General features: G+C 44.3%; 1 protein-coding gene and 1 pseudogene across 1 annotated transcript; both read right to left on the bottom strand.

Annotated features, from left to right (window-relative positions):
- Positions 1-112,945: 112,945 nt before the first annotated feature.
- HEMGN (hemogen) lies at positions 112,946-353,858 on the bottom strand. Its single transcript, XM_086961845.1, has 4 exons — positions 353,633-353,858; positions 254,890-254,968; positions 168,753-169,024; positions 112,946-113,733 (listed from the first exon to the last, which is right to left on the bottom strand). The coding sequence occupies exons 1-4, from the start codon at positions 353,772-353,774 to the stop codon at positions 113,618-113,620; spliced, it is 609 nt and encodes a 202-aa protein (XP_086817971.1). The 5' UTR covers positions 353,775-353,858; the 3' UTR covers positions 112,946-113,617.
- LOC147727924 (uncharacterized) lies at positions 335,115-337,241 on the bottom strand (annotated as a pseudogene).
- Positions 353,859-576,716: the final 222,858 nt, after the last annotated feature.

The raw sequence follows: 576,716 nt of genomic DNA, 5'->3' as shown, positions 1-576,716 counted from the left end.
TGGTCTTGAGTGAGGACCGACAATGCAGTACCTTCACGTTCTGTGACAAAAAGTGTAAAAGGTTTGCTGTAACATGGTGTCGCTAAAACAGGTGCTTGACATAAAGCTTTCTTTAATTCGTCAAAAGCCTGTGTATGTTCCTGAGTCCAAGGGAGGACAGTCGATGACGCTGCCTCCTGTGTTGTCAACCGTATAAGTGGCTTGGCTAGAAATGCATACTGAGGGATCCATTGTCTGCAATAAGAAGTGAGGCCTATAAAGGCCCGTACCTCCTTTTGTGTTCTGGGCTGTGACATATTTACAATTAACTGGATACGGTCGGGTGTTAGCTGTCTCCCCCATTTGGACAGCAAGTGTACAAGGTACACACCACTTGCTGTGCACTTTGAAAGGGACACTCTGTAAAACCTTTAAAAATGTAAAGCTACGTCCACTTAAACTGAATCAGAAGAGATACTGGCTGTCTGGGTGAATTGGAACACTGAAAAATACATTTTTCAGGTCAGTTACTGTAAAGAATGATGCTTCAGAATCAATAGCAGTCAGTAATGAAGAAATGTCTGGGACCACTGGGTATTGTGGTACTACACATTTGTTCAACTACTAGTCTGTAAACTGGTGGTGCATTAGGGTCTGATCGTTTAAGGATAGGAAGGACAGGTGAGTTACATATATTTGAGTCAGTCTCCACCACCCCCCATGTGCAATGAGTTCATCAACAATCTTTAATAAGGCCACTATGGCATCAGGTGGTATCTTGTATTGTCGTATACGTGGGAGTACTACTCCTGCTTTGAAAGTGACACGGTGTGGTGTTATGTTCATGTGACCTACGTCAGTTGGACCTTGTGCCCATAGGTGCTTTATACCTAGCAAGTTTTCTGGACATGATTTGGTAAGTACCAAGTCTGTGGCACGTGACAGTGGACCAACTCCAAGGGAAACTGGCTTTGACACTTACTCTACCCTCTCTAGGCTGTTTCATGAGAAAGATTGGTAGTCTGACTGCATATACTGCCTCACTACTCTGAGAAGCAGCCCCCACCTCTAGAAAGATGTTCGCGCTCAGAGCTTGAATCTGATCCAAGCATAATCAAGTAGAAGCCGAGCTTCATTGCGATCTAAAATTGAATGACTGCCAAATGTTGATCTCATCGCAGGAGCAAAGCTTCCTGCCAATTATCCTGTTTACACTACTGAGGGAAAAACTATTCATTTGCAAGCATGCTCTTATCTGAAGTCAATGAAGCTTTTAGTACTGACTGTGAGGAAGAGCAACTTGACCACCCTTTACATAAACATTTCTTGCGCGGAACGAAATTGGATGTTGGCCAAATGATAACAAGACAGGCACTGGTCGGTGATTCTGTCGCTGGGAGCTATGCTAACTTCAAGGGCGAAAAACACATTCTTTGTAACTCAAAACAAAATCTGTTCCCAGGCCAGACCACTATTCTCAAACTAACTGAAGGAAATTTAAAACGTGATGTAAAACATCCTAAATCAGTAATTAATAAGGACATATTTTTTGCTTTGTAATTCAGACACATGCTGGCATTTTAAAATAATTCTGTTACAATGTACTGTTACTTAAAAGTTCCACTTTCTAAAAAAAAAACACTTTTGTCTAACTAATGCAGCTAGAAGGCAAGACATTTGAAACATGGGCATTTATTTAGTATGCAGATTAACACACGAGAAGGGGGCAATTTGACTCTGAAAAAACGAATTATCATGGACTGTTGAGTTTAATATTTCTCTGATCTGAAACCTCCTGTGTGAGCATTACAGTCTTAACTGACCTCTGGATCAGACATAAAAAATCCTATTTACAAAAGCTGGTGGACATATATCAGACAGCATGTTTAAACATTTATATTTTGAAAAAAATTCAGCTTGCAGTAGGAAAATATCCATATATATCTTCTATAATATTATTTTCTGTAAAAGCACACGGTTGCATTTCACTAATTAAAAGCACATTCTATGATGGGTCTGTTTTATAAATTCTTCTCTACCATTAACGCACTAATTCTAAAACACTGGCTTGTGTGCCATCCACAGCTGGAAACCCTTATCACAATCCGACTGGTTGAACCCACACAAATTCGTGGACGTATTTCAAATAGAAAGTTAAATGAACACTGCTTTCTGTTCTCCATGCAAGATGTTACCATGCTGTCAAAGCACATAGGCAGAACCAGTAACCAATGAAAAAGTGAAATCAAACCATCATACATTTAAACAATCACTGACTTTTAGTGTCAGCTCACATAACCATGCATGTTAAACAGCATGTAAAAAATAAATACTGCCTTCTCGATTCAAGAAATTAACCCTTAGGCGGCTCATTCCCCAATGACTGCAGATACATGGGAAAATCAAGAACTTATCACTCCACGTTTTCACAGGCTTTTGACAATATGCTCCTCACAAGCCATATTTACAAGGAGCTATGTACAAGAAACTCCACAAATCTTCCTAGTCTTAGTGAAATCACGAGCATTGAGCCCTTTCCTGGTTCTGGATCGTATATACAGTGGGGAATTGATTCTTTCTACATACTCTAAAGGGTACAGGTGGTGGCGCTCGTGACCTACGGGGTGTTTCTGAGGGGGTCACTTTAGCTAGTTCTTCTGAGAGGACCAGTAACAACGGCATTTCTTTCTCTATCAGCCTGTTCTGCCTTGACCTTGTCTAGTTCTCTCTGCTTGATGAATTTCTTTCTCTGTTCTCCTATGTGACTCTTTACGCCATAATTCTATGGCGTCTTTCTGTGACTGTCGGGCTTTCTTTTTCAATAGTGCTTCCTCTACTCTCATGATGCACTCGGCATCCCATGTTCCTGAAACAGGCCATCTATATTTCTCTTCTAAGTGTTTGGTATAATCGACCCACAAGTCTAAGTACAGTATGGCATCTAAGCCATGCTTGTGGTACATAAAGTGCCCTGGAGTGTCCCTAGGTGGAACAGGCACTGCTTCTTCTAGAATCCCCTTTCTAGTTCCTATCTGTCGTAACTTACTGAACAGTGGCATTTTTGAACCTTGATACTTGATACTTACTCGAACTTGAACACCATAAATACAATATACACAGTAATGCAGATCAAACAATCACTCATACCACGACATTAAAACACATTTAAACATTTCGAACAGAAAACCACATATTAACTAGTAACATTTACTTGATGTACTGCTAAACAGCACAGATACACTGCTAAACAGTGCAGACCGGGTCTGTGTACCCAAACCCGTCTCGACCGGGGCAAACTAATGCACCCGTCTAGATGCGTCCCCAGCAACGGTACTCACCGGGAAGCACGGAACAGAAGGCCTCGGAAAACTCGACACTGGGCTGGACCCTGGACCGGACTCGACTTGACTCGTGACGTAGGTACTTCGGAACTTCGGAACTGGTGGGCCTCAAGACACCTCGGACCTTGCACTCTCGGCTGGACTCGGGTTGGGATCCTCCGCACTCCTCACCGCCTCGTCTGGGTGTCGATCGCAGTCTCAGTCACCTCCGTTGGCCTGAGGGAGATACAGGAAATCCTGCGGATGCGCATGAGTGTCCGTCCGGCTGTGACAGGGGACTAGGGCTGCAACGCACCGCCGGCGCGTAAGATGGGGGAGGGTCCCATCTGGGGTGCCAATTTATGTGGTAAATAAAATTACCTGGTACTTAATTTCTATGTGGTAAACGTTCAATAAAATAGCTCAATCAAAATAAGAGACACAGAGTCCGTGGCATCTGAGGTTTAAGGGGTTTTATTCCATAAAATGGAATTGGTTAACCAGGTAGCATGATCCATCACCACGAGGGTTCAGGAAGGGAATCATGGACATGTACAATGATTTATTAACAGTACACAGTATATATAGTATCATTACAGTGGTGATGGGTTCAGAAGGCGTAACAGCTGAAAGAAACAAGATAAGAAACATGTGCGTAACAATATGTAATCAGAAGGCGTGCACAAGGGTGTACACGGAGGTGGGTGCCAGAAACGTCACATAGAAGAAAAAAACATTTCAGCATTTCAGTCATAGAAGTGACGCAAGTGGGTGGATCCCTAGAAGAATCCTGCAGTGTCAACAGAAATATATGGCAGAGATGCGCGCGCAGCAGCATGACGTGTGACTGACGTGGAACTGGAGGGTGAAGGGGACTTGACATTTAGCGCTAGGATTAGAGACAGAAGTCTGGTGGGTCAGATCGACTTGTTCCTAAATCATATCTGGTATTTTGTGTTTGGAGAACTGTATTATCTTAGAAGGAAAGGTCTCTCGGGCAGAGGCTATTCTATACTGACTGCTAATGCGTGCATATGTGTCTACGTGTAATGCGAGGGGCCATGGGCCTACCATGGTAACAGGAGCTATGAATTATTTACATGGAGACAGAAAGGCCGGGCCCTTTACTCTGCAGCTGGGGGGATGTTTACCTAAACTACTGGACAAGAACGTATTTTCGAGGAGCGGAGCAGATAACTTGAAGGCTGAATACAGTTTTGGCAGGCAGTCAGGCAGAGCCGGGCACCACTTGCCGCGCAGGGAGTAAGTCAAAGTTCAGGGATTGCAGATGCAGGTCCAGACTGCAGCTTTCAGAGGCAGAAGTCAGGAAAAGGCTCGATGGCAGAAATCAGGGCCTTCGCCAGAGCCATGAAAACATGGAAGTGCACCATGTAAAGACGGTGGCACGGCATACTTAGGAACTGAATTATTGATCCATTCATGGCGGATCTGAAAGAGGACATGTTAACGTTGGACGCAAATGTGTTTGCGTCTTCATAGCGGGTTGTGGAGGGAACTTACATGCACTTTAAGCACGTACATGGAGCCGTTGGGGTACGTAGTAGGGGACACAATTGAGCATAAAAATTTATATTACCTCACTCTCAGCTGCCACCCTAAGACGAAAAGCCTGCCTTAACCAAACAACGTCTTGTTTTACAATACCTTCAGGGTTAGAGAATAACTCAGGCATTTCAACAGCTTTAAATTTTCCTTCATGTCGTGCAACCACGGAATATTGGATACATTGTCCAAATTCAAGCAGTCCTGAATAACTAACCTATTAAGGCTCAATTTCTTCTTTAGCCAGGCTCTACACCATAATAAGAGCAGTCACAGATGAATAAAATCATCAATATAGCTCAAACCGAGCTCTTTGTGTAAATTCTCTGAATGCCTACATTGCCTTACACCCAAAAGGCCCCTTAAGTATTTATTCTCTGCCACCAGAATCGGGGCTATATTAACGTAGCTCCAGAGCTCGATTCCACTTGTAAAGTTTGGCACTGGCCCATGCCCATCTAAGGCTCCTAATGTTCTATTTTATTAAGGGTTGCCAGCTGAGACCTGAGTAAATTAAAGTCCCTAAACAAGCTAAGGTATCCTACTTGCATGAGACCTGATTCTGCATCATAAAACGTGGAGCTTTTGGTATTTTCCATGCCCAGGACTATAACATGAGATTTTTTTAAATTCGTAAGTAGATCCAAGCTGCACATAAAATTGATAAAAAGTTTTAACAACCACTGGAGACTTCTGGCAGTACGAGCAATCAAGACTGCATCGTCTGCATAAAAAAAGAACTGGGAGAAATCTCTCCCCAGCTCTGGGGACATCTAACCCATGGACTAAAAGCACCCTCTCTAAGTGATTAATGTACATGATAAAAATGAAGGGTACCAAAACACAGTCCTGCCAAACACCCCTTTTTAAAACAAAGTGCTTAGTGCATTCCCCATTACTTCCATATCTAACAGAACCCATCAGACCATGATGAAGGTCTTTAAGAAAAAGAACCAATGAATGTTCCATCCTCATAGACCCCAACTTAGCCCAGAGCTTATCTCTGTAAACCTTGTCAAAGGTAGAGATGAGGTCCATGATAGCAAGGTGTAAAGAACCCCTTTTGACCCTAGAATATTTTTTTATTATTAGGTGTAAATTAAGGTTTTGCTCCACAATGCCCCACCCGGCCCTAAACCCATATTGTAAGTCAGACAATATGTTATGCTCATTGGCCCTTTGGGTTAGTCTCTCCAGGATAAAACATCCAATCATTTCAACCTCCACATCGATTAACAAGGTAGGTCTGTAGCAAGTGGGGTCACTCCTGTCCCCTTTCTTGAATACAGGCACTATCATAGAATGACACCACGCCTCAGGCAAAGAGCAATGATGTTGGCTTTAATATAAAGGGTAAGAAGAGGAGCCCAAAATTCCACTAGGGACTTAAACAGGTCACCTGTGACTCCATTGGCGCCTGGGGCTTTACCCACGTGAAGCAACATAAAAGCGTCCCTAATTTCGTACCAATGAAGCATCAGCATGCCTCGTTATACTGAGGTGGCAAATGCAAATCTAGGTCCTCCCCCTGATACAGGGCAGAAAAATGGTCCTCCTAAGCCTGAGCCAGGACTAACGCTGCCAGATCAGACAACTGGACCTCTTTAAAAAAGGAATGATTAACCAACTTTTAGAACATAGTACTATCTTTCAGGATACTAGCTGTAAGAAGATCCTCCCACAGATCTTTCTCAAGTTCGAGCTTCCTATGTTTTAAGGAAGCTCTATATTTGGCTCTACTCTCTTTCCCCTCGCCACATGCATCAAATTTAGAAATTGCAATTCCTATATTACAATTTTTAAGAAAGCGCAGTTTAGGAATCGCAATTCCTTATGCATTTAGGAATCGCCCAAAAATTGGCGATTCCTACACATTCCTTATTTATGACTCGCAAATTGTGAATCGCAAATAAGGAATGGCTTCCCATTAATTCCTATGGGCCAAATAGGTACTTGCAAATTGCGCGTGCAATTTCAAGGGTGCTTGACCCTATCTTCTCAGCAAGCACCCACGTCTCCTTCAACCGTACCACCAAATTCCACTGGACCGACCACCGCTACATTCACTTCACCTTCCGGAAACCCACCACGGCACCCAGCCGATACTTTGCCGCAGCTGGGGCAAGATCACAGAGGACCAGCTAACCACTGCCCTTGCCCAGAGCCCCCGCAGACCCCAACGACCCCGACACCGCCGCCTGCAAACTCAGACAGTGGATCGACGACTTCACCAACACCCTCTCCCCGCTCAAGAAACCCCCCAACACCCAGACTAGCAAGAGAGCCAGCTGGTTCACCGAAGACCTCCAGGCCTCCAAGCGAACCTGTCGGAAACTGGAAAAAAACTGGACCCGCGAAAGAACACCTGAAAGCTACACAGCCCACAGGAACGCCACCCGCTGACACCACCAACTCATCAGATCCGCCAATAGGACCACCTTTAGAGATCGCATAGACAACAACGTACACAACAGCAAAGAGCTCTTCAGCATCGTGAAGGAACTCTCCAACCCCTCTTTCAACACCAATGACATCCCACCATCACAAGACCTGTGCGACTCACTGTCCACCTTCTTCTATCGCAAGATCGCAGACATCCACGACAGCTTCGATGCCGTCATCACACCGGCACTCCCACCCCCACGGCCACCAACCGCCTGCTTGCATGGACCAACATCAACGACGACGACACCATCAAGATCATGAACACCGTCCACTCCGGATTCCCAGAAGACCCCTGCCCACACCACATCTTCAACAAAGCAAGTAGCACCTTCGCACCCCATCTCCGGCAAAACATCAACATCTCCTACGCGACAGCGACCTTCCCGGAGAGCTGGAAACATGCAGAGATCAACACCTTACTCAGAAACCCAAGGCGGATCCCAAGAACCTAAAGAACTTCTGACCCATCTCCCTGCTCCCAATCCCGGCGAAGGTCATCGAAAAGGTTGTCAACAAACAACTGACCAGCTTCCTCAAAGAGAACAGCATCCTGGACCCTTCCCAATCTGGATTCTGTAGCAACCACAGCACCAAAACTGCCCTCATCGCCGCCACCGACGACATCAGGATCCTGCTCGACAACGGAGAAACCGCGGCCCTCATCCTCCTGGACCTGTCAGCCGCTTTCGACACAGTCTGCCACCGCACGCTAAAAGCACGCCTCCATGACGCTGGAATCCAAGAAAAGGCCCTGGACTGGACCACCTCCTTCCTCACCGGGAGAACCCAGAGCACCTGCCTCCCCCTTCCGCTCCAAAGTCACTGAGATCATCTGCGGCGTACCCCAAGGATCATCCCTCAGCCCAACGTTGTTCAACGTATACATGGCACCGCTCGCCCACGTCGCCCGATGACACGACCTAAACATCATCTCCTATGCTGACGACACCCAGCTGATCCTCTCACTCACCAAGGACCCCCACACCGCCAAAACCAACCTCCACGAAGGAATGAAGGCCGTCGCCTACTGGATGAGGAACAGCCGTCTGAAGCTGAACTCGGACAAGACGGAGGTCCTCATCCTCGGTTCCACCCCCTCAGCCTGGGATGACACCTGGTGGCCGAAGGCACTAGGAGCACCCCCTACACCCACCGACCACGCACGAAACCTGGGGGTCATCCTCGACTCCACACTCTCCATGACAAAGCAGGTCAACGCGGTCTCCTCCTCCTGCTTCAACACCCTCCACGTGCTTTTCAGGATCTTCAAGTGAATCCCCACAACTAGAAGGACAGTCACCCAGGCCCTCACCAACAGTAGACTGGACTACGGTAACGCACTCTACGCAGGAGCCCCGGCCAAACTCCTGAAACAGCTCCAACGCAACCAGAACACCTCCGCACACCTGATCCTCGACATCCCGCGCCGCAGCCACATCACACCCCACCTGAGAGACCTGCACCGGCTCCCCATCAACAAGAGGGTAACCTTCAAGCTTCTCACCCACGCACACAAGGCACTCCACGACACCGGACCAGCGTACCTCAACAGCTGACTCAGCCTCTACACCCTATCCCGGCAGCTCCGCTCTGCAGACTGCGCCCTCGCCACCGCCCCCCGCATCCGAAGAGTGACCGCCGGTGGCAGATCATTCTCCCACCTCGCAGCCAAGACGTGGAACACCCTCCCTAGCCGCCTACGGCAGACCGAAGACCTCCTAATCTTCAGGAGACTCCTCAAGACCTGGCTCTTTGAACAGTAGCAGCGTTTCCCCCCCCATGCACCTTGAGACCCTCATGGGTATGTAGTGCGCTTTACAAATGCTATGATCGATTGAATGATGATGCACCTCTGAAAGTGCAATTAAAAAACATGTTGCACAAACACATTGCCCTAAGGGCATGTTTGTGTGCAACATAGAACTTTGAAAAATGCAAGTTTTCGAAAATTACCATCGACTTCAAGTTGATGGTAATTTGCGTTTCTTAAAAGCGAAATCACAATCATTTAGGGAATCACAATTTGCGATTTTATAAATGCAATCGCAATTTAAGTAATCGCAAATTTGGCAATTACTTGAATATCAATTTTTGCATTTGGGATGATGCATCCCAAATGCAAAAATTGCGGTCGCAAAAGGGGAAGATTCGCGTCCACACTAAACAATGATGCATGTGCCCCCTGAACTTTAAGGGTGACTGGGGCTCTACAAGAGTGATATAAAATGACCTTCTTTTTATCCCAGTGGAAATTAGAAGAGAGGGAATTGTGATCGCTAGGGACATTCCAATTCCCCGAATAATTATTCAGAGAAAACAATAAGCCAGCTGAGACATAAATATAATCAATCTAAGATCCAGAATCTGGGCCTTTAAAGGTAGGGTGCTGTCACCAGATAGCAGTCCGAAGACTCAGGAGATTCACCAAGTTGTATTCTAAGGATAACTCATTCATCAGATCACCCTTTGCAGTGTGCTTAAGATGGACTTGATCCTGAGAGCCATCATTCAAGTCTCTTCCTCCATATAAATAGCAATTTCTACAAAGGTGGAGATTAAAGTCACCAAAAATCATCAGGCTAGTGTGTTTATGGGGCTGAGAGGAAAGAAAAGAATTTAGAAATGCGACACGTGATATCATCACATCATTGGTCTCCTTCCAATTGACTGCATTGTGCAAATTAATACATAATATCCTTGTATGATTCTATTCTCTGCTGATTTGTAAAGTACATAACTACCCAAAGGCTTCCCAGCGCTAAGTGAGGCATAGCCCATGATGGCAAATCAATACTAGGCAGAATGGTTAGTGGGGATATGGCCAAGCCTTAAGCATTTTCCTGAAATGGATCTCATTTGTTTAGTTTGTCAGGTCGGCCAGTGTAAAATTCCAAAGTTTTGGGGTCAGGTATGAAAAGGATCTGCCGCTCCATCTAGTCCTTTGAATTCAAGGCACCTTTGGCAGTTGTGCCTTAGAAGATCTTATAGCCCTTGAAGGGATATACAGAACCAGAAGGTCCATAATCAAACAAGGAGGTCCATAATCAAACAAGGCCACTCCGATGTTTACCTTTGTAGGCCAGGCAGAGTGTCTTCAAGGTGATTTTCCCTTTTACTGGGAGCCAGTGCAATGTGGCTAATGCACTTTTTGCTGAAGCATGATTGAGAATTTGCTTAGCAGCCGCATTCTGGATCAGTTGCAGTCTCGTGAGGATGTATTGAGGGGAGCCCACACACTAGGAGTTCCTGTACTCTAGATGAGAAAGGATCAGAGCTTGCACTACTATTCTAGAGAAAGTGAGGAAGGGGTAAATAATTTTTCATAGGGCTCTGCTCATCCCAAAACAGAAAGCTGTGAGTTTTTTTTTGCTGGAGCTTCCATAGTCGAGGCACTCTCAAGCCACATTTCTAACCTCTCTATGGGGGAGATGGGGTTTGGGGAGGTCCTACATTCTCTGGCCAGTCTAAATTAATTTGAAGGTTTGGTTTGTTTCCTAGAACCATTTCCTCCATGTTCTCTCCATTTAGTTTAACACCTTGGCTGCGCAGGATATTTCTCTGCTGTGCTGGGCCATAATGATAATGGGTGTGGTCATGACGAGCTCAGCTCGTCATAAGCACAGCTCTACTGTGCCTCAAGACAAGCTGAGCTCGTCATGAGCACCGAAGGGGTTAAGTGAAAAGTTTACCATCCACCATGCAACTTTCTCTAGTCAAGGAGCCAAATAATGATTTAGGCCTGTCTCTTGAGAGAGTGAGATGACAAGTTGTGTATTATATGAGTAAGACATGATCAACACTCCAAATTCCTTGACAATTTCTGCAAAGGGGCTAAGATAAATGTTAAAGTGTTGGATCAGCGTGGAGCCCTGTGGGACCCCTCACTTTAATGCAAAGTCATCCGAGTAATACAAGGGCTCCCATATTTGAAAGGACCTGCCTCTTAGAAATGAAGAGAGCCAGTGCAAGGCAGCTTTTTTTTATTCCTGATTGTCTCATCTTGTCAATCAAGGTTGCATGATCGACCGGTTCAAAGGTGGCGCTCAGGTCGAGAAGCATGATTGCCGCTGAACCTCCTTTGTCAAGTAACAGTTTCAATTCCTCCATAATCGTTAACAGCGTGGTCTCCATGCTGTGCTGAGGTCTAAAACCAGTTTAAGTTGGATTGAGGAGGGCGTTGTCCTCCACAAACTGGGAGAGATTTTGGTTGACATATCTCTCTAGTATCATAGAGTGTACCCTCTTGCACGCTCTAAATTGAATGACCATTTCTACTTTTTGAATACCTCACAGAGTGCGTAACCCTATATAATAGTGACTATTCATCCTTCTAGTATCTTACCCATGGCTAGAGCAGTGAGATAGGTCTATAGTTTCCTGGGCATGAAGGTTCAAGATTAGGCTTCTTTAACAGAGGCTTGACCACTGTGTGCTTCCACGCATTGGGAACTATTCCAGTAGAATGAGAGAGGTTGAGGAGCTCTCTGTAAGTGTGTAGACCTGCACTCTTTACACTTCTAAACTGTTATTAAACAGTTTGAGAGCTGCCTTGCTGGGGGTATAGCCCAAACCCCCTACCTTGGAAATCGCACTTGTCGAGGGCTGGGGATACCCGGGCTGCAGGGCGCTCTACCTAAGACCCTAAGGTTTCATAACTTGAACAATTTTTACTTAAATGTTTTGGTAATCAATGAAAACCAACTGTGTTACTGAATTCCATCAAACATGAATTGTATTAAAAATATTTATATCAACCACAATTGTTAACACAAACGGTAGATAACTAGCAGTTTTCAACTCACTCTAGTTACTTTTATAGTGCTCTTTTTACAAGAGATGCAATAAATGTGCATGTTACATAAAGAAATAATGAATTTAAACAAAAAGCCCAATGCATTTCGGGTTTTGAAAAACCCTTCTTGAGGGGTTAAATTTTTTCAATTCTCTGTGTCTTGCACAGTTGTTGATTATCGACCTACTGGCTGGCACTACTTAAAAACAACAGAAGTATGATGCTTAGTCTTGATCGTGTCAATATCACGGGCTGAGTTACATTTATGTCAATAGGATTTGCACAGAAAGAAAACAGAATGTGTTACAAGGGTGCTGATGCCCAAATATGAGGCGTAGCGTGTGAGAGTCTATATCCGTGTTGGAGAGTTCAATCCCCTGAGTTCTACTGTGCCTCTCTTTATGGTGACTGTCGGTGCCATTTAAAAGGTGATAGAATGTGCTCATAAGTCACGCTATGTACCCAAGTTTTTTTACGTTTCAATAGTCTACCAAATTATAAAAGTACTTACGGGCGCGAACTTCTGCAAATGTATACCTGAACCAAAAAAACAATACAAGTGTCAAAGCAACTGAACTCGTGCATGCTAAAACAAACATCCTCTTTTATATAGGTTTCTCTTCCCAATTTAAAACTCCAAATATGCGCTATAGTACAGGCTCTGATATAGATAAACTGAATTCTGCCATACAACAACCTTTGGATTTGGGAGGGAGGGGTGAGGGGGGGGTGAAGCAGACCTTGACAAGGAATATGTGGAAAAGGCCGCTTTATTGGAACAGGTGCGCATCACATATTAAATCAACTTTGGCAAAAGCCTTACAAAACTAAACCTCACTAAATACGTCATATCCCTAACCCCGCACCCTCCCCTAAAAGTTAATGACCCCGCCCCCACCCATACAATACAACATTTCAAACATTACAAAAACATTACATCACCATATCAACCATTATGACCTATAAATACAAGCCCTCTGTTAACCAACTCCCATGCCTGCCCCTTCACATCTGTCAATCCCTCAAAACGTGTAATCCGAACTAAAATTACCAAAATATCCTTTCCCTGTCGATAACACAACTTACCCATTAAATCAACAAACCTCTGCCAAAACTGCTCAAAAAACAACTAGACCCCGCACGGTACCTGCTCCAAGCGACAGAATACAGCAAAAAAAACCTGCACCCCTGTTCCAACGAAAACAACCAAGCTAATAACTTACAGAAAATATATAAAAAATTAAAGAACAAAGACCTGCAAACTGATAAAAAAGGGGGAAAAAGTTAACACTAAATGGGAGGGAGGGAGGGAAAAAAATCCTGCCTAAGATCCCAGCCACCAGGTCACCAAACCTAAAATGGTGGCTGGGAGCAGGAGCCCAAAGCATTTATGCTTGGGCTCCAATTGGGCTACACACTAGAACAAGCCCAAACCCCCCCCCCACCCCCAAAAAATGGCCGATGCTCTTGCATATGAACGCCCCCCCACAGCCCCTCCCAAATCGCCTGGTGGGAGGGGACCTCCCTGCGGTCAGCTGCCCCCCCCAAGTCCCCCTTGGGAGGGAGGGGTGAGGGGGGGTGAAGCAGACCACGACAAGGAATATGTGGAAAAGGCCGCTTTATTGGAACAGGTGGGCATCACATATTAAATCAACCTTGGCAAAAGCCTCCCAAAACTAAACCTCACTAAATACGTCGCATCCCTAACCCCGCCCCCGCGCCCTCCCCTAAAAGTTCATGAACCCGCCCCCACCCATACAATACAACATTTCAAACATTACAAAAACATGACATCACCATATCAACCATTATGACCTATAAATACAAGCCCTCTGTTAACCAACTCCCATGGCTGCCCCTTCACATCTGTCAATTCCCCAAAACGTGTAATCTGAACTAAAAATGACCAACATATCCTTTCCTTGTCGATAACACAACTTACCCATTAAATCAACAAACCTCTGCCAAAACTGCCCAAAAACAACTAGACCCCGCCACCCAGAAAGGCAGGGGAGGGAACTACCCCCCTTTCTGCCCCACCCCCCATGAGGAAATATTCTAAAAAACCTCCCTGCTAAACTTGCAGGCTTCTAGACAAAACTTCCCTGACTTCCAGCAGGTAAAGATCCATTCCCAGCCTGGATAAATGCACTCCATCATCACGGAGGAACTCAACAGACTAAAAACGGATATCCCTGTGTGACACTCTCCCGAAACCCAATTGACGGCAAAACCTTGAAATCTCCGAGTTCACCTTCTTCCTGGCCCTGTCAATCGCTCTGGGGTTCAACGCCCCTCTCCATACCCTGCGTGGCACCAATTCAGTCCATAGCACATGGCAACCAGACCATTGTTCCTTAATTAAAATTAAATCCCTCTTTATAGACCGCAGCAAGACCACATCTTTAACGCCACAAAGATCGTTCTCACCCAAGTATATCAATAGAATATCCGGACATAGGCCCTTCACCATCACTTTATTCAAACATGGAATGAGTTCCCTCCAAAGCATACCCCCTTTACCCTTCCACACAATATTAAACATTTGGTCATTAAAACCCAACATTTTTCCAAAATAACTTTGGCCCGCCTGAACTTGGGCCCATTTGATGAACGAATGCCCCACTATCCAAACCGACACTTCTTTAGAGTGGGGCCCAGCCACATAACCTGTAAAGAGAAAAAGACAATGAATCTCAAAGCAAAGAGGATGACGCATGCGCCTCCCCCGCGTTGCCCCTCACATAACGATGAAAACAATTTACGACCAGCGCCCTAACCGCATGATTTCCCCTTGAGACCATCCCCTATCATGCGCTTCTGTCGCTGCACCAATCCTAAAAGAGTGCGTTCCATATTGCTCCCCATTCAACCCAATCTTCTGCAAAGCTTTACGCAACACCATGCACAGTTGATATGCTGTAACGAGCAAACCGTTAATGTGCTGAAAAACAGGGGCGCAGTCTGACCCCCCTGACAGTGTCCTCCAGCGGCGAGCCAAACTCAATGGACAGGTAACCTTAGGGGACCGTGCTTCTAACCAAACCCCTTTCCCCAACTTCCTCTGATCGGTTTTAGAACTAGAAAGCCACACATCCACACATTCATCAGAGAAAAACACTTCTCGCCATGAAATTCCCTTTTTCGATTTGGCCCCAAAAAACATGAACACCATCAACACGGAAAACAAACAAGCTTCAAAATCATCCCTGCAAACTAAAGGTAGAACTTCCAATAAATGAGCCAAAGTCTGACACGATAGAGGAGCACGGGACAACTGAGTACCTCCCCGCTCCCTCGCCAAACCTTCAAGCATTCTCTTACCAACTTAGCCAGCTGAAGGTGACTAACCCCAAAAGAGTTTCCCCATAAAAGAATTACTTGCTTTTCGCTATGAGGTCTAAAATGAACTGTATTACATCTTCAGAACGACGCCAAGCTTCTTCACGTCTACATGCCCCAGATTCCAAAAATTCCTTCCATGCCAGGGAATATGCTGTACGCGTAGACACAGACAAAGAACCTACCTCCAGTTGTAATACGCTACGTTGCCTACATACCACAGATGAGTCGGCATTGGGGTCGGTGTCCTGTCCGCCTCCTTGGCCAGTTCACGGAATCTCCCCCACTGCGAACGAGACAAAGCATCAGCTATGTTATTGTCCACACCGGGAATGTGCAAAGCTCGAAAGGTAATGTCATGCTTCAGGCAGCCGAGAACAAAAACTCTCATTAGCTTCAAAATCTGTTCATCTCTAGCTGACTGCCTGTTGACGATCTCCACTACTGCCATGTTGTCAACCCGAAACAGGACCTTCTTGTGTGCCAATTCCTCCCCCCAAAGGGTCAATGCCACCAACAATGGGAAAAGCTCCAGAAATGTTATGGTCCTCCCACCATCCTTCCAGTCCTGTGGCCACTTTTCTGCACACCACCTTCCGCGCCAGTGCAAGCCAAAACCGTCACTGCCCGCAGCATCCGAAAACATTTGCACATCCCACTAAACATCCTCCTTTCCGACCAGTGGCACACCATTAAATGAAGTGAGAAAAAAGGACCACATACGCAAATCCTCATTCACTCCCGCTGACAGGCGGACATGGTGGTGAGGCAAATGCTGACCAACCAAAGCTCTGCCCAGTCTCCTACAAAAAGTTCTCTCTGCCCTGACCAGCCTGCAAGCGAAATTAAGATGTCCCAGCAGCACCTGAATCTCCTTCACCTTCACATTCTGTTTTGACAGCATACAGCCCAGCAATTCTAGCATTTTCACTTTTTTGTCATCCGGCAAGCGAGCCCGCATTGCCACTGAATCAATCTCGATACCTAAAAAGAATAAAACTGTAGCAGGACCCATTGTTTTTTCTGGAGCCAAAGGCACCCCCATATCCACCATGAGCTCATGGAAAGTGTCCAGAGCCGTCTGGCACTCCGCGGAGCCCGGGGAACCAACAAAGAAAAAATCATCCAAACAGTGTTTTACCAACATATGACCTGAGTGGTGCGTGAAATGCCACTGCAAAAAGGTGCTAAAACATTCAAATAGAGCACATGACATGGAGCAACCCATCGGTAATGCTTTGTCCACGTACCATTTACCCTCAAATGGATACCCAGAAGATCCCAATCATCTGGATGGACTGGAAGCAACCGAAATGCAGACTTAAAATCACATTTTGCCATCTCTGCAGTTGCGCCCGCGGTCACTACAAGTGACATGGCCACGTCAACTGAGGAATATGAAACCGAGGCAGCCTCCTCATCAAATAAATCATTCACCGAAGACCCCTCAGGCCACGACAAGTGCTGAATTAGCCCGTATTGCCCTTGCTCTTTTTTGGGCACCACTCCAATAGGTGATATTATTAAATTCTGGATCAACCAATCATCAAAATGGCCTGCCATCCTTCCTTCATGCACTTCTTTGCTCAGTTTTTCTCGCACCACCCTGCTATGTTCAGACGCTGACTTCAAGTTATCCGCCCACCTTCTCTGCCTTGGTACCAGATAACCTAAATGAAAACCATATTGAAAACCTTCCAAAAGCTTCTGTTTCACTCCTACATCCTCATACCCCTGAATTGCCTGTTCCAGCTTTGACAGCCTAACTGGCGTAGGAGCCCTTTGGCCCAGAGCCCTGCGCCCCTCTCTCCTCCCGACCCCCTTGAAACTGCTGTGTGGTGCCAGATGTACCTGCCCGACTGATTCCCTTGCTGACTACCTGGGGGTTTTGGCCCCCAACATTTAACAAGGGGATGGCGCTTACCACAGTTGGAGCATTCGTGTCTATACTTGCAATACTCCCTAGTGCATAGCCCTTTGTTGAAGTCCCAGCATGCTCCAGTTCCAGCCTGTGTAGCAGATGCGCTTCCCACCCCATCCCACCCTGGGTGGGCTTCCCCTGAAAGGGCTGATAAATTAACGGTAAACCACTAGCTGTAAAAATAGTTTTGCCGCCTGCAGCCACCCCCATGGTATGCTGCCATAAATCTGTATCTAACTCCCCCCACTTTGCTTCTGGATCCCATGCCATCCGAGCCCGAAACTCCTCACCGTATTGGGCCCATGCATAACCTCCCCCTGTAAGCTGGGCTTTCCGAATCACATCCATATATTTAAAGATAGACACGCTGCGCTCCGGGAATTTCTCACAATATACGCTTGCATATATTAGAAACGCTGCTGTCCAGTTCACAATAGTCAATGGCTCTTTAGGGCGCGTAGCCAATTCATACTCTTCCTCCTTAGAACCTTCTTTTGACCTGACCTCCCGGTGAAGGAGTTTCAATATATCAACATACTCACCCTTTGAAAGGCGCTCTTTTGTTGTCAACATTAATTGAGCGCCCAAAGGCTTAGTTACCCCCATGTAAGGCAGCTTCTTAATTTTCAATTCTTTAGTATCAAGTGGCTCTTTAACCCCCTTTGCTTTATCCGTATTAGTCCCTCTCTCTCCCTTATCGTCCAAGGCCACATTTCCATCCCCAGTGCCCACTCCCGTGTCCTTGACATATTTACCTTTGAGCAGTCTACCCTCCAATTCCCCCTTGACCCCCTCCTCCCCAGTCCCCACAGACACCATTTTTGGTTTGGCCGGTGTATGAGCTTTCTCACCTGGCTCTAAAGAGGTTGGTCTAGCCGACTCCGACTGCGGTGCCGATAATTCCACTCTTTCCCTTGTCCGAGGAGCCCTCACCAAGGGGCCGCGCTCTCGTCTGTTCCTTGGCTGCTGTGCCACTCCTGAAACCTGTAAAACACTATGAGAAGTGTGAGAGGGCCCTCCCCCCTCCATATCCTGCAATTCCCCTTCCTCTGGGCTGTCTTCATCATAATCAAGCAAACTCGGCTTCACCCCCTGAAGCCCCTCATTATCAAATGCAACCTCACGGGTCCTACCAAAACCTGCATCAACAATACTGTCCTTCATGTACACTTGGCTTTCCTTTGGCGGGGGAGCCGACTGTACCCGCCGGTACTCCCCCAAGCGTTGACTCTGAAGCTCCATAGCCGACAGTAAGGTAGACCACCTAGACCTGCTATTCGTTGGGGCCAACTAATTCGCGCCGGACCTTCGTGCGCTGACCACGACGGGGTCCCTCGGTGGTACGGAAAGTGCCACGCAAGGCTCTGTCCTCTCTTCACCTCGGCGCAGCTGGGCCGAACCGCACCCTACCGAGTCTGCTGCAACACGCTAAACTGAATCCTGAAAAGAAAAAGTTTGGACTGATGTACTGGGATCCCTAAAAGCCAAATCCACGTCAGACATCTGCCATCTGGGCATCACAGAACCTGCCGACCGCCTCCTTACCCGACCCGACTGCACAGCCCTGCCTGAACCTACCACCGGTGAATAACCACCTACCTCTTCATCCTCATTCCAATCTAACATAGCTGCCACCCCTGCCGAAGCTGGGCCCCAACTCTGTCTTTTTTGTAACTCCCTTCTCTACTTGATGCTTCCCTAATCCACCCCTAATATCCTTCAAACTCCCTGCGCCCATAAGGCGAGAAGACCGTTCAACTGACCCACAGCCCCGCAATCCTTCTGACCAAGAGGCAAAGGTATCCAAACTTCCCATGCCTGAACACTACCTGCCAGCTCCAAATCCTTCTGAACCAGTGAAAATGAACTGGGAACAAAACCACTATCACTCACCCTTGGTGACTCATCCCACACCCCAGAAGGTGTGGTTCTAAATGACGCCAACCTCTCCACCTGCCCCACACCAAAAATGTGAAAATCGCTCCTGCCCACACTCCCATCTCCCACTTGCGCCCATTCACCCTCGCCCTTTGGAGCTCCCCCCTACTAACAATGTATCCCCTTTTACAGATGCTGGAGGAGTAAACAATAAGGGGCTGCCTAAGTTCCCTTCATCGTCCAGATCAATGCCAACTGCCACAGTATCATGGGGTACACATTCCCCTATATGCAACGTGTGGGCAAACACATCCTGAAAAACACCGCCCGGCCTAGTATCATGACTGTCTATATTACCCTCTATATAAACAGCCTCGGTATCCTCACGTGCAATGGGCCGGCGAGTAAAGCCTTGTTTCCCTTCTGCCTCCCCCTCAATTTACCCCCGCCTCCCCTTCACTTCGCCCCCCCTCCCAGTCAACTTAAATACTCCGCGCGCTCCCTCACGCATACACCACTACCTGGGAAGACACACACGGGGCGGCCGAGAGTGAAGCAGGATGCTTTCTGCTCCCCCGCCGGCCTCCGCGCCTTTTATTACTCAATGAAAAGGCGCCCGCCCCCTCTTCCTGCTCACGGACTGCCTCACAAATTCCCGGGCCAGACAACAGGCGCACCGACGAAACCTCGGCCTCACCTCGCGCCAGCCCGCGCGACGCACCAGCAGCGTCCCCGCCTCCTCTACGCCCCGTAAATGACAGGGCCAGTTTCCTGGTGCGAGACCGGCTCCTCTCACTTACGGGTGACGCCCGCCGCCGTTTTTGATGTGGTACATATTAAAGGCAAGTCAAAAATCTCGTAACGCTCTAAATCGCTAATTAAGCTAAAGAACAATTACCAAAATACAATCAATTGAAAAAATTCCTGCCTAAGCTCCCAGCCACCAGGTCACCAAACCTAAAATGGTGGCTGGAAGCAGGAGCCCAAAGCATTTATGCTTGGGCTCCAATTGGGCTACAAACTAGAACAAGCCCAAACCCTAAAATGGCCGATGCTCCTGCATATGAAACCCCCCCCACAGCCCCTCCCAAATCGCCCGGGGGGGGACCTCCCTGCGGTCGGCTGCTTCCCCCCAAGCCCCCCTTGTTATTTAGGACCCAAACTTCCTCGTGACTGCTCGATTCTGAAATGAACGGTAATGAGAGCCTTCCATAAGTCACCCTTAGCCTAAAACTGCTGTGCTTACTGAAACTCAGAGGCTCGCTCTCAACACTAACTCCTCTAACGGTTCCCTCCGGCTATCCGTGGCTTCCGTGTACCTCAACCACAACAGTACCGCCCGCAGACAAGTGACTTGTTTGAAAAGCTGGCGTATTTCTACTCTACGTTATGTTAAACAAAACTTTATTGAGAACACTAAGAAAATCAACCCGTGAACATCAGCATCACTATAGCTCGTAAAGATGCAAAGTTTCAATAAAAGTTGATGTGATATTTATGATAACAAAAGACAGTTTCTCCGGCTGCTAATGAACAGCAGGCCTAATATTCCAGCGGAGTCATCCGCTTAGTGGATATGATGAAACCACGATAAACTCGGCATGCCTCAAAACAAACGAGTGTTACGGCGTAAACAATAGAGAGACAGGAAAATGAAAGACAAAGTGAATGTGCAAATCCTGTACAAATAAAAAGTGACAATGTTATCCTCGCTCATAAATTACATATGTGCTAATAAACACAACATGAAAGAGAAGAGTAACAGTATTACATAGCATGTTTGCCCTCATGTATAACCACTACACATTATGTACATATGCTCTTGGAAATACCACATTTAAAGGAAACACAACATTTCATATTGATTATTCAGGACCCCTGGACTAATGGTACACAAATATTTAATCCAAAAAGTCTCTCTGCTAGACAACGATGTTTGATAGTCTTTACCCATTATGTCATCAACCTTCTCTAGTACGGTGAAACTGATCTGCGGGATATTATGTGATGCCTGAACCCAATGTGTGGCTAGGCTTGATGTGAGGTTCTTATTCCGAATTGTGCTCTTATGCTCTATGATACGAGTCTTCACTTTTCTGGAGGTCCTCCCTAAGTAAACCAATCCACATGGACAGCGAATAACATATATTACGCCTGCAGTATTGCAATCGGACGTATGCTTCAATTTTATGTTCCGTCCTGTTTTTGGGTGTGCGAATGTGTTGCCTGTCATTACATTGCTACACTGACCACAATTGTAACATTTACACATCCCTTTGTATACTGTGCTTTCTTTTTAGCATCTCTCCTAGGTTTTTAGGACAGTTATGAGCAAACATAGGCATTCCTTCAAAGATGTCATGAAAATCGGGTTCTTGTGCGATTATCTCCCATCTGCTTCGGATGATCCGTTTAATCTGTGCTGCCTGAGACGACTGTTTCAGGACAAATACAATGCGTTTATTGGATGACTTTGTTGATTTTTGAAGTAAAGAGGTGCGATGTTTATGTTCCACTATCTGTTTGGCCGTCACCAGTACATCAGCAGGGTAACCCCGTTCCTTATATCTCTCAATCTGATCTTCAATAAGACTTGCGCCTAATGTCTCATCTGATGTTATTCTTTTGATGCGAATCAGCTGTGAAACCTGTAAATGATCTTTTAGTGATTTCGGATGTGCACTGGAGTAATGTAGAGCATTATTTACATCAGTTGGTTTTCGATACACAGTAGTGGAAAGTTCTTTGCAGTGTTTTGAACATCTCAATATCCAAAAACTTAATTTTGTCTTGCTGAATGTTGTAGGTGAATTTTATTCTTGGGTTCTTAAGGTTTATGTCGTGTATGCATTCCTCCAAGTTGGTTCTGCTCCCATTCCAGATCACTAGTATGTCATCAATAAATCTGAGATACAATAAGGCATGGTCTCACCATCTAGGGTCCTGTAAAATGTGTGTATTTTCAAAGTGTGCCATAAAGGTATTAGCATACGATGGGGCTCCTGGAAACCCCATCGATGTATCCGTCCTTTGTAAATAGTGCCTTTCCTTCCAAACAAAGTAACTGTGATATTGTTGGCAGATAACAGGGTCAGCACCACAAGTCCGTTCCCAGGGAGCGAAGAGAATATCCCCTCCTTTCTCAGAAATACAGCCTCCCCATGCTATATCCAGAATACACAAAAGGGAGCTAATATCTCTAAAAAATGAAGGGACCAAGGAGAACCATCAGAGAAGTCCCAATCACAGCCAACAAGGAGAAGGTCAAGTCCAGTAAACTGTGGAGTGTTGTCTTATAGTACTGGTAGGTCTTTGCAGAAATGGTCTCCTGAAATAAAACAAAAGGTTGATACAATCCTCTTTCTGTTCGTAGATGAAAGTAAAAATTAGGGCGTGAGTTGCTTAATAAACTGTTTTCTTCCGTAGGGTCATGATGACAGTCCAAGAATAGAGTCACCCAATGTTCAGGCAAATAAAGAAAGTTCTAGTGCTCCAGCGCCTTACTATGAGGAAGAGGAATGCGGAAGGAAACAAACAAACTCAAAACATATTGCTCGAGCAAACACGCGGACGCGCGTTTGAAATAAACAAAGAGTAAAGCCTCACGTTGACTAAGAAAAAAGATGGCATGGACTACTCCACAACGCGGAGATTCAACATGGAAGGCGGGGCGTCCCCCGCTGACGTAGGCTACAGTCTTGTTAGAGACGGGTGGAAGAACCGCTAGAACGAGTGGCAGCCAAATCAATAAATAAAAAAAAAAAAACACGCACAAAATATGCGCAAACTCGCTACTAAAAAACGGCGAGTAGAATGAAGGAAATAGCAGTGAGAACCACACACGCTAAGAGAGTAGGGGAGGGAAAACTCCATGGATTTGAGGAGGGATGAGTGCGGGGGTTCAAAGCGCATCCTCGCGCTATCCGGAGAATGGCAGTGGAAAGTTCTTGCGAGGAATCATGCTTCAGGAGCTGACAGGGCAATAAAGTCCCACCTGACAATAGTGCAATTTAGGCAGAGTACACTATGGGCCAGATGAAGGTCGCCAATTACCGGTCGGTAACGGCTGATTTCGGCCGTTACCGACCGGTAATTGGTTTTTGAGATGTAGGGGCCATTATTTTACAGAATCAGTAAATTTAACGAATCGGTAAATTTACCGATTCTGTAAAATACTGAATTGGTAATTTTAGTGATTCGGTAAAACCCAGATGTAGGTAGCACTGTTTACAGTGCTACAGGCCTTCAGAATTCGGTATTTTACCACCCAATCCAATTGGGTGGTAAAATACCGAATTCAGGTGTACATGCACATCTGTGCATGTACACCTGTGCCATGTGACACAAAAACATGCCCTTAGGGCATGTATGTGTGCCACATGTCACACAAGCCTGTACTTGGGGTGCTAGAGGGCGTCAAAGTGACACCCCATGCACCCTTGCAGGATTCGGTATTTACCGATTCGGTAAATACCGAATCAGTATTTCCCATTGATTCCTATGGGCTTCATGGCCCATAGGAATCAATGGGCAATACCGATTCGGTATTTATCGAATCGGTAAATACCGAATCATACAGATTCGGTAATTCTCAAATTAGAATTACCTACATCTGCCCCCTTCCTATTTACCGACTCTTAAATACCGAATCAGTAAAATTTGGTATTTAAGAATCGGTAAATAGGAATTACCTACATCTGGTCCTATTTATGTCACTGAACCAAAAATCCTCCGTAAGTAGGAACAGGAATTCACAGGGATGCAAAACAAGGAGAGCAGGGCAAAAACATCAAAAGTGGAAAGCCAAGCACTGAGTCACTGCAGCTGCTGGCTTAAATCCTCCCAATTACCTGACCAGTCCAGAGCAGTATGGGAGAGTGCACAACCCTGCTTTCCCTCTAAGCTTTCTGGAGAGATGTAGTTTCAGTATTGCAAATGAAGCCTGACTTCTGACAGATATAGGGAGAAATGGAGTAATTCCATTAGGGATACTCCAAAGTCCCCTTCAATATCTTTCTTTTTTTTTTACTTTATTTATTTCGTCTGGTCAGACAAGTTATTTATGTTTGCATTGTGAGTATTCAGGTCACAGTGTACAATAATAGCGTTGGAGTACGTACAAGTTACAACAGAAACATCAGCTTTAGTCACATAAGATCGTACATTAATGTATTAACGTTTACTATTGTGTCTTAGGGCCTTCCACATGACATAAGTTTCCTACGACATTTTGCACCTTATCATTCACATATTCCTTTATATAAATACTATCAGCCCGTCCCGACGTTGTCCGGAATGAATTGCTACCAGCCAGTAGTATATTGTTTTGTAGGATTTCGTTTTGATAGCATTTCTTATCTGTGACAGGCCTGTCAAACGCTCCGATTCACAGTGCACTGCTGATACACTTAAGAGTGCGCGTTCAGGTGTGTGTGAACTCGAGTTTTCCTACTTTATTTTTCCTTGCAATATTATATAGAGCGAACTCGACAACATGGCATGAGCACAATTTACATTACAGAAGAACACATTCATTTGTGGTAGGCACGGGGAGACAAAGCGATTTGCCTGGAATCACAGGATGTTGAGCTGATGCAGAGATTCGAACGTAGCTCCCCAGCTCTAAAGTTTGCAGTTCTAGAACTTGTGGTGGGAGGTGTGTCTAAAAGTGTATGTCGGTGCTGGCCATCAATGAGAGAGACCTGTGCATTTTTCAAATGGGTGGTGAAAAAATATGAGTATGTTGCTGGAGATGTGGGCCGCCGTGCCACCAATGTACTTACCGGGGGAGGTTAAACACCCATTATTCCGCAACTTTCTTTCGGCATACCATTACTCCGCATACTTTCATTACGAAAGTACCATGACTCCACAATGCCATTATAACGCATGGCATTACATTTTATATGCTTTTACCAAGCATAAATTTACAACGAAATTCGTTGTAAATGCATGAATGGTAAAAGCATGTTTTTTTTTTTAACTGTTTGGATAAGGTAAGTATGGGTATAGGGGTACATGTTTTGGGGTACTGAGGTATATGTTTTGGGGTGTTTGGGGTATTTTAAGGGTTCAGATATAGTTTTGGGTTATGGGGTACAGGGGTAGTTTTAGGGTTTAGGAATAGGTATGGGTTTTGGGGTACAGGGGTATTTTTAGGGTTCGGGTTTAGGTTTGGATTTTGGGGTACAGGGGTATTTTTAGGGTTCAGGGCTAGGTTTGGGTTTTGGGGTACAGGGGTATTTTAGGGTTCAGGTGTAGGTTTGGGTTTTGGGGTACAGGGTTATTTTTAGGGTTTAGGGCTAGGTTTGGGTTTTGTGATACAGGGGTATTTTTAGGGTTCAGGGGTAGGTTTGGGTTTTGGGGTACAGGGGTATTTTAAGGGTTCATGGCTAGGTTTGGGTTTTGGGGTACAGAGGTATTTTAGGGTTCAGGGGTAGGTGTGGGTTTTGGGGTACAGTGGTATTTTTATGGTTCAGGTCTAGGTTTGGGTTTTGGGGTACAGGGGTATTTTTCGGGTTTAGGGGTAGGTTTGGGTTTTGAGTTACAGGGGTATTTATAGGGTTCAGGGCTAGGTTTGGGTTTTGGGGTACAGGGGTATTTTTAGGGTTTATGGATAGGTTTGGGTTTTGGGGTACAGGGTATATTTATAGGGTTAAGATGGGTTAGTGTTTAAGGGTGTTGGGGTATTTTACGGAGTAAGGGTGGGTTATGATTATGGGGTGCAGGGGTATTTAAAGGGAGCAGGGAGGGATTAGCACACAATATGAGACATGGCATGAAGGGCGGAACGTACCACACGCCCCCAGCGTTTGTCACGCCCCCTGCACACGCCCACAGCACAACGCAGACACGCCCACAAGGGACTAATTGCTGGCACAGTACTTTTACCTTTTAAATATATATGGTGGGCGTCTGCATAGCCTATGTCCTTCTGCTGCAACTGCCCTTTCCAACGCTGTATAGGGTGTTGTGATTGGTGCTGTGGTTCCTGAGATTACCCGCCTCAAAGGTTTGGGCTCTCTCTTTATTATATTAATATGGGTCAGTTGCATATTCATACTTTAGCTCTACCAGCAAAGCATAGTCCCCACTGACCTCCTATAAGTACATTTTACTTCTTTTATTACTGCCTAATCATCACTCTGCATACTTAAGAGATATTGTTTTAATGGTTCCCAGAAGTCTTTGGGTCTCGATCGCTGCGGTAGTTCTTCTGCATTTATCTCCATAGTTTCCCTACAATAGGAAATGTCAACGAGCCAGTCCTTAAATCTGGGGTGGCGCTTGCTACCCCATCTAATGGCCACTCTTCTTTCTGCAAGCAACAGGGATACCGCTAAAAACGTCCTTCTCTTTGCGGGCTTTAATTTATGTATCCCCAGCAAACACACCAAAGGGGTGTTCGGCACTAGTGCGGCTACCATACCTGTCAGTGTATCCATTATTTCTTGTCAGTATTTGTGTATCTGTGGGCATGCCCATGTCATGTGCAGAAAATCGGCGTGCGCGGTGTTGCATCTATGGCAGTTGTCATGCGTTCTGAGTCCGTATTTGTGTAATTGAGTTGGGGAGTAATAAAATTGATGGAGAAATTTGAAGTGTATGATACGTAAGTTACAATTTGACGTTAGTAGTTGTAGTTGCGTACAGCTATACTCCCAGTCCTGTTCTTAAATGTTCCCACCCAACAGTTTTTCCTACCTAAGATGTGATTTGGTACTAGGCTCTGTTTGCTCTGATTGTGATGCAGTGTATAGGCGTGTTATTAATTTCTGACGCGTTGGTGCTTTCAACAGGGCTTGTAGTGCGAGTAATGTGGGGGTTCCTCCGGATAAGTTACATACATATCCCTGACCGCCATCTGTAGGCGCATATGAGCGAACACCTTCATCGGAGTTTTATGTATGCTTAGTGACGGGTCGTTTCGTTGTATGAATCTGCCATGTGGGAATATATATTTCATTGTGTAGATCTTCATATCCTCTAGCAACTGTGTCATAGTCTTTTCTTGCCTCCTCGACAGTTTCGGGTGGTTAGCTATGGGTATTGCCGGGGCATAAATAGGTAGTTTATCTTCCCTGCTTGCCAGTGTGTGCCATGCCCTTGAGGTGCAGCGCACAGGTTGGATTGTGCCTGCTGGTATATGGGACGTTGGGTGAGACTTAAAAGCGATCAGTGGGGTTGGCTGTACGCTGTCCGTCTCAACCGCAACGTGTGGAATGTTTGCGTGATGTGTTAACGAATGGTGTGCGTGCTGCGCCTCTGCGCAATTAAAATGCAGCTGCATATCGGTGCCCCGAAACCGCCCTGATGGTATGGCTTTGTTGATACTTTCCAGCTCACTCTGGCTTTGTTGTATAGCATTTTAGGACCCCAGTGTCATTTTCCCGATTCATGCCCTTATATAGGTATAAAGTACTATATCCTTATATAGGCATAGAAATCAGAACCATATTAAGACATAGCTCATGCAGTCCTAATACTGCCTTCAGCACTCAGGGATATCCCCCTGCTTGAGTATTGATTTACCCTAGAACTCATGGAGTTTTCAAAGAACTGGGACCCTTTGATGACGTTCCTGTGTCCAACCTTACGTCAAACTCGGCACCTTCAAGGTATAAATATGCCCACACTTGCCCAAGCAAACACACAGTGGTTTAGAGCAGTTCGGCTATCTACTTGCCCAACGCTACTCGCTGCAGCAAGTCCCGAAGTCAGCCGACCCTCCAGCAGATGCACTGAGAGAGACGCTGTCTTTTCTCCTGCCGAGAAATCCAGCTCCAGTGTTTTTAAGCTACCCTTGCAAGTTGTTGGGAAATCGGGTCCCGAGACAGAGAGATACCAGACCTCCTTCATTCTAAAACCAAGGTAAGCAGCTGATTAGGCCCTAAGAGAAATCTTGGATAGATTCTTGGCAAAGAATACTAAACTTAAGCTACACCTCACTTACTTCTTCCCTCGTACTAGACGTAGGTTAGGTACATTGGGGTAGGCGTATTTTAGAAGCACCAGTTGAGTAAATTTAGTCTTTATTTATTGAATGTATGTATTCTATGTATTTTATGGCTTAGAAACCATATCATGCTTTTACAGTATTATTTTATAATACTCTTCATACTGTACGCATTGTACTTTGCAGCCAGTATTACGATTGTAGCAGTCCATTTCTTCTGTATGAGAAAGAAGACTGTTCAATAAATACCTTTTATTGAAAACGCCCATCTTTCTATTTCTCTACAAACTCTGGTGAAACAAAGCATGCACGAGTGACTGAATGAAATATCTATCTATTGTTTCCGCGACTCTAGAGATATATTTCTTATTCTTGAGAAACAAAGTTGTCATGTTTATGCGGTTGTCAGAAACTAATCCCTTCTTGTGAATTCGAGAAAGTTTCTAGTGACCTCTGAGCTAGCTGGCACTCACAATTAAGTCTAATATGTTCGATAGAGACCCAGTCGACCTAAGTCCTACGTCACATTAATAGGACATAGTATTTCAATGCGCAGAGCCTTTTGGGAATATAGGAACTACACTACATGGCGCCCAACGTTTGGTAAGGCACTAATTTAAAACTAGATACTAGAGTAACTCAGTCGTGCTTTTCACACAGACCCCTTTTTCCCGTAAAAACTTTAAAAGACGTCTGGTCTTGGTTTATTCAACGTTGAAGGATACAGTGTTCCAAAATATTGTGCACCTTATCTTTTGTTTCCTTGAAACTTGCTCTGCAGACCTTCATAAAAAATTACGGATAGTGACAAAGAAAGAGCTGCTGCAGCAGCAGCAATTGAACAAAACCTAGACACTACAGGTTTTAATGAAAATGACCCGGGTGCTATACACATCCCGGCAAATGTAAGAAAAATTATAACTTACAAACTTATAAATAATGGAGTATCATCCAGAGGTGGTAAAGTCATCTTTGTTATAAAGGCACATGAATATTGGCAGACAGAGGTGTTCTATTTATGGATTCTGTTTCCTACAGCAAATCCAGTACCACATGAGTTCCATTACTATAAAATAGAGGAACCTCCAGCGGAATACATTCCTTTCGAGGATATTGAAATTCCATTAACATACCAAGAGCATCAGCTCTGGTTTAAAGGCGCCCTACAACATCAAAATCACATTACCAGGCTCGGTCCACTAGGTAGACCAGGAGCAACATGGCCGGTGCTAGCCAGCTGTACACCACATCCTGACATTGAAAGAATGACAGGTCCAGAACTATTAGCTCAACTGAAACAGTTAATTAAAATACATAGACAGTTGGTTCAATATGTCATGCGGACTTTAACAGTCCAACCTGCTGTAAGAATTCTGCAGCACATCCCTCACCAGGGAAACACAAAAAAAATTACACCAGAGACTATACAGTTAGTCATTGGTAAATTGCCCGTAAAACGGGAACAAATTCCGTTCTGGTTAGCTAAAAAAATGACTCAAATAGAGGCAGTATATCCTGATAGTACACCTCATGAAAAACACAGGATTCTAACAACCTGTTTACCAATGGGGATTGCACCACACGTGAGGACTGTGACACTTGGGGTACAGTCTTCCTTCAATCTACACAAAAACACGTGGTGTCCAGTCTATGGCGGTAATACCAGACGTTCTGAGACAGATTCCAAATGAATACGGTCCAGAACCACCCTTGAATCTGGGTATGAAATTACTGAAAGATTTCAAACAGGTCTCAGCTATTTTGTTAGCTAACATTAAAGGAGAAGCAGCTTCTGTGGCGATCCGCCAAAAACTAAAAGAAATAGATGAAACTGAGCAACCATATGAGCTTGCCAGAATTATTGAAAAATCATATGAAGAACTAGGTAGGGATAGTTTGGGTGGGAAAGCAGTAAAGTCCCAACTAACTGAAAATCCTGAAAAAGTTTTTATTAAAAATAATCTCACCACTCCCAAAAAGGAGTGGGAGAACACTAAACAGACGCTTCCTAAAGAGAAGGGTTCCCAGTCCAGAGGAAGGTCTCCTCTGCAGGAGCCCTCTGAAAAGAGGTACAACCTCAGGAATAGGGATAATTTGAAAAAACCTGATAGATATCAAGATACTGATACACGTTCCTCTCGTACCTTTCAGACTTTCTCACAGAAATCAGAAAGAAGAGGATGGTCAGAACAAAAGGAAGAACGTGTGAAGTCCAAAGACGATAAGCACATTCCCAAAAATAAGAAAACGCAATTTACCAAGAAGGTAGCAAGTCTAAAAATCAGACATGCCGAGGATCTTGAGGACACAACTCAAGAACGGGGAGTGGGCCCAGACAATGCTGGACAGCGCAGCAGAAGTTAATTAATGATTTACCAGCTATAGACCTTTTCAAACCAGCGCTGCAGAAGTTACCATAGCTCGCAAGATCCTGAAGGATCTTCTGGAGACAGTGGACTTGAATGAATGCATTCAAGTTGAAACTGCCAACACCAGGGTTAGTGTACCGCATAAGTTTTATGAAGTAACACTCCGGATGGAGGGGGACATACCCAGGAAAATAAAAGCACTCTTTTGGGATAACCTATCTAAGGGTAATGACATTCTTCTAGCTGAAAAATACTGGCCACCTGAATTTGTCAGAGAGTGCCCACATGGCGAAGAGATCATTATGCCAGCCTTCTCTAATCCTATTCCTATTCATAAAAAATACACCTATGCCAGAAAATGGGCTATAGCCCAGGCTCCAGCATTATATAAAAATCATGTGGGATGGGATTAGGATTCTCCTCACCACAAAATCCAGTTAAAAAATCAACCTACTGCTCAGAGGCAGTATCCAGTAAAGCAGGAAGCTAAAAAGCAGGTCAGGGAGATCTTAAATCAACTTGAATACCAAGGGGTGATTGAAACATGCACCTCGTCAATGAATAATCTTTTGTTTCCTGTCTCCAAACCAGACAATGACTATCGTCTAGTTTTGGACTACATACATCTAAACTCTTGTTGCAAAACTTTTGCAGTACAAAATGCACACAGTGCAGTGCTGATAAATTACATTGTCCCCAAAAAATACAAAACGACATTAGACATTTCAAGCAGTTTCTTCTGTCAAAATATTGCACCAGAAAGCAGGTACTTGACCGCTTTCTCAATAATGGGGACACAGCGACAATTGTGCCATCTCCCCCAGGGATTCAAGAATAGTCCAGGGTTATTTTCAGCCAGGGTAACAGAGTTACTACAAACGTATGATGATGAGGCATTATCTTATGTCGATGACATCTATCTTACAGACGATGATTTGGACGTACACTTGAAAAGAGTGAACACCATAATACTTGGGTTTGCTCCTGAGGGTTACAAATTCAATTTTAAGAAATCAGGAATTGTCCACCCCAACGTCCTATTCTTGGGATACGAACTTTCAAGTGAAGGCAAAAGTCTAGCAGCAAACTTTTTAGAAAAATGTGCGCTGCTCCAACCTCCAAAAACGCTGAAAAACTTACAGTCAATTCTAGGTTTCCTGAATTTTGGAATAACTTACATTCTAAATTACGCAGAAAGGGTTAAACCTCTCTACGAATGAATCAAACAGGATTTCAAACAAACTGATTGGACTCAAAATCATCACACAGACATTTTGTGTTCAGTGCAAATAGACATGTTAGCAAAAACACAGTTACAAACACGCAACAACGTACGCAATCTTGTAATCCGAATCATCCCAGGGAGATGCGGATTCACATACCTAATCTTTAACGAAGGTGAAGCTTACAAATCACACTTATAAATACAAGCTAAAATGAAATTCACTTTGACAGAAAAAATTCTGACAGGGGTTCAAACTGCAGTAGCAAAAGAGAGAGCCCTCGCACAGGAAAAACGCATAATGGTTGTTACACCTGTACCTGCCTTGGAGGCAGTGACTAAAGCAAGCATTCCAAATGCTAAAGCTTTACATCCGAGATGGATACACTGTATTAATTCTCTTGCTGCAACAGACGTTGAATATGTTTTTGATCCCTTCTTGAAGACACAAGAATTTCTCGAATACAAACAAGAATGTCCTCTGCCCGCTGAAATTTTGCCTCTAGAACATTACGGTTGTATAATTTATACAGACGGATCAGCACAACCCACGATTGTGGGTAAGCAAGCTTATAGTGCTGCGTGCGCGATTATTAAAGGTCGCTGGCACAATGGTAAATTCTGCCATATGGTTATAAAAACTCAATCACTAGGAGACTGTACAGCTCAGCGAGCTGAACTACAGGCTTTCAAGATGGCGCTTGAAAATGGCGATCGCGAATTCCCCACACTCATAATGCGCGATTCGTATTTCTGCATTTAATCTTACAGCGAACACTTGCAGAGCTGTGTCCAAAACGGTTTAAAAAACACAAAAGGAGGCACAATCAAGCATAAAATGTTTTGGGAACAAGTAGTTCTATTACAGAAAGAACTACAAAAGACTCACGTGATACATACACTGAGTCATCAGCGTGATGGCGTTCACGTTGAAGGGAATTCATTAGCTGATAAAGCCGCGAAGGCAGCTGTGCAAACAGCTTCCGTAGCTGCAATCATTCGTTCAAAAACAAAAATAGCAAAATAATGCAAGCTTTCAGTGCCTCAATGAAAGATAGTGGTAAAACACTTCCAAAAGGCTTTCCACTCAAGTACTCATATATAACTGATGCAAATAATGTTCCTTTTGCTCGAATCCCTGGAGTGGGGGACAGAGTGATTCCAAACATGGAACACAGATTAGGACTAATCTTAGCAGCACATGAAGGGCTTGCATCTGCACATGTAGGTGTTTAAACCACAGTGTCATTGTTGGAGCAAAGATACTGGTGGCCACGCATGAGGAAACAGACCCGAAACTATGTTTTGGAAAGTGAAATCTGCCAGAATATGAAAGTCTCTACAGTAAAACGTCCTGCACAGACACCCCTTCTAATATCAGATAAATCACTAGCGTGCGTCTATCTGGACCACTGTGGTCCCTTAGAGAGGGATGGCAACTATAAATATATCATGGTCACAGTGGATTCATGCACAAAATTTTTTTGGATGTGGCCTCAGCGCTCGGCTGACGCCCAAACTGTTATAAAAGATTTGCGAGTCTTTATCGGCACATTTGCAATCGGCACGCTACATTCTGACCAGGGTCTTGCGTTTAGCTCTCGAGCTTACAAGGAGGTCATGGCTAGTTTGGGCGTTACATTGCGGTACTCTAGTCCATTCCATCCTGAGGGAAATGCGGTAGTGGAAAGAAAAAACCTTGACATAAAGCAATCTATAATAGCTAGGGTATTTGGCTCGGGTGACGGGTGGGTCAAACATCTAATAAGTGTCCAACGTAGTCTTAATAATCTGTCAAGAAATTCTATGGGTGGAATCACTCTGTATGAACTACTGTTTAATAATAGAATGCTCATCCAGGATCTTGATCGTCATTCTTCAGTGGTGGAACAAAAACCCTTTGGTATCAAAGACCGTTTGGCTGTTTTACAGGACTTAAATGAAACAAGAAGTCTAAGCAACACCAACAAACAGCCAACGACCACTGAAGAGAAACCACCTGTCCCAGCAAGACCTGTCTAGATTCCAAAGATTGGGGATCTGGTCAGAGAAAAGATCGCGGTGAAGAAGGAATTTGGGCCTTCTTACAGAAAACCAGTACCTGTTTTAGCAATCCAAGGAACAAGATCAGTGTTACTGCCGCCCCTTGCTGGAAGAAAGGAGAACGCAGTCGTATCCATCGACCTGGTCAAACCACATCATGTGGCCGATAATAAGTAGTAGGCCGAGTGGACTCCCAAGATGTAGCAGACGACCAAATCTTGCTACAATCCAAGAGGTTCAAACTGAAAGACTTATCACCTTTGATAAACATGCAGTGAGAAAAAAAGGACTATGCAGCAAAGCCATGGAACTTTTGCCTCTTGATACCCAAATATCAGTTCAACAAGAAACACCTGTCAACAATGATATAGCCTCTGACTATACAAATATGACAAGGAATGAAGCAGCCCCAGCGATTTCAAATAATCCAGATGCAATCCCAACAATTGACAGAACTGCATCTGGCTATTTCATCAACTTTGATACATTTTCTGAGGATCCCAGTGAACCAGAAACAACACCAGCAAGTAAAACCTACTAAGAAAAAAATAACAGAACTCTTTCTTCAACTTGACAAAACATACCTGGTTTCACCATGGGTTGAATTTTGGATTGTGTTAGGTGTAGCTTTTCTCCTACTGTGGCTCATTCTCTTTTTAAGTTTGGGACAGTTGATTGATGGAAAATACAGTACAATGGACACAGCAAGTAAGAATATCAACTTGCTCCTGAAGCCTCACAAATCATCTCATCGTGAAAAGAGAGGCTTGTCATCAGTGAACATCACAAATGTTCCTATACCAGGTGGTATAGCATAGGATATAACTGATTATGACATCTATGGCCCTATAGAACTGTTGAAGATTCCACATCAATTTAAGGTTTCTTTAAGTGACTTTGTTTCACCCAGCACTTTTTCTGATGATTGGGACTTTGTGACTGTTAATACCATGATGGCAGACTTAGAAATGTCAGCAAAATTCACAAACCATGAATACTTAGAAGGCTCATCAATTTATGAACAAATGTATTGTTTTAATCATTATGGTCATCATTATTTGCATAGATCTGCAAGTCCTAGAAATGTTTTTACCTATAATCAATGGGAACATTGTCCAACGCCTCCAAAAGGCAGTTCAAAAACTTTTAATGAAAAATTTCCATACTTTTCAGGCTTCAATGTCACAGATCCAGAAACTTTCTATCTTTGAACTCCAATAAAAAATTATGACACAAAAATGTTAATCAGACAGGAATGAAAAGAATGTTTACCAATCCTAAGCAAATGTATTCTGCAGCCTTTTATGCTCAGCTGTTTACATTAGGCTTTGACTTTTGGAAAGACAACATTGAGACAAAAACTGTCTAGGGCACAAAAGACTTGCAGGTGCAAGGATTAGAAGCCTTATTCAGAGCCTTCATCATCCCAGAACAAATAATGCTTTTAAATGACACTATTCAACAGTCATCTTGTCTTGGCATAGCTAAGATAAAAGACTTAAACAAACCGTCCATACCTAAACCCACAACTGATAGTAACAGAACTACAGATGAGGAGGTAGACGTAAACTACATTATACAACAGAACAGAACTAATCCTGATTGGAAAAAATGGTTAATCTGGCCAACGGACACGAATAACTGTCAAAATAGATTCCTGAACAAAACACAAGCATTTACAGTAACCAGACCAGACCCAAGGTATATCCAGAGACAACATCCAGGGATAGTAACAACATACAGTGTAGGAAAACTATGCCTAGAATGGCGACAGAAATCCACACTTCCAGAAATTAAACAACACTTATCTTCACTTAACGATGGCGTTGATTTAGGAGAATTCCTATTGGGACCTCGTAAACCACATCACAAACGTTTCATATACGCCGGTATATACGCTGCTTATAATGAAGCTTGGAAAATCTCTCAAATAGAAACTTCAGAAAGAATACGAGAAATTGATCGTATTCATTTGGAGAAAGCTCTCTCTGTAGTGGACAATGGGTTAACGAACTCTGTCCTCCAGAATTTATTCTTTGAACAGCATAGTATCCTCTGCCATAGACATCATGGAACAAGACTTGCTAATGTTACAACATGATCAGTCCCAAATACGTTCTATAATGCTGCTAGGCTGGACGTTACAAAATCTCCGTTCAGGCTACGTGGCATGGCGTCTAATCAACACCACATCATTGTTTTCTGCATTTAACCTTACAGATAAACAAATCTCTTTGGCACAGAGGGGAGCAGACTATACGGTGCTGAGCATTGAAAAACTGGAAAGATTAGCATTAACAGTTTCTGAGAAACCAGCCATAGAATGGATAATACATGGCACCATCACAATACCAGTGACGATTTTTCAGTTTCAGTATTGCTTGAAACACATACCAGCAGGCCTGTATGAAAGGTTGGGTAAAGAATACATTAGGTCGACCTGGGAATTACCATACACTCACACATGTTGGAGTGGGGGAAAGGAAATATTTCTTAGCGGTAACAATTGCAAACATTCACTAAGCGGTACACTTTTGTGTCAAGGTATTAATTTGTATGGAGCCTGTGAGGGTTCTTCAAACAACCTTTCTTGCCACATGCACAGTTCCCCGGCAGCAGTGATAAATCCAGTTTTTGGGCAGCTATCCAATGGTAGCTACATAATGTTGAATGATCACAGCTCTTATGGAATGATGCCAGGTATAGCCTATCTCGTTAGTGTGTCAGCCAGGGTCACTTGTTGTATGCAAGTATTGTTTCCTAAAACGAAGATAGACGGGGAGTCGCCGCTCTGGCCTTCACTGAACATCTCTTCTATTCGAATTGATACTTTAAGCAGAATGGAAGCCATTCTTTTACAAAAAACTGTGCCACTGACCTCGTCCAAAGAGACGTATGATCTGCAAGTTGCAAGGTCCTCTGCGGAGATACATGCCCTATGATCAACAAATTGCCCAATACATTTTGCAGAAATGTTAGGTCGTATCTTAAACATGTCTGATACCAGTGGTTTAGCACATGTATTTAAGGCGATTTTTTCGGGACTATTAACACCCTTTGAAGCAGTCCTAGGCATTTTTCCAAATTTCGAGCACTCTGTGTTCGGCGGTCTGCCTCTCATTTTGGGACTCATAGCAGGGATACGATTTTTATTTCTTCTGCTCCGATATGGCAAGTCCTGTCACCAGCGATACCCAGATTACCATGGAGAATGCTCTTCTGGCGATGCAGTATCGTGACCGAATAACACAGATTCTTGGCTTGGCTCGTTTAACAGATCGGAATACCACATGGTTCCTTTCGTTCAGACCAATCTGGCAAGACTGCATCTTACCTGTTCGACGATGCCTACTTTGTGGAGAGGAATACGTGTTAGACGTTTTTTTGACACTTCCATCAGCACAGCTAACGGATGTTGACGCTTTGCTAGGTCTGGTAACGGCTCACGCATTGTAATGTCCCCAACGGCTACTAATCCTGATGACGGCATTCATTGAAGTCTCACAGACGCAAGTTCCTGCTAGTGAGATTCATGGACCAACAGGCACGCAGGTACCATCTACTGTGAACGTTGCTAATGCGGTTGACGCTGACAGCGATGATTCTCATCTGTGTAAAATTGATCTACTAATGAAGTGGTTCAACTTTCACATACTGTGGTAGACGATTTCTTTGCCAGCTAAGATGATTTGATGTTTTCTCCTACACTGGGAATAACTTTTGAATATTCGCACACAGCGTTCCATGAACTCTGAATTCGTCCTTCGCTTTTCAAAACAAAACTTTTAACTCTATTTTTCTACTATTTTTGATTTGACTTTTTCTAAAATTGAACTTTTTTTTTGGCACTAAGTAATCTGCTTAAAGTAGAACTATTCTTAGAGAATAAGAAATTCCTTTTGAACGCTTCCTATTATTATTATTATTATTATAATTACATTTGATTAAGCGCGCAGCTACCCGGAGGTTTCCCGGCGCTAGAGCAGACTAAAGATAAGAGGGTGAGAGGAACAAAGCAACAGAAGATTAAGTGTTAAAAAGCCAGGTCTTAATTTCTTTACGGAATGTCATGTAGCACATTTCAGAGCGCAAAAATTGGGGTAAAGAATTCCAGAGGGAGGGAGCTAACACAGAGAATGAGCGTCCGCCCATTTTGGCTCTATTTACACGAGGTACCCTAAACTTGTGCTGAGTTGAGGACCTTAGGGTGCGAGGGGGAACATATTGCTGCACCAACGAGGACAGGTAGTTCGGGCCTTTGCTAGTCTTGATCCGGTGCATTAAGCAGAGTGCTTTGAATTTAACTCGGCTCTCAATTCGTAACCAATGCAGTTTGCGTAAATGAGAAGCAGTCGAGGTTCTGGCAGGCAGATTACATATGAGGCGAACTGCCATGTTCTGTACCACCTGATACTTCTTGGTTACCTCCTTACAGGCGCCCAGGAGTAGAATGTTCCCGTAGTCCATGCGTGAGGTGACAAGAGCCTGGACTACAGTCCTCAGGGTGTCCTCCGGGAGCATCCACGTGATTTTCCTCAGCCACCTGATGATGGTGGTACAGGTGGCGGAGACTTTGACAACGTGTTGCTTGAAGGATAGTTGGTTGTCTAGTAGGACACCCAGGTTGCGGGCTGCCGCAGATGGCGTAGGTAGGGGGCCCATCTCTGGAGGCCAATGTTGCGGGCCCCAGAGTGAAGTCTCTGGACCGAACAGAAGCAGTTCGGTTTTGTCCCCGTTTAATTTTAATTTATGCTTGAGCATCCAGTCAGATATCTGTTTCAGACCAGACTGAAGGGATGACGAAGGACAATGTTTGTTGGTAGACAGTGAGTAGACGACTTGAGTGTCGTCCGCATAGGAGTAAATTGTGAGACCAGCTTGTTCTGCTAAGAAAGCAAGGGGTCTCACATACAGGTTAAAAAAAAGGGGGCTGAGGATTGACCTAGAAAAAATATTTGGCCTGGTCCTCCAAAATAATAACAGTTTATATATTCTGCTATGGAATGGTCTTGACTTTTTCTTCTGCAAACTTAGAACCATTTCATAAATGTCATTTCATGATTCTTTCAGATATCATTTTCAATGTATTTAGATAAGCTTTGAATGACAACTATCCCTGCGCTCATGTATGCGGATGACGCAGTACTCATGGCACGCACTCCTCGCGCTCTGCAAAAACTAGTAGTTAGTTTTGAGAAATTTATGTTGAACCTGGACCTACTAGTAAACTGTAGCAAGACCTTTACAATGAATTGTGGCCTAAAACCAGGTAAACTGATGAAGCGTATCTTCTTAAACAATGTGCCACTGGATAACACCCCAACCTTTTCTTATTTGGGCATTTTATTCCATGAGTCAGGTTCCTGGACAAGCGCAATTAAGGCTAGAACTCTTTTATTCATGAAAACGATCATGGCCTTACAGAATTTTGTTAGAAAATTGGGCAGGAAGCCGATAAAAGAAATGTTAACCATCTATAAAGCTACATGCTTGTCTGTGGCAATGTATGGCTCAGGTCTGTGGGGATACGCAAATGTTGACCAAATCCAGCTGGTAGAGAACAAATTTCTGAGGGGAGTTCTAGCAGTTCCACAGTGTGCTGCCACATTCAATTGTCACGCTGAACTTGGCCAACCTTACATAACGGACATTATCAGAATTCAACCTATCCTACTGTGGCACAGGGTATGGACTACTAATGAATGCGTTATGAACCGGGCCCTGCTAAGCGACACCCTCAGTCTGGACCATGCGGACAGAATGGAATGGCTGGGCTATGTAAAGCACTTTCTAACCGAGATTGGATTACATTCATATTTTTCGGACCCAACCTCAATGGACACTATTCCCAGGAAGACACTAAAAACTATCTGCCTGGACCATCTGCTGGATAAGAGGAAGAGAGTGGAAATTTTGAAATCTTCAGTACACTTTCACCTTCCTACCCTCTGTGAGACTAACACCGTACAGCCATATTTATCCTTGTCCATGACTAACTATGATCGTTTTCTTTTAACTCGTTTTAGATTTTGTATATTTTTTAGATTAGTGTCTTTTCCATGCATGAACTCATGGAACCATATTTTGCCCACCTGTTTGTGTGATGGTACGTCACAACAATCTGATATTCATATCCTTTTCTTCTGCAAATTTTATACTGCCATACGTAGGAAAATCATAGTCCCTTTTTTAAAAAACATGAATTTAACCAGATGTCGCCCAGCTTTTTTAGAAGTACAGAAAATGGACACGATTTTAACTGTTACTGTGATTTTAAATTATTTAAAAAGTGTTTTTAAATTTAGGAAACAAATTCAAATTGAAATAGCTTAGACTCCCTATCGATCTACCTCACCGTACTAGTTATCATGAGATGTAATTATTGTAACTATTGTAATCATTGTATTTTGTTTTATGTTTGTTACTTTTATGGTTATTTGCTTTTTAACCGAATAAAGTTTATTGAACTGAACTGAACTGAATGACAACTACTGCTTTTAAAATGCGTACAGTGCAAATATTCATTTATATGTACAACCATTTTTTAAATGCATTTTTATGTATTTTTGGGTGGGATTGTGAACACATGCCTTAGTTATGTTTCAGATGCTTACAGATTTAGTAATATCGGACATAATGTGTGGAGTAGGTGTTATATAGCATTTTAGGACCCTAGTGTAATTTTCCCGATTCATGCCCTTATATAGGTATAAAGTACCATATCCTTATATAGGCATAGAAATCATAACCATATTAAGACATAGCTCATGCAGTCCTAATACGGCATGGCTACTTCCACTAGTTCCTAAAATCTACAACAATTTCTTGGAAAAACGCGCCTTCAGCAGTCAGGGACTTCCCCCTGCTTGAGCATTGATTTATCCAAGAACTCATGGAGTTTTTAAAGTACTGGGACACTTTGATGAAGTTTCTATGTCCAACCTTACGTCAAACACGGCACCTTCAAGTTATAAATATGCCCACACTTGCCCAAGCAAACACACAGTGGTTTGGAGCAGTTCCACTATCTACTTGCCCGACGCTACTCGCTGCAGCAAGTTCCGAAGGAAGCCGACCCTCCAGCAGACGCACTGAGAGAGACGCTGTCTTTTCTCCTGCCGAGAAATCCAGCTCCAGCGTTTCCAAGCTACCCTTACGGGTTGTTGGGAAATCGAGTCCTGGGACAGAGAGATACCAGACCTCCTTCATTCTAAAACCAAGGTACAGAGCTGATTAGGCCCTAAGAGTAATCTTGGATATATTCTTGGCAAATAATACTGAACTTAAGCTACACCTCACTTACTTCTTCCCTCGTACTAGACTTAGGTTAGGACTTAGGTTAGGTACATCGGGGTAGGCGTATTTTAGAAGCACCAGTTGAGTATTTTCAGTCTTTATTTATTGAATGAATGTATTCTATGTATTTTATGGCTTAGAAACCATATCATGTTTTTACAGTATTATTTTATAATACTCTTCATACTGGACGCATTGTACTTTGCAACGAGTATTACGATTGTAGCATCCATGTCTTCTGTATGAGAAAGAAGACTGTTCAAAAAATACCTTTTATTTAAAACGCCGTCTTTCTATTTCTCTACAAACTCTGGTGAAACGAAGCATGCACGAGTGATTGAGTGAAATATCTGTCTATTGTTTCCGCGACTCTAGAGATATATTTCTTATTCTTGGGAAACAAAGTTGTCATGTTTATGCGGTTGTCAGAAACTAATCCCTTCTTATGAATTCGAGAAAGTTTCTAGTGACCTCTGAGCTAGCTGGCACTCACAATTAAGTCTAATATGTTCGATAGAGACCCAGTCGACCTAAGTCCTACGTCACATCTATAGGATATATTAATCCAATGCGCAGAGCCTATTGGGAATATAGGAACTACACTACAGCTTGTTTGCCTGCCCACATTAGTCTCTGCTGCAGGGATCTCAGTTTGGAGAAAAACACCTGCGTCAGCCAAATTGGGATATTGATAAATAAATATAGGAATTTGGGTAGGATTATCATCTTCTGCAGTGCAATCCTATCTACTAACGATAGAGGTAGCTGTATCCATCTGATTATCTGCTCATCAAGTTTAGTCAGTGCCTTACCATAGTTCTCCCTTAATACTTGTCCTAGGTCCCTATGTATTCCACACTCCCAGGTACTTAACTGGGTCTGACTGCCATTTTAGGGGATAATTTAATGTCGGCTGACTCGTGCCCAGCGTTATAGGAATTAGTACGGATCCGTCCCAATTTATTCGTAATCCAACATACTGTTCAAAGCGTATGTACTCCCTAATTAGGTCATTGAGATGGGGGTCTGGATCGAGCATGAATAACACCATTTATTTTTATTTTATTTATTTATTCCATTTGTATGGCGCAACAGATACCCTGAGGGTTTCCCGGCGCCTTGGATCGGATCCTAACCAGGGGGAGTAAACTATGAATCTTAGTTTTGGTTGAAAAGCCATGCCTTGATACCTTTTCGAAATGTTACATAGTTGGGTTCCAGTCGTAGTTTTAATGGAATAGAATTCCATAAAGCTGGCGCCAAATATCCGAAGGAGCGTCCGCCCATTCTTGCTCGTTTAAATCTCGGTACAACAAATTTCGCCAAATGTGTTGATCTAAGATTGCGAGCTGGGGTGTATATTTGGACCAGTTTACACAGGTACGCTGGTGCTTCTCCGATGTTTATCTTGAACATATAACATAACGCTTTAAACTTGGTTCTGTTGGTCATTTTGAGCCAATGTAAATTGCGTAAATGTTCGGAGACATGCAACCTCCTTGGTAGATGTAAAAGCACCCTTGCTGCCGCATTTTGGACGACCTGTAGTCGTCATATGATCTCTTTATTGGTACCAAGGAGAAGAATGTTCCCATAGTCCAGTCTTGAGCCAATCAAGGCCTGCACTATAGTTCTTTGTGCCCCTTCAGGAAGTTGCCATAAAATTTTCCTTAGCCATTTTAGGATGGCGAAGCAGACTGTTGCTGTTTTGGCTACGTGATCACGCATCGTCAATTTGTCATCAATCAGTATTCCTAGATTTCTGGCCGAAGGAACTGCTATTGGCGGGGGACCCATTTCTGTGAGCCAATGTGTTTGTCCCCAGAGCTCTTTTTGATTTCCAAAGATTAGTAGTTCCGTTTTGTCACCATTTCATTTTAGTTTTTTGGAGTGCATCCACTTTGCTATGTTCTGTAGCCCAGAGCGTAGGGAGGAGATGTTATTGTTATCAGTAGTTGATAGGGAGAACACCAATTGTGTATCGTCTGCATATGAAAAAATAGTAAGGCCACATTTTTCTGCAATACTCGCTAGAGGGGCGATGTAAATATTAAATAATAGTGGGCTGAGATTTGACCCTTGTGGGACTCCATAAGGGGAGGTTAAAGTATTGGAGATGTTATTTTTGGAAAAGACCTGATAAGATCGATCTGTTAAAAAATTACTAAGCCAATCCAAAGCTAGTCATCTTACCCCTATTCCCTCCAGGGTTTCAAATAGCATTTTATGGGATATGGTGTCAAAGGCGGCACTCAAATCTAAAAGAATGAGTGCCACCGTGCCACCAATATCAAGCTTTTGACGGATCGTTTCCGTCACTCCTAGTAGGGTAGATTCGGTTGAATGCCCGACTCTAAAACCCAACTGTGAGGAATGAAGAAGGTTGTTGGAGTTAACAAACTCTGCTAACTGTCTGTTAACATGTTTTTCTAAAATTTTAGAAAATATCGGGAGCAGCGATACCGGTCTAAAATTAGAGAAAATCACCATGTCATCAGAGTATAAAGAAACACTGAGGGGGCGTAAGCCCAGCTGCAGGGCAGCTTCCGAATGACGTTGGCGGATCTTGCAGGCTCGGGGCTCTAAGATCAGTGTGAACAGTATCGGTGATAGTGGGCATCCCTGCCTCGTCCCTTTGCCTATATGTATGCGGTCAGATGTTTGGCCATTTATTCTGATTCTAGCAGGCTGGTCGGTGTACAGAATATCTATCCATCTTACGAAGCCCTCCGGGAAGCCCATCTTGCATAGCACTACAAACATGTACTTCCATTCCACCGAATCGAAAGCTTTCGCAGCATCTAGCAATGCTGTGGCCGCTGGTAGCTCCGGATCCAGGTGATGATAAAGGGCAAAAATGGTTCTTATGTTTTGGGTGGTGGATCTGTTTGGCACGAAGCCTGCTTGGTCAGGCAATACCAGTTTTTCTTGCAGTAACTGTATCCTGGTAGCTATGACCTTCGCTAAGATTTTTACATCTATATTTATTAAGGACAGTGGGCTATTAGAGTCGCAGTTGGTTGGGTCCTTATCGGGTTTGGGAAGTGCTATTACGAGTGCTTCTCTAAGTGAGTCAGGGAGATTACCTGTCTCATACGCTTCCTCATACCTTTCTGCTAAGTCTGGTATCAACAGGTCCCTATATGTCTTGTAGAATTCCCCTGGTAGCCCATCTATCCCGGGGGCTTTGTTGTTTGGTAAAGACTTGATTGCGTCACTGAGTTCGTCCTTAGTGATATGATGGCTTGAACATTTTCTGTGGGTGTCCGACAACCAAGCCAGCGCTACATCCTGCAAGTAAAGGTCAATGTTGTCCGCGGTAGTGCACGATTGCGTGTCATATAGTTGCGAGTAGTACCCCCTAAAGCGGTGTAAGATGGATGGCGTATCATACAAAAAATGACCGTCCTCATCCCTGATTTGTGTTCTGTATGACTTTGTAAATGAGGGTCTGATTTTGCAAGAAAGAGTGCATCCCAGCCTACCTCCATCGCCATAGTTCTGTGCTGTGTGTCGTCTCAATTTATATTTTATCTCATCTTTAGCGTATGTTATATAATCGTCCATCCATTCCCTTATTCTACCCAGTAGTGAGAGGTCTCCCGTTTGTGCATGTTCCGTTTCTAGTGAGCTAATATCTTTCTCTATGATATTCAATTGCTGCTGGAAATCTTTCAGGATCCCAGCGTGCTTACTAATGCAATGAACATGGATCGTGACTTTAAATGTCTCCCACAGCATTCTTGCACTCGACCCCCACCCAGCATTTATATCAAAATATTCCGTAATTGCCTGTCGCATCTCTGTGTGGAACACTTGATCCAACTAGGCACTTCCCTGTAGCCGCCAAGTGAATTGTTTGGGGATATGTGTAGGGATCTCCAAGGTAATGTATACCGGGGAGTGATCCGATAAGGTTTTGGGTAAATGTTTAATTGAGATCGTCCAAGTGCTTGCCTCCACTGTAAGCAACCAGTAATCTATGCGTGACCATGTATTATGCGTCATGGACGTGCACGTACCCTCCCTCCTGCTCATATTTCTCATTCTCCAAATGTCTGTCATACCCCATAGTTCCATGCCGCTTTTAGGGCCTTGGCTGCTCTCTTACCATAACGCTCGTTACCCGTAGATCTGTCGAGGGCCGGGTCTAGACAGGTGTTGAAGTCCCCTCCCCATAATATAGGCGCACTATGGAATTCTCTGAGTTTAGTCCATATGTCGATTTTGGAAAAGGGGGTGGTGATGGACAGAGTTTCTGAATGATGCAGAATACTCCTACCCAGTCAAGAGATCAGGGCTTGATCCATCACCGTTTTTTAGCTCACTGCACCATCCCAGCTCAGAACCTGGCTACATGCAAATTAGCCTGTTCCTGTCCCAGTGCATGATGGGAACAGGGCAAACCAAACTACCAAGCCAATTCTTATACTGGGAAGGAGACAAGCATCCGGGGACCGGTTTCTGGCATTTCAGCCGTCGTCGGCCCGGCTTGCTTGAATCCTGATGGTGCAATGAGCAAGGGACTCACGTCTGAGTATACCCTCCCACACATAGTGTGGACAAAATCGTTTTTGGAAAAGGGGGTGGTGATGGACAGAGTTTCTGAATGATGCAGAATACTCCTACCCAGTCAAGAGATCAGGGCTTGATCCATCACCGTTTTTTAGCTCACTGCACCATCCCAGCTCAGAACCTGGCTACATGCAAATTAGTCTGTTCCTGTCCCAGTGCATGATGGGAACAGGGCAAACCAAACTACCAAGCCAATTCTTATACTGGGAAGGAGACAAGCTTCCGGGGACCGGTTTCTGGCATTTCAGCCGTCGTCGGCCCGGCTTGCTTGAATCCTGATGGTGCAATGAGCAAGGGACTCACGTCTGAGTATACCCTCCCACACATAGTGTGGACAAAATCGATTTTGGAAAAGGGGGTGGTGATGAACAGAGTTTCTGAATGATGCAGAATACTCCTACCCAGTCAAGAGATCAGGGCTTGATCCATCACCGTTTTTTAGCTCACTGCACCATCCCAGCTCAGAACCTGGCTACATGCAAATTAGTCTGTTCCTGTCCCAGTGCATGATGGGAACAGGGCAAACCAAACTACCCAGCCAATTCTTATACTGAGAAGGAGACAAGCTTCCGGGGACCGGTTTCTGGCATTTCAGCCGTCGTCGGCCCGGCTTGCTTGAATCCTGATAGTGCAATGAGCAAGGGACTCACGTCTGAGTATACCCTCCCACACATAGGGTGGACAAAATCGATTTTGGAAAAGGGCGTGGTGATGGACAGAGTTTCTGAATGATGCAGAATACTCCTACCCAGTCAAGAGATCAGGGCTTGATCCATCACCGTTTTTTAGCTCACTGCCCCATCCCAGCTCATAACCTGGCTACATGCAAATTAGTCTGTTCCTGTCCCAGTGCATGATGGGAACAGGGCAAACCAAACTACCAAGCCAATTCCTATACTGGGAAGGAGACAAGCTTCCGGGGACCGGTTTCTGGCATTTCAGCCGTCGTCGGCCCGGCTTGCTTGAATCCTGATGGTGCAATGAGCAAGGGACTCACGTCTGAGTATACCCTCCCACACATAGTGTGGACAAAATCGATTTTGGAAAAGGGGGTGGTGATGGACAGAGTTTCTGAATGATGCAGAATACTCCTACCTAGTCAAGAGATCAGGGCTTGATCCATCACCGTTTTTTAGCTCACTGCACCATCCCAGCTCAGAACCTGGCTACATGCAAATTAGTCTATTCCTGTCCCAGTGCGTGATGGGAACAGGGCAAACCAAACTACCAAGCCAATTCTTATACTGGGAAGGAGACAAGCTTCTGGGGACCGGTTTCTGACATTTCAGCCGTCGTCGGCCCGGCTTGCTTGAATCCTGATGGTGCAATGAGCAAGGGACTCACGTCTGAGTATACCCTCCCACACATAGTGTGGACAAAATCGATTTTGGAAAAGGGGGTGGTGATGGAGAGAGTTTCTGAATGATGCAGAATATTTCTACCCAGTCAAGAGATCAGGGCTTGATCCATCACCGTTTTTTAGCTCACTGCACCATCCCAGCTCAGAACCTGGCTACATGCAAATTAGTCTGTTACTGTCCCAGTGCATGATGGGAACAGGGCAAACCAAACTACCAAGCCAATTCTTATACTGGGAAGGAGACAAGCTTCCGGGGACCGGTTTCTGGCATTTCAGCCGTCGTCGGCCCGGCTTGCTTGAATCCTGATGGTGCAATGAGCAAGGGACTCACGTCTGAGTATACCCTCCCACACATAGTGTGGACAAAATCGATTTTGGAAAAGGGGGTGGTGATGGACAGAGTTTCTGAATGATGCAGAACACTCCTACCCAGTCAAGAGATCAGGGCTTGATCCATCACCGTTTTTTAGCTCACTGCACCATCCCAGCTCAGAACCTGGCTACATGCAAATTAGTCTGTTCCTGTCCCAGTGCATGATGGGAACAGGGCAAACCAAACTACCAAGCCAATTCTTGTACTGGGAAGGAGACAAGCTTCTGGGGACCGGTTTCTGGCATTTCAGCCTTCGTCGGCCCGGCTTGCTTGAATCCTGATGGTGCAATGAGCAAGGGACTCACGTCTGAGTATACCCTCCCACACATAGTGTGGACAAAATCGATTTTGGAAAAGGGGGTGGTGATGGACAGAGTTTCTGAATGATGCAGAATACTCCTACCCAGTCAAGAGATCAGGGCTTGATCCATCACCGTTTTTTTAGCTCACTGCACCATCCCAGCTCAGAACCTGGCTACATGCAAATTAGTCTGTTCCTGTCCCAGTGCATGATGGGAACAGGGCAAACCAAACTACCAAGCCAATTCTTATACTGGGAAGGAGACAAGCTTCCGGGGACCGGTTTCTGGCATTTAGTCCATATGTCTACATAAAAGCTGGGGTCATCTAAGTTAGGTCCATATGATGTTATTACCGTTAGTACCATGCCACTAAAATTTCCTTACACTATTACGTATCGGCCTTGACCATCTTGTAACGCCTTTATGAGCTGAAATGGAACATTTCGCCGAACAAGTAATAAGACGCCTCTAGCGTATGTAGAATATGAAGAGGCCATGCGGTACTCCGCCCATTTTGTGCCCACCCGTGTTTCATTAGCTGGGGTAAGGTGTGTTTCCTGTATGCGTGCCACATCTATCCCATGCCTATCTAAGTATGCAAGTACCCTGCGTATTTTCTGTGGGTTTTGCAGCCCTCAAACATTCCATGTTAAAAACGTTACTTTTCTGGTTGTCTTACTAATATCAGCCATACTCATCTGTTCCTGCTAAAGACCGCCAATGCCCTGTGAATTTCACATGCAAAATGACAACTGTACCAGTGCTTTCTCTTGTCGACCATTCCCATTTCCATTCCCACCCCCCACTCACTCCGTCATGTACCCTTTGGCGGAGCCAGACGAACCAGTTATGCTTCCTGAAATCCCCACATTCCACCTCCCCCTTAAGGATCGAAAACAACCCCTTCAAAAAACGAAAGCAGTAACTTGTGTGGTGCACATAAACGGGGCAATAACTGCCAGCCCATTTCCTGTGGAGCTACTCCACATGGGCGGATGCCCAGCTAAACCTAATGTGTCTAGAAACCTATCATCTCGTGATATATTTTAAAACAAGTCCAGGTGATGGAAGAATTGCATTAAGCTTCAGTAATAACTATATCAGAAAAAACTTTTACAATCATTTACTCCCTGCCAACACAACAATTTGGCTCCTAGCTCGCATACATATTACAACTTATCTGTGGATGATCATCAGTAGAAGGGGTCCGCAGCCAACGTCCTGCCTCTGATACTGCATCCAAAGGAGGTGGCCAAGGAAAAATCGCTCTTATGTGAGAAAGAGTCTCATAGTTCGAGCAACCCCGCTCATCCAGCTGGTAGCGAGCCTCAATGCATAGCTGCTGAGACCCCAGATCGCTGCGCCTAGTCATGCATCCTTGTATGTAGCGTGTGATCCAGGGAGAATCGCTGCGAGCTGCTCCATCATCTACTCTGCTGCGTCTGACGCTATGGATTGGTCATCCTGGTCCCCCCTTGGGGATTTCCATCGCAATCCTCGACTTTTCTTTTGCTGGATGAATTTCAATACATCCTTGGGCTCTTTGAAGATCTTCGACTTGCCTTCATCCGTGATTTTAAGCCGCGCCAGATATAGCTGGATATAGCCGGATATAGCATGGCATATTGTATATTCATATCTCTCAGCTTTTGTTTTGCCACAATAAATTTCTTCCTGGCTTCTTGGACCCCCATTGTAAAGTCCGGGTATATGGATATGTCCATACCTTCGTGAGTCAGCTTCCCCAGTTCGCGAGCTTTTCTGAGACCCGCATCCCTTTCTCTGTAATTCAGTATTCTCGCTATGATCGGCCTTGGTCTTGAGCCTGGTGGAGGTTTTGGCGCCAGGGACCTATGCACTCTTTCCACGATAAAAACCTCGGAGAACGTTTCCCGTCCGAGTAGTGAGATAAACAGCTGTTCGACATACCTCTCCATAGGTCCTGTGTTCATTGTCTCTGAAATACCCAGCAGCCGGACGTTGTTTCTCTGAGACCACGCCTCCAAATCTTCAGCTTTCGCAGCGAGGTCAGCCAGTTGTTTATCCATCCTCCCCTGCTTCGTGTCCATCTGAACGTGTGCATCTTCTGCCTCGGATATGCGGCGTTCAGCCATATCCAACCTCTCTGTGTGTCTGTCCAAGCGTTCCGACATTCTGTCGACACGGTATGTGAGAGAGTCAATCTTACCATCTATATTGGTCAACGCTGCCTGTATTGTGGTGAACATTGCCTGTACGTCGACATTTGTTACTCCATTGGCTGTACCCGTGGAAGTCTGTGATCGCAGTTGTTCTTCAGCGCTTTGATCAAGGGATTTCTTATTATGTTCAAAAGTTATTTTCGGTTGGTTCCTGTTCGGTTTACCCATCATTGGTCCTGGTATGTAGTGCAAAGGGTGTGTATCTTTGTGGTATAATCCAGTGTCTGCTCTCTCGCCCTTCATAGCAGTTACAGTGGGGGGCACCAGCTATGCTCTTGATTTTTGGCTCTCTTTCTTTTGCTTGTCTGGCGTCACGTTTGAGATTCTGCCTCTACGGTATTGCTGTCCAGCTGACCCCGCACCACGTATAATCCTATGTAACGGTTCCCCTGCCGTCTCCCAGCTGATACCTTATGCCTCCACTGGCTCTCAGTGCACTGCCAGGCATGCAGATGTTACAGCAGTGTGGGGGGCCCTCCACCTAGAGGGCTGCCCAAGTCGCACTTTCCTGTACCACCGGATTTGAGCCTGGCTCCAACCAGCCACAATTTGTCACCTCCTGAACTGTCAGAGCTTCACGGGGCCCGTAGCGTGTGTGCTGTGTCACTTTGATGTAGGCTGCTGCTCAATCAAGCAGCAGGAGCACCGTACTGTACCCTGGGGGGTGGGGGCGCAACCGCCACCGTCGGCGCCCTCGTCCTCAAGCGGGCCTCGCTATTTCCCCCAGTTGCAGTTTTAAGGCCCGGGATCGTTCCTGCTCCTCCGTAGCACACCGCCACGGCAGTCCTCTTTGTACAGCGCGCAGCACGGCCCTCCACACGCTCCTCTGCCGCAGGATCAGCCCAAAACACAGCGTGTGAAGACCTACCCCGAAGGATGCTCTGCTGTTCTGTCCTCCGCTGTGAAGCCCGGATCTCCGACTCTCCCGCCGCACTGCTGAACCATAGAGCTCCGGTCACAGCGGTCCCGAGCCGGGCAGAGTCCGCCTGACGTGCCGTGTGTCTCGGCCTCCCCTATCACGACCGTCCGCTGTTTGGGTTTCGGTTTCACACTGCCAGGCCTCCCGGTCACAGCGTCTCTTCAAGTTACTTCCGAGGCCAAGATTGGTCCAATACGGCCGGGTGCAGGGACAAATGGACAGTTTCATCGATCCTCACCAGGTGCTAGTCTTTTTGGTTTCTTTATTGCAGGATTATTGCATTTATCTCCGGGCATCTGTGAGGAGCTCGCCTAAGTTACGGCCATCTCACATCGTGGCAAGCTCCGCCCACCGTCCCTGTCAATATCTGAATCTAGTAATCTCCATTCCAAGGCTTCCATGCCCTCATTATGGGCAATCGATGTGTATAACGCCACAACATTGATTGTGCAAAACAATGTCTCATGATCTATAAGGTAACTCACTCTGTCAAGTTTTGTTAGACAGTCCATTGTATCTTTCACATAAGTTTCCCAACTTTGTACTAACGGCTGGAGATGATGGTCTATGAACCGTCCGATGGGCTCGTGTATCGATCCAAACCCTGCCACAATATGGCAAAAAGGAGGGTCAGTCGCATGCTTATGTATCTTAGGAAGCATGTAAATATGCGGTGTCTTTGGATTCTTCATGTGCAAATATTTCATGGTGTTTGTGCTTATCAGTCCATCAGCTTCTGCCCCAGTATCAAGGATCCAATCCGGAAGGGGAGGGCCAGGTCTTGCCTCTTAATGGCCCTCACATACCCCGAGGGATGTCCTGCTTCATCATTGTTTTTTTTTTGCTCCTCGTCGGGCCGTCGCTGCAATGCCTGACGGTCCCCCGAAGGGTCACTTTAACGGAGATCTTTTTAAGAGAGTGCGGTTGTGTGGGGTGGATCCAGTGAAAGTGGTGTTAAAGTTCTTGATACTGGGGATGGGCCTGGGACCGGGTGGGTTGGAGAGTTCCATTCCCCCCATTGATACCCACTTCATCTCGGACATGTGAGAGACATAATTATGCGCATGCGGTGAGGTGCTGCTGCGACATTGTAGGGCAATGGCCGCTTCAGGCCTTCCCCTTCCCCCCTCTTGACGCGAGTACCCAGGTGTCTGTTAGTCACCGCCGAGCGGCTCTCTCCCCCTCTTGGGGGGGACCCGCACTCCGCTGGACCCCTGCCCCCCCACGCCCCACGCCCCTGGCCCTGGAGCCGGACATCTACTTCTGCAGACACACATTGACACTCTTCTCACTCCATTGACTCATCATCTCCTCCCTTTTTCCACGCTTTGTTTCTTCTTCAGCTCCCCCGCCCCCATCCTCTTATGTTGGAGATTTGTTTTCTTCTTTTAGTTCCATCTCACTTTTCCCTTGTTGGTTACGTTCTGGTGTCATGGGAGTTTCCCATTTGACACGATTGCTCCAAAAAAGTTATGAATATTGTATTAGTTGCCAATAACCACCTAGCACACAGCACCTCGATTACGACCTTAAAATGGATAGTACACCACATGCTAGCTGTTGGGTGGGACCTGAGGATGGAGCACAACTCTAAGAACATGCCGCCTCACATCTCATCCCTGAACCTCAGATTGCGCTGCTATCAGCAACACATGACCTCACGCTCTCTAAAGCCTCCATTTTTTTTATATTTTACTTGTAATGCACGCTATTGCAGATTGTTTCATTTTTACCTCGGAGAATCACTATGTAGTTGTACTGCATCATATGTTGTTTTTAGACATCACAAGCTCATTGTCGCACAGAAAAGCATTGCATATTGTTCATTTGTCGAGCTCCTGCAAATGGAGGTCTTTCCCCTCTTCTTTTACCAATTTTTTTACTTTCTCCTTTCCCCTTCTATTTTCCGTTTGGCCGAGAGCTACGCGATGTATGTTCCATTTTTCATTGTGTAATATCATTATGTTGGATTGTCCTTGTAAATCATTGGAGATTATATATGCTCGTTATTCTTTGCTTGCTGCATCGCTGTATATTGATAATAAGTGCTGAAAACTAATAAAAAATATTCAAACAAAAAAAAAAGTTTTTAATACTGGGGATGTACCTCTGCTTCTCTCTTTTTCCTCTCTTCTGACTCTTTACTCTATCCTTCTTCTTTCCCTACACTGACTGGGTGACATTACGCACCCAAGACTTGAAACAGTGTCCCCTTTGATTTAAGTAGGAAGTTCATCGCATCCGTTTTTCAGCTGAGGCACCGTTTCAATGCCCTGACTGCAGTATTCATATTCACCCTTGTTAGCCGCAATTGATGTCATCTAGCTCTGATTTTGGCCTGTGTGGAAGGAGGACAGTACTATGTACATTGATTAATGCACGCTCTCTCTGCATGCATGCATTAGAGTTTGCTATGTTTGTGGACATATACGCTGTGGACCTTGCCTTTATTACAGAAACATGGGGGAAAGCCCCGCATCAGATCCAGACCTAGCAATGCCCGTTCCTGCTGGGTTTACTATGTTCAGGCAAGATCGGGTGGGAAAAAGGGGTGGGGGATTAGCTGTGATCTTTAGAAGTGGAAAGGGACGTTTGGTCCCCAATATAATGAATCAAGTTTGGAATTCTTACTATTTACAATTATAATAGATAAACATTTATACCTTTAATGGTATTCTACTTTACCGGCCTCCCGGCCCCAGGGCTGATTTTTTAAATACTATTGCTAGATCCTTGGATGTAATTTCCCAGTTTTCTGATTTTACACTTCTAGGTGATTTTTTTATCTTCACCTTGAAGACCCAGCGGACAAAGTTGCAATGTATTTTTTGGGTATCACTAAAGCCTAGGCCTCACTCAGCAGGTGACTGGCCGCACACATTTGGGGGGACATTAGTTGGATGAGTTGTTTTCAAACAAGTCTTTAGATTGTCTTCCGTCGCTGCGTCTCATCTGGTCAGATCACATATCTGTAATGTTTTCTCTCTCTCTTCAAAATGTGCAGACAGCAAAACTGATAAATAATCAGCCAAGAAGGGTTTGGCCTTGGAATAAGATTGTAATTGATACTTTTGAAAATTCCTTGCATCAGAACCCACTTAACCTCATAGAGGATCCAAATGGGGCTGCTGCCCCATTTGAGAAATGGCTTAGGAGTACAATTGATCAGGTGTTAATGGTCAAATCTGTGGTCAATCATAGGGCAAGACACACAGAACCCTTGTACTCCGAACATCTTAGAATTTTGAAACAAAAATGTTGTTTCTTCTAAAGGAAATGGCGATTTAATTATGAAAACAATGACAGAACTGCTTATAAACAAGCCATGTTAGATGATAAAAAATCTGTGCACAAGGAGAAAACCTGTTACTTTACCACAGCTATAACAACTACAAAAAACTCTATCAAGGAATTATTTTCTACAGTGAAAAAATTAGCCAAATGTCCCGAAGTGGTAGATTCACCAATGAGTCAGACTTTTTGTAACTCACTGGCCACGTATCTCCAAGACAAAGTTAGTGCAGACTATAGTGGCTTCTCCCAACGGTTGTCCCAAGGGACAGCATCCTCTTTGGAGACTGGAACAAAAGCTAGAGAGGGAAAAGAATTGCCACCAGTTACCTCAGATATTGACGATCCTCCTGAATTATCGGCTTTTCCCCCATTGTCTGTTGATGAGGTCACTGCTCTTCTGCTGTCTACTAAATCTGGCTCTCCATTGGATCAATGCCCACCTAAAATTTCCCATCTGCTACCAGAAGCATTTGCGTCTCATTTAGTCTTTATTTTTAACCAAATGTTTCTCTCTGGTATATTTCTGACTAGTTAGAAACTGGCATCTATCATTCCCCTCTAGAAGAAAGCAAACCTTGATGGGTCAGATTCTAGTAACTACCGCCCCGTTTCAAGAATGGTGTTTTATCTGACTATATTGAAAAGCATTCCTTTTTGGATACTGTGAGAAAGTGCCATCTTTCTTTCATGGTATGCCCCCACTTTTTGCTGAATTGCTAATGTGCTTTGACTGAGTGTGCCCCTCAGCTCCTTCTAATCAGGTGCCCAGGACCTGTGTTCCTTCCCTAAAACTGTGTTGAAACTAAAACCCAATTGGCATCTCTGGCCACATGTCATCCCCTGGTAAATGGTATCCTAGTTACCCAGGGCATGGTGACCAGAGAAGACCCCTAAGGACTGCAGCACTTATTGTGCCACCCTTAGGGGCCCTGCATCCTGACACACACATACTGCCTTTGAGGGCTGAGTGTCCTGGTGCAGAACTAAACAAAGAGTCGACATGGCACAGCTCCTTGTGGGCCATGCCCACAAACCCACTGCCCTGGCATACATAAGTCACCCCTCTAGCTGGGTGCCCTATGCCAGTGGTGTGGGCACAGGTGCATGAGCCCTTTGCCCCTACAGTACCCAGGGCCATTCCTGGGCACTGTAAGTGCAGTGATGCCATTAAGAGTATATGGTGCTGGGCGGTTGTCATTACGAACTCCACAGCACCATAATGGCTGCACTGGAGACTGACAAGTTTGATATCAAACTTCTCAGCACATTAAACCCGCACTGATGCCAGTGTGGGATTTAATGTAAAATGCACTACAGAGGGCATCTTAGAGATGCCCCTGAAACCTAACCTACAATCCACGTCTTGTCTGAGAGGCCTCCTTGGCTGCCACACAGCAGACATGTTGCTGGACCCCTGGGTAGAGAGCCATCCACTCTCCTGGGCTTGCAACAATGCACGTCCTGGGCGAGGTGCTAGGTCTCCTCCCCCAGGATTGGCAGGGGAAGCTTCAAAGGCATGCCTCCATTGTGAGGTTCTCCAGGCCACATGCCGTACTCAGCAACTGGCCCCCACCAGTTCTGACCCCCACTCTGGCAGGAAGACTGGCGGGAAACCCTTAGTGAGGAAAGGGGGTGTGCCAGCCTGTGCCTGAGGCGAGGTGAAGCACCACTCCGGGCTCCGGCCATTTTGAAGATGGGGAGCCATGCCCAATCAGAGATAGGCTCCTGCCCGCCTCCCACAGGAGAGGAGCAGGATAGGGGGTGTACTCACCCCAGGACAAGGACCTATTGGTCCCTGCCATTGCCCTACCTGTAACACCCCATAATTTCGTATTTAGGGGCACCCTGAACCTTCCTTCCTAAGATCCCGATTCGAAAGCAAGAAAGAAGATCAAGAAGAAGAAGACCCGCCGTGCAGCTGCTAACAAGAGGACAACACTAACTGACTTGGCCCCAGACCTACAGGCCTGTTGATCCTCGAACTTGCTGTTAAATTGCTGCTGCCAGTTGTGTATCCGTCACTAACGACGCGGACCCCCACAGACAGCGGAACTTTTATCTACTGACCAGGTAATCCTTCAAAGGCCAAGAAAGAGATTTTAAAGGGTCAGTGAAACTACGTGCCATCCTATTAGATAACTTTTGAGAAGGCCAATAGTGAGGTACCCACCACAAGCAACCAACTATATTGATAACTACAAGAAGCTGGGACCCCATGGATACCGCTGATGGCAATTGTAGCCTAGAAACAAATAAATCAAAAGATTTACAGTACAACCAATTTAACTTTGGATACTGACATGAAGTGGGACAAATAAATGTTGTATAAAGCAAAACAGGATACACAACTGGCAGCAGCAATTTAACAGGCCTCCAGTTGAAGTCCATGTTCCGATCAGGAATTGATAATTGACCATAATAAGTGACCGTCAACAGAAACCTAGGGGCGATTGTATGCACTGCCTGATTGTGACAGATAATCACATGTCTTGACAAAGGTGGTAACTATAAGGAGAACCCACCGAAACGCGTTGACGCAACAAACTGTATAATTCAAGTCTCCAACACCATATTTGATATGCTGAGGTCGTAGCGATACAACACTGGTGTTATTACATCGGAGCAAGAATATACAACTCGTACTCAACAATTTTATGTTGTACCTGTTCTGTCTGTTCTTAATTGTGCAGGACGCAATTAAGTGTACTGTTTTAATCGTGTTTTAGACTAGGGATCTAGATCAGTCAGCCTTATTATTGTGTCTTTTAAATTTATTCAAAACGAATGAACTTTTAACTTTCAATATGTTTTTGTTGTATGTACTTGTGACATTGTAAGGTTTGGATTTGCAAACCTGTGATAAGCTCTGCCTCAAGGGAACTTTCTTACTTAGGTTTAATAACCCCATTTTCCTTGGCTTACTCAAGGGGTACCTCTCCACTTTACACACTTTCCAAGATCTCCATTGAACAACATTGAGTGCCCGACGACTCAAAAGCACCCTGCATCCAGCCTCCCGAGTGTCCCTGGCAGTGCAACCTTGGTTCTAACCTACTTCCCCATTTGCCCTGAGCAAGTGACCAGGAGTCCAGCTCCCACACCCGCATGGCCTGCTTGCCAGCAGCCACCAACCGAAGGCCCCCTGCCTCTCATTGGATAACATTGGGCCTAACTACCTCTGCACCCGACTGCCCCTGTGCCGCTGAGGGTGTACCAACTGTGCCTACCTGACCCTGGGAGACCCCTGTGTCTATGCCCAGAACCTTAACTCTTCCAGTCGAGTACTTACCAAAAAGATGATAACTCACTTTTCTTTCCTAGGCTCACATTGACTGGTTTCACTTGGAAATTCTTTCAAGTGTGGAGTTTTGAAACTTTAAAATATTCACCTAAAATCAGCTGAACAACGAATTCTGATTTACTTACCTGTTATCAGGAGAGAACCCAGTGCTTCGTCTTTTAGCCCAGAACTGATCCTGAGAAGAAATCCTAACCGTACTTACCAGTAACTTGAATTTCCTTACATAGGAATCCATTGTCTGATTTTCACCAGAAAAGTTTTTAGGTGTCGATTTTCAGAAACTACACATATGCCTTAAAAATCGCCTGTATGACTTAAACGCATTCTTTCAACTGTTTACAGGGGATGCAACAGTGCTGGATCCAGGATCCAACCCTGAGTAAGAAAAGACAATCATAAAACTACTTACCTGCTAAGTGAATTTCCTCCCATAAGATAACATTGGTGATTCTATGTGAAAAAGTTTTTAAGTGTCAACTTTTAAAATACAATAATATTCCTTAAAAATACCTACTGTAACCAAAACACTTTTACTTAACTGTTTACAGGAAATGTTACAGGACTGAATCTAGGATCCAGTCCTGTGGTTAGAAAAGTAATCTACAAAGTAACTAATTGCATTTAACTAGAAATTCACATTGAGCTCAATGTTGCATTGTGTTTGACTATTGTAATCAAAAGTCTATTGCCTATTTGAAAAGTATTTAACTAAAGTAACTCAATCTGAGAAAGTATAGTTTGATACCTTGTTGGTTCTAAAAATAAAACAGCTATATATTTTGATACAAAACTATTGGCCTAGAGTTCAGTTCTTGAGTGTGTGAGACCATTTGCTGACTGTGTACAACACATGCTTTACACTGTCCTCTGATACTGCCTTACTGCTCGACCAAGCTACCACTTTAGAGAGTAAGGTTATATCTAACTTTAGCCTCTGCCAAACCTCTGGGGACCGTGGACTCTGTGCACACTGTACCTTACTTTGGTCCAGTATATACAGAGCCACTTTCTTACATATACCACTCAGTTTGGCTTTAGAAAGCATCATAGTACTGAGCTGGCATTCATTTCAGTGTCCGAGTTGATCAGGCAGACAGTTGACGTGGGAGGCATTGCAGCACTAGTGCTACTTGATCTCTCGCCCGCTTTTGATACTGTGAATCATCAAAAGTTGTTGGAAGTCTTAGATAGGATCGGGATTAGACGGAAAGCATTTGCTTTGCTCAAGTCTTTCTGGCAGAGCGGGAACAGTTTGTGGTTCTTTCAGATTTTAAGTCACCTAACTTCACAGTGCCCTGTGGAGTACCCCAGGACTCTTCGTTGAGCCCCACTCTTTTTAATATTTATGTTGCTCCGTTGCCAAGGCTTATTCGATCTTTGGGCTTCTCTGCTATCTCCTATGCCGATGACACCCAGATTGTGGTCTCTGTGACAGGTACACAATCAGACACAACAGCACAGTTCCACACCTGTCTTTGTCAAGTGGGGGACTGGATGGCAGCAAACTCTCTAAAATTGAACTCCAGGAAGACCGAGGTTCTACTTTTTGGTGGCTATAGAAATTTTTGGTCTCCTACATTGCGGCCCACTGAGCTCGATTCGTTACCTAATCCAGTGAATAAAGTAAAGAACTAAGGAATCATGTTTGATTCTAGGCTCTCTTTTGAGGGTCATGTGAACCAGGTTATTTTAACATCCATCTACACTTTAAAATTACTTAGAAGGATTCTTCCTTTTATTCCGGCCAATCTACGGAAATGAGTGGTTTCGGCTCTTGTTTTATCCAAGGCCGACTACTGTAATGGCCTTTTTATCAACCTCCGGAAAAAATGTCTGACAAAGTTACAGATTGTGCAAAACAACAGCACGTCTTTTGTTGAACATCCCAAAACACAAATCTGTCTCTATGACGCTTAAAGAGCTACACTGGCTGCCGGTGAAGAGACTGACCAAATTTAAGGTCCTCTGTATAGATTTTAAAGCTATTCATGATATAGGACCTGCACAGAATTTGCAGCCCTACATTCGGCCCGTCGTCCCCGCTCAGCCAATGTTCATAACCTGGTACTTCCCAGGTTCAAAAAATGTTCTTGGGGGGGGGGAGAAGCTTTCTGGTCGGTACTACCCGACTTTGGAATGCACTTCCATTAAGGCTAAAGGAGAAACCCATCTGTTGGCCGTTAGAAAGGCGCTAAAAATGTGGCTTTTTAATCTCTGATGTGATAAAATCTGTCTGGTATCTTTTGTCTGATGAGCAAGCACCCTGACAGCCTTGGTGAATGTTTGTGCTTTATACATTTCTTTTTCATTTCATTTCATAAGGGTATCCCAGAATCCAATCTGGAGTGTACCTAAAGTAAATGCATATCAATTTAAGGAAGTAAGCAGATAGACTGGGGTCCTGGATAGCAGGATCCCAGTCAGACTAGGCTGAAATCAGTACTACATCAGCAAAAAGTGGGGGTAACCATAAGAAGCAGATCCTACCTTCCTGCATAACCCCCCCAAATATAAGGACATTAAACTAACCTTGACCAGTTGATTCTTCATGATCTATGTGGACATAGCTGGAGAGTCCATCTGCATTGCTATGGTTACTCCCAGGTCTATGTTCCACTGTATAGTCCATCCCCTGTAGGGAAATGGACCCCCTCAAAAGTTTAAGGTTTTCACCCTTCATCTGTTTTAACCATAAGAGGGGCTTATGGTCAGTCTGAACAGTGAAGTGAGTGCCAAACAAGTATGGCCTCAGCTTCTTCAGAGCCCAAACCACAACAAAGGCCTCACTCTCAATAGCTGACCAGTGTTTCTCTCTAGGGGTCAGCCTTCTGCTAATAAAAGCTACTGGCTGGTCCTGACCTTCATCATTCAATTTTGACAGCACAGCCCGACACCCAACTCAGATGCATCTGTTTGGACAATGAATTCTCTGGAGTACTTAGGACTTTGCAGAATTGGTGCAGTGCACATGGCCTGCTTCAGGTCATCAAATGCCCTTTGACAGCTAACTGTCCACTGAACTTTCTTTGGCATTTTCTTGGAAGTTAAGTCTTTCAGGGGTGTCACAATGGATCCATACTCCTTGACAAATATTCTGTAGTACCCGATCAGGCCCAAGAAAGCTCTGACCTGAGTCTGGGTAGTTGGAGCAACCCAGTCCATGATGGTCTGGATTTTGCTCTGCAATGGTTGAACCTGGCCTCCACCTACAAGGTGGCCCAAGTACACAACCTGACTCTGCCCTATCTGGCACTTAGTAGCCTTGATAGTTAGGCCTGCTTTTTGCAGGGCCTCCAAAACATTTCTCAGGTGGACCAGGTGATACTCTCAGGTAGAGCTAAAGATAGAAATATCATCTAGATAAGCTGCACTACAGGCTTCCCGAACTGTGAGAACTTTATTCACCAACCTTTGAAATGTGGCAGGTGCATTCTTCAAGCCAAAGGGCATCACCACAAATGGTAGTGCCCACTAGGGGTTGAAAATGCTGTTTTTAGTTTTGCATTTTCAGCTAATCTGATTTGCCAGTAACCAGCTGTCAGGTCAAATGTACTTAAGAACTTGGCTAAGCCAAAGTATCAATTAGTTCATCTGCCCTTGGAATTGGATGAGCATCAGTCCTAGTGACTGCATTAAGTCCCCTGTAGTCAACGCAGAACCTCATCTCTCTCTTACCACCCTAGGTGTGAGGTTTTGGTACCAAGACTACTGAACTAGCCCAAGGGTTATTTGAGGGCTCAATCACTCCCAGTTCCAACATCTTCTGGACTTCAGTCCTGATACAGTCCCTGACATGATCAGGTTGCCTGTAAATCTTATTTTTAACAAGCAGACTGTCACCTGTGTCAACCTCATGTGTACACCAAGTAGTCTGACTTGGAGTCAGTGAAAACCTATGTCTGTACTTATTGGGGACTTTTCTACAATCAGTCTGTTGCTGTTCAGTGAGGCTTCCTGCAAGGCTACACCATCAACTGAGCCTTCATCAGGGTTCTGTGATAGGAAATCAGGGAGTGGATCACTCTCTTCCTCCTGTCCCTCATCAGTAGCCATGAGCAAGTCCATGTCTGTCCTGTCCACTTATGCTTGAGTCTATTTACATGGAGCACCCTGTGGGGGCTCCTGGGAATTCCAAGGTCCACCAGGTAGGTTACCTCTCCCTTTTGCTCAAGAATGGTATGGGGCCCACTCCACTTGTCTTGGAGAGCTGCTGGGGCCACAGGCTCCAACACCCATACCATCTGTCCTGGCTGGTATAAAGTCAAAACAGCCTCTTGGTCATGCCAGGTCTTTTGCAATTCCTGGCTAGCCTCCAGGTTTTTGGATGCCTTCTTTGTGTACTCAGCCATCCTGGAGCGGAGATCAAGTAAATAGTCCACTATGTCCTGTTTAGGTGTTTTGAGAGGTGACTCCCATCCCCCCTTAACCAAGCATAAGGGACCCCTAACTGGATGTCCAAACAGAAGGTCAAAAGGGCTGTAACCAACCCCCTTCCGAGGAACCTGTCTATAGGCAAAGATAACGCAGGTCAAAATCTCTCAACTAACACATTGCATTGTGGGTGATAGGGTGTGGTGAATTTGTAATTCACTCCACACTCCTGCCACATAGCAGTCAGATAACCTGACATAAAGTTTTCATCTGTGTCCGATACTACCTCCTTAGGGAAACCCACTCTGGAAAAGACTCCCAAGAGAGCTCTAGCCACAGCAGGAGCTGTGGTAGTCCTAAGGGGAATTGCATCTGGATACCTAGTGGCATGGTCCACCACCACTAGTATGAATCTTTGCCCAGATGCAGTGGGAGGATCCATGGGACCATTAATGTCAATCCCAATCCTCTCAAAGGGAACCCCCACCACAGGTAGTGGTATCAGGGGGGGGGGGCTTTGTAGTACCACCTCCCTTACCACTGGCTTGGCAAGTGGTACAGGAGCGACAAGACTCCTTTGTGCCTTCTGACATGTGGGGCCAGTAAAAATGAGGGACAAGCCTGTTCCATGTCTTACTTTGGCCTAAGTGTCATGCTAGTGGGATGTCATGTGCCAGTGTTAATAGGAAGCCTCTAACCTTCAGAGGTATAACCAACCTCCTGGTAGCACCAGGTTTGGGGTTTCTACCCTATGAATACAGAAGTCCATCCTCCCAGTGGATCCTGTGTGATCCACTGGCATTCCCAGGAGCCTCAGCAGCTTGCTGTCTGAGGGGTTCAAGAGAGGGGCAGCTCAGCTGCTCCTGAATCAAATCTGCCCTGGAAGGGCCCCCTGTCCCTAAGAACTCAACCTCATCAGGTTCAAGTTCCTCTGAGACAGTTCCTTCACAGGGACTGATCATCTCCCTCAAAAGATTGATCCTCACTGTGAGGCAGGGGGAAGACACTGCCTTACCCCTTCTGCTCCTTCCATTGGAAGGCACCTGGTCCATCTTTTCAGGATCCAGGGCCTGTTCAGGGGAAGACATTTTTGCCTGTGACCTAGTCATGGCAAACACATCTGCAGGGATGCCCAGCATTTCTGCATGGGTCCTGAGTTCCACTTCAGCCCAAGCTGAAGTTTCTAAATCATTGCCCAATAAGCATTCTACAGGGAGGTCTGAGCTAACCACAACTTTCTCAGGGCCAATTACCCCATCCCAGGTGAAATTCACAACTGCAAAGGAATGGTCTGTCCTGACATTGCTTGCATTGGTCATTGCTTGCATTGGTACATCTCACCAAGTATGTTCTGTTCAGGGTCCACAAGATCATTTGTCACCATTGTGACACTTGCACCTGTGTCCCTGTATCCCATGGCCTCCTTACCACTGATGTTATGTTATGTTATGATAACTTATATAGCGCGCGATTACCCGGAGTTGTCCTGGCGCTTGTTACCTTTCCAATACACAGATCCCAACAGAAGGCATAAGGAAAGCGAGGAAGTATGAGAGTCTGCACCAAACTATTTGTCAAACAGCCATGTTTTCAGGCTCTTCCTGAAAGATGTTAGATCAGTAGACTGTCTGAGATAAACGGGAAGGTCCTTCCAAGCCTTCATTGCCCCTAGAGTGAAGCTTTTACCTCCCCAAGTGGCTTTTTTGATGACTGGCATGGTAGACAACTTGGCTCCAGAAGAGCGGAGATTCCTTAAAGGTGCATACCATGTCAATTGTTTTATTAGGAATTCTGGTCCGGTACCATGAAAAGCCTTATAGACCATACACAGTGCCTTGAAACGAACTCTGTTTCTCACGGTAAGCCAATTAAGTTTTTTTATACCTCCGGAAATTGAGGCGAACCTTGGTGTACCAGTGAGAAGCCTAGCTGCAGCATTTTGCAGCATCTGGAGCTTGTTCATAAAACGTTCCTTCATGTTTAAATAAAGGCCGTTGCAGTAGTCAAGCTTTGATAAAACCAGAGCCGTAACTACGGTCTGTTGACTATCTGACGGCAAATAGGGCAGAATTTTTTTATTGTTTTAATAACAAATGCTGTTTTTGATGAGAGTGCGTTATTTGGTCTCCAAAGTTGAGTTTATCGTCCATAATTACACCCAAATTCTTGGCTTTCTTCTTAGGTGTAGGAAGGGAGCCCATCGATGGTGGCCACCAGTTGGGCATCCAAAAATGATGGTCATTCAAGTCAAGTCAAGTCAGAATTTATATAGCGCACTACATACCCAGAGGGTCTCAAGGCACTTGAGGAAGGGGGGGGGAGGTTTACTTATCGAATATCCAGGTTTTAAGCTGTTTTCTGAAGGCTAGGTGGTTTTGAGTAAGGCGGAGGTGGATGGGAAGGGAATTCCAGGTTTTGGCCGCTAAGTAGGAGAAGGATCTTCCCCCAATGGTGGCTTTGTGGATGCGCGGAACAGCGGTGAGGGCTTGGTTGGACGAACGCAGCTGGCGGGTGGGGTGTAAAAGGAAAGGCGCATGTTGAGACAATCAGGTCCAAGTTCGTATAGGGCTTTGTGTGCGTGGGTGAGGAGACGGAACGTTATCCTCTTGTTGACGGGGAGCCAGTGAAGGTCTTTCAGGTGAACGGAAATGTGGTCTGTGCGGGGGATGTCTAGTATGAGTCTGGCTGAAGCATTTTGGATGCGTTGGAGTTTTTTCTGCAGTTTTGCGGTGGTACCGGCGTAAAGGGTGTTTCCGTACTCCAGACGGCTTGTAACCAGTGCGTCGGTGATCGTTTTTCTTGTTTCGGTGGGGATCCAGCGAAATGTTTTTTTGAGCATGCGTAGGATGTTGAAGCATGATGATGAGACGGCGTTGACTTGTCTGGTCATCGAGAGTGAGGAGTCCAGGATGATGCCCAGGTTCCGTGCGTGGTCCGTCGGTATGGGGGCTTTTCCTAGGGCCGTTGGCCACCAAGAGTCGTCCCAGGCGGAAAGGGGTGCACCTAAGATAAGGACTTCCGTTTTGTCCGAGTTCAGTTTCAGACGGCTGTGCTTCATCCACTCGGCTACTTCTTTCATCCCTTCATGTAGGTTGGTTTTGGCGGAGATTGGGTCTTTGGTGAGTGAGAGGATCAGCTGAGTGTCATCAGCGTAGGAGATGATGTTGAGGTTGTGTTGACGTGCGATGGTTGCGAGGGGGCTCATGTAGACGTTGAAGAGGGTGGGGCTGAGTGATGATCCTTGCGGGACGCCGCAGATGACTTCGGTGGCCTCTGACTTAAAAGGGGGGAGGCGGACTCTCTGAGTTCTTCCAGCGAGGAACGAGATGATCCAGTCCAATGCTTTTCCTTGAATTCCGATGTTTCTGAGGCGTTGTATCAGGGTGCTATGGCAGACTGTGTCGAAGGCTGCAGAGAGGTCAAGGAGGATGAGGGCGACTGTGTCTCCGTTGTCCAGTAGTGTTTGAATGTCGTCTGTTGCTGCGATGAGGGCGGTCTCGGTGCTGTGTTTGGCTCGGAAGCCAGACTGTGAGGAGTCGAGTGAATTGTTGGTTTCGAGGAAGGCGGCGAGCTGATTGTTGATGGCTTTCTCAATGACTTTGGCAGGGAATGGGAGGAGCGAGATGGGGCGGTCATTTTTGAGTTCGGTGGGGTCAGCTGTGGGTTTCTTCAGAAGGGCGCTGAGTTCGGCATGTTTCCAGCTTTCTGGGAATGTGGCAGAGTTGAGGGAGCAGTTGATGACGTCTCGGAGATGGGGTGCGATAATGGAGTCTGCTTTGTTGGAGATGTGATGGGGGCATGGGTCTGTAGGGGATCCTGAGTGGATGGAGTTCATCAGACGAATGGTGTCTTCTGTGGTGATTGGGTTCCAGTCGGAAAGGTTATTCGGAGGAGGTACAGGTTCGGAGGGAAGTGAGGTGGACTGGTTTACGGGTTGGTTGTCAAAGCTGTTATGAATGTCGGCGATTTTGTCATGGAAGAATGAGGCGAGGGAGTCGCAGAGGACTTGAGAGGGGGTGATCTTGTTTGAGCTGGCGGTGGGGTTGGTGAATTCTTTGATGATGTTAAAAAAAAAAGTTCCTTGCTGTTGTGGGCGTTGTTGTCTTATTGTAAATGAAGTGGATGCAACTGTGGTCCGTCCAGTGGAGGGGTGTGGTGTGCGTGAAGGAGATATGCTTGCTGGAAGTGAAGATAGGGTTGAGTGTGTGTCCTGCATAGTATGTAAGGGTGTTAACAAGTTGTTTGAGTCCGAGATTGGCGAGATTGTCCAGAAGGGTGGTAGTGTTACTGTTGTTGCTCTTTTCCGGATGGAAATTGAGGTCTCCCAGTAGAATGTATTCTTCCGAGGGGAGGGCGTACCAAATTACCAAATAGAATCACCTCTGTCTTATCAGAGTTCAACTTTAAACAGTTGTCCCCCATCCATTTGCCTACTGCTTCCATGCAGTCCTGAAAACGCCTCTCAATCCCAAGTTCCTGCCCGGGTATGAGAGACACCACAATTTGGGTGTCATCAACATAGGTTATAAGATCAAATCCAAAAGCACTAATGAGTGGAGCCAAAGAAGAGACATATACGTTAAATAAGGTCGGACTAAGCGAGGAGCACAAATGGTTTGGATTGGTAATCACCTAGAGCCACTATCTGAACTCGGTCTGAGAGGAACGATTGAAGGAGTTTCCACGCTTTGTTCTGGACCCCACAAGCCCTTAGCCGGTCCATCAAAAGATCATGATAGACCATGTCAAAGGCCGCGGACAAATCCAGCAGGACAAGGGCCGCTCTCCCATCCCTGTCTACAGTCTGCTACTTTCCTCAGTCGTTTTAATGAGGGCCGACTCCGTGCTATGTCCCTCTCTGAAACCGTATTGCGTGGGATCCAAGACATTGGTCTCACGAAGAAAAGCACTAAGCTGTATGTTGATGGCCTTCTCTATCAGCTTTGCTGGCAGAGGAAGACGCGATATAGGACGAAAACTCAAAAATGCCCCTGCACTAAACACATATAATATCAGACTGGTATAAGTGTAAGTCTTTTCGTCTCCCGGCGCCGCGTATCTGTGACGGAGGGGAATCTCTAGAGTTTAGGTGAACAGCCTGCTCGCTCCTATCGGCACACCAGCCTACCGTGAAGTTTTTTCTTTCCCCTCCCGGTTATCACAACACTCGTGATATATCGAGATCAGTTACAATCCGACCTTACAAACCTGGTAATCCGAATACAGGATTCCACGCTACGCCCGGACTGGGCTTGCCATCAACACGAACCATTAACCCGGTTTCGTTTTCAACGAGGATACGGAACAGATTCCATACACTGACCAGTCCTTCCTTCCCCCCAAATCATTAGCACATAAACGATATAGGATTAGATGTCCTATTCCCAGAAATACTCAATTAAGCCCTGAAGATTCGCAGTATGTTCCCTGCGATGAAACACGTGTTGGCTTTTGATTTGGAACAATAAACAGAAGTGTCTACACCAAGAACGGACTGTTTATCCATCCATGTGTTTTCACCTCTTGATATTCATTCTCGGAGAACCAAGATTTGTTTTGATCTGCCCTATACTACTACTTGTTTCTACTGCAGTTCTACAAAGACTTACACTTATACCAGTCTGATATTATATGTGTTTAGTGCAGGGGCATTTTTGATTTGTCTCATTGTGTGGATTAGCTCGCTGGTCCACTTTGGAGCGGTTGCGAGGTACTACCGCCCGCCTCATTGCCTACACTCATCACCTTTTTTATTTCATCACCTTACGGCCACCCAGGCAGTGCGCCCAGTAATTCTGGAATACTAAAAGACCTCTTAGCTGTTTTTTATAGGACGAAAACTGTTTGGGTCTTTAGGCGCGCCCACTGCGTGCCCGCGCCAGCGTCCTAATTTATGCACTGCTCGCACAACCAGGGAGTCAGGTGTGGGACTTGGGAAGCCTAGACTGCTCACCTAGACTCAACCCAATATGACGGTGTGCTCAAAACTGGGACCCGGCTTCCTAGCACCGGTGGGGAGTCCTCAGGTCAGGTACAATATTAAAAAGAATGGTCTTTAAAAACAGATCCCAGCAATATGATAAAATAGCTAAAAGCCGAACTGTGCCACGAACGAAAAATCAGTGGAAATAGCAGGTATCTAAAAACAACAGGGCTCACACAAGCATCTATCTCCCGGCTCACGCCTCAGGAGAGGTAACGCTGCGCGCTAGCCCCAGCCTCTTAATTTATCCACTGCTCGCACAACCTGATCAAAGGCTGTTGTCTGTACTTGCCAGATAACTGGGACTAACAAATAAGGAGGCATAAGGATGCAGTAAAAATGCTTCCATCACAGACCAACACAGCCTGAGTTGGAATTCTGACTAGGCCAAAATACATCTCAGATCCCAAGGTTAACCCTACTATACCCTTGTTCTGTACACCACCACTTGGAACTGAGCTAGGGGCAACACTTGCCTTAGGGGCAGTGGTGGCTGGAGTAGATTCCTTGGCCCTTGGACAACTGGCATCTTTTGTCCAATTCGTCTTCTCTCTACAGATGTGACACCAAGGTTTTATTTTTTGCCTTTTCCTTTGTTAGACTGTGACTCCCACCCAGATGCAGGTTTTTGGGGCCCTTGTGAAGACTTCTGGTCATTACCCTTCTTCCTACCATTATCTGAGGTTTTAGCATCTTGCTTATTTTGGTCACCACCTTGATTCTGAGTTTTCTGCTTCACCCTGGTTCTGACCCATTTGTCTGCCTTCTTTCCCCATTCTTGGGGAGAGGTCAGATCAGAATCAACCAAGTACTGATGTAACAACTGATTGTGGCAATTATTGAGGATCTGCTCCCTCATAATTAAATTGTACAATCCTTTAAAATCACACACCTTACCGCCAAGTAACCAGCCTTCCAGAGCCTTAGTAGCACAATCTACAAAGTCAACCCAGTCCTGAGTCATTGCCTTCTGGGTGTCTCCGAACTTAACCCTGTATGGTTCAGTGGTTAAGCCAAACTCCTCAATGAGAGCACTCTTCAAGACTTAGTAATTGTCAGCATCCTCTTCTCTAACAGTGAGGATCTTATCTCTACCTTTGTCAGCAAACGAGAGCCACAAGATAGCTGCCCACTGCTCTTGAGGAACCCTCTGTACCTTACAGGCCCTTTCTAGTGCAATTATCCATTTGTGGATGTCATCCCCACTCTGATAGGGAGGGACTATCTTGTTCAGGTTCCTATGATCATGAGAATATTCTCCAGCTCTAGGGACACTGTTGCTGCCACCATGGGACCCGGGTCCCAATCTTCTTCTTGCTCTTTGGAGTTTTAGGGATTCCCTGTCTAGGGCCAATTTTTCTTTCTTGAGCCTGAGCTTGACTCTCTCAAACTCCAGAAATTGGCACTGCTTATCATAAGAGGATTCCCTCTTGTTTGATATGGAAGTCCCTGCAGAAGTTCCTGAGTGATTGGACTCCACAGAGGGAGTTCCGGATCTCCTAGGTAAACTCTGTACTCCTCCTGGTGGAGTAAAGAGAGGGTCACTGAGGCCTTCTCCCCCACCTGAAGGAAGATCTTGTTTGTCCAGGTTAGAATCACCTTGATTCACCTGGTCACGGTTTGATTCCAGGTCAAAGAAGGTTTCACTTCCTGCCCTTTCCCCATTCCCTGCCCCACCCACTCTGTCTACCTCATCAGACCCTGGGGTCTTTCTAAGGTCATCTAAAAGCCAAATCTCAATGAGACATTGGGTGTTTGCTGTTCTCCCAGTCCTCAACTTCCTAGATGCACACATGGCTCTCAATTCTGGAAATGAGATGCCATTGTATCTATTTGGCAGAGAGCCACTGGCTTCTCCTCTATAAGACATACTAGTGTTATGTGGTGTAGGCAACTACCTAACGTAGTGGAGACTAAACTTTCTTAAGTTGGAGAAAGGGTTGTGCTGGACCCTTAGCTTACCCAACTCCAAGTTCAGTAGAACTTACTTTATTCTAATCGTTATTGTATTATATGTACCTAATGCTTAGTGGTTTTCAGTTATTCATTCAATGAGATGTATCTGGTAAAACAATAGCAAGCTTGAATCCCAACCTCTGCCCACCAATGTGAGAAGGTAGCTTGGTATATGCTGCCCACTAATTAAAGTGGGCAACTTCTACCAGTCCACATGACCCTTATGATGTATGAGGTCAAAGATAACCTTATTGAAAGCTATCCTAGTGGTATCTATGGAGAGCAGCCTTCAGGCTTAATCTTGAAGGAATGTAAACCAGCTTGTTTTACGAGAATATCACCTCCTAAATGACTAAATGAAAGGAGAACCACACAGTGTTTATATAAAAATATGTATTTATTAATATAACACTCTCTACTAGTCTCTGTACCAGACCAGGGCACAAATCACACAATACTGAATCAATAGAAAATTTTTAAATAGCACAATGCACAGCGGGCTCCAGGGGGAGACCAAACTATATACTAAAAAAATGATATAACAACAATGACTTGACTAGGCACAGTGCCTAGAGGACGTAGAATCACTGGGATCCCAAGGAACCACTCAGAGGAGTGACACAGGGAGCCCACGGAGGACAGGTGCAGTGAGGAAACACAGATGCGTGCTCCGTACAACTCTATGGGAAAGTCGCGGTTGCAAATTTACAAGTTAAGGACACTTCTAAGAGGACTTTGAGCAAACTCTTTGGAACTTAGGAAGTTCTAAGGCAAACCCACCAGGGAGTACCGAAGTACCTTTGTTACCTATCCCAGAGGAGCGGGTGCATAGGGGTCAAGTGGTGTAGGAAACCTTTGTCGTTTTCAATGGAGAGCTGCAAAGAAGTCCTGCTGTTAGGAGGGCGAAGAATGTCCAGTGGAATCCAAGCCTGGATTCAAGGTGAGAAGAACCTGAAAGCAGAGGGGACAGAGCCTGGGTCACTTCAGGTGACCAGGGGCTCGGCATTCAAATGCCCACCGATGTCGAGTGCTTCAGGAGTGAAGAAGGGTTGCTTGACTATGCAGCCACAGGGAAAGGAGACGTCAAGGATGACCAGGATTTGGAGGTGAGTTGTCCCACAAAGGATGTCAAGAGCTGAGGGGTCGATGTCCGGCTGGAGCACCAACAAGCCTTGGCAAATGCAATCAATGTGGTCAGAGGAAACAGGTTACGGTGAGAACCAGCAAGGTTCAGGGGACTCTCCAAGCACTGGAGAGTCAGGGCACGCCTAGAGCAACCAGGTAAGGCCAAGAATTAACAAGGGGACCCTCGCCAGGACCCACAGGCCAACGGACTAGGGATCGCAAGGAGACCTCAAGCAAGTTTGCAAAGTACCAGCCCATAGGACACTCGTGGAGTGGAGGCTGGAAATCTTGAGTGCAAATACTGCTCGAGGTCAGGACTACACGGAGTCCAATGCACAAGCTCAGGATTGTCACTAAGTATATGCAACTGCAAATGTACGTGGTGCACAGAGGTTCGGTTGACATGGTCCCCACGAGGGATACTGGTCTCAGAATCGCTGAGAGGGCAGCTAGACCTCAGAGAGCTTCGAGAACCCACTTCCTGTGTTCCTGAAATCTTCAGAGTTCTCAGGAGCTTGGGAGAAGCAAACCAGTCAGATGCATATAGGTGCCTGCTTTTGCAGGGGAGTAACTCCTTTACTTCAAGGAAGATTCTTCAGTCATCCAGCATTGTGCCGGCAGTCGAAGTACTTGGTTTCTTCTTAGCAGAATCTTGCCTATGTAAAATCTAAAGTCTTGTAGTCAGGTAACCCACTTTATACCCATGGGAAAGGGTTGGAAAGATTCTGTAGACCCTCCTATGGGAGGGGCAAGACAGAGGGATGGCTACACCCATGTCCTTTGTCCAGTTTCATGCCAGAACAGGAGCAAATGGCTTCCAGAACAGGTTTGAGATAGACTATGCACAGTGACACCAAATGTGCCCCAGTGCAGACTTTCTGGCACTCTTAGAGTGCACCCACCCAGCCCCAATACACCAAACCCTGTGTGGAGGTGGTCACACCTCCCTGTGACAGGATACCTATTGTCATGCCTTCCTCTGCTCGAGCTTGGCTCACCAGCAGGAGAGCAGAATCATGTCTGTGGCTGGCAGCATCTATTTTGTGCTGCCCAGGTCGAGTAAGCTGGTACTGGGTAGACCGGTGACCCACATATGTCCCTTTGGAAGGGTGGAATCATACCTCCCACACCGTTACTGGTGTAGAGGTATGATTACAAGGTATTTGACACCAAACACAACATGTTTCTAAGCAGCGTTTTAAAGTTAGCATGTATGCGAGGTTATAATGCGCTTAAACATATATGTCTGGCTGCGTCACAGACAACCCCTGGAAAATGGTCTCCCAAGGCTGCAGAGGGGCTTTGCTCATGCAGGTGCTCCCTCTCACATAAAACCCAGCACCCTGCCTTCAGGATTGTTAAGGCCTGCCATAGGGGTGACTGATAGGTATTTAAGTGTAGTGATTTAGATAGATATAGTACACCTATATCTTAAGTAAGTGGTGCAAGCACCAGCTTACACAGTCTACTGTAGCAGGCTTGTTGTGTCAATTTGGATGGCCTCTCAGGGGTGGCATAATACATGCTTCAGCCCATCGGAGGCCTCAGGGGTACCTATGCCCTGGATACATGGTGTGCCATATACTAGGAACTGTTAAGGGTACCCCAGAATCCAATCTGGAGTGCACCTAAAGTACATGCATATCAATTTAAGGGAGAAAGCAGATAGACTGGGGTCCTGGATGGCAGGCTCTCAGTCAGACTAGGCCAAAAACAGTACTACATCAGCAAAGAGTGGGGGTAACCATAAGAAGCAGATCCTACTTTCTGCTTCTTATGTCTTTCCTACCTTCTGTATTCGGAGTGGGAAACATATTTTCAGCGTCCAAAGTGATGAGACATTCATCAACTAAGGAGTTAGCAACATCTGGGTGATTTCCAACAGGGGTTTTCGTTGAGGCTAAGAGATTCTTCCACGTTTGCTTGTTTAATTTTGTGCATCTACGGCCTAAGCTAGTGGAAACTGTCTTGGCCTAAGGAGGAGAGGTACCCTCCAATGTAAATGGGATTAGGGTATGGTCTGTTTAAACAAGGGTGTGGTGCTGCCGTTTTTTTATTAGGATCGTTACTGAACACAGGTCAAGAAGGTGCCCTTTTACATGGGTGCTGTATTTTACTCTCTGAGTGAGCTGCAGGCTCACTAGATCATGAAAGATGTTAGACACCGTGAGGTTATTGGACCACTTCAAAATAAATGTTGAGGTCAAAAGAAGAGTAAAAGTGTTTTTTCCATAGCCAGGCTGGATACTGGATCTGCTAGGTCTTTAGTAAATTTAGCCCAAGGGCCTAGTGCGCTGTAGATTAATAGACCTGAGAAAGAGGTTGCAGGGGACAGATATATGTTGAAGGAGATGTTTTCACAATCTGGGATCGGCAGGGCATTGTAAGTACACTTAAATGTATCTTTTAAGATAATAGCAATGCCCCCTCCCCTCTTGTGCTCTCTGTCCTTCCTGCATATAAAATATCCTGGGGGAAGTGCTTGAATAATATCTGACATTGAACTGTCGTGTAACCATATTTCAGTTAAAAACAAGACATCAATCTGTTCATCTACAATCAGTGACAATAGTTTATGCTTGTGAAAGGCTAGGGATCAACATTTCATAAGTGTGAGGTTCAATTTATAAGGTCCAGGCCTTTTGTCTCTTACTTCTTCTGGTCTGAGACACAAAGAACTACAAGCAGTGCAGCATACAGTGCTTGTTGGTTTTTGCAGTTTTCGGCATGAGTGCATATAAGGATTGGGAAGAATAACTTACCATATTTAAGGAGGATCTGACAGGGTCCCTAGCCCCTGGCCCCATTTGGGCGTGGATGGGCGCAGACGGGCTTGCATTTGGTGCACCTTTGGTATACCAACTGCACGCATCCGCTGCACGCCCTCCTTACACCTGCCATTTACTGATGTGCTACTGATCACTAGAGTGTTAACCACCGTAGCAATTCTATGGTCAAAGGTAGCTAAAGTAAAATGCTATGGCCATGCAGCCGTTACAGCTGTTCAAATTCCCTTCTAAACAATTCCCTCTGCCTGGTTTAAATCTTTCCACCCCCAACTTCTGAATTCCCACTTTCTAAAAGCAACAGTTTAAAAGTGTTTTTAAAAAGCATAAAAGATGCAGAGTGCAAAGTTTTGTAGCTTGATCACGGAGCAGCGCTTCACTCACCAGCATGACCACATCGCGTCTGCCATTTAAGGCTGTGCTACTGACCACTAGAGTGCGAACTTACTTAGCAACTCTATGGTGAAAGGTAGCTAAAGTACTAAAGTAAAACTCTATGGCCTTGTGGCAGTTAAAGCGGTTTGAATTCCCTTCCAAGCAATTTCCTCTGCCTGGTGTAAATCATTCCACCCTCAACTTATAAATTCTCACTTTCTAAAAGCAACAGCTTTAAAGTTTTTAACAAAAGATAAAAATGTGCAGAGTGCAAAGTTTATAGTGCTTGTTAGGAACAGGTGGTGGACGCACCAGGGACTGCCTCCTGGGGCCCAGGACAGCTGATCTTCGTAGTCCTCTCTCACAAACAAGCAGCCAGCCACTTGCTGGAGAGGTTTAGGCCACAGACATCTAGTTACGCGAGACTGGGTTAAAGTAGAATAATATGGCCAACCGCACTGGATACAAGCAGTGTATTGGGTACAGTTATCTGTTACCTTCAGACCTTGAATTTTGAAGAAAATGTTCTGAGAAGATGAAGTTCAGCTGGGCAAGACTGTAAGCAGAGTCCGAGGAGGAGGCATCTTCATTGGGGACTCACTGGACAACGTCTCAGTGAAGATTTCTACATTCTGACTTTTCTTTTTGGAAGTCGAAATTCTGCAGCGGGATGAGGCCGGAGGCTTTAGCTGATGGGAGTACCATAAGGCCGGAAACCCTATGAGGAAGGGCCGCTGAACAGGATTTGATGCTGCGGAGAATAACGTAGTGGGAACTGTTGCGAAGTCAGGCCGACCGGCAATGCACTTTGGGTGGATGGACGAGCAAGTTGGTCCCAGTTTTATGTTGGTTCTCAAATCAGTTTTTAGCCAAAACATTTCTAAGTCACAAGTTTTGAATCTTCGCTATATGGGCACCTTTAGCACCACTGACAAAGGTCCAGGTCAGGAGGGCACAATATGGGGGTCAGGACTCACTCAGGCTCTGGACACACTCAGGTGTGGGGTTCAAGATGGTTGAAGCCTTTTGTCCCTGAGGCTGTGATCAAGAGGTCAACCTACTAGCCTTTGGAGTCACTCTGGTAGTCTTGGGTTCAAGTGTGGAAATAGGGCTCAAGCAACAGGGCAGATATCTGAGGGTTCAAGGCAGTCTCCGGACAACAAAGCAGTCCTTCAAGAGGTATCAAAGCAGTTTTGAGAAGTACACAACAGGCCACAGCAGCAGGCATTTCTCTTCTCTGAAAGTCCTTCCACAGGTCCCGAAAGTTAACTGAATAGTGGGTCTGAGGGTCCCATTAATATATCTGGTGCCTTCTTTGAAATAGGAGAAGTTTCTAAAGATTTCCCTTCGAAGTGCTTGAATTGTTCTGACTTCCCTTCCCTGGCTCAGAGATGAACAATGCAGGCTGGCAAGTCATTTGAGTGAAGGCAGAGCACAGCCTATTCAGTTGCAAGTGGGGATGTGCCTAGCTGTGCCACCCCATCCTGTCAGGTGATGGCTCATCCAGGCACACATAATACCTCTATTTTGTGGCTATGAGAACAATAAACAAAGTCCAACTGCCAACTACACCCAGTCATGTGACCCAGGGAGAGGCACTATATGGTTAGGGCAGGAAAATGACAACTTTCTAACACCCAGTCATGTGACCCAGCTAGAGGCACCATATGGTTAGGGCAGGAAAATGTACATTTTCTAAAAGTGTCATTTTCAAAAATGTAACTAAAATCTCCAGATTAAAGAGGATTTTTAATTACAATTTCTCAGACACCAAACATGAAATGTTCACCTATTCCCAATCAAAAGTTAGCACTTCCTAAATGTAATAAGGCAACCCAATGTTGTCCTATTTGAAAGGTAGTCCTCACAAGCAGTGAAAAGTGAATTTAGGAGTACTTCATTATCGGTATATGGAAAACTTTAAAGTATATGTTGAACCTTCTGATTGCAATGCATCCTGTCCTATATGCTACCTAGGACCTACCTTAGGGTTGACGTACATGCAATAAACGGGGAATTTAAGGCTTGGCTAGATGGTTATATTGCCAAGTTGAATTGTAAGTTTAAAACTCCATTCATGCGGCAATGGCAGACCTGGGACTAGTTATAAGGCGCTACTTAAGTGGGTGGTACCATTAGTGCTGCAGGACCACTTTTAATTTACAGTCCCTAGATGTTTGGTATGCCACTTTACTAGGGACTTATAAATAAATAAAATATCAGGTATCACCCAATTTTACGATTTTGTTTAAGGAGAGAGCATCACCACTTTAGCACTGGTTGGCAGTGGCAAAGTGTACAGAGCCCTCAAGCAAATCAAAAAAGAATCGCAGATATGATTTCCAGCCTCACTAAGAACATCTAAAGCGATCCACTCTAAAAGGTAAATCAACACTTTTAAACTTCTGCTCATATGCATACCTACAATTGCCATCTTAACTGTTTTCACTGTGATTGGTTTTTACAATTAATTCTAATTTAATTGTGCGCTGCTCGTGAACACAATTTTTAACCTATGTGCTTCCACCTTAGACAAGGGACTTTGCCATTTTTTTTGTCAATTAGACCCAGTGAGATATCTGTTGTTTTTAAACTCCTTACTGTCTGCCATTCTAACTTTTTTATGGGTTGTCATCTTTTAACTGTATTGTTAAAATGAATTATATGTATTGTCTTGTAACCACACTGGCATGTGCAAAGCATATCTCAAATCTTTATTTCTTTAACCCCTTCGCTGCGGCGGCTATTCTGCCGCAGCGCTAAAGGGGCGGGGCGGCCGCGCGGCGGCCGCATGCTGGTGACGGAGCCGCTCCGTCACCAGCCGCGGTTGAGCTATGCTGGTGACGGAGCGGTTCCGTCATGACCCGCCCGCTCATTAGAACGCCCGCGCAGGCGTGAAATCAGCGCCGCGCAGGCGCGGCGGCTGGGCCATGACGGAACCGCTCCGTCATCAGCACAGCTCAACTGTAGCTGATGACGGAGCGGTTCCGTCATCAGCAGGGGAGGGGTTAATGGTATTTTACCGAAATAAAGAGTTTTGACTGACTGACAAGAAAAAAGAATTTCAGAAAAAAAGAGAAGGGTAAAGGCAAAAAGTTTGAGGTGACCTGACAGAGAGGGCAAAGAATAACAGATATGAACTCAAACTAGATTGCAGACCTTTAAAGACTCCAGGGGGTGAAGGATACAGATAGCTCTGTAATACATACAGCAGCAGAGGCAGTGATATAATGTTATATAAAGCTACTTTCCCACTATTGAGATTGGGAGTTTGCCCATGTCAATATTTGATATTTTGATTGTAAACAGTAACTGCACTATATTTAACTCTCAGTATTCCCCTAGGTTTAGTGAAATATTCATACCCTGACATTTGAAATCACAGCATGTGATTTACTGGTTTGGGATTGTTGGAATAGAAATGTTTTAGCTGAATTCTCCATGCATTGTATGTCTTAAGTTACCATTCGCTGCACTATTTTATATTCAGCCGCCATTTTGAGACATGATTGAAACTAACTTCTGTGTATGTCTGTCTGTTCTAGCTGAAAGCGGCTACAACAGTTTTTGTTTCTCCAAGGTTGAGCTTTACTGTGCTAATGAATACACAGTTTTTGTCAGTACATACCTTTCTCATTAGATAGGCCTGCTCCCACCCTTAGAGCGGTGGGCACGGGCAGAGTGACCTTGGCACTGATAGAGCATCTACCCAGTCTCAGGATTGAAACCCATCCTTCAGTATCTCCTTTGTTCACCAGCTACCAACTGGAAATTCCAGGTGAGGGCGTGTCTTTATTGGTTCTGAACTGTACATTATGTATCGACATGCTTACTGAAGTCAGTCCCTCTGCAGCAATCTAGAGAGGCTGGTCAGACTGGACTCCACTCGAGTGTACCTGAATAAAATATCTTTGGTTTGTATTCTATACTTTCTGACCGACTCTTCATTTTTGTGGAAGGCTGAGAGTTGGTCGCGAGTGACCCGGGTGACCCTGATTGGGTCACTTCCTTCAGTTGGCACCTGAACAGGGACTCCATCGGGTGACCCATCCTCGCCCGCGGAGGTGTGGAGGTTGGGCCACGTCGGGTCGGACGGGTGGACCAGGGGTCCCTGCACAAGAGAGTCTTGAACACGCAGCGCGTCTGCATAATTCCAGGTACTGATAGCTGTTGGTGTTCAAAATATGAGAGAACATTGTCAGTGTATAAGGCTACATGGACCTCGAGACCCCACCACAGTCACTAACTTATATTTGTGGATCTCTCCGAATCTATGTCACCAGGGGCTCCATGACCAGAGAAAAGAGGAGCAGAGAGAGCGACAGCCCTGCCTTGTTGTCCCCTCAATTGAGAAGGGTTTAGACAAAACTTAATTTATGCGGACTCTCGCCCAAGATAAGTAATAACGAGTGAGGACATATGCTATGAATCTTGGGCCAAAATAGATTTTTTCCACTACCTGGTAAAGAAATGACCATACAACAGAGCCAAATGACTTCTCAAAATCATCTATTGCGACAAGCACGGCTAGTTGGTATACTGTCTGGAGAGAAGCTGAGGCAACCTGTTTGTTCTATGTGCTAGAGATAATGCCTAGTCCCCCGGGATGGCAGGAAGCCATTCTGGAACAGACTCACCAAGGTCCGTATTAACCCAGACAGCCTGAAGACCAAGACATGGGCCATTATGTTTGCCTCTTTATTGATAAGGGAAATAAGCCTGTAGCAGGTACAGCCAATGGCATCTTTACCAGTCTTGGGAATGGCCTCGATAGTTGCCCCTGAAAGTCAAGAGGACGCTCTCTAGTATGTAGGGCTTCTTGAAGCATAGTTTTTAGTGGATCCATTCCTGATGGCATAGGTCTGATTGCTTCCAATATTTCTCTGCAGTCACCACACACCTCCACAATTCCTTCAGAGGTGGTGGCCAGAGTCTACTGGGGGTTCTCATATACCAGAAATTATTCTAAGCTCTGTTGCCTAATTGGCCAACCAGTAAATCAACTTACCCATTTTGTCCCCCATATGTAATGTATTCTATGCCTCATTAGCCCTCTTCAGAAATTCTTGTTCAGTCTTGTCGCTTCCGACTGCCTTAGAGTTTCAGTGTCCCCACAAAGTGCATATTAGGCATGCACTCAAGGCCTGTGATAGCCCTCTTCTCATCCAGCTCAAAGCATATCTAACAACACTTTACTATGTCTTACATCCTTCACACTACCTACCTAAAATACGCATCTAACACATTTTTACCACCCTCCACCTAAATCAACACAGTACTGCAAATTATATTAAAATGTACATGATCAGAGAAACATATAATTCTAACACACCATTTTTCAAAAATGTTTTACTTCAGACTGTGAATACTAGTAATAAATCTAAACAGAAGTGGTTTGTTTTAAAAATGCACCGATTATGAATATATACATTATCCATGTTTACCCAGTAACCTCACATTCCACAGTCATATGATTTAACCATGTACCCCAAGTAGATATTACCAAAGCGTACTAACTGCTATGTAACATTGTGCATAATATCAAGAGCAGGACACACACCCACATGGCAGAAAATATACTCATATAGGCAACCTAGGTGTATGTGTTAATGTATGGCTTGTACTTTATGTAAACCCCAACACCTGATGGGATACCTACATTTTATCCTGAAATCCCATTTAATCCAAATATTAATGTAAAATGTAGCCGCACACAATCCTACTCAACATGCCACATACACTACCTTTGCTAGAGGACCATCTGGAAAGAGTAGTCCGCGAAACACAATGTACTTTTTCCATTAATGAATGGGAAGCTTTATGTCATCTAGGAAGTAAATCGTTGCAAGCAACCTATTTCAAAAGAATGGCCTTCCTATCTCGGTGGCTGGCCTACCTTACTCCGGAAGCACTTGAGAAACAGGTATCCTGATGCCGAAAATAGGTGCTTCCATTGTCAGGCGGATGCAGAGGGGGGGCTGGCTCCATATCTTCTTTACATGTCCTAGGCTGAATTATTTTTGGTGGGCAATCTTCTCAGCCCTAAACCGGGCATTGGGAAAGTGCGTTGCGCCGGAGGCCGGGGCTGCTCTGTTTGGACTTTGAGGAGACAGACCGATTTTAACGAAAGCCGAGACAACTTTTCTCTCTAATTCTTGTATGGTAGCTTGTTCTTTAATCCTTCAAAATTGAAATCCAGTGATGTTCCCACACACAATAAATGGCTTAATAAAATGAAAAGGGCGCAGGCTTTTGAAGAAGCTTACGCAAGACGGGTTGGAGCTTTCAGGAAATTCAGTAAGAATTGGAAGTTTTTAAGAAATTTTAAAAATCCAATGGAGGGATAATATTGCTCGCTATCTAGAATTAAATAGATGTCTTAATGTTCTTCGATATGGTTTGGAGGAACTAGAATTACTTGTTGTTAAGTATTTGAGCACTTTAGTATTGCAATTTAGCAATTTATTATTTGCAGCGCTAGCACTTGCACTTTCTTATTGCACTTTAATGCACTTTTTGCACTTTGCTATTTCGCAATTATCAGTGATTTTACGCTAGACAGTTGTTATAGCCGTGATTTAAAAATAATTTTTTGGGAAAGAAGAAGCTATCGTTTCTGTATCAAATGGTTTTAATGTTTGCTCATATGTTATTGTTCTTATGTTCTCAATGCTCTGCTCAATAAAATATTAAAAAAAATGCCACATACGCTAGACTAACCCCTCACACCACTACTCCCAGTTCCTTTAATACACATGCGAAAGTTAACATCAACAAAAAATACCAAACCAAGTGCAGAGGACACAAAACAACAAGAAACGGAGGAGGGAAGTTATACAGGCCAAAAATGAGTTCAATAAAAAAGCGGCTGAATATACACCTAAGCTCATTTCGAAAAAAGGACCCCCAATTATCACAACAAACTCTCAAATCGATAGAAAATTTTAAAAAGGAGCTAAAACGCGAAACCAAGGCGGCCAAGCAAAAGCACAAGGAAAACCTGGGGTCCACCATACTCCATGCCAGCAAGCTGCGGAATTTCAAACAGTTCTGGGCAAAAATAAACCTCATGCTTAATGGCAGACAGCGGCAGTTCAACTCGGACATGACAGATCAAATATGGAGCGCACACATTGACTCAACATATAATTTCACACTGGACAAGCGCATAGACAACACATCTGCGATCCTAACAGAGCTCAATCTAACTCCCAGTCCGAGAATAACTGCAGAAGCTTGGAAACCCAGCATGAAAAAAGATTCATCCCGCACCCACAGTCTGGTACTGGTGGAAGCTCCAGCCTTGGACCCAATAAAGACATTTCAAATCAAAGAAAGCTGTAAGCCTCCCATTCTGGAGCATACAGGAGAAACAGAGCAGATTACTCCAAAGCAGGTTCTGAGGATTATTAACCACCTGAGAGCAGATGGGGCCCCTGGACCCAATGGCCTACCCAAAGCTCTATTTAGGCAAGATCCTAAGTTTTGGTCCAGTTCCTTATCCCCCTTGTTCTGCAACAGCTGAAGGACCGGGAATGACTCCTGGAGGGGTAGCATCCTACAACCGATTTACAAATCAGGGACTCGCTCAGACCCTAACAACTACAGGTTATTCTGACAAGGAACCCTGAACCAAGGACAAGAAGCCTGCTGATCCAAGGACTTGCCTACCCCTTCTGCCAGCGTGCTGTTTGCTGGGGGGAATCCGGCAGTTGCTTCTTTATTTTTGCCAAGGAACCAGGAGAGAGGAACTGTGTGTGTACTCTCAAGCTTTGCTAAAGAAAATCTCCAAGGGCTGGAAGAGTGCCAGCCTCCTGTTGAAGTCACAGGGCTAAAGGACTTCATCATTTGCTAAAAGTGCTTGTTGCTGGAACCTGAAAGTCCAGCACCTCTGAAAGAAACCAGCAATCTCGACGCCGACGGACACCGCCGAATCCAGCTCAACATCGTGAGTAACGGCTCCAGTGTCCCGCTTCCTCGCCGCCGGCCGCCGGGCCCGATCGACGCCAGTAGCGACGCCAGTGAGTAGCGAGTTCGGCTCCAGCTCCAAGTGACCCCGTGTCTGCACCGCTGCTGATCGCATCGACTTCGAGCCCTCTCGACGCCGTGAGCGCTGCTCACTCTTGCAACATCATCATCGACATCGACGACGACACCGTATCCTGCTTCGCCTCGGGAGCGCTGCTCCTGCCTGACATCTGTCGACGCCGCTGCAGGTCGCCCCGACTCCGAGGCCCGATCGACGCCGAAGGCGCGACGCGGGACATCTCGACGCCGCTGATCATCGTGTGCTTCGCTTTTCCAAGGTACTGTGTTGTGGGGGTCTGTGCGACTCCGGGCTCGACGTAGCGCTCCTCGCGGTCGATGCCGAACCTTTGGATTAACTTTGCCTCAAACTCGTGTGACTCCAGTGTGGGTTACGTTATTGCTAAGAACTGTGATTTAAAGAAGAAGAGTTGCTTTTGTTACTAAAGACTTTTGTGCTAAGAAGAAACTACACTTGAACTATTATTTTTCCTTCCAAGAGTATTTATAAGATTGTGGTATAGTTTTGTCGTTATTTGGTCTTGTGCTAAGCCTCATATAAAAATCCTTATTTTTATAATACTACTGTGTCGTGTCCATTTGTAGTGTATTCCCTTTATTACTGTATGTGGTCATAAATGCTTAACGCACTGCCTCTGAGATAAGCCTGTCTGCCTTGCCAAGCTACCAAGGGGGTGAGCAGGGGTTATCTAAGTGTGTGATCCCCTTGCCCTGACTAGAGGAGGTGAGTCCCTATTTGTCAGAAGTGTATACCTCTGCCAACTAGACACAGCCAAGTCTAACATTGGTGGGTCAGCGGTGAGGATTTTCAACTTTGCATTTATGACCCATGTGCAGTGAGTAGTGTGCGCTACATAGTGAAAGCAGACCATAGCGCAGCCACAATCTATTTGGTAGGATTCTATTTTTGTTCTCCGCTTTTCTGAAGCTTGATTTTTTTTTTAACACTGCCAGTTTTAACCATGAGTGATGCCGGAAGCACTACCCCTGTTGTTGTTGTGGAGGAATTTGATGGAGCAAAAATCGAGGAATACACGTTAAATCAGCTGAAATACTTTTGCAAGCAGTTGAAAGTTCCTACCACAGGCCTCAAAAATAAGCCAAGATATCTCAAAGCATTGCAGGCCTGGTTGGAGGCCAGAGATCCCTCTGATGCGGTGGTGGTACCGCCAGGGGAAGGGGAGGAGGAGGTGCCAGTGAATGGGCCCGTGTCTCCTCCCGGTAGCAGTGTTTCCTCCAAAGGTCTTTCCCCTGAAGAAAGAGAAGAAAGGGCGAAAGAGTGAGAATACAACATGGAAATGGCAAAACTTAAGATAAATGGGCAGTTGGAAATAGAAAATGCAAGAGGTAGGAGAGAAGCTGACATGGAGATCAAAAGGTTGGAGTTTGAAAGAGAAAAGTTAGCTTTGGAGCATGACACAAGGTTGAGGGAGATGGAACTCAAAGCTAAAAGTTTAGAACTGAATCCCTCTGGTGGCAGCATCCCATCTGTGCCTGCAGAAAGTAGGTTTATTTTCCCAAAGATGTGATCAAAGATTTTCAGAAGAATGAGGATATTGGTCAATGGTTTAAAGCATATGAGTTAGCATTGTTGGCCCACCGGGTCCCTGAGAAGGATTGGGGAGCGGGGTTGTGGGGTCGCTTTGTGAATGAGGGGAGAGATACACTGTTAGACATGCCTGTAGAGGATAGGATGTCTTATACTCATATGAAAGATGCTTTAATGTTAAGGTATGGCCTAACCTCAGAAAAGTACAGACAAACCTTTAGAGAATGTAAAAAGTTGCCTGATACTACATGGGTTGAATATGTGTCATTTTTTTGCAGAGCCATGGATGGTTGGGTAAAGGGCAGCAAGGTGGAAAGTTATGAAGCTCTTTATGATTTGTTTGCTTGGGAGCACTTGTCTAATAACTGTTTTCCAGAGCTGCGCCAGCACCTTATTGATAGCAAGATATCTAACCCTAGAAAACTTGCTGAGGAGGCGGACAGCTGGGTCAGTACCAGGGTCCACAAGGGTCCAGTGGGAGACTCAGCCAAAGGTGGGCAGGGTCCCCATCAGAAGAGTGGGGGGACAAGGGTAAACAGAGGGAGTTCCAGAAAGGGCCCCAAAGTAATCCCCAAGGGAACCAAGGGAAAGGTTCCCAGCTGGCGAGTGTAGCCCTGGGAGGGGAGGAGATGGTTGCCCCTGGTGGGAGGGGTCCCGCAGAGATGTCCCTGGTCTCTTTAGGAGACATGGAAATGGTCCCTCCACCCCCTCTGCCTAGTAACACTAATAAATATAGGCAGTGGGTGACCATTAATGGCCATACCGTGGAAGCTCTCAGAGACACCGGAGCGAGTGTGACAGCTGTCAAGTGTCACTTGGTGTCCAGAGAGCAGGTGGTTCCCCACGCATTCTACCCTGTGATAGCTGCTGACAACTCCCAGAAAGAGTATGAGGTAGCTCAGGTTCCCTTTGAATGGGGGGGAGTTTCAGGTACTCTTCAGGTTGCTGTGAGGCCCGCCATGCCTGTTGATTGTCTCCTGGGCAATGATTTGGAAGACTCCCCTTGGGCTAAGGTGGAGAGGGAGACACATTTGAAAATGTTGGGTGTACCAGAGTGGGTGTGAGCAACCACTCGATCCATGACAGCAAGTAAGGGTGTTGATGGGGTCCCGGAGCCTGAAAGTATGGCCCAGGACCCAGCTGTAAAGAGAAGAGGCAGGAGGCGCGGGAAACCGGCCCCCATAGTTCCCGTGGTCCAGGAGGAGGCGGACCCTGAGGGGGATGCCCTGGAGCCCACAGGGGAACAAGTTGCTGAACTGGGAGACCTGCCCGAGCTGACCCACTGGCAGCAGGATGGTTGTCCCTCCAGGGAAGAATTTTGTGCAGAACAGAAAGTGTGCCCTTCTCTTGTGGGTATGAGGCAGCAGGCCTCAGCCCAAACCGCAGGTGATCAGTCAGGGACACATTTTGTCTACTGGGAGAATGACCTCCTGTATAGCGAGCCTAAGGCTGCTGAGCCTGGGTCAGCCCGTGTGCTGGTGGTACCCCAGCGCTTCAGAGCCTTCCTACTGGGTTTGGCTCATGACGTTCCATTAGCTGGACATCTGGGGCAGGACAAGACTTATGAAAGGCTTGTCACCCATTTTTATTGGCCTCAGATGAGAAGGGATGTAGATGTAGACATCCATTGTAAAACCTGATCATTATCGACATTGACGACGACACCGTATCCTGCTTCGCCTCGGGAGCGCTGCTCCTGCCTGACATCTGTCGACGCCGCTGCAGGTCGCCCCGACTCCGAGGCCCGATCGACGCCGAAGGCGCGACGCGGGACATCTCGACGCCGCTGATCATCGTGTGCTTCGCTTTTCCAAGGTACTGTGTTGTGGGGGTCTGTGCGACTCCGGGCTCGACGTAGCGCTCCTCGCGGTCGATGCCGAACCTTTGGATTAACTTTGCCTCAAACTCGTGTGACTCCAGTGTGGGTTACATTATTGCTAAGAACTGTGATTTAAAGAAGAAGAGTTGCTTTTGTTACTAAAGACTTTTGTGCTAAGAAGAAACTACACTTGAACTATTATTTTTCCTTCCAAGAGTATTTATAAGATTGTGGTATAGTTTTGTCGTTATTTGGTCTTGTGCTAAGCCTCATATAAAAATCCTTATTTTTATAATACTACTGTGTCGTGTCCATTTGTAGTGTATTCCCTTTATTACTGTATGTGGTCATAAATGCTTAACGCATTGCCTCTGAGATAAGCCTGTCTGCCTTGCCAAGCTACCAAGGGGGTGAGCAGGGGTTATCTAAGTGTGTGATCCCCTTGCCCTGACTAGAGGAGGTGAGTCCCTATTTGTCAGAAGTGTATACCTCTGCCAACTAGACACAGCCAAGTCTAACATTGGTGGGTCAGCGGTGAGGATTTTCAACTTTGCATTTATGACCCATGTGCAGTGAGTAGTGTGCGCTACATAGTGAAAGCAGACCATAGCGCAGCCACAATCTATTTGGTAGGATTCTATTTTTGTTCTCCGCTTTTCTGAAGCTTGATTTTTTTTTTAACACTGCCAGTTTTAACCATGAGTGATGCCGGAAGCACTACCCCTGTTGTTGTTGTGGAGGAATTTGATGGAGCAAAAATCGAGGAATACACGTTAAATCAGCTGAAATACTTTTGCAAGCAGTTGAAAGTTCCTACCACAGGCCTCAAAAATAAGCCAAGATATCTCAAAGCATTGCAGGCCTGGTTGGAGGCCAGAGATCCCTCTGATGCGGTGGTGGTACCGCCAGGGGAAGGGGAGGAGGAGGTGCCAGTGAATGGGCCCGTGTCTCCTCCCGGTAGCAGTGTTTCCTCCAAAGGTCTTTCCCCTGAAGAAAGAGAAGAAAGGGCGAAAGAGTGAGAATACAACATGGAAATGGCAAAACTTAAGATAAATGGGCAGTTGGAAATAGAAAATGCAAGAGGTAGGAGAGAAGCTGACATGGAGATCAAAAGGTTGGAGTTTGAAAGAGAAAAGTTAGCTTTGGAGCATGACACAAGGTTGAGGGAGATGGAACTCAAAGCTAAAAGTTTAGAACTGAATCCCTCTGGTGGCAGCATCCCATCTGTGCCTGCAGAAAGTAGGTTTATTTTCCCAAAGATGTGATCAAAGATTTTCAGAAGAATGAGGATATTGGTCAATGGTTTAAAGCATATGAGTTAGCATTGTTGGCCCACCGGGTCCCTGAGAAGGATTGGGGAGCGGGGTTGTGGGGTCGCTTTGTGAATGAGGGGAGAGATACACTGTTAGACATGCCTGTAGAGGATAGGATGTCTTATACTCATATGAAAGATGCTTTAATGTTAAGGTATGGCCTAACCTCAGAAAAGTACAGACAAACCTTTAGAGAATGTAAAAAGTTGCCTGATACTACATGGGTTGAATATGTGTCATTTTTTTGCAGAGCCATGGATGGTTGGGTAAAGGGCAGCAAGGTGGAAAGTTATGAAGCTCTTTATGATTTGTTTGCTTGGGAGCACTTGTCTAATAACTGTTTTCCAGAGCTGCGCCAGCACCTTATTGATAGCAAGATATCTAACCCTAGAAAACTTGCTGAGGAGGCGGACAGCTGGGTCAGTACCAGGGTCCACAAGGGTCCAGTGGGAGACTCAGCCAAAGGTGGGCAGGGTCCCCATCAGAAGAGTGGGGGGACAAGGGTAAACAGAGGGAGTTCCAGAAAGGGCCCCAAAGTAATCCCCAAGGGAACCAAGGGAAAGGTTCCCAGCTGGCGAGTGTAGCCCTGGGAGGGGAGGAGATGGTTGCCCCTGGTGGGAGGGGTCCCGCAGAGATGTCCCTGGTCTCTTTAGGAGACATGGAAATGGTCCCTCCACCCCCTCTGCCTAGTAACACTAATAAATATAGGCAGTGGGTGACCATTAATGGCCATACCGTGGAAGCTCTCAGAGACACCGGAGCGAGTGTGACAGCTGTCAAGTGTCACTTGGTGTCCAGAGAGCAGGTGGTTCCCCACGCATTCTACCCTGTGATAGCTGCTGACAACTCCCAGAAAGAATATGAGGTAGCTCAGGTTCCCTTTGAATGGGGGGGAGTTTCAGGTACTCTTCAGGTTGCTGTGAGGCCCGCCATGCCTGTTGATTGTCTCCTGGGCAATGATTTGGAAGACTCCCCTTGGGCTAAGGTGGAGAGGGAGACACATTTGAAAATGTTGGGTGTACCAGAGTGGGTGTGAGCAACCACTCGATCCATGACAGCAAGTAAGGGTGTTGATGGGGTCCCGGAGCCTGAAAGTATGGCCCAGGACCCAGCTGTAAAGAGAAGAGGCAGGAGGCGCGGGAAACCGGCCCCCATAGTTCCCGTGGTCCAGGAGGAGGCGGACCCTGAGGGGGATGCCCTGGAGCCCACAGGGGAACAAGTTGCTGAACTGGGAGACCTGCCCGAGCTGACCCACTGGCAGCAGGATGGTTGTCCCTCCAGGGAAGAATTTTGTGCAGAACAGAAAGTGTGCCCTTCTCTTGTGGGTATGAGGCAGCAGGCCTCAGCCCAAACCGCAGGAGATCAGTCAGGGACACATTTTGTCTACTGGGAGAATGACCTCCTGTATAGCGAGCCTAAGGCTGCTGAGCCTGGGTCAGCCCGTGTGCTGGTGGTACCCCAGCGCTTCAGAGCCTTCCTACTGGGTTTGGCTCATGACGTTCCATTAGCTGGACATCTGGGGCAGGACAAGACTTATGACAGGCTTGTCACCCATTTTTATTGGCCTCAGATGAGAAGGGATGTAGACATCCATTGTAAAACCTGTCACACTTGCCAGGCAAGTGGGAAAAGCGGAAGGAAGCAGAAGGCTCCCCTCCAACCTTTTCCAGTTGTTAGTACCCCCTTTGACCAGGTGGGGATTGACATTGTTGGGCCCCTGGACCCCAAGACAGCCCTGGGCAACAGGTTCATCCTGGTCTTGGTGGACCATGCCACATGGTACCCGGAAGCCATCCCTCTCAGAACAGTGACGGCCCCCGTGGTGGGACGGGCACTGATGGGTGTTTTCTCCCGCATGGGGTTCCCCAGAGAGGTGGTGTCAGACCGGGGCACCAACTTCATTTCCAATTATATGAAGTCTCTGTGGAAGGAGTTTGGGGTAATCTACAAGTTCACCACTCCTTACCACCCTCAAGGTAATGGGCTGGTTGACAGATTCAACCGGACCCTTAAAGGCATGATCATGGGTCTTGAAGAACCAATGAGGCGTAAATGGGACGTCCTCTTGCCATGCCTGCTGTTTGCTTACCGAGAGGTGCCGCAGAAGTCTCTAGGGTTCAGCCCCTTTGAGCTTTTGTATGGTCACCCGGTAAGAGGACCTTTTAGTCTGGTCAAAGAAGGCTGGGAGCAATCTCCCAGGAAACCTCCCGAGGATGTATACAGTTACATGCTGGCCTTTATGAACCAGACTCGGCGCTTCAGAGATCTTGCTCAGGCAAATCTGGAGGCCAGCCAGGAAGAGATGAAGCAGTGGTACGACCGGAATGCCACTCTGGTCGAACTTCCGCCTGGTCAAGAAGTTTGGGTCATGTCCCCTGTGGAACCTTGTGCACTCAAGGACAGGTGGACTGGACCGTTTAAGGTTGTGGAGAAGAAGAGCGATGTCACCTACTTGGTGGACTTGAAATCTCCCAGGAACCCCTTGAGGGTCCTGCATGTCAACCGTTTAAAGCCCCACTTAGAAAGGTCCTGTCATGCCTGCCGATTCCGTAATGACGTGGTTGGCAAAGGCTTGGTTGGCGAGTGCCGCTAGGTACTGATGAGCGCATGCGCAAGAACTAGCGCATGCGTGATTAGACTATATAGTCCTTTCTTTCTGCTGGTACGACGCTTTGCGTTCCTTTCGGGATTTGCGCATCGCTTCCGGGTTACGTTGGTGGCGTCCGGAATTCGTCGGGAGTTCTCAGCAGTTTCTCTTTGTCCTCCCGATCGTGATCACTCGTCGTACCAAGCTAAGTACAGGTGTTCTTTTGAGCTGTCGTAATTCGGTATTGAGTTACAACCAGGGCATGCTTGGCGCTGGGATTTTGTTTTTGGATTGTTGTTATACCTCATTACGGAGTTTGTATTTGAGTTACATGTACAGACCGGGGTGATTTAAGTTGTGATCAGGAGCCTCTCAGATATTGTAATTGAGCTCCAAGAATTCTTCTGAGCTTTTGCCAAAGACACAAGACAGGTATTACCAATTTCCTAAAGGGTCACTGGCTACACATGACTTTCTACGGAGATATTAATTAGCTCATTTATGTTTTAGGGAATCACTAGTAGAGGACCAGCTGACTTCTTGTGGAGAAACAGGGAGACATTCTTCTTACGGCACGCCACATATTTGGTACCTTTATATATATCACTCATTATATACAGATACATTCAAGGTACGCAGTTAGAGCTAACTTATATCCCTTACTTATAGGAGTGCTCTTTCCTTTGCATATCACGACCTACTTTTCTGTGAAGATAACAGAAGTAAAGTCACGTCTAGGTAGAAGCATTGCCCACATTGTCCAGGTACTAAGTATTCCTGTTATTCAGATACACATATACAGATATACTGAACATTTCTATTAATCAATATTATTATTCATAGGAGAAGATCCTGAAGACCATAGTGAGTGCTGTCCAGTTCTCTACGCATCCTGGATTTCCGATTCCTGTGTCTCCCCCAACCTTTCCTTGTTTTGTTCCCCTGCTTTCCCTGCATTGGCATCATCTCTTTCACCAGTATATATATATATTCTCGGTGTAGAGTGAACCGGTGTAGGGGAGGTGTGGACAGAGCTTCAACTCCGTGGTGTTTCCGAGGCATCCTACTACAGGACACGACAGGTCCGAAGTGGGCATGCTCCTAGCTACAGATGCTGGAATGGAGGAGGAGAGTGAGCCTCTTCCTGACCTCCTGTATGCAAAAGAGCCAGACGGGTCAGTGGATGGTGTTGTCCTCTCTGACACACTGACCCTTGAGCAGCAGCAAGATTGTCGCCAACTGTTGAGACAATTCCCTGATCTGTTTTCCTTGATTCCTGGTGTCACTCATTGGTGTGTCCATGATGTGGACACCGGGGACAGCACTCCTGTGAAGCACAAGGTTTACAGGGTGACTGACAAGGTCAGAGCATACATTAAGGAGGAGGTCTCCAAAATGTTTGCCTTAGGGGTGGTTGAGTCCTCTAGCAGTCCTTGGGCCAGCCCAGTGGTCTTGGTCCCGAAGGCTGCCGTGCCTGGTGCTTCACCAGAACTTCGGTTCTCTGTGGATTACCGAGGACTCAATTTGTCACCAAGACTGACGCGCACCCCATCCCCAGAGCTGATGAGCTCATAGATCGGTTGGGGGCTGCCCGGTACCTTAGTACGTTTGACCTAACGTCTGGGTACTGGCAGATCGCCTTAACTGATGGGGCAAAAGAGAGGTCAGAATTCTCCACACCAGATGGGCTCTACCAGTTCCGGGTTATGCTCTTTGGGATGAAGAATGCCCCTGCCACCTTCCAGAGGTTGCTCAACCAGGTCTTGGCTGGACTGGAGGACTTCAGTGCCACCTACCTGGACGACATCGCAGTGTTCAGCACCAGCTGGGAGGAACACTTGCTCCACCTCCAGGAAGTGTTGTTGGCCCTGCGCAGAGCAGGCCTCACAATCAAAGCCAGTAAGTGCCAGATTGGGCAGGGTTCCGTGGTGTACTTGGGGCACCAAGTAGGGAGCGGCAAGATGGCCCCCCTGCAACCCAAGATAGATACCATCCTGGCTTGGGCACCGCCCAAAACCCAAACTCAGGTGAGAGCCTTCTTAGGTCTCACGGGTTACTACAGGAGGTTTGTCAAGGATTATGGTAACATTGTGCACCCCTTGACTTCACTGACTTCCAGGAAGCAGCCACGAAATGTGATCTGGACTGACGCCTGTCAGACGGCCTTTGACACCCTGAAAACTGCAATGTGCACAGCACCTATACTCCAGGCACCCGACTTTTCTAAAGAATTTGTTGTCCAGACGGACGCTTCAGAGCATGGCGTGGGGGCTGTTCTAGCTCAGGTGAATGAAGAGGGCCGAGACTTACCTGTAGCCTTCATCAGTAGGAGGTTACTTCCCAGGGAACAGAGGTGGAGTGCGATAGAGCGAGAAGCATTTGCTGTGGTCTGGGCGCTGAAGAAGCTAAGACCCTACCTGTTTGGGACTCACTTCCGGGTTCAGACAGACCACAGGCCCCTCAGATGGTTGATGCAGATGAGGGGTGAGAATCCAAAGCTGTTGAGGTGGTCCATTTCCCTACAGGGGATGGACTTCACGGTAGAACACCGCCCTGGCACAGATCACGCCAATGCTGATGGTCTGTCCAGATTTTTCCGCCTTAGTGATGAGGACTCCCTAGGTCAAGGGTAGTTCTCCCCACATTTCAGCTGGAGGGGACACGTGTTAGACCTGACATCATTGGCCTGAGTCTCTCCTCCATTTTTTACTGTTTGCCTCCTCTGTTTACGATGTTTTTGCTGGTATATTGCTTTGGGCACTGTGCCACTGCTGATCAGTGCCACAGTGCAAGTGCTCCCTATGTTAAATTGCTGTATTGATTGAATTCCATGTTTGGCTTATTTGGTTTACTGTCAGTCCCTAGTCTAGTGCACCAGGAGTGCCAGGGCTTGTAAATACAAATGCTGCTCGTGGGCATGCAGCACATGTTGTGCCACCCACAAGAGCGGCCTAGTAAAAGTATGTCTACAGGTCGGCCATTGCTAGACCTACGTGCAGTCTGGTACTGTCACGCTGACTGCGCAAGTACACCTACTTGCCAGTCCCCAAACCTTCCCTTAACTTCATGTTAGTCACCCCTATGGTAGGCCTGAGGGCGGGGTGGATTGTAAGCATAAGTTAGGACAAGCCTGACCAGGTTGGCATGTCCTAATAGTGAATTACAGCCATATTCGTTTTTCACTATGGTAAGGTAACCTGCTCTCCATTAGTTTGAATGGGCTGCCAGGATTATTAATGCTATAATCCTAGCTGGCTCGGGGAGCATGGTGCAATGTCGAATTTGGTATCCCTGAACTCGGGGTTTAATCATGCATTCGTTTGTGTGGATGGTTTTTGGACTCTGGGTTTGAAAATAGCACTTTTAGAAAGTGGCTATTTTCTTGTCTAACTATTTCTGGTTTCTGCTGGTTTGGTGGGTGTGTGACAGGGGCTGGGTGGCTCCAGAGGTCTGAGTGAGTCAGTGTGGGATGAGTGGGACATTTGCATTGAGAGTAGGGGAAGAGGAGCTCTTGATAGCCTGCCCGGCCTGACACAATGCTGGCTCCACCGCCTGCCAGGCGACTGATGGCTCTGTGCCTGCCAGGGACGATCCTGGCCCCACCTCCTACCAGGAGACCGATAGCTCTGCTCCTGCCAGTGACAATGCTGGCTCCACCTCCTGCTGGGCATCTGAGGACCCAGCCCTGCACAGTGAATAGGCCAGGTGCCTCTGCCTAGCTACACCCACAACAAACCCAGGATGTGGGGAAATTCCCCTGCATGGACAAAGGGATCAAACCCAAAAAGGGGTATAAGAGAAGGACCCCTGAACCAAGACTTTAGATCACTTCTGACAAGGAACCCTGAACCAAGGACAAGAAGCCTGCTGATCCAAGGACTTGCCTACCCCTTCTGCCAGTGTGCTGTTTGCTAGGGGGAATCCTGCAGTTGCTCCTTTATTTTTGCCAAGGAACCAGGAGAGAGGAACTGTGTGTGTACTCTCAAGCTTTGCTAAAGAAAATCTCCAAGGGCTGGAAGAGTGCCAGCCTCCTGTTGAAGTCACAGGGCTAAAGGACTTCATCATTTGCTAAAAGTGCTTGTTGCTGGAACCTGAAAGTCCAGCACCTCTGAAAGAAACCAGCAATCTTGACGCCGACGGACGCCGCCGAATCCAGCTCGACATCGTGAGTAACGGCTCCAGTGTCGCGCTTCCTCGACGCTGGCCGCCGGGCCCGATCGACGCCAGTAGCGACGCCAGTGAGTAGAGATTTCGGCTCCAGCTCCAAGTGACCCCGTGTCTGCACCGCTGCTGATCAATCAATCAATCAATCACAGACATTTATATAGCGCACTACTTACCCGGAGGGTCTCAAGGCGCTAGGGGGGGGGGGGGGGGGGAGTGCTGCTACTGCTCGAATAGCCAGGTCTTGAGCTTCTTCCTGAAGAAGAGGTGGTCTTGGGTCAGGCGCGGGTCGGTCGGTAGGGAGTTCCAGGTCTTGGCGGCCAGGTAGGAGAAGGACCTTCCTCCTGTTGTCGTTCTCCGGATGCGGGGGACGGTGGCGAGGGCGTGGCTGGCTGATCGGAGGTGTCGTTTGGGAACGTGGAAGTTGATGCGGTTGTTGGGGTAGCTAGGTCCTTGATCGTGTAGGGCTTTGTGTGCGTGGGTGAGGAGGCGGAAGGTGATTCTTTTGTTGACGGGGAGCCAATGCAGGTCTCTCAGATGTCCGGAGATGTGGCTGTGTCGTGGGATGTCGAGGATGAGTCTGGCTGAGGCGTTCTGGATCCGCTGGAGTCTCTTCTGGAGCTTGGCGGTGGTTCCGGCGTAGAGGGCGTTGCCGTAGTCCAGACGGCTGGTGACGAGGGCCTGGGTGACCGTCTTCCTTGTCTCGGCGGGGATCCACCGGAAGATCTTCTGTAGCATGCGCAGGATGTTGAAGCATGACGAGGAGACAGCGTTGACTTGTCTGGTCATGGTGAGGGAGGAGTCCAAGATGAAGCCCAGGTTGCGTGCGCGGTCTGTCGGTTTGGGTGCGCTGCCCAGGGCGGGGGGCCACCAGGAGTCGTCCCAGGCGGAGGGCGAGGAACCCAGGATGAGGACTTCCGTCTTTTCTGAGTTCAGTTTCAGGCGGCTGGTCGTCATCCACTCGGCTATGTCTTTCATTCCTTCGTGAAGGTTGGCTCTGGCGGCGGCGGGGTCGTTGGTCAGGGAGAGGATCAGCTGGGTGTCGTCAGCGTAGGAGATGATGTTGAGGTTGTGTTGGCGTGCGATGGCTGCGAGGGGGCTCATGTATACGTTGAGCCAGTGCCTTCTCCTGGATTCCGACGTTGCTGAGACGCTGCACTAGGGTGCGGTGGCAGACAGTGTCGAAAGCCGCGGAGAGGTCTAGGAGGATGAGGGCCGCTGTTTCTCCGTTGTCCATCAGGGCTCGGATGTCATCGGTGGCAGCGATGAGGGCGGTCTCGGTGCTGTGGTTGGCTCTGAAGCCAGACTGTGAGGGGTTGAGGGATCCATTCGTCTCGAGGAAGGCGGCCAGCTGCTTGTTGACGGTCTTCTCGATGACTGGCTGGGAACGGGAGGAGCGAGATGGGGTGGTAATTCTTGAGTTCGGTGGGGTCCGCTGTAGGTTTCTTTAGTAGGGCGCTGAGTTCGGCGTGCTTCCAGCTCTCCGGGAAGGTGGCGGTGTCGAAGGAGGTGTTGATGATGTCCCGCAGGTGGGGTGCGATGACCGCGTCGGCCTTGTTGAAGATGTGGTGAGGGCAGGGGTCGGTCGGAGATCCGGAGTGGATGGAGTTCATCATGTGGATGGTGTCTTCGGTGCTGATCGGAGTCCAGGTGCGGAGGGTGGTGGTGGGGGGCGGTGGTTCGGTTGTGGCGTGCGTCGGTTGAGTGCTGAAGCTGTTGTGTATTTCCGCGATCTTGTTGTGGAAGTAGGAGGCGAGGGAGTTGCAGAGGTCTTGCGATGGGGTGATGTCGTTGTTTCCGGCGTTGGGGTTGGAGAGCTCTTTCACGATGTTGAAGAGTTCCTTGCTATTGTGTGCGTTGTTGTCCAGCCGGTCCTTGAATGCAGTTTTCTTAGTGGCGCGGATCAGTTGGTGGTGCTTCCGGGTGGCAAGCTTGAGGGCGGTCATGTTGTCCGGTGTTGGTTCCCTTCTCCAGGCTTTCTCGAGGGCTCGGCAGTTCTTCTTGGAGCTCTTGAGGTCGTCGGTGAACCAAGGGGCCTTCTTGCTGCCGGGTCTGCTAGGCGGGGTCCTCAGTGGGGCGAGTTCGTCCGCGCAGTTGTTGATCCACTTCGTGAGGTTGTCGGCGGCCTGGCTGGGGTTCGCTGAGCTGGCGGGGGGGTGCTGGCTCAGGGAAGCAGCGAGCTGGTCGGCTGTGATCTTGTTCCAGCTTCTACGAGCAACCGGTTGCTGGTGGCGGTGGATCGTCGTTCTTCTGAAGGTGAAGTGGACGCAGCTGTGGTCCATCCAGTGGAGTCCAGTGGCGTGGCTGAAGGCGATGTCTTTGCTGGATGAGAAGCCGTCGTCGAGTGTGTGTCCGGCGAGGTGGGTGGGGGTGGATACCAGCTGCTTGAGTCCGAGGTTGGCGAGGTTGTCGAGCAGGGTGGTGGTGTTGCGGTCGTTGTTGTTCTCCAGGTGGAAGTTGAGGTCCCCCAGGAGGATGTAGTCGGCGGAGGGGAGGGCATGCGGGCTGACGAAGTCGGCGATGTCCTCGCTGAATTGTGTGCGTGGTCCCGGGGGTCGGTAGATCAGGGTGCCTCTGAGGGTTGTCCTCGGGTCGGTGCGGATCTGGAAGTGTAGGTGTTCGGCGGTTTTCAGGGTGTCGTCGGTGTTGGTCGTGATGTGGATGGTGTCCCTGTGGATGATGGCGATGCCTCCTCCAGTCTGTTTGACGCGGTCCCTCCGGGTGATCTTGTATCCGTCCGGGATGGCGATGGCGATGTCGGGCGCTGAGGAGTCGTTCATCCAGGTTTCCGTGAGGAAGGCGACGTCAGGAGCTGTGGTGTCAAGGAGGTTCCAGAGCTCGATGGCGTGCCTGTGGACGGAGCGGGTGTTGATCAGGATGCACTTGAGGTGGTTGCTGCTGGTGTTCGGCTTGGCGGGTGCTGGTGTGGGGCAGGTCCGGATGCAGGTGAACTTGCAGGCGTGGCAGCTGAAGGGTCCGTGGGTGCGCCTTGGGTTGGCTCGGTAGCATCCAGGGATCCCGCCGGTGTTGAGTGCGAAGAGTTCGGTGGCGTTGTAGGACAGTCGGGTCGTCTTCCGTCGGTGGGGGCCAGGGGTCCTGGCACTGGGCGCGGTCCAGGCGCGGACGGGCGCAGACGGGCTTACCTTTGGCGCGCCTTCGGCGCACAATCGGCGCTCCCGCTGCGCGTGACCGCTGCGCGTTCGCACGGTCGCCATATATGGCGAAGTGCGAGGGAGGGCGGGGCAGCTGGGAGGCGGGAGCGGGGAGGGTACAGAAGAAAAAAGGGGGCGTGGTCAGCGGCGGTGGCGGGAAGCGGGAGGCGGGTAGGGGGAGACGGGGGCAAAACAGGCAAGCAGGCAAGAATTTACAACAGTTAAACAATAAGCACTATGCAATAAAATACAAACAGTGCAGAGGGTCACACGACGAGAAAGCGGGGTACAGGCGAGCACAGCGCTACGCTGTGGGAGACCACGCCGCTTGGTGGCAGGGGGCGTGGTCACACGGCGGCGGCGGTCGGGGCAGCGAGGCAGGCAGGCGGGAGGCACACGCAGCAGCTGGTGGCCGTGCGGCGCGGGGGTGTCCTAAACTAGGTCACACTCACCTGCGTCGCACGGTCACCATATATGGCCAAGTGCGAGGGAGGGCGGGGCAGCTGGGAGGCGGGAGCGGGGAGGGTACAGAAGAAAAAAGGGGGCGTGGTCAGCGGCGGTGGCGGGAAGCGGGAGGCGGGTAGGGGGAGACGGGGGCAAAACAGGCAAGCAGGCAAGAATTTACAACAGTTAAACAATAAGTACTATGCAATAAAATACAAACAGTGCAGAGGGTCACACGACGAGAAAGCGGGGTACAGGCGAGCACAGCGCTACGCCGTGGGAGACCACGCCGCTCGGTGGCAGGGGGCGTGGTCACACGGCGGCGGCGGTCGGGGCAGCGAGGCAGGCAGGCGGGAGGCACACGCAGCAGCTGGTGGCCGTGCATCAACTTCGAACCCTCTCGACGCCGTGAGCGCTGCTCACTCTTGCAACATCATCATCGACATCGACAATGACGCCGTATCCTGCTTCGCCTCGGGAGCGCTGCTCCTGCCTGACATCTGTCGACGCCGCTGCAGGTCGCCCCGACTCCGAGGCCCGATCGACACCGTAGGCGCGACGCCGGACATCTCGACGCCGCTGATCATCGTGTGCTTCGCTTTTCCAAGGTACTGTGTTGTTGGGGTCTGTGCGACTCCGGGCTCGACGTAGCGCTCCTCGCGGTCGATGCCGAACCTTTGGATTAACTTTGGCTCAACGTCGTGTGACTCCAGTGTGGGTTACATTGTTGCTAAGAACTGTGATTTAAAGAAGAAGAGTTGCTTTTGTTACTAAAAACTTTTGTGCTAAGAAGAAACTACACTTGAACTATTATTTTTCCTTCCAAGAGTATTTATAAGATTGTGGTATATTTTTGTCGTTATTTGGTCTTGTGCTAAGCCTTATATAAAAATCCTTATTTTTATAATACTACTGTGTCGTATCCATTTGTAGTGTATTCACTTTATTACTGTATGTGGTCATAAATGCTTAACGCACTGCCTCTGAGATAAGCCTGTCTGCTTTGCCAAGCTACCAAGAGGGTGAGCAGGGGTTATCTAAGTGTGTGATCCCCTTGCCCTGACTAGAGGAGGTGAGTCCCTATTTGTCAGAAGTGTATACCTCTGCCAACTAGAGACAGCCAAGTCTAACAGTCAACATCACTCACATTGTAGCCATGATGTATGTGTTTACATTAATACATTTGGAAAAAAAATATATTTTATTAAATGTGTTCAAACAATATGATTTTGCTATCATTTATACATTGCACTTATACTTTGCAGAAATGTCCATAATCCACCATAGGCAAGATGGCGAAGGATATATAAAATGAATGAAAGTGGGTACAGACCACATCCGGATATACAGTGCATGCAGGTAAGAAATTAAGAAGTACAGGCGGAACAACAACACCCCGGAAGCATTGTGACAGCAATTCCAATCAGAACTTTTGTCTGACATCAGAATTCATACTGCTATCCAACCTATTGTGAAGATTAGGGCAGTGTTACTTTGCTGTGCTACTGGGGCATTACAATGTACTTTGGGTTATTTAAATGGAATGTTTTAGCCAAGTTTTTCTGCTGTTCTAAACCTGGCCCTGGGCGTTATGCTCAGATGGGTGAGTGACTTCATCCATTTTCCCCTGGATAATGCTGAAAAAAACCAAGTCCAAGTCTATAGATTTTGAGGCATACCTGTAAGATACTGGGATTTTGGTTTGTGGGGTTAAATCAAATACTTGATGAACATGAAATTGTGATCTAATTCTTTATGTTTGTCTCTTGAATTTCTATATTCTCCCACAGGTAAAGAGAACTGTGAACATATCTACCTTCACTGGGGGACACTGGTTGTGTCATTTGTACTTTTTCCTGCACAGTAATAAAGAAAAAAAATGTTGGTCCTGACAAATGCCATACACCTGTTTTTGGGGTTTCCAGATTGGCAGAAACATGTCGACCCATTCATCACTACTGGGTTGATGATGCACTTACCTTATATATTTTAGCATACACCTTGGGGATACACAATAAAGTTTTTACTTAATGCACCAAGATTCGTGATTAACTGTTGAACTGTCTACACTACACTGCCACACTCACCTACAGCTTAAAGCTCTCATAGGCCCTCCCCTAAATTAAAGACCATAAGAGCTATTTATTGGTCTGGGGAGTTGTAGTCCACACCACTAACCTTCGGGAAGTGGTGTGAGGAGGAACCTCATGATGAAGCATGCACCGAAGGATGGGTAAGGGTTTTCGGCCTACAAACAGACATTTGTCTGAATCAAGAGACACTCATTCAGTGATCCATCCCAATGTGATGGGTCCCTTTAGAGGTGATGCATTACTTTTGTGTTATAGTTGTGCTTGTCCCAGGAACCTGTGCAGAGGTGGCTGCAGTTATTGTGGATGCAGCCACAGGGAGCTTGTTTGTCACTGAGTTTGTAATGGGGACAGGATTTGGATGGATCTTTACAAGAAGAGGGATACTTCCTTTGTTTGCTGTCCGGGTAAAGCCCTCGTTTGGGACCAGTGACTTGAAAGCCTGCACCTTGCCGGGTGCCGCTTCGCGGGTGCCGCTTCGCCCATTTTCAGCGGGACTGTCGCAATCGGACTGGGCTTGGAGGAGCCGTGGGCATTGTGAGGCAAGCGAAGCCTCTGATAGGTTGGAGAGTAGCGCTGCAGGGACACAATTGCCCAGGAGTCCCTGCTTGACCGTACACACCTGGTCAGCGCTCCCTATCTGCCCCGCCCACAGGACGTTGAGAGTTTTAAATCTCCCGGTTTGCTCCCTACCTGCAGGATACTTCCTTTGTTTGCTGTCCGGGTAAAGCCCTCGTTTGGGACCAGTGACTTGAAAGCCTGCACCTTGCCGCACCCGCTTCGCCCATTTTCAGTGGGACTGTCGGAATCAGACTGGGCTTGGAGGAGCCGTGGGTTTTGTGAGGCAAGCGAAGACTCTGACAGGTTGGAGAGTAGCGCTGCAGGGACTCAATTGCCCAGGAGTCCCTGCTTGACAGTACACACCTGGTCCGCGCTCCCTGTCTGCCCCGCCCACAGGACGTTGAGAGTTTTAAATCTCCCGGTTTGCTCCCTACCTGTGGGATACTTCCTTTGTTTGCTGTCCGGGTAAAGCCCTCGTTTGGGACCAGTGACTTGAAAGCCTGCACCGTGCCGCACCCGCTTCGCCCATTTTCAGTGGGACTGTCGGAATCAGACTGGGCTTGGAGGAGCCGTGGGTTTTGTGAGGCAAGCGAAGACTCTGACAGGTTGGAGAGTAGCGCTGCAGGGACTCAATTGCCCAGGAGTCCCTGCTTGACAGTACACACCTGGTCCGCGCTCCCTGTCTGCCCCGCCCACAGGACGTTGAGAGTTTTAAATCTCCCGGTTTGCTCCCTACCTGTGGGATACTTCCTTTGTTTGCTGTCCGGGTAAAGCCCTCGTTTGGGACCAGTGACTTGAAAGCCTGCAACTTGCCGCACCCGCTTCGCGGGTGCCTCTTCGCGGGTGCCGCTTCGCCCATTTTCAGCGGGACTGTCGAAATCGGACTGGGCTTGGAGGAGCCGTGGGCGTTGTGAGGCAAGCGAAGACTCTGACAGGTTGGAGAGTAGCGCTGCAGGGACTCAATTGCCCAGGAGTCCCTGCTTGACCGTACACACCTGGTCTGCGCTCCCTGTCTGCCCCACCCACAAGACGTCATACATACTACTTAGGGATCCCAGGCAGCCGCTGCGCGGGAGCGTCCCGGAAGAAGCCCGGGACAAGGGCGGGCCCTCTTAGGCCCTCAGAGGCCAGAAGAGGCCGGGCTGGGCCCATCCCTTTTCAACCCCTGGATGAACATTTGCCGACCCTGTATAACTGAGGTACTGTTGTCATGGCTAAAGCTAACCCTAAAGAGTGTAAAGGCATTGGGGGTGAGGGGACTCTTGACGCTTACTTAAAAAGAGCAGAATCTGCTGTGGCAAAAGAAATCGAATTAGTAGAGAGGAGATTGTCTTTGGATCCCCTACTGCAAACAGACCCTTCACCTTTAACGGAGGAGATACCTGCTCTAACTGTTGCCACACTGGTTGGCACGCAATCCAATCAAGTTTCCAATGGGTCAGTGTTAGAGATCAGTCTGTCAATTTCTCCTGCCCCTTCACCTGCAACTAGCCCAGTCCCTTCCCCTATGGGGACATGTACTAGGCAGTTAAGGGCTAGTCTAGGTACGACGGCTACAGGCTGTAAAGCCATACCGGGGAAAAGGAAAGCTAAGAACACCCCCAAAGGGAGTTTCCAACAGGCTAAACAGCCAAGGAACGATAATTCCACATCTGGGTTGGGTCGTAAGGGAACATATGCCCATTATCAGGCTGCTGAGGACAGGAGTGCAGGAAAAAATGATCATATTGCCCTAGATGTTGATAAAGAAAAGAGGGGAATTATGTCTGACTTTATAAGAATTATGGATGAACTGATCAGGCTATTTACCTCCCCACTAATGGACAAATTGGAGAAAATAGATGGCCGACTTAACTTAATTGAAAAACATCTTAAAGATAACAAAGGCCTAACTCTAGGGACCAATCTACCTGTAGTTGACTCTTTGAGTACAGTCACAACTTCTGTTAATAACTTGTTGGATTCCATGATCACCCCATTTTCACAACCTGCACCACAAGCTGTAGCCCCGGTTATAGTGCCTAATATTCCACCTTTAGTCCCAGGAGCCATGGGAACTTCACAGGGAAGGAAACGAGGTCCTTGGGGCCCATTGGGGAAATCAAGTACTCGGGCATTGCCCTCTAATAGAGATCTGCCACTGCATTTACCAGCGGCGGCATGCCCTTACACTATAATCTTAGCCAACGTACCAAAAACTCAGGATGGACAGGATGAACATTGGACTACATTAAAAATAAAGCCCTTCACTCCCTGTCCAATAAAACTGTGTTAGGTGACCACCTGTATAATAACTTTAAAATTATAAGAAGGGTGTCTTGGGTGGGCAAAACTAAGAAAAGTCTGGAAGGCGATTGTGTCGTCATAAGTTTTAGGTCTCCCAGATTGGCTGATGATATACTGAGACAAACCGGGTCAGTTAGAATTCAACATGAATACATGAATGTGCTCCCCTTGGGTTTCTTTTATCCCCCTCACAATACTGGGGCAGTGACTAGAGAACCATTTAAGGGGAGAGGTCCCTATGAATTTTCTGTACCAGTTCTCAACAGATTTGATATTTTTTCAAATCTGGGTGATATCGAGTGACTAGGTTCACCTGTAGTTATTCCTACTCTTGCCACCCCTCCTACAGCCCCTGGTTCGGACCCACTATCAAGCATTACTTGCTCTTCAGACGGGCTGGTCCAACCAGCGACGGGTGCAAGCATAAAGCTAGCTGGCCTTAAAAGCAAAGTAGATGACCCGACCTGGAGAAAATTTATAGGTGAGGCTGATATCATTGGGTTGCAAGAAACATGGGACACTGGGAATATGTTTAGCTTAGATGGATATATCACCCATTTTATCCCCGCAGTAGCATCCAACATGGGGAGGGCGAAGGGAGGTTTGGTTACACTAATCTCGGCTACCATCCCAGGTACCCATACCCAATTAGATACAGGATCCTCACACTGCTTGGCTGTCCAAATAGTATGTAGTGGAGTGGGTAGCATTTTAGTTATTCATTTTTATAATTCATATGATAGAGTCACCATGACCGATCATTTGGCCACGTTAAACCTTTTTTTGGCCGATTATAAAGAGGTGAATAATCGTCAATGTTTTATCATAATACTGGGCGATTTTAACATTCATGGGTGCCCGGATAAATGTCAGGCATTAGATGAATTAGGCTCCATAGAGCAAGGGGATACCCATTTTGAGCACTCTGCACAAGGAGAACTCCTTGAAATAATCCTGGCAGATAATGGTCTAATGCTCCCACCTACGGTGGATGAGGGGATACCTACTTTTAAAGGGAATGGAAGTCATTCAGTGATTGATTATATCTTCATTAGCTCTATACTGGGGGATAAGATTCATGGCTACTCGGCGGTCTGGTCACACTTCAGCGACCATAATCCAGTGGTCGCTAGCATCAAGGACCTGATTAAAAAACCAGAGGCAGGTCATAATAGGACGAATAAGTTTGATATCCGCCCAACAGATCAGGCTCGCAGAATTAAATGGAGTAGAGGTGTACCTGGAGACTTTTCTGATAACCTTTTAAACACAGTTGGAACTGAGCTGCACATATGTATGAATGTGCAAGCAGGGAATGAAGAGGTTTTAGAGGCTTACTCCAAAATTTATACTCAGGTCGCAGCTGATCTTAGATGACCAGGTAAAGTGAAGGATCCCGCCGGGATGGGCTGGTTTGATCAAAACTGTTCGGCAGCTAACCAAAAGCTGATGGCTGCCCTGAAATGTAAACCAGTGGATAAGGCCACTGTGGCTTTATTAAGGAAAGCTTATAAAATCACACTGGAAGTCAGAAGACGGGAAATCAGGGAAGAGGCCTGGGAAGAATTAACCTCCATAGATGTTCTTACGAACAGCTCCAAATGTTGGGCAGTCGTAAATAAACCTTTTTTCCAGGATTCCTGTAATGGCCAATTGGATTGTGGCATCCAGGAGCAGGTGTGGTGCTCCCATTTTAAGTCAGTCTATGAAGGGGAAAACTCAGGGGAGGTGATTATATCCACCCCCACTCTGTTACCCTATACTTTAGTGGTCACTTAGATAGAGGTGGCAGACGCCATCGGGAAGATGACAATTAATAATTCTCCAGGCCCAGATGGCGTACCAGCCGACCTCTTTAAATCAGACGTCAAGACCTGGTCTAGAGTTTTAACAAATGTTTTTAATAGGGTATGTAAACTGGGTATTCCGGGTACATGGTCGGAATCCGTTATCGTACCCATTTTCAAGAAAGGCGATAGAGGGGACCCAAGTTGTTATCGCCTGATCTCTCTTATTGATTCAGCCGTGAAAGTGTTAGGTTGGGTGGTCTTAGGTAGACTTACTGATTGGCTGGCTGAAACAAATACCCTTTCGGCCCTACAATATGGGTTTAGGAAAGGTCGTGGGCCCATAGATCAAAGTCTTAATTTACAATTACTAATCGGGAAATACACAATTGCCAACAGGGGCACTCTATATTTAGCCTTCATGGACCTTTCCTCAGCCTTTGACCGTGTGAATAGGTGCAAACTATGGGGGTTGCTACTTAAGTTGGGCATGGAAAAAAATATTGTATATTTCCTTGCTGATCTACATAGGGACCTCTCGGCTACAGTCAGATATGACCGCTTGGGCAATAGTACGGGTAAGATTGGGATCACAAATGTAAATGTAAATGTATTTGAGCTTATATAGCGCACAGCTACCCGCAGTGGGTTTCCCAGCGCTTGCTTAGGGAACCCATCCTGGTATTCCCCTGTGAGATATCCCGGCAGGGTATCCACAAGGTGAAAGCCAGGCATCCCGCTGCGAGGGGCCGTTGTGGAGATTAAGCAAGCTATTGCCCAGAGTCGCAGAGTGTGAACCCGTGAGTCGAGAAGGCACCGGAGCGAGAATTATCGAGTCCGTGGAATTTTTAGCCCAAGACCCGCCAAGGCAGGGAATTGAACCCTGGTCCAGGGCCGATCTCAGCTTCCAGGTCTGCCGCCTCTAACCCCTGAGCCACACTTCTCCACCAAATGGGGTTAGGCAGGGCTGTATTTTAGCCCCCCTACTCTTTACCCTCTATATTAACGACCTAGGTACTGTTTTAACTGAGGTGTGCAAGGATATACCGAGGGCAGGCAAGCGTTTCATTCCGGCATTACTTTATGTGGACGATGCCGCTCTCATAGCACGCACAGCAGTAGGGCTGCAATGTCTTTTAAACTCATTTGCTGCTTTTATGAAAACGCTGGATCTCAGTGTAAATTTCTCTAAATCGCATGTAATGATTGTGGGCAGTAAACCCAAAAGAATTAAAACTCTGCATCGTGAAGGGAATGTTCTGTCTAGGGTGTCAAGATGTCCATACCTAGGGGTTATTTCTGATGATAAATCTACATGGTTGCCTCAACTGGCTGCAAACCGTAATGCCTTTGCAAGATCTATCCTGGCTGTCTTGGGTTTCGCCCACAAACTGGGGGTGAAGCCGTTGCAAGCGGTGTTAATGATATACGATGCTAAATGTATTTCATTAGTAATGTATGGAGCTGATTTGTGCGGTTTTAAAAATGTAAAGGCCATGCAGGTGGCAGAGGATAAGTTTCTGAAATCTATCTTATCCGTCCCCCAGTCAACTTCTGGCTACATCGCTCATCAAGAGTGTGGTGTAGAATACTTAGAAGATTGCATAGTCATAGCCCCGCTCTTGAAATGGATAACAATTTGGCTGAATCCAGAGCTGGAGTTGAACCACGAGATTCTCAGGGACTGTTTAGCCCTTGAGCATGGCAACTCCATCCCCTGGCTGAATAATGTTAAAAAATTGGCAGTTAAACTGGGTCGTCCAGAGCTGTTTGATCAGCCGAACAATCTATTGAAGGGGGATGTTAAATGGGTGAACGACACGCATAAGTTGATGGAATCTCTGGCCAGAGAAGATAAGGAGCTGGGTAAACCAACAGTAAGGGCTCACCAGTTGTTAATAACCTCAAGTGAGATGGAACCCTACTTAAGAATTGTTAACAATACTAACCACCGATTCTTATTGACAAAGTTTAGATTGAACAAATTCCACCTACTCCTCACAGATCGCCCAGGTTGGACTAAAGAGAGAGATTTGGGGATCTGTTCTTGTGATGGATTTTCCATCATGGACACTGCACACTTTATTTTCTTTTGTGAACACCTTCGCCCCATCCGCAAAAGGTTCATCAGGCCTCTTATTAAAGACAAGGGTTTTAGACAAGTTAAACCTGCCCTTTTGTACCTACAGTTGTTGTCTGATGTTTGGGAGATTTTCAACATAGCAAACTTCCTGACAATAGCTATGAGACTTCAGAGGAAAATCAAGTGGACCCATTGTACATAGCGGTGATTTTATGAATTGCGATCTAGCACTTTGTCTCCTTTTTAAATGAATTGTTTTTATTCTTTTTAATTAGACATTTGCAGATGTAATGAAATCCCTTACCTATCTTGTTAGTGTATGCTTTTAAATATGATAATGTATTTTATGGATTGTATATTTGTATAATTCCTTTATTGTTTGTTATAGTGGTCTTGACTTTGATGTTTAGTATACTTTCATGGTTTTTGTTATGAACCGAATAAAGTACTTTTGACTGACTGACTGGGTGAGTGACTTCATCCAATTTCCCCTGGATAATGCTGAATAAAACCAAGTCCAAGTCTATAGATTTTGAGGCATACCTGTAAGAAAATGGGATTTTGGTTTGTGGGGTTAAATCAAACACTTGATGAACATGAAATTGTGATCTAATTCTTTATGTTTGTCTCTTGAATTTTTATATTCTCCCACAGGTAAAGAGAACTGTGAACATATCTACCTTCCCTGGGGGACACTGGTTGTGCCATTTGTACTTTTTCCTGCACAGTAATAAAGAAAAACAATGTTGGTCCTGACAAATGCCATACACCTGTTTGTGGGGTTTCCAGATTGGCAGAAACATGTCGACCCATTCATCACTACTGGGTTGATGATGCACTTACCTTATATTTTAGCATACACCTTGGGGATACACAAAGTTTTTACTTAATGCACCAAGATTCATGATTAACTGTTGAACTGTCTACACTACACTGCCACACTCACCTCCAGCTTAAAGCTCTCATAGGCCCTCCCCTAAATTAAAGACCATAAGAGCTCTTTCTTGGTCTGGGGAGTTGTAGTCCACACCACTAACCTTCGGGAAGTGGTGTGAGGAGGAACCTCATGATGAAGCATGCACCGAAGGATGGGTAAGGGTTTTCGGCCTACAAACAGACATTTGTCTGAATCAAGAGACACTCATTCAGTGACCCATCCCAATGTGATGGGTCCCTTTAGAGGTGATGCATTACTTTTGTGTTATAGTTGTGCTTGTCCCAGGAAGCTGTGCAGAGGTGGCTGCAGTTATTGTGGATGCAGCCACAGGGAGCTTGTTTGCCACTGAGTTTGTAATGGGGACAGGATTTGGATGGATGTTTTCAGGGAGAGGGAGCAGTCTAAGGCACTTGCCACACAATCCTGGTTGTCAAGACTGGTCATCAAGATTTCGCTCATTGTCAGGAGTGCTGCTTCGACCGTAGGCTTGAGATCTTGTATTCTCAGGCAGATTGGACAATGCAGTAGAGGCAAATGGCTTTGATCTTACTGCGTCAGCATGAAGAAAATAGGACAAAAACAAATAATGTGACTTTTTGGAAATTGTAGTAGTTACTTTGTAATTTGCAACATAATGGTATTGAACATTTGCACTTCATTTACGTTAGTGAGGCCAGACAGCACATTTCTAATTTTTAACACGCCATTGAGGAAATTGAGGGGCACAATTTTAATTTTGAGAAACATGCCTAGGATATATTGAGTGTCCTACTGATACAGAGTGAAGCCTTGTGACTGAATGTCCTCCCCTTTAATATCCCTTTATTCCTTGTAGAAGGACATACATCAGTGTGATATGGGGCTAGGGGATATTATGCTAATCGAAACTTGTTCTGAGTTACATGTCCATTTATAGAATAGGTGATATCCTTCATATGTTACTAAATTTCCAACAACTTTTGATTATCCATTTGAGAGTAACTCAAATAAACCTATAATCTGATTTTTCATGATAATAGTTTGAAGCATGGTGTGAGCATCTGGTATTGGAAACAGCATTCACCTTGTCCACAAATCTGGTCTACATTTAGCTTCTTTGTCTCATGTTTGTTGTCTGGACCTGTGCTTCAAATAACTTGGGTTCAGCTCTAGATACCTCCTCCACCATCACAGTTAACTCATTTTCTGAGACTCTCGGTTGTCTTTTTCTAGTAAGTCTTTATAATTCGGTACTCATGAGATCTGCTGCTGCTGTGTACATTAAGAAATAGTTTGAGAAGTTTTAGGATTCCCTTATGCAGTGGGAGTTGTAGATGTTGTTGATGATTTTGGCAGGTGTTGAAGGATGTCCCTGTCAGCAGTGACAGATGCAGAAATCCCACTCTCCATTGCTGTCCTTCACTAGGAGTTGTTTGATGGAACTCTGCATGCATTTCCAATGCATGCCTTTACACCGCAGTCAGTACCCCAACTGTGACATTACAACACATTTCTTTATCACACAAGTCCTACAATGACTTGCCTTAGGAGGGCGCTGGACCTTGAAAAACGTATAATTCCAACTCCAGTCAGTGCATCAGTAGGGAAGGTATTGTACTTAAAATCCAACACCAGTCCAATAATGCATCCCCTAAAGCAAGTCGTTGTAATGACTTACGTGATAACGTCGCATTAGGGATGGTGACTGAGGTGTAAAGGCACATCATAGTAATGACTGCGGTGTAAAGTATGTTTCCATTCACTATGTGGGATCATCTGCCTTGGTCTGACGGCAGATAATTCTAAGTCGGCAGACAGCTGTCCACCATACCAACATTGACCAAGGGCTGTCCAGCGATGGGCATGGTGCAACTGGCGACAGTGGACTGAAGGACAGCCAACGATCTTTCCCCTATCATGATGAATAGTGGTCCATCAGCACCCACTCTAAATAAGACAGATGGTTAAGCACTGACCACATGGACTGATCAGTTTTGCCATGATGGAGAAATGACGGTCTGTCAGCCAAACTCAAACAATAGAATCTGGTATGTCAAGTTATTTCATGAGCATGGTCATAAATAATATTTGAAATGTACTAGGAATACAAAATGAAGCTCCACACCCATTTCAATGCCCATTAGTAGTGGGAAAGGTGGAACAATACAACAGTGCATATTCCATAATAAATATTCTTTAAAAATGTGTGGAAGGTGGTGGTGCTGACTGTAATTTGAAATTTTCTTTGGTACTGTTACAACTGAAGCCGCTACATAATTTTTCCCTTTCATTTAATCACTGGGGGTCAAGACTGATTTACATATGGTTGGGTCCAAACTGAGGTGGCATGGTGGGCAAAAAATGATGAGTTTTGCTGCACCCCAAGTGGTTTCCAGTGGCTAAGATCAATTCAAGCATTCCATCCATCACCTTGCTGTTGTTGCAATTAACACCCTAAGTGTGACAGATATGCCCAGACATGGGTCCCCTGCTCACTGTACCACTGGAACCAAGCTGTACCTGGCAGATGAGTCCTAATCAGAACAAAAGCGGTCCTGGGTTGTTCGTGAATCAGGTTCTCCCTTGGAAGTATAGGGCTAGTAAATGACCTACAAATGATTAAGTATATGTGAGACACACAGTTTTGGCTTTCTCTAACTTGCATATATATTGTCCAAAGGAATAGGACAGAGGTTTCCCTTCAACAACGGAAGAGATAGGAAGGTACAATAATCTATACCCAGCTAAAGACGCACACCTCAACGATACACTTGCTAGACCTATGAGCCTTCCAGTGTAGATTCCAGTTGAAGTAGTGCTAGTTCACAGGAAAATGTAGATTGTCAGAGGTGAGTATTGGTGATTTTGCTGAATGGCAGTGGTAGTCCAAGCAATTAGTAAGCTAAAATGTTCTACACACAAAGGCTTCATCAGCACAAGTGTACTGATTACCCCTTCTTTCTGACATTTATTATTTTACTACTATGAACATCAATCAATCAATAAATCAGGGATTTGTGAAGGGCAAGGGGGGCATGCATTCTTAACTATATGTTTGCACCTACAAATCAATCTGAGGACACCAACTTAATTTGTAGCCTCCAATTTCGAATGACTTCACATTTACAAAACAATTTCACATTTTCAGTATTACATTTTGCTTCTTTATTTATGCACACTTTAATAATCTGTTTTTAGGTATTTAATTTTCTAAGCAGTGGCGGGACCCCTGAGTAAGTGTCACAGAACATTGTTTGATTGGCATACCATAACCATAATTGGCACATTTAATTTACCTATGTCCCTGGTGGAGAGCATTACAAGTTCCCAGGGTCTGTAAATTAAATGCTACCAGTGGGCCTGCAGCACAAGCTCTGACTGAATCTGACATGAAGCGCACAGCTCTTCGTAAATCTGTTTTAGGTATCCAGGGTTTAAACTGGGCACACATTTTGGTGAATTGGTTTCAGCTCCATTAAGCAAAAAAAAAGATCATCATACTGTAAACTCTAATAATTGAATTTTAGCTCAGTAAATTATTTCTGCTGTTGCATAGAATTTAGAGGCCAATCAGATGAAGAATATGTTCTCTAGCAATGAATATCCCACACCACAATGTTTGCTTGTTTTGGGAAAAACATGTTGTATGCCTCACACCATTTATTTAAGCTGTCAAGGCGATACAACAATAAGAGTGCCACTCTTACAAAAAGTGTTTTTCTCTTTCTGCATATGCATCATAATTGTTTTGAACCCCTCTGGCTTGATTGAAACGGTGCCACTGATCACAAAGCTTACATTATAAGCCATTTCAGCAACATTGTTCAAAAGCAGGACTTCCGGGATTACCTTTGTAAATCGCCAGATACATCAAAAGAAATGATTGATTGTGTACTTTATATTGTGAGCCAATTATGAAAATCTGCTGTTCACCGAAAGGGATAGGAATTGGCTTTAAGTACAGGCAAAAAGCATAAGGCAAAAAGCAACAAGCCACCCATTCAAAATGCATCACTTTCGAACTGAAAATCATAAAATCCTTACACTTGTTGCCACTTTACTGACCACACTAGTCACAATCTTCATTCACCAAACAGTATGCATCACAGACAAACTAAAACCACCAGGTTTAGAAATCTTTCAAAGGCTACCCAATTCAAATTCTACAGTGATAATATCCATGCACTCGAATCTATACCTAGTCTTACAGCTGTTGTTGCTGTTCTCTTGACCACACTCACCACCATTCTGAAACCAAAATCTTCCACTCACGTCCAACTGGAATGTCACTCTTTGAATTGAAAGCCAAAAGTCACAAACCATCTAACCACACAAGCTATGAAATAATTGCCATAAATCCTAACTCAAGAATGACGTTATAAACCTGAAAGCAGATTGCTCTGTGCACTGGAGCAAGTACCTCACCATCACTGCCAGAGCCACATTTTCAAATCTACCGTCTGGAATTATACAGTAGAAACAAATAAAACAGTAAAACATTGTAGCAACCCTAAACTGGAAATTGCAGTACCACACTCAATGGACAACTGCAACCAGTTTCTCATTATGGAAGTTGATGTAATTAGTCGACACATTAACATTTATCAAATGCTATTCTGTTCACCTTTCATTCCAACCCTCAAAATAAACCTCTCTAAAATGTTAGCACATTTATTCCTCAATGAAAAACTTGCATCGCTCGAGGCCACCATGTTTGAAGATGACTTTCACCATGGAAAGCCTCACTGGAGAAGCACTCACAGGAATGCTCAATGCTGTAAATACTTCCATCGTGCAGGTCATCTTTCAAAATGCACTCAATATTGGAAAATTCATCCTTCTACTGACAAAGAAATGCCAATCAGTATGCCTATGATTTAATCAACTATCAGCCAAGCTCAAACCTACCATACCTTGAGTATTCACTACAAGACCAAAATAACATCTCCTCATCCTACTTCATAAAATCCAGTCAAACTTCAACTCAAGTTGCAGCATCCAGACAACAAATATACCAGGGTGGGAGATTTCCTCATCGTGGGGTACAATTGTGACCTCTGCCTTCTGGCCATGCTTGATTTCTCAGTGGTCTTCTACACCAGTGAGCATAATTTCTACTGAGCATCATGTCTAGTTGCATGGGGTTCTACAACTCCATATTATGCTTTTCATTCCTTCCCAACCTGTAAATCTTTATAAGGGACCATCCAGAACTGTGAGACAATATTTACTCAGCAAAGTGCCCCAAAGATTAGTACGTTCACCAGTGGTCTTCAATTTCTTCATGAAGTTTACTAAGGTTTGCATGAAATTATGATAAATTTGTTTGTTGTTGATATGTATGTAATACAAATTTTCATTCTTAAGAAAAATGAAACAATATGTCGATAGGCAAGCTTTGGATCCACTCTTTGTGACCAGTTCCTTCCAGCCTAAAGAGTGTCTGTTTGCAGGCACCCCACATACCCACCTGACTCCACAATATACTGTCATGTATGCTGCTGTCCATCTAAAGAAAAACTTTCAGAAATATTCCATGCCCAAGACCATGAAGGAAGATCAACAACACCCATCAACTTTAAAAACGATTTTATCTCCACTGGAATCTCCATTAAGCCCAACATTTAACCTACCTGATTAAAAAAAGAAGAACAGTGCAATACACAAAGTCATGGCATTATCCTAATAGAAACCACATAATGCAAAACAAACCATACATCCATAGGAAATAAGTCTTCTCAAATTCCACATATTGGCAATAGAAAAGTATCCCTATGCATCTGAGGTTCTAAGCCCACTTCTCAGGTTCAGAAACAAGCAGTTCTACATGGAACATCCCATCAATATCCTTCTGCACCTATTGGCCCCACTAACAAAGCAATTCAAAGCATTGTACATGGAATTGAAGCATTTCTACCCATTAACTTTGCGTAAGGCTACATCGCATATTAACCGGATTTGTACTGTACAAATCTTAACATAAGGTCTATGCCAGCATCAGGGGATGTTTTTTTGATGATTAGATAATATCACTATACATAACAAAGCCATCTTCAAAGAAGCAACAGTAAGCAATACCACATAGGATAGTGTGCAATATATATTATCAAGATTTCAAGATCTTTATTGGAGATTTAGATCTACAAAGAGATCAATTGTAATTTAATATACACAAATCAAGACTTAGTAAATTTTTGAAAAACGTTAAAAACATCTAAGACTTTTGCAACACATCAATTCATTTACTGGACAGTAAAGCAACTTGGTTGCTGCTCTAGCTGAATTAATACCATATTTTATAAAAAGAGGTTTTAAAAGATGCATCTGAGGGATTTTAAAACAAGTCAAACAAATAGAATGTGATCTAACGTTTGTACATCACCCTTAAATAAATTGCACAAGCTTTTGTCCCATTTTATTCACCGCCAACCATCTGTAACACTGTTTAAAGTAACATAATTCAGCCTAAGCAATTGCATATACCGATGGGCATATTTTCTAAATGTCAACCTAAAGAGGGTTGTGCTGCCGAAACACAGCGAGTCCATATTATTTCATCCAGCATCTTTATTCCTCCACAAAGCCGAGTGCATTATTCCATAGAGCTAATTTTATACATTATTGTTTATTAGCATCAAGATAATTAGGCAATATATAATACTTAGTCTGCCATGATTACTCTGCCGTTCTTGCACTTCACTAATCTTTAGTATGCAGTTAAGTGTAACTGGGTACCTTCTGTTTATCAGAAACAAGTAAATCTAAGAACATTTTTAAAATAAGAAAGGGATATAGAAGTCGTTGTCAGTTTGTGCTGTGTCCTGGAGGCTCAGACTCTCTGGGATCTCATAGGCGTGTACTTGGTGAGGTTCATGGGCTCCTTCTGTTCCTGTAGTCGATACAAGAAAACAAAAATAGATAAAACCACATTTATTAATGAAACAACCTGTATAAATTATGTTCACACACTGAAAAGATTACTCCATTTAGCAGTAATTGTTTACATTTGTAAAGATTTTCTCTATGAATATGCAATTTTACATCGCATGTGATATATCGCATACCATTTCAACGCGGTTGTTACAACGACCGAGTGGTTCCATCGCATACCATTACAACGCAAGTTGTTATAACTTCTTGCTGTAGGGGGCACTGGATGTTGGAATATTATAATTTACTATTCCAACTCCAGTCTGGGCAACAGTAGGGAAGGTGTTGGATTTTAAATCCAACACCTTCTGCTCCCTACAGCAAGCCGTTGTAACGACTTGCGTTGTAATGGTTTGCGATGTAACAACGCACTCGCTGTAATGACCACATTGTAATGGCATGCGATGTATTACATGCGATGTAAAGGTAGAGTCTCATTGGGATGTGTTGGCTCCCAAGCCCTACTACTATTTCATGCTATAGGAAATTTTGTTTGCAGCTTTACTGAGCGCTAATCTCAGCCTTAAATGAACTCATACAACATGCACACCATTTGCAAAACAACTACGTACAGTTGACTTCACCTACACACACAAAATATTCATATATGTGTGTGTATATATATATATATATATGTGTGTGTGTGTTCGTGTGTGTGTGTGTATTGCCTACTGATGGTTGCCAGTACGTAGTTATAGGTAGGTCCTTGGTCCCATGAAAAAAGCATTTTTTGGCTTGCCTATACCTTTGGCGCTGGTTGATGAATCTTCAAGAAATTTTTCAAACAAATTTGACTCTCACTTCAGCTGCTGTCTGGAAAGTTTCAGGGAGATCCGTTAAGCCGGGCCGGGAAAAGTGGGGGAGGGGGCCAAAATGCATTTTCCCCAAGTTAATTTCCATAGGTATTTTGAACATGACTACAGTGGAAACCGCTAGATGGAAGTACAGCACATTTTCCAGAAAGCTAGCTCTTGGTCCAGAAAATTTGGATATCTAGGGGTACGTGGATTCCCGAATCCATGCACCAACAGCAATGCATGATTGGCTGGCTGCAACCTGAGAGGAACGTTGAGTGGCCATTTTGTTCATGGGACTCGGTTCCCAGCAGGGAAAATAAAATTAAAAAGTGATGGAAGGGGTCGGGGTAAAGGTACCCTGACCCCATGGGACTAAAGAGGGGTCTGTGAGAAACCCCTCATGGGAAATTAATTGTCCAAAACCCTATTTTTTAACCACAATAAGATCCTTGGGCTCGGATTTGGGTGAATTTGAATTCGCAAATGCAGGCCCAAATTAAAAAGAAACTACACTCACTCACAGACCCACACACCTATGCACAAATTCACTCTTTCTTTTCTATTTTTTTTAATTTTTATTGCTTTATATTTTAAATTCAGTTCTACCCTACTCCAAATCTTAATCCAACATGGAATTGGGTTTAGGGAAATCAGGTCTGAAACTTGTGCTAGCCTGCCTGCACCACAAAAGCTGGAATGGATTGTGAAACCTGAACCATCTGGCGAAGAAATGTCTTCTCTGCTGATTGAATCCTGTCCAGATTGGCATACCCCCATACTTCAGTGCCATATCGAAGTTGTGATATACATTCAGCCTGGTGGATTTTTAAGAGGTCCATTGGTGCCCTGGAGCCTAACCCATGTGAAACACTGGAAACTGCCCCATAGTTGTAACAAACTCAGATCTATTTGTCTCGAACAATGGCTTCCAACTGTTTTTAACATCAAATAAAACACCCAGGTAGGGGTACACTGTGACTTTACCCAAAAAACAATTGGCAACCTTAAAGGTTTTGCTGCTTGCTGATTAGGGCCCACTACCATCACATACGATTTTGAGAAGTTGACCGACAAATCAAGGTTCCTTATAAAAGACACATATCTGGCCAAAAGTAGATCCGACCCATAAGGACTGCGTCATCAGAATATAATAAAACAGGCAGAAATTTATCACCAACCTTAGGGCAGTCTGCCAAAACACATCACAACACAGACTCAAGCCTGTTCACGTAAAGGGTAAACAAGAAAGGGGCAAGCATGCACCCTCGATGAATGCCATAGCTAGTGGGGAATGAGCGAGTACAGGTGGTGCTCTGAGAGGAACGCACCAAGGCAGAGGTCTTTGAGTCGAGATTGGCTAGAAGGGCCACAACACTAGGATCAACCCCCATCTCACTGAGCAAGGCCCAAAGTTTTGCTCAGTTCATTCTGTCAAATGCGGACATCAAGTCCATAATGCTAAGTGAACGAATCAAACCGGGCAACCATATATTTCTTGATAATTAAATGGAGGTTCAGACATTGGTCTGAAGTAGACTTCCCTTTCCTAAAACCATCATGAACATTACTCAGGATGTTGTTTTCCTCTGCCCAATCGTCCAACCTATTTAAAATCACCCTCTCAGTACCTTGACCGACGCATCCAATAAATATATTGGGCAGTAGCATTGTGGGTTGTCTTTGTCCCCTTTTTGAAAATTAACAGCTGTAGACCAGGAGGGCAACATCCCCTATGGGCAGCCGCATTAAGGACTTGGGTCACTAGTGGAACCCAAAGCTCTCTGTTGGCTTTGAACAAATCCGGCGGCGGGATACTCTCAGGTCTGGGCACCATATTACTTGACAGGGCCAAGAAACCTTATATAACTTACTCTAAGATAACAACCACTGGACTGCAGGCAGTGACTACTCCAGCAGGAGCTTTGTCACCCTCGCAGTCCCCCTTCGTATAAACGTCTTCAAAAATATCGACCCACTGCTGGTCCGATATGTGATGGCATAAGAGAAGACCAGAGCCCTCTGCGAATCAAGGCCTATTGACCAAGAATACGACTCATTACAATGCATACTAATACCACACAAGCCATTACAATGCGGGTATTACTATGTGTTGTCAATTACAATGACCTACCATTACGTCGCATACTTTTACCACGAATATGCCTTTACCACGCATGCAATTAGAACACAAAGGTATACGTGGTAAAGGTATACTCATGGTAAAAGTATGAAAGGTAAGTTACAATACCCTGCCCTACCCTAAACCCTAATTTAATAGCCCTGCACGACCCTCCCCCAACCCCCATCCCTCTTTCCATCCTAAAACACTACCCTGCATGACCCCCTGACACTACCCTAAACCCTAAAGCACTACCCCCAGCATGACCCTTCCTGACCCCAGTCCTCTCCCTAAACTAAAACACTACCCTGCACAACCCCTAACACTACCCTAAACCCTAAAACACTACCCCCTGCACAACCCTCCCCGACCCCAGTCTACTCTCTACATTTGAACACTTCCCTGCATGACCCCCCACCACTACCCAAATCCCTAAAACGCTACCCCCAGCATGACCCTCACCCGACCAATGTCCTCTCTCTACACTAAAACACTCCTCTACACAACGCCCTGACACTGCCCTAAACCCTAAAACACTACCCCCAGCACGACCCTCCCCCGACCCCCAGTCCTCTCCCTGCACTTAAATACTACCCTGCACAACCCCCGACACTACCCTTAACCCTAGAACACTACCCTGCACTACACACACATCCCACCCTGACCACCTTTTACCCTAAAAAAGTAATCCCCAAGCCAGGCCCAATCCCCCTTACCTCTCTCTCCTCGTGGTTCCTCTCTCCTCCTGGTTTCTGCTTCACGTCGGCTCTGGGGGTCGGTGCACGTCATTGTGAGGATACCGAAGAGCCTCTGTTTCCTCACAACGAGGTGGATTGCCATTTTTTTACATCGCATGTGTTGTAAAACCGCATGCAATGTAAAGAAATGCGTAGTAATGGCTAGCCGTTGTTACATCGCATGCGAGGAGGCCATCTGTTTTTGTATTACATCTTAGTATAAGATTGATGGCTGAAACTTTTTTAGGAAATATTTATTTGGAATATTGACATTGAGTCTGTGGCTCTGTAAATAAATATCAATTATTATGATTCAGTGTTACATGAATATAAAAGGAAACATTTTCAATAAAGGAAGAGACACACTTTGCAAAAAACAGGTTTTATGTATTTTGAGTATGTAAGCATGAATGTGATAATAGAAAAACAATAAGGGTGATCCACAAAATTGGTTGAATCAGCACAAGGGGGAAGATAGTTTTGTTTCGGTTATTTGAACCATGTTCCCTTTGTTCGTTTGAAGGGGTACTCTCTATTAGTTTTAACGTTAATGTTTCCCATTGACGACCTTCCAGAAGAGAGAGCTATCCCCCGTGTCACAAGCCTGAAAATGGTCCTACCAGGCTAACTCTTGAAAATCGTGTTTGCAGACAATTTGAGCCTGCTTGTAGGTCCACATAAAATCTTTAGCCAATTGCCCATCCCTTGGTGACTGCTCCATAGCAGCCTTCAGCTGACACAGGGTTCTCAAACAGTCCCTGTCAAATCTGGGGTTTTGCAGTACCGGGCTGCTAGAGACTGTTACCATCATTAGCTTATGAACCCCTGAGGCAATACCTTTAAAAGCTTCCAATACTACCCCGCACCCTGCATCACTATCCAAACAAAGTTCGATCTCTCGAGAACGGATTGCAAAGAGGGAAGCTTGGAAGCGCTGAGGGTCCATCTGTGACCATTTCAGCCTTCTCTCCTGGTTGACAATTGAGAGCCTCGTTAGAGCCCCCTTTTGCTGTGATTGAGGGACCTTGGGAACATCCAGAGGTAAATATGAATGATTAGGATCACTAAAGGGACAAAAAACGATGTTTACAAGGGAAATCAGGAAATAGAAAGGGGCTAAAACAAATTTCAAAATCAATGAATGACCTACAACTCCTCCCTTTAAAAGTCTGACAAATTACAAGGTTCAACTAGTCCAGCAGTTTTTCCATGGTAAAAAACAAATTATGAGAGTCTAGGAACTCATTGATGCTCCGGGCCTTTGTGTGAGTGTACACAGTGTAACTCTTTCTTCAGCAGACAACTATGAGTTAGGGCATCACCATCTTGAGGTGTGGGTCACATAAATGACAATTAAAATCACCAGCAAGCACGATTAGACTTGCACATCACTCTTAGCTGGCATCAAGCTCAAAACATGATCCAGATGGGAAACACCACAGGCCTTAACCTGTCCCCCTTATTGTTGTAAAAGGTAATTGACACCAATATTAAACAACCTGGCAGAGATAAGTGTGCCCCTTGCATGTTGCGCGCCTCCCAGTGGAGGTCACCAATAGAACTACTCAATTCCATTGTAATTAACATCATTTAGCCCCCTTTGACCTTGCTCGCAATTGAAGGTACTCCCCGGTTCAAAATAGGTTGTATAACCCTCAAGAAAGAAAATATTTTTGGTTTCCCATGTTTCCTGGAGACAAATTATATGAAACGATTTAATAAATTACACTTAATACGGGGGTCTCCTTAGCTGGACGAGACCACTGAAAAAGGCATTGAAAATCTGTTGGGCGAGCTAATCTACTCGGTCTGTAAAAAAATCAGAGAGAGGAGAGCCATCCATGAGCTGCCTAAAGTGGGTAGGGGGCAGCTGCAAAACGTTCACCTGCTTGCCAGGGGTTATTGAAATTAACCACCATGCAATAACCTGCCCATGGTTTCCTACTCTAACCTATCCAGCTTACTCTGCGGACCATAATGATGGAGTCTGCTAACCACCCTCTACAAGTCAAATGGGATCGAAACCATTGCACTTAAGATCCTGAAATGATTCACCAATAGAATTGGAGCTGGAGGAGACATTCACTCACATATCCACTTACCCACCCACACACCATGCAGCCACTCACACATATACCCACACGACTACTCAGACACCCACTCACTTACACACCCACACAACCACTCACACACCCATACAGCCACTCACATACCACTCACACACACACTCACAGGCCCTCATAACCACACACTCATATAATCACAGACCCACACAGCTTACCCACACTACCTCACACACTCACACACCCACACAACCACTCATACAGCCACTCACACACCCATACAACCACTCACAGACCAACTCACTGACCCACAAAAACCACTCACACAGCCACTCTCACATCCGCACACGGACTCGCATAGCCAGTCACACATGCACTCACACACCTACCACACACACACACACACACACACCAGTGTATACACCCACACAACTACTCAAACACCCACTCACACACACTCACTCACACACCTACTCACATGACACCCTCACATACCCAGATCACAGAGACGTTATTTTTAGGAAATAGCTTTAAAGAAACCATTGGAATTCACTGAAAGAACACAAGTTACAGAGACGTTATAGTTAGGAAATAAAATAAAAAAAATCTTAGAAACAAAGGTTACAGGGAGATTTTAGTTAGGTTCAGATTTTACACAAACAAAACCATAGAAATTCATCAGTTATAGTTAGTTATAGTTATCTCAAGTGACTGTAACTTGTTCCCTAAAGTAACTATAACTTAAACCCTCACAATGCAATGCTAATTACCCTATATATTACATCACTCATGACTTCTTCTATGACATCATTGATAACATTACTGCAACATTCGCAGTGAAATTATTGAGAAAACTGCATGGCGGGTATTAGAAATGGGGTCTCTAGGTTGGCAGTGGTTTGCACCCTGTTCAAGTAGGGATCCTCACTCTAGTCATGGTAAGTAATTTACATACCTAAGATAACCTCTGCTCACACCCTTGGTAGCTTGGCACAGAGCAGTCAGGCTTATCACAGAGGCAATGTGCAAAGTATTTGTAAACACACACACAGTAACAGAGTGAAACACTACAAAATGACTCCACACCAGTTTAGAACAATAGCCAATATATATCTGAATAAAACAAGACCAAAATGAAAAGAATCCAACACACCCAAATCAAGATATCACTTTTTAAATATTAAATCAATTATAGCTCCTAGAAATCAAAATTAGCTTCAACCGGGTCTATTTGGTCACGGTCAATGACTCCACAAAGTACGTCTGACCTCGATGGAGCAAGGGCTGGTTATGGAGTTGGCAGACACCACTACAATACCTTGGAGGTGTCGAGAAAAACAAAGGCGATGTAAAACACAGTGGAGGGAAGGTCTTGTGGAGGCTGGCGCGGCCGTGTTCCTTGCTGTAGCAGACAAGGTGGAGCTGAGGTTGCAGGTGCAGGAACCCCCGTTCCTTGCTGTGGAGCAGCATCAATGAGGTGCCAGAAGTCAAGCCACGAGGGTTTGGTTCCGCGGCGTCGATGTCGAGCCATGCCACAGGTGTCGAAGTTGGAAGTGTGCAATACAGACTTCAGTGAAGCAGACTAGTCTAGTGATGGAGCTTCTAAGGTGCTGTATTGTCAGGGGCCTGTGGTGCCTGTGGTGCAAGTCGTAGTTGGTGTGCTGAGCTGGGCCATGGCTCAGATGTAGGCAGCTGTGCGTTGTCCTCAGAGCCAGCAGTACAAGTTACAGTTGTTGCATTTGAGAAGGACCACGGCTCCGGTGCAGGCAGCGGTACGTTGTCGTCAGAGCCTGTGGTGCAAGTCATGATGGGTGTGCTTGCGCGGGACTGTGGCTCCGGTGCAGGCAGTGGTACGAAATCAGAGTTGCAGACAGTGACCGATTTCAAAGTCAATTGTCGATTATGCTTTGGTTTCTTCTTACTAGCACCCCAAAGTCCCTTCCAAGGGCCCTGGTACTGGAATTGCCACCACTTGTCTATGGTATGTAAGGTAGCAATCTCCATGCTGTAGCATCATCTGAAACCTGACTAGTAGCCATAAAAGTGGAGGATTAGCCGTTATACACAAAAATCCCTCATGTGTAAGCAAATACCTTCTACCAACTTCACATCCTTTGAATGTCTTGAAGCTGCAATTAAAATCACACACTAACACTTTGACCTCATTCATATTATTTATCATCTTTTAATCTCAAATAAAGTTTTCTACAGCACACTACAGCACATAGTTACATGTATCACCTCAGAACCAACAATATCTCTAAACAGCACCTTCCTCGAGATCCCAATATTTCTGGGGCATTCCCAAATGCAATATCTTCCAGTTACCATCCTCTACATCCCCCTCCCCGGTCATTGTCAACCATACGTCCCGTAGAGAGTTTAGTCTTGTATCCTGGAATTCTATTGTATCCTGGAATATGGCTGGTTTGTCCTCTAAGTGTACTGATGACAGATTGCTGTTATATGCTAGGTCATATAAAATGTTATGCCTACAGGAGACTTGGAAGACTAAGAACACTTTCTTTTTGGACGGGTATAAGACCATCTTTTGTCCAGCATTAAATTCAACAATGGGACGAGCCAGTGGAGGTCTTTTTGTATTTGTGGCCCTAGACCTATGTAAAGATTTAAAGATTTTTAAATGGAATTCTCAGGTTTTCCAAGGCATTGTATTGCATATGGGAAGAGCACCCACTGTTGTGATCAATAATTTTTATAATGGTAAGAAGGGTTAGGGGGGACTCTCCAATCTTAATGCTTTAAACTGTGCTATAGATGATCTAAAGGAGGATGGTCGGGGCATACCAATTTTAAGTTAGTGGGTGATTTTAACTGTCATTTGTGTCTATCTCTTGTGAAGAATCAGTTGTCTGCCCAGCCATGCCCGCTTTCGGAAGATCTCCACATGGAACACACAATGGAAGGGAAGGTTCTAAATAATGCGTTACTCACACACAACCTGGTGAATACCTTAGACCTTTGGCACCCTGGGCCTATTTCTCAGTTGCCCCCGTCCTTTAAAGGTAGGGGTGCTGCAACCTTATAGACTTTATATTTGTGACAGCACCTTTGGGGGAGGCCCCTGGATCATTTAATACAAAGGATAGTGCTTTTAGCGGCCACAACCCATTCACATTGGTACTGACGGTGTTGGGCCATCCCATCATAGGTCCCTCTAAGTCTCAGGTATCCTTAACTTCCACCAACCAGGGTAGACGCCTTAGAAGGGCAAACATAGATGTAAAGGCTTTCAATCGTAGCCTTTTTTCTTCATGTCTGAACGAGATGGGTGCATGTCTGAATCTCAGCTCTCCATGTGAGGAGATTTTAAGCTCATTCTCCACCATTGCCCAGAGAGTTTCTGATTTTTTAACTATACAGGCTGGGGGGCCGGTTCCGGCCGACCCTTCATGGTTTGACCAGAGGTGCTCGCAGGCATTAAGAAGGCTAAAAACAGCCCTGAAACAGGTGCCCCTGGTGAAAGCTAGAGTGTCCCTGTGTTAACGCCTTTATAAAAAATCAATAAGAGAGCGCAGGTGCCATCTCCAAAAGCAGGCATGGGAGGATCTAGCTAAAAAGGGCGAACTGAGGGATTCTTCCTTATTTTGAAAAATTATCAATAGTTCCTGTTTCGCAGAAGCAACAAATCCGACAGTATGCCACCACATTACACCAGAGTGGATGTTCCACTATGAAATAGTTTATAATATTGCCTGCAATGGCGAGTGTAGTGTAGACATTCCCCTTTCTGTGTCGGTTCCCCCCATTAGTTTCTCTTTAGAGGAGGTAATCTCTACCATTGAGCTTCTGGCTTCAAAAAAGGCCCCATGACCTGACGGTATTCTCTTTCACGACAACCCTGAGGTCTGGGCTCCCCTTTTAACCCAAGTCCTAAACGCGGCGACCTTGAAGGGGACATTGCCCTCTTGTTCCATGGCCATCATAGTGCCAATTTTCAAAAAAGGAAATAAGGATAAGACACAATCCTATCGTCCAATCTCCCTTATTGATGCTGTAGTTAAGGTCATGGGTCGGGTACTTTTATCTAGACTGTCTTTTTGGGCCACAGATAACAATATTTTATCTGAATACCAATATGGTTTTCATGAGGGCTTGTCAACATCTGACCAATGCCTCAATCTCTGACTTTTGATTTCTAAGTATACTGTGGCCCAACTGGGTGCCATGTACTTGGCCTTTATGGCCCTTACGTCCGCATTTGACCGGGCAAACCGGTCTAAGTTGTGGGACTAACCTCATTGGGAGTGGATCCTCGTATCGTACATCTAATTATATCACTCCATGCCCATACATCAGCAGCATTGAGAGTCTCCCACGAGGGAGAACTTTCCAATCATTTAATTGTATACATGGGGTGCACCAAGGATGCATTTTAACTCGGTCTATATCAACGGCCTTGAGACGGCACTCTTGGCCCTCCATTCAGACTCCCCTAGAGTAGGCAGGAGAGTTCTGCCAGGCCTACTCTCTGCGGACTACGCGGTGCTCATAGCCCGTACGGGCCAGGGCTTGCATGTTTTAATAGACGGTTTCCTGTGGAACTGTGGGTGAATTACACCAAGTGCTATGTACTAGTGGTGGGTCCACGGGGGCTCCGAACAAAAAGATTTAATGCCGGCAATCATATTCATGGAAAGGTCCCGGCCTTTCCCTATTTGGGAGTGCTATTTGATGGAAAACTACGTTACATTTTATATCATTGTGTAAATATTTTTCATTCCCCAGAAAACGTTTCCTCCGGCCCCTGTTAAAAAATCTGATGTTTAGGCATGCCAAAGTGACCCTCTTGCATTTACAGTTGCTATCCAACCCTCTTATACCCTGTGCAGTGTTAAGTTTCTTTCGGGCCGCTTATAGATCTACAAAACACACAAGGTGATGGACGGAATGTTGCACATTGGCAAAACATTCACCCCCAGTCAAAGATCTGGGTTTAATCCATTGTTATTTTGCTCACCACGCCACCCTAGTTCAGACATGGCCATATGCAAATCAGTCTTGACCATGTGCCTCATGGGAACAGTCCAGCCCGAACTGCCAAGCCATGTCTTCCCTGGACCGGAATCAAGCATCCTAGGACCGGTTCCTGGCTATCAGCCGTCATCAGCCAGGATAGCTTGAATCCAGTGGCGTAGTGAGCACGGGACCCACATCTGGGCCTACCCTTCCCACATAGGGCGAACAGCAAAACACACAAGGTGATGGGCGGAATGTTGCACATTGGCACAAACATTCACCCTCAGTCACAGATCTGGGTTTAATCCATTGTTATTTTGCTCACCACGCCACCCCAGTTCAGACATGGTCATATGCAAATCAGTCTTGACCCTGTGCCTCATGGGAACAGTCCAGCCCGAACTGCCAAGCCATGTCTTCCCTGTACCGGAATCAAGCATCCTAGGACCGGTTTCTGGCTATCAGCCGTCATCAGCCAGGATAGCTTGACTCCAGTGGCGTAGTGAGCACGGGACCCACGTCTGGGCATACCCTTCCCACATAGGGCGAATAGCAAAACACACAAGGTGATGGACGGAATGTTGTACATTGGCAAAACATTCACCCCCAGTCACAGATCTGGGTTTAATCCATCGTTATTTTGCTCACTACGCCATCCCAATTCAGATATGGCCATATGCAAATCAGTCTTGACCCTGTGCCTCATGAGAACAGCCAAGCCCGAACTGCCAAGCCATGTCCTTCCTGGACCGGAATCAAGCATCCTAGGACAGGTTTCTGGCTATCAGCCGTCATCAGCCAGGATAGCTTGACTCCAGTGGTGTAGTGAGCACGGGACCCACATCTGGGCATACCCTTCCAACATAGGGCGAACAGCAAAACACACAAGGGGATGGACAGAATGTTGCACATTGGCAAACCATTCACCCCCAGGCACAGATCTGGGTTTAATCCATCATTATTTTGCTCACCACCCCACCCCAATTAAGACATGGCCATATGCAAATCAGTCTTGACCCTGTGCCTCATGGGAACAGTCCAGCCTGAACTGCAAAGCCATGTCTTCCCTGGACCGGAATCAAGCATCCTAGGACTGGTTTCTGGCTATCAGCCGTCATCAGCCAGGATAGCTTGACTCCAGTGGCGTAGCGAGCACGGGACCCATGTCTGGACATACCCTTCGCAGATAGGGACAACAGCAAAACACACAAGGGGATGGATGGAATGTTGCACATTGACAAAACTTTCACCCCCTGTCACAGATCTGGGTTTAATCGATCGTTATTTTGCTCACCACGCCACCCCAGTTCACATGCTTATAGATATAGACTATCCAGAATCGATTGAATTTTGGGTAGCTGGGTTTTACTCATTTGTATTATTTTTATCTTTATTGTGTATCAGTATGAATTGTTTGCTTATTTATTATATGATGTACTGTATCTTTTATGGTTGCTTTGAACACGAATAAAGAAATATATATACAAATAAATCTCTTCAATTCACTCTATCATTCAAACAAATGACCTTCAACAACAGTCCTCCCAGCTCACTTCAAAGGCTGAGTCCTTGTCTTATGACATCCAAAGCCAAAACAGTTCAGTGCTGACAGCCAATCAAAATTGACATGTCTGACTATTGCACCATCCCATTTTCACTTTCTCAGGCACCACTATGGATAGATCCATTAAAAATCTCTTATGCAACCTCATGGAGGTAATTTAGTCACAGCAACTACACAATCTCCTTGATATTATTGATATCAACACATTTCATAACAAACATAACTGCATTATTTTCAAAGCCATTGATTTTGTGGCCCTACTGCAAATAAATGTTTACTCCCCATACCCTCTTGTCCTTTGTTCTCTCATGAACAAAAATTTTAAAAAAAGGAAATACATGCACTCCAAAAACAATGGAGACTCACCAACTTTTCAATGATTAACAGGAAGATCAAATCCCTTATACAACCATAACCCAGAAAGATTAATTCTATTCTCAACACTTTTCACCCTCTTTGGTGAATCATAGTTAGAACTTTGGAAAAACTCAAACGCCTCCATTCACCAATATGCTAAAGAAACCAAACTCTACCTGAAAACCACAACTCTAAACAACATTCTCACATTGCGAAAAATCTTTCCTAATATTCATTCATGGATGAACAACAACTTTCTCACACTCAGTCCTAAAAGGACAGAATACATTTTGTTCTATTCCAAATGAAAAAAACAATTGTTAACCCAGCACTACTGCAGCACTTTGATCTGCCAGATGTCACCCCATTTCTGTCACCATCAGTCTGCTCCTCGAGAATAACGATAGACCCTTCCTTAAACTTGGTTCAATACATTAACAACATCATCAAAAGATCTATCTTCGAATTCCAAATGCTAAAGACACTATAACTAATTTTCCAACCTGATCACTTGAAAAAGGCTGGATACTACCAAGAACTACTGGCAATGTAGTTCTTGCTGGGGCCACTCATTTCAACTCTAAAAGCCATGTTGTATGCAGCGGCCAGACTTCTCTACTCATCCAAACAATTTGATCACACTACCCCAATGCTGGTGGATCTGCACTGGCTCACTGTTAAAGCAAGAATCAAATTCAAGCTGGGATACTTAGTTTTCAAAGCAATCCAAGCACAATCATCGTTCTACTTAACTAACCTTAAGAAGCACAGACAACGTTCTCTTGGACACACCATTATTCTGAATCTCTCACTCTCTACTTCACAGCTTTCCAAACTTTTCATGTTGGTGACACACTTTTTCGACAGGCATAATTTTGCGACATGGTAATGCAGCGTAGCGAGCCTGAAACATCTAAGGGGGGTTCAGGGGGCGGGGGTGAAGATATGGAACCCATCAACTGTGATGTCATGAACTGAGACGATTGTGCAGACATGGAACCTTATCAAGTGTAATTTGGTGAATTACAGGACAAAAGCCAACTATGAAGACAGACACAAAGAACTGTCATATCATTATTAATGGTACCGAGACAACTGTGAAGACGTGGAACCCATCAACCGTGAGGTCACAGAACATAACCAAGTGTAATTTTTACAGACTTCTGCAAACTATAATAAACCATGCCTACTTTGGCATCACAGACACCAACCAAGTGACAATCAAAGAACACTACAACAATCAAACAGTTATTTATTTTCGGGACACTTTCAACTTGACCTTTTACATTTAACATTTGGTAGAGCACATCTGTGGTAGAGTATGCATGCAAAAAGCTGAATTTATTTTTGTTTTCATCACAGAAACCCCACCAGCGGCGGCATCGTACACTTCACTTAATCTTTTACAAAATACTCTCACTTTGCAGTAAGAGAAATAAAAGTAGACACCAATTTCCAAACAAGCAGCTATTGTGGGAAGACAGTCTGACGTTTGATGTACCCCAGAGAGTGCACCAGGCTGCAGATGAGGAGAGAGTGCACCAGGCTGCAGATGAAGAGAGAGTGCACCAGGCTGCAGATGAGGAGAGAGTGCACCAGGCTGCAGATGAGGAGAGAGCGCACTAGGCAGCACTGGCTGCCGCTAAGCAGTGTGCAAGAGCTGACCGCAGATATGGACAGAGCACACAACGGAACACCACAGAAGGAGGTAGGGCAGTATGACTGGGGGTAGATAAGGAGAGCGCACAGTGACTAACTACAGTACACTAACATAAGGACAGGGTGCACCAGAACTAACAGCAGATAAAAAGCGGGCACCAGGACTGGCTTCATCTAAAAAGACGGTGTACAAGGGATGACAGCAAATAAAGACATATGATTATATCTGTCCTTATCTGCTGTCAGCCCTTGTACACTGTCTTTTTAGCTGCGGTTATATATATGTCTGCAGTTATATATATACATATATATATATATATGACTGCAGCTAAAAGGAGTGTACAAGGGTTGACAGCAGATGAGGACAGAGCGCACCAGAAGTAACAGTTTGTACCAGGACCGGTTGAAACTTAAATGACAGTGTACAAGGGCTGACTGCGGCAGAAAGAGTGCACTACAGCTGGGGACAGATAAGGACACCTGCGGGGGAGACCGAGAATGACAGAGTTTGAGGAGCAGCTGGAGAGGGTGCTTCGATCTGCCTGTCTTCAAAGAGCACAAAGTGGGCCATGGGCAGCGCCAGTGCTGGCTCAGAACAGCAGTGTGCACACAGCACGCATCTGCAGCCACATTTCCGGGACGGATGTAAATAAACCAGAGTAAGTTCAATTCAAATAATCAACAGGGCAGTCTGAGGCGTAAGGACGGGATGCGGCAGTGCACGTCCAGGGCACCTGAAGGCAGAGCCGGTCCTAGGCCTTCTGAGGCCCTGGGCGAAAGGGAAGATGTGAGGCCCCTCCTAATTGCATATTGCGTCGCAAGAAGTGACATCACAGAAAGTGACTTCACAGGACTATTGATCTTAGTTATTTGGCATCACTGAAGCAAACTAATGTGGATATCAGTAACATGGACAAAAAGTAGAGGCAATCCAAAAAATCACAGGCAAGTATTGGCACAGCCCACCAGCAAATACAATATGCCCACAAACAGCCCAAAAAAACAACCAATGCACTGATCTGTCAGCCAAGCCTTTAGGGCCTGGTTCACCTGTCGCCATTCCCACCCCACTAGCCTCTCGAGTGCGGTCCTATAAAATCACTCCCACCATATATATGGTTTAATAGTCAAATATCATAATGTTCAACATTTAACAATTGTATTTCTAGCCATATACAAGTGTGCATTACAAACAGACATACACTTTGCTTGCTCATGGCAGTGTTGTTAGTTAGATGGAATGGAAAGTAAGTTAGTTATGGTAAGGGGCTGATCGTGGAAAACAGCAGTTGCCCATATGATCATATGTCCACCATTTTTAAACTTGTTCAAGAAATTAGCCGCTTGCTAACACAAATGGACCAGAATTGAACAGTGGCTTTTTCCCCCTCCTGTTTCATTAACATTAGCTCTTGGAAAGCCCAACCTTTATTGGACAGTGTCAAACTACAACTCCCAGAATGCATATTTTGCCACATAGTACATCATATGCTGCATAATATGATGATTTTAACTAATAAATTGTTTATAGCTCAAACGGATCAAAAGTTACCAAAAAATGTGACTTGTGCTGCTGTGAAGTGGAGGGCCCTTTGCAAAGGTTGACTGGTCACCTTTCTCACTGCTGCATTTGTATGTTTCACTGGTACTAATAAGGAAAAATCTTTGCGGAGACTGTTAGAATGCGTAAAAAATTCAGCAGCTCCCTCTGACCATAGTGCCACATCCTCTCCCCCACTGAACATCATACTGCCCCACTGAGAGAAACTTGCACTTCATTGACCCGCCATAAACACCTGGATGTGGCTCAATTTAAATTACGCACTAGACAAGAGCAATATGCTGCCTAAAAAAATGTACATCCTAGAAAAAGCAAACACTCACAGGGAATGCAAGATTAAGTAAAGCATGTGAAATGAAATGTAAGCAGGAACAACATGGTTACCTTTTTCTTTTTACACTCATGGTCTCACCACGGTGTTAACTTTGGAAATACTTCACCATGCTACCACAGAATGTCCTCTGCAATGTTCTTCCTAGCCCCGCTTGTCAATGGCAACCACTCCACCAAAAGTAGGACAATCAAACAGTAGAGCAGAGAGGTTAAAAGCCGTAGAGACGGGGGAGTGAAGGATAGTGAATAAGGCACTAAAAGGCACAGAAACAAAAAGGAAGCCGGATGATCTCAAAGGCTCACTGCCTGTGATTCCTTAGCTATGCTATTAAATCATGTGGCTAAAAATGCTTTGATCGGAATTGCTGGAAGCTGAGTAAAATTTCAGGAACACAACTGTTCTATGGAAAAAAGGGGCCTCTGGTGTTGGTTTAACTTACATTGAGCCTCCAGCTGCGCATGATTTTGTTTAGCTCAATACCTTGGTTCCTTCGTTTCTTTCTATTTAATTATCTTCCATTAATTTCCACCACTTCTTCATACTACACTAATCTGTTGAATCCCTTTGATTCAGGTGTGTCTGCTCTTTTTATTTTAGCACCGTCCTGTCTGCTTACCATCTTCTTCAAACTGGGAGGACAAGTGAGGACCGCAGGCCGCAACCGAACCTAGTCGGCCACCTCCGCAGACTGCCAGCGTCACACACTTAGTGGCCGCCAACTATCGGCGGCCACACTCGTCTGCACACCCTGCATTCACTGATGGAAGCCGCAGGTTACAGATACGGTGCAGGAGTCCGTCGGTAGGAGAATAGGAGGATAACGCCATAAGATGGGCAGAGGAGCAGGTTGACGGGGAGACAGAGAAACTGACAAAATGAAAATCAGGAGCAACAAACTGGACTGGTCTCAGCCCTTCAGGTTCCTTAACAAAGTGAAAGTGGCATGGGCTGTGACTTACCATCTGTCTCTGTCACAGTCTGAAGATGTTATGCCAACGCGGCCCGGGCCCGGCAGAACAAACTGACTCCCTACAGCCCAGGGAGCGCGTGCGGCGTGCGTGCTGCGTCACTGCATTTTAGCAGCACAGCGCACAGCGCGCGGGGGCTGGCCAGAATGAATGTCCAGGGCCGTCATTGGTAGCGCTTTCGCGCGCTACCAGATTGATGGCCCTGGGAGGGACCCACATCAAACCGATGTGCCGTAACGCCGCCCGCGCACGGCACTACCACCACTACTAAGCTAGGTGGTGGTGCGTGCGTGCACGGTGACGGTGCACTTTAACTGCCTGTGCGAGTGTGCGCAGCGCTTCAGATTTTCATGTCGGGCTCTGCTCTGCGGTCTACTCTGCGGGGCCGGCGGCGGTCCCCCTGAGCGCGAGGCCCTGGGCAGCTGCCCATACCGCCCATGCCTAGGACCGGCCCTGCCTGAAGGCTGGGCTGGGGCTGCGGGTGGTCGGAATCACAGGAGGCCGTCTGGGGCACCACAGGGAGCAGGGAGGTGAGCATGTCCTGTGAGAGGGGATAGGGTGGTCTGTGTCAACAGTCAAACACCTGAGATGAGTAAAAGATGGGTTGTGTTTATTAACTTGCACCTGAGAGGAGCAGAGGGCAAGCTGAGTCTCTGTAATACCTCACACCTCAAAGCAGCAAAGGCGAGGCTACATTTTATGTCTCACACCCAAGAGGAACACAACAGATCACACACGAGACGAGCACAGGCTGAGCCGGCTGTGTTCAGTATGTCGCGTCTGAGAGGCACATGCCAGACTCACTATGAACGAAAGGGGAGGAATGGCTCAGAGAGTTAGACACTGGTCACTATCGCAAGCGGTGATCTACAGAGACCTTCGACGCTTCCCAGGTTCCGATAAGCACAAGCTGCATTCCTCTTACGGGCCTGTCCTTACACGTCCTCACGGAGCTATATTATCCATACTGGTACCTAAAGAGCTGCGCAGCCACTTCAGTTCTCACAGGTGCTGCTGTTGCATCTCCCTACCAATCTCGACCCCCCCCCCCCCCACACACACACACAGGCACTCGAGGCGATGCATCACTCACTCTTACAGAGAGCTTAAAGTGGGCCGCATCCTGCTGGTGCTCGGCTAAAGGTCTCCCTCTCCTTTCTGCATGTAGTCTGCCATACGGGCTACGCTGTACCGGCGTCATTGCGCGACACACCCACCATGTGCAGGTGACACAGTAACGTGGCGCGACACAGAGTATGGAAAGTTCTGCTCTACTTCATTCCTTCTCCAGAGTGGCCTCTTCCTCCTGGAACTCCTTGCTTACAGTTATCAGAAGAGTTCTAATGCTATTGGATTTCTGTTGATTATTAAAGACTCACCTGTTCAAGCCACACCTGACCCATTAACCTCTGCTTCTTTAGCAGGCTTTTTCTTCTATACTACTATCAATATTTTCAACCTGATTCCAACCTCACTTTAGTAGTTGCTTCCTCTTCCAGTTCACCCCTCCACCTTGTCCACTTCCTCCTTCTACCAGTCCACCATTCCCTCTGAAAGTTTTCCTATTTCCCTTCTCTCCTTCTTACTCCCTTTTTCCTTCTGCCTCATTCGACTAGGTGATGCGTCAAGTGCCAGACATGTGGTTTTATTTTTTTCCTAACGTATCCCGTTGTATGTCAACTTTCCCGACCCATTTTCTACCACGCCCCACCGCTCTTAGCTGTGCCTGCGGTGACTAGTGACACTGCAAGGTCCCATGAATCTGATCTCGGCACGCTGGCTATTTACTTAAGAATGGTGATTGCTCCCGGGTTTTTTAGCAAGGTTTGGTGAGGAGCAGGCCGATGGTATAGAATAGCTGTTACTGTGACCTTGGTCTCAGCTACGCTGTGTTTGGAGGACATAGTGGATATCTCAAGCAGCCACACCAAACCTGAGTGAAACACTCCTTGCTTCTATTGGTGCTTGACTTACCTGATATTTGGCTGCTGTGGCTGCTGGCTGCCTGGCGAGATGCTAAGACTGCACATGCACCCCACAAAGGAGAACGGGCGGGCATTAGTGAGGCTTCATTATATCCTGACCGAAGTGTGCTTCCATCCACCTTGGCATTGGTACCTGTAAATCCTGTGTGCTGCACCGTGGGTCTGGAACCCTGGGGGGCCTGTCTCCTGTAGCCCTGCGGTGGGCGCTCTCCCTATACCAAGATGAGAAAGCATGACACAAAGCAGTCGAAGCTCTCCTTCCAAAACAGAAAGCTCACTCGCCAGTTGGATCTCAGAGCGGACACACGCATCCGCTGTAACAAATCGTGAGAAGCCGACACTGCAGAATGAAGATCTCCGCTCGATCCTTATTGATGTGAAGACTAGCCTAAAAACTATCGACTCCAAACCTGACCTTCTAACATCTCGCCTATACCATGTTAAACAGTGGTTAGATAGGCATGAAACCAGACTAGATCAGTTTGAAAACAGAGTCACCGATGTAACCAACTATCAAATGAAATTCAAAGAACTCCAAGTGCAAATGGATTAGGTTTTAAATGTAATTAAGCCCAAAAACGAAGACATGGAGGCCCATTCTAAACGGAACAACCTCCATATAACTGGCATGCCGGAGACCACTACGATATCCAGGATGGAGAATTTTGTTGAATCCGTGCTACATGAGCTCTTTGGCGAAAACCTATCTGCTGTATTCATAGTGGAGAGGGCCCATCGCTCTCTTGGTCCCAGGCTGCGGGTTGTGCTACTCCACAACATATTGTGGCACGCCTGTTGAATTATCGGGACTGCAATGTGATCCTATGCCTTGCGTGGGAACGTGAGACCATACAACAACAAGGTAACAACATTTCATTGTACCCTGACTTTGCTTCCTTGGTTCAGTCTGCCCGCTGAGACACTTGGCCAGTTAAACTCATTCTCCAGCAGGAGGGCATGCTGTGTGTACTCATGCACCTCACCAAGCTCTGTGTCTCATATGAAGGGAAATCTCATTACTTCACCAATGACAAATCTGCCCTTAAATTTACCAAACATGTTGGTGGGCCGTGACACTCCCCAGCGGCCTTGCCAAATACATCTGCTGATGCTAGACTACGTGAAAATGATTAATGGACCTTTCTTAGGTGGGGGCAGAAGTGGAGTGTCCCCGTTTGCTGCATGCTGATACTTATATAGGTGACTGCTGATATGTTTTATCACTATAGATGGCCTTATCCCTACTAATTCATTCATGATGCTCCTCTAAACTGTAGTGAGCTGGGATGTTGCGTTTCATTGGATTGCTCTTGATGGGTCATGAAGCTCGGCCACCCAGCAATTACTGGCAGGGTAGTTTGCAGGCAATTCCTAGTCCATCAGGGATAATTCCCATTTCAGTAACCAGATTACTAGCTGTCACAACCTGATTGGGGGATTGGTGTAGGTTGTGGGAGGGATGGGATGGTTCAAATAGTTGGCATTGGGTTGGGATCGGTTGCTGGGGAGTCCTTTTTATACGCTTGGAATGATGTGCTTAAATTTAAATCATGTGGCAGTATTACTTCCTATTCCTGTAGTTTGTCATATGGGTGTACATACTGGTGAAAATAAGGCTCAGCAAACTTGGCAATGGCCAGCCTTCCAGGATCTCTTATTTGTGTACCTAAGATGGCATCTGTCATGGGCTTAACATGGAATATTTGCGGTGTCAACACCACAGAAAAACACATCTAGTACACACATATCTCCTCATACACAAAGCAGAAGTAGATGTCTGCTTTCTTCAGGAGACACACCTCTGCAGTGCATCGGCACCTAAATTGCAGGCCCGCTGGTGGGGTGACACATTCGCATCAGCATACTCCAACTATGCTAGGAGGTTTGCTGTGTGAATACGCTGAGAACTCAGGTAGGTGACATTCCAATCCCTGGTCAACCCAGATGGCAGATACGTCATTGTGGAGGGCTCTCTATTTGGGAGACAGGTCATGCTGGCGGCAGTCTATGGACCCAAAAATGACGACCCATAGTTCTTTATTGATATTTGGTCCAAAATTGCAAAGCTGGGGAACACTACTATAATTTGGGGTGGGGATTTTAACACCATCATGGATGATACATTCAAACAATTGGGCATCTCCCATAGTTTACATCCTAGGGCAAAGGTAGCGCTTAGGGCACTCACACACAACAATTACTTAGCTGATTCATGAAGACAAATGCATCCACATGACCAGGAAGGCATTTGTGTGTTGGCCCAACAAAATGCATGGTCCAGACTAGACTTTTGGTTGGACATTCTAGACGTCATGGCCTGGGTCACCTCAGTTGTACACCTACCTCGCACATTGTCAGATCATGCCCCTGTCTTACTCTAGTTACGAGTTACGATGTCTATCCACAAGCTTTTGTCTGGCGTTTGCCTTCAAAGATGCTGCTAGATACTGCATTCAGGGAGGAAATATGCAAAGAGATTGTAGAATACCTCACAATCAATGAAAACACAGTTAAATCACCAGCAATGCTGTGGGAGGCTTTTAAGGTGGCTCTCAGATGTGCATGTACTGCTAAACAATGAGGAGTGCTGAAGGCTATCAGGAACTCCCTGGAATGCCTCGAGAGGGACATTTGCATTATGGAGACACAATACTTCCACATCAATAAACCAAAACATCTTGCCAATATCAGCGAGAAAATCTCTCAGTTTCATGATGAAACCCAACAGTAGACCCGCTGTTATATTCCAGAGTTAAGCCCATGTTGCAAAACAGCTTATTTCTTACATTGCCCTAGAAAATTACATTTCAGAGGTGAACTTTTGCACACATTTGCATGCATGACAATGTTGGATTTGTTTCTCTGAAACTACTTTGTTTATACATCCAGCTTCGCAGAACATTATCACTATGCCTTGACCATGATGTACCAGTCCTCTCTATGCACCGAGTATAAAGGTCATCCTATCTTGATCCATGTGGCAACAATGCTAACTACATAACCATAACATTACTAATGTTATGCACACATTGCAAGGCCGCCTTTTATTATAAATGATAGTCATCCCGCTAGATTGGTAGAGTAGGTACTTCTGATGACACTGAGGGTCCGTGCATGCTGAGGATCCACCACGCACTGGTCTGACATTCCCTGAGGGTTGTTCAACACGAGACCAAAATGGGGTCCTTCCCTCTATCTTATCAAGTAATGGGGTTGGAGCATCATTGGGGGTTTCTTGGCTCTACACCTACACACCCTCTAGGTACACTTAGAGTAGGGATCGCCTAGTAGGACTACGCTAGATTACTGACTTGCTTATATGCCTGCATATATCCAACTGTTTAGCACCATGGTAGAACTATATCTACTATTTACGTTGTTCGTGCTTGTAATCACGTTTATTTGCTTCTGTCTATTAATCATTGCAGCACACATATTATATGCCACAATAATGTTGGTTCAATAAACAATATTGAAAATGCCCCACTGTGTATCCTCTGTATATTCCTCTGTGAATTAGTAAGCATGAGTGACTGAGAGAAAGGCTCTGTACTGTTTCCACGATTCCAGAGGAATCAGGGTTGTCATGTTCAATGGTTGACAGAAACCATTCGTTCCCTGGTAGGTTAAGGGGGCTTACGGTGGCACTGTGAGCTAGCTGGTCTATAGAACAACATATCCTGCGGGGATGTCTGAAATCAGTCTTGACACCAAGTCCTTAGTTTATGTTGTCTGAACAATGCGCAGGTCCTACGGATCGGTAGGAACTACAGGACAGTGCTTCCTACATTGGCACACCTTGGCTCGGCATTAGGGGGAGGGAGATCGCCCTGGTAAAACCCTCGATAATATGTTGAGGGCTCCCTAAACCTCAACTTATGTCATTGAATCGGAAGATGCTGACTCCAATCCAGTTAGATCCCTGAGAGCCTAGTCAACACTACAACTACGTTTTATGCCGAATTGTATTCCTCTGAAGCAAACCTGATGACTAATGCACTGATATGATCCAGCAGCTGTGGCTGGTCTGGGCACCCCATACTTGATGAACCAATTACCACGCAGGAGATTATACAGGTAATACAGAGCCTGCTGGGAGATAGAACTGTGGGGCTAGATGGGTTAACCCCCTCTTTTTACAAGACATATGCTTCCATAGTGGCACCACATCTTATGGCAGTCTATCAAGAAGTGCTGGAGAGCGTGACACTGCCCCCGTCAATGCAGGAAGGCGTAATCATTATGTTATTAAAACCAGTCAAGCCTGTTAATTTTTGCGATTCATATTGCCCATTGACACTCATCAACGTGGACTATAAAATCTATACTAAACTTCCTGCCAACAGTCTAAAATTGCTTCTTCCCTTGATAATTAGACCTGATTCGTCAGGATTCATACCTGGGAATTCCACATCCCACAGCCTGCATACCTTATTTACTGTGAAGCATCATCTCGACCCACAGGTATTTGCACTGGCTGCACTCCTAGATGCCACAAATGCATTTGATTCTTTGGAGGGGTTATATCATTTTACACTATCAGCTCAGCTTAGTATCTGTCCCACCTTTATACTACAGATGTGCCTTTTGAATGCAAATCCCACCACCCGAGTGCGATTAGACGAGCTGCTATTGAACCCCTTCCCTATCACTCGTGGCACGCACAAGGGATGCCCTTTGTCACTGATATAATCTTCCCACTTGGTACCTTCCCCCACCCCCCTCCTCTGTCCCTTTTTATTCATCCTTAGAACTCTAAGGTGAAGGCAGCTTTAGAATGTTAACATACTGTGCTTCTGCAAGCTGAGGGTACAGACATTTACTTTGCCAAATAAAGAACTTCTCACTTACCAACTGCGTGGATCTTTGCTTCAGTCACCCCTCCTATTTGCAATTGCAATTGAACCGCTAGCGGAGCACTTACAGCAACACCATGCCAATAGGGGTAGTGGTTTCACTACTAGGGGTTTGGTAGTCTCTCTGTACACATATGACATCACATTATATGTATGCAATCCAAAGGAGAATCTTGCTCCTATGGCTCGTGAGCTTATTTGATTTGGTGGTGTTTCTGGCATGCATATAAATTGGAACAAGTCTATATTATTTCCCCTTACATAAAACACACGCCATTCACAACAGATTATCTATTTCTCCAGGCAATGTGGTTAAAACGAAGGCATCTCCTGGATACTGATATCTAGCTAATTAAGACTGTCCTATTTTGTTGTAACCGCTCTGGAGCATTTTAATGAATTTTATGAAATGTTTAATAACTGTCTTAACGTTTTTTATTCAAACTTATTTTTTTTTAAAAAGGAAAAAAATGATTAAATTGGGATTTAAACCCAAAAACGTTTTTCTGACCAAAAAGCTTAGCTAGTTTTGCACCTCACAATTGTAAATGTCTCTACCATAATCTGTGTTATTGTGTATGAAATTGTATTGTTGTTTCTTTTATTAATTAACCTTTGTGCTTTTATGACTGTAACAGTCGCAATAAAGTTATGATGAATGAATGATTATCCATTAGAGTGGGCCGATATTCCTTTTAGATTTTTGGGGATTAGGCTTTGCAGGAAAACATAGGAACTGTGGAATCTAAACTATAACAGGACAATCACATGGTTGGAGGAGAAGGTGCACATTTGGTCTAAGCTACCTTTATCCTTAGTGGGTCGGATAGCAATCACAAACATGATTGTTTTGCCCAAATTGCTATACTTTTTATCAACGTACCCATACCGCTTACATCGCTATTCTTCAAGCGTTTAAAATCTTTCAGGGTCGCCCTGATTTGGGCGGGTAAGCAACCTAGAATTTCTTGGGAACTCCTTACACTCCCACTGGCACTGGGGAGCATGAGAGCACCAACCTCGGATTCAAGCAACTGGTCAACACCCCCACCCATTACGCCGGCCACACGCTCGACCCTGTCTTCTCCTCCAGCAACCACATCTCCTTCAGCCACACCACCGACCTCCACTGGACCGACCACAGCTGCGTACACTTTAACTTCAGGAAAACAACGACCCACCACCGCCCTCAACAAACCCCCCGAAGATGCTGGAGCAAGATCACCACCGACCAACTCACCACCTCCTTGCGCCTAAACCCTCCCACCAACAACACAGACCCCAACGAAGGAGCCCGCAACCTCACACAGTGGATTACCGAATGCGCCAACACCCTTGCTCCACTGAAAAACCCTCCCAGCAACCTCAACAGCAAGAAAGCCGCGTGGTTCGCCAACGATCTCAAAGACTCCAAGAAATCCTGCCGTGACCTCGAGAAAGCCTGGCGCCACAACCAGTAAACGGATAACATGACAGCCCTCAAGAACGCCACCCGCAAACACCACCAGCTGATCCGCACCACCAAAAGGTCATCTTTCAGAGAACGACTGGACAACAACACCCACAACAGCAAGAAACTCTTCAACGTCGTGAAAGAGCTCTCCAACCCAAACGCCAGCGACGACGACATTACGCCTTCTCAAGACCTCTGCAACTCTCTGGCCACCTTTTTTCGCCGTAAGATCGTCGACATACACAACAGCTTCGGCGCTCAGAACACGTACCCCACCACCGAACCTACACCCCCCACCACCACCATGTGCGCCTGGACTAAGTTCAGCACGGAAGAAACCCCCCACACGATGAACAACATCCACTCGGGCTCCCCAGCCGATCCCTGCCCACACCACATCTTCAACAAAGCCGACTTCATCATCGCACCCATACTTCGGGACATCATCAACAACTCCTTCATATCCGCCACCTTCCCGGAGAGCTGGAAGCACGCAGAGATCAGCGCCCTCCTGAAGAAACCCACCGCAGACCCTTCAGACATCAAGAACCTCCGCCCCATCTCGCTCCTCCCCTTGCCTGCAAAAGTCATTGAGAAAACCGTCAACAAACAGCTGACATCCTTCCTGGAGACAAACGGCTCCCTCGACCCATCGCAGTCCTGATTCCGAGCAAACCACAGCACCGAGACCGCCCTCATCGCGGCCACCGACGACATCCGGACCCTGCTGGACAACGGAGAAACCGCCGCCCTTATCCTGCTCGACCTTTTGGCTGCGTTCCACACGGTCTGACACCACACTCTGACAACCCGCCTCCGCCACGCCGGGATCCAAGGAAAGGCCCTGGAATGGATCACCTCCTTCCTCTCCGACAGTACCCAAAGAGTCCGTGTCCCGCCCTTCCTCGCAGAAGCCACCAAGATCATCTTCGGCGTACCTCAAGGCTCCTCGCTCAGCCCCACCCTCTTCAACGTCTACATGAGTACCCTCGCAGCCATCGCACGCAAGCACAACCTCAACATCATCTCCTACGCTGACGATACCCAACTGATCCTCTCCCTCACCAATGACCCCACCTCCGCCAGAGCCAGCTTACAGGATGGAATGAAAGACATCGCAGACTGGATAAAGCTCAGCTGCCTGAAACTGAACTCAGACAAGACGGAAGTCTTCATCCTCGGCCCATCCATCTCCGCCTGGGACGACTCCTGGTGGCCCCCTGCTCTGGGCCCCCCACCCAAGCCCACGGACCACGCGCGCAACCTGGGCTTCATCCTTGACTACTCCCTCACGATGGCCAGGCAAGTTAGCTCCGTTACCTCCTCCTGCATTAAACACACTCTGCATGCTCCGTAAGATCTTCAGCTGGATCCCCACTGGAACCAGGAAAACGGTCACCCAGGCCCTCGTGACCAGCAGTCTGGACTACGGGAACGCCCTCTACGCTGGGACCACCGCCAAACTACAGAAAAGACTCCAGCGCATCCAGAACGCCTCAGCACGACTCGTCTTGGACATCCCCGACACAGCCACATCTCTGCCTACCTGAGGAACCTGCACTGGCTCCCCGTCAGCAAAAGGATCACGTTCAGACTCCTCGCCCACGCACACAAGGCTCTCCACGACTTGGGCCCGAATACCTCAACAACCTCCTTACGTTCTACACGCCAACCCGCCAGCTCCGCTCCGCCAGCCTTGCCCTCGCCACCAGCCCACGGATCCGCAGAACCACCACCGGAGGAAGATCCTTCACCTAACTGGCGGCCAAGACCTGGAACACCCTCCCCACCCACCTACGACTCAACCAGGACAATCTCTCCTTCAGGAAGCAACTCAAGACCTGGCTTTTCGAGCAGTAGCAGCCCCCCCCCCAGCGCCTTGAGACCCTAGCGGGTGAGTAGCGCGCTTTACAAATATTCTTGATTGATTGATTGATTGAGATCTTCACGCTTTATGCTTATTGTGCTCAAGCTCAATTTTTATATTTCTGGCTGTATCCGCCCAACTATCAACCTCGTGTTGCAATAGAGAGGGACGAGCTGCCCCTGCTTCCTTAAATACTGTGCTCTATCACACTTACAGCAACCCTGGGAGGGAGATAAACACAGGTGAGACCCTCAGATGGGCATGGGATGAGTTACGTTAAAGGGCTTAACTTTCCATTCTATATGCCCCAGCCATCCCACTGGTACACAAACCTCAACTTACCCCCTTTTAGATGGTGGAGCGGTCGGGCGGGCACATAGGCTGAACGTCGTTACGTTTGCTGATCTATATACAGATGAAGAGTTTCTCACACCTCCACAAACCGGAAAACCACACCCATCACTTTCTCAGAACTCCTATTATATTATCAAGTACGGGCCACCTGTCATCTATTGCACGATACATTTCCTGCCCCACTCCCTGCCCTTCCAGCACTTGAACACATGCTTACTGACTAATGTTCACCATATTAATACCTTATCTTTACAACATTACACAACGTATGTAACGTGTACACATCACATAACGTGTGGCCGAACGGCTAGAGCAGTTACCCGGAAGCTGGGAAACTAGGTTCGAGTCTCAGCAGGGACGCTCATCATCCTGTGATTCTGGGCAAATCACTTAATCTCCCCCTACCGAACAAAAATGAAGGTGTCCATCTATAATGCAACTGGTGCTCATGAAAAGCACTCTGATACCTTCGGGTCTAGTTTGTACTATATAAAAGTAAAAAAAAACAAAAAAAAGCAGTTCCTTGTGATTGCCCCGAAGGCCCTGGAATGCTGGAGAGCAGACCAGGATTCCCATATCACAGATGAGCAATGGGCTTATTGTTGCGGTAAATTGAAGCATCTTTCCACTAACGATAGATTACGACTCATCCATTTCAAATTTCTGCACCACATTTACCCAACTCCACTGCAGATCTTTCGGAAGCATCTTAGTACAGTTGCAAATTCCTGACTTGGGGCTTCTGCAGGCCACTTTCCTTCGACTAGTATGGTAGTGCTCGCATATAGCAAGTTTCTGAGGGGAAGTGTTTGACCATGTCCAAAAAAATCACAGGTCCAGGGCTGCAATGCTCCTCCTGCTGGGTTATTTCAAGGATGCACCCTCGCAGACCATTGATTTATCGCCATGTTGTTTGTTATCGCCATGTTGTTTTTTATTAGCTATGCGTAAAGTGGCAATGCACTGGGGTAGGTGCTCTGTGCACACGATTGAGGCATGGATACGAGATGTTACTTTTTGTCAAGAACAGTTATCTACTTTCTGGGAACCTATGCCTCATCAATCTAGACCTAAAGATGTTTAGATTGCATTCACCACCTGGCTGCATCAACGTACGCCAGATTCTCCCACCACAAAAACACACAAAATAACTTTCCAGAGCTATTAAATCTAGATTATGAAGTAGACATGTGATTTGAGAACCCATAAAGAAGCTTCACCCAAACCTTCGGGGCCAATTTGTCACAACCCCTTTCTAGTGCAATCCTGAAATGTAATATGCTTCCATAATTTTGAAATAGGAAGCGTTTGAATCCCAATATTAAAAAAAATGAGACAGATGGCAATATGAAAACTAAAGAGTGCCCTTATGGAGACTGCTGATAAAATCTTTGCTAAACATCTGTCTGGGGAGTTGTTGGTAAACTCCCCATTATTACCAAAAACTCAAATAGGTTTGAGAAACAAATCACTCAACGGTGGATGGATGCTTTATTTTGAAATACCTGGCAGGAGAATATTCACACAAGAATAAAGTCCCACTATATGATGCCTACATACCTATCACAAAAGCTTTATTCTTTAAAATACAATTAAACCACTCTTTAACCATCGAATAAGTAACACACATATATTTAAAAACACAAAATGTAAAATGTGACCAATAAATTCATTCATCATCCCATAAAATCCCCTAAGATATTGCACAATTTGTAGAACTAAAGTCACAAATAGCGGAGGTAGATAACCAGAGCTTTGTGCAAACATATACCCCGGTTCTAACAAAAAAAAAAGGAAAACACAAGGAAAAATAGTATTCATTCATCAGAGCCTAGGTGCATTGTGCTCAACCTGATTCGCCAAGCCCACCCCAGAAACTGGGAAATTGGGGGTGCAGGGTCAGAACACAATATTCTCAAAGCTATTGCATACTTTCGGATTTCCATCACTCTACAAATAGGTTTTAACCAGATTTTAAGTGGCACAGTGTACAGCGGTCAAAAGAAGAATAAGTGCCCCACAGTTTCCAGTTAGTCAGTACACATGTGGCATTTATCAGTGCTTGCACCCCCCTATTTACAAGTGAATGCACCATTTGGCAATGTCCCTACTCTAGGTTGGAAGTACAATTTCTGATCGTTTACTTTCTCAATCATATCCCAATATCCTTCGAAAATTGGGCGGGACTTGAGCTCGAGAAAGCGACCTGTAAGATGGGTTGAGAGGCCTCTAGCAGATTCTGCTGTGAACACCATTTCCCAATAGAGTTCCTTCAGTTTGCCCTTCGAGGGGAATGTCGCATTAGATGGGTTGGTCCAGAGTTCGAATAAACCAAGATTCCTCAGAAGGGATCTGATTTTGTTTAACCATATTTTCTTGTGGGACGAATCAGCTCTTATAACGTCCATGAGACCACTGGAATAGTGAGTAAGTTCCTTTGTACACCAAAGTCTCCGCCAGTAAAGTAGGGGGCGGAGTTTTGCAAGGTGTTCCACGGGCTTCTTACCAGGATCAAGTAGAAGCGGTCTAAGGGGAGTACTTTGGGGGAGGCTTGTTATTTTATGTAAAAACGCATTCTCTAGTATGGTCAAACCCTTTAAATTCTCGAACCCCCACAACTCTGCTCCGTAGAGACAAGAGATTCGAACTTTCATTCCATAGATTTCCAGAACTGGACTGATGGGTTTGGTGAGCGAGGTTTTGAACTTGTTTAAAAGAATTCCAGCTTGCTGTTTATGCGACAAAACTGCCCGGTCTAATTGGCAGTTCCATCGCATATCGCTCTGTAACGTGACCCCCAGGTATGTAAAGGAAGTAACTTGTTCCAGGGTCATATTATCCATAAGTACATTTCCCTTGAACGACTTATGCACGTTAAAGGACATGAACTTCGTTTTTGCGGTGTTCACCTCCAAACCACGTAGTTTACAGAATTCTTCGAAGAGCCGGAGGGCTCTTTGCAAGCCACTAGGGGTCTTGGGGATTATTAAAGTATCATCCGCAAACATGAGAATTGGCATGAGTATTCCTGCCATCCACAGGGCATCCGTGGGAGTCAGAGCGAGGAAGTCGGCCACCCCGTTGACAAAGAGCGAGAACAGGGTAGGTGCCAAAACGGACCCCTGTCTCACACCCCTGCCAAGAGGGAAGTCTTCTGTCACTTCGCCCGCGCCCCCCCCCACCGGACCCGAGCAAAGTTCCCCTCATGTAAGCGAATGATTAGGTATAATAGCTCTGGAGCCATCCCCATTTCCCTCAGGACCTGCCATAATTTCCCTTGCGGAACTAAATCGAAAGCTGCCCTTAAATCGATAAATACCGCGTAAAGGGCACCTCTACCAACAATCTCCGTCCTCCAGTACAGGTTTATAAAACGAAATACTTGGTCTATTGTACTGGTTCTAGACCTAAACCCAGCTTGTACAGGGCTTAAAATGTCTTGGTACTCTATCCAAGTCTGAATCTTTTCTAGAACCAGCCTGCCCATCACCTTCTGTATAGAATCTATTAGACTTATTAGTCTATAATTAGCAGCTAGGGACTTATCGCCCTTTTTAAAAACTGGGACAATCTCTGCCCCCTTCCAGGAGAGTGGGATATATGCGCCCCTTGTGCAATTGCATTAGCAACGCGTGCAATGGAAAGACGCCACGTTTGGATATCATTTTTAAAAACGTCTGCTGGGATGCCATCCATACCCGGGGCTCTACCCATAATCACTGCGTCCAATGCCCTATCTACATCTCCTGGGGTGAAGATCTCCACGCTATACTGTAGGTTGGGGGCAAATCAGTGGCCACTACCTCATCACTTCCAGCATACTGCGGCTTAAAGTAATCGACCCACTCATTACGTGCCACGTTGTTCTGCGGGGGTCAGGACGACCTCCCTTGTCCCATTTAGCAATATCCCAGAATAGTTTGGAGTTCCTCGCTGCGTTAGCTTCCTTAAATTCTTTCCACATTTCCTCGTCCCAGATTTTCTTTGCCTCTATCATCACTTTCTTGTAATTGGCACGGGCAGACCTAACCAATGATCCATCTCCAAGCTTGAGTGCTCTGCCTAAGTTGGCCCGGGAGTTCCGACAAGCTTGGTTATACCATCCCTCTTGTTTGGTTCCCTTTGCTTTCTTCTTTGTGGTTGGTCTGCTGAAATAGGTTTTTAGCCCCTCAAAAAGTTTTTTATGGACATCAGACACGTAGTGCTTGTTATCCAGGGTAAATGAGGTTGATCCCAGCTCTACTTGTGCATTGGCTACCTCCTTGTGAATTGCAGCTACAGTCTCCGGGATCTCAATGATTCTGCACCATTTTAGGTGGCGCATATCATTGGATATAACGAGGTCAGGTACCAAAGTCCCCACTAGGGGTAATGTACACGCCAACATGGTCAGGTTAAAAACGGAAGTGAGTGGATGGTGATCACTCTCTATTCGCTCTAAAATCTCCATGTCTACTAAATGGGACCAGAGTTTTAAATGGACTAAGAGATAGTCAATACGGCTCGACCTAATGCCGTTGTCAAAAGTGTTTCTGCCACCCTTATCGGACAGGCTATGCCCATTAGCTTCCCTCATCTGGCTACCCATGCACAACCCTTTAACCTGGATTGCTGCGTCAGTCCACCTTTTTACTGGAGCTGCTTCGATTGTCGGAATGCCCCATTTAAGGTCTTCTTCTTCAGTTAGCAGGGGATCATCTTGCCCTAAGGGCTCAAAGGTGGCGTTGAAGTCCCCTGCTACCAGGGCTAGGCAATTCACGGGCAATGCCCCTAGAAGCTCTTCTAGATCATTAATGACCTCAGACTTTTTGTCTCCTGGGATTCCTCGAACATAAATATTAACAATCTCTATACTTTCCCCCTCGGTGGTAGTAACTCTAATTGGGAGTATATCCTTATTTCTGGCAGTACTTTGCTTGATTTTACACCCTAAGCCCTGCCTAACCCATGTAGTTAATCCCCCTGATGGGCGGCCCCTATTTTGTTTTGTTGCCGGAATATGGAAGTTAAGGTAACCATCACTGAAAGCAGGTTCAAGAAGCCAGGTCTCCTGGAATAGGCATATGTCAAATGTTTCAATAAATTCTACCTACATAACTCTATTAATGACATTTTGATTTCATTGGAAAAAAAACCATTGTGGAGTAAGATGCTGGCATGGGGAATCGCTATACTGCTAATAGTCTTGGACATATATCCAACTGGGTGAAAGGGTGCCCCCTCAAAGAAATAAGGACTCCACTTGACTAAGACAGGGGCTGTATTTTCTCAACTCTTTTATGCTCAATCTATAGCTTTGATGTACCTAAATCCTTCGAACAAAAAAGGTGCTTATTAGAAATGGGATCTCTGGTTGGCTAAGGCTTGCGCTAAAGCCAGGCAGAGACCACCACTCTAGTCAGGGAAAGGGAGTTACACGCCAACGATAACCCCTACTCACCCCCTTGGTAGCTTGGCACGAGCAGTAAGGGTTATCCCGGAGGCAATGTGTAAAGCGTTTGCGCAAACACCCACACACACACAGCAGTAACACACTAGGCACATCACAAAAGGAACTCCACACAAGGTTATATCAAAAATAGCCTTTGTATTGTCATAAAACACATTAGATGGTAATCACACAAAATACACTGTGCCAACTGGCGCTGGGCAACATTTACAGGGGATTATATACACATGACAGGGCCACATGGACCACTGTCAGAATCATCACTTAGTAGAAATAGTAAAAGTAAGATTTATCAAAAATGTAGAGCACAACCAGTAACTACTGTTGAAATACTGAACTGAGACTTAGATCCTGCAACGTAAAACAAAGAATGCCTAAATCACCTTGCGCATGAATCACATTAGGCATAAACCTACATTAGCATCACACATTATGCACCAACCTCATACGTAAAAGCGTATTATGCAGGAATCATGGGGCATAAACACATTGGGTACTGACCCCAGGCCAACCTGCGTTCCGTGGGGGTCAAATGCCCTATGTCCAAAACAGTCAGGGCGTAAGCTGCCAATGCAGCAAAAGGAAGTGCGCATGGGCACTGGCCTAAACGTTGCAGCTGCCCACTAAGTGCTGGGCAGCTGTGAAAATGAGCATGAACACCAGCATGTCCCCTGAGCCCCTGTCTGTGACTCTAAATGAAAAATGCCTCCAAGGAAATATGGGTCTGGCACTGCGGTGCTCCTGAACCCCCACTGGGGCTCCTACCAAACTATGGCCCCGCGCTGCAGCTACCCCCTGCAAGGCGGGCAGCTGTAGAATCTGCGCAGACCCTAGGGAGGCCTCAGGACAACCACCAGGGGCGGGCACCGACAATATGCCCCGACACTACCCCAACAAAGTACAGCTGAGCCACTGCTACAATTGTGGTCAAGAATGCCGTAATTACGGTTTTGAGCATGCAATTTCTCTTTCGCACCTCAACGCTGCTAAGATGGCAGGAGTTACAAAATGCCCCACTCCTAGCTGGCCCCGGTGCCACACACCTGTAATGGTGCGTGTGCGATCCGGCCGACACAACTCCTAAACCAGCAGGACAAGGCCTGCCTGCAGCACTCCCCTCCGCAAGTCCGTCACCTGGGGTCGCGAAGCTGGCACTGTAGTCCTGTGCTGGCAGTCGTAGGGGAAGCTCTCTCTCCCCTCAGCTCTCTCCCGGCCTCGCAGCTCTCCTCCACCTCCTTAGCTGGTACCACGGGGCTCTCCCTCGCTATCGGGAGCTCCAGTGGGAGACGCCGGCTTCTTTGTCGCTCTACCGCCTTGGAATGCTACAGCCTGGGTTAGGCTCCTGACCGGCGTATCTCTTCCGGGCCGCTCTCAGGCCCCGCCCACAACCAGACTGCACAGTTCAACTTCTGGGTCACCTCGGGCAGTGCAGCGCCCTCAGGGTTTTCGTTGGCTACTTCTCCTGGCAACAGTATGGGGTAGGCTCCCGTTAACGGACTCAAATACGCGGGGTGGGTTACCGCTGTAGTTTAAAAGTGTCCATATGCGGGGTGGGCACCCACTGTATTTTTAAAGGCATAAATGCGCCGTGGGGCAGCCATGAAAGAGCTGCATAAGGCGGGGTGGGCACCCACTCTTCCCACGGCAAAGCGGGGGAATCCCTACGTTGGGTTTCCCTCGGAATAGATGTCAGCTGTGCGCTGGAAGGCCCCAGCACTCACCTCCCCTCTGGGGGAATTTAAATAACAGCGCTCCCAGGTGCTAGAAGACACAAAGTCTTTGCCAAGGCAAAAAGGAATAGTCCGGGGAGATGGGGAGTCCCATCAAAGCGCAGCCACACAGGCCAGCACACAGGGACCCTCAGGAAGCAGCAGCTGGGTCCCGCGGCGGTACCGCCTGGCAGCGTGTCCTCCCAAAAGAAGAACAAGCACAACAGAACAATTTCATGGGGTCACAGCCCCTTCATTTATACACCCTTTTCCATTTGTCTGTAAGCACAGGGCTGGGGAAACCAGATGCAACTGGTTTGGGGGAGCTTTGGAGCACTTTGTTTTGCTCAGCTACTCTCTCCTTTATCAGGTGGGAGTTCAGGGATCAGACGCACCACAGGGGGCGGCGCCAGCATTGTGGAGGGAAGGCACAGTCCTATTTAGGCCCCAGTTGCAACTCCTCCCTCCATCTCCATGCAGATCTCTCTATGCACCACTGGGCTGACTCACCCTTTCTCCTGGAGCCACCCACATCATCCAGCTCCTGTCAATCACAAGCCAGACATGCAATTCACATCAGGCAGGCAGACACACAGCACGTAGAAATGCCAACTTCTAAAAGTGGCATTTCTCCACCAGTCACCATAAATCGGTGCACACCATTGTGCAGCATTTATTATCACAAGTTCATACATACTAAACTGGTCCCTCCACTCCTCTCATACCAGGAATTACTATGGAAACACATATCCCCCATGCATTCCTATGGGAGGGCCGGCCAATCTCACCACATGCACTAAGAGCGCGCACTCACTTTACACTGGGCCAGAGTGCCAAAGTGCGCAGAGGCCAAAAACTACCAATATCAGGTCACAGAAAAAGCAAAAAGTTTAGGGGTGAACCTGACAAAAGGGCCACGTGCAACAGTGCTTTACCCCCAAGTTGCAATACGATGTAATTCAAAGTGTGTACCATGCATATGACCTAACCTTACTTGATCTTTCGCCCACTGACCTTCAGTAAACTTTAGATTAATTTTGTCAATATTCAAAATAAAAATATTTCAGGATGAACAAATGTAAAACCGAAATAATTTAATTTAGAAGAAAGTAAACAAAATAGAAGCTTAGGAAAAGCTTTTATAGTTTTCCCTTGCATTTTATCACAAGGTACTACTTCGTAGGTATAACATTTCTGAGCAATTTCTTATTTTCCTAACCTTTTAGGTGGCCATAGGTCAGGCTAAAGTGGTTTGAGGAGCCTTACAGAAACTAGGTGCAAGCACAGTCTTTAGATCCATTGATTTGCTGAGTAAAACTTATGACTTGAAAATAGCTTATTAATCTATAGGATAAAGCTGCCTGTTCATATTGTTCTTAAAAACTTTAGTCAGTGGAAATTCAATTATGGAAGAACTAGCTGAGAGTAGCGCACAGGATGCCTACTTTTGCTCTTTGACTAGAGTGATGACTAACACAAATCACATTTAAATATTATTCAAGATTCTTAATATATTTGTGCCAAATTAATTCAATAAAAGAAGGCACTATCTGCCACATCATCAAAGATTATCCAGTTATTAAATTAAGTGGATTCTGATATTTTAATGTAAAAATGATTTTGTCTAGCACGAATGTAAACACATAGGAAGGCTGAATATCGCTGGGAGGGGGGGGGGGGAAGATCTTCTAAAATGTTGTGAGTGTTTGTGAACTCAAGATAGATATTTCTTATTTACTAAACCTATATATTTTAGAAGTAAGTACACCTTTACAGACTCCTGACATGGGTTTGCCAATGGTTACAGATTCACAATGCAGAAGCAGCATGTTGTAGCCGTCAGTTCCAAATTGTGAATCGTATCATATGCATTAATGGTTTGCGACCGCAATTTCAGAGAGCACACCATTGAGAAAATTGCCACTCCCAAGTTGTGCGTAGTGACCAATTTGCAAGAAGGAAGGGGTCCTCTTTGGATCCCTTCTCCTCTGTGAACAGGGGTAAAAGTTTCTGGGGACGTAGGTACTAGTTCAGGTGAGCACTGCCAACTCTAAACGAATCTTTTAAAAAAACACAACCTTTTTTAAAGGAGTCATGTTTTAAGAAAATAGGGTGCTTTAAATAAAAAGTTTATTATATTTAAAAACAATTACAGACATGCTGGTCTTCTGTCACTGTGACCAATTGGAATTAGTCGTAATTGACGACATAGCTAATGCATATTAGGTAGGTCAGAGTGCAACTCAATCCAAATCCATATTTAGTGAGCTAACCTATTAGTACATTGGTTTGTTTCCAAAGCAAAGTTTGGCCGCAAAAAGACTGGTTTTAAACTGCATTTTCTTATTACAACTAGAACCTTTGTACATCTGACCCCTGGTTACCTATGATGGAAGCGCCTAATCAGACTCATGGCAGGACCAGAAGGCTATGAAAGTAATCACCTTGACTCTAAAAAGCATTCATGATATGCCACATATTTAACAACAACTGTCAAAGTAATCTCAACATCAATTGGTTAATATCCAGTCCCAAGAAAAAAGGAAGTGTTTGCTGAAACTAAAACCTCTACAAAAGAGTGTTTGGAAGAAAGGCCACAACTCCTCAAGATCATGCCCTCCATCTGAAGGAGAAGTCCAATCTGTGTCACATGTGCTCTTAAATTGTTGTGCCTTATTTAAGATCCTAAATCCCTTTCACTTGCTTATCTACGAATATTGCAGATTTCAAGTGTGCACCAAGTTGTATCATATATAACAAAAAGTGAGGACAATAAACTATCTGCGAAATTACTCAGCCTAACTATTAATTGTTTACTCTGTTTATGTTATTTAGAATTTTAAATAATGCTTGTAAAGCCTAGCATGACAAACCCGGTTTAAGTAAACAAACTTAAAACTTGATAAATGCTAGGCAGGGTTTAAGGGTAAGATCCCATTTAATTCTCAGCATTAAAGTTTCAATTATTTCTACATTATATATTTCAAAGGAAGAACAGGAAGCATATGATGCTCAAGTGGCATGTGTTAATTGCACTTGAAATTGCTCTCTGCATGTTTTCGTGAGAGAGTTACACTGCTTATGTCTTGGATTGTTGAGTAATGTTTTCTGTATGTTATGGTTTTAAAAATTATTTAAATATAGTGAAAAGCTTTCTGGTGTGGTGTACCTGCTTCTGTAATCTGGCTTGACAATTCTTTTTATAATGGGCCTTTATAATAAGCAGTTTGCAGGGTTTTTCTGTATCCCCTAGGCTAGTGATTCTTAACCCTTTTATGTACTACGCCATTACCTTCGCCTTTTTAAGTTACCAATTCCTGACACTTATGTTGGTCTGTACACCACACATTTTCTGCAGGCATAGGTGAGGAACGGAGTCAAAGACTCTGGTAGGAATGATTCAGGCCCTTTCACATAACATCATAAATAGGTGTTGATACAACTTTAAGGGGAGTGGCTGAATAATTTGGAAGACAGGAAGATAGAAGGTTACCAACCCCATCAGTTCTCACTGTTCCCAGTGAACCCCTGGACCTTTTCATAACCTCCAGAAGAGCCTATGCAAATAAGGAAATTCTGAAAACCATTTTGCTTAAAAGAAAAGCATTGTAAAGCTGCCCAATGCATTAGAGAATGCTCACGTGACGGGAAATGGGCAGACTTTAAAAAAAAAAATATATATTTTTTTATTTGCTTTTTTATGATGCATAAACAAAACAGGCATTTCACATATAACCATCCTCAACATCCCTCCCTCCATCCACCCTCCTCCCTCCTCCCGCCAGCCCATATTCCCCTCCTCATCCTGACAGGACTGTACCTTGCTTTTCCATGAGTCCATATAGTGCAGAAAACATTCCAAATCTGCCCCACACTCAGCCAGTGCAGCCGCGTACCTCCTCCTCTCTTATTTACAATCCCCCATCTAATCTATGATATCGTCGCCATATACCCCATACTCTGTTGAATTTCTTTGGGCATCTTCTTGCCTTGTACGTGACTCTCTCCGCTGCCATGTATAGATCCATGCCCCTTCTCCATTCAGCTAACCTCTGCGATGTGGGGGGCCCCCACACCCGGGCCACGTCCCTCTTAGCCACCACTAATGCTAGAACTACAAAGAAAAGGAGTGGGCGACTCAAGTGTACATTATTTGTTATGCCCAGCAGCACCAATTTGGGGTCTAACGGAAGAGTGACCTCCAGCACCTCTCCTAACTCCCCCAGAACCTCAGCCCAGTATGCCTGTATTATGGGGCACGTCCAGACAGTACAGTAAAAGTCCCCTTGCCCCTGACTACATCTGAGACAATTTGTGTCGCTAGCCCGCCTCATGCGGTGCAGCCGCACCCTGTCATAGTATACCCTGTGCAAGATTTTATATTGAATAAGCCGCAAACAGGACTTAATTGCGACTTCCCTTGGATGCATCAGGGCTGCCTCCCGATCCACTGTATCCATCTCCCCCACATTTAGCTCCCACAACTCTCTGAGCTTTACCAACCCATCCGGCATAATATTGATCAGTGTTCTGTAGGTCAGGGAAACTGTCTTACAAGGGATGCATTCCTGCAATAAGCGTCCTTTAAGTGGGGCATACTCTGGTAAGGGCAAGGCAAGCGCCTCCTTCGCCCGCCATGCATGTCGCAGTTGCGCATATCTGAGGTACTGTGTGTGGTGCAACCCGTACTCCGCCCTCAAGACCTTGAATGACTTTAGTTCCCCCCTCTTCATCAGATCCCCCAGTACGGAGATACCGATGTCGTTCCACCTCTTGAACCCCCGCAGCATGTTCAGCTCCTTCAATCATGCACAGTGCCATATTGGGGTCTGTTTCGTCGGTGTATGAGTCCAACTAATTGCTTTAGTCGCCCTCTCCCATATCCCTAGTGTAACCCTTGTTGCTGAATGCAGTCTTTCCTTCCCCTTTCCCCGTACATATAGTGTAAGCAGTTGCGCTGTGCCATTGTTCTCCTCTCTAAGCTGTATGTGGGATGGTCTGCTGGTGCGTGAAACCATTTATTGATAGGGGTTAGGTGCTCCGCCCAATAATAGGCTTCAATGTTCGGCAGGGAGATCCCCCCATTATACTGGTTCCTTTGCAAGGGCCCCAAGGCTATTCTGGATTGTCTCTCCAGCCACAGCTGTGATCTCAGTTCCACATTTATATCAGTAAAATCCTTCCGGGGAAGTGGGAAATATTCATTTTGTAAGGCGTACAGGAACCGCTGTAGCGTAATCATTTTAAACATGGCAGTGCGTCCTAGGATCATAAGGGGGTGCATCTTCCACCTGGCAGTGTCATTGACAAAATTTTCCAGCACCCGCTTAACGTTCTTCTGGTATGAGATGTTTCTATCCAAGGTTATGTATACCTCCAAGTACACAAACCCCTCATCTGTAGTCCTGAGCGCACCAGGCAATAGGGACCAGTCCTTCCCCTGCCTGGGGTCGTATAAGATTGACTTATGCCAATTTATAGTATATAGTAACAATTATAGTATAACCAGCATGAACGCTGTAACGACGCAGTGTGGTGAACAGCACCGGGATAGTGACAACGATGGTCAGGAGAGCACAATCCTACAATGTAAGTGTATAATAGACTAGTACAGTATAAAGTCCAAGTAACAATAAATCCAAATGGTGTCAGTAACTCAAACTAGGATGCAGGACACATAGATGAGTAAAGTTCTTAATTTGTTTCATCTTTTCCTTTATAATTTCTTAAGAGTAATTGTCCAGTTGGTAAAACGACAGCCGACACGTGTTTCGTCCGTACTATGAATTAGTACAAGGACTTTTTCAAGGCTAGTAGGGTAAAGTATTGCGGCATAAGAATTGGCAAATCACGTGAAGAATAAATAATCAGCTCGATGCTCCCAAATACATAAGTAATCCCAATCCGAGTGGCCTGATTTGATAGGTCAACAGAGGTGTATGCAGCTCGCTAAATATCAAAGCGGGGATACTTGACCCTCAGTTCTATTCTGTGGAAGGTATTAGTTTGTCCTGATGAGATCACGTGATTGAAGCCACAGATGTCAGGCTGACATAGTGCCATTATTAAGTGGTGTCAGGATACATATTACGCCTCGTGTAACTTCGAGGTGTTCTCTAGGTAGTCTACTTTCTATCCATTTAATCCTTTTGCTCGATTGTGGACTAAACTTAACCAAATTACTGAGTCTATCTGTTTGGCCGCAGTAGCCACATCTGTGGCTTCAATCACGTGATCTCATCAGGACAAACTAATACCTTTCACAGAATAGAACTGAGGGTCAAGTATCCCCGCTTTGATATTTAGCGAGCTGCAATATATCCCAGGACTAACCCCCTCTTAACCTTGTTGCCCAAGCCGTTCACGTTCCATATGAGGATTTTAGCACAGCTATTAACCTGGACCTCCGCCCTGGAACGACCTATCAATGTAGAGGACATCAGACAAAAAGACTTTCTGTGCTAGCAGGAGTCGGTGCTGGAATCATAGGTGTAGATAATGGTCCTAACCATGACATGCTTAAAAAACTGAACAAACAACCCCAGCCAACATGCAACCTCCCCCTCTCTTCCTCCCGCCCCCCCAACCTTTTGAAATCCCCCGCTCTCTCCCCCCTCCCCACCTCCATCTCCCCCATCGTCCCATCTCAAACCAAATAGCAGAGAATAAGTTAATCGGGTGATGGAGGTCTGTCGACCTCCCACTCCCTGACATCCCAAGGAAAGGAAAAAGCTCGCTCTGAACCTTCAAAGTCACCATATACGAAGGTATACACTAGAGCAGGCACGAACCAAAAGATCAAAACAACAGTCCAATCGGGGGGGGGGGGGGAATGTCCAGCCTGCACGTTCCAGGTGATACAATATCTTAGCTTGGGCAGCCCCATCGGTCTTCTCTTCACGAATTCGAGTCCTGGAGGTCCCTCTGGGATTCCACAGGTTCTGGCGTGTGTTCCTGTTCCATCTCGTTGATTTCATTTCAATTGCCAAAGGATGCAGCGATTGTCCATCCTGCTCTTCCTCCTCCGATGAGGAGCCCCACGTCTCTCCTTCCACATCCAATTGTGATGCCTCTGCCAGGCAAGAGAACCGGGATCCCGCGGTTCGATTAAGGTCAAGGGACCCCTCACTTCGTCTCCTCCGTCTTTCAGGTCCAGACTTGGGGTAAGGGGTCGCCCCCGGAAGATGGTCTCCGCGGCCCTGTCTCAACCTCTGCACATTGGGTGTCCCCCTGGAGCCTCCAGGCTGCCTCTCTGTGTCAAGTGATCTACGGGCCTCGGATGTGGGTCTCGTTAACCGGGGTCATTCCTCCAGCCATTGCCAGGCTTCTTCCAGGGTTAGAAAAAAATGTGTCTTGTCCTTGTAGATCACTTTCAGTTTGGCCGGGAACAATAGCATGTACTGAATTTGGAAGGATCTCAATTTCGCTTTCACTGAGTCATATGAGCATCGCTGCCTTTGCACTTCCTGACTGTAATCCGGGAAAATCATTATCTGGGCATTGTCCAACCATATTTCCCCACGCTTCCTAGGTTCCCTGAGAATCATGTCTCTGTCCAAAAAGTTCAGAAAGCGTGCAATGACAGGCCTAGGTCTCGCTCCAGCCGGTGGCTTGGCCAGCAGCGCTCAGTGGGCCCTCTCTATGATGAAACAAGTAGAGAATGTATCTTTTGGGAAGGTACGCAGGAACCACGAGTGGAGGAACGCCGCCATATTCGTGCCTTCAATTCCCTCCCTAAATCCCAACAAACAGAGGTTGTTGCGTCTTGTCCTGTTTTCCGCGTCATCCACCTTCCATAGTAGCTGCTTATTCGACAACTGGAGCTCCGCCATACCTTTCCTCACCTCCTGGATTGTATCTTCGGCCTCTCCCAGCCTCGTCTCCGATTCTTTTACCCTGTCAGCCAGATTTCGGAGGTCCTGACGCAGTAGCGTCACTTCTGTACCAACCGTTCCGATCTTGTTCTCCAAGGCTTCATAAGATGCCTGGATGGCGCTCATCAGCAGGGCTGTGTCCGAACTAGTGGTCGCTGAGTCCTCCTACGGCAGCGGTGGGGCCGACCTGGCATAACGGTCCAATGTGCCCTGCCGAGGGGTTTTAGGGTCTTTGTTTTTTATCCTGCTCATCCTGCGCAGCTTTGTCACCCTCTCCCTAAGGGACTGGTCCTCCTAGACGCCTACCAGCTCAGGGCTCCGTTCCTCCGCACCAGGACCCTCACCAAAGGATCTCTCTGCCTCCACTCGCCAATCCTCTCCCACACCCAGCCGCCACCTCCACTTCCAGCAGGCACTCTGTTCAGCGTATCCGCCCCAGGAAGGGGGCTAGGGTGGGTAGAGCGCGGGGTGCGTCGCAGTCAGATGAGCCAGCCCGGGGGGCCCCGGTCGGACACAGTCTCAGGCCAGGATAGAGGGGGCACCACACAATCTCCACACCCCCAAGCCAAGTCTCTCTCAATCAATATGGACCCAGGCTGGTTTCTCTCGACTGTGCGCACCAAGGGCTTGCCCTGTGCTTCCGCTGGCGCCACTTGTCCGCTTTTCCCCAGGTGTTTTAACTCACCTCTCTGCAGGTCGCCAGCCAGCCGCCCTCCTTGTGTGCGCCCCTCATACCTCCTTCTAATAGCGTCCCGATCCGTCTCCCAGCCAACTCCTTCACTCGGCGGCCTCAGTAGATGGGGGCAGGGCAGGGGCCACCCAGCCCCCCCAGGATCGTGCAGGGGACTCCGCCGTCTCAGCTAGGCAGTCCCAGTAGGCCGGCCGCTTCAAAGCCTTATGCGGGGGCAGCCCGTTCTGGAGCTCTGCCGGACTCCTCACTGTTCCTCTGGTGGCAGCGCGGCACGGGCCGGCCACCCGCCTGTCTGTCAGCTGCACCACCGCCAGCTCCTTACCACTCCCTCCGGGCTCAGCCCGCGACAGCATCAGCCACTGTTTCCAGCTCCGATCACTCGGCCTCGGTCAGCCGCCAGCGGGAAGACGCTCCGCCTCCGTCAGTCACGGCTCCCCCTCCATTGCGGGGGGCGACGGACAAAGTCCCTCCGGTCCCTCACGTTACCTCCAGGCCAGGCAGGATAGACCTCCAGGGGCCGCCACCGCTCACCGCCGGGCCCCGAAGCTGCCCCCTTCCCCGCCTCGGCTTCCAGCGGGCTCAGGGCGCCATTTTAGCTCCCGATCTCGGGCCTCCAGGCCGGCCCGTAACGCCGTTGAATCCAGGATCGCCTCCGTCTGTATTCGCAATTTCAGGTGCCGGAGGGGAAGCTGGACACCCAGGGACCAGGATCAATAGGTTTTCAGGACCTCGGGCCCCCTTTTAATATGTCGGATCACTCGCCCGGGCCGGAGCCGGACAAACTTGCATCCTACTCCGCTATGTAGCTGGCCACGCCCCCGGGAAATGGGCAGACTTGACCCTAGCTGACAGACCTGGAGTGAATTCCCTCTCAGATTAACAGTCTGCTACCTATCACAAAGCTCAATATCATGTGAGCATCCTTCTGCCATTAACTCAAGTAAACCTTAGAGTATGGGCATTATTAATATCCTTGTAAAAGAAAAAAAAGTCCGGAAGGTGATTGATTTAACACCAAGAGATATTTCTCATGAAACATTACGTCTTTTGTAATGATTATGTCAATGAGTCATCTGAAAACAATACAATTCAAACTCACAATTCAGACTCATTATGTTCCTGCATTCCCACTTGCATTAGGTGCCAACTGACTCAAATGACATAATCCAATTATTGATTGGAAAAAACTAAAGAACACCCTTTTCTGTAATTATTGCGTGAGCTTTTTTCTCCAAGCCCAAATTAGGAAGAAACACTATTTGATGTGTTTTGCTCCGAATGCCATGGAACACCACAGTAAAGATAGAAGCTAAGGATATAAACTGGTGCTAAAGCTACCTCCAACCTTTCAAGAGTTTTCCAATGTATTCAGTAAAAAGAGAGCTGACACTATGCTATTCCATTGTGAATACAATTGTGTTATAGGCTAATTTCCAGGGCAAGATTCCTCTTGTCCAGATTTATCCCCTTACAGTAAAGAATATGAGGCGCTGAAACAATATGTGTAAGAAATCCCTAGACAGTCCACCTCACCAGTTGGAGTACCTATCTTTTTCATTCTGGAAGTGAATGGAGAGTTGTGTCTCTTTATTGATTGCTGAGAATTGAATGCCAGTGCCATCATGATCACACCCTCTCCCCTTACATCAGTATTTTTGGATCAGATCAAACCTCCACCTTCTTTTCCAAATTGTGTCTAAGAAGAGTCTACAACCCGGTGGGAATTAGATACGGAGATGTCTGGAAGCTAATGTTCATCACAGAATATGGAGATTTTTAATATTTACTTTCACCAGTAGTTAGACCCATCAATCTCACTACGTCTCCCTTGCCTGGCAACATTTTGCATGGCTGAATTGGAATTCCACTGTCACTATAATTCGTACCTCCCCTTCGTCCCTGCCCAGAAAAGATAGAACCCAAGGAGATTATCCAGTGCCGGAGCTACCACCAGCCCAAACACAATCTTAGTGATGTAATCAGTAAAAAAAAAGAGCTTTCAGTATGTGTCTTCAATAGGTGTTGCAGGCTCTCCTGTGAGTGGAAGATTACTTACCTCAGAGATTCCTCTTAGGATGCCAACATAAACGCAAAGGGGATGCAGCTTGAGAGATTTTGAGAGCCCACCCCTTACACCCCTGCACGAAGGGTAGTATTAGCAACAACCCTTGCCAAGGTAAAGAGTTGTGCTAATCACTTCTTTTTCTGATTGGCTTAGACTAGCTGTCAGTCATGGTCAGAGGCCATGACCATGGAAGGGCCATGGTGTGAACAGCAGAAACAGTCGATCACAACAGTTTCAATCCATCCTTCATCTTCAATATCCTAGCTTCCAGGCCCAATTGTAGAAGTAAACTGAGACCACCGACCTCTCTATCAGTTATCAAAAGATAAGTTAGAAGGGGAAGTAGGATCAGGTATCTGTGCATGTTTGTATGCATATATCATCTCCGCATGTGTGTTCATGTTTGCATGTATGTATAAATGAATGGTAAGTGCATGTCTGATGTCTGTGTCGGTTTCAGTTGTGTGAGTGGTGTTTCCCTAGCTTGCCTGATGGACCCCCTTTTTCACATTATAAAGGCATTATTGACATCATATGGGCTACTCCTAGCTCAGTGGTGGCCCATCCTTAACTATTATGCATATTCTTGATAACATTCTGGTGATTTCTGGCATAATTCTGGCACATACTTGACATACTGTGGAGTAATTGCAGACATTTCTGAAGAAGATAAACTACAAAGCACACTGAGTTTCTGCAACAGTTTATTTTTTTACTTGCTAGGACAGGTTGATTCAAGTACTCCCATCAAGGAGACATGCACTGACAAGAAAGACTACACAGGATGACAATCACACAGGGGTATGTTAATCTGTGTAGCCATCTTCTAGTGGTTCAGTACATGCCAGTACGTTGGGTCAGCAAAATGATCATTGGCAAGAATAAAACAACAGGGATTCAATCAGCCATTAAATCATGCTTTATGCATCTTGTGGAGTGGAGTTCTGATGTCACAGTTGCAACTTACAAAACCATTATAGCAATATTTTGCTGGATGTAGTCTATCTATGATTATTAGTGCTGAATCACAAAACCACCATCTCTGAATAATTTGCATCTGGCAAGATGGTTTATATTGGTCCTCCAATATGTATCCCTTAGTGTCAAATTCACAAGGTCTGTAGATTCTCTCTGCCAGCTCCACAATGAGAAGTGTTATTTTGCTTCAATGCCAACTACCAATGATCCTTCAGTCACAAGCCAAAAAGTACTTTATATGGGATGATTTGAAACCAAAACTGAAGATTTTCAGGCTAATTGCTAATAGGAAATGCATGGGACACAGCCTCCCTTGGACTGAACATTATTGTAAGGCATTGCATCCCTCTCAATTAATATACCTTTGGCCAGGGGACCTGGGCCAGCTCTCTGTGGATCCATATTGAACACCATCCTACTGATAGGGGACCGGGTCTCCAATTGTATAAAAACACAAATCCCCTCATTCTCTCATGCCCTTGTGCCCTAAAGTAACTATAAGTCACACCCCTCCCATGCACAAGTATGTAATTTCAGATGTTGCAGTCATGGTATCAACAATGTCATAGAATATATCATGAGTGATGTAATATGTGAGATCATAAGCAGTGCATGGCGAGGGCGCGAGTGTTAGTTACTTTGGGCATGAGTTATAGTTACTTGAGATAACTATAATCAGTGAATTTCAGTGTTTTTTCACTTAAATCAGTATGTTTTAACTGACAGTATCACCTAACTAGAATATCGCTTTAACCCTTTGTTTTTTCAGTGAATTTCTAAGGCTTTTATAATGCAAGGTAAGATATTATTACCATACCTAACTAGAACATCACTGTGGTCAGGTTCTATGTTCGACCCCCCCCCCACTGGCCTGTGCATGGCATGGGGTTGGCTCCAGGGCCTGGCCACAGCAGTTGCACAAGGCTGACTATGCAATGTTACAACATAAAGGGTGTCATTTTAAAGTAAGGCAGACCTACTTACTTTGTCAATGGGTCAGAATACCAAATTATAAAAAGTGGGCCTATTGGCTTTATTAAGGGATCCGCCTATCAACATATATAAAGCACACCTATTGTCGCTGTCAACAAATCACCAATAATTATAATCAAATGTATATTTCATTAATTCACATGTACGATGTTTAAAAAAAGTGACCTTGATAAAAAAAATAACGCTTTTTAAGCGAAAAAATCAACATGTCTTTTTGTCTTTTTTTAACAGTTTTCAAGCTACAAAGTGCAGCCATAGAATCAACCACAAAGGGGCTCTGCACTCCAGCTAAAGATCACAGATTTATTTAACCCAGGTGACTTATAGCAGCTGGGATGAGTAACGCTATACAAGAAAACATAAATTAAATTCTTTCAACGCCTCCTCAGGCGTAGTAAGCGCTATATAAATTACATTTAATAGTATGTAAATACTGAAAGAGACCAACACATCTGAAATTCTTACAGTGCATGCATATCTAGTAAACAGATCCTCCTGAACAAAGTAAAAAGCTGCCTCTCTTAAGTATGTGTGAAGTGCTAACCTTTATTTGCCCTCTGCTGCATTTGCTTCTAGGTGTGAGGCTCCTGACTGCTCCCAGCCAGGAGACTCCAACAAAAGGAGGCCGGATGACCCCTCATATTCGGCCTATGTTATGGGCCCAGCAGGAGTCTAAAACAAGAAAGCCCAGTCCCGGCCTGCACGTTGTTGCTTGTTGCAGATGGAAAGCCAACAACGTTAAGGAGCTGCTGAAAGTGTCCCGGAGTTCGGAAATTATACCGGGACAAGTTCAGAACATTATTTAGTAATGCCCAATTCTTAGCAGGGTGGACGGCGTTCACCCTGTGAAAATAGTGGGTGTAAACCGTCTAACCACGTGCACCCCCGACTCGTGCCCTGTGTAGGAAGGTGGAATCTGACTGCATGGTTGCTCCCACTTTTTTTCTGGTGTTTTGATGGTTTTTGACTTTGTTTGGCTGGGATCCTGCTATTCAGGGCCCCAGCCTATCTTCTTTCTCTTTTAAATTGATTCCATGTACTTTAGGTACACTCCAGATTGGATACTGGGGTACCGTTAGTCCCTAGTTATAAGGTACACTATGTACCCAGGGGATAGGTAACCCAGAGGCCTACCAGGGACTGCGGCATGTATTATGCCACCCCTGGGAAGCCTTCCAAAATGACACCACAGGTCTGCTAAGCAGCCTGTGTAAGGTGGTGTATATACCCCTTACTTAGATATTGGTTCCCTATATCTACCTTACATCACTGCACATATAAATCCATCAGACACCCCTAAAGCAGGCCTTATCAATCCTGAAGGCAGGGTGCTGGGTTTTGTGTGAGAGGGGGCACATGCATGAGCAGGGCCCCTCTGCAGCCTTCGGAATCTATTATCCGGGGTTGTTCTGTGATGCAGCCAGACCATATACTCTTAAGTACATTATAACCTCGTGGTAAATGCTAACTTTGGAATGGCTGCAAGGAAACATGTTGTGTTTGGTGTCAAACACCTTGGAATCATACCTCACTGCCTGTACTGGCAGCAGAGGTATGATTCCACCCTCCTAGAAGGAGAAACATGGCCACACCGGTACACCCGGTACCAGCTTAACAGAACCCTGGCATCACAAAATGAATTCTGCAGCCACAGACACGAGTCTGGCCTCCTGCTTCTGGAAGAAAATCTGGCAGGGGAGGCCCGGACAATAGTTTTCCTGTCACAGGGAGGTGTAACCACCTCCCAGACAGGCTTTAGTGTAATGGGCTAGGTAGGTGCACTCCAAGAGTGCTTTGAAGTCTGCACTGGGGGCACATTTGGTGTCCCTGTGCTTAGCCCAGTTCAAACTGGTTGCAGGGGCTACCATCCCCTGTTCTGGCACGAAACTGGACAAAGGAAATGGGTGTAGCCACCCCTCTTTCCAAACCCTCCCATAGGTGGGTCCCCAGAGTTTGTCACACCCCTTCCTTGGGTATAAATTGGAACCCCTGACTACAGGACTTTAGATTTACCTGGACGAAACTCTGAAAATGAATCCTGGAACTTCGACGATTTACAAGGCGCTAGATGACTGAAGAATCTCACTTGGAGTAAAGGAGTTACTCCCCTGCGTGGCAGGCACCAAAGATGCATCTGACCGGTTTGCATCTCCGAAGCTCCCGCCAGTTTCCAAAGAATTTGCAACACAGGAGGTAGGTTGCCGGACTTCCAGAGACCGACCTGAGCTCCCAGCAAAGCTGAGACCCGTAGCCCTCATGGGGACTGTGGAACCGAAACCCTTGGACACTGCGCATATTTGCAAGTGCATTTACTTCTTGGCAATCCTTGAGGCTGTGCTTTGGGTTACTTGTAGCCCAGACCCCGAGCAGCAATTCCAATGAAGATTGCCGGCCTACACTCCACAAGCCTGCCCTTTGTGTTTTCTCTTGAGGTACCTTCGCGATCCCTGGTCCATCGACCTGTGGGTCCCTGAGAAGACAACTTTAACTTTCCTTGGGCTTCTCTTGTTGCTCCAGACGTGTCCTGACTCTCCATCACTTTGGGAGTCCCCTAGACCTTGATGGTCCTCACCGAAGCATCTTTTCTCTTCCTGCGTGGGTTGCTGTTGCCAAGGCTTGTTGTGTTCAATCAGAGCACCGATGCCGCAGCACTCGATATCCTTTGCTGGACAGTTCGAATCCAGCTTCTGGTCATCGTTGACGCTTCCTGCTCCTCATGGCTGCAGAGTCAAGCTTCACCTCTTCGCACCTGATGCACCCGACATTGGTGGGCATTCGTCTACCGTGCCCATGGTCACTGGAAAGTGACCCAGACTGTCCAATCTGCTTTCAGGTTCTTCACATCTTCGATCTAGGCTTGGATCACACCGGACACTTTCCTCCTTCAAGGCAGCAGCACTTTGCAGCAGATTGCCATTGAAAACGATGACGATTCCCGTCACCTTTTGACACCTATTCACCCGGCTTCCCTGGGTGAGGTAACTTGAGTACTCCGGTGCTCCTGTGGGTGTTGGCCCTAGAACCCCCTACGGTTGAAGGGGTTTGCTCAAAGTCCTCTCCTAAGTGTCTTTAAACTTTTAAATCCCAACAGCGACTTTCCCCATAGAAGCTAACAGCGCTCGCAGCTGTGTTCCCACACTGCACCCGTCCCCCGTGGGTCCCCTGTGTCACTACCTTGGGTGGTTCCTTGGGGTCCCAGCGATTCTACATGCTCTAGGCACTGTGTCTAGTCAATTTGTGGTTCTTATACCACTTTCCTAATATATGGTTTGGTCTCCCCCTGTGGCCTATTGTATATTGTGCTATTTACTGAAGTTCTATCGTGTTTATATTGTGTATCTTTCTCTGTAATCTCAGAAAGAAATTACTAGAGAGTGTTTAGTAATAAATACATATATTTGATATATACCTTGTGTGGTTCTCCTTTCATTTGGTCATTCAGGAGGTTATAATCTGGTAAACCAAGCTGCTTTACACTCCTTCAAGACTTAGCCTGAAGGCTGCTCTCCATAGCTACCACAAGGATAGCTTTCAATAAAGGTTGTCTTTAAACCTATCATCAATAAGGGTCGTTTCGACTGGTGCAAGGTGCCCACTATAACTAGTGGACAGCATATGCCAGGCCAACTTCTCACACCTTGCCTCCTCCCAAGCTTGCTGCTCCTGCCCCCCTCTTCCTTGCCATCCATTATCTACGTCCATGCCCCTGCTCCCTCATTACAACCCTGTGCATCCATTGTTTTTCCACTGTCCTTCCTGCCTGCACTAAACAGTTAGCTTTCTGTCTCATCCACCTCCTCCATAGCCTCTGTTGTCTGAGTCCATGCACTAGCCCTCTCTCTCCTGCCCTGCATGGTCTGATGTGTAGCACTATCATCCAATTAGCTTGATATCCCTGCCCACTCTTTTAGCCCTCTGTTACCCAGTTCTATGCCCCATCATTGTACTCCTGCTTAGCCTCTGTGCTTAGCTTGCTGCCCCTACCCTCCTTACCTCTGCTCTCAGATATCTGTGTGCATGCCCCTGCTCCCTCCTTTTTGCCCACCATGTTCCATGGACCTGCCACTGCCCCTCCTATCTACTCCGAATGTTCTGTTGAGCTGCCACTGCCCCTCCCACCTGCCTAGCATGGGCAAATGGTTGCCACCTCCTTGCTGCTTCCACCCTGCCTTCCCGAGTTCCAAGCCCCTCTCCCTACCCTCCAGTCCTCCATGGTCCTTTTTGCTGATACTCCCTTCTGCCCTCTATGCTCCGTTATGCTACAACAACTCCCTCTTCCTGCCCTGCGTAGTCAGTTGTGAACGCCCTGCTCCTGTCATCTCTTGTATGTTATAAGACTGTTGAAAGTACATGATTTACTGAGAATGTCAGACTGCATTCTCATATGGCTGAGAAAGATAGTTTGAATTTACAGAAAATATGCTCTCCTTTTAGCTCTTGGAGCATCTTCCATAACAACTATGGGAAAATCATGGGAAAAAACGAGTTTCCTCTCAAACATGATTCATGAAATCCTAGAAGAAGGCTTTTTCACAGTGTAAAATCACATTAGAACACACCACAATTCCTAAAATTAGTATGGTACCATCAAGAAATGATTTATATTGTAACTAAAATCTGTTATCACTGTTTATACGGTCTCCTTTTTGCGACCCTCAAAACCTGCCATTCGCTACAATCCTCTTCAATAGTAAAGACAGATTTTAAGTTAAAAATGAGAAAATACCACTAATTTCTTGTGCCAAGCATTTGGGCCTTCAGCGAGCGTCTGGGTCACCTGACTGTGAATGGCTCTGCTAGTGGGCTTTGTGTATTCCTTCTAGAGAGTGTACCAAAGGGGGATTAGATGAGGACGGGATGGGGGATCCTGACAGGAGGACTAGAGAGGGGCTGTACCCAGCCTCAGTTACACTTCAATATGTTTTGCCTCCTGCACACACAAGGGAATCAGACAACAGGCCTGCCCTGCCTTTTGCCACCTGTAGACAGTTTAGAGCCTTAACAGGTGAACAACTTTCCAGAACCAGATGTTGGGGTAGAACAAGCTGGCACCTACAGACCAACAGAGCCACTCATCAGAAAAACTCCTAGACATGTGGAAGTTACAGGACTGCCCTGCTTCCTGAGGACTACCTGTTGCTTGAAGGACTGCCTTGCGGTATGAGAAAGAAGACTGTACCTGCTTTCCTTAATCGTAGGCTAACCTGAGTAACTCTAATAGTCAGTTGACCGACCGCCTAACTGATCTACGGGACACAACAAGTTCCACAGGCCTCCCTGCAACTGCCCAGCGGACCTGCTGCAACTGGACGTGCCTGAACCTGCAACTTGATATGCCTGAGCCCTGTTGGCCTCTGCTGGAGTGATTCCCTGATCCTAAAGAGGTGCAATCTCAGGAACTGGCATCAGATGGTACTCCTCATGAACAAAAAGTGAGGATTCTGATGTTTGGGCTCTTTGTGACTGATTGGAATTTTGTTGTTCTGGTATCATTTTATTTAATAAACTTTCCTCTATTTTTCTAAATTGGTTTGGGATGTTTCTTGTGTAATGTTTTCACTTTAATACTGTTTGTGTGCTGCATAAATACTTTACACATTGCCTCTAAATTAAGCCTGAAGGCTTATGTGCCAAGCTACCAGAGGTTAAGCTCAGGTTAATATAGTAACTTTTGTGGTTCACCCTAACAAAAATTGTGGATCTTGCCTGAGTGGGGTTCCACCCCTTTAACCAAAGACTCCAATTTCTTACAGTCACTATAACCTTTGATTTTATTCAGTGACTTTCTGAGGTTTTATTAATGCAACATAAGATGTTGTTACCATACCTATTTTTGTCACTTCAACCTTTCATTTTTCAGGGAATGTCTTGTTTTTTGTAACACCCAACCCCCTGAGGTCAGCCAACCACCACCTCCAGCATGAGTTTAGTCCCTGGACCTGGCCGCAGACTAAGCCCTGCAACCAACACCTTGCGGGCAGCCAACACACCATGCTGTGCGGTGTGGGTTAGCCATGAAGGTCAACCTTGTGGTTTAAGTGTCTGCCTTTTATTACAGTATTATCCTTCTACCTGTGTTTGGTACTCTTTTGTAACATGCACAAGTCACTTTTCTCTTGTAACACACTGTTTGCTACCTCTTACATTTTGTTTGCTTTAGATACTTGCACAAGTGCCACTGTTGCCTACGTAACGTTTGCTCTGTTGTCTGCCATTTATTGCAGTATCATACCTCTACTTGTACTTTGTACGCTTTTGTAACTCGCATACATATCACTTTTTCCTCCTGTAATGTACCGTTTGCTACCTCTTGTATTTTGTTTGCTCACAATTGTCACTTTTGACTCATGTAACTTAACGTTTGCTTTTGTAATTTGTTTACTTGTAATTTTCTCCTCATGTATCATTACTGTTGCTATTGTGAAGCGCTCTGACACCTTCGGGTAAAGTCTGCGCTATATAAAAAAAGCATAAAATAAAATAAAATAAATAAAATAAAAATAAAAACCTCCAGTTCACGGACAGACCACTTCAGTCCCTGTGAACCCCATCCCCCAGGGCCAAAAGATATTTGTAAAGAGGAAAAGGGGAGGGGGCACTATATATGCAAAATGAAAATAAAGCATTCCACAGGCTACTGACGGAGTGTTCTCTGACCCCCTCGTTGGATTGCAAATATTGTAAAATAAAAAATATAAATATTTTTTCTGCAGTTTTCGCAGGCACCAAGATGTGTTTCAGGTGCCCCAGCTTGGCCCCTTGAGGTCGACAAACCCTGCCTTGAGATCCACATACCCATTTAATAGGTTAAGCATCCATGTAAGACCTTGCGCATAAGCAACTGGTACTCTATCCCAGTCCATCGGGGAGTCCAACATGGACCCACAAACGAGTGGGTCCGTAAACTCAGGAAGAGACACCCACCACTGGTGATTTATACCAAGAGTGCCAAACACCTATTACTGAGTGAGCTCACAGACACAAGCGTACAGTGGGCTTCTGCTGCAAACCAAACACCTGCATAGATCTAACTATTCCCGTACCAGGGACACGAAGTCTGCTGCAGGTGTACAACTCACATATTTTCGACACAGCAGAACTCCTTTCAGGGGTACTTGATGCAATTGATATTGGTTATTGATAATTGATAATGGTTGTATATCATGAATATCAAAGTGAGAGGTATACATTACGTATACATTTCATAGATATACTAGCTAGACAGTATTAGATAATTCTTTTTTACCAATTATTATAGCCAACTTGTCTCCTCCTTTTCCCATGCTATCATTTCATGTGATTGGGCTTCCTGTGACACAACCATATCAACATGCCATGGGATGGCATCAACTGCGTTAATGATAAGAGCCCAATGCGGGTGTATTTCACACCTTGCGGTCTCGGAGGTGCGTGGGAGTTTTCTAACAGCCACGCCCGTTCGAATTTAAAAGCAAGTCCTATACTTTTCAATCGTCAGCCTACTTAGTTTGGCCTCAAGAAGAAGTGATTCGACGTGATTAAGGCTGTGCTATAGCAGTACTTTCACAGACGTTCACTCGTTTTACCTGTTGACACAGCAGCTTCCTCTTGTGTCCCCTCTTGAGTCACTTCCTCTTGAGAGGCGGAAACCACGTCATGCTCCTCCGGAGCGGCTTCATCTAGCACGTGCCCTTCCACTGCCTGCCCATTCTCCTCTCCCTTCTCGGCTGTAGCATCTGCTTCTGTTTCTGCTTCTGCTTCTGGTTCTTGTTCTTGTTCTGGCTCCTTTTCTCTGTGTTTACTTCTCCCAGATGCTGCCCCTTTCCCTCTCCTGTGCCGCTTGCTCCGGGTCTCCTCGCTGCAAGAACAACGAACAAGGAAGCATGAAAAGAGGAAATATAATCTGTGTTGCCAGAACATGTTTTTCCTATATGGCAAATGCCAGCTTTCAGGGAAAACGTTTCTAAGCGCCTAAATTAATCGATAACATCATTTGTGTACTATTGTGTTTTATATTTTTGTCAATAATCTAAATGTTGCACACAATCATTACACATTTTTTGTATGCATTTATGATTTGAGGTTCTGTGTGCTTTTTAGACCTCCACATGAACAGACTGGGGGGCTTATTTACAATCCTCTTGCACCACCGGTGCCTCACTTTTAATATGGGAAAAAGTGACGTACCGGTGGCGCAAAGGACTTGTAAAAAACGTTCTTAACTGCAGGCTGACCAAAAGGAGTCACCATGGGTGTAGGAAGTGTGAGGGATATAGCCTCCCAGATTTTGTAGTGGGGGGATATGGGGGACAAGGGTGGGAGGGACAAAAAAAATCCCACCTCTCTTCAGTCAGTCGCAGGGCTATTGGCATGTCTGCATTGACGTGCCAATGGCCCTGCGCTTGGCCTGTGAACTTCCCTTTTGTTGTGCTGCAAAGCTCCAGGAATTTGTTCACACCTCGTCCTTGCCGCCACTGCCTGCAGTCTGCACTTCCAGGACAAAGGAAGAGAGGTAGTTTGTTGATTGTTGACTACATCCTGCCCCTCCTCAGCTCGGACTCTACTTTATTAGACTATTTTACGCTGCGCAATTCAGCCACTCAAAGGCTAATGTTTTGTTGAAGTTTATTTTGAGCAGTTGAACTTCGCCTGGAACATGAGAACAATTCGCATCAGACCTAGTCTAAGCACACATCTTTTGCGCTACATTGTGCATTGTGTCAGATGTGTTAGTCTGCCCTAATATTTACACAAATAATAATTTAAATACCACTATTTCTTTTATAGTGCTACTCAACCCAATCCAGGGTGTTGGAGTGCTTTACATCACACATGCACATGGGTGCAAATCAATTTTGTAGGATGTGTTTCATAAGATAGTGAGGGTTACAAGGTGTAGGAGTCCCACGGTCTTTCCTTCATAGTTCACTGTGCTATATTAGCAGGATTACAATGTATGAACTGCAACTAACTAAAGGGTCTCTGTGTTAAAAGCAATAAACCACTTACCCATCTACATAAAATAAAAATCTGTCATCTGTGTGTCACATGATGTGCTTTGCAGGATATTTACCCTCTATGCTACTTTGATTCAAAGCTGGGACTAGACAAAGCACCTGTCTCTCTAGTGCTTTAACCTCCAGAGATATCCTACCATTATTATTATTTCCTTAGATTTACTGGATACATAAAGATCTATGCAGCAGGTGCCTTAACCTCACAAGCTATTTAAAAATGCATACTTTGCAACCAAGTAAACAGAACAGATATACTGCCACATTCTACTTGTTGACAATTTATTTCTGGCAGAGGTTTAATAAATGAATGTAGAAGTGGGGACCTAGATCTTGCACAGGGGTTGCATCACTTTTTTATCACAACTCCAACACAAAATCTAATTTGTTAAATATTGTAATGTGCTCAAATGTACTCATGATATACCTGCTTAACATAAGTGATGTCATTTATTGTGATATCACTTCCTGTGAGGCCATGTGCGATGTCACATGCTGTGATGACACTTACATACTGCCTAACTTGGTTAGTGCTCCACTTCTTTTTTAGGACATGTGCCCTCGTGAGAGAAGTATAATGGAGAACTGGTGTTGGTGTTTGTAGGAGGCTGGCTTAGTATACGGTGCACACTCTCAAGAGTGATGCACCTTGCACTAATCCAGGCAACCGTTATGGTAATTTTAATGGTCTTTGATAACCATAGACATTTCTCAAAGTGGTAGCTGTGGAGAGCAGCCTTCAGGCTTATCTTCAAGGAGTGTAAAGGAGCTTATTTTACCACAGTTAATCAAAAAGAACCACACAATGTTTATAAAAATAAATCTGTTTATTCAACACAATCACTAACACATTGGTATATCTGCTACCCAGAGACATCAACCAAACACACAAGAACATTTCAAAATAATCAGGTAAGTAACACAAATATACAATGGTCTCGAGGTGGAGACCAAACCATATACTAAGAAAGTGGATTGCAAACTGCAAAGGAGAACAGGACTTGAACTAGAAGACTCAGAGGAGCTGGAGGCACAAGGAACCACACAAGGTAACTACCCCAAGACCCCACAGAGGCTGTGTGCAGAATAGAAACACAGCCATGAGCCCAATAGAAGTCAATGGAGAAGTATCTGTTGCCATTTTAAAGAAGAACGACCTTTCCAAGAGTAACCCGGAGAAACCCTTTGGAAGACGGAAGGGTGAAGAGCCACCCCACTCGTGGCTGCCTATAGGAACCAAGTTACCTACACCAAGGAAGCCGGATGCATAGGGGTGAAGTGAGGTCAAAAGCTGCCGTAGGCGACAATGGAAGGCTTCAAAGAAGATGCCTCTGATGAAACCTGTGAAGGAGTCCAGTAGCATCCAAGAGTTGGTTCTTGAAGAAGAGAAACTGCAAGCAGAGGGTACAGAGTCTATACCACTAAGCACAATGCCCACCAATGTCGAGAGCTACAAAAGTGAAGATGGTGACCTTGTTGCTGCAGCTGTGAGGACCAGGTAATGCTGAGGAAGACCAGGAGCTACACACGAGCTGTCCCATATCGAGTGTCGGTGTTCAGGTGGTTGGTGTCCGGCAGGAGCACCAACAAGATTCGGTAGCCATAACTGGCGTGCAATGCAAAAAGATGCAAACATTGGGACCAGTAAGGTCCAAGGGACTCACCAAGCGCAGGAGAGTCAGAGCAGCCCGAGCCCAGGGGAGACCCCTGAAGCAAAGAAAGACCTGCGAGAGGACCCACAGACTGAAGGCACCGGAGTCGCAAGAGGACCTCAGGCAGCTCACCAATGAAGGAGACCCATGGTGCAGAGGATGCAGGGCGGATGCTGATCTTTGAGGGATGAGGAGCTAGAGGCTGGAGCTTCTTGCGGCCTGAAGATCTGTGGAGTGCAGAGCCAACAAGCCTTGGCAACAGCAATTTGATGCGATGCACAGGGGTTTGGTACCAGTGGATTCGATGAGGGATACCGTCCTCAAAATTGCAAAGAATACAGGTCAGACTGGGAGATGCAGAACCACCACCTGGGCCTCGGGAGGTCCATAGGGTGATAGGAGCAGCAGACTGGTCAGCTTTGTTCTGATACCTGCAGATGCAAGGGAGTGACTCCTTCACTCCAAGGGGTATTACTTTGGATTTTTTTGATTCCCACAGGCCTTCCGGAGAACCTGGAAGACGGACAGACAATGCAGAAGACTTAAAGAACAGCGAGTCCATGAGCAGCAGGAGTCTTCCTTGATGCAGTCTCGGTTCCAGTCGAAGTCCAATGAAGTCTTTGGGCCCGATGTAGGTGGCAAATACCGGTCGGAAACGGCCGAATTCGGCCGTTTCTGACCGGTATTTGGCATCTTGAGATGTAGGGGGCCAGATTTGACAGATTCTGTAAATTTACCGAATCGTCAAATTTACAGAATCTGTAAAATACCGAATCGGTATTTTTACCGATTCGGTAATTCCCAGATGTAGGTGGGACTCTTCTGAGTTCCAAAGGCCCTACAAATTCAGTATTTTACCACCCAATCCAATTGGGTGTTAAAATACCGAATTCAGGTGTGCATGCACATGTGTGCATGCACACCTAGCCATGTGACAGACAGACATGCCCTTAGGGCATGTCTGTGTGCCACGTGGCGCACATGCCTATTTTTGGGGTGCCAGAGGGTGTCCAAGTGACACCCCCTGCACCCTTGTGAAATTCGGTATTTACCGATTCGGTAAATACCGAATCGGTAATGCCCATTCATTCCTATGGGCTTCAAAGCCCATAGGAATGAATGGGCATTACCGATTCGGTATTTACCGAATCGGTAAATACCGAATTCTTCCGATTCGGTATTACAGCACATCTGGAATACCTACATACCCACCCCTTAGATTTACCGATTTTTAATTACCGAATCGGTAACATTCGGTAATTAACCCCTTGCGTGCTGATGACAGAACGGTTCCGTCATCAGCTACGGGTGAGCTGTGCTGATGACGGAACCGTTCCGTCATGACTCCGCCCGCGCAAGGCGGAGTCAGCACAGGCGGAAAATACGCCCCGCACGCAAGGGGTTAAAAATCAGTAAATCTATTCTACCTACATCTAGCCCTAAGTGTCTAGACAGTCAAAGAGTGTATTGGTTTCAGAGGTGAGTCTTGTTCCACGATGAATCTGAGGACCCAAACCAGGGGAGACCTTAAGTAGCCTAGGGAAAGGATTGGATCACTCCCAAGGGAGAAGCTGTACAGAGGGGAGGATATTTCCCTGTCCTTTGTCAAGTTTCATGGTAAAGCCCGAACCAAGGGTTTCTGACCTGTCTCAAACCGAAGTATGCAAGGAGGGCACCAAACTTGCCCTTCAAAGCAGTCTGGTGCCGCTGTAAAGCGTCCCCACCCCAGCTCAATACAATAAGTCCTGTCTGGAAAGTGGTCACATCTCTGTGTGACAGAAAACCCATTCTATCTTCCATTGCTCAAGCTCAGCTCAGCAGCAGGAGGGCAGAATCATGTTTGTGGTCAGCAGCAGCACTAGCTTGCTGACAGACCCTGAAAGGCTGTTACTGGGAGTACTAGGTCCCATACGGAGCCCCCCAGCACCAGAATCAGTGTTGGGGTATGATTCCAACATATTTGATACCAATCATGACCAGGTTCAGTGCAGCCATTTTATAGTTAGACATCTCATAATATCTGATGTCTACTATATACCTTAAAATGGGTGATTGCACTTACAAAGCTTGAAGAATCGACTCTGGGGTTTGTAGCGGTGTCATGCTCATGCAGGGGCACTCTCTCACTTGTAACCAAGCACCCTGTCTACCACATGGGTGACATATAGGTTTTAAGTGCAGTAGCCTCAGATATAAGGACACTTATATAAGGACACTTATATCTATCGTTAGAGGTGCAAGTACCACCTCACACAGATTGGAATGGCAGCCCTATAGTAAGAGTTCAAGTGGGCTCCCATGGGTGTTACAGTGCATGCTGCAGCCAATGAAAGACCCCTGGTGTACCCATGACCTGATACCTTAGTTGTCCTAAGGAGAATAACCTCTGGATATCTAGTGACAAGGTCCACCACCACTAAGATAACACTATTTCCAGATGATGTTGTAGGGTTTAAGGGACCTACAATGCCTATCTCTACCCTCTCAAAGGGAACCCCTACCACTGGTAGTGGGATTAAGGGGGCATTTGTAGTTCCACCTGACTTACCACTGGTTTTGCAGGTGACAGAGGAGCGACAAAACTCCTTGATGTCTTCAGACATGTCAAATGTCTTGCTTTGCAAGAAGTCCTGCAAATGGAATGTCATGTGCTATGGTCAATAGGAAACCCCAGAACTTCTGAGGTATGACCAACCTCCTGGTGGCATCAGGCTTGGGGGTCTCTACTTTCAGAAAACAGGAGCCCATCTTCCCAACAAGTCCTGTGGGACCCACTGACATTCCCTGCTTCCTCAGTAGCACCTTGCTATCTGAGTTGTTCAAGAGAGGGGCAGACCTTCTGCTTCAGACTCAAATCTTCCCTGGAATGACCCCTGCTCCCAGTAGCTCTGCCTTGTCAGGCCTAAGCTCCTCTGGGACAGTTTTTCCACAGGTACTAAGATCATCTCCCTGAGGAGCCTGATTCTCACTGGAAGTCTGAGAGGAGGATTCCTCTTTACCCTTCCTTCTCCTTCTCTTGGGAGCCGGCTGGTCCATTTTTTTCAGGATACAGGACTCCCATAGTGCCTCCCTTATTGGCCTGAGCCCTTGTGATAGCAAAGACACTAGCTGAAATTCCCATAATTTCTGCATAAGTCCTTTACTCTGCTTCAGACTAAGCTGAAGTTTCCAGATCATTGCCCAGTAGACAGTCCACAGGTAGGTCGGAAGATACCACAACTCCCTATGGGCCAGTTAACCTTCCCCATCTGAGATTGAGAACTGCCATGGAATGATCTGTCCTGACAGTGCTAGCATTGGTCACTTGGTAAATCTGACCAAGTAGAATCTGCTCAGGAGATACAAGTTTCTCTGTCACCATAGTGACACTGGCACCTGTGTCCCTGTACACCACAGCTTCCTGGCCATTGAGGAGAGGTTGTTGTCTGTATTTGCCCATGTTAGTGGGACTTACAATAAGGGTGGCAAGCTCCGTGCCACCATCAGACTAATACAGCCTCAGTGGGTGTCCTGATTGGGCCAGAACCCACTTCAGCACCCAAGGGTAACCCAGCTAATCTCTTGGGGGCACTACTACTACCAGTGCTATTACTAGGGGCACTAGGAGGTTTGGGAGTAGTAGTAGCAGTATTAGAGCAAGGCAATTGGCATTCTTTGCTCTATGGCCTTTTTCCTTAAACAAAGAGCACCAAGGTTTCTTGTTATCGGAGGAAGAGGATTGGGTCCTACCCCAAAGGAAGATTTTTGGGGACCTTCAGAAGACTCTTTCTTTTCTTTAGATTTCTCCCCACCTTTCTCCTGGGCCTTAAAATAATCTTGCTTCTTCTGGTCACCACCACCATGTCAGTGGAGCACAATGATACAGTTGTAAGCAGTGCAGACTGGCTGTTGGAGGAGATTCTGGTGGCACGGAGGACCGGACTGTTGAATAGCTCCATTACAAGATGGTGGCAGGCATTTAGGCCCGGATTACGGCGGAGGTAAAAGGCGTTCTGACTACTTGCTGCGGAGGCCCATGTGAGTGAACTACAAGTGGGGGCTCGACGATCTGCCTGTGAGCTGAGGCACGGGCCTGGAAAGAGCTCCTAATATTGCAAGTGAGTGCCCCGACAGCGGTGGCCTGCTGGGCCGAGGCCTATGGTCTTGGTGCTGTCCTTGGAGGCTGGTTGCGGTGCATTAATGTTCTGAACAGCGGGTGTGGCCTGTAACATCGTCAAAGTGGATTGGCTGCAGGGGGTACACTTCGGGTTGTGTGCAGTACAAAATAGCGCAATACAGTTGCTGCTTGCAAGGTATGGTGGACTGTGACTGTGAAATGTCACTATGTGCAGCATGAGGAAGCAAACTGCATGGGCCAAAAGATAATCCTTTATGATCATTTGAAAGTCTGGAGCGGAGCTGTGCAGGGGGAAGGCTGATGTACTCTGCGCATCTCGACCCACGCCTCCTCTTTCGTGATCTTAGATAAGGTTGATATGGGCTGGTGATATATATTAGTGGCAACTGCCCACCTGCGCTTGGGAACCTGTGTACTCTCATTGCGGTGCGACCAAACGGATAACGCTCTCAGACACTTGTGGTGGCGCTGGCATTTTTGGGTGGGCACTACTATTGTGTGCAGCGGCTGGCTGAGGAGTGGAGACAAGTATAGCGCAAAAAGCTATGAGTTTCGTATATTAACCCTGCGGTTGGCTGGCTGACATGGAACCGAGACCATGGGCAAGTCTGACAAACAACAATCCAAACTGTCATTTGAATCCTGTCAGTCCTCCAGACCTACCGTGGACACTCGGACACTGAGCTGGAGGCGGGACAACCATGTTCGATGTCACTGGAGGTCACTTTCCTGGCGATGCAGCAGAGTCTGAAGGCCGTAGATAAGAAGATATACACCCTCACGATCAGAATGGACAATATGGCCGCCAAGTTAGACAAGCAAGGAGCACGCCAAGATACCACGGAGCAGCGCATCTCTACTGTCGAGGATTAATCACATATGACAGCGGATAGGTACCGCAACATGGAAAAGGTTTAGAGTTCATAAGAGCGAAGAATGAAGATTTGGCACTAATACAGGTTGACTTGAAGATTACATTGAGGAAATGCTCAAAGAACTGTCCGTGCAGAGAACTTTTCACAAGTATTAATCGAGGCCTATTGTGGCTAGAATCTTGAACTATCGGGATTGTGATGCACTACTACGACTAGCAAGGGAGAAGCAACAGACCAGCTATCAGGGAAATGTAGGGCCTTTTTCCCCGAATTTTACCATGGCAGTCTAGACGGCGTGCAGGGAGTTCGCTCCCATCAAGAGGAGGTTACATTAGCTGGAAATCCCCTACGTGATGTTGTACCCCGTGAGGTTGCAGATCACACATGAGGGCAAAATGAAATTGCTTCCAACGTCAAAATAGGCTCAGGGCTTCCTAAGCAGGTGAAAGTTAAGCAAAAGAGTCTGAGGCGTTCACGCTCCCTGCACGCTTGGAGTCATAGCAGCTGGGGCGAGACATTTTCAAATTGGTGCACGCTTTGAAAAGGCGGTTCGCCGCATGCTGGAACAGATGATAATCTGCAATGGTGAGCAGGGGTATTCAAAGTTAGAACTATGTCACTGGTGGATCGCTGATATCCAAGAACTATGTGGGCGGGCTTGCGGTTCGCTGGACTGCCCTGTTTGAGTTTACTGTTTGGGTTGGCAATACAGAGTTGTGATTGTATAGCCCCATGGTATCTCATGACAGTGTGACTCAGGTATATCTGAGTAAAGTAACCTGGTAGGTGGTATTGAGTACATTGGGCACACAGGACTAGGCCTATTGTAACTACCTTTGGGGGGCTGCAGATGAAATGGACTGTGATACGATTTTGCATAAAAGTTTTTAATCTACATCTAGAAAAGAATTCTGATAAAAACACGGTATCAATGGCCGAGACAATGGCCAACTGTTCCCTGAACCAGATCATCCAGCAGGACACACATGTGGCCGGGCACACACTTGATGGGATCTATACCTCAAATACAAACATTGAAATCTGAGAAATAATGCCTGTCCCCTGGTCACACCATAAAGTAATAAAATTCTCCTTGAAGATGGAGCATGCTAAAATAGCCTAGGTTACCCAACCCAGGTCCATCTCCTATCAGGACTGGGCTAAGATTGACATACCTAGACTACAGGAACAGCTTCTCATGACCATTCCGAACTCAGTTTAGATAGCAACTCAACCGCTGCTCAAGTATCCAGCTGGATCAAATCCGCGGTTAAAACTATTGCCATGAAAAGGATTATCTCTATGAGGTAAAATCCCTCAGAACCATGGTTCTCTGACAAATTGACGGCACAAAAGCAAGCATGCAGAAGGGCAGAGAGAAAATGGAGGGCCAATTATGAAGCACAGATGAAAGAAGAATACTGCAGAACTCTGGCAGCATATAACAAGCACTGGCGTTACCAATAGGTCTCGCAGTAGGAAAGTTGGCGCTATTGGTTTTGTAAATGACACATTTTATATTTATGTGTTGGTTTTAAAAATCGCGAAATTAATAGTTTTGTCATTTACAATGCCAATACTTTTAACTTTTGCAAACGTGACACTCATAGTATTTGTAATGCAAATGTTTTGTATTTACGTGACTTAGATGTATTGATATTACAAATGTTATGTTATATTATAAAAATATTTATAAATCGCGCACTGCTACTCGAGAGTGTCCTGGCGCGTGTAACAATAACAATGGTTATGAAATTTTTTAAATAATTAATACTTAAATAAAAGTTATTGTAATTTATAATGGCAATAGCTTAAACTGTTGTAAATACCTTTTGTGAAGATTATGTTCAGTGTATTTTATTGTGAGGAAAATCAAAGAACAGAAGTGAAATATTAACGTCTTTTTGTGACATTTGTGTAATGTGAGAGAGTGTGAGTGTGAGTGAGTTTGAAAAGGGTGATTGATTGTGATATGATGTGTGATGCTGATAGGGTGGGTGAGTGTGTTAGTGTGTGTGATTTTTGAGAATGTTATTGAGGGTGTGTAAGGGTCTTTGAGTGTAATTGTGTGTGAGGGTGAGTGTGTGTGAGGTGGTGTGAGGGGGAGGGTGTGTGTATTCCGATGGTGTGTGGTGTTGTGAGGATGAAGGTGTGTGCGTGTGCCTTTGTATGATGTAGAGGGTGTTATGGTGACGGTGTGTGTGTGAGGTGAATTTCCGTTTAAAATCATGATTTGAATGTTTGTGAAAAAACACTTCTGGTTTCAGCACTGGCATAACAGTTTCAAACCATGAGATAAGATGATGTCCCTGTGCCTTAGTTGCTTAGTAGTGAAATGACAGTGTTTATAAACGTCCTCTCGTAGTAGGAAAGAAAGGGTTAAAGAAAGGTTAAACAGTTCAGTTCCCACGGTGCGCATTGACGTCGAATCGCAGTGGAATGTCCAAGGTGTGTATTTGTCATTGACGTAGGCACAATGTATTATTTGAGTCGGTTCTTTGTAGGTGTAATTTTACACTAGCATTTAATTGCATATTTACAAGAGAAATTGTGCCCACTGCATCGAGAGAGAGAGTGTGTGTGTTGGGGGGCGGGGGAGGGGTGTGTGTGTTTTTCTCAAATCTGTCTGCTGGTTTGGTTGTCTATCAGTGAATATGCTTTGTGATGTTATCAGTGGCCATCAACGCTGCACCTTGAAACAAAGAAGGTGCGGTACTCTGACGTATGTCTGTTGCACCATTAAGAAGGATGTTGGGATAACTGTGGCCAGAAACAGATGGGGAAGCCTTTCAGAAGTGGTGATAATATTTAAATGGTCCAATTCCAGAGGTGGACACCGACTGTGGGACAGGGCAGACTGAGCACTCTCACCGCCATTCACCCCACTTAAGCCTCGGACTGAACAAGGAAGGCCTGGCTGCATGGGCATCGGTGAATGTGTCTGGGTCCCATCAAAGCAGAGCTCTGTCTGCAGATGCAAAACTCCCCGCCAGTAGTTTGCAGAACAATTGGCCCCGTTTTGATGTCGGCACCTTGATAAGAGAGGCTGCAGTGGGAGGTGGAGTCTGATGGGTGTTGGATGAATGGGTTTCTGATGGATGATGAGGGTTAATTGGCACTCACTCACCCTTTGTTGAGGCTCCCCGCAGGGCTACAGCTTGCCTCCACTTAGGGCCAATGTTTATGCAAAAGTCCCAGGAAGCGCTGTAGGGGGCAGAGACCGAGAGTGACTGTCGGCATTGCAGGCTGTCTCGCGAGTCCTGCTCGGATCCCTCTAGTGGCCCAAGTGCAAAATGAAGTTATGGGGCCCAGCAGCAGGTGAAGTGAATGAAGAGCCGTACGGAAGCAGGGCTCCGTGCATCAGAGGTGGGCAGTTTATTTTCAGCGACCCCTGACGTCATGGTGTGGGGTGGGGGTTTGTTTACGAAGCCTTCCTCTCCAGTTGAAGTACCAGTTTGCTGGCCATGGGGTGAAGCGAGTGGAGCACGGCGATGCCGAATACAGCTGACGTAGGAGCTGCTCTCTGGCCCAGAAGAGATCCAAAGAGCGAAGCACAAGTTACCTAGGCCGCCTGGACAAATTGTTGTTTCATATTCAGCTGTGCCGGGCGTATGGCCTTCTTCACTTTCCATTTTAAGAGGATTATGTATGGTCGTTTGTAGCACTGAAAGAGGACGCCCTACCATAAATGACATGTTTTTAATACAGAACTTTAAACAGCACTCCTGCCATCTCTTAGCACAGCACGCAAGAGTATTAACTATTATTTAATTTACTGATAGCCAGTTTACTGATTGTAGGGGGATAAGTGGGCTGTGTAGTTTCAACATCAAGTGTTCTACTCACTGAGCCACCATGCCGACTCTGAGTGTTGGAACAGCAAAACGAACGCCAGAAACTGAAAGTACGGCCGGCCACCGGCCAGCCATGAATAATTAGGGGAGGAGAAGCCGCACAGCACACGCTGGGAGAAGCCCTTTGATGTGCTGTGCGGCCGTGAAAAAAAGCAATTAGGAGGGAGGGAGGGAGGCTGATGCGCGTGCTTGTTTGGTCACGTGAACTCAAAGAAAACCGCAGCAAAAAGCCCTTGGTTTGACGAGGATTTTGAGCACTTGAATTCTCGCTCCGCTCAATGCGCTTGCGCGCATTGATAGGTCGCGAGACCTAAAAAACGAATAATAGAAGAAAAAAGCATTTTTTTACAAGAAAAATAAATGAGGCCAAGAAATCCAGTAAAGAGCTATTTGCCACTGTTAAAAACAAATCTCACCACTAATAAACAAATAGAAGGCAGCACTGGACTATGCAATACACTGGGACAATTTTTCGTGGACAAAGTTAAATCAGTGTACGAATCTGTTAAGACAATTAACAAATCGGACACCCCCAATCACATATACATCCCAAGCATAGCAGGCACACTGGAAACTTCAATCTAGGGTTCCGCTTTCTGCCCCTATCAGTGGAACAGATCAGACAGGTAATGATTACAATTAAGTCCGGAGGCCTAACTGACCCCTGTCCACCTAAGATGATGCACTAGTCCACAGACCTACTTAGTGAACAATTAAATCTGGTTTTCACAAAGATAATACTGTTGAGCTGTTTCCCAGATGTCTGGAAAAATCTTTTAAGTCACCGTGTGGGGTACCTCAGTGGTTTTCCCTGAGCCCTACCCTTTTTTATATATATGTTGCCCCACTAGCAACTATTATAAGGAACTGTGGGTTTCTACCTGTCTCCTAAGCAGATTACACCTAAATAGTTGTGTCAGCCTCAAATAACTTAGATGAAACAGCAGACAGATTTAGCAATTGCATGAAACAGGTTAATCACTGGATGTAGCTAAACTGTCTAAAATTTAACGGTGATAAAACCGAAGTTATGCTGCTACGGACAGATTTGAATTTTTGGTCACCTAAATGGTGGCCAGATAGCTTAGGCGACTGCCCATCCCCAGTGCACAAAGTTAGAAATCTGGGATTTGTATTTGACAATGAATTGTCATTTAACGATCAGATTAACAAACTGTCTTCAACTGTGTGGTACATTCTGAAAATGATAAAAAGACTTCTGCCTTTTATTCTCTAAGAATCATGCAAAACACTAGTAACAGCACTGGTCTTATCCAGGTTGGACTATGGGAACGCCCTGTACGTTGGGATACAAACTCAACATCTAACAAAACTTCAGGGTCTACAAAACACAGCAGCGAGGTTGGTGCTGGACATTCCCAGATGTGAGCCAGTTGCCCACAGACTAAAAGCCGTCCACTTATTACTAATGGAGAAAATGATAAGGTTTAAATCAATCTGCCTAGCCTACAAGGCCATTCATGGGGTAGGATCCCATTTCTTAAAAAGTCAACTGAAACAGTACGAGCCTCCCTGGAGCCTAAGATCTAGTCAGGAAAAGTTGATTAAGGTCCCTAAATTCAAGCAGGTAAGATGGGGGTAGAGGAGCTTCCTGCTGCAGACAGCTAAAACCTGGAACAAACTACCTTTTACAATAAAAAATAGCTACTCACTACTATCATTCAGGAAGGCTGTAAAAACCCGGCTCTTTACCTCCTAGTTAGAACATCATATCACCGGCAGCTCCAGACTTTCGCATTAACGTAGCGCCAAGATGCCCCTGGGCATTCGTGCGCTCTACAAATTCACAAATCAAATACGAGTTGTGACTGTGTTGGTAATGTAAGGTAAAAGCAGTTTATCAAGATGTTACCTAACTAACAATGTTGTTCCGGCCACATCCGCTTTGCGGGTGGGAGTACGTGTATCTCACCGCCCCTGAGGGTGTTCCCCAATATAGTTAGAATTGTGGTTGCAACTGTTCTTTGGAAATGTCTTTGGCATGTTTGGGATGCTAACGTGGGTGGGGGAAATGGGTTGTTGTTTGTTTTTTCAGGCATAGTACATCACTGGCTCTCAAATATACTGGTTATACGGACACAGATGTATACACACAGTAGAGGAATAGTATGCAAGTACAAGAAACACCACGCAAATGGTAGGTGAGTTTCGACTAATGACATGGGGTTTGAACAATCCCAAATGATCAGGCAGGTGTTAGCCTATCTGGACAGGCATCAGGTACACCTGGCTTTATTTCAGGAGACACACCTCACTAGCATTGGTGAGGGTAAGGTGGGTGCAAGGTGGGCGGCAGTAAAGGCAGCCTCCTCACATTCCTCATATGCCAGGGGGGTCATGATTTTAGAAAAACGTGGCACTCCCTTCCGGCTTACGCATACAAAGTCAGGTGATCTGGGCAGGTACATGCTCATACAGAGGTGCCTGGGTGGTACGAATCTTACTATTCTTACAACATAGAAAAATTAGTTCAAAGTCCAACCAGAAGTAGTATTATTGGGGTATTGGGGGGGGAGACATGAACAAGTATCTGGATCCTGATATGGATTGAAGTGCGACTTCGACCTGGCAGGGGAAAAGGTCGGCAAAAGTCATACATGATATTATGAACACGCATAAACTTATTGATATATAGAGTACGCAGAACCCAAAGGTGCGGGAGGGCACACACAGCCCCTCTGTACATAAAACATGGTCCAGGTTGGACTATTGGCTGATCTCTGACAGGGCTGCGCCGTGGGCGAAGGGAGTAATACATCTCCCGCGCACTCTCGGACCATTCCCTAGTGTCCCTGACTATGAGTATCCCCACACATCTGTCTCAGCCCTTTCAATGGTGATTGTAGCCATCATCGCTGCTGGATCCTATTTTTAGAGAGGGGGTTCATCTGGCTATCGAGCTGTATGTTCTTGAAAATGAGGGCACAGTGGAAGAAGCAGGAACACTGTGGGAGGCATTTAAGGCTAAAATTAGGGGGACATGCTTTGGGCTGCAGGCAGGTGTGCTTAAAGATCTTCGATCCAGGATGAGCAGGATAAAAACATTTAGTTTATAAAAAGAGTACGCTGCTACTCACAAAAAGGAAACATTAGAGGAAATCAGGGAGCAAATCACAGAGTATAATGAAACTGCAGACCAAGAGATCAAACAGATGTCTAGGAGTTGGGTTGCCAGGGTGTATGGGTAGTGTGGCCGCCCGAGCCACACACTGGCGGTAAAAATTAGGTCCCAGTAGATGCAGGAATACATTACGGAATTGGAACGTCAGGATGGCACCAGGTGCCATGGCTCAGCCGATATACTTGATCTGTTCATGAAGTACTATTCAGAGCTGTATGGTGAGTGTGAGGAGGCACCTGGCGAAGAAATACTCACCTTTCTTTAGGAGATTGCGCTTGCTTGGTTATCCCCGGGGTAGAGAGAGTCCCTGATGCAAGAATTTGTAGCTGATGAGGGAAAGGAGGCGAAACAGATTCTCCGCTCCTGAAAGGCATGGGGTAGCGAGGGCTTGCCAGGTGAATTCTATAAAACATACGTGGACTTGACAGCTGCCCATCTACATAACATGTATTGCGAAGCCTATGCAAATAAAATGCATCCCCTCACATTATGTGAGGCGCCAATTATTATTCTACTAAAGTCAGGAAAACACCCAGGATGCTTTAGGCCAGATACCAAAATTCTGGCAAAAATGGTAGCGACTCAACTGCGCCCGCTGATACCAGCACTGGTCCTGCCGGACCAGTCGGGCTTTGTTCTACCATGAATAACTTACGCACATTGTTTGCGGTCATGCGGCCAGAGTGCAGGTGAACAACTGCCACTCCAAACTGATATCGATATGTAAGGGAACACAGCAGGTCTATCCGGTTTCTCCACGGCTATTTGCAATTGTTATAGAGCCACTGGCATGTGTTATATGGCAAAAACATTCCAATGCAGCATTGGAATTCCAGCAGTGACCTCTGGTAATATCCATGTATGCAGACGACATGGTGCTGTATGTTCACAATCCAGAAGTGGAGCTGCATGGGTTAATTAGAGAGTATGTAGGTAATGAGCATCGTTTGGGTCTCAGGATTAACTGGGATAAATCACTGGACTTTCAGTTAACACCAAGTACATGCTCGTTTGAGTTAGAATTTCAACTGTAGTGGACAATGGAATCAGTGAAATATCTGGGTGTATGGATCCACAAAGATCCTGAGATTGTCATGAGGGAGAATTTCGGTCGTACAGTAGCACACATGGAAGAACAGGTGGACAGATAGATCAAACTTCCACTGTTGATAGCAGATAGAATAGCTTTTATTAAAATTACAGTCCTTCTGAAGTTTCTATACCTGTTCATTAATGTGCCAATCAGGCTGCCAAATAACTTTTTGGGAAAAATATGCTCTACCTGCACCCGGATGGCTTTGGTGGGTAAGCAATCGCAATGCAGATGGGAGGTCCTCACATGGTCGTATTCACAAGGGGTTTGGGGGCACCTGACCTATACTTATATTATTTGTGTGCACAGGCACATTTTGTGCACTATTGGAGGAGCGGGCAGGGAAACTTCCTCTATATGCTCTGAATCTGCCGCTCGTGCAGCATACAGACATTTATGTGGTGCAGGAGCCTCAGGCACTCTCCATACTGGCAGATACTTGCAAAGTGACAATGAGTGATGCATACTCGGAAGGTGGATTCCTTACATTGGAGGAGGTTCAGGCTAATCAGACATGCTCTCCATTAGTGGTTTTTACATATTACAGATTGAGGGAAGCATTTAAAGTTTTTAACACATGACATCCAGAAGAGCATTTAAAGTCTTTAACACATGACATCCAGAAGAACTATTAATTTTGAAATCACTCCAAGTCATGCTGGTGGGTTCTCCCCACATGAAATCAGTAACTAGACTATATACTTCTATGCAGGTAGACAATGAACAAATAGATTGTAAGGCTAGGGAAAGATGGATTATGGGTCTAGATACACCACTCACAGAGAAGAACTGGGATCACTGTTGCTCTATCACAGGGTTGTTGACAGGAAATTCTAATCTTTCTCCAGCATCTGTACTACAGACCCAAACAGTAAAAGAGGTATGGGTTGCGAGAATCAGACGATTGTACAAGATGTAAGATACAGGAGGCAGACTTTATACGTTTAGCTTGGCTATGTGGGAGGGTGCACAATTTTTGGGAACAGGTTATCAAGACCCTAACTGACATTGTAATGGAACCGGTGGATTGCACACCACAAATCTGCCTACTGGGCCTAACGGGACACTTACAGCCGCAGAATAGGAAGTTGGTTTTGATTTCTCTGCTTTAGGCAAAAAGGAAAGTTGCCCAATATTGGTATAGCAGAAGTGGACCACAACACCAGCAATGGCTAGAAGACATTATATATTGTAGAGATCAGCTATCATATTATGCTGAAGCACTTCCTATGTCATCTAGGCCAAAGGACATTTTGTTCCTGTTCACAACCTACCTGCTGTCCACACTTGAATCAAATCTGCCTGCTGGAGCAGTTAATGAAGGTATCCTGGACATTGATGTGTAAATATATGCGTGTTCTTACTACGTACAATGTAGATGCATACTGATGCGTAATTCATAAGGTGCTTGGCATTTGAATGTACATGCCTAGTACATTTGGATTTTATATGTGAACTTAATGTAACCATTGTATAAGATCAAAAATAAAATTGAAAAAAATTAAATACGTGATCCCTCACAAGTAAATTGTTCAGTCTCCCATAATCATGCACATTACTTCCATGAAGCCAGCCTTCCAGACCCTTGATAGCACTATCTTCACAATCTACCCAGTCTGAGTTTGTGCCTTCTGTGTGTCCATAAACGTAGCCCTGTATTGCTCAATGGTTAACCAATAACCAATCTATGTGGGCACTCTTCAAGACTTTGCAATTGTCTGCATCAACTTCCTTTACAGTCAAGAGTTTGTATTCACCTTTGTTATCAAACTAGAGCCACATGATAGCTGCCCGCTGCCCCTGAGGAACCTTCTGAACTTTACAGGCCTTCTCTAAAGCAGTAATCTACTTATGGATGTCATCCCCCTCCTGGTAAGGAGGGACTAGCCTGCTCAAGTTTCCAGTGTCAAAGGAGTGTTCCCTAGCTGTAGGTTCACTAGTGCTGCCACCATAGGATTCTAATCCCGAAGTCTTCCTATCCTAGACCTCTGGACTTCTAGGGTTGCCTTATCTAGGGCCAACTGTTCCTTCTTGATTCTGAGCTTGACTCTCTCAAGTTTGAGCAGGTGTTATTTCCTTTCTAAAGAATTCCCCCTCTTGCTAGAGATGGAGGTCCCTATTGAAGTGGCAGAAAATGTAGAATTAACTGATGAGGACCTGGACCTCTAGTGAACACTTTTACCCTCCCAGGAGGAATAAAGGGGGTCCTACCTCTAGGGCATTCATCTGTGTCACTAGAACGAATCCCTCGGCGACTAGAGTTCTCCAGTAAGGGGTCTTCAGACTCCTCCTGGACGTGCTTAGAAGCAGACTCATGGGTGTTTGACACCCCTGACTCATCTTCTGGAGCATCGTCACCCGTATCCAAGTTATCCTGCCTATCTGACCTTTTTTCATGGTAGCAAAAATGATTCCCCAAATATTACTTCACTGTTAATACGCAACTCTCCAAATGTCACTTGTAAATAAATCATTATAGTCTTGAGCAAGGCCTCCACACCTTTAATCATTGTTTCAATTAAATGATCAATCTTTTGGCTCGAATAATCCTAGCATGAGGCATATTTGCTAGTTTTGAGCATGATATAGTTTTTGTGAGCCTCCCATGTAACAAAGCTTTTGTGCTTTAGTGCACTACACACACTACTTATTTGCAGCCACGGACTGTGCAGGTAACAGCGGTGGGGCGGGGGTGGGTGAGATTCCGACGGACGATAACAAGGGAAAATTAATTATTTATTTAATTTTCCCTCTGCATCATCCCTTGAAATCCCCTCCCCCACCCGGCCTCACCGTCCCACCACTGTTACCTGCACGGACCGCGGCTGCTTATTTGTGACCTTCCACCCACTGTTTTAATCTGTAAGCTTCACACACAAACATTATGTTTCTGGTGTTCTGGTGTTGAGTTCCTGCTTGAAGCATGTAGCTCAAAAGAGATGACTCACAGACTTCAGAAGGTCCAACATATCCCAACAATTGAGGGTATGAGATAAAAACACTACCTAATTCAGCAGGAAAGTCAGCCACCTAAGCAATCAGATTGAAGTAAAAGCACTATCACACCCCCACACTATTAACATTACACATTCCTGTCTTAAGTATCTCCTCCATAACTGAAGGCTGGCAGTCAAACATAGCTTGGAAACTGCAGACTTAATATGGGCGGGCAGGAAATGCAGGCTTAGACCTTCTAAACTGCACACAGACTGCTGGAGGGTTCCATCCACCAGGCACATATTTATACTGCCTAGCACAATTGGCATACTGCATACACGGCAGCACCAAACAGCCAATATGGGTCTTGGTGGAGCCTGGATTTGTTAGAAAATAAAAATGATTTGTTACAACACATTAAACTTTCTTGATCAGAATGTTGGCTCAATTATGTAGGCCATTATGTGGAATTTGGTGATTCATTGGTGAGAGGAATATACTTTTGTAATGACTGATAAGATACAAAGGAAAACATTTATTCAGTGTTCCTCTTTCTTTCTTTTCCGGATACTGAACAACATTATTGAGAAATGTTTTAGTAAAAGAATGCCTAGATAGTGAATGCAATAACACTGTGATGGTCAACTGACTTGTCTACTTTTAATCATTGTACAAAACAGCAGGAAAACAGAACAAGCTGCATACTGTTTTCCTTTATACAATTGAGATATTTGTATTGAGCATCAGCAGAACTTGGTTCCTGTGAATACAAGAGCAAAAAGGCCAGCCCTGGATGAGGGCAGATAAGGGTTGCTGCATTAGACTGTGGGAATGTTAGGAGCTCCTTTGAAGACAATGGAGTGCTCCGGGCTTCTAACGGCTAATGGAGCTTCAACATTCCATTTGCCTTTGTTCAAAGTTGTCACTGTGAACACAGGCCTCACAGACCTTGGGGGGATTTCAACCCCCCTATGTGCTCTGTGAGGCCTTTGTTTTACTATTTGAAACATTCTGCCTATTAGGGGCAGAATGTTCTAATAGCTTTATAGCTCTCTGTAGCGGGCTATACTAGCCATTAAATGCCTGCTTCCTTGTTAAAGGTCCTTGCCTTTGGCTCAAGCGTTTAATGCTGGAGTGGGCCTTTAATGGGCGGTGTAGCCCGCTATGGCACGCTATGAGACTACATTAAGGACTGCAGACATCCTGTGCAGTTGGGCACCTTTGACTTTGTATGTAAGGTATGGGTTGCTGGGTTTTGTGTGTAAGGTATTGGTTGCTGGGTTTTGGGGGGATTATTCTTCTGTACTTGCTCAGCAGATTGGTCTTATGTTGTCTTTACGGCATCTAGGTCTGCACATTGTGATAATAGAAAGTGTTTGGGATCCGTGATCAAGGACTTAGATTATTTGAGTGTGGGTGTTGTATTTTAGGTAATTTGTGTAGAGGGTTTAAACCTTGACAGCGTCTGTGTCAGTGTAGTTCCAGGCTATGGTTTCAACTGCATTGATTTTTGTTTGCATAATACTATCTGCTCTCTATTCCTTAGGGGTGTTGTCAATGATTACAGTTTCTAGTTTGGTACTTGCACGGTATAAGGGTGGGTTTGAATAGATCAGGGGGAATAGTGTATTTGATGTGTTGTTAAAATCATCCTGGAGTGGAACCTGATATGAAACTCTTTGTTTTAAATTTAGTGCTCATAATAAGATCACGTGAAAAAAGTGAAGTTTGTTGAGCTTGAGAATAGGATTAAATATGAGAGAACCACAATATGCACCCATGGTGCATCAATAAAAAGAGAGACAATGTAGAATGTCATATTATGAGTAACATGGTGTGCATGACCTACCATTTTGTTGTCAGCACATTAAGATGCTACATGAGCCTTGAGGCAATGTCAACATTTGGGTGGAAAATTTTGAGAAGCAAAAATTGCAATTATCTGCAAACTTACTTTTAGGTGCTAAAATCATTTTAAGTGCGAAACCACTATTAGTCCCGCTTTGTGCAATGTAACCAGGTGCAAGTTATTAGATTTTGGATGAAATTTGAATTAAGCCCAAAAACAAAATATAGGTGCACCCTCACTCGATGTGCTACCCCAGCTTAATTTGGAAACACGTTATGGAACATAAATCATATGTACCAGAAAAACCTATTTACATGCAAAGGCACATTAAGATGGAATATTGCCTGTGTTACAAAATCAGCAGTACTATTAGGAGCATAAATCTGATTTAGGAAATCAAATTCATTTAGGTGTAAAATCACTACTGGTCAACATCAATTGGCGTGTGAATACACTTGTCGGCACAGAGTTACATTGCAGTGCAAAAGCATATTTAGTTGCAAAAACTCCTTTAGGTTCAAAAGCTCACATGTACGAAGGCGTTTTGCATTTCATAACAGAGTGAGTCATTATTTGGGACTGGTAGGAAATGCAAAATGCCATTTTCTTACATACAAAATGCATATGCGGTAGTGCAAAATGCAAGTTCTACCTTGTAGAATTCCCATTTTGGAAATTGTAAAATAGTAAATCGCAAATAGCGATTTCTAATTACAAATCCCTAATTGCGACAAGTCACAAAATGACATTTAGGAAATGCAATTGCCATTATATCGGATTAGGTGGTAACCAGATGCAAACTATATAAAGGGACCCAAAATGCATCAAAGCTCTTTCACAGTGGTTGCCCTGTATGTTTTTGGCAAGAAGGATGAGTATTTTGGCCGTGAGGCAGAGAAGGAGGAAGAGACAGGAGAGAATATTTGGCGGGAGGATCATCCTGCTTGAACAGACAGAGGAGGAGATCATCGAGAGGTGCAGAATGAGTAGCCAGGTAATACTTGATTTAATACCTGAGTTACAACCTCAGATACAGGCCCCAACACTCAGAAGCAACGCAATACCACACATGTGCAGGTATTGTCTTGCCTAGACCTTCTAGCATCATGCAGTTACCAGGGGCTCATAGCAGTGGAAAAGGGGAGTTACAAAGTACCTTATCCAAGTTCTTTCGCAGGTTCCTTGACATTTTGGTGAGCAAGGTCAACTAACATATTTCATTCTCCAATACCCCCAATCATTGCAGCAAACCAAATTGATGTTCTACAGGGTAGCACAATTCTCCAATTTCACTGGCCATATGTCCCAGTTCAGCAACTGAATACATATTCAGGAACAGTAAAAGCTCACACTCCCTCAATGTGCAAGTAGTGTGTGACGCCTCCTGTATCATAACAGACCTTGTGGCCAGATTCCCAGGTACATGAAGTGTAAAAGAGTCCCATCCATCTGACATCATATTTGGCTGAGAGCATATTGAGCTACAAAATAATCGAAGGTCCAACATCAGCACAAGTGCGACAAAATTTAGAAACACAAATTATAGGGAAAATCAAATTTGGGTGGAAAAACTTCCTTGTAGCAAACTCAGCAACATTGTTATCCCGCATGTAGGATCAAAATGCCTTTAGGTGCAAAACTACCCTGGTGAACATCAGAAAGAGTGTGGGAACAATTGTAGCAGCACAAATTACATTTAGTAGGAAAATCTCATGTACATGCAAAATAAACAAAAAGGCTTGTTTCTTCTAAATGGTAGCTACACGCCAGCAAGACCATCAGGAGCCATATAACACATTTTGCCCTGTGGGTACAACGGGCATGCGCACCCATTTTGTGCACTTCCAGGGCACAATGGTATTACAGAAGGGACCACAGATGCTTGTGTGTTGCCTCCTGTAATACTGATAGCGCAGGTGCACATGTAGTGCCAGCACAATCATGAAAGGGCATTTCCTCATTTGCGTGGGGGCGTGGCCCCATGCAAATGAGGAAATCACTTTGCCTCTGTGCCCATGCTGTATTATGGACGCAGGTGCAGAGACAAACATGCCTTTAGGAGGCGTACTGAAAGTGTTCCACAATGGAGGGGACAAAGGGAATCATATGTAGCCCCCTGACATCCCCCTGCAGGCAGGTGCAGTCTTACACTGCACCCTTCTGCAAGAGTATCTCTCACCCAGCTTCATAGTGCAGGCGGCATTCTACCTGCACTGTGCAACACGGAGCGGTTTTGTATCAGCCGCTCTGTATTTCACTTAAAAGTTTGCGGCTACCCTGGGGGAATTGCATTCTTTCTAATATGGTGCACTATCTATTTGTAATCGGTACACATTTTGAAAGGTGCGCCATGGTACAAAAAGGGAAAGTGCACCATATACATAATATGGCCCCTGGAGTATGTGCCAATGAATAGTTCTCCATATAACCTGGTTCAGTATCAGCAGTCTGGCAGCTCTTAGCACCTCAGGATATCACTGACCTACTTACGAATTAACAAAGTAAAAAAATAATTTTCAATAATATTCCCCAAAAACTCTTCTAAAATCACGGCCCAAACCATTTTTTAGGTCGAGCGTAAGCGTACAACCTCTTGTATACTTTAGTATACAATTTTTTGGGGCAATTTCAATACTTTATTCGACATAATGTCATAAAAGCAACAAACATTACATCACAACACAAGACGCGATAAATAGGACATACAATACATGTATTAAAAAGTTATTAAATTCCTTAGTTACTGTCGTTTACAAAGCAGGTTTTAAAAAAAAAAAAAAAATTAAGATCAGATTAAAAAAATTATACATAGAATAGAACCATCTTTAGGAACATCATATATTTTGCTAGCTGGCATCATATGGCTATAAAGTGCGAGTGCGAATGATCCAAGCCCATCTTAAAAATGTGGCTACGGCAACCTCTATACAAGGTGAACAATCAGACTCTAATATCCTTAGGGCTTCAATATGCCTCCGGGTACCCAGGTATATGCAAATGGGTTTTAGCCATATCCGGCGAGGGGCAACATAGAGGGGGCATACAAAAAATAAATGTGCTATTGTCTCGACCAAATTTGAACAATTATGACATTTATCATCCCTTAATGGTGCCCATTTATGGCAAAAAGCTTTTACCGGGAGGGTCCCTATCCTGAATTGAAAATACAATTTGCAGTCTAGAGGACTCTCTATAATATCCCAGTACGCCTCACAGAGAGGTCTTGATTTATAATCTAGAAAACGGCCCGTTAGATTGGTATTAGTACTGCCTCTAAGAGATGTAACCCAAACCATTTCCCAATATTTTTCTTTTAATTGTTTTTTAGATGGGAAGGTTGATATGTCAGGTTCTTCCCATAGCTGGCAGAGTTCCATCTGTTTCAGAAGTATCCTTAGCTCTTTAAACCACTTAATTACATGGAAACGATCTACTGTAATCACATCCTTCAGTGCATGGGCGTAATGGGTTAATTCAGGAGTGGTCCAAATTCGTCTCCAGTACAACAATGGCCGTAGCCTCGCTATATCCACCACATTTTTCCTACCAAGATCAAGTAGAAGTGGAGTTGTGGGGGTACTTTGAGGAACGCCAACAAGACTATGTAAAAACTTTTTTCCGATTTTGCTAGTTGGCTCAGGTATGTAAATCCCCATAGCTCTGTTCCATACAAGGTGGCGCTTAACACTTTCATATTATAAATCTCCAGGGCAGGAGTTATTGGCTTTGTAAGTGAAGATTTATATTTAGAGGATAGGGCACCTGCCAATTGATGGAATTTTAAAATAGCCATGTCTGTGTGACCTTTCCAACCCATATTACTCTGGAGTAAAATTCCTAAGCAGGTAAAGGCCTCCACTTGCTCTAAAGGGATCTCATTCAGCAAAATTTTGCCTTTAAAAGTTTTTCGCTGATTTAGGGACATGAACTTGGTTTTTGAGGTGTTGATCTCAAGTCCACGCAGTTGGCAAAATTCCCCAAAGGCATTAACAGCCTTCTGCAGCCCACTCGGAGTCCGAGAGACAATCAGCGTGTCGTCCGCGAACATGAGGACAGGTACACGAGCCCCAGCTAGAACGGGAGCATCTGTGGGGGAGGTAGAAAGATGGTCCACTATACCGTTTATATATAATGAGAACAGCGTGAAGACCAAGACACACCCCTGCCGAACACCTTGCTCGACGGGGAATGAGTCGGTTACCTCACCCTGTGCCCCAATCTAATTCTCGCAAAGTTGTTCTCATGTAAGCGGACGAGGAAGGTCAGTAGCTCTGGGGACATCCCCAATTCAGCAAGAACTTTCCAGAGCTTAGGACGGGGGACTAAATCGAAAGCCGATTTCAAGTCAACAAAGACTGCGTAAAGTGTCCCTTTAGTTAAAACAATATTCCTCCAATAAAGTGCAATAAACTAAAAGACTTGATCAATCGAACTAGTGCAGGGACGAAACCCGGCTTGAAATTGTGATAAAATATTATGTTCCTCTACCCATGTTTGTATTTTATTTTGGACTAATTGACCTATAAGTTTTCGAGCTGAGACTATAAGACTGATAGGTCTATAGTTACTTGGGAGGGATTTATCACCTTTTTTAAAAACCGGAATTATTTCAGCTCCTTTCCATGAAAATGGAATCGGAGCACCCCTTGCCACCGAGTTAGCTAGCCATACAAAATACTGACACCAGGACGGTCTATCACTTAAAAAGACATCAGCAGGGATGCCATCCATCCCTGGAGCTCTGCCCCCTGTCACACAATCTAATGCTGTGCTAACATCTTTAATGGTAAAGAGCTCGCTTTGATAAAAAATGGCGGGGGTGACGGGGACTCTTCTTCTACCTGGCTACAAGCATATTGTGGTTTAAAAAAGTCCAGCCACTGTGATTTTGCAACATGATTTTGGGGTGGTTCTGCTAGTCCTCCCCTATTCCATTTCATAATGCTCCAAAATTGCTTGAAGTCTTTTGCTTCACAAGCCGATTTCAAATCCCGCCACCTATCCTCGTCCCACTGTCTTTTGGCATCTCTCTGTGCATGTCTATATAAATCCCTTGCCTCTCTCACTCTAGACGGATTCTTTGATCTTAATTCCACACTCAGGTTCTGGCGGGCCAATTTACATGCATTATTATACCACCTAGCCATATGCGGCTTTTTACATCCTCTGTCCGAGTTCATGGCCTTTGTAAAGAAGGATTTCAGTTTGGAAAAAAGATGAGCATGTGACTCTAGCATGATTTGGGAGAAATCCGAGCTACTGGTTTGTGAAATAAGGATGGCAATTCACTGACAGCCTCAATTTTAAGCGCCTCCAATTTCTCAGGGTTCTCAATTAAATTTGCCCCATTTGACATGGCGCATATTATTGGTGACGACAATGTCTAGTGTGTCCATCCCTAACCCCCTCTTGGGTCTGAAACGTCAAACAAAGGGGATTGTGGTCACTTTCCAGCCTAGGTTTAATGGCCATATCTACTAGACAGTGCCATAATCTTATATCCACCAACACGTAATCTATACGTTTGCTATATCTGCCATTGTCGAATGTGTTTTCTCCCCGTCGATTGGAGGAGGTTCTCCCATTAGCTCCTCTAAGCCGTTTTTCTAGGCACATAGCCTTTAGTTGTATGGCTACAGCTGACCATCTCTTTACGGTGGGTACTTCAATTTGTGGGATTCCCCATCTATTATCCTGATCTGCAGTGAGAACCTGGTCCTCTTGGCCGAGTGGTTCAAACGTTGTATTAAAACCACCACCCACTACAGAGGCTATCTGCTCAGGGAGAGCCTCTAACTGGGAATCAAGAGCAGCTATTACCTCGGATGTGTGTCCCCCTTGTGTCCCCCTGGCATATACGTTAAAAATAGCCACCCTATAGCCATTTGTCTATTCAAGTCTGACTGCCAAAACGTTGTTCGTTGTGGAGCTAATTTGCTGTGCCTTACATCGTAGGTTCTGGCGGACCCAGATTACCAGGCCACCTGTTGGCCGACCTCTTGATTTTTTGGATGTAGGGACATAAAAGTTGAGAAACCCCAAGCCAAAGACTGGAGCTATTGACCAAGATTCCTGGAAAAGGTTAATATCATACTGGCCGATGAACCGATACTATTCGGGAGATAATGCCTTATTACCAATTCCCGCAAGATTCCATGAGAGGAGGGACAACCCTTCCTTATTTTCAGATACAGTAGATGTATCCGGAGAATACTCTAATCCTGGGGTGTTACCCTCTATCTCTGGTAATTGCTCTATACTGGAAATCTTTGGTGATTGGGTGTCTGTCGCAGTACTATCTATTAAAGAAAAACCACTCTCCCTATTAGGGTTCATACAAAGTGCTAGCGGGTAGTCACTAATATGGGCAGGCAGAACAGTCAGTTGCAATTTTTCCAGTGGTGTTATCAATGGTGGAGGATCTTGGCTGGTATCTACATTGCCCTGATCCATAGGATCGTACACTCTACTGTTCAATGGTATATCTCCCTGAGAGTTATTGATGATGTCCTGCAGTCAATCGCATTCCTCCATGTCAGTCAGGGCCCCAAACCGATTACTCAGGCTGATTTCGCCCACCATAAATGGGGTTGCCCTCACAAATGCTCTGGGTGCATACAAACGTTTTGGCCTAGGTTTACTAGAATTCATTACACACCAACTCCTGTCATAAAAAAATTCTAGGGTTAGTGGGATTATTACAGAGTCCCTTAGCTGGGGAGGGAATAAGTTGGCGGGCACATCCGTCAACACCTGAGGACTCGAAAAATTCATGGCAATGCAATCGCCCTTAAATTGTTTCTTGTGTTCACCAAGCCAAGTCACCCTTCTAGCCATTATAATTTCCCCGGCTAGTTGCAGGTTTGCCCCTAGGAGATATCCTCATATTATTAGTCAGCCAATACAAAGCTTTATCAATTAAGGAGGCCGTCGTTTCCACTTGGCCAGGACCTAAAAGGGGAACATTGGCCAAGACTAAGACTAGAGGTAGGGCCTCAGGTATGAATTGGAATGACTCTCTCTCTCTCGAGGGGATTCTATATGTATGTCTAGGGAGACAGTCGGGCAAATGGGCACAGTGATAGACGGGGTCTCTTTCTCCTGATTTATTGGTCCACTAAACAGTTTTACAGCATTAGTTACGGGTTCTTCATCTTTATGGTGTAACCCTTTTACAAGAGAAATACCCTGGGTTGGAGGAGGTAGGTGAACCCGTCCCTTTGTAGTGGTCAATTGGTCATCAGGCACCTGGTGTATTACTATTCCTGCTATAGGGGCATTTGACTGGGATATCAAAGAACCATTTCGCTATAAAACAATCATTCTACCTTCAATAGCGGATAACCTAGACATAATTGGGACCAAGGTGAGATCTAATTTTTCTTTAAGGGTCATCCAGATGGTGTTTGTCAAGTCCTCTGCTGGGGGTTTGGAGGACGGAGGTGGTAATTTAGATAACTTTGACTTTACTTTTGATTGCCTTGACCCCTTCTGTTTTACCTTTCCAGAAGGTAACCCACCAGCCCTAGTACATCGTCTCATAATAGGTGAGGGTGACGGGGAAATACAATGTGGGATATCTTCCGTACAATCTGAAGGGGAAACAATTAGGGACTGGACATGGCTACTCTTTAACATAGAGTTCAATTCAACAGGATCTATCGAGCCTGAAGGAGAGACAGGTAAGGACTGGACATGGCTACTCAGTAATATTGGGGTTGGTTCAACAAGATCTATCAGATCTCGAGGGAGACCTGGGGATAGAGTCTCTTTTGCTGGGATGTCATGTATCATGGCGGTAATGGTGCGGCCAGGATCCAACGAGAGCCTTCTTTCAGTTCTTTCGATTTCCTCATTTATCATGCGGGATACTTTTACCAAGTAAGAATCCAGAGTCGCTCCTCCCCCACCACCAGGTTTGCAGCCATCAGTTCTCCTTTTTCCCATGATTGTTCAGAAAGGTAATTAATTTGTTACAGTACCTTAATTAGGGGCAGATGTTAGAGGGGGGGCCCAGCCAGGCCTCCTCCAGCCCCGGACGACCACAGACGGTCCCGCCCTTGTCCCAGGCTTAACCCGGCGCAACCCGCGCGCGATCCCGCAACGCGGGGGCTCTGTCTAAATTTAAGCGCCTCCGGGCGCGATGTGGGTGTTGGCGGCTTCCGCTGCTACAGCTCCTGGGTGTTGTGGTCCTCCCTCCGTGGCCGCGCTGCGTTGGATGGAAGCTGCAGCAGCAGCGGCGAGGGAAGACTCCGGAGACCAGCAGCAGGGGGCTCGCAGCAAGGCAGCAAAAGAGGCAGGTATGTGGCCCCAGCAAAAGCACAAATGAGACCCCGGGGCACCCGCTCCACAGGGGCTCTGTCCAAATTTAAGCGCCTCCGGGCGCGATGTGGGCGTTTGCGGCTTACGCCGCTATGGCTCCTGGGTGTTGTGGTCCTCCATCCGTGGCCGCGCCGCGTTGAATGGAAGCTGCGGCATCGGCGGCGAGGGAAGGCTCGGGAGACCAGCAGCAGGGGGCTCGCAGCAAGGCAGGTATGTGGCCCCAGCAAAAGCACAAATGAGACCCCGGGGCATATATCTTTGTGGGCCAAATGCCATTCCTTGCTTCTCATTTGTTTGTTTCAATGTCCTTTAAAAATACTTGCTTACTAGTGGCCAGTCCTGCCTCCTTCACCCTCCATTTCCCTTCAAGGAGCAGGGGCTTAGTACAATATCATTACACTTTGTTCTGTTGATCTGCTCATGGGGGGGGGGGCTATTTTATTATGTTTTAAACCTCATGTTACACTGTGGGTGCTCAGACGTAACTGCTTACATTTTATTGCAGCATTCACATATTGTCCTTCCTGTCCAAAGTCAGCAGCAGCCAGCCATGCTTTTCTAGCTACTGCAGCTGTAAATCAAGTAAACAGTTAAACCAAACCTTAAACACAGCTTAAAATCATACTTTAATATGTGTGCTGCTTGTGTTTTTTCCTCCCCTCCAGGACTTATGCTTGGCTGCTGGCTGAGGAGTTGGAAGTTTTTCCTCATCAGTTTTGTGCTGAGGTCAAAACGTTTCCTTCTGGATAAATGTCCCCTTTAAAATGTGCATTTGAATGTATTACATTAAATAAAAGCAGAACAAGAACATAGGGCTAGCACAAGGGCAGTGCAATCGCACTGGATACTGACTTCAGAGGGACAATGTTTCTGAGTTTATTTTGAATGCACTCCACAAATTCCTGGCCTCCTGCAATTTCCTGAAAATAAAAATGTCAAGGTAACTCTGGGGATTGATGTTCTTGATGGGGAGGTCAGAGTTGTCTAGTGGAAGAAGTTTTAACTCATTGCAAGGTAGTCAGAGGGTTAATGTGCCAGCTGTAAAAAAAGTGTACCATGCAGATTACAAAGTGCCTACAATGTAAATAGGTCAATGGGTTACTGCTCTTCTGTTACTTGCAGCTTATAAATTAAAATCCTCACAGAACAGTGCATTTATAAATGTCATCAAACAACTGCATGTCCTGCAAAGTAAAGATTAGAGCAGATATTTAAGTTGCAAAAAAGGTTCATCTGGATGGAAATTGATTCTTTTTATTTAAGAGAACCCCCAACTATGGTGTTCTGTTTTCAATTCTGAGTTTGTGCTTCAGAGGCCCAAGCACTCTTTAGCAGTGCTGCCTACCAATATGCATGACTTGTGACCCCTACACCCTGTAGTTCTCTGTGTTACGTAACATTTCCTTTACACTAATTTATGCCCTTATGATTGATTGTCTCGGTGTAATTTGTGTGTGATGCATAGTGCTCTGACACCCTACACTGGTATTTGTGGTGCTTTATAACTAATTAAATACATCTGAACATTAGTGATTATGGAGCCTTAAGGGACACTGTGAAAGAGTAGAGGTGAGGGAATCCACATCACTCAGCATTACCTCAACATCAGCTGACCACCGTCACAGCATCAACACAGCACCACCTCCTCATCAGTGCACCACCAGTGCATCACCAATGCAGCACCAACTCAGCATCAGCGCAGCACCCCCTTAACATCAGCACTATCTCAGCAGCAGTGCACCAACCTCCAATGCAGCCCCACCTCAGCATCAGTGTGCCACTACCTCAGCATAGCACCAACTCAACATCACTCAAAACCACCTGATCACCAGCCTAGCACCACCTCAGACACAGTGCAGCACCACCACCTCAGCATCACTCAGCACCACCTCAGCATCAGCACAGCACATCAGCATCAACACAGCACTATCTCCTCATCAGTGATCCACCACCAGTGCAGCACCAACTCAGCATCAGTGCAGCACCAGCGCAGCACAATTTTCTCATTAGCACAGCACCACCTTAACACCACCACCTCAGCATCAGCCCAGCCCCATATCAGCATCAGCACAGCACTACCTCCTCATCAGCACAGCACCATCTCAGCATAAGCACAGCACTACCTCCTCAGTGCACCACCAACTCAGCACCAGCGCATCACCATCTCAGCATTAGTACAGCACAATCTCTGGATCAGTGCACCACTACCACTTCAGCATCAGCGCAGCACAAACTCAGCATCACTCAGCCCCTCCTCAGCACCAGCGCAGCACCACCAATTCAGCATAACTCAACACCACTTATCATCACTCTGCACCATCACAGCATCACGCAGCACCACCTCAATATCACTCAGCACCACCTACTCAGCATTAGCACAGCACCACCTCTGCATCTTCATAGCACCATATCCACATCAGTGCACCACTACTTCAGCAAAACACCAGATCAGCATCACTTAGCATCAACTGAGCACCAGCTCAGCATCATCCAAGCACCAGTGTAGCAGCACCACCTCAGCATTAGCACAGCACTATTTCCGTATCAGTGCATCACCACCAGCTCAGTACCAAAGCAGCCCCACCTTAGCAGCAACTCAGCGCCAATGCAGCACAACTTCAACATCAGCGCAGCATTGCCTTAGCACAGCACCAACTCATCACCCAGCACCACCTGAGAACCAGCTCAGCAGAACCTCAGACCCAGTGCAGCACCACCACCACAGCCTCACTAAGCACCATCTCAGCCCTGCTCAGCACAACCTCAGCATCATTCAGCTCCACCTCATCATCACCTCATCATCACCTCCTCATCAGTTCACCACCAACTCATCATCAGTGCAGTGCCACCTCAGCACCAGCACAGCACAGCACAACATAAACACCGGCACAGCACCATTTCTGCATCAGTGCACCACCACTACCTCAGCAGGAACTCAGCACCCATGCAGCACCAACACAGCATCAGCAGAGCATCACTCACCTCAGTAACATTCAGTATCACCACCACACCAGCACATACTACCTCAGCATCACTTAGCAATACCTAAGTTTCATTCAGCATCACCTGAGCATCACATATGTACCAGCACACCACCACCTCAGCATTACTCAGCACCAACTCAGTGTGCCCTCAGAATCTGGCATCTGTTGATTGTCTCCTAGTGTCCGTCCACTGCTCATGTTGTAATTCAGGTAGTTTTTCTCAATCTTCACCCTCCTATTGTTTATGCCCCTGCAATCTAAGAAAAAGCTATAACAAACACACATTATAACAGGCAGGAGGAGATTGCCAGCATTGCAAGGACCAAAAAAAAATAGAAAACATTTTTTGATAATGCTTTTTAGGTCTCGGCCTAGAGACGCGCGAAGCGCGTTCTCGGCAGAGAACTATTGTAATAGTTTCAGCCGGCAAAGGAGACAAGAGCTGGGCACGCGCCCAGCATTCTCAATGGGAGAGTTGCGACAAGAGCTGGCCACGCGCGGATTCAGTCACGCGCACGCACACGGCGCCAGCGTCTTCACCGCGCGCCGATGACTGTTCTCATCCTGGCCGGCATCGAGAAGTTTCGCAAGGCAGTGAGGGCACTGAGAGGTAGGTGCTTGTTCAGAATGTTATGTCCTCTAATTGCATGGACTTGAGTGTAGAGTGGTGAGTGCAGAGTAGTGAGCGCAGAGTAGTGAGTGCAGAGTGCAGAGTAGTGAGTAGAGAGTGCAGAGTAGTGAGTAGTGAGTGCAGAGTAGTGAGTGCAGAGTGGTGAGTAGTGAGTGCAGAGTAGTGAGTAGTGAGTGCAGAGTGGTGTGTGCAGAGTAGTGAGTGCAGAGTAGTGAGTAGTGAGTGCAGAGTAGTGAGTGCAGAGTAGTGAGTATTGAGTGCAGAGTAGTGAGTGCAAAGTGGTGAGTGTAGAGTGGTGAGTGCAGAGTGGTGAGTGCGGAGTGGTGAGTGCAGAGTAGTGAGTAGTGAGTGCAGAGTAGTGAGTGCAGAGTAGTGAGTGCAGAGTAGTGAGTGCAGAGTGGTGAGTAGTGAGTAGTGAGTGCAGAGTAGTGAGTGCAGAGTAGTGAGTGCAGAGTAGTGAGTGCAGAGTGGTGAGCGCAGAGTGGTGAGTAGTGAGTGCAGAGTAGTGAGTGCAGAGTAGTGAGTGCAGAGTAGTGAGTGCAGAGTAGTGAGAAGTGAGTGCAGAGTAGTGAGTGCAGAGTAGTGAGTGCAGAGTAGTGAGTGCAGAGTGGTGAGTAGTGAGTAGTGAGTGCAGAGTAGTGAGTGCAGAGTGGTGAGTGCAGAGTAGTGAGTGCAGAGTAGTGAGTGCAGAGTGCAGAGTAGTGAGTAGAGAGTGCAGAGTAGTGAGTAGTGAGTGCAGAGTAGTGAGTGCAGAGTGGTGAGTAGTGAGTACAGAGTAGTGAGTAGTGAGTGCAGAGTGGTAAGTGCAGAGTAGTGAGTGCAGAGTAGTGAGTAGAGAGTACAGAGTAGTGAGTAGAGAGTGCAGAGTAGTGAGTGCAGAGTAGTGAGTGCAGAGTAGTGAGTGCAGAGTAGTGAGTGCAGAGTAGTGAGTAGTGAGTGCAAAGTAGTGAGTGCAGAGTGGTGAGTGGTGAGTGCAGAGTGATGAGTGGAGAGTGGTGAGTGCAGAGTGGTGAGTAGTGAGTGCAGAGTAGTGAGTGCAGAGTAGTGAGTGCAGAGTGGTGAGTAGTGAGTAGTGAGTGCAGAGTAGTGAGTGCAGAGTAGTGAGTGCAGAGTAGTGAGTGCAGAGTGGCGAGTAGTGAGTAGTGAGTGCAGAGTAGTGAGTGCAGAGTAGTGAGTGCAGAGTAGTGAGTGCAGAGTAGTGAGTACAGAGTGGTGAGTAGTGAGTGCAGAGTAGTGAGTGCAGAGTAGTGAGTGCAGAGTAGTGAGTGCAGAGTAGTGAGTGCAGAGTGGTGAGTAGTGAGTGCAGAATAGTGAGTGCAAAGTAGTGAGTGCAGAGTAGTGAGTGCAGAGTGGTGAGTAGAGAGTAGTGAGTGCAGAGTAGTGAGTGCAGAGTAGTGAGTGCAAAGTGGTGAGTAGTGAGTGCAGAGTAGTGAGTGCAGAGTAGTGAGTGCAGAGTAGTGAGTGCAGAGTGGCGAGAAGTGAGTAGTGAGTGCAGAGTAGTGAGTGCAGATCAGTGAGTACAGATTAGTGAGTGCAGAGTAGTGAGTGCAGAGTGGTGAGTAGTGATTAGTGAGTGCAGAGTAGTGAGTGCAGAGTAGTGAGTGCAGAGTAGTAAGTGCAGAGTGGTGAGTGCAGAGTGGTGAGTAGTGAGTGCAGAGTAGTGAGTGCAAAGTAGTGAGTGCAGAGTAGTGAGTGCAGAGTGGTGAATAGTGAGTAGTGAGTGCAGAGTAGTGAGTGCAGAGTAGTGAGTGCAGAGTAGTGAGTGCAGAGTGGTGAGTAGTGAGTAGTGAGTGCAGAGTAGTGAGTGCAGAGTAGTGAGTGCAGAGTAGTGAGTGCAGAGTGCAGAGTAGTGAGTAGAGAGTGCAGAGTAGTGAGTAGAGAGTGCAGAGTAGTGAGTAGAGAGTGCAGAGTAGTGAGTCCAGAGTAGTGAGTAGTGAGTGCAGAGTGGTGAGTAGTGAGTGCAGAGTGGTGAGTAGTGAGTGCAGAGTAGTGAGTAGTGAGCGCAGAGTGGTGAGTCCAGAGTAGTGAGTGCAGAGTAGTGAGAAGAGAGTGCAGTAGTGAGAAGAGAGTGCAGAGTAGTGAGTAGTGAGTGCAGAGTAGTGAGTAGTGAGTGCAGAGTAGTGAGTGCAGAGTAGTGAGTAGTGAGTGCAGAGTAGTGAGTGCAGAGTAGTGAGTGCAGAGTAGTTAGTAGAGAGTGCAGAGTAGCGAGTAGAGAGTGCAGAGTAGTGAGTAGTGAGTGCAATGTAGTGAGTGCGGAGTGGTGAGTAGTGAGTGCAGAGTGGTGAGTAGTGAGTGCAGAGTAGTGAGTAGTGAGTAGTGAGTGCGGAGTAGTGATTGCAGAGTAGTGAGTGCAGCATAGTGAGTACAGAGTAGTGAGTGCAGAGTGGTGAGTAGTGAGTGCAGAGTGGTGAGTAGTGAGTAGTGAGTGCAGAGTAGTGAGTGCAGAGTAGTGAGTGCAGAGTAGTGAGTGCAGCGTGGTGAGTGCAGAGTGGTGAGTAGTTAGTGAGTGCAGAGTAGTGAGTGCAGAGTGGTGAGTGCAGAGTGGTGAGTAGTGAGTAGTGAGTGCAGAGTAGTGAGTAGTGAGTGCAGAGTAGTGAGTGCAGAGTAGTGAGTGCAGAGTAGTGAGTGCAGAGTAGTGAGTGAAGAGTAGTGAGTAGTGAGTGCAGAGTAGTGAGTGCAGAGTGTGAGTGCAGAGTAGTGAGTGCAGAGTAGTGAGTGAAGAGTAGTGAGTGCAGAGTAGTGAGTGCAGAGTAGTGAGTGAAGAGTAGTGAGTGCAAAGTGGTGAGTGTAGAGTGGTGAGTGCAGAGTGGTGAGTGCCGAGTGGTGAGTGCAGAGTAGTGAGTAGTGAGTGCAGAGTAGTGAGTGCAGAGTAGTGAGTGCAGAGTAGTGAGTGCAGAGTGGTGAGTAGTGAGTAGTGAGTGCAGAGTAGTGAGTGCAGAGTAGTGAGTGCAGAGTAGTGAGTGCAGAGTGGTGAGCGCAGAGTGGTGAGTAGTGAGTGCAGAGTAGTGAGTGCAGAGTAGTGAGTGCAGAGTAGTGAGTGCAGAGTAGTGAGAAGTGAGTGCAGAGTAGTGAGTGCAGAGTAGTGAGTGCAGAGTAGTGAGTGCAGAGTGGTGAGTAGTGAGTAGTGAGTGCAGAGTAGTGAGTGCAGAGTGGTGAGTGCAGAATAGTGAGTGCAGAGTAGTGAGTGCAGAGTAGTGAGTAGAGAGTGCAGAGTAGTGAGTAGTGAGTGCAGAGTAGTGAGTGCAGAGTGGTGAGTAGTGAGTGCAGAGTGGTAAGTGCAGAGTAGTGAGTACAGAGTAGTGAGTAGAGAGTACAGAGTAGTGAGTAGAGAGTGCAGAGTAGTGAGTGCAGAGTAGTGAGTGCAGAGTAGTGAGTGCAGAGTAGTGAGTAGTGAGTGCAAAGTAGTGAGTGCAGAGTGGTGAGTGGTGAGTGCAGAGTGATGAGTGCAGAGTGGTGAGTGCAGAGTGGTGAGTAGTGAGTGCAGAGTAGTGAGTGCAGAGTAGTGAGTGCAGAGTGGTGAGTAGTGAGTGCAGAGTAGTGAGTGAAGAGTAGTGAGTGCAGAGTAGTGAGTGCAGAGTAGTGAGTGAAGAGTAGTGAGTGCAAAGTGGTGAGTGTAGAGTGGTGAGTGCAGAGTGGTGAGTGCCGAGTGGTGAGTGCAGAGTAGTGAGTAGTGAGTGCAGAGTAGTGAGTGCAGAGTAGTGAGTGCAGAGTAGTGAGTGCAGAGTGGTGAGTAGTGAGTAGTGAGTGCAGAGTAGTGAGTGCAGAGTAGTGAGTGCAGAGTAGTGAGTGCAGAGTGGTGAGCGCAGAGTGGTGAGTAGTGAGTGCAGAGTAGTGAGTGCAGAGTAGTGAGTGCAGAGTAGTGAGTGCAGAGTAGTGAGAAGTGAGTGCAGAGTAGTTAGTGCAGAGTAGTGAGTGCAGAGTAGTGAGTGCAGAGTGGTGAGTAGTGAGTAGTGAGTGCAGAGTAGTGAGTGCAGAGTGGTGAGTGCAGAATAGTGAGTGCAGAGTAGTGAGTGCAGAGTGCAGAGTAGTGAGTAGAGAGTGCAGAGTAGTGAGTAGTGAGTGCAGAGTAGTGAGTGCAGAGTGGTGAGTAGTGAGTGCAGAGTGGTAAGTGCAGAGTAGTGAGTACAGAGTAGTGAGTAGAGAGTACAGAGTAGTGAGTAGAGAGTGCAGAGTAGTGAGTGCAGAGTAGTGAGTGCAGAGTAGTGAGTGCAGAGTAGTGAGTAGTGAGTGCAAAGTAGTGAGTGCAGAGTGGTGAGTGGTGAGTGCAGAGTGATGAGTGCAGAGTGGTGAGTGCAGAGTGGTGAGTAGTGAGTGCAGAGTAGTGAGTGCAGAGTAGTGAGTGCAGAGTGGTGAGTAGTGAGTAGTGAGTGCAGAGTAGTGAGTGCAGAGTAGTGAGTGCAGAGTAGTGAGTGCAGAGTGGCGAGTAGTGAGTAGTGAGTGCAGAGTAGTGAGTGCAGAGTAGTGAGTGCAGAGTAGTGAGTGCAGAGTAGTGAGTACAGAGTGGTGAGTAGTGAGTGCAGAGTAGTGAGTGCAGAGTAGTGAGTGCAGAGTAGTGAGTGCAGAGTGGTGAGTAGTGAGTGCAGAATAGTGAGTGCAAAGTAGTGAGTGCAGAGTAGTGAGTGCAGAGTAGTGAGTGCAGAGTGGTGAGTAGAGAGTAGTGAGTGCAGAGTAGTGAGTGCAGAGTAGTGAGTGCAAAGTGGTGAGTAGTGAGTAGTGAGTGCAGAGTAGTTAGTGCAGAGTAGTGAGTGCAGAGTAGTGAGTGCAGAGTGGCGAGAAGTGAGTAGTGAGTGCAGAGTAGTGAGTGCAGATCAGTGAGTACAGATTAGTGAGTGCAGAGTAGTGAGTGCAGAGTGGTGAGTAGTGAGTAGTGAGTAGTGAGTGCAGAGTAGTGAGTGCAGAGTAGTGAGTGCAGAGTAGTAAGTGCAGAGTGGTGAGTGCAGAGTGGTGAGTAGTGAGTGCAGAGTAGTGAGTGCAAAGTAGTGAGTGCAGAGTAGTGAGTGCAGAGTAGTGAGTGCAGAGTGGTGAGTAGTGAGTAGTGAGTGCAGAGTAGTGAGTGCAGAGTAGTGAGTGCAGAGTGCAGAGTAGTGAGTAGAGAGTGCAGAGTAGTGAGTAGAGAGTGCAGAGTAGTGAGTAGAGAGTGCAGAGTAGTGAGTCCAGAGTAGTGAGTAGTGAGTGCAGAGTGGTGAGTAGTGAGTGCAGAGTGGTGAGTAGTGAGTGCAGAGTAGTGATTAGTGAGCGCAGAGTGGTGAGTCCAGAGTAGTGAGTGCAGAGTAGTGAGAAGAGAGTGCAGAGTAGTGAGAAGAGAGTGCAGAGTAGTGAGTAGTGAGTGCAGAGTAGTGAGTAGTGAGTGCAGAGTAGTGAGTGCAGAGTAGTGAGTAGTGAGTGCAGAGTAGTGAGTGCAGAGTAGTGAGTGCAGAGTAGTTAGTAGAGAGTGCAGAGTAGCGAGTAGAGAGTGCAGAGTAGTGAGTAGTGAGTGCAATGTAGTGAGTGTGGAGTGGTGAGTAGTGAGTGCAGAGTGGTGAGTAGTGAGTGCAGAGTAGTGAGTAGTGAGTAGTGAGTGCGGAGTAGTGATTGCAGAGTAGTGAGTGCAGCATAGTGAGTACAGAGTAGTGAGTGCAGAGTGGTGAGTAGTGAGTGCAGAGTGGTGAGTAGTGAGTAGTGAGTGCAGAGTAGTGAGTGCAGAGTAGTGAGTGCAGAGTAGTGAGTGCAGCGTGGTGAGTGCAGAGTGGTGAGTAGTGAGTAGTGAGTGCAGAGTAGTGAGTGCAGAGTGGTGAGTGCAGAGTGGTGAGTAGTGAGTAGTGAGTGCAGAGTAGTGAGTAGTGAGTGCAGAGTAGTGAGTGCAGAGTAGTGAGTGCAAAGTAGTGAGTGCAGAGTAGTGAGTGCAGAGTAGTGAGTAGTGAGTGCAGAGTGTGAGTGCAGAGTAGTGAGTGCAGAGTAGTGAGTGAAGAGTAGTGAGTGCAGAGTAGTGAGTGCAGAGTAGTGAGTAGTGAGTGCAGAGTAGTGAGTAGTGAGTGCAGAGTAGTGAGTGCAGAGTAGTGAGTAGTGAGTGCAGAGTAGTGAGTAGTGAGTGCAGAGCAGTGAGTGCAGAGTAGTGAGTGCAGAGTAGTGAGTGCAGAGTAGTGAGTAGTGAGTGCAGAGTAGTGAGTAGTGAGTGCAGAGTAGTGAGTGCAGAATAGTGAGTGCAGAGTAGTAAGCGCAGAGTAGTGAGTAGTGAGTGCAGAGTAGTGAGTGCAGAGTAATGAGTGCAGAGTAGTGAGTAGTGAGTGCAGAGTGATGAGTAGTGAGTGCAGAGTAGTGAGTAGTGAGTGCAGAGTCGTGAGTGCAGAGTCGTGAGTGCAGAGTGGTGAGTGCAGAGTGGTGAGTAGTGAGTGCAGAGTAGTGAGTGCAGAGTAGTGAGTGCAGAGTAGTGAGTGCAGAGTAGTGAGTGCAGAGTGGTGAGTGCAGAGTGGTGAGTGCAGAGTGGTAAGTGCAGAGTAGTGAGTAGTAAGTGCAGAGTAGGGAGTGCAGAGTAGTGAGTGCAGAGTAGTGAGTGCAGAGTAGTGAGTGCAGAGTGGTGAGTGCAGAGTGGTGAGTAGTGAGTGCAGAGTAGTGAGTGCAGAGTAGTGAGTGTAGAGTAGTGAGTGCAGAGTAGTGAGTGCAGAGTGGTGAGTGCAGAGTGGTGAGTAGTGAGTAGTGCAGAGTAGTGAGTGCAGAGTAGTGAGTGCAGAGTGGTGAGTAGTGAGTAGTGAGTGCAGAGTAGTGAGTGCAGAGTAGTGAGTGCAGAGTAGTGAGTTCAGAGTATTGAGTGTTGAGTAGTGAGTGCAGAGTAGTGAATAGTGAGTGCAGAGTGGTGAGTGCAGAGTGGTGAGTGCAGAGTGGTGAGTGCAGAGTGGCGAGTGCAGAGTGGTGAGTGCAGAGTAGTGAGTGCAGAGTAGTGAGTAGTGAGTGCAGAGTAGTGAGTGCAGAGTAGTGAGTGCAGAGTAGTGAGTGCAGAGTAGTGAGTAGTGAGTGCAGAGTAGTGATTGCAGAGTAGTGAGTGCAGAGTAGTGAGTGCAGAGTAGTGAGTGGTGAGTAGTGAGTGCAGAGTAGTGAGTGGTGAGTGCAGAGTGGTGAGTGCAGAGTGGTGAGTGCAGAGTGGTGAGTGCAGAGTAGTGAGTGCAGAGTAGTGAGTAGTGAGTGCAGAGTAGTGAGTGCAGAGTACTGAGTAGTGAGTGCAGAGTAGTGAGTAGTGAATGCAGAGTGGTGAGTAGTGAGTGCAGAGTAGTGAGTAGTGAGTGCAGAGTGGTGAGTAGTGAGTGCAGAGTAGTGAGTGCAGAGTAGTGAGTAGTGAGTGCAGAGTAGTGAGTGCAGAGTAGTGAGTAGAGAGTGCAGAGTAGTGAGTAGTGAGTGCAGAGTAATGAGTGCAGAGTAGTGAGTGCAGAGTAGTGAGTGCAGAGTAGTGAGTAGTGAGTAGCGAGTGCAGAGTAGTGAGTAGTGAGTGCAGAGTAGTGAGTGCAGAGTAGTGAGTGCAGAGTAGTGAGTAGTGAGGGCAGAGTAGTGAGTAGTGAGGGCAGAGTAGTGAGTGCAGAGTAGTGAGTAGTGAGTGCAGAGTAGTGAGTGCAGAGTAGTGAGTGCAGAGTAGTGAGTGCAGAGTAATGAGTAGTGAGTGCAGAGTGGAGAGTAGTGAGTGCAGAGTAGTGAGTGCAGAGTCATGAGTGCAGAGTCGTGAGTGCAGAGTCGTGAGTGCAGTCGTGAGTGCAGAGTGGTGAGTGCAGAGTGGTGAGTGCAGAGTGGTGAGTAGTGAGTGCAGAGTAGTGAGTGCAGAGTAGTGAGTGCAGAGTAGTGAGTGCAGAGTGGTGAGTGCAGAGTGGTGAGTGCAGAGTAGTGAGTGCAGAGTAGTGAGTGCAGAGTAGTGAGTGCAGAGTGGTGAGTGCAGAGTGGTGAGTAGTGAGTGCCGAGTAGTGAGTCCAGAGTAGTGAGTGCAGAGTAGTGAGTGCAGAGTAGTGAGTGCAGAGTAGTGTGTAGTGAGTGCAGAGTATTGAGTAGTGAGTACAGAGTAGTGATTGCAGAGTAGTGAGTGCAGAGTAGTGAGTGGTGAGTAGTGAGTGCAGAATAGTGAGTGGTGAGTGCAGAGTGGTGAGTGCAGAGTGGTGAGTGCAGAGTGGTGAGTGCAGAGTGGTGAGTAGAGAGTGCAGAGTAGTGAGTAGAGAGTGCAGAGTAGTGAGTAGTGAGTGCAGAGTAGTGAGTAGTGAGTGCAGAGTAGTGAGTGCAGAGTAGTTAGTAGTGAGTGCAGAGTAGTGAGTAGTGAGTGCAGAGTGGTGAGTAGTGAGTGCAGAGTAGTGAGTGCAGAGTGGTGAGTAGTGAGTGCAGAGTAGTGAGTGCAGAGTAGTGAGTGCAGAGTAGTGAGTACAGAGTAGTGAGTGCTGAGTAGTGAGTGCAGAGTAGTGAGTGCAGAGTAGTGAGTGCAGAGTAGTGATTAGTGAGTGCAGAGTAGTGAGTGCAGAGTAGTGAGTAGTGAGTGCAGAGTAGTGAGCAGTGAGTGCAGAGTAGTGAGTGCAGAGTAGTGAGTAGTGAGTAGTGAGTGCAGAGTAGTGAGTAGTGAGTGCAGAGTAGTGAGTAGTGAGTGCAGAGTAGTAAGTGCAGAGTAGTGAGTGCAGAGTAGTGAGTGCAGAGTAGTGAGTAGTGAGTGCAGAGTAGTAAGTAGTGAGTGCAGAGTAGTGAGTGCAGAGTAGTGAGTGCAGAGTAGTGAATGCAGAGTAGTGAGTAGTGAGTGCAGAGTAGTGAGTGCTGAGTAGTGAGTAGTGGGTGCAGAGTAGTGAGTGCATAGTGAGTAGTGGGTGCAGAGTAGTGAGTGCAGAGTAGTGAGTGCAGAGTAGTGAGTGCAGAATAGTGAGTAGTGAGTGCAGAGTAGTGAGTGCAGAGTAGTGAGTGCAGAGTAGTGAGTAGTGAGTGCAGAGTGGTGAGTAGTGAGTGCTGAGTAGTGAGTGCAGAGTGGTGAGTAGTGAGTGCAGAGTAGTGAGTAGTGAGTTCAGAGTAGTGGGTGCAGAGTAGTGAGTGCAGAGTAGTGAGTAGTGAGTGCAGAGTAGTGAGTAGTGAGTAGTGAGTGCAGAGTAGTGAGTGCAGAGTAGTGGGTGCAGAGTAGTGGGTGCAGAGTAGTGAGTGCAGAGTAGTGAATGCAGAGTAGTGAATGCAGAGTAGGGAGTGCAGAGTAGAGAGTAGTGAGTGCATAGTAGTGAGTGCAGAGTAGTGAGTAGTGAGTGCAGAGTAGTAAGTAGTGAGTGCAGAGTAGTGAGTAGAGAGTGTAGAGTAGTGAGTAGAGAGTGCAGAGTAGTGAGTAGTGAGTGCAGAGTAGTGAGTAGTGAGTGCAGAGTAGTGAGTGCAGAGTAGTGAGTAGTGAGTGCAGAGTAGTGAGTGCAGAGTAGTGAGTGCAGAGTAGTGAGTACAGAGTAGTGAGTGCTGAGTAGTGAGTGCAGAGTAGTGAGTGCAGAGTAGTGATTAGTGAGTGCAGAGTAGTGAGTGCAGAGTAGTGAGTAGTGAGTGCAGAGTAGTTAGTAGTGAGTGCAGAGTATTGAGTGCAGAGTAGTGAGTGCAGAGCAGTGAGTGCAGAGTAGTGAGTAGTGAGTAGTGAGTGCAGAGTAGTGAGTAGTGAGTGCAGAGTGGTGAGTAGTGAGTGCAGAGTAGTGAGTGCAGAGTAGTGAGTAGTGAGTGCAAAGTAGTGAGTAGTGAGTGCAGAGTAGTGACTGCAGAGTAGTGAGTGCAGAGTAGTGAGTAGTGAGTAGTGAGTGCAGAGTAGTGAGTAGTGAGTGCAGAGTAGTGAGTGCAGAGTAGTGAGTGCAGAGTAGTGAGTAGTGAGTGCAGAGTAGTGACTGCAGAGTAGTGAGTGCAGAGTAGTGAGTGCAGAGTAGTGAGTGCAGAGTAGTGAGTAGTGAGTAGTGAGTGCAGAGTAGTGAGTAGTGAGTGCAGAGTAGTGAGTGCAGAGTAGTGAGTGCATAGTAGTGAGTGCAGAGTAGTGAGTGCAGAGTAGTGAGTGCAGAGTAGTGAGTGCAGAGTAGTGAGTAGTGAGTAGTGAGTGCAGAGTAGTGAGTAGTGAGTGCAGAGTAGTGAGTGCAGAGTAGTGAGTGCAGAGTAGTGAGTGCAGAGTAGTGAGTGCAGAGTAGTGAGTAGTGAGTGCAGAGTAGTGAGCAGTGAGTGCAGAGTAGTGAGTGCAGAGTAGTGAGTAGTGAGTAGTGAGTGCAGAGTAGTGAGCAGTGAGTGCAGAGTAGTGAATGCAGAGTAGTGAGTAGTGAGTGCAGAGTAGTGAGTGCTGAGTAGTGAGTAGTGAGTAGTGGGTGCAGAGTAGTGAGTGCATAGTGAGTAGTGGGTGCAGAGTAGTGAGTGCAGAGTAGTGAGTGCAGAGTAGTGAGTGCAGAGTAGTGAGTAGTGAGTGCAGAGTAGTGAGTGCAGAGTAGTGAGTAGTGAGTTCAGAGTGGTGAGTAGTGAGTGCAGAGTGGTGAGTAGTGAGTGCAGAGTAGTGAGTAGTGAGTGCAGAGTGGTGAGTAGTGAGTGCAGATTAGTGAGTAGTGAGTGCAGAGTGGTGAGTAGTGAGTGCAGAGTAGTGAGTTCAGAGTAGTGGGTGCAGAGTAGTGAGTGCAGAGTAGTGAGTAGTGAGTGCAGAGTAGTGAGTAGTGAGTGCAGAGTAGTGAGTAGTGAGTGCAGAGTAGTGGGTGCAGAGTAGTGGGTGCAGAGTAGTGAGTGCAGAGTAGTGAGTGCAGAGTAGTGAATGCAGAGTAGTGAATGCAGAGTAGGGAGTGCAGAGTAGTGAGTAGTGAGTGCAGAGTAGTGAGTGCAGAGTAGTGAGTGCAGAGTAGTGAGTGCAGAGTAGTGAGTAGTGAGTGCAGAGTAGTGAGTAGTGAGTGGTGAGTCCAGAGTGGTGAGTGCAGAGTTGGTAGTGCAGAGTAGTGAGTGCAGAGTAGTGAGTAGTGAGTCGTGAGTGCAGAGTAGTGAGTAGTGAGTAGTGAGTAGTGAGTGCAGCATAGTGAGTGCAGAGTAGTGAGTGCACAGTAGTGAGTGCAGAGTAGTGGGTGCAGAGTAGTGGGTGCAGAGTAGTGGGTGCAGAGTAGTGAGTGCAGAGTAGTGAGTGCAGAGTAGTGAGTGCGCAGAGTGAGTGCCCAGAGTGAGTGCACAGAGTGAGTGTGCAGAGTGAGTGTTCAGAGTGCAGAGTGCGAGTGCAGAGTTGTGAGTGCACAGTGTGAGTGCAGAGTGTGAAGTGTGTGAGTGTATAGGGTGAGCAGTGTGTGAGTGTGTAGGGTGAGCAGTGTGTGAGTGTGTAGGGTGAGCAGTGTTTGAGCGTGCAGGGTGAACATTGTGTGAGCATGTAGGGTGAGCAGTGTGTGAGCGTGCAGGGTGAACAGTGTGTGAGTGTGCAGGGTGAACTGTCTGTGAGTGTGCAAGGTGAACAGTTTGTGAGTGTGCAGGGTGAACAATTCCAATCCAAACCACATAATTCCATTACACACAACATGCATACACTCCATAACACATGGCTAAAAGACATTGCCATTTACAATGCCATTAGCTCTAACTCAAATAAATCCGAGACCTATTGCATTTCCAATGCTTGTTTTAAGAGTCATTCAATTGTACACATTGTCTTCTTTAAATTCCACTATATAACACTCCACAACACAAAATACCACTCCAAATACTTACACTCCATTACACACAGTCTCACACCACATAATTCCAATACACTCAAAAATACATCTTTACGATCCATATAATACACCTGCACACAATACCACATAATTTCATTACAGAAATTCACACCACACAGTTTCACGCCACACAATCCCACAACTAACACGTCCAATCCAACCCACATAATTGGTACACACCACATACATCCACTCCAATCCATTACACATAGGTAAGAGACAATTTTACATGTAAAATGCCAATAGCTCCAACTCTTCACTTTTTTAAATAAATTCATAGATCTGATGCTTAGCTCCTACCTAATTGTTCTTTTCCGTCACCAAAAACGCAAAGATATACACAAAGTTCCATGCCACACAATTCAGCTCCACACATTTCCAACCCACAAAACAAAAATTAAACCTTAACACACATAATACAATTCAACAACACAATGACAAAACACCACATACATCCAATCCACACTACACAATAACACATTGAGCCACAAAATTCAACTGCACACCACATTATTAAACTGTACAAGTCACCACTCTATACAATCCCACTATACATAATAATGCCACTACACTGAGTGCCACAAAATTGATAACCATATAGTTCCACAGCACACCATGCCACATAATGCCACTACACATACACTCCACACAACTACACTACACACAATTCCACAACTAACTAATCCAATCTAACCCACATAGTTCTACTACACACCACATGCATACACTACATAACACATAAATAAAATACATTGCCATTTACAATGCCAATAGCCTCAACACAAACAAATGCGAGACCAATTGTATTTCCAATGCTTGTTCTACATTTGGACTTCCCACCAACAAGAGTTTCACGTCAAAGACCAGGCCCTGCTTCATCAGGGATTTAAAAAGCCCTTGTTTTCCTGTGGTTTAAGCATTTTTGAAAATTACAAAAAGCGTGGTCACAATGTCTTACTTTGATTAAAAAAAGTAAATTAAAACGTTTTGATCATCCAAAAATACTAATACGCTCGGGTACTAAATTATTTATAATGGTATCAATCCAAATGCTTATCAAACGCATTATTCACACTTTTTTGCTTTCAGTAGTTTACATATTTTAGGTTTCCAAACCGCCTCAAATTTGGTGTTCTATCGCCATCTTTTGGACAAATTTAAAATTGGCCAATTCATAGAGGAGATTCGGGCCATTTGTACGAACACATTTTCCCATAGACACAGAGGCCCACAGGCATCAAAGCAAAAATACCCGTCGCAAAGGGGCAGATTCTGAGAATCTGCATTTTGCTATTCCTTATTAGTGGATCCTTATTTTTCGCTAATAAGGAATCGCAAAAGGCATTGTTGATGCATGTGCCAGTATATGGGTAAAACCCGTTGATATCTGGCCCTCTGTTTCTGCAAAATCCAAAATTTCAAATCGTTGGGAAAAATCTTTACACCGCATTGGCAAAGCGCTGTTAATCAACAGATCCTTTTTGCCACTCTCCTGATGTCTTAATTTACATAATCAATGGGATAATATTTCATGTATACTGACTTCAATTAAGCAACTTTAGAAAATGAAAGCCTGTTGCTTATTTTACATCACTGTTATATTGTCCTTACATGTTTCACCATTCCTGTTTTTCATTTATGGGATAAAGTACCCCAACCAATATTATAAGGATGTTGCAAGTCACAGAGGAGCTACAGGACGATATAGAGAAGCGATGCTGAACAGGGAGTTCATTTATGAAGACATGGAACTCCAAGGCCAACATCCTTAAATTGCATTACAGAAAGGATTTTATTACTGATAATACATGGTCACACCATCACCTTTCCGCAAATCATTTAAACCCTTGGTGTCTTGCTCTTTTACGAAAGTGGTAATATGGTTGCAGGCACAGAGAATAAAAGTGGAAACTAGTGTGAATTTAAACTCATCAAAAAGCAGCTGGTAATTTGTTGCAAAAATATATTAATTAAATATAAGTCAAATTTACGAGTGCTGAGGCTCAGAATGTGTAGAACTAGACAGAGGGTTTCTATTTTTATTGTTAATCATAATTATTTAACAATTAATAATGTATTATGAATTTTTAAGTGATTATTAGTTATGTTAATTGTGCGATAATCAAGTAATAATAAATGAACAAATAATTGTTCATTTATTATTAATTATTTAGTTTATAATTAATTATTTAATACTGATTCATTTTAGTTACATTTTAGTTGTGGGTTCCTAAGTTTGTAGGTGTATAGGGTGGGATGTTAATTAAGTAATACCTTATAGATAAATAATTATGAATTATTATTTAATTAGCTAATTGATGATCAATTATGTAAATTGTGTTATACATATTTATTTTAGGCATATTCTACGAAGTGTGGGTTGAAGTGTAGGCTTTTAGGTTTGGAGAGGTATAGTGTGGGGAGTTAACTAAGTATAATAGGCTATATATATATATATATATATATATATATATATATATATATATATATATATATATATATATATATATATATATATATATATATATATATATATATATATTCCTTCTGGTTAATTAATAGTGTTCATATTAAAAGTGTTATATTTTTTCTAAATTAATAAGGTTATTCAAATAAGTAATGTCTTTGAAGTGAAGTACTTTCCCTACTGTTGCTTAGACTGGAGTGGGAATAGAAAATGTTATCCCTCCATAGTCCAACGCTTTCCTTACTGTTGCTCAAACTGGAGTGGGAATAGTAAATCTTATTCCTTTGAAGCTCAACACTTTCCTCACTGTTGCACAGACTGGAGTGGGAAAAGTAAACCATATCCCTTCGCAGTCCAGTTCTTTCCCTCCTGGTTCACAGACTGGAGTGTTAATAGTAAATCTTACTGTTAGAAATGGGATTTCTGGTTGGCTAAGGCTTGCGCCAACGCCAGCCAGAAACCACCTCTCTAGTCAGGGCAAGGGAGTTACTCGCTGATGATAACCCCTGCTCACCCCATTAGTAGCTTGGCACGAGCAGTCAGGCTTATCCCAAAGGCAATGTATAAAGTGTTTGCGCAACACACTAGGCACACCAAAAAATAATCTCCACACAAGGTTATTTAAAAAATAGCCTTTGTATTATCATAAACATATTAGAATCATAATCACACAATATACACTGTGCCAACTGGCACTAGGCAATATTTACAGGGGACTATATACACCAGACAGGGCCAATCGGGCCACTGTCAGGACCTTTAGAAAGCACAAGTAGTAGAAATAAACACAACCAGTTACTACTGGTACAATAATGACCTGCAACATAAACACATTACGTCTGCATCACATTAGGCATAAACCACCTTATGCATAAACACATTACGCAATGAGAATCACAAGCATAAACACATTATGTAATAAAACACAGTATGCCCCAATCATAGTAGGCATTACCCTCCAGAATGACCCCCAGGCCAACTGGCCTTTCACTGGGCTCAAAATGCCCTCTGTCCAAATGTCAGGGCCTGAAGACCTGTCCTCAGGACACCCCTGTGCTGCACGGCCCTCCAGCTGTGTCTGTGCCCCCTCGCTGTTGCTCGTTGTGCCGTTTTTCCCTCCTGTGCCATTATTATTGCTGTGTTACTCTGCAGTTTACCTCTGTTGTTATTTTTGTGAATCTGTACCTCTGTTCTTAGGTTTGTTGCCTCCCCTGGTGTGACCCCCGCTTCCTGCCGCTGTGACATCGCGGCCCTGCCCACTTTTCTTCTGTGTCCTCCCCGCTCCCGCCTCCCAGCTGCTCCTCCCTCCCACTTCGCCTTCAATGGAGACCGCGCGGATGCGCAGCGGTTACGCGCAGCAGGCGTGCCGATTGTGCGCCGAAGGCGCGACAAAGGCAAGCCTGTCTGCGCCCGTCCACCTGGACCGCGCCCAGAGCCAGGACCCCTGGCCCCCGCGGATGCCAGCCCACCCGCCGGACCTACAATGCTGCCACCCTCCACGCACTCAACACCGGCCGAACCCCCGCCTGCTACCGAGCCACCCCGAAACGCACCCACGGACCCTTCACCTGCCATGCCTGCAAATTCACCTGCCTCCGGACCTGCACCGCACCTGCCAAGCCGAGCACCAGCAGCAACCACCTCAAGTGCACCCTGCTCAACACCCGCTCCGTCCACAGACACGCCGTGGAACTCTGGAACCTGCTCGACACAACATCACCAGACATCGCCTTCCTCACGGAAACCTGGATGAACGCCTCCTCAGCGCCCGACATCGCCATCCCGGACGGATACAAGATCACCCGGAGGGACCGCGTCAACCAGCTTGGAGGAGGCAGCGCCATCGTACACAAGAACACCATCCGCATCACAAACAACTCCGACGACACCCTCACCGTCGCCGAACACCTCCACTTCCAGATACACACCGACCCCAAGACGACCCTCAGAGGCACCCTCATCTACAGACCCCCGGGACCACGCACACAATTCAGCGAAGACATCGCAGACTTCATCAGCCCGCACGACCTCCCCTCCGCTGACTACATCCTCCTAGGGGACCTCAACTTCCACCTGGAGAACAACAAAGACAGCAACACCACCACCCTGCACTAGACAACCTCGCCAACCTCGGACTCAAGCAACTGGTGAACCCCACCCACTACGCCGGCCACACGCTTGACCCAGTCTGCTCCTCCAGCAAATACATCTCCTTCAGCCACTCCACCGGACTCCATTGGACTGACCACAGCTGCGTCCACTTCAGCTTCAGAAGGACCACGACCCACCACCACCCACAACAGGTCCCTCGCAGGAGCTGGAACAAGATCACCGCCGAACAGCTCACCACTTCCCTCAGCCAGAACCCGCCCGCAAGCACAACGGACCCATACGAAGCAGCTAGAAACCTCACACAGTGGATCACCAACTGCGCAGACGACCTCGCACCACTGAAGACCCCTCCCAGCAGAGCCGGCAGCAAGACAGCCTCTTGGTTCACCGACGAACTTAAGAACTCCAAGAAGAACTGCCGCACCCTCGAGAAAGCCTGGCGCAACGACCAGACCACAGACAACATGACTGCCCTCAAGCACGCCACCCGCAAACACCACCAGCTGATCCGCACCACCAAGAATACAGCATTCCAAGAAAGACTGAACAACAACGCCCACAACAGCAAGGAACTCTTCAACATCGTCAAAGAGCTCTCCAACCCCAGCGCCGGAAACAACGACATCACTCCCTCGCAAGACCTCTGCAACTCACTCGCCTCGTTCTTCCACAGCAAGATCGCCGACATACACAACAGCTTCGGCGCACAGACCATGCACCCAACCTCCGAACCAATGCCCCCCACCACCACCCTCTGCGCCTGGACCCCGGTCAGCGCCGAAGACACCACCCGCACGATGAACACCATCCACTCCGGATCACCAACCGACCCCTGCCCCCACCACGTCTTCAACAAGGCCGATTCCATCATCGCACCCCAACTCCGGGACATCATCAACACCTCCTTCAACACCGCCACCTTCCCGTAGAGCTGGAAGCACGCCGAGCTCAACGCCCTCCTGAAGAAACCAACAGCGGACCCCACCGACCTCAAGAACTTCCGCCCCATCTCGCTCCTCTCTTTTCCCGCCAAAGTCATCGAGAAGACCGTCAACAGACAGCTTACCGCCTTCCTCGAGACGAACGGATCCCTCAATCACTCGCAGTCCGGTTTCCGAGCCAACCACAGGACCGAGACCGCCCTCATCGCAGCCACGGAAGACATCCGATGCCTGCTCGACAACGGGGAAACAGCGGCCCTCGTCCTCCTGGACCTCTCCGCAGCGTTCGACACTGTCTGTCACCGCACCCTAGTGCAGCGCCTCAGCAACATCGGAATCCAAGACAGGGCACTGGAGTGGATCATCTCGTTCCTCACCGGAAGAACCCAGAGAGTCCGCCTCCCCCCATTCAGATCCGAGGCCACCGAAGTCATCTGCGGCGTACCACAAGGATCATCACTCAGCCCCACCCTCTTCAACGTCTACATGAGCCCCCTTGCAGCCATCGCACGCCAACACAACCACAACATCATCTCCGATGCCGATGACACCCAGCTGATCCTCTCCCTCACCACTGACCCCGCCACCACCAGAACCAGCCTACACGAAGGGATGAAAGACGTCGCCGAGGGGATGAAAAACAGCCGCCTTAAACTGAACTCAGACAAGACGGAAGTTCTCATCCTGGGATCATCGCCCTCCGCCTGGGACGACTCCTGGTGGCCCCCTGCCCTGGGCACCACTCCCAAGCCAACGGACCACGCACATAACCTGGGCTTCATCCTGGACTCCTCCCTCTCGATGACCAGACAAGTCAACGCCGTCTCCTCATCGTGCCTCAACACCCTGCGCATGCTCCGAAAGATCTTCCGGTGGATCCCCACCGAAACCAGGAAGACGGTCACCCAGGCACTCGTCACCAGCCGACTGGACTACGGAAACACCCTCTATGCCGGAACCACCACCAAACTTCAGAAAAAACTCCAATGCATCCAGAACGCCTCCGCACGACTCGTCCTGGACATCCCCCGACACAGCCACATCTCCGGCCACCTGAGAGACCTACACTGGCTCCCCGTCACCAAGAGTATCACGTTCAGACTCCTCACCCACGCACACAAGGCCCTCCACGACCTGGGCCCCAAGTACCTCAACAACCGCCTGACCTTCTACACTCCCACCCGCCAGCTACGATCAACCAGCCTCACCCTCGCCGCCGTTCCACGCATCCGCAGAGCCACCACCGGAGGAAGATCCTTCTCCTACCTGGCAGCCAAGACATGGAACTCCCTCCCCATCCACCTCCAGCTAACCCAGGACCATTTCTCCTTCAGGAAGCAACTCAAGACCTGGCTTTTCGAGCAGTAACGTACCCCTCTCCTCCAGCGCCTCGAGACCCCTCCGGGTAAGTAGCGCGCTATACAAAAGTTATGATTGATTGATTGATTGAAGATAGGACTTCTCAATTAGACCTAGGGCTGCAAAAGCAGCAAAGCCAAGGTGTGAAATGAGCTGGGGCTGGGGGAGTGTGTCTCACTCCCTTCTCATCATAAAAAGAAAATGCCCACGTGTTGCAGTTGCCCACGCTCTCGCGGTGCAGCTTTAATCAGCACTGGCACTACTATGTCTCGTGAGCCCCCGTTACCGGGACTCTCCCTCTGCCACTCCCAGCACCGCAACTCCTTGAGAAATGAATCAGTACTTGTGGTGCTCTGAGGAGAGCCCCCACTCCGGGACTCTCTAACACCAAATGACCCCCACGGTAGAGCTGCCCGCAATGGCGGGGCAGCTGTGTCCAGCAATGAAGCTCCACTCTCAGCCCCACTCACCAGGCTGCTCGAGGACTTCTCCAAATCCTCCCCTGGGCCAACAGGGGGGAAGGCACTGACAATGTGCCTCGGTCAGACCTGTGGCCACCGGAGCATGCGATGCTCCCACTCCGTCATTGGCCACCCAATATAGCAACACGCGGGGCTCTCCTCAGCTCACTGGAGCCCCTCTCAGCAACAGGCCATAACTTTGCCTGTTTTTCCGGTTGCCCGCGCTGCAGTTGGTGGCCTCACAAGCCTCCTTCTGTTGTCCCCGCCCAGAGTCAGGCAACCTCTGCCTGATTTCCAGCTTGGGCCGCAGCGGTTGCTTCTCAGCAGCTCCTTTCTCCAGCTCAGTAGTGCGGGCTGGGCTCCCGCCTGTCACCGAACACCAATTCGGGGATGGGCTTCTGCTAAATCAATGACTAGAAAAAATGGTTAGGGGTTCTGCCCACCTTACCCTTCCGTACGTGAGTAGGAGACATCCAAGGATGAAAAAGTAGAATCAAAGGGTACTGAAGGGATCAATCCACTTTTAATTTTCAAACAAGAAACAATTAATTATCTTGTGAATAACAAATTATACACTGAAAAATATATATATTAATTCATATAAACATATATGAGCGGACATCCAGGGAGGCACAACAAACATCAATCTATATACAAAACATCACATGTACATTATACACAAATATACAAAACATTTACAATATCAACAAACACTTTTCTGTACCCTAAGTACAAGGAATATATAAAAATATATATACACACCAATTTATATATGCACCTCCTCTTAATTTACAATGGAGTATACAACAAAATGGTAGTCCCAAAAGCAAAGCACCAAGGGGTTAACACATCAACCCAGTCTATATTTGTGTTGGTGCACCTAAGAAAAAATCAAATCTTTCTTGAATTATAACAGGGGACTCCGTTCAAAGCAAGAGGTTTCGACGCAGTCGCGGTCGTGTTTCAGCCAGATGATATAGGCTTCATCAGGACATGGGTACTCTAGTAATAACAAATATATATATTATCTTCTTTCTTGCCTAAACAAGGCAACACATAAAATAACAGCTGCAAGAATTACAAACTCTCCCCCAGACGTGGAAATGCAGTGTCAATAGGTGAATCCATCAGGGAAGAGGAAAGAAAGTAGATAGTCAAAGCCCAACCAGGAACAACTCCAAGAGCAAAAAATAATAAAGAGAATATTAATAATACAAGGGACTCTCAAAAGAAACCACAGCCACACCTCTAAGGGTGAACAGTACACACATGTGACAAAATCAAACAAATTAAGGACAAAAAGTATTTTCACCTTATATCCCACAGTGTATTAGTGTGTCTCCATATCGGATACTATAAACCAAAAAATCGAGTCAAAGTATAAATACCTAATCTTCAAGGCCCTGGCAGAGCCTAGGGCAGATATCGCCGGTTAGCCCACACAACCACCCCCGAGGGTGGGGTAGGAGCCACTTTCTCGGATTAAGTCTCGAAAATTCTACATAAGATAAACACATAGAAAGGCCAATCAGGCGCAGAAACAGAGGGGAAATGGCCACATAACAGCCATCACTATAATAGGCTATCTAAAAAAGTCTCGGCGAACATACCTTATATCTTAACTGTGTCCGCTCGGATAACAATAAAGTAAATCAGGCGTAGCTCAAGTCTCACGATATTCCTACCATCAAACCCGATCACAGGGAAAAGAAAAAGAGAGGAACAGCGCATCGTAAGTCACACAAACCTCTATCCTCATTTTTCCTCCACCAGTGATCACACGGCACTCAATACAGGTGAGCACATGTTAGACTACACACATCTAGAGTCTATATTACGTGCGTATATCCGCCTACACCAAAGGTGAGCACATGTTAGACTACATACATCTAAAGTCTATACTACGTGTGTATATCCGCCTAAACCAACATAGCCAGTTATTAATTAAACAAATAGAGGGGGTCAGCCGGTCAAATGTAGAATTAAATCAGTTGGAAGGGGCGGCTCACAATCCCCATCAATCACAAGCCCACCAGACTCCGAGGGTTCCGCTTTCAATGCTACTTCTCGGCTGGATAACAGAACTTAAACAATGACCATCCAAGGAAAGAAACCGAGGGGGCCATACCAGCCTACCACTAAGCTGCTGTGCCTAACGCGCTCCTCAGTAGTCTACTAGCTATAGCAAGAACTTCGCAGCCACCGCAGCCTGCTCGCATAAATATGCGGAGAGAGGGAAGGCAATTACCTTAAGTCTCCAAAAGGAACGGCGACACGAAAATACAGTGTTCGTCGCAGCGTCTCTCCAGTCAATCCACCGGAAAGCTAGGGGCGGCCGACACTGCGCATACTAATGAGGCATATCATACGTCAGAAAGAGCGCCCAACCCGCGGCCAACACTAAAAAGGGACTACGAATCCCAAAGAGATCCCTGAGTCCGTATACACGAGACCAAGGTACATCTACCGGCATTAGAGGATCGTACGAGCACAAATAATTTCAAAGGGAAGGCCAAACTCATTCTATCAGGCAAACATGCACAAATCAATATTAATAGCAACAAAATAAAATTAAAAAATAAATAATAAATAAGCATAAGATAACAAATAAACAAAGTAAGTCCAAAGTGACATAAAGAAATTGTGTAGCATCCACTAATACTCCTGCATTTCCACTATTGGGTTCCCATTTCAAAGAAGGCACCTAGACCTTATATTCCAAAGGACGAAGCAGCATCCAATTGGACGAATGCCATTCAAGTTCAATCTGTGGCTTTATCTATGGTTTTATATACATGATAAAATCCCATCAAGAAGAAGTATATGTATCTATATAGCATATCTACACATACTTCAGTAATTCGTGCCATATCATATCATCATCCATATCAACTCGATAAAGTCGACAGCAGAAATAAGCGTAGAACAGAGCTTAAGGAAAAGGACAAATGGGTTCAGACCAACGCCCAAATGTCATCACGTTCATTCAGTCCTTTCTCAGAAGTATGGGACCTCTCTATTAGTCTTGCTTCTGTACGATTCAACTTGGTCTCTAATTCTGTTTTATTTTTAGCCGAGATGGTAACTAAAACTGCCCAAGTCAACTCTTCTTCATTGTGGTCTGCCTCCATATAGTGCTGTACTAAAGGCGCCCCAACCTGCTAAATCAATGGCATAAAAGCGGGGTGGGCTCCCGCTCTTAGAAGAGGAGCAGTGTGGGCTCATGCTGTGCCTGGAAGCACGGGGAATCACTATGCCGGGCTTCCCTCCAGGCACATCGCAGCCTTGCGCTGCAGACACCAGCTCCTCTCTTCTTCTTGTCAATGAAGATCTAGCGCTCACGAGGTGCTAAAGTTCTTAAAGGTCCAGGGGCAGGGCTGGGCGCAGGCAGGCCAGCCCTCAGGGCCCTCCAGCAGGGAGGCAATCCCTCATGGTTGTTCCTCCCGGGGCCCAACAGCAATAAGTCCCCCTAAAAGCACAGGAATAACACAAAAGCACCACCCTTTCATGGGGTTACAGACCCAGTACTTATACACCATTTCTCCTTTGTCTGGCCTTGGCACAGGGCTTTGAGGAACCAGCCTGAGCTGGTTCGGGGGGGTTTTGGAGCACTTTGTTGACAAGGCTCCTCTTCCCCTTTATCAGGTGGGGGCTCGTCATCAGATACACCACAGGGGGGTGGAGCCAACATTCACCTAGGCAGGCACAGACATATTCAGGGTCAGGGGACTCCTCCTCCCACTACTCCAAATCCGGATGTCCCATTCAGCCTAGTGCTGACCCGCCCTGCCCTCCCTGGAGTCACACACACCTCACCAGCCCCTGTCACTCTAAAGCGAGACATGCAATCCACATCAGGCAGGCAGACACATAGCACACAGAAATGCCAACTTTTAAAAGTGGCACTTCTAAAATAGGTATAATAAATCTGTGCACACCATTGCGTAGCATTTATTATCACTATTCCAAATATACTAAACATGACCATGCTGCTCCTCTCATATCAGGAATTACCACTGAAACACTTATCAGAGAATCCCGAATGCATTCCTATGAGAGGGCAGCCTCACAGCAGTGAGAAACCAAAATGGCGGTTTGTCACTACCAGGTCATGTCACACACTTAAGGTACATGTCCTACCTTTTACCTACAATACACCCTGCCCATGGGGCTAGCTAGGGCCTACCTTACGGGTGACTGACATGTAGTAAAAGGGCAGTCACAGACATGGCACACACTTTAGGTGCTACGTCACAGCGGCAGTAACACTGCGCGCACAGGCCCTGCAATGGCAGAGGCCATGAGAGAGGTTTGAAAGGCTACTTTGGTAGGTGGCACAATCAGCGCTGGAAGCCCACCAGTAGCATTTAATTTACGAGCCCGGGTATATGAGATACCACTTTACAAGGGACTGACAGGTAAATTAAATATACTAAACAGGTGTAGACCAATCTTTACCATATTTATCACAGAGAGCACAGGCACTTTACACTGGACAGCAGTGCTAAAGTGCCCAGAGTCCTAATACCACCAACACCATGTCAGAAAAAAGGCTAGGAGGAAGGCAAAAAGTTCAGGGATGAACGTGCATGAAGGGCCAAGTCTAACACTTACCCTTCTAAAGTCAAGCATGTGTCCTACTATTGTGTTGTTGGGAGTGGGAATAGCAAATCTAACCGCTCGAGGAGACTACACTTTCCCACTGTAGCGTAAACTGGAGTGGGAATAGTATATCAAGTATTTCCAGACTCTAATGAAGTCCAGAGTAGTCACTAGCAGAGATACAGCTTGAGGCTCAGTTAGCATCCATAGCTTTAGAGGAGGAGAAACTGCAACAAGAGAAGAAGAAGTAGGTAAGGGTGGAAGCAAGAAGAAGTTGTGGCAGCGAAAATGAAGAGTATGTTGAGATGTCCAAGGGTGGTGGGTCATGTTTCTCAAGGGAATATTTCCCATGTATGTGGAGGTGTTGTAGATGATTCTGGGACTCTAGTGAATATTCCTGATTTCATGCCCTTATGTGGTTATATCAAATCATACCCTTATATAGGCATAAGAATTATACCCATATTAAGACATAGCCAATGCAGTCCAAATACGGCAAGGCTACTCCCATAGACTCCTAGAAAGCACAACGCGTTCTTAAACAAACCAAGCCTCCAGCAGCCTGGGAATTCCCCCTGTTTCTGTATTGATTTGTCCTAGAACTCCTGGAGTCCTGAAAGAACTGTGAGTTCTTAGTGACGTCTTATGTCCAACCTTACGTCAAACTCTGCACCTTCCAGGTATAAATATACCAGCATCTGCCTTTAGCAACATGCGGTGGTTTGGAGAAGATCGGCTATCTACCTGCCCGACGCCCTGCTGATGCGAGTGCCGAAGGAAGGTGACCCTCCCTGCTGACGCACTGAGAGAGACGCTGTCTTTTCTCCTGCCGAGAAATCCAGCTCCAGTGTTTCCCTGTCACCCTTGCGGGTTGCTGGGAGATCGAGTCCTGAGAAAGAGATACAAGACCTCCTTCATTCTATAGCCAAGGTACGGAGCTGATTAGACCCTTAGAGAATTCTTGATTCAGATTCTTAGCAAAAACGATAACTCATCTACTCCTTCCCTGTCCTAGGCTTAGGTTAGGTATACCGGGGTAGGCGTATCTTAGAAACACTAGTTTAGTACGTTTAGTCATTATTTTATCATTGTATGTATTTTATCCATTTTACCTATCATATGGCTTAGAAACCATATAAATGCTTTTACAGTATTATTTCATAATACTCATTTTACTGTACGCACTTTACTTTATGACAAGTATTGCAATTGTGGCAATTCACTTCTCTTGCATGTGAAAGAAGACTGCTCAATAAATAACCCTTTTATTGAAAACACCCGTCTCTCTATTTCTCTGCACTCCTGGTGAAACTAAGCATGCACGATTGACTGAGTGAAATAGCTATCTATTGTTTCCGCGACTCTGGAGATATACTCCTTATTCTGGGGGAGCAAAGTTGTCATGTTTATGCGGTTGTCAGAAACTAATCCCTTCTTCTCTATTCAGGAAAGTTAACACCTTCTTGTTTACTCGAGAAAGTTTTTAGTGACCTCTGAGCTAGCTGGCATTTCATAATTAAGTCTAACATATTCAACAGAGACCTAGTCGACCTCAGTCCTACGTCTACACTGTTGTTTATGTTATTCCAATGCGCAGAGCCTATTGGGAATATAGGAACTACACTACATGGCGCCCAACGTTTGGTAAGGCGATAATTTAACGCTACATACTAGAGTAACTCAGTCGTGCTTTTCACACAGACCCCTTTTTCCCGTAAAAACTCCAATAGACGTCTGGAGTGGGTAAAAGGTTAATATCCGCCAGAACTTAGTAGGAAGATATTCCTATGTATTAGTTTTTGGTTTAGTCAACGTTGAAGGATACAGTGTTCCAAAATATTGTGCACCTAATCTTTGTTTCCTTGAAACTTGATCTGCAAACTTTCTGTCAGAAAAGTGACAGAGAGTGACGACGAAAGGGAGAGAGCTAGAATAGCAACTCAACTATTAGAGGAAGACACAAGTCTTTAGCAGAACAACCCGGATGCGATAATCATCCCGGTAAATGTAAGGAAGAGTGTAACTATAAAACGTATAGAAAATGGTGTATCATCGAGAGGTGGTACAGTCATATTTGTGGTAGAGGCACATGAATATCGGCAGACAGAGGTACTCTATTCTTGGATACATTTTCCAGCAGCAAATGCTGTAACACACGAGTTCCACTACTACAAAGCAGGGGAACCTCCAGCGGAATACGTTCCTTTCGAGGACGTTGAAATTCCACTAACTTACCAGGAGCATCAGCTCTGGCTTAATGGCGCCCTAAAACATCAAAATCACATTACCAGGCTCGGTCCACTAGGTAGACCAGGAGCCACATGGCCGGTTCTAGCCAGCTATACACCACATCCTGACATTGAAGAAATGTCAGATAGAGAACTTTTAGTTCAACTTAAACAATTAATTAAAATACATAGACAATTGGTACAATATGTCATGCGGACTTTAACAGTCCAACCTGCTATAAAAATTCCACAGCACACCCCTCACCAGGGGAACACTAATAAAATTACACCACAGACTATACAATCAGTCATTGGTAAATTACCCGCAAAACAGGAACAAATTCCGTTCTGGTTAGCTCAAAAAATTACTCAAATAGAGGCAGTATTTCCTGATACTACCCCTCACGAAAAACACCGAATTCTGACAATCTGCCTACCAATGGGGATTGCACCACATGTGGAGGACTGTGACACTTGGGGAACAGTCTTTGCTTCAATCTACACAAAAACACATGGTGTTCCGTCTATGGCGGTTATACCAGACGTACTAAGACAGATTCAAAATGAAAACGGTCCACAGCCTGCTTTAAATCTAGGTATGAAATTACTGAAAGACTTTGAGCAAGTCTCGGCTATACTACTAGCCAACATAAAAGGAGAAGCAGCATCTGTGGTGATCCGCCAAAAATTAAAAGAAACAGATATAGCAGAACAACCTTTTGAACTTGCCAGAATAATTGAAAAATCCTATGAAGAATTAGGTAGAGACAGTTTGGGTGGGAAACCACTAAAACTACAACTAACAGAAAATCCTGAAAAGACTTTCATTAAAAATAACTTAATAACTCCTAAAAAGAAGTGGGAGGGTATTAAGCAAACCACTTCCAGAGAAAAACAGTTTCAGATCAGAGGAAGGTCTCCCCAACGGAGAGATAAATCTCCAGACCGGGGGGTAGGTCCCCACAACGGGAGCCCTCTGAGAAAAGATATAACCTTAGAAATAGGGATAATTTGAAAAAACCTGACAGATATCAAGATATTGATATACGTCCCTCTCGATCTTTTCAGACTTCCTCACAGAAATCGGAAAGAAGAGGACGGTCAGAACATAAAGAAGAGCGCGTCAAGTCCAAAGACAAAGAACCTGCTCATCAAAGTAAAAAATTACAGTTTCCCAAAAAGAAGGTAGCCAGTATTAAAGTAAAACAGGCCGAGGATTCTGAGGACACAACTCAAGAACGGAGAATGGGCCCAGACAATGCTAGTCAGCGCAGCAGAAGTGACCATAGCTCGCAAGATCCTGAAGAATCTCCTGGAGACAGTGGACACGAATGAATACATTCAAGTGGAAACAGAAGACACCAAAGTCAGTATCCCTCATAAATTATATAAAATAACATTACGTATAGAGGGGGACAAAACTAGGAAAATAAGAGGTCTCTTCTGGGAGAACCTATCTAAAGGTTATGATATCCTTCTAGCAGAAAAGGACTGGCCACCAGAGTTTGTCAGGGAGTGCCCACATGGCGAAGAAATGATTATGCCTGCCTTCTCAAATCACATTCCAATTCATAAAAAATACACATATGCTAGAAAACGGGCAGTGGCCCAAGCTCCTGCATTATATAAAAATCATGTAGGATGGGATGAGGATTCTCCTCATCTTAAAATCCAGTTAAAAAATCAACCTACTGCACAAAGGCAGTATCCTGTTAAGCAAGAAGCTAAAAAACAAGTCAGGGAGATCTTAGATCAACTTGAGTACCAGGGGGTGATTGAAACATGCACCTCACAAATGAACAATCCTTTGTTTCCTGTATCCAAACCAGACAATTCATATCGTCTAGTATTGGACTACAGACACTTAAACTCCTGTTGCAAAACATTTGCAGTACAAAATTCACACAGTGCAGCACTGATGAATAACATCGTTATCGAATAAGTCCGCCCGGACTCGTTCCAGACCGGTTGCTCCCACCCTCGCTCCTCTCCCATTACTGCTGCCTGCTCTTGGTGATTGCACCCCTAACTGGACACAACGGTATCGCCTGCGCTCTGCAGTATTTACCTAAGTGATATTTTAATGCTGTTTGACTTTAAGCAGCCTCTGCTTTGTAACTGACCTGGAATTATAGCGCATTGATTCGGAGCGCCGCCCGCCCTGCTTTGTGCATTATACACGCGACTTTGGCTTTATTTTCATCAGCCTGCAAGTAGTAAGATAGCACTCTCGGTGCCACAGTCGATTTGCTGCCCCTGCCTCGCCTCCCCTCTGACCTCCATTTTGTTGTGTGTTGTTCTTCCCAGGCACGCCCCTCCTCCCCGCTACCGCCTCCCTGCTGCTGACCCTCCCACCCACGTTCAGAGAGCCTGCCACCTCCTCTAACCCCTTGTGACCGCCCGGACTCGTTCCAGACCGGTTGCTCCCACCCTCGCTCCTCTCCCATTACTGCTGCCTGCTCTTGGTGATTGCACCCCTAACTGGACACAACGGTATCGCCTGCGCTCTGCAGTATTTACCTAAGTGATATTTTAATGCTGTTTGACTTTAAGCAGACTCTGCTTTGTAACTGACCTGGAATTATAGCGCATTGATTCGGAGCGCCGCCCGCGCTGCTTTGTGCATTATACACGCGACTTTGGCTTTATTTTCATCAGCCTGCAAGTAGTAAGATAGCACTCTCGGTGCCACAGTCGATTTGCTGCCCCTGCCTCGCCTCCCCTCTGACCTCCATTTTGTTGTGTGTTGTTCTTCCCAGGCACGCCCCTCCTCCCCGCTACCGCCTCCCTGCTGCTGACCCTCCCACGCTCCGCCCCCTCCTCTGTCCATTAATGTCAGATGGTCCCACGCGCAACGTACACGCCGAAGGTGCGCCAAAGGTAATCCCGTCTACGCCCGTCCGCGCCTGGACCGCGCCCAGCGCCTGTCCCCCTGCCCCTCGCGCTGCCCAGCCCTCCCGCATTATCTACGATGCCGCCACCCTCCTAGCCCTTAACCCCGGTCGCGCCCCCAACTGCGTCCAAGCCGCTCCTGGACACACCCATGGACCTTTCTCCTGCTACTCCTGCAAATTCAGCGGCACCGACAACATCTCCGCTACGACCACTCCACAGACTCCCGACCCCAACCACCTACAATGCATCCTTCTCAACACCCGCTCGATCCACAGACACGCCATTGACCTATGGAATCTACTAGACACCATCTCTCCAGACGTCGCCTTCCTAACAGAAACATGGATGAACGCTTCCTCCGCCCCAGACATCACCATTGCCATCCCTGAAGACTATAAGATCACACGCAAGGACCGTACCGACCACACAGGAGGAGGCATCGCTATCGTCCATAAGAAATCAATCCGCATCTCAACCAGCTCTGACGCCACCCTCGCCAACTCCGAACACCTTCACTTCCAGATCCACATCGACCCCAAGACCACACTCAGAGGCACCCTCTTCTACAGACCACCAGGACCCCGCGCAAAATTTAGTGAAGACATCACGGACTTCATCACTCCTCACGCGCTCCCCTCCAAAGACTACATCCTTCTGGGAGACCTCAACTTTCACCTTGAAAAGATCAAGGACCGCAACACCACCACCCTCTTGGACAACCTCGCCAACCTCGGACTTAAACAACTGGTCACTTCCCCCACCCACATCGCAGGTCACACACTCGACCCCATCTTCACCTCCAGCAATCATGTCTCCTTCAGCCACACTACGGATCTCCTCTGGACTGACCACAGCTGCGTTCACTTCACCTACAACAAGCCAAAACCCATCAACCACCTCCAACCAACTCTGCAAAGAAACTGGAACAAAATCACCACTAACCAAATCTCCTCATCGCTCCTTCTAAACACCCCAGCCCACTCTTCTAACCCAGACCAAGCCGCCGCCAACTTCACCCTATGGTTATCCAACACCGCCAACACCTTAGCACCACTGAAAAAACGTCAAAGCAAACCTGGCAACAAGAAGGCCTCATGGTTCAACGATGATCTTAAGAAGTCCAAGAAGCTCTGCCGCTCCCTTGAAAAGGCCTGGAAAAAAGACCCAACCACTAGCACCAAGGACGCCTTCAAAAACGCCACCCGCACTCACCACCAACTTATCCGAAAGGCCAAGAAAACAGCATTCAAGGATCGACTTGACAACAACGCCCACAACAGCAAGGAACTTTTCAACATCGTCAAGGAATTTTCCAATCCCTCGGCCAACTCCAACGACATCACCCCCTCTCAAGCCCTCTGCGACTCCCTAGCCTCATTCTTCCACAACAAGATTGCAGACATCCACAACAGCTTCGACAACCAACCCGGAGACCAACCCACCCAACCATTTGCTGAACACTCTCCCCCCGAGAACACCCTTAATGACTGGAACCCAATCTCCACTGAGGACACCATCCGCCTGATGAACTCCATCCACTCAGGATCCCCCACAGACCCATGTCCTCACCACATCTTCAACAAAGCAGACTCCGTCATAGCACCGCACCTCCGGGACGTCATCAACTGCTCCTTCAACTCCGCCACCTTCCCGGAAAACTGGAAACACGCTGAACTCACCGCCCTTCTGAAAAAACCCACAGCGGACCCCACCGAACTCAAAAATTACCGCCCCATTTCGCTCCTTCCATTCCCGGCCAAAGTCATCGAGAAAGCTGTCAACAACCAACTCGCCGCTTTCCTCGAAGCCAACAAATCCCTCGACTCCTCACAATCCGGCTTCCGAGCAAAACACAGCACTGAGACCGCCCTCATCGCAGCAACAGACGACATTCGAACTCTACTGGACAATGGAGACACAGTCGCCCTCATCCTCCTCGACCTCTCCGCAGCCTTGGACACAGTCTGCCATAGCACCCTTCTACAGCGCCTCAGAAACATCGGAATCCAAGGAAAAGCACTGGAATGGATCACCTCGTTCCTCACCGGAAGAACCCAGAGAGTCCGCCTTCCACCATTCAAGTCAGAGGCCTCTGAAGTCATCTGCGGCGTGCCTCAAGGATCTTCACTCAGCCCCACCCTCTTCAACGTATACATGAGCCCCCTCGCGGCCATCGCCCGCCAACACAACCTCAACATCATCTCTTACGCGGATGACACTCAACTAATCCTTTCTCTCACCAATGACCCCAGCACCGCCAAAACTAACCTACACGAAGGAATGAAAGAAGTTGCCGAATGGATGAAACACAGCCGTCTGAAACTGAACTCAGATAAAACAGAAGTCCTCATCTTAGGTACATCCCCCTCTGCATGGGATGACTCTTGGTGGCCGGAAGCCCTTGGAAAAGCACCCATCCCGACAGACCACGCACGGAACCTAGGCGTCATCCTGGATTCTTCACTCTCAATGAACAGACAAGTCAGCGCCGTATCCTCATCCTGCTTCAACATTCTTCGCATGCTCAAAAAAACATTTCGCTGGATCCCCACCGAAACCAGGAAAACTGTCACCCATGCTCTGGTCACGAGCCGACTGGACTACGGAAACACCCTCTACGCAGGTACCACCGCTAAACTCCAGAAGAGACTCCAACGAATCCAAAACGCCTCAGCCAGGATCATATTAGACATCCCACGCAACGAACACATCTCTGGTCACCTGAAAGACCTCCACTGGCTACCCGTCAATAAGAGAATCACTTTCCGACTGCTAACCCACGCACACAAATCACTCTACGACATCGGACCAGAATGCCTCAACTCTCGACTGTCCTTCTACACCCCCTCCCGCCAACTACGTTCTTCCAGCCAAGCCCTCGCCACTGTACCTCGCATCAACAAGACCATCATGGGAGGCAGATCCTTCTAATACCTGGCTGCTAGAACATGGAACTCGCTCCCCACTTACCTTCGCCTTACCCAAAACCACCTAGCATTCAGAAAGCAACTTAAAACATGGATATTTGACAAGTAATCCTCCTCCCCTTCCTAAGCGCCTTGAGACCCTCTGGGTATGTAGTGCGCTATATAAATTCTTTGACTTGACTTGACTTGACTTGCACAAAAAATATAAAACGACATTACATATTTCAAATGGTTTCTTCTGTCAAAACATTGCACCAGAAAGCAGGTATTTGACCGCTTTCTCTCGTATGGGGGCCCAAAACCAATTTTGTCGCATCCCACAGGGATTCAAGAATAACCCAGGATTATTTTCAGCCAGAGTAACAGAGTTACTACAAATGTATGATGATGAGGCATTATCCTATGTCGATGATATCTATCTAACAGACGATGACCTGGAGACACACTTGAAAAGAGTGAACACCATAATACTTGGGTTCGCATCTGAAAGGTACAAATTTAACTTTAAAAAGTCACGAATTGCCCACCTCACTGTCCTATTTTTAGGATATGAGTTATCAAGTGAAGGCAAAAGCCAAGCAGACAACTTCTTAGAGAAGTGTGCAGTACTACAAGCTACAAAAACGCTGAAATACTTACAATCAATTCTAGGTTTCCTGAATTTCGGTAGAACTTACATTCTAAATTATGCAGAGAGGGTTAAACCGCTCTATGAACTAATAAAACCTGATTTCAAAGCAATTAATTGGACTCAGAAACACACAGAAATCTTACGATCATTACAAACAGAAATGTTAACTAAAACAAAACTGCAAACACACGCGAACAAACGCAACCTTGTAATCCGAGTCATCCCAGGAAGATGTGGATTTACATACCTAACCTCTATTGAGGGAGAAACGGTACCAATAGCTTACAAATCCCACGTGTACACACAAGCTGAAATGAAATTCAGTTCCATTGAAAAGATTCTAACTGCGGTACAAACTGCTGTAGCAAAAGAAAGAGCCCTAGCACAAGGTAAATGCATAATAATCGTTACACCGATACCTGCCCTAGAAGCAGTAACAAGAGCAAGCATTCTGAATGCTAAAGACTTACATCCGAGATGGATACAATGGGTTAATTCTCTTGCTGCATCAGACGTAGTATACAAATTTGATCCTAACTTAAAAACGCAAGAATTTCTCCAATACGAATGTCATCTGCCAACTGAAATTCTACCTCTGGAACATTACGGCTGTATAATATATACAGACGGTTCAGCACAACCCGTAGTAGGGGGTAAGCAAGAATATAGTGCTGCGTGCGCAATGGTTAAAGGTTGATTGCGCGAAGGAAAATTTAGACCATTGGTCACTAAAACTCAATCAATTGGAGATTGTACAGCTCAGCGAGCTGAACTACAGGCTTTTAAAATGGCGCTTGAAAATACCGATCGCGAATTCCCCACACTAATAGTTTGCGATTCATATTACTGCGTCCAGTCTTACAATGAATACTTACAGAACCGGGTTCAAAATGGTTTCAAAGATGCAAAAGGTGGCACAATAAAGCATAAAATGCTCTGGGAACAAGTAGTTCTTTTACAGAAAGAACTACAAAAGACTCATGTGATGCATACACTGAGTCATCAGCGTGATGGCGTTCACGTTGTAGGGAATTCATTGGCTGATGAGGCCGCGAAGGCGGCTGTGCAAAAGGCTTCCGTAACTGCAATCACCCGGTCAAAAACAAAAATAGACAGCGAAATAATACAAGCTGTCAGTGCTTCAGTAAAAAACATAATAAGACACTCCCGAAAGGCTTTCCAGTAAAGTACTCATACAAAACTGATGCGAATAATGTTCCTTTTGCCGTAATCCCTGGAGTGGGGGATAGGGCAATTCCAAACATGGAACACAGATTAGGACTAATTTTAGCGGCAAATGAAGGGCTTGCTTCTGCACATGCTGGTATTTCCGCCACAATATCATTATTAAAACAGAGATATTGGTGGTCACGTATGAGAAAACAGACTAGAAATTAAGTTCTAGAATGTGAAATATGCCAAAGAAGGAAGGTATCAACAGTAAAACGACCAGCACAGACTCCCCTTCTGATATCAGATAAACCATTAGCGTTTGTTTACCTGGACCACTGTGGTCCCTTGCAAAGAGATGGCAACTATAAATATATCATGGTCGCAGTGGATTCCTGCACGAGATTCATTTGGATGTGGCCCCAGCGCTCGGCTGATGCCAGAACTGTTATAAAAGATTTGCGAGTCTTTATAGGCACATACGCAATTGGCATGCTACATTCTGACCAGGGTCCTGCGTTTAGCTCTCGAGCTTACAAGGAGGCCATGACCAGCTTGGGCATTGCAGTACTCTTGTCCATTCCATCCTGAGGGAAATGCGGTAGTGGAGAGAAAAAAACGTGACATAAAGTAATCTATAACAGCGAGGGTATTAGGTTCGGGTAATGGGTGGGTCAAACATCTAATAAGTGTCCAACGTAGTCTTAATAATCTGCCAAGAAATTCTCTGGGGGGGAATCACTCTGTATGAACTTTTGTTTGGTACGAGAATGATAATCAAAGATCTCGATTGTCAGACTTCAGTGGTGGAACAAAAAGCGTTTGATATCAAAGATCGTTTGGCTGTTTTACAGGACTTGAATGAAACAAGAAGAAGTCTAAGTAACACAAAGCTAAAGCCAACTGCCACTGAAGAGAAACCACCTGTCCTAGCAAGACCTGTCTGGATTCCAAAGATTGGGGATCTGGTCAGAGAAAAAATCGCGGTAAAGAAGGAATTTGGGCCTTCTTACAGAAAATCAGTACCTGTCTTAGCTATCAGCGGAACAAGATCAGTCGTACTACCGCCCTTTGCTGGTAAAAAGGGAAACAGAGTTGTATCAATCGACCTGGTAAAACCACAACCATGTGGCCAATAATAAGTAGTAGGCCCAGTGGACTCCCAAGAAGTAGCAGAAGACCAAACCTTGCTACAATCCAAGAGGTTCAAACTGAGAGACTAATCACATTCGATAAACCTGCAGTGAATAAAAAAGGACTATGCAACAAAGCCATGGAACTTGTGCCTCTTGAAACCCAAAACAGTTTGTCAAGAAACACATGTCTACAATGATGTAGCCTCGGACTATACTAATATGAAAAAGGAAGAAGCAACTACAAGATTAATAACAATCCTGATGCCATCCAAACAATTGACAGAACTGCATCTGGCTACTTCATCAATTTCGATGACTTTTCTGATGATCCAAGTGAACATGAAGACAAGCCAGCAAACAAAACTTTCAAAGACAAAATTACAGAACTCTTTCATCAACTTGGGGAAACATATCTGATTTCACCGTGGATTGAATTGTGGATTGTGTTAGGTGTACTTTTCCTCCTGCTCATTTTAATTCTAAGCTTGGGAAGAATGATTGATGGAAAATACAGCACAATGGACACAGCAAGTCAGAACATCAACTTAGTTCTAATACCTCACAGATCCTTTCACATTGAAAAAAGAGAACTATCATCAGTGAACATCACAGGCATTCCTATACCTGGTGGTGTAGCATGGGACGTTACTGATTACGACATCTATGGCCCGGTTGAACTCTTGAAGTATCCACATCAATGCAAGATTTCTTTAAGTGACTTTGTACCACCTAGTACTTTCTCTGATGATTGGGACTTTGAAAATATTAACAATATTGTCAGATTTAGAAATGTCAGCTAAATATACAGAACATGAATATTTACAAGGTTCATCAAATTATGAAGAAATGTATTGCTATAATCATTATGTGCATCACTATTTGCATAAATCGGCAAATCCTAGAAATGTTTTTATGTATAATCAATGGGAACATTGTCCAACTCCGCCAAAAGGCAGCTCAAAAACATATTATGAGAAATTCCCATACTTTTCAGGGTTTAATATCACTGATCCAGAAACGTTTTATTTTAAAAGTATGAATAAGACAGGAATGAAAAACATGTTGACAAATACTAAACTGATTTATTCTATTTTTGGTTTTGAATTTTGGAAAAACAACATTGAGACAAAAACTGTCTGGGGTACAAAAGACTGGCATGTACAGTGTTTAGAATCATTATTCAGAGCCTGCATGATCCCAGAACAAATAATGTTCCTGAATGACACCATTCAACAAACGACCTGTCTTGGCCTAGCCAGGATAAAGGACTTAAACAAACAGTCTATACCAAAACCCATACCTGATAGTAATAGCACTACAGAAGTGGAGATAGATGTATCCCATATTTTAAAACATAACAGAACACTTCCTAATTGGAACAAATGGTTGATCTGGCCCACAGACACTAATAACTGTCAAGATAAATTCCTGAACAAAATACAGGGGTTCAAACAGAATAGGCCAGACCCAAGATATTCCCAGAGACAACATTCAGGGATAATAACAACCTATAGTGTAGGAAAACTATGCCTCGAATGGCTACAGAAATCCACACTGCCTGAAATTAAGCAACACTTGACTTTACTTAAAGAAGGTGCTGACTTGCGAGATTTCTTACTGGGACCTCGCAAACAACGTCAAAAACGTTTCATATACGCCGGTATATACGCAGCTTACAATGAAGCTTGGAAAGTAACGCAGATTGAAACTGCAGAAAAAATATGAGAAATTGATCGTATTAATTTGGAAAAATCCCTGTCTGTAGTGGACAATGGGTTAACGACTCTGTCCTTCAGAATTTATTCACTGGACAGCATTGTATCATCTGCTATTGATATAATAGAACAGGATATGCTAATGTTACAACATGGCCAGTCCCAATTACGTTCTATTGTACAGTTAGGCTGGACATTACAAAATCTACGTTCAGGTTACGTGCCATGGCGTCTGATAAACACAACGTCATTATTTTCTGTCTTTAACCTTACTGATAAACAAATCTCTTTGGCACTAAGAGGGGCAGACTATACGGTGCTGAGCATTGAAAAACTAGAAAGATTACCATTGACAGTCTCGGAAACACCTGTCATTGAATGGATAATACATGGCACCATTACAATTCCGATAACGACTTTTCAGTTTCAATATTGCTAAAAGTATATACCAGCAGGCCTGTATGAAAGGTTGGGTAAAGGGTACATCAAGTCAACCTGGAATTTACCTTACACACATAGATGTTGGAGTGGGGGCAAGAAAGAGGTATTCCTTAGTGGTAACAACTGTAGAAATCCACTAAGCGGTACACTTCTGTGTGAAGGAATTAACTTACACTGAGCCTGCGAAGGTTCATCAAATAACCTTTCATGCCACCTGCACGGCACCCCTGCTACACAGATAGAGCCTTTTTTCAGACAGTTTTCCAATGGCAGCTACGTTCTAATAAGTGACCACAGCTGTTGTGGCATGGTGCCAGGAACGGCCTATCTCGTGAGCGTTACTTCCAGGGTCACTTGTTGTATGCAAGTATTGTATCCAAACAACAAGCCAGACATGGAGGCGGCAATATGGCCTTCTTTGAAAATCTCTTCTATTCGAATTGATACTTTAAGAAGAATGAAGTCTATTCTTTTACAAACAACTGTGCCTTTAACCTCGTCTAGAGAAACGTGTGATCTGCAAGTTGCAAGGACAGCAGCAGAGATGCATACATTAATATCAACAAATTGCCCCGTACATTTCGTAGAAATGTTAAGCCAAATATTAAACATGTCTGATACCAGTGGCATTGCACATGTATTTAAGACAATTTTTTCGGGACTGTTAGCACCCTTTGAAGCAGTCCTGAGCATCTTCCCGAATTTCGTGCACTCTGTGTTCGGCGGCCTGCCTCTCATTTTGGGACACGTAGCAGGAATCTTATTTTTGTTCCTTCTGCTCCGATATGGCAAGTCAAGTCACAGACAAAACTCAGGCTACAATGGAAGACACGATCCTAGCAATGCAATACCGAGAGCGGATTACTAAAGTCCTCGGCTTGGCTCGGCTAAGAGATCTGAATACTTCCTGGTTTCTTTCATTCAGACCAATCTGGCAAGATTGCATCTTACCTGTTCTACGATGCCTGCTATGCAGAGAAGAATGTGTGTTAGACGTCTGTCTCACACTTCCATCAGCAGTACCTATGGATATCGATACTTTGCTTGGTTCGGTAACGGCTCATACAACGTGTTATCCCCAGCGGCTACCCGTTCTGATGACGGCATTCGTTGAAACCTCACCATTACGATTAGGTGGCGGTGAGGTACGAGATGAAAGCGGCACACAGGTACAACCTTCTGTGAACATTGCTGATCCAGATAACGCTGACGGTAATGCATCTCACATATGCACTATTTCCACTTTTTCGGAAATGGCCCAACTTTCACCTACTGTTGTAGACACATTTTTTGCCAGCATATCTGAATTAATGTTCTCTCCTAACAACGAGAATAACTGTTGAAAAAGCAAGCACATGGCGTTCCCTCAAATCTGAATACGGCCTTCAGTTTTGGTAAACAGAACCTAAAAAACGTTGGAATTATTTTTTTCCCCAGAGGGCGAAATTGATTTTTTCCAGTTCGTAAAATATTTACCTTTTTGCCACTTGATACTCTGCTTAAAGTAGAACTATTCTTAGAGAACAAGATTTTTATTTTTAGAAACTCTAGAGACAATATTTTTACTTAGTCTCTAGCACATGTACAGTCTTGTATAACTATGTGATGAAATGGTCTCGACCTTCTCTTCTGTATTAAGAGCCATTTCATAAATGTAAATTTCGCGATTTATTCAGTCAACATTTTAAATGTACAATATATGCATTATCTGAATGACTCCACTGCTTACAAAAATGTACAGTATAATACTCATTTTCGTGCACATACCATTTCAAATGCATTTTATGTATATCGGGGTGGGATGGAAAACACATGCATAGTTATGCTTAAACATTGCTTAGTATTTAGTAATGATGGACATTATACGTGGAGTGGGTGTTGTAGATGATTCTAGGGCTCTAGTAAATATTCCCGATTTCATGCCCTTATGTGGTTATATCAAATCATATCCTTATATAGGCATAAGAATCATACCCATATTAAGACATAGCCAATGCAGTCCAAATACGGCAAGGCTACTCCCATAGACTCCTAGAAAGCACAACGCGTTCTTAAACAAACCAAGCCTCCAGCAACCCGGGAATTCCCCCTGCTTCTGTATTGATTTGTCCTAGAACTCCTGGAGTCCTGAAAGAACTGCGAGTTCTTAGTGACGTCTTATGTCCAACCTTACGTCAAACTCGGCACCTTCCAGGTATAAATATACCAGCATCTGCCTTAAGCAACACACAGTGGTTTGGGGCAGATCGGCTATCTAATTGCCCGACGCCCTGCTGATGCGAGTGCCGAAGGAAGCCGACCCTCCCTGCTGATGCACTGAGAGAGACGCTGTCTTTCTCCTGCCGAGAAATCCAGCTCCAGTGTTTCCCTGTCACCCTTGCGGGTTGCTGGGAGATCGAGTCCTGAGAAAGAGATACAAGACCTCCTTCATTCTATAACCAAGGTACAGAGCTGATTAGACCCCTAGAGAATTCTTGATTCAGATTCTTGGCAAAAACGATAACTCATCTACTCCTTCCCTGTACTAGGCTTAGGTTAGGTACATCGGGGTAGGCGTATCTTAGAAACACCAGTTGAGTATGTTTAGTCATTATTTTATCATTTTGTCAATTTTATCCATTTTAAGTATCATATGGCTTAGAAACCATATACATGCTTTTACAGTATTATTTCATAATAGTCATTTTACTGTACGCACTTTACTTTATGACAAGTATTGCAATTGTGGCAATTCACTTCTCTTGCATGAGAAAGAAGACTACTCAATAAATAACCCTTTTATTGAAAACGCCCGTCTCTTTATTTCTCTGCACTCCTGGTGAAACTAAGCATGCACGATTGACTGAGTGAAATAGCTATCTATTGTTTTCTCGACTCTGGAGATATACTCCTTATTCTGGGGGAGCAAAGTTGTCATGTTTATGCGGTTGTCAGAAACTAATCCCTTCTTGTCTATTCAGGAAAGTTAACACCTTCTTGTTTACTCGAGAAAGTTTCTAGTGACCTCTGAGCTAGCTGGCATTTCATAATTAAGTCCAACATATTCAACAGAGACCTAGTCGACCTCAGTCCTACGTCTACACTGTCGGTTATGTTATTCCAATGCGCAGAGCCTATTGGGAATATAGGAACTACACTACAGAGGGGGCGACATTGATAAATGGCTGGCTGCATTTGAAAGAGCCCTTAAGATGAGAAGGGTCCACTCCATTTATTGGGCTTCACTCCTGTGGAAGACCATCCCAGACTGACCCTAGTAGGGAGATGAGGTAGAATCCTACCCACACATGAAGAAATGTCTAGTCATGAAATGTGTCTGACTCCACAGCAGTACAGGGCGAAGTACAGGGACACCCAGAAGGCACACACACAGTCCTGGGTGGACTTTTTGGACATCTCAGTGAAGGCACTAGAGGGTTGGATTCAAGGTAACCAGGTGAGTACATATGAGGGGCTGTACAACTTAATTCTTAAGAAGCACTTCCTGACTCATTGTATACAAGATACGTTATGCCACTATCTAGTAGGATTTAAGCTGTCTGGTCTCAGGTAACCGGGGGAAACAGCTGATGAGTGTGTGAGAACCCGGGTTTTCAACCAGCACCGGGGGAGAATACAGGAAGGAAGAGGTAGGCCCACAAAAGTCAAAAGAGGGAGGTTTTAAGCCCACCATAGAGACTTCCCCTTTCGCCAAGAACTCTAAAAAGGTGGAGAGTGGATCCCACCTCAACTCTGATAAGCAGAGGTAGGGGGCACTGAGCTGAAAAAATACTTGGACATGATCCTGCGTATACGGTAGAATGATGGATGATGGGTGACACTTCTATTCACACAATCTTGTATAGCGAGGTTGGGTGATACCTCTATTCACACAATCTTGTATAGTGAGGTGGAATCTCGAGCCTTGCTGCCAGAGAGTGGTGTTCTCGGTCTGGAGAAAATCGCTACATTGGATGGGGTCGTTTAACACACAAAACTCTGATATGGCACAACGGCCTCCTCCCTCAGATGGCCACCCTAACTAGGTTCTGAGATTGGGACAATATTGGCATATCCTCACTGGGAGTGGCCATGCATGGGTGGTCTTTTAAACCATCCAAGAGCTCCAAAGTGACTTTACCATGCCACACACCCAATTTTGCAAATATTTACAATTTCGCCATGCACTGACCCTCTACATTAAGGACTTAGGAATACTCCCAGAATTCAATTAGCTGGAAGGCAAATTACTCTTGGAAGAATTGGAAGATCATAAAATTACTAAGAAATACCAAACTCTGATCACCAATAGCCCTGCCACACAAGACACCTTCCGTGTGACATGGCACACAGACATAGGCCCAATAGAGGACGATGGCTGGAGCGAGGCCCTAGAATCCCCGTAAGGCGCTGCCATTTCCTCCAGCCTATGGTTTATTCAATTCAAATATCTAAACTGTGCATACTTTATACAATATAGACTGGTGAGCTGGCCTAGTGACGTCCCCCGCATGCTTGCGAAGTAGCATTGAAGAGGGCATCTTGCATCACGTGACTTCCTCCAGTAGAGTGCTCACGATGTTCTGGCAGGGAGTTATGACATGCTTTTTTGATGTCTTGGCCTGGAATCTTCCAATGTCGCTGAAGTTGATTCTCCTACGTGCTACCTCGAAATTGGAGCCAACAAATACAAACAACACCTTCTGTTCATGGGCCTTACCCTAGCAAAATGTGATATAGCTAGACTGTGGAAGGCTCGCTCCACTCCTTTACTAGGCATTTGGAAACAAGTCATGGGTTTTTGCATGGGTCTGGAACTGCTAATAGTTATAGCCAGGGAGTGCCCACAGAAACATTCCAAGGCATGGCAGTGGAGGGCCAACTACCGCAGCATTCCACTGACACCTCTGACCTCTGATACATCAGATCCGGTAGATACACCCAGTTAGGGATACTGGCTTACTACACTACTATGTATTTTACACCTGTAGAAAGACATCTTGGCATGGTAGGATGACACATGGGGTAGTACGATATTGACACTGCACACACAGTTGTTTTTTTTGCTCCTGTTTTATTCTTTTTTTAAAAAATATTTGTATTAATTTTCTTCTTACATTGTAAATCAAACCATAAACAATCAAGGTATTCATTAAATGCCATCATTTGAGCTAGATACATTACATCGCCACCAGTCCCCTCTTGTACATCATTTGTTACATAAAATATATGCCAAACGAGACCAGATCCCGCCTCCCTCCTTGTGTTGGTTGTGTCTCGGCCCCTCAGGTCCTCTCGTCCCTTGGTGAAAATGGCCCCTTTATGCTGTCTCACCCTTGTAGTGCAATTCCGTCTATCTTGGGTCGCTTGTCTATCCCCACATCCATACCATAATATGTACTCCAGTTTCCCCATACTTTTCTGAATTTTTTGGGGCATCCTCTAGCACTATACGTGACCCTCTCAGCTGCCATGTATAGGTCCATCCCTGATTTCCACTCCCCCATCTGTGATTCCTGCGCAGATCCCCAATTCCTAGTGATTTCTCGCTTAGCGATAACCAGAGCCAGGGCAGCGAATATAAAGTGGGGGCGACTCAAATCCACATCTCCGGGTATACCCAAGAGGATACATTTTGGGTCTAGTGGTAATGCCTCATTCAGTACCTTCCCCAATTCCACCTTCACCATTTTCCAATACTTCTGTATAGCAGGGCAGTCCCACACTGTGTGATAAAAGTCCCCTTGTTCATGGCCACACCGTAAGCAACATGGGTCACTCGCTCTACCCATCCTATGCAACCGGGCTCTATCGTAATAGATCCTATGTAATATTTTATATTGTATAAGTCTTAATCGGGACTTGATTGCCACTTCCCGGGGATGCATAAGGGCCGATTCCCAGTCCGTGGTGTCAAAAGTCCCCACATTACTCTCCCATGTCTCTCTCAATTTTGCCAGGTGATCTGGGGCATTATTAATCAGGGTTCTGTAAGTGTATGACACTGCCCTTTCCTGTAGGTGTTCCTGGAGTAGTCGCCCCTCCAGTGGCGCGTACTCTTGCAGTGGGGAGGGAAAGGGACCTTCCGTCTGCCATGCGTGTCTCAGTTGTAAATATCTATAGTGTTGTGTGGTGCTAAGTCCAAAGTCTGCTTGGAGTTTCTGAAAGGGTGTAAAGGAGGTGGCCGTCATTACGTCTCCTAAAGTGGATATGCCCAGATTATCCCACGGTTGAAATCCACGCAGCTTGTGGATTTCTCTAAACCACGCGCGGTGCCAGAGTGTAGTTTGTCTCGTGGGTTTGCGGTGCCATCCCATCGTTTTATTAGCACTATGCCACACTGTGATTGGTGTCTGGGTGGTGCTCCTGTTTTATTCTTGATCTGCATTCACATGGATAACCGTGCTATATTCATATACATCAATCTGTGCATGTTTGGTTTAGACCCTGTGGGCCGCATATGGCTTAAAATTAAAATACAATGTGTTTTGAAAAAAAGAAAATACTTGGACAACAGGGTGTACTTTACCTGTCAGCAGTCTGATGGTAAGCTGGTAATCCCTCAGAGTGGGAGTAGGCATTTCCACTCCATTTAAATGGATAGGATCCCAGCCATTAGCCTGTGTGCCAGTCACACTATAGTGAGTAACAGATTGGTGTCCCCAAACATGTTTGTACCAGTAGGGACCAGAAGAGTAAGGGTAGCCCAGGTGAGGTCACCACCATACCTGTAGCCATAGTGCCACTACAACGGGAGAGTGCCCTTAGTTGTGCTGGTATAAGGTGGTAGTCAGTGCAGACTTTTCCTTAGATTGTCTCCTGGGCAATGACCTCCTAGAGGCGGTCGCCCAGGGCACACCCCAACCCAAAGATCCTGAGGATTCAGTCCCTATAGCTAGGAAACTGGGGTCCCAAAAGAAAAGGAAAAGAAGATGAAAGGTAAGGTAAGCCTCTCTTAAAGTAGGTTCCAGTGAGCCAAGGGTCTCCTGTCCCAGTAAGGCCTAAAACCAAAGTTGGCACTGGTGAAGGTTCACCTGACCACAAAGAAGCCTTAACTGACAGAAGGGACAGTTGAAGAAGGGTGTCTGCCACAGGATGGGGTAGCCCCCCACTCTAAATAGCAAGAGAGGTTCCAGGAACCCACATTTGCCCCTAAAGCAGATCAGCCACCTGTCAATGGAGAGCTTAGGGTGTGGTTCTGCATTCTGACAGCTGTCAGTAGCCTCTGCTAGGGGCTGGCCTTCATGGCAGCACTGTACTTCACATGGGAGGCAGAACCCATGGCCAAAAGTAAGCTAGGCCCCCTGACCCTGTTGGTCATCGTGGGGTTGTGTGACCCGGTCCCTGGTTCACCCCCGCCCGGACTATGCCCCCCTGAAACCTTACCGTTGTCAAGGACTTCACGCTCACGCACTTTTAGACAACCCCCTCGGGTCCGTAACATTGTCAGAGCGAACAGCATGACCCACAGTGCCCCGCCCCTCTCTCTGTTCCAGGAACCTATCACCGGGCCCCAGGCACCGGAAGTACGTCACCGTGAACCCGGAAGTCCCACCCCGGAGGCAGCGACAGCACCAGTGAAAAGCGAACGCCACTGTGAGGACGAGGTCGGAGCATTGTGGCAGGATACTCAGACTGGTGTTGGAGAGCGAGAGGAAGAGCAAGCCGAAGAAGACGAGTGGACGGAGGACTGGTGGAGCCCTTGAGGAGGTGGCTGAAGAGCGGCCGTGGCTCACTGGAGAGCTACGGCGGACCGCGTGAGTAGCGTAAACCTCCCCGTGAGCACGCTAGGTGCTCCGTGTATATATTGTATAGTTCTCTTACTTTTAGGCACTAGTCGCACGTTAACTGCACTGTGAATATTGTAAAGCACTTCACCTTGCAAACGCCCATCTTCCCGTCACCGTCACCCTAACACCCTTTCCTCTGTACTACTTCCCTATCTTTCGGTACGTTCCTCTTCCCCATAGAACCCTCCCTCACTAGTCATTTCCATTTTCTTCCCACGCACGTCCCGGTGTCGGTGTCAGCATACGTTCTGAGACCCGGTTCGGTCTAACGGTCCCTTCTTTCTCTTATTGCCCTCCGAGGTACCTCCCCAGCAACGGAGACGGAGAACGTCCCTGGACCCTGCAAGCAGAAGATCGTCGACCAGGAAGAACCACCCAATCTTGCCGGACTACCTTTACCATCCTGTCTGTTGACTCTAGTACCAATAAAAACCAACTATAGCCCACTACATTCGGCCTCCTTGCCTGATATTCCGGCCCGCGACACCCCCACGATTACATTTGGTGTCAGAAGTGGGATCAGCTGGAAGCATGGAGGCCGTCATGAAGAGAATGGCCGACTCCCAAGAACAACTGGGGAAACTTATGGAACAGTTTATGAAAACCGCCGAGGACGACAGAGGGCAGCTACATGACGTCTTGAAGGGCCAAGGAACCGCACATGACCAAGCCATAGGCAAATTGACTGACGTCTTAGGACAACCACGAGCCATGGCTTCTCTCCCCTCCGTGGTTTTGCAAAAGTATGTCCCGGGGGAAGACCCGGACTACTTCTTTACAAACTTTGAGAGGTTGGCACAAGCAGCAAACTGGCCCGTGGATCGGTGGGGCCAATATCAAGCTAAGGAAGGGCCGCAAGAAAATCCGCGTGCTCTATCCTTCCGCATCAAGGACCTCGCCAACCGGTGGCTTAGACCGGAAAACTCCACAAAAGACGAGATATTAGAGAAAATCTATCTTGAACAATTTTTGAACTCTTTGCATCCCGCCACTCAGAGATGGGTCCGGCAGCATACCAGGCTGACTTTGGAAACCGCAGTAGAAATAGCCTGTGCGTATGGCCGTGCTCAGGAGCTGCAACGCGGTAAGGAGGAAATCCAGCACAGACCACACAACCCCACAGCCAGCCGTCCAACTCGTCCATTGCCCTCTCGAAGACCTGAACCTCCTCCTCTCTTACACTCTCCAGTCCTGTATCGTCCCCCCAATCCCGGACCCCAGTGCTACCATTGTGGGAACTTTGGACACATAGCCCGCATGTGTCCTCAGAAGGAGGTACCCATGGAAATCGGACTGGTTCGGAACTATGTTTGCAACACGCCGAGGGACACTCCCCCTCCGTTTCATTGCCCCGTGTCCATTGAAGGACAGGAAGTGCTGGCCCTCGCAGATACCGGGTGCCGACAAAGCGTCCTTCGTCCTCAAGACTTGGTTCTTCCCCACGGTTCGCCAACCGGAGCAGTGGCCATACAGTGTGTACATGGCGATACCAAACGCTACCCCACCACACAAGTCTGGGTACAACATCCCGGGGACCCGGGAACCCACCTCACGGTCGGTCTGGTGCCGGCGTTGCCCGAACAAGCTATATTAGGTAGCGATTATCCAGGACTCCCGACCCTTCTCCAGGACACTACGGATTCCCTGACCCAATGGTGGAAAGAAGCCCCTTTCCCTCAGGGTCCATCATCTCCTTCCAAAGAACCGAAACCTCACAAATCAAAGAACCAGAAAAGACAGGAGAAGAAACACCCTACCTTTGCCTATCCAGTGAATGTGGATGACCCACCCTGGCAAACTGATCAAGAGTTCCGTGCCGCCCAACAGGAGGACCCACTCCTGCAAGAAGCATGGGGAAGGGCCTTAGAACAGGAAGACCCCACACAAGTAGGTCCTTATTTCTTTAAGAAGCGGGGGTTGTTATACCGAAAGGGAGGCCCCTTACAATCCGCCCAACTATTGATTCCCGGTCCCTTCCAGGATAAGGTCCTCTTTCTAGCCCATAGTCACCTGTTAGGGGGTCATTTTGGGGACGAAAAAACGAGTCAGTCTGTCCTTGATAAATTCTACTGGCCCGGGGTCCATCAACGCATCAAAACTTACTGTCGCGAATGCGTTGTCTGCCAGAAACACAGCCGATACCGACCCCCTAAGGTTCCACTACAACCTCTTCCTCTCATCGATGTCCCATTCACTAGGGTGGGGATGGACATAATAGGGCCCCTGTTACCCTCCCGAACAGGTTGCCGTTACGCCCTTGTCATCGTAGACTATGCTACCCGCTTCCCTGAGGCCTTTCCGTTACGCCAACCCACAGCACAGAACATTGCCAAAGCGCTAATCACACTTTTTTCCAGAGTAGGCTTTCCCCGGGAAATCCTCACGGATCAGGGCACCCCATTTGTTTCCTCCCTACTTAAACAAGTCTGCTCTATGTTAGGAATAAAGCAAATCCGAACTTCGGCCTACCATCCCCAGACGGATGGTCTAGTCGAACGTTATAACGCAACATTGAAACAGACACTGAAAAAACTGTTAGGCCTGGAGGCCAAACGGTGGGAGGAAATCCTACCTTTGGCTCTATTTGCCATAAGATGTAAGCCCCAGAGCAGTACGGGCTACTCCCCGTATGAATTGCTGTATGGGAGACCCCCGCGCACCTTACTGGATATGGCCCAGGAAGCCTGGGAAGCCGAGCCCGACCGCACCCGCCCTTTGCCAGAGTACATCAACAATCTAAAGACCCATTTAGCTGAGATAAGAGAGATAGTGAAACAGAATATGGAAAAGGCCCAAAACACACAGAAAAGACAATATGACAAAGGTACCAAGGCCAGGGTATTCGCCGTGGGCGACCTGGTCCTCTTGATGATGCCCTCCTCAGATCAAAAACTCTTGGGCCAGTGGCAAGGGCCCTATACCATTCAACGACAGGTAACCCCCGTAACTTATGAGATAGAACTCGACCCCACAAGAGGCACGTCCCAGATCTATCATGTAAATCATTTAAAAAAGTGGGAGGGACCCCGTCCTGTTCTAATGGGAAGTAGGCCCCCTTTTTCCTTTCCGTTTGACACCTGCCTGGACCCTGCTTTAACTCAGGTACAGGTCCAAGCCCTCCAAACAGCCCTGACCCCTGTAATGAAGGTCTTTTCCTCCTGTCCGGGACGTACTACCGTCACCGAACACTAGATTGAGACAGAACCCGGGAAGGTGGTTAGACTCCGTCCCTATCGAGTCCCTGAGGCTCGCAGAGCAGTTATAAGGAGGGAGACCGAGGACATGTTAAAGATGGGAATCATTGAGCCCTCGGTCAGTGAGTGGAACTCCCCGATAGTCCTGGTGCCGAAACCCGACGGCTCTGTCCGGTTTTGTATAGACTTCCGGGAGGTAAACAAGGTCTCCCGATTCGATACATATCCTCTACCCCGAGTAGACGAAATGGTCGAAAGGATAGGGAAGGCCAAATATATTTCAACCCTTGATCTCTGCAAGGGTTATTGGCAGATCCCCCTCCGGGAACAAGACAAGAAGAAGACCGCCTTCTCTACCCCGGAGGGTTTGTTTCAATTCATTGTCATGCCCTTTGGGTTACACGGTGCCCCTGCCACCTTCCAGCGGGCCATGAATCAGGTACTACGTCCCCACACAGCATATGCAGGGGCCTATTTGGATGATATAGTCATCTACAGCGATAGCTGGGAACAACACCTCGTCCATTTGCATGCGGTTGTCTCTTCCCTGGGCTCCTTTGGGTTTTCCATAAATCCTGCCAAAACCACCCTGGCCGCCCAAACCGTCCAATACCTCGGTTTTCTTTTGGGCGAAGGTCTGATCAGACCCCAGGAATCCAAAACTAAAGCCATCGAGACTCTTCCGTTACCCCGGACAAAGAAAGATCTCCGGGCGTTTTGAGGGCTCCTAGGTTATTATAGGAGATTTGTTCCCAACTTTTCTCAAAGGGCTGCCCCTCTTACAGACCTGTTAAAAAAGGCTACACACACCGAGCTAGCCCTAAACCACCCAAGTCCCCTTGTATGGCAGTCATTTAACGATCTGAAAGACGCCCTAACCTCCAGTCCTGTCCTTGTAAGCCCTGATTATTCCCGGCCTTTTGTACTCCAAACAGATGCTTCCGATCAGGGTTTGGGAGCAGTCCTCTCCCAAGTTGATTCACAAGGAAACGAAAAGCCAATATTGTATCTCAGTCGAAAACTCTTTCCTAGGGAACTTAACTATGCTGTTGTAGAGAAAGAAGCCCTCGCCATCAAGTGGGCTATCGAAAGCCTGAGATACTACCTAGAGGGTAGGGACTTCACCATTTACACCGACCATGCCCCCTTGGAATGGATGGCCCGGAATAAGGGGCATAACGACCGGGTCCTCCGGTGGTTCCTGTCTCTCCAACCTTTTAGGTTCCAGACACGTCACCGAAAAGGATCTGAACAAGGCAACGCAGACTTTTTATCCCGGTACCCCAGTTCTCCCACCTGTACAAGAAAGACAGCTAGGGGAAGGGAATGTGACCCGGTCCCTGGTTCACCCCCGCCCGGACTATGCCCCCCTGAAACCTTACCGTTGTCAAGGACTTCACGCTCACGCACTTTTAGACAACCCCCTCGGGTCCGTAACATTGTCAGAGCGAACAGCATGACCCACAGTGCCCCGCCCCTCTCTCTGTTCCAGGAACCTATCACCGGGCCCCAGGCACCGGAAGTACGTCACCGTGAACCCGGAAGTCCCACCCCGGAGGCAGCGACAGCACCAGTGAAAAGCGAACGCCACTGTGAGGACGAGGTCGGAGCATTGTGGCAGGATACTCAGACTGGTGTTGGAGAGCGAGAGGAAGAGCAAGCCGAAGAAGACGAGTGGACGGAGGACTGGTGGAGCCCTTGAGGAGGTGGCTGAAGAGCGGCCGTGGCTCACTGGAGAGCTACGGCGGACCGCGTGAGTAGCGTAAACCTCCCCGTGAGCACGCTAGGTGCTCCGTGTATATATTGTATAGTTCTCTTACCTTTAGGCACTAGTCGCACGTTAACTGCACTGTGAATATTGTAAAGCACTTCACCTTGCAAACGCCCATCTTCCCGTCACCGTCACCCTAACACCCTTTCCTCTGTACTACTTCCCTATCTTTCGGTACGTTCCTCTTCCCCATAGAACCCTCCCTCACTAGTCATTTCCATTTTCTTCCCACGCACGTCCCGGTGTCGGTGTCAGCATACGTTCTGAGACCCGGTTCGGTCTAATGGTCCCTTCTTTCTCTTATTGCCCTCCGAGGTACCTCCCCAGCAACGGAGACGGAGAACGTCCCTGGACCCTGCAAGCAGAAGATCGTCGACCAGGAAGAACCACCCAATCTTGCCGGACTACCTTTACCATCCTGTCTGTTGACTCTAGTACCAATAAAAACCAACTATAGCCCACTACATTCGGCCTCCTTGCCTGATATTCCGGCCCGCGACACCCCCACGATTACAGGTTGCTAAAGTGTTGGGTAAACTCTGTGGGTAAGCTAAGTGTCACTCTAGCAAAGTTAGAAATAGAGAGGGTGGGCACCTCACTACCCAAATTAAAAAGGGAGGAAGAAAATTAAACAAATGTGATGAATTCTCAGTTTAAAATGTGTCCTGTTACGGTAGAAATGGGTCAGCTTCCCAGAGGAAGTGACCTTGGCAAAATGATGTAAGACAGAGTAGGCCCTGCAATTATACATCTTAGTTTCTTCACTTTCTTCCTCGCCTGACAGGCCAGGGAAACTTTTTCAGAGTTAGACTGAGTTTCATGGGCTGTTGGCTGGGTGCGGGGGGAGGGGGGTGTAAAACCAGGACCTGTTTGCAGTGCCCCCAAAAATTAGGTATAATTACAATAATTACAATTGGTACTGACAACCTACCTGTAAGTTCCTAGTATATGGTAGGGCATGTAGGTCTAGAGAGGCTCAGTAGATTTATGTACTTAAGTGTGCAAATCTGTGGTGCCTCTTGTCATTTTAAAAGCCAGCCCTGACTTGCAGGATGCTTTTCAATTTAAAGTATATGCAAATTTGACTTTGGAATTAAAGGTAATTCCAAAACTCAAACTACCTAATTTTTATATATATCACCCCTAAGGTCTCTCCAAAGTACCCCAACATGATCGAGTACTCGAGGATGCCGGCGTGAGGTGGAGTGATACAGCGATATTTTACATTGACATTGCGTTTGGGACACAAGACATCGGATTAGTGTGCTGAAACTTTCCACCCCTAGAGAGATTTTAACCCAAGCCGGAGGATCGTGTGGGTCGGAGATATCACCACACGTGAACGGTGCAAAATACAGCAAATCAAGCCTTGAAAAAGTTGCATGTACATATAACAAGAGGCGACGAAACACATGTTGGCTTTGGGCTTTCAACCAGTCACATGATTGACTTACCAAGAGGAATCATCATATGAATTAAAGGCTGAAGATTCTAAAGAAACCTGCTTTGTGCTGTTGATTCATGTTCTTTTATATGTACTCTGTTACTATTGTCACATTGTTATTGAACTTGAAAATTCATGTGTGCTAGGGAATTTGGTGAATAGTTTGCCCGTCACTTTAGGTACTGCCTGGAAAGGTTTGTAGTGATCCTTCAAGTGGAAGCCCAGATAAATTGGGTGTCATAAAATGTGTATTTCCACGCAGTTTCCCACAGGGATTTTAGACACGATTACAGCCCGATCTGCTAAACCGAATGACACCAAATTTGGTAGAAAGCTAGATCTTGTTTCAGTTTGTTTTGTGATTTGGTATGAATTTGTTCAGTGGTTTTAGAATTAATAAAGTAGAAATATGTATGTATATCTAGAGATGTGGAGCCACAGTGGATCTTCCTCAGATTCACTGGGGATCCTTGTGCCAACGGCAATGCTGTGATTGACTGGCCGCAACCTGAGAGGCAAGATGCTGCAGCCATTTTGTGCATCAGGACTTGGTCACCTGTGGGGGGGAAATACAATTTAAAAGTGATTAAAAGCGGTCAGAGTAACGGGTACCCTGATCCCATGGGACTGATGGAGGGCACTGTGAAATAATCCTCATGGTAAAGAAATTGTCCAAAAATGTTTTTTTAGTGTATGAGGATCCTCAGATCTAGCCAGATCTGCCCAGATCCATGAGGATCCGTGGATCCACTCAGAACCATGGACACAGACCCCAAATAAAAAAACACATATACCTACTACCAGACCCACACACCTACCCAGACTCTCTGACCCACACATTCACACACCAATGCAAACACCCACACAGCCACTCACACACCCACTCACAGACCTACTCACTCAACCACTTACACACCCATACAACTACTCACACACCAACTCGCAAACCCAAACAGCCACACACACACACACTCATAGACCCATAAAAGCACTCACACACCCACTCACAGCCCACACACAGACATACACACCTGCTCACACACCTACTAACACACTCACATACACACTTACATACCCATATAGCCACTCACACACCTACACAGTAACGCACACAGCCACTCACACACTCACACACAGGCAGTGATACCCTTATTGAAATTGTAATAGCTTTTGTTTGTATTAAATGTGTTGTTGTTTTAGTATTGAACATATGCAATATACCCAGTAGACCCCTTATTCGTCCGAGTATTCACGACAGCTCCATAAAATTAATTAAAGAAAGACTTGGTGGATTGCATTTATAGAAAGACTACATGGGTTACCACACCTTTAGTTTTAGTTTTAAAATATATAACAATGAATGTGTGAATAAAATATGTTTATAAACTTGTGAAAATGTATATTAGTAAATTGAACTTCTGGGTCAAATTATAGCACATTTTATATAAAAAAAAACTGTGAAATTTATTGACAAACCAAAGGTTACAGGGACGTTACAGTTAGGAAACAACATTACAAAAACATTGAAATTCACACAAGAAAACAAAGGTTATGGGGACATTATACTTAGGTTCAGATTTTACACACACAAAACCATAGAAATTCAATAGTTATAGTTGTCTGAAGTAACTATATTTCGTGCCCTAAGATAACTATAACTCGCACCCTCACATGCACTGCTAATTACCTAACATATTACATCCCTCATGACATCTTCTATGACATCATTGATAATATCACTACTGATGAGCATGGCAGGGCTGTGATTTGTGAGTGATCCAGGGAGTTAAAAAAAAGGCGCAATATCAATACTTTCCTTCCTTAAGCTTCAAAAATGTCTTCTCGCCTAAGAGGCGAGGTACATATTTGCCAGGGGCCACATGCATAATAGCCAGTTAGCAGAGGCAGGGGCAGTGGTTAAGCTCTCTAATACATTTAAGGGAAAGGAATTTGGCTCAATGTCAAACGATCTTTCAAGATGGGCACCTTTTTAAAGATTTTCTGAGGGTAGTGAAGGATTTTAAAATCTGGTAGCAGGTACCAATTTTTAGATAATAACTTTACAGTTATTTTATTATCTGTGTTGTAATTCATTATGAATTGTGGTACTGAGTTCAATTCTAGTTCATTTTCACTTGCATTGAACCTGTCAAAATACAGATTCTCAGTATGCTTATGAAATTTGATAAAAAACCTTTCCACAAACAATAGCCAAAAGATGTGGCGTAGTCAGTACTTTTTGATACTGTTCATGTATATACTATGTAAGCATCATTTCAAAATGGTACTGAAAATGATAGTCCCTTATAACTGAATAGTGACATCTCAAAACAACCTACTCGAAAGATTCTTTTTCCGTGGCTTCTGCTTTTCTCTTTTTGAGAAGGCTGCGATCTCTCAAACGACGTGTCGTGATAACTGTAAAAGCCAAAGAACAAGGAAAGGTACGGTTAGCTAAGTCAGATGTGGACCTTTCAAAAACAGTTTGCAATAATCAGAACAAAAATAATACATAAACTCACCATGAACAATCTCACAATAATGTACTAGAAGAAAAGCTGTCCATGCTGTTGATTACCCCATTAGGATTTGTGTAAATAACTTTAGAAAAACACAGTGCAAAAGTACTCAATTTTCTTGCCAGGTCTATGATTATCCCCCCCCCCCCCCTCCCCACCCATTCACCGCCTGCCAAATAGTAGAGAAGCAACTAAGAGTGCAAAGCAAAACTTTTAAATTATATATTTCATCCGGCTCACCTAACATGGCCTTATATCCTGCTTCCAAGAGTTATTCCAGTTGTTAAAGGCCCTGAACCCACATTTTTGGCCTGAGCCACACGTGGGGGTCCATAAAGAAGGAGATGGCCTTTAGCAGCTGGTATAGCTGAAATCAGAAGGGCTAGAAGTCTTTAGAATATTCAACTCACTGACTCACTGACGGAAGAGTGTTCTAATTAAACAGGCAGGGACATACATGCATTGGAATGCTGGACTTGAAGACCTACACCAGCTCTGGAATACCATGGTAAGTACTTTTGTACCTCCTCAATTGGCTACTGGTGTACCCTTGTAAGTCTCTAGTGTACATTACTAAGGTACCCAGGTCATAGGTACACCAGGATTCCCTCATTGACTGCTGCATGTATTGTGCCACCCATGGGAGTTCACTCAAACTGTCACTACAGGCCTGCCATTGCAGTCTGCGTGAGTTGGTGCCTCTCATGACAGATATGTTTTTTTTTATACCTGTGGTCCCTAGACTTAAAACCTATAAGTCACCCTTATGGCAGGCTCTTCAGTCCTGAGGGCAGGGTGCTTGGTTATAAGTGTGAGGGTACCCCTACATGAGCAGGATACCCCTACAAACCCCGGAGCCTATTACCCAGGCTTTGTAAGTGTGGTCAGCCATTTTAATACATATAGTGGACATCAGTCATCAGTATCAAACATGTTGGAATCATGCACCGACACCGATTCCAGTGTTGGAAGTATAATTGATCCCATGTACTAGGGGGCTTCCTTGGGGTACCACCCTGTACTTCTGGTAACAGCCTACCAGGGAATGACAGGATTCTAGTGCAGGTGTCGACCACAGACACGATTATGCCCTTCTGCTGCTGAGAAAAGCATGAGCATGGGAAAGTAGAACAATAAGTTTCATGTTGTAGGGAGATGTGACCACCTGCTAGACAGGACTTAGTGTATTGGGCTTGGGTGGGGGCGCTAGACAGTGGTCCCCTGGCACTATTAGTAGAACACAGAAGTTTATTGGTACCCAACCCAATGGCATACCCACCAACTGCATTGAAGGGCAGATTTGGTGCCCTCCTTGCATACTCCGGTTTTAGTCCATACAGGGAGTCCTTTGCTCCTGGAGCAAAACTGGACAGAGCACATTAGAGTATCCCCCTCTGTCCATCCCTTCCTCTTGGAGGGACCCTTGAGTTGTTCCAACCCTTCCCTTAGGGTTCATAAGGACTTTCCTATGTGTGGGTCCTAAAATTCGTCATGGGACAAGACTCAAGACTAAAACCACTTCACGCTTCGATCGTCTGTACCCTTGGACTTCAGTGGACTTTTCTTGGAACCAACACTGCACTAAGGAAGAGTCCTGCTGCTCCTGATCTCACTGTTCTGCAATTCTTCTTCATCATCTGTGTCTGTGCTTCTTTTAGGATCATCAAAAGACCTGTGGGCATCAAGGACACCCAAAGTTATCTCCCTTGGAGTGAAGGAGTCTCTCCCCTGAATCTGCAGGCACTTCAACGAAGCGTACTGTTCCGCTGTTCCTGTGGTCCAAAGGGCTTCCTGAGGCCCAGCAACACAGGTGATGGTTTTACAACTCCCTCGAGGCCTGACCTGCCTTCTCTCAATTCTGAAGCCAGCATCCCTCATCTAAACCGCTGGAACCGAACCCCTGTGCACCACGTTGACTTGCTGTTGCCAAGAATTGTTGGCTCTGCACTCCAAAGATCTTTGGGCTGCAAGAATCTCTAGCATCTCTTTCTGCCAAGTACAGTGTACCTCACAGCATCTTCTGCACCGTGGGCATTCCTTCTTGGTGAGCTACTCGAGGTCCTCTCGCGACTACTGTTCCTTAGCCCGGTGGATCCTCCTGTTAATGTTAATGTTAATGTTAATGTTAACAGGATTTAAAAAGCGCACAAATTCTTGGGGTTGTCTTGGCACTGCGAATGCAGTAAGCCTGATCAAGTGTCAAATTCTGGAATAACCAGTTTTTTAGTCCTTTCCTGAAGATGGTGAGGGAGCTAGCACTTCTAAGCTCACTCGGAAGAGTATTCCAGAGTTTGGAGGTGCCATAGAGAGAGCTGCGGCCACCCCAGTGAGATGTTCAGATTCTAGGTACAGTCAAGAGTCTGGCCCCTGTAGAATGGAGTTGTCTGGCTGGTTGATACCACACAAAAAGATTTTGAAGAAAGGAAGGACCTGTGCGATTCAGTGCTTTATAAGCCAGACACAGGGCCTTAAATTTGATGCGTTGTGATACAGAGAGCCAGTGCAGGCTGCGAATCTCTTTGGATACGGATTTGTACCAAGGAATGTTGACCAGTAGCTGTGCTGCTGTATTTTGAATGATCTGAAGCTTTTCTAAACACTGCTTCTATGTGTTAAAAAAAAAACCATTGCAATAGTCCAGTTTGGACTGGATTAGCGATGTTACCACAGTTTTCCTAGTGTCCGCGGGTACATAAGGAAAGATCTTCCTTATTTTCTTAATTAGAAAGTGGGAGGCGGTGACAATTGCATTTGTCTGAGAAAGTGATAATTTATTGTCAAACCATACTCCCAAGTTCTTAGCCTTGAACTCTAGTTATGGTGATTCTCCCATCTCTGCCGACCACCACAGATTGCCCCAAATTGGATGCCATTGTTCAGAAAATTAGGACCTCAGTTTTTTCAGAACTGAGTTGGAGACAATGTGTACTCATCCATCTATGTTTTGTTCTCATGCAGTTCTGAAATTGTTGAGTAGGAGGGGCCTGATTTTTACATGCAGCCACTACTATCTAGGTGTCGTTGGCGTAAGACGTCAGACTAAACCCAAAGTCTCAAATCAGAGGAGCCAGTTCAGATATGTAGACATTGAAAAGAGAAAGGCTCAAGGAGGAGCCCTGTGGTACTCCGCACGAGAGGGTATAAGGCTCTGACTCATACCCATCTACCGATACTGTTAATCTCCTGTCCTTGCGAAAAGGAGGACAATAGGGCCAACTCCCACACCCCTGACCCCAAGACCCTCAAGCCGCTGTTGCGGGAGAGGGTGATCTACGGTATCAAAAGCGGCTGACAGATCTAGGAGCACAAGGGCGGCTGTGCCTCCTCTATCCATCACCGCTCAGATCTCCTCTGTGGCTTTAATAAGTGCTGTTTCCGTACTGTGCTCTTGGCGAAATCCAAACTGGGAGTGATTAAGCAGGTTATTTTCCCGAATAAATTGGGCTAATTGAATATTCATGATTTAAAAAATATTTGGGGCTGGCAACGACAGCCGGGCTATAGGTCGGTAATTGTGCGGGTTAGTTACACCCAGGTTGGGTATTTTTAGCAGCGGAAGGATGGAGGTATCTTTCCATCTAGAAGGAAAATCGCCAGAGTCAAACATAGAGTTAAAGATTTCTGTGAGTCCATGGCTCACCAATTCCGCTATTTCTTTCAGAAATGCCAGTGGGCATGGGTCAGAGGGGATCCCCACTTTGCTTCCCTTATATATTTTTCCCCTGCTTCAGTTGAAGTGGGGGCGGAGCTGAGCAACGTGTTGTTTTCAGAGTCAGGGGTTGTCGGTTGAGTGGTGGAGAGGTGAACTGATGTATCCTCAGAGACCTTGAATATGCCCAGGACTTTGGCTTTAAAAGCAGCTGCAATGTTGTCACAAAACTTTTGGTTGCCCTTGATCCCTGTGTTTTTGGGTATAGCTAGTTAGTTTACTACTGCAAATAGTTCCCTGGAGGAGTTTTTTGCTTTCTCGATCTGTTTAGTAAAATAATCCATTTTTTCTGATATCAGTAAGTTTTTATATTGTGTTAGGGCATACGCTTTTCTCTCGGGTGTGTGATAATTTGCTCGCCAACACCTTTCTAATCGACAACACTTTTGCTTTTCTTTCTGTAGTGCGTCAGAGAACCAGGGGGCTGAGTTGGTGCTCCTATTCCCTGAGTTTTTTTTGTTGGGCACTGAGGCCTTAACTGCGTCATTAAGCCATTCAGTATATTTGGTGACAGCTAACTCTGAGTGACTGTTTAGTAGTGGTCTCGAGCCCTCCAAATGTGTACGGAGGATAGTTTTATCCACTTCACTCCACTCTATGTAGGTAGAGGGAGGGGGCTTAGAGGTCCCTCTGAGCCCAATAGTGGAGACTAGGAGATTGAACATAACTAACGAATGATCTGACCATGTCAAAGGAAGTATGAGTTCTTGGGCTGAGGTAAAAATACCTTCTAGCGTGTGCCCCGCCTCATGGGTGGGGGTCTGGTCTAGTTGAGTTAATCCTACAGCTTCTAACGTGTCTAGAAGTACACCGGTCTCCCTATTGTGACTGTCTTCAAGGTAGAAATTGAAGTCTCCGAGGATGGTGAAATCATTGTTTAAAAGAGTGGGATCTAGAAGGCTATCTAGGTTCAGAGTGAAAGTGCTTCTGGTGCCTGGAGGATGGTATAATAAAATGCCCCTGAAGGTCGACCTTGGGCTGAGTTTGGAGGCAAAATGAAGAGCCACATAAGAGGGCTTGGAGGTAGAATGGAAGGTTACTGGGAACTGCTCCCTGAAGATAATTGCTACTCCGCCCCCTCATTTTAGTAGCCTATCGACCCTGATAGCCTGAAATCCGATAGGTGTTGCAGTGACAAAGTCTGGGTCGGAGGAGGCATCTGCCCAAGTTTCTGTAATAAAAAGTTTATCTAAATCAAAGTTGGAGATCATATGTGTTATTTCATATGTGTGCCTTGCCAATGATCTGACGTTTGCAAGGCCACAATAAATTTCAGCACTCTCTGGGAGTTTGGATGAGTTGTAGCTCTGAGGAGGTTTGGGGGGCTGAAAGGCTCTCATCCTTCGTGGTTGCAGGAGTGTAAAACCACAAGGACAATTTGCCTTTTCTTCACCAGGAATTAATGAACAACAATTATTCTCTGGGTTATTAAGGAGGAGTAGATCCCTTGCTGTGTATCTGAGCATATGGGGATTCAAAGGACCAGGGGTTGTGGCCCTGGGCCCGGTCCAGGCGCAGACAGGCTTGCCTTAGGCGTTACTTCGGCGGTCCCGCACCATTTGGCCGTTAAATGCGGAATCCCAGTAAACGACTAGACCACGTCCAAACCGGAAGTGCCTGGTGGGTGGAAGTGAGGAGGAAGTGGTAGAGGTGGGTCCGCCCTCCGCGCAATCGGCACAACAGCTGTGACGGAACGGGCTCGGCCCCCACTCAGCACAAGGAACAGGTTAAAGTGCAAATGCAAGAGATTCCGGTGAGTAGCGGAATTACAGTTTTAAATTAGCAGGAATAGATGTTTAAAAAAAGCGATAATAGTGAGGCAATGTTCAGAGAAAAAGCAAGCACAGTAAAAGCAATTAAAACACACTGCGTGAAGCAAGCTTAAAGAGGTTGTGCAAGGCGCCAGCAGGGCTAACTTGAGTCCGCTGCGCGTCCGCACCATCTGGCCGTTAAATGCGGAATCCCATGGACGACTAGACCGTGTCTAAACTGAAAGTGCCTGGTGGGCTGAAGTGAGGAGAAAGTGGTAGAGGTGGGTCCGCCCTCCGCGCAATCAGCACAACAGCCGCAGTGAAACGGGGTCGGCACCCACTCAGCACAAGGCACATGTTAAAGTGCAAGTGCAAGAGATTCCGGTGAGTAGCGGAATTAAAGTTTTAAATTAGTAGCAATAGATGTTTAAAAACAGTGATAATAGAGAGGCAATGTTCAGAGAGTAAAAGCAAGCCCAATAAAAGCAATTAAAACACACAGCGTAAGGCAAGGTTAAAAGAGCTCATGCGAGGCGGCAGCAGGGCTAACTTGAGTCCGCTGGGAATCCGCACCATCTGGCTGTTAAATGCGGAATCCCGGTGGACAAGTAGACAACGTCCAAACCGGAAGTGCCTGGTGGTCTCCTCCTCCTTCAGAGGGCTCCCCTGCTTGCTCGGGCCTGCTCTGGCTCTCCTGCTGTTTGAGAGTGCCTTGGACCTTGGTGGTTCGAACCTTGCTCCTTCTTCTAAGTTCTTCATGTCAGTTGGGGCTACCAAGGCTTTTTGGTTCTCCCCCTAAGACACTAAACCCTAGTGAGTGACTTCCTCAGCATCAACTGGTCCTCACAGCTGCAGAGACAAGGACATTGTCAACTCTTCTGAACCATCTGACATCGGTGGGCATTGCTCTTCTGTGCCCCCTGGTCACTCCTGAATGGCATAGACTCTGTCCCCTCTGCTTGCAGGTTCTTCACTTCCATATTCACCCCTAGATTCCACCAGACTTCTTCAACTTCTTCTCCAGAGGCCCTTTTCTAAAAGTCTTCCATTGGTGTCTGAGGAGGTTTCAGATGTCTCTTCACACCTATGAACCTGGCTTCCCTAGTGTAGGTAACCTGGTCTCCGGGGCATCCATGGGTGGGGTGGCTTTCCACCCTTCCATCTTCCAAGGGAATTCTTCGGGGTCCAATGGGAAGGGTCCTTCTTCTGCAAAACTGCAACCATGACTTCTCCATTGACTTCCTTTGGCCTCGGTGGGGTTCCTGGGTACTTACATTGGGTGGTTCCTTGTGTCCCTCGCTCCTCTAGCTCTTGTAGTCCAAGGTCCATCCTCTTTTGCAGTTTGCATTCCACTTTCTCAATATATGTACATTTTGCTACTTACCTTATTGCAATTGAAGTATTATTGTGTATTTTTGTTGATATCTCCAGGTAGGAGATATACCAATGTGTTAGTGAGTGTTGTGTAATACATAAAAGTATTTTTATATATACACTGTGTGGTTCTCTTTCATTTACCATACATCCTAAGGTTAAACTGGTAAAACAAGCTGCTTAATACGCCTTCAAGATAAGCCTAAAGGCTGCTCTCGACAACTACCACTTTGAGAGCTTCCGATGGTTATCAAAGATTTTATTTATTTATTTGCAGAGTTTAATATATCACTGGCTAGTCCCGGAGGTATCAGAGCGCTTTCCATGAGGATTAGCTAGTTACAAAATCCTGTCAGTTACAGGAGCCTAGTATAACATAGGAAAAAACTGTGTTACACAATAACATGAGTTACTAGAGCATAGCTTAAACATATACACACATCCTATGGGGTATAGAAGGAAGAGGGGAAAAGTAAAATGGGGTTGCACTGAAGATCGAGTCAGGAAAGTCCAGAAAGGGGGAAAGTAATTCAGAGGAACTAAAAAGACAAAGTAAAAAGTCAAACAAGCCGGCTGATTCGTGGGAAGGCAGGGGAGGAAGGAGACACAGCGGTGAGATGAAAGAAAGTCTGTCCAATGTCTAGCTGGGTAGGTGATGGCCGAGGGCGAGATCCACAGCCAATCTGCTCTATAGCTTCCTAGATAGCTCCACCCAGCATCAGCCATATTGCTAGGTCTCCGCAAGATCACTAAAATCCCCATAAGGGTTGCCTGTGTTATTGCAAGGTGCATCACTTAAATAAGTGGCAATAGGTGGCAGGAGAAGAGACATTCGTAGTAACCTAGAACCAGAACCAGAATATCTGTGGCATGCATGTTCACCCCAAAAGAGGTCCTGTGGCACTATTAGTAGATAACAGAGGTTTATTGGTACCCAACCCAATGACATTTGTTTTATTGACCTTAGAAGAATGTAAGACTCAGTGAGCCCACTGGGATTTGAATCTAAGACCACAGGTCTAGTGTATTCCCAACTCTGAAAACAGGCGAAGAAACATCATATTCTTTATTTAACACCCAAGATATAATGACAGTGCATCTTCATCAGTTTTCCCTCAGCAACTGTTCCCTTATCTTTTCCACATTCTAAAATAAAACTTTTAGTCAAGGATTGGCTACGGTAGCCTTAAAGGATCGAAACCTACCTAGTCACAACATAAGAAGAATATTCCCAACATAACACAATTTCCCTCAAACAAAACATAGCATGGATTTTAGCAATACAGGGAAAACATTGATGAATTGACAACGTATTAACATCAAAAGAGCAAGACCATAGCTAAAAGCACATGTATATATATATACATTTACAGGCACATGCATCAAGCGATTTTGGAATCGCAAACGGTGCGAATCGCAAAATTCGTCCGTTTGCGATTCCAAAATCACTTATTGGGATGCATCATTTATTTCTCATGTATCGCAATTTAAGAAATCGCAATTTTTTGCGATTTCTCAAATTGCGATAGCATTTAAGGACTCTCAAATTTTGCGATTCCTTAAATGCTATGCATGATTTAATTTAATTTGCGAATTCGCAATTTTGAAGGGAAAAATTACCATGAAGTAAACCCTCATGGTAATTTGCGAAAAGTTTTAAAAATGCAAATAAATGCATTTTTAAAACTTACATGTTACACACACACATGCCCTTGGGACATGTGTGCTTGAAGATGAAGACCATGCGGCTCAGAGGAAGAGGAGGCACGGAGGAAGAGGCACTGGCCGCCAGAGAGTCGGAAGACACCTGTGCAGGCAGGTAGGCGATCCCTTTTTATCTTTGAGGTCTCACAAGTGTGTATGAACATAAGTGTAAGAGGTAAAGGGAGAGGCAGCCATAATACAGACGGAGAACGTGGGATCGCGCAAAGCAAAATGAATACAAAGCAACCGGAGAAAAAATTGAGACATCATTTGAAAAAGAAGTAATGGCAGCAAATTGGTAGGAGCGTGAAGGGGGGCGTGGCCTGCAGCCGATCAAGATGGCCGCACTTTAGAGGAACTCCGGGGGGAGACGTAGATTCCCCGTAAAATCCGGCAATTATCCGTCTAGTTATCAGGCCTCAAAGACACCAGCTGTGAGCGGAAAGCGAAGGGCATCGATCCCACCGCCTTCTGACCTGCAGGAGCTCCGTGCGAGTCAGAGGGTGCGTCCCAAAGAATATGACCTGAACGCTCATCTGCAGCTGTAGACTAGCTTAAAATCAAGGCCACTGGCAGCGAGTGGAATCCGGAAGGCAGCGGAAAGGGCGGTAGGCGCCTGGGCGGATTATGAGTGCAAAGAGCAAACCTCGACTCAATGCGCATACCTGGTACTTTGTTCTTTCCCCCTGAGGAGCCTACAGTCGACGGGCCTCACGGAGCTCTCACGGGGCAGGTGCGGACCCCTGGCTCCGATGCGGTGCGCCTAAGAAAAGAACAGCGGAGGGGGTTGACTAAGCATGGGCGAATTTTGCGAATTGGCAATTCGCGAATTTGCGGATTTGCGAATTGGCAATCCGCAAAATTCGCAAATTCGCGCGAATTTGCGGATTTTTTTATTTTTGAGTGTTCGCGGGTGTTCGCGAGGCGCTTTGCGTGTTCGCAGGTGTTCACGAGGCGCTTTGCAATTTTGCGGGGGTTTTTTTTGCCTGCTTAATCACTGCCACCCTCTTGTTTATTATGCCCATCTGCCCTCTGTGCCACTTTTGTGCCCTTCTGCCCTCAGCCTCACTTAGAATGGCGCCGGCAAGCTTCCAGCGCCATTCTAAAATAGCTAGAAATAGCTTCAACAGGAAGCACTAATAGATAAAGTAAAGCAGGTGCTCCAGTTGAAGGTCAAATTAAGTTACACAATCATTAATCACCCCAAATTTGGGGGTGATTAATGATTGTGTAACTGAATTTGAGCAGCACCTGCTTTACTTTATCTATTAGAGCTTCCTGTTGAAGCTGACTTTTGTAACTATTTTAGAAGGGCTCTGGCAGCTTGCTGGCGTCATTCTAAAAGAGTTACAAAAGTCAGCTTGAACTTTTGACCCAATCCCCGTTCGCGGATTTCCGTTCCCGGATTTTGTGGGAAATTCGCGAATCTCGCGGATTGCGAATTTACCGAAAATCCGCGAAATCCGCGAGCGGAACGGATTTTCCGCCCATGCTTAGGGTTGACTGACTCCGAGAATGCAACCGGGGGAAGTGTGGTACGAGTGCTCGACGCGAGGCAAGCAGTACTCAATTTTAGCCGATATAAGTAAATTTGAGAGCACTGGAGCAGAAATAGACCTGCACTGCCAGGGAGAACTGGGACATCGGTTTCTCTCCTAGGCCTGTGTGAGGTATTATGAATGCCTGGAACTCACAGAGCCCACTACTGTGTATTTAGTGAAGGCAACAGACTGCGGCTACAACTTGATCCTCAGAGGCCTGAGACACGTAACAGTGCTCAGGTCGGCCTGGCTAGACTGGAGAGTGCTTAATTTGAGGGAGATAGCAGTGTTATATTCTTCCCCAGAGCCCTGATTGACTGTAATTGCGGCACTTGTAGTGACAATACTTTATAAAACGGCATAGGCTATGGATTTGGCTGCAGCGGCGACAGGCTCAAAAACTGACGGCCCGAGTGGCTGAAAGAGGGCGTGCAGAGCCGTAGTGTATTCCGGGTGCCGCAGTGCGCCATTATTGATCATGTCTTAGCGGTCCAAGGCCCCATATACTTCAAACCAGCTGCACGGCGGGAAAACCGACAGAACGCGCGTGGAGTGTGGTCCCGCGGCAGGCGGCGGCGATTACCGGCTGGAGCAGCATTCCTCAGGCAGAGATGGGGGGCAGGGGCCCACGCATGAACTCGCAGGTCAAACTGGACAAATACACCTTTAACAAAGACTTTCCTGCGCTACCTGAGTGCAAAGGTATCTCTCATAAAGACTCTGACCAGGAGGGGACGATGAAAGTGACACTGGAAGATATAATGTCGGCCCTCACTAAGGTACAATCAACAGTGGGGACCATCTCCACTCATGTCTCATTCTTGAGGGCGGACTTCCAGAAGATGACGGCCAGGGTCACCCTGGTTGAACAAGTGACAAAATCTCTATCGAAGGACACCGCCACACTGCTCTCAGTAGGGTCAGCCATCTGGAAGCAGAAAATAGACTTATGGCAGAGAAGCTGGACGACCAGGAGGGGCGCTCTCAACGTAACAACACAAGAATTAAGGGTTTTCCCGAAAGTGCAGGGAGTCCGGCCATGGATCTCTATGTTGAGGAGCTCATTAAAACTAGACTTCAACCCAGAAGGCTTTCCAATTTTTTCTCTGTGGAGATAGCGCATAGGGTGCCGGGGGGTAGGCCCAAGCCTGGAACACCCCCCAGACCAGTCCTGGCCTGTATTTTCAATTACCCCGACAGAGATGTTATACTGCAAACAGTGAGGGTGGCCCCTCCACTGCGTGTCCAGAACTCAGTGGTGTCCATCTTCCCGGACTATACGGCGGCAGTGTCGAAGCGTCGCAGGCGCTTTCTTGAAGTAAAGAAAGAACTCAGGCGCAGAGAGCTACCATACTCCATGCTGTTTCCGGCAAAGCTGTGTGTGGTGGCGGATGGAAAAACCTGGTTTTTCGAATCACGAGGAAGCCCACCACTCGCTCGAGGGATGGCGATGGGTAGAAGGATGCAGGCGGACGGAGAGACGAAAGCAACAGCGCAGAAAAACCGATGACTCTATGGAACACAGATGGGGACAGGAGGAGGAAGGTGCACAACCGATTCAAAATGAGGACTGAAGAGCGGCGCCATTATACAAACGAGATATGCCAAACCAGAGAGATGTATAAACGGATTGGCCACGCGTGAGAGGGGAATCACAATTGTGGCCTAGGTACTAAAAACAAGCTTCTCTCGCTCGGAGGTAGTGGGCCAAGGACCGGAGCAATGAGACTGAGCAATGGAATGCAGCGAGCCCTGGACACCAGACTGTTTTTGAGGAGGGAATAGACTGCGGTATTCCATGGACTTCTCCCCCCACTACACGCAAGTACTGTTGATGGAATTGAAGCACTCTGCTATGTTGTGGTGGTGGATGGTTGGGGATCTGTCTGGTAGGTAGGGGCTGGCTGGTGGGGCAGTTTTAGGTTCTTGGTTTTTTATGGTTTTCACTGCATTTTATGGGCTAACCAAATTGTGATGACTGAACGGATACAGGTACATTGGATGGGGACTTGTCCCCGCCCCGTACCGGGTGTATTGATTGAGCCATACATGACTCCTGTGGACACTGTCTACCTTAGTGAACACCAAAAACAACACCTTGACGACCATGCATTCACAGCTCGCTCTTTAACACAGGAAGGTTGGGTGTTAGGGAGGAGGGTGGAAGGGAGGGGATGGTGCAGTCGGTATTTTCCATTTGGTGGGGAGGTAGGGGTTGGGAAGGAAGGGATGGGTTTGTTCTTTCGATTCTGTTTATTCTTTGTATTAGTTTTTGGTGAGGTTTTCAGGCATGAAGCATTCTTCCACATTGTCCAGCAGTAACAGTGCACATGTGACTCCTTAACTTCTTGTACGCCTATCATCCGGTATGGCAGCACAAAATCAAACTATCCCTGATCCCGAAACGTTCCCCAAGACTCAGGTGACACCCCTGTCAATGCTTACGTGGAACGCACATGGTCTAGGCGACAAAATAAAGAGGGGCCTGGTTCTACAATGTTTAAAGCGGTGCTCTCCAACGGTGGCCCTGCTGCAGTAAATCACCTTAGTGGTACTGCATGCAAGGCAATAGACAGATGGGGGTTCAAAATGATAGTACACTCGGAATTCTCTTCTGGTTCAAGGGGAGTGGATATTTTAGTTAAAAAACAATTCCCACTGATAGTGCATAACACAAAAACGGACGATCACGGCCACTTCTCTGCCATAATAGGTCAATGGGAGGGGCGGTCTATAAATATAGTATCCGTTTACATTCCACCGCACTGCATGCGGTAACACTCCCAGCTCTTAGTGAGTTCTTACTTGATCTTCCGGAAGGGGAACTATTGATTGGAGGGGACCTTAATGCAACTATGGATGTCACATTTGACCGATACCCTGCAAAGGCGCCCTTACCTGGCGTCTCCCGCCTTGGGGGTTTTCTGGAGGCATTTGGGCTTACTGATGTGTGGAGGTGGCACCAGTCCATGACACGGCAATTCACCTTCCACTCTGGGGTACACAACAGTTTATCCAGGATAGATTACTTCCTAGCTTCAGCGGATTGCTTAAGAAACATTGACAGTATAGGGATAAGAACCAGAGGTATCTCCAACCACTCCCCGGTGCTATTGATGTACACATACCATCACAGGACTAGGCGATGGACTTACCCCATTTATCCTTGCTACTTACAGGTACCAAAAATCAAAAAAGCAGTTGTCACAGCGACAAAAAACTACTTCCAGGAAAATGTTATGTCAGTGGACTCTCCGACTATCCTGTGGGAGGCATACAAAGCTGTCCTCAGAGGGCAGGCCATTGTCTCTATTGCAGGACACAAACTGGAGAAGCAGCAGGAATTGCATAATATAGAGCTAGGATTACATGACGCTGAGGCCCAACAATCCAATGACCCAACGCGGGCTACATCCCAGAAATTGCATCTTAAGCAGCAACAGCACAGGAAATATTTTGAAGACCTGACCAGGTCGCGCCTAACGGCCACACAACACAAGATATATGAAATCGGAGATAAAGCCGGAAAGTTTCTGGCATGGCTAGACAAAAGGGAACAGGGTAATAAGTGGATAGCGAGGATTCGGACGGGGGAAGGGCAAGCCACAACAGATCGGCACACAATAGTATACACACTAGCGCACCATTTTCAGCAGGTATGTATGTCTTCCTCCGAGATGACATTGGAGGAGGCGCTGTCTTATATAAAAGATATTGACATGCCCAGGCTCACCCCGGAAGCAGCTCTCATGCTTGAGGCGGACCTCACAGTAGAGGAGCTGCAAGTGGGGATTGGGTCATTACAATCAGGCAAGCGGCAGGGCCCAACGGCATACCTGTTGAACTCTATAAAAAGGCAGCAGACTATTGCCCCACACCTGCTGCACATGTATACAGACTGCTTACAGATAGGAGAGTTACCGCTGGATCAGTGAATGGCCACTATAGTGGCGATACCCAAACTGGGGAAGCCTGCTGAAGAATGTACCTCGTAGAGACACACCCAGGGTGATAACAGGGTATAATATGTATTACCAGAAAGTAACACAGATTTTGACTAGGCATTGCCACTTAATCAAGAGCAATTCGACAATAGGAAGTATGGTAACTAGTAAACCAACGCTTATTTTCAGGAGAGGAAAAAACGCACACCAAGAACTAATAGTAACTAGTCTGGAGGTACAAAAGGTGAAGACATGGTTGAAAGGGAGTCCAGGATTTTGAAAATGTCAACAATGCAAGGCGTGTAAATTTGGTGTCAACATGAAAGAAGTAAACTTGCGACTTTTGAAAAAGCCTGTTGAGATACACAACATCTAAACTTGTAGAAGTGAATATGTGGTGTATGTACTGCACCATCCCTGCCCAAAACTTTATGTTAGGAGTACCATATATATGGCTCATGTAAAAATATTGCAACATTTGAGGGCAATCAGAAATGATGATAAAAGTTATCCAGTTGCCAGCCAAATACATGAACACCACGAAGGCAGATGTGAAAGTTTGCAGTACTTTGTCATAGACTCAGTACCAAAAAACAGGAGGGGAGGAGATAGGGAGCTTAAATTAAGGCAGATAGGGGCCATATATATTGTCCTAAATACCAAAATCCCCTCTGGTCTGAACGCAGACGAAGAGCTTTACATACACATTTAAAATCTGCACGACTAGTATCTCCGCTCTCATACAAAAAAGAATAATCAATTTTAAGACGTGAGATTTTATTTTACACAAAAATGTGCACACTCAGTAGGCACTAATGTAGAGCACTTTATTGTTTTAAGGAATGGAGGTGGTAACGAGATTACGAATATATATTCATGAGGCCTTCATCTGGGTTACTATTTATAGAAAGCATTTTATCCAAATGTTGAAATAGAAGATCATAATATTGAAAATACTATGGTACTAGCACTTTGTAATTGAGTCTAAAAGAAAGATTGCATAACAAATGCACAAATAAAATTAATATAGGTAAGTTTAAGGTAATTGAAGGAAATTGAGGGAAAAAATTTTTGGTCCAGCACTTGCACTTTATGATAAATATGAACTGAAGGAAGTTTAATTTAATGTATTTATTTGAATTTTTCAACATTTGATTGTTTAAGCACTTGCACTTTAACACAAAAAAGGCGTCATTTAAAAAAACAACACTAAAGCAAGTTTATTAAGAAGAAATGCACTGTAAAAAAGTGAAAGCAACCAGTCAGGCGTATGTTATCCATCTCCATGAAGAAGGCGTGAAAAGACTGAGTGACATGTATTTAAACAAAACCATGTAATTGTCTTTGAATTGTGAGCAAGGCAGCTGGGACGCCGAAACGTGTCATGCCTTACCATGCTGCAATAAAGTTTGAAAACTAAAGAGCAGACCCCCAGTAGTGTCTGCCTGTATTGCATTGAGCAGGAGCTGTAAGCATATATATATATTTCTATATATTTTTATATGGTGCCCAGGTTATGTGAGAAAGGCCAGCGCCTCAGCCGAAAAGCCCCATTTTGGCAAAAGCATTGGAAAAAAGCTCAGTGGTTAATGTCACTGCCAACATTTACAGCACATCAGAGATGCAATCACAAGCAAGAGATAGAACATTTAAAATTCCTAAATCTTTTAAGTTCAATGGTCTTTACAATGCTAATTTTCTCTTATGTTTTTACAAGTAAGGTGTATAGTATGTACCTAGTAATGCATTAAACTCATAGCTCATCACAGCTCATACTGGCTGTTAACATATCTTCCTTCAAGTCTTTGTTATTCAGTAGATCGGCAAGTAGATGGTTCTATTCTTCGATAGGATTGCCACCAATCGTTACTTTTGCGTGTGTACATTCTCCTAGAACTGCAACTCATCAATAAATTCTGGTGTATTTAACACTATGGAAATAGGTGAAGAAACATCTTATTCTTTACTTGCGGCTGAACATATCATGACAGTAGACCTTGTCGTTTCTCCCTCAGCAACTCCCCCCATATATTTTCCACATTCTGAAATAGAACTCTTACTCAAGGATTGACTATGGTAGCCTTGAAGGATCAAAACCTACCTATTCATAATATACCAAGAATATTCCCAACATAACAATATGGCCATTCCCATATCCCTGCACTGGATGTTTTAGGCCATTGACAGACTAGACCACATATTTCAAGGAGAACAAAAAAGGAATACATTTTACATAGAGTTTATAGCCTCAAAAGTGGAAAGGAGAGACAGTGACATAGTCTAGGAAGGACAGAGTGAGATAGCCTAAATGGGTCAAAGGAGTCACAAAGAGGGGCCTGGTAGACAATATCCTAAAAAGACAAGATACCAAGAAAAAGAGGAATTGATAATACCTTTTTGTGATAAGGTATAGTGGGAACATTGTTGAGAGAAAGAACAGCAGCCTCGACTTCACTGTGATAAGAGTGTGTAAGACAAGAAATATAGGTGATTGAAATGTAAATATATCCTACAGGAGGCAAAGATGATAATCAGTTCAACATCCTCATCTTGATCGATGAATGCAGAGAACTGAACATTGATCTGCCAATCCTGAAACCTCCCCACAAATCTGTGGTGTGATATGCTCAGTCATTTATCAAAAGATCGTAAAACTATTACTAATTTTTGTATCTAATGCAAATATACCCACATTCTTGTATCGTCTTGCTACCTACATTTTAATACTGCTCCATACGGCCACATTTTGCCTACACAGACACTCAATTTAAAATTATAAATATAAGTGTAAGTAAATATAAATGACAAACATTAGCATAAAGTTAAAAAATAGGAAATGGTAATATTTTAGATGCGTAAAATATGATTTAAGGAGAACATAATTTGAAAGATTAAAGCATGTTGGATTTGCAGGGTTAGTAAACATCACAGAACATACAATATGATAAATTTATTAACTATTTTCAATGTCAGGTTTGTTAAAGTGTTGCACAGCAAAAAGTACTGAGACTATCCATACAAAAAGAAAAGATGTAAAGAATTCGACATTTCACCCGGGGCACATTGAGATGTGTAGGTTCATCAATCAGTTTTCTAACTTAAGATCTGCTGTGCCCCTTCCATCCACCTCCAAAGGACTAAGAAGATTTGAGGGAGTGGTCGCTACCTGGGGTGGGGGTTAGGGGGGCTACGAAGCCAGACTGTTTAAATCTTAGCAGGTGACATTGTGACAGATATCTGTCAAGCCATCATTAGTTTAGGTTTAAAACACATACATTTTTCTAACTTCCACTTTCAGTAGGTGTTGTGCGGCTCATAGGAATCACCTGCCAAAGTCAATGCAATAGCTAACAATCTATGATGAGGTTTTTGTTGAGGCAGTTATTTGGGGTGCATGTGGTACAAGTCTATGAAAAATGCAATATCATGACATACCGCCCAACATTGCATTCTACCATGTAAGCAGCCACTGTACACTGCCATCCATTTATCCATTCTTCCACCGATCTATCCATTTGTCTAATCCTTTCAAATATTTACTCACCCACACCATTCCATTCGTGTATTCATTCATCCATGTTCATGCATACATTCTTCTTTCTACCCACCTCATTGCATTCATTGAGTCATCCACACCCATGCAATAACTCAGTCGTTCACTGATACCCATGGATTTATCCGTCCAGTGGAATCATTCATTCATGCAGTTTTCTATGCACCCATAACCATTTATCTATTTGAATTCTATCTATCCACCCGACTGCATCAATCCATTTGCACCCGTTGAATACTATGCATTCTTAAAATTAACCCCAAGTAGGCCACCATCCACAACAAGACATTCTGTTGCACCTCTATACAGCAAGCATAAAAATGCCAAAACAAGATGTATTACGTTAGTTGCAATCACACCAAGTTCTTCAGCGAGGTCAAAGGATAGCTACAAAGGGGTTTAAAAATTGCTGAGGAGCTGTTGTGTTTTCCAATCTGCATGTGCATGTAAGTAATCCAAGATTGTGATTAAAGGGCCAGATGTACAACCCTATTTTGCATGCGCAAATGGGTTTGTGACCCGTTTGGGCATGCAAAATCTAACAGGGTTATGTACAATCCTTACTTAACGAGTCGCTATTTTTTTGCGACTCGCTAAATAGGAATTGCGAGCCGCTATTAGGAAGGGGTGTTCCAAGAGCATCACTTTCTAATAGCAAGTCAGAGGCATATGTAAGAAAGTTTTGCAACTGCAATTGTGGTCGCAAAACACTTGCAATTTACCGCCCTCTTCAAGAGGGTGGTAAAGCACTCGCAAATGGGAAGGGGTCCCCAGGGGACCCCCTCCCCTTTGCGAATGAAGGGGAAAATATTTTTATGGGGCAGTCAGTGGTCACAAGGACCCCAACCTGCCTTTAAAAAATGAAATGAAAACGTTTCATTTTTCTTTATATAACTGCTTTATATTTCCTTTAAGGAAAAGGGGCTGCATTTAAAAATAAACTGCTTTATTTAAAAGCAGTTCCAGACATGGAGGTCTGTTGATCCCAGCAGGCCACCATACCTGGGAGGGCCAGCCATTCCCAATGGGGTCACAAATTCCGAGTGCCTCATTAATATGCCTGAAGCATGCAATTTGCGACCCCATTAGGAATCGTTAACAGTGTCTCAGACACTGTTGTGCATGGCATTTAGCGACTCGCAAATTGCGACTCGCAATTGAGCACAATTTGCGAGTTGCTAAATGACATGGTTGCACATCTGGCCCCATGTCTCCAATACATATCGAAGATGCCCAGGCCAAGATGGCATGAGGAGCAGGTTCAAGGCTGATTTGACATATGGCTGGGTCCAAACTGAGGTGGTATGGTGGGCCAAAAACAATGGATTGGGATGCGGCCCTGAGAGATTGCTAGTGTCTGAGATTGATTTAAGAATTCTATCCATCACCAAGTTGTTGTAGTTGACACCCTAAATGCGACAGGTATGCCCAGGCATGGTCATGTGCTCACTGTGCCCCGGGTTCAGGGAGGAAATGACTTGGCAGTTCGGCTGGACTGTTGCCATGAGAAGCAGGGTCAAGGCTGATGTGAATATGGTTGGGTCTAAACTGAGGTGGCATTGTGGGTAAAAACAATGGACTGGAATGCCACCCTGAGTGATTGCCAGTGGCTGAGATTATTTCAAGCATTCTATCCATCCCCCTTTTTTTTTAACCGAGTTTTATATAGCTCGAACATGACCTGAATCGGGTACCAGAGCGCTTTACATAGCACCAGTTATGTTACATAAGGACACACATTTATTTTAGACTCGGGGAGATTAAGTGATTTGCCCAGAATCACAGGATGTTCAGCGTCATTGCCGAGACTCGAACCCCGTTCCCCAGATTCGAGGTCAACCGCCCTAGCCGTTAGGCCAACTCCTCTCCCACCTTGATGTTGTTGTTGCAGTTGATGCCCTAAGTGCAATGGGTGTGCCCAGAAGAGGATGCCATACTTACTGTGCCACTAGAATCAAGCCATACCTGGCTGAAGAGCCCTTACCAGGGTGAAACAGGTCCTAGGTTGCTTGCATTCAGGTTCAGGGAGGACTTGGCTTGGCAGTTTGAGCTGGACTGTTCTCATAAGGAGCCGGGTCAAGGATGATGTGCATATGGCTGGCTCCAAACTGAAGTGACATGGTGGGTGAAAAACGATGCAGTTCAAATGATTGCCAGTGGCTGAGATTAATCCAAGCACTCTAAACATCACCTTGTTGTTGCTGCAGTTTGAGAAAGTTGGCATTTTCCTGTCTAAGCCAAATAGGCCTTTCTGCCATTGTCCAGGGTCACCTGACTGTTATTGGTATTTCTTCCAGGCAGTGAAACAAAAGGCCTTTGGTGTGGGGAAGGGTGTTCCTCCCCTGAGCCGGGTGGAGTGGGGCTTATACCCAGCCTCTTCCTAAGCTTCAAAGGGTATACTGAGGGCTACACCGAGAACTTTCCTGACTTCAGAGAATGCCTAACTTGTCACTGGCAAATGCATCTCAAGCCTGGGGCTGCCTGCCCTTTGTTTCACTAGACAGACTGGAGCCATACCAAGGGAAAGAAAGGAAATGACCAGAACCAATTCGGAGTTAGCCAAATAGAGTGCCCCCCTACACACACAGATGGGCACTGGGCTTAAAAGTTGCATTACAAGAACCTGAACTCAAAACACTCCTGCACCTGTGGAGACCCAGAAAAAGGACTGCCCTGCTTTATGAAGCCTGGAGGAAGAGTGGACCTGCTTGACATGATCCCAGGACCCCAGAAGTGACTTTAAGGGTCAATTAGCTGACCTCCTGTTTGAGCCATAGGGCACAACAAGACTCCAGGGGCCTTTCCTGCTTTCCAGCTAGCTAGACCCAACTTGTTCTTACCTGGCCTCCTCTGCTGGTCTCTGTGGGGTTGAGTCCTGATCACCAAGTGCTGTCCTCAAGATTCCGGACCTTTCGCTAAAGTCTGAGTGTACGTTTTCCTGCTAAATGCAGGATTCACCTGATCCAACACAGAACAATGCAGAGTTTCATGCAATGCAGCATCACGCAGCTTCTGATCGGCAGCTTCACCAAATCCAATGCAGAACCGCACATTGCAGCACCAACAGCTCCTGATCGATCACTTCACCAGATCTGATGCAGAGCAAAGCAAAGGCCCTTAGAGCCCTGCAGTACATGACGATAAGTATCACCGGATCTAACACAGCACTACACAGGACAATGCAGAGCCACACAGAATCACACTGCACTATCTTTTCATTAAAGTCAGTGGGTAAAACTTCTAGCAAGATAAATCTGGTCCTGTATCAGCTCACACTCCATGTGGTTGCCCTGTACTCGTGAGTTTGTTCTGGTCAGGGCTGACAAGTTATCCATAGTTGGTGCATCATGCCTTTGATACTATTTTTACCTAAAACTGTAAAACCTACCAACTTCAATTTCACTGATTGGATTTTTGTCCTTTATGTGTCATTTTACATATTAACATATCCTCTGTTTTTTAAAATTGTTTAGGGATTTTTCTTGTGTTGTTTTTCACTTTATTACTGTTTGATTAATGCATAAACACTTTAGATATTGCCTCTAAGTTAAGCCTAACGGCTTGTGTTCCAATATACCTGGGTCAAAGTATTCTAACATTGTCTCGGCTGACAATGCTTCTTTAGTTTGGTGGAATGCTTGTTCATGCACTTCACTCAATGCCCAAGGAGTCGCTGTTCGTGAGTTCCCATAGTAGTGCCATGAGATCTGCCACATTTTGCGTAAACCGGTCACAGTAGGTAACCACGGCAAAGGAATTCCTTACCCCACACATGGATTTAGGCACAGCTGTGGCTTGTATGTCTTTTACTTTATCTGGGTCAGGAACTACACCGTGTCTAAAAAATTCGTTTTCGAAAAAGGTGATACTTTGTCAAATAAACTCACACTTCTCCCTGTGGAGGAGGAAACCATGTATCCGCAACTGGGTCAATACTGTTCAGAGCCGGGCATGAAATAAAATATAATCACTGAAATTTATTACACCCAGAAGACCAGCCAGTAGCTCTCTGATAGAATGTTTGATGTTACAGCGCGGTTTTCACACCGTGATACGTTTGCAATGCAGTCATTACAACGACTTGCGCTGTAGGGCGTTGGACTTAGGAATAGTATGATTTACAATTCCAACTCCAGTCTACCTAACAGTAGGGAAGGTGTTGGAACAGTAAATCATACTATTCCCTCAGTGTGTAGCGCCATCCAGCGCAAGTCGTTGTAATGACTTGCGTTGTAATGGCCACGTTGTAAACTGATCGCGGTGTGAAGACCGCGATGTAACAAATGTCTCCCCTCTGATAATGTTCTGAAAGATTTTTGCTGCACTTGATATGCCACAACTCAGCCTTTTGTAACATTGCAATGGGATGTGTGCTTAAAATGTGGTAATTCAACATGAGTCTGGCTGGATCAGTGTCTGATAATACCCGGCCCTTGGATCCATTTTGGAGAATCACTTTGGCCCTGCAAGTTGACCAATATTGGTGTTGACTATGGGCGTTACATCCTTTCTCTCTTGATTGTTAAGTTGGGCAGCCTCATTCTGGCACAGATATTTACTGGATCCGTCTCTTTTGGTTTTTTTGCAATTGGGATGGGAGAGACCAAGAGTGTGGTTCCGATTACTTTTTATATGATCCCTGTTTCGTCAAGGAGTTTTGGGTCTTGTTCAACCTTTGGTCTAATGTGGAACACAAACCTTCTGTGTTAGAGGGTTACCTGCTCAATGGTTTGGTCAATGTTTTGATGCACCGCCCTGTTCTTGAGACACCCTATGCCTTCAACTAAGGTGGAGGCCTGTATGGGGATAAGAAGTGGACCAAGCCCAGCTATTGTGCTGTTTGGCCACGTAACAGGAATCCCTCTCCTTCCTGTGACACGTACATATTGGCTCTTTTGTTTGTGTCTTTGTGGCAGAGGTCTGCGTGGATCTCTCCCGAGATCTACAGGAGTTTGGCTTCATAGACTTGTATCTTTGTAGGTCGGGGCATTATTGTCATGGCTAGTCAGATTGATAGATGCCCCTGTGTTTATTAGGGCCCTGATGGAAGTGTTATGGATGCAGAGCTGGCACTTCAGGGCAGTTTGATGCACCTTGGTCATTGGCAAGGCCACTGAAATTATGCAGAAGTGCAAGACCAAATTATTATCCGTCACGTTGGCTAAATTATGTAGCAAGAAAACCCAAATTATGCAGCAAGGAAACCCAAAATATGCAGCAGTTTATGTGGCAAAAAGCTATTTTTGCGGCAGATTTTGCGTGTAATGATTTAGTATTTGACATCTTTTGTAGCATCATTCTTTATCTATTATTAAATGTTAACACTTAAATAGTGATAGAAAACGGATGCAGTGATTTATACATAAATGCTTAAGACTGAAATGTTAATGTATAAATTAATGCAGTACATAACATCAATATTTAATTAATATATTTTTCTGGCATTGAACCACGGGAAGACCAATTGTTTAGTTCTGCCCTAGGAAAGCCCTCTTTGTCTCTCAGAGTAAATAGGTTAGTCTACACAAGAGCTGCACTCTCCATCAGCTGAGTTTGTTACACTGTTTACACATATGAGGGCAAGAGCTGCCAACTTAGGTATAAGTATATAAAGAATAGTGAAAGGCTCTAGCAGAAAGGAGCAAAATGAAAACACATGTCATTTTCAGCCACCTTCAATGGTTTTTATGCACAAAGAAAATAACCAAAGTCAAAGATTAATTGTTTTTATTTATTAATTATTACTTCTGCATGTCTCCAGGTGTTTTATTTTCACAATAACATTGCATTAACACCCAACAGAAGGAGCATCTGACTTTATTGCCATTTGCACAAAGGTGCGGTGTAAATTACTGCCATCTTTGTGCAAAATATGTTTTTTTATTTTTTGCTAGTGTGTAATAAAATACGGACATATGTCTGCAACTCGTAAGAGACACTGGATGGGGTTTTTATGTCAACTGCGTGTTTATAGCAGTAGGGCTATTTTCAAAAAGGTATTCAGACTAAAGGATTTTCCACTGTCTGTTTTTTTCTGGCCTGGTCTGAACTGCAGAACTCCCCCTCTCTTTTAAAGAACTCCAAGTCAAATATGACCTAGAAGCAATGGAGTTTTACAACTTTTTGAACAGTAAAACAGCAATCTCCAAAGCAAAACTATCCAAAAAGCCTCCTCTCTCCCGAGCTATCTAGCTACCCTCAATAAGCTGGGCCACCAAGTCTCCAGGCTTTACAAACTCCTAATGCCACAACAATCCAATCTCAATAAAGATCTTCGGCAATTCTGGGAATCTCACTCCTCAATACCAATTTCCGACATAGATTGGTCCAAATCCTGGGAATCAACCATGAAACACAAAATAAGCCCTACACTCTCCCAGACGAAGTTTTGGCTTCTCCATACGGCTTTCTGGACACCGGCCCGTCTCTTCTCACACAATATTAGGGACAACGCCACATGCTGGAACTGCAACGAGGGAGATGGAGACCTAGAACACCTACTATTATGCTGTGTTTGTGTTTCATCCTTCTGGGACAAGGTCTTTGCATTCCTTGCAAAACTCTTTTCCTTCTCCCCCACTAGAGAGTTGTCTACCTTAGTATTTGGCTTTATTAGAGCCGATTCGATATCGGATAATGACAGGGCCCTTGTTGACCTGTTGCTCACCGCTGCTGTGAAGATAATTCTGAACAATTGGAAGGACACCTGTAAAGCTTCCTTTAGATGCTGGTTAAACTGGGTCACTAATCTGAGAGGTGCTGATAATATCACACTCTGGAACACCCCATGGTGCCCTCCCCATAGACAAATGTGGATTTCCCTTGACAACTTTTTTACTGTACATAAACCCCCTTGAACTTTCAACACACTCATACTTACCAACGGGCCTAATCTATAACTTATTCAACTGCTCCATGTATTCTGACCCAGAAAGTTTGAAGACTGTATTCCTGTGTCCTCCATCCTAGTGTAGATACTCTATATGATGTATATAACTGTTGGTATGCAGCTTTCATTTCATTGCTTTGTGTTGTCTTAGTCTTTAATTTACCATGATTCTCCGTGCTTACCATTGCCCATATAGATATTTTTCCAGTCTTTTAGTTATTGTATTCCCCTCCACACTATTTGTATCCTTCAGTGACGCTTGAGTTTCATTGTATGTTTTTGTATGTGTTTGATTTGGAAACTTCCAATAAAAAACTTCTGAAACAAAAAAAAATTATCCCTAGCTAACAGCTAGCAGCATGCGTGTGGTCAACTATCTTCTGTTTGTGAACACATTCTGACATTTTACACCTGAAAATGCAACTAGAAAAAAAGGGTGTATGACTTTTAGAAACAATTGTTCAAAATGTTACCTTCTGTAACTTTGTACAAATAATAAAGTCCGTTTTTTTTCTCCGTTTTATCTACTCTGTAGCATTTTCCAAGATGTTTCTATGAGGAGAGAGCAGAGAATCTGTGGGTGGAGTAATCATTTACAGCTCGGCTGTTTTTTACAACAGGACAAGGGGTGAAAAAAAAGGGCCTTATCAATTGGACAACGTGTATGGTCTCATGGTCGTCATCTTCCACGTCCTCTCTTCAGGGTGTTCTGGCGATGGTTTCATCCACTCATGTTTGTTTTAGGCGTGGTTTCTGTGCATGCGGTGTGGCACACCTTTGCAAAATGATCATCTTGCCACACGTCAAGAACATATTTCCTGCTGCTGGGCACTCTCCTGCTTGTGGATACTGTCCATCACACCATCAACATGAGCGAGTCAGCACTGGGGGGTTGAATATGGTTGGCTTGCTTTTCTGGTGTTTTCTTTTGACTGTGTTGACCAGCTCAGCCTTCGCAGCTTGTTGCACGACTGTCTCCATGCGAGAAGCTCCGGCTTTTGAGAGTTCTTTGGAACGGCCCAGGGCTAGAATGTGTTTTTTTTAAGCATGTCGGGAACTTAAAAAATCTGTTCTCTGAGCTTTGATAAAGCACAGCCGTGAACAAATTGCATGCGTAACCTCATCGTCCTCATCTGGGAGAGTGCAGATGCTGGCTAATTCTTTGATGTGAGCAAACAACGAGTCAATGGATTTCTCTGTGTTTTGGCAAGCTTGTCTGAGGAGGAATCACTCATAGTCCAGGTTAGAAAAAGGATCTAAGTAAGCAATTTCTGAGGGAAATAGGGGTCCCCCTTCAGCAATATTCTTTGCAACTTATTTGATGTCCACGACTGCTAGGTGGAGTAGGAGCAGCCTCTTTCATTTGTGGGCAATTTCTAGGGCAGTGAAGCAATTCTCCAACCTGTCAACCCAGTCTTTCCAGAGGGCTATATGCATGAGCGGGGGCCCGGATACGTGAAGGGCTCTAGGGCAGGAATGGATGCCATCGGGATACGGTGTAGTCTTTGGCAGTGATCGCCTGATGTAAAGATGAGTGAGATATAAGTGGCTGTTAGAAGTCTTCCGCACTCAGGAGAGTGGTGCCTAGGTGTGTGGCACTGTACCTGCTGTCTCATGGCTTGTGCTCCCCAACAAGGACTACTTTGTGGGCACAGCCACTTTGTCATATAGGAAGGGGCAACTACAATTGTGTCGCTTGTGGCCAGTTGTCCCTCTGGTACTCTCCTTTGTCCTGCAGTGAGGTGGGGAAAAGTCTGTTCATACAAGAGCCAGAGGAAAGGTCAGTAGAGAGCATACTTAGCCCAGGGTCCCGTGCCAGAGCAGCATGGAGGGTGTCTGGTAGCCCTACATGCCCCTGATGGTGGTAAAAGTGAGCCCTCTAGATAGTAAGTAGGCAGGACGAGGACACCCTTACACCAGGATATGGTTCGGCAGAGAAGACAGTTTCACCACCACTAGATGGCATGCTTACACTGAAGCCTTCACCCAGTAGTGGTAGAGCTTTGCCAGAGCCCAGAAAAAGAGTGTTGAAGGCCGCTTGTGCTAAAGGACTTGCAGTGGCTGCAGAGAAGAAAGGTGGTGCACCAGTGAAGCAAGAAACATGCGTTGGAGAGGGCAGGGCAGATGTAGGCCCCCTTGTCACTAGTGTAGTATATGTGGGTCATGCTGCTAATAACCACACAAACACTCCATGACTGGTACTTCAAAAAACACTCCACCTGGTGCTGAGATCTCCTTTATTGACTTCACGGTTTCAAGTTTCAAGTTTATTTGATTTGATTTAGTTCTCCATTGAGAACTACAAATATTTAGTACATAATATAACATTTTAAACCGTTTTGTTAAAAGAGAGGTTTACATTCTAATACAAAGTTAAAAAAGGTTTTAAAAATTTGAAAAAATTGTAGCAGACAAACTCGTTTGGCAGAGCCTTACATAGTATGATCAATTCCTGTACAGAGTTAATTCTACTTTTTGTATAAATTAGTTTTAAAAACCTTTTTCTTACCTTTACCACTGTCACATTTGGGCAAGTGAACAACAAATGTTCAAGTTCTGCTCCCCACCATTACACAGATTACAGATAATACTTGATTTTCTTTTGAATGCCACCTATATGTAACTGTTTTTACAGGAAGTATCCCAAATCGGAGCAGCACAATCGATCTCCTGACCCCATGCTTTAAATTAAAATTAATATACTGTTGTGCTTTCTTAAAGACTATAGATTCTGTGAAATTTTTATATAAAGACAAATTAGTGCAGTGCTGAGAGTCAAGATCTAAACTGAGTCTTGGAGTAAAATGTTTTTAAAAGAGCTTTAGCTGAGCAGGTGTCCATGACTGTAACAAATTAATATTAACATTAGATAGCTTAAAAGCAGTTAAAACATTCTTTGAGAATACATGTTTGGAAGATTCTTTTTCAAATGTTTCTATTTTAAGTAGAGATCGAAGTGTTCCTTCTTCCGCATGGAGGAGGTTATATTCCCACCTGATGATATTGGCAATTCCTCTGGCATAGGAGCTGGTTAATGAGAACTCGAGGCGGAAAACTTGTACCGGTACAGCCTGAGACAGCTTTGTTAGCTTCCGTAAGAACTTCCCTTCCTTTAGGCCTAGAAAGTTCCATTGGCTTATTGGGATGTATTCAAGAGCGTATGACAGCACTGGTGGAATCTTGGCGTCTTTGTTCAGTTGCAGCATATAACCGTGAAAGTGTCCCCACATGAACGTCAGATTTACGAGTCAAATTCTGTAATGATGTTATTATATGAAGTAATTTGCCCGAGATACCCATTTTGCTGAGTTTTCTCCACAGTGTTCCTCTATCCACTCTATCGAATGCAGTGGTAAAGTCAACAAAAGCAGCATACACAATCTGGAATTTTATAGCCACGTATTTGTCAAAGATGGTTTGCAACACAGCAATATTGTCAATGACTGAGTGCTTTGGTCTGAATCTGGCCAGATATAGGGGGATTAGTCCGGATGAAAAGGCCCAGTCCTTAAGATGGTCTAATACTGCTGCTGTGAAAATCTTTCCTGTTGCATCTAAAAGGGCTATCTGCCTGTAGTTGCCAGGATGCAGCCTTGAACCCTTTTTGTGTATGGGTATTACAATGCTCCCCTTCCAAGATTTGGGGATTTCCCCAGTGGTAAAGATATGGTTAAAAAGGGGAGATAACATCTTGCTCCATTCTTTGGGATTACATTGGAGGACCTTGATCGGAATTTGGTCAGGACCCGTTGCTCCTGTCGTTCTCGCCTTTTTTATAAGTAGCTCAATTGCCAAGGGACTAGGTGCTCCGATATTTGAGGATTTTATTTCTGGATTTCTAGCAAAATTATTAGTCATTTCTGAATTAGTATTTAGTTTATGTAGATTGGCAAGGTATGATTCCCATTCTGCCGGAGGCACCGGGATAGCTTGTAATGCTTTTTTGTGCCTGTTTCTTTAGCAATTATATTCCAATAGGCACGTTGGTTATTTTGTTTTGCTGCTATCTGCATATCTACCCAGTTTTTATCCTGGGTTATTTCCTTATTTTTTTTCTTTTCCTCTCCTACGTTGATTTTTCAATTTGTTAATTTCTAGCTGTTTGGACACTGAGTATTCTAGAAACTGCGATCTTATCAATTTATTTAATTGTTTGGTATTAGTAGCTAATTTTGGTTTTTCGAATTGATTCTTTGTTGTTCTCCATTGCTTTAACTTTTCCTGTAGTATTTGTAATAACTTTTTGATAGCCATTTCGAAGTTTGTTATTGGATTTATAGAGTGAATTATTTGCAATAGTTGCATTGAATCGATTATGGTAATAGTTTTGTTGAGTGTTGCTGAATTCCAATGAATCCGTCTTTGGGCCTGATTTACCAAAACTGTGCTATGACTATACATAATATGGCTTGACAAGGAAAGTTGTGTCTTCCACTCTGTATTTGCTTGTAGAATAACATGGTCACTGCCATAAACAAAATTAATTTTGAGTTGTAAAACTGTACCAAACAGATCAGAGCTACAAATCATGTAGTCCAAGAGTGAGGAACTAAAGTTCCCTTGTCTTGTATTTGCAGCGGGAATGTCTCCTTCTACGTTACCATTTAGTATTATTCCACTTAACATTGGGACTGATGCTACAAAAATGTTGCCTCTTTTATCCGCTTTGTTTTCTTTAGGAAATAGTGGAATGGAGATTCCCAGGGCCTCTTCTTTGTACCAGTTTGCCCATTTTAGAAGTACCTCATTTGATATTTTCCCATTGAAGTCACCCATAATGAAAAGCTATGGATAGCCTTGTCCTTCTACTGTTTTTTTGATGTCTAGGATTTCTATAGCAAGTACATCAATTTTTGCTCCAGGGGGATATAGACATTACAAATTAGTAGATCTTTTAGAGCTTCTAGAGGATTTATCCCGAACTTAATCTTGATACATTGATAATTCTTTGAGTTAGTTGGAATTATTTCTTGGGACCATTTATAATCTTCACTAAGCAAAATCGCTATCCCACCTTTCGCATGTCCTCGATCAACCTGCTCTGCGGGAATACCATATACATAGTATTTTTCTTGATTGAAATGTGATGTAGACCAAGTTTCTTGCAGGGCCACTATCGCTGGACAATTTTTTGTTATCTCAGCCATCTTATCTTGCGTTTTCCCTGCAATAAAAGAAGAGATGGTCAAGCCTGTGCTAAACGGAAGATTTGTTATCCTTAATTTGTTTGTTGCTGTTCAGGGTCTCGGAGATCCAGGCCCATGAATAATCCCTCGTTGTTATTTCCCTGTTAGGAGTTTTTTTACTCCAGATTCCTCTTTCGCCATTCTTTATGGAGACAAATATGTTTTCTGCGTAGTGGTCTGGGGGGTTGTTCATGGTGTTAAGGTTTTGATTCAGTCGCTGCGTTTTAAAAGATTCTTCTGTTTTTTGTATCTTTTGGACTTTGCGATTTAATACTGGAGTCAAATCATAGCCGTATTTGTGGAGATTCTAACTTTCCTTTAATATAATTCCTGATATCACTGGAGACCAGAATTCTACAATCGCTGTTGTTGTTTTAGTTTTTTCCGGGAAGGTAACTAGTTTTATTTCGTTTCTCGCTAGAAAGTGTAACGGCTGAATCTTTTGAAGCAGACTGATAATTCGGTCACGGTTAAATGGAGCTTCACCTGAGGGGAATAATTCTGTGATTTCCAGATGGTTAGGCCTGATCTCCTCTACTTGCGGGTAATTTTTCTCAATAGTAAAAGTTCTTTTTGGGATATCTCTAAATGCCGGGGTCGTAGGTCCGTGATCTACTAATAAAAAAATTGTTGCCTTTGGATTAAGTTTGGTAAATTGGTTAGAATTGACTCTTTGCATTTTCAGCGGCGACTTCTGCTCTTTTTCCTTCGGGTTCTGAGGCATTTCTGCCCTTTCCTCTTTATCTAGTGATTGGATTGGTGATGGGGAATTATTCTGGAATCTTGTTGTACGGGTTTTCTTTTTCTCGATTCTTCTTAACGCCTTTCTCCTTTTCAATTTAGTCTTCTTTTGTTTTCTTTTGCTATTTGTAGTTTCTGGGCCCTGTGTGGCATTATTAGATAGCTCAGTCTCAGCAGTTGCTTTAGAATGTGATATTGCGGGACTGCTCAAAGTCAATTTGGGTTTGATTTTTGTTTTTGTAAAAATTTGATAATATGCTACAGGCAGTTGGTGAGTCTCTGATTTGGTTTCCTCCTTGAAAAGTTTTCTGAGTGAATATATCTGGTTATGATCCTATTTATCCTTAGCTTCCTTAGATAATTTCCTTCCAGTTTGGATTGAAGTTTCTTTCTTCAGTGGGCAAAGAGATTTTATTATTTCAGCTTTTGGATTGGGAGAATTTTCCCTTTAAATTCACCACAAACCCCTGCTAATAATGTTGATTTTAATTGTTCTTTCATCCTTTTTTCTCTACTAGATATTTTAGCATTCCTAATTAGGTATCAAGCATCTGATCAGAATTTTCCAATATGTTCCCTAAATGAGTAAGAACTGATTCCAGGATGCTTTGCAGAGTGAATAGAGATTTGGATACAGGGGTGTAATTATTAGAGAGTCCTGTAGTTTTAAAAAGAGAAAGATCTGGTGATTTTTCAAGGAATCCCTCTTGATCAGATGGATTTTGTGGAGTACTATTCGGAATATCCTGTGTCTCCTTTTGGGATCCCATGTGAAATATCAGATCTTTGATGTTAATATCTGGACAGGGGATGTTATACTCTTGAGATTGTTGTATTTTACATGATTCCGGTATTATTGATTCCAATACAGTAAAGTTAGGAATTGACTCCTCCAGGTCTATTAAGGTACTTTTTTGGAGGACCTCTGGTGTTCTTTGATTTTGAATTTGGGTTTGATCGATGGTTTGTATTTCATCCTTTCCAGCCTCGTTATTCCCTTTTTTTTGCTGGACTATCTGATGGTCTTTTTGTAATTGCCCCTGTTCATCTAGGTTTAGTTTTGCAAAATATTTTTTAATTCCAGGGCTCGATACAGGCTTTCCGGTTCTTATCATCTTCCCAGTGCTCTTTCTAGTTGCCTCTTCTGTTCCCATCCTCTTCATAAAGATAGTTCTTGATCTTAATTTTTTATAGGCCATTAGAGTGCAGAAGATCACTTAGTGTTATTTCAGTTGTAATTTCAGTCGTCCTGGTTATGCCAAGGAGGTATTACCTGGTGGATTGTGGCCAGCCGTGCACTTAATCTGTTGATCCCTGCTGCCCCCTAGTTTTGATCCAGCGAGGTAGAAGCGCTAGACAGTGGTGAACTCCTTGCTGAGCCAACAAGATCCAACGTTAGAAAAATACCCTTGTCCAATTCCAGCCAACACAGCCAGGGAGGTTAAGCTCCAAAGCGCCAATACGCCGGTGCGCAGCTCATGCAACACCGAACCTAGCGCCAAGTTTCCACTCCCTAACTCAGTTTCTTTTGCGATTATACAATTCCCTAACTCACAGTTTCTTTAGCGATTAATTTCCACAGACATCAGACATTAATTATCAGTCATTAGTTAATTGATTATTGTACTGCTAATACCATTGGTTATTCCTGCTGCTGAGACATCCTATTAATTTAAAGGCTGTTTCCAAAAAAGTCTTAAGGTACAACCCCGGCCTTGAAGGGACACTATAGTAAATACAGATGGCCACTTAGATGAGATTATAGACAGGTGCCAGTGGTAGGCTTCATCCACCGGCACCCCTTTGTTCACAATGACCATCAACTCCTGTACTCACAGACTCTCTTCAAATCCCACGCAGCTCCTCACAGCATCTTCACGGGATCCTTGCTCTGCTCGGCTGCTCTACTACTATCAAAATGTACTGCAGCTCCACTGAAGGTAAAAGGTCACTAACGATCAAATGCAGCTTTTGTTATCACCTTACACAGAAGGGACTAACACTTGTGGCTTTTACAATGGACAAGACCTCCTGCCCCAATTAGGAGTCCCTCGCGGCTTCAGTCGTGCACCAGGCTCCACTCGCGGCTCCCGCCGTATCAGGGGAGCTCTCACGGCTTTGGCCGCACACCAGGCTCCACTCGCGGCTCCCGCCACGTTCAGGGGACCCTCACAGCTTCAGCCGCACACCAGGCACCACTCGCGGCTCCCCCTGCGTTCAGGGGACCCTCGCGGCTTTGGCCGCACACCAGGCACCACTTGCGGCTCCCACCACGTTCAGAAAGCAAACTGTTGGCTCCCGCCACGTTCAGGGGATCCTTGCGGCTTCAGCCGCACACCGGGCACCACTTGCGGCTCCCGCCGCATTTAGAAAGCAAACTGTTGGCTCTCGCCGCGTTCAGGGGACCCTCAGGGCTTCAGTCGCACACCAGGTACCACTCGCGGCTCCTGCCGCGTTCAGAAAGCAAACTGTCGGCTACTGCCGCGTCCGGAACGCACCAACCAAAGGATGGCGGGTGAAACGAAAAACCTGAGAATCTGTCAGCTGCAGCCTTCGGAGTGAAGCAACAGGAGGTTCACTCAACTCTGGCAGCACTAGTATCAAACAATAGATGAGTTAACCTCACGGTGTCCAGTGAAACCATGACACAGAAACCACTGGGGGAGAAGATAAACACCCCTCTAGTGGGGGTGCAGTTGAGAGGTTGTACCTCTCTGCGATGCTACACAACCTAGATTACAACCAAGATACCACTTTCAGCTAACTAACCCCAAATATCGGTCTGGAAGTCTTTAAAGTACTTTAACTCATTAGAATCTCCACAAAAAGTCCTTGAATGCAAACATTGACATCTTCTGGGATATGTTCTTTTGCTTTTTGATCACTGACCTGGTTTTTGACCTTCTTTTGTGAGAGAGCCTTATAACCTGTGACCCACCCACGGTAAACTCATGGTAAAACGGACTGTGTGACGCAGCAAGAGTAAGAAGCACTTGGCTGGTTACACATGAACACATGTGCACATGCATGCGCACACCTGTAAGGGCTGCACATGGAAGACTGCTGCTGTGCGCAGCCCAGGAACTGCGCACACATAGGCTTGAGTGGAAGGAACTATGTAGGGTTGGGTATTGACCTGGGATAGGCCTTATAATGTTGGTGTGCACAGATAGGGGAAAGTCAGTGTGCTTTACTATCTGATTTACAGTAACTCTCCATTATACACTGTGTGGAAGACTACCTTAGAGTACAGCTCTGCTTCCCCAAGGTCTAAAGACACCAGAGTCATACCAATGGACAGTGTAACCTGTCTGAAAAGAACAAAGCTGCAAAGTCCAAAGTCATATCTGTTCAGAGAATGGGTCATCCAGGAATGTCATGTTTCTCTAGCTCAACTCAGGATCAATCAATCAATCAATCAAAGCATTTGTAAAGCGTGCTACTCACCCGTGAGGGTGTCAAGGCGCTGGGGGGGGGGGAAAGGAGGTGCTGCTACTGCTCGAACATCCAGGTCTTGAGGTGTCTCCTGAAGGTGAGGTGGTCCTGGGTCAGTTGAAGTTGGACGGGGAGGGAGTTCCAGGTCTTGGCGGCCAGGTAGGAGAACGATCTTCCTTCGGTGGTGGTTCAGCGAATCCGTGGGATGGTGGCGAGGGCGAGGCTGGCGGAACGGAGCTGGCGGGACGGAGTGTAGAACGTGAGGCGTCTGTTGAGGTGGTCGGGGCCTATGTCGTGGAGAGCCTTGTGTGCGTGGGTGAGAAGCCTGAACGTGAATCTCTTGCTGACTGGAAGCCAGTGCAGGTCTCTATACGGCTGAGGCGAGGGATGTCGAGGATGAGGCGAGCGGAGGCATTCTGTATGCGCTGGAGTCTTCTTTGAAGTTTTGCTGTGGTTCCTGCGTAGAGGGTGTTCCCGTAGTCCAACCGGCTGGTGACGAGGGCTTGGGTGACGTTCTTCTTGTTTCGGTGGGGATCCATCTGAATATCTTTCGGAGCATGCGCAGGGTGTTGAAGCAAGAGTATGAGATGGCATTGACTTGTTTGGACAGTGTGAGCGTGGAGTTCAAGATGAATCCCAGGTTGCGTGCATGGTCCGTGGGTGTCGGTGCGGTGCCCAGCGCGGTGGGCCACCAAGAGTCGTTCCAGGTGGAAGGGGATGGTCCCAGGATGAGGACTTCCGTCTTGTCCGAGTTTAGTTTCAGGCGCCTGAGCTTCATCCAGTTTGCGACATCCCTCATTCCTTCCTGGAGGTTGGTCTTGGCGGTGGCTGGGTCTTTGGTGAGGGAGAGGATCAGCTGGGTGTCGCCGGCGTAGGAGATCATGTTGAGGTTGTGAGCGCGGACGATGGTGGTGAGGGGGCTCATGTAGACATTGAAGAGAGTTGGGCTGAGCGAGGAGCCTTGGGGTACGCCGTAGATGATCTCGGTGGACGCGGAGTGGAAGGGAGGGAGGCGGACTCTCTGGGTTCTGCCGGAGAGGAATGATGTGATCCAGTCCAGGGCTCTTCCTTGGATCCCTGTGTTGTGGAGGCGAAATCTTAGGGTGCAGTGGCAGATGGTGTCGAACGCAGCTGAGAGGTCAAGGAGGATGAGGGCGGCTGTTTCCCCGTTGTCGAGCAGGGTCCTGATGTTGTCAGAGGCTGCGGTGAGGGCGGTCTTGGTGCTGTGGTTGGCGCAGAATCTGGACTGGGATGGGTCGAGGGAGCCATTTGCCTCGAGAAAGGTGGTCAGCTGTTTGTTGACGGTCTTCTATGTGACTTTCGCCGGGAAAGGGAAGAAGGGAGATGGGCCGGAAGTTCTTCAGGTCCTTAGGGTCCGCTGTGGGTTTCTTCAGTAGAGCGTTGATCTCTGCATGTTTCCAGCTCTCTGGGAAGGTTGCGGTCGAGAAGGAGTCGTTGATGATGTTCCGGAGGTGGGGTGCGATGACGGTGTCTGCTTTGTTGAAGATGTGATGGGGGCATGGATTGGACGGTGAGCTGGAGTGGATGGTGTTCATGACGTGGGTGGTGTCTTCAATGCTGATGGGGTTCCAGGTGTTGAGGGTGGTGGTGGGGGGTGATGGTTCTGTGGCTGATGGCAGAGTCTGATCACTGAAGCTTTTGTGTATGTCAGCGATCCTGTGGTGAAAGAAGGTGGGGAGGGTGTCGCAAGGTCAGAGTCCTTGCTTTTTATCACCCTGCTGGGCTGGGTTATTTACTTTTCTTTCCAGGGGCAGAAACAAAAAGGCCTATCCCCACAAAAGGAGGAATTAATCTTCAGTAGGTCAGCTCCTCTGAAAGAAGGGGTGGGGTAGACTTGTCTACATTAATCAGCCAGGTGCCATCCTGTGCCAGGAAGAGGGCCAGCCCAAACCCACTAAACAAAAGAAGGTAACCCAGACCCTGGAGCTAACCCAAAAGGGGGCCTCCTTTGAAGTTTTGCTTTGGCAGATCTTGGCAGTGTTGTCAGTGAGCGGTGTAGCTGAGACTCCAGAGCACATGTGACAAGTGACTCTTAGGTGACACCATCTTGAATTATTCCAAAGGGGTGTACATGAAGGTGAAAATAGGGGCGGAGAGGCACTATGGTACCTCAGGATAGGCCAGATGTGCATCCATGCTGGCAAATCCTGCCCCCACCTAAAAGGTCTTCGCAAGAGGGAGAGCTTGCTTGGATGCGCTTTTCTGCTGCACACTGGGACTGGTGAATGTTCCATGGACAATTGGAAGGAAGAACCTCTTGACTGCCATATGGACAAAGGACTCTGCCTCTGATTGACCCCAGGACCAGTGGGGTACTCCCCCAGGACCAGCGACATCGGTCCTGTGACAAGTCTTGAGGACCAGTTTAGAGAAAGACTGGGTATCTGCGCAATGAAGGAGAGAAACCCAAAGGAAAAGTAAAAAAGAAAGGCAGGCACAGGGAGCAATTGAAACAAGCTCCTTGCAAAGTTTGTCACCTTTGAAGCCAGGGGCCTGAAGAAAGTGCTCCAGGTGGCTCCTCCAGGAGCAAAAGGACACCATAATTGGCCCCACGGTGCCCGAGTTATGGCAGTTTGCAGTTGGGTGAACGTTGACTGTTCCAAAACTGGTGACGAACCAGTGGGGATCTGCCGCTATACTTAAGTTTGTCTCCTGGGTGGGTCAAAGCCAGTAGGGCGCCCCCAGGATCACTGAAATACAAAGAAGCCCTGTGCTCTTTCCCCACGAGAGCAGGGAGGGGCCCAGGATCCCATCCCTGGGCCCAGAGAAGATCTTGCTTACTAGGCAGCACCATTGCGCTCCCCCATTAGAGGAAGGAGGGGGACCGGGACCCCAGCACTGGGCCCCAAGAGGATCACCACGGCAAGGGAGTGCTATCGCACTACCCGTTTAGAGGAATGAGGGGCCCAGGAATGCATCCCTTGGCCCTGGGAGCACTAAAGAGGAAGGAGGAGTTTCACCATACTCCCCCTGCATGGCCTGCCTTCCCCACGCCTATGACTGGGGGGGGGGCAGGAAGACCACAGACAAAGTGCATGTCTGCCCTCAGAAGTGGGTAGACCTGAATGCAGTTGCCAACTCTAGCGGCAGCACACAAGAATGCTCCCCACTTGGGGGTCCAGCCGAGGCAGCTAAGGGTGGTCTCCCTGAGCTGCACCCCCAAATGAGAAGGATGCATGCAGGGTGCCTGGGTGGGACTAGGCACCCCCAGGAGAATGCACATGTTGCAAGGCTGTAAACCAAAAGCAAAGTGGCCATGAACCGACCCAAAAAGAAACACCACAAAAGGAAACTGACACAGCTCTCCCTGGTGCAGCAGGAGGCAGAGCTGTTGCTTTAAATTTCACTTCACTCACGAGGAGCATCCTATAATGCCCTGCTGGGCTTGCCCACATTTGTGACTAGAAATAACTTGCTTTGTCTTTGTGGTGGCCCAAAGAGAGTGGGATCAACCCCAAAATGGCCACAAAAGTGCAGGGGGAGCTGCAGGAGCGGTGCACCTCCTCCAAAATAACTCCAGAGTCCCCACTCTAAGTTGGGTGGAACTCTAAAATGGTAACCCCTCAAAGATCTTTGACGTTTTCCAAGCATTCCAGAGGCAGGAACTTTTGTTCTACAGCTGGGAATACTGCCCCTTGGGGGGCAAAGACTATGGTTGTAGTCTCTGTGGCCTGAAGGTGGTCAATGTGAGATTTCACTTGGTATTGATACCCTCCAGGGTGCATGCTTGGGTAATTCTACATGTAATGTTCTTTGGAGAACATGTTAAAAATACAGTATTTAATGCTGCTATGGGTGAGGGATATAATTGCAAATGGGGTGATTATGAATGTGACACCCTTTAGGAGCTTTAATTGAATTGTGTTATTCATATTAAAAGCTATGCTGAGTACAGAAATCACTCCAACATGCATATACATTCTTCTTGAAACTCTTTTAATGAAATAATGAGGCTGATAGCCACTCTTGATCAGAGCGTGAATGCTTTATTGCTAGTATTAAGTGCTCTCACCCAACATTATACTCAAGTATAGCAGCTGCATACAAGTGACTGTTTTTGATGTGATATTTTATCTAAATCTCCCTATGAGAGGGACAAGAATGATTACACAGTGTCATCCAAAAGCATTTCCATCAGCCTGTATATGTTTGTAAGTTGTTGCATAGTATTGAGTAATAATTGTACTTTTCCCTTTTTGAAAAGAAAAAGCACAGACTGGACAATCATGTATTGAGTGTTATTATTGTGTATCTGTGAATGGTGATTACTAGTCCACCCCACCACCCTTAAGTAGGTCTTGGACTGCTCTGCAACACTACCCTTTGAGAGTCAAGTACTACAATGGGGTGTTTGGTTCCCAGTGGAGGGTAATGTAGACCCATTACTTATGCAGGCAATACAACTAATGACACAATTTCTAACAACAGGAATTCATTAGAAATAGTTATTTTTCTGGGCAAACTTAATATTTTTGCATTGTCATCTGTATACCATCATTGTTTTAAGGGAGTAGCGGATCAAGTAAAAGAAAGACTTGATAGGTCAAGTAGGAGTTGAGGTGGAGCCTACGAGAGTGGAGATACAGGATCAGGAGATGGGTGAAGGTAGGAGAGGGGTTGAGTGAAGTGAAGAAGGATAAAGAGGCCAATGGAATGAAGGAGATTCAGAGAGTTTGGAGGAAGAGTTTTCAGAAGGGGTAAAAGAGAGGGAGACATTAGGAGGAGAGTGTTGTAGTCAGTTTGTTTGTCAGAAGTAAAACCTTAAGTGATGAGTGATTCAGTGATATAGACTGATTTTAAAGCAAAAACCATCCATTATGTCCACCCAATCTGACTGCCCATGTCAGACTCACCCAGCTGTGAAGGTATAAGGCAGCTTAGAATAACTCAGGGCTCTGATACACCAGTTGTTCACCAATAATGCACAATGACTGAGCCCAGTTCACAACAATCTTTACATGTGTAAGTGTGATTTAACACCTGGGTATCCTTGAGTATGTCGCACTAACTCATGGAACAACTTTGTGGGTGGTCTATTTTATGAAGGGTTAATGTAATGTCTACGGATATGTTTGTGGCTTAGATTTATCTGCGTTGAACAGATTTCAGCCTATCTCAGATTTACTGACCGTTGAACAGCACTTTATCTAGTACTAGTGTGCACTTCGAATTTTTCTTTGAATTAATTCTTGATTTTACAGCTGTCACTATTGTGTAAGTTATTCAGAATCTGCAGTGGTTTCATAACCATGTCGGACACATCTTATTGTGATCTAAAGGTCAGAACTTTAAAAGCTGGGCTGTTAGTTTATTTTTCAGAAGTCAATGAGATAATATGATTTCATTACAAGAGAAGAGGGTATCATTATGTAATAACTTCTTATTACTGCTCCACATGCAGACCTTAAAGAATAGTAGTACATCATAGCCAAAATATTCTATTAAGGAATATTTACAAATAGTCCCAGTAATGTACCCCTATTTCTTTTGTATAGGCTGTTCTTCAAAGATAAGTACATTCCTTGCCTTAATTACTTCAAGGTAAATTGGTATTCTGTATATAATGTTCTGAGTTTTTCTCCAAAATATAGGTTAAGGGTTAGTTTGAAAAAAAAAATCAATTTCAGTTTATGCAATGAGCATTTGTATAAAGGATTGCTTTATTTATATGGTCGCCACACATTTAGGTAACCAATTATGTTATTTATATAAATAGATAATTAGATTGAACACATTTCAAATCTTACAACATATTTGCTTTCCATAGTAGGAATGTTTTTTGTAATGAGATAAAAATACAATATTTACATCAAACGCTTTTATTTTAGATCAAATGTTTACTTACTTTTTTCGGATTCACAACACTGCTGCAAGCTCTCTCCTGGCTTGCAGGCAGTATTGAGCCGCTTCTGAGTCATATGCTACCCCCTGGTTTGAACTGTGCTCTATATAATAAGCGCAAGCGGCATATTCAATCTTTTTTCTGTACTGTGAACATACTCAAACAGGGATTAGACAGTCCAATTCCCATTAAAACTCATAAGGGTGGGTGTCATTTTAGTTTGGGACAAGTCTAGCCTTTTTCAAGAGAGCAGACATTAGTGCAAGACGCATGTTTGGCCTAGTAGATGTTTACCTTCTCTGAAGCCTTTTTGAAGAACATTTAGTTAACAACTTTGCTAATACACTGCTAATGGTCATATTTCTTAATTATAAAGTGCTATCAGTGGCAAATATATTCTACACTGCTAATGGTCATATTTCTTAATTATAAAGTGCTATCAGTGGCAAATATATTCTAAGATTTCTTTATTTTTCCTTTAAAGGAATTAAATGTATACCTCATTACGACAGAAAGATCAGAGTCCACCGCATTATCCTCTAATGAGCTAAATCAGGAGGCAATTTGCAGATATACATTCCTCAGTGAAAGAGGCAGTGGAAGCTGCTTTATTTAAAAGAAAGAGATTATCCTTCAAAGGAGGATTTTTGGACCTTGCAGGAGACGATATTGGAGCAAGGTGTCCTCCGCGACACAAGGAGAGGATGACGTACTATAAATTTGAGGATAAATTTAGATTTTATTTAGAATTTGATGACTAGGATTTCAATTTGCAGGATGGAGCCGATATGATGGAAAGTTTAGATGAGGATTTACGATATCCTTCAAGCTGGAATGCAGTTAAAGATTCTCTGGGAGATGAGATGTTTAATACACATTCTGTCAGACATCCTCGATTTTCGTAGCTCCGAATGATGGACTAAGGAACATGTGGCAAGAGCCATAACATATTGGTTAATAAAACAATTAGCTTTGGAGGCTCTTAATTTAATAATAGCAGAATGTTCTTGATCAGCTATAGAAAAAAAAGTATGTCATACCCTAAATTTGGATCCGGAACAAATTTCTTTCCTTTTTACGATGGAAAGGGACCCTAAAAGAGGTATACAGTGTTCACGTAAACAATGCTAGGATAAATTGATTTATATAATATGTCCATTGGGACAAATCATGAATATGACAGAGGAAGTCCATCTAAAGAATTTAGACATTTATGATGAGGTTGGACCCAAAGTGCTGCCTGTATGCTGGGCAATGCCAAGGCAGGTTTAAAAGAAGAGAGAAGGAAAGCTTTCTTGGGAAGATATGTATCTACCTTTACTGTTCCTATGAAGCAGAGAGTGTTGCTGAAAGCAAGGGAGAGAAATGTAGAATGTTTCCAGTGACTTCCTTAAGTGCATCACTATTGTGGCTTCCAGGAAGGAAATTAATGTTAGAGGAATTTTGATTTCCAGTGTCCCAATGTGTATTTGTAAGTACAGATGGGGAGTAACATCCTTCTGTTATAGAAGGAAAGTTGAATCTTCTTGCTTTGCGAATATCAGGATATGTAGGAAATACTCTGGACTGTCAGGAGAGGCAAACACATTATTGGAAGAATCATGGATAGAGAGCCTGGAAATGGATTTGATTCCTGTGAAAGCTCATATAATAGAATTGGCATATTTCTTAGCGACAGTATTTCTGATATGTCTGAACTACAGAATTATTAACTGTTACAAATTAGGAGTATCAGCAGGGCATTGTTTGCTGATTGATTGTGCAATAGGAAGTTATGTTTTAATTTGTAGAGTGAGGAAAAGGATTAGACCTAAAAGACCACTGAACTCATGTTACAATATCTTATGGGAGGAGAATGCGATTTGTAATTTGTTCACAAAGTTTTACTTGAGACTGGTGGCGCATGTGAGCAGTTGGGTACAAGAGAAAAAGATAAAGATGATTAACTATGGACAAAATAAAAGAAAACATAAGAAATAGCATAAAATAGGACATACAGACATATCATTGAATTTGATGTCTAAATAATATATATAGTATTATTGGAATACAATAATGATAAACACAAACCATTATTAATACAGGGTTCTCCAACCTTTTAGGTGATAAGAGCTACTTAAATTCAATGAAAATCTCACCGAGCTAGTAATATTATCAGTGTTGTAATAGTGAACACATCAGACGGGATTACATGAGTGGCCACCCCATGCAAGGTTGTTCGCAGTGATCACCTTGATGCATCAGGCAGGGTTGCCAGCGATGAAGCCGAAAAGGCTTTGACAATGTGAAATGCCTCTATGTGAGCAATACATAATATCCATAGCTGCGGTGCCCCTGGCACCAAAGTAATTAATCATATTAGCAGTAAGTCCCACCAACGCTGCATGATTTTCTTTTAACTAACATCAGCTTTAAAATATTTAGCAAATTCAACCATTTTGCTCCAAACATCATATTATGAGGTCTGAAAATACACACATTTTCAAATTCAATAAACACTTTCCAATTTTAATGTAGTTATATTATTTTAACCAAGCAAAAGCTTTAATTTTGTGGGCCGGCTTGCACATAGGAGAACTACTTATAGGTAGTTGGAGAGCTATCAGAAGCTCATGAGTTACTCATTGGAGAAGCATGTATTAATAATATTTATTTGAAATATAAATGATGGTAGATGATAAATATAATTATATACTGTTATGCTCTGTCTGAGCTCATCCTGGTGGCCCGAAGTGCGCGGAACTCCACCCCACACCCTCAGCATCATCTTGGACTCCTCGTTCTCTATGAACCGCAAAATCAACGCAGTTTCATCCTCCTGCTTTCCCACGCTCTGCCTGCTTTCTAAGATCTTCAAGTGGATCCCCATCAAGCCCGGGAAAATAGTCACCCATGCACTCATCAGCAACAGACTCGACTATGGCAATGCAATCTAAGCTGCACCACCCAGAAACTCCCCAAAAAACTGCAGAACGTTCAGAACACCGCAGCCAGACTCATCCTGGACATACCCCGTTGCAGCCACATCTCTGGCCACCTGAGAGACCTTCACTTGCTACCTGTCAACAAAAGAATCACTTTCAAGCTCCTCACGCATACCTACAAAACCAAGATCTTCATTTATGTATTTTATAGTAAAGAGGTTTCCAGATTAATTTCATGTTTACATTTAAATAATATATAAAGACGAGTCCCATCTTTGACTTTGCAAGACCTACAATGTTTTGTACAAGAAATAGAGAAAAAGTTATTATGGTTTGCCATCAACATCAGTAAAAAAGTTTTCCACTTGTCAGTGCTAATATCAACAGATTCATTGAAATAATACATTTTTCTTGAACTAATAGTTGCTTAAGATTTAATGCGATCATGCATGCAGAGTATTTAATTGCTTGGTACAATTTGCGAGTGAGGAGGGGTGCTTATTAGATAACGTTCAAAGTCTTGTTACTTATGAAGAGGAGGAGGGGATGCACTAAGCATAAGGTGTTTGGTGTTGGCAGCTGTACTCCTTGAAGGATGGACCAGAGGTCTGTGGTAGGTCATTCCAGATTTTTGTCAGCCTCAGTGTGTCTTTGAGATGAGTAGACCGTGTTGACATTTTTTATCTGTGATTCCTTTTAAAAGAGAAGTCCTGTGTCATTGTAGGTGAACATCTATCAGCGCTGTGCAATGTGGGGATTATTTCTGATCTAAGGGTTCTGATGCTCTCTTGGTTAATCACAGAAGAAGAACTATGTTTGTGAGGATGCAGTTACGAATGAATCTCAGGAAGGCATAGTTGCTTCTCTGATGCAGAATTATTTCTAATAGGAGGATTATTATGTTATGCACTTGGGATTGGCACCCAGTTTCTATGGGAAGGGGCCACAGAGTGGAAGCAATTCTTTGTTCTGCGATTATGTTACTTCTCGTAGGGAACAGGTGCTTTTGTGATGGGGACATATGTTTTTTTAAAGGAACTAGAAGAATACAGCTGCATACATTTCATATTAATCTACAGAATGGTGCAGTAATGGAAACTTATGCTCAAAGCAAGCATTCAATGCAGGACTGTGGTAGTTGCAATCATTGTAAACAAGGGCATCCAATTACATGGATTATTCCATTCAACGCAGAGCCACAGAAAAAAAGGAAAAGGATTATGTGTGTGTGTGTGCGTGTGTGTGTGTGTGTGTGTGTGTGTGTGTGTGTGTGTGTGTCTGTGTGTGTGTGCGTATGTGTGTGTGTGGTAATGTGTGAATGTGTGTTGTTACAATGTTTTGCATTAGAGCCGATACACATTACCTACTAAATCTGCACTGCAATAGATGTACAATATTTCCGAAGCATACACTGGCACAGAGCAATGCTATTTGCTACAGAATGCAGAAGAAAATATCGACAATACACATAAACGTAGACATTAGAGTAAATATATATTACTTCCTAAAGTATCCTCTGGAGAGAAGGAGTGACTGCTGTACACACAAATGCAGATGTAGCAGTTTATACTAAAGTATGCACTGAGGCGCATCTCCAGTATTTAGTACGGTATGCACTACTGTAATTGTTTATTGCAGTATGCCCTGAAGCATGGCCACCGTATTTGACACAGTGTTCACTGCACTTACTGTTAACTACAGCATGCATTGATGGTTATCTGTAGCATTTTTGTGCAGTATGCAGTTCAGTCAATATTTATCACAATTTGCACTGGAGCATGTCTATACTATTTGATACAGTATGCAGTGCCCTTATTTATTTGATATGATGTACAGAGGATTCTATAACACAATACACACTACAGTATGCGGTGGACTACATGCACAGTATTTACAACAGCATGATTTGTAGATGCTATTTACTACACCATGCACTCTAATCCATCTAAATTTACAGGATTTATTACCAAGTAGGTAAAGCTACTAAGTGTTAACTTCCAACTCATACTGTAGGTTGTGGAAGGGGAATTATATTAATGTCCAATCTGTTGAATTGCTCCCTAGTACTTACAGGATTCTCATAAAAAGCAAGGGCACTTTGGTTTATAAGCAAAATGATGACAGTGAAAAACGGAGCATGTTGTCAAGACATTTTAGATGTTGTCAGTGCTTACACTGACCATGCCATGAGTGATGTAACACGTGAGGTCATAATCAGTGCATTGCATGGTTATAATTTATAGTTAGCTCAGGTAACTATAACTGCTGAATTTTACTGACTTTGTACGAGTGAAACTTGATCCTATCTTTAAGGCCCTTGTAACCTTTGTTTTTTTCCCTAAATTTCCATTTTTAAAAATGTTATTTCCTAACCATAATGTCCCTCTAACCTTTGTTTTCTTAAGTGAATTTATAAGTTTACATTTTTTTTATTTCCAAACTGTTACCACTAACCTTTGATTCAGTGGATGTATGAGTGTCTGGGTAGGTTTGTAAGTCGGTGTGAGAGAATATGAATGGGGCTGTAAGTGGGTATATGAGTATCTGACTGGGCCTGTGAGTAGGTGAATGAGTATCTCAGTAGATCTGTAAGTGGATGAGAAAGAGTATGAGTGATTCTGTACGTGGGGACATGATTGTCTTGAGTGGGTGTACATGTCTGAGTTTATCTGTGAGTGGGTACATGAGTGAATGAGTCTGTGAGTTGCTGTGAGAGTGTCTGAGTTGTTCTGCGAGTGGGAGCATGAGTGCCTGAGTGGGTACTGTTTGTTTCCTGCTCATTGTCAGCCCTTTTCGGCTCCCATCTGACCTTTATTTTGCCTCTTTCCACTCATTGCTGACCTTCATTCTGCCTCTTTCTGCTTGTTTCTGCCTTTTATTCTGCCTCTTTCTGCCTTTTCTGACTTTTATTTTGCCTCTTTCTACTCACTTCTCACCTTTATTTAGTCTCTTTTGCTTGTTTCTGATCTCTCTTTTGCCTCTTTCTGCTTGCCACTGACCTTTAGTTTGCCTCTTTCTGCTCGCTGCTGGCGTTTATTTTGCCTCTTTCTGATCTCTATTTTGCATCTTTCTACATATTACTAACATTTATTTTGCCTCCTTCTGCTCATTTCTGATCTTCATTTTGCCTCTTTCTGCTCATTTCTGATCTCTATTTTGCCTCTTTCTAGTTATTTCTCACCTCTATTCTGCCTCTTTTTTTTTTATAAACAAATGTTGTTTTTATTGATAAACTAAGTAAAGATAAAACACCAGCCTTACACTCGAACACCATGAAAGTCCAGGACTTAGAAAAAGAAAGCAGCACCACAAGATTTACAGACAATAACAAAAAACATAAGAATATAAAAGCAGACGATCCCTTTATGACTACTCCACCTCCCTTAACCATTTCCCCCAAACCCTACGGTACTTCTTAGGACACCCACAAGCCTCATATATAACTTTCTCCTGCGTGGCACACCAATACACCCCAGTCCTTCAGCGTCCAATGCACGGAGGTTCGGAGAACTTCCAGGAGGACTCAATGTCTCTTTTTTCAACCACCATTGCCATAGTGTAAAACAATTTTTCGTTCCGTGACCCATCCAGCCCATCAGTAATACCCAGGAGCGCGTGCCTTGGGTCATGGGGGACCTCCCACCCCAAGACCTCGGTGAGTTCCTCCTCAATGTCCCCCCAGAACCGCTCCAAGCGGGGACATACCCATACCATATGGAAAAAATCTGCGGGGTCATGACCGCACCTAGCACAAGCAGAGGTTGGGCTAAGTCAGGCCAGTTGAAGGTGCTTCGGGTGAGATATGTAGCATGTAAATAGTATAATTGCACTAAGCGCAAACTAGCAGCGGCCATGACCGTCCTAGAAGCCAAAAGGGTGTTGCTCCAGTCATCCTCGTCTAAGGTGTCTACCCAACCCTCCCATTGAGCCCGTAGTTGGTCCAGGGAAGGGGGGGTATTGTTGATCAGTGTACGGTAGATGCAGAAGATGCTGTCCCTCCCCAGGTCACCGTACATTATCTGGGCCTCAGGTGAACTGTGGTCAGGAAGGCACGTGCCAGTCGCGAGGTGGGTGTGAAGGGCGTGGCACAACTGCAAATGCCTATAAAATTGTGACTGGTGTAAGGAATACCTGCTTTGAAGGTCACCGAAGGTCCGCATGTGATCCTCCACCCACACATCGCATAGCTGCGAAATGCCTATCAGATCCCAGGCTCTAAACCCCTGTAGTGCGTTGACTTCTTTGAGCAGGTCCCTTACCACAAGGGTGTGGATTGGGTTAACGTGTGCATCCATTTGGTATGTCGCAGTTCAGCCCGCCAGGCAAGCAACACAGAGCGTGTCACCTCTGGCAAGCGGGAGGGAATAGGGGCCCTATATAACATACCCTGGATCTTGGCGAAGCCCAACTCTCCGACCTCGAGCCTGTATGCCTGGTCTGACCAACCCCCATTGAACCAATCATGTATTGAGAGAAGCTGCGCGGCCAAATAATATAAATAGAGGTGGGCCATCCCCAATCCCCCGTCGAATTGAGGGGATCCTACACAAGCTGAGTGCCAACCGGGCCCTACCTTTTCCCCATAAAAACTTGCTGGCTATGCTATTGAGTTCACTGAGCAAGGCTCTGGGAAAGCCGATGGGGGTATTTTGTAATACATAGAAGAAACGGGGGAGCACCATCATTTTAAATAGGACAACACTCCCCCTGGGATTCAGGAGCAATGACTGCCACTTCTGGAGGTCTGCCTTAACCCGCTTCACCAGTGGGGCCACATTGAGGGCCCAGCTAAGCTCAGGGAGCAAGGTCATCCATATTTCCAAATATTTGAAGGATTGACGGCGAAGATGAATGTTGGATTGCCAGTCGAAACATTCTCGACAGGTGTTGGGGAACCAAGACCGACTTATCTGGGTTAAGCCTGAGGCCCGAAGCCCATTCAAAGAGGTGTAGAATGCGGAGGCAATGGGGGCCTGACCTGGCGAGATCTGCCAAATAGATGAGGACATCATCTGCATAGAGTGCAATTTTGTCTGGTTCGGTGTTGAGCCACTCCCATCCCCGTACAGGCTCGCACGTCCGCATCATGGACGCGAGGGGCTCCATCACCCAGGCAAAAAGCAGGGGGGATAGGGGACAACCCTGTCTCTTTCCTCTATGAACTGGGAAGGGCTCCGACAGAACTCTCTTCACCAAGACGCGGGCGCAGGTGAGGTGTAAAGAACTTTAACCATGACACAAAAACGGGGACCGAGTCCCATCATAACAAGAACGTCCTCTAAGAAGCCCCAGTCCACCGAATCGAAGGCCTTTTCAAAGTTCACCAGAAGAATCACGAGAAAGGGAGTAAGAAGATGATGGTGAGCCAGGGCGACTTGCAGTCTACGAAGACAATGTCTAGTGCCACTTGAGGGCATAAATCTGCATTGGTCAGGATGGACCAGCGTGGACAAGTGGAGTTTGAGTCGTTGGGCAAGGATCATGGCAAACAGTTTAATCTCAGTGTTGATGAGGGAGATGGGACGGTAGTCCGCACACCGTAGTGAGGGTGGTTGAGGCTTGGGAATAATCACAATGGTGGACAGATCCGTTTCCTGCAGAAAGGAGCCCTTTTCAACAGCCTCCCGAAACAGCCCCGCCAAATGCGGGGTGAGACTGTCCCGATAGTGCATGTAGTACTCTTGAGGGAAGCCGTCTGGGCCAGGTGTCTTGCTGGAGGAAACAAGGGCAATTGCTCCCTCTATCTCCTCATGCGTGATAGGGCGGTCAAAGTCTTTCTGACTAATGGGATCTAGGCTATGGAGGGGGCCACTCTCGACCTCCAACATACCAGAGAGTGAAAGGGATGGGAATCTGGCTGTGTATAGTTGCTGATAATAGGAAGCAAAGGCACGGGCCATCCCATCTGGGGAACGGCACAATGAGCCATCCTGCGGCATGATCTTGGGAATTATGCAATTTGCCCTTGGGTATGTGGTAAGGCGATGGAGGAGCGAACCGTTCTTGTCGCCCCAGCCATATACCCTGGCCACAGATGAACGTCAAAGGAGTTTGGCCGCTTGCAGCGACAACTGCTTGATTTCTGACCGGAGCCGGGCAAGGAGTATGGCGTCAATGGCGTCTGGAGACTGAGCAGAGGCCCGCTCAAGGCGCAAGGCTTGAGCCTCATGATTGGTCATTTGTTCTGCCTGAGCCTGTCGCTGAAGTTTGTGCTGGCCCTTAGCGAACCCCCTAATTGTGCCTTGCCCGCCTCCCACAGAACGCCCGGGGAGGAGACGGATCCATCGTTGGAGAGGAAATATTGTTTGAGTTCCTGACCCACCGACTCCGGAACCCCCTGTCTTGGACCAGGTATTAAGTCTCCATGTCTGCTGCATGAAGGCGGGAAGAGGGCCCGTACGAATTGCCACCGGGGAGTGGTCCGAGGTACCACATGGGAGGATGGCAACATCCTGGATCGTGAGACAATCTGTTTATGAAACGAAAATGGCGTCAATACATGCTTGCGTGTGGTGCACTGCTGAGGTGTGTGTGAACTGTTAGAATGCGGGTGCCATGTACGCCAAACATCAGATATGCCCAGGGACTCAGACCAGGTCCTCATTTGCTTTACCTGTGTAATTTTACTGGAGGAAGGGGGACCGGTCGTATCAAGGTCAGGTGAGGAGACCGCATTAAAATCCCCCCAAGATAAGTGGGGCCCAGTGGTAAGGATGCCAGGAGATCTGTATATTTAGCTAATGTTGTTTCCAGCATTGAAGGAGAAAATTAGGGCGATACAAGGTTGATGGGGCTCCCATGTAATTTACCGCTAATGGCCACAAATGTACCCTGAGCATCTCTATTCTGCCTCTTACTGCTAATTTCTCCCTTTATTATGCTGCTTTCTGTTCATTGCTAACATGTATTCTGCCTCTTTCTGCTTGTTTCTGACCTTTATTTGCCTGTTTCTGCTTGTTTTTGATCTCTATTTTGCCTCCTTCAGCTCGCTACTGGTTTTTATTTGACCTCTTAATGCTCACTGGCCTTTTCTTCCAGTGGACCCGCCCACATACATATTTGTAAGTGCCCCGGAAGGTGGAAATCGCGGGGCTGTGGGGAGGGGGGCGTGCATTATTTTGCTATAATTTGTCCCAGGGAGGTGGTGGTCCTTGGGGCACGGGAAATGCCCAGCAAGCCCACCTACATATATATTTTGAAATGCCCCACATGGGCCCCCGCATTATTATATAAATATTTGCCCTAGGGAGGGGGCAGTCCCTGTGGCACGGTTGTGCTGGGTGGGCACCCCCACATACATAAAGATCAATGCCACAGAGATGTGGCAGTCCCTAGGGCCTTTATAAGCCATAGGAGGGGGGCCCCATGCACCCCCCTCCTTTTTTTATGATATGCCCCCAGGAGGTTATTTTTATGCTTTTAAGCCATGGTTGGGTCCCAGGAGAACCTAAGACCAAGGCCTGAAGATCAGGGCATTCCTACCCTGCCCCTTTGAAAAACAAATTTTAGTCCCAAGATGGCTGGCAACACTTCCCAGTTGAAGTATTAGCAGCCAATCATAACTCTAAATTTCCTTAAGCCATCTGTCTTATCTTGAATGGTGCATATTTGACTTTAAAAAGTCTTTTGTTAGAAAAGTTTAGACAAATTCATAATTGAACCAAGACTGCTATGAAAAGGTAGCCAAATGTAGATAGCTGCCACTCACCCTCCACAAAATAGGCCCATCCCATAATTAGCAAGATTTACTAAGTATAAAAAGCCGTCCTAAGGCCACAAACACAAACAGAAGCCACCATCTGCTATGGCATGAAACCCGAATGCAGACGTCTGCTCCCCTCCTCCAAAGTGGGCCCATTGCATAATTAGCAGGCTCTACTAAGCATAAAATACTGTCCCAAGGTCACACACACAATCAGAAGCAGCCAATGGGTGCCCCCCTCACGAATGTGGGCCCATCCCATAATTAGCAAGCTCTACTAAGTATAAAATGCCGACCCAAGGCCACACACACACAATCAGAAGCAGCCATCTGCTATGAAATGGAATCCAAGCGCAGATGCTTGCTCCACCTCCCCAAAGTGGACCCATGCATAATTAGTAAGCTCTACTAAGTATTAAATGCCACCCCAAGGCCACACACACAAGCAGAAGCAGCCTCGAAACACTTAGTTTAAGATGGTGGGCAAGGGGCCAGAGAAACATGGAGAAAAGCTTGGAGCAGAATTGCATGCAGCAACTGGGCGATCCAGGACAACATCTGCTGTAGGTAAAAACAATGATAGTTCATCTCATTAAAATTATTTTTTTCCATTCAATGTGTTGCATAGCAAAGCCCAGTTTCTGCTTTTCAATGTCTGAAAATATCTGCTTTTACTTATGGTTTGAAAAAAACAAACGTTTTTCAGCTTGAAGTTGGTTGTGAGTTACAGTATCCCCCAAAGCACTTTGACACAACGTTCAGAATAAAAGCTAATGTGTGCAGTCCCGTGTCGCTTACAGGGGTTTATTTATGCGGAGATTGTCTGTACCAGTCTTATGTAAAACTGTACGTGTTGACTAGGCAGCCCTTGGTAATGCTGTGTAATTATTAGAATGCATGTATTAAACATGGGTTGTTAGTGTTCCCTGTTCCGTCTTTTTAAACTGAGATGTCTCAAGGCTCCTGGTGTGGCTTATTGTACATTAGATTAGTGCACGGTGCTGAAGCATGTCATTTGTTTGACTGTTTTGCATTTGCTTAGGAGGTTGCGGGCCATTAGGGACATCTGCATTTGCAAAAATTTACAAATAAAACCTGTTGTTTTAACCATGGTTTGACGGGGTTAAAGGTTGACATAACCTTAATGTTAACACCAATGTCAAAATCAATTGTGACAGTCTGAAGGATCTGGTGAACGAGTACTCTACCTTAAGCGACCGTGAAGATTATAAAACAATTGTTGTAAAACAACCTAGCATAGTCCTGTTCAAAAAACGGTGGGAAATTATAACTCAGCCATGGCATAAAACCTTGCATGTAGTGTTTGATAAAAGGGTCTTGACTGAAGACTACATATCTCCACTGTATGGTTATTGGTGCATTACAGTCTCGCAACTCCGACTATGGACACCAGTTTGCAGCACCAGTTCTCCTGCATTTTCGCAGGCCCCTCAAATTGCTGTAAAAACTTCTTTATAAAGAAACGATTCAAAAATGCTATAGTGTCCCAAACACCTAATAATATTGTTTGACTTTATTCGTGCTGGCAAGATCTTTATACAAACTATCCCTAAGGGTCCCACACATCAAATTTATTGAAGGCATACCTACTAATCTCAAACACGATGCATTGTTACCTACAGGCCTTGTAAACATGATGATTATAGATGACCTTATGAGTGACAGTGGGAACCACCCTGAGATAGAGAAAGTTTTTACACAATATTCACAACATCGCAATCTAAGCATATATTATATCGTGCAGAACTTGCTTTACAAGGGTAAGAGCAGTGGTTCAATAGCTCTCAATGCCTCATACCTGGTTTTGTTTAAATCACAGAGACAAATAACTAATACCTATCATAGCTAAACAGATGTACCCCGGAAAAACAGTTTCCTTGGAAGCCTTTAACGATGCTACTGAGAAACCTCACAGTTACTTACTGGTAGACCTAAAACCCAATATTCTAGAAGACTACAGACTGTGAGCTGGTATTTTCTCACCCAATTCCCCATTGTGTATATACTTAAAACCAAGCCCAAAGCCAATAAAAAGAATCATTAAAGAGTCTCATGAAACGTTTATACTATGGACTTCGTAATACCCAGTATTGACCATGTCAACGTGTCTATGCCGTAATCTAGCCCTCCTAAAAATGCTAGTCTCAGGTAGCCCCTAGCAAAGAAAGACCATACTGTGTTCGACGTTGGATGATTTTGTGGCTGCCCTTTCAGAAATTGCTCTAAACAGCTTAAAAGGTAATATTGCTATATCAGAGCATCAGTTCCGTGTTTTAAAGAAGAAGTGCCACCTTATCAAGAAGCTCAGTAATAAAAGAGCTTCCCTCATTTCTATGAATAAACTGGTAAAGCAGTCAAAAGACTTTATAGGCTGTTTGTTGGCCATAGTTATCCTACTAATTACCAGCCTCCTAACCAGGAACTGACGGATTATGTCCAAGAGATGTACTTGGTATCACAACGGCAGCTGGAATAGTTTGGGATTTCAACGGGTGACACTTGGGATATCCGGCAAAATGAGACGCAGCACCTGGATGCCAAGATTAAAGACATTTTTATCCGTGCTGATTTAAAAACCTTATGATAAAGCAGGTCTTTACTTTTAAATATTACAGGCAGGGTGTTAGAACTGGGGTCACCAATTCCACCACGGTAGCTTGTCGCGAGGCAGGTAGGCACCCGAAGGGTAGGTGTAAAGTAGAATTGCAGCACACCCTCACACTGAGACAGGGAGGCACACGCAATAAAATGACACCACACCAGATAATTGTTTTAAACAAGACTCTTTTATCTAGACTTCTTCAATGCAGATAAGTAATTCCTACTATTTACTAGGCATCAAGTCAGGCATTGAACATTTCTGAAACATCAGGCAAGTATCTCTGCAAATATATAGGGGCTGTCTAGGTAATAACATTTCCAGTAGACATGGGCATTACCCATAACATTTCCCAGGTCTGGTCTCAATACAAGAACATCTCTTTGTGCAGGGGAATCATTGGGATATTGCAACCGAAGGATAAATTGCACAACAAAATCAGGTTTCACATTTCCTAACTTGGGCCACACTAGAGTGATCAGTTCCCAGAAAAGGGGGTGGCCTTAGGCAGAACACAACAAGTTATCAGGCGGTTCTCAAGCCCAGTTCCTGAGGCCTTGGATCCCTTACACTCCCCACTTCCTTCCAGCCTCCTGTGCCAATACGACCTTTGTAGCGTTTCCCAGGGCCAACAGGGCCCAGCTGCAGTCTCCAGCAGGGTAGGGGCGGTCACAGGGCTGCCTGTCGGGGGTTCTGGAGCTTCCGGGGAAGCCCCGCTATCCCTGTGCATTGTTGCCCTCCCCCGGGGGGGTAATACCTTAAGTTCCGGCCTCCGGGAGGCCCTGGCTCCTCGGTACAGCTCTGGACAAGTCGGAGGGGGGCTCTCACATCCCTGGAGTCCCGTCGCCGGTATGCGGGGACGGTCACGGGCCTCCGATGCCTCCTCCGGCCCGGGAACCGTTCAGGGAGCAGAGGCACAGAGGCGCGCCCGCAGCTGTCAATCGCAGCACGGCTCGCGGGGATGTGGCCGCCTCCACCAATGGCTGCGCGGCTGGCGGGGGCGCAGTCTATGATGCAGCCGGCGCCCCATCATGTGACAGTGGTTCTGGCCTCACAGGCCCAACACGGGCCTCCGCAATGCCGCTGCGGGTCTCCCCTGGCTTCGGGAGGCGCAGCGATGAAGAAGGCAGCAGCGGTGACCCCGCTCTCTAGGCGCCGGGGCCACGGCGGTGATGACAGGCCCCCAGGCTTCCTCGGCAAACGGGCAGGGGCCCACAGCAGTGAGTTCAGACCCAAAACAGCGCTTGGCGAACCGCAGCAATTAGGGGCCCACAGCAGTGCAGATGAGTCCGGGAAGGCGGCGGTGACTGGGGCATGCAGTGCTTGGAAGCAGTCACAGCTTGGGCAAGACAGCGCTGGTGAGATGACAGCACAGGGGGCACAGTTCAGGCAGTAGGCGCTGGTTACCTGGTTGATCCCCCAATCAGTCTGAATGAGGAAGTGAGAGCCAAAGAGATATGGCCTCAACTTGTTCAGGGCCCAAACCACTACGAAGGCTTCACGCTCTATCATACTCCACCGTTGTTCCCTGGGGAGTAGCCTTCGGGAGATAAAGGCCACAGGCTGGTCTTGGCCTTCTTCGTTTAGCTGAGAGAGCATAGCTCCTATGCCATGCTCAGAGGCGTCTCTCTGCATGATAAATTCCTTGGAGAAATCTGGAGTTGTAAGCACCCCAGTGGTGCACATCGCGTGGTTCAGAGTGTCAAATGCCTCTTGACAGGCAGCCGTCCAGATGACTTTTCGTGGCTGCTTCTTGGCGTCAATTCAGTCAGGGGGGTCGACGATGTTTACATACCCCTTGACAAACCGGCGGTAATAACCAAGTGAGGCAGAGGAAAACTCAGACCTCTGTTTGGGTTTTGGGCGGGTCCCAGGCCAGGATGGTCTCAATTTTGGCCTGGAGGGGTTGCTCCTTACCCCCGCCCACCAGGTGTCTCAGGTAGACGACAGATCCCTGTCCAGTCTGGCACTTGCTAGCCTTGATGGTTAGGCCAGCCCGCCGTAGAGCCTGTAGCACCTTCTGGAGATGCTGCAGATGGTCCTCCCAGCTGCTGCTGAAGACAGCTATGTCGTCCAGGTACGCAGCTGAGAAGGCCTCTAGGCCAGAAAGCACATGGTTAACCAACCGCTGGAAAGTGGCCGGAGCATTCTTGAGCCTGAAGGGCATCACCCGGAATTGAAAGTGGCCCTCGGGGATGGAGAACGCAGTCTTCTCCTTTGCTCCGTCTGTCATGGCAATCTGCCAGTATCCTGACGTTAGGTCGATGGTACTCAGATACCAAGCTGCTCCCAGTCGGTCAATCAGCTCATCCGCCCGAGGGATCGGGTGAGCATCCGTCTTGGTCACGGAGCTCAGACCACAGTAGTCCACACAGAACCAAAGTTCTTGTGTGGTGCCTGGTGTGGCCGCCTTCGGCACCAACACCACAGGACTAGCCCAAGGGCTGCTGGAAGGCTCAATCACCCCCAGCTCCAACATCTTGGCCACCTCACTCTGGATGCTGGTCTTCATCTTGTCGGACAGCCGGTAAGACTTGGTTTTAATGGGTGGGCTGTCCCCTGTGTCCACGTCATGGGTACAAAGATGTGTGATTCTAGGAGTGAGGTAGAACAACGAGGCGTACTGCTCCAATACCTGGCGGCAGTCCCTCTGTTGCTCAGGGGTCAAGGACGGGGAGAGGACCACTACCTCTACCGATCCATCCTTCTCTTGGGCCGCCAGAAGGTCTGGAAGAGGCTCGCTCTCTTCCTCTTCGCTCCCATCCGTCACCATAAGGAGAGCAAGCTCAGATCGCTCATGGTGCAGCTTCAGGCGTTTGATGTGGAACACCCTATGGGGTTGTCGGGGGGTCTTTAGGTCGACAACGTAAGTGGTCTGGCCTCGTTTCTCTACGATCTTGTATGGCCCAGTCCACCGGTCCTGGAGGGCGCTAAGCTCTCCGGGCTCCATGACCCACAACTTCTGTCCAGCATCCAACTCCATCGTCCGAGCGTTTCTGTCATACCACTCCTTCATGACGGCTTGACTAGCCTCCAGTTTGTCTGAGGCTTGCTTCCACAGCTTGGCCATCTGGCTGCGGAAGGCCAGCATGTAGCTGACCACGTCACGGGGAATTTCTTTGAAGTCTTCTCCCACCCCTCCTTCACAAGGCTGAGGGGCCCCCTAACGGGGTGGCCATAGAGCAGCTCAAAGGGGCTGAACCCGACTCCCTTCTGCGGCACCTCTCGGTATGAAAATAGCAGACAGGGTAAGAGGACATCCCACTTCCATCTAAAGTCCTCTGGCTGGCTCCGGATCATCCCCATCAGGGTCTTATTGAAGGGCTCTACGAGCCCGTTAGTATGGGGGTGGTAAGGAGTGGAGAACGGGTAGGTCACTCCGCACTCCTTCCACATGGCCTGCATGTAGGCCGACATGAAGTTCGTGCCCCTATCCGACACCACGACCTTGGGGAATCCAACACGGGTAAAAATCCCCATCAAGGCCTGAGCCACCACAGGTGCAGTGATGGTCCTCAGAGGGATTGCCTCCGGGTACCGGGTGGCGTGGTCCACCAGCACCAAGATGAACCGGTGCCCCGAAGAATTCGGAAGGTCCGTTGGCCCGACAATATCAATGCCAACCCGCTCAAAAGGGGTACAGACAACCGGGAGTCATTCCAAAGGGACCTTTAACTTAGTCCCCGTCTTGCCACTCGCCTGGCAAGTCTTACAGGTCTTGCAGAAGGTGTCAGAGGCAACTCACATTCTGGGCCAGTAGATATGTGGGACCAACTGTGCCAGTAGATATGTGGGACCAACTGTGCAAAGGTTTTGTCCTGACCCAGGTGTCCAGCCAGTGGTATCTTGTGTGCCAATTCTATCAGGAAGACTCGATAGCATTGGGGGACCACTAAGGCCCTTGCTGATCAATGCACCGGAGCCTTAGGCTCACTGTAGAGGAGGCCATCCTCCCAGTAAATGTTGTAATTGCCGGTCTCTTGGTTGGTCGCTTGGGCTTCGGCCTGCCGCCGCATGCCTTCAAGCGGGGGCACTCTCTCTGCACCCGACAGAATTTCTCCCGGGTAGGCCCTCCTTCCACCTGCCACTCTGCAGGGATCGGCAAGCTCCCCATGGGAACAACATCCACCTCCACGGACTCCGGGGTGTCCTCCGCGGGCTCCCCATCCTTCCCCATGTCCTCCACAACATCCTCTTCTTGTCCAGCATTGGGCGGGGCAATTGTTGCAGGCTCCAACCCAGGTTGAGTTCCTTACCAGGCAGCCATGGACCTCGTAACCACGCAAGTCCATCCTGGTAACCCCAGCATTTCTGTGTGGGCTTGGAACTCCACCTCCTTCCAGGCGGTATACTCCAGATTGTTTCCGAGCAGACACTCAACTGGCAAGGCAGGGCTTACTGCAACTCTCAACTGGCTCGAGACCCCTCGCCACTCAAAGGGAACCTGAGTCACAGGGTAGTGACTCACACTGCCGTCAGCCAATACAGCCGGATGGAATACGTCAGGGATCACTTGCTCCGGGGACACCAGCCGTCTCAGCACCATCGTCATGCTAGCACCTGTGTCCCTCAGAGCCTCCACCTCCAGCCCGTTAACCCGCACCCTCTGCCGGTACTTGGCAGTCTCCGAGTGAGACCAGGGTCAAGCCTGTCCACTCCCCTCCCTCATCTAGGGACAACTCCTCCCCCAGCGCTACACTAGCCACCCCAGGGCTCTAACCTCCTGTGGGGACTGGGGACCTCTTGCAACACTGGGGAACCCCCTTGTAGTGTCCAACCTCCCCACACTCAGTTCTGGGCTGCTGAATTTTGTCAGGGTAAGCAGGTTTCTGGAATCCAGATTGAGGTGGGGAACCTATCCCTTTCCCAGGTGGTCTATTTTGTGGGCCTCCAGAGAACTCCTTCCTTTTATCTCCCCCCTCTCTCCTCTGGGGAAAACCCTGTCCACCTTTCAGGGCGTCTCCCCCGGGTCCCTTGTAGGACACCCGAGTGCTAACCCAGGAGGTATGTACAGATACAGGCCACCTCCCAGTAACTCTTGGGCACCCCATGGGCTACCAAGGACACCTCATACGCCGCCAACCTCTTGTCAATGTCATCCCCCACTTTGAAACTGGCTATCACCTCCTTCGGTAGATAGAACTTAGGTTCTAGTGGAACCTCTGGTACGTTGCCACCATTCATATTGCCTTGCGCCCCTATCTGCATTGCTCGCAGCTCCAATTCTTTTAGGTTAAGCTTGTGCGCAAGCTTCCTCTGCTCCATGGCTAGCTTCATTTCCTCTCTTTCCTTCTCCATTCTAGCAAGCTCTAATCTCAGTTGCCTCTCCTCCCTCCTGTCCTCATACTCCTCCGGCGATGCACTCCTCCTTGACACAATACTGCTTGCTCCGGAACGTCTTCCTGGCAACACATTCTCACTGATATCAATGTGCAGTAGGTCTAACTCTCCTTTAGCACCCGCCTCCCTGCGTGCGCCCAGCTCCTCCTGCCCCATATCCACTCTTCCCTCTGGGTGGGCCATTACCTATGCCCTCAAGGCTTTCCGAAGCTCTTCTCTCTTAGCGCCTCGCCCGACGGACACCCCCATCCCCTGACAGAAGTCCCTCAGCTGAGCCACCGTATACACTTCTAGGTTGGCCAGCTCAAACTCCATCCTGACAGGTGGGGACCCAGAAAATTTAAAGGAAAGAACCCCTAGGACCTAGGTAACAGGCCTAAAACAGGAGTCTGCACAATCAATTAGACAGTGGAGGTCAACTTGTTAGGTTTGCATACAACAGGTGTCCAATTGCGGTGCACACTGAACACCAATGTTAGAACTGGGGTCACCAATTCCACCACGGTAGCTTGGCGCGAGGCAGGTAGGCACCTGAAGGGTAGGTGTAAAGCAGAAGTGCAGCACACCCTTACACTGAGACAGGGACGCACACGCAATAAAATGACACCACACCAGATAATTGTTTCAAACAAGACTCTTTTATCTAGACATCTTCAATGCAGGTAAGTAATTCCTACTATTTACGAGGCATCAAGTCAGGCATTGAACATTTCATTAAACATCAGGCAAGTATCTCTGCAAATATATAGGGGCTGTCTAGGTAATAACATTTCCAGTAAACATGGGCCTTAACCATAACATTTCCCAGGTCTGGTCTCAAAACAAGAACATCTCTTTGCGCAGGTGAATCATTGGGATATTGCAACTGAAGGATAAATTGCACAACAAAATCAGGTTTCACATTTCCTAACTTGGGCCACACTAGAGTGATCAGTTCCCAGAAAAAGGAGTGGCCTTAGGCAGAACACAACAAGTTATAAGGCGGTTGTCAAGCCCAGTTCCTGAGGCCTTGGATCCCTTACACTCCCCACTTCCTTCGGGCCCACCGTGAGCCAATACGGCCTTTGTAGCATTACCCAGGTACAACAGGGCCCAGATGCAGTCTCCGGCAGGGGCGGTTACTGGGCTGCCTCTTGGGGGTTCTGGAGCTCCTCTGCAGCCCCGCTATCCCTGTGTACTGTCGCCCTCCCCCGGGGGTAATACCTTTAGTTCCGGCCTCCAGGAGGCCCTGGCTCCTCGGTGCAGCTCTGGGAAATTTGGGGGGGCTCTCATGTCCCTGAAGCCCCCTCACCAGTATGCGGGGATGGTCCCGGGCCTCCAATGCCTCCTCCGGCCCGGGAACCGATCAGGGAGCAGTGTCGCAGAGGCACGCCCGCAGCCAGAAATCGCAGCGTGGCTCGCGGGGGATGCGGCCGCTTCAAGCAATGGCTGTGCAGCTGGCGGGGTGTGGCCTATGACGCAGCCGGCGCCCCGGTCACGTGACGGTGGTTCTGGTCTCACAGGCCCAGCGCGGGCCTCCACAATGCCGCGGCAGCCCTCCCCTGGCTTCGGGGGCCGTAGCGATGAAGGAGGCAGCAGCAGTGATCCCGCTCTCTAGGCACCGGGGCCGTGGCGATGATGACAGGCCTCCAGGCTTCCTCGGCAACCGGGCAGGGGCCCGCAGCAGTGAGTTCAGCCCCGAAATAGCGCTTGGAGAACCGCAGCAATTAGGGGCCCCACAGCAGTGCAGATGAGTCCGGGAAGGCGGCGGTGACTCTGGCATGCAGCGCTTTGAATCAGTCACAGCTTGGGCAAGACAGCGCTGTTGAGATGACAGCGCAGGGGGCACAGTTCAGGCAGTAGGCGCTGGTTACCCCAGCAGTCCTCACAGCAGGTAGGTGCTTCCTTACAGAACTTGATGCTTCCAGCGCCCTTCTTGTGTAGTTTCTTGAGGAGAAAAGAAGGGGGGTTGAGTTGGTGGCTTCAGAGACAGTATGGTTCCCCTTGGCACACTGGAGGTGGTTCCCTGGGTTCCCCAACGCTGGGCTAGATCAGCAGGCTGGCAGAGTCCCTCACCTAACTTAGAAAAGCAGTGCCGAGGCCCAGTCAGTCCCAGTGGTGTAGGTTCCTCCTCTAGGCCCAATCGCCTAAACTCCTGCAGAGGTTCCCCCAGGTCCAGTGGTGCCCCAACCAACAGGTTTTCCTCCTTGACTCTTATACCCCTAGGTCAGGTGACCCTCCTCTAAAGGCGGCAAAGCGTAACCCCTCCCCTAGTCTGGAAGGTTCCAGGAGCTTCTACATTCTAGACTATGGATTAAAAAGGCGGGATGGCCGTTTTACTGTATCCTGATTTCCCAACCTGCTCCTGACTACTAGTGCGTGTCTACAAAGGCCACTCTGCAGTAACAGGGGCCTGTGTCATCCATGTTGTTGGGAGAGAGCACCTGCACCTCAGCAGTGTTTGGCAGTGGTAAGGCATCCAGAGACCTAGGTCCAACAAAAAAATGGTGGAAAAACAAGGCAAAAGGGCAAAAGAACCGTGGTAAGACTACCCTAGGGCTGACAGGTCTAACACAGGAGAATGCTGAAAAAACACAAGTTGACTATGTATGTCCCTGACTCTGACCAGCCTCCACCACCCTTTTAATGCATCAAGAACAACCACCATCCTCAGAGATCATTGATGAAGAACTTAAAAAAAATATAAGTCAAAGGTACAAAGCGGTCATGCAAATGTTGCTAAGTAAAATGTCAGCTTCTAAAGACCTGTCCTCATGGATTGAGAGATGCAAATTCCTCTGCAAAGGTCAACGGGTTGTTGGATCCCACATGTATGACCTAGTCCAAGGTCTTACGCAATCAAAAGTGCCTAGAGGTTGGAAACAGTTTCTGTGAGCCTCTGTGGTACCCAACAGTACTCCAATACATGTTGTTTTTAACCCCTCATAAGTTGCTAGCATCCCCATTCTTTCCCCAGCTATCCTTCACTTGGAGCACCAGGGCTCTGCCTCTGGAACCTAAATAGAGGCATTTTCCAAAATGAAGACGTTTTTAAATGTCTGCTGTTTCTTCTGATTTTTGAACATATGTATATGTATGCCTACATTTGTGCATATAGTTTTGCCACCGTTAACATTTTTAAGTTGTTCTTCTTTTATTTCTTTAGTAGGTTTATCAGCGTGATGTTTGTACTATGAAAAAACTGTTTGATAAATTAACCTTTTATCTTTTCAAAGTTTTTTCTGTCATCTTTTTAAAACATTTTAAATGTGTGTCCTTGTGTCAGAATAAAGATACTGAGTCTGCTTTCAAGATGTTATTCTTTTATTTTAGCCATGCCCCATTACACATATAGCCCTACACTTTTGACACACTGTGTATTCTGTTTTAACAGCACTTGATGTAGAACTTGATTTTGCTTTCACATATTTCATAATAATACTGTCATTCTGAACTAGGTCGTTGGACAAATGATTTCGAAAAATTCTGAACGTCATACCCTCAGACATTTTACTAATAAAATATATACATCGTTCTCTGCATGGGACGGCATGAGAATCCTTTACCTGTATCTTGTTACACTTCACCCTTGTACCAGCTTTTTTAACATACATGAATATAAGTTTTGTATAGATGGTATGCTCTGAGAATGACGCTGCACTGTGAAACACTGTAACCTTGTCTTTTTCTAAAACAGGGATGCCCAGTCAGCTTCTTTCATGTAGTGCAGATCTGTGTTAAAGACGAGCGTGTGGGGTCTTTTGTATCCAATTCCACCAGATAGAGTGTTGCTTTGAAAAACACCGTAACAATATTTCTTAGTGTATTTATGGCATCTTAAGAAATCCTGAATCCAAGCCATGTCCATTTTACAATATTTTAAAGATAGTCACACAAAATCTGCTGGGTGTGGTTGATCTGAATGATATCTTTGAATACAGAGAATACAACCATGTTTACATTTGTAGCAAAGGGCTGATAAAACTTATCTCTGCTTTTAGATATCAATTTTTGATCAAGTTGTTGTGGTCGCTCTCTTACACGTCAGGAGTCAGGTCAAAGCGAACAGCGGGTGGCCTGTCCAATATCATTCCGTTCACACAATGACTCCGGAGTCACGCAGGTGCTTCTCAGTTATCGAACCAAAGCCCAGAAATTCCCTGATAAAATTAGTGTCTCTAGAGCTGGGTGTGTAGGGTTTTGAAGGAATCACCCTCCCTAATGGAATGACACTGCGTAGTTGATGTTGTTGTGTTTGAAATTGAACGGATTTAAGGTAAAGAAACTGCTAAAAGCTATGTTGTAGACACAACCTCCGATAATACGTTTCGGTAGTTGCTCCAAAAATAAATATTGCTGCTGGGTTAATCTGGTACCAGCTGGGATGCTGAATATCTTCAGAGCTACTCTTTCAATGACGTACTTGGCGTAGCTGTAAGGCTTCGGCATGAGCCAGTCTGACGTTTTAGAACACTTTCATTCTCTTTACAAACTAGCTGACAGTATGACCAATTTATACTGCTCTGCATCTCCGTTGATGAAACAGAACGAGTCCTTGTTGCGGTTAAGTTTGATCTGAAAATCGATACCATTGATGAGCAGTTTATCTTGGAAGAAAAAGTCTAAATGTATGTGCCCAAGGAGGTCAAACTGTCTACTGTCGACGGAGAGCTTGCTCTTTTTACAAAACCTTGATTGTCACCATCCAGCTTCTTGTCTTCAAACTGTTCTTAAGTATCCTTGTAGAAGAGCCCTGCTGAAAGCTGTGTGTCCAATTTAGAATACTCTTCATGTAGGCTCTGTATGCATACATGTTATCACTTTGCATGATGAGTCATCACTGAGGATAATGTCTACCTGAATAAAAACATGGTCGCAATAGGGCAAGCGATCGTCACCACTGTAGCGGTGGCCAGTATGTTGGCATGGTCCGCTTTTACAATTTTACTAACTAGATGCAGATATTGTTGAGATGCAGATACATATCTGTGGACACTGAAACAAAAAAACAATATTAGCGACAACGGAGTCAAAGTGGCTAGAGGCGATACTTCCATGATAAAAATGTTTTCGATACTGGTCCGAGCGGGCTTTAAAGAAAACAAGTCTAACTCTGATTTGATGCATTCTCCCGATGTTCAATGTACGAAGGCCATGTTTCAGGTTGTTGCTTTAAAAAAATATTTACTCTAGCAGGTGTTTTCTTCTTCTTTGAGGTTCTTCGAGGTCCTCTCCCACCTTTCAAATCTTCTTTTGTGAGCGCTTTTTGAAGATGCCTTGAAGACCTTTGCATCCTTGTAATGCTTGGCCTCTACCCAAGTGCAGCTCCTTCTTTGAGCTGTTTGTTCATGCTCTCGGCGACAGCAGAAGTCACAGATCCAACCACATCCTGAGAATTGTTCGAGGCTGCAGCTTTAAAGTGGGATTTTGCAATTTCATTGCCTCTTCTCAAGAAAGGCATAACTTTTCTAAACAAACTATGGAAGCTCCAAGTCCCACCCCATACATAACAGGGGCCCCTTGAAAGAATGATAGCTCTTCATATCTGGCCTGTGTCTGTAATAGTCCCCATGCGAGCTGGGTTGCCGTATGTTTTCATAAGCACCATGATAACTTCTCAATATTCACTGTAGCATCATGGCCTTAAAAGTAGCTTAACAATAACTTTCCCATATTCAAAGGACCCCGGCTCAGATTTATCGTTGAAGATCACAAACGACACACTGTCAAAATGGTTTTTAGAAATTGCTACGTAGTCAGGTTTGATATATTGGATATTAATCACCATGTTATTGTTCCTCTTCCCCTTGACCCATCTTAACAATGGTGAATAACTATCCCTAAACCTCTGCGGGTCTACAATGTCATTATTCACGTAAAGGGTATAGAACCCTCCGTTAATATCCGGGCACTTAGGGTCCACTTCTACCTGGCTTTTTATATGTTGTACTGTGCCTAAAACCCTTCTTAATTTACCCGTACAGCTAAACTATGTATCCCGATTTTGAGCTTTATGAAACACCTTCCTTCTAAAGTTATCTAATACTAGCTGAACATTCGAATACGTTGCGATGTTGGCTATGTATGTGTTGATGGTCTTGACAGCTGCTGTGATGCTGGGGTAATAACCGTGAGGAAAGTCAGCGTGGATGCTCAAGGGGTCCTGATCATTTTTTATAGTAAATTTTACCTCAAGCATTGTAAATGTATTCCATGTTCTTGGGTATTGGATTTCGTTTACAGCTACCTCTCAGTCCCCTTTTAGGTCCACATGGCTGGCCAGTTTCACAGTATAGTTAGAAAATTGATTGTCCTCTGATGCATTGGATGGTAAGGTGATATAAAATTACATTGTCTCCATATTGTCGCCTTCAGAGAGCACCTGTACTCACTCACCCTGCTGGGAGCTGGCAAGCACCCAACTGTTAAATTTCTTTGGCCACTCCCTCCATTTGACAAAATCCTGTCTGTTAGATCTGCTACCTTTCCATTTCAGAATCTTTTCAACTCTGTACAACCACTGTGGATCGCCCGGTACCTTTTGTAACTCTTCGTTGTAAAATGCACTGAACACTGTTTCGCCATCGTAGTCCATTAACCTGTAAATATATATTCCATTTTTAAGCCACACAATCTCCACTTTGAATATTTTGTTGCCAAAAGTCTGCTGTAGCCCTTCGAGTTTTGATGGTTCTGTGCCTGTACAACATCCACATATCTGTAGGTGTTATACACCATAACATATCTTCACATCTTAGATTTAAAATTTCTGTTAAAATGCTCTATAACAGAAGCTTTTACCTCCATGTGCATTATAAAATGATGAACAGTGTGTTGTTTTACTCATTTCTGAAACAAATTGTTTAAAAATTATTTTCTGACATCTGTTTGCAGTTTTCGAATGGTTCGCCCTTTCCTGAAGAGGGCTTTAAAGACAGTGCCACTTTTATCACTTAGAGCTTCTGCTAAGGAGTACTTAACTATACATCTATTATCATTATTATACAGTGAGCTTCCCTATTAGGCTTGGCTAGATCTTGAAGACTGATTATGTCCCCATGCCATTATAATCTAGCTGCACATTAAGGATGGCCGGTCTCCTCTTAAAACGCCTCCTGGCTGGCTTGTGGAGTGAATATACCTCTTCCCAGATAAGCAACATGTCCCCTGCACTCTGTTTACTGGCTCATTTTCAACTAGAGCCCTTCTAAACAGAGCTTCAGAGCTTCCATAGCTTCCGACCACGCTTATATTGTAATGAAGCTTCCTTAACCCGCCCCTGACATGTTTTTAGCCCTTGCATCCCATGAAATGAAAGACGATGGTTCTCTGTAAGCGCATTTTATTAAAAATAAAGAATGTTAGCAACACATAAACAGGGCATAGTTTACAGTTTCATAGTACACGTCTTGTCGTTTTTGTTGGACAGACAGTTTGCTAACTTTTCACTACGTACACATAACATGACTGTGAGGAGGGACTCACCGGTATAGAGCCTTGGGCTGATTCCCCTCTACAGACACCGGTACCATTTGCACGACGCTCTTTCCAGGATCCCACACGAGTGTGAAATCTCTTACGCTGACGACACCCAGCTGATACTCTCCCTCACCAAAGACCCTAACACCGCCAATACCAATCTTCACGAAGGCATGAAAGAAGTAGCCGAATGGATGAAAAACAGCCGCCTAAAACTTAACTCAGACAAAACGGAAGTCCTCATCCTAGGATCATCCCCCTCTGCCTGGGACGACTCATGGTGGCCATCGGCCCTGGGCACGGCACCCATACCCACAGACCACGCACGTAACCTAGGCTTCATCCTAGACTCCTCCCTCTCGATGACCAGACAAGTCAACGCCGTCTCATCCTCTTGCTTCAACGTACTTCGTATGCTCAAGAAAATCTTTCGTTGGATCCCCACCGAAACAAGAAAGGCTGTCACCCACGCACTGATCACTAGCCGACTGGACTATGGAAACACCCTCTACGACGGAACCACAGCCAAATTACAGAAAAAACTCCAACGCATCCAAAACGCATCAGCCAGACTCATTTTGGACATCCCTCGCCAAGCTCACATTACCAGTCACCTGAAAGACCTCCACTGGCTTCCCGTCAACAAGAGAATAACGTTCCGTCTCCTCACCCACGCACACAAAGCCCTCTACGAACTAGGACCCGAAAGCCTCAACACACGACTGTCCTTCTACACACCCACCCGCCAACTAAGATCCTCCAATCAAGCCCTCGCCGCAGTTCCGCGCATCCACAGATCCACCATGGGAGGAAGATCCTTCTCCTACTTGGCGGCCAAGACCTGGAATTGTCTCCCCACTCACCTCCGCCTTACACAGAACCACATTTCCTTCCGAAAAGAACTTAAAACCTGGCTATTCAATAAATAATGCACCCCCTCCCCCAAGCGCCTTGAGACCCTCTGGGTGAGTAGTGCACTATACAAATTCCTGAACTTGAACTTGAGCTTGTTGTTTTGGGTCATGTGTAGCTGTCTTTAAGCTACAAGCTTAACGCCGAGTTGTTTTTGGGTCATGTGCAGCTGACTTCAAGCTACAAGCGTGACGCTGAGTTGTTTTGGGCCATGTGCAGCTGACACAAGCTTAACGCCAAGCTGTTGGTAGGGTCTTCTGTTGACTTAGTTTTTTTTTTAAAGTTATAGAACAGAGTACCGAATACCAGGTGGAATTGATATGTTAATTGGGCAACTTCGACTTTAGCAGCTTCTTTGTACCTGTGTAATTATCCCACTCCTCCCCTACCTTCACTTAGTCCTTTACAGGCACCTCTCTTCATTTGAATTTCACTATATAGCCTGAGCACTTTAGGTGTGGTGACGGGTACATCTTATTTAATAGCCAAGGTATATTGTTCTGACGGCTCTTCTTTCGCCCTCTTAATAGCCTCCGGGGAGAACCCCGTGATTCTGAAGACGAGGAGCCAGGACCATCGGCCACTATCTCACCATCCAGCTCATCATCGGAAGGAGAACATGAAGAAAACCCTCTTGAAGTCAAAACTTTTTTTACTTCTGGCAATAATAATAATATAATAATAATCCACATTTGTAAAGCGCGAACACTCACCCGTAAGGGTCTCTAGGCGCTGGGGGCCGTCGGGAAGATTAAGCAAGCTATTGCCCAGAGTCACATGGTGCTGGGCTGACCTGCCGCCGGTACCAGGGATCAAATCGTGATTCCCAGATTCCAACGTCAGTCGCCCTGGCCGCGGCGCCACACCTCTCTTGGAAATAACTTGCGGCTACTATACAGTATGGGTTTTTCTCCGTAGTGTGTATTCTGGGACAAGACAGCCCCTAGTCCCTGATCTGAAGCGTCATAAAAGTAAAACACTTGGCAAATACATTCAGCCTCCTCGCCTGTTTATCAAACCTGCGCTCCCACAAGTGGTGTCAGAATGGGATTGAAAGGCACCATGGAGGCTGCTCTCGCAAAAATGGCGGAGAATCAGGAGCATCTGGGGAAGGTGATGGAACGCTTTTTGACGGTGGTGGAAGAAGATCGGGGAAACATCCAACAAGTTCTAACGGGACAAACTAAAACCCATGGAGCATCTATGGACAAACTAACAGAGGCATTGGGACATCAACGAGGCCCCACTACCCTTCCCTCGGTTGTCCTGCAACGCTATGTGAGTGGGGAAGATCCAGATTATTTCTTTACCAATTTTGAGGGAATGGCTACGGCAGCATCCTGGCCAGCTGATAAGTGGGGACAATATTTAGGACCCCTTTTGTCTGGGGATCTACAAGCTGCCTATCAGGCTGCAATCATTCAAGGGGTCGTTCCCTATGCTGACATAAAAAAGTGTGTAATGGAACGATTGGGTGTGGACGATGAAATCTATCGCTTAAAACTTTGACAAAAGAAAGAGGGCCTCCAAGAAACACCAAGGGCGTTATATTTCAGAGTTAAGGACATGGCGGACCGTTGGTTGAAACCAGCCGTTACGGACAAAGACGGGATTATGGCTAAAATTTACTTAGAGCAATATTTAGCCTCTTTACATCCGCCTATTCAAAAGTGGGTACGCTAACAGGCAAATCTCACCCTTGGGACAGCAGTAGAAATTGCCAGTGCCTATGATAGAGCACAAGAAATTCAGAAAGGGCGGGAAGATTTTACAGGGAAAACGGGGGGACATGATCATCATCGACCCCCGCAGCCCCCAGTGATGAAAAAACCTGAGCCCTTAACAATTGTACGAGGAGCTCCGATTGTCCGACCCCCGCTGATGGGTCCACAATGCTTTCAGTGAGGGGGAATAGGCCACATTGCTAGATTTTGTCCCCAGAAAGAGAAACCTATGGAAATAGGGATGGCTCGCAACTATTATTGTTCATCCTCTGAGAAAAAACCACGACCCTATTGTTGCACTGTGTCTGTCAATGGTAAACCAGTGACAGCCCTGGCGGATACAGGTTGTCTCCACAGTGCCGTACGGCCACAAGATCTAGGTTCTTATGTGGGTCTTATTGATGGAGCCGTAGCTATACGTTATGTTCATGGAGACACAAAACCATATCCCACAGCTCAGGTGACAATACAACATCCCCAAGATACTGGAACCACCCTGACAGTCGGTTTGATTCCCCGATTACCCGAACAAGCTATACTTGGGAATGATTATCCAAAATTGTCACAACTATTGAACCAAAGCCCTTCACAGGAAGAAGAATGGTGGTCCAATGCGCCGTTTTCCCAAGATGAAGAGAAAGAATGGCCAAACTCCAAAGTGCGAAAAAGTAGAAGACAAAGGAGGATTTAAAAAAGGAAGAACCCTGCGGTATTACCCGTAATACAGGATGAGAATCCCTTGGAAACTGATAGAAGTTTCCACGCGGCCCAACGAGAAGATCCGGTACTACAAGAAGCATGGAATCAGGCACTAGAGGATGAGGATCCCCAACACGTAGGTCCCTATTTCTTTAAAAAGAATGGGTTATTATATAGAAAAGGGAACGCCACTCAAAAAGCCCAACTGATAATTCCTGGACCGTTTAGGAAGAAAGTGTTATACCTAGCTCATAGTCATTTGTTAGGAGGACATTTTGGGTCAGATAAGACAGAGAAACAGATCATGGAACACTTCTATTGGCCAGGGATATATCAGCAAGTGAAAAGGTACTGTAGGGAATGTCCTGTGTGTCAAAGGAACAGCCAATATCATCCCCCTAAAGTACCCCTACAACCCCTCCCAATTATAGAAGAGCTGTTCAGTAGGGTAGGTATGTACATAATAGGACCCTTATTGCCATCCCGCAGTGGGTGTAGGTATGTCCTTGTTATGGTGGATTACGCTACGCGTTTTCTGGAAGCCATTCCCCTACAACGACCTGATGCTTCTAACATCGCGAAAGCTATGATCTCTGTCTTTTCCAGGGTAGGATTCCCAAAAGAGATCCTAACCGATCAGGGGACGCCTTTTGTATCCGGATTGATGAAACAAGTATGTTTCCAGTTAGGAGTGAAACAAATCCGGACGTCGGCCTATCACCCACAGACGGACGGATTAGTGGAAAGATATAATGCAACCATAAAAACCACACTTAAAAAACTTTTGGACCTAGAGTCCAGGAAATGGGAAGATATGCTTCCCCTGGCCTTGTTCGCCATCAGGTGCAAAGAACAGAAGAGTACTGGCTATTCGCCTTTTGAGTTATTGTACGGCCATAAGCCACACACTTTATTAGAGATGGCACAAGAAAAATGGGAAACAGAACCTCACGATTCTAAACCCATAACTGAGTATGTGTCTAATTTGCGCACTCATCTTGGACAGATAAGAACTATTGTTCAGAACAATTTAGAGGGAGCCCAGCTAGCCCAAAAGAAACAATACAACAAAGGGACCAGAGAGAGAACCTTCCAAGTGGGAGATTCAGTACTCCTTATGATGGCCTCATCCGACCACAAGATGTTGGGACAGTGGCAGGGGCCATATCCTATAATAGAGAGGGTTACTCCTGTAACGTACCAAATTGAAACAGATCCAGCCAGGCATACTTCTCAAGTGTATCATATTAACTTATTAAAGAAATGGAAAGGCCCCTTACCAGTAGCAGTGACCCTAACGGACACACCAGTGCCCTTATTTGACCAGTGTGTAGATCCTGACCTACCTTCCGACCTTCGAGAAGGCTTGGCCCAAGTCTTACAGCCCCTACAAGCTACATTCTCTACTTCTCCTGGCAGGACAGCGTTTATTGAACACGCTATCAAAACCCCTCCAGGGAAAACAGTACGCTTGAGACCATATCGCATCCCAAAAGCCCGTAGGCAAACCATAAGAGAGGAAATCCAGAAAATGCTACAGATGGATATAATCGAGCCTTCTGTAAGTGAGTGGAACTCCCCCATTATTCTGGTGCCCAAACCAGACGGGTCGTGCGATTTTGCATCGATTTCAGAGAGGTCAATAAAATATCAGAGTTCGATACCTATCCGATACCCCGAGTGTATGAGATGGTGGAAAGAATAGGCGGGCCCAATACATTAGCACATTAGATCTGTGCAAGGGTTATTGGCAGATACCCCTCAGAAGTCAAGATAGGGAGAAAACAGCCTTCTCTGCCCCCAATGGGTTGTATCAGTTCAAGGTATTACCCTTTGTTTTGCATGGGGCACCAGAAAAATTTCAAAAGGCTGTGAATGTAATCTTACAAACCCCATGAGACATATGCCGGTTCTTATATAGATGACATAATCATCTATAGTGATACCTGGGAACAACATCTTTTTGACCTTTCCAATGTAGTACAAACACTTGGACGATACGGTTTGAAGATAAATCCAGCTAAAAGCCATTTGGCAGCCCAAACCGTTCAATACCTAGGGTATTTATTAGGAGAGGGTGTTATCAAACCCCAAAAATCCAAGCTAGATGCCATCTCTCAAATACCCTTACCGCGTACCAAGAAGGACTTGCGTGCCTTTTTAGGGCTGCTCGGATATTACTGTCGGTTCATTCCTCGGTTTTCTCAAACGGCAGCCCCTTTAACAGATTTACTCCAGAAAAAAGTTAAAACAGAGGAAGTGCTAAAACACCAGTCCCCGGAAGTAGTAAAAGCTTTTGAGACCCTAAAAACCACCCTGATCTCAGGGACCGTACTAACCAGTCCTGACTATCCCCTCCCTTTTATCTTATAAACAGACGCTTCAGATCAGGGACTAGGGGCTGTCTTGTCCCAGAATACACCCTAGGGGAAAACCCATACTGTATATTAGCCGCAAGTTATTTCCAAGAAAGAAAAACTACGCTACTATATAGATACTAAGCATGGGCGAATTTTGCGAATCTCGCGTTCGCGAATTTTGCGGATTTGCGAACTCGCAAATCCGCAAAATCCGCGAATTCTCGCGAATTTGCGTATTTTTTTTTTTTGTGTTTGCGCGGGTTTCTGCCAGTTCGCGAGGGTTTTGTACAATGTCGCAAATTGCGAACTTACCTGTCGGGTCGCAAGTTTCGCGAACTTGTTGTTTCTACGTGTCCAGCCTGTTTGGGACACTCTTCTTCATCACTGCCACTCTCTGTCACCACTGCCACTCTCTGACTACTCATGCCACCCTCTGGCCCACCCATGCCACCCTCTGTTTCATCACAGCACCCTCTGGTTGTCCAGTCAGTGTACATTATTGTGGCAACGCAAGCACACCTTCCCTGCCTCAAGTGACCTGAATTAATTTGGGGCTGATTAATGTGTCACAGAATATTTTTTTAGCTGGCACCTGCTTCCTTAGTGCTTCCTGATTAGTGATCTTTTGCACTTGCTAAGTGCTTTCATTGTTGCAAAATTAGTTACAACACCTGCCCTGCCCCAACTGACAATAATGAATTAGGGGCTGATTAATGGATTTGAACCTCCAGCCTGGCTCCTGCTTGTCTCCCTTAGCTGTAATTCAGGACCTTTGTGGCATATGTGTAACTATTCTGAGGTTCAGAGCAGGGTCACATAATAGTTGCAACTGGCAACTGAACTCTGGAGGGGCCCCTCAGGAAGCACTACAGGAAATGGCTACTAATGATGAGCCTGAACTTTTGAACCTGGTAAGTAGTTTCAGTTTTGCTAAGATCGTATTTCTGCAATTTTGCACTTATTCGCGGGGCGCGAAGTTGTACTGGGAAGCCGCGAACTCACGCGAACAGTGCGAGCAGTGCGAGCAAAATCCGCTGCTCGCGGATTTGCGGATTTTGCAGGAGATTCGCGAATCTCGCGGATTGCGAATTTACCGAAAATCCGCAAAATCCGCGAGCGAAACGGATTTTCCGCCCATGCTTAATAGATACCCTGCGGTATTATTTGGAAGGCAGAGAATTCACTCTATATACTGACCATGCCCCTCTTGAATGGCTTCCCAGAAACAAGGGTCACAACGAAAGAGTTCTCAGATGGTTTCTTTCCCTACAACCATACCAATTAAGAACCCAACACCGAAAGGGAAGCAAACATGTAAATGTGGACTACTTATCCAGATTTCCCCAAGATCCAACCCCTAGTAGAAGGACAGCTAGGGAAAGGGGATGTGAGAAGGGACTCACCGGTATAGAGCCTTGGGCTGATTCCCCTCTACAGACAGCGGTACCACTTTCACAACGCTCTTTCCAGGATCCCACACGAGGGCGAAATCTATGCCGTTGTCCTGTGTTTCCACAGACCGACGCAGACGAGAACCTGGAAGGGGGAGGAGAATGCCCCGGAAGCCATTTGCATGCTCCAATGAAAAGCGAGGCAGGAGAAGAAGGAAGTGAAACCGGGGGAGTGAAACCAGGAAGAAGGACGTCGGAAGAGTAACGCGGAGAAGACGGACCCTGTAGCTGTGCACCCGAAGAAGACCCAAGGAGCGGAGAAGCGGCGGAGACCGAACCGGGCGAGCCTTGGTCTGAGGAGTGGTCGAGTCCTCAGGAGGATGCTGTAGAGCTGCCTCAACTCTGGAGAGTTGCGGCATAGCCGGTGAGTACCAGCATTCCTTGGGAAGAAAGGGGGGAAACGAGGGAGGCTGGTGGGTAATCAGGGCTTTCTTAGTGGGTTTCAGCTGTAGTGCGGGTAGCTCATGGTTTCGGGGACCTTGTTGTTGTTTTGGGTCATGTGTAGCTGCCTTCAAGCTACAAGTGTGACGCTGAGTTGTTTTGGGCCATGTGTAGCTGACACAAGCTTAACGCCAAGCTGTTGGTAGGGTCTTCTGTTGATTTAGTTTTTTTTTAAAGTTATAGAACAGAGTACCGAATACCAGGTGGAATTGATATGTTAATTGGGCAACTTCGACTTTAGCAGCTTCTTTGTACCTGTGTAATTATCCCACTCCTCCCCTACCTTCACTTAGTCCTTTACAGGCACCTCTCTTCATTTGAATTTCACTATATAGCCTGAGCACTTTAGGTGTGGTGACGGGTACATCTTATTTAATAGCCAAGGTATATTGTTCTGACGGCTCTTCTTTCGCCCTCTTATTAGCCTCCGGGGAGAACCCCGTGATTCTGAAGACGAGGAGCCAGGACCATCGGCCACTATCTCACCATCCAGCTCATCATCGGAAGGAGAACCTGAAGAAAACCCTCTTGAAGTCAAAACTTTTTTTACTTCTGGCAATAATAATAATATAATATTAATCCACATTTGTAAAGCGCGAACACTCACCCGTAAGGGTCTCTAGGCGCTGGGGGCCGTCGGGAAGATTAAGCAAGCTATTGCCCAGAGTCACATGGTGCTGGGCTGACCTGCCGCCGGTACCAGGGATCAAACCGTGATTCCCAGATTCCAACGTCAGTCGCCCTGGCCGCGGCGCCACACCTCTCTTGGAAATAACTTGCGGCTAATATACAGTATGGGTTTTTCTCCCTAGTGTGTATTCTGGGACAAGACAGCCCCTAGTCCCTGATCTGAAGCATCATAAAAGTAAAACACTTGGCAAATACATTCAGCCTCCTCGCCTGTTTATCAAACCTGCGCTCCCACAAGTGGTGTCAGAATGGGATTGAAAGGCGCCATGGAGGCTGCTCTCTAGCAAAAATGGCGGAGAATCAGGAGCATCTGGGGAAGGTGATGGAACGCTTTTTGACGGTGGTGGAAGAAGATCGGGGAAACAACCAACAAGTTCTAACGGGACAAACTAAAACTCATGGAGCAGCTATGGACAAACTAACAGAGGCATTGGGACATCAACGAGGCCCCACTACCCTTCCCTCGGTTGTCCTGCAACGCTATGTGAGTGGGGAAGATCCGGATTATTTCTTTACCAATTTTGAGGGAATGGCTACGGCAGCATCCTGGCCAGCTGATAAGTGGGGACAATATTTAGGACCCCTTTTGTCTGGGGATCTACAAGCTGCCTATCAGGCTGCAATCATTCAAGGGGTCGTTCCCTATGCTGACATAAAAAAGTGTGTAATGGAACGATTGGGTGTGGACGATGAAATCTATCGCTTAAAACTTTGACAAAAGAAAGAGGGCCTCCAAGAAACACCAAGGGCGTTATATTTCAGGGTTAAGGACATGGCGGACCGTTGGTTGAAACCAGCCGTTACGGACAAAGACGGGATTATGGCTAAAATTTACTTAGAGCAATATTTAGCCTCTTTACATCCGCCTATTCAAAAGTGGGTACGCTAACAGGCAAATCTCACCCTTGGGACAGCAGTAGAAATTGCCAGTGCCTATGATAGAGCACAAGAAATTCAGAAAGGGCGGGAAGATTTTACAGGGAAAACGGGGGGACATGATCATCATCGACCCCCGCAGCCCCCAGTGATGAAAAAACCTGAGCCCTTAACAATTGTACGAGGAGCTCCGATTGTCCGACCCCCGCTGATGGGTCCACAATGCTTTCAGTGAGGGGGAATAGGCCACATTGCTAGATTTTGTCCCCAGAAAGAGAAACCTATGGAAATAGGGATGGCTCGCAACTATTATTGTTCATCCTCTGAGAAAAAACCACGACCCTATTGTTGCACTGTGATGTCAATGGTAAACCAATGACAGCCCTGGCGGATACAGGTTGTCTCCACAGTGTCGTACGGCCACAAGATCTAGGTTCTTATGTGGGTCTTATTGATGGAGCCGTAGCTATACGTTGTGTTCATGGAGACACAAAACCATATCCCACAGCTCAGGTGACAATACAACATCCCCAAGATACTGGAACCACCCTGACAGACGGTTTGATTCCCCGATTACCCGAACAAGCTATACTTGGGAATGATTATCCAAAATTGTCACAACTATTGAACCAAAGCCCTTCACAGGAAGAAGAATGGTGGTCCAATGCGCCGTTTTCCCAAGATGAAGAGAAAGAATGGCCAAACTCCAAAGTGCGAAAAAGTAGAAGACAAAGGAGGATTTAAAAAAGGAAGAACCCTGCGGTATTACCCGTAATACAGGATGAGAATCCCTTGGAAACTGATAGAAGTTTCCACGCGGCCCAACGAGAAGATCCGGTCCTACAAGAAGCATGGAATCAGGCACTAGAGGATGAGGATCCCCAACACGTAGGTCCTTATTTCTTTAAAAAGAATGGGTTATTATATAGAAAAGGGAACGCCACTCAAAAAGCCCTACTGATAATTCCTGGACTGTTTAGGAAGAAAGTGTTATACCTAGCTCATAGTCATTTGTTAGGAGGACATTTTGGGTCAGATAAGACAGAGAAACAGATCATGGAACACTTCTATTGGCCAGGGATATATCAGCAAGTGAAAAGGTACTGTAGGGAATGTCCTGTGTGTCAAAGGAACAGCCAATATCATCCCCCTAAAGTACCCCTACAACCCCTCCCAATTATAGAAGAGCCGTTCAGTAGGGTAGGTATGTACATAATAGGACCCTTATTGCCATCCCGCAGTGGGTGTAGGTATGTCCTTGTTATGGTGGATTACGCTACGCGTTTTCTGGAAGCCATTCCCCTACAACGACCTGATGCTTCTAACATCGCGAAAACTATGATCTCTGTCTTTTCCAGGGTAGGATTCCCAAAAGAGATCCTAACCGATCAGGGGACGCCTTTCGTATCCGGATTGATGAAACAAGTATGTTTCCAGTTAGGAGTGAAACAAATCCGGACGTCGGCCTATCACCCACAGACGGACGGATTAGTGGAAAGATATAATGCAACCATAAAAACCACACTTAAAAAACTTTTGGACCTAGAGTCCAGGAAATGGGAAGATATGCTTCCCCTGGCCTTGTTCGCCATCAGGTGCAAAGAACAGAATAGTACTGGCTATTCGCCTTTTGAGTTATTGTACGGCCATAAGCCACACACTTTATTAGAGATGGCACAAGAAAAATGGGAAACAGAACCTCACGATTCTAAACCCATAACTGAGTATGTGTCTAATTTGCGCACTCATCTTGGACAGACAAGAACTATTGTTCGGAACAATTTAGAGGGAGCCCAGCTAGCCCAAAAGAAACAATACAACAAAGGGACCAGAGAGAGAACCTTCCAAGTGGGAGATTCAGTACTCCTTATGATGGCCTCATCCGACCACAAGATGTTGGGACAGTGGCAGGGGCCATATCCTATAATAGAGAGGGTTACTCCTGTAACGTACCGAATTGAAACAGATCCAGCCAGGCATACTTCCCAAGTGTATCATATTAACCTATTAAAGAAATGGAAAGACCCCTTACCAGTAGCAGTGACCCTAACGGACACACCAGTGCCCTTATTTGACCAGTGTGTAGATCCTGACCTACCTTCCGACCTTCGAGAAGGCTTGGCCCAAGTCTTACAGCCCCTACAAGCTACATTCTCTACTTCTCCTGGCAGGACAGCGTTTATTGAACACGCTATCAAAACCCCTCCAGGGAAAACAGTACGCTTGAGACCATATCGCATCCCAAAAGCCCGTAGGCAAACCATAAGAGAGGAAATCCAGAAAATGCTACAGATGGATATAATCGAGCCTTCTGTAAGTGAGTGGAACTCCCCCATTATTCTGGTGCCCAAACCAGACGGGTCGGTGCGATTTTGCATCGATTTCAGAGAGGTCAATAAAATATCAGAGTTCGATACCTATCCGATACCCCGAGTGTATGAGATGGTGGAAAGAATAGGCGGGGCCCAATACATTAGCACATTAGATCTGTGCAAGGGTTATTGGCAGATACCCCTCAGAAGTCAAGATAGGGAGAAAACAGCCTTCTCTGCCCCCAATGGGTTGTATCAGTTCAAGGTATTACCCTTTGTTTTGCATGGGGCACCAGAAAAATTTCAAAAGGCTGTGAATGTAATCTTACAACCCCATGAGACATATGCCGGTTCTTATATAGATGACATAGTCATCTATAGTGATACCTGGGAACAACATCTTTTTCACCTTTCCAATGTAGTACAAACACTTGGACGATACGGTTTGAAGATAAATCCAGCTAAAAGCCATTTGGCAGCCCAAACCGTTCGATACCTAGGGTATTTATTAGGAGAGGGTGTTATCAAACCCCAAAAATCCAAGCTAGATGCCATCTCTCAAATACCCTTACCGCGTACCATGAAGGACTTGCGTGCCTTTTTAGGGCTGCTCGGATATTACTGTCGGTTCATTCCTCGGTTTTCTCAAACGGCAGCCCCTTTAACAGATTTACTCCAGAAAAAAGTTAAAACAGAGGAAGTGCTAAAACACCCGTCCCCGGAAGTAGTAAAAGCTTTTGAGACCCTAAAAACCACCCTGACCTCAGGGACCGTACTAACCAGTCCTGACTATCCCCTCCCTTTTATCTTATAAACAGACGCTTCAGATCAGGGACTAGGGGCTGTCTTGTCCCAGAATACACCCTAGGGGAAAACCCATACTGTATATTAGCCGCAAGTTATTTCCAAGAAAGAAAAACTACGCTACTATATAGATACCCTGCGGTATTATTTGGAAGGCAGAGAATTCACTCTATATACTGACCATGCCCCTCTTGAATGGCTTCCCAGAAACAAGGGTCACAACGAAAGAGTTCTCAGATGGTTTCTTTCCCTACAACCATACCGATTAAGAACCCAACACCGAAAGGGAAGCAAACATGTAAATGTGGACTACTTATCCAGATTTCCCCAAGATCCAACCCCTAGTAGAAGGCTAGGGAAAGGGGATGTGAGAAGGGACTCACCGGTATAGAGCCTTGGGCTGATTCCCCTCTACAGACAGCGGTACCACTTTCACAACGCTCTTTCCAGGATCCCACACGAGGGCGAAATCTATGCCGTTGTCCTGTGTTTCCACAGACCGACGCAGACGAGAACCCGGAAGGGGGAAGAGAATGCCCCGGAAGCCCTTTGCATGCTCCAATGAAAAGCGAGGCAGGAGAAGAAGGAACTGAAACCGGGGGAGTGAAACCAGGAAGAAGGACGTCGGAAGAGTAACGGGGAGAAGACGGACCCTGTAGCTGTGCACCCGAAGAAGACCCAAGGAGCGGAGAAGCGGCGGAGACCGAACCGGACGAGCCTTGGTCTGAGGAGTGGTCGAGTCCTCAGGAGGATGCTGTAGAGCGGCCGCAACTCTGAAGAGTTGCGGCATAGCCGGTGAGTACCAGCATTCCTTGGGAAGAAAGGGGGGAAACGAGGGAGGCTGGTGGGTAATCAGGGCTTTCTTAGTGGGTTTCAGCTGTAGTGCGGGTAGCTCATGGTTTCGGGGACCTTGTTGTTGTTTTGGGTCATGTGTAGCTGCCTTTAAGCTACAAGCGTAACGCCGAGTTGTTTTGGGCCATGTGTAGCTGAGACAAGCTTAACGCCAAGCTGTTGGTAGGGTCTTCTGTTGATTTAGTTTTTTTTTAAATTATAGAACAGAGTACCGAACACCAGGTGGAATTGATATGTTAATTGGGCAACTTCGACTTTAGCGGCTTATTTGTACCTGTACAATTATCCCAATCCTCCCCTCCCTTCACTTAGTCCTTTCCAGGCACTTCTCTTCATTTGAATTATACCATATAGCCTGAGCACTAAAGGTGTGGTGACGGGTACATCTTATTTAATAGCCAAGGTATAGTGTTTTGACGGCTCTTCTTTCTCTCTCTTATGAGCCTCCGGGGAGAACCCCATGATTCTGAAGACGAGGAGCCAGGACTATCGGCCACTATCTCACCATCCAGCTCATCATCGGAAGGAGAACCTGAAGAAAACCCTCTTGAAGCCAAAACTTGTGTTACTTCTGGCAATAAAAGTAGAACACTTGGCAAATACATTCAGCCTCCTCGCCTGTTTTTCAAACCTGCGCTTCCTCAATGACACATGCTCATACATTACATGGGGCCCAGCAGAAAACGTGCATCAGGGTCAAAACATTTAATATTATTATAACTATAAACTCAACGGCTCAAGACATGACTTCCCACTCACCCCTTCTATAACTTTGTACTCTCAGAATACTGACGACATTCGAAATATCGTACAATTCTGTCGTACAATACAAAACCTTTATTTCTGAAACAATCTTCAGTCAGAAGCTCCAAGTCGATATGTAAGCTGGTTGTCTGTGAAAGTATTACCTCCCTGATATGGCTTTTGTACATGCTTCAGTAGTCATCTGTTGTGGGTAGCCACTCATTGATACACCAGTTGGCTATGCATGTAGAACTGTCACACTGCATCACGGTGGGCGGCTTGCCAAGTTTCAGACACTGCAGAGTTACAGGTTGTATTTCAGCTAATCTTTCTATAAGCAACACATATACCAATCTGAAAATACATATGTATCCAGGACCTAACTAAGAAGCATCTTGCACACCGACATTCTGATGCTTTTCCTAAAACCGAATAAGTATGTGTTGTTAAAACAGTTTTCGTGGGGCTAAAGAACTGACTTGTCTATTTTAGAAATAATTATTGCATGTAAGTCTTTCTGTAGCCCTTTCTGCCATCCTTCTTACAAAATACATACACAAACCTTACATTCGACAGAGTTTGAAGCTTGACTCGCTTGAGCATCAGATTTCTTTGAGCATGGTCAAAAAGACCTTCATCATATCAAGGTGGACATATTTCTTCCCTTGGACAAAGTATACACCAACCTTACCAGTCTATATATTTTTATAGGTCTAGCAAGATACATATATGACACATTGTCCTTGAAGTGTATGAGTTGTATAGACACTTGTGAGCCTCCTGCTGCAGATCAATAATTTTATGGCCATGACAGAGGTTATAATAGCCACGTTTGACACACGCACTCCCAACATTTTCAGCAAAATCTTTAACAGACCATATGGTGTCGTAGGGTATGCCTGGAGCTTCCTTTTCAAAATCTGCGCTAATATTGGTGCAAACACATTTCTTACGCAGCACTTTGTTTTGGATTGTAGAACTTTCCGTCTGTTTTGAACAGCATAGGCAGTAATAATGTACAGCGTTAACCTTTGGCGACGTCCCATCTTTCCCGGCTCTTTTTGCTGATGCCTTCTATGGTTCAAAAAATAAAGAAGGAAAGACAGCCTATTTGTTTGAAATAAAATATAGCCATATATACGGTATAAGTAAGTGACGTCATTTCCTGGGAGGCCCGGAAATCCTGGTAATTGAAGTGACGTCACTTGTGGGGTGGTAAAACTGTCACATTTTGCTTCATGTGAAATGTTTTCCTGTGTACTACTCCCATTCAGGACAAGGGCAACGTGTGCATTTACCAATTGCCTCCCACTTCCAAGGCTCCTCCAGGTAAGTTGACTGGGACAGTCAGAGGTCCCACCTTAAAGACAGTGTGCATTAAAAACTGATTTTGTTTTTAAATGTAATTGCCCCCCACAGACTAAGAGAGCAAGTGTTAAGGTTGGTCATGCTGGGAATGCACATTTCTTTTGTGAGGTACCAGGGCTAACCATGCATGCCTTTTAGAAGAAGCAATTCAGCAGAAATATGAGAGCAATTCAGTGTATATGTGGTATCTCATGTCATGGTATTTAGTTTATTGTATGGGGTGAGGTATGTTAGTCTTAGTATAAGAAGTGTCACTACACTTCCGGTTGAGTGGTATTGCTGCAAAAAAATGAGGTAACTCTACTCCACAGCTCATGCACCTGAGCAGGCTCCTGGGGTAGCCAGGGACACAGGTGTCAGATAGCATCTAGTAAGTTTATTTACTAGCACAGTAAACTTGTCTGTGTCAATAGACCCCTTTGAAGTACACACTGAGCTTTGCAAAAAAAAACCTCTTCACATGATATATAATTTCACTGCTCTCAGTGTTCAGCACTTTATTGACCTCAGTAGGGTGTCCAATTGAGCTGACCTTGATGAAAGTCAAGTGTGTGACCTTTTGGCTATCAGTTTACTAGGTTCACTCTTGGATCCAGAGATAAATAATAAAATCCATTACACACTGTACTTCCCATCTATTCTTGGACTATTGGGTACACATTATGGTATGGTTAAATGCATAGACCAATCTTGGGCAAATTCTTCTGCAGAGCTGCTGTCCATGTATAACTACCCGACAGCCAACCATATGTCATCATTTAATGCATCACATCCTTCAGCGAGTGGACAATATAGGTATTTCTCTTTATGTTATATCTTTTGTTGTTTGAAATTTTCCTATACAAAGGTCTACTGATAGGGATTTGCAATAATTATTTATTAAGCTGATGACACATAATTTCTCCAGGTGCTTATGAGAGATTTATTTTATGGTTCCTATAAGAGGACCTCCTGTCACCCCTGTTTGGAGAAATGTGAGTGAACTTGAATAATGTACTTATTGTCTTTCTATATAGGAAGAAATGTATCACCAACAGCAAACAGTCAACACTGTCAGTGCCAGCAGCCCCTATAGATTAATATTTGGGATGGGAAGCCCGCCAGCCAGTCAGAATTGCCTCATAATCTCTTAAGGGTGGCATTTCCGATTCCGGGATTATGATGTCTGTTTCCGGCCGTCTTTCCATGTCAGCCTTTTCCGACATGGAACTTTGGGGTGCCTAGCAGGGCCCCCTTTCCCCCTGGCCCTCCTTATGTGGCCATGGGTGGCACCTATGTTGCGCCCCTCCCCTGAAAATCCCTGCACTGTGTGGCAGGCACCAAGAGGTGCCTGCCACATGGTGCAGGGATTTTGCAAACTCCCATTTGTCTATGGGAGCTTGTGCTGCAGGCGGTTTCCACCTGGCCCACATTATCTCCAATAGAGAAATGGGAGTTTTTGACCACACCATTTGCAGTCGCATTGTAAACAGGTGTGAGGAACCAGCATCCTATGGACGGGCGGACCCCCCCCATAAACGGTGTTGGTCGGAGGCAACTCCGACTGACATCAAAATCAGAACCTTTGTCTGCTCTATTAAGGTTAACACATAATTTAGTATTGTTTGGCTTCATGTGGGCCTGAGTTAACAAGAAATAGGTAATAAAATATAAATTTGGCCCTTACAGGGCCCCCTAAAATATGCCTTGAACAGGGCCCCCAACATCCTTAAGAGGACACTGACCTAAAAGTACATTTGTAACATTTATGCCTGTGATATGCCTTTAAAGTTAATTTAGTAAACTTATATTTGCATATTGAGCTGGAAGATTCCCCACATTAAGACATGTATGTCTACTACTAAGCATAACTATCCACCCAGAGTTAGTGAACTGCATTTAAATAGAGATGTACACCTATACATGGGGGTAAATATATGTTGTACAGAGATTTCTGCATCAAAATGAAATTATTAACAATTTTAATTTTCAATTGATTTATCCTTTCATATGTATATTTTTTTACTTATGATACATTTTATATAGCCAGCTGTAATGGTAAAAAGAAGGTAAATGCAGTGTCCTAATGCAAAGCCAAATGAATTTTAAAATCGAATCTGGTTTAAACAGGTTTTCTAAGAGGAATTTTGATTGGTTCCTCCATTAAAAATTAACCAAAATTGGGCATTTATATAGACTATTCATCTCGTATTGTTCGCACAACAGGATTTGATATGTAGTAAAACCACTGAAATGGAGCATAATTTCATTTTTTTAAGGTCTTTCAGTGGAGTGTTTTTGGAAAATACAATGGGCCAGATGTAGGTCACCAAATACCGGTCGGTAACGGCCGATTTCGGCCGTTACCGACCGGTATTTGGTGTTTGAGATGTAGGGGGCCTATATTTTACAGAATCGGTAAATTTACTGATTCGGTAAATTTAAGGATTCTGTAAAATACCGAATCGGTAAATATACCGAATCGGTAAATCTATATGTAGGTGGCACTGGAAACAGTGCCACAGGCCCCTAGGAATTCGTTATTTACCATGCATTAATATTGCGTGGTAAATAACGAATTCCTGTGTACATGCACATCTGTGCATGTACACCTGTGCCATGTGGCACACATACATGCCCTGAGGGCATGTATGTGTGTCACATGGCACACAAGCCTGAATCAGGGGTGCAACAGGGTGTCAAAGTGACACCCTGTCCCCTTTGTAAATTCGGTAATTTTACCTCAAGGCCCATAGGAATCAATGGCAATTACAGATTCGGTGAATACCGATTCGGTATTTACCGAATGTTACAGATTCGGTAAAAAAATCGGTAAAAATACCTACATAGCATTTACCGATTTGTAAATACCGAATCGGTAAAATTCGGTATTTACTAATCGGTAAATGCCATTTACCTACATCGGGCCCCATGCATTTTACTTACACAAGTAAAAAAAAAACATCATGATGCTGGTGGGACCGCCACTGACAGGCCGTCAGTGGTGGTCCAACCGACAGACAGCCCTTTCGGTCGAGTGCTGCATTTGGATGCAGGTGGTGGGGCCCTTGTCTGTCGGGGCACGGACCATCACCTATGCCAAGATCTACTGATTTCGACAGGGTGGAGGTTGGAATTGTGATTCTGAATTGAGGTGGTGCCTGTTTAGGCATTGCAGTCAGGATTACAATGTTCATTTTCCACAACATTTTCATGATGGTATCAGATGGCTTGCTTTTGGCTTTTTCGGAATGAGGATACCTTGCCCTGATATCAAGCAGTTGGGGATGGAGCCTTGAAGGAGGGATGTATTGACAATCCTGGTGCAGATTGACAGTAATGCGGTAATGAATCCCTTGAAAATTTTCGAGAAAAGAGGGTCATTGAAATGGTTTGATGATTTCAGTCTAATTGAGATTTTATGAATGGTGTCTTCATCAAATGTTCAAAAGGTGTTACAAGAGGTGTTGTTTTTGGGGTTCAAACTGGGAGAACATATTGGAAAGAGAGGGGATGGGCAGGGCTGAGGGGGGTGGATAGGATGTTGTTCCAAGGACAACTGCAGGTCAATTCCATGGTTTCTACCTTCTGCAGAAAGAAGAAGGCACATTTCTCACAGCTTGGAAGTGAGTTGGTTTCCACCAGTGTCTAATTGGGTGAACAGTTCGATTGTGCTTTTATTAGATCAAATATTTTTTGGGTTGGTTACTGGCTTGATCAAGTTGGTTTCTGAAAAAGTCTGTTTTTGAAGTTCTGATGCTTTTGCAGTAACTGTTTCTTTATGATCTTGGTGTGAGAAGTTGGCCTGGTATATGCTGTCTACTAATTAAAGAGGGCACCTTGCACCAGTCCAAATGACCCTTATTGATGATTACGTTAAAGATAACCTTTATAGAAAGCTATCCTAGTGGTAGCTGTGGAGAGCCGCCTTCAGGCTAAGTTTTGAAGGAATGTAAAGCAGCCTGTTTTACCAGATCAGAACCTCCTGAATGACCAAATGAAAGGAGACTAAAAAACACACTACATAGAAGAGGGTCCAAGGGCTAGTTTAAAGACTCAGTACTAGATACGCGCCCCTAACACTGACATGAATCACACAAGAAGTATCTAGGAGTCAAAGAAAAGCTCTAATCACAAACAACCATTGACATGACAGGAAACGAGTATTGTGAACTAAATTATTCAGTAACACCATGTGATATAATATAACACAATCCACGTGATTACTCTACTGGGAGACACATACCCAAGGATAGGTGAGAATTTTCCCATCAGTTGTCGATCTGTTCCACCATTCTTACATCATATGGGTTCTCCTTACCCAGGAGTTAGTGCAGACACAGTCACAGGAGTATGAAAGGACTATGAGAGTAAGAAGACCCTGTATTTTTATCTAGTGGGTGGTGTCAGTGTAGTATGACAACTGAAAAAAGCAGTGCAAATAAGTGATTAGTGATAGAATAAAATTAGGTAAGACTGAGTAGAAGTGGAAGTTTTAATGATTTCTCTCAGCTCCCTAAACATAAAAACAATGGTGAGTTAACAGATTTGACAGAATATCTGTTCAGCGAATAGTGGTCAACATGTTTCTGCATAAAAGGAAAGTACCAATGCATTCATCAGGACCTAGATGTTGCTACTGCTGTTAAGTATAGTGAAAAAGATAAAAGGGAATCATATCACCTGTTTTTCAGGTTCAGAAACTCCGCCACAATCCAATTCATGTGGGGTTCGCGCCTCACCTCACCTGGCTGCAGCTCAGGTAATGAGGAGCACCGCTCTATCCGTCGGTGTCTCCAGGCGTTCCTCTGCGCTTGACTGGGGAGGCCCACCTATCCTTGGGTATGTGTCTCCCAGTAGAGTAATCAAATGAAAGGAGAACCATACAAGAGATATATAATATATATGTATCTATTACTAAACACTCTCTATTATCCACTTCATGAGATTAGAGCACAAAGCACACAATATTAAATCACTAGAATGACAGTAAATAGCACAATACACAGCGAGCTTCAGGGGGAGACTGAACCATATACTAAGAAAATGATATAAAACCATGCCTTAACTAGACACAGTGCCTAGAGCATTAGAATCGCTGGGACCCCAAGGAACCACCCAAAGTAGTGACACAGGGGACCCAGGGAGGACAAGTGCAGTGTAAGAACACAGGTGCGAGCTCTGTACAACCCTATGGGAAAGTCGCGGTTGTCAAATTACAGTTTAAGGACACTTTGGAGAGGACTTTAAGCAAACCCTTTGGAACATAGAAGGTTCTAAGGCCAGCACCCTTGTGAGTACTGAGGTACCTGTGTTACCTATCCCAGAGGAGCCGGGTGCATAAGGGTCAAGTGGTGTCGGAACCCCTCGCCGTTTTAAATGGCTTGATGCGTAGAAGTGCTGCTGTCGGGAAGATGAAAAGTGTCCGGTGGAATCCAAGGATGGATCAGAGTTGAGAAGAACCTGAAAGCAGAGGGGACAGAGTCTGGGTCTCTTCAGAGTGACCAAGGGCTCAGCAGACGAATGCCCACCAATGTCGGGGCCTTCAGGTGAGAAGATAGGATGTTTGACTCTGCAGCCAAGGGGACAGGAGATGTCGATGGCAACCAAAGTCTGGAGGTGAGCTGTCCCACAAAGGATGCCGAGTGCTGGGGGGTCAGTGTCCAGATCGAATTCCAACAAGCCTTGGCAACTGCAACCCAGGAAACAAGCTACAGCGAGGACTAGCAAGGTCCTGGGGACTCTCCAAGCAATGGAGATTCAGGGTATATCTTGATCAAACAGGAAAGCCTAAGCAAAGTCAAAGTTCACCAAGGGTGCATCATGGCCACAAGATTGCTCTCTTTATTCCTGAATGGGGTAGCACAATGTTTTGCCGGGGCTACCCAACAGAAGCCCCGGTCCTTGCAGGTACAAAAATACAAATTCTCATGTTCGCAGATGACACGCTCAATATTTCCAAAACAGAGTGTGGACTGCAGCAAGTACTTTCCTGATTCAAAGAATTCTGAAGGGTGTGAGGGCTAATGATCAACACGTGAAAACTAAATATATGGTTTTAAAGAAGCATTGGGTAATAAAGGGCAATGTGTGCTTAAATGATGAGCCCCTTGAACAGACAGAACTTTTGAAATAATTAGGAGTTACCCTAGTTAAGACAATGACCTGGAAGCCCCAGATTGAAACCATGGCCCTAAAACACCATGAATTGGCAGGAGCATTAGCGAAAGAACATAACACTTCTTTAACAAAGCCAATTAGCCCTGCCTTACAGATTTATAACACAATAGTCATAGGCTCAGTATTATAAGGTTACGAACTCTGGAGCTTTGAAAATTTGACTCTGCCCGTTTTAGCTAGAAACAACTTCTTACGATGTATTACAAACCTTCCACAAAACACACCGCTAAAACCCCTGCTCTATGATCTAAGTTGCAAATCCCTAGTTGAGGTAGCGAGATTTTGCCCAATAGCATACTGGTGTAGATTATGGACTACCCGAGAGTTTATACATAATGCCACCCTTAAGGATGTCCTGGAGGTTGATATAACATGCAAGATTAGCTGGTTGCAAAAAGTATGTTGGTAGCAATGGGCCTGAGGCATCTATGGGAGGATCCCATGGGCAATGGTTTCCCCCAAAAAGAGAAATTAAAGAGTTGTATTGGTCTTTGATTAGAACTGATAATATAAGATCAACTGAGAGTTCATTGTTGACAGGGAGATTTTTGGAGTTTAAATTCAGTCCCCTGTATGAGCCCTTATGGGATTTTATTTCAAAACCCTTAGATAGAAGATTATACTTCCAATTTTGGGTGGGCACCCTCCCGTTAAAATCCCTCACATGTAAATGGCCCAACACTGTTGATAGTAAGTGCCAGCTATGCGTAGATCAAATGGAAACTTATTCCCACATTCTTTTAGTTTGACCAGCCTATGAGGCTCCATGGAAAAATGGTTGAGGCCGATTATAAATATATGGACTCTAGAAGCAGCAACCTTGCTGAGAATATCGTGTTCAAACTCATCGGAGCACTGTGCAATATCTGACGCTAAATTCCTGGGTTGAATGTGGGTAATATGCACTAAGATGCAAACCTTATCTGGGGACATATTACATTTTAATCAAGCACACATGATGTTATTCAGAAATCAGGGAGAAGAAGTCAGCCTAGTATAGTCATTCATTAAATAATGACCGCTAGAGTTTGCTGTTGAATCAGTGTTCCAAATAATATAGCACTTTATTGCTAATTTGTACTAAGATGAAGTTTTGGGATGTAACACTTAGGAATATGATAGTCCTAGTCAGGCCCGGCCTGTGCAGGGCGTTATACCGGGGCGATGCAGCGTAGGCAACGAAATTCGTTTTATTCATTTTTTTACTTACCTGTAATGGTCCATATCCCGCATTTTAAAAACCCCCACCCTGCCCCTCCCCCGCCTGACGTCACCGCCCCGGTATAACGCCCTGCACGGGCCGGGCCTGGTCCTAGTGTTAAAAATACGGCAAATGAGCACGATTAACATGGGTTTTCAAATCCTTGTGGCCCAAATTTATGCACCTTAAAGTGGAACTAGGAATGTTTTAATTCACTATTAATCTTGTTAGCTCTATGTATATTTCAACCTAGGATCAAATGATAATTGAATTATTTATAATTTTATGTATGACCTGTTTTTAAGTGAAATCTATATTGATAATAACTGAATGTTTTATGTTCTCATGTTGATGTACTTTTATGATCCTGGAGATCGAAATAAAGTTATGATGATGATGATGATGATGATGATGATGATGATAATTACTTTACTCTGAAACCCGCTTGTTCTTATGGGAATAAATTAGAATCATTTGATAAAAGATCAGCAGCTTGCAGGACAATTCTGGTGAAGAGTTTAGATAACACATCAAGAAAAGAGATAAGGCAATAGTTGCCAGGAAAACAGGAGTTGCACCTTCTTTTAAATGTATGATTAATGAATAACCCTTGACAAACTGCAGGATACTTTTTATGTACAATACTGTTAAAGAGTGACATCTGAGCCTGCAGACCTGCTTGTTTTAGACTAATTATATTCCCATTGATTTCACATTTACCAGGAATAAGTAAATAGCAAATATAGCAAGGAGATTTTTAAACATGCTGCTGTAGGTGGTGCGAATAAATTAGCCAAATGTTTTTCTCCCTGGGTTTTTGACATACAGGGGTCCGTATGTATCTTAGAATTATTGAACTGTTTTGATGCCAATCGCTAAAATTATTTAAAGTCATTGGACTGAAGTGGCACATGTAAATTCTGAATTTAATCTTGAATGCTCTCCTATTGCTTATCAAAGCTTGCACTGGTTGTTGGGGGAAGTTTCTTGAAATACAAACTGCCATAATTCTGTAGGTCAGCTTTTAGTTTTTTAGGCATTTTTACAGTTTAATATTTCACTGTTCTTTTGATTGTTCAGCCCTCTATATGGAAAAATGCTAGTATTTTAAGTTGTATTGACTTTTGCCAGACTCTGGACTACTGTTTACTGTATCTTTAAACAGAAATGAAAATGGCAAAGAAAGATCCACAAAGAAAGTTAAAAAAGGGGGATGAAGCGAATGCATTCATTATTACTAAACAGCAACACACGCAACACCAGATTCATTTTCAACCGTATTGGTCTTCATCTGTGAGGTGTTGCTTGAGTCCTATGGCCCAGTGAGCAAAACTGCAAATGTGTGGTCATACCCATACCACTTAGAGCATCTCACAAAAAGAGATGCAGATGCATAACTTATGAAATTGAATGTGGCACAGAATAATCAGTCACCGGTGACTAGGATTAATCCAACCATTTCATCCATCATTTTTTTTGCTTTCCACAAACATTACTACTGGGTGTTCCTCACTTATTGAACAGTTTGTTTTTGGCGAATGTGATTCCAGTTAGGAGGGCACTATCAAGATATATGCAGGGCACGATTGGAGGACTCACATGGGTAGACGGTGTCTACCCACTATTTGCTCGGGGGAACGTCGTTTCGACTGCCAAGAAGTTGGGCCCCACAAAAATATGCTGAACTCGTTCCAGGGCCATTTTAAAACATAGGGACACATTCAGTAGCACCTGCATGATGTCTGCTTTCGTTCCGAGCAGCAACGTGCATTCAAGGAGGCGGCTTATCAGATTCCAGCTGGATACGTAACAAAGGCCGAAGTTAAGGGGCCATCAGGCCTCCTTTTGTTAGAGTATCCAGGCTGAGAGCTATCTGGAGCCTCATACCAAAATGCAAACATTTGGTGGAGAAGCAAAGGCACACAGCTTGGTATTACTTCAAAAAGTATTTAAGAGAGACATGCTTTTGACTTTATTCAGTCCCTGTGTATACACAGATATGCATGCACTAAAAGAATGCCAGATGTGCTGGTTTGTCACAGTATTTACACAAATAACAATTTAAATACCACTATTTTGTTTTATTTCTTTTATATATTACTTTAAATCACATGTACACATAATACATTGGCAATAAATAATGCAAGTGTGAAAATCAATGGACAGGATTTGTTACATAAAACTGTGAGGGTTACAAGGTGTAGTAGTCCCATGCCCTTCATGGCTCACTGTGCTTATATGAGATAAATTACGATTTATCAGTTGCAAGTAACAAAAGGATCTTGGAGTTAAAAGCATAAATATGATAAATTACGATTTATCAGTTGCAAGTAACAAAAGGATCTTGGAGTTAAAAGCATAAATATGATAAATTACGATTTATCAGTTGAAAGTAACAAAAGGATCTTGGAGTTAAAAGCAGTAACCCGCTGACCTAGCTACATAAAATACAAATCTTTCATCTGCATATTACATGATGTACTCTGCAGCAGAGATATTAACCCTCTATGCTACTTTGATTCAAAACTGGGCGTAGATAAAACAGAGATCTCTCCAGCAAATGCGTTAATCTCAGGAGTTCTTTTTCCATTATTATCATTAATATTCCCTGAGATTTTCTGGAAACACGTAGCTCTCTACAGCAGGTGCCTTAACCCCATAAGATATTTTAAAATGCAGACTTTGCAAACAATTGAGCAGAATAGATTTAATACCATGTTTCTCCTTGTCAACATTTTTGTGGCAAAGTTTTTTTTTTAAATGTATAAATTGAGGTCCAGATTTTGCGACGAGGTTGCATTACTTTTTTGGAACAAGTCAATGACAAATCATCATTTGTTAAATTGCGTAACGCACTCAAAATTACTCATGATGGACCTGCTAAACATATGTGTGAGGTCTTAAGATCTGATGTCATTTCTTGTGATGTCACTTCCTGTTAGGTCATGGTTTGGGATGCCCCTTCCTTGGATGTCACATCCTGCGAAGCCACATGCGCTGTTACATGCTGTGATTTCACACGCTGTGATGTCCCGCTCCAAAATGTCACTTGCATACTGCCTAACTCGGCTAGTCCCCCCAAATCTTTTTTTTAGGACTTGTTCCTTGGATACAAGCACTTGGATTTTGAAACTTTACTGGCTATGTATTTTTTTAATCAATGTTAAAAGTACATGTGTGAGCCCCTGGATTTTAAACCATATTATTGTTATTTGTCTTTTTTCAAGTTTAAAATATTTTTTCATCAGTTTCTGCTCAAAATAAGCAAAAATGTATATCAAAATCCCCGAAGAACAAAACAGTGCTCTACAACATCATTGTTACCATGAAAAGGCCCAAAATGCACAGTTTTACCTATCGATCTCTTCAGCTTATCATTTGTTTTACGGCTCTTGGAAAATTCAAGAAATAAAAAGAATCACTCTCTAAAAGGGTGGATGTTGGTGTTGTACACGCTAACTAAAGATGGTTTCTGCAGGAAAACTCTGAGTTGGAAAGTTTATTTGTGGTTGCTAAATTGATATGTGTGTAAGTTTCTGACTTGGTGCTCAGCAAGCTACCAGGAGAGTGATTTATTAGAGCAATAACACCTTGTTTTAATTATGAAGTGATCAGTGTTGTAATACAAAATGATTCCTCCCCGCCAAATGTGACGAGGGGTCCCTGAGCAGTGCTTAATTCGAGCTGGTGGTTTCCAGTGCTTGGTTCCAGGACTTAATTGCCGGCACTGCCACTTAATTGCTGGTACCTGCATATTTTGACAACTGCCACATGGTGGCACTTTTTGTGTAATTTAAAGATGAGCAGAAAAACAGTTGTTTGTAAATTCAATATACATTCAAAACAATTAATACCGGCCACCCATGCTATACTCAAAGCTTCGGCAGCCTCCACCAGTCTGAATTGTCACACTTGTAGCAGTGATTGTTAGTATTTGCGTAAGTACAGTGGCAATGTGTGGTGCAAACTGAGGTGGCCTCCTGAAAAGTCCCCCAGCACTTTTTTTACACAAATGAAGCACTGCCCATGAGTCTGCCTTATCTCACAGATATACATAGGCCTTAGACTAAATGGGGATCCCTTGAATAGTTGAGCCTGTGTTATGCCGATGGAATGGATGCAATTGTGACATATAAGTAAAGTCACCAATTGAGTGAATGCTTGCAGCTGCCCCCTGCTGATCACAAGTTTAAATGCCAGCAATGCCAACCCAGATGGTAATAAATACTGAGGTGGGTAAATATGCTAATGTTCCACAATAGCTGTTCTTTTACCTATCTTCCTACACAAATGTGAAAAGCAGTTATGTGAGCTTTGACTGTTATCACATCTAGTAGCATATGGAGTTTTGTAATTTTGGCTCTACCCTTACAGCTCATAAATACGCAATATATATGTGCACTTAGCACTGTAACCTTTGTGTCCAAATGCATTTTATGTAAAGTGTTGCACTTAAAATTCTGTACTGAAGTGCATTTCCTGTAGAACTAAAAATTCATATACACTGTGTGCCTTAACCTTATTAAAATAAAATGTAGTCTTTAGAGATTGGATAAATGCATCCTCACTCTGCTAAACTATATTTACTTCAGAAACAAGAAAGAATGATGTAAACGTGTGCACTAATGTTTTCATATCTGAATTCATAATGTAGTTCTCACTTACACCTATATACATGTATTTCCAGTTATGTTTTATTTACTTAAAATGCAACCTGAACCTAAAGCTGAATTCATGCACTGACATATGTCATTTATTTATTGCTGTACGTGCAGATATGCACACCTATTAAATGTGCAATGTTGAATAATTTGTTAAAGGTTGACCTAAGTAGGCTTGTATTTCTTTTTGCGAATAATACTACTTTTCCATTTCTACTTGCACGTCTTTTTCTTTGCAGGTAGGTTCACATAGTTTGTTAGGTTGAGAATATATATAACACTGTACTAGTGATAGAGATTTGATTGTGATTTGAGTTGATTGATGTGACCAGGTTTTATAAAGAGTGACAAATGCCCGAAGGCATCAAGGTGCTGTAGTCACAGACGTCTGCTTCAGTGTAGTGGCAAAATAAACACGTATTCACTGCTAATGGGTCTGCCTTTATGGCAAACAGCCAGGTCGTTAGGGCCTTTCTAAAGGGCAGATGCCCTTTGATCTGAGTCAGAGACTGGGGAAGCAAGTTCCATTGTCTGGCTGCAGCGATTGAGAAAGATCTGCCACTCCATCTCTTCTTTCACACTCTAGGCAGATGAGCCTGAGAAGAGGACCTTGACAAAGAACATGGAGAGCCAGAGTGGTAATTGACAGTCCCTATTCAGTAATGTATCAAGGAGTTTTGGGAACCCAAGGTCAATATTGATCACAAGACTGGTCTGGGAGAACCTGCTAATGTTGCAGCTCACAAAGTAAGAATAGAAAACACAATGGAGACCCTGATGGTGTATTCATGTGGTATTAGCTGGTGTTCTCATAGGTTGATACTGGCCGCTTACCCCTTTGATTTTTTGCTAACTGTGGCTTAAGCTAACACTTATTTCCTTATCCCTAGAAGACTCTAGTCCGAACTTCTGGAATATGGACCAATCCCACATTTTTTTTCTTTATCTGCATTTAACAAACCTTTTTAGACTCCTTTAGATGTAATCACCTTTGATGTTATAGACTCTATATTAAATGAGTTTCAACATTACTCATGTTTGAGGGAGAGGATCGGAGACTGTTAATTCTTTCTATTGCTGTGATTGGACTTTTTGTTTCCCTCATGCTGATGCACCCGAACTTCTTTAGGAGATATGGCTATCCCATTGTTATTCTATACCACCACAACATGGTATTGAGATTCATTTACATTACCTAACTGCTAATTTATTAATAAACGTCTTCACTTTATTTACTTATTCCTTGTCCTTATTGTGTAGGTTACACTGTACATTTTCTGTGTTTGACTAAAGCTAACCCCTTTCACCTCTCAATCGACAAGGAAAAGACCCACTGGAAAATCAGTGGTAAGAGGTTGGCCCAGCATTGGATCACATAGATTGAAAAATGTGTTTTAAAAGGAAAAGTCCTGACTTTATCTGACCCACTGATCCATAAAAGAGATTCATCAATGCCCTAATTTCACTTCCCCCTCACCCTGTACCTGAACTGAGGAAGGTCACAGTGCCAAAACAGGTGCAGCCCCATACTTCGTTGATGTTTACGTTTGCACATGTTTTTAACTGAGAGGAGTTGTTTGTGTCAAATGCCACAAAACAGTCCTAAAATCAGCAATGGACGATGCAGCAGAAAAATGTAACAACACTGAATGTGCAAATATCAATGCACGCCATCCACAGTTCTACACATCCTTGGCATTGAAGATAGAGGGGAGTGGGAAGCACTGCCAGACTGAGGAACCACTAAATCCTGAAGTTTTCCATGAGCGAGCTGAGTCATCAGTCTGGTCTAGAACTTTCCAAACTGATATACATGTCTGCAGGCTCACACCGCGCTGTTAGGTTAAAGGGTCTTGCTTAGTACAAACAGTGGTTAAAGTGGGCGGGATCTGAGGGGTACGACGTGCCCATGCTTTTCAAATTTAAGAAATACAGTTCCCCTACTCTTTGTGCAAAGTCAACTATCCTGGTAAGGCTAAATACAACAGTTGAAATGCTTTCGCTGAAGGCAGTGAGTCTCCTGTGCCATTCTGCGTGGAAAAATGTATATGTGCACAAGTGGTCAATCTAAATGTAAATGGTGATTGGAAGCCGATATTGACTCTAATTGAGCAAACAACTTGAAGCTTTTTGATGACACAGATTCATTCGTTTTCAGTGGCATTGCAATGGAGTTACCGGCTTAACTGTGAAGTGTGTGCTTTTAAAAGACAATTATAAAAAAGTCATTAAAATATGTCACTACATAGTCTGGGTATTACTAAAATCTTATATTTTGGAAGCACTTTATATCTTAAAAATGTTTGCATTTCTTGTAGCAGCCTATCTTATAGCGTTTGAAATGCATGTTTAAAATATTAACTTACATATTCACAGTGCTTTCTGCCAGGTACTGGGACCTCTAGGCACTGAACATATACTATTCACTGTTCTCCACTGAACAAACCAGAACTCACTTCTGGTGCTCTCTGGCTACACACACAGAACTCTGCAGTGCATCAACTAATAGAGATTTTATAAGGTACAATAGTGCATTTCCCACTGATTAACTTGCATCGATTTTTTATTTAAGGTGTGTGTTCTTTTATGAGTAGTAACCTAAAGGTGAAAAACCCAAATAAGTTACAGAATGGTTTTCTTTTAGCCACGCCTTTTACCACGCCCCACGCTCACTCACTCGGCCACCATTGCATGCAACATCACAGTTACCATACTTGCACTTCGACCACTTAGTACAAAGCACTGAAGAAGAACACACATGTGTAAAACTATTTGCAACCACCATTACAATGAACAGACAAATCGCTACTTGGATTAAGGTTAGTTTTATACATATATACGTGAATGCAAATAAGCAATACTCTTCAATAAGGCTATGTAGCCGCTCTGGAAGACGCATCTTCACTTTCTCTAAGGTAAATTTAATGTTGTTTGTTTGTCATACTTTGTGAGTTGTATATTTTTAGATTTTTATTTTTATTTTGAGTGCACCCTCGTTTACTGAGTACCACATAACTGATCCCCACCCCTTGGAATCAACAAATGTTCCTTTTATTGTAGCCTCTCATAAACCAGATATAATCAAATAAGTTGCCGTGTCTATATTCTACTGTCACTGAAAGACATCAAGATGTTCTGCGGTACAAGTCCCATCAACAGAGATGATAAACAATTTTTTATTAAATTTATTTTATTGAGGGAGGGATGCTAAGAGACGTTTTAATGATCAAATTTATTGAACTGCATATTTTAAAAGTTTGTGTTAATACTTTTGGAAAATCGAAACAGTAGTTTAATTAATTAATTTCAATAAATGTGACTTTGACTAAAACGAAGTTACCACCTTTCTTTACTTCAATTAAAAATAAGGCTAAAGCTTTGATTTTCCAAAACGTATTTAAAAGTGAGCAAATGTGCTCATGACGGAGTGTTAACAAGTTAGCTGAGCAGACATTTTATGCGACTTGCCTCAGTCAGATGCCAATTCTAAATACTGTGGCCCTCTACACTACCAGCCTAGGCCAACCTATTGTTTGGGCTCAATACAGAGGACTGTGATAACTTAGGCAGCGAGGTTCGGAACCAACTAATGGGTTTCCGCACGCATTTTCCTCCTGCTCAAACGTTCCCCGAATTAGCAAAAGCATGTGAATTTGTACCCAGATCCAGCATGTTTTGGCCGATTCTGAGCCCCGAAAATCAAAATGGCAATAACTGGGGTCTGTGGACCCAGTATTCTCCACTAACAATTATAGGCAGATATGTTATGGGCCTTTTGTTTTGGGCTTGATCATTAGGAATTCTTTTATGGACAGAGCCAGGGCCAGTCAGTAACAGCCACAGCACATTCTGGAGACAGGATGCATTGAAAACGCCAGTGCTCAAATGTTGCGTCACCAGGTCCTACTCTTTTCACCCCAAGGCGGCTTTGCTGGTTTGCTTTGCAGGCTAGCTTTCATTCGACACCATAAAAGGGCCTTGAGCCCATTAATCATTTCATCGATTTACAATGCTGGTGAAATGGGATATATAACCAGGCTTCAATCAAAAAGAAGCAAGCTAATACTGTATGACTAAATCATCTTAATATATGGGATAAAATACCATTACTGTATGTTATATATTTAACTCAACAGAGAGTTTTAAGACCAAAAAGAGGTATGAGGTCAAAGGGTGAGAATATTTATAAGCTGTTGGGATTTCAAAGTGACTAATGATATTTTTACCTAAGGTAGGGGGTAGTTTATCCCATATAATAATACATGGACATACCATCAGCTCAGTCTTACCATTTGATAAGTGTCCTCCTGTCTGTGATGCAGCAGATTTCTTTTGCAGATATTTATATGGGTGGGAACAAACGGATCAACATGCACTGCAGTTTCATATCAACAAAAAATGGAAGCAGCTAACTAGAAGTCGATTTCAAAACTCCCTTTGTAGTTTAAAATGTGTGGTAACAAGCAAGGGCATTCGTGCTATATGGAGCTGCACTCCAGAGGTGCCCAAGATAATCACCAGCATTTTTATCCAGGTTATGACTGTCAATTTATTGGGATGAAAATGTAAAGCAAAGAGGGACCTCGTAAACTGGCCTCCCCGTTAGTTGTTTAGTTACTGTGACTGTGCAGTTCACCTGTTATCATTGTTGGACTGGGACAAAAAATAGTCCAAGGCACCAAAATTAAAATGGCTCCTAATAGCTAAGAAGTTAGCTGAAAGAAATGGTAATATCAAGACATCAATAAGAAAAAATGGCCCAGAGCTGCTAAAAAAACACATACGCTGATCCCGCAGACCAGCCCATGAGGTCTCTGCCTGGCTGCCCAAAGGCCAGTCCGACACTGCCGGGTATAATTTATGACTATAGAGTAACTATTATTGCAGTCAAGTCATAACTGCATTGTAATAATTTGTTTGCTAGGATGTGTACATTTTCAAATCCTTAACATTTTGAATAATATGTGTAAATCATGTTTCAATATATGTTTTCTAATATATGGTAAAGCGTTATTTTTGAGGTCGTATTGACTGTTAATGTATTGTTTTTGGGGATAGTATACCAGTACAATTAACATTATAACTAACTTCAAGGCTTAGAGGTAATAGTCTAAGATTTACTGTCTGTGGCGCCGGGCCTTCCGTGCTGGTGCTGCTGTGATGCAACGTAGTACATGCAATTACAATTACAATCTACTTAATATACATTAAAAAGGCTAATGCGTGCAAAGCAAAATTGAGTTGAGTCATGCACAGGGGCTTTAGGAAGGCCCCGGCAGCCCTTGACGCAGGAGAGCCCCAAACCCTTCAGGCTCCACCAACCCTTTCAGGGGACCCCTTTCAGTCCAGTATCTGTGCGACATGGGAGGCTCAGGGGCCCCTCATGTTATGTTATGTTAATTGTAGCTTATATAGCGCGTAATCACCTGCAGGTCTCTTAGCGCTTTCTACAGGGAGCCCCCCCCCCCCCCCCGCCTTAGGCTGCGCAAACCATACAAAGCATTACCGGTCTCCCTTCGAAAGGCACCAAGAAAGCGAATCGCCTCAGTTTATTGCTTTCATATCATGAGCTTACCTGGGATAGGGGCGGTCTCATCCTGCTCCTCGCCAGCAGCAGCATGGCGATGATGGTGGAGTAAGTCTGCGTAAGCATGACCAGACCCAAAATCTTCCATGTTTTCAACAGAAAAAAATTCTGGATTTGTGTGATCCTTCATTCAAAGAGGTCTCCTCTGGAGAAGAACGTCACCTAGAGATACTAAGCTAGTGCTTCGCGGGTGCTGTGTCTAAAATTAAATGTGTTGGGGAGGGTAGTTTGTCTTTGCCAACCGTTTTTTTTCTCCATATCAGGTCTGACCAGTGCAGAATGACAGTTTTTTTCCAGCATGTTCCTCGTATCTTGCCCGAACAGTGCAGAATGTCTGAACCAGTTTTTGTTTATCATTTTTCAAAGATGTGTGCTTCTTCATGCTGGCTGGGAGCAGCCTAGAGATTTTACTTCTAACTGAAGAAGTGCGAGTTAAGCACAAACCCAGAGTAGAACAGTATCTGTTGGTTATAGTGTATAATGTGATCAGTTTCAGGTGGTAGACGTTCAAATAGGTTTGGCATAAACACCAAATTGCATCGACTGAGCAAAGAAAAACAAGCCAGCTCTATTCACCCCTCGCCCCAAGTCAGGGAATGGCAGAGTTTTACTTCAGGAAAAGAATGATGCCATATGGTGCGTTTTAAGCTCAACTTTCTATAGGAAGTGTCAGTTCTGAGGGAACACTGGAGATATTCCAATAGTATAAGGTCTGCAGACCAAGCCTGGCATTCTTCAGCTGAATTAGAGAGGGTTTCTTCTCCATACTTTGGCTAAAAAGTCAAGGTTTTCCAGGCACGTTAAATAACTTAATGTGTGTCAACCATTTTTTAAATACTTGCTTCACTTCTATGTGCCATCTCTTTTCAATTTCCCTTCCTGCCACAAAGATCTCCAAAGCAGCATGAATTGGCACTGAAATTTCAGACCGACCCATTTTATTCCACACATTTTGTATCCAAAATATCAGCTTGTTATTTTCAATGAATAAGCTAAATTTGTTCCTCACCCTAAAACCAGCCTGTCACTTTCTAAAAGTACACCTACTGACCTCAAAATGCTAGCTTTCATTTAATGAAATAATTGTTTCCTCAAACACAATGTCATTTTCCTCACAATAAAACACTTTTTTTAACCCAAATTCTGCATTGTAATTTTAGTGAGTAAACACGGGTATTTCAAAATATCAGGTTGGCATATTCTAGAAATATACTAAATTTGTCCTAAAACGTCAGTTTGTCGTTTACAGTAATCACTATTTCCAGAAATACAATTTTTATTTTTGATTAATACATATATGTCAGTCATGAGTTCGTGCTCTCACATATCTCCATTATAAGGAAGCCATTGCCAGCATGTTCTCAGGTTTCCCCATTATATGACAATGACTGCCCATCAAATGCCCTGGTAGCCCACATCATAAACTAGTAACTGCCATTATGTGCAAAGTATCCGCTATCATATGCTTGTCAGTACCACAATGTGACATGTGTCCCTCATATATCAGTCATTGCCTTGACTTTTCCCACATAATTCCCCAAAGATAGTCCATGCAATGTCGGGATATGCCCCAAGAGTCCCCCATAGGCCAGTCAATGTCATGATGTGTACAAGGCTTTCCTAATCCCTACAAGCCACTGAATGAAATTATATGTCTAATTTATTCACTCATAAGCCAGCCAAAGTCATATTTTGTTCAATGCTACTGCCATCAGCTAGTCAGTGACAAAGTGAGCCCCCTGTGCCCATCATAGGCCAGTCAATGGCTTATGGTGAAAATGCCAAGGGAAATGTATGGCAGTGACAGGTTTATGACAGTGTGGGGACTTTAATTTGGGTCCTGTGCCATTTGACTTCAATAGGATAAGAGATTTACTGTTCTTTGCATATCTAATTCCCATAAGTTGGCAAGTTGATCAGCCAAGGCATACTGGAAATCAGATATTAAATATTAAATAAATGAAAAGTCCAGTCAGAACTTTCCTACTTAACAAACGTTAGCAAAGTCAGCCGTTCTCGCTTGCGGAGAAGTTAAAGTGGTGATTTAGCAACATTGCAAATGAAAGTGCTGTAAACAAAAGTGTTTAGTAAGGCTGCATGTGAACTGAAGGTGTTAGGCTCTTTTTTACAGTTTTTTAAAGATGTTGAGATAAGTTGGGCGCAGGTGTGTGTGGCGAGAAAAATGGCTCGGAAGAATCCCCACAGTATGTAGGTGAAAAACATAGGTGCTGGAAGTAGGGGTTTGGTGGCTGCTGCAGCACCCCAAAATAACCATGTTATAGTTCAGATGATGAAGAGCAATAAACATGCCTTTAGATTTATTTTTTTTGATCTTATCACATTTGCTTTGTGAGGTCAAATGCCAGGCAATGTCTTCTGACGAATTACTGCTTCTTCTTTTGACATGGAGATTGCAGTTTACTTTTCATTGACTGCAAAGCAAGGAGATTTTGTAAAATTAACTATGTGACAAATTTGCTGGGGTACAGGGAGGGTGAAGGAAAGACTGTGCGATGTTATTTTTTCTAGCACAACAAAATGCAAATACTAGTAAATGAACTATACAAATATTTCAGAATATATCAGCAGTTAGAAAAGCACGAATGAAGCACATTTTTTGTAATTCTGAAGTGTTACAAAGATTTTGATAGGATCAAAACAAATGAATACATGTAGTGATGTACAAATTACATTTTGGCTGAACCCTGATTTCCTAATTCCTACCCATTATCTTTGAGCGCTATATAGTTCTCTTGTTATAAATGTATGCCTCTGCAACGTTAGTGCCCTTTCATTGGAAATGTGCTTCCTGTAAATGATAGAGGGCTCCCATCCCATACTTTAGTAACATATTTGCAACAGTGTACTCTAAAATGCACCACCAGCTACATATCACATGCTTACCAGTCTCCTGCCGAATACATTTGCCACAAGTCCGTATGGCGTTTGATTTTATCACTGGCCCAAGACTTCAGTGATTTAACACTATTGGCAGTACCCCCACTCTCAAAAATTGTTCCGGCACCAGTGGTGAAAACGGAGGGAGGCTCTTCATAAACTGTAGTGCCTGATTTACCATGAATTCACAACCAGGCAAAACTATGAAGGTGACAGATTTGGGCATGCTTCTAGTACCCTTGGTGTCTGCATAACTGCTAGGTACGACTTTGAGGGTAGGGGATGGGGGGCTCACACAAAGATTGAGGTAAATCAAATCTTTGCTAACTACTATACTAAACCATCTACAGCACCACTAGACTCATACAATGAGCAATTATTGGGTTTTTGCAGATAATTTAGGATTTCCCCTGTAAACGTAAGAATAGAAACTAATATTGGAAACTCCAATCATTGGCAAAAGGTCTAAAACACTGTTCAATTAAGGCTGTAAATGAAATCCTTGTGTCAGTCTGTAAATCTTTATTCAGTCATTGGAGACCATAAAAGCACATTCAATAAAACATGTGTACGTTAAATACATGAGTATTTAAAAACAAACCAATACTGCATGTACATTTCCAATTTGAAACGGTTAGAGACCAGCGAAACCCTTTAGTAAGAAGGGTAAGTAAAAACAGGACATTAGTACTAAAACATGAGTACTAAACCATCTACAGCTCCTCTAGACTCATACAATAAGCAATTATTGGGTTTTCATAGATAATTTAGGATTTCCCTTGCTAACTGAAGAGCAGACACTAATATTGGAAACCCCAATCATTGGCAAGCAGTCTAACACACTATTCAATTTAAGGCTGGAAATTAAATCCTTGTGTTGGATGGCTTTACCGTTAAATTGTTTAAGATTATGTAGGGGTTGAGTTTAGGAATATTGTTTGTTTATTTATGTTGTTCCATCACTCTGATGTAGCATGCAAAGAAACGCATTGAGTCCTGTTTCATTTTAGGTATTACACTTTTAATTCTCAGATCAAGATTTTCATCATGTTCGTGGTATCTTTCAACAGGTTGGTGATGTTATGGGCAGCCAACATGTATTTCACAACCTATCAGCTTTTCTGGCCTGGGCTTTCTCAGGCTACAAAGATATGATGGATATCGTGAATCATGAGATTCCAATAAAATAGAATCAAATGTGGCCTCCACCAGGTGCAAGGTGAATAAAAACCACAAACGCACGAGGCACGGTATCCCCAGTGATTGCTGAGTTGATAGCGAACAAAAAGGTGCATAGCCGGTGAGCTGAGTATATGTAACATCTGGTTCTAAAGGAGTTTGAATCAGACAGGTTAGGCCATTCAGTACTACAACTTAGATAGTTATTAGATCGTGAAAAAGGAAAAAGAAAAACAAAAGTAATGAGAGTGCTGGCAGCTACAGGGTTTCAGTTTGGGGAAACATTCTAGTACATAGGGGCACATGCATCAATGGAAATTGCATTCGCAAATGGTGCGAATCGCAAAATTCGGCCGTTTGCGATTGCAATTCCAATTTTTGGGATGCATTATCATTTTTGTAATTTCGCAATTTAAGAAATCGCAAAATTGCGATTTCTTAAATTGCGATTGCATTTAAGGAATCTCAAATTGAGATTCCTTAAATGCAATGCATCAAACTTTAAAAATTTGCGAATTCACAAATAAGGGGAGCAAATTACCATGAAGTTGACCTTCATGGTAATTTGCGAAAACTTTGAAAAATGCACTAAAGTGCATTTTTCGTAGTTCCATTTTACACACACACACATGCCCTTGGGGCATGTGTGTATGCAAAATGTACTTATAGGCAGATTTCAGGGGTGCAACAGGGTGTCCTTTGGACACCCCTGCACCCTTGAAATTGCATTCTCAATTTGCGAATTTCTAATGGTGAATCGCAAATTAAGAATGTCTTCCCATTCATTCCTATGGGCCTCTAGGCCCATAGGAATGGATGGGGAGGTATTCCTTAATTGCGATTCTCAATTAGAGAATCGCAATTAAGGAATTTAAAAAAATCGCTATTTTATTAGCGACTTCTTGATGCATTACAGTTTGCAATTCCTTAATTGCGATTCCTTATTTTTCACAATTGAGGAATCGCAAAATGCAATATTGATGCATGTGCCCCATAATGTGTCAAATGAAGCATTTAAACATAAATTCCATGCACAGTTTGTTAGGCGTGCTTTAGTGCAATTGTGTGAGTTAATGGTTGTTTTTTTAGAAGGAGATTTATCAAGACAAGTCATGGAAAACCTGATTATCTCTTATAATATTTAACACATCTTAGTTTTCATTCGTTTGCACATAGTGTCTTTAAACAGTTCAACAGATAGGTTAAGCTGGAAGTATTTTTCTAAATGGAAAAAAGCATATTACATTGCACTGTGCCATTTGGGAGTAGGTTTGACATCATAACGTAATAACAGCAGTCTAGTTAAGCAGACGAGGTCTGAGATGCATGACATGTAGCGCCTTACTGTATACAGGTAGATTTTTAAGTGTAGAAATCACTCTAAAAGCCTAGATGTTAATGCGGTTCATTATATTCTAATATGTGGTGCCCAGTAATCAAAAAAGTGATGTCTTCTGCAGTTAGTCATAAGGACAAAAAAAGGGAGTGTTCGGGAGGAGTTACATTTTATTACAGGAAGCCCATGGTTACCGATATTTAGTGAAGTGAAACTCAGATGAGTGAAGTTTATGCTGTGAGTACGGTTTGAATGTCTAAAACAGTTGCAAGTCCAAAAACGTTCAACAAAATAAACTCCTTAAAATCATGCTGCAATTCCTTTAAGTGCTGAATGGAAACGGATTGCAGTATTGGCTGATTTATGCGCGTAATGGTGCTTAATATGAGCGCATGCTACATAACTTACAGGATAGGTTCATCGTTTTGTGCCTCGCCCAGGGTTTAATCCCTCACAGTTAATCCATGCTGTTAGTTGACGGCGCAGGCACCATATTTATTAGAGAGAGGACCAACAAATATAAGTCCTATGTCTAAAGTGGCTAAAACCTGGGCGCCATTTTGAAGTGGCTTCGCGCAATAAGAACACTCCACGCATATCTCTTGGATAGCATAAAAGGTCACTTTTATTTTAAGACAGTAAAAAACAGAATTCCGCATTTTTCCTTTATTATTATATAAATCAAACATTGACTATTTCCCCAAAACATTTCCCCATACTGACTTAAAACCACAAATTCCCCAACAATTCATCATTTGCAAATCCCCAAATTGTAAAATTCCAAACCAATATTTTTCTCTTCCAATCTTTCCCTTTTGCCATTTTCCACCTACCCTCCCCCCACCCCCAGAGGGAAAGGATAAGTCCGCTCTAGACTATCCTATCCCCCCCAAAGAACGCCACCCAGGAAAACCAGAGAGTTTTCCTGCCCCACCCCAAAATAGGAAAAATGAAAACAGTTGAGATGACTTTGTGAATATACCATAAAACGACCCCCAGAAACTAGTCAAACAAATTCCACCACTCCATGAGATAATAAGCCTGTCCCCATTTGAGACAGATGCACGCCATCCTTGCTGAACCAGTAAAATTCTTTGCCCGAATTATGTTCATGTACCAAAACAGTAATTCCTATTGCTGAGCAATATATCTTCATAGCTCTACTTAACCTCCTGGCGAGCTCTCTCCACTGCCAAATGCGTATGAGCCCCCTTCCATTGCTGTCGATAAATAAATTCTGTCCAACAACAGAAATACCTACGCAAGTGTCTGTAATCACAGCTAAATCTAATTTCATCTGATGTAGGAGCGAAAGACCTGAAAGCTCAACAATATCATTCTCTCCCAGATGTATTATTAAAACATCTGAAAATCCCCACTCATTAGCCAATTATACAATAAAGGAAAAAATATCTCCCCACTTCATTCCCCCAACTCCTTTCCACAAATACTTCGTGGTCTGCACTGTGTAAACCCCCAAGCTCTTGCACAAATTTGTTGTTTCGCAAAGACAACTGCCGATTTCACAAAAGAGTGTCCTACAAACCATGTTCTCTTTCTCCTTGGAAAGAATAAAACTCAACACAAGATAAAAACAAAATTAACCCGCATAGTAACAAAGTGAAATGCATTCAATGTCGAACATAACTATAACAACAAACAGATATCAAAAAACCTAACTTTTGCAAATCCTCCCCCCAACCCAAAATGGACACCTCCGTAGCAGCGCCAATTCTAAAGGATTGAGTCCGATAAAGCAATGAATTTTTCCCCTGCCAAAGCTAATACTTTCCTCAAAACAGCTACTAAATGGAAACAAGTAATTGTAGCACCATCAGGGTGACAAAAATAACCCTAGGCCGAAATTGCGGAGACTTAACAAAGGATTCCCATGCGCTCAACGGACAACAACGCACCACTCCATTCCCGCCCAACCGGATCCATGTGCCGTTTCCCATCTGATCTGTTTTTGACTGTCGTAACCAAAACCTTAAAACAAAACATTTCAAAACTTGTATATCCAATGTTAGAATACCCTTCTGATTCTTTAAAACCAAGCAATTCCGAAATCCGAAAAACACCAACAAAAAAAAAAACCAAACATATCCTGTACAGTTTAAACTGAACTACTTCCCACTCATCGTAGCCAACACTAGGTAACAAAACAAGAATTTGTTGCAAAAGATCAAAAGTAATTGTTTCCCGTAAATTGGATGGATGAACCTTGCTTCTGCTGAAACCTTTCAACATCCTACGTAACAAAAAAACCCCAACCTTTAACTCCACTCCCAACAACAACTTACTATAAAAAGCAATTCCAGAAAGCTTGCCTGAAAATAGTCATGTGCGACAAACCTTTGTCCATCAGATACAGCACAAAGCGTAACATGAAAAAATCCTCATTACCAAACTGCTGCACCACCCTGGTCCTGTGAGGAAGCATAATATAAAAATTCGAACCACACCTGGCGGTAACTGCGTCTTGTTGACTGAGCAATGAGGTGTTCCACCAATTCAGCAATCCTCACTCCCCCAAGGCCCAGATGTTTGAAGGAATCTCCGTCTTGCAGCTGTCCGCCCTTGGAGCCAACGCAACTACATGTCTGCCAATTACAACAAGATAGAGCATCTGCAATGAAGTTATTTATGCCTGGTATGTGCTTCGCCTTAAACACATTGTTCAATTGAATAGTTTGCAACATAAGAGAACCGAATAATTGCAGAACACAGAAATCTCTAGCTCTCCGCCAGTTGACCAGGTTCACAACAGACATGTTGTCACTGTGAAAAAAGGACACAGCGAATCCCTGAAAACCTCACCCCACACCTGTAAAGCCACCAGTAGAGGAAAGACTCCATGAAAGCAATGCTACTACCTTGCTGGAACCAATGTTCCGGCCAGCGCTCAGCACACCACGTCCTTCCCAAAAGAGCCCAAAGCCGTGAGCCCCAGAGGCATCTGAATTTTTTTTTGCACCTGCCACATCATATCATCTTCTACAAAATTGATGGAGACACCATTAAAATCTTCCAAAAAAACGCAGCCAAATTACCAGGTCATCTCTCACCGCTTTAAAGGACCTGCTAGTCTGCCGAATTGCACTTCCTTCCACAATTTCAAACGAACCACCTGACATAACTCTTTTACTGATTTCAAGTTGTCCGTCCAACGCTGAGCACGAGGGCCTTGGTAACCAATGGGAAAACCTAATTAAAAACTCCAAACAACTCAGAGGGGCTTCCACATCCGGGTACTCATCCAAATATTGTAACATAGCCTGTAGTCTAAATGGGGAGGCGCATTCTGGGACAACCGATGCACTGGCCCCTCTGCCCTTCTGACCCCTCCCATGGACCCCAAATTGCTGACTGGGAAAAAACACTGTGAAATTGGGTGTCTTTCCCCACACTGCGGACACTCGTGCTTGAGTATGCAAGATTGTCGGCTACCGGAACTGCGATTAAAAATTCCAACAGGCTCCTGTTGCCGGCAACTGTGCTCTGCCAACCCCACCCGCCCCCATTGGAGCGGGACACTGTATAAAGGGCCGATAAGTGATGGGGAGGCCACTTACTGTATGGATAGACGTCGATGTCTGATGAACAGACATCCATTGCAGCCAAAGCTCTTGGTCTACTTCCCCCCAATGGCTTGTCATTGTAAATACTTACCCTGGCCCTAAACTCCTCATCATAATTAAGCCAGTCAGATCCACCCACCTGCAAGTGCGCCCTCCTAAGAATGTCAATATATTTACATAGCGCCACGGCCCTCTCCAGATGCCTCTCAAGTACACTAGCGTAAATGAGAAAGGCAGCCGTCCCGTTTTTGACGTTGTTGGGGACCCTAGGGCGGCGGGACAATCCTAACTCCTCTCCTTTTGAGCCCTCTTTGGCCTGCAGATCTCTGAGCAATAATCTACAAACATCCACAAAATCGTGGTTCCAAATTTTGTGTCTAGTCCTGCCGGAGAGATGTGTGCTCAACGACATAGCCAATCCCATATAAGGTAGTTTCACCCAACCAGACCCAAAACCACACTCTGTTGTTTAATGGCCACATTCATATCCGGACTGAAATTAACTAATGGCACCCCCGCGGTTTGTGGCACTGCACTTAACTGTGTAGGGACTTGACGAAAATTCTCTGCTACCAAAAGAACCTGAAAAACCCCCCGCAAGCCCACTCCTACGAACACCAAAATTGCCGCCCAGCAAAGGACAAGACCACGCAGCCCACCATTTGTTCCTACCTGAAAGTAACTGCGTAGCCCCTTTTTTTAGTGTTTTTTATTCTTTAGGATCATCACACCCATGATGTCCGCCACGACGCCTTGAAACTGTTGAGAAATCTGCTCCAGATCTCTGTAAAAAACTAAAAGATGTGAAATAACCCCTTCCCCCGGTACCCAACTCCTGACTAACTAAAACAGGAGCCGCATCTTGGTCCAAATATTCAACAGTAGTATCTCCATTCTCATTATCATGGCCCTAATATGCCACCTTTTGCCATTCTTTAGGAACAACATGCCCAAGATGAAAATGTTGAGAAATCCGCTCCAGATCTCTGTAATAAACTAGCAAACGTGAAATGACCCCTTACCCAGCTACCCAACTCCTGACTAACCAAAACAGGAGCGGCTTCTTGGACCAAATATTCAACATTAGTATCCACATTCTCATTATCAGGACCATGATATGTATTTTGCCCCAAAGCGAAATTGCTCTCGTCAAAACTTGTACTTGGCTTTTCTCCATCTCTAATACCCCCATCATAAGTTTCCCATGAGGTCACAGGACTCTTTAGAGAGCACCCGGCCGAAGCCTCCAAATCCACAAAAGATACGCCTCGGGTATACTCTGACTTACCAAAAGCCGCACTTTGCTTTGCCTTAGCTGGAAAAGAAAATCTGAGACCCAGAATTGCTCCCAGAGTCCGCTAACAATTCCTCGCCGCTCCAGCCAGGAACCGCCACCAACTTACCACTTACCTGATCCATTAGGTACACCAGACGCCTCATTAGTGGACATATGTGAGTGCTCAACCCACACCCACTGGCCCCGCTGTGGACTTGCTAGAATCTCTGACTCCTGCTGCACCGTCCATAACCAATGGTTCTTCATTCATAAAAAAAAACTGCTGGGGGCTATTTACAACAGAACACTTTTTTAGGGAGAGGTGCTCAAGACCCGCCACGTGGCAGAGTAAAGAAAATTCAAAGATGGCACAACCCTCCAGGGGAGCGGAAGACCCGCAACAATTACTATCAATGGTAATCCCGAGTTCCACACCAAACATTGGAACCATCGCCATCTTTCATTTTTCTACGCACACACTGGCAGAAAACGAGCTTTCTCTACTCAAGGAGGGTTTATCGTTCGTACCTACAGTCCCTCCCAATTTCATGGAGCTACAAACAGAGCTCATGAGATTTTTCAGGCGTATACGCCTCCAGGCTTTTTTTCAGCTGCATCCCACACCGGACAACATTGCCAATAGCCTCTTTCGCCCCCCTTCCACCTTTCAGCCCTCGGCTGGAATGATTCCCACAGAGGTGGTCACGTTCGAGAAAGTGATTCTGAAGGAACTCTCCTTACTTCAGAACAAGAAAAAATTCATCCCTTACAACATCTCACTTAACAAGAAGCGTGCCATTGACCAACTAAAAACCAATGACACCTTGATAATCAAAAGCGCAGACAAAGGGGGTGGCATAGTGCTTCAACAAAAAACAGCCTACATTACAGAGATTCAACGACAACTTGACAACAAAGAGCACTATAAAAAGTTAGCTCATAATCCCACCAAAGAGATACAGGCACTAATCTTAAAGGTTACCAAGGAAGGTCTGGGCGCAGGTTTTCTTTCAAAGAAGGAATTTAATTTCCTCAATGTCAAGACACCGCGCATCCCGGTTATATATACACTGCCCAAAGTGCACAAAAACGCAACAAACCCTCCCGGTAGACCAATAGTCTCAGCCTGTGGTTCAATTCTTGAGCCACTCGGCTCCTACGTTGATTTCTTCATTAACGAATTTGTCCCAGATACCCAATGCTTTGTCAGGGACTCTATGAACATGATCAACATGATCGAACACCATCCTTTCGACCCAGCTGTAGAAACTCTATGCACCATGGACGTAGAGTCACTCTACACAAATATACCCCAGACATCAGCACTAGTAGGTATCCAAAGAATTCTAGATACCCGTCCCCGCCCCCATCCTGTTCCAAGTACCTTCATCTTGCAACTTCTGGAAATTTGCCTTACAAATAACTTTTTCATGTTCAATAATAACTTTTACGAACAAATTAAGGGCACGTCCATGGGCGCAATTTTTGCTCCCAACCTGGCCGTCCTCTTTATGGACCAGCTAGAGACGAATGTAATCCTGACACCAACTAATCCATTCTTCACGAGTATAGGGTTTTGGCGCAGGTATATTGGCGACATTTTCATCATTTGGAAACAGGACGTCAATTGCCTTTACCAATTCCTTCATTGGATGAATAACAACTGTTCTGGACTCACATTTACAATCACCAACAACAATGACTCCATAGCATTCCTTGAACTAACAATCTTCCACTGTGAGGGACACCTCCTAACAAAGATATACCAGAAACCCACTGAGCGAAATACCCTCTTGGCCTACAGTAGTAATCACCCGAGGGCCCTAAGAGACTCCTTGCCCTATTCTCAATTTTTGAGAATACGACACAATTGCTCATGCAAGGTTGATTATTTTCAAGAAGCATCTATTCTAGCGTCCAAACTCAAGGACCGTGGCTACCCTAGAAAAATTGTCAAAAACACCTCAAAGCGGGCATGGTATTGCCCCAGGGAAGTTTTGCTCACCCCAAAACCCAAAAAAGACCTCAAACGCATTGCATGTTTTACCACATTCTCTCCTATCTCTCACCAGTTGAGAAAAACGATACTGAAACAGTGGCCCATCATTAACTCTGGCACTCTGAATATTGACAAACCTCTGTTTGCCTTTAAAAAGTGCAAGAACCTCAAAGACCACCTGGTTAGGGCAGCGTTACCCCTGCACCATCTGCTCCCACCCTTGATGTGGTATGGGGTCTGTCCCCTATTATTGGGCACTCAAAATGTGGTGGATGTAACATTAAATAACATTACTGTGCATAGCCATTCGATTTCCAATTGCAATAAACCAAATGTAATATACTTGATTCAATGCCCTTCCCTGAAAGTGTATATTCTACATTTGAAGGAAAATGTTTTACATTTAATAACATTACTGTGCATAGCCATTCGATTTCCAATTGCAATACACCAAATGTAATATACTTGATTCAATGCCCTTGCCTGAAAGTGTATATAGGGCAAACAACGCAAAAAGTCAAGATCCGGATCGGACAACACAAGAGCCGCATTCGTTGTGGCATCTTGAATGCCTCACTGGTCGACCACTATACTGCTGCCAAACATACTGAAGTTGATTTGAAATGGACTGTTCTCAAGGTTTTGAAACTACCACCACGTGGTGGCAACATGGGAAAATTGCTGAACAAAGAAGAGCTTAAATCCATCATCCAGTTCAACTCCATACAGGATGGTTTGAACAGATCAGAGGATTGGACCAGTTTGCTGTAATTTTCATGCCCACCGTCCAAACTCCTATGATCTGTCATCATTCCTAACCAAGCTGGGTTGTATTAACTAACTAACCATAAAGTAGTCAGTCTGCTTCTTAACTGTTGCAGTAGATAATCACTGCACTGTTGTTTTTATGTTTGTATGATTCTGTTTAAATTGTTTTTCACCTGATGCATTGTTTCACGTTCTACCACATTCACCCCTTCACCCATTCCAAGATGTCTGCCCACCACGGTCACTAAAATGGCGCCCACTCTCACCGATCACTTAGCAACCTTGGCGAGTCCCCTTTCTGTTTTCATGGGTTCACAATTGCATGCCTAAATACGCCCTCGGCCGGCCGGGTCTCATTATCACCAGCCATCGCGTTAAACCTAGATGGAATCCATCACGTAGGCTTCGGAGACCCCATTGCGGTAAGCCTCTGCTGCCCTAGCGTAGATCCGCTCCTTGTCAATTGCATTAACGTGTCGTTTTCCTAAATACCCCTTTTATTAATTACAGGACCCGAAGGCAGTGCACTGCATAATCTTGCAGTTGCCACCTAGCTTCCCTTTTTGGTTTCCTTGTCCTGCCATTGTGCGAAGGTAACTCTCCCCGCCTCTCGGCTTTCAGTGTAATTAAAACAACCCTTGAATTTCTCCTAATGGGTCCTTTTAAACTTCCCCAGGTCGCTGAGTAATTGCGTATTACGACCAAAGGAAGACTTGCACAAAGTCAGTACTTGTTATTCCCAACAACCCGAAGGTACCCCCCTCGCTCAGGGTCATTACGAAGACTTGCACTGGCCCTTCATCCCGTAACGGAGTTCTTACTCGCCCACTCCGCTCACCCATCTAACTATATTGCCTATTAGTCACAACGACAAACTCCACGGAGTATGTGTACCCGAAATTGTTCGCCGGCATGCGCCGATACCACCCTTATATAGGAACGGAATAGCACACCTATTTACCCGTAGCAACCCGCTCACTCTGCGCACTCGTCAGTCGGTATAGCCTCGGACTCACCTTGTCTTGATAATGTTCGCCGGCATGTGCATCGATACCACCTGAATATAGGAACGCAAAAGCACCTTATCCTGAAGCGCTGAGACGCTGTGAGGGAGTACTTGTCCCGTTTTTTGCTGACCTGTGAGATCTCTGCTCCTCGCCGCTCCCGCTGCGCGGGAGCCGCTTCGCTGTGGGAGGACCCACCAACGCCTGAACTTGCCTGGACTCTGACGCCGAGAGGAAGGAACATCTGTGGAGGCTGCAGGGGAAGCGCGGCAGGGACTCACTATCCCAGGAGTCCCTGCTTGACCACGAGACATCCGGTCAGCGCACCCCTGCGTGCCCCGCCCCCACCGGCAAACCGGCCAAATAGCGAGCAGTAGTGCTTCCCAGTGCGACCCTATCCTGAAGCGCTGAGACGCTGTGAGGGAGTACTTGTCCCGTTTTTTGCTGACCTGTGAGATCTCTGCTCCTCGCCGCTCCCGCTGCGCGGGAGCCGCTTCGCTGTGGGAGGACCCACCAACGCCTGAACTTGCCTGGACTCTGACGCCGAGAGGAAGGAACATCTGTGGAGGCTGCAGGGGAAGCGCGGCAGGGACTCACTATCCCAGGAGTCCCTGCTTGACCACGAGACATCCGGTCAGCGCACCCCTGCGTGCCCCGCCCCCAACGCCCATCTTATAAGAACAGAGGAGAGTCCGTCTTGCGGGACGCAAGCGGGACGCCGGGCGAAGCCCGGGCAAAGGGCGGGCCGTCTGAGGCCGTCCGAGGTTGGCCAAGGTTGGGTTGGGCCTGGTCTCTTGGCTCGCTGCCCTGGAGCTGACGTTGCTGAGCTGTGCAAGTTGCCGACCAGCCTGTTACGTAAGTTACACTGACTTTGGTTGCTCACAAAGTACATTATGCCTCCTAAAAAGTTAACCACTTCGACTAATACTATAGAAAATTATCTGGTGCAGGTAGTAGAAAAAATTAACCTCGAAAGAAGAGCCTCTCTGGGAATAGACTCATCTGCTCAATCTCCATTTATTGACATCGAGGCTGATGACCCTTTTGGCCTTCTAATAAACAACAGCACTAATAGTGCCACTCCTGATTTGTTCCCAGATACCATTACTATACAGCCAAGTGGTACCGTTGCTGGAGTTGAAGATCTGAGTGCCAACGAGGTACTGGCTGATATTACTATTAGCCAGGATCAACCTATCTCTCCTCCAGCACCCGTTCTGGGTAAACGGGAATGCCTCAGGTCAGCCAAGAACAGAGTAGCAAACCCTCCGAGGAAATACTCTGAGGAAGAGGAGCATGACCTGACTAGTGAGGCGTATATTACACTTTCGAATGCCCAATTTAATAAATTATTAACTTTAATGGACTCAAAAATCAAAGGTGCGATGAAACCTCTGGTTAGCAAAATAGATAGGCTAACTTCTGAGGTCACCCGTCTGGAAGGCCTACAACAAAAATCTATAGATGAGACTGGGAAACTTCCGGAAAGTGTCTTTGCAAAGATAGAGGAATCTGTCAACAAATCAGTAATTGATGCCGTTGGTGGTCTTATCCCTGTCCCTGTCCCTGTACCAAACACCCTAACGGCAAGTAATAACACTCTTCCGGGTGATTCTCATACTGCCTCGATCCCTGCTCCTGCTGTTGAAGACCCGTTCATTGAAAATGGGACTTTCGAACTTGTGGTTGAAGCTTCCCCACTGGTACTTGTCCTTGCCAATGTTCCTCCCTTGGCTCAAGGTGAGAGGGAGACAACATCTTCTCTACGAAATAAATCTCTATCATGGTTAACCACCAACATGGTAATTACTCCTTGGGGAAAGCAGCAACTTTCTGAAGAGCTTGTCAAAGCTAGAAGGGTTCAGTGGATCGGGGATAGGGTAAAAAAGTTTAAAGGGGAGTGTGTCGTTCTCCACTTCTCTGACCCTGGGGTCTTGCCTAATATTCTACCAAATATTTTACCACCTCAAAGGCGAACGACCTCAATTGTTCCATTGACTTTGGACTTCTTCTACCCAAGAAAGGGAAGCGGACCAAACCCAAGTATTTTAAGAACTAAATGGAACATTGTGACTAAGAGGGGGAGGAAGGATGTTGCTTCAGTGGACTGGGGTCTGGGGCTGGAAAATCGATTTTCTTCATTATCTAATCTAAGTGATTGTGATTGACAACCATCTATCTGTAATGCTGTGTCTGTGCCTGCTTATGCCAAAAGTTCATTGGGTTTAGCTTGTTCCCCTCTAACAACTAGCCCGTTGGGGCTTTTGATTGCTGATTTACCTGGGGTACCGAATGTCACGAGTGTAGACCAGGTCACAGGGGGTAAGGTGTTAAACACGCATTCTACAAGCAATGGTATTCCTATGACATCAATTTCAGGGAATCTTCTGTCATGGAATGTGGCTGGTATATCTTCCAAAATGGACAGCGCAGACTGGTTTGAATTCATAAATAGGTACGACCTCTGTATTTTTCAAGAGACTTGGGCGTGTGAGCCTACTTTTGCTTTGGGGTATGTAAACTTTCATGTTCCTGCCATCAAGGGTCCAAAAGGGCGGCCTATGGGGGGCCTTACCATATGGATTAGGCAGTCTTTAAAGATTGTTGCAAAATGTGTGGAACTTGACCAAAAAGATATTCAGCTTATACGATTGACCAGTGATCTACCCCTCTCCATGGATATATATAATATCTATGCCAGAGGTGGTAGTAAAGGTAGATCCGAGGTTCTTATGAGCCTTTCTACTATTCTTGAGATCAAATCTGCGGGAAAAAACATCTTAATTGCAGGTGATTTGAATCGGACATTCGAACCTCTAATCACTGGTGATTCTCCTCTGGGATCGGAGGAAGATAAACTTTGGGACATTCCCACACTTGAGTCCCCCCCGATAACTAGATGGACAGCTGATATTTTAGGTCTAAATGCCATGTGCTTGGAGCATGGGTTACGAGCCCTGAACGGCCGAACCCAATCAGACCGTGTTCCCGCCATGACATTTAACAATGGGCGAAGCAAAAGCCGTATTGACTACGTTATCTGTAGTACATCGCTATGGCCATCCCTTATTGACATGGTAGTTACTGCCAGAATTGAAAGTGACCATGACCCGCTATGTGTCTCGCATAATTGGTGGACAGCTAATGTAAGCCCCCCAACTAATTGTCACTTACTTGTGCCACCAACGATTACGCAATCCAATAATATGCGTAGGTTAAGATGGTCTGGTGTTAAGACGGACCAGCAGGCCCTGGAAAAGATAGGTGCAGCGGTAGACAAGGCCACTCTGGCACTGGAAAATATCACTGATCTTGCAAATGGACAAGAAGATGTTAAAAAAGTCCATACGTCTCTTTTTGACGAAGTCAAAAACTTTTTTCTAAAACCCGTACGAAACAACAGGGCTCGTCCATTTAAACCAGCAAAGTGGTATAACCAAGATTGCAGGATAGCAAGATCGAAATTAGGAGCTGCCATCAAAAATAACAATCTGAGTGAGACTCGGTCTGCTAGGAAGCACTATAAAAACTGTATCGCCAGGGCAAAAAGAGACTGGGATGAAGATCATTGGCAGAAGCTGAGATGTGCTAGTGAAAGTAAAAATTCTAGACAATTCTGGCACATTGTCAAATGGGGTCATGATACATCTCCAGAGCCTCCTAACAATAATGTCCCTCATGACGCTTGGGTTGGGTTTTTTAGCGAGCAGTACTCTTCTAGGGATCAGCTTGCTAGCAATTTTAACCCTACTTATCTGTTCGCAGACGAAGATGTTTTTATGTTAAGCGAAATCCTGTTTGCTCTGAAATCCGTTCATAGGGGCAGAGCACCGGGTAATGACGGCGTTCCGGCGGATGTCTTTTTAGCTGACACCGTCAGGTGGAGTAAGTACATCTGCCTTTTATTAAACCATATAGCCAGAGGTGCTGAAATTCCGGTATCCTGGCGGGGTGCCGTCATTATACCAGTATACAAAAAGGGGGATCGTGCCCAACCCTGTAATTACCGCCCAATCAGCCTAATAGACACGGTCCAAAAGGTGGTAGGACGTGTTATTGTCAATAATCTGCTTGATTGGGCTGAGGAGCAGAACGTCCTATCCCCTTTTCAGGCGGGTTTTCGCAGAGCAACAAGCACTGTAGACCAGGTTTTTCGCTTCCAACTTATTCAATGGCGGACAGTGGTACTGGGCGGATGCAGCCTCTACGCAGCTTTTGTTGACTTACGGGCTGCATTCGACCTGGTGCCGAGGGCAAAATTGTGGGAGGTGCTGGCCGCCCTGGGGGTCCCGATGATCATTCTAACCTTGATCATGAGACTCCATGAGGGCACCTATGCTAAGATCCAATGGGGTGGCTATGGTAATGACACCATTGACTTCCCTGTCGAGCGGGGGGTTCGGCAGGGTTGTTCAATGGCTCCAACACTGTTTACTCTTTTTATCAACGGAATTGTTCCCCTTATGCAAGCTGAGCCCGTAGATGCTCCCTCCCTTGCTGGTGCAAAAGTTCCAATTTTAATGTTCGCAGACGACACCCTAATTTTATCAAAATCCCCAAGTGGTCTGCAAAAGGCATTGGTAATCTTTGACAAATTTTGTTGTGATCATGGTTTGGAGGTAAATGCAGCGAAAACAAAACTCATGGTTTTTAATCCTAGTAGGAAATATAAATCTAACATTACCTTGAGTGGGCGCTGCCTTGAAGTCGTGAACTCCTTTACTTATCTGGGGATACATATCTCAAACAATAACAGATGGAATCACCACCTGGATTTGGCAATATTAAGGCATAAACAGCTTGCTGGTACCATCATTAAAGAGCACACGAAATCTTTAACTAAGCCAATCAAACCGCCACTTATCATATATGAGGCTAAAGCAATAGGGTCTGCACTATATGGGGCCGAACTGTGGGGGCAGGGGAACCTCCAGGAGTTACAGAGGTCAGAGAATAGTTTCCTCCGTAGACTAACTGGCACCCCACAGAGCAGTCCCCTCTTGCCACTCAGATATGATCTTGGTAGGAAGGAAATTTCGGCTATGTGTAAACTCCGACCGATATTATATTGGCGTAGAATCTGGACCACCCCTGAGTTGTCACAATATGCAGAAGGATTTGCTGATGTAATAAAGGCAGATCGATTTCATGAAATTAAATGGTTTAGATCACTGAGAACTGCACTAAGTGAACTAGGGTTGAGTGAACTGTGGTCGGATCCAACCGGGTCATCGTTTCCATCAAAGCTGTTCATAAAAAAGCTTTACTGGGAACATGTTGAAAATATGAGCCTCCTTAGCAACCACAACGGGTCTATGACGACTGCCTTCCTTGAAGCTAAACTGTTTCCAATGTTTGAAATGTACTGGGACATCATAACTAAACCCATGGACAGGAAACTGTTTTTTCAACTGAGGGCTGGCTCTCTACCTCTTGGTAATTTAACATCTAAATGGAGAAATAGAGGTCCAGCAACTTGCTTAGTGTGTGGGGAAGGGAAAGAGACCCTGGGGCATTTTTTGTTTGTCTGTCAAGCATATTCTGTTCCGAGACGTGTCTGGTTGGCCCCCATGTGCAGAAATTTGGGTACTAAAAGCTCCATGGTAGCCTTACGCATTGTTAAAACTACCCCCTTAAACTGGATTATCATAGCGACTGCAAAATATTTGGGGTGGGCGTGGGTAATTAGGCAGAGATTGCTAGTAGGGTGACTACTCTCTGCCTAGTTGATCAGAGACTGCTAGTTTATCTATTCTCTGTTCCCATGCCTGGAGTCTATCTGACGAAAACTTATTAATCAATTTTTAATTATGTATGATTTTTTAATATGAACTTTGCACCTTGATGGTTATAACTTGATGAAATCTGTTTTTAAACTTCCTTTTTAACGTGTCATGCTGACTCTGTAATTTAATTGTATTTTATTATGTGTTTGTTTGTCTGCTTTTATGAGTAATTACTCGAATAAAGCACTTTTGAATTGAAAAATTGAAAGCACCTTTATCTTTAGCAACCCGTTCACTCTGCCCACTCACCAGTCGGTAGAGCCACGGACTCACCTTGTCCTGATAATACTACTACGTGCAGCGGCACTTGCATCACCCACCAACATCACCACCCACTTCGGCACCACGTTCGAATACGGAAACTTTGGAGACGATCCCTGCCTTCTGCAGGTAGAAAAATGAGCACAATAATTTCTATGCCCTTTCATAGAGTCACCATCTTATGTGTTCCACCAAAACCCACCATGCACTTGACTCCAAATATCACAGGCTAGGTCCCCACTTAAGTAAACGGTCACTGGTTGGCACAATTTCACTGCTGTGTGGCTGACTTGCCTATATGTAAATTTTATTGAGATTCATTTCTGTCTCCTTTTCCTCCCCCTGTTTATTCCCACAGGCTTTTAAATTTACTCAGGCAAAAGCATTTATTGTAGTCCTAAAGATGATCCCAGGTTATTGTTGGAGATAGGGATCGAAACGTTACGTCGACGGTTTTAACAGTACTGCACTTGTAAACTGTATAATATGTGTTGCAGTTACTGTTGGTTTGAGCTTACGCAAGATTACATTGTACTGTAAGCCACCCTTTGCTCCATTCTGTGTTTGCCTGTTAATTGCTTCCCCTGTATTGTCCTTCTTTTTGACTTGGTACAGGCTTGTGCCTTGTTATTTGTTCCTTTTCACGTATCTGTATATTCCTGATAATTCTTTGCATTAAATATTCCTCTGTCCGGCTGGACTTAGGACAAAAAAGTGACATGGCTCTTATTTAAGCCTATGTTTACCAATCACAAAGATATCAAAAGAGTTTAGGACCTTTGTTCTTTATAAATTCGGGGGCTATTTACAACACTGGCGCTGCTTTGTCCGCCTCTTTTCCCAGCCCTCTTCCTGTCGTATGCAATAATAAACCAGGGTGTCCCCTCAACAAAATTGGGGCAGAGGTGGCACAATGAAGCTCTTTTGCCTCGAGCCCTCCTTCCATCACTGAAAACTATTCTCCATGACTATGGAAGTGCCTTCCTAGTGTGTTCTGGTAGATTGAGTGTTTACCATTTATTGCAGTATTATCCTTGTACCTGTGTATGGTACCCTTTTGTAACTTGCACACGTCACTTTTCTCTTGTAACACACTGTTTTGCTACCTCTCACATTTTGTTTGCTGTTGATACTTGCACAAGTGCCACCATTGCCTACGTAACGTTTGTTCTGTGCCTCTGTGTCTAGCATATATTGCAGTATTATACCTCTAATTGTACTTTGTCTTCACTTGTAACCTGCACACTTGTCACTCTTTCCCACTGTATTTCACTGTTTGCTACCTCATGTATTTTGTTTGCTCACAATTGTCACTTTTACCTCATGTAACTTATCCTGCTGTTATAATTTTGTTCATTTGTTATTTTCTGTTCCTATTGTGAAGCGCTCTGACGCCTTCGGGTAAAGTCCACGCTATATAAAAACGCATAAATAAAATAAAATGAAATAAATAAATCACGGACAAAAAGGGGAGGGGCAGCCAGACCGCTGCAGATAAGCAGCCACTACCAGACTCCCCCCCCCACCCCCCGGGCGCTTCGGTTCCTCGGCGCAGTCCACAGCAGCTCCAGGACGCTGTAAAACACCTCTCCCTACTGCCAACAGAGCTTCCACAGCGTCCCTCGCGATGTCGACGTCCGTCATGTTGACACGCTCTTCAGCCCCCCTCACGACAGCAGCTTCCGTCATGTCCACTCGCCTCTCGTCTCCGCCTGAAGAAAAACGGCTTGTCGCTTGACAGAAAGAATCTCCTCAGCTGACAGAAAACAGTTCAGCTCTGTGAAAACAAACCTTCAGTTTGACAGGAAAAAACGGGGGGGGGGGAGCAGCCAAACGAAGCTGCGCCACAATGCTCCTCGTCACCGCTGTGACGTCAGTCCCTCCTGCCCTACGCTACCCCTTCTAAACCCTCCCTTTCCCTAACCTGCCCTCTCGCGACGCGTGGACCGTTCCATCGCGCGAATTCTCCCAGGGGGACACCAGCTCGTGCCACATCTTCCTGGGACCTATTGTGTTGGAATCAGATGCCTGTATCAGCATCTGTTATTTCTAGTGCCGATTTATTCAGACTTTTACCCTTATATAGTCAAGCAAATTTTATACAATGACCTTTTTAGAAAGAGATTTATCAAGACAAGTCATGGAAAACGTGATTACCTCTTATAATATTTTATAATTTTCATTCATTTGCACATATTGCTTTTAAACAGTTGTATTCAACAGGTTGAGCTGGTATTTTTCTGGATGGTTGAAAAGCATAATACATTGCACTGTGTCGTTTAAGAGAAGCTTTGATATCATAAAGTAGGTCTGTCCATAAGCATTGAGCTCAGAAAAGCCTATGGTTACCTCAGTTAGACATTCTTCAGAAAGCATCCATGGTTTCCTTCGTGGCAAAGGTAACAACAGACGCTGATACGCCCACTTGATTACAATACGAAACCACGTCAAAATGACAATAATTTTCTAGTCATCTTAGACATAGGACTTGTTTTTTTCTAGTCTTTTCTTTAATAAATAATGAACTCCAAAATGCCTCCTAAATAAGACGACGCCTCCAAAGGACACAGTGTAATGTATTATGCTTTTCTCCCTCCCATAAGAAATACTTCTAGCTCAACCTTTTTGTTGAATACAACTGTTGAAAGACACTATGTGCAAACTAATTAAAACTGAGATGTGTTCAATATTATAAGAGGTAATTAGGTTTTCCATGACCTGTCTTGATAAATCTCTTTCTAAAAAAATACCATTAACTCACACAATTATGCTATAGCATTCCTAACAAATTGCATGGAATTTATGGTTAAACGCTTCATTTGACACATCATGTACTTAGAATGTTCACCCATGCTGAAACCCTGTAGCTGCCAGCACTCTCATTATGTTTGTTTTTCTTTTTTCTTTTTAACGATCTAATAACTAACCTAGCTGTAGTACTGAATGACCTAACCTGTATGATCCAAACTCCCTTTGCACCAGATTTTACGTATACTCAGCTCATGGGCTATGTACCTTTTAGTTTGATATCAACTCAACAATCCCTGAGGATACCGTGCCCTGTATGTTTGAGGTTTTTATTCACCTTGCACCTGGTGGAGGCCACATCTGATTCTATTTTATTGGAATCTCATGATTTACGATATCCATCATATCTTTGCAGCCTTGAGAAAGCCCAGGCCAGAAAGACCGATAGGGGGGCGAAACATGTGTCGGCTGCCCATAAAATCACTAACCTGTTGAAAGATGCCACAAACATGATGAAAATCTTGATCTGAGAATTAAAAGTGTAATACCTCAAATGAAACAGGACTCAATGCGTTTCTTTGCATGCTACATCAGAGTGGCAAAACAACATATAAATAAACAAACAATATTCCTAAACTAAACAGGAGGACGAACTCAACCACTACATAATTATTATTAACAGAGGCAAAGAAAGTCCAAACCTTGAGTAGCATTCAACCACGCATATGTAAGAAAAGGGTATTATCAGCCCAGGGAGTGAGCACTTAGACCTTAATAACTTGAATACTGCTTTCTAAAATGTCTAGGATGTGTAATGACATGCTGGCCCCTAGACTGCTGCAGATCCACAACTCAGCTTGAAGATACGTGAGAAGCAATTACAGTGAGGGACCTGAAACCTGATTGAGATAAAGCAGAATAGACAACTGTCAACAAGGGCAGGCAGAGACGTGAGAACAGGGGAACTAGAGTCAAGGTTCTTTTATTAAGGGCAAAACTTATAGGGATGGGCTTTCTCCTCCTTGGCGTCTTCCTGGACCAGGTAGGGTGATACTGCGGCAGATGTGGGAAAAGAAAACATTGAAGAGGCACTCAGGTTAGTGCTCCAGTGGTGTAATAAGTAAAGAGGGAGGGAATGTGAAGGGCGGCAACACCTGCCAGGTTCTAGCACAGTGTAGGAGTAGGGACCGTCACCATATAAAGAGAAGGAAATACGCAGCGCGTCCTGCTAGGGTAGCCCAGTCTCTAGGTTCCCCGCTCTCTCCCGCCTCCAGGTAACGCTGCTCCCAACCTCCCTGGTCCCCGGAAGGGAGCACGCACCTGCTCTAGCCACGTTCCTCCTGAAGCGTAGTGGGCGCAGAACAAGACCGTTGGCCTCCAGGCTCTTCTTCCAGCCTCCCTGCAGAGTCTCCGCTCCCAATTCTCTCCTCCTCCCAGCGTTCGTCCGACTCTGGGTCTCAAGACGTTCTCCCTTCTTCCTCCTTCTGGTTCTCGACCGCTCCTCATTGGCTGGCGGCTCCTTTTTGGTAGAGGATGCTTCATGCTACCCTTTCCAAGGGCCGGGCTGCTCTCTTCGTAGATCGGGTCCTTAAAGGGCCAGCGATAGGTGGCGCAGGAAGTCTCAGCCCCGGGCAGACACACCTCCGTTTCAGGCAGCTGGAGGGGAAAGAAAGGGTTGATTCGGTCAGTCCGACAGGTATGGTCGGGTCCATGAGAGTATCCTGACACACCCCTCCCCTAGATTCTTCCTGGTCGGGGATGATGGGAAAACGGGAGACACAGTCAGCGTTGGCATTCAGGACCCCCTTTTGGTGATGTACTACAAAGCGAAGTGCTGAACAGAGAGGAACCAATGCATTACGCAGGGGTTGTTGCCTTTGTTCCTGCTTATTCAGACCAGAGGAGCATGATCGGTATAGGGGGTAACGCCCTTCCAGGAAATATCTGAGTTTTTCGATGGCCCATTCGATGGCCAGACATTGCGTTTCCACAACCGGATAGTTTTGTTCATGAGGGAAGAGTTTCCTGTTGAGGAATAATATGGGCCTCTCCGAACCGTCCTTGTTGATTTGAGAGAGGACGACCCCTAGCACTGTCTCAGAGGCATCTGTCTGTAAAATAAAGGGCCGGCTGTAGTCCGGATACACCAAGATGGGACTGCTAGTAATTAGGGTTTTCAGTCTGTGGAAGGCCTCTCTGACAGAGGAGGAAGGGGTGGTTATAGCATGTTTGGGGGTGTCCTTCTTCAAAAGGTCTGACAGACGGGCAGCTATTTCAGAGAACTTGGGTATGAATCTTTGATAGTAGCCTAGCAAACCCAGGAAATCTCTAACTTCCTTCTTGGTAGTGGGTAGATATGTTTGGGTAATGGCTTGGATCTTTTCTTCCTTGGGTGCTATGCTCCTAGTTCCTAATAGATAGCCTAGGTACTTTACTTTCTGGAATCTCATCCGAGATGTCTTTGCGTTCACATGTAGGCCTGCCTCTCGCAGCGCTAGGAATACCTGGTGGCAGTCCTCTAGGTGCTTTTCCCAGGAGTGACTGAAAATGACTATGTCATCCAAGTAGGCTGACGAGAATGCCTGGTGGGATTGTAACACATGATTTCATTAGTCTTTGGAATGTTGCGGAGCTCCGTGTAGACCAAGGCAGGACCGTGAATTCGAAAAGACCATCGGGAGTGGAGAAGTCGGTCTTTTCCTGGTCTGAACGATGGAGGGGTATCTGCCAGTAGCCTTTGGTAAGGTCAAGGGTGGATATGTAACAAGCATCTCTGAGATGTTCAATAAGCTCATCTACACCGGGAAGGGGATAGGCATCTAGTTTGGAATCGCTTTCACTTGGTGAAAGTCAATACAGAAGCGAACTGATCCGTCGGGCTTAGGCACCATGACGATGGGGGAGGACCAGTCGCTTTGGGATGGACGAACGACCCCCATTTGTAGCATCTTTTTAACCTTATTGGACACAGCTTCTCTTCTGGCAGCGGGAATCCTATAGGGTTTTTGTCAGATTATTTTCCTCGTGGTTGTCTCTGTACGGTGCTCGGTGAGGGTAGTCCTGCCTGGGAGATCAGAAAAGTGGGGGGGGGCGAAGGGTTCGAAGGTGTCTAGTAGTAGTTCCTGTTGTTGATTGGGGGTTAGCTCCTGGTTGATGACCAGACAGCCGAGGGTGGAGGTGTCTTCCATGGAGGAATAAGCTATCTTCCGAGGGGGTGGGCCTATCCATTTATTTAGCAGGTTGATGTGATAGTTTTGGTACTTGTTCGGACCCAGTTGAACTTGGTAGCAGGTCTTACCGATGATGGACACTACCAGGTAGGGGCCCTTCCATTCATTCTTGATTTTAGAAAGAGAGGAAGGGAGGAGGACAAGGACCCAATCATTTATGTGTAATACCCTCCATTTTTTTCCTTTGTCCTAAAGGGACTTCTGACGTTGTTGACTCTTCTCTAGATTGGTATGGGCAAGGTCTCACAACTTCCCAATGCGTGAATGAAGATGCTGGGTATAATCGAGGAGTTCCGAGCTGTTGTCTGTCTCCTTCTCCCAGTTCTCCTTTGTCATTTCTAACAGGGTCCTGGGTTGTCTGCCGTAGAGCATCTCGAAAGAGGAACACCCCAGGCTGCTCTGGACCTGCCCTCATATGACAAATAGAGCAAGGGGAAGGAGCTGATCTCAGCCCTTTCCCTCCCCGGTCAACATCTTCTTTAAGGTCAATTTTAGGATCCCATTATATCTTTCAACCAACTCTTCAGTCTGAGGATGGTAAACTGATATCTTGATATGCTTCACATCTAACAGTTTGCATACTTGGGCCATGAGCCGGGAGACAAAAGGGGTGCCCTGGTCTGTGAGTATTTGATGCAGGAACCCAACACCCAAGAAGTATTCAAGCAGTTTATCTGCAATTTTGGCTGTGGTCGGGCCCTAAGAGGGAAGGCCAACGGGGAAACGAGTACAGTAGTCTCCTAAGACCAGAACGTACTGAAACCCCTTGGTTAATTTCGGTGGTGGACCAATAAGGTCCACCCCCGCCCTTTCGAAGGGCCACCCTATGATTGGCAAAGGTTGTAGTGGTACCGGTGGGGGCTGGTATGGGTTCTTCTTTTGACATATGTGGCATTCTTGGCAGTATCATTTTGTGTGGGCGTATATTCCTGGCCAGAAAAACAACCCCAGGAGGTTTTGGGGGGTTTTGTGGGCCCCAGAATGTCCCGCCAGTAGGTGAGAGTGGGCAAAAAGAAAATCTGGTCACGGAAGTCGTTGGGGACCAAAAGCTGAGGAGTCGCGTCCTTCTTGGTCACTCTGTACAGAAGACTGTTAGTTGTTTGAAAGTGAGGGAAGACATGAGTAGCTCGGGTCTGGATGTGGAGGCCTTCTTACCATGCGTGGGAAAGGGTAGCGTCGTTCTTCTGGACCCAACGAAAGTCTTTATCACCTTGCCAAGGACCCTGGGACAATAGAGCCTTGGGTGCTGCGGGTTTGGGCTTAGGACCAGCAAGGGGTTTTCTCTTTATCAGGTTGGTGTATAGGGATAGGAAGTTGGGGTTGTCTATACAGAGGATAAGATCCTCAGACAGGGTTGCCAGAACCCCTACCGTGACTAAGGAGAAAGGACCCCCAGGGCATTGAAGGGGTATTCAGGCCGTTGGATATGGGCAGACATCCCCGTGTACACAGCGTATTAGCACCTGTTTCCCCGGGACCAGCTGGTCATGCCTGACTAACTCCTGCTTAACCACTGACTGGCGACACCCTGAATCCAGGAGGGCCAACACGCAGGAACCATTAAAGTTAAGACTTATGTAGGAACAGGTCACCATTTCTTCTGTATACAGGAGATTCGTTGGTAAATAGCTTATGGCCATTGGCTCCTCCGTTTTCTTCCATGGACATGCTTGAGCAATGTGGCCCCTCTCCCCGCAGTCAAAACACTGCGATCCACGAAGCAGGGTGTTTTTGGATTTCTGGATGCATACTTTTTCAGGTTCCCTGATGGGCCGGAGTGCCTCTCGCGGGGTGGGCAGTGACCGTAGTGTTTTTTCTGGTTCCCAGGGGTCGAGACGTGGTTGGGCCCTGGTGAAGGAGGTGGCCATGTCCACTGCTTGCTCTGCTGTAAGGTTAGCATGTTGACGTAACCAGCATTGGGTGTTGTACGGCAGAGATTCCAGGAACTGCTCTAAATAGATGGACTTCTTGATCTCATCCTTAGACCTATCGTTAAGTCTCAGCCACTTGTTTGCTGCGAGGTTCAGCTTGAAGTAAAGTGTTTTAGGATTGTCGTTCGGTGCACCTTTCTCTCTCCTGAATCTAAGCCGATAGGCTTCGGCGTCCATTCCCAGGTGGTCAAGAATTACCGCCTTGTGCTCCTCATAGGGGGTGACACCACCTAAATTGGCAACCTAGTATGCCACCTGAGCCTCCCCCGTGAGTAGGGGCACAAGGAAAAAAGGCCACTTAACCAGAGGTCAACCGGCCGCCCTGGCTGCCCTTTGAAAATTCAGTAAAAATGCATCGGGGTCCTCCCCGGGGATGTATTTTCGCAGCAATATATTAGGGTTGGCCAAAGCACTTTGAGAGGGTTTCTGGCCAACTGCTTCCATGGGTGGATCATCGGCGGTCCTTCGAAGTCTCGACCTGGGCTTTCATGAACTCTTTAAGTGTGTCCCGATCGTCCTGGGCGGAGTTCATCTGCCTTTCGACGGCCCACTCTAGCTTTTTATGTTCCTCCACTATGTGTTGTATCAACGCCTCCATTTCTGGGCTCAGAAATGGTCCTACGTTGCCAGAATTCTCCACAACGTGTCACGAAGGACAGGCAGCGACATGAGACCAGGCGTACTACAGTCAAGGTTCTTTTATTATGGGCAAAACTTATAACAGTTTTTAATGAAATCCAGGCAACGTCGTCTTCAGGGGATGGGCTTTCTTCTCCTTGGCGTCTTCCTGGACCAGGTAGGGTGATACTCCGGCAGAAGTGGGGAAAGAAAACAATGAATAGGCACCCAGATAGTGCTCTGGTGGCATAATAAGCAAAGAGGGAGGGAACGTGAAGTGAGGCAACACCCATCATGTTCTAGGACAGTGCGGGAGTAGGGACCATACCTCAAAAGAGAAGGAATTACGCAGCGTGTCCTGCTAGGGTAGCCCAGTCTCTAGGTTCCCCGCTCTCTCCCGCCTCCCGGTAGCGCTGCTCCCAACCTCCCGGGTCCCTGGAATCTAGCATGCACCTGCTCTAGCCACGTTCCTCCTGGAGCATGGCGGGGCGCAGCACAAGACCATTGGCCTCCAGGCTCTTCTTCCGGCCTCTCTGCAGATTCTCCGCTCCCGATTCTCTCCTCCTCCCAGTGTTCGTCCGACTCTCTGTCTTGAAACGTTCTTCCTTCTTCCTCCTTCCGGTTCTCGAACCGCTCCTTATTGGCTGGCGGCTCCTTTTCTGTAGATGAAGCTTCGTGCTCCCACCTCCAAGGGGTGGGCTGCTCTCTTCGTAGATCGGGTACTCAAAGGGCCAGCTATAGGTGGTGCAGGAGGTCTCAGCCCCAGGCAGACCCACCTCTGATTCAGGCAGCTGGAGGTAAAAGAAAGGGCCGATTCCGTCAGTCCGACAGGTGTGGTCGGGCCTAGGAGAGCATCCTGACACACTCATAAGATATTTTTCTATGTTGGATTTGGACTAGAAGATTGTAAACAAGATTTTAGCAACTAGGATATTAACAGTAGTCTGCACGCTAGTGCATCCTGAATGCAAATTGATCTGTACTATGGAGAAGCACATCACCCATTTTAAATAGACTAATCCACTGCAACTGCAAGGGTCACCTATGCAGCATACCTAGGGTTGGAAAAAACATTTCATACATTACGGTAGGAAACATATGCTAATTGCCAAGACATATGAACTTTGGCCCAAAGTTCATAAAAAAGATCTGGCTACTTTATGCTGATTCCACAGCAACGGTCAGAACAGGTGAAGTGATATTGGACCATAGGCCGATAAGTAGGGGCACATATTGGGGCTGCCGCCAGAAGCCAATATTGTTTGCAACTGCAATTGAACCCCAGTTTTGCCCGGTGCAACTGAGGATCAGCAAAATGGGATTTGCTGTAGAAAGCACATAGTATATAATTTCCCTATACACTGATGACGTGCTGATTAACATCAGATTCCCAGATGCTGATTTGGGCCCGCTGTTGGCAGTAACATTTAGTTCACAAAGCCTAGAGATTCAAATATACCATAATAGAGATGCCCTACTGAAGGGCAACCTAGGAAGGGCGCTGACAGTGCTGAGAAAATCAGTGGCATTCTACAGCACACTGTTGATGCTGAATATTGTAGAGAGGCCCTATTCAAAATTATTACTATCCCAACCATTATATTTTATATGACTACCGCAGTAGATATTCCATGGGGTACTATAGAGAAATGCAGTCCCTCTTGGTGAGCCTGATATAAAGTGTGGGTAAATTTACGGTGACATAAGAAGATACAGCAGCTACCAAGCTGGGGATGGCTATGAGGACCATATTTTTGAAAATGTATTACATTATCTCTTAGTTACAAGGGGTGGTCAAGTGGTTTGGGCTGAAGTGAAATGCAGAAGCCTGTTATTTGCACAATTGAACTGCACTATTGACATTAGGCGAGGTAGTATGCAGCGGTGTTGCGAATAAATCGCTCCCAATTATAATACAGACCACAAATCATTGCTAGAAATACTGCCTAGAAAGAACTAAAATGCAAACAGCATACATACCTGCATTCCCCCTGTGGTGTCTTACTAGATTCCTTAAGGTTGCATGCACTATAGAACAAAACAAATGGTTGAAGGCCAATCTGAAACAGGCACCTGTTTATATCAAATGCCCTATTCACCTTCTAGGAGGGTAGAGAAAGTTCGGAATCTACAAAGGGTGATTTCTGAGTATAGTACGGGTGGCTGCGGAAATGTGGTGGGCGAGTAATATTGGTGGAGGCGAAATCTAGAACCATGAAATGAATGAACCTGAGATACAGAATGTTTTTAAAAGTAACGACACATACAATTGCCAGGCACTGCTCCAGTGCAATATGCATGATCCCCTAGACGTGAAGCTTAAATGAGAATGTGAAATGGCATTTGAGCGATTTGATGAGAAATGGCCAAATAGTATAATATATAAAATATACTATACTATTTGGCCCATTTTTTATCAGTATACTTACAGAGTGCCGTGCAGTGTCTGAGCTCATCCAATGCAACACCCTACATCAACCTTACTTGATTTGAAATTGAACAGGACGAATGGCATTGTTAAAAACAATTGCCCTAGAGGTAAGAGAACCAATGCTGGCTTCTATCACATGGTCTTTGATTGTCCCATCCTTTAACTAGAATGGCTAGAGAATATCACCAAACTGATAGACAAAACGGTATATGTCTTTAAGGCCAAAACACTAGCCGCAAATATGTGAGTATGTGTGTAAGTTTGCTAACTTAACCCCACCTGAAAAAATAGCTCTGTCCTGTGCTGGAAATCATCTAAATCACCTGATAAGGTCTGTTTAAGGTAAACACAAAGAGGTCTGAAGTGGACTGATCTACAATGAGACTGTAGATAACATAAGACTGAGATATGGGATGTTGTCAACACGGAATCCCTTGTTGGAACTAAAGAAACTTGCAGAGAAGAGCCTAGCCTAAGTAATATGAATAAAACAGGAAGAACCTTTTTCAATTTGGTTTCAAACAAAACCCATATCATTCAGTATTCTTGCAGTCAAAAAATCTTACCTTAAATTCCTACCTATTAAAAATACATGTTAGTGATAAATTAGAGTCCCTTATTTCCTTCTTTCTTTCAGTTACTCATTGTCCAAACCCGCCCCCCTGCTTGAATTAGTCGCTGTCAATGATGTTTAAGCTTTATCTTATTAGCTTTTGACCGCATAAACGTCTCATTTGCTTTAGAAAACAGGTATTTTGCTGCCACTCACTTTATCAAGGCTTCATAATAGTCAGAATTTTTATATTGGAAAAATGTATTCTTTGTATTGTTACAAAAAAGAAAAGTATCACATGGTGTCTAATTAGGTCATGTGCATCTCTTTCTTCCTTCGGGAATATCTGTATTTTTGTAATCGTGAATTCGCAATAATGTACTATGTTTGCCATCCTTCTTTCGATATCAGACTTTAATTTCTCCTAAAAGCCCGTGATACGGCTACTCCCCATAGTTACGCTAGATTGAAAGCACAAAGAGCTATCTATGTTCACAGTTTGAGCTTTCCTTTGTATCAAAATGGAAGGCAACCGAAACACAGTAATTTCTACAGCCCTCAACACAAAATGGCATGGCTCATTTGCATACCCACAAAAAAGTAGTTCACTGGCCTCACCAGTAGAACAATTCACTTATTCAAACGAAAAAGAGACACAAGGAGCCAGAAGAAATCCAACTAATAAGGAGCAGAGAATTAAAAAGAACAAAGGGATACAGTTATGTGGAGCAACCAAACCCAAAGCCCACTCTTAGTAGATATTTAAGTATAGGATAAAGCTGCTTGAGGAAGGACTGCAAAAATATTATCTCAAACACAATGTTATCACTTATGCAATAAGATGCAACAAAACAATGAACAAAGGTCATTATTTGGTGAATGATACTATTTAGTTGTCCTTGGCAGACTTTGTGACCTCTTAGTTACTGTACCATTTGTTTACAAACAAGTGGTACCAGACAGAATATAAAAATGTGTCAAGTTGGATACAACATACAAATCCGTGGACTAGACAACTTAGGGCCTCATGTAGGTAAATAGTATTGACCGATTCGTAAATACCGAATTTTACAGATTGGGTCTTTACTAATTGGTAAATGCTATGTAGCAAAAAAATCGGTAAAAAATACCGAATCGTTAAGATTCGGTATTTACCGAATCGGTAATTACCAATTCGGTATTTGCCATTCATTCCTATGGGCCTGGAGGCCCATAGGAATGAATGTCAATTACCAAATCGGTAATTACCGATTCGGTAAAATGGGGAAAATAGTCAAGGGTGGCAGGGTGTCACTTCGACACCCTGTTGCACCCCTGATTAGTGCTTGTGTGCACATGTGGCACACATACATGCCCTAAGGGGATGTGTGTCTGTCACATGGCACAGCTGTAAATGCATATATTTGCATTTACATAGGAATTCGTTATTTACCACCAACTAATAGTTGGTGGTAAATAACGAATCCTTTAAGCCCAGAAGCACTGTTTGAAGTGCTTCCTACATTTCATTTACCGATTCGGTAAATACCGAATCAGTAAATGATGATTCAGTAAATACCGATTCGGAAAATACTGATTCGTTATTTACCGAATCGGTAAATATGCCCCCTACATAGGAAAAGGCTTTTACCGGTTGGTAACGGCCGATTTCGGCCGTTACCGGCTGGTAAAAGCCTACCTACATCTGGCCCTTAGAGGCTTGGAGCCAGGTTGCATAGAATTCTGTACAATTGTCAATATATCCCAGAAACCCTAAATCACTCCTAACAAAATTAACAAGGGTGTCATACAATGTTCGAAGTGAAAATATGAGGGTTTAAAGGGATATGTCACAAAGTCTCAGAGCTCAGTTAACATGATTTATGGTAGTCCATACGCACAAAAGGATGCAGTCAGTGGGGATTAAAAAAGTTACAGTCTCACTTTCACAATTCAACAACAAAGCAACCAGGACTAGTGATGATTGATGTATGCTATCAATCAAAATAGGTCCCCAAAGGCATCAAAACATCCGGAGTTCATTTACTAAAATTTTGATTGGAGGGGGCACCTACAAGAAATATTGGCACTCCCCGGACCCACAGATGGATCAGGTGGAGCTGGTAAATTGGGATACATGGTTAGGATTGAAATACAACTTCAAGTAATAATATCTACAGAACCACAAGGACTAGAACGACCATTTAAATTGCTTTAAACTCTGGTTGACAGCACAGCTAGAGGAACACCACCCTCATGGCCCTGGGTGAAGAAGAAAACTGCTGTATTTTTTCTGAGTCTGAAATTCATCACATATGTGCTCATACAAAGTCGGGATGGTATCGGGCAGTTTCACCAAACTCACTCTTCTGAAATCCTTATACCCCAGGTCATTGGCCAGCTAGATTGCAAGACCGTCCTACCTATTTAACAGCTCTCTCCCTCAGGATTTAGATAAGCCTTACCCTTTTTCATCTTCTCACATAAGGCAGCACATTTTTCTTTCATGACAAGAAGCAGCAATAGGGCTTCTCTCTAGTCATAGGCTAGTTTCTCGCTCTGAGACATCAGCAACCAGCAGAGTCCTTTTTCTGGCAACTATCTCTCTGGGCTTGTGCATGAAGCCTATTACAGAAATAACTTCAGGCGAAGGACAACTACTGGCTAAATGAAGCATGCATTTATGATGCTTTGTTCAAATTTTAAAACACAGGTCCAAAAATGATTGAATGCATCTTCTCTGACTTTTTAAGAAAGCCAGGGTGAGAAGGTAATTTTGAGCAATGCAGATTGGCCTCTTACAGATACTGGATGTTGTCAACTAGGGCCCAAAAAGCCAAGCAATACCAGTGCAATTAAGGATGAGGGAAGTTAGGCTCAGGTACTGTGGCACACCAAAAGAGGCTGGCAGCCACAAGGATATTTACTCCCTGAGATCACAGACGTCTACTGAGATTTTGGGATGGGTTGCAGGGTGAGGGCACATGTAGATTCTCATGTACACACACAAGGATGAAGACAGCCAGGAGGGAAACCACAATTTTTTGCATGCATTCACCGTGGAGCAGCGCAATTTAGGCTCCACCCTTATATGTCACAATTATGCAATTATATATTCATAACTCACATTATATTCACTGTGTGACTTAACTTCTTTAACTTGTGTGAAACTTTTTAAATGTAGAATGAACTGAATATCTTGTAGGGATTAGAGATTATTTGTATGTGTACACTAATGTTCAGTTGAAACATGTAATCATGTACTCTTTTACTCATGTTTTACACTTAGGGCCCGATGTAGGTGGCAAATTCCGGTCGGAAACGGCCGAAATCGGCCGTTTCCGACCGGTATTTGGCACTTTGAGATGTAGGGGGCCAGTATTTACCTATTCGGTATATTTACCGAATCGGTAAATTTACAGAATCTGTAAAATACCGAATCGGTATTTTTACCGATTCGGTATCTTCCAGATGTAGGTGGGACTCTTCTGAGTCCCACAGGCCTTTCAGATTCGGTATTTTAACACCCAATCCAATTGGGTGTTAAAATACCGAATCCAGGTGTGCATGCACATGTGTGCATGCACACCTATGCCATGTGACAGACAGACATGCCCTTAGGGCATGTCTGTGTGCCACATGGCACACAAGCCAGTATTGGGGGTGCTAGAGGGTGTCAAAGTGACACCCCCTGCACCCTTGCTGGAATCGGTATTTACCGATTCGGTAAATACCAAATCGGTAATGCCCATTGATTCCTATGGGCTTCAAGGCCCATAGGAATCAATGGGGGATACCGAATCGGTATTTACAGAATCGGTAAATACCGAATCTTACAGATTCGGTATTTACCGAATCTGAAATACCTACATCTCCCCCCCTCTAATTTACCACTTCATAAATACCGAATCGGTATGATTCGGTATTTATGAAGTGGTAAATATAGATTTACCTACATCGGGCCCTTAATCTTAAAATTATATTTGTGTAAGTTTAAACGTGTATTTGAAGTTTATATTACCTGCTAACCTAACTTAAAATTACTACAGGCATCAATTGAAATGCATTTTGCTTTGTCAGAATCTTCTCTCTTTACTTGCAGGTGTATTATCATGTTGCTCATTATTTAAAGAAAGGCTTACTGTTTGTATTAGACTGCTGATAGTGAGGCCTGTAGAGACGAACTTGGCAGTGGAAGTGGATGAGTAAGGGTTGAAAGAGGGCTTCTGTTCATCATGTGCCAGGATGAAGAGATGTTCAGGGTTGAGAATTAAGATCCAATTTTCACTGCAATGGGAAACTGAAGGCATGTTGCAGACGCCCTCTTAAGTAACGAGTTGGTAGGTTACTTGTGGTGTGAAAGGAGATAAGGACATTTCTGAATCTCCTTTTACTTTTAGTTCTCACAGTTAGAGGTCGCAGATACCCTTTTTTTACCTTTATACTTCCAGAGGTACAGACCTCTCTGCTTGCCTTATTCTTGTGAGTGTGAAGCTTTAGGCTAAACACATATTTCGTTTCCAAGACGTCTACTGAAGTCTAATCATGCTGACACCATCTATGCTCCCAAAATAGAAACCCAGATTCTTTGTATCCAATTTATGTTTAGAGGAGAGATGGGTAGTTTCTTTATGGAATACCTGTCAGCTTTAATTTGTTTCTTTATTGTTGTGGCTATCACTATTCAAATCAAATCAAATTGTTTTATTTCGATAACATGTATCATAAAAGCATTGTTCGACAGATGAACAAAGAAAAGAAGTAAAAACAAGTAATCAATGGTAATAGGTCATTAGGTATTTAAATAGGCTAAAAGATCTGCAAACACAGTGATTTAGACCTCATGTTATACCACAAAGCAGTAAGAACAGTTATCATTAAAACAGTTATCTACAAGGTGCACATGAATTTCTTAGAGTTCATTCCTTGAAGTGCACACAACAATTAAAAACAGATATAGGAGGGGGAAATAAAAAGAGAGTAAATCATCACAAACTTGGAATGTGAAATTCAAGTGCTATGTTAATCAGGAGAGACTTTCTTGGATTATGGTAATTCCCCGGTGTAACCTAAGATTTGGTGAGAACGGCATCTCAAGGCTTTTTACCGGCCTCCGGTGTCACCCATAGCCTGTAATTGGGTAATTAGGTCGGCCCTCGCAGGGCTTTATGCCAGACTATCCAGGCATGGCCTAAAAACGTAACCACCCCGCAGGAGAAAAGGATGCGTGGCTCAGATTTCAGGATACGCAGAGCCACCCGGTGATCACGGGTGCCCATGACTCTGCAGATTGGCTTTAGCCATTTAGACCTAGCATTGTTGTAGGCCAGGCAGGCAAACATGACATGGGCAACACACTCCAGCTGGGCTCTGCAACAAGGGCAGCCTTCTGTTGTGTTTTTACTTGAGCGCCACTTTGATGTTGAAGCGTTGACTGGGAGCGTGCCAAACCTAAATTGAGTGTACAGGGCCCTATCACGTGGAACCTGGATTACATCCAGGTATGCCTCTGTAAGTCTTCCCTTATTCAGCTTGCTGAGCTCCTGACTGTCAATCCAGCCCCAGTATAGACTCTTGAGCTCTGCCTTACTCGGGGGAGGGGGGGGGTTTGGGGTTTCCCATGATTCTTTAAGGCCCAATTGTACCAGCCTTTTCTTAACATTTGATAACCATTTGACCCTGTGGTCCACATCTATGTTCGTCACCTCCGTTAGAGCTGCAGCATATTTGATGAGCTTGGGGGTACGCCTTAGGTGAGCCCAGAAGAGCAGTGAATGGAGATTGGCAATGTCTTTGAATGGTCGTCTATCCATATCATACATTAGGGGATTAGTGGGGTGTTATGCAGGAGCATCACCAGATCCCTCAAAAACTTATGCTCTGATCTGCTAATCTCATCTACGTTCTCGAACCCCCATAGCTCAGCTCCATATAGAGCTGAGCTAACTGCCTTGGCATCGTAAACCATGAGGGCGGGGGCAATTGGCCTGCTATTCGAGGAGCGATGCTCTTTGGTTAGTGCCCTGACTATGCATTTATGATTCATAAGCATTTAGGCTAGATGTGGCCTCCAAAGCATTTTGTCTGAGAGTTGAATGCCGAGGTATTCAAATGTGCTGACTCTCTACAAGGGGGCATCATTCAGTGTTTGATTGTTCCTGAAAGATTTATGGGGGTTAAATACCATGAGCTTAGTCTTAGCGGTGTTAATGACTAAACCCCGGGAGTCACAGAAGGATTGGTATCTATTCAACAGTTTTTTTAACCCAGCTGGGGTCTTCGACACAAACAGGGTGTCGTCGGCAAATAGAAGCGTGAGCACTTTGTCGCCCACCAGGATTGGGGCATCAGCTGGATCTTCTTGGAGAAAGCTCACCACCCCATTCACATATAGGGAGAACAGGGTGGGGGCCATGACGCAACCCTGGTGGACTCCCTTGTCAACAGGAATCTGCTCTGTAGCTGACCTTTGGTCCCCCATCTCACCTGATCGTAGTCCATCATGGAGCCAAATCAATAGGTTGAGGATTAGGAGGGAATGCCCATATCTTTGAAGATCTGCAACAGCCTTGTTCTAGTTACCAGGTCGAAGGTAGCCTTTAAGTCGATGAATGCTAGGTAAAGGCTGCCCTCTCCAATTAGCATGACTTTCCAGTATATAAGCATTAGCCTAAATACCTGGTTGATCGTCCAAGTGCTGGCCCTAAAGCCAGCCTGGTATTGGGAAAGGACATCCTCCTCTTCGGACCATGTTAGAATTCTCTGTAAGTGGGCCCTGCCTAACACCTTGTGCATTACATCAATGAAACGTATTGGCCTGTAATTTGAGGGATCTTCCCCGTCACCCTTTTAATAAATCGGGACCACCTCAGCGCTTTTCAAGGATTCTGGAACTGCGCAACCTGCAACTATAGCATTGAACAGCAGCTGGAAATAACGCGACCAGCCTCTAGGGTTAGCAAGGAACAGATCTCCTGGAAGACCGTCTGGTCCAGGGGCTTTGGCAGGAACTAACTTCATAATAGCTGTCTCGATCTCTAGAATTCCCTACTGGAGGAACGTCTATGGAACCACATAGCTCCTCCAGACGCCCGTCCTCTGAAGTGGAATATAGTTTCCCAAAATGGTCTTGCCAGTCTTGGCTAGTGATGTGATTAGGCAGAATGCCTATTTCCCTGCTGTTGCCTTGGCTCACTAATGACTAAAAGTGGTTCCAGTTTTTTCTAAAGCTAGCGTTCCTTAATTCCTGCCAGTGCAGTTCATCCCACTCGATCTTTGCTTTGCACAGGGCAGCCCTGTAGTTCTTCCTAGCCAATCTAATCTGGGGGAAGTTCTTAGTTCTAATTGCCAGCGATAGGGCCTGTCGTTTGAGCCTACAGTTCTTAGTGTACCATGGATTCTGGTTTTTGTGGGGAACACAAGGTTTACTGTGTCTGCTAGGTGCTTGAAAAAAGGAGCTCAAGTATTCTACCATGCAGGAGTGGATAACAGGGACTGCTGCCCACTTGCCTGTGTCCACGAGTAATCCTAGAAGCTCAAATGTATTCGTGGACAAGACCTCCCATATGCCTGCTAAGTTAAAATCTTGCAAGGAGACTGTGTGCCACTTTAAGTGCCTTTTGCAGTTAGATGGGACAATGTCAATGGTAGATTTTGAGACCGACTAGTCTGGGGGTGGGATGGTGAAACCCACAGGATCTTCATAGTCATACATAGAGGGTTATGATCGCTGTCAGTCGTGGTGTCCACAAACATGTCAGTAATTTTGTCCCAAAGTTTAACATCCATTAGGATGTAGTCTATGCATGATGGACAACTGACTCTGTTGAAAGTGTTTGCCCCATGGGTGTCTGCTGGAGTTCTTCCATTGGCAGCACTTAGGGCAAACTCCGTGGTGAGCACCTTTAATTGAATTGCTAAGTGGGTCCATATTTTGACAGGAGGTATACTGAGTGGAGGGACTGCCAGCATTTCCTTAGAGCTCAAAGGCTCGAAGGTGCAAATGAAGTCGCCTGCGACCAGAAATCTTGCATGGTGTGAGCAGCTGGATATGGCTTGTTCTAATAACGTGACAGTAGGCGATAGGTTGCACCCTTGATCCCTCTAATGTAGACATTGAACAACTCTAGAATGTCCCGCCCCTAGGGCCCTTGAAGGTGAGTCTCAAGATGTCGGGGCTTAAGAATGGGTGCGTAATGATTTGGCAGCCTAGAGCAATGTTCACCAATACAATCAATCCCCCTGAGGGACGCCCTCTCCCCTTGGTGGTCGCTGGAGAGCAGAAGCAAGCATAACCTCTTTTATATAGTGGAGCCAAACTCCAAGTCTCCTGGAAGATACAGATATCAAATCCCTCTATAAGATTGTTCCAGTGAGGGAGTAAGAGTTTATTGTTTAGACCTGCTACATTCCGTGATATGATCTTTAACTTAATTGGGTCTGGGACCATGACAGGATCATAGTTGTTTGTCGGTGGTTTTTAGTTTGACATCATTGGAAGATTGGGCATATCAGTGTGGTCTAGCAATGTGCAAGAACCTGTCTCATGGGTCCTCTGTGATGTTTCAGGGTGGGAGCATATGCCCTTTGACCCCGAGGTGGTCGTCGATGGTTCATATTCGTCAGATTGAGATGAGGAGTAATGAGGGTTACACTTAGTGCTTAGGGTTGCAGTGCTTTGATCCATGTGTAAATGGGGATCAGATTGTAGTCAATCGACTGCTTCTAGGGATGTCCCTCACACTATGGTATCAGTTGTCTCCACCCCTGTAGTTGCTAATAAGCGTCTGAACTGTATAGATGAGGTGGGAGGAAGGCAGGGTCGATATTCCAATGTGAGAAGATTCTCTGCCAGGTCAACAGAGGAAAGTGCGAGTTCAATGTAATCATAAGGTTGCGCAGGGGGCAAGTATCTTCAAGCCCTGATGATGTCCTTGCGCATTACTGAGCGACAACCCCTGATATGACTGATCCAGTGTGGGACTTTATTTATTAGAGAGTCATCACTTTCGCGAGCCTTCTTTGAGCTAAGCTTAGGAACGTTCACCATGTAAACTTTTGGAGAATGCAACAGGGGGCAGTGTATGGATGATGGGTCAGCTGGGGAGGTTTCACTGAAGAGTGTGTTCTCAGTGAACTGCTGTTGGAGCGGGCATGGTCTAATCGAGCTCTAGGCGCAGAAAGGTTAGTGCAATCACTAGGTGTGTAGACCTTAGGGTTGCAAGAATCTTTAAGTGTAAAAGCCTTGTGGTGATCATCTACTTTTGATACTTGGAGGCAAAGACCATGAGAGGTGCTGATGGGGGATTAACTATTACTAAAGGACAAGGGAACCCTCTAGGTAAGCAAGGACCTGGGGTATCAATTGAGTAAAGAACAACGGTCCTTGACAAGGAAGAATAACATAACAGTTTCAATAATTATAGGCCACAATATGCACTATAATGAACATAAAGTCCAGCCGGACATCAGAATTTATTCGATAACTAAATAAGTCAAATCAAACAAAACAACAATCTATTTGACAAAATATGTAGTCTAAACACTAGTTCACAATTATGTGCCAAAAATCATGTTTTTTCTACATATGTGAAGCAAATAGATTGAAAAATTACCTTTTTGCTCCTGTACCTTCTAAATGCCTGAAAATCCCTACTTAATTGTACTGTGTATTGTATGTTTAGCACTGTGGATACCGGACTGTGTCCCACTGCCTCATTGTTGTTTTGTTTGATTTGACTTATTTAGTTATCGAATAAATTCTGATGTCCGGCTGGACTTTATGTTCATTATAGTGCATATTGTGGCCTATAATTATTGAAACTGTTATTCTTCCTTGTCAAGGACCATTGTTCTTTACTCGATGGGGGATTAACGACACCACTAGGTGTTGCCCTTTCAATAAAGGGCATCTTAGTTGCCGGTTGCTGTTGTTTTGCATAATGGGGTGAGCAAATCGTGAGCTGGTGACGAGGTGGAAACGATGGTAGCAATGTTTTAACCAGTGCAGTAAGATCTTCTATCATGTGTCTCATGATTGCTATCTCAGACCTAAGGGTGATAATAAGCCGAGCACTATCCTGCTATATGGAAGATTGTTCAGCAAGACCTTCTGTTAATGATGAATTTAACAGTGGAGATGCTTTATCTGTGGCGGTATCATGTGTGTCCGCCAGTGGAGCAAACCTGCTGGAGCAGGGTGTTGTGTTTTATCTAGGACCCCGATCAATATTGTGACCTCATGCCCCTATACGGCTATAATCAATACATATCCCTATAATGGCATAGCGATCAGAGCCATATTTCAGTAACTCGTCTCTGCAGTTCATGACAGTCCATGACACAGCAGAAGCCACTTCCTTAGATTCCTAGATAGCACACTGAGTTCTTTCGACATACCAAACCCCCAGCAACCTGGGAAAGCCCCGCTTGCTTTGTTTTGATTAGTAATAGAACTCCTGCGAGCACTGTAAGAACGACCAGTTCTTAGTGACATCCTTATTGACGTCTTATGTCCAAAAACTTACGTCAAACGCGGCACCTTTCAGGTATAAATATACCAACGTTGCCTTAAGCAAGCACACGGTGGTGGTGAATACTGGAGCAGAACAGCTGTCCCCTTGCAGAGAGCCCAGCAGATGCGAGAAGCCCATGGACGCTGCCCCTCCTCCTTGACGTGCTGAGAAAGACGCTGTCTTTTCTCCTGCCGAGAAAATCCAGCTCCGGCGTTTCCAGCCTACCCTTCCGGGTGACTGGGATATCGGTGTCAGGGGGGACCAAGCACTCTTACCTGAGTTTACCACCAGCCTTACCTGTAAGGTGCTTGATCGGTTTTGCAGAGACGCTATGGACCAATCTCCCAGAACCCTACCTTACAACCTGTGGTTCCTTTACATACACTAGGGTGATGGATAGCAGTCAGGGAGAGAGGCCGGATCTGACACTATTTGTGTTCTTGTAGTCGACCTGCAAACAACAAGAAATTCCTTAAAAGGTATCCTAAAATCCTGTCTCTTACTCTCTCTCTCTCTACCTCCTTCCACTATCTGATATGTCTTGACGTAATCTCCTACCTGCGATCTACCAGTCAGGGCTTCGCGTCCAGGAAGTCGTCGTCTAGGCGTTAGTTGAATTATTGCCGCTTTTAGTATCGAAGGTGGTTGGTCTGTCCGCCCCCAGACTTTTCTAGTTTGCTCTAAAATAAACAACAACAATTTATTTGCACTTTCCTATAACTTGTTTTCCCTGCAAAATAATCTATCTGTTATTTTACTCACTTCTCTTTATGTTCTTGTAGTTCAAACGACTTCTCTGTGGCAGTTCTACAGTTAAATTCACTTCCAAAACCTTTTCCTTAAAACATTAGGCTTAGCATCTTTTTTACATTACATGCGTTACAATCTTAAACATGAAACAGATCTCTGAAATATTTAGGAGTCCGAGTTCTTTTACCAAAAAATTGTCCAAAAATTGTTCTTAAAGCTAGCGTTGGGCGCCTTTCTTAATTAAGGTACTTAGCTCTTCATTTCTCTGTCCAGCAGATGATAGCCTGAAGATTTCTAGGAATCGGAACCTTCAGCGTTGTTTGCAAGAAGTCTTCCGATGTTTTCCTCCAGAGGCAATGTCTCTGAAGAGTCTTGAGCCTTGTAGACTAAGCAACTTCCAGAATCCCGGGTGTGGCTTTTATAGACCTGCCACACCCCGGGACGTTCTGGAAAGCAACGCGCCACGCCCTGAGCCGTTCTAAGCTCCGTGAGAGGAGCGCTGTACCTTCACTGTGTTAATCATCACACAGCGCGCGAGCAAATGCGTGTCTTTTTTAAAAGCGCGTCTTTTTTCCTGTTGCACCAAACTTTCAGGATACGCTACCAAAACATTCTACTGAGCATTATTTCCCGAACCCTTTGCTCCATACAGTGCTCCATACAGTATTACATTAGTCTAATAAGTGGAAATACCAACACTACATGCATTAATATTAACCTTTTGTTTCTAGGTCACTGGAGTGCTGGTTGCACGGGACAGGGGTGGGTTTCTTTGAAAGGTATTATACTTCTAACAAGGAAAGAGGAACTACGCAATGTGCAAAGGGAATTGTGAAAAGGTGGTTTCATGACAGTACCCTCCCCTTAGAATCCCCCCTAAAACTGTCGGAACTGGCCTTGGTTTTACTGGAAATTTGTTATGAAAGGTTTTCAAGATTTTGGGAGAGTTTCGTAAATTTTCAAGAGGTTCCCATGAACGGTCTTCTGGACCGTAACCTTTCCAATCTACCAAATAGAATAACTTCCCTTTCACTCGTTTGGAATCTAGAACAACTTTTACCTCATACTCTGGTTCACCATCAATCTCGATCTCTGGAGGATGGGTCAGTTTTCGGGTTTCAGGATTACATGGCTTAAGCAGCGAGACATGAAATACTGGGTGGATTCGATACGAACTTGGTAATTTCAATTTCATACTGACTGGATTAATGACTTTTTCTATGGTAAAAGGTCCTATGAATCGAGGACGAAAAGCTTTATGACTTTTCAATTTTAGGTTTTTAGTGGCTAACCAAACATTGTCACCTACTGAATAGATTGGTTGCTCAGAACGATGTTTGTCAGCAAATTTCTTTTGTGTTTCTTTTGCGAGAACCAAGTGTTGTTGAGCTTTTAGTTGAATAGATACCAAATGATTTACATACTCTGTGACTGCTGGCGTGTCTGAAGCCTTTCTATCAATACCCAACATATCTTTTGGATGGAAACCATGAACACAGAAAAAAGGAGACATACCAATAGAGGAGTGATCTGAATTGTTGTAAGCAAATTCAGCTGCCCATAGAATTTCCGACCATTCCTGATCATGGGTGGTTAACAAACATCGTAAAATTGTTCAATTGTCTGATTCGTTCGTTCTGTTAACCCATCAGTTTGTGGATGATAGCTTGATGACATGCGCACTTCCATATTTAAGTATTTACCTAGATTCTGCCAAAAATGTGACACAAACTGTGAACCCCTATCCGAAAGTACCACAGAAGGTATCCCATGTTACTTAATCACTTTCCCCCAACCCGGTCTGCACTCGCATTTTTGCTGCCATTATCAGTGTTGTTGTTTTGCCCGGAGCCCACCCCCTACACCACACACCCGCCTCCCAGCTGCTCCTCCCTCGCCCCTCCCCATCCTATATCCATATATGTCAGATGCATTGTCGCGCAGCGTCCACTCGCAGCGGTCGCGCCCCATGCGCGCCGAAGGTGCGCCAAAGGTAAGCCCGTCTACGCCCGTCCGCGCCTGGACCGCACCCAGCGCCAGACCCCCTGGCCCCCGTCCCACCCACCCCTCCCGCATTACATACGACGCCTCCACCCTCTTAGCCCTAAACCCCGGTCGACTCCCCAACTGCGCCCAAGCCGCTCCTGGACACACCCATGGACCCTTCACATGCAACTCCTGCAAGTATGACGGCACCAAGACCAACTCCTCATCCACTAACACCAAACAGAGATCTGACACCAACCACCTAAAATGCATCCTGCTCAACACCCGCTCGGTCCACAGACACGCCATCGACCTTTGGAATCTACTAGACACCATCTCTCCGGACGTCGCCTTCCTAACAGAAACATGGATGAACGCCTCCTCAGCCCCAGACATCACCATTGCCACCCCGGAAGGCTATAAGATCATCCGAAAAGACCGCACCCACCAAACAGGAGGAGGCATCGCCATCGTCCATAAGAATTCCATCCGCATCTCAACCAGCTCAGACGTCAACCTCGCTAGCGCCGAACACCTTCACTTCCAGATCCACACCGACCCCAAGTCCACACTCAGAGGCACCCTCCTCTACAGGCCACCAGGAGCCCATGCACAATTCAGTGAAGACATCACTGACTTTATCACCCCACACGCCCTCCCCTCCGAGGACTACATTCTATTGGGAGACCTCAATTTTCACCTGGAAAAGAGCAACGACAGCAACGCCACCACCCTTCTGGACAATCTCGCCAACCTCGGACTCAAACAACTTATTAATACCCCCACTCACTATGCAGGTCACACACTCGACCCTATCTTCACCTCCAGCAAACATATCTCCTTCAGTCACACCACAGTTCTCCATCGGACGGACCACAGCTGCGTTCACTTTGTCTACAAAAAGACCACAACACACAACCATCCTCAACCTACTCTGCGAAGAAACTGGAACAAAATCACCATCGACCAGATCTCCTCATCGCTTCTTCAAAACCCCCCTGCCCACTCATCGAACCCCAACCAAGCAGCCATTAACCTCACTCAATAGCTAACCAACAGCGCCGACAACCTAGCACCTTTGAAAAAACGTCAAACCAAACTGGGCAGCAAAAACGCCCCCTGGTTCAACGATGATCTTAAGAAATCCAAGAAACTCTGTCGCTCCCTTGAGAAGGCCTGGAAAAAAGACCCAAACACCAGCACCAGGGACGCCTTCAAAAACGCCACCCGCATACACCACCAACTGATCCGGACTACCAAGAAAGCCGCATTCAAAGACCGACTAGACAACAATGCCCACAACAGCAAGGAATTATTCAACATCGTCAAAGAGTTTACCAACCCTACTGCCAACTCCAACGGCATCACTCCCTCTCAAACCCTTTGCGACTCCCTAGCTTCGTTCTTCCACGACAAAATCGCAGACATCCACAACAGCTTCGACAACCAACCCGGAGACCAACCCACCCAACCTTCTGCCGTACCTTCACCCCCCTTGAACATCCTTAAGGACTGGAACCCAATCTCCACTGAGGACACCATCCGCCTAATGAACTCCATCCACTCAGGATCCCCAACAGACCCATGCCCTCACCACATCTTCAACAAAGCAGACTCCATCATAGCACCAAACCTCCGAGACGTCATCAACTGCTCCCTCAACTCCGCCACCTTCCCGGAAAGCTGGAAACACGCCGAACTCAGCGCCCTTCTGAAAAAACCCACAGCTGACCCCACCGAACTCAGAAACTACCGCCCCATCTCGCTCCTTCCATTCCCAGCCAAAGTCATCGAGGAAGCTGTCAACAACCAGCTCGCCGCCTTCCTCAAAACCAACAAATCACTCGACTCCTCACAGTCTGGCTTCCGAGCCAAACACAGCACTGAGACCGCACTAATCGCAGCAACAGACGACATTCGAACTCTACTAGACAATGGAGACACAGTCGCCCTCATCCTCCTCGACCTCTCCGCAGCCTTCAACACAGTCTGTCATAGCACCCTGTTACAACGCCTCAGAAACATCGGAATCCAAGGAAAAGCTTTGGAATGGATCACCTCGTTCCTTGCCGGAAGAACTCAGAGAGTCCGCCTCCCACCATTCAAGTCAGAGGCCACTGAAGTCATTTGCGGCGTGCCACAAGGATCTTCACTCAGCCCCACCCTCTTCAACGTATACATGAGCCCCCTCGCGGCCATCGCACGCCATCACAACCTCAACATCATCTCCTACGCTGATGACACTCAACTGATCCTCTCACTCACCAAAGACCCTAACACCGCCAAAACCAACCTACATGAAGGAATGAAAGAAGTAGCCGAGTGGATGAAGCACAGCCGTCTGAAACTGAATTCAGACAAAACAGAAGTCCTTATCTTAGGTACCTCCCCCTCCGCCTGGGACGACTCTTGGTGGCCAGTGGCCCTTGGAAAAGCACCCATCCCGACGGACCACGCACGGAACCTGGGCGTCATCCTGGACTCCTCACTCTCGATGACCAGACAAGTCAACGCCGTTTCATCATCTTGCTGCAACATTCTTCGCATGCTCAAAAAAACATTTCGCTGGATCCCCACCGAAACTAGAAAAACGGTCACCCACGCTCTGGTTACAAGCCGCCTAGACTATGGAAACACTCTATACGCCGGTACCACCGCAAAACTTCAGAAAAAACTCCAACGCATCCAGAACGCATCAGCCAGACTCATACTAGACATCCCGCGTAAAGACCACATTTCTGGTCACCTGAAAAACCTCCACTGGCTCCCCCTCAATAAGAGGATAACATTCTGCCTCCTAACCCACGCACACAAAGCACTTTACCAAATTGGACCCGAATGCCTCAACACACGACTTTCCTTCTACACCCCCTCCCGCCAGCTATGCTCTTCCAACCAAGCCCTTGCTGCTGTACCTCGCATCAACAAATCCACCATGGGAGGAAGATCCTTCTCCTACCTGGCGGCTAAAACCTGGAACTCACTTCCCATTCACCTTCGCCTCACTCAGAACCACCTAGCATTCAGAAAGCAACTTAAAACCTGGATATTCGACATGTAATTCCCCACCCTTCTTCAAGCGCCTTGAGACCCTCTGGGTATGTAGTGCGCTATATAAATTAATTGACTTGACATGCAGTTTGACTATTTGCGTGACAAAAATGTGTGCTAAATCAAAAGCTGAGGGGAGTTTTTTTAAGGGAACAAAATGAGCATATCTAGAAAAGTGATCCACAACAGTGAGAATGGTGGTGAAGCCTGAAGTGGTACGAGGTAACTTCACTATGAAGTCTAAGGACACAGTATGCCAAGGCTGAGGTGGAACTGGTAATGGCATAAGTAAACCATGTGGAGATTTATGAACAGTTTTGTTTCGACTACAGACAGTGCATGTTTGTACATATTTCTGGATGTCAGTTAACATATTTGGCCACCAAAACCTCCTTTTAATAAGTTGGTACAATTTTGTAACCCCAGGATGGATTGATAAAACTGAATCATGATAAATCTGTAAAACTCTTTTCTGTAAAGATTTGTTAGGTACAAATATTTGATCATTCATGAACAATATATTTTCTTTCCAGTGCAACAAAGGGTAAAGCTTATTCCATTCTTCTTTTGTTTGTTTCTCTAGGACTTTCTCAATGTCAGACAAAACGTCAGAGTCGATAAGACCTATCTGAAAGCATTCCTCAGAAATAATAGGATGTAGCGTTTATTTTTTAACATTCAAATCATCACTTAACCCTATTCTAGACAATGCGTCGGCTTTGTTGTTTTCTTTTCCTGGGCGATAAGTAATGATGAAATCATAATCATTGAAAAACAGAGTCCAACGCAACTGGCGAGGGGTCAAAGCTTTAGCGGATCTGAGTGTCTGTAAATTCCTATGGTCTGTGTATATAGTTACAGGATGACGAGCACCTAGCAAGTAGTGTCGCCATTCTTTGAATACAGCTTTTATGGCCAATAATTCTCGGTCAGCTATGGCATAATTTTGTTCTGGAGGGGATAATTTTCTAGAATAGTACGCAATTGGATGTAATTGTCCAGTATTAGTACTTCTTTGAGACAAAATTCCTCCTATAGCAAATTGAGAGGCATCAGCTTCTACTATAAAAGTCTGAGAGGGATCAGGATGTTTTTAAAACTGGAGCTGTTACGAATTGATTTTTCAGATCCTGAAACGCTGATTCAGTTTCTGGGGTCCATTCAAATTTTGTATTTTTACACAACAATTTTGTGATGGGAGTTATCTTTTGCAAAAAGTCTTTAATGAATCGTCTATAAAAATTTGCAAATCCCAAAAAACTCTGGATTTGTTTCACAGAGGAGGGACTGGGCCATTCAATTATTGCCTGAACCTTTTTTGGGTCCATTTCTATTCCAGCCGGACTAAGGATGTATCCCAAAAAATCTACTGTGGTTACATGAAATAAACTCTTTTCAAGTTTTACAAACAAAGAATTTTGTAAAAGCTGCTGAAGAATGGCTCGCACTTGCTTTACATGTTCAGATGTGTCCTTTTAGTAAATGAGAATATCATCGATGTAGACGATACAGCAAATATCCAAGAAATCCGTTAGCACTTCATTTATAAAAAACTGGAATGTAGCTGGGGCATTGCAAAGTCCGAAAGGCATAACCTGATATTTATATAATCCAAATTTAGTTCTGAATGCTGTCTTCCATTCATCTCCCTCTCGGACTCGCACCAGATGATATGCCCCACGCAGATCCAGTTTTGTATAAATGGTGGCATCTTTGATTTGATCAAGTAAGGTTGGAATTAAAGGTAAGGGATATCGATTTTTTACAGTCACATTGTTGATGGCGCGATAGTCTATGCACGAGCGCAATTCTCCCCCTTTCTTCGGAATGAAGAAAAGAGGAGAAGAGACCGGAGACTTGGAGTGCCTAATAAACCCATTGGCTAAGTATTCGTCCAGATAATTGCGTAGATGTTCATTTTCTTTCTCTGTAAGAGCGTAAATTCGGCTACAAGGCAATGATGCCCCTGGAACTAAATCTATCTGACAATCAAAATCTGGAATTCTTTGGGAAGTCATAACCTTGTATTAACAACTCAGAACCTGGGAATTGTTGAAAACATTTGGCATGACAATAATCAGATTTAAATAGAATACTCCAATTATTCCAATCGATATAAGGATTATGCTGCACTAACCAGGGGATGCCGAGGATCAAACCAAATTGAGGAGCATCAATTATGTCAAATGTTATGTTTTCTACATGCTTCTCAGCACAAGTCATTTTCAGGATTTCCGTATGATGTAGTATTAAACCTGAGGTGAGTTCCTTTCCGTCCACTGCTCTAACTACTTCTGGTGAGTCTTTTACTATCCGTTGTAAACCCAATTTCTGGAATACCTGAGTATCGATGAAATTACCAGTAGCCCCAGAATCTATCAAAGCATCTATGGACCAAGACCTATCCTTATTTACTTGAGACTGAAGAAGAATACGCATGCTGAGATGACAATGAGAGGCAGTTGGAGTCAAGGAGGCCAAGGTGATATGAGAACTCGATAGATCGACCTCTTTATCTACCGAGTTAACTAGTTTTCCGACTGCTGCATCATTGCTACCTCTGCAGTCTTAGTTTTAGGTCTTACAGGTCGTGTTGGACAGTCTTTTATAAAATGTCCGGCTTTTCTACAGTACATACATTGATTTAATTTCCTGCGCTTTTCTCTCTCATCCTTAGTGAGAGGACCTATAACTGTGCCTATCTGCACAGGTTCCACTGGATCTAACTTAGCAGGGGAAGACTCTGTTCTTAGATTCCCTCTTTCTTTGAACACCATCATTTTAAAATCAGTTTTTCCTCTTTCTCCTTTTCTTTCTGAAATTCTGTGGTTAAGTTTTACTACTAGATCCATAAACTCTTCACAATCTGTAGGTGGGTCTAAAATTTGTGTTATCATATCTTTTAAATCTTCGCGTAAACCGCAATAAAATAGTGACACACGTTTTTCCTCTGGCTACTCTGCTTCAATGACCAACCTATTGAAGGTAGAAATATAATGCAAAAGATCAGAAGACCCCTGTTTAAAATGTAATAGCTCCTGATCAGCTGTTTGTACGAAAACATGTTTAGCAAATAATTTCTTCATGGCCCTTTTGAAACGTCTGAAATCATTTAAAATTGGATCATTTCTTTCTACATATGGAACTGACCACAAGGCAGCATCACCTCCTAGATAGGACAAGATAAAAGCGACCTTGGAAGGGTCATCGGGAAATACTGTAGGTTTTGCCACGAAATGTAACTGACATTGGTTCAGAAATATTGTAAACTTATTGTAATCCCCATAGAATCTCTCAGGAGGTACTAAAGGTACCGCAACTGGAGTGACTACCTGAATTTGAGTATTGGCTGAGGTGTTAGGGGCAGCATTCCCACTATACAAGGTTTGCATAGCAGGCTGAAAGACTGGTGGCTTTAAATAAGATTTTTTATCAGAATGAAAGGTCCAGGTTTGAGGACTAGGTGCTTGTAGTCTATTCTGGATTGCAGTTAAATCTCTTCTTAAGTCTGCATTTTCTGCCCTGATTTCTAATAACACTGTAGCTAAATACTGCAAAGTGATCTGCTGAGATTCCTCCATAGCGTCTGGGCAAATCCTTTTTCGTGGGCTTAGTCTTCTGTCAGGGAGGACCAAGCACTCTTACCTGAGTTGAACACCAACCTTACCTGTAAGGTGCTTGATCGGTTTTGCAGAGACGCTATGGACCAATCTCCCAGAACCCTACCTTACAACCTTTGGTTCCTTTACATACACTAGGGTGATGGATAGCAGTCAGGGAGAGAGGCCGGATCTGACGCTATTTGTGTTCTTGTAGTCGGCCTGCAAACAACAAGAAATTCCTTAAAAGGTATCCTAAAATCCTGTCTCTTACTCTCTCTCTCTCTACCTCCTTCCACTGTCTGATATGTCTTGACGTAATCTCCTACCTGCGATCTACCAGTCAGGGCTTCGCGTCCAAGAAGTCGTCGTCTAGGCGTTAGTTGAATTATTGCCGCTTTTAGTATCGAAGGTGGTTGGTCTGTCTGCCCCCAGACTTTTCTAGTTTGCTCAAAAATAAACAACAACAATTTATTTGCACTTTCCTATGACTTGTTTTCCCTGCAAAATAATCTATCTGTTATTTTACTCACTTCTCTTTATGTTCTTGTAGTTCAAACGACTTCTCTGTGGCAGTTCTAGAGTTAAATTCACTTCCAAAACCTTTTCCTTAAAACATTAGGCTTAGCATCTTTTTTACATTACATGCGTTACAATCTTAAACATGAAACAGATCTCTGAAATATTTAGGAGTCCGAGTTCTTTTACCAAAAAATTGTCCAAAAATTGTTCTTAAAGCTAGCGTTGGGCGCCTTTCTTAATTGAGGTACTTAGCTCTTCATTTCTCTGTCCAGCAGATGATAGCCTGAAGATTTCTAGGAATCGGAACCTTCAGCGTTGTTTGCAAGAAGTCTTCCGATGTTTTCCTCCAGACGCAATGTCTCTGAAGAGTCTTGAGCCTTGTAGACTAAGCAGCTTCCAGAATCCCGGGTGTGGCTTTTATAGACCTGCCACACCCCGGGACGTTCTGGAAGGCAACGTGCCATGCCCTGAGCCGTTCTAAGCTCCGTGAGAGGAGCGCTGTACCTTCACTGTGTTAATCATCACACAGCGCGCGAGCAAATGCGTGTCTTTTTTAAAAGCGCGTCTTTTTTCCTGTTGCACCAAACTTTCAGGATACGCTACCAAAACATTCTACTGAGCATTATTTCCCGAACCCTTAGCTCCATACAGTGCTCCATACAGTATTACATTAGTCTAATAAGTGGAAATACCAACACTACATGCATTAATATTAACCTTTTGTTTCTAGGTCACTGGAGTGCTGGTTGCACAGGACAGGGGTGGGTTTCTTTGAAAGGTACTATACTTCTAACAAGGAAAGAGGAACTACGCAATGAGCAAAGGGAATTGTGAAAAGGTGGTTTCATGACAGTACCCTCCCCTTAGAATCCCCCCTAAAACTGTCGGAACTGGCCTTGGTTTTCCTGGAAATTTGTTATGAAAGGTTTTCAATATTTTGGGAGATTTTCGTAAATTTTCAAGAGGTTCCCATGAACGGTCTTCTGGACCGTAACCTTTCCAATCTACCAAATAGAATAACTTCCCTTTCACTCTTTTGGAATCTAGAACAGCTTTTACCTCATACTCTGGTTGACCATCTATCTCGATCTCTGGAGGATGGGTCAGTTTTCGGGTTTCAGGATTACATAGCTTAAGCAGCGAGACATGAAATACTGGGTGGATTCGATACGAACTTGGTAATTTCAATTTCATACTGACTGGATTAATGACTTTTTCTATGGTAAAAGATCCTATGAATCGAGGACGAAAAGCTTTATGACTTTTCAATTTTAGGTTTTTAGTGGCTAACCAAACATTGTCACCTCCTGAATAGATTGGTTGCTCAGAACGATGTTTGTCAGCAAATTTCTTTTGTGTTTCTTTTGCGAGAACCAAGTGTTGTTGAGCTTTTAGTTGAATAGAAACCAAATGATTTACATACTCTGTGACTGCTGGCGTGTCTGAAGCCTTTCTATCAATACCCAACATATCTTTTGGATGGAAACCATGAACACAGAATAAAGGAGACATACCAATAGAGGAGTGATCTGAATTGTTGTAAGCAAATTCAGCTGCCCATAGAATTTCCGACCATTCCTGATCATGGGTGGTTAACAAACATCGTAAAAATTGTTCAATTGTCTGATTCGTTCGTTCTGTTAACCCATCAGTTTGTGGATGATAGCTTGATGACATGCGCACTTCCATATTTAAGGATTTACCTAGATTCTGCCAAAAATGTGACACAAACTGTGAACCCCTATCCGAAAGTACCACAGAAGGTATCCCATGCAGTTTGACTATTTGCGTGACAAAAATGTGTGCTAAATCAAAAGCTGAGGGGAGTTTTTTTAAGGGAACAAAATGAGCATATCTAGAAAAGTGATCCACAACAGTGAGAATGGTGGTGAAGCCTGAAGTGGTACGAGGCAACTCCACTATGAAGTCTAAGGACACAGTATGCCAAGGCTGAGGTGGAAATGGTAATGGCATAAGTAAACCATGTGGAGATTTATGAACAGTATTGTTTCGACTACAGACAGTGCATGTTTGTACATATTTCTGGATGTCAGTTAACATATTCGGCCACCAAAACCTCATTTTAATAAGTTGGTACATTTTTGTAACCCCAGGATGGATTGATAAAACTGAATCATGATAAATCTGTAAAACTCTTTTCTGTAAAGATTCGTTAGGTACAAATATTTGATCATTCATGAACAATATATTTTCTTTCCATTGCAACAAAGGGTAAAGCTTATTCCATTCTTATTTTGTTTGTTTCTCTAGGACTTTCTCAATGTCAGACAAAACGTCAGAGTCGATAAGACCTATCTGAAAGCATTCCTCAGAAATAATAGGATGTAGTGTTTCTTTTTTAACATTCAAATCATCACTTAACCCTATTCTAGAAAATGCGTTGGCTTTGTTGTTTTCTTTTCCTGGGCGATAAGTAATGATGAAATCATAATCATTGAAAAACAGAGTCCAACGCAACTGGCGAGGGGTCAAAGCTTTAGCGGATCTGAGTGTCTGTAAATTCCTATGGTCTGTGTATATAGGTACAGGATGACGAGCCCCTAGCAAGTAGTGTGGCAATTCTTTGAATACAGCTTTTATGGACAATAATTCTCAGTCAGCTATGGCATAATTTTGTTCTGGAGGGGATAATTTTCTAGAATAGTACGCAATTGGATGTAATTGTCCAGTATTAGTACTTTTTTGAGACAAAATTCCCCCTATAGCAAATTGAGAGGCATCAGCTTCTACTATAAAAGGCTGAGAAGGATCAGGATGTTTTTAAAACTGGAGCTGTTACGAATTTATTTTTCAGATCCTGAAAAGCTGATTCAGTTTCTGGGGTCCATTCAAATTTTGTATTTTTACGCAACAATTTTGTGATGGGAGTTATCTTTTGCGAAAAGTCTTTAATGAATCGTCTATAAAAATTTGCAAATCCCAAAAAACTCTGGATTTGTTTCACAGAGGAGGGACTGGGCCATTCAATTATTGCCTGAATCTTTTTTGGGTCCATTACTATTCCAGCCGGACTAAGGATGTATCCCAAAAAATCTACTGTGGTTACATGAAATAAACTCTTTTCAAGTTTTACAAACAAAGAATTTTGTATAAGCTGCTGAAGAATGGCTCGCACTTGCTTTACATGTTCAGATTTGTTCTTTGAGTAAATGAGAATATCATCGATGTAGACGATACAGCAAATATCCAAGAAATCCCTTAGCACTTCATTTATAAAAAACTGGAATGCAGCTGGGGCATTGCAAAGTCCGAAAGGCATAACCTGATATTCATATAATCCAAATTTAGTTCTGAATGCTGTCTTCCATTCATCTCCCTCTCGGACTCGCACCAGATGATATGCCCCACGCAGATCCAGTTTTGTATAAATGGTGGCATCTTTGATTTGATCAAGTAAGGTTGGAATTAAAGGTAAGGGATATCGATTTTTTACAGTCACATTGTTGATGGCACGATAGTCTATGCACGAGCGCAATTCTCCCCCTTTCTTCGGAATGAAGAAAATAGGAGAAGAGACCGGAGACTTGGAGTGCCTAATAAACCCATTGGCTAAGTATTCGTCCAGATAATTGCGTAGATGTTCATTTTCTTTCTCTGTAAGAGCGTAAATTCGGCTACAAGGCAATGATGCCCCTGGAACTAAATCTATCTGACAATCAAAATCTGGAATTCTTTGGGAAGTCATAACCTTGTATTAACAACTCAGAACCTGGGAATTGTTGAAAACATTTGCATGACAATAATCAGATTTAAATAGAATACTCCAATTATTCCAATCGATATAAGGATTATGCTGCACTAACCAGGGGATGCCGAGGATCAAACCAAATTGAGGAGCATCAATTATGTCAAATGTTATGTTTTCTACATGCTTCTCAGCACAAGTCATTTTCAGGATTTCCGTATGATGTAGTATTAAACCTGAGGTGAGTTCCTTTCCGTCCACTGCTCTAACTACTTCTGGTGAGTCTTTTACTATCCGTTGTAAACCCAATTTCTGGAATAACTGAGTATCGATGAAATTACCAGTAGCCCCAGAATCTATCAAAGCATCTATGGACCAAGACCTATCCTTATTTACTTGAGACTGAAGAAGAATACGCATGCTGAGATGACAATGAGAGGCAGTTGGAGTCAAGGAGGCCAAGGTGATATGAGAACTCGATAGATCGACCTCTTTATCTACCGAGTTAACTAGTTTTCCGACTGCTGCATCATTGCTACCTCTGCAGTCTTAGTTTTAGGTCTTACAGGTCGTGTTGGACAGTCTTTTATAAAATGTCCGGCTTTTCCACAGTACATACATTGATTTAATTTCCTGCGCTTTTCTCTCTCATCCTTAGTGAGAGGACCTCTAACTGTGCCTATCTGCATAGGTTCCACTGGATCTAACTTAGCAGGGGAAGACTCTGTTCTTAGATTCCCTCTTTCTTTGAACACCATCATTTTAAAATCAGTTTTTCCTCTTTCTCCTTTTCTTTCTGAAATTCTGTGGTTAAGTTTTACTACTAGATCTATAAACTCTTCACAATCTGTAGGTGGGTCTAAAATTTGTGTTATCATATCTTTTAAATCTTCGCGTAAACCGCAATAAAATAGTGACACACGTTTTTCCTCTGGCCACTCTGCTTTAATGACCAACCTATTGAAGGTAGAAATATAATGCAAAAGATCAGAAGACCCCTGTTTAAAATGTAATAGCTCCTGATCAGCTGTTTGTACGAAAACATGTTTAGCAAATAATTTCTTCATGGCCCTTTTGAAACGTCTGAAATCATTTAAAATTGGATCATTTCTTTCTACATATGGAACTGACCACAAGGCAGCATCACCTCCTAGATAGGACAAGATAAAAGCGACCTTGGAAGGGTCATCGGGAAATACTGTAGGTTTTGCCACGAAATGTAACTGACATTGGTTCAGAAATATTGTAAACTTATTGTAATCCCCATAGAATCTCTCAGGAGGTACTAAAGGTACCGCAACTGGAGTGACTACCTGAATTTGAGTATTGGCTGAGGTGTTAGGGGCAGCATTCCCACTATACAAGGTTTGCATAGCAGGCTGAAAGACTGGTGGCTTTAAATAAGATTTTTTATCAGAATGAAAGGTCCAGGTTTGAGGACTAGGTGCTTGTAGTCTATTCTGGATTGCAGTTAAATCTCTTCTTAAGTCTGCATTTTCTGCCCTGATTTCTAATAACACTGTAGCTAAATACTGCAAAGTGATCTGCTGAGATTCCTCCATAGCGTCTGGGCAAATCCTTTTTCGTGGGCTTAGTCTTCTGTCAGGGAGGACCAAGCACTCTTACCTGAGTTGAACACCAACCTTACCTGTAAGGTGCTTGATCGGTTTTGCAGAGACGCTATGGACCAATCTCCCAGAACCCTACCTTACAACCTTTGGTTCCTTTACATACACTAGGGTGATGGATAGCAGTCAGGGAGAGAGGCCGGATCTGACGCTATTTGTGTTCTTGTAGTCGGCCTGCAAACAACAAGAAATTCCTTAAAAGGTATCCTAAAATCCTGTCTCTTACTCTCTCTCTCTCTACCTCCTTCCACTGTCTGATATGTCTTGACGTAATCTCCTACCTGCGATCTACCAGTCAGGGCTTCGCGTCCAAGAAGTCGTCGTCTAGGCGTTAGTTGAATTATTGCCGCTTTTAGTATCGAAGGTGGTTGGTCTGTCTGCCCCCAGACTTTTCTAGTTTGCTCAAAAATAAACAACAACAATTTATTTGCACTTTCCTATGACTTGTTTTCCCTGCAAAATAATCTATCTGTTATTTTACTCACTTCTCTTTATGTTCTTGTAGTTCAAACGACTTCTCTGTGGCAGTTCTAGAGTTAAATTCACTTCCAAAACCTTTTCCTTAAAACATTAGGCTTAGCATCTTTTTTACATTACATGCGTTACAATCTTAAACATGAAACAGATCTCTGAAATATTTAGGAGTCCGAGTTCTTTTACCAAAAAATTGTCCAAAAATTGTTCTTAAAGCTAGCGTTGGGCGCCTTTCTTAATTGAGGTACTTAGCTCTTCATTTCTCTGTCCAGCAGATGATAGCCTGAAGATTTCTAGGAATCGGAACCTTCAGCGTTGTTTGCAAGAAGTCTTCCGATGTTTTCCTCCAGACGCAATGTCTCTGAAGAGTCTTGAGCCTTGTAGACTAAGCAGCTTCCAGAATCCCGGGTGTGGCTTTTATAGACCTGCCACACCCCGGGACGTTCTGGAAGGCAACGTGCCATGCCCTGAGCCGTTCTAAGCTCCGTGAGAGGAGCGCTGTACCTTCACTGTGTTAATCATCACACAGCGCGCGAGCAAATGCGTGTCTTTTTTAAAAGCGCGTCTTTTTTCCTGTTGCACCAAACTTTCAGGATACGCTACCAAAACATTCTACTGAGCATTATTTCCCGAACCCTTAGCTCCATACAGTGCTCCATACAGTATTACATTAGTCTAATAAGTGGAAATACCAACACTACATGCATTAATATTAACCTTTTGTTTCTAGGTCACTGGAGTGCTGGTTGCACAGGACAGGGGTGGGTTTCTTTGAAAGGTACTATACTTCTAACAAGGAAAGAGGAACTACGCAATGAGCAAAGGGAATTGTGAAAAGGTGGTTTCATGACAGTACCCTCCCCTTAGAATCCCCCCTAAAACTGTCGGAACTGGCCTTGGTTTTCCTGGAAATTTGTTATGAAAGGTTTTCAATATTTTGGGAGATTTTCGTAAATTTTCAAGAGGTTCCCATGAACGGTCTTCTGGACCGTAACCTTTCCAATCTACCAAATAGAATAACTTCCCTTTCACTCTTTTGGAATCTAGAACAGCTTTTACCTCATACTCTGGTTGACCATCTATCTCGATCTCTGGAGGATGGGTCAGTTTTCGGGTTTCAGGATTACATAGCTTAAGCAGCGAGACATGAAATACTGGGTGGATTCGATACGAACTTGGTAATTTCAATTTCATACTGACTGGATTAATGACTTTTTCTATGGTAAAAGATCCTATGAATCGAGGACGAAAAGCTTTATGACTTTTCAATTTTAGGTTTTTAGTGGCTAACCAAACATTGTCACCTCCTGAATAGATTGGTTGCTCAGAACGATGTTTGTCAGCAAATTTCTTTTGTGTTTCTTTTGCGAGAACCAAGTGTTGTTGAGCTTTTAGTTGAATAGAAACCAAATGATTTACATACTCTGTGACTGCTGGCGTGTCTGAAGCCTTTCTATCAATACCCAACATATCTTTTAGATGGAAACCATAACACAGAATAAAGGAGACATACCAATAGAGGAGTGATCTGAATTGTTGTAAGCAAATTCAGCTGCCCATAGAATTTCCGACCATTCCTGATCATGGGTGGTTAACAAACATCGTAAAAATTGTTCAATTGTCTGATTCATTCGTTCTGTTAACCCATCAGTTTGTGGATGATAGCTTGATGACATGCGCACTTCCATATTTAAGGATTTACCTAGATTCTGCCAAAAATGTGACACAAACTGTGAACCCCTATCCGAAAGTACCACAGAAGGTATCCCATGCAGTTTGACTATTTACGTGACAAAAATGTGTGCTAAATCAAAAGCTGAGGGGAGTTTTTTTAAGGGAACAAAATGAGCATATCTAGAAAAGTGATCCACAACAGTGAGAATGGTGGTGAAGCCTGAAGTGGTACGAGGCAACTCCACTATGAAGTCTAAGGACACAGTATGCCAAGGCTGAGGTGGAACTGGTAATGGCATAAGTAAACCATGTGGAGATTTATGAACAGTATTGTTTCGACTACAGACAGTGCATGTTTGTACATATTTCTGGATGTCAGTTAACATATTCGGCCACCAAAACCTCATTTTAATAAGTTGGTACATTTTTGTAACCCCAGGATGGATTGATAAAACTGAATCATGATAAATCTGTAAAACTCTTTTCTGTAAAGATTCGTTAGGTACAAATATTTGATCATTCATGAACAATATATTTTCTTTCCATTGCAACAAAGGGTAAAGCTTATTCCATTCTTATTTTGTTTGTTTCTCTAGGACTTTCTCAATGTCAGACAAAACGTCAGAGTCGATAAGACCTATCTGAAAGCATTCCTCAGAAATAATAGGATGTAGTGTTTCTTTTTTAACATTCAAATCATCACTTAACCCTATTCTAGAAAATGCGTCGGCTTTGTTGTTTTCTTTTCCTGGGCGATAAGTAATGATGAAATCATAATCATTGAAAAACAGAGTCCAACGCAACTGGCGAGGGGTCAAAGCTTTAGCGGATCTGAGTGTCTGTAAATTCCTATGGTCTGTGTATATAGGTACAGGATGACGAGCCCCTAGCAAGTAGTGTGGCAATTCTTTGAATACAGCTTTTATGGACAATAATTCTCAGTCAGCTATGGCATAATTTTGTTCTGGAGGGGATAATTTTCTAGAATAGTACGCAATTGGATGTAATTGTCCAGTATTAGTACTTTTTTGAGACAAAATTCCCCCTATAGCAAATTGAGAGGCATCAGCTTCTACTATAAAAGGCTGAGAAGGATCAGGATGTTTTTAAAACTGGAGCTGTTACGAATTGATTTTTCAGATCCTGAAAAGCTGATTCAGTTTCTGGGGTCCATTCAAATTTTGTATTTTTACGCAACAATTTTGTGATGGGAGTTATCTTTTGCGAAAAGTCTTTAATGAATCGTCTATAAAAATTTGCAAATCCCAAAAAACTCTGGATTTGTTTCACAGAGGAGGGACTGGGCCATTCAATTATTGCCTGAATCTTTTTTGGGTCCATTACTATTCCAGCCGGACTAAGGATGTATCCCAAAAAATCTACTGTGGTTACATGAAATAAACTCTTTTCAAGTTTTACAAACAAAGAATTTTGTATAAGCTGCTGAAGAATGGCTCGCACTTGCTTTACATGTTCAGATTTGTTCTTTGAGTAAATGAGAATATCATCGATGTAGACGATACAGCAAATATCCAAGAAATCCCTTAGCACTTCATTTATAAAAAACTGGAATGCAGCTGGGGCATTGCAAAGTCCGAAAGGCATAACCTGATATTCATATAATCCAAATTTAGTTCTGAATGCTGTCTTCCATTCATCTCCCTCTCGGACTCGCACCAGATGATATGCCCCACGCAGATCCAGTTTTGTATAAATGGTGGCATCTTTGATTTGATCAAGTTAGGTTGGAATTAAAGGTAAGGGATATCGATTTTTTACAGTCACATTGTTGATGGCACGATAGTCTATGCACGAGCGCAATTCTCCCCCTTTCTTCGGAATGAAGAAAAGAGGAGAAGAGACCGGAGACTTGGAGTGCCTAATAAACCCATTGGCTAAGTATTCGTCCAGATAATTGCGTAGATGTTCATTTTCTTTCTCTGTAAGAGCGTAAATTCGGCTACAAGGCAATGATGCCCCTGGAACTAAATCTATCTGACAATCAAAATCTGGAATTCTTTGGAAAGTCATAACCTTGTATTAACAACTCAGAACCTGGGAATTGTTGAAAACATTTGCATGACAATAATCAGATTTAAATAGAATACTCCAATTATTCCAATCGATATAAGGATTATGCTGCACTAACCAGGGGATGCCGAGGATCAAACCAAATTGAGGAGCATCAATTATGTCAAATGTTATGTTTTCTACATGCTTCTCAGCACAAGTCATTTTCAGGATTTCCGTATGATGTAGTATTAAACCTGAGGTGAGTTTCTTTCCGTCCACTGCTCTAACTACTTCTGGTGAGTCTTTTACTATCCGTTGTAAACCCAATTTCTGGAATAACTGAGTATCGATGAAATTACCAGTAGCCCCAGAATCTATCAAAGCATCTATGGACCAAGACCTATCCTTATTTACTTGAGACTGAAGAAGAATACGCATGCTGAGATGACAATGAGAGGCAGTTGGAGTCAAGGAGGCCAAGGTGATATGAGAACTCGATAGATCGACCTCTTTATCTACCGAGTTAACTAGTTTTCCGACTGCTGCATCATTGCTACCTCTGCAGTCTTAGTTTTAGGTCTTACAGGTCGTGTTGGACAGTCTTTTATAAAATGTCCGGCTTTTCCACAGTACATACATTGATTTAATTTCCTGCGCTTTTCTCTCTCATCCTTAGTGAGAGGACCTCTAACTGTGCCTATCTGCATAGGTTCCACTGGATCTAACTTAGCAGGGGAAGACTCTGTTCTTAGATTCCCTCTTTCTTTGAACACCATCATTTTAAAATCAGTTTTTCCTCTTTCTCCTTTTCTTTCTGAAATTCTGTGGTTAAGTTTTACTACTAGATCTATAAACTCTTCACTATCTGTAGGTGGGTCTAAAATTTGTGTTATCATATCTTTTAAATCTTCGCGTAAACCGCAATAAAATAGTGACACACGTTTTTCCTCTGGCCACTCTGCTTTAATGACCAACCTATTGAAGGTAGAAATATAATGCAAAAGATCAGAAGACCCCTGTTTAAAATGTAATAGCTCCTGATCAGCTGTTTGTACGAAAACATGTTTAGCAAATAATTTCTTCATGGCCCTTTTGAAACGTCTGAAATCATTTAAAATTGGATCATTTCTTTCTACATATGGAACTGACCACAAGGCAGCATCACCTCCTAGATAGGACAAGATAAAAGCGACCTTGGAAGGGTCATCGGGAAATACTGTAGGTTTTGCCACGAAATGTAACTGACATTGGTTCAGAAATATTGTAAACTTATTGTAATCCCCATAGAATCTCTCAGGAGGTACTAAAGGTACCGCAACTGGAGTGACTACCTGAATTTGAGTATTGGCTGAGGTGTTAGGGGCAGCATTCCCACTATACAAGGTTTGCATAGCAGGCTGAAAGACTGGTGGCTTTAAATAAGATTTTTTATCAGAATGAAAGGTCCAGGTTTGAGGACTAGGTGCTTGTAGTCTATTCTGGATTGCAGTTAAATCTCTTCTTAAGTCTGCATTTTCTGCCCTGATTTCTAATAACACTGTAGCTAAATACTGCAAAGTGATCTGCTGAGATTCCTCCATAGCGTCTGGGCAAATCCTTTTTCGTGGGCTTAGTCTTCTGTCAGGGAGGACCAAGCACTCTTACCTGAGTTGAACACCAACCTTACCTGTAAGGTGCTTGATCGGTTTTGCAGAGACGCTATGGACCAATCTCCCAGAACCCTACCTTACAACCTTTGGTTCCTTTACATACACTAGGGTGATGGATAGCAGTCAGGGAGAGAGGCCGGATCTGACGCTATTTGTGTTCTTGTAGTCGGCCTGCAAACAACAAGAAATTCCTTAAAAGGTATCCTAAAATCCTGTCTCTTACTCTCTTTCTCTCTACCTCCTTCCACTGTCTGATATGTCTTGACGTAATCTCCTACCTGCGATCTACCAGTCAGGGCTTCGCGTCCAAGAAGTCGTCGTCTAGGCGTTAGTTGAATTATTGCCGCTTTTAGTATCGAAGGTGGTTGGTCTGTCTGCCCCCAGACTTTTCTAGTTTGCTCAAAAATAAACAACAACAATTTATTTGCACTTTCCTATGACTTGTTTTCCCTGCAAAATAATCTATCTGTTATTTTACTCACTTCTCTTTATGTTCTTGTAGTTCAAACGACTTCTCTGTGGCAGTTCTAGAGTTAAATTCACTTCCAAAACCTTTTCCTTAAAACATTAGGCTTAGCATCTTTTTTACATTACATGCGTTACAATCTTAAACATGAAACAGATCTCTGAAATATTTAGGAGTCCGAGTTCTTTTACCAAAAAATTGTCCAAAAATTGTTCTTAAAGCTAGCGTTGAGCGCCTTTCTTAATTGAGGTACTTAGCTCTTCATTTCTCTGTCCAGCAGATGATAGCCTGAAGATTTCTAGGAATCGGAACCTTCAGCGTTGTTTGCAAGAAGTCTTCCGATGTTTTCCTCCAGACGCAATGTCTCTGAAAAATCTTGAGCCTTGTAGACTAAGCAGCTTCCAGAATCCCGGGTGTGGCTTTTATAGACCTGCCACACCCCGGGACGTTCTGGAAGGCAACGTGCCATGCCCTGAGCCGTTCTAAGCTCCGTGAGAGGAGCGCTGTACCTTCACTGTGTTAATCATCACACAGCGCGCGAGCAAATGCGTGTCTTTTTTAAAAGCGCGTCTTTTTTCCTGTTGCACCAAACTTTCAGGATACGCTACCAAAACATTCTACTGAGCATTATTTCCCGAACCCTTAGCTCCATACAGTGCTCCATACAGTATTACATTAGTCTAATAAGTGGAAATACCAACACTACATGCATTAATATTAACCTTTTGTTTCTAGGTCACTGGAGTGCTGGTTGCACAGGACAGGGGTGGGTTTCTTTGAAAGGTACTATACTTCTAACAAGGAAAGAGGAACTACGCAATGAGCAAAGGGAATTGTGAAAAGGTGGTTTCATGACAGTACCCTCCCCTTAGAATCCCCCCTAAAACTGTCGGAACTGGCCTTGGTTTTCCTGGAAATTTGTTATGAAAGGTTTTCAATATTTTGGGAGATTTTCGTAAATTTTCAAGAGGTTCCCATGAACGGTCTTCTGGACCGTAACCTTTCCAATCTACCAAATAGAATAACTTCCCTTTCACTCTTTTGGAATCTAGAACAGCTTTTACCTCATACTCTGGTTGACCATCTATCTCGATCTCTGGAGGATGGGTCAGTTTTCGGGTTTCAGGATTACATAGCTTAAGCAGCGAGACATGAAATACTGGGTGGATTCGATACGAACTTGGTAATTTCAATTTCATACTGACTGGATTAATGACTTTTTCTATGGTAAAAGATCCTATGAATCGAGGACGAAAAGCTTTATGACTTTTCAATTTTAGGTTTTTAGTGGCTAACCAAACATTGTCACCTCCTGAATAGATTGGTTGCTCAGAACGATGTTTGTCAGCAAATTTCTTTTGTGTTTCTTTTGCGAGAACCAAGTGTTGTTGAGCTTTTAGTTGAATAAAAACCAAATGATTTACATACTCTGTGACTGCTGGCGTGTCTGAAGCCTTTCTATCAATACCCAACATATCTTTTGGATGGAAACCATGAACACAGAATAAAGGAGACATACCAATAGAGGAGTGATCTGAATTGTTGTAAGCAAATTCAGCTGCCCATAGAATTTCCGACCATTCCTGATCATGGGTGGTTAACAAACATCGTAAAAATTGTTCAATTGTCTGATTCGTTCGTTCTGTTAACCCATCAGTTTGTGGATGATAGCTTGATGACATGCGCACTTCCATATTTAAGGATTTACCTAGATTCTGCCAAAAATGTGACACAAACTGTGAACCCCTATCCGAAAGTACCACAGAAGGTATCCCATGCAGTTTGACTATTTGCGTGACAAAAATGTGTGCTAAATCAAAAGCTGAGGGGAGTTTTTTTAAGGGAACAAAATGAGCATATCTAGAAAAGTGATCCACAACAGTGAGAATGGTGGTGAAGCCTGAAGTGGTACGAGGCAACTCCACTATGAAGTCTAAGGACACAGTATGCCAAGGCTGAGGTGGAACTGGTAATGGCATAAGTAAACCATGTGGAGATTTATGAACAGTATTGTTTCGACTACAGACAGTGCATGTTTGTACATATTTCTGGATGTCAGTTAACATATTCGGCCACCAAAACCTCATTTTAATAAGTTGGTACATTTTTGTAACCCCAGGATGGATTGATAAAACTGAATCATGATAAATCTGTAAAACTCTTTTCTGTAAAGATTCGTTAGGTACAAATATTTGATCATTCATGAACAATATATTTTCTTTCCATTGCAACAAAGGGTAAAGCTTATTCCATTCTTATTTTGTTTGTTTCTCTAGGACTTTCTCAATGTCAGACAAAACGTCAGAGTCGATAAGACCTATCTGAAAGCATTCCTCAGAAATAATAGGATGTAGTGTTTCTTTTTTAACATTCAAATCATCACTTAACCCTATTCTAGAAAATGCGTCGGCTTTGTTGTTTTCTTTTCCTGGGCGATAAGTAATGATGAAATCATAATCATTGAAAAACAGAGTCCAACGCAACTGGCGAGGGGTCAAAGCTTTAGCGGATCTGAGTGTCTGTAAATTCCTATGGTCTGTGTATATAGGTACACGATGACGAGCCCCTAGCAAGTAGTGTGGCAATTCTTTGAATACAGCTTTTATGGACAATAATTCTCAGTCAGCTATGGCATAATTTTGTTCTGGAGGGGATAATTTTCTAGAATAGTACGCAATTGGATGTAATTGTCCAGTATTAGTACTTTTTTGAGACAAAATTCCCCCTATAGCAAATTGAGAGGAATCAGCTTCTACTATAAAAGGCTGAGAAGGATCAGGATGTTTTTAAAACTGGAGCTGTTACCAATTGATTTTTCAGATCCTGAAAAGCTGATTCAGTTTCTGGGGTCCATTCAAATTTTGTATTTTTACGCAACAATTTTGTGATGGGAGTTATCTTTTGCGAAAAGTCTTTAATGAATCGTCTATAAAAATTTGCAAATCCCAAAAAACTCTGGATTTGTTTCACAGAGGAGGGACTGGGCCATTCAATTATTGCCTGAATCTTTTTTGGGTCCATTACTATTCCAGCCGGACTAAGGATGTATCCCAAAAAATCTACTGTGGTTACATGAAATAAACTCTTTTCAAGTTTTACAAACAAAGAATTTTGTATAAGCTGCTGAAGAATGGCTCGCACTTGCTTTACATGTTCAGATTTGTTCTTTGAGTAAATGAGAATATCATCGATGTAGACGATACAGCAAATATCCAAGAAATCCCTTAGCACTTCATTTATAAAAAACTGGAATGCAGCTGGGGCATTGCAAAGTCCGAAAGGCATAACCTGATATTCATATAATCCAAATTTAGTTCTGAATGCTGTCTTCCATTCATCTCCCTCTCGGACTCGCACCAGATGATATGCCCCACGCAGATCCAGTTTTGTATAAATGGTGGCATCTTTGATTTGATCAAGTAAAGTTGGAATTAAAGGTAAGGGATATCGATTTTTTACAGTCACATTGTTGATGGCACGATAGTCTATGCACGAGCGCAATTCTCCCCCTTTCTTCGGAATGAAGAAAAGAGGAGAAGAGACCGGAGACTTGGAGTGCCTAATAAACCCATTGGCTAAGTATTCGTCCAGATAATTGCGTAGATGTTCATTTTCTTTCTCTGTAAGAGCGTAAATTCGGCTACAAGGCAATGATGCCCCTGGAACTAAATCTATCTGACAATCAAAATCTGGAATTCTTTGGGAAGTCATAACCTTGTATTAACAACTCAGAACCTGGGAATTGTTGAAAACATTTGCATGACAATAATCAGATTTAAATAGAATACTCCAATTATTCCAATCGATATAAGGATTATGCTGCACTAACCAGGGGATGCCGAGGATCAAACCAAATTGAGGAGCATCAATTATGTCAAATGTTATGTTTTCTACATGCTTCTCAGCACAAGTCATTTTCAGGATTTCCGTATGATGTAGTATTAAACCTGAGGTGAGTTCCTTTCCGTCCACTGCTCTAACTACTTCTGGTGAGTCTTTTACTATCCGTTGTAAACCCAATTTCTGGAATAACTGAGTATCGATGAAATTACCAGTAGCCCCAGAATCTATCAAAGCATCTATGGACCAAGACCTATCCTTATTTACTTGAGACTGAAGAAGAATACGCATGCTGAGATGACAATGAGAGGCAGTTGGAGTCAAGGAGGCCAAGGTGATATGAGAACTCGATAGATCGACCTCTTTATCTACCGAGTTAACTAGTTTTCCGACTGCTGCATCATTGCTACCTCTGCAGTCTTAGTTTTAGGTCTTACAGGTCGTGTTGGACAGTCTTTTATAAAATGTCCGGCTTTTCCACAGTACATACATTGATTTAATTTCCTGCGCTTTTCTCTCTCATCCTTAGTGAGAGGACCTCTAACTGTGCCTATCTGCATAGGTTCCACTGGATCTAACTTAGCAGGGGAAGACTCTGTTCTTAGATTCCCTCTTTCTTTGAACACCATCATTTTAAAATCAGTTTTTCCTCTTTCTCCTTTTCTTTCTGAAATTCTGTGGTTAAGTTTTACTACTAGATCTATAAACTCTTCACTATCTGTAGGTGGGTCTAAAATTTGTGTTATCATATCTTTTAAATCTTCGCGTAAACCGCAATAAAATAGTGACACACGTTTTTCCTCTGGCCACTCTGCTTTAATGACCAACCTATTGAAGGTAGAAATATAATGCAAAAGATCAGAAGACCCCTGTTTAAAATGTAATAGCTCCTGATCAGCTGTTTGTACGAAAACATGTTTAGCAAATAATTTCTTCATGGCCCTTTTGAAACGTCTGAAATCATTTAAAATTGGATCATTTCTTTCTACATATGGAACTGACCACAAGGCAGCATCACCTCCTAGATAGGACAAGATAAAAGCGACCTTGGAAGGGTCATCGGGAAATACTGTAGGTTTTGCCACGAAATGTAACTGACATTGGTTCAGAAATATTGTAAACTTATTGTAATCCCCATAGAATCTCTCAGGAGGTACTAAAGGTACCGCAACTGGAGTGACTACCTGAATTTGAGTATTGGCTGAGGTGTTAGGGGCAGCATTCCCACTATACAAGGTTTGCATAGCAGGCTGAAAGACTGGTGGCTTTAAATAAGATTTTTTATCAGAATGAAAGGTCCAGGTTTGAGGACTAGGTGCTTGTAGTCTATTCTGGATTGCAGTTAAATCTCTTCTTAAGTCTGCATTTTCTGCCCTGATTTCTAATAACACTGTAGCTAAATACTGCAAAGTGATCTGCTGAGATTCCTCCATAGCGTCTGGGAAAATCCTTTTTCGTGGGCTTAGTCTTCTGTCAGGGAGGACCAAGCACTCTTACCTGAGTTGAACACCAACCTTACCTGTAAGGTGCTTGATCGGTTTTGCAGAGACGCTATGGACCAATCTCCCAGAACCCTACCTTACAACCTTTGGTTCCTTTACATACACTAGGGTGATGGATAGCAGTCAGGGAGAGAGGCCGGATCTGACGCTATTTGTGTTCTTGTAGTCGGCCTGCAAACAACAAGAAATTCCTTAAAAGGTATCCTAAAATCCTGTCTCTTACTCTCTCTCTCTCTACCTCCTTCCACTGTCTGATATGTCTTGACGTAATCTCCTACCTGCGATCTACCAGTCAGGGCTTCGCGTCCAAGAAGTCGTCGTCTAGGCGTTAGTTGAATTATTGCCGCTTTTAGTATCGAAGGTGGTTGGTCTGTCTGCCCCCAGACTTTTCTAGTTTACTCAAAAATAAACAACAACAATTTATTTGCACTTTCCTATGACTTGTTTTCCCTGCAAAATAATCTATCTGTTATTTTACTCACTTCTCTTTATGTTCTTGTAGTTCAAACGACTTCTCTGTGGCAGTTCTAGAGGTAAATTCACTTCCAAAACCTTTTCCTTAAAACATTAGGCTTAGCATCTTTTTTACATTACATGCGTTACAATCTTAAACATGAAACAGATCTCTGAAATATTTAGGAGTCCAAGTTCTTTTACCAAAAAATTGTCCAAAAATTGTTCTTAAAGCTAGCGTTGGGCGCCTTTCTTAATTGAGGTACTTAGCTCTTCATTTCTCTGTCCAGCAGATGATAGCCTGAAGATTTCTAGGAATCGGAACCTTCAGCGTTGTTTGCAAGAAGTCTTCCGATGTTTTCCTTCAGACGCAATGTCTCTGAAGAGTCTTGAGCCTTGTAGACTAAGCAGCTTCCAGAATCCCGGGTGTGGCTTTTACAGACCTGCCACACCCCGGGACGTTCTGGAAGGCAACGTGCCATGCCCTGAGCCGTTCTAAGCTCCGTGAGAGGAGCGCTGTACCTTCACTGTGTTAATCATCACACAGCGCGCGAGCAAATGCGTGTCTTTTTTAAAAGCGCGTCTTTTTTCCTGTTGCACCAAACTTTCAGGATACGCTACCAAAACATTCTACTGAGCATTATTTCCCGAACCCTTAGCTCCATACAGTGCTCCATACAGTATTACATTAGTCTAATAAGTGGAAATACCAACACTACATGCATTAATATTAACCTTTTGTTTCTAGGTCACTGGAGTGCTGGTTGCACAGGACAGGGGTGGGTTTCTTTGAAAGGTACTATACTTCTAACAAGGAAAGAGGAACTACGCAATGAGCAAAGGGAATTGTGAAAAGGTGGTTTCATGACAGTACCCTCCCCTTAGAATCCCCCCTAAAACTGTCGGAACTGGCCTTGGTTTTCCTGGAAATTTGTTATGAAAGGTTTTCAATATTTTGGGAGATTTTCGTAAATTTTCAAGAGGTTCCCATGAACGGTCTTCTGGACCGTAACCTTTCCAATCTACCAAATAGAATAACTTCCCTTTCACTCTTTTGGAATCTAGAACAGCTTTTACCTCATACTCTGGTTGACCATCTATCTCGATCTCTGGAGGATGGGTCAGTTTTCGGGTTTCAGGATTACATAGCTTAAGCAGCGAGACATGAAATACTGGGTGGATTCGATACGAACTTGGTAATTTCAATTTCATACTGACTGGATTAATGACTTTTTCTATGGTAAAAGATCCTATGAATCGAGGACGAAAAGCTTTATGACTTTTCAATTTTAGGTTTTTAGTGGCTAACCAAACATTGTCACCTCCTGAATAGATTGGTTGCTCAGAACGATGTTTGTCAGCAAATTTCTTTTGTGTTTCTTTTGCGAGAACCAAGTGTTGTTGAGCTTTTAGTTGAATAGAAACCAAATGATTTACATACTCTGTGACTGCTGGCGTGTCTGAAGCCTTTCTATCAATACCCAACATATCTTTTGGATGGAAACCATGAACACAGAATAAAGGAGACATACCAATAGAGGAGTGATCTGAATTGTTGTAAGCAAATTCAGCTGCCCATAGAATTTCCGACCATTCCTGATCATGGGTGGTTAACAAACATCGTAAAAATTGTTCAATTGTCTTATTCGTTCGTTCTGTTAACCCATCAGTTTGTGGATGATAGCTTGATGACATGCGCACTTCCATATTTAAGGATTTACCTAGATTCTGCCAAAAATGTGACACAAACTGTGAACCCCTATCCGAAAGTACCACAGAAGGTATCCCATGCAGTTTGACTATTTGCGTGACAAAAATGTGTGCTAAATCAAAAGCTGAGGGGAGTTTTTTTAAGGGAACAAAATGAGCATATCTAGAAAAGTGATCCACAACAGTGAGAATGGTGGTGAAGCCTGAAGTGGTACGAGGCAACTCCACTATGAAGTCTAAGGACACAGTATGCCAAGGCTGAGGTGGAACTGGTAATGGGATAAGTAAACCATGTGGAGATTTATGAACAGTATTGTTTCGACTACAGACAGTGCATGTTTGTACATATTTCTGGATGTCAGTTAACATATTCGGCCACCAAAACCTCCTTTTAATAAGTTGGTACATTTTTGTAACCCCAGGATGGATTGATAAAACTGAATCATGATAAATCTGTAAAACTCTTTTCTGTAAAGATTCGTTAGGTACAAATATTTGATCATTCATGAACAATATATTTTCTTTCCATTGCAACAAAGGGTAAAGCTTATTCCATTCTTATTTTGTTTGTTTCTCTAGGACTTTCTCAATGTCAGACAAAACGTCAGAGTCGATAAGACCTATCTGAAAGCATTCCTCAGAAATAATAGGATGTAGTGTTTCTTTTTTAACATTCAAATCATCACTTAACCCTATTCTAGAAAATGCGTCGGCTTTGTTGTTTTCTTTTCCTGGGCGATAAGTAATGATGAAATCATAATCATTGAAAAACAGAGTCCAACGCAACTGGCGAGGGGTCAAAGCTTTAGCGGATCTGAGTGCCTGTAAATTCCTATGGTCTGTGTATATAGGTACAGGATGACGAGCCCCTAGCAAGTAGTGTGGCAATTCTTTGAATACAGCTTTTATGGACAATAATTCTCAGTCAGCTATGGCATAATTTTGTTCTGGAGGGGATAATTTTCTAGAATAGTACGCAATTGGATGTAATTGTCCAGTATTAGTACTTTTTTGAGACATAATTCCCCCTATAGCAAATTGAGAGGCATCAGCTTCTACTATAAAAGGCTGGGAAGGATCAGGATGTTTTTAAAACTGGAGCTGTTACGAATTGATTTTTTAGATCCTGAAAAGCTGATTCAGTTTCTGGGGTCCATTCAAATTTTGTATTTTTACGCAACAATTTTGTGATGGGAGTTATCTTTTGCGAAAAGTCTTTAATGAATCGTCTATAAAAATTTGCAAATCCCAAAAAACTCTGGATTTGTTTCACAGAGGAGGGACTTGGCCATTCAATTATTGCCTGAATCTTTTTTGGGTCCATTACTATTCCAGCCGGACTAAGGATGTATCCCAAAAAATCTACTGTGGTTACATGAAATAAACTCTTTTCAAGTTTTACAAACAAAGAATTTTGTAAAAGCTGCTGAAGAATGGCTCGCACTTGCTTTACATGTTCAGATTTGTTCTTTGAGTAAATGAGAATATCATCGATGTAGACGATACAGCAAATATCCAAGAAATCCCTTAGCACTTCATTTATAAAAAACTGGAATGCAGCTGGGGCATTGCAAAGTCCGAAAGGCATAACCTGATATTCATATAATCCAAATTTAGTTCTGAATGCTGTCTTCCATTCATCTCCCTCTCGGACTCGCACCAGATGATATGCCCCACGCAGATCCAGTTTTGTATAAATGGTGGCATCTTTGATTTGATCAAGTAAGGTTGGAATTAAAGGTAAGGGATATCGATTTTTTACAGTCACATTGTTGATGGCACGATAGTCTATGCACGAGCGCAATTCTCCCCCTTTCTTCGGAATGAAGAAAAGAGGAGAAGAGACCGGAGACTTGGAGTGCCTAATAAACCCATTGGCTAAGTATTCGTCCAGATAATTGCGTAGATGTTCATTTTCTTTCTCTGTAAGAGCGTAAATTCGGCTACAAGGCAATGATGCCCCTGGAACTAAATCTATCTGACAATCAAAATCTGGAATTCTTTGGGAAGTCATAACCTTGTATTAACAACTCAGAACCTGGGAATTGTTGAAAACATTTGTATGACAATAAAATTTAAATAGAATACTCCAATTATTCCAATCGATATAAGGATTATGCTGCACTAACCAGGGGATGCCGAGGATCAAACCAAATTGAGGAGCATCAATTATGTCAAATGTTATGTTTTCTACATGCTTCTCAGCACAAGTCATTTTCAGGATTTCCGTATGATGTAGTATTAAACCTGAGGTGAGTTCCTTTCCGTCCACTGCTCTAACTACTTCTGGTGAGTCTTTTACTATCCGTTGTAAACCCAATTTCTGGAATAACTGAGTATCGATGAAATTACCAGTAGCCCCAGAATCTATCAAAGCATCTATGGACCAAGACCTATCCTTATTTACTTGAGACTGAAGAAGAATACGCATGCTGAGATGACAATGAGAGGCAGTTGGAGTCAAGGAGGCCAAGGTGATATGAGAACTCGATAGATCGACCTCTTTATCTACCGAGTTAACTAGTTTTCCGACTGCTGCATCATTGCTACCTCTGCAGTCTTAGTTTTAGGTCTTACAGGTCGTGTTGGACAGTCTTTTATAAAATGTCCGGCTTTTCCACAGTACATACATTGATTTAATTTCCTGCGCTTTTATCTCTCATCCTTAGTGAGAGGACCTCTAACTGTGCCTATCTGCATAGGTTCCACTGGATCTAACTTAGCAGGGGAAGACTCTGTTCTTAGATTCCCTCTTTCTTTGAACACCATCATTTTAAAATCAGTTTTTCCTCTTTCTCCTTTTCTTTCTGAAATTCTGTGGTTAAGTTTTACTACTAGATCTATAAACTCTTCACAATCTGTAGGTGGGTCTAAAATTTGTGTTATCATATCTTTTAAATCTTCGCGTAAACCGCAATAAAATAGTGACACACGTTTTTCCTCTGGCCACTCTGCTTTAATGACCAACCTATTGAAGGTAGAAATATAATGCAAAAGATCAGAAGACCCCTGTTTAAAATGTAATAGCTCCTGATCAGCTGTTTGTACGAAAACATGTTTAGCAAATAATTTCTTCATGGCCCTTTTGAAACGTCTGAAATCATTTAAAATTGGATCATTTCTTTCTACATATGGAACTGACCACAAGGCAGCATCACCTCCTAGATAGGACAAGATAAAAGCGACCTTGGAAGGGTCATCGGGAAATACTGTAGGTTTTGCCACGAAATGTAACTGACATTGGTTCAGAAATATTGTAAACTTATTGTAATCCCCATAGAATCTCTCAGGAGGTACTAAAGGTACCGCAACTGGAGTGACTACCTGAATTTGAGTATTGGCTGAGGTGTTAGGGGCAGCATTCCCACTATACAAGGTTTGCATAGCAGGCTGAAAGACTGGTGGCTTTAAATAAGATTTTTTATCAGAATGAAAGGTCCAGGTTTGAGGACTAGGTGCTTGTAGTCTATTCTGGATTGCAGTTAAATCTCTTCTTAAGTCTGCATTTTCTGCCCTGATTTCTAATAACACTGTAGCTAAATACTGCAAAGTGATCTGCTGAGATTCCTCCATAGCGTCTGGGCAAATCCTTTTTCGTGGGCTTAGTCTTCTGTCAGGGAGGACCAAGCACTCTTACCTGATTTGAACACCAACCTTCCCTGTAAGGTGCTTGATCGGTTTTGCAGAGACGCTATGGACCAATCTCCCAGAACCCTACCTTACAACCTTTGGTTCCTTTACATACACTAGGGTGATGGATAGCAGTCAGGGAGAGAGGCCGGATCTGACGCTATTTGTGTTCTTGTAGTCGGCCTGCAAACAACAAGAAATTCCTTAAAAGGTATCCTAAAATCCTGTCTCTTACTCTCTCTCTCTCTACCTCCTTCCACTGTCTGATATGTCTTGACGTAATCTCCTACCTGCGATCTACCAGTCAGGGCTTCGCGTCCAAGAAGTCGTCGTCTAGGCGTTAGTTGAATTATTGCCGCTTTTAGTATCGAAGGTGGTTGGTCTGTCTGCCCCCAGACTTTTCTAGTTTGCTCAAAAATAAACAACAACAATTTATTTGCACTTTCCTATGACTTGTTTTCCCTGCAAAATAATCTATCTGTTATTTTACTCACTTCTCTTTATGTTCTTGTAGTTCAAACGACTTCTCTGTGGAAGTTCTAGAGTTAAATTCACTTCCAAAACCTTTTCCTTAAAACATTAGGCTTAGCATCTTTTTTACATTACATGCGTTACAATCTTAAACATGAAACAGATCTCTGAAATATTTAGGAGTCCGAGTTCTTTTACCCAAAAATTGTCCAAAAATTGTTCTTAAAGCTAGCGTTGGGCGCCTTTCTTAATTGAGGTACTTAGCTCTTCATTTCTCTGTCCAGCAGATGATAGCCTGAAGATTTCTAGGAATCGGAACCTTCAGCGTTGTTTGCAAGAAGTCTTCCGATGTTTTCCTCCAGACGCAATGTCTCTGAATAGTCTTGAGCCTTGTAGACTAAGCAGCTTCCAGAATCCCGGGTGTGGCTTTTATAGACCTGCCACACCCCGGGACGTTCTGGAAGGCAACGTGCCATGCCCTGAGCCGTTCTAAGCTCCGTGAGAGTAGCGCTGTACCTTCACTGTGTTAATCATCACACAGCGCGCGAGCAAATGCGTGTCTTTTTTAAAAGCGCGTCTTTTTTCCTGTTGCACCAAACTTTCAGGATCCGCTACCAAAACATTCTACTGAGCATTATTTCCCGAACCCTTAGCTCCATACAGTGCTCCATACAGTATTACATTAGTCTAATAAGTGGAAATACCAACACTACATGCATTAATATTAACCTTTTGTTTCTAGGTCACTGGAGTGCTGGTTGCACAGGACAGGGGTGGGTTTCTTTGAAAGGTACTATACTTCTAACAAGGAAAGAGGAACTACGCAATGAGCAAAGGGAATTGTGAAAAGGTGGTTTCATGACAGTACCCTCCCCTTAGAATCCCCCCTAAAACTGTCGGAACTGGCCTTGGTTTTCCTGGAAATTTGTTATGAAAGGTTTTCAATATTTTGGGAGATTTTCGTAAATTTTCAAGAGGTTCCCATGAACGGTCTTCTGGACCGTAACCTTTCCAATCTACCAAATAGAATAACTTCCCTTTCACTCTTTTGGAATCTAGAACAGCTTTTACCTCATACTCTGGTTGACCATCTATCTCGATCTCTGGAGGATGGGTCAGTTTTCGGGTTTCAGGATTACATAGCTTAAGCAGCGAGACATGAAATACTGGGTGGATTCGATACGAACTTGGTAATTTCAATTTCATACTGACTGGATTAATGACTTTTTCTATGGTAAAAGATCCTATGAATCGAGGACGAAAAGCTTTATGACTTTTCAATTTTAGGTTTTTAGTGGCTAACCAAACATTGTCACCTCCTGAATAGATTGGTTGCTCAGAACGATGTTTGTCAGCAAATTTCTTTTGTGTTTCTTTTGCGAGAACCAAGTGTTGTTGAGCTTTTAGTTGAATAGAAACCAAATGATTTACATACTCTGTGACTGCTGGCGTGTCTGAAGCCTTTCTATCAATACCCAACATATCTTTTGGATGGAAACCATGAACACAGAATAAAGGAGACATACCAATAGAGGAGTGATCTGAATTGTTGTAAGCAAATTCAGCTGCCCATAGAATTTCCGACCATTCCTGATCATGGGTGGTTAACAAACATCGTAAAAATTGTTCAATTGTCTTATTCGTTCGTTCTGTTAACCCATCAGTTTGTGGATGATAGCTTGATGACATGCGCACTTCCATATTTAAGGATTTACCTAGATTCTGCCAAAAATGTGACACAAACTGTGAACCCCTATCCGAAAGTACCACAGAAGGTATCCCATGCAGTTTGACTATTTGCGTGACAAAAATGTGTGCTAAATCAAAAGCTGAGGGGAGTTTTTTTAAGGGAACAAAATGAGCATATCTAGAAAAGTGATCCACAACAGTGAGAATGGTGGTGAAGCCTGAAGTGGTACGAGGCAACTCCACTATGAAGTCTAAGGACACAGTATGCCAAGGCTGAGGTGGAACTGGTAATGGGATAAGTAAACCATGTGGAGATTTATGAACAGTATTGTTTTCGACTACAGACAGTGCATGTTTGTACATATTTCTGGATGTCAGTTAACATATTCGGCCACCAAAACCTCCTTTTAATAAGTTGGTACATTTTTGTAACCCCAGGATGGATTGATAAAACTGAATCATGATAAATCTGTAAAACTCTTTTCTGTAAAGATTCGTTAGGTACAAATATTTGATCATTCATGAACAATATATTTTCTTTCCATTGCAACAAAGGGTAAAGCTTATTCCATTCTTATTTTGTTTGTTTCTCTAGGACTTTCTCAATGTCAGACAAAACGTCAGAGTCGATAAGACCTATCTGAAAGCATTCCTCAGAAATAATAGGATGTAGTGTTTCTTTTTTAACATTCAAATCATCACCTAACCCTATTCTAGAAAATGCGTCGGCTTTGTTGTTTTCTTTTCCTGGGCGATAAGTAATGATGAAATCATAATCATTGAAAAACAGAGTCCAACGCAACTGGCGAGGGGTCAAAGCTTTAGCGGATCTGAGTGTCTGTAAATTCCTATGGTCTGTGTATATAGGTACAGGATGACGAGCCCCTAGCAAGTAGTGTGGCAATTCTTTGAATACAGCTTTTATGGACAATAATTCTCAGTCAGCTATGGCATAATTTTGTTCTGGAGGGGATAATTTTCTAGAATAGTACGCAATTGGATGTAATTGTCCAGTATTAGTACTTTTTTGAGACAAAATTCCCCCTATAGCAAATTGAGAGGCATCAGCTTCTACTATAAAAGGCTGAGAAGGATCAGGATGTTTTTAAAACTGGAGCTGTTACGAATTGATTTTTCAGATCCTGAAAAGCTGATTCAGTTTCTGGGGTCCATTCAAATTTTATATTTTTACGCAACAATTTTGTGATGGGAGTTATCTTTTGCGAAAAGTCTTTAATGAATCGTCTATAAAAATTTGCAAATCCCAAAAAACTCTGGATTTGTTTCACAGAGGAGGGACTGGGCAATTCAATTATTGCCTGAATCTTTTTTGGGTCCATTACTATTCCAGCCGGACTAAGGATGTATCCCAAAAAATCTACTGTGGTTACATGAAATAAACTCTTTTCAAGTTTTACAAACAAAGAATTTTGTAAAAGCTGCTGAAGAATGGCTCGCACTTGCTTTACATGTTCAGATTTGTTCTTTGAGTAAATGAGAATATCATCGATGTAGACGATACAGCAAATATCCAAGAAATCCCCTAGCACTTCATTTATAAAAAAAACTGGAATGCAGCTGGGGCATTGCAAAGTCCGAAAGGCATAACCTGATATTCATATAATCCGAATTTAGTTCTGAATGCTGTCTTTCATTCATCTCCCTCTCGGACTCGCACCAGATGATATGCCCCACGCAGATCCAATTTTGTATAAATGGTGGCATCTTTGATTTGATCAAGTAAGGTTGGAATTAAAGGTAAGGGATATCGATTTTTTACAGTCACATTGTTGATGGCACGATAGTCTATGCACGAGCGCAATTCTCCCCCTTTCCTCGGAATGAAGAAAAGAGGAGAAGAGACCGGAGACTTGGAGTGCCTAATAAACCCATTGGCTAAGTATTCGTCCAGATAATTGCGTAGATGTTCATTTTCTTTCTCTGTAAGAGCGTAAATTCGGCTACAAGGCAATGATGCCCCTGGAACTAAATCTATCTGACAATCAAAATCCGGAATTCTTTGGGAAGTCATAACCTTGTATTAACAACTCAGAACCTGGGAATTGTTGAAAACATTTGGCATGACAATAATCAGATTTAAATAGAATACTCCAATTATTCCAATCGATATAAGGATTATGTTGCACTAACCAGGGGATGCCGAGGATCAAACCAAATTGAGGAGCATCAATTATGTCAAATGTTATGTTTTCTACATGCTTCTCAGCACAAGTCATTTTCAGGATTTCCGTATGATGTAGTATTAAACCTGAGGTGAGTTCCTTTCCGTCCACTGCTCTAACTACTTCTGGTGAGTCTTTTACTATCCGTTGTAAACCCAATTTCTGGAATAACTGAGTATCGATGAAATTACCAGTAGCCCCAGAATCTATCAAAGCATCTATGGACCAAGACCTATCCTTATTTACTTGAGACTGAAGAAGAATACGCATGCTGAGATGACAATGAGAGGCAGTTGGAGTCAAGGAGGCTAAGGTGATATGAGAACTCGATAGATCGACCTCTTTATCTACCGAGTTAACTAGTTTTCCGACTGCTGCATCATTGCTACCTCTGCAGTCTTAGTTTTAGGTCTTACAGGTCGTGTTGGACAGTCTTTTATAAAATGTCCGGCTTTTCCACAGTACATACATTGATTTAATTTCCTGCGCTTTTCTCTCTCATCCTTAGTGAGAGGACCTCTAACTGTGCCTATCTGCATAGGTTCCACTGGATCTAACTTAGCAGGGGAAGACTCTGTTCTTAGATTCCCTCTTTCTTTGAACACCATCATTTTAAAATCAGTTTTTCCTCTTTCTCCTTTTCTTTCTGAAATTCTGTGGTTAAGTTTTACTACTAGATCTATAAACTCTTCACAATCTGTAGGTGGGTCTAAAATTTGTGTTATCATATCTTTTAAATCTTCGCGTAAACCGCGATAAAATAGTGACACACGTTTTTCCTCTGGCCACTCTGCTTCAATGACCAACCTATTGAAGGTAGAAATATAATGCAAAAGATCAGAAGACCCCTGTTTAAAATTTAATAGCTCCTGATCAGCTGTTTGTATGAAAACATGTTTAGCAAATAATTTCTTCATGGCCCTTTTGAAACGTCTGAAATCATTTAAAATTGGATCATTTCTTTCTACATATGGAACTGACCACAAGGCAGCATCACCTCCTAGATAGGACAAGATAAAAGCGACCTTGGAAGGGTCATCGGGAAATACTGTAGGTTTTGCCACGAAATGTAACTGACATTGGTTCAGAAATATTGTAAACTTATTGTAATCCCCATAGAATCTCTCAGGAGGTGCTAAAGGTACAGCAACTGGAGTGACTACCTGAATTTGAGTATTGGCTGAGGTGTTAGGGGCAGCATTCCCACTATACAAGGTTTGCATAGCAGGCTGAAAGACTGGTGGCTTTAAATAAGATTTTTTATCAGAATGAAAGGTCCAGGTTTGAGGACTAGGTGCTTGTAGTCTATTCTGGATTGCAGTTAAATCTCTTCTTAAGTCTGCATTTTCTGCCCTGATTTCTAATAACACTGTAGCTAAATACTGCAAAGTGATCTGCTGAGATTCCTCCATAGCGTCTGGGCAAATCCTTTTTCGTGGGCTTAGTCTTCTGTCAGGGAGGACCAAGCACTCTTACCTGATTTGAACACCAACCTTCCCTGTAAGGTGCTTGATCGGTTTTGCAGAGACGCTATGGACCAATCTCCCAGAACCCTACCTTACAACCTTTGGTTCCTTTACATACACTAGGGTGATGGATAGCAGTCAGGGAGAGAGGCCGGATCTGACGCTATTTGTGTTCTTGTAGTCGGCCTGCAAACAACAAGAAATTCCTTAAAAGGTATCCTAAAATCCTGTCTCTTACTCTCTCTCTCTCTACCTCCTTCCACTGTCTGATATGTCTTGACGTAATCTCCTACCTGCGATCTACCAGTCAGGGCTTCGCGTCCAAGAAGTCGTCGTCTAGGCGTTAGTTGAATTATTGCCGCTTTTAGTATCGAAGGTGGTTGGTCTGTCTGCCCCCAGACTTTTCTAGTTTGCTCAAAAATAAACAACAACAATTTATTTGCACTTTCCTATGACTTGTTTTCCCTGCAAAATAATCTATCTGTTATTTTACTCACTTCTCTTTATGTTTTTGTAGTTCAAACGACTTCTCTGTGGAAGTTCTAGAGTTAAATTCACTTCCAAAACCTTTTCCTTAAAACATTAGGCTTAGCATCTTTTTTACATTACATGCGTTACAATCTTAAACATGAAACAGATCTCTGAAATATTTAGGAGTCCGAGTTCTTTTACCCAAAAATTGTCCAAAAATTGTTCTTAAAGCTAGCGTTGGGCGCCTTTCTTAATTGAGGTACTTAGCTCTTCATTTCTCTGTCCAGCAGATGATAGCCTGAAGATTTCTAGGAATCGGAACCTTCAGCGTTGTTTGCAAGAAGTCTTCCGATGTTTTCCTCCAGACGCAATGTCTCTGAAGAGTCTTGAGCCTTGTAGACTAAGCAGCTTCCAGAATCCCGGGTGTGGCTTTTATAGACCTGCCACACCCCGGGATGTTCTGGAAGGCAACGTGCCATGCCCTGAGCCGTTCTAAGCTCCGTGAGAGGAGCGCTGTACCTTCACTGTGTTAATCATCACACAGCGCGCAAGCAAATGCGTGTCTTTTTTAAAAGCGCGTCTTTTTTCCTGTTGCACCAAACTTTCAGGATACGCTACCAAAACATTCTACTGAGCATTATTTCCCGAACCCTTTGCTCCATACAGTGCTCCATACAGTATTACATTAGTCTAATAAGTGGAAATACCAACACTACATGCATTAATATTAACCTTTTGTTTCTAGGTCACTGGAGTGCTGGTTGCACAGGACAGGGGTGGGTTTCTTTGAAAGGTACTATACTTCTAACAAGGAAAGAGGAACTACGCAATGAGCAAAGGGAATTGTGAAAAGGTGGTTTCATGACAGTACCCTCCCCTTAGAATCCCCCCTAAAACTGTCGGAACTGGCCTTGGTTTTCCTGGAAATTTGTTATGAAAGGTTTTCAATATTTTGGGAGATTTTCGTAAATTTTCAAGAGGTTCCCATGATCGGTCTTCTGGACCGTAACCTTTCCAATCTACCAAATAGAATAACTTCCCTTTCACTCTTTTGGAATCTAGAACAGCTTTTACCTCATACTCTGGTTGACCATCTATCTCGATCTCTGGAGGATGGGTCAGTTTTCGGGTTTCAGGATTACATAGCTTAAGCAGCGAGACATGAAATACTGGGTGGATTCGATACGAACTTGGTAATTTCAATTTCATACTGACTGGATTAATGACTTTTTCTATGGTAAAAGATCCTATGAATCGAGGACGAAAAGCTTTATGACTTTTCAATTTTAGGTTTTTAGTGGCTAACCAAACATTGTCACCTCCTGAATAGATTGGTTGCTCAGAACGATGTTTGTCAGCAAATTTCTTTTGTGTTTCTTTTGCGAGAACCAAGTGTTGTTGAGCTTTTAGTTGAATAGAAACCAAATGATTTACATACTCTGTGACTGCTGGCGTGTCTGAAGCCTTTCTATCAATACCCAACATATCTTTTGGATGGAAACCATGAACACAGAATAAAGGAGACATACCAATAGAGGAGTGATCTGAATTGTTGTAAGCAAATTCAGCTGCCCATAGAATTTCCGACCATTCCTGATCATGGGTGGTTAACAAACATCGTAAAAATTGTTCAATTGTCTGATTCGTTTGTTCTGTTAACCCATCAGTTTGTGGATGATAGCTTGATGACATGCGCACTTCCATATTTAAGGATTTACCTAGATTCTGCCAAAAATGTGACACAAACTGTGAACCCCTATCCGAAAGTACCACAGAAGGTATCCCATGCAGTTTGACTATTTGCGTGACAAAAATGTGTGCTAAATCAAAAGCTGAGGGGAGTTTTTTTAAGGGAACAAAATGAGCATATCTAGAAAAGTGATCCACAACAGTGAGAATGGTGGTGAAGCCTGAAGTGGTACGAGGCAACTCCACTATGAAGTCTAAGGACACAGTATGCCAAGGCTGAGGTGGAACTGGTAATGGCATAAGTAAACCATGTGGAGATTTATGAACAGTTTTGTTTCGACTACAGACAGTGCATGTTTGTACATATTTCTGGATGTCAGTTAACATATTCGGCCACCAAAACCTCCTTTTAATAAGTTGGTACATTTTTGTAACCCCAGGATGGATTGATAAAACTGAATCCTGATAAATCTGTAAAACTCTTTTCTGTAAAGATTCGTTAGGTACAAATATTTGATCATTCATGAACAATATATTTTCTTTCCATTGCAACAAAGGGTAAAGCTTATTCCATTCTTATTTTGTTTGTTTCTCTAGGACTTTCTCAATGTCAGACAAAACGTCAGAGTCGATAAGACCTATCTGAAAGCATTCCTCAGAAATAATAGGATGTAGTGTTTCTTTTTTAACATTCACATCATCACTTAACCCTATTCTAGAAAATGCGTCGGCTTTGTTGTTTTCTTTTCCTGGGCGATAAGTAATGATGAAATCATAATCATTGAAAAACAGAGTCCAACGCAACTGGCGAGGGGTCAAAGCTTTAGCGGATCTGAGTGTCTGTAAATTCCTATGGTCTGTGTATATAGGTACAGGATGACGAGCCCCTAGCAAGTAGTGTCGCCATTTTTTGAATACAGCTTTTATGGACAATAATTCTCAGTCAGCTATGGCATAATTTTGTTCTGGAAGGGATAATTTTCTAGAATAGTACGCAATTAGATGTAATTGTCCAGTATTAGTACTTTTTTGAGACAAAATTCCCCCTATAGCAAATTGAGAGGCATCAACTTCTACTATAAAAGGCTGAGAAGGATCAGGATGTTTTTAAAACTGGAGCTGTTACGAATTGATTTTTCAGATCCTGAAAAGCTGATTCAGTTTCTGGGGTCCATTCAAATTTTGTATTTTTACGCAACAATTTTGTGATGGGAGTTATCTTTTGCGAAAAGTCTTTAATGAATCGTCTATAAAAATTTGCAAATCCCAAAAAACTCTGGATTTGTTTCACAGAGGAGGGACTGGGCCATTCAATAATTGCCTGAATCTTTTTTGGGTCCATTACTATTCCAGCCGGACTAAGGATGTATCCCAAAAAATCTACTGTGGTTACATGAAATAAACTCTTTTCAAGTTTTACAAACAAAGAATTTTGTAAAAGCTGCTGAAGAATGCTCAGATTTGTTCTTTGAGTAAATGAGAATATCATCGATGTAGACGATACAGCAAATATCCAAGAAATCCCTTAGCACTTCATTTATAAAAAACTGGAATGCAGCTGGGGCATTGCAAAGTCCGAAAGGCATAACCTGATATTCATATAATCCGAATTTAGTTCTGAATGCTGTCTTCCATTCATCTCCCTCTCGGACTCGCACCAGATGATATGCCCCACGCAGATCCAATTTTGTATAAATGGTGGCATCTTTGATTTGATCAAGTAAGGTTGGAATTAAAGGTAAGGGATATCGATTTTTTACAGTCACATTGTTGATGGCACGATAGTCTATGCACGAGCGCAATTCTCCCCCTTTCTTCGGAATGAAGAAAAGAGGAGAAGAGACCGGAGACTTGGAGTGCCTAATAAACCCATTGGCTAAGTATTCGTCCAGATAATTGCGTAGATGTTCATTTTCTTTCTCTGTAAGAGCGTAAATTCGGCTACAAGGCAATGATGCCCCTGGAACTAAATCTATCTGACAATCAAAATCCGGAATTCTTTGGGAAGTCATAACCTTGTATTAACAACTCAGAACCTGGGAATTGTTGAAAACATTTGGCATGACAATAATCAGATTTAAATAGAATACTCCAATTATTCCAATCGTTATAAGGATTATGTTGCACTAACCAGGGGATGCCGAGGATCAAACCAAACTGAGGAGCATCAATTATGTCAAATGTTATGTTTTCTACATGCTTCTCAGCACAAGTCATTTTCAGGATTTCCGTATGATGTAGTATTAAACCTGAGGTGAGTTCCTTTCCGTCCACTGCTCTAACTACTTCTGGTGAGTCTTTTACTATCCGTTGTAAACCCAATTTCTGGAATAACTGAGTATCGATGAAATTACCAGTAGCCCCAGAATCTATCAAAGCATCTATGGACCAAGACCTATCCTTATTTACTTGAGACTGAAGAAGAATACGCATGCTGAGATGACAATGAGAGGCAGTTGGAGTCAAGGAGGCCAAGGTGATATGAGAACTCGATAGATCGACCTATTTATCTACCGAGTTAACTAGTTTTCCGACTGCTGCATCATTGCTACCTCTGCAGTCTTAGTTTTAGGTCTTACAGGTCGTGTTGGACAGTCTTTTATAAAATGTCCGGCTTTTCCACAGTACATACATTGATTTAATTTCCTGCACTTTTCTCTCTCATCCTTAGTGAGAGGACCTCTAACTGTGCCTATCTGCATAGGTTCCACTGGATCTAACTTAGCAGGGGAAGACTCTGTTCTTAGATTCCCTCTTTCTTTGAACACCATCATTTTAAAATCAGTTTTTCCTCTTTCTCCTTTTCTTTCTGAAATTCTGTGGTTAAGTTTTACTACTAGATCTATAAACTCTTCACAATCTGTAGGTGGGTCTAAAATTTGTGTTATCATATCTTTTAAATCTTCGCGTAAACCGCGATAAAATAGTGACACACATTTTTCCTCTGGCCACTCTCGTTCAATGACCAACCTATTGAAGGTAGAAATATAATGCAAAAGATCAGAAGACCCCTGTTTAAAATCTAATAGCTCCTGATCAGCTGTTTGTACGAAAACATGTTTAGCAAATAATTTCTTCATGGCCCTTTTGAAACGTCTGAAATCATTTAAAATTGGATCATTTCTTTCTACATATGGAACTGACCACAAGGCAGCATCACCTCCTAGATAGGACAAGATAAAAGCGACCTTGGAAGGGTCATCGGGAAATACTGTAGGTTTTGCCACGAAATGTAACTGACATTGGTTCAGTAATATTGTAAACTTATTGTAATCCCCATAGAATCTCTCAGGAGGTGCTAAAGGTAACGCAACTGGAGTGACTACCTGAATTTGAGTATTGGCTGAGGTGTTAGGGGAAGCATTCCCACTATACAAGGTTTGCATAGCAGGCTGAAAGACTGGTGGCTTTAAATAAGATTTTTTATCAGAATGAAAGGTCCAGGTTTGAGGACTAGGTGCTTGTAGTCTATTCTGGATTGCAGTTAAATCTCTTCTTAAGTCTGCATTTTCTGCCCTGATTTCTAATAACACTGTAGCTAAATCCTGCAAAGTGATCTGCTGAGATTCCTCCATAGCGTCTGGGCAAATCCTTTTTTGTGGGCTTAGTCTTCTGTCAGGGAGGACCAAGCACTCTTACCTGAGTTGAACACCAACCTTACCTGTAAGGTACTTGATCGGTTTTGCAGAGACGCTATGGACCAATCTCCCAGAATCCTACCTTACAACCTGTGGTTCCTTTACATACACTAGGGTGATGGATAGCAGTCAGGGAGAGAGGCCGGATCTTACACTATTTGTGTTCTTGTAGTCGACCTGCAAACAACAAGAAATTCCTTAAAAGGTATCCTAAAATCCTGTCTCTTACTCTCTCTCTCTCTACCTCCTACCACTGTCTGATATGTCTTGACGTAATCTCCTACCTGCGATCTACCAGTCAGGGCTTCGCGTCCAAGAAGTCGTCGTCTAGGCATTAGTTGAATTATTGCCGCTTTTAGTATCGAAGGTGGTTGGTCTGTCTGCCCCCAGACTTTTCTAGTTTGCTCAAAAATAAACAACAACAATTTATTTGCACTTTCCTATGACTTGTTTTCCCTGCAAAATAATCTATCTGTTATTTTACTCACTTCTCTTTATGTTCTTGTAGTTCAAACGACTTCTCTGTGGCAGTTATAGAGTTAAATTCACTTCCAAAACCTTTTCCTTAAAACATTAGGCTTAGCATCTTTTTTACATTACATGCGTTACAATCTTAAACATGAAACAGATCTCTGAAATATTTAGGAGTCCGAGTTCTTTTACCAAAAAATTGTCCAAAAATTGTTCTTAAAGCTAGCGTTGGGCGCCTTTCTTAATTGAGGTACTTAGCTCTTCATTTCTCTGTCCAGCAGATGATAGCCTGAAGATTTCTAGGAATCGGAACCTTCAGCGTTGTTTGCAAGAAGTCTTCCGATGTTTTCCTCCAGACGCAATGTCTCTGAAGAGTCTTGAGCCTTGTAGACTAAGCAACTTCCAGAATCCCGGGTGTGGCTTTTATAGACCTGCCACACCCCGGGACGTTCTGGAAGGCAACGTGCCATGCCCTGAGCCGTTCTAAGCTCCGTGAGAGGAGCGCTGTACCTTCACTGTGTTAATCATCACACAGCGCGCGAGCAAATGCGTGTCTTTTTTAAAAACGCGTCTTTTTTCCTGTTGCACCAAACTTTCAGGATACGCTACCAAAACATTCTACTGAGCATTATTTCCCGAACCCTTTGCTCCATACAGTGCTCCATACAGTAATACATTAGTCTAATAAGTGGAAATACCAACACTACATGCATTAATATTAACCTTTTATTTCTAGGTCACTGGAGTGGTGGTTGCACAGGACAGGGGTGGGTTTCTTTGAAAGGTATTATACTTCTAACAAGGAAAGAGGAACTACGCAATGAGCAAAGGGAATTGTGAAAAGGTGGTTTCATGACAGTACCCTCCCCTTAGAATCCCCCCTAAAACTGTCGGAACTGGCCTTGGTTTTCCTGGAAATTTGTTATGAAAGGTTTTCAATATTTTGGGAGATTTTCGTAACTTTTCAAGAGGTTCCCATGAACGGTCTTCTGGACCGTAACCTTTCCAATCTACCAAATAGAATAACTTCCCTTTCACTCTTTTGGAATCTAGAACAGCTTTTACCTCATACTCTGGTTGACCATCTATCTCGATCTCTGGAGGATGGGTCAGTTTTCGGGTTTCAGGATTACATAGCTTAAGCAGCGAGACATGAAATACTGGGTGGATTCGATACGAACTTGGTAATTTCAATTTCATACTGACTGGATTAATGACTTTTTCTATGGTAAAAGATCCTATGAATCGAGGACGAAAAGCTTTATGACTTTTCAATTTTAGGTTTTTAGTGGCTAACCAAACATTGTCACCTCCTGAATAGATTGGTTGCTCAGATTGATGTTTGTCAGCAAATTTCTTTTGTGTTTCTTTTGCGAGAACCAAGTGTTGTTGAGCTTTTAGTTGAATAGAAACCAAATGATTTACATACTCTGTGACTGCTGGCGTGTCTGAAGCCTTTCTATCAATACCCAACATATCTTTTGGATGGAAACCATGAACACAGAATAAAGGAGACATACCAATAGAGGAGTGATCTGAATTGTTGTAAGCAAATTCAGCTGCCCATAGAATTTCCGACCATTCCTGATCATGGGTGGTTAACAAACATCGTAAAAATTGTTCAATTGTCTGATTCGTTCGTTCTGTTAACCCATCAGTTTGTGGATGATAGCTTGATGAAATGCGCACTTCCATATTTAAGGATTTACCTAGATTCTGCCAAAAATGTGACACAAACTGTGAACCCCTATCCGAAAGTACCACAGAAGGTATCCCATGCAGTTTGACTATTTGCGTGACAAAAATGTGTGCTAAATCAAAAGCTGAGGGGAGTTTTTTTAAGGGAACAAAATGAGCATATCTAGAAAAGTGATCCACAACAGTGAGAATGGTGGTGAAGCCTGAAGTGGTACGAGGCAACTCCACTATGAAGTCTAAGGACACAGTATGCCAAGGCTGAGGTGGAACTGGTAATGGCATAAGTAAACCATGTGGAGATTTATGAACAGTATTGTTTCGACTACAGACAGTGCATGTTTGTACATATTTCTGGATGTCAGTTAACATATTCGGCCACCAAAACCTCCTTTTAATAAGTTGGTACATTTTTGTAACCCCAGGATGGATTGATAAAACTGAATCATGATAAATCTGTAAAACTCTTTTCTGTAAAGATTCGTTAGGTACAAATATTTGATCATTCATGAACAATATATTTTCTTTCCATTGCAACAAAGGGTAAAGCTTATTCCATTCTTATTTTGTTTGTTTCTCTAGGACTTTCTCAATGTCAGACAAAACGTCATAGTCGATAAGACCTATCTGAAAGCATTCCTCAGAAATAATAGGATGTAGTGTTTCTTTTTTAACATTCAAATCATCACTTAACCCTTTTCTAGAAAATGCGTCGACTTTGTTGTTTTCTTTTCCTGGGCGATAAGTAATGATGAAATCATAATCATTGAAAAACAGAGTCCAACGCAACTGGCGAGGGGTCAAAGCTTTAGCGGATCTGAGTGTCTGTAAATTCCTATGGTCTGTGTATATAGGTACAGGATGACGAGCCCCTAGCAAGTAGTGTCGCCATTTTTTGAATACAGCTTTTATGGACAATAATTCTCAGTCAGCTATGGCATAATTTTGTTCTGGAGGGGATCATTTTCTAGAATAGTACGCAATTGGATGTAATTGTCCAGTATTAGTACTTTTTTGAGACAAAATTCCCCCTATAGCAAATTGAGAGGCATCAGCTTCTACTATAAAAGGCTGAGAAGGATCAGGATGTTTTTAAAACTGGAGCTGTTACGAATTGATTTTTCAGATCCTGAAAAGCTGATTCAGTTTCTGGGGTCCATTCAAATTTTGTATTTTTACGCAACAATTTTGTGATGGGAGTTATCTTTTGCGGAAAGTCTTTAATGAATCGTCTATAAAAATTTGCAAATCCCAAAAAACTCTGGATTTGTTTCACAGAGGAGGGACTGGGCCATTCAATTATTGCCTGAATCTTTTTTGGGTCCATTACTATTCCAGCCGGACTAAGGATGTATCCCAAAAAATCTACTGTGGTTACATGAAATAAACTCTTTTCAAGTTTTACAAACAAAGAATTTTGTAAAAGCTGCTGAAGAATGGCTCGCACTTGCTTTACATGTTCAGATTTGTTCTTTGAGTAAATGAGAATATCATCGATGTAGACGATACAGCAAATATCCAAGAAATCCCTTAGCACTTCATTTATAAAAAACTGGAATGCAGCTGGGGCATTGCAAAGTCCGAAAGGCATAACCTGATATTCATATAATCCGAATTTAGTTCTGAATGCTGTCTTCCATTCATCTCCCTCTCGGACTCGCACCAGATGATATGCCCCACGCAGATCCAATTTTGTATAAATGGTGGCATCTTTGATTTGATCAAGTAAGGTTGGAATTAAAGGTAAGGGATATCGATTTTTTACAGTCACATTGTTGATGGCACGATAGTCTATGCACGAGCGCAATTCTCCCCCTTTCTTCGGAATGAAGAAAAGAGGAGAAGAGACCGGAGACTTGGAGTGCCTAATAAACCCATTGGCTAAGTATTCGTCCAGATAATTGCGTAGATGTTCATTTTCTTTCTCTGTAAGAGCGTAAATTCGGCTACAAGGCAATGATGCCCCTGGAACTAAATCTATCTGACAATCAAAATCCGGAATTCTTTGGGAAGTCATAACCTTGTATTAACAACTCAGAACCTGGGAATTGTTGAAAACATTTGGCATGACAATAATCAGATTTAAATAGAATACTCCAATTATTCCAATCGATATAAGGATTATGTTGCACTAACCAGGGGATGCCGAGGATCAAACCAAATTGAGGAGCATCAATTATGTCAAATGTTATGTTTTCTACATGCTTCTCAGCACAAGTCATTTTCAGGATTTCCGTATGATGTAGTATTAAACCTGAGGTGAGTTCCTTTCCGCCCACTGCTCTAACTACTTCTGGTGAGTCTTTTACTATCCGTTGTAAACCCAATTTCTGGAATAACTGAGTATCGATGAAATTACCAGTAGCCCCAGAATCTATTAAAGCATCTATGGACCAAGACCTATCCTTATTTACTTGAGACTGAAGAAGAATACGCATGCTGAGATGACAATGAGAGGCAGTTGGAGTCAAGGAGGCCAAGGTGATATGAGAACTCGATAGATCGACCTATTTATCTACCGAGTTAACTAGTTTTCCGACTGCTGCATCATTGCTACCTCTGCAGTCTTAGTTTTAGGTCTTACAGGTCGTGTTGGACAGTCTTTTATAAAATGTCCGGCTTTTCCACAGTACATACATTGATTTAATTTCCTGCACTTTTCTCTCTCATCCTTAGTGAGAGGACCTCTAACTGTGCCTATCTGCATAGGTTCCACTGGATCTAACTTAGCAGGGGAAGACTCTGTTCTTAGATTCCCTCTTTCTTTGAACACCATCATTTTAAAATCAGTTTTTCCTCTTTCTCCTTTTCTTTCTGAAATTCTGTGGTTAAGTTTTACTACTAGATCTATAAACTCTTCACAATCTGTAGGTGGGTCTAAAATTTGTGTTATCATATCTTTTAAATCTTCGCGTAAACCGCGATAAAATAGTGACACACATTTTTCCTCTGGCCACTCTGGTTCAATGACCAACCTATTGAAGGTAGAAATATAATGCAAAAGATCAGAAGACCCCTGTTTAAAATCTAATAGCTCCTGATCAGCTGTTTGTACGAAAACATGTTTAGCAAATAATTTCTTCATCGCCCTTTTGAAACGTCTGAAATCATTTAAAATTGGATCATTTCTTTCTACATATGGAACTGACCACAAGGCAGCATCACCTCCTAGATAGGACAAGATAAAAGCGACCTTGGAAGGGTCATCGGGAAATACTGTAGGTTTTGCCACGAAATGAAACTGACATTGGTTCAGTAATATTGTAAACTTATTGTAATCCCCATAGAATCTCTCAGGAGGTGCTAAAGGTAACGCAACTGGAGTGACTACCTGAATTTGAGTATTGGCTGAGGTGTTAGGGGAAGCATTCCCACTATACAAGGTTTGCATAGCAGGCTGAAAGACTGGTGGCTTTAAATAAGATTTTTTATCAGAATGAAAGGTCCAGGTTTGAGGACTAGGTGCTTGTAGTCTATTCTGGATTGCAGTTAAATCTCTTCTTAAGTCTGCATTTTCTGCCCTGATTTCTAATAACACTGTAGCTAAATCCTGCAAAGTGATCTGCTGAGATTCCTCCATAGCGTCTGGGCAAATCCTTTTTTGTGGGCTTAGTCTTCTGTCAGGGAGGACCAAGCACTCTTACCTGAGTTGAACACCAACCTTACCTGTAAGGTGCTTGATCGGTTTTGCAGAGACGCTATGGACCAATCTCCCAGAATCCTACCTTACAACCTGTGGTTCCTTTACATACACTAGGGTGATGGATAGCAGTCAGGGAGAGAGGCCGGATCTGACGCTATTTGTGTTCTTGTAGTCGACCTGCAAACAACAAGAAATTCCTTAAAAGGTATCCTAAAATCCTGTCTCTTACTCTCTCTCTCTCTACCTCCTACCACTGTCTGATATGTCTTGACGTAATCTCCTACCTGCGATCTACCAGTCAGGGCTTCGCGTCCAAGAAGTCGTCGTCTAGGCATTAGTTGAATTATTGCCGCTTTTAGTATCGAAGGTGGTTGGTCTGTCTGCCCCCAGACTTTTCTAGTTTGCTCAAAAATAAACAACAACAATTTATTTGCACTTTCCTATGACTTGTTTTCCCTGCAAAATAATCTATCTGTTATTTTACTCACTTCTCTTTATGTTCTTGTAGTTCAAACGACTTCTCTGTGGCAGTTCTAGAGTTAAATTCACTTCCAAAACCTTTTCCTTAAAACATTAGGCTTAGCATCTTTTTTACATTACATGCGTTACAATCTTAAACATGAAACAGATCTCTGAAATATTTAGGAGTCCGAGTTCTTTTACCAAAAAATTGTCCAAAAATTGTTCTTAAAGCTAGCGTTGGGCGCCTTTCTTAATTGAGGTACTTAGCTCTTCATTTCTCTGTCCAGCAGATGATAGCCTGAAGATTTCTAGGAATCGGAACCTTCAGCGTTGTTTGCAAGAAGTCTTCCGATGTTTTCCTCCAGACGCAATGTCTCTGAAGAGTCTTGAGCCTTGTAGACTAAGCAACTTCCAGAATCCCGGGTGTGGCTTTTATAGACCTGCCACACCCCGGGACGTTCTGGAAGGCAACGTGCCATGCCCTGAGCCGTTCTAAGCTCCGTGAGAGGAGCGCTGTACCTTCACTGTGTTAATCATCACACAGCGCGCGAGCAAATGCGTGTCTTTTTTAAAAACGCGTCTTTTTTCCTGTTGCACCAAACTTTCAGGATACGCTACCAAAACATTCTACTGAGCATTATTTCCCGAACCCTTTGCTCCATACAGTGCTCCATACAGTATGACATTAGTCTAATAAGTGGAAATACCAACACTACATGCATTAATATTAACCTTTTATTTCTAGGTCACTGGAGTGCTGGTTGCACAGGACAGGGGTGGGTTTCTTTGAAAGGTATTATACTTCTAACAAGGAAAGAGGAACTACGCAATGAGCAAAGGGAATTGTGAAAAGGTGTTTTCATGACAGTACCCTCCCCTTAGAATCCCCCCTAAAACTGTCGGAACTGGCCTTGGTTTTCCTGGAAATTTGTTATGAAAGGTTTTCAATATTTTGGGAGATTTTCGTAAATTTTCAAGAGGTTCCCATGAACGGTCTTCTGGACCGTAACCTTTCCAATCTACCAAATAGAATAACTTCCCTTTCACTCTTTTGGAATCTAGAACAGCTTTTACCTCATACTCTGGTTGACCATCTATCTCGATCTCTGGAGGATGGGTCAGTTTTCGGGTTTCAGGATTACATAGCTTAAGCAGCGAGACATGAAATACTGGGTGGATTCGATACGAACTTGGTAATTTCAATTTCATACTGACTGGATTAATGACTTTTTCTATGGTAAAAGATCCTATGAATCGAGGACGAAAAGCTTTATGACTTTTCAATTTTAGGTTTTTAGTGGCTAACCAAACATTGTCACCTCCTGAATAGATTGGTTGCTCAGAACGATGTTTGTCAGCAAATTTCTTTTGTGTTTCTTTTGCGAGAACCAAGTGTTGTTGAGCTTTTAGTTGAATAGAAACCAAATGATTTACATACTCTGTGACTGCTGGCGTGTCTGAAGCCTTTCTATCAATACCCAACATATCTTTTGGATGGAAACCATGAACACAGAATAAAGGAGACATACCAATAGAGGAGTGATCTGAATTGTTGTAAGCAAATTCAGCTGCCCATAGAATTTCCGACCATTCCTGATCATGGGTGGTTAACAAACATCGTAAAAATTGTTCAATTGTCTGATTCGTTCGTTCTGTTAACCCATCAGTTTGTGGATGATAGCTTGATGACATGCGCACTTCCATATTTAAGGATTTACCTAGATTCTGCCAAAAATGTGACACAAACTGTGAACCCCTATCCGAAAGTACCACAGAAGGTATCCCATGCAGTTTGACTATTTGCGTGACAAAAATGTGTGCTTAATCAAAAGCTGAGGGGAGTTTTTTTAAGGGAACAAAATGAGCATATCTAGAAAAGTGATCCACAACAGTGAGAATGGTGGTGAAGCCTGAAGTGGTACGAGGCAACTCCACTATGAAGTCTAAGGACACGGTATGCCAAGGCTGAGGTGGAACTGGTAATGGCATAAGTAAACCATGTGGAGATTTATGAACAGTTTTGTTTCGACTACAGACAATGCATGTTTGTACATATTTCTGGATGTCAGTTAACATATTCGGCCACCAAAACCTCCTTTTAATAAGTTGGTACATTTTTGTAACCCCAGGATGGATTGATAAAACTGTTACATGATAAATCTGTAAAACTCTTTTCTGTAAAGATTCGTTAGGTACAAATATTTGATCATTCATGAACAATATATTTTCTTTCCATTGCAACAAAGGGTAAAGATTATTCCATTCTTATTTTGTTTGTTTCTCTAGGACTTTCTCAATGTCAGACAAAACGTCAGAGTCGATAAGACCTATCTGAAAGCATTCCTCAGAAATAATAGGATGTAGTGTTTCTTTTTTAACATTCAAATAATCACTTAACCGTATTCTAGAAAATGCGTCGGCTTTGTTGTTTTCTTTTCCTGGGCGATAAGTAATGATGAAATCATAATCATTGAAAAACAGAGTCCAACGCAACTGGCGAGGGGTCAAAGCTTTAGCGGATCTGAGTGTCTGTAAATTCCTATGGTCTGTGTATATAGGTACAGGATGACGAGCCCCTAGCAAGTAGTGTCGCCATTTTTTGAATACAGCTTTTATGGACAATAATTCTCAGTCAGCTATGGCATAATTTTGTTCTGGAGGGGATAATTTTCTAGAATAGTACGCAATTGGATGTAATTGTCCAGTATTAGTACTTTTTTGAGACAAAATTCCATTCCCCCTATAGCAAATTGAGAGGCATCAGCTTCTACTATAAAAGGCTGAGAAGGATCAGGATGTTTTTAAAACTGGAGCTGTTACGAATTGATTTTTCAGATCCTGAAAAGCTGATTCAGTTTCTGGGGTCCATTCAAATTTTGTATTTTTACGCAACAATTTTGTGATGGGAGTTATCTTTTGCGAAAAGTCTTTAATGAATCGTCTATAAAAACTTGCAAATCCCAAAAAACTCTGGATTTGTTTCACAGAGGAGGGACTGGGCCATTCAATTATTGCCTGAATCTTTTTTGTGTCCATTACTATTCCAGCCGGACTAAGGATGTATCCCAAAAAATCTACTGTGGTTACATGAAATAAACTCTTTTCAAGTTTTACAAACAAAGAATTTTGTAAAAGCTGCTGAAGAATGGCTCGCACTTGCTTTACATGTTCAGATTTGTTCTTTGAGTAAATGAGAATATCATCGATGTAGACGATACAGCAAATATCCAAGAAATCCCTTAGCACTTCATTTATAAAAAACTGGAATGCAGCTGGGGCATTGCAAAGTCCGAAAGGCATAACCTGATATTCATATAATCCGAATTTAGTTCTGAATGCTGTCTTCCATTCATCTCCCTCTCGGACTCGCACCAGATGATATGCCCCACGCAGATCCAATTTTGTATAAATGGTGGCATCTTTGATTTGATCAAGTAAGGTTGGAATTAAAGGTAAGGGATATCGATTTTTTACAGTCACATTGTTGATGGCACGATAGTCTATGCACGAGCGCAATTCTCGCCCTTTCTTCGGAATGAAGAAAAGAGGAGAAGAGACCGGAGACTTGGAGTGCCTAATAAACCCATTGGCTAAGTATTCGTCCAGATAATTGCGTAGATGTTCATTTTCTTTCTCTGTAAGAGCGTAAATTCGGCTACAAGGCAATGATGCCCCTGGAACTAAATCTATCTGACAATCAAAATCCGGAATTCTTTGGGAAGTCATAACCTTGTATTAACAACTCAGAACCTGGGAATTGTTGAAAACATTTGGCATGACAATAATCAGATTTAAATAGAATACTCCAATTATTCCAATCGATATAAGGATTATGTTGCACTAACCAGGGGATGCCGAGGATCAAACCAAATTGAGGAGCATCAATTATGTCAAATGTTATGTTTTCTACATGCTTCTCAGCACAAGTCATTTTCAGGATTTCCGTATGATGTAGTATTAAACCTGAGGTGAGTTCCTTTCCGTCCACTGCTCTAACTACTTCTGGTGAGTCTTTTACTATCCGTTGTAAACCCAATTTCTGGAATAACTGAGTATCGATGAAATTACCAGTAGCCCCAGAATCTATCAAAGCATCTATGGACCAAGACCTATCCTTATTTACTTGAGACTGAAGAAGAATACGCATGCTGAGATGACAATGAGAGGCAGTTGGAGTCAAGGAGGCCAAGGTGATATGAGAACTCGATAGATCGACCTATTTATCTACCGAGTTAACTAGTTTTCCGACTGCTGCATCATTGCTACCTCTGCAGTCTTAGTTTTAGGTCTTACAGGTCGTGTTGGACAGTCTTTTATAAAATGTCCGGCTTTTCCACAGTACATACATTGATTTAATTTCCTGCGCTTTTCTCTCTCATCCTTAGTGAGAGGACCTCTAACTGTGCCTATCTGCATAGGTTCCACTGGATCTAACTTAGCAGGGGAAGACTCTGTTCTTAGATTCCCTCTTTCTTTGAACACCATCATTTTAAAATCAGTTTTTCCTCTTTCTCCTTTTCTTTCTGAAATTCTGTTGTTAAGTTTTACTACTAGATCTATAAACTGTTCACAATCTGTAGGTGGGTCTAAAATTTGTGTTATCATATCTTTTAAATCTTCGCGTAAACCGCGATAAAATAGTGACACACGTTTTTCCTCTGGCCACTCTGGTTCAATGACCAACCTATTGAAGGTAGAAATATAATGCAAAAGATCAGAAGACCCCTGTTTAAAATCTAATAGCTCCTGATCAGCTGTTTGTACGAAAACATGTTTAGCAAATAATTTCTTCATGGCCCTTTTGAAACGTCTGAAATCATTTAAAATTGGATCATTTCTTTCTACATATGGAACTGACCACAAGGCAGCATCACCTCCTAGATAGGACAAGATAAAAGCGACCTTGGAAGGGTCATCGGGAAATACTGTAGGTTTTGCCACGAAATGAAACTGACATTGGTTCAGTAATATTGTAAACTTATTGTAATCCCCATAGAATCTCTCAGGAGGTGCTAAAGGTAACGCAACTGGAGTGACTACCTGAATTTGAGTATTGGCTGAGGTGTTAGGGGAAGCATTCCCACTATACAAGGTTTGCATAGCAGGCTGAAAGACTGGTGGCTTTAAATAAGATTTTTTATCAGAATGAAAGGTCCAGGTTTGAGGACTAGGTGCTTGTAGTCTATTCTGGATTGCAGTTAAATCTCTTCTTAAGTCTGCATTTTCTGCCCTGATTTCTAATAACACTGTAGCTAAATCCTGCAAAGTGATCTGCTGAGATTCCTCCATAGCGTCTGGGCAAATCCTTTTTTGTGGGCTTAGTCTTCTGTCAGGGAGGACCAAGCACTCTTACCTGAGTTGAACACCAACCTTACCTGTAAGGTGCTTGATCGGTTTTGCAGAGACGCTATGGACCAATCTCCCAGAATCCTACCTTACAACCTGTGGTTCCTTTACATACACTAGGGTGATGGATAGCAGTCAGGGAGAGAGGCCGGATCTGACGCTATTTGTGTTCTTGTAGTCGACCTGCAAACAACAAGAAATTCCTTAAAAGGTATCCTAAAATCCTGTCTCTTACTCTCTCTCTCTCTACCTCCTACCACTGTCTGATATGTCTTGACGTAATCTCCTACCTGCGATCTACCAGTCAGGGCTTCGCGTCCAAGAAGTCGTCGTCTAGGCATTAGTTGAATTATTGCCGCTTTTAGTATCGAAGGTGGTTGGTCTGTCTGCCCCCAGACTTTTCTAGTTTGCTCAAAAATAAACAACAACAATTTATTTGCACTTTCATATGACTTGTTTTCCCTGCAAAATAATCTATCTGTTATTTTACTCACTTCTCTTTATGTTCTTGTAGTTCAAACGACTTCTCTGTGGCAGTTCTAGAGTTAAATTCACTTCCAAAACCTTTTCCTTAAAACATTAGGCTTAGCATCTTTTTTACATTACATGCGTTACAATCTTAAACATGAAACAGATCTCTGAAATATTTAGGAGTCCGAGTTCTTTTACCAAAAAATTGTCCAAAAATTGTTCTTAAAGCTAGCGTTGGGCGCCTTTCTTAATTGAGGTACTTAGCTCTTCATTTCTCTGTCCAGCAGATGATAGCCTGAAGATTTCTAGGAATCGGAACCTTCAGCGTTGTTTGCAAGAAGTCTTCCGATGTTTTCCTCCAGACGCAATGTCTCTGAAAAGTCTTGAGCCTTGTAGACTAAGCAACTTCCAGAATCCCGGGTGTGGCTTTTATAGACCTGCCACACCCCGGGACGTTCTGGAAGGCAACGTGCCATGCCCTCAGCCGTTCTAAGCTCCGTGAGAGGAGCGCTGTACCTTCACTGTGTTAATCATCACACAGCGCGCGAGCAAATGCGTGTCTTTTTTAAAAACGCGTCTTTTTTCCTGTTGCACCAAACTTTCAGGATACGCTACCAAAACATTCTACTGAGCATTATTTCCCGAACCCTTTGCTCCATACAGTGCTCCATACAGTATTACATTAGTCTAATAAGTAGAAATACCAACACTACATGCATTAATATTAACCTTTTATTTCTAGGTCACTGGAGTGCTGGTTGCACAGGACAGGGGTGGGTTTCTTTGAAAGGTATTATACTTCTAACAAGGAAAGAGGAACTACGCAATGAGCAAAGGGAATTGTGAAAAGGTGGTTTCATGACAGTACCCTCCCCTTAGAATCCCCCCCTAAAACTGTCGGAACTGGCCTTGGTTTTCCTGGAAATTTGTTATGAAAGGTTTTCAAGATTTTGGGAGATTTTCGTAAATTTTCAAGAGGTTCCCATGAACGGTCTTCTGGACCATAACCTTTCCAATCTACCAAATAGAATAACTTCCCTTTCACTCTTTTGGAATCTAGAACAGCTTTTACCTCATACTCTGGTTCACCATCAATCTCGATCTCTGGAGGATGGGTCAGTTTTCGGGTTTCAGGATTACATAGCTTAAGCAGCGAAACATGAAATACTGGGTGGATTCGATACGAACTTGGTAATTTCAATTTCATACTGACTGGATTAATGACTTTTTCTATGGTAAAAGGTCCTATGAATCGAGGACGAAAAGCTTTATGACTTTTCAATTTTAGGTTTTTAGTGGCTAACCAAACATTGCCACCTACCGAATAGATTGGTTGCTCAGAACGATGTTTGTCAGCAAATTTCTTTTGTGTTTCTTTTGCGAGAACCAAGTGTTGTTGAGCTTTTAGTTGAATAGAAACCAAATTATTTACATACTCTGTGACTGCTGGCATGTCTGAAGCCTTTCTATCAATACCCAACATATCTTTTGGATGGAAACCATGAACACAGAAAAAAGGAGACATACCAATAGAGGAGTGATCTGAATTGTTGTAAGCAAATTCAGCTGCCCATAGAATTTCCGACCATTCCTGATCATGGGTGGTTAACAAACATCGTAAAAATTGTTCAATTGTCTGATTCGTTCGTTCTGTTAACCCATCAGTTTGTGGATGATAGCTTGATGACATGCGCACTTCCATATTTAAGGATTTACCTAGATTCTGCCAAAAATGTGACACAAACTGTGAACCCCTATCCGAAAGTACCACAGAAGGTATCCCATGCAGTTTGGCTATTGGCGTGACAAAAATGTGTGCTAAATCAAAAGCTGAGGGGAGTTTTTTTAAGGGAACAAAATGAGCATATCTAGAAAAGTGATCCACAACAGTGAGAATGGTGGTGAAGCCTGAAGTGGTACGAGGCAACTCCACTATGAAGTCTAAGGACACAGTATGCCAAGGCTGAGGTGGAACTGGTAATGGCATAAGTAAACCATGTGGAGATTTATGAACAGTATTGTTTCGACTACAGACAGTGCATGTTTGTACATATTTCTGGATGTCAGTTAACATATTCGGCCACCAAAACCTCCTTTTAATAAGTTGGTACATTTTTGTAACCCCAGGATGGATTGATAAAACTGAATCATGATAAATCTGTAAAACTCTTTTCTGTAAAGATTCGTTAGGTACAAATATTTGATCATTCATGAACAATATATTTTCTTTCCATTGCAACAAAGGGTAAAGCTTATTCCATTCTTATTTTGTTTGTTTCTCTAGGACTTTCTCAATGTCAGACAAAACGTCAGAGTCGATAAGACCTATCTGAAAGCATTCCTCAGAAATAATAGGATGTAGTGTTTCTTTTTTAACATTCAAATCATCACTTAACCCTATTCTAGACAATGAGTCGGCTTTGTTGTTTTCTTTTCCTGGGCGATAAGTAATGATGAAATCATAATCATTGAAAAACAGAGTCCAACGCAACTGGCGAGGGGTCAAAGCTTTTGCGGATCTGAGTGTCTGTAAATTCCTATGGTCTGTGTATATAGTTACAGGATGAGGAGCCCCTAGCAAGTAGTGTCGCCATTCTTTGAATACAGCTTTTATGGCCAATAATTCTCGGTCAGCTATGGCATAATTTTGTTCTGGAGGGGATAATTTTCTAGAATAGTACGCAATTGGATGTAATTGTTCAGTATTAGTACTTCTTTGAGACAAAATTCCCCCTATAGCAAATTGAGAGGCATTAGCTTCTACTATAAAAGGCTGAGAGGGATCAGGATGTTTTTAAAACTGGAGCTGTTACGAATTGATTTTTCAGATCCTGAAAAGCTGATTCAGTTTCTGGGGTCCATTCAAATTTTGTATTTTTACGCAACAATTTTGTGATGGGAGTTATCTTTTGCGAAAACTCTTTAATGAATCGTCTATAAAAATTTGCAAATCCCAAAAAACTCTGGATTTGTTTCACAGAGGAGGGACTGGGCCATTCAATTATTGCCTGAACCTTTTTTGGGTCCATTTCTATTCCAGCCGGACTAAGGATGTATCCCAAAAAATCTACTGTGGTTACATGAAATAAACTCTTTTCAAGTTTTACAAACAAAGAATTTTGTAAAAGCTGCTGAAGAATGGCTCGCACTTGCTTTACATGTTCAGATTTGTCCTTTGAGTAAATGAGAATATCATCGATGTAGACGATACAGCAAATATCCAAGAAATCCCTTAGCACTTCATTTATAAAAAACTGGAATGCAGCTGGGGCATTGCAAAGTCCGAAAGGCATAACCTGATATTCATATAATCCGAATTTAGTTCTGAATGCTGTCTTCCATTCATCTCCCTCTCGGACTCGCACCAGATGATATGCCCCACGCAGATCCAATTTTGTATAAATGGTGGCATCTTTGATTTGATCAAGTAAGGTTGGAATGAAAGGTAAGGGATATCAATTTTTTACAGTCACATTGTTGATGGCACGATAGTCTATGCACATGCGCAATTCTCCCCCTTTCTTCGGAATGAAGAAAAGAGGAGAAGAGACCGGAGACTTGGAGTGCCTAATAAACCCATTGGCTAAGTATTCGTCCAGATAATTGCGTAGATGTTCATTTTCTTTCTCTGTAAGAGCGTAAATTCGGCTAGAAGGCAATGATGCCCCTGGAACTAAATCTATCTGACAATCAAAATCTGGAATTCTTTGGGAAGTCATAACCTTGTATTAACAACTCAGAACCTGGGAATTGTTGAAAACATTTGGCATGACAATAATCAGATTTAAATAGAATACTCCTATTAGTCCAATCGATATAAGGATTATGTTGCACTAACCAGGGGATGCCGAGGATCAAACCAAATTGAGGAGCATCAATTATGTCAAATGTTATGTTTTCCCCATGCTTCTCAGCACAAGTCATTTTCAGGATTTCCGTATGATGTAGTATTAAACCTGAGGTGAGTTCCTTTCCGTCCACTGCTCTAACTACTTCTGGTGAGTCTTTTACTATCCGTTGTAAACCCAATTTCTGGAACAACTGAGTATCGATGAAATTACCACTAGCCCCAGAATCTATCAAAGCATCTATGGACCAAGACCTATCCTTATTTACTTGAGACTGAGGAAGAATACGCATGCTGAGATGACAATGAGAGGCAGTTGGAGTCAAGGAGTCCAAGGTGATATGAGAACTTGATAGATCGACCTCTTTATCTACCGAGTTAACTAGTTTTCTGACTGCTGCATCATTGCTACCTCTGCAGTCTTAGTTTTAGGTCTTACAGGTCGTGTTGGACAGTCTTTTATAAAATGTCTGGCTTTTCCACAGTACATACATTGATTTAATTTCCTGCGCTTTTCTCTCTCATCCTTAGTGAGAGGACCTCTAACTGTGCCTATCTGCATAGGTTCCACTGGATCTAACTTAGCAGGGGAAGACTCTGTTCTTAGATTCCCTCTTTCTTTGAACACCATCATTTTAAAATCAGTTTTTCCTCTTTCTCCTTTTCTTTCTGAAATTCTGTGGTTAAGTTTTACTACTAGATCTATAAACTCTTCACAATCTGTAGGTGGGTCTAAAATTTGTGTTATCATATCTTTTAAATCTTCGCGTAAACCGCGATAAAATAGTGACACACGTTTTTCCTCTGGCCACTCTGCTTCAATGACCAACCTATTGAAGGTAGAAATATAATGCAAAAGATCAGAAGACCCCTGTTTTAAATTTAATAGCTCATGATCAGCTGTTTGTACGAAAACATGTTTAGCAAATAATTTCTTCATGGCCCTTTTGAAACGTCTGAAATCAGTTAAATTGGATCATTTCTTTCTACATATGGAACTAACCACAAGGCAGCATCACCTCCTAGATAGGACAAGATAAAAGCGACCTTGGAAGGGTCATCGGGAAATACTGTAGGTTTTGCCATGAAATGTAACTGACATTGGTTCAGAAATATTGTAAACTTATTGCAATCCCCATAGAATCTCTCAGGAGGTGCTAAAGGTACCGCAACTGGAGTGACTACCTGAATTTGAGTATTGGCTGAGGTGTTAGGGGCAGCATTCCCACTATACAAGGTTTGCATAGCAGGCTGAAAGACTGGTGGCTTTAAATAAGATTTTTTATCAGAATGAAAGGTCCAGGTTAGAGGACCAGGTGCTTGTAGTCTATTCTGGATTGCAGTTAAATCTCTTCTTAAGTCTGCATTTTCTGCCCTGATTTCTAATAACACTGTAGCTAAATCCTGCAAAGTGATCTGCTGAGATTCCTCCATAGCGTTCCGGGCAAATCCTTTTTCGTGGGCTTAGTCTTCTGTCAGGGGGGACCAAGCACTCTTACCTGAGTTGAACACCAACCTTACCTGTAAGGTGCTTGATCGGTTTTGCAGAGACGCTATGGACCAATCTCCCAGAACCCTACCTTACAACCCGTGGTTCCTTTACATACACTAGGGTGATGGATAGCAGTCAGGGAGAGAGGCCGGATCTGACGCTATTTGTGTTCTTGTAGTCGACCTGCAAACAACAAGAAATTCCTTAAAAGGTATCCTAAAATCCTGTCTCTTACTCTCTCTCTCTCTACCTCCTTCCACTATCTGATATGTCTTGACGTAATCTCCTACCTGCGATCTACCAGTCAGGGATTCGCGTCCAAGAAATCATCGTCTAGGCGTTAGTTGAATTATTGCCGCTTTTAGTATCGAAGGTGGTTGGTCTGTCCGCCCCCAGACTTTTCTAGTTTGCTCTAAAATAAACAACAACAATTTATTTGCACTTTCCTATGACTTGTTTTCCCTGCAAAATAATCTATCTGTTATTTTACTCACTTCTCTTTATGTTCTTGTAGTTCAAACGACTTCTCTGTGGAAGTTCTAGAGTTAAATTCACTTCCAAAACCTTTTCCCTAAAGCATTAGCCTTAGCATCTTTTTTACATTACATGCGTTACAATCTTAAACATTAAACAGATCTCTGAAATATTTAGGAGTCCGAGTTCTTTTACCAAAAAATTGTCCAAAAATTGTTCTTAAAGCTAGCGTTGGGCGCCTTTCTTAATTAAGGTACTTAGCTCTTCATTTCTCTGTCCAGCAGATGATAGCCTCAAGATTTCTAGGAATCGGAACCTTCAGCGTTGTTTGCAAGAAGTCTTCCGATGTTTTCCTCCAGACGCAATGTCTCTGAAGAGTCTTGAGCCTTGTAGACTAAGCAACTTCCAGAATCCCAGGTGTGGCTTTTATAGACCTGCTACACCCCGGGACGTTCTGGAAAGCAACGTGCCACGCCCTGAGCCGTTCTAAGCTCCGTGAGAGGAGCGCTGTACCTTCACTGTGCTAATCATCACACAGCGTGCGAGCAAATGCGTGTCTTTTTTAAAAGCGCGTCTTTTTTCCTGTTGCGCCAAACTTTCAGGATACGCTACCAAAACATTCTACTGAGCATTATTTCCCGAACTCTTTGCTCCATACAGTGCTCCATACAGTATTACATTAGTCTAATAAGTGGAAATACCAACACTACATGCATTAATATTAACCTTCTGTTTCTAGGTCACTGGAGTGCTGGTTGCACGGGACAGGGGTGGGTTTCTTTGAAAGGTATTATACTTCTAACAAGGAAAGAGGAACTACGCAATGTGCAAAGGGAATTGTGAAAAGGTGGTTTCATGACAGTACACTCCCCTTGGAATCGACTCTAAAACTGTCGGAACAGGCCTTGGTTTTCCTGGAAATTTGTTATGAAAGGTTTTCAAGATTTTGGGAGAGTTTCGTAAATTTTCAAGAGGTTCCCATGAACGGTCTTCTGGACCGTAACCTTTCCAATCTACCAAATAGAATAACTTCCCTTTCACTCTTTTGGAATCTAGAACAGCTTTTACCTCATACTCTGGTTCACCATCAATCTTGATCTCTGGAGGATGGGTCAGTTTTCGGGTTTCAGGATTACATAGCTTAAGCAGCGAGACATGAAATACTGGGTGGATTCGATACGAACTTGGTAATTTCAATTTCATACTGACTGGATTAATGACTTTTTCTATGTTAAAAGGTCCTATGAATCGAGGACGAAAAGCTTTATGACTTTTCAATTTTAGGTTTTTAGTGGCTAACCAAACATTGTCACCTACGGAATAGATTGGTTGCTCAGAACGACGTTTGTCAGCAAATTTCTTTTGTGTTCCTTTTGCGAGAACCAAGTGTTGTTGAGCTTTTAGTTGAATAGAAACCAAATGATTTACATACTCTGTGACTGCTGGCGTGTCTAGTGCCTTTCTATCAATACCCAACATATCTTTTGGATGGAAACCATGAACGCAGAAAAAAGGAGACATACCAATAGAGGAGTGATCTGAATTGTTGTAAGCAAATTCAGCTGCCCATAGAATTTCCGACCATTCCTGATCATGGGTGGTTAACAAACATCGTAAAAATTGTTCAATTGTCTGATTCGTTCGTTCTGTTAACCCATCAGTTTGTGGATGATAGCTTGAATGACATGCGCACTTCCATATTTAAGGATTTACCTAGATTCTGCCAAAAATGTGACACAAACTGTGAACCCCTATCCGAAAGTACCACAGAAGGTATCCCATGCAGTTTGACGATTTGCGTGACAAAAATGTGTGCTAAATCAAAAGCTGAGGGGAGTTTTTTTAAGGGAACAAAATGAGCATATCTAGAAAAGTGATCCACAACAGTGAGAATGGTGGTGAAGCCTGAAGTGGTACGAGGTAACTCCACTATGAAGTCTAAGGACACAGTATGCCAAGGCTGAGGTGGAACTGGTAATGGCATAAGTAAACCATGTGGAGATTTATGAACAGTTTTGTTTCGACTACAGACAGTGCATGTTTGTACATATTTCTGGATGTCAGTTAACATATTCGGCCACCAAAACCTCCTTTTAATAAGTTGGTACATTTTTGTAACCCCAGGATGGATTGATAAAACTGAATCATGATAAATCTGTAAAACTCTTTTCTGTAAAGATTCGTTAGGTACAAATATTTGATCATTCATGAACAATATATTTTCTTTCCATTGCAACAAAGGGTAAAGCTTATTCCATTCTTCTTTTGCTTGTTTCTCTAGGACTTTCTCAATGTCAGACAAAACGTCAGAGTCGATAAGACCTATCTGAAAGCATTCCTCAGAAATAATAGGATGTAGTGTTTCTTTTTTAACATTCAAATCATCACTTAACCCTATTCTAGACAATGCGTCGGCTTTGTTGTTTTCTTTTCCTGGGCGATAAGTAATGATGAAATCATAATCATTGAAAAACAGAGTCCAACGCAACTGGCGAGGGGTCAAAGCTTTAGCGAATCTGAGTGTCTGTAAATTCCTATGGTCTGTGTATATAGTTACAGGATGACGAGCCTCTAGCAAGTAGTGTCGCCATTCTTTGAATACAGCTTTTATAGCCAATAATTCTCGGTCAGCTATGGCATAATTTTGTTCTGGAGGGGATAATTTTCTAGAATAGTACGCAATTGGATGTAATTGTCCAGCATTAGTACTTCTTTGAGACAAAATTCCCCCTATAGCAAATTGAGAGGCATCAGCTTCTACTATAAAAGGCTGAGAGGGATCAGGATGTTTTTAAAACTGGAGCTGTTACGAATTGATTTTTCAGATCCTGAAAAGCTGATTCAGTTTCTGGGGTCCATTCAAATTTTGTATTTTTACGCAACAATTTTGTGATGGGAGTTATCTTTTGCGAAAACTCTTTAATGAATCGTCTATAAAAATTTGCAAATCCCAAAAAACTCTGGATTTGTTTCACAGAGGAGGGACTGGGCCATTCAATTATTGCCTGAATCTTTTTTGGGTCCATTTCTATTCCAGCCGGACTAAGGATGTATCCCAAAAAATCTACTGTGGTTACATGAAATAAACTCTTTTCAAGTTTTACAAACAAAGAATTTTGTAAAAGCTGCTGAAGAATGGCTCGCACTTGCTTTACATGTTCAGATTTGTCCTTTGAGTAAATGAGAATATCATCGATGTAGACGATACAGCAAATATCCAAGAAATCCCTTAGCACTTCATTTATAAAAAAACTGGAATGCAGCTGGGGCATTGCAAAGTCCGAAAGGCATAACCTGATATTCATATAATCCGAATTTAGTTCTGAATGCTGTCTTCCATTCATCTCCCTCTCGGACTCGCACCAGATGATATGCCCACGCAGATCCTATTTTGTATAAATGGTGGCATCTTTGATTTGATCAAGTAAGGTTGGAATTAAAGGTAAGGGATATCGATTTTTTACAGTCACATTGTTGATGGCACGATAGTCTATGCACGAGCGCAATTCTCCCCCTTTCTTCGGAATGAAGAAAAGAGGAGAAGAGACCGGAGACTTGGAGTGCCTAATAAACCCATTGGCTAAGTATTCGTCCAGATAATTGCGTAGATGTTCATTTTCTTTCTCTGTAAGAGCGTAAATTCGGCTAGAAGGCAATGATGCCCCTGGAACTAAATCTATCTGACAATCAAAATCTGGAATTCTTTGGGAAGTCATAACCTTGTATTAACAACTCAGAACCTGGGAATTGTTGAAAGCATTTGGCATGACAATAATCAGATTTAAATAGAATACTCCTATTAGTCCAATCGATATAAGGATTATGTTGCACTAACCAGGGGATGCCGAGGATCAAACCAAATTGAGGAGCATCAATTATGTCAAATGTTATGTTTTCCCCATGCTTCTCAGCACAAGTCATTTTCAGGATTTCCGTATGATGTAGTATTAAACCTGAGGTGAGTTCCTTTCCGTCCACTGCTCTAACTACTTCTGGTGAGTCTTTTACTATCCGTTGTAAACCCAATTTCTGGAACAACTGAGTATCGATGAAATTACCACTAGCCCCAGAATCTATCAAAGCATCTATGGACCAAGACCTATCCTTATTTACTTGAGACTGAAGAAGAATACGCATGCTGAGATGACAATGAGAGGCAGTTGGAGTCAAGGAGGCCAAGGTGATATGAGAACTCGATAGATCGACCTCTATATCTACCGAGTTAACTAGTTTTCCGACTGCTGCATCATTGCTACCTCTGCAGTCTTAGTTTTAGGTCTTACAGGTCATGTTGGACAGTCTTTTATAAAATGTCCGGCTTTTCCACAGTACATACATTGATTTAATTTCCTGCGCTTTTCTCTCTCATCCTTAGTGAGAGGACCTCTAACTGTGCCTATCTGCATAGGTTCCACTGGATCTAACTTAGCAGGGGAAGACTCTGTTCTTAGATTCCCTCTTTCTTTGAACACCATCATTTTAAAATCAGTTTTTCCTCTTTCTCCTTTTCTTTCTGAAATTCTGTGGTTAAGTTTTACTACTAGGTCTATAAACTCTTCACAATCTGTAGGTGGGTCTAAAATTTGTGTTATCATATCTTTTAAATCTTCGCGTAAACCGCGATAAAATAGTGACACATGTTTTTCCTCTGGCCACTCTGCTTCAATGACCAACCTATTGAAGGTAGAAATATAATGCAAAAGATCAGAAGACCCCTGTTTAAAATTTAATAGCTCATGATCAGCTGTTTGTACGAAAACATGTTTAGCAAATAATTTCTTCATGGCCCTTTTGAAACATCTGAAATCATTTCAAATTGGATCATTTCTTTCTACATATGGAACTGACCACAAGGCAGCATCACCTCCTAGATAGGACAAGATAAAAGCGACCTTGGAAGGGTCATCAGGAAATACTGTAGGTTTTGCCACGAAATGCAACTGATATTGGTTCAGAAATATTGTAAACTTATTGCAATCCCCATAGAATCTCTCAGGAGGTGCTAAAGGTACCGCAACTGGAGTGACTACCTGAATTTGAGTATTGGCTGAGGTGTTAGGGGCAGCATTCCCACTATACAAGGTTTGCATAGCAGGCTGAAAGACTGGTGGCTTTAAATAAGTTTTTTATCAGAATGAAAGGTCCAGGTTTGAGGACTAGGTGATTGTAGTCTATTCTGGATTGCAGTTAAATCTCTTCTTAAGTCTGCATTTTCTGCCCTGATTTCTAATAACACTGTAGCTAAATCCTGCAAAGTGATCTGCTGAGATTCCTCCATAGCGTCTGGGCAAATCCTTTTTTGAGGGCTTAGTCTTCTGTGAGGGGGGACCAAGCACTCTTACCTGAGTTGAACACCAACCTTACCTGTAAGGTGCTTGATCAGTTTTGCAGAGACGCTATGGACCAATCTCCCAGAACCCTACCTTACAACCTGTGGTTCCTTTACATACACTAGGGTGATGGATAGCAGTCAGGGAGAGAGGCCGGATCTGACGCTATTTGTGTTCTTGTAGTCGACCTGCAAACAACAAGAAATTCCTTAAAAGGTATCCTAAAATCCTGTCTCTTACTCTCTCTCTCTCTACCTCCTTCCACTATCTGATATGTCTTGACGTAATCTCCTACCTGCGATCTACCAGTCAGGCATTCGCGTCCAAGAAGTCGTCGTCTAGGCGTTAGTTGAATTATTGCCGTTTTTAGTATCGAAGGTGGTTGGTCTGTCCGCCCCCAGACTTTTCTAGTTTGCTCTAAAATAAACAACAACAATTTATTTGCACTTTCCTATGACTTGTTTTCCCTGCAAAATAATCTATCTGTTATTTTACTCACTTCTCTTTATGTTCTTGTAGTTCAAACGACTTCTCTGTGGCAGTTCTAGAGTTAAATTCACTTCCAAAACTTTTACCTTAAAACATTAGGCTTAGCATCTTTTTTACATTACATGCGTTACAATCTTAAACATGAAACAGATCTCTGAAATATTTAGGAGTCCGAGTTCTTTTACCAAAAAATTGTCCAAAAATTGTTCTTAAAGCTAGCGTTGGGCGCCTTTCTTAATTAAGGTACTTAGCTCTTCATTTCTCTGTCCAGCAGATGATAGCCTGAAGATTTCTTGGAATCGGAACCTTCAGCGTTGTTTGCAAGAAGTCTTCCAATGTTTTCCTCCAGACGCGATGTCTCTGAAGAGTCTTGAGCCTTGTAGACTAAGCAACTTCCAGAATCCCGGGTGTGGCTTTTATAGACCTGCCACACCCCGGGACGTTCTGGAAAGCAACGTGCCACGCCCTGAGCCGTTCTAAGCTCCGTGAGAGGAGCGCTGTACCTTCACTGTGTTAATCATCACACAGCGCGCGAGCAAATGCGTGTCTTTTTTAAAAGCGCGTCTTTTTTCCTGTTGCACCAAACTTTCAGGATACGCTACCAAAACATTCTACTGAGCATTATTTCCCGAACCCTTTGCTCCATACAGTTCTCCATACAGTATTACATTAGTCTAATAAGTGGAAATACCAACACTACATGCATTAATATTAACCTTTTGTTTCTAGGTCACTGGAGTACTGGTTGCACGGGGCAGGGGGGGGGTTTCTTTGAAAGGTATTGTACTTCTAACAAGGAAAGAGGAACTACACAATGTGCAAAGGGAATTGTGAAAAGGTGGTTTCATGACAATCGGGTCCTAAAGAGGAGATACCAGACCTCCTGCATTCTATTCCAGAGGTATGGTGCTGATTAAACCCTTAGAGAGAATTCTTGAAACAAACTCTTGGCAAAACCAACTTAACTTAAACTGCTAATTACTCCCTCCCTTGTATTAGGCTTAGGTCAGGTACACTGGGGTAGGCGTAGTTAGAAGCACCAGTTGAGGTCGTTAGCCAATGTATATATGAATGTATATATTTTTATTCATTTTAACTATGGCTAAGAAACCATATCAATGTTTTTACAGTATTATTTCGTAATACTACTTTTACTGTACGCACTTTTCAAAATAACAAGTCTTGCAATTGGGGCAATTCATTTCTCTTGCTTGAGAAGGAAGACTGCTCAATAAATAATATCTTTTATCGAAAACGCCCGTCTCTCTATTCTCTGCATTCTGGTGAAAGTAAATCTGCACAACTGACTGAGTGAAATAGCTGTCTATTGTTTCACACGACTCTAGAGATTGACTCTTATTCTGAGGAGTAAAGTTGTCATGTTTATGCGGTTGTCGGAAGCTGAATCCCTTTTTGTCTGAGCCAGGGAAGCTGATCACTTCCTATTCAGTCAAGAAAGTTTCCAGTGACCTCTGAGCTAGCTGGCGTAAACCTGAATTAAGTCTAACATAGTCAATAGAGACCTAGAAGACCGCAGTCCTATGTCTACACTGATGTTTATGTTATTCCAATGCGCAGGGCCTATAGGGAAAATAGGAACTACACTACATGGCGCCCAACGTTTGGTAAGGCGATAAAACTAACGCAAGACGTTAGAGTAACTCAGTCGTGCTTTTTCACACAGACCCTTTCTCCCGTAAATACTCCAGTAGACGTCTGGAGTGGGTGAAAGGTTAAAATCCGCCGGAACTTAGTAAGAGGAGATTCCTATGTAAAGTTTCTGGTTTAGTCAACGTTGAAGGATACAGTGTTCCAAAATATTGTGCACCTAATCTTTGTTTCCTTGAAAACCTGATCTGCAACAAAAAACTTTCTAACAGTAAAATGAGTGATGAAGAAAGGGATACTGCTATACTAGCAAATCAACTAATGGAGGAAGACACGAGTCTCCTACAGACTGACCAGAATGCTATCCTCATTCCGGTAAACATAAGAAAAACTATAACTTTAAAACTTATAGAAAACGGACTGACATCACGAGGTGGTACAGTCATTTTCGTGATAGAGGTACACGAATATCGGCAGACAGAGGTATTCTATTCTTGGATAAACTTTCCAGCGGCAAACGCTACAACACACGAGTTTCACTATTACAAAATAGAGGAACCACCGGAAGAGTACGCTCCTTTCGAGGAGATTGAAATCCCATTAAAATACCAAGAGCATCTCCTCTGGTTTAAAGGCGCCCTAAAACATAATGATCACATCACCAGGCTCGGTCCACTAGGTAGACCAGCAGCAACGTGGCCGGTTCTAGCCAGCTACACACCACATCCAGACATTGAAAAAATGTCAGGGGAAGAACTTTTAGCACAGCTAAAATTACTAATTAAAATACATAGACAGTTAGTCCAATATGTAATGCGGACTGCAACAGTCCAAACAGCTGTTAATGTTCCACAGCTGACCCCTCATCAGGGGAACACAAATAAAATGACACCACAGAACATACAATCATGTCTAGGAAAAACTCCCGCAAAACGGGAACAAATTCCTTTCTGGTTAGCACAGAAAATTACTCAAATAGAGGCAGTATTCCCGAATACTACCCCTATTGAGAAACACAGAATTCTGACTATCTGCCTTCCAATGGGGGTCGCACCACATGTGGAGGACTGTGACACTTGGGGTACAGTCTTTGCTTCCATTTACACAAAAACACATGGTGTTCCGTCCATGGCGGTAATACCGGATGTGCTAAAACAAATTCAGAATGAATACGGTCCAGAACCTGCTTTAACTCTTGGTATGAAATTACTGAAAGACTTCAAGCAGGTCTCGGCTATATTACTAGCCAACATAAAAGGAGAAGCAGCATCTGTGGTGATCCGCCAGAAATTGAAAGAAACAGATATAACAGATCAACCAATTGAGCTTGCCAGAATTATAGAAAAATGCTATGAAGAATTAGGTAGAGATAGTTTGGGTGGGAAACCAGTAAAACCCCAACTACTCGAAAATCCTGAAAAAATATTTATTAAAAATAATCTACACACTCCTAAAAAGAGCTAGGAAGGAAATAAACAATCCACTCCCAAAGAAAAAGTTTACCAGTTCAGAGGAAGGTCTCCTCGATGGAGGGAAAGAAGTCCGACTCGAAAACACCAGTCTCCCCGGAGGGAACACTCTGAGAAAAGATATAACCTTAAAAATCGGGATAACTTGAAAAAGCCTGATAGATATCAAGGTATTGATACACGTCCCTCTCGATCTTTTTCGCAGAAATCGGAAAGAAGAGGACGGTCACACCCAAGGGAAGAGCACACCAAGTCCAAAGACAAGGAACCTGCTCAAAGTAAAAAATTACAATTCCCAAGGAAGAAGGTAGCCAGTATTAGAGTAATCGAACATGCCGAGAATACTGAGAACACAACTGAAAAACGGAGAGTGGGCTCAGACAATGCTAGACAGTGCAGCAGAAATCAGCATAGCTCGCAAGATCCTGATGAGTCATCTGGAGACAGTGGACACAAATGAATACATTCAGGTAGAAACTGCAGACACCAGAGTTAGCGAACCTCATAAGATATACGAAATAACACTGCGTATAGAGGGAGATAAGATTAGAAAAATAAGGGGTCTATTTTGGGATAACCTCTCAAAAGGCTATGACATCATGTTAGCCGAGAAAGATTGGCCCTCAGAGTTTGTCAGGGAGTGCCCTCATGGCGAAGAAATGATTATGCCTGGACTCATAAACACACAGATGCAGATTCACGTACCTGACCTCTAATGAGGGAGAAACGGTACCAATAGCTTACAAATCACATTTGTACACACAAGCAGAAAAAACATTCAGTCTCACAGAAAATACTGTAAAGGCAGTGCAAACTGCTATAGCGAAAGAACGAGCACTAGCACAAGGCAAAAGGATCACTGTTCTCACAGCAGAATCCGCCTTCAAGGCACTATTCAGCCCAGTAAACCTGCCTACAGTGTCACTAGATCCGAAATGGATACAGTGGGAAAACTCTCTTGCTGCAGAAAACGTGAAATACTATTTCGCCCCGCACATGAAAAAACGGAATGATTTAAAATATGAAAAAGAATATCCTCTGCCAATCGAAATTCTCCCTCTAGAACAGTACTCCTGTATAATCTATACAGACGGATTTGTACAGCATTACAATGTAGAAGATAAATCCTACGATGCAGCCTGCGCGATTGTTAAAGGTCGCTGGCTCTGCGGTAAATTCAGACCGAAAATAACAAAAACGGAATCACAGAGAAAATGTTCGGCTCAGCGAGCTGAAATCAGATCTTTAAAGATGGCGCTTGAAAATGCCGAACATGAACTCCCGACAGTAATCGTGTGCGATTCGCATTTTTGCGTCAATTCTTACAATAATGATTTGCAGAGCTGGGTTCAAAATGATTACAAAGATGACACAGGTGCCACAATCAAGCATAAAATGCTCTGGAAACAGGTAGTTCTTTTTCAGAAAGAACTACAGAAGACTCACGTGATACACACTCTGAGTCATCAACGTGATGGCGTTCACGTTGCAGGGAATTCATTGGCTAATACAGCCACAGCGGAAGCAACTAAAACGGCTTCCGTAGCCACAAAAAAGGGTTCAGAAAAATACATAGACGGGGAAACCATGCTGGCGGTAAAAACGTCTTCAAAAGGCAACTGTGCAGCATTACCCCTGAACTATCCAGTCAATTATACATACGTAATTGATGCAAACTCCGTTCCTTTTGCTCGAATCCCTGGAGGGGGGGATAGGGTAATTCCAAACACGAATCGGAGAATCTTTTTAATAGCAGACGCACACATGGGATTGGGTCCAAGCACAAACAGATGAAGGAATCTCTGACCGAATTACAATCAGCATACTGGTGGCCGGGGATGAGCCTGCACCATTATAAATTTGTAAAGAGCTGTCCAGACTGCGACAGAGACCGCAGTAACGAGTCAAGCGGAGTGATGCCATGGCCATGTATGATGGTAGCATAGAGCTATCTACAAATGCAATCCAGCGTCCTAATAATTGTTCAGGATTACATTTAAGTATGGGCGAATTTTGCGAATCTCGCGTTCGCGAATTTTGCGGATTTGCGAACTCGCAATCCGCAAAATCCGCGAATTCTCGCGAATTTGCGGATTTTTCTTTTTTATGTTCGCACGGGTTTCTGCAAGTTCGCGAGGGTTTTGTACAATGTCGCAAATTGTGAAATTGTACAAAACGCGTGCGAACTTGCAGAAACCCGTGTAAACACAATGTGCCCAGTAGGGTATGTGCCTCTTGTGTGAATAAAAGGTCAGAGAAAGATCAGTTCAGCAGATGAAGAGAAAGAAGCTCCTGGTCACAGGAACAGCACGGGTATTGCGCTCGTGAACGTCAAGGATGCAAAGCCTATCCAGCATCACAGCTGATTTTCCACGGTAGATTTGGAAAGAAGGCACACCTGTCCAGCCTCGACGACGCTCACGATTGTTTTTGGGCTAATGAATGAGTCACTGAATTTGAGCATCAACTAGTTCGAGCGACCATGTGTGTGTTACTATGCAATCGCCCCGAAGGGCGCAGGGGTCCCTTGAGTGAGCTGCAGACCTGTGCCCAGCCATGCAACTATTTTACAATGGCGCCAGCAAGCTGCCAGCGCCGTTGTAAAATAGTTACAAAGTTAGCTTGCACAGGAAGCACTTAGATAAAATAAAGCAGCACCTGCTTCGTTTTATCTAGTGGTTCCTGTGCAAGCTAACTTTGTAACTATTTTACAACGGCGCTGGCAGCTTGCTGGCGCCATTGTAAAATAGTTGCATGAGTGGGGGTTCAACTTTTGAACCCGTTACGTTTGCGGATTTTTTTTTGCGGATTTTGCGGGAAATCCGCAAAATTCGCGGATTGCGGATTTCCCAAAAATCCGCAAAATCCGCGAGCGTAACGGATTTCCCGCTCACACTTAATTACATTCATTTTAAAAATGTGGCCCCAGCGCTCGGCTGACACCAGAACTGTTATAAAAGATTTGCGAGTCTTTATCAGCACATACGCTATTGCCATGCTTCATTCTGACCAGGGTCCTGCTTTTAGCTCTCGAGCTTATAAGGAGGCCATGACCAGCATGGGCATTGGATTGCGATTCTCTTGTCCCTTCCATCCTGAGGGAAACAGCGTAGTGGAAAGAAAAGACCGAGACATAAAGCAATCTATAACAGCAAAGGTATTAGTTTCGGGTGATGGGTGGGTCAAACATTTAATAAGTGTCCAACGTAGTCTTAACAACTTGCCAAGAAATTCTCTAAAAGGTTTCAGCCCGTACGAACTATTGTTCGGAACTAGAATGCATGTTCAGGACTTAGATAGTCTTGCTTCAGTGGTAGAAGATAAGAATAAAGACTTTGACATCAAAGATTGTTTGGCTGTTTTACAGGACTTAAATGAAACAAGAAAAGCCCTGAGCAACATAAAGTTAAAACAACAGCCAATCACCACTGAAGACACACCACCTGTCCCAGCAAGACCTGTCTGGATTCCAAAGATTGGGGATCTGGTCAGAGAGAAAATAGCGGTGAAGAAGGAATTTGGGCCTTCTTACAGAAAAGCAGTACTTGTCTTAGCGATCAACGGAACAAGATCAGTAGTACTACCGACCCTTGCTGGTAAAAAGGAGAACAGAGTTGTATCAATCGACCTGGTAAAACCACAATCATGTGGCCTATAATCAATAGCAGGCCCAGTGGACTCCCAAGAAGTAACAGAATACCCAAATTTGCAAGTATCCAAGAGGTTCAAACTGAAAGACTAATCACATTTGATAAACCTGCAGTGAATAAAAAAGGACTATGCAGAAATGCCATGGAACTTGTGCCTCTTGAAACACAAATTGAAACGGTTCGTCATGAAACACCAGTCTACAATGATGTGGCATCAGAATATGCTAATGAAAGCCAAATGGGAAAAACAATTCCAACAATCGACAGAACTGCATATGGCTACTTCATCAACTTCGACAACTTTTCTGAAGATCAAAGCGACCTTGAAGTGACGCCAGAAACAAAGACTTTAAAAAAAAAAGCAACAGAACTCTTTCATCAAATCAAAGAAGCATATCTGAATGCACCATTGATTGAGCATTGGATTGTATCAGGAGTACTTATATTCCTACTATGCCTAATTTTAGTTTTAATTTTAGGAAAATTTATCACAGTTCAATGGACACAGCAAGTCAGAACATCAACTTAGTTCTGAAGCCTCACAAATCATCTCACATCGAGAAAAGAGGACTATCATCAGTAAATGTCACAGCCATTCCAATACCCGGCGGGGTAGTTTGGGACAAAACAGACTATGAAATATATGGACCGGTCGAGATCTTGAAATATCCTCACCAGTTTAAGGTTTCATTAAGTGACTTTGTAAAACCAAGTACATTCTCTGATGATTGGGACTTTAAAAGTATAAATGATATGATGTCGGATTTGGTGTTGTCAGCAAAATTTACAGAACATGATTATTTACAAGGTTCATCTAATTATGAACAGATGTACTGTTTTTCACATTACGCAGACCACTACTTACATAAATCTGCTCAACCTAGAAATGTTTTTAAATATAACCAATGGGAACTTTGTGCTACTCCACCTAAAAGCAGTTCAAAAACATTCTATGAGAAATTCCAACACTTCTCAGGGTTTAACACGAGTAATGCAGAAACATTTTATTATAAACTGTTAGATAAAACAGGGACGAAAACCATGCTGACAAATACTAAATTGATATATTCAGAAGCATTTTATGAAAAAATGATTACATTTGGTTATGATTTCTGGAAAAATAACATTGAAACAAAAACCTTCTGGGGTACAAAAGATTGGCAGGTACAAGGCCTAGAAGCATTATTTCGAGCCTGCATGATCCCAGAACAAATAATGTTCTTGAATGACACAATTCAACAAACAACCTGTCTTAGTCTAGCCAAGATTAAAGACCTTAACAAACCGTCTATTCCAAAGCCAATACCTGATAATGCAACCACAGATATTGAAGTAGACGTATCCCAAATTTTAAATGAAAACAGAACACATCCTGATTGGAAAAAGTGGTTAATCTGGCCTACAGACACGAATAACTGTCAAGATAGATTCCTGAACAAAACACAGGGGTTAAAAATGTCCAGACCAGACCCTAGATACTCCCAGAGACAACATCCAGGGATAGTAACAACATACAGTGTAGGGATACTCTGCCTTGAATGGCTACAAACATCCACACTGGCATAAATTAAGCAACACTTGTCTTTACTTAAAGATGGTGCTGACTTGCGTGATTTCATTATGGGACCGCGCAAACAGCGTCAAAAACGTTTCATAGCGGCCAGCATATATGTGGCATACAACGAGGCTTGGAAAGACACTCAAATTGAAACAGCTGACAAAATACGAGAAATTGACCGTATTAATTTGGAAAAATCACTTTCTGTTGTGGACAATGGGTTAATGACTCTGTCCTCCAGAATATATTCACTGGACAGTATTGTATCATCTGCTATTGATATAATAGACCAGGACTTGCTAATGTTACAACATGGCCAGTCCCAATTACGTTCTATTGTACAGCTAGGCTGGACGTTGCAAAATCTCCGTTCGGGCTATGTGCCATGGCGTTTAATCAATACAACGTCATTGTTTTCCATCTTTAACCTTACTGATAAACAGATCAGTTTGGCACAGAAAAGAGCAGACTATACTATCCTGAGCATCGAAAAACTTGAGAGATTGCTATTGACAATGTCAGAAAGACCTGTCATTGAATGGATAATACACTGGATTATCACAAATCCGATAACAACTTTCCAATTTAAAAATTGCCTTGAGTATATACCGGCAGGCCAGTATGAAAAGTTGGGTAAAGGATACATTAAGGCATCATGGAAATTACCTTATACACACACATGTTATAGTGACAACAACAAAAATGTATTTCTTAGTGGTAATGAGTGTAAACATTCACTAAGCGGTATACTTTTGTGCCAAGGTATTAACTTACATGGGGCCTGTGGGGGTACTTCAAACAACCTTTCATGCCACCAGCATGGCACACCTGCAGCACAAATAGAGCCATTCTTTAGGCAACTTTCTAACAGGAGTTACGGTCTAATAACGGATCACAGCTGTTGTGGCTTGGTGCCAGGGAAAGCATATCTCTTAAGCGTGAGTTCCATGGTCACTTGCTGTATGCAAGCATTGTATCCAAACGGCCCTGGAGACTCAGTGGCTCCGATTTGGCCTAATTTGAATATCTCTTCTATACGAATTGATACTTTAAGCAGAATGAAGTCTGTACTTTTGCAGACAACAGTGCCCATCTCGTCATCAAAAGAGACGTGTGATCTCCAAGTTGCAAGGACGGCGGTAGAGATACATACACTTTTATCAACAAATTGCCCGGTGCATTTCACAGAAATGCTCAGCCAAATCCTAAATATGTTGAATGCCAGTGGTATCTCGAATGTATTTAGGACAATTTTCCAGGGACTGTTAACACCATTTGAAGCAGTCCTGGGTATCTTTCCAAATTTTGTCCATTCGATCTTTGGTGGCCTACCACTACTTTTGGGACTCGTAGCAGGTATTTTATTTTTGACTCTCCTGCTCCGATATGGCAAACCAAAACGCAGACATGACTCCGGCAAGGATGGAAGAAACGATCCTAGCAATACGCTACCGGGACCGCATAACTAAAGTCCTTGGGATAGCCCGGATAAGAGATCTGAATATGACCTGGTTTCTTTCATTCAGACCTATATGGCAGACCTGCATCTTACCTGTGCTTCAATGTATGCTATGCGGAGAGGAATGCGTGTTAGACACTTGTCTTGCACTACCATCAGCAATACCATTGGACGTCGATACTTTGCTAAGTCCAGTAACGGCTCACGCATCGTGTTGTCCCCAGCGGTTACCAATCCTGATGACGGCATTCGTTGAGACTCCTGCACTACGACTAGGTGGTGGCAGTGAAGCAAGAAATTAAAGCAACATCACCCAGATACGACCTTCTGTGAGCATTGCTGATCCTGAAATCGATGATAGCAATCATTCTCACAACTGCCAAGTTACAGCATTATCGAACTTGGTCGAACTGTCACCTGAATATGTAGGCCAATTCTTTGCGAGCCTGTCTGAAATGATGTTCTCCCCTGAACAGAAACAATAACTTTTTGGAAAAACATTCCGGCACACACCGTTCCCATGAACTCTGAATTCGGCCTTCAGCTTTGATAAACGAAAAGCTACTGAAAAGCATTTTGAACTATTTTTTCCCCGCTCACCATGAAATACATTTTTCCAAAATATTAACTTTTTTTCTGGCACACGTCCTTTGCTTAAAGTAGAACTATTCATAAAGAACAGAGCTTCTATTTTTAGCAGATCTAGAGACAACATCTTACCTTAGCCTCTAGCACATTTTACAGCAATTGTATTTATATGTGATGAAATAGTCTCGCCCTTCTTTTCTGTATTTAGAGACTTTTTCATGTGTAATTCTTCGCAGAATCGTTCAAATAATTACATATGCAATATTTTTTGAATGATTACTATGCTTGATAACGTACAGTACCAATTCATTTCCATGTATTTCAAGTACACCATTTCAAATGCAAAATGTATTTTGAGGTGGGTAGGAATACACATGCTTCTTATTGCTTTAGTTTTTAGTAATTTGATGGACATAAATCCGTGGAGTGGGTGTTGTGTTTTATCTAGGACCCCGATCAATATTGTGACCTCATGCCCCTATACGCCTATAATCAATACATATCCCTATAATGGCATAGCGATCCGAGCCATATTTCAGTAACTCATCTCTGCAGTTCATGACAGTCCATGACACAGCAGAAGCCACTTCCTTAGATTCCTACATAGCACACCGAGTTCTTTCGACATACCAAACCCCCAGCAACCTGGGAAAGCCCCGCTTGCTTTGTTTTGATTAGTAATAGAACTCCTGCGAGCACTGTAAGAACGACCAGTTCTTAGTGACATCTTTATTGACGTCTTATGTCCAAAAACTTACGTCAAACGCGGCACCTTTCAGGTATAAATATACCAACGTTGCCTTAAGCAAGCACACGGTGGTGGTGAATACTGGAGCAGAACAGCTGTCCCCTTGCAGAGAGCCCAGCAGATGCAAGAAGCCCACGGACGCTGCCCCTCCTCCTTGACGCGCTAAGAAATACGCTGTCTTTTCTCCTGCCGAGAAAATCCAGCTCCGGCGTTTCCAACCTACCCTTGCGAGTGACTGGGATATCGGGTCCTAAAGAGGAGATACCAGACCTCCTGCATTCTATTCCAGAGGTACGGTGCTGACTAAACCCTTAGAGAGAATTCTTGAAACAAACTCTTGGCAAAACCAACTTAACTTAAACTGCTACTTACTCCCTCCCTTGTATTAGGCTTAGGTCAGGTACACTGGGGTAGGCATAGTTAGAAGCACCAGTTGAGGTCGTTAGCCAATGTATATATGACTGTATATATTTTTATTCATTTTATGGCTAAGAAACCATATCATTGTTTTTACAGTATTATTTCGTAATACTCCTTTTACTGTACGCACTTTTCATAATAACAAGTCTTGCAATTGTGGCAATTCATTTCTCTTGCATGAGAAGGAAGACTGCTCAATAAATAATATCTTTTATTGAAAACGCCCGTCTCTCTATTCTCTGCATTCTGGTGAAAGTAAATCTGCACAACTGACTGAGTGAAATAGCTGTCTATTGTTTCACACGACTCTAGAGATTGACTCATTCTGAGGAGCAAAGTTGTCATGTTTATGCGGTTGTCGGAAGCTGAATCCCTTCTTGTCTGAGCCAGGGAAGCTGATCACTTCCTATTCAGTCAAGAAAGTTTCCAGTGACCTCTGAGCTAGCTGGCGCAAACCTGAATTAAGTCTAACATAGTCAGTAGAGACCTAGAAGACCGCAGTCCTACGTCTACACTGCTGTTTATGTTATTCCAATGCGCAGGGCCTAAAGGGAAAATAGGAACTACACTGCAAGGGGACAGGGGAACAAGTTAAACACTCGTCAGTGCTGGTGGAGGAATCTGAGGGAGTTGTGTCCCCTGACTGACCTTTTACCTGTTCTTTTGCATAAATTGATAGTGAGGTGTTACTGTGAGAGGGGTTCCTCTTTCTAAGGTGCTTGTGAAATATTATAAGGATGATTGGTGAGCCGGAGGGATGGTGTGATCAGGAGAGGGTTGGCCAATAGTACAGGGCACTGTTGGTTCTGATACTAAGATATCCTCTCACTCGCTAATTAGGCAATCAGTTCTGTCCAGGACGCAGGTGCTAGCTGCGTGCTTTTGAAGTTTCCTTGCTTTTTTACCTTTACTTGCCCCGCTGTTGTTGTTACTTCCCACAGCTATGCCCTCCATGGTTTTCCGTTTGCCCATGGTTAACAAAAATAGGATGGATTCGGCAGTTCACAAGCAGTAACACAACAAGAGTTAAATATACAGGCCAACTTTGCTAATTAATGTCATAAACTAGAAAAGATGTAAGTCCAGGGGACAAAGTCCATATAAGTTAGTACTTAAAGAATGTCTCACGCTCCACAGAAAATCTCCACAAACATGGAGAAAATTAGCAAAGTACCTTGTGGGATTGCTTGGAGGCTACTGCAAATAAGGGTGCAGTCCAAACATTAGATGAAAGAAGGGTGTCCCTGCCCTGCCTCTTCCTGGCAATGATGGGCAAGGACGGGCCCGCCCTTGGCCCGGGTTGAGCCCGGGTGTGGCGTGCGTGTCCCTCGCTGTGGTACTGGAAGGCGCTTTTGAGCACGCCAAGAACTGCAGGCTCCTCCCTCCTGAAGCAGGGTGATTTGTGACTTGGAGTCCCTCTCGTGGATGCTGCCTCCGGTTGGAAGTCTGCGCGTCCTGCACTGCGGTGTTGGAAGGTGCTTTTAAGTGCGCCAGGAATTGCAGGCCCCTCCCTCCTGAAGCAGGGTGATCTGGGAGTTGGAGTCCCCCTCGTGGATGCTGCCGCCTGTTGGAAAGTCAGTGCATATCACTATTCTATATCTCGGTTTATTATTACTTAATCAACTGCGATACTTCAGCTCACCTACTGTAATGCTGTAGCTCTTTAACTTATTTATGGTTCGCTTATATACTGAATAGATTGGTAATCCAAACGTGGACGTGGAGATGGTGAACGGTTGATCGTATGGAGTGCAATAGAAACGACAACACCAAGTCGAACAGTACTGAAAGTTTAAGACATCTCCGGAAAACAGTTAGGTGGTAGTCTGCTCCCGTATAATTCACAGAAAGTACAAGGCATTTCTAGAAAACAGTTACTTGGTTGTCTTCTTCCCCCACACAATTTTTCTTGATTGAAGAAGAAATTGCACATATGTGATTTGGAAGATTGGCCACTCGAAAGTTACGTAGCTTTGATGGTAATGTGGATGGATATTCACAGTTTGTTTTTTGCAAAAGTGGTTACTCAGAAACCCAAGTCGACAATACAATGGAATACACTCAAAAAAAATGAATTTCATAAATAATTTGAGGAGCATTTTTGAAAAATAAGGACTGAAGTTCAGAACCTTAAATGCTCGATTGACAGAGTGATCTTTTATAAGGAATGCTCAGTAGAGAATTGTGGATATAGAGCATCCTGCTGAAAAGATAGGGCTATGAGAACATAAGTTTAGTGTATATCCGTTCGTCTCTTTATGTTGATTTTGTATATATATATATATGTCTATTGTGATAAATGTTTGTACATATTTAACAACAAGGGGTGGTGATGGACAGAGTTTCTGAATTAAGCAGAATACTCTCACCCAGTCAAGAGATCAGGGCTAGATCCAACACCGTTTTTTAGCTCACTGCACCATCCCAGCTCAGAACCTGGCTATATGCAAATTAGTCTGTTCCTGTCCCAGTGCATGATGGGAACAGGGCAAACCAAACTACCAAGCCAATTCTTACACTGGGAAGGAAACAAGCTTCCGGGGACCGGTTTCTGGCATTTCAGCCGTCGTCGGCCCGGCATGCTTGAATCCTGATGGTGCAATGAGCAAGGGACTCACATCTGAGTATACCCTTCCACGCTTAGGGTGGACAAAATATTTAACAACAAGGGGTGGTGATGGACAGAGTTTCTGAATTAAGCAGAATACTCTCACCCAGTCAAGAGATCAGGGCTAGATCCAACACCGTTTTTTAGCTCACTGCACCATCCCAGCTCAGAACCTGGCTATATGCAAATTAGTCTGTTCCTGTCCCAGTGCATGATGGGAACAGGGCAAACCAAACTACCAAGCCAATTCTTACACTGGGAAGGAAACAAGCTTCCGGGGACCGGTTTCTGGCATTTCAGCCGTCGTCGGCCCGGCTTGCTTGAATCCTGATGGTGCAATGAGCAAGGGACTCACATCTGAGTATACCCTTCCACGCTTAGAGTGGACAAAATATTTAACAACAAGGGGTGGTGATGGACAGAGTTTCTGAATTAAGCAAGTCAAGTCAAGTCAAGTCAGAGAATTTATATAGCGCACTACATACCCAGAGGGTCTCAAGGCGCTTAGAAAGGGGAGGAGGATTACTTGTCAAATATCCACGTTTTAAGTTGCTTTCTGAATGCTAGGTGGTTCTGGGTAAGGCGAAGGTAAGCGGGGAGTGAGTTCCATGTTTTAGCAGCCAGGTATGAGAAGGATCTGCCTCCCATGGTGGTCTTGTTGATGCGAGGTACAGTGGCGAGGGCTTGGCTGGAAGAACGTAGTTGGCGAGGGGGGGTGTAGAAGGACAGTCGTGAGTTGAGGCATTCTGGTCCGATGTCGTAGAGTGATTTGTGTGCGTGGGTTAGCAGTCGGAAAGTGATCCTCTTATTGACGGGTAGCCAGTGGAGGTCTTTAAGGTGACCAGAGATGTGTTCGTTGCGTGGGATGTCTAATATGATCCTGGCTGAGGCGTTTTGGATTCGTTGGAGTTTCTTCTGGAGTTTAGCGGTAGTGCCTGCGTAGAGGGTGTTTCCGTAGTCCAGTCGGCTCGTGACCAGAGCATGGGTGACTGTTTTCCTTGTTTCGGTGGGGATCCAGCGAAATGTTTTTCTGAGCATGCGAAGAATGTTGAAGCAGGAAGAGGATACGGCGCTGACTTGTCTGTTCATTGAGAGTGAAGAATCCAGGATGACGCCTAGGTTCCGTGCGTGGCCTGTCGGGATGGGTGCTTTTCCGAGGGCTTCCGGCCACCAGGAGTCGTCCCATGCAGAGGGGGATGTACCTAAGATGAGGACTTCTGTTTTGTCTGAGTTCAGTTTCAGACGGCTTTGTTTCATCCATTCGGCAACTTCTTTCATTCCTTCGTGTAGGTTAGTTTTGGCGGTGATGGGGTCATTGGTGAGAGAAAGGATTAGTTGAGTGTCATCCGCGTAAGAGATGATGTTGAGGTTGTGTTGGCGGGCGATGGCCGCGAGGGGGCTCATGTATACGTTGAAGAGGGTGGGGCTGAGAGAGGATCCTTGTGGTACGCCACAGATGACTTCAGTGGCCTCGGACTTGAATGGTGGGAGGCGAACTCTCTGGGTTCTTCCGGTGAGGAACGAGGTGATCCATTCAAGTGCTTTTCCTTGGATTCCGATGTTATTGAGGCGTTGTAAAAGGGTGCTGTGGCAGACTGTGTCGAATGCTGCAGAGAGGTCGAGGAGGATGAGGGCGACTGTGTCTCCATTGTCCAGTAGAGTTCGAATGTCGTCTGTTGCTGCGATGAGGGCGGTCTCAGTGCTGTGTTTTGCTCGGAAGCCAGATTGTGAGGAGTCGAGGGATTTGTTGGCTTCGAGGAAGGCGGCGAGCTGGTTGTTGACAGCTTTCTCAATGACTTTGGCCGGGAATGGAAGGAGCGAGATGGGGCGGTAATTTTTGAGTTCGGTGGGGTCCGCTGTGGGTTTTTTCAGAAGGGCGGTGAGTTCAGCATGTTTCCAGGTTTCCGGGAAGGTGGCGGAGTTGAAGGAGCAGTTGATGACGTCTCGGAGGTGCGGTGCTATGACGGAGTCTGCTTTGTTGAAGATGTGGTGAGGACATGGGTCTGTGGGGGATCCTGAGTGGATGGAATTCATCAGGCGGATTGTGTCCTCAGTGGAGATTGGGTTCCAGTCGATAAGGGTGTTCACGGGGGGAGAATGTTCAGCAAAAGGTAGGGTGGGTTGGTTTCCGGGTTGATTGTCGAAGCTGTTGTGGATGTCCGCAATTTTGTTGTGGAAGAATGAGGCTAGGGAGTCGCAGAGGGCTTGAGAGGGGGTGATGTCGTTGGAGTTGGCCGAGGGGTTGGAAAATTCCTTGACGATGTTGAAAAGTTCCTTGCTGTTGTGGGCGTTGTTGTCAAGTCGATCCTTGAATGCTGTTTTCTTGGCCTTTCGGATTAGTTGGTGGTGAGTGCGGGTGGCGTTTTTGAAGGCGTCCTTGGTGCTAGTGGTTGGGTCTTTTTTCCAGGCCTTTTCAAGGGAGCGGCAGAGTTTCTTGGACTTCTTAAGATCATCGTTGAACCATGAGGCCTTTTTGCTGCCAGGTTTGCTTTGACGTTTCTTCAGTGGTGCTAAGGTGTCGGCGGTGTTGGATAGCCATAGGGTGAGGTTGGCGGCGGCTTCGTTTGCGTTAGAAGAGTGGGCTGGGGTGTTTAGAAGGAGCGATGCGGAGATCTGGTCCGTGGTGATTTTGTTCCAGTTTCTTTGCAGAGTTGGTTGGAGGTGGTTGGTGGGTTTTGGTTTGTTGTAGGTGAAGTGGACGCAGCTGTGGTCAGTCCAGAGGAGATCCGTAGTGTGGCTGAAGGAGACATGATTGCTGGAGGTGAAGATGGGGTCGAGTGTGTGACCTGCGATGTGGGTGGGGGAAGTGACCAGTTGTTTAAGTCCGAGGTTGGCGAGATTGTCCAAGAGGGTGGAGGTGTTGCGGTCGTTGATCTTTTCAAGGTGAAAATTGAAGTCTCCCAGAAGGATGTAGTCTTTGGAGGGGAGCGCGTGAGGAGTGATGAAGTCCGTGATGTCTTCACTGAATTTTGCACGGGGTCCTGGTGGTCTGTAGAGGAGGGTGCCTCTGAGTGTGGTCTTGGGGTCGATGTGGATCTGGAAGTGAAGGTGTTCGGAGTTAGCGAGGTTGGCGTCAGAGCTGGTTGAGATGCGGATTGATTTCTTATGGACGATAGCGATTCCTCCTCCTGTGTGGTCGGTGCGGTCCTTGCGTGTGATCTTATAGTCTTCAGGGATGGCAATGGTGATGTCTGGGGCGGAGGAAGCGTTCATCCAAGTTTCAGTAAGGAAGGCGACGTCCGGAGAGATGGTGTCTAGTAGATTCCATAGTTCAATGGCGTGTCTGTGGACCGATCGAGTGTTGAGAAGGATGCACTGTAGGTGGTTGGGGTCAGGAATCTGTGGTGTGGTCGTAGCGGAGATGTTGTCGGTGCCGATGAATTTGCAGGAGTAGCAGGAGAAAGGGCCATGGGTGTGTCCAGGAGCAGCTTGGACGCAGTTGGGGGCGCGACCGGGGTTAAGGGCTAGAATACTCTCACCCAGTCAAGAGATCAGGGCTAGATCCAACACCGTTTTGTAGCTCACTGCACCATCCCAGCTCAGAACCTGGCTATATGCAAATTAGTCTGTTCCTGTCCCAGTGCATGATGGGAACAGGGCAAACCAAACTACCAAGCCAATTCTTACACTGGGAAGGAAACAAGCTTCCGGGGACCGGTTTCTGGCATTTCAGCCGTCGTCGGCCCGGCTTGCTTGAATCCTGATGGTGCAATGAGCAAGGGACTCACATCTGAGTATACCCTTCCACGCTTAGGGTGGACAAAATATTTAACAACAAGGGGTGGTGATGGACAGAGTTTCTGAATTAAGCAGAATACTCTCACCCAGTCAAGAGATCAGGGCTAGATCCAACACCGTTTTTTAGCTCACTGCACCATCCCAGCTCAGAACCTGGCTATATGCAAATTAGTCTGTTCCTGTCCCAGTGCATGATGGGAACAGGGCAAACCAAACTACCAAGCCAATTCTTACACTGGGAAGGAAACAAGCTTCCGGGGACCGGTTTCTGGCATTTCAGCCGTCGTCGGCCCGGCTTGCTTGAATCCTGATGGTGCAATGAGCAAGGGACTCACATCTGAGTATACCCTTCCACGCTTAGGGTGGACAAAATATTTAACAACAAGGGGTGGTGATGGACAGAGTTTCTGAATTGAGCAGAATACTCTCACCCAGTCAAGAGATCAGGGCTAGATCCAACACCGCTTGATAGCTCACTGCACCATCCCAGCTCAGAACCTGGCTATATGCAAATTAGTCTGTTCCTGTCCCAGTGCATGATGGGAACAGGGCAAACCAAACTACCAAGCCAATTCTTACACTGGGAAGGAAACAAGCTTCCGGGGACCGGTTTCTGGCATTTCAGCCGTCGTCAGCCCGGCTTGCTTGAATCCTGATGGTGCAATGAGCAAGGGACTCACATCTGAGTATACCCTTCCACGCTTAGGGTGGACAAAATATTTAACAACAAGGGGTGGTGATGGACAGAGTTTCTGAATTAAGCAGAATACTCTCACCCAGTCAAGAGATCAGGGCTAGATCCAACACCGTTTTGTTTGTACATATACATGTAAATATACTGTTCATGTGAGTCATTACTCGAAAATATATAGAAGAAAAAGAAAAAATATTGATAATAAATATACATGCTTTGTTCTAAAATCATTCTACATCTGTTTCTTAGCTATGCCGTTGGGCAGTGATTTCTTCTTAATCGTTAGATTTGTTCTAAAGATAAATACGAGTAGGAAGAGGTAATTCAAGTATCTCTTCGTCCTATTTTTCGGTTATCTGTCCTGTGGCATTATCTTTTTTGATATATGCCTGTTGGAAAGTCAGCGCGTACCATTCTGTGGTGTTTGAAGGCGCTTTTGAGCGTGCCAGGAATTGCAGGCTCCTCCCTCCTGAAGCAGGGTGATCTGGGACTAGGAGTACCTCTTGTGGATGCTGCCGCTGGTTGGAAAGTCAGCGCGTATCAATATTCTATATGTCAGTTTATTATAACTTAATCAACTGCGATACTTCAGCTTACCTACTGTAAAGCTGTAGCTCTTTAACTTATATATGGTTCGCTTATATACTGGATAGATTGGTAATCCAAAATAAAACCCCTAACCATATTTGTGGATTTATTACTGTCATTATTGTGGAGTCAACATTGGCTTCACAAACTAAAAATGTATTGCTGATGTCTTCTCCTCTAAAGTGCTTCAAGTCTACCAACAAAGGTCCTGTGGGAGAGAGACGCATTTTGAGCGCCGACCCCTACCTGGTGCTGATTTCCCTGAAGCTGCGGTGGAGCGATAGCGTGGAAAGGAAGGGGGAGGTGACCAAAGGGTTAAACCTTTGACCTCCCCTGTGCAGGTTAGTGACAAGCCCGCCCCACCGGAGGACCAATTAGCCATCTTGGGCGGCCTAGAAGAGAAAGGCCCATACGAAGAATGGCGATAGTCCCAGGAAGACGTCAGGTGGAAGCAGGAAGTCAGGGAGAACGCCCACAAGCTACGCGGAGACGGGAACATAATGCCCGGAGCCAGGAAGGAGGAATCAGTACGTCAGTTCCAGGCGGGTGAAGAAACAGAGGACGACACAGCCGAAAGTTGGTCGGAGGAGTGGTGGACCCCTCAGGAGAGCTGGTACATCACGGTGAGTGACCCAGAGAGGGAGGAGTCCCAAAACTCAAGGAGCGGATATAGCTCCATTTTAACGCAAAACAACTTGGCCTTAAGTAGAATAAATGGCTATGCTTTGAAGTGGGGAAAAATAGACCCTGCAGAAATAACAAAGCAAGTGGTAGTAAGTGCTCTCCCACATTTTATAAAATGTCTTAGCATGGATGTATCTGACCAAGAAATTATTATTAATTTTGAGGCAATTCTTAAAACAATAAAAGAGGCGCTCTGGATTGAAATTAAACAAAAACCTAGGTACAAAAAAGGGTGGTTCAATCATGCATGTACCGTGGCTTACTCCAATCTAAAAAGTGCCCTTAGGAAGTCGGCTAGGAACCCCCAAGAGGTAAAAACACTGCGGAAGATATACAATCTAGCACTCAAATCGAGGAAGAGGGAACTAAAAAAACAACTCTGGGACCAATTGCACGAAAGCTGCAGTCTTAGGACCTCAGCTGCTTTCTGGCAAGTGGTCAAATCCCCTTTTCTAAATGACAACATTAAGCTTCCGAAAATTGAGATAGCAATACAAGAGAAAGACTGGGTTCAAAACTTTACTAAGATCTTTTCATATAGCTCGGACTCCCAAAATTCAGGGGATCCCAGACTCAATGATCTACCCAGTTCTACAACGCTAGAAGTTGCACAGGCTTTGAAAGCTAGTAAAAATGGGAAGGCGCCTGGTCCTGATGTCGTCCCAATAGATCTGTTCAAAGCCCAAATGGATTTATGGACCCCCCTTCTCACAAGAGTCCTGAATGCAACTTGTAATGTTGGTTTATTGGAATCCTGGTCACGTTCCGTACTAGTTCCCATATTTAAAAAAGGGGACAGGGGGTCTGTTTCCTGCTACCGCCCAATCTCGCTTTTAGACTCCCTTGGCAAAGCGGCAGGCCGAGTCATTTTAGATCTGTTACAAGATTGGACGGAGGAAGGAAGAATCATCTCAGACCTACAATATGGGTTTCGTCAAGGTCTAGGGACTATTGAGCAGGCCCTAAATCTCTCCCTCCTAATTGATAAATATGTTTCCATTAAAGGCGGAGATCTGTACATGGTCTATGTGGATTTATCATCTGCGTTTGATTGTGTCTCCCATTCTAAACTCTGGTCCCTATTGATCGATATGGGGGCACCATCAAACGAAGTGAAGTTCCTGAGAGAACTCTATTCCAATGCCACAGCCAAAGTCCGCTATGGAATGGGAGGTGAGCTGACGGAGGACTTTCCTATAGAAAGAGGGGTGAGGCAGGGATGTGTCCTGGCTTCCTTCCTTTTCACTTTGTATACGAATGGGCTGGAAAGTAAGATGTTGAAAGATTCCCAGGACCTCCCAATGGTGGAAAACCGCCTAATTCCCGCATTACTCTATGCGGACGATACGGTAATACTAGCCCGCACCCCCATTGAACTGCAAAAGAATCTGGACAGGTACTCAAGGTTTATGGCGGGTCTGGATTTGAAAATAAATATCAGTAAAACCTTCGTTATGAGGGTGGGTTCCAGTCGCAAAAGCAAAATGAGGGGGATCTACCTCAACAAGGAAAAAATAGCGACCACTGATAAATATTCATATCTAGGCATAACAATAGACCACAAACTTTCATGGAGAGCCGCTGTGGATACACGCAAATTGCTTTTCTTAAGAACCACAGCTGACCTAACTAATTTTGCCAGAAAGCTGGGAAAGAGAGCGCCCTTGGAAATGATAAAGATTTACAAAGCCAAATGTCTTTCTCTGGCTCTGAATGGGGCGGGTCTTTGGGGTTTCGTCGCACTTGATAGTATTCAGCGGGTAGAAAAATCCTTCCTAAGATATTTACTAGGAGTACCTGGCAGCTCGGGTACTCTTGCCTGTCACATTGAGTTAGGTCTTTCATATATTACGGACCTAGCAAAAATCGAACCACTGTTACTGTGGCATAGGATTTGGACCTCAGAAAAGACAATTTTTACCCAGCTTATTCTCTCTGTTTGCTTGAAAAAGGATGACGCAAATAACTCAAGGTGGCTGCAATATGTAGCAAGATTTTTCCATGATTTGGGTTGGGACCAATATTACTCTAATCCCTCCCTAATTCGTGAGGTACCGAGAAAGGTTTTAAAAAAGAAATGTTTGGCTCATTTAGAGGCTTTGAGATTAACGAGTGAGATTACGAAACCCTCTGTCACTCATGCCTTGCTTATACAAACGGAACCTTTAATACAGCCATACCTCACTTATAACACCACGAGTTACGAACGACATCTGTTGGTAAGGTTCAGAATGAACTCCTTTTATAGATTGGTCACATTTCCTACTAGAAACAACTGGGCAAAAGCACTTCCCCCTTGTCCCTGTGATGGTCTCTCGCTACAATCCACTCCCCATATCTTATTTTTTTGTACATTTTATCACAACCTTAGAAAAAAATGGCTTATACCCATACTAAGGAGTACTGGTCTTAAACAATATCGTCCAGCATTGCTTTTTTTACAATTGTTGCAGGGTGAGCGGTTGGTTTTCCTAGTGGCGAACTTCCTTAAATGTGTTGTTCGCCATCGTTTGACCCTTGAGTGCTCACTACAAAATATCGAAACCTGAATTCTAATGGTATAATAAGTAATGCTTAGACATTTGTAAAAATTCAACTTGCAGGTTGCCAATCGAATAACATTTTAGCTTGTAAATATTGTATTTTTTAATTATATTATAAACAGATATATGATTGTATCTATTTATGAATATATGTATGTTTTGTAATGTATGCTTTTATGATTTGCAACCAAAATCGAAATAAAGCAATATTGAATTGAATTGAATTGAGTGACCCAGAGAGGGAGGAGGAGGGAAGATAGACATAGAACCAAACACTACACCGCCCTCTCCCCCAATGATGAATAGGCCCGACTGAGCAACCACAGGGCTAAACTCAAGAGAAGAGTTTCAATCCTCGTTTCTTCTTTTTTCTTTCCTTTTATTGCAACCATAAAAAGGGTAGAAACTTCCTCCACTTATAGATTAATGGGAAGACATTTGTTTATTTTCCCTTCTACTTATATATGTTTTTTATTTATTCCTGTCTAAGAAGAGACAACAGAAGAACAGATAAGAAAAAGAAGCCCTGTGTGTGCACAATATTCTTCTTTCCCTTTTTCATAATTTTTCTACTCCCCTCACTCCCAACAAAGAGTTTCTCTGTTGTCTCTGTTTTTGTGCACATTCTCGGTGTGGTGTAGGCCTATCTTTGAAAATCCAAAGGAAATCCCTAGATACGCACCACCTTCTCTCCTTTCTTCCGAGCCTCCTGGGCTATGTCCACCTTCAACACAAGAACCTGTGAAAGAAAAGAAAGAGAGAAGAGAAAGTACATAAACAACAGTGCAAAATTTTGTCGGGATGTAAAAAAGAAACAGAACAGCCTAGAGACATCATAGAAATAGAAGGAAACAGAGAAAAGCCAAAGAAGAACACTTATGTAAAACTGATTCACTCTGGTAAAACGTAATAAATCAGCCACAACTGAGCATCTCTTCCGGCCTCCTAGATGTTGTTTCTGCCCATCCCTCTGACAAGTGGTGTCAGAAGTGGGACCCGGGGGAATGGAGACCACGTTGCATAAGATGGCAGAAAATTAAGAAAAGTTGGGCCAGATTATGGAGAGGTTTCTTGTTGCTGCTAAGGGAGATTGCGAGAGGTTGCAAAAGACCCTGACCGAACAAGCTCAAGGCCAGGAAACCATGGTCCTAAAGCTAATAGAGTCTCTAGGGCACCAACGAAGCCACTCCACCCTCCCTTCGGTCGTGCTACAGAAGTATGTCAGTGGGGAGGACCCAGATTTCTTTTTTCCAATTTTGAGCAAATGGCAAGTGTCGCCGCCTGGCCTGTTGATCAATAGGGATAGTATTTAGGTCCACTGCTTACAGGTGACCACCAGTCCGCTTACCATGCAGCCAACCCACTTGGACTGACACCGTACAAGGAAATTAAGAACACAAGAGACGCCTAGAGCCTTGTATAACTGTGTCCGGGATATGATGGATTGCTGTTTAAAACCCCTGACCTCTACAAAAAAAGAGGTTACGGAAAAGGTGTATCTTGAACAATATCTGTTACCTCTACACCCTCCAGTACAAAAGTGGGTCCGACAGCACGCCATCTTAACACTTGAAAGAGCTGTAGAGATTGTCATTGCCTATAGCAGGGCAGAAGACGCCCCATGGAAATCTACAGAGGGAGCTCTGTCGAAGTTGACCAAGAACCCCCCTTAGGAAGAGAGACCATTACGCTGTCGCCAGGGTCCCTGTCAATACCTGAACAACCTCCTATTCCCCTGGGACCACAATGTTTTCACTGTGAGTAGCATGGATATATTACACGAGTATGTCCCCAAAAGGAGGAACCCATGGACATTAGTCTCACCCAGTCTTTATTCTGCACTCCCACAGAACCCAAAGCCCCCCCCTTGTTCCATCGAAAAGTAAGGGTTAATTTGGAAAGTAGATACGGGATGCCACCAGAGTGTAATGCAGCTCAGAGCCATTCCAGTAGGGGGCCGGACCATTACAGGGCATGTAAACATCCAATGTATACATGGGGATCAAAAGTGGTACCCTACGACTGAGGTCTGTGTGCAGCATTGTTCTAACCGACTTTTTTGCCCCTTTCTTGAGTGAAGGTGATTGGAGGTGACTTTAGTCTGCTATCATTCTAATAGGAGGACTAGAACCTTAGATAGGGCCAATTTACAAGGCGTTTGATACAATTCCATACCCTTCCCTTTAGTTTAGGGCTTATAAATCTATGTTAAGGGATAGATTCCTTAGTATGAGTAGTAATCCGTCCTTTTATAAGAGTGCTAGTATATTTTTGATGGAGTTATGCTTATTTCGGGCCTTGTAGGCCCCAAACGGGAGAGACTCCATCCATCTTTCTTTCTGCCCCGGCAGCTTGAGATGCTTCTAGGTCAAATGTAATGTTTTAGTTACGAGGTGTTGTTCGCTTGGAGAGAACCGGCTCAGGCTGGCCCTTATTGAAAGACTGTATTTTTCTCCATGTCGAAGACATAACATCAGGCCGGCCAGCTGAGAACGTGTCCTTGGTACGGGGAGGTACAAGAATTTGGTGGGCGGCAGGTTACTGGCCGTAACTTTCCATGAAGGGACAAGCTTCCATATTAGCGAAAGCATGAGGTAGTGAGACAGTCAGTCTGTAGGCGGCAGCTAGTCGTTAGCATCAATGCAATTAATTATTTCAAGGCAGACAGTCGCCATTTTGAAGTCCGAGAAAGACCGAGAAGCTGATACTCTCTTAGAAAGATTGAAGTTATTTTAGTTGGAGCAGCTGGCGAGCTTTGACATTAAGATCAGAGCATTCAGAGTGAAGCAGTTAGTTGAAAGAACGAATACCAGAGTGGTAGGAACTGAGTTATAAGATCGAAGCTGAGAAGTGAAGACAGTCCGTGATTGAGAGGAGAGAGGAGTAGTGCAGAACAGCCAGAGAGAAAGCAGCTGATAAGAGGAAGGTTCCAGTGACTTAGAGGGAAACGGAGGAGACAGAGCATAGCGGTGCAGACGTGTATCTGTGACTGCAGAGGTGTGATCCTAAGACGAGCCAAGGCACAGACGAGAAGGGAACCCAGATGACTGCTGAGTCCAGACTTCATATTAATAAGGTGACATCGACCCTTTCTTATTAGCGTGCACACACATTCTAACCTTTCCTTTTCCTTTTCAGGCTATATGTTATAGTATAGTATTATACTGTTGATATTATTAATTAATAAAGATACCCCAGTTCTTAATGAACCAGTGTGTATGTCTTGTTATCCTATGGTAAAGTTAGCCTTTCTTCTAGTCATATGCTGTTATGTGAACGGATGCAACTCCCGTCCAGGTAAATGGTAACTGAATAATGAGGGAGAGAGGAGCTCTTGAAATAGGGAATAAGTTGTACACCGTGTAATTCGGCCATTCTTGTGTGATCCATAATATTGTAGTATTGTACCTCTAGTGGATAGTGAGAGATTCCCCAACATGAAGAGCTAAAGGTATTCATAGGAAAGTGATCGTCGTTGTAAGGCGGCGTTAATGAGAGCACCGGAGGGAAACGGTGTGTAATGAGATCACCTCTAGGGAAAGCGACGTTAATGAGAGCATTGACTGAGGTCGATGTGTATACCCACAGGATTGTGGCTTGTGTAATAGTGAGAGCACTGGGGGGGATACAGTGTCTATACCCACAGTATTGTGGCTTGAGAGAGCACTGGTTGTAGCCAGTGTGTAATGGTAAGTAATCAGAACTGCCCCAGGGTAGATTAGTCTGGGCCCATGTGGTCGCGAGACTATATTGTATGAGTGTGGTATTTTAGAAGATCTAAGCTTGTATATTGCTAATTCCCCATCCTTGGGTAGGAAACATAGATACCTGTTGTAAATAGGTCCTAAGGAGGGAGGTGGTTACGTTTCGGCTGGGTTAGTGGTGTCTTATTGAGCTGATTCTATCTAGTCCGTTTTTATCTTGTTGGTTTGCACTCGGCACGTACGGAGTTTATTTTGTATATTATTTGTTTATAGTTGTATATATCTTTTTGGTTTGTCAAAATGTTTTTGAGAAAGTCGAAATCTACTTTCAAATTGCCTATTGAAATTCCCGGCTGGGAATCAACGCCTTACGAGGCTTTGGCCCGTGAGTGGGCCGATTTTACTGGTTTGAGTGAAAATTGGAGTTCTTGTTTGGAGCTGGCGGAGCCAGCTAATGTTATTACTTGTTTGCAAAAAGCGCCAGTAGTGAAGGGTGAGGAGCTTCCTATTTTGGGACGCAGAGGTTGGATTGTTTTAACTGCGTACAGGATTTTACATGAGAAATTTTTAAAATTGCAGAGACAATATGCGGATATGGAGGAAAAGTTTGTTGAAGTGCAGAATGCTCATACTCTTTTGCGATGTCAAAATAAATTGCTTGCCGACAAACTTGAGACTTATCAGACAATAGCCGAAAGGGCTGCTGTTCGAATTGCGAAATACAAATATAAGAATCGTCGTGGTCGTGTTTGTAAACGGAAGGTGCGTCTGGTCGTGGTGAAAGCCGGACTGGACTGGAATCCTGATGAATGGGATGGTAATATCTGGGACTCGAATGATTCTGGTTCCTCGGCTGAGGAGTCTGACAGGCGCCAGTCTTCTCGTTCCGGACGTGACTGTAAATCTAATTCTTGTGACAAATATGATGATTCCGGCGACCGTGGTCGCTCTTTCCATTCTGATGACATTTCTCATTCTGATTGTCCCTCTAAATCTGTGGATCGGGCTTCTTTTGATGCTCGTCCTGAGGTTTCTGCACATCCGGTTTTTCGACAAAAGTTACAGCAAGCTCCTGGTAATCCGAACGGTGTTCCTTTTAATAGTTTGGAAGATTTTACACAACAGGAAGTTAGTGACATTTTGCAACGTTTTCGGCAACAGCCTGGTGAGGCCTTGCTTACATGGATGGTGCGTCTCTATGAACTGGGTGCTGCTGGCATCATGTTAGATGGGGGAGATGCTTTGAACTTTTGTTCTTTGAGTTCTGATTCTACTATATAAGATCATTTCCGGAATTATAATGGTGCTGGTCGAATTAATCTGCTTCCGTTAGCGACTGATGGTTGTAATCACAAATACCCTACTGAATCTGATTGGCCTCTGAATGACAAGCCATGGTACACTTTGCGCGATACGGCACAACGTCTGAAAGAGGAGTTGATGAAAACTGCGATTTTTCTGAGTACATCTGACAGATTGTTGGATGGTTTGTTAACATCTTCTGTGCGTAATCACATTATCCGTTCTTCCCCTGTTGCTTATAAGCAGGTTATGATGACTTTGTTGATTAATCAGACTGGCAACGCATTGTCTATGGTGCTTGAATCTGTGCGTCAGCTTGGTGAGCTGGGCGAATGGCTTAAACCTGAGAGGCAGTCCAGACCTGAGGGTCGTACTGCTGGGAATTATAAGTTCACTCGACGTGATATGTATCTTGCTTTACTGGCTGATGGTGTGAAGAGTGAGGACATTGATGGTGAACCTAATAATCGCTTGTGGGAAATGTTTCACAAGCGTGGTTTAGATCGGAAGGAGGGTGCCCGACGTGTGCGAAAGAATGATTGTGATCGTGAATATTCTGATGACAGTGGAGATGATAGACGTTGTGATGATTCTGATCGTCGTGATGGACGACGGCATGAACGTGATGTGTCCCCTCGGCGTGAAAAAGAGAGAGGGCGAGAGGGGGAAAGAGAAAGGGGGAGAGATGACCGTGTTCACAGCAGATATAGGGATGAAAGGGATCAGTCCCCCGAGATGAGGAGAAGGGAGGATCGACACAGATTTTCCGATCGAAATTCACAGTACCATGCAGATGACAAGAATCCATTTCGTAATGGGGATGGATATGAACATGACATTTTCTCGTCCAAGAAATATGAGAGCATTTACCCTGACTTGTCTTGGTTATCAGAACGTAATAAAAATGACTAGGAAATAGGTCAAGCTCCAGTACGCAGGTGGGCTCACAGAGACAATAGACCCTATGTAGATATTGAAATTTTTTGGAAACATCGTAATATCCAAAGGGCCCGAGCATTGGTAGATACAGGAGCGGAGGCCACTCTTATTCATGGAAAATCAAAGAAATTTAAAGGTCAGTTTTTCACAATTACTGGTTTAGGTGGAAAGGAAACTCCCGCAGTGCAAACTACACTTGAAATGAAAATAGGTAGAATTCCCCGAAAAGAATATTCTGTTTTAGTTGTGCCACTTTTGGAATACATAATCGGAATTGATATTTTGAAAGGAATGACATTGCATTTAGATGACGGCTGTTATCAATTTGGAAGTAAAAGTTATATATCATCCAGACCTGTACGAGTTGGTCGCTTAAGAATGCCCCCTATAAAAATTCCCCAGGCTACACAGGTTGTTTCCCAAAAGCAATATCGTATTCCAGGTGGCCATGAAGAAATTAGTGCTACAATTCAAGACTTAGTGGATGCAGGAGTTATAACTCCGGTTACTTCTGCTTGGAATAATCCCGTTTGGCCCGTACGTAAGAGTGATAATTCTTGGCGTATGACTGTTGATTACCGCGAATTGAATAAACATACACCCCCTTTGACTGTTGCAGTACCAGACATAATTACTTTAATTGAGAGAATTCAAAAGCATCCAGGAACATGGTATGCGTCTATTAATATTGCCAATGCTTTCTTTTCAATCCCAATTGCCTCTGAGTATCAGGAACAATTCAGTTTTACATGGAATGGACGCCAAATGACATTTAGAAGTCTTCCCCAAGGCTATGTACATAGTCCTACGATTTGTCACCGGCTGGTGGCGGAACATTTGTCTGAGATACCCGTAAATCCACAAATTCAGATGTGTCATTATATTGATGATATTTTGATTCAAGGTGAGACACAAGATCAAGTTCAAACCCAGTTAGATCGAGTCATTGATCATTTACGCGAAAAAGGTTGGGAAATCAATCCCGACAAATTGCAAGGTCCATCACAAAGTGTGAAATTTTTAGGCATTAATTGGCATAAAGGTCATAGAGAGGTGATTCCACAAGTAAAACAGAAAATTCTTGATTTTGCAGTTCCAAGAAACCGAAACGAAGCTCAAAGCTTTATTGGCTTATTTGGCTTTTGGCGTCAACATATCCCACATTTGAGTCAGATATTGGCCCCTTTATACAAAGTTACTCGTAAAAAGAATGTGTTTGAATGGAGTAAACTGCAGCAGGATGCGTTTGATTTGGCGAAAGAAGCGATTCAGTATGCTTTGGATTTGTGGCCCGTGCGTGACGGTGATGTGGATTTGAATGTGTCCGTGCAAGGTCTTTATGCAAATTGGAGGTTGTGGCAAAAACAAGGCAGAAACAAAGTACCATTAGGTTTTTGGACTAAAAAGTTACCTGATGCTGGTGAGCGTTATACACCTTTTGAGAAACAATTACTTGCATGTTATTGGGCTCTGGTGGAGACCGAGCAATTGACTTTGGCGCATGATGTGGTTTTGAGACCTGAGATTCCTATAATGCAGTGGGTTTTGAGTTCGCCGAAAACTCATCGAATTGGACATGCTCAAGAGGCGAGTGTGATTAAGTGAAAATGGTACATACAAGATAGGGCACGTGTGGGACCGAAAGGTGTGGCATCATTACATGAGCAAGTGGCGCTGGCGCCATTGACTGAGACTGGGAGTGATTGCTCCGTACCTGTAGTACAGGAATCCCCTGTTAAATGGGGTAAGCCATTTGATGATCTGTCCGCGGAGGACAGAAACCATGTGTGGTTTACGGATGGTTCAGCGAGGTACATAGGAGAGAAAAGGCATTGGAAGGCAGTGTCCTATAATCCCATCACACAAAAATTGCTGAGTGCAACTGGTGAAGGAAAGAGTAGTCAATTTGCTGGATTATATGCTGTTTACCAAGTTTTAAAACAAGAGTTACCCGGTACATGTCATATTTTTACTGATTCCTGGTCCACTGCTAATGGACTGGCGGTTTGGTTACCAACCTGGCATTCTCATAATTGGGAATTGCATTCTAAAGAACTTTGGGGTAAATAATTATGGCAAGAAATTTGGGAAATGCTCCCACAAAGTACTGTTACAATCTTTCATGTGGATGCTCATACACCAATAGACTCCCTTGACAAATTCTTTCATAACATTGCAGATGAGAAATCTAAAATTGCTGAGGCAGTGGTGGACATGCAAGATTCTGATTTGGCGGGATTGGCGAAATGGGCCCACCAGAAAGCAGGACATTTTGGAGAGAGAGCCACTAGCAGGTGGGTCGCTGATCGAGGAATTTATATTCCTTTAAATTTGATTAAAGATACTATATTGCATTGTCCTATCTGTCAACATTCCAGACAGCAAAAAGTACCCCAAATTGTTAAAGGACATTTACACCGAGGAATATTACCCACTCAAATCTGGCAGATTGATTATATTGGTCCACTCCCTATGAGTAAAAATTGCCAATATATTTGCACCATTGTTGATACGAACAGTGGCCTTTTAGTGGCCTTTCCCTGTAATCGAGCTACCCAAGTGAATACCATTAAAACATTGGAATTGATTATGCTCTATTATGGTGTTCCATTTCAAATTCAATCTGATAATGCATCCCATTTCAAGGGAAGATTGGTGCAGGAATTTTGTGTGGAGAATAACATCGGATGGGTGTTTCATATACCATATTATCCACAGGCATCAGGCCTTATTGAAAGAATGAATGGTTTGCTAAAAGAGCAACTGCGTAAATTAACTGACAGTAAATATAAAAATTGGAGAGATTATTTGTTTCAGGCACTGTTGATTTTGAATAATCGTCCCTTGTTGAATGCTGAATCTCCATTAATGCGTTTATTTCCTCCAGCTATTGATGCGAAGCCAAACACCATTGGCAATACTGTAATGTATTGGGAAATTTCCCCTGGAGCATTAGCTCCATGCAGAGCAACCCCAGGTTCCGCAGGCTTAGACCTGCATGCCATGAATGACATTACCATAAAAAGCAGAGATTGAGTTATCATTGAAACTGGTGTTGGTGTCTGTATACCAACTGGAAATTTTGGACTGATTGCCCCTAGATCGGGCCTGGCCTTGAACGGCATTCAAGTACTCGGAGGAGTCATTGACAGTGATTATCAGGGAGAGATTAAGGTACTCCTGCTGAATAGCAGTGAGGTTGATTTACCGATTCATAAAACTGACCGAATTGCTCAGTTGCTAATCATGCCTGTTTTCAGTAGTGAGATTCAGAAAGGCACTGCCCCAACTTTGCTAACTGTACGAGGACAAAAAGGTTTTGGCTCCACAGATAATCCAGGAGCGAGAGTGTGGGTGCAATCGCCTAAAAATCCCCCTGAACAAGCTGAAGTTATTGCAACCGGTCATGATAATACAATTCTTGTCATGAGTCCAGGGAAAGATAGCTGGGAAGCTGTCCCGGCTGACAAATGTTATTTACGAGAATGAATAATGCCTGTATTTAACTTTCTTTCAGATCACTCTCTGGACTGCTGTTGCAGGATGTGCCGGCGTTGGACTCCTTTTGGCCTGCTATGTCGGGAAAGGAGGGAACCCACAGACTTTGGTTGATTCGATAACCCGAGTACCGCGTTCCTTTGCTGCGTGGGATTCATCATCTAACTTTTGGACTACTTTAGCCCGAAGAGTCACCAATTCTTCACATTTCTGCTTAACGCCGATGCGTTCGGTGACTGATATACTAGCGACCTGTTTGGTTGCTGTCCCTGCTTCGTTGGAGACTTTAGCCCATATCTTCAATATATCAAATGCCCGTCCTAATATTATTCTTGGAGACTTTGCTACGCACGAATACTGTCCTTTATGTACTGTGCTTTCAGATCCAACACCCCCAATTCATTCCCAAATAATTACGTACAATATCACGCAGGGTGATTTATGTTTTTTCCTTACCTGTGATCCCAATGCAATTACCGAATGTGTGCGTTTAAAATTGAAAGGTGCTGTTTCTTTTACAGCTCATGAACGAACTTTGTGTTCCCGAAGATCCCCGAAATCATGTACTTCTGTTAAAAATAATATGACTTGCAAGAGTTTAGTAGTTACCCCAAGTCATTATCGCACAATGCTTTTACCTTCTGGATGGCTTTTCTCTTGTGGTAATACATCTTGGCCTTACATTCCCGCAAACATTTCTGGAGGACCTTGTGCCCTCACTAGACTGAGCTTATTGATGTTTTCTTCACATCCTAATATACATTATGCTGTAATGTTACATGATGATTGTGACTCTACACTACATTTATTTTCTGAATCTGAATATCTTAGCTTAGCTTTTTCAATTGTAGGTGTCCCTGCCTTAGCAGTCTATAATGCAAAGTCCATTGGGAAGATGGCCTGTTGGATGGTTAAATCTATCAATCATACTTCTACAATTTTATCTGACATGTTACTAGACGCCCAGGGTGAACGTAGAGCTATTTTGCAGAACCGGGCTGCCATCGACTATCTTTTGCTCAAACATGGACATGACTGTTCTGACTTTGAGGGCCTTTGCTGTTTCAATCTATCAGATCATACCAGATCCATTCAGGCTCATATTGACAAACTTCATGATTTGACCAAAGAAGTTAGAAAACATATTGACCAGGGCTGGTTTGACTGGCTCTTCAATTGGTTACCTGACTTACATTCTTTACGACAGATATTAGGGGGTATCCTGATTACTATTTGCATTTTAGTAGCTATTTGCTGCTTTATTCAGTGCACTCCTTCTTTACTCCAGACCTGTAGATGAAGTACAAGAAATAGATCAGTTAGTTTTGTTCCATATTATTCCTCTACGGATGTTAGTTCCATTTAGCGATTGATTAGTAGCCTAAAGTCAAGGGTGAAGTGTTCTAACCGCCTTTTTTACCCCTTTCTTGAGTGAAGGTGATTGGAGGTGACTTTAGTCTGCTATCATTCTAATAGGAGGACTAGAACCTTAGATAGGGCCTATTTACAAGGCGTTTGATACAATTCCATACCCTTCCCTTTAGTTTAGGGCTTATAAATCTATGTTAAGGGATAGATTCCTTAGTATGAGTAGTAAACCGTCCTTTTATAAGAGTGCTAGTATATTTCCGATGGAGTTATGCTTATTTCGGGCCTTGTAGGCCCCAAACGGAAGAGACTCCATCTTTCTTTCTGCCCCGGCAGCTTGAGATGCTTCTAGGTCAAATGTAATGTTTTAGTTACGAGGTGTTGTTTGCTTGGAGAGAACCGGCTCAGGCTGGCCCTTATCGAAAGACTGTATTTTTCTCCGTGTCGAAGACATAACATCAGGCCGGCCGGCTGAGAATGTGTCCTTGGTACGGGGAGGTACAAGAATTTGGTGGGCGGCAGGTTACTGGCCGTAACTTTCCATGAAGGGACAAGCTTCCATATTAGCGAAAGCATGAGGTAGTGAGTCAGTCAGTCTGTAGGCGGCAGCTAGTCGTTAGCATCAATGCAATTAATTATGTCAAGGCAGACAGTCACCATTTTGAAGTCCGAGAAAGACAGAGAAGCTGATACTCTCTTAGAAAGATTGAAGTTATTTTAGTTGGAGCAGCTGGCGAGCTTTGACATTAAGATCAGAGCATACAGAGTGAAGTAGTTAGTTGAGAGAACGAATACCAGAGTGGTAGGAACTGAGTTATAAGATCGAAGCTGAGAAGTGAAGACAGTCCGTGATTGAGAGGAGAGAGGAGTAGTGCAGAACAGCCAGAGAGAAAGCAGCTGATGAGAGGAAGGTTCCAGTGACTTGGAGGAGACAGAGCATAGCGGTGCAGACGTGTATCCGTGACTGCAGAGGTGTGATCCTAAGACGAGCCAAGGCACAGACGAGAAGGGAACCCGGATGACTGCTGAGTCCAGACTTCATATTAATAAGGTGACGTCGACCCTTTCTTATTAGCGTGCACACACATTCTAACCTTTCCTTTTCCTTTTCAGGCTATATGTTATAGTATAGTATTATATTGTTGATATTATTAATTAATAAAGATACCCCAGTTCTTAGTGAACCAGTGTGTATGTCTTGTTATCCTATGGTAAAGTTAGCCTTTCTTCTAGTCAGATGCTGTTATGTGAACGGATGCAACTCCCATCCAGGTAAATGGTAACTGAATAATGAGGGAGAGAGGAGCTCTTGAAATAGGGAATAAGTTGTACACCGTGTAATTCGGCCATTCTTGTGTGATCCATAATATTGTAGTATTGTACCTCTAGTGGATAGTGAGAGATTCCCCAAGATGAAGAGCTAAAGGTATTCATAGGAAAGTGATCGTCGTTGTAAGGCGGCGTTAATGAGAGCACCGGAGGGAAACGGTGTGTAATGAGATCACCTCTAGGGAAAGCGGCGTTAATGAGAGCATTGACTGAGGTCGATGTGTATACCCACAGGATTGTGGCTTGTGTAATAGTGAGAGCACTGGGGGGATACAGTGTCTATACCCACAGGATTGTGGCTTGAGAGGCCACTGGTTGTAGCCAGTGTGCAATGGTAAGTAATCAGAACTGCCCCAGGGTAGATTAGTCTGGGCCCATGTGGTCGCGAGACTATATTGTATGAGTGTGGTATTTTAGAAGATCTAAGCTTGTATATTGCTAATTCCCCATCCTTGGGTAGGAAACATAGATACCTGTTGTAAATAGGTCCTAAGGAGGGAGGTGGTTACATTTTGGCTGGGTTAGTGGTGTCTTGGTGAGATGATTCTATCTGGTCTGAAATCCAGTCGTTACAAGCATGCACCCTCCAACAAACCATTAGCCCTTACGGTGGGACTGATACCCAAGTTACCAGAACCCCTTGTATTGGGGAACGATTAGCCGCACATGAACCAACTTATCCGGGATATTAGGAAGAAGGGGAGGAATGAAGAGAAACGGCCCCCTTTTCCCGACCAAGTGAGTTGGATGTGTCTCCAAGCAAACCAAAGAAGAACAAAAAAGAGAAAAGGAGCGAAAAACAGGAATGGAACTGTGTGGCCCTATCCAAATCAACTACGTCAGATCTCTGGGAACATGATCGAGGATTCTGGGCTGCGCAAGTAGTAGACGCTAGCCTGCGAGAAGCCTGGAAAATGTCATCTACCCAAGAAGAATCCAACCACGGAGGTCCCCAATTCTTTGAGAAAAAGGGGCAACTGTACTGAAAAGGAGGGCAAGACCAATCCCCACAATTGCTAGTTCTCCAACAATACATGGAACAAGTCCTATTTCTTGCCCACAGCGATTTGTTAGGGGGACATTTTGGGGGAGAAAAAACAGAGAAAGCTATGGTAGGGAACTTTTACTGACCTGGAGTATACCATGAGGTCTGTAAGTCTATAGGGAGTGTCCCATCTGTCAGAAAAATAGACAAACAATATCTACGAAGGTCCCCTTGAAGCCCCTGCCGATGATAGAAGAACCCTTTTCCAGAGTAGGGATGGACATCATAGGACCTCTTTTACCCTCCCGTTGTGGGTGCCGGTTTATTCTGGTTTTAACTGATTACGCCACCCGATTCCCTGAAGCCGTAGCCTTAAGACAACCTAACGCCATGGACATAGCAAGGGTTATAATTATTATTTTCTCAAGGGTAGGATTTCCAAAAGAGATTATAAGGGACCAGAGAACCCCCTTTGTTTCTCGTCTAATCAAACAAGTATGTCACCATCTAGGCATAAAACACATACGTACTGCAGCCTATCTTCCCCAAACGGAAGGGTTGGTAGAGCGGTATAATGCAACCTTGAAAATTACATTGAAAAAGTTGCTTGAATTGGAAACCAGGAAGTGGGAAGATATGCTGCCCATGGCTTTATTTGCTCTTCGATGTAAGCAGCAGAAAAGCACCTGGCATTCCCCATTCAAATTGCTGCATGGGAGACAGTCATGTACCCTGCTTGACCTGATGAGGGAGGAATGGGAAGAAGAATCCGAATACGGGCTCAGGTTAAAATCCCACCTGCACAAAATGCAGAGTATAGTCAAGGACCATCTAGGACAATCCCAGGAAACTCAAAAGAAACAGTATGGTAAAAAAAAAAACAAAGAACGCACCCAAGAAATAGGAGATTGGGTACTAGTAATGAAACCTACTTCTGACCATAAACTATTAGGCCAATGGCAAGGCCCATATAAAGTTATTCAGGTGACCCCTGCTACTTTTCATCTTGAGTTAGATCCTGAGAATAAAAAGAACACACAGATACACCATAGTAATCGGCTTAAGAAATGGAAAGGGGGCAGACCGTCTTTTTGGGGATGATAAACAGTGATGAATCCTTATTTCAACAGAGTATAGATTCTGATATGCCCATAAGGCTACGTCAGGAGCCGAGCACTTATCTATCTCCCTCTCAGGATGTATTCTCCCTAACCCCTGGGAGAACCTCTTTAATTGAAAATGCCATTCACACTGAACCACAGAAGACTGTTCGATTACGACCATATTGTATACCTGCATCCCAAAGGGAGGCTGTTGAGAGGGAAGTTCAGCAAATGTTGGATATGGGATTCATTGAGCCATCCAATAGCGAGTGGAATTCACCTATTGTTATTGTCCCAAAACCTGATGGCTCTATTAGATTCTGTATCGACTTCAGGGAGATCAACAAGATATCCCAGTTTGATGTCGACCCCCTGCCTCGGATAGACAAGATGATTGAAAGACTAGGGAGAGCTCAGTACATCCTTACACTGGATCTGTGTAAGGGATACTAACAGGTACCCTTAAGAGAGCAGAATCAAGAGAAAACCGTCTTCTCCACCCCAGGAGGACTATACCATTTTAAAGTACTCCCTCTTGGTTTACATGGAGCCCCGGCTACCCTCCAAAGGCTTATGAATCTTATCCTTAAACCCCATCTAGCCTTTGCAGCAACTTATATTAACTACATAGTCATCTACAGCGACTCATGTGGACAACACCTAAGGCATTTGGAGGCCATAATTAGATCTTTAAAAGAAGTTGGTCTTACCATAAATCCGTTTAAAAGTCATCTGGCCGCTCGATCCGTAAAGTACCTGGGATACCTCTTAGGAGAAGGTTTCATTAAACCTCAAGAAGAGAAAGTTGCACCCATAGCCAGATTACCCTTCCTTCAGAATAGGAAAGACCTTTGTGCCTTCTTGGGTATCCTTGGATACTATAGACGGTTCATCCCTTCCGTCTCAGAAATAGAGACCCCACTAACTAATCTCTTAAAGAAGGAATGCAAAAATGGAAAGAAATCCTAAACACCCCTCCCTCGAGGTCCTACAGGCTTTTATCCAGCTAAAACATGCTCTCATCACTCAGCCTGTCCTCCTAAGTCTGGACTATAATAAACCCTTTATATTGCAAACAGATGCATCCGATCATGGTTTGGGCATAGTACTATCTAAGCAAGATTCCCAAGGTCAAGAGAGACCCATATTGTTTATCAGTCAAAAACTATTTCCTAGAGAAAGCAAATATGATGTCACAGAAAAGGAGGCCTTGGCTATAAAATGGGCTGTTGAAACATTACAATACTATCTCGAAGGCAGGGGGTTCACCCTGTTCACAGATCATGCCCCTCTAGAATGGCTTTCTATGAATCGAGGACACAATGACGAGGTTTTGAGGTGGTTTTTAGCCCTTCAAGCCTTCCGATCTACTTCTTTTCATAGGAAGGGCAAAGATCAAATCAATGCTGATTATTTATCCAGATACCCAGTAGACCCCTATCTTGCAAGCAAGAAAGCTATGGAAGGGGAATGTGGGAGAGAGAAGCATTTGAGCGCCGACTCTTACCCGGTGCTGATTTCCCCAAGCTGCGGTGGAGTGATGGCATGGAAAGGAAGGGGGAGGTGACCAAAGGGTTAAACCTTTGACCTTCCCTGTGCAGGTTGGTGAGTAGCCCGCCCACCAGAGAACCAATCTTTCTCCTTGGGCGGCTTAGAAGAGAAAGGCCTATATGAAGAACAGCGGCGGTTCTAAAATTATGTCAGGTGGAAGCAGGAAGTCAGGGGCAACGCCCATGAGCAACACAGAGGCGGGAAAGGGACGCCGGAAGCCAGGGAGGAGGAAGAATTGGTACGTCGTTTCCAGACGGGAGGAGACACCGAGGATGACGCAGCCAAAAGTTGGTTAGAGGAGTGGTGGACCCCTCAGGAGGGCCGGTACATCGCCACCGCAACTCATAAGAGTTATAGCTATCACGGTGAGTGACAGAGTGACGGAGGAGATAAAAATCGATTCGAACACCACACCGCCCTCTCTCCCACTGATAAATAGGCCAGACTGAGCAACAGCGGGGCTAACCTCTAGAGAAAAGTTTCAATCCTCATTGTTTTCTTTTTTCCTTTTCCTTCTATTGCAATACGACCAACCATAAAAAGGGGTAGAAGCTGGCAGGGACTGTCCAGGACTGTGTCTGGAAAACAGTCAGGGATTTGGGCAAGGACTAGGGACTAGGTTGAAAACATACACAGAAAGAGTAGTACAGAGCAGCCCAGGATCATACAAGAAGTCAGAGGAGGTAAAGGGATCCAAAGGGGAAGCCTATACAAGTGAACAAGATGGCTAAGACCCAGAAAGGACTGGCACTTATGAAGTAATTTAGCATTCAGAAAAACTACACCCAGGACGAATCTGCAAGACATCTACATGAAACAACATTAACAATAAAGGGGAGTGTGGGGTAAAGCACTCAGGAGCTCCACATAGTAAGACTGAAGCCCAGTAAGTTTTTCACCCAAAATTGCTGTTAAAGTAGATACTGACTGCAAATACCAACATATAAGATAAGAAGGATCTGTGGAGCTTATACCTACGGTGATGTTATAAATGCAACTCAAAGGCAATACTCAGAGTAAACAAGAAACACCACCTAGGTAGTCAGCTGTGCCCACTGATCCTGGTGATCAAACAGGAACACACAAGGCAGTAACAGCAAGGGGGTAGAACTAAACACAAGCACACTAGACAAGGAGCTAGCAAGGAGGAGTGCTTAACAGGAAAGGAAGGAAGGAAATCACAGGGCACACTGGCAGAAAGCAGGTAAAAAACATACAAAGCAACAGAAGAAAGACAGCAGAATAGAAAGACATCAAACTAGGAACTGGAACCAAAGAAAAAAGAAGAAAGGCAGGGACTGGAAAATTATGTACAGAAGGGGAGGCTACAAGGGTATACTAGAATAGTGCAGGTACAGTAATCAAGAAAACAAAGTAGCATAGAAGGCAGTGTTGGGGCAGGAACAGGAATTTAGCTAAGGCTCCTGAGTCAAGGTAGCACTGCAGGCAGGGATAGTTCAGGAACAGGGAATAACTAAAGCTCAGGAGTCAAAGTAGCACTGCAGGCAGTGTTGGTTCAGGAACAGAGAATTACTAAAGCTTCAGGAGTCATGGTAGCACTACATGCGGTGCTAGTTCAAGGAAACAGGGAATAGCTACAGCTCAAGAAACAAGGAGTCAAGAGAGCACTGCAAGCAGTGCAAATCAGGAACAAGAAATAGCTGAAGCCCAGGAACAGGAAAAATACTAACTATAGCTCAGGAAACAAGGTAGCACTGCAGGCAGTGCTAATTCAGGCACAAGGAATGGCTATAGCTCAGGAATCAAGGACTAACTATAGCTCAGGAATCAAAGAACAGCAAAAGCTCAAGAACAAGGACTGGTCTCACTGAAACACAGCTACAATGACCAACCTTGGCCTGAAGGGAGCTGGGGCTTAAAAGAGTTCACAGTAATCACTTGCATTAGGTGTAAGCAGACTAGCAGCAGCCAGCCACAGGTGATCTGAATTCTTCCACCCATCCTTGGCCTGCAGGGGTGGAGATGAAGCATTGAGCAGAGAATTCTAGGTAATGGAGTTTCCGGTATGAGCAGGCTGGCTTCCACAAAACCCGGCAAGGATTGGGAAAGGATGTCCATTTCCAAGTAGAGTCCAAATGGCCTGAAGTCAGTGTGTACATAAAAGGGTGGTCTGGAAGCTTAATAAAACACTGGATAGTCCCACAGTCCAGTCCCCTGGTGGCGGACAGGAGAAACCAGGGAGCAAGTTGTGACAGAAGCTTCCTCCACTTATAGATCAGTGGGGAATACATTTAAGTATTTTCCCTTCTACATATATATGTTTTTGTGGGGGATTCCTGTCTAAGAAGAGATAACAGAAGAAAAGAGAATAAAGGGAAGCAATTTGTGTGTGCAATATTCTTCTTTCCCATTTTCATCATTGTCCTACTTCCCTCACTCCCAACAAAGAGTTTCTCTGTTTTGTGCACATTCTCGGTGTGGTGGAGGCCTATCTTTGAAAATCCAAAGGAAATCCCTGGATACTCACTGACTTTTCTCCTTTCTTCCGAGACTCCTGGGGTATGTCCACCTTCAACGTAAGAACCTGGGAAAGAAAAGAAAGAGAGAAGAGAAAGTAAATAAACGACAGAGCCAAATTATGTTGGGTGGAAAAAACAAACAGAGCAGCGTAGACATCATAGACATCATAGAAACCGGGGAAAACAGAGAAAAGCCAAAGAAGAAAAAAAACACTTATGTAAAACTGATTCACTCTGCTAAAACTTAATAAATCAGCCACAATTGAGCACCTCATCCGGCCTCCTAGATTTTGTTTCCACCCTTTCCTCCAACAGGTCCATATGACCAATAGGGAAAACTCTTTGATGACTTTATTAAGAGATTGAGGTGTAAGTGCCAATGCACTGTCAACCATGACCTTAATAAGACTTCATTCACCTTGCAAACGGCCTCCCAAGTACAAGGCATGCATTTTGTGGACCATCCACATGATACTACAAATCATACAAAATGGTGGAATGGAAAAACAACCCAAATTACTGGGGACCAGAAGTATTTTTGAAGGGAGAGGTCCTCTTTCCTCTGTGGATACAGATGAAAAGGCCCACGCCCTCAGATCTATTTTCATCAGCCACTAACTGCCAGACCCCTCATAGCCTCTAATGAGAGTATAAATTTGTCGTCAGCTACAGTGCAAGTTTCTGTAAATATTTTATTTTTCTGCATCTCAACTAAGGTTAAATTAAATAAAAAAGAAGTAAGGTTCTATCTTAATATCACAATCTTTTTGGGATCTGGCACTTTTATTTGATAATTGCCTTTGTTTAGAATTACCACCCCTGATTTATTTTTATAGGGCCTCATCTCTCTATCTTTTCTTCATGATGTTTGAGAAGTTTAAAAAGAGATAGTAGGTGAAAAACCCCACAAAACGTTAGATATTCTTAAAAGAAAAAAGAAAAACCTATTTTTGCAGAATTTCCTCATGTAAATTATTATTGTGGGGAAAAAAACTCTCACAAAAACACAATGTTTTGCAGGAAATGTCACTCCCTGTCAAACTTGAAAAATGCTATATCTTTTAAAAGCACAGGACGTCACTGGTGGAATTTTAACTCTGCACACTACTACTTCACCACATGTGACACTATCAGTGTGGTAGGTGTGGTGTTAAACCTCTGTGAATATTCTTAATATGTTATACTTTACTAACTTTCACGAAATGTGCATCACTGACCACGGCCCCTGACAGTCCCCTTTAAATGACACGCCCTTTCACAGTGGTCCATTTCAATATCTTATGCAATACATGAGAGAATTGTTTGTGAGTTTTTACATATGTTGCTTAAATTCTTTAAAAATCACATTTAATCAACGTATGCATAAATTATCTTTTCCAGGAGTATTCAAGACAAACATGCCTGGAAACAGCTTTGAGACTCGGAAACCAGGCTTAGAATCTGTGACCTGGAGTTTACACATGGATCTCTGCTACAGGTACATTTACCAACTGTAAGCTATGTCATTCATAGCTTAACCTATGATGTACAGCATCTATCTCCTAAAATGTTTTCTTTTAAAGTGCTCTTTCCCTTGTCTGTCTGCTTTATTTTCCTCTCTTCCGCTTGTCATCTTTCCCTTTACACCTGCATCTCTGTGAGTGTTAACACAGACAGGTATTTCATTTATCAAAAGCCAGAAGTATTGCAATTGACAATGTTCCAACGTAGAGGTGAATTGAACAAGGGATTACATTGTGAAAAGCAGACCTGGAATGCCCATAGAGCATATAGTGTCAGATGTTTCCTCCCCCTAGATTCTCATGCTCTGCTGCAGGCCTGTGCATTGTGTTTCTCACAGACACAACACTAAAGCTAACTGCTCCCATGAAGATGCGATTCAGAAAAGGGGGTGGTGATGAACAGAGTGTCTGAATTAAGCAGACAACTCTTACCCAGTCCAAAGATCAGGGCTTGATCCATCACCGTTATTTAGCTCACTGCACCATCCCAGCTCAGAACCTGGCTATATGCAAATTAGTCTGTCCCTGGCCCAGTGCATCATGGGAACACGGCAGACCAAACTACCAAGCCAATTCTTCACCAGAAAGGAGACAAGCTACCGGGGACCGGTTTCTGGCATTTCAGCCGTCGTCGGCCCGGCTTGCTTGAATCCTGATGGTGCAGTGAGCAAGGGACTCATGTCTGAGTATACCCTGCCACACCTATAGTGGCCAAAAACGATTCAGAAAAGGGGGTGGTGGGGGGCGTGGCCAAGATGGCGACGGAGTAAGACGTGCCTGCGAGCTCCTCCGGCGCCTCAAGCCCTTCATCGCCTTGTATAGCTTTCCTTGGGCGATCTTTGCTCCAGAATCGACTTTATTGGGGTTGCTGAGGTGCCCTGATTGCTTTTAAGCCTTTCCCCGTCGAGCTGCGACCAAGAATGGCGGACTTAGTCGAGGTGACGAGGCGGCGACGCACGAGGTTGGTGTGGCCTACACTGCATCACCCGGAGATCCTCGGCTGCTATTACCCGGGGGACCCTGGGCCACCGCGACCTGCGGAGAAGAACAATCGAATTGCAGGATGCCCTGACTGGGACCGTCCCGAGCTTAATCTACCCCCCTGTGGATCATCTCGGCTAACATCGTCTGGACGAGGTGACGGGGAGGCGCCGATCTGTCGGGTGGCTGCTGGACAGCGCAGCGGGACGAGAGGAGAAGCGGAGCTGATCCGACCCTACCCCATACAGCCCGGGGACAATTCAACGGACATTGAGCGAGCACGGCGATCGCTGTCCCCTGATAGCTCCAGCTTCCCGGAGACGGCAGAGCGGGGTGCCCGGTGGGTGCGAGGGAGTGTGGCCTGATATCCCGGGACGCTCCTGGCAACCGCGAAGCACGCGAGGGTTAGCCGCGGCTCTCCATCATGACGACGAGGAACCGCATGAACAAGCCAGGGAAGGACGGTCCTGGGAAGGGTCCGTCTGCATCGCCCCCCGGTTCCAGCAAGTCACCCCCGAAGGAGGACGGGGATGGCCCTGTTACGAAGGCCTTCTTGATCAAACTTTTTGCATCCATCAAGGACGACATCACGGAGCTGAAGTCCCAGCTGGCCTCTGATCTGCGTGAAGTCCGCCGTGATGTGGACGGCATCGGAGAGCGGGTGGCGACCCTGGAGGATCACGATCTAGGCCTTGCTGGCGACGTCCACCAGTTACAGCAGGACATGCTCAGACTCCAGGAGCAAAATTTAGACCTTCAGGCCCACTGCGAGGATTTGGAAAATCGATCCCACAGTAATAACATTCGAATCCGAGCGGTGCCCTGGGAAGGAGAAGGTGGAAACTTGCGGGAGTATGTGGAGGCCCTATTTGTGCAGATTCTGGCAGAGGCAGATCTCTCGGAGATCCGCATGGACAGAGTTCATCAAGTTGGATCACCACGTGGCGCGCGTTCACCGCCGCCGGACATTCTAGTTTGTGTCCATGACTTCCAATTGAAAGAGAGGATCCTATGGAAGGCCAGGGATACTAACAATTTACAATTCCGGGGACACAGCCCCCAGCTTTTTCAGGACTTGGTGGCCTCCACATTACAGAAGCGGCGGGACTTCTGCCCGGTCACGGCTTTCCTGCGGGAGCACGGGGTGTCCTATTCCTGGGGCCACCCCTTTCGGCTTATCTTTAGATGGCAAAACAGAATGGTGCAAATACGATCCCTGGCGGCTGCCAGGGAACTTCTGGGCATGGAGGAAGAGGCCGCGTCGGCTGGCGCCAGCGCTTCCCCAAGAAGACGACGCCGTTCCCGCTCCCCGGCATGGCAAAGAGTGGGCGGCACTGGTATGACGGAAGGCCTGGATACATCGGCGAGCCAAAGTGAGAGGGGAGAGGCTCTTGCCTCGGTGGCTCTGGTGACTGACTCGAGCCGGATAGACAGCTCTTCGGCAGCCTAGGCTTTCCAAGCATCGGCCTGTGGGGCCGGAGGGGCTCTACCACCTCAGGTACACTAAGGGACCTTGCTCCAATGGAGGGTTACCCCGACCCTGAACTCGGAGGGGGCATTACCTGGGTCCTCTACCCCCGACCCTTATGGTCATGTCCAGCTGCTTCTTCTTTTGGACTGTTTTTTCTCTTTAAGGTTCTGGGGTTGTTTTCTTTGTCTAGTATCTTGGGGCTCCTTTGGGTGGGGGGGTGTTGATTTGGAGTGGGCTCAGTGGTGGTAGCAGTGGACCTGGTATGACAGTGGGTGTATTCGGGCTGTTTATGGCACTACAGGGGGTTCTGTGTGGAGCGGAGTGGGGGAGGGGAATGTCTAGATGATGCCAGTCACGATAGGTACATGGAATGTTAAAGGCCCTAATTCCCCCCAAAAGCATCAGAAGGTGTGGAAATACATTATAGATCATCATCTAGATGTGGTGGGACTGCAAGAGACTCATTTGGCTCGTAGAGATGAAACCAGGCTCAAGAATAGGCAATACCCACTGATTTACAGGTCTTCGGCCTCCACTAAACACCGGGGGGTGGCACTCTTGTTTCGCTCTACACTACAATTCCAACCCATGGGTGTGCGTAGCGACAGGGAGGGTAGATGGCTGATGGTGAAGGGGAGGCTCCTTGGCAAGCTCTGCACGTGGGTGGTTCTCTATGCGCCGAACACGGGCCAAAATGGGTTCCTTGAGACTTTCTTGCGGGAGGTGGGGGATTTTGGGGAGGGTGCCTTGGTTGTCATGGGGGACTTCAATTTAGTTTGGGACAAAGAACTTGATTGCTCGCACCAGCAGCGGACGGAGACAGGCCTCTTTTCCTCCGAGTCGCGTGACGCTATGGAAAGCTTGGGTCTCATTGATAGCTGGCGCGCCCTCAATCCCCACACTAGAGACTATACATTCTTCTCCCATGTTCACCACACGTATTCGCGTCTTGATCACATCTTTCTGAGCCAGTCGTTGCAGGGTGACCTGAGGGAAAGTAGGATACTCCCGCTCTCTGTTTCGGATCATAGCCTTCTGGCAGTGTGCCTGACTCCCCGCTCCGCAAATGGTACTTCCCTATCTCTCTCACGCGAGATCAGGAATCATGCAAAAAACTCAGGGCGGCCATTGGTGAATTCTTTGAGTTTAACAAGGAAGGGGACATTTCGGTTTTCACCCAATGGGACGCCTTTAAGGCGACGACACGGGGCACGTGCATTGCTTTGAACTCCGCCTTGAACAAACTTAGGCGTGAGGAAAGGGAGGCGCTGGAGGCGGAGTTGACGACACTTGAAACTGCGCACAAGCAGAATCCTTCTCGAAGGACGCTCCGTCCGCTTACGACAGTGTGGGGTAAACTCAGGGCCCACTATAATAACCGGGCGGAGTATACCCTCCAGCGCTTACGGCGTCTTTCTTACGCACAAGGCAATAAAGTAGGGAAACATCTGGCTCGACAGCTTCGCGATAAGCGCGAGAGAGAATACATAGGTGGCATCCGGGCGCCCTCGGGCGCCTTGGAGCACCAAGACGCGGCCAAGGCGGAGCTCTTCGGTGAATTTTATGCCGCCCTGTACTCGGCGGATAGCCTGGTGCCGGAGGATCAGGAGGAGTACCTGAGGGCTCATCCGCTTCCGCAGGTTTCCAAGGAGTGGAATGAACTATTGGAGGCCCCCTTTACCAGGGAGGAGGTGTTGACCGCGATTAAGTCCCTTAAGCCGCTTAAGGCGCCTGGCCCGGATGGCTTCACGGCACCCTTCTATCAGACCTTTGCCTCTGAGTTGGGCGACTTTTTGGTGACACTCTTTAATGGCATGAGGGAGGCGGGTCAGACTACGGGCTCTATGGCGGAGGCGATGATTTCGATCATCCCCAAAGCCGGGAAGGATCCCTCGAAGTGCGAGTCCTACCGGCCCATAGCTCTACTGAATGTAGATGCCAAGTTGTATTCCTCCATCTTGGCTGCAAGGCTCCAGGACCTTATGCCTGCCCTCATTCATCCCGATCAGTCGGGATTCATAAAGGGTCGCCAGACCCACGACAACACCAGAAGGCTGATTCACGTGATTGAGAAGGCCAATCGCTTCAAGATCCAGGCGGTCTTGGTGGGTCTTGACGCTGAAAAAGCGTTCGACCGGGTAGACTGGAACTTTCTCTTTGGAACGCTGGTGGCCTATGGTTTCTCCCCCAGATTCATAGCTATGCTGCGGGCCAACTACCACAGTCCCCGATCGAGATTCATGGTTAACGGCCATGTTTCACCCTTCTTTGCGCACCCCTGGGGTACGAGGCAGGGCTGCCCCTTATCTCCCCTACTCTTTGCGCTCAGCATTGAACCCCTAGCTCTTAGGGTACGGGAAGACCCGGGCATCAGTGGCCTCCCCTTTTCAGGAGAGCAGCATAAAATTTTCCTCTTTGCTGATGATGTTCTGCTGTCGCTGGCGGACCCGGGAAGCTCCCTTCCACGGGTACAGGAGGTACTCTCTCAGTTTGAGGCAGTGGCGGGTTTTAGGGTCAATCCTAGCAAGTCCTATATCCTTAACCTCACGCTATCATCTGCTGAGGTGGACCGCATCCGGCCGCTCTCGCCCCTGTCGTGGGCCAGCTCCTCTATACAGTACCTAGGTGTCCGGCTGACCTCGTCCGTCACCACTCTGTATGCGGCCAACTTCCCGCCTTTGTTGACCCAGATACAGAATGAGCTTAATCGGTGGAAGCCCATGTTCATTTCTTGGCTGGGCCGCATCCATGCTATTAAAATGATGATGCTCCCCAAGCTCCTGTATCTGTTTCAAGCGCTCCCTATTACATTGGATGGGGGCTTTTTTAGGCGCATTAAGACCATGATCCTACACTACATTTGGCAAGGGGGTCGCGCTAGACTTTCCTTCCTCACGCTGCGACGGCCTTTGAAGAAGGGAGGAGTCGGCCTCCCGGATATGCACCTTTATTACAAGGCGGCGCAACTCCGAGTGCTGGTGGAATGGACCCAGATGGAATCGGAGAAGCACTGGTTGCATATGGATAGGAGTGTGGCGGGGAGGTCGATATGGGACCTGATCTGGAAAGCGAAGGGGGATCGTCCTCGGAATGCCTAAATTAGCACTCCTACGAGCACTACCCTGAAGGTCTGGGACTCGGTTTCCAGCGATGAGAGGTGGACTTCCTTCCCATCCCCCTTCACCCCTATACATTTTAACCCGGCCTTTCCGCTGGCGCTTGTGGAGGGCGCCTTTGATGTGTGGAGGGCGGGAGGTTGTCACGCGCTTACGCACCTGTTTCATGGCTATGAGCCACTCACCTTCCATAATTGCATGCGTGACTATGCGGTGCTACCGTCCGAGCGTTACGGGCATACCCAAATGCTACACTGGGCGTTGTCACCTGAGGTGCGGGACGCAGCAACAAGGCCTCTTACAGATTTTGAGACCTTTGTCACCCGTACCGCATCCATGAGAGGGGTGATCTCATTCCTTTATGGCCTTCTGCTTGCTACGGCTATCTCGCCTCGCCCTCGATATATGGGTTTGTGGGAAGAGCACCTGGGTCGGGATATCTCCGACGAGGAGTGGACTCACCTCTGGCGTGACTTGCACAGATTTAATCATTCCATTGACCTTAGGGAGGCCCACATGAAAACGATGTTGGACTGGTATCTTTACCCAGCCCGGTTGAAAAAGATTTTTCCCTCCACATCGGATAGATGTTGGCGAGGATGTGGCCTCTTGGGGGACTTCCGCCATATTTGGTGGGACTGCCCTGTCATTCGCCCCTACTGGGAGGAGATACTGTCCCAAATCAAAGATGTGCTAGGTTACCCGATACCTGAATCGATAGGCTTTGTTCTATTGGGTCTCCGTGATCCGCTTCTGGAGCATCAGACCAAGGCGGATAAACAAATCCTTTGGCTCTGCATTGGTGCGGCCAAGCTGACCTTGGCGGCGGCCTGGAAAAAGAAGGAGGCTCCTGCACTCTCCCTCTGGCATGCCAGGTTGTGGAAACTGCTGAGCATGGAGCGTATGGCGGATGTTTTCAGAGGGGATTTCAAAAACTTTGTTTTCCGATGGGGCCCCCTGGTCCGCATCCTTTCTCAGGGCCTGCCGTCGGCGGTTTGCCCGCCCACACTGCGTGCACTCCATTTATTCCAGGTGTGAGAGGATGTTTTGATGTGTGCCTGTTACTTAGCTGCCACCACTGGGGGGAGGGGGGATGGAGGGTTGAGGGAGTTTTGGGGGGAGGGTGTTCTGTTCCTTTTATCTCTATGGGGGTGAGTTCATTTTTTCTTTCTGTGTTTCATCTCGCTGCATTGTTTTTCTTTTGGCGGAGAGACGAGGAGGTGCAAATTAGACTGATCGACTGAGCTCCCGACTTGGGTGGCTTGTACCTGGCGCCACTGTGAGCCGGTGCCTTCATATGGACTCCCCCTTGGGGCAACATTATTCGCTGGCGAACTTTGAGAGCCATCCTGGCTAGGGTGGTCACGTTGAACAATCCTCAGCAATGCTCAGCCTCCTCCGCCATGTAAAGTGAGCTCCTGCGAGGGCCCTTGTCGCATTTACTGTGTTTCTATCTTTCCTCTCACTTTCTTCTTTTTCCTTATTGTACTTTCAATAAAAATATCTTTAACAAGAAAAGCGGGTGGTGACGAACAGAGTGTCTGAATTAAGCAGACCACTCTTACCCAGTCCAAAGATCATGGCTTGATCCATCACCGTTATTTAGCTCACTGCACCATCCCAGCTCAGAACCTGGCTATATGCAAATTAGTCTGTCCCTGGCCCAGTGCATCATGGGAACAGGGCAGACCAAACTACCAAGCCAATTCTTCACCAGAAAGGAGACAAGCTACCGGGGACCGGTTTCTGGCATTTCAGCCGTCGTCGGCCCGGCTTGCTTGAATCCTGATGGTGCAGTGAACAAGGGACTCATGTCTGAGTATACCCTGCCACACCTATAGTGGCCAAAAACGATTCAGAAAAGGGGGTGGTGATGAACAGAGTGTCTGAATTAAGCAGACCACTCTTACCCAGTCCAAAGATCAGGGCTTGATCCATCACCGTTATTTAGCTCACTGCACCATCCCAGCTCAGAACCTGGCTATATGCAAATTAGTCTGTCCCTGGCCCAGTGCATCATGGGAACAGGGCAGACCAAACTACCAAGCCAATTCTTCACCAGAAAGGAGACAAGCTACCGGGGACCGGTTTCTGGCATTTCAGCCGTCGTCGGCCCGGCTTGCTTGAATCCTGATGGTGCAGTGAGCAAGGGACTCATGTCTGAGTATACCCTGCCACACCTATAGTGGCCAAAAACGATTCAGAAAAGGGGGTGGTGATGAACAGAGTGTCTGAATTAAGCAGACCACTCTTACCCAGTCCAAAGATCAGGGCTTGATCCATCACCGTTATTTAGCTCACTGCACCATCCCAGCTCAGAACCTGGCTATATGCAAATTAGTCTGTCCCTGGCCCAGTGCATCATGGGAACAGGGCAGACCAAACTACCAAGCCAATTCTTCACCAGAAAGGAGACAAGCTACCGGGGACCGGTTTCTGGCATTTCAGCCGTCGTCGGCCCGGCTTGCTTGAATCCTGATGGTGCAGTGAGCAAGGGACTCATGTCTGAGTATACCCTGCCACACCTATAGTGGCCAAAAACGATTCAGAAAAGGGGGTGGTGATGAACAGAGTGTCTGAATTAAGCAGACAACTCTTACCCAGTCCAAAGATCAGGGCTTGATCCATCACCGTTATTTAGCTCACTGCACCATCCCAGCTCAGAACCTGGCTATATGCAAATTAGTCTGTCCCTGGCCCAGTGCATCATGGGAACAGGGCAGACCAAACTACCAAGCCAATTCTTCACCAGAAAGGAGACAAGCTACCGGGGACCGGTTTCTGGCATTTCAGCCGTCGTCGGCCCGGCTTCTTGAATCCTGATGGTGCAGTGAGCAAGGGACTCATGTCTGAGTATACCCAGCCACACCTATAGTGGACAAAAACGATTCAGAAAAGGGGGTGGTGATGAACAGAGTGTCTGAATTAAGCAGACAACTCTTACCCAGTCCAAAGATCAGGGCTTGATCCATCACCGTTATTTAGCTCACTGCACCATCCCAGCTCAGAACCTGGCTATATGCAAATTAGTCTGTCCCTGGCCCAGTGCATCATGGGAACAGGGCAGACCAAACTACCAAGCCAATTCTTCACCAGAAAGGAGATAAGCTACCGGGGACCGGTTTCTGGCATTTCAGCCGTCGTCGGCCCGGCTTGCTTGAATCCTGATGGTGCAGTGAGCAAGGGACTCATGTCTGAGTATACACCTATAGTGGCCAAAAACGATTCAGAAAAGGGGGTGGTGATGAACAGAGTGTCTGAATTAAGCAGACCACTCTTACCCAGTCCAAAGATCAGGGCTTGATCCATCACCGTTATGAAGATGCAGCACCAGGACAGAATGTAGAGAGAACAGATTGGCTCTTTACAAATTGGCTATTCACTGGACAAAAGAGCATACTGAAAGACATTAATAACGTATTAAGAGAAAAAAGTAGAGAAAATGATACCAAAGAGGACAGAGCTAGAGAAGAGGGACAACAACGAAAAGCAAAAGTGACAGAAGAAAGTAATGAATCACAGATACTACAAGAAAATAACTACGCAAGTGAAGTGGGGGGACAATGCAAATCAGGGAAAGAACAGAAACACTAAAAAAGTAGAAGGAGATGAATGGAGAATGAAAATAAAGAATGAAGACCCCCAGAAGTTGTTGAGAGGAACAGAAATGGAGACAACATACTGACTATCACAAGCATAATAGATGCTCGCTGATAGGGAAATACCGTCCCAAGAGCAAATGAATTAAACTTACCAGTCATAGCAGGTTGCTCAGAAACAGGGCGAAATTTATATATTGGTACCAATGCCTGCATCATTGCTGTTCAACAGGGAAGAAGTCAGGTCTCCCGCCTTTGGGGCTCTCAGACTGCTTCTTCCAAGAGTGACTGATTTCTGGGGGTTATATGCATTTTTAGTAATGCCATGTCAGCAGAATTAGAATAAGGCACAAAGCCAAATATGGCTAACAGTGATGTGCAAGCTCTGCACCATGACAATTATAAACAGCTAGATAAGGGCAGACCATGAAAGGCTGGCTCGGCTATTTGTAAGCAAATTGCACAATCAGATAAGGAAACTATCATGAAGTCAGGACAAGCAAAGTGACCTCTAAGGTGGTTCAGAATAGCTGTGGAAGCTTGTACAGTCAAGGTCAGATAGGAAGTTCTTGGAGCTCCAGGCCTCATGTTAGTGTGCTTTACCTAAGCATGATATGTTTGTAGTGCCTAAATAGGAATATATATGTATATATATATATATATATATATATATATATATATATATATATATATATATATATATATATATATATATATATATATATATATATATATATATATATATATATATATATATATATATATTCACTGAAAAAACCATAGGTTATAGACCATATATAGTTAGGGATTAGCATTTACAAAACCTTATTTTACTTGCACAAAACCATTGAAATTCGCATATATAGTTAGTTGCACTAACTATATATCGCGCACCCGCAATCCACTGCTGATGATGTCACATATTACATCATTCATGACATGGTCAGTGACATCACTGATGACATCACTGATGACATCTCAAATGACATCACTGATGACATCACTGATGACAACATCCAGTGACTGTATGTTTCTGTAAAGTTAAAATATGTCTTACATATTGAAGAATGAGTGGATGTATAAGTGTCTGGATGAAGGATTTAGTAGGTGCATGACTGACTGTATGAGTGAGTGATTAAATGTGTCTCACTGAGTGCATGGGTTAGTGACTAAACTGTCTTAATTTGTGCATCATTATGTCTGTTGTTCTGTAAAGTGCTGCATGTGTTGATCAGTAGCTATATGAGTAACTATATGGGTTATTGATTGGTTGCCCAAGTATTTGTAGGGGGGACTGAGTGTGTGTGTATGGGTTGGCGGGAGGTGTGTGACTCTGTGCATAGATGTGTGAACAGTTGATTCACTAGATGTATGGGTTCAAAAGTGCATGTGGAATTAGCTGTATGGGCGGTTGACTGTGTGCATGAGTGTATTGGTGAGTGAATGGATATCTTAGTGCTACATGTCAAAGTAAGTACATATGTAAAACACAGTACATGTGAGAGTTGACATATATAAATAACTGTGCATAAGAGCCAGTGAATGTGTGAGTGGCTGTATGGATCATTGTAAACTTGTATCAGGGATTGTATTAGAGACTAAATATGTGTTAGTATATGTTTGAAAAAGTAAGGTGTGTATAACTGTATAGTTGAGGAAATGGAGGTGTGATTGATTTTTTGCATGACTGACTAGGTGTGTGAGTAACTCCATGGATGAGTGACAGTCTGTGAGTGTCTGTTTACACTGATTGTATCTAAGGTTATATTACAATCTGAAGAGGTTCATCGTATTATCACATGAATGATATTATCAGTGATGTGATGAGTAATGTCAAATGAGATGTCATCAGTGATGTCATTTGAGATGTCATCAGTGATGTCATCAGTGATGTCACTGACCATGTCATGAATGATGTAATATGTGACATCATCAGCAGTGGATTGCGGGTGCGCGATATATAGTTAGTGCAACTAACTATATATGCGAATTTCAATGGTTTTGTGCGAGTAAAATAAGGTTTTGTAAATGCTAATCCCTAACTATATATGGTCTATAACCTAGGGTTTTTTCAGTGAATTTTTATGGTTTTGTAAATGCTAATTCCTAACTATATATGGTCTATAACCTATGGTTTTTTTCAGTGAATTTCAATGGTTTTTTAATAGTAAATATTATTGCGTTACAACATTCAAGACATCTACAGAAGAGATGGTGTGCACTTCCCCGATGAAGGGAATAGAATATTCGTCCTTTATTTAAAAGTGTGCATTGGAACATACTTGTAGGTACCTAAATTAGCGACAGAACCCAATAGCTCTTTTCAGAGCTACCCTACCTCTGATTATTCAAAACGTTTATCTTTTTCTTACTTTTTTTTTTTTTCACCAAAGTACGCTCCCCGGTTTGCTTACTGGTGCGCGTACCGGGCGCTCCCCCCGCGAAATTTGTAAATTTTTTATTTTTTTATTTTTGCATGTATCAGCATCCTAATCCCCCCTCCGAAAACCTAGAGGGTCACAAAGTGTCTACCGTGCCCCCTTCTACCCATTCCGAACATTGTTTGTCCTCCATTTTGTGTCTCAATTCTACCGATACTCAAAATGGAGGACTCCCGTAACGCTGCCGGTTCGCGTACCGGGGAGCGCACCGGTAAGCACTCGATAAAAAAAGGTGGGAAAGTAATTTACAGAAAAACCACTACAGACACTTTCATCAAATATAGAATAGCCCCTACTACATAGCAGTCCCTACCATTTCCCAAAATTTGATGGAATTCCATTGAGAAAATTATGCTGTAAGCCTGACTAAATATCCTGAGGTAATTTACCTAACAAAAACACTTATGAAGTGTTAGAATTGACAACCAATCAAAATGCTACTTTCAATATCTTCTATTATTTCATGACATTTGATTGGTTATGTACCTGAATATATAAAAAGAAAGAGAGAGAAACACAGCCATTTTGACTACTACTTCTTGAAGTACATATCAAGTGCATTTCAACTGAGAACTTAAACTTCTATTTGAAAGGTAAGATGTTATTTTAAAAACTGAAGTATGTTCTGTACTTTAAGTTAATTAGGAAAACATTTTCTGATAGTTATATACTATCCCTCTCTAATACTTATAGAATAAGATAGACTTCTCTGTTTTAGTTATGGATGGAGTTAGGCTTGTCTTGTATAATTAAGAATTGACTTAGACTTTATCACATACATTTTTTGATATTTCTACTTCCAGTCTGATACCATACACTGCCCAAAGAAAAAATCACTGTTTAAAAAAACCAAACTACCTGTCTGTACTTAAACCCAACAGTGCCCTATCTGTACTGATATGTTTTTTTAAAATTCATTTTACAGCACAGAAATGGAAGGAGAGAAAAAAATAACGTGGAAATTGTTGCAGAATGCAACCAAGATACAGAAAATGAATCAGAATTCTTTGATGAATCACTGGACATAGAACTTCTGCAATGTGTTGAATCTGTGGATTTCTTAATTGAAAATGAGACAAATTCTGACAAAGAATTATTAGAAGTTCTTTTTAATTTTGAAAACAAATCAGAAAAATAAATTTGTATATAATAATTCAAAAATTGTTTGAGACATTATTCATTTTTATATGTATTTTTTAAACTAGTAGCAAATTGATTATAATGTAAAATTAGACTTTAAATATACTGTGCAACTTTAAGTTTGCTCATAGTTACTTCCTTTCTTCCACTATATCATCTCCAATGTGTATTTAACATCTCTTTATCATGTCCTGCCTCCATGGTGTTTCTGCTTTCCTGACAGACTACGCTATGAATTCCATATACCACAATAACTTCTGAAACAACATGCAAGATATCTACAAAGGAAACAATGTATTTTTATTTTTAGACTCTGCATTGGTAGCTACATGTTGGTACTTAAATAAAATAAATAAAAAAAATAAAAAAAGAACAATCAATAAACATACAATATTTGAACATTCTTTCATCCTATTTTCCCAATATTACGCTTCCCGGACCGCTTCCCGGTGCGCGTACCGAGCGCTCCCCAGGCAAAAAAAAACGATATAACAATTATTATTTTTTAACCCCGCGAGGCCCTTTTAAAGCCCCCTCATCAAACCTAGGGGGTCAGGGAGGATGTACTCTGCCCCCTTATGCTCATTTCCCCCTTTGTTTTCTACCGAGACACAAGATGTGATGTCATCAGTGATGTCACTGACCATGTCATGAATGATGTAATATGTGACATCATTAGCAATGGATTGCGGGTGCGCGATATATAGTTAGTGCAACTAACTATATATGGAATTTCAATGGTTTTGTGCGAGTAAAATAAGGTTTTGTAAATGCTAATCCCTAACTATATATGGTCTATAACCTATGGTTTTTTCAGTGAATTTTCAAGGTTTTGTAAATGCAAATTCCTAACTATATATGGTCTATAACCTATGGTTTTTTCAGTGAATTTCATTGGTTTTTTAAAAGCTAATATCTATAGCTGTAAAATATATTCTTTATTACGTGACGTATCACGTATCCCGTGAGACGCCTCATGATGCATCGCATAACCGTGACGTATCGTCTCTGCAGCGCAAACCAAACCCGTAACGTAAGCGCGCCAGAGCACGCTTAAAGATATATATATATTTTTTTTACCTTAATTAGACAAAATCCACACGTGCACATATCACAAACGTTCCAAAAACACAATATGTCGGACTCCCATTACGCTGCCAGTTAGCTGCCCGGTTAACGTACCGGAAAGCACCTCTACCGCGAAAAATCGCAATATTTTTTTCTTTTGCCCCGCGGGCAACTTTAATAGCCCCCTCATCAATCCTAGGGGTTCACCTTACCCCTTTCCTTCATTTACACCTTTTTTTTTTCCACCTCTTGTCTCTCGATCTCCAGACTGTTTACAATGTTAACAGCCAATCAGCTACTCCTCAGACTCCCGTTACGCTGCCGGTTAGCTGCCCGGTTAGCTGCCCGGTTAGCTGCCCGGTTCGCGTACCGGGACGCGTCTCTACGGCGAAAAAATCTGAATTTTTTTTAAATTTTTTTTTTGCCCCGCGTGGCTCTATAATATCCCCCTCATCAATCCTAGGGGGTCAGAAGGGGTCTACCTTGCCCCCTTTCCTTCATTTCCCCCTTTGTTTTGGCCTCCTCTTGTCTCTCGATCCTACCGAGAGACAAGATGGCGGCCGCTCCGGACTGTTTACAATGTTGACAGCCAATCAGCTACTCCTCAGACTCCCGTTACGCTGCCGGTTAGCTGCCCGGTTAGCTGCCCGGTTAGCTGCCCGGTTCGCGTACCGGGACGCGTCTCTACGGCGAAAAAATCGGAATTTTTTTTTAAAAAAATTTTTGCCCCGCGTGGCTCTATAATATCCCCCTCATCAATCCTAGGGGGTCAGAAGGGGTCTACCTTGCCCCCTTTCCTTTATTTCCCCCTTTGTTTTGGCCTCCTCTTGTCTCTCGATCCTACCGAGAGACAAGATGGCGGCCGCTCCGGACTGTTTAGAATGTTGACAGACACCAGAGAGCCAATCAGCTTCGCATCGCAAAGTTCCGATACGCGAAAAGTACGCGAACCGGAGCGCTGCCTGGAGCGCTGTTACAGATATATATCTTGTTTAAAACGTTAATTTCTCAAAATTCACTGAAGCACATATATTGAGACCTAGCAAAGGCACATCGGGCTAACAGTCCCTACAATTTTGCCAAGTTTCGTGCAAATCCATTCAGCCGTTCGGGCTAAAAGTGAGTCCAACCGCCCTATGGAAAATGAATAGTAAAAACGTGTTTTGGGACCCCCCTTTTTTCTCGGCCCCCCCTTGAAGAACCCCCCCAAATTTTCAGGGGCTGCTCAGAAACAAAATGTGCCATTTTCCTGAAAATTTCAGCCAATTCCGTCCACAAACGCCAAAGTTATTAGACATAGAATTTTCAGAAATCCCATAGGGAAAAAATCCTAACTATATATACCTACTGGCTATCGCCAGTAGGTAATATATATATATATATATATATATATATATATATATATATATATATATATATATATATATATATATATATATATATATATATATATATATATATTCACTGAAAAAACCATAGGTTTCACACCAGTTATAGTTAGCTGAAAATGTTACTGATATAAAACCATTGAAATTCCCACGTTATAGTTAGTTGGACTCACTATAACTTGCGCGTGCAATGCACTGCTGATGACATCACATATTACATCACTCATGACATGGTCAGTGACATCACTCATGACATCACTGATGACATCTCAAATGACATCACTGATGACATCTTCCAGTGAATGTGTCTTTCTGAAACAGAAATATATTTTATATATGTATATGTTAAGATCGATGGAAGAATAAATGTTTAAATAAGTGTCTGAATGGATGTTTTTTTTAAAGAAATTGATTGGTTAACTGGCTTATTTAGTGTATCTTAGTGAATACATATATTAGCGAGTAATGTTTAAATATTTAAATATATGTATCAGTGTTTTACTTTGTGTATAAGTGGCTGCATGGGTTGGTGAGTAGCTACATGTGTGTGTATATGGGTTATTAGATTTTTGTTAGTATCAGTATGAGTGTCTGTATGGTTTGGTGGGGCTGTTACTTAGCACATAGATGCATCAATGACTGACTCACTGTTTGTATGTGTTTTGAAGACAGCATTTGTGTAGGATTGTATGGGTGGATGAGTGTGTATATGTGTGTGTTAGAGAGTGAATGCCTCTCTCACTAGTGTCTTTATGAGTAACTACATATGTTTTAATCTTGTATATATGAGAATTGATGTATATAAGTAAGTATATGTGAGAGTGAGAGATTGAAAGAGTTCCTGTTTAAATAAGTATGTGTTTCTATAAGTGATTGTTTAAGAGAGTAAGTATGTGTAAGTTTCCTTAGAAGTAATGTGCTAATGTGTGTATGTGTGTATAGTTGTATATGCAAATAAATGGATGTTTATTAGTTTATTTGTATGTGTGAGTATATGTATGAGTAAGTTTTTGATGACTGTCAGTGTGTAACAGAATGAATAGGGGTATCACTACATATGATGAGTGAGTATATGTATGAGTGAATACATAAAACTGTTGGTGAATGTGTGAATTTGTATATAGATGGTGAAATTACTGAATTGGTTGTTGTAACTGGTATGGGTATATCCACTTTTTTGTTAATGTTAGTTTCTATTTTTGAATATGTGTTTCAAAGGTTACTTTACAGTGAAAGGAGGTCTGTCACTCTGTCACAAGGATGGTGTCATCAGTGATGTCATGAGTGATGTCACTGACCATGTCATGAGTGATGTAATATGTGATGTCATCAGCAGTGCATTGCACGCGCAAGTTATAGTGAGTCCAACTAACTATAACGTGGGAATTTCAATGGTTTTATATCAGTAAAATTTTCAGCTAACTATAACTGGTGTGAAACCTATGGTTTTTTCAGTGAATTTAATAGGTTTTTTAAATGCTAATTCCTAACTATAACCGGTGTGAAACCTATGGTTTTTTCAGTGAATTTCATAGGTTTTTTAAATGCTAATTCCTAACTATAACTGGTGTGAAACCTATGGTTTTTTCAGTGAATTTCATAGGTTTTTTAAATGCTAATTCCTAACTATAACTGGTGTGAAACCTTTGGTTTTTTCAGTGAATTTCATAGGTTTTTTTAATGCTAATTCCTAACTTTTTATACAGACTCATACCTATGTGTTTTTTAGTGAATTGCTAAAGTATGTTTTTCTAAAAATGAACACTATAATGTATATTGAGATAATATTTTTAATTTAAAATAGTTTTTTTTTATATTTCACCCTGGTGCGCTTTCGGTACGCGCACCGGTGCGCGTACCGTCAGCGCACTAACAAAAAAAAATAAAAAAAAATAATGAAGGAGTAACCATAAGGAATGGTAACAGAAAGAGTGGTGTTAAGAGAAAGAGAGCTAAAGGGAGGAACACAGAGAGACTGAGTAATAGATAGTAAGACAGAGAAAAAATGTAAGAGGAAGTAACTGAGAAAAAGAAAAATGAATAAGGGAGCAAAAGAAAGAAGAAATAGGAAGAAGACTAAAGCAGAGGTTAAGGGAGAATGTAAATGGATGTTGAAAGTAAAAAGAAGGACAGTTAAGTATGGGAATGACAGGTAGTGACGGAATCAGAGGAAAAGAATAGCAGTGATGGAGGGAAAGTAAATAGCAGTGAATATAAGTAAAGAGGGGTGAAAGAGGGTACATGTAAGTGAATAAGGGTAACACATGGGGAGTAATAGAGAGAAAGAAGAGAGAGAGTAAAAGAAGGACTGTCACAAAGGGACTAAGTGAACCAGTAAAAAAGGTAAGTGAAGGAGTGTGCATAGGCAGAAGTACTGAAAGAAATTGAATGTGATAGAATGTTTGGAACAAATGGAATCATGTACTAATAATTATGAGGAAATTCCGGACAATATTATGTTAGAAATTTTATTAAATTATGAAAAAGAATCAGAGGAATAAATTTATATTTAATAATTTTAAATTGTTTGAGACAATATTCATTTTTATATGTAATTCATAAAGTATTACCAAAAATGTTTAAAATATAAAGTGAGACTTATAGTATACTGTTCAACTATTTTTCTGTTACATAGTAAGTTTACTCATAGTTACTACCTTTCTCACACTATATTATCTCCTATGTATATTTTACACCTCTTTTTCATAAGGGAGCAGGATAGACTACTCATGATCCCCTAGAAATTCTCAGGGAGTGCTTAAAAGATCTGTTTCTGCTTTCCAGACAGACTATGTTATAACTTCCATATACCACAAGAAATACAATAACAACATGCAAGATATCTACAGAGGAGATGGTGTACATTAAATTAAAGTCTCTGCATTGGTACCTACATGTAGGTACTTACAAAAAATAAAAAAAACAATTAATAAACATACAATTTTTTAAAGTGATTATTTTTCCAAAGTACCCTCCTTGGAGCGCTCCCCGGTGCGCTCCCCGGTGCGCGTACCGGGCGCTTCCCCCGCGAAAAACGCAAAAAAAAATTTTTTTTTGAAGGCCCCGCGGGGCCCTTTAATGGCCCCCATATCAAACCTAGGGGGTCAGGGGGGGTCTACCCTACCCCCTTATGGTCAAGTCCCCCCTTTGTTTTTGCCACCTCTTATGACTAGATTTTACCGATAGACAAGATGGCGGCCGCTCCGGACTGTTTAGAATGTTTACAGACAACTGAGAGCCAATCAGCTTTCTGCGCGCAAGTCGCGTGTCGCGCCCGGTGCGCTCCCCGGTGCGCGTACCGGAGCGCGGCTACAGATATATATATTTTTTTGAACGTTAATTTCTCAAAATCCACTGAAGCACATATCTTGAGACATAGCAAAGGCACATCGGGCTACCAGTCCCTACAATTTTGCCAAGTTTGGTGGAAATCCATTCAGCCGTTCGGGCTAAAAGTGAAATCGACCGCCCTATGGAAATTAACATGGGGAAAACGCGTTTTGGGACCCCCCTTTTATCTCGCCCCCCGCTTGACGTATCCCCCCCAAACTTTCAGGGAAGGACCGGAACGCCGCGAGGCCATTTTCAGGAAATTTTCAGGCAGATTCGTCAACCGGCGCCAAAGTTATTCCAAATAGAATTTTGAGATTTAACATTGAAAAAAATCCTAACTATAACTACCTACTGGCGACCGCCAGTAGGTAATATATATATATATATATATATATATATATTTCCGCACTTGTGTTCCTGCTACCACGACAGGCTATCAATCCTCAGCCATCAACGAGTAAGAACACGGAAGACCCAGAGTGCAGGTGAGTTTTTATTTTCCAGTACACCACGCCAGGATAACGTTTTGGCCTGCACAGAGGCCTTGGTCAACATGACGCACTGAAAGAGTTGCGTGTATTTAAAGTGCTAGTGCAGTAACAACGGTAACAATGATTGGTTGCAACCTAATTAGTAAAAATATACAACACGTTTGTTGGAACAATCATTTGCAAGTGCAAGGCAGGCAAAAAGGCAATACTGGGCCACATCTTAATGATACCTGTATAAATACAATATGATTATCCGGCAATTCATACGAGATTTAAATAGAGGACATTCAAGGCATTCCTTAAGTACATCATAAACTTGTCAAATTTCATAAAATTATAAAATTTCATATATTTACAATTTGTGCAAAGTTGCAACCGCACTATTGTGCATGGTGTGGCTATTTTTGTAATCACTGCATAAATGCAATAGCCCCTAATGTACAAACTGAACGTCCTCAACTTTCCTTATAAAATATGTACAAGAATTTCATATATATACAACTATATACAGTTAACATCCTGTGTATTATTACCCATAGTTAGTATTCTCTAATAACTGATAGTAGATGAATGGATAACCAAAAAAGGGCCCAATATAGTACATGCCTAACAACATTTTGTAATGCCCAACTAGGGTTACTGTTACCACATGAACAAATGCTGTTGTTACAGGCACCCAAATAAACAAGTGAAAGTTAAAAAACAGTTCTTACTGAAAGAGAAATTTTAAAGTACAGCTAAGCACACCTCATGAGGATCTATCGCAGTAACTTGTAAGATGGCTGATCAAATATATGTAAAGTTTTATTCTCTTGGCTAGTTACATTTCATATAGTGACACCTATACGTCTCTGAAGCTGGCAGAGAATGTAGACGCTCAGCCAGCAGCACGGAGCACAGGGACAAGAGGTATTGAGGAGGCTGAGGGGATAGACAAAACTATAGACATGTATAAAAGTCCTCTGTGGAATTCAGACCATTAGGGCTTTTGCTATCCATCTCCAAGATGTATCTGGTCTCAAGAGCCCTTAAGATCCCTTCTCGGTTACCTCCCCTCCTAAGTGGACCTATAGCATCAATAGCATAGTATCTAAGGAGCCCACTATTATTGTTGTGGAACTCCTTGAAATGCCTTGCTACAGGGTATGTGGCATCATTTGTGTTGATTGCTCTGATGTGCTGGAGCACCCTTTTGTGGACCTGCAATTTGGTACTACCAATATATTGCAGGCCACAAGGGCACTCCAGCACATAGACCACATACTCCGACTTGCAGGTTAGCTGCTTGGTGATTTTGCGGGGCACTGTGGAGAATGCTGTCAAGAACTCGGTCTTATTGAGCCCCTGGGAGCATGCCTTACAACTAGAACACTTCCTGAACCTGCGGCTGGCGGCTAGCCAGTTTTTGGGTGGGATCACCTCCGGGCTGGACTTGACCAGAGCATCTTGCAACGAAAACGCCTTCCTGAAGGTGATCGCGGGTCTATTGGGCATGTGTTCCCCTATAACTGGATCCAATTTAATCAGATTCCAGTGTTGGTTAATGATTTTTCTCAGTGCCCCGTGTTGACTGTTATAGGTCCAGATGAGTCTGACTGGTTGTTCGCTGCTGGCTACAGTGGTTCTCTGGGATTTCTTGTGGGTCAGTGCATGAGTACGAGATAGGGCATTGGCTTTCCTGATAGCTGTATCGATCAGATTTTCTCCATAGCCCCTAGCAAGAAACGTTTGTTTGCTAGCCTCTTGTGCCACTGTGCAATGAGATTCTGTGCTGCAGACCCGCCGAATTCTAAGCATCTCCCCGTAGGGAATGCTTCGAATAAGATGCGGGGGTGGTGGCTTTCAGCATGCAATATAGTATTGCCCGCAGTAGGCTTCCTATAAAGCTTGGTTTCTAGCTTGCCCTGACTGACCTCCAGAGTAACATCAAGGAAATGTGCTATTTCCTGACTGATATGGGATGTGAAGGACAAATTAAATGAATTAGTGTTCAAAACATCAACAAAACTGGCAGCTTCCTCATAAGTTCCTCGCCATATCATTAAAATATCATCGATGTATCTATACCATCGAATGATATGGCGGGTGCAGATGTCAAGGTGAATACCATTGAGGACCTGTCTCTCCCAGTATCCCATGTGCAGGCAGCATAACTAGGAGAGAAACAGGCCCCCATGGCAACCCCTCTGACTTGTTGGTAATAGCGGTTCAGAAACATGAAATAGTTGTGATGCAAACAGAAACTAATCATAGCAAGCAGCATCTTATTATGTTCCAATAGTTCTATTGGTCGCTTACCAAGAAAGAACTCTGTAGCCCTTAACCCATCTGCATGTACTATGCTTGTGTAGAGTGATGACACGTCAAGGGTAATTAACCAATAATCATTACACCACTTTAAATCATTCAATTTCCTCATCAGATCACTAGAGTCCTGAATATATGATGGCAACGCCAACACATGCTCTTGGAGGAACAAGTCAATATAGGTGGTGGCTTTCTCCAACAAACCCCCGCACGCCGATATGATGGGTCTACCTGGCGGCTTGATCGCATTTTTATGTACCTTTGGGATAAGGTACAGCACAGGGGTGATGGGATGATCATTTTTAAGGCATTTTAGCTCATCCATACTAATGAGTCCGCTGGAACGCCATCCCATCAGGAGAGAATGAAAATCTGTTTGCGCTTTCTTGAGTGCATTTATATCACAGTGTCTGTAGCAATCCGAATCATTTAGCTGGAGGTAGGCTTCTTCAAGATATAGTGCTCTGGGCCAAAGCACGATATTGACCATGTCATGAGTGATGTAATATGTGACGTCATCAGCAGTGCATTACACGCGCAAGTTATAGTGAGTCCAACTAACTATAACGTGGAATTTCAATGGTTTTATGTCAGTAAAATTTGCAGCTAACTATAACTGGTGTGAAACCTATGGTTTTTTCAGTGAATTTAATAGGTTTTTTATATGCTAATTCCTAACTATAACTGGTGTGAAACCTATGGTTTTTTCAGTGAATTTCATAGGTTTTTTAAATGCTAATTCCTAACTATATATAAGGCCCCAAACCTATGTTTTTTTCTTTGAAGTTCAAAATTTGGTTAATAGCAAATGTCTATAGCTATGAAATGTAATATTTTTGAAAATGAATGAATCCTATATTTTATTTGTATTTTAAACAATTTTTTAATTTATTTATTTATTTATTTATTCATTTTTACCCTGGAGCGCTCCCGGGGCGCGCCCCGGTGAGCGCCCCGGAGAGCGTAGTCGTTTGAAGCGCCCCGGTGCGCGAACCGAGAAGCGTCCCGTTAGCGCCAATGTCGCGAACGAAAACATGATCGTGACGTATCGCGTAGCCGTGTCCGCGTGATATGCATGGCGTAAGCACACCCGGAAGCACTCGAGCGAATACGATCGCGCAAGGTTCTGCCCCCTCTATTTAATCCTATATGCATCCTCTTTAAGCTTCTCTTCGTCACACCCCAGTAACCATTTTCAACTATGCTGATGACTTACAGCTAATTTTCCCCATCGACACCTCTCCTGCCTCTTGTACCAACTTTCAGTCCACTATGCTTACCATCTCTGAGTGGATGCACTTCAGCCAGCTGAAGCTCAATCCCAGTAAGACAGAGCTTGTCCTGACAGGAGGGTCCTCCAACCCTTGGGACTCCAGTTTCTGGCCCCAATCTCTTGGCCCCCCACCCTGTCCCGTCGATACCGTGAGGAGCCTCGGCGTGATCATGTCTAGCGATCTATCATTGAGACCTCAAATCAACGCCGTCACTTCTGCATGCTTTTACCACCTGCGCAGAATTGGCAAAATCCAAAGGTTCCTCACCACAGAGGCTCTTGTACTTGTGATCATGGCCCTTGTCATCTCCCGTATCGACTATGCCAACTCCCTTTATGTCGGGATCCCTGCTTACCATCTCCATCGGCTCCAGCTGGTGCAAAATCAGGCGGCTAGACTGGTTTTCCAACAGACAAAACATCAACATGTCTCGCCCCTGTTGAGGAGACTGCACTGGCTCCCGGTAGCCTTTAGATGTACTTTGAAACTGGGATGCACTGTCTTTAAGTCACTCACTGGTCTCGTCCCTGCTTTCACTTCACGCAGTCTCAAGTGTTACATTCCCTCTAGGAATTTGCGATCTTCTGATCATAACCTTCTAACTAGTCCCAGGTTCAAACGGAAAAAACATGGCGGCTCCTGTTTTTCTTTCCTTGCTCCCTCTACCTGGAATTCCCTCCCCGTCAATATCCGACTTTGTTCTGACTATATATGCTTCCGTAAACTCCTTAAAACCCATCTCTTCCAGCTGGCCTACAACTAAACCCCTTGCACTCTTCTCTGCTTTGTCCCTGAGCGCCATGAAACCAATTGGTGACCGTGCGCGGTATAAAATCTCTTAACATAACAACATAACATAACAACGTAAACTTCCGATGCGCTTACGCGACGCGACCCGGGGCGTGCCCGCTGGCGCGCCTGTAGGCGCGTCGCGTAAGCACGTCGGTCATGTGACCTGAAAATAACACTTTTAATTGGTGCAGAACAGTTTTACTTTCATAATGGTTAAATCCCTGGTCTTGTGACCTGAAAATAACACTTCTCATTGGTTCAGGCCTTTTTTTTTTCCAAATGATGAAAGACCCCACCTTTTTTCCTTATTCTGACTTTGTCCTTTGACTGAGGAAGACCTGTTCCAGTAATAGAGAGAGAACTATTTTGTACTTTCTAATGGCTACTGTAGCTGCAACAGCTGGAGCATTTGCACCACCACCACCACCACCAAGAGGACCACCACAACAGTACATTGGTGGTCAAGAAGAGGAGGAGGAGGAAGAGGAAGAGGAGGATGGGAGAAGATGGCTGCCTGAACAAAATACCCCATACAAGCCCAAGTCACACATTGTATGGGAGTTTTTTTCACTCCCAGAGGGCAAGAAAAAAGTGAATGCGGCCAAGGTAACTTGCCTAATCTGTGAGGAACAACTCTCAAGGGGCAACCCAAACAAAAAGTATTCCTTTGGTAACAATACCATGATTTGACATATGATCCGTAAGCAGCCTAACAACTATTCTCGTGCAGAGCTCAGGGAACTGGCCAGTAACCTCCCCCAGTCTTCAAGGACCACCTCCCAAAGAAACAAACCCACTTCATCAGGACCAGAAACATCAGAGATGATGCCTTGTATTCAGCAACGATTTGCTGATTTTAAAATCACTTGTACTGAATGTGGCAAGCTTATCGCCTATGGTGAAAAGAGCGTAAAGCTCATCGTCCTTGCAGGTGACAATCACAAGTGCCCCAAAAAGAAGTACTTTTTTCCGTTTTTTGTTTTTTGCTCCAGTTGAGCCAGTTTCAATTCCCTTTTTTTTGTTTCTCCCCCTAAAAAAATACAAAAAAATATAAAACTGTTTTGAAAAGCCAAAAAAAGTACAAAATGTTCAAAAAACATTAAAAAAATATAAAACAACAAAAAGAAGAAAAAAAACAGTTCTTTTCAGAACTACCTCCAATTTATAAAAAAAAGGTTTCATTTTTAAAAAACTCTGTCATTCTTTTTTCCTCATGGAACGCTCCCCGGTCCGCTCCCCGGTGCGCGTACCGGGCGCTCCCCCCACGCAAAACGATAGCCCCCACATCAAACCTAGGGGGTCAGGGGGGGTCTACCCTGCCCCCTTATGGTCATTTCCCCCTTTGTTTTGGCCACCTCTTGTGTCTCGATCCTACCGAGACACAAGATGGCGGCCGCTCCGGACTGTTTCGAATGTTTACAGACACCCGAGAGCCAATCAGCTTTCCGTGCGCAAGTCGCGGGTCGCGCCCGGGGCGCACCCCGGTGCGCGTACCGGGGCGCTGCCATAGATATATATATTTTTTTGAACCTAAATTACTCAAAATCCACTGAAGCACATATCTTGAGACATAGCAAAGGCACATCGGGCTACCAGTCCCTACAATTTTGCCAAGTTTGGTGAAAATCCATTCAGCCGTTCGGGCTAAAAGTGAGTTTGACCGCCCTTTGGAAATTAACATGGGGAAAACATGTTTTGGGACCCCCCATTTATCTCGGCCCCCGCTTGACGAATCCCCCCGAAACTTTCAAGGAAGGACCGGAGCTCCGCGAGGCAAATTTGAGGACGTTTTCAGGCAGATTCGTCAACCGGCGCCAAAGTTATTCCAAATAGAATTTTGAGATTTTGCATTGAAAAAATCCTAACTATAACTACCTACTGGCAACCGCCAGTAGGTAATATATATATATATATATATATATATATATATATATACATATATATATGTATATAAGTATATATATTACCTACTGGCGGTCGCCAGTAGGTATATATAGTTAGGATTTTTTCTCTATGGGACTTTTGAAAATTCTAAGTCTAATAACTTTGGCGTTTGTGGACGGAATCGGCTGAAATTTTCAGGAAAATGGCACATTTTGTTTCTGAGCAGCCCCTAAACATTTGGGGGGGTTTCATCAAGGGGGGCCGAGAAAAAAGAGGGGTCCCAAAACGCGTTTTTCCCATTCATTTTTCCATAGGGCGTTTGGCCTCACTTTTAGCTCGAACGGCTGAATGGATTTGCACGAAACTTGGCAAAATTGTAGGGACTGTTAGCCCGATGTGCCTTTGCTGGGTCTCAATATATGTGCTCCAGTGGATTTTGAGAAATTAACGTTTTAAAAAACAGATATATCTGTGACAGCGTCCCGGGTAGCGCTCCGGTTCGCATACTTTTCGCGTAACGGAACTTTGCGAAGCGAAGCTGATTGGCTCTCCGGTGTCTGTCAACATTCTAAACAGTCCGGAGCGGCCGCCATCTTGTCTCTCGGTAGGATCGAGAGACAAGAGGAGGCCAAAACGAAGGGGCAAATGACCATAAGGGGGCATAGTAGATCCTCCCTGACCCTCTAGGTTTGATGTGGAGGCTTTAAAAGGGCCCCGCGGGGCAAAAAAAAAAAAAAAGTTTTTTTTGCGTGGGGTGCGCCCGGTACGCGCACCGGAAAGCGGTCCGGGGAGCGTACTATAAGGAAACAAGAATGATAGACTTTGAAAATATTGTATATTTATTGATTGTTCGTTTTGTTGTTTTTTTTTATTTTTTTTTATTTACGTAGCAACATGTAGGTACCAATGCAGAGTCTAAAAATAAATAAACGCCATCTCCTTTGTAGATATCTTGCAAGTTGTTTCTGAAGTTATTGTGGTATATGGAATTCATACCATATTCTGTCTGGAAAGCCGAAACAATATGGAGGCAGGAGATGATAAAGAGATGTTAAATACACATTGGAGATAATATAGTGGAAGAAAGGAAGTAACTATGAGCAAACTTACTATGTAACACAAAAAAGTTGCACAGTATATTTAAAGTCTGACTTTACATTATAATCAATTTTCTAGTAGTTTACAAAATACATATAAAAATGAATAATGTCTCAAACTATTTTTGAATTATTAAATATAAATTTATTTTTCTGATTCGTTTTCAAAATTAAAAAGAACTTCTAATAATTCATTGTCAGAATTTTTTTCATTTTCAATTAGGAAATCTACTGATTCTACACATTGCAGAAGTTCAAAGTCCCGTGATTCATCATAGAATTCAGAGTCAATTTCTGTATCTGTGTTGCTTCCTGCAACAATTTCCAAGTTAGTTTTGTTCTCTCCTTCCATTTTTGTGCTGTAAAATGAATTTTAAAAAAATATATCAGTACAGATAGGGCACTGTTGGGTTTGAGTACAGACAGGTAGTTTGTTTTTTAAACAGTGATTTTATCTTTGGGCAGTGTATGGTATCAGACTGGAAGTAGAAATATAAAAAAGTGTATGTGATAAAGCCTAAGTAAATTCATAATTATACAAGACAAGCCTAACTCCATCCATAACTATAACAGAGAAGTCTATCTTATTCTATAACTATTACAGAGGGATAGTATATAACTATCAGAAAATGTTTTCCTAATTAACTTATAGTTCACAACATACTTCAGTTTTTAAAATAACATCTTACCTTTCAAAAAGAAGTTTAAGTTCTCAGTTGAAATGCACTTCAGGAAGTAGTAGTCAAAATGGCTATGTTTCTCTCTCTTTCTTTATATATATTTAGGTACATAACCAATCAAATGTCATGATATAATAGTAGAAATTGAAAGTAACATTTTAATTGGTTGTCAATTCCAACACTTCATATGTGTTTTGTGAAGTAATTTACCTCATGGAATTTAGAGAGGTTTACATGCTAAATGGCTAAATGGAATTCCATCTAAATTTGTGAAAATGGTTGGGATTGGTATGTAGTATGAGCTAATGTATAATTGGTGAAAGGGTCTCCAGTGGTTTTTCTGTAAATTACTTTCCCACCTTTTTTGAGCGAGTGCTTGTCAGTGCGTGTCCCGGTACGCGAACCTGCAGCGTTACGGGAGTCCTCCATTTTGTGTTTCGGTAGAATTGAGATACAAGATGGAGGGTAAATAATGTTCAGAATGGGTAGAAGGGGGCACGGTAGACGTATCCTGACCCCCTAGGTTTTCTGAGGGTGGCTGAGGAGGCTCATATATGTCGAAAAAAAATTTGGAATTTTTCGCGCGGTTAGCTGCCGGTACGCGAACCGGGTAGCGAACCGGGAAGCGAACATAAGTGAAAATTAGTGAAAAAAGGTACATTCGAAATTTCAAAAGAGTAATTAAAGTTAAGGTAGCTCTGAAAAGAGCTTTTGGGTTCTGTGTAAGTTCTAGGTACTTATAAGTAGGTACCAATACACAGTCTTAAATTTTGTATGAAAACTCTGTTCCCCTCATCTGAGAAGTGCACACCATCTCCTCTGTAGATATCTTGCATGTAATAACGCAAGTTATTGTTGTAGATGGAGCCCATTCCATGTAAGCTGAAACAGACTTATTTACATGCTTCCTCGATTTCTCAATTTGTGGACAAAATTGATTGGACCACCTCCATTTTTGTCTTTGGCATATATTGGAATATACCAAGGCAGTATGAGGAAAAAGTGCCATCAATTGCTCAAAGGTGTCTTTTAAGAGCATTTCCAGACCTACCCCAGTCAAAGTGCCCAAATCATTTCCTCCACAGTGCACTATTATGAGGTCAGGGTTTGGCAAATGTAAAAAGGTTTTCACCAATGGTATCAATTGGTGACATTTCAATCCTCTTTGGCCAATCTATTTGATTTCCACATTTTGTAAATTGAGGTTGTGTAAATTTCTGTTATCAGCATACCTGTGAGCCCAGTGGATGTAGCTATGTCCAAGAATCCAGACTGAAAACATGGCGAGAGGAGGTTCTGCTGCAGTCAGATGAAGTGTGGGAATGAAATGGCAGTTGAAACAGTGGAGTTTGTAATGAAAAAAAACTGTGGAGTTTGAGTGCAAATGATTCATTAGCAGTGATTGGTGTTCTTTGAAAGATGTAATTTGAATGGTTAATAAAAAATGATGTTATGAAAGATTGCAGTGGATTAGCAGGTGTACAGAGAGTTCAGAGTTCATTTGAAACATTGTTGTGTGAACTTGTAAACATGAGAGGTCTGGCAGGCGGTAGTTGCCATGGAAAAAGGGCAGAAAGGGCAGAGGGGGGAAGGGTGTTGATTTGAAAATAGTGAGGGAAGAGTTTTGATTGGCTGACATGAGAGATATGTGTGATGAATATCAGCATTTCAGTGCCTTTTTTGGTTCCAGCCTCTGGAGTGCATACCTTTTGTTCTGCTAAAGAAAAATTGGTGTGTTTCTGAGACTGTTTTGAAATTCAAAAAGCATTTGTTAAGGTGAGTTATCGTTTCTTTATTTTAGATAGAGACTAGTATGCTTTTTTGAGAAAATAAGAAAGCCAGCTGTGCATTTAAAATGATGTTTTGAGTCAAGTGTTTGCATTATGTTTTCAAAGAAGATTTTGCATTCTTTTACCAATTGTAATTGCAGATAATGTAAAGTATTAGTACTGACAAGGTGTGGTTGTACATAGGAGCTGTGCTGTGTTTTCAAATTATGATCAGAAAATCGTTTTTTAAGGAAAAGGAATGCTTTTAAAAATTATGAGAATTTATTTACTTGCGATGTGACTCCTGCAATGCGTCGCTTTTGCGGAACAGATGCATGATGCATCTGTGTTGTTATTGCCCCATGCTGCTCTAAAGTGTACATGTTAAAAGTGATGCATAAGTGGTGCAAGGGCCTTGTAAATACACCCCTATGTGTGCTTAGCCATTTCAAGTCACTTCCCCCTTGTTCAAGGGCCTTGTAAATACGTCCCCATGTGTATTTGGTCATTTGTAGTCACTTTCCCCGTGGTGCAAGGTCCTTGTAAATACGCCCCCATGTGTGCTTGGTAAATTTTGATTTTGATTGTTTGAGTTACATAGCCATGTTAAAAGTGATTGAAAAAAAGGTGCAAGGACCTTAAAAAAACGTTTTCATGTGTATTAGGGCATTTTAAGTCAGTTCCCCATGAATGTAGGTATATAATTGTTTTACATAAAAGGTTTAAAAACGTTTTTTTGAAATCAATTAGGTTTCTTGATATGTACTGCTAGTGTTTCATAGGTTGTTTGGGGCATATTTACAAGGCCTTTGAGTCCCTTTGATGTAATTTTTCCAATTTTAATTTAAGACATTTCCCCTGGAGCAAGGTCCTTGTAAATACGCTCCCATGTGTGCTTGGGTAATTTAAGTATTGATAGGGTGTGCTTCTACATAGGACGTAGAGTACATCTGCACAATGAGATAAGTAAGCTGAAGAAATACAGGTGATGTGATGGTTAAATGTGCAAAAATATTTGCACGTTTTTCAATTATATCACTTGTGTTTCCTAACATTACGAATCACATTGTGCAGATGATGTTTAGGCGTGTTCAGGGAGATAGAGGAGGTCTGGCCTTTGTTCAAGAGTGCAGTGGACATGATTCACTTCATTGGTAGGCCTGTATATGTATTATCACCTCTGTACTCTTCAACAAGCTTAAATTTCATCTGCAACCCTGAGTAGGCCTCACCTCAAACAAACTTCTAGATAGTCCACACCTTATCGTCATCCTAAATCAATCATTTAAAGTGTTAGGGGCAGATTTATGATGCCTGTGCGCCTATTTTGTGCTGCTGTTGCGTCACTTTTATAATGCAGGAGAGATTTTCAAGATGCACCATGTTGCAAGATAGCAGCAGCGGGTCGTGGAGGGAGTTACGGTGGGGCAGGGAGGCGGGGAGGGGGAGGGGCAGGGTGGAGGGACCTAAACACTGGCATATGTATTATTGCAGGTAAGTACACAATTTAATGTGCGTCAAGTTTCATGTGGGCTTTTTGTTGCAGGGTGGGCAGTCATTTGCATGAAAGCCCTGTAATACTATCACTATCACAGTAAAATTAAGAAGATTTCACTGAATCATCTTTATAGCATTGCTGAATCAAATCCTTACTGTTATTGATTTACTGTTTGGTAATAGTGGTTAATAACATTTTTTATTATATTTTACCACAGATTCAACTGCAGATTATTTAGAAATTAGACAATGCCGTCTAAGGATAGAATCCGAAAGGCTACGAAACGTCAAAGACAGCAGATTACTAAATGCTTGCAGCAGTCCTCTACATTAAAATCACGTCAACGCACGAAGAAAGCTCCGGGTAAGAGAACAAAATCATTCCTTAGAAACATTTGTAGAAACAAAAGTATAACTACAGAACAAGTTTTAGTCCAGAAAAAGAGAGCCAATTTAAATGGGAAGGAAAGGCCCGTCAAAAAAGTTTCTGCTAGAGCAGGAGATAACTCTGTGCATGGCAGTAGAAGGGAAAATACATTCAGGGACATTCGTAGGCGAATGTTCCGCAACAGGGTAATTGTCAATATTTGCTAAAACAATTTAAGAAAGGCCAACAGAAAGTGGCATTTTATAAGAAAAAGAAAAATGTAGAGAAAATTATTGATCAGGCTTTCGAAATTAAGCGAAAGTTATTTATTTTGGTAATTAATAGAATTAGGAAACTAAACAAGGTAATTTATGTTTTCAAATCAAATAGTAGATGGAAGAGAGTAGTTAATCGAAGTAATTTTTGTGAAGTTTTCTCAGGAGAATGGATGCATAGTTCAAATAGTGAGGCATTTTTTAATGAGGAGAGTTATTTTCAGGACAATGATTTGGTGCATGCAGTTGACAGCAGTGGTCGAGCATATGAGGTAAAAGATGGTCGTCCGGTTGAAAAAGAAAAACTTGTGTCTGCAGATGCAGAAGAGGTGTTAAGTGATGAGGTTTTAGGGAGACGTCCTAAGGGACCAGTGTACACCTGGAAGTGTAGTTCTATTTGCAGTGTGCGACAGGATTCCATCAATTTGCTTTGTGATTTTATACGGACATTTAATAAGAAAAGTTTAAAACAAAAAATAAAGTTGTTGCAAGAATTAGATCCTTGCAGAGTGAGACAAGTGACAGGTTTGCATGGTCATTCACTGGCTTGTCTTTCCAGGAGAGTATGCCAGAGTGTTTTTCATCATTTCAGGATGCTAGCAGTGCATCATAATAAAGTGAGGAAATTAGTTAGAATGTTGTATTATGCTAAGAGTCCAGCAATTATGCTTAAACAATTAAGCAGTGCTCTCTTGCATGGTTCTGAAGTAGATGTGAAGAATATTTGTCAAGAAATTGAGTTCTGTTACTTTGCTGGTAAAGAGAACAATGTTGAAATTGACCCACTAGAAGAAGGTAATGTGGAAGAGAGTGTACAGATTTTCAGTACACATAAGTTTCACAAGGAAATTTCCACGTTTATGGTGAAATCTAGTGAGAGGCCTAATTTCACTTGTGTGTGTTGTCGACGGACTTATTATAAGAATCAGACTAAGTTAGTGGATTTATATGCAAAAAGTGATATGGAAAACAATAGTGAATGGAAGGATTTTGCCACATAGTTGATGGTAGAAAATTGTTTTGATTTGGGAGCGGACCAACGTATGTGTACTTATTGTTATAACAAATTAAACCAAAACCAGATGCCTGCTAGAGCTGTTTATAATAATCTGGAATTAGTTGACATTCCTTCTGAATTGAAGGATTTAAATACTTATGAATCTATTTTGATTCAAAGTGTCCATCCCTTCCAGGCTATTGTACGAATGGAGCCAAAGACAGGGAAATTGCCTCCATCAGATTTACAGAGAGGATTAAAGGGAAGAGTTGTTTATTTGCCTTTAGATTTGAAGAAAAACATTAATACAATTGGAGTAGAGAAAGTGGAAGAGGAACCTCTGGTTATCATAGTTAATTGTGTTCCGACAAAGAGTAAGAAAATCTGGCAAGATTTAGTGGATGTTAGGAAAGTCAAAAAGGCAACATTGTATTTGATAAAAAATAATGAGTACTACAAGAATGTATGTGTTGCAGAAGAGGAAGTAAGTGAAGAAGAGGACAGCGATTTGTGTGCTGGACAAATTGAGAAAGTAGAAGCCTCTAAAAATGAAGAAATATATGAACATTATAGTGTTCATCCTTTGCATTCCAAGGAAGTCATGGGGAATGCTATTGAGTTGTTTCAAATGAAACAAGCCAAAGGGAGTCCCATTATTGTTTGGGAGGAAAGTTTGGAAGCTCGATGTTTCCCACAGTTATTTCCCACAGGTCGAGGAGGACGATATGATGAGCGACCTGTTCAAATTCCTGCTTCAGAATACCGGACTTTACGATTGTATGCAGAAGATCCTAGGTTTCGTCAATGCATTCCCTATTTATTTCATCTACTGTTTGAAAGTGATCTCTCTCTACCGAGCCACCCCGAGACGAACCCACGGACCCTTCAGCTGCCACGCCTGCAAGTTCACCTGCATCCGGACCTGTCCCGCACCAACACCCGCCAAGCCGAACACCAGCAGCAACCACCTGAAGTGCATCCTCCTCAACACCCGCTCCGTCCAAAGACACGCCATCGAACTCTGGAACCTCCTCGACACCACAGCTCCTGACGTCGCCTTCCTCACGGAAACCTGGATGAACGACTCCTCAGCGCCCGACATCGCCATCGCCATCCCAGAGGGCTACTAGATCACCCGAAGAGACCGCGACAACCAGACTGGAGGAGGCATCGCCATCATCTACAGGGACACCATCCGCATCAAGACCAACACCGACGACACCCTGACAACCGCCGAACACCTGCACTTCCAGATCCACACGGACCCCAAAACCACCCTCAGAGGCACCCTGATCTACGGACCCCCGGGACCACGCACACATTTCAGCGAGGACATCGCCGCCTTCATCAGCCCGCATGCCCTCCCCTCCGCTGACTACATCCTCCTGGGGGACATCAACTTCCACCTGGAGAACAACAACGACCGCAACACCATCACCCTGCTCGACAACCTCGCCAACCTCGGTCTCAAGCAGCTGGTGTCCACCCCCACCCACCTCGCCGGACACACACTCGACGCCGTCTTCTCATCCTGCAAAGACATCGCCTTCAGCCACGCCACCGGACTCCACTGGACGGACCACAGCTGCGTTCACTTCACCTTCAAAAGAACGACGATCCACCACCACCAGCAACAGGTTGCTCGAAGAAGCTGGAACAAGATCACAGCCGACCAGCTCGCCGCTTCCCTGAGCCAGCACCCTCCCGCCAGCTCAGCGAACCCCAGCCAGGCCGCCGACAACCTCACGAAGTGGATCAGCAACTGCGCGGACGAACTCGCCCCACTGAGGACCCCGCCCAGCAGACCCGGCAGCAAGAAGGCCCCATGGTTCACCGACGAACTCAAGACCTCCAAGAAGAACTGCTGAGCCCTCGAGAAAGCCTGGAGAAGGGAACCAACACCGGACAACATGACCACCCTCAAGCTTGCCACCCGGAAGCACCACCAACTGATCCGCGCCACCAAGAAAACTGCATTCAAGGACCGGCTGGACAACAACGCACACAACTGCAAGGAACTCTTCAACATCGTGAAAGAGCTCTCCAACCCCAACGCCGGCAACAACTACATCACCCCATCGCAAGACCTCTGCAACTCCCTCGCCTCCTACTTCCACAACAAGATCGCGGACATACACAACAGCTTCAGCACTCAACCGACGCACGCCACGACCAAACCACCGCCCCCCACCACCACCCTCCGCGCCTGGACTCCGATCAGCACCGAAGACACCGTCGGCATGATGAACTCCATCCACTCCGGATCTCCAACCGACCCCTACCCTCACCACGTCTTCAACAAGGCCGACGCTGTCATCGCACCCCACCTGCGGGACATCATCAACACCTCCTTCGACACCGCCACCTTCCCGGAGAGCTGGAAGCATGCCAAACTCAGAGCCCTACTCAAGAAACCTACAGCGGACCCCACCGAACTCAAGAATTACCACCCCATCTCACTCCTCCCGTTTCCAGCCAAGGTCATCGAGAAGACCGTCAACAAGCAGCTGGCCGCCTTCCTCGAGATGAATGGATCCCTCGACCCCTCACAGTCTGGCTTCCGAGCCAACCACAGCACCGAGACCGCCCTCATCGCTGCCACCGATGACATCCGAGCCCTGATGGACAACGGAGAAACAGCGGCCCTCATCCTCCTAGACCTCTCCGCGGCATTCGACACTGTCTGCCACCGCACCCTAGTGCAGCACCTCAGCAACGTCGGAATCCAGGAGAGGGCACTGGAGTGGATCATCTCCTTCCTCGACGGAAGAACACAGAGAGTCCGACTACCACCGTACAAGTCAGAGGCCACCGAAGTCATCTGCGGCGTCCCTCAAGGATCCTCGCTGAGCCCCACCCTCTTCAACGTCTACATGAGCCCCCTCGCGGCCATCGCATGCCAGTACAACCTTAACATCATCTCCTAAGCTGTCAACACCCAGCTGATCCTCTCCCTGACCAACGACCCCTCCGCCGCCAGAGCCGACCTTCACGAAGGGATAAAAGACGTAGCCGAGTGGATGACGACCAGCCGCCTGAAACTGAACTCAGACAAGACGGAAGTCCTCATCCTGGGCTCCTCGCCCTCCGCCTGGGACGACTCCTGGTGGCCCCCCGCCCTGGGCACCGCACCCAAACCGACAGACCACGCACGGAACCTGGGCGTCATCCTGGACTCCTCCCTCTCCATGACCAGACAAGTCAACGCCGTCTCCTCGTCGTGCTTCAACATCCTGCGCATGCTATGGAAGATCTTCCGGTGGATCCCCACCGAGACCAGGAAGATGGTCACCCAGGCCCTCGCCACCAGCCGACTGGACTACGGCAACGCCCTCTACGCCGGAACCACCGCCAAGCTCCAGAAGAGACTCCAGCGGATCCAGAACACCTCAGGCAGACTCATACTCGACATCCCACGACACAGCCACATCTCCGGACATCTGAGAGACCTGCATTGGCTCCCCGTCAACAAAAGAATCACCTTCCGTCTCCTCACCCACGCACACAAAGCCCTACACGATCAAGGCCCGAGCTACCTCAACAACCGCATCAACTTCTACAGTCCCAAACGCCATTTCCGATCAGCCAGTCACGCCCTCGCCGCCGTCCCCCGCATCCGAAGAACGACAACAGGAGGAAGGTCCTTCTCCTACCTGGCCGCCAAGACCTGGAACTCCCTCCCTCCCGACCTGCGCCTGACCCAAGACCACCTCTCCTTCAGGAAGAAGCTCAAGACCTGGCTGTTCGAGCAGTAGCAGCACCCCCCCCCCCCCCCAAGCGTCTTGAGACCCTCCGGGTAAGTAGTGCGCTCTACAAATGTCTTTGATTGATTGATTGGATTGTCTTATGCAGTGAGCCACATCTTGAAAAGTGGTGTACAACTGCGAAATATCTCGGCAAGGGACTTTATGGATAAAGTCAATGTGCAAGACAGTATTTTGGATTCTCACCTGATTAATCTCATGGCTTGTCAGCGTGGTACTAATGAGTATTGGTACTGCCGTCATGGTGACTTAAAATGTATGCTGAGGAACTTAGGAACTCCCACATGGTTCCTCACTCTCAGCTGTGCTGAGTATGGCTGGGAAGACTTACTTGAATTTCTACGAGAGGTAAACGGAAACATTGAAAATATCGAATTCAAGACACCCGGAGAACTGTGCTCTTTGGATCCAGTGAATGTATGCAGATACTTCAATCATAGATTTGAAGCTATGATGTCTTTCATCATGAACAAGAAAAATCCACCTCTTGGAGAGGTGTTGGATTTCTTCTGGAGAAAGGAGTATCAAGCAAGAGGAGCTCCTCATATACATATGCTGCTATGGATCAAAGATGCACCCAAATTTGGAACAAATCCGGATGATTAGTGATGAGTTTCATAGAACAGTATGCTACATGTGCTGTTCCAAAGACAAACGAAGATAAAAGTCTAAGAGAACAAGTTTTACGGTTTCAAAGCCATCGTTGTGAAAAGTACTGTCGTCGTAAATTCAGAAACAAGGACAAGTACTACACCAAATGTCGTTTTGCATTTCCACGGTCGGTGATATCAAAAGGAAGAGTTAACAATTTGATGTCTTCGCTGTGACATAATGTGACGAGGAAATCACCCAAAAACACATACAATTTGAAAAGAAACGAAGAGTCCAAGTACATTAACGACTACAACCCAGTGATTTTGTCCATGTGGAATGCTAACATGGATATACAGTTTGTGGCTGACAACTGTATGGCTGTGGCTCGGTATGTGACGTCTTACATCACCAAAAAAGAAAAGACAGAACTGAAGGATATGTGGGAGGATATTTCCCATGAAAAGAGCCTCAGTAAGAAGTTGTACAGTTTCAGTCTGAAGATGTTGTCGCATCGAGAAATCGGAGCTTACGAATGTTCTGACCGGTTATCTTCTGCAAGTCTCTATGCCAAATCTAGGAGTATCATTTGGGTGAGTCTTGGTCGTGCTGCAACGCGTAATCGAGTTCTGAAACCTGTACGGGAAATTGAGTATTTGGCGGAGAAGGAGCCAAGCAGTACAGATATTTTGAAGACCAACATGTTGGATACATATTATCCAAATAGAAGCAGTCACCTGGAGAATGTTTGTCTGTATGATGTTCTACAAAATTACGTTTTCAAGAGGAACATCAAAGAAGATATTGATAAAGGAGTGTATGCTGTAATTGGAAGTGAGGGATGTCTGGTCAAGCAAAGAAAATGTAAATTGGTAAATCATCAAAAATTGAAAGAAAAGAGTTTTTCTATTTAGCTCTTTTGCAACTTTTCAAGCCTTGGCGTGCAGAAGAGGAACTGCTTGGAGATTTCCTCTGTTACGAAGACTCTTTCAATGCAGCCAAGGAGTCCATAGAATGTCCTGTTTTTCCAAAATATCTAGAAATGTTGAATGCAGAAATCGAGCAGGAAGCAACAATTGCAGCTGAGATTGCTAGAGACAGTTCTCAGGACAGTCAGAGTTCAGTTTCATTGAGTCAGGATCCACTAGGAGAACCAGTTATCGAAAATGAAGCTGCCACTGCCATGATTGAAGTGGAAAGAGCCATGGCACATGCTCAGGAGGATGCGGTTAACTTAGAAGATTTGGAAAGACAACTCAACGTTGAGCAGAGGAAAATATATGACGAAGTTACCAACCAAATTGAGCATGGATTAAGTCATGAGAAGAAAGAGTGCTCATGTACGTCGTTGAAGCCTGTCCGACTGTAGGTGAGTGGAGAAGCAGGAACTGGAAAAAGTTTCCTCATTAAAGCAATTTCATGTTATCTGCAGAAAAGGACTGAGTCATCGCTGTCTTGTGTTGTGACCGCTCCAACTGGACTGGCAGCACATAACATTAAAGAGATTACTTTGCATCGGCTACTGATGCTGCCAGTGGAGCATGATAACAAATTACAATACCACAAGTTATCTGGGGATGCTTGTTGTGAAGTATCTAGAGTCTTGAAGAAGATGAAACTTCTTATCATTGACGAAGTAAGCATGGTTTCCAAAGTCATGCTTGCCTTTGTGCATTTGAGAATGCAGGAAGTTCTTAAAACAGAGTATGATGTGTTATTCGGTGGCAAACACATCATTGTTTTTGGTGATCTTCTGCAGCTGACACCAGTGAAAGGACAACCAGTGTTTAAACTGCTTACACATGAAGATACCAAGAAGTGCCTAGGGAGCATTGGCAACGTTAACATATGGTCAAACTTCAATTATGCTGAGCTGCGTGAAAATATGCGTCAGGCGAAGGACGAAGATTACAAGAATATTCTACAAGATGTTAGAATCGGGAAAGTGACTGAGCGTGGGAAAGAAGCTTTACATGCACGATTACAGTCAAATTTGTATCCAGAAGAAGACGTTCTGCCAGAGGATATTTTTCAGAAAATTACTGAGAAGAAATCTGGAATATGTTTGATGCCAACTCTTGCAGAATGTTCCATCTTCAACAACAAAATGTTGAATATAGAAAACCAAGAGATTGTGAAACTGGAAGCTATTGACAGAATAGAGCATATGGGTACAACAATTGTTTTGTCTGAGAATTTGAAATCTAAATTGGATTCATTAGAGAAGACTATAACTAAAACTGCGGGTTTTGAAAAGACTCTGAATGTGTGCTTAAATTGCCGTATCATTTTGAGAAGGAATTTACATGTTAAAAGAGGTCTGGTAAATGGATCAATGGGTAATGTTGTTGATTTTGAGAAATACAGAAGTAGAGATGGAATAGAATTTTTAAAAATTAAATTTGATGGCATTGAGGAAGTACAGCTAATTGGTCGTTGCACAGCAAGGTTTTTGCTTGTAAAAGACTTATATGTTCGCCGTAAGCAGTTTCCTGTTTGCTTGGCATATGCGGTGACAATTCATAAATCGCAAGGTTTAAGTGTAGACACTGCTTTAGTGAATATTGGCAGTTCTGTGTTCAAAGAGGGTATGGCTTATGTAGCATTGTCACGAGTCAGAACTTTATCAGGATTGTACTTGATTGACTGTGATGTCACAAACATTTGTGCGGATCTAGATTGTGTTAAGGAATACAATAGGTTAAGAAGAGAGTATGCGCCACATTTGCCTCAATATCCTTTGATTGAGAAACGTGTGGTAGGCCGGAAATGAAGAAATATCAGTAATAGTAGGGAGGTTGAAGCAAAAAGACCAAAAGTCGATGAACCAAAAATTGTAAGCAGGAATAAAATGAATTCTGTTGAAAATGTTGTTGGTTTTGAATTTGAAAATAGTTCTGGTGTCAACTGCTATGCTAATGTAGTTGTTAATGTTCTCTTTTCACTAGAGACTTTAAAAGAACAGATTGTGATCAATTCGGAACAAAGTTTATGCTGTTTGTTGAATTCTGTGTTAGAGAAATGTAGCGCTGATAGAACAAGAGTAGAAAGTGTGTCTGAAATTCGTTATCTGTTAGACGAATGTTCAGGTCAAACACAATTCTCTGAAAATATTCAGCAGGATTGTCAGGAGTTTTTAATGTATATGCTTGATGTATTGCAAGATGAAGGTGTAGATGTAGATTATCTGTTTGGCCTTTCTTATCAATGGCAGCATGATTGCGAGAACTGTAGGCTATCAAGTACTACTACTGTAGACTCAGAAAGATTTATATATTTAACTTTGCCTGACATTAAATCAGTATCCTTCAATAAGCTAGTAAATGCAGCCGATCAAAACATGGAGTGTAGCCAATGTAAGTCTGCAATGCTGTCCACGTTAATTTTACGAAGTTATGGCCAGTATGTAATTTTAATGTTCCAACGATGTAGGCCTGATGGAACTAAATTGACAACTTTAATTAATAATTTTGTGGCTTCGCAGTTGTCAATATCAGGAAGGACTTTTGTAACTACAGCAATTATATATCATGACGGTCCTTCAACTACTTCAGGACATTACACAGCTTATTTAAAATCTGGAAACGGCTGGTCATTCTGCAATGATTCTGTTTTAACTTTCAAAAAAAGATTGCCTTTCCACCTTCAAAATTCTTACCTGGTGTTCTTACAACCAAAATTTTAGGTAAGGAATCTTGGGGTTTGTTCAGAGGAATTTCAAGATGTTCTAATGGCTCCTACTCTATATGGCCTTGTGGATAAGTGTAGTACAGAGCGAAAACTGTTTGTGTTTATAAGCTAATTCAAGCAGCAGATCAAAATATGGAGTAGAGGAAATGTAAGTCTGCAATGCTGTCCATATTATTTATGGAAACTTATGGGTGAAATGTCATTTTACAATTTCAACTACATAAACTGGATGAAAAAAAGTTGTTAAGCCTAATTAAAAATGTTTTGGCTACACAGTCATCGATTTCAGGAAGAACATTTGCAACTGCAGCTATTATATATTAAGATGGTCCTTTGACAACATCAGGATATTACACTGCTTATTTGAAATAAAAAAAAGGCTAGTCTTTCAGCAAACATTACCAATTGAGTATGAAGCAATGTTGCCTTTTGACTTGTTTTCTGAAGTGAGAATTTTGGGTAGGTAACTGGACTATAATGATTCTAGGTGTTGCTGTAATTTAGTGTGCTTTTTTAAATTGCTTTATATGTCTCATTTTTCTTAAATCGATGGAGTTTATCTTTCAGAAAGTGGCGGGCAGAAAATAGTAACAGCACAACAGAGTATAAGCTATTCATAGGACATCCTTTGACGTCATAAAAAGTACGTTACTTTTGAGGAGTTCTTATTTCTGATTGATTATATTTTAAGGGTTTTTTAAACACAATCATTTTGATTGTGTTTTTTTTTCCCCGCTGTTATATGATGAATACCTTCAACTCACTGTTTTCAGTGAAATTTGATATATTCTGAGAACAGCAAAAATAAACCATTAAATATGTATAATTAATTTTGTACTTTGAATTGTGATTTATAATATGTATTCATCTTGTCTCATACTCACTCTTTTTTTACTACCTTCTATTAATTTAAAATTTTTTGTTCTTTCTTACACAGATTAAAAGTATAAAAATTACAATTGACTAAATTAACGACAATTATAAGGTAAGTGTTTAGTACTCTTTACGTTACATCTCCATCAAATTTAACTTTTATTAGTTCCACTGCTTCATTTCTTTACCCTTCAGTTTCCTGCCTTTGCTACTTCTCTCATTTCTTTTTCTATTACTTACTTATACTACTCTTTCCACTCCTTTTCTCAGTTCCTCTTTCAACAGTGTCTGTGTGTTACTCCCTCTATTTGTCTTTCTTTTAACATTACTCTCTGTTTACTTACTCTTGTCGGTAGGATCGAGAGACAAGAGGAGGAGAAAAACGAAGGGGGAATTTAATGAAAGGGGGCAAGGTAGACCCCTCTTGACCCCCTAGGAATGATGTTGGGGTTATTAAAGGGTCCCGTGGGGTAAATAAAAAAAATTTGATTTTTCGCGGTAGAAGCGCTTCCCGGTTCGCGAACCGGGTCGCGAAACGTGAATTCGCCATTTTGTGTTTCGTTTTAATTAAATTACAAGATGGAGGAAAAACAATGTGAGAAATGGGTATAAGGGGGTACGGGAGACGTATCCTCACCCCCTATGTTTTCTGAGGGTGGCTGAGGATGCTCATATATGTTGATACATGTCTTCCAGCGACTGCGCGTGAGCGTTTTTTTTTTTTGGCTGCGTGACGTCTGTTAACGTTCGATTCGAAGGAAATCAGGAAGTGTTGACCGCCATTTTGTCACTGCGAGTAAATATATTGTTAAAAATAATTGTTATAAATTAATCCGTATTGATAAACATTGTCTGCGCCATCTTGCCTTTTTTCCAATGCCACACTTTTGTCGTGCACGGCAGCCATTTTAGATGCCTTGACCAGACCCACTCTCTGCACGCCGCCGATCCTCAGCATGGCTCCCCACCCTCGCAAGCATCTCCCCCACGCACTGGTCACCCCCGCTCTCTCTCTCATGCATGGGCCATAAACCTCCCCCCATCTGCGCTGCTCTTCCCTGAGAATCACACTCTGTGCCCGCCCGACACCTCCCTTTCACCCTATTCACTACCGCACCCTCTGACACTCCTCTTCCTCTGTGTCTGATTGTCCAGGCCGGTCCCAGGCTATCACCTAGCCCTGCGGATGTAGTTTATGGCCCCAACTGTAAAGAATCACCCCTCTTCAAAGGAGTTACAGTAGATCAAGGCCCCCACCCCATGAGATCCGTCACACCACACGCGTTCCTACTATCTGATAACGATCCTGTATTGTGATTGGGGAGGGGATTCTCACTGTAAGGGTGTGTGGGACCGAGCCTGAAGCTGAAGATTACAGGGATGCCTTTTTGTACATCAAAGTCTTCACAATTATGTGTCACATTAAAAATATATAGCACTCCAACAAAGTAGTAGGATTATAACACTTTAATAACTTATAAATATATACAACGCTCCAACAAAGTAAACACGTTAAAAAAAAAAAAATTAAACAACTATTTACATGGCAGCCTGCTGCAACATCCATCTCAAAGCAACAATGGGCTGCTTTGGTTTGTCTTTTAGTCGGCAAAATCCGTCGGCCTGTGAGGTGGCGTCAGTAGCGGTCCGTTGTGCGAATAGGCCGAAGGCAGCACAACGCACCGAGATCCGGACGGCACCCAGGTGGTGTCCAGTAAGTTGCCGCACTGGTCTGGCCATTCTACAATGCTGCGCCGAAAAACGGCATGGGGCGGCCCGGGGGGGGGGAGGCGGAACGAACGGGCCTCCCCCGCCTCCCCAGGTGGAGGCTCCTCTGCTGCAGTGGGGCGCCCTTTAGCGTTTCAGTCGCCATTCAGCTGTTTAGCGCCCGCTTTTGCGGCACTGTGCCTCATCCGCCATTCAGCTGAGTTGCGCCCACTCTTGCGGTGCAGCGATAGGCGGCTGCCACAGGACTCTTAAAATGGCAGCCGGCTCTTCGGATTTGGGCCTGGTCCACTAAAATGGCCCTGGGACACATTTGAACTCGGGCATTTGCCTGCTAGGGCTTGGGCCCCATTCTCGAAAGCGTCCCCTCAGCCTTGAAGATTCTACAAAAGTCATCGGGGCCCGACTCCCGCAGGCTTCCGGTGGGAAGCGGCTGCCATGATTGCTTGCGGAATGGCCACAACGGAGCTACGAGATGGTGGTGCTCTCATGCTGACGCCAGCTTCAGTCTGAAACATCCAGAAACACTGTAGACTACCAATTCGATGACTTCCGGTGGAGCCCCAACGTGACCCAGTAGGGAAGAACTTGCCCTCCCCTCTTTTGACTGATGGTTCTTGTTGCCTGTCCCCTCTGTTGTCATCTAACGGAACCTTTTTGGATTGCCGAGTGAGAAAAAAAAAGGTGGGGCTTTCATCATTTGGGAAAAAAAAATGTTTCAATCCAATGAAAAGTGTTATTTTTAGGTCATATGATCAAGCCTTCCATCATTAGGAAACCAAAAGTAAAATGAACCAATGAAAAGTTTTATAAACAAGTCACATGACCTGTTATGCGGCTTTGGGCTATAAAAAGCCTACAAAATCCGTTGGCCTGTGAGGCGGCGTCAGAAGCGGACCGATGTGCGAATAGGCCGAAGGCAGCACAACGCGCCGAGATCCGGATGGCACCGAGGTGGTGTCCAGCAAGTTGCCGCACTGGTGTGGCCATCCTACAATGCTGTGCCGAAAGTCGGCGTGGGGTGCCCGGGGGGGGGGAGGCAGCGCGAACGGGCCTCTCCCACCTCCCCAGGTGGAGGCACCTCATCTGCAGTGGGGCGCCCCTTAGCGTTTCACTCGCCGTCCAGCTGAGTTGCGCCCACACTTGCTGCTACAGTAGGCCGAAGGCAGCACAACGCGCCGAGATCCGGATGGCACCGAGGTGGTGTCCAGCAAGTTTCACTGGTGTGGCCATCCTACATTGCTGTGCCGAAAGACGGCGTGGGGTGCCCGGGGGGGGGGGAGGCGGCGCAAACGGGCCTCTCCCGCCTCCCCAGGTGGAGGCAACCTCATCTGCAGTGGGGCGCCCCTTAGCGTTTCACTCGCCGTCCAGCTGAGTTGCGCCCACACTTGCTGCTACAGTAGGCCGAAGGCAGCACAACGCGCCGAGATCCGGATGGCACCGAGGTGGTTTCCAGCAAGTTTCACTGGTGTGGCCATCCTACATTGCTGCGCCGAAAGACGGTGTGGGGTGCCCGGGGGGGGGAGGCGGCGCAAACGGGCCTCTCCCGCCTCCCCAGGTGGAGGCACCTCATCTGTAGTGGGGCGCCTCTTAGCGTTTCACTCGCCGTCCAGCTGAGTTCCGCCCGCTCTTGCGGCACAGTGCCTCACCCGCCATCCAGCTGAGTTCCGCCGGCTCTTGCGGCACAGTGCCTCACCCGCCATCCAGCTGAGTTGCGCCCGCTCTTGCGGCTACAGCGTCTCGCCCACCATCCAGCTGAATTGCGCCCACTCTTGCGGTGCAGCGATAGGCGGCTGCAACAGGACTCTCAAAATGGTGGCCGGCTCTTTGGATTTGGGCCTGGTCCACTAAAATGGCCCTGGGACACCTTGGAACTCGGAACCTTGCCTGCTAGGGAATGGGCCCCATTCCCAAAAGCGTCCCCTCTTTTGACTGATTGTTCTTGTTGCCTATCTCTTCTGTTGTCATTTAACGGAACCTTTTTGGACTGCCGAAAGGGGTTCTGGTCCGACCGCTGGTTGGTGGAGACATTTTGACTATATCCTGGACCTGCCCGGCCTCGCCCAAAATGGCGCCGGTATAAATGGGACTCGTAACTCCTTGTTGTGTACTGGTTGCCCAACCTTGATATCACGAGATACGTATGCAGTTTTGAAGCACATGGCGGGCAGGGACGAGTACTGATTGAACATTTGGACATCCCTATTGATATTCAGTTCTGATGTGTTATTGATTACTGTACTATTGAAAGTTCGAATTAACGTCACCCATGGTACTTGCCCGCAAATGTATATCTAGATAATTTCATTGTAACTGGCCCTGTCTTACTTTAATTATAAAATGTACGTCCACCGATTCCGCAACTGTTAGACACCTTAGTTCTTGCAACCTAATGGCCCGCCCGTTACGTTCTTCTACAGTGTAAATGTCCCCTCATCATATACGATTCCAGTTTGCTCCGTGGCCGGCCCACGTGGTTATAGGCCCGTATTTGTATACTGACATTTTCACAATAAAGGTTTTTAAAACAAAACATGGTAGTAGTACCTAGATTGGTAAAGTTTTGAATAATAGCCACTGTTTTCGAATCAGTAAAAGGCAAGTGAAATAAAGCAGCCCGATTACATGACGGTTAAAAGGTATAATACGCAGGAACGCAGTAAAGATAAATGGTCAAGGGCTGTTGTGTTTTCCACTCCTGCAACATAAAGTGATCGATAAGAATCCGATATTCATGCCTATCAGCGACTAAGACAGCAGGCCGAGCCTCTTTTGTTCAACGGCTCCCTCATGTGACGAAGAAAAGCCCTTTTCCTCGAAATAGGAATATTTTACTTGCAGGACAGTTGTAAATTTCCCGGGAAAATACATTAGCCTGGAACATTGTTAGTGATAAACTGTAAATGCATCTGGGTCCTTTGCTTTACAAGTCAGAGTGAGAAAAAAAAAGGTGGGGCTTTCATCATTTGGGAAAAAAAAATGTTCGAAAGCAATGAAAAGTGTTATTTTTAGGTCACATGACCAAGCCTTCCATCATTAGAAAAACAAAAGTAAAATGAACCAATGAAAAGTTTTATTAACAAGTCACATGACCTGTTATGCTTACGTTACGCGCTGCACGCCGCGCTCTGGATCGCTTCCGGGAAGCTGCGCCTCGCGCACCGGAGCACTTCCGGGTGCGCTAACGCGGCGCGTCATATGACGCATTACGCGACAACGCAGGTCCAGAATATTGTCAAAATGTCTCCACCAACCAGCGGTCGGAACACAACCCCTTTCAGCAGTCCAAAAAGTTCTGTTAAATGACAACAGAAGGGACAGGCAACAAGAACCATCAGTCAAAGAGGGGAGGGCAAGTTCTTCTCTACCGGGTCACGTTGGGGCTCCACCGGAAGTGATCGAATTGGTAGTCTACAGTGTTTCTGGATGTTTCAGACTGACGCTGGCGTCGGCATGAGAGCACCACCATCTCGTGGCTACGTCGTGGCCATTCCGCGAGCAATCATGGCAGTCGCTCCCCACCGGAAGTCTACGGGAGTCGGGGGTCCCGGTGACTGTTGTAGAATCTTCAAGGCTGAGGGGACTCTTTTGGGAATGGGGCCCTTGCCCTAGCAGTCAAGCGTCCGAGTTCCACGGTTGCCCAGAGCCATCTTTAAAACACGAAAATGTTTTTACCTACCACGTACTTGACATTTTAAAGCTTTTGATATTTGCTATTAAAAAACCATTGAAATTCACTGAAAAAACCATAGGTTATAGACCATATATAGTTAGGAATTAGCATTTACAAAACCTTGAAAATTCACTGAAAAAACCATGGGTTATAGACCATATATAGTTAGGAATTAGCATTTACAAAACCTTATTTTACTCACACAAAACCATTGAAATTCGCATATATAGTTAGTTGCACTAACTGTATATCGCGCACCCGCAATCCACTGCTGATGATGTCACATATTACATCATTCATGACATGGTCAGTGACATCACTGATGACATCACTGATGACATCTCAAATGACATCACTGATGACATCACTGATGACATCTCAAATGACATCACTGATGACATCTCATTTGACATTACTGATCACATCACTGATGATATCATTTATGTGATAATACAATGAACCTCTTCAGACTCTAATATAACCTTAGATACAATCAGTGTAAACAGACACTCACAGACTGTCACTTATCCATGGAGTTACTCACACACCTAGTCAGTCATGCAAAGAATCAATCACACCTCCATTTCCTCAACTATACAGTTATACACACCTTACTTATTCAAACATATACTAGCACATATTTACTCTTTTATACAATCCCTGATACATGTTCACAATGATCCATACAGCCACTCACACATTTACTGGCTCTTATGCACAGTTATTTATATATGTCAACTCTCACATGTACTGTGTTTTACATATGTACTTACTTTGACATGTAGCACTGAGAAATCCATTCACTCACCAATACACTCATGCACACAGTCAACCGCCCATACAGCTGTTTCCACATGCACTTTTGAACCCATACATCTAGTGAATCAACTGCTCACACATCTATGCACAGAGTCACACACCTCCCAGCCACCCACACACACACTCAGTCTCCCATACAAATACTTGGGCAACCAATCAATAACCCAAATAGTTACTTATATAGCTACTGATCAACACAAGCAGCAGTTTACAGAACAACAGACATAATGATGCACAAATTAAGACAGTTTAGTCACTAATCCATGCACTCAGTGAGACACATTTAATCACTCACTCATACAGTCAGTCATGCACCTACTAAATCCTTCATCCAGACACTTATACATCCACTCATTCTTCAATATGTAAGACATATTTTAACTTTACAGAAACATACAGTCACTGGATGTTGTCATCAGTGATGTCATCAGTGATGTCATTTTAGATGTCATCAGTGATGTCACTGACCATGTCATGAATGATGTAATATGTGACATCATCAGCAGTGGATTGCGGGTGCGCGATATATAGTCAGTGCAACTAACTATATATGCGAATTTCAATGGTTTTGTGTGAGTAAAATAAGGTTTTGTAAATGCTAATTCCTAACTATATATGGTCTATAACCCATGTTTTTTTCAGTGAATTTTCAAGGTTTTGTAAATGCTAATTCCTAACTATATATGGTCTATAACCTATGGTTTTTTCAGTGAATATATATATATATATATATATATATATATATATATATATATATATATATATATATATATATATATATATATATATATATATATATATATATATTCACTAAAAAAAACATAGGTTTCACACCAGTTATAGTTAGTTGAACATTTTACTCATACAAAACCATTGAAATTCCCACGTTATAGTTAGTTGGACTCACTATAACTTGCGCGCCTGCAATGCACTGCTGATGACGTCACATATTACATCACTCATGACATGGTCAGTGACATCACTCATGACATCACTGATGACACCATCCAGTGAATGTGTGTCTTTATGAAAAATAAATATGTTTTATATTTGTATTTGTAAAGGACGATGGAAGAATAAATGGTTAAATAAGTGTGTAAATGGATGTTTTTAAAAAAGAAAATTGATTGGTTAACTGCCCTATTAAGTGTATCTTAATGAATACATATATTAACGAGTAGTTTTTAAATATTTAAATATATGTATCAGTGTTTCACTTTGTGTATAAGTGGCTGCATGGGTTGGTGACTGACTCACTGTTTGTATGTGTTTTGAAGACAGCATATGTGCAGGACTGTATGGGTGGATGAGTGTGTATATGTGTGTGTTAGTGAGTGAATGCCTGTCTCACTAGTGTCTTTATGAGTAACTACATATGTTTTAATCTTGTATATATGAGCATTGATGTATATAAGTCAGTATATGTGAGAGTGAGAGATTGAAAGAGTTCCTGTTTAAATAAGTATGTGTTTCTATAAGTGATTGTTTAAGAGAGTAAGTATGTGTAAGTTTCCTTAGAAGCAATGTGCTAATGTATGTATAGCTGTATATGCAAATAAATGGATGTTCAATAGTTTATTTGCATGTGTGAGTATGTGTGTGAGTAACTTTTGTAAGACTGTCGGTGTGTAACAGGATGTATATGTGTATCACTATATATGATGAGTGAGAATATGTATGAGTGACTATATAGAACTGTTGGTGTATGAGTGGATGTGTATATAGATGGTGGAATTACTGAATTGGTTATTGTAACTGGTATGGGTATCTCCATTTTTTTTTAAATGTTAGTTTCTATTGTTTGAATATGTGTTTCAATGGTTACATTACACTGAAAGGAGGTCTATCAGTCTGTCACAAGGATGGTGTCATCAGTGATGTCATGAGTGATGTCACTGACCATGTCATGAGTGATGTAATATGTGACGTCATCAGCAGTGCATTGCAGGCGCGCAAGTTATAGTGAGTCCAACTAACTATAACGTGGGAATTTCAATGGTTTTGTATGAGTTAAATGTTCAACTAACTATAACTGGTGTGAAACCTATGGTTTTTTTAGTGAATTTAATAGGTTTTTTAAATGCTAATTCCTAACTATAACTGGTGTGAAACCTATGGTTTTTTCAGTGAATTTCATTGGTTTTTTAAATGCTAATTCCTAACTATAACTGGTGTGAAACCTATGTTTTTTTCAGTGAATTTCAAACGTTTTTTAAATTCTAATTCCTAACTATAAGTCTCACTTTATAAATAAGACTGTTAGCACTCTAGTTGTTCTTTAGAACACTCTGGTACATTCTGTCATTGGGCTACAGTTGGGCTACATCTAGCTGATATTTGGGCTACATTTGGATTTTTTGGTCTCTGGTGGCCATCTTTGGGCTACATTGGGCTACATTGGGCTACATTTGGGCTACATTTTGGCATATATATAGCCCAATGTAGCACAATATATATTTTTTCAAAGTTAATTTTCATAAAAACCACTTAAGAATAGGGCTACCAGTCCCTACAATTTTTCCCAATTTTAATTTTTTTATTTTTTGCTGTGGAGCGCTCCCGGTGCGCTTCCCGGGGAGCGCCCCGAAAAGCGTACTTTTATAAAGCGCCCCGGGGCGCGCTCCGGGGAGCGTCCCGTAAGCGCCAATATCGCGAACGAAAACATGATCGTGACATATCGCGTAGCCGCGTCCGCGTGATACGCACGGCGTAAGCGCACCCGGAAGTACTCGAGCGAATACGATCACGCAACGTAAACATCCGACGCGCTTATGCTACGCGACCCGCAGCGCGCCCCCGGGCGCGCCCGGGGGCGCGTAGCGTAAGCTCGTCAGGTCATGTAACCTGAAAATAACACTTTTCATTGGTTCATAACAGTTTTAGTTTCATAATGATGAAGCCCCTGGTCTTGTGACCTGAAAATAACACTTCTCATTGGTTCAGGACAGTTTTTTTTCCAAATGATGAAAGACCCCACCTTTTTTCCTTATTCTGACTTTGTCCTTTGACTGAGGAAGACCTGTTTGTACATCTCTGTACCTTTTTGATCTTAATAATGGCTTCAGTAGCAGCAGCAGCTGGTGCATCTGCCCCACCACCACCACCACCACCACCAACAGGACCAGCTCCAGATTATATTGGTGGTCAAGAAGAGGAGGAGGAGGAAGAGGAAGAGGAGGAGGGGAGGAGAAGATGGCTGCCTGAAGAAAATACCCCATACAAGCCCAAGCCACACATTGTATGGGAGTTTTTTTCAATCCCAGAGGGCAAGAAAAAAGTGAATGCGGCCAAGGTAACTTGCCTAATCTGCAATGAAGAACTCTCACGGGGCAACCCAAAAAAAAATATTCATTTGGTAACTATACCATGATTCGTCATATGACCCGAAAGCACCCAAACAACTACTCTCGTGCAGAGCTCAGGGAACTGGCCAGTAACCTCCCCCAGTCGTCAAGGACCACCTCCCAAAGAAACCAACCCACTTCATCGGGACCAGAAACATCAGAGATGATGCCTTGTATTCAGCCAAGATTTGCTGATTTTAAAATCACTTGTTCTGCATGTGGCAAGCTTATCGCCTATGGTGAAAAAAGCGTAAAGCTCATCGTCCTTGCAGGTGATAATCACAAGTGCCCCAAAAAGAAGTAATTTTATGGGTTTTTTGTTTTTTTGCTCCAGTTGAGCCAGTTTCAATTACCTTTTTTTGTTTCTCCCCCTAAAAAAATACAAAAAAAATATAAAACTGTTTTGAAAAGCCAAAAAAAGTACAAAATGTTCAAAAAACACAAAAAAATATAAAACAACAAAAAGAAGGAAAAAAAAGTTCTTTTTAGAACTACCTCCAATTTCTAAATAAAGGCTTCATTTTTTAAAAACTCTGTCATCTTTTTCCCTCATAGTACGCTCCCCGGGCCGCTCCCCGGTGCGCGTACCTGGCACTTCCCCCGCGCAAAACGAAAAAATAAATATTTTAAATGCCCCGCGGGGCCCTTTTATAGCCCCCACATCAAACCTAGGGGGTCAAGGGGGGGTCTACTCTGCCCCCTTATGGTCATTTCCCTCTTTGTTTTGGCCACCTCTCGTGTCTCGATCCTACGGAGACACAAGATGGCGGCCGCTCCAGACTGTTTCGAATGTTTACAGACACCCGAGAGCCAATCAGCTTTCCGTGCGCACCTCGCGTGGCACGCCCGGAGCGCTCCCCGGGGCGCGTACCGGGGCGCTGCTATAGATATATATATTTTTTTGAACCTTAATTACTCAAAATCCACTGGAGCACATATCTTGAGACATAGCAAAGGCACATCGGGCTACCAGTCCCTACAATTTTGCCAAGTTTGGTGGAAATCCATTCAGCCATTCGGGCTAAAAGTGAAATCGACCGCCCTATGGAAATTAACATGGGGAAAACGCGTTTTGGGACCCCCCTTTTATCTCGGCACCTGCTTGACGAATCCCCCCCAAACTTTCAGGGAAGGACCGGAACGCCGCGAGGCCATTTTGAGGAAATTTTGAGGCAGATTCGTCAAAGTTATTCCAAATAGAATTTTGAGATTTAACATTGAAAAAAATCCTAACTATAACTACCTAACTACCTACTGGCGACCGTAATATATATATATATATATATATATATATATATATATATATATATAGTAATATTACCTACTGGCAATCGCCAGTAGTTAGTTAGGATCTAGTTACCATAACAAATTTTGAACATTCCATTGGGAATAAATTTGGCGCCGATTGAGGGATATGCCTGTAATTTTCCTTAAATTTGCCTTGCTGCGCTCCGCTCTGTCCCTGAAAGTTTCAGGGGGATTCGTCAAGCAGGGGCCAAGAAAAAAGGGGGGTCCCAAAACATGTTTTCCCTATGTTAATTTCCATAGGGACATTCTGACAAGGCTACAGCTCGAACGGCTGAACGGAATTACACCAGATTTGGCAAAATGGTAGGGACTGGTATGCAGCAGTGCCTTTTGTATGTTTGGTGTAAATCCCTCTAGTAGTTTTAGAAAAAACTGAATGTGAAATGTAGCTCAATGCAATTTTCCATAGGACCTTTAGACACGGCTAAAGCCCGAACAGCTGAATGGAATTACACCAAACTTGGCAAAATGGTAGGGACTGGTATGCAGTAGTGCCTTTTTTATATTTGGTGAAAATCGCTCCAGTAGTTGTTGAGAAAATGGAATTTTCCCAAATTATATATCTATGAGTGGGACACCGTGAGTGCACATAGGCTTACTGTGCTCTTACCTTCTCGAGTATGAGCTGCATGCTGATTGGCTGCCACTGTCTGTCAACACTCCAAAACAGAAATTGTCGGCAGCCATCTTGTGCCTCGGTAGACTGAGGCACGGGAAAGCAGAAAAAAAAACGTGTAGAACTCAAAAAGGGGGCAGGGTAGAAGCACCCTGCCCCCCTAGGTCTGCTCTGGGGTCCCACAAGGCCCCCTCAGGCCCATAAATTTTTGGGAAAATCGCGGGGGTACGCGCACCGTACAGTGTACAGTAAGCTTACAGTAAGCTTACTGTAAGCTTACTGTACTCGTACCCCACGATTTAAAAAAAAATTGGAGGGCCTGGGGGTTCCTTGTGGGACCCCCCTGAGCAGGCCTAGGGGTCAGGGTGCTTCTACCCTGCCCCCTTTGCGTGTTGTGCACCTTTGTTTCACTGCTTTCTTGTGCCTTGGTTCTACCGAGGCACAAGATGGCTGCCAATACTTCCTGGTTTGGAGTGTTGACAGACAGTGGCAGCCAATCAGCATGCCTTTCACAGGAAAGCAGCATGCTCATTGGCTGTCAACACTTCTAACCAGGAAGTGTTGGCATTCATCTTGTGCTAGGTAGACCGAGGCACAAAAGAAGCAGATAAACAAACGTGTAGAATACAAAAAGGGGGCAGGGTACAAACACCCTGACCTCCTAGGGCTGCTCAGGTGGTCCCACAAGGATATTAACATATTTAAACGTTATCCGCTAATAGAATTAGCATTTAAAAAACCTTGCAAATTCACTTAAAAAACCATAGGTTTCAGGTCATATATATTTAGGAATTAGCAATTAAAAAACCTTGCAAATTCACTGAAAAAACCATAGGTTTCAGGTCATATATAGTTAGGTATTAGCATTTAAAAACCGTGCAAATTCACTGAAAAAAACGTAGGTTTCAGGTCATATATAGTTATGAATTAGCATTTAAAAAAACATTGAAATTGCTCCTATATAGTTAGTTGTACTAACTATATTTCGCGCACCCGCAATAGGTAATTAACCTTCATCCCGCATTTTTTTTCCCCCGACTTTCAGGCCGCATACCATTTATCCGCAAGGTCATTGACCTCGCATACCATCATCCCGCATTTTTTCAAAACGAATGTGCATTTATCACGCATGCCTTTACAACGAATTACGTTGTAAAGGCATGTATGGTAAATGCATTTGCGTTGTGAAAACCACGATGACGAGAGAGGTAAGGGGGTTTGGGTTAATTTTTTCGTCGTGCTGGGTTAGTGATTGTGTAGTGTAGTGTTGTGTTAGTGTAGTGTTGTTGTGGTTGTTTAGTGTAGGGTCGTGCTGGGGGAAGTGTTATAGGGGTTAGGGTAGTGTTGTAGTGTTTGTGTAGTGTAGGGTCATGCTGAGGGAAGTGTTATAGGGTTTAGGGTAGTGTTGTAGTGTTTGTGTAGTGTAGGGTCATGCTGGGGGTAGTGTTTTAGGGTTTAGGATAGTGTTGTAGTGGTGTTGTAGTATAGGGTCATGCTGAGGGTAGTGTTTTAGGGTTTAGGGTAGTGTTGTAGTGTTTGTATAGTGTAGGGTCATGCTGGGGGTAGTGTTTTAGGGTTTTGGGTAGTGTTGTAGTGTAGGGGCATGCTGGGGGAAGTGTTATAGGGTTTAGGGTAGTGTTGTAGTGTAGGGTCATGCAGGGGTAGTGTTTTAGGGTTTAGGGTAGTGTTGTAGTGTTTGTGTAGTGTAGGGTCATGCTGGGGGTAGTGTTTTAGGGTTTAGGGTAGTGATGTAGTGTTTGTGTAGTGTAGGGTCATGTTGGGGGTAGTGTTTTAGGGTTTAGGGTAGTGTTGTAGTGTTTGTGTAGTGTAGGGTTATGCTGGGGGTAGTGTTTTAGGGTTTAGGGTAGTGTTGTAGTGTTTGTGTAGTGTAGGGCCATGCTGGGGGTAGTGTTTTAGGGTTTTGTGTAGTGTTGTAGTGTTGTAGTGTAGGGTCATGCTGGGGGAAGTGGTATTGGGTTTAGGGTAGTGTTGTAGTGTAGGGTCATGCAGGGGTAGAGTTTTAGGGTTTAGAGTAGTGTTGTAGTGTTTGTGTAGTGTAGGGTCATGCTGGGGTGTAGTGTTTTAGGGTTTAGGGTAGTGTTGTAGTGTTTGCATAGTGTAGGGTCATGCTGGGGGTAGTGTTTTAGGGTTTAGTGTAGTGTTGTAGTTTTTGTGTAGTGTAGGGTCATGCAGGGGTAGAGTTTTAGGGTTTAGGGTAGTGTTGTAGTGTTTGTGTAGTGTAGGGTCATGCTGGGGTGTAGTGTTTTAGGGTTTAGGGTAGTGTTGTAGTGTTTGCGTAGTGTAGGGTCATACTGGGGGTAGTGTTTTAGGGTTTTGTGTAGTGTTGTAGTGTTGTAGTGTAGGGGCATGCTGGGGGAAGTGTTATTGGGTTTAGGGTAGTGTTGTAGTGTAGGGTCATGCAGGGGTAGCTTTTTAGGGTTTAGGGTAGTGTTGTAGTGTTTGTGTAGTGTAGGGTCATGCTGAGGGTAGTGTTATAGGGTTTAGGGTAGTGTTGTAGTGTTTGTGTAGTGTAGGGTCATGCTGGGGGTAGTGTTTTAGGGTTTAGGGTAGTGTTGTAGTGTTTTTGTAGTGTAGGGTCATGTTGAGGGTAGTGTTTTAGGGTTTAGGGTAGTGTTGTAGTGTTTGTGTAGTGTAGGGTCATGCTGGGGGTAGTGTTTTAGGGTTTTGGGTAGTGTTGTAGTGTAGGGTCATGCTGGGGAAGTGTTATAGGGTTTAGGGTAGTGTTGTAGTTTAGGGTCATGCAGCGGTAGTGCTTTAGGGTTTAGGGTAGTGTTGTAGTGTTTGTGTAGTGTAGGGTCATGCTGGGGGTAGTGTTTTAGGGTTTAGGGTAGTGTTGTAGTGTTTGTGTAGTGTAGGGTCATGCTGGGGGTAGTGTTTTAGGGTTTTGTGTAGTGTTGTAGTGTTGTAGTGTAGGGTCATGCTGGGGGAAGTGTTATTGGGTTTAGGGTAGTGTTGTAGTGTTAGTGTAGTGTAGGGGCATGCTGGGGTGTAGTGTTTTAGGGTTTAGGGTAGTGTTGTAGTGTTTGCGTAGTGTAGGGTCATGCTGGGGGTAGTGTTTTAGGGTTTAGTGTAGTGGTGTAGTTTTGTGTAGTGTAGGGTCATGCAGGGGTAGAGTTTTAGGGTTTAGGGTAGTGTTGTAGTGTTTGTGTAGTGTAGGGTCATGCTGGGGTGTAGTGTTTTAGTGTTTAGGGTAGTGTTGTAGTGTTTGCGTAGTGTAGGGTCATACTGGGGGTAGTGTTTTAGTGTTTTGTGTAGTGTTGTAGTGTAGGGTCATGCTGGGGGAAGTGTTATTGGGTTTAGAGTAGTGCTGCAGTGTAGGGTCATGCAGGGGTAGTGTTTTAGGGTTTAGGGTAGTGTTGTAGTGTTTGCGTGGTGTAGGGTCATGCTGGGGTAGTGTTTTAGGGTTTAGGGTAGTGTTGTAGTGTTTGTGTAGTGTAGGGTCATGTAGGGGTAGTGTTTTAGAGTTTAGAGTAATGTTGTAGTGTTTGTGTAGTGTAGGGTCATGCTGGGGTGTAGTGTTTTAGGGTTTAGGGTTGTGCTGTAGTGTTTTTGTAGTGTAGGGTCATGCTGGGGTGTAGTGGTTTAGGGTAGTATTGTAGTGTTTGTGTAGGGTCATGCTGGGGGTAGTGTATTAAGGTAGTGTTGTAGTGTTTGTGTAGGGAAGTAAAGTGCTTTATGGTAGCGTTGGGGGGTCATGCTGGGTAGTATAAATGTTGGAAAAGGACTGTGTGTCAAGGGTGGGTGGTGCAGGGGTACTACATTAGAGTGTAGTGTAGGGTAGGGTAGGGTAGGGTACTCTTACTTACCTTTAGAACTTTTACAACAAGTATATCTTTACCATGCATGCCTTTTCGTTGTAACGGCATGCGTGCTAAAGGCATATTTGTTTTAAAAGTTTTTGTTCTCTTAATTTACGGCCTAATAGTACCTGCGGTATTATATTTGTGGTGTGATGGTATGCGGGATTTTGTCTGCGGTCTAACGTCATATATTCCCCGTAATCCACTGCTGATGATGTCACATATTACATCATTCATGACATGGTCAGTGACATCACTGATGACATCACTGATGACATCTCAAATGACATCACTGATGACATCACTGATGATATCATTCATGTGATAATACGATGCACCTCTTCACACTCTAATATAACCTTTGATACACCCAGTGTTAAACACAGACTACCATTCTTGAAACCATTGACACACCAATACCAGTTACTACATACGCACACACTGATTGCTAGGTCTATACACACATCAAATCATTTACCTATAGAATCACTCATACATACAGTCACTCATCAATACAACACTATCATCTGCACTCAAACACCTATACAGACACTCACACTCTGCCACTCATCCATGGAGTTACTCACACATCTAGTCAGTCATGCAAAAAATCAATCACAATTTCATTTCCTCAACTATACAGTTATACACACAACACCTTACTTATTCAAACATATACTAACACATACTTACTTTGTTATAAAATTACTGATACAAGTACACAATGATCCATACAGCCACTCGCACAATCAGTGGCTCGTATGTATAGTCATTTATATATGCCAGCTACCCACACACACACTCAGTCTCCCATACAAATACTCGGACAACCAATCAATAACACGTATAGCCACTCATATAGCTACTGATCAACACATGCAGTAGCTTACACAACAACAGACATACTGATGCACACATTCAGACAGTTTAGTCACTAATGCATGCATTCAGTAAGACACATTTAATCACTCACTCATACATTCAGTCATGTACCTACTAAATCTTTCATCCAGACACTTATACATCCACTCATTCTTCAATATGTAAAAATATTTAAACTTTACAGAAACACACAGTCACTCGGTGATGTCATCAGTGATGTCATTTGAGATGTCATCAGTGATGTCATCAGTGATGTCACTGACCATGTCATGTATGATGTAATATGTGGCATCATCAGCAGTGGATTGCGGGTGTGCGAAATATAGTTAGTACAACTAACTATATAGGAGCAATTTCAATGGTTTTTTAAATGCTAATTCATAACTATATATGACCTGAAACCTATGTTTTTTTCAGTGAATTTGCACGGTTTTTTAAATGTTAATACATAACTATATATGACCTGAAACGTATGGTTTTTTCAGTAAAGACATATATATATATATTACCTACTGGCAGTCGCCAGTAGGTAGTTATAGTTAGGATCGTTTTCCATAGGAAATCCGCAACATTTTATTAGGAATAACTTTGGCGCCGATTGAGGGATCTGCCTGTAATTTTCCTTAAATTTGCCTCACTGCACTTCGCTCCTTCCCTGAAAGTTTGGGGGAGATTCATCAAGCGGGGGCCGAGATAAAAGGGGGGTCCCAAAACATAGCATTCACACCAGTTATAGTTAGGAATTAGCATTTAAAAAACCTATTAAATTTACTGAAAAAAACATAGGTTTGACACCAGTTATAGTTAGCTGGAAATGTTACTGACATAAAGCCATTGAAATTCCCACGTTATAGTTAGTTGGACTCACTAAAACTTGCGCGCCTGCAATGCACTGCTGATGACGTCACATATTACATCACTTATGACATGGTCAGTGACATCACTCATGACATCACTGATGACACCATCCTTGTGAAAGAGTGACAGACCTCCTTTCAGTGTAGGGAAGTTAAGTGCTTTATGGTAGTGTTGGGGGGTCATGCTGGGTAGTGTAAATGTTGGAAAAAGGCTGTGTGTCAAGGATGGGTGGTGCAGGGGTACTACATTAGAGTGTAGGGTAGGGTAGGGTACTCTTACTTACCTTTAGAACTTTTACAACGAGTATATCTTTACCATGCATGCCTTTTTGTTGTAATGGCATGCGTGCTAAAGGCATATTCGTTTTAAAAGTTGTTGTTCTCTTAATTTACGGCCTAATAGTACTTGCGGTATTATATTTGCGGTGTGATGGTATGCCGGATTTTGTCTGCGGTCTAACGTCATATATTCCCCGTAATCCACTGCTGATGATGTCACATATTACATCATTCATGACATGGTCAGTGACATCACTGATGACATCACTGATGACATCTCAATTGACATCACTGATCACATCACTGATGATATCATTCATGTGATAATACGATGCACCTCTTCACATTCTAATATAACCTTTGATACACCCAGTGTTAAACACAGACTACCATTCTTGAAACCATTGACACACCAATACCAGTTACTACATACGCACACACTGATTGCTAGGTCTATACACACATCCAATCATTTACCTATAGAATCACTCATACATACAGTCACTCATCAATACAACACTATCATCTGCACTCAAACACCTATACAGACACTCACACTCTGCCACTCATCCATATAGTTACTCACACATCTAGTCAGTCATGCAAAGAATCAATCACACTTTCATTTCCTCAACTGTACAGTTATACACACAACACCTTACTTATTCAAACATATACTAACACATACTTACTTTGTTATAAAATTACTGATACAAGTACACAATGATCCATACAGCCACTCGCACAATCAGTGGCTCTTATGTATAGTCATTTATATATGCCAGCTACCCACACACACACTCAGTCTCCCATACAAATACTCGGACAACCAATCAATAACAAATATAGCCACTCATATAGCTACTGATCAACACATGCAGTAGCTTACACAACAACAGACATACTGATGCACATTTTCAGACAGTTTAGTCACTAACCCATGCATTCAGTAAGACACATTTAATCACTCACTCATACATTCAGTAATGTAACCCTTGAAACACATATTCAAAAATAGAAACTAAAATGTTCTAAAAAATGGAGATACCCATACCAGTTACAACAACCAATTCAGTAATTCCACCATCTATATACACATCCACTCATTCACCAACAGTTCTATATAGTCACTTATACATATACTCACTCATCATATGTAGTGATACACCTATACATCCTGTTACACACCGACAGTCATCCAAAAGTTACTCGCACACATACTCACACATGCAAATAAACTATTGAACATCCATTTATTTGCATATACAGCTATACACACACTACCACCTTACTTCTAAGGAAACTTACACATACTTACTCTCTTAAACAATCACTTATAGAAACACATACTTATTTAAACAGGAACTCTTACAATCTCTCACTCTCACATATACTCACTTATATACATCAATACTCACATATACTAGATTAAAACATATGTAGTTACTGATGAAGACACTAGTGAGACAGTCATTCACTCACTAACACACACATATACACACTCATCCACCCATACAGTCCTGCACATATGCTGTCTTCAAAACACATACAAACAGTGAGTCAGTCATTGATGCATCTATGTGCTAAGTAATACCCCCACCAAACCAGACAGACACTCATACTGATACTAAAAAAACATCTAATTATCCATATACACACACATGTAGCTACTAACCAACCCATGCAGCCACTTACACACAAAGTGAAACACTGATACATATATTTAAATATTTAAACATTACTCGCTAATATATGTATTCACTAAGATACACTTAATAAGCCAGTTAACCAATCAATTTAAAAAAAATACATTTAGACACTTATTTAAACATTTATTCTTCCATCGACCTTTACATATATATATATAAAACATATTTATGTTTCAGACAGACACACATTCACTGGATGGTGTCATCAGTGATGTCATGAGCGATGTCACTGACCATGTTATGAGTGATGTAATATGTGACGTCATCAGCAGTGCATTGCAGGTGCGCAAGTTATAGTGAGTCCAACTTACTATAACGTGGGAATTTCAATGGTTTTATGACAGTAAAATTTCCAGTTAACTATAACTAGTGTCAAGTGTCAAACCTATGGTTTTTTCAGTGAATTTAATAGGTTTTTTAAATGCTAATTCCTAACTATAACTGGTGTGAAACCTATGTTTTTTTCAGTGAATATATATATATATATATATATATATATATATATATATATATATATATATATATATATATATATATATATATATATATATTCACTGAAAAAACCATAAGTTATAGACCATATATAGTTAGGAATTAGCATTTACAAAACCTTGAAAATTCACTGAAAAAACCATAGGTTATAGACCATATATAGTTAGGAATTCGCATTTACAAAACCTTATTTTACTCACACAAAACCATTGAAATTCCATATATAGTTAGTTGCACTAACTATATATCGCGCACCCGCAATCCACTGCTGATGATGTCACATATTACATCATTCATGACATGGTCAGTGACATCACTGATGACATCACTGATGACATCTCAAATGACATCACTGATGACATCTCAAATGACATCACTGATGACATCACTGATGACATCTCATTTGACATTACTGATCACATCACTGATGATATCATTCATGTGATAATACGATGAACCTCTTCAGACTCTAATATAACCTTAGATACAATCAGTGTAAACAGACACTCACAGACTGTCACTCATCCATGGAGTTACTCACACACCTAGTCAGTCAATCAAAGAATCAATCACACCTCCATTTCCTCAACTATACAGTTATACAAACTTTACTTATTCAAACATATACTAACACATATTAACTCTCTTATACAATCCCTGATACAAGTTCACAATGATCCATACAGCCACTCACACATTCACTGGCTCTTATGCACAGTTATTTATATATGTCAACTCTCACATGTACTGTGTTTTACATATGTACTTACTTTGACATGTAGCACTGAGATATCCATTCACTCACCAATACACTCATGCACACAGTCAACCGCCCATACAGCTGTTTCCACATGCACTTTTGAAACCATACATCTAGTGAATCAACTGCTCACACATCTATGCACAGAGTCATACACCTCCCAGCCACCCACACACACACTCAGTCTCCCATACAAATACTTGGGCAACCAATCAATAACCCATATAGTTACTCATATAGCTACTTATCAACACATGCAACAGTTTACAGAACAACAGACATAATGATGCACAAATTAAGACAGTTTAGTCACTAACCCATGCACTCAGTGAGACACATTTAATCACTCACTCATACAGTCAGTCATGCACCTACTAAATCCTTCATCCAGACACTTATACATCCACTCATTCTTCAATATGTAAGACATATTTTAACTTTACAGAAACATACAGTCACTGGATGTTGTCATCAGTGATGTCATCAGTGATGTCATTTGAGATGTCATCAGTGATGTCATCAGTGATGTCACTGACCATGTCATGAATGATGTAATATGTGACATCATCAGCAGTGGATTGCGGGTGCGCGATATATAGTTAGTGCAACTAACTATATATGGAATTTCAATGGTTTTGTGTGAGTAAAATAAGGTTTTGTAAATGCGAATTCCTAACTATATATGGTCTATAACCTATGGTTTTTTCAGTGAATTTTCAAGGTTTTGTAAATGCTAATTCCTAACTATATATGGTCTATAACCTATGGTTTTTTCAGTGAATTTTCAAGGTTTTGTAAATGCTAATTCCTAACTATATATGGTCTATAGCCTATGGTTTTTTCAGTGAATATATATATATACATACATATATAAACATATATCATCTGTATATCTATATAAATACAAACATAAATGCATGCATACATATACTTATATGCATTTTAGGGTTGTTAGGGCGTTTTCGTGTGTATTATGTTGCTTTTTTAGGGCTTTTGGGTCAATTAAGTAGGGTTCCCGGAGCCTAGGGCTGAGGGGCCGGTTCAGTTTCGTGCGTATTGGTGTTGGCAAGGTTTTGAGGGATTTTGGCGGTTTTTGGTCGAGATTTGGCCGTTTTATGGCTTTTTTTGTGTTTGCGGGGGGCGCGTATTCGGGTTGAAATTCGTCCCCGTTCCAGTGGATGGATTGGGCTGATTTTTGGTGAGATGTTAGGGAATCGCTGGAACTAGTTTCCAGCCAAGTTTGAAGCGGATCGGAGCAGTGGAAGTGCTTTAAAGAGCAATTTTTGTGCGGAGTAGCGAATTGTCATGTTATTCAATGGGAGTTTTTGGTGCGCATGGAGAAGGTGAATTTGGGGTGTTCCAGTTGCGCTAGAGGGACGGGGCTTGGGTGAGCTGTAAGGAGAGTGGATCGGCAGGTGTGCCGAATTTTTGGGATTTGTTGGCCGAAGGGAAGGGTGTGATTGGGCAAAGTCGATTTGGTGAAAACGGTGCGTTATTTACATGAAAGTTGAAAAAACACTAATAAAAGCAAAGCTAAAAAGCCACCTCATTACAAACAGAATGGCTTTAACTTAAATGAGGGCGAGATCTATTGCATTTTCAATGCTTGTTTACTTTGGTTCCATCAAGAAGGCATTCAGATGTGTCACACATTTGCCATAAATTCTGAATGTTAGCACTCTAGTTGCACATTAGATCACTGTAGTAAAGCTACTGCTCACCAGGGACGTCTGCTGCTGGTATTCAAAGTGCATGTTTCAGTCTGCATGTCAGAATTTTTTTAATGAAATAGAAGAGGATTTGAGAAGTCACTCAAAATGATCCCTAATTTTTCTTTCTGAAGCACTAATCATACTTTCTATGGCAAAATTAACCCCCTCATGTTGTTCCTTTTTAAATTGAGTGTCTTCAGACTTACCACTTCATTCCAATCAAGATGGCTTCTGGTGTGCCATACTTTTGTCATAAGTAAGACTGTTAGCGCTCTAGTTGTTCTTTAGAACACTCTGGGACATTCTGTCATTGGGCTATACTTGGGGTACATCTGGGTGATATTTGGGCTACATTTAGGCTCTTTTGTCTCTGGTGGCCATCTTGCGAGACTATGTCAGAATTTTTTAATGAAATTGAAGAGGGTTTGAGAAGTCACTCAAAATGTGCCCTAATTTTTCTTTCTGCAGCACTAATCATAATTCATATGGCAACATATACCCCCTCATTTTGTTCCTTTTTAAATTAAATGTTTTAAGAGTTACCACTTTATTCCAATCAAGATGGCTTCAGGTGTGCCATACCTTTGTAATAAGTAGGACTGTTAGCGCTCTAGTTGTTCTTTAGAACACTCTGGGACATTCTGTCATTGGGCTATACTTGGGCTACATCTGGGTGATATTTGGGCTACATTTGGGCTCTTTTGTCTCTGGTGGCCATTTTGGGAGACTGCATGTCAGAATTTTTTAATGAAATAGAAGAGGATTTGAAAAGTCACTCAAAATGTGCCCTAATTTTTCTTTCTGCAGCACTAATAATACCTTCTATTGCATAATATACCCCCTCATTTTGTTCCTTTTTAAATTAAATGTCTTAAGAGTTACCACTTTATTCCCATCACGATGGCTCCAGGTGTGCTATACCTTTGTAATAAGTAGGACTGTTAGCGCTCTAGTTGTTCTTTAGAACACTCTGGGACATTCTGTCATTGGGCTATACTTGGGCTACATCTGGGTGATATTTGGGCTACATTTGGGCTCTTTTGTCTCTGGTGGCCATTTTGGGAGACTGCATGTCAGAATGTTTTAATGAAATAGAAAAGGATTTGAGAAGTCACTCAAAATGTGCCCTAATTTTTCATTCTGCAGCACTAATCATACTTTCTATGGCAAAATATACCCCCTCATGTTGTTTCTTTTTAAATTAAATGTTTTAAGAGTTACCACTTTATTCCAATCAAGATGGCTTCAGGTGTGCCATACCTTTGTAATAAGTAGGACTGTTAGCGCTCTAGTTGTTCTTTAGAACACTCTGGGACATTCTGTCATTGGGCTATACTTGGGCTACATCTGGGTGATATTTGGGCTACATTTGGGCTCTTTTGTCTCTGGTGGCCATTTTGGGAGACTGCATGTCAGAATGTTTTAATGAAATAGAAAAGGATTTGAGAAGTCACTCAAAATGTGCCCTAATTTTTCTTTCTGCAGCACTAATCATACTTTCTATGGCAAAATGTACCCCCTCATGTTGTTTCTTTTTAAATTAAATGTTTTAAGAGTTACCACTTTATTCCAATCAAGATGGCTTCAGGTGTGCCATACCTTTGTAATAAGTAGGACTGTTAGCGCTCTAGTTGTTCTTTAGAACACTCTAGGAGGCTGCAGTAGAACACAAAGGAATCAACTGACAGTCTCTGTCCTTGTTGGATGTACATGTTTTACTGAGAATGTCAGACTTCATTTTCACATGACTGAGAAAGATAATGTGAATTTACAGAAAATATGCTTTCAGTTTAGCTTATAGATCCCCTTCCAAACCACTGTGGGAAAATCATGAGATATTAGTTTTCTTTCAAACAATATTCATGATATCACAGCAGAAGGTTTTTTCACATGGTAAAATCACCTTAGAACCCACCACAATTCCTAAAACGAGTATGGTACCATCAACAAATGATTTATAATGTAACTAAAGTCCTAAAACCCTCTATTAACTACAATGCTTTTTAATGAGGTGCTATCATGTATATTGGTCCCAAGATGGCTGCCAACACTTCTTGGATGAAGTGCTGACAGCCAATCAGATCAGATGTGTGGTTAGGCTCCGCCCAGATATATATATTTTTTTGAACCTAAATTACTCAAAATCCACTGGAGCACATATATTGAGACCTAGCAAAGGCACATCAGGCTAACAGTCCCTACAATTTTGCCAAGTTTCGTGCAAATCCATTCAGCCGTTCGAGCTAAAAGTGAGGCCAACCGCCCTATTGAAATTAACATGGGAAAAATGCGTTTTGGGACCCCCCTTTTTTCTCGGCCCCCCCTTGATGAAACCCCCCCAAATTGTCAGGGGCTGCTCAGAAACAAAATGTTCCATTTTCCTGAAAATTTCAGCCAATTCCGTCCACAAACGCCAAAGTTATTAGACATAGAATTTTCAAAAATCCCATAGAGAAAAAATCCTAACTATATATACCTACTGGCGACCGCCAGTAGGTAATATATATATATATATATATATATATATATATATATATATATATATATGTATATATATATTCACTGAAAAAACCATAGGTTATAGACCATATATAGTTAGGGATTAGCATTTACAAAACCTTGAAAATTCACTGAAAAAACCTTTGGTTATAGACCATATATAGTTAGGGATTAGCATTTACAAAACCTTAATTTACTCGCACAAAACCATAGAAATTCGCATATATAGTTAGTTGCATTAGCTATATATCGCGCACCCGCAATCCACTGCTGATGATGTCACATATTACATCATTCATGACATGGTCAGTGACATCACTGATGACATCACTGATGACATCATCCAGTGACTGTAAGTTTCTGTAAAGTTAAAATATGTCTTACATATTGAAGAATGAGTGGATGTATAAGTGTCTGGATGAAGGATTTAGTAGGTGCATGACTGACTGTATGAGTGAGTGATTAAATGTGTCTCACTGAGTGCATGGATTAGTGACTAAACTGTCTTAATTTGTGCATCATTATGTCTGTTGTTCTGTAAACTGCTGCTTGTGTTGATCAGTAGCTATATAAGTAACTATTTGGGTTATTGATTGGTTGCCCAAGTATTTGTATGGGAGACTGAGTGTGTGTGTGGGTGGCTGGGAGGTGTGTGACTCTGTGCATAGATGTGTGAGCAGTTGATTCACTACATGTATGGGTTCAAAAGTGCATGTGGAAACAGCTGTATGGGCGGTTGACTGTGTGCATGAGTGTATTGGTGAGTGAATGGATTTCTCAGTGCTACATGTCAAAGTAAGTACATATGTAAAACACAGTACATGTGAGAGTTGACATATATAAATAACTGTGCATAAGAGCCAGTAAATGTGTGAGTGGCTGTATGGATCATTGTGAACATGTATCAGGGATTGTATAAGAGAGTAAATATGTGTTAGTATATGTTTGAATAAGTAAGGTGTGTATAACCGTATAGTTGAGGAAATGGAGGTGTGATTGATTCTTTGCATGACTGACTAGGTGTGTGAGTAACTCCATGGATAAGTGACAGTATGTGAGTGTCTGTTTACACTGATTGTATTTAAGGTTATATTAGAGTCTGAAGAGGTTCATTGTATTATCACATAAATGATATCATCAGTGATGTGATCAGTAATGTCAAATGAGATGTCATCAGTGATGTCATTTGAGATGTCATCAGTGATGTCATCAGTGATGTCATTTGAGATGTCATCAGTGATGTCATCAGTGATGTCACTGACCATGTCATGAATGATGTAATATGTGACATCATCAGCAGTGGATTGCGGGTGCGCGATATATAGTTAGTGCAACTAACTATATATGCGAATTTCAATGGTTTTGTGTGAGTAAAATAAGGTTTTGTAAATGCTAATTCCTAACTATATATGGTCTATAACCCATGGTTTTTTCAGTGAATTTTCAAGGTTTTGTAAATGCTAATTCCTAACTATATATGGTCTATAACCTATGGTTTTTTCAGTGAATTTCAATGGTTTTTTAATAGCAAATATCAAAAGCTTTAAAATGTCAAGTACGTGGTAGGTAAAAACATTTTCGTGTTTTAAAGATGGCTCTGGGCAACCGTGGAACTCGGACGCTTGACTGCTAGGGCATGGGCCCCATTCCCAAAAGAGTCCCCTCAGCCTTGAAGATTCTACAACAGTCACCGGGACCCCCGACTCCCGTAGACTTCCGGTGGGGAGCGACTGCCATGATTGCTCGCGGAATGGCCACGACGTAGCCACGAGATGGTGGTGCTCTCATGCTGACGCCAGCGTCAGTCTGAAACATCCAGAAGCACTGTAGACTACCAATTCGATCACTTCTGGTGGAGCCCCAACGTGACCCGGTAGAGAAGAACTTGCCCTCCCCTCTTTGACTGATGGTTCTTGTTGCCTGTCCCTTCTGTTGTCATTTAACAGAACTTTTTGGACTGCTGAAAAGGGTTGTGTTCCGACCGCTGGTTGGTGGAGACATTTTGACTATATTTTGGACCTGCGTTGTCGCGTAATGCATCATATGACGCGCCGCGTTAGCGCACTCGGAAGTGCATGACTGACTGTATGAGTAAATGATTTAATGTGTCTCACTGAGTGCATGGGTTAGTGACTAAACTGTCTGAATGTGTGCATCAGTATGTCTGTTGTTGTGTAAGATGCTGCATGTGTTGATCAGTACCTATATGAGTAACTATATGGGTTATTGATTGGTTGCCCAAGTATTTGTATGGGAGAGTGAGTGTGTGTGTGTGGGTGTCTGGGAGGTGTGTGACTCTGTGCTTGTTTGTTATTAGAGAATGAAGCAAAGAGATCCAATTCTAAAACAGTAAATGCTTGGATAACAATCAATCAAATGGAGAGAGAAGCAGGCATGACGGATTACAACGGGGGCAAAGACCTGCGTTACCTACCCTTCACTATCTGCAAAGAGAGAATACTCCTAAAAGAAAAAAAAGGGGGGGCAGCGTTCAAAGCACATCAGCGTGCATAGACACGAAAATGTTTTTATCTACCACGTACTTGACATTTTAAAGCTTTTCATACTTGTATCAGTGATTGTATAAGAGAGTAAATATGTGTTAGAATATGTTTGAATAAGTAAGGTGTGAATAACTGTATAGTTGGGAAAATGGAGGTGTGATTGATTCTTTGCATGACTGACTAGGTGTGTGAGTAACTCCATGGATGAGTGACAGTCTGTGAGTGTCTGTTTACACTGATTGTATCTAAGGTTATATTAGAGTCTGAAGAGGTTCATTGTATTATCACATAAATGATATCATCAGTGATGTGATCAGTAATGTCAAATGAGATGTCATCAGTGATGTCATCAGTGATATCATTTGAGATGTCATCAGTGATGTCATCAGTGATGTCATTTGAGATGTCATCAGTGATGTCATCAGTGATGTCATTTGAGATGTCATCAGTGATGTCAGCAGTGATGTCACTGACCATGTCATGAATGATGTAATATGTGACATCATCAGCAGTGGATTGCGGGTGCGCGATATATAGTTATTGCAACTAACTATATATGCGAATTTCTATGGTTTTGTGCGAGTAAATTAAGGTTTTGTAAATGCTAATCCCTAACTATATATGGTCTATAACCAATGGTTTTTTCAGTGAATTTTCAAGGTTTTGTAAATGCTAATCCCTAACTATATATGGACTATAACCTATGGTTTTTTGAGTGAATTTCATTGGTTTTTTAAAAGCTAATATCTATAGCTGTAAAATATATTCTTATTCTAATTCACAAATATATTTTATATATTTTTGTATTATATTTTTTTAATTCAATTTATATTATAGTTTAAATTATTTTTTCTTGTTTCGCTGCCGGTCCGCGAACCGGTAAACGTTCCGTTAGTGCAAGTACCGCGTTAGAAAGCCACATCGTGACGCGTCGCGTAATCGCAACGTATCGCGTTACTGCGTAATGCGCCTTATGACGCGCCGCGTTAGCGCACCCGGAAGCGTTCTGGAACGCGAACCAAGGCGCGAAACGCAGAGCCCCGGAAACGAGGCGCGGCGCGGAGCGCGTAACGTAAGCATAACAGGTCATGTGACTAGTTCATAAAACTTTTCATTGGTTCATTTTACTTTTAGTTTCCTAATGATGGAACGCTTGATCATATGACGTAAAATAAACACTTTTCATTGGTTTAGAACATTTTTTTTTCCCAAATGATGAAAGTCCCACCTTTTTTCTTCACTCCGACTTTCATTTTTATGAGAGAAAGACCTGTTTTTGCTTGCTTAGTCATGGCATTTGTAGTATCTGCAGCTGGTGGATCCCCACCACCTCCACCACCACCAAAGAAGAGAGGACCAACTGGCCAGGTCATCTTCCAACAAGAGGAGGAAGAAGAGGAAGACGAGGAACAGGAGCAAGGGACAAGGGGGTTTTTGAAAGAAATGCCAAGGACGTCCCATGTTAAAGTAAATTTTATTTGGCAATTTTTTTCTTTTCCTCCACATGAAAAGAAAGTAAATGCCAGGTACATTACCTGCCTCATCTGCCACGATAAACTCTCCAGAGGGACCGAAAAAAAATATAGTTATGGTAATCATACCATGCATCGACACATGGAGAGGTGGCACCCGATTAATTATAGTGCTGCACAAATTAGAGATTTGGTGGATAACCCCTGACCGGCCAATACATCCACCAATGAACTAGCAATAACTGAATCAGAGGCAAGGGAAACGGTCCCAAATCTCCAAAAGAACTTTGGGCAGATGAAATTGACATGTATAGCTTGTGGCAAATTAATTTCATGTGGAGAGAGGAGTGTTACTCTAATAAATAGAGCATATGAACATCATCAATGTCCAAAACGTCCAAGAAAGTAAATTTTTTTTTTGTTGCTCCTGTTGAGCCCTTTGAAGTGAATCATTTTTGTTTCCCCTTCCTCCAAAAAAACACAAAAAAATATAAAACAACAAAAATAATTAAAAAAAAGTTCTTTTCAGAACTACCTTCCCTTTTAAAAAAAATTGCTAGAATGTTTAGCACTCTAGCATCCTCTATTTCTTTTGATTCGCTTCCCGGTTAGCGTTCCGGTACGCGAACCGGGAGCGAACTAAAAAATTTTTTTTTTTAAAAAGACGAGTAAATAAACAGAGAGTAATGTGAAAAGAAAGACAAATAGAGGGAGTAACACACAGTTACTGTTGAAAGAGGGACTGATAAAAGGAGTGAAAAGAGTAGTATAAATAAGTAATAGAAAAAGAAATGAAGGAAGTAGCAAAGGCAGGAAACTAAGGGTTAAAGAAATGAAGCAGTGGAACTAATAAAAGTTAAATCTGATAGACATGTAACGTAAAGAGTACTAAACACTTACCTTATAATTGTCATTAACGTAGTTAATTATCATTTTTATACTTTTAATCTGTGTAAGAAAGAACAAAAAAAATTAAATTATTACAAGGTAGTAAAAAAAGAGTGAGCATGAGACAAAATGAATACATATTATAAATCACAATTCAAAGTAGAAAATTAATTAAACATATTTAATGGTTTATTTTTGCTGTTATCAGAAAATATCAAATTTCACTGAAAACAGTGAGTTGAAGGTATTCATCATATAACAGCGGGGAAAAAAAAACACAATCAAAATGATTGTGTTTAAAAAACCCAAATAATATAACTAAGCAGAAATAAGAACTCCTCCAAAGTAACTTACTTTCTATGACGTCAAAGGATGTCCTATGAACAGCTTATACTCTGTTGTGCTGTTACTATTTTCTGCCCGCCACTTTCTGAAAGATAAACTCCATTGTTTTAAGAAAACTGAGACATACAAAGCAATTTAAAACAGCACACTAAATTACAGCAACACCTAGAATCATTATAGTCCAATTACCTACCCTAAATTCTCACTTCAGTAATCAAGTCAAAAGGCAACATTGCTTCGTACTCAATTAGTAATGTTTGCTGAAAGACTAGCCTTTTTTATATTTCAAATAAG

This window comes from Lissotriton vulgaris, chromosome 3_1, assembly GCF_964263255.1.
Source record: "Lissotriton vulgaris chromosome 3_1, aLisVul1.2, whole genome shotgun sequence".
NCBI classification, from domain to species: domain Eukaryota; kingdom Metazoa; phylum Chordata; class Amphibia; order Caudata; family Salamandridae; genus Lissotriton; species Lissotriton vulgaris.
Note: the sequence above shows the minus strand (reverse complement) of the source record. Positions and strands in the feature narration are given on the sequence as shown.

Coding starts and splice junctions, on each gene's coding strand:
- HEMGN (XM_086961845.1), bottom strand. CDS start 353,774: ATGAAGGATCACACAAATCCAGAATTTTTTTCTGTTGAAAACATGGAA. Junction 254,969..353,632: donor TGAGACCGCCCCTATCCCAG/GTAAGCTCATGA, acceptor TGGCTTTTACAG/TTATCACGACACGTCGTTTG. Junction 169,025..254,889: donor ACGGAAAAAGAATCTTTCGA/GTAGGTTGTTTT, acceptor TTGTTCTTGCAG/CGAGGAGACCCGGAGCAAGC.